Source organism: Rhinoraja longicauda, chromosome 5 (genome assembly GCF_053455715.1).
Source record: "Rhinoraja longicauda isolate Sanriku21f chromosome 5, sRhiLon1.1, whole genome shotgun sequence".
Lineage (NCBI taxonomy): Eukaryota > Metazoa > Chordata > Chondrichthyes > Rajiformes > Arhynchobatidae > Rhinoraja > Rhinoraja longicauda.
This window is the reverse complement of record NC_135957.1, coordinates 31,728,463-32,251,641: the sequence shown is the minus strand read 5'-3', so window position 1 is coordinate 32,251,641 and position 523,179 is coordinate 31,728,463. Positions and strand designations below refer to the sequence as shown.

The 523,179-nt window shown below is 41.9% G+C and overlaps 7 protein-coding genes across 15 annotated transcripts; 3 read left to right on the top strand and 4 right to left on the bottom strand.

Annotated features, from left to right (window-relative positions):
* The first annotated feature begins 58,225 nt into the window (after positions 1–58,225).
* On the top strand, positions 58,226–78,139 carry ywhaqa (tyrosine 3-monooxygenase/tryptophan 5-monooxygenase activation protein, theta polypeptide a). 3 transcript variants are annotated; one of them, XM_078399248.1, is made up of 6 exons: positions 58,226–58,334; positions 58,756–59,269; positions 72,067–72,190; positions 72,589–72,752; positions 74,491–74,586; positions 77,072–78,139. In XM_078399248.1, the coding sequence occupies exons 2-6, from the start codon at positions 58,868–58,870 to the stop codon at positions 77,135–77,137; spliced, it is 852 nt and encodes a 283-aa protein (XP_078255374.1). In that variant the 5' UTR covers positions 58,226–58,334; positions 58,756–58,867; the 3' UTR covers positions 77,138–78,139. The 3 variants fall into 3 exon arrangements, with proteins under 3 accessions (XP_078255374.1, XP_078255375.1, XP_078255376.1); XM_078399249.1 differs by having other exon boundaries at positions 58,317–58,446; XM_078399250.1 differs by having other exon boundaries at positions 58,329–58,382.
* An 8,805-nt stretch (positions 78,140–86,944) lies between these two features.
* adam17b (ADAM metallopeptidase domain 17b) lies at positions 86,945–141,759 on the top strand. Of its 3 annotated transcripts, none has more exons than XM_078399246.1 (19): positions 86,945–87,136; positions 97,077–97,209; positions 98,541–98,674; positions 105,375–105,463; positions 106,502–106,688; positions 110,738–110,874; positions 112,106–112,195; positions 115,529–115,639; positions 117,409–117,553; positions 118,208–118,296; positions 119,695–119,844; positions 121,342–121,541; positions 123,094–123,197; positions 124,390–124,524; positions 127,133–127,260; positions 132,420–132,498; positions 138,130–138,218; positions 139,036–139,092; positions 140,834–141,759. In XM_078399246.1, the coding sequence occupies exons 1-19, from the start codon at positions 87,016–87,018 to the stop codon at positions 141,194–141,196; spliced, it is 2,541 nt and encodes an 846-aa protein (XP_078255372.1). In that variant the 5' UTR covers positions 86,945–87,015; the 3' UTR covers positions 141,197–141,759. The 3 variants fall into 3 exon arrangements, with proteins under 3 accessions (XP_078255372.1, XP_078255371.1, XP_078255373.1); XM_078399245.1 differs by having other exon boundaries at positions 117,409–117,565; XM_078399247.1 differs by lacking the exon at positions 112,106–112,195 and having other exon boundaries at positions 117,409–117,565.
* A 1,682-nt stretch (positions 141,760–143,441) lies between these two features.
* Positions 143,442–161,628, bottom strand: iah1 (isoamyl acetate hydrolyzing esterase 1 (putative)). 3 transcript variants are annotated; one of them, XM_078399242.1, is made up of 6 exons: positions 161,510–161,628; positions 150,767–150,819; positions 149,456–149,604; positions 146,615–146,776; positions 145,450–145,571; positions 143,442–144,266 (listed from the first exon to the last, which is right to left on the bottom strand). In XM_078399242.1, the coding sequence occupies exons 1-6, from the start codon at positions 161,618–161,620 to the stop codon at positions 144,105–144,107; spliced, it is 759 nt and encodes a 252-aa protein (XP_078255368.1). In that variant the 5' UTR covers positions 161,621–161,628; the 3' UTR covers positions 143,442–144,104. The 3 variants fall into 3 exon arrangements, with proteins under 3 accessions (XP_078255368.1, XP_078255369.1, XP_078255370.1); XM_078399243.1 differs by lacking the exons at positions 150,767–150,819; positions 161,510–161,628 and adding exons at positions 160,319–160,408; positions 161,411–161,421; XM_078399244.1 differs by lacking the exon at positions 150,767–150,819 and having other exon boundaries at positions 161,411–161,601.
* A 2,441-nt stretch (positions 161,629–164,069) lies between these two features.
* Positions 164,070–194,742, bottom strand: cpsf3 (cleavage and polyadenylation specific factor 3). Its single transcript, XM_078400097.1, has 18 exons — positions 194,614–194,742; positions 191,699–191,762; positions 190,346–190,443; positions 189,767–189,895; positions 189,084–189,261; positions 188,219–188,308; positions 184,912–185,062; positions 181,191–181,366; positions 180,382–180,540; positions 175,212–175,358; positions 171,729–171,881; positions 171,371–171,479; positions 169,854–169,952; positions 168,496–168,590; positions 167,833–167,920; positions 166,649–166,718; positions 165,799–165,898; positions 164,070–164,664 (listed from the first exon to the last, which is right to left on the bottom strand). Exons 1-18 carry the CDS (start codon positions 194,682–194,684, stop codon positions 164,560–164,562), a joined length of 2,082 nt encoding a protein of 693 aa, XP_078256223.1. The 5' UTR covers positions 194,685–194,742; the 3' UTR covers positions 164,070–164,559.
* A 29-nt stretch (positions 194,743–194,771) lies between these two features.
* itgb1bp1 (integrin beta 1 binding protein 1) lies at positions 194,772–206,219 on the top strand. Of its 2 annotated transcripts, XM_078400094.1 has the most exons (7): positions 194,772–194,890; positions 196,944–197,025; positions 199,909–199,987; positions 200,209–200,345; positions 201,633–201,725; positions 203,772–203,921; positions 205,488–206,219. In XM_078400094.1, exons 2-7 carry the CDS (start codon positions 196,954–196,956, stop codon positions 205,557–205,559), a joined length of 603 nt encoding a protein of 200 aa, XP_078256220.1. In that variant the 5' UTR covers positions 194,772–194,890; positions 196,944–196,953; the 3' UTR covers positions 205,560–206,219. The 2 variants fall into 2 exon arrangements, with proteins under 2 accessions (XP_078256220.1, XP_078256222.1); XM_078400096.1 differs by lacking the exon at positions 194,772–194,890 and having other exon boundaries at positions 196,947–197,002; positions 199,941–199,981.
* Positions 206,220–207,852: 1,633 nt separating this feature from the next.
* asap2a (ArfGAP with SH3 domain, ankyrin repeat and PH domain 2a) lies at positions 207,853–333,779 on the bottom strand. Its single transcript, XM_078399241.1, has 28 exons — positions 333,369–333,779; positions 304,965–305,037; positions 275,534–275,679; positions 274,711–274,785; positions 265,806–265,855; positions 265,051–265,180; positions 260,132–260,217; positions 259,883–259,958; positions 256,148–256,234; positions 250,169–250,272; positions 249,436–249,505; positions 248,884–248,971; positions 247,209–247,257; positions 240,203–240,369; positions 238,819–238,952; positions 234,857–234,951; positions 233,026–233,215; positions 228,942–229,027; positions 228,304–228,419; positions 226,960–227,027; positions 226,759–226,866; positions 226,069–226,303; positions 225,094–225,252; positions 217,585–217,774; positions 216,121–216,179; positions 215,698–215,804; positions 213,616–213,738; positions 207,853–209,870 (listed from the first exon to the last, which is right to left on the bottom strand). Exons 1-28 carry the CDS (start codon positions 333,492–333,494, stop codon positions 209,796–209,798), a joined length of 3,072 nt encoding a protein of 1,023 aa, XP_078255367.1. The 5' UTR covers positions 333,495–333,779; the 3' UTR covers positions 207,853–209,795.
* A 70,768-nt stretch (positions 333,780–404,547) lies between these two features.
* e2f6 (E2F transcription factor 6) lies at positions 404,548–423,143 on the bottom strand. Of its 2 annotated transcripts, XM_078399239.1 has the most exons (6): positions 422,618–423,133; positions 418,900–419,104; positions 415,256–415,414; positions 411,864–411,978; positions 409,627–409,792; positions 404,548–406,995 (listed from the first exon to the last, which is right to left on the bottom strand). In XM_078399239.1, exons 1-6 carry the CDS (start codon positions 422,634–422,636, stop codon positions 406,976–406,978), a joined length of 684 nt encoding a protein of 227 aa, XP_078255365.1. In that variant the 5' UTR covers positions 422,637–423,133; the 3' UTR covers positions 404,548–406,975. The 2 variants fall into 2 exon arrangements, with proteins under 2 accessions (XP_078255365.1, XP_078255366.1); XM_078399240.1 differs by lacking the exon at positions 411,864–411,978 and having other exon boundaries at positions 415,261–415,414; positions 422,618–423,143.
* Between the last annotated feature and the right edge of the window lie 100,036 nt (positions 423,144–523,179).

The window sequence follows — 523,179 nt, the reverse complement described above, 5'->3', positions numbered from 1 at the left end:
TAGTAAACCTACGCTGCACGCCCTCAATAGCAAGAATAACATGCTTATAAATTTCAAAACTTACCATGGCAGGATTTCAACATAATTTCTGTTTTATATATGTTAATTTTGTTCTGTTTGCTTCCTGGTGTTGCATCACTGTTCTGCAGCCAGTTAATTATCGTATCAGCTTACAGATGGCACGATGCTGATGGAACACAAACATGTGCAGGAACTTGCAGGAACAATAAATATCTCTTCCCTTGCTGTTCACAAAAGCCTGAAAGAATTAAACAATTGTCAAAGGAACAGGATTTATTTTCAGACTGTAGAACATATTCTACCATTCCATTCTCCCAATCAAAGCTCTCCAAACCAGGTCAGCTACACATTTCGCCACTTCTTTCCTTATTTTCTTCCCTTAGCTTTCTTTCCCTTCACTTCCCCTTGGTCCGCTTATTCCAAATAACTGGAATTTCATTCTAGAAAACAAATTAAAACAATAATTATAAATGAAAAACTAGTTATAAAATTAATAATTTTATATTTCTGATTGAACTGATGGATGGCCATTAATCAAGAAACATAATTATGTTTCTCTTTACACAAATGTTGCCTGAGCCACCGAGTATTTCCAGCAGTTTTTTGTTACATGGTCAGGCATTTGCGTGAGGGAAATGAATACACTTTCCCCCACTGGAGGAAGCGCAAGTGTTTAAACCATTCAACTAAAATGCAAATATTTTGATTCTGTTAATGAAACTTCATCCTTACGGAAAAAGTCTTCTTTCTGGCTACATGCACCAGCTGCCTGGGATGGTATGTCCTGTTCAAAGTTGTTTTCAGCTAATATTTGAAGGTTTAACCCCCAGAGTTGCATTCTGCACTATTTTGCCAGGTCGTCTTGTTTGCTTCAGTGATGGAGCCACTAGGTGGAGTGTTTCACATTGGGTAAACAACTCCTTATGGGGAAATGGATAACTTTTCAACTTCACTAGATGGGCAGCCATCCAAATGGGAGGATCTTGCCTGTTGACAAATGTGCCCTTGTTTAATTCTATCCAATTTGGATTCTACCAGAATGGGAAGCAATGAGTTGTGCCAGATTCCCACTGCAATATATAGATGAGAAGTTACACTGAGGTCTGATTAATTTCATCTGCCACAAATAGATACATTTCCAGCAGCTGATTGAAGGTTACCAATTCTTAGAACCATATAAAATGGGATAGAACATACAAAAATGAACTTTGCTACCCATCCAATTCATGCTGCATTTATGCTCCTTTTGAGTCATCTACTTTTTCTCATCCAGCTAATCAATATGGTCCCTTTCTTCTTTGGGCAATCTGAGACAAGTTCTGTCTAGGTAGAAATTTAACTGTGTTACTGGCATGTTACTTTATGTAAACATCTTTGCATTGCAAATATTGCACAGCTTGGAGACCCTGGCAGAACACCAACAGCAATGTAATAAGGGTGTGTGCTTCATTTGAGCAAATCGGATATGAAGTGGCCCAGCACGATAACTACATCGTCAATTCATCAACATTCTTGATGACATCTTCTCCCACCCCATTACTATAGGTCCCATCATCCTGAAATCTTTCTCCGTGCACTTAACTCAGATAGATCTTATTCAGTTCACTTCGTCAAAAGTATCTAAGAACAATATACAAATGTACAAATGCAAGGAAATCGAAAGACAATCCTGTCCATTCTGTTGTCTGTGCTTTATATATCTGAACTTACATGGTAAGAGCTATAAGATTATCCTCCGTGCCTCTCTAAATCCTGCCACTAGGATGAAACAGTCAATGACTAGCGGTCACCAGCATTTGATAACAGTGAGGAGAACAAGAATGACACGAGGAAAAACTTGTCAAGACAGCGTGTGAATGGAATCTGGAATGAATTAACTGCAGATATGATGAAGACCGGTTCCATTATAGCCTCCAAGAAGGAATTGGATAAATATATGATGGAGAGAAATTTGGAAGGCTCGCAAGACAGGTTCAGTAAAGAGTTGCCTCTGGTAGAGAGCTGGCAAGATGATAAATGTAACTATTCCATGATTCTATGATTGACCTGTTTCTTATGCATATTGTTTTTATAGAATTTTGAGAAGCTCATCAAATAGAAAAGAAAGAGGAAGAGAAGTTAGAATGGGTTAAACTTAGTGAAACTACATTTATTTCTACTTTCAATAGGTTTTCATAATCAAATTTTCAGATTTGATTGAACGAGGATAATGCAGTGAGATAGAAGAGAATCAATTGCATCCAGATGAACTTGCAGAGGCCACCAGTTTCCTCAACCATTTCCAGTGCTCATTTTCAAGTCTTCCAGAGCTTCCTTTTCATAGGCACACATTTATGGATCTATCACAATGCCAATTTATTTTTGGTTTTATGTGATGTATTCTCTTTTAAAATCAATTACAAAAATAAGATGCCTTTCATTGCCAGAGGATGGGGTTATACACATATCATCACATAGTTTATAATTATGGTGATAACTGATACACGAGCGAAACGTTTACAATATTAAGTCAGGTTTTCATTGGGATGATACATTTTAAGAATGTGAGTGATGCAACACTTAATAGAGAAGAAATGGGATTGTGAAAGGCCTCACAGTTTATAACTATTTAATGATCAAGTACTGAAGCACTTCAACAAAATGACAGTGAAGGGAACAAGCTTCATTCAGGATACTTAGGAATTCCAGGAATTTATTACAGAGACATGTGAGGTGTTGCATTTTGGGAAGTCTAACATGGACAGGACCAACATAGTGAATGGTAGGGCTCTGGAGAGTGTTGTAGAGCTGAGAGATCTAGGAGTGCAGGCGCATGGTTCCTTGAAGATGGAGGCGCAGGTTGATAGGGTGGTCAAGAAGGTTTTTGGCACATTGGCCTCCAGTCAGAGTATTGAGTATAGAAGTTAGGAGGTCATGTTGCAGTTGTATAAGATGTTGGTGAGGCCGCATTTAGAGTATTGTGTTCAGTTCTGGGCACCATGTAATAGGAAAGATGTTGACAAGCTGAAGGGTACAGAGAAGATTTATGAGGATGTTGCCAGGACTAGAGGGTGTGAGCTATAGGGAGAGGTTGAATAGGCTGGGACTCTATTTCTTGGAATGTAGGAGGATGAGGGGTGATCTTATCGAGGTGTATAAAATCATGAGAGGAATAGATTGGGTAGATGCACAGAGTCTCTTGCCCAGAGTAGGTGAATTGAGAACCAGAGGACATAGATTTAAGGTGGTGGAAAAGATTTAATAGGAATCCGAGGAATAACTTTTTCACACAAAGGGTGGTGAGTGCTTTAATGATTAAATGATTTAATGGTTCCTCTCATAGATCTGGACAATGTTCCCCAGAACTTGGACATAGCATTTGTGTCCACGTGTAATTGCCTTTAAGAAAGTGCTGGCACGACTTAACTCCTGGTAAAGGTACTCACACAATTCAATTGGAGATGGAGTCCTAGGATTTAGACACAGTGATAATGGAGGAATGGCGATATATTTCTGAGTTAGGGTAGCCTGCAACGTTGGTGGAAACAAGCATTTCTCAGAGATATTTATTTTGTTTCACCCAGCCTTTCCCCGCATTCTCTGCTACCTAAAATAAACTTGTTTTTTTCTCTCTTTCCCTCTTCTGGTGAATTGTCCCAGACCTGAAACATTAACTGTTTCTCTTGCCGCTTGACCTGCTGAGTGTTTCCAGTATTTTTGTGTATCTGGAAATGTTCCTCTCAACTTGGTCCATTTGGAGGATGAAGGATGTGGGTTTGGGAGATGGAGTTGGTCTAACCAGGGTGCATTACTGCAGTGCATTTTGTAGATGGTACATGCTGCAGCCAGTGTGCATCAATGTAGAGAGGATGTATGTTCAAGGTGGTTGTTGATGTTAAACATTTGTGGATTGTTAGAGCTGCACTCATCCAAGCAAGTTGAGGATATTTCATCTCACTTATTGTACTTCCTGAATGATAGGACATTTCTTTTGAACGTCTAGGGATGAATCATTCACTGCAGGATACCCAGCCTTTGCAGCCATGGTATTTATGAGGCTGGTCCAGTTGAATTTCTGGCCAATGTTGACTCGATGAGATTGTGGGCAATTTGATGGTAATGTTATTAAATGTCACATGTAGATGGATGGACACTCTTTTTAGCGAGAGTTGTTGTTTGGAGCTTTTGTGGTGTGAATTCAACATTTGTCATTGTTTTGTTTCTATATGTGAAGTGGCAATAATAGCCCCAGCCCTCCCTTTGTATTGATGAGCATCATCATAATTTATTAAAATTGTTTCCAGAACCTCAAATTTGAACCTGTGAGTTTCTTCTGGATTGTCAGGCATTTCCTTTCAAAGGTTACTGAAAGTTTCTGATTTTGCCTCAAGTCATATTGTCATATGCATGCGTACAGTGAGGTATGGATATAATAGAAATTATATTGTCATATAATAGAAATTTTGCTTGCAGCAGCATCACGGTACATTGACACACATATAAACACATGTTATGCATACATTCTGCAAGACTGAAAAAGACAGGGCAAAAACAAGACATTGGTGCAATTAGAAAACAAGTCGGCACGGTGGCGCAGCGGTAGAGTTGCTGCCTTACGGCGAATGCAGCGCCGGGGATTCAGGTTCGATCCTGACTATGGGCGCCGTCTGTACGGAGTTTGTACGTTCTCCCCGTGACCTGCGTGGGTTTTCTCCGAGATCTTCGGTTTCCTCCCACACTCCAAAGACATACAGGTTTGTAGGTTAATTGGCTGGGCAAAATGTAAAAATTATCCCTAGTGGGTGTAGAATAGTGTTAATGTGCGGGGATCGCTGGGCGGCGCGGACCCGGTGGGCCGAAGGGCCTGTTTCTGCGCTGTATCTCTAAATCTAAAAAAAAAGTCGTATTCAGATGCTTCAGTTCAGTATTAAATCCTGTAGTAGAACAAAGGTTTAATCCCTCAATGGTGAGCTAATATAAGGCATCCTGCAGGATGAGGTTTTCCATACCAGGGGAATGGACATGTCCTCATTCTTTAGGAAATGGTGGTTTCCCTCTTCCATAATAGAAGAGGCTCTCACGAGGGTCCCCTCGATATCCCGCAGCTCTGCTCTTGCTTCCCCTCCCCCCTATTTGTAACAAGGGCAGAGTCCCCTTGTCCTCACCTTCCATCCCATCAGCCATCGCATACAACATATCCTCCAACATTTCCGCCACCTCCAACGGGATCCCACTACTGGCCACATTTTCCCATCTCCACCCCTTTCTGCTTTCCGCAGACACCGTTCCATCCGCAACTCCCCGGTCCACTCGTCCCTTCCCACCCAAACCCTCTCCCCAGGAACATTCCCCTGCAACTGCAGGAGATGCAATACCTGTCCCTTTACCTCCCCCCTCGACTCCATTCAAAGACCCCAACAGTCTTTTCAGGTGATCTACCTGATCTCCTGGTTGCTCAGCATTTTAACTCCCCCTCCCATTTCCAATTGGCCTTTGAGAGCGAGTATTGGCAGGAAAAAGGTGAGTCAGGGAGAAAGAAGATTTAAAAAGAGCGCCAAAGGCCCGGTTCAAGTGTTTTCCGTGAAGGTTGGAGAGAAGCAGCAGCCAGAAGCAGCGAGAGTGAGTTTTGGCTGGAATTAGGTGAGTCAGAGGGAAAGAAGATTTAAAAAGAGCGCCAAAGCCCAGGTTCAAGTGTTTTCCGTGAAGGTCAGAGAGAAGCAGCAGCCAGCTTTCTGTCCTGGGCCTCCTCCATTGTCAGAGTGAGGCCCAGCACAAATTCGAGGAACAGCACCTCCTATTTTGCTTCGGCAACTTACACACTAGCAGTATGAACATTGACTTCTCTAACTTCAAACAGCTTGCTTTCCCTCTCTCTCTCCATCCCCTCCCCCTTCCCAGTTCTCCCACCACTCTTACGGTCTCCGACTACATTCTACCTCTGTCCCGCCCACTCCCCTGACATCAGTCTGAAGAAAGGTCTCGACCCGAAATGTCGTCCATTCCTTCTCTCCAGAAATGCTGCCCGTCCCGCTGAGTTACTCCAGCATTTTGTGTCTACCTTATGGCGTTGTGATTCACTGATGGAGTCTTTGCGGCTCCCGCACATTCTGCAGATTCAGCCAACCCTGGAAGCTCTCAGAGATTCACCAAATTTCTTGATGGATGAACAGGGATTGGTCATTAATTTTCTTTCTCAGGTTTTCCACAAATATCTGTGCAAGGAAATGTGTTGAAATAACTGTTTTAGAGTGGAAGACAACCCCTGGCACCTTATTAGACAGGTAATGGCACCAATCAAAAAGAAGAGAGCAGGATAGGTGATCAGACAATTAATCAAAGTGGAATGCTTTAAATAGTATCTCAAAAGGAAAAGGATGGGGATGGGATTCCAAAATGCTATCAAAAACATAGCTGTAGTTCAGGGAAGAATGTAACTGCTGTAGAGCTGTAAAATAAATGTATATACTAAGACTCTCATTTGTTTGTTTGTTTGTTCCTGAACTATAGCCAAAAAGGTACATGATAGCGCGATCATTTTAGGCCATCTTACTCACCGTCATCCGGGTGGGGGGGAGAGGGAAGGGAAGGGGAGGGAGGGGAGAGGGAAGGGGAGAGAGGGGGGAGTGAGGGGAGGGAGTGGAGGAGAGGGGGAGGGGGGCGGGGAGAAGGGAGGGGGGGGGAGAAGGGAGGGGGGAGGGGGGAGTGGTGGAGGAGAGGGTGCTGCACCAATGCAGGAAAGGTTTGGGCCCAATGGGTCCACTTGGTCTAGTAAACTATAAAGCAGTAGGACTGTAGTCGCTTATAAAACCTTCTCCTGAAAGATATGTCTTGATATTCATCAGTCCACCCCTATGAGTGTTGGTGAGTGAAGAGATGATGAAGCGTAAACTGCTCGTAAGTCTTGACAAACTCTGTATGCATTCAGTAGCAATTTTACCGTCCCAGATACTGATAGTCCAAGCAACACATCAAAAGGGCCAAAACATAAATCAGATTCCTAAAAAAAACAATTGGGTATTAAAAGTGAAATTAACACTTTCTCTATGGACATCTTGAGGCTTAAATTATGAGAATCTTTCAAGTCAAGTCAAATTGAGTTTGTTGTCATATGCACAGGTATGGTGAGGCACCATAGAATGAAAATCTTGCTTGCAGTAGCTTCACAGGAACTTAGACTCAGACAACACACAAAAAAATAAATTATACATAAATTGCACATTAATTCTATAAGACAGGGAAAAGGAATTTACTATTTTTTTAGAAAACAAGTCCACAACAGTGCAAGTGGCGATCCATAGTGGCACGTAGGATTAGGTTTGTGCAGTTCGGTTCAGTTACCTGATAATTGTAGAAAAGTAGGTGTTCTTGAATGAGGTGGTGTGGGACTTCCAGATTTCTGTATCACCTGCCCAATGTTAGCAGCAAGAAGAGGGGGATACTTCATGATAGACGCCCCCTTCTTGTCGCAGCAGTAGATGCTTTTGCTGGTGAGTGATCTGTGCCCGTGATGAATTGATCTGAGCCCAGCCCTCTCTGCAGCTTCTTGCATTCCTGGATGTTGAAATTGCCATACCAGGCCATGATGCAACCAGTCAGGATACTTCCTACAGTGCATTTGTAGAAGTTTGTTAGAGCGTTCAGTGACATGCCAAATCTCTTTAAGCTTCTAAGAAAGCCGCGGAGCTGGCCATGCCTTCTTCGTGATTACATGACCTGGTAGTCTTGCATTACCAGCGGCTGTAAAGGTTATAGATATGTCAAGAGAAAAAGATTAGTTAAGGCAAATGTAGGTCCCTTGCAGTCGGAAACAGGTGAATTGATCATAGGGAACAAATACTTTGGTTCTGTCTTCACTAAGGAGGACATAAACCGTCTGCCGGAAATAGCGGGGGACCGGTGGTCTAATGAGATGGAGGAACTGAGGGAAATCCAGGTTAGTCGGGAAGTGGTGTTAGGTAAATTAAATGGATTAAAGGCAGATAAATCCCCAGGGCCAGATAGGCTGCATCCCAGAGTGCTTAAGGAAGTAGCCTCAGAAATAGTGGATGCATTAGTGATAATTTTTCAAAACTCTTTAGATTCTGGAGTAGTTCCTGAGGACTGGAGGGTAGCTAATGTAACCCCACTTTTTAAAAAGGGAGGGAGAGAGAAAACGGGGAATTATAGACCAGTTAGCCTAACATCGGTAGTGGGGAAAATGCTAGAGTCAGTTATTAAAGATGTGATAGCATCACATTTGGAAAGTGGTGAAATCATCGGACAAAGTCAGCATGGATTTACCAAAGGCAAATCATGTCTGACGAATCTTATAGAATTTTTCGAGGATGTAACTAGTAGAGTGGATAAGGGAGAACCAGTCGATGTGTTATATCTGGTCTTTCAGAAGGCCTTCGACAAGGTCCCACATAGGAGATTGGTGTACAAACTTAAAGCACATGGTATTGAGGGTTCAGTTTTGAGGTGGATAGAAAATTGGTTGGCGGACAGGAAGCAAAGAGTAGGAATAAACGGGTCCTTTTCGGAATGGCAGGCAGTGACTAGTGGGGTACCGCAAGGCTCAGTGTTGGGACCCTAGTTATTTACAGTGTATATTAATGATTTGGACGAGGGAATTGAATGCAACATCTCTAAGTTTGCGGATGACACGAAGCTGGGTGGCAGTGTTAACTGCGAGGAGGATGCTAGGAGGCTGCAGAGTGACTTGGATAGATTAGGCGAGTGGGCAAATGCATGGCAGATGCAATATAATGTGGATAAATGTGAGGTTATCCACTTTGGCGGCAAGAACAGGAAAGCAGAGTATTACCTGAATGGTGACCAATTGGGAGAAGGGGAGATGCAACGTGAACTGGGTGTCATGGTGCACCAGTCATTGAAAGCAAGCATGCAGGTGCAGCAGGCAGTGAAGAAAGCGAATGGTATGTTGGCATTCATAGCAAGAGGATTTGAGTTTAGGAGCAGGGAGGTTCTGCTGCAGTTGTACAGGGCCTTGGTGAGACCGCACCTGGAGTATTGTGTGCAGTTTTGGTCTCCTAACCTGAGGAAAGACGTTCTTGCCTTAGAGGGAGTACAGAGAAGGTTCACCAGATTAATCCCTGGGATGGCGGGACTTGCATATGAGGAAAGACTGGATAGACTGGGCTTGTACTCGCTGGAATTTAGAAGACTGAGGGGGGGATCTTATAGAAACATATAAAATTCTTAAGGGGTTGGAGAGGCTAGATGCGGGAAGATTGTTCCCGATGTTGGGGGAGTCCAGAACCAGGGGTCACAGCTTAAGGATAAGGGGGAAGTCTTTTAGGACCGAGATGAGAAAACATTTCTTCACACAGAGAGTGGTGAGTCTGTGGAATTCTCTGCCACAGAAGGTTCATTGGCTATATTTAAGAGGGAGTTAGATGTGGCCCTTTTTGCTAAAGGGATCAGGGGGTATGGAGAGAAGGCAGGTACAGGCTACTGAGCTGGATGATCAGCCATGATCATATTGAATGGCGGTGCAGGCTCGAAGGGCCGAATGGCCTACTCCTGCACCTATTTTCTATGTTTCTATGTTTCTTCCAAGCATGACATGGAAATAATCTCACATTTCACTTTACTTAACACATTTGGGAGATAATGGCTGCATTGATTGGATGGATAAATTATTTGGCAAGTATGGGAAGTGCATAAACCTACCTGCAAATACTAACAACCAGATTGAGCAGTTTCAGGTATGCATCTCGGGTTTGTCACTTAAAATTAGGAAGCCTTCACCCCGTAGATGTGGCAATCCAAGCACCTCCAAATTATCACATTTGTCAATGCAGAGGTTTCAAGAAACCTATTTTGTGTTCAACCAGCTGAACAGAATTACCCCAAAACGCACCAGCTTCAGTAGGAACTGCCATTATGCTTTTAATTTGAGACAGTCAAACATTCGCAAAATGTTCCAGCAATTAACCGGCTTTAAAAGGTGGCGCTTAGCTGGCAGTGCAAATCCTTTCAAGCATAGCTGACATCACCTCTGAAAATTCAATGATAAACACAAAGAGCACTGCACCTGCATGAGAACAGAAGAGTCACAAACAAACCAATAGCTTGCTCAAGCTGCATAGATAGGGTAGATAGTCATAGTCTTTTTCTCAGGGTTGAGAAGTCTAAAACTATAAGGCATAGGTTTAAGATGAAAAAATAGATTTGAAGGAAAGCAGGGAGACAAGTTTTCATAAAGAGGGTGGTGGGTATATGGAAGGAGTGCCAGATACAATTATGTTTAAAAGACATTTGGACAGATACGTGGATAGGAAGGGTTTAGAGAAATATGGGCCAATGGGGTTGGGCTGGCGTAGCTTATAGAGCATCTTGGTTGGCATAGACAAGTTGGGTCGATGACCCTGTTTCCATGCTGTGTAACTTGATAAATCCATAATCTATGAACAAGAGGATGAAGGGACCAATCCTAGACCAACCAATCATGTTAATCTTTGTGATGCCATTGCACCAGATAAAATGACTTTTACATCCTCTGCCCCCATTTACAAGAGCAATCTTTAAGCATTGAGCCACATGGTGTGTGCCTATCAGGTGATCCCTGTCAATTTTATGCCCCTAAAGTGAAGCAAAGCAATATAACGCAGATGCTGGAAATATGAAAGAAAAATACAGATGTAGAAACAAGGAACAGTAGATGCTGGTTTACACAAAAGGACACAAAATGCTGGTGTAACTCAATGGGTCAGGCAGCATCTCTGGAGGACTAAGGAAGGGTGTCAACCCGAAACATCACCTATCCATGTTCTCTAGAAATGCTGCCTGACCAGCTGAGTTACTCTAGCACTTTGTGTCCTTTAATAGACAATAGACAAAAGGTGCAGGAGTAGGTCATGCGGCCTTTTGAGCCAGCACCGCCATTCACCGTGATCATGGCTGATCATCCACAATCAGTACCCCGTTCCTGCCTTCTCCCCATAATGAAAAGTATAAGTTGTTTATACGACATCATCTATAACCTCAATATCAGGCAGCACAGTAGTGCAGTGGTAGAGTTGTTGCCTCACAGCGCCAGAGACCTGGGTTGGATCCTGACTAAGGGGGCTGTCTGTATGGAGTTTGTATGTATTGGAATTCAACGTGGGATTCTTTGTCACAGACGGATGTGGAGGCCATGTCAATGGATTAAGGTGGAGATTAACAGATTCTTGATTAGTAAGGGTGTCAGGGATTATGGGGAGAAGGCGAGAGAATGGGGTTGAGAGGGAAAGATAGATCAGCCATGATTGAATGGCAGAGTGGACTTGATGGGCCGAACGGCCTAATTCTGTTCCATAAACTTATGAACTTATGTTTTGTCTGTGACTGCATAGGTTTTCTCCGGGTGCTCCGGTTTTCTCCCACACTCCAAAGATGTACAGGTTTGTAGGTTAATTCGTTTTGGTAAAATTGTAATTTGTCCCTAGTGTGTGTAGGATAGTGCTAGTGTATGGATTAATTAATGGTCGGCAAGGACTCGGTGTGCCGAAGGACCTTTTTCTGGGCTGTATCTCTAAAGTCGAAAGTCTAATATCAATTTAGAGTTGAGTTCTCCTGAGTTCTCTGAATCTTGTCAGTGAAACCCAAGTGAAAGTAATTTGGCTTTGAATGAGCTGACAATGTGATCAGAAGAAATTCAGCCACACACAATTGCTCAACAATGATTATGAAACATAGGTGTAGGTGTGCTGCTTCTTTTATTACACCACCTCGGAAAAGGTTTTGAGAGGATAATTGCTGATTTTACTGTTCAACATTTGTATTGTTGAATCACTCCCTTGCTTGTTGCAGTCAGCAGTTATTCACCAAGAGATGAAGGTGGATGCCACACAAGGATGAATCATAACCACAAATGGAGGATATCTAAAATATCGATGAATCTCCAGCTCTGCTCCCCTAACAAGACCTGATTGGATCATGACATATCTTTGGACCTATATTCTCATAATCATGGTCCTATAGCATTCATCTTTATTCATCTCCTGTCGTGCAAAGGGGGCCCCCTTAGTCTTCACTGCAAACAGTAGGTTATAGAGAGAAGACTTTTCATCATCTCTGGCTCTTAGTTTCACACATAAATTACAACCGTTTCCTTCTGATTGTCAGCTCTGACTCAGTTTCACCTTTGATTCAGCCAGTAATGGGTTGATATTTCATACTGGAGATCAGTGTGTAAACACTTAGGTGTCACTCCAATCCAGCACTATTAAAATTGCAGTATAATGGATGCAATTTTAAACAGAGGCAGCCTGAAACAGCAACATAAATATCACTGGAGTTTTGCCCAATTATGGTGGTGAACCATTATCACCAATCAAATCTTATTATCTGGTTATTATGATTTTATTCACTGTGGCAGTAGAACCCAAATTGATGACCACTTTTCTTCTAAGTATACACCGATCAGCCAAAACATTATGACCACTGACAGGCGAAGTGAATAACATTGATTATCTTGTTACAATGGCACCTGTCAATGGGTTGAATATATTAGGCAGCAAGTGAACAGTCAGTTCTTGAGATTGATGTGTTGGATGCAGAAGAAATGGGCAGGAGTAAAGACCTGAGCGACTTTGACAAGGGCCAAATTGTTATGGCCAGACGACTGGGTCAGAGCATCTCTGAAACGGCAAGGCTTGTGAGGTGCTCCCGGTCAGCAGTGGTGAGTACCTAATGACAGTGGTCCGTGTAGGGACAAACCACAAACTGGCGACAGGGTGTTGGGCGTCCAAGGCTCATCGATGCGCAAGGGCAACGAAGGCTATGCCGTCTGGTCTGAACCGACAGAAGGTCTACTGTAGCACAAGTCACAGAAAATGTTAATGGTGGTCACGGGAGGAATGTATAACAGTACACAGTACATCGCACCCTGCTGTGTATGGGGCTGCACAAGGAGGACCAATAGCATATTGTTTGGCTCATCAGCGGCAGTGGCACATGGGAAGGGGCCACTCCATGGCGTGACATTGGGATGGGAGACAATACGCCGACCCTCTCCCGCAAGCGGATCAGCACCGATGAAGGGGTTCCTGGGACCCGTCAGCAGCTGGGACAAACTCCCCGGGGACGGTAAGCGGAGCACCATATACCAACTCCACGGAGGACGATGACAGATGCTCCTTGGGGGCCGTCTGAATTCCCAACAGGACCCATGGCAACTCGTCCATCGACCCCGGGCCCATGAGACGAGCCTTCAAGGCGGCCTTCAGACAGCGGTGGAACCTCACCACTAACCCATTTGACTGGGGATGGTACGCTGTTGAGTGGTGGAGCTGCGTCCCCAACAGGCGGGCCATGGCGGACCACAGTTCCAACGTGAACTGGGCGCCCCGGTCGGACGTGATGTGAAGTGGAACGCCAAAGCGGGCAATCCAAGTTGCCACGAGGGCACGAGCGCACAACTGAGTTGTAGTGTCCGTGAGCGGGGTGGCCTCCGGCCACCGCGTAAAATGGTCAACCACCGTAAGTAGGTGTGAAATACCCTGGGACGGCGGCAGCAGCCCCACGATGTCCACATGTATGTGATCGAACCGCCGGCGTGGCACTGCGAAGTCCTGAACGGGAGCCCGGACATGGCGATGAACCTTTGATGTCTGGCACGAGATGCATGTCTGGGCCCAGCGAGTGACCTGCTTCCGAAGTCCATGCCACATAAACCTTGCGGCCACTATAGCAACCGCGGCCCGGATGGATGGGTTGGCCAGCCCATGGATCACCTCAAAGACGCAACGGCGCCAGGCCGCTGGAACTTTAGGCCTCGGCTGACCCATGGACGCGTCACAGAGGAAGAAACCCAAGGGACCCAACGGCACGTCCTCAAGCACCAAGCTAGAGATTGCGGTGCGGTACGCCGGCATCTCATCGTCCGCCAGCAGGGCCGCCGCCGAGGCGGAGTAATCTATTACCGAGGCAGGGTTAAGCACGACTGCAATTGTCGGATGGGACAAAGCATCCGCCACGAGGTTGCATTTCCAGGTGATGTGTCAGACGTCCGTTGTAAACTCTGAAATAGCTGCCAGCTGGCACTGTTGACGGGCGGACCAAGGATCCGAAACCTTCGCAAAAGCAAACATGAGGGGCTTGTGGTCCGTGAAGGCTATGAAGGAAAGGCCCTCGAGGAAGTACCGGAAGTGCCGCACTGCGAGGTGAAATGCGAGCAACTCCCGGTTGAAAGCGCTGTCGCGCTGCTCCGCAGTGCTCAGGTGACGTGTGCAGTCGATGGATCCTGCCGGCCACTGCGGTGACTAACGGCGGCCGGCGCTGCCGTTTCCCGGGAACGAACATGGCTGGTGGCATTGGCGGGCTGCTGAACCCCAGCACTGGTGGTAAAATCACCACATCCTTTTCCTTGGATCTCCTGGGTCCTGCTCAGCCATCCTCCTCTCCTGTGCCACTTGTCTGGTCTGTGGCTCTCGTGGGTGTGGCCTTCTCGTGGGCGTGGTCCTGGGTCGCTGGTCCTGCCAGGGCGTGGAATCAATCCGGTCCAGCGATTCCGGGGATTCCAGCGGTTCCAGGTATTCCAGTGCACCCACTTGCTGCTGGTCGGACAGCCACAGCTCATCAGTGCAGGCCGCTAGCCGGATGGGATCCTCAAAGCTCTCCCCCGTGAGCTGCCGGCGGATGTCTCGCGGCAACTGCTGCAGGTAGGTAAACTCAAAGAGCGGGCAGGGCTGGTGGTCGCCCATGAGCGTGAGCATCTCGCTCAAGAGGGCCGAGGGCATCCGGCCGCCGAGCCCGCCCATGTTAAGGACCTGACAGGCGCGCTGCATTCGGCTCAGCCCAAAGAACCGGAGCAGCAGCTTCTTGAGGCCTGTGTATTTATCCGCCGCCGGCAGATTATCCAGGTAAGGATCGACCCGCCTGGCCGTCTGCTGGTCCAGGGCGCTTACCACATAGTGATAGCAGGGTTTCCTCAGTAGTAACGCCGCGGATGTAAAATTGGGATTCAGCCTGTCGGCCTGCAGCGGCAGAATGCATTTTCTTTTCAAACTTACCCTCAAGGATTACCCTTCCTCGGAGTCGAGGTCACCAATGTAGCGGGACGAGAAGGAGTCCCGCCAAAAACTAATCGGACACGAGTTGCGTGCACTAGACGTGCTTATTCTCTCCAAACAGCTCCCTACTCCACACTGGTCACGGGCATTGCCCGGCCTTAAATACAACTCAGGTACCGACCCCGTGACTAGCGCCTCCCACCACCGAGATGCCGCCCTCTAGTGCCAATGGTTCGTTCTGCCCTTGGGTTGCCAGCAGGTGTCACCACAATATATCCCAGATAGAACAATGAAATTCTTACTTGCAGCAGCACAACAGAATATGTAAACATAGTATATTGTAAACAATATAATTAATGAGAAAAAAAAGTTCAGTGTGCGTATATACACTGCACACGTACACAAAAATAAACAAACAATAATAGTGCACTAATAACAATAATAATCGATGTAGTTCAGAGGTTATTTGAGGTTGAAGCGTTTAATAGCCTAATGGCTGTAGGCCATTAATAGCCTTATGGCTGTAATAGCCATTAATAGCCTAATGGCTGTAGGGAAGAAGCTGTTCCTGTACCTTCTTCCTGATGGCAGGGGTTAAATGAATGTGTGGCCAGGGTGGTGTGGGTCTCTGATGATGCTGGCTGCCTTTTTGAGGCAGCATCTCAGGTAAATCCCTTCGATGGTGGGGCGGTCTGAACCTGTGATGGACTGGGCAGTGTTCACAACTTTTTGCAGTCTTCTTTTCTCCTGGGCATTCAAGTTGCCGAACCATGCCGTGATGCAACCAGTCAATATGCTCTCTACTGTACACCGAATCTCCGTAACCTTCTCAGGAAGTAGAGGCGTTGATGTGCTTTCTTTATAATTGCATCAGTGTGCTGGGTCCTGGAAAGATCTTCAAAGATATGCACGCCCATGAATTTGAAGCTTTTAACTCTCTACACCATCGTCCCGTTGATATACCCAGGTTTATGGGTCCTCATCCTTCCTATAATTAACCTACAAACCTGCACGTCTTTGGGACTTGGGAGGAAACTGCAGCACGTGTAGGAAACACATGCAATCACAGGGGGTATGTGCAAACTCCACACAGACAGCACCCAAGATCAGGTTCAAACCTGAGTCTCTGGCGGAGTGAGGCAGCAGGTCTACCTGCCGCGTTACTGTACTGTCTCTTATGGAACATTACAATAATGTCATAAGGTCATAAGTAATAGGAGTAGAATTAGGCCATGTGGCCCATCATGTCTATGCTGCCGTTCAATCATGGCTGATCTATCACTCCCTCCTAACTCCATTCTCCTGCCTTCTCCCCATAACCCTGACATCCATACTAATCAAGAATCTATCTACCTCTGCCTTAAAAATATCCATTGACTTGGCCTCCGCAGCCTTCTGTGGCAAAGAATTCCATAGATTCACCACCCTCTCACTAAAGAAATTCCTTCTCATTTCTTTCCTAAAGGAACGTCCTTTAATTTTGAGGCTATGAACTCTAGTCCTAGACTCTCGCACTAGTGGAAACATCCTCTCCACATCCACTCTATCCAAGCCCTTCACTATTTGGAATGATTAGATGACTATTCAGATTAGAAAGCATGATTGCCTGAGGACCTGAACCTCTGTAGTCATGGACATTCTGCTATGAGAAAGAACCAGATGCTGAGCAATGAGAAACAAAATAGAAATGAGAGCAGCGGCTCTCATAAATTAAAAATTAAACATGAATAAACAAACTGTTTTTTAATTTTTACTGGTAAACTCCAATATTTTAAGATCTTCACGTGAAATGATGGATTCAACAGCCACAAATTATATGAGTTCTCAGTACTCAAGAAATATTTTTGATTCTTCTTTCATCAGATATTCCATAGACCACAAGATTATTCTTTGACAGTCACAAAGTGCTGGAGTAAACTCAACGGGTCAGGATGGAGGACGATGATAGGAACCATGGCCAGGAGGCATCTCGGGACCAGACCCTTCTTCAGTCTTGAACTGAAATGTCACCTATCCATATTGTCCAGAGATGCTGTCTGACCCGCTGAGTCACTCCAGCACTTTGTATCTATCTTTGGGATAAACTGGCATCTGTAGTTCCTTCCTTTCGTATTCTTTGGCAGTCACTGGTGGGAACAGAAAGCATGGCAGTCTCTGAATTTCGTGAAATCAGTAAAGTACCAAGATAACCAGTCACAAAAAGAGATGAGAAAATCATTGTTTTCATATGAGTAACTATTTTCATTCAGAAAAACAAGAAACTGCAGATGCACTAATTGTTTACAAAAAACTCCACAAAGTGCTAGAGTAACTCAGTGGGTCAGGCAGCATCTCTGGAGAAAATGGATAGGTTGTGTTTCAGTTGGGACCCCTTCTCTGGCTCTACTGAAAAGATATGGCAAAGCAAATATTTCAATGACCAACATCTTCTAACTTTGAATGCAAGCTTATACTTCGAAATGCAGCAATATAAACTTTAGTCAAGACCAGAAGGATTATGCAAAACTGTTGCTTCAATTGCAATTAGAGAGCGAATGAAAGTTATTGACAGAACAAATAAGTTTTGAAGTATTTAGTAATCCATAAGCATGATCTGTAGATTCAGACTGACTGAAATATTCGATAAGTATGTAATGAGTCAGGCAGCCACAGCAGGGGGGGTGGTTACCCAGATCACTGGCCAGGTGTTGCAGTTCACTGTAGCCGGGTCCCACCCAGTGAACAATTAACTACTCATTCATTGCAGACACCACACCTCTTGTCGCAGCAAGTCTGCCAGAGTTTGTCATCTCTCACTCAGTGGAAGTCTTGAACAAATTTGTCAATTTGCTTGGTTAAAAAAATGAAAGTTCAGGTAAATGAGTTTTCACCTAGAAACGACAAAAATCATGAAAATTTGCAAAATCAAGGATGTTTCTGAGTTACTTTTCAAAGTGCAGAATCATTATTTTGATCTACATTAAGCAGATGCTGGATGAGCTCATTGCCAAACGTGTGTTAACATGCAATGTAACATAACTCTGAGGCTGATCAGACATCCACACCCTGAGTGAGTAATAGGGATGCATGCAAGGTTCTTAACTCTCAGCTTTAGGGACACATTTACTTACTATCAGATTACAGAGAGCACTTGTAAATATATCTTTCCAATTTCTGATAATGCTCAACTTCATTTTCTTGTAAATCTTCATCGAATGGAAAGACATGTCAGGGATATATGGTGAAGGGTGAATCAGAATGTAAATTAGTCGCTTGACTAGAAGCTGGGACAATGAGACCAGACCGTTGTCCCTAGAAATATGAGCTTTTTCCATGTGATATTTGTGCAGGATTTAACCATCCTCCATCACCAACTAGAGAGCGGTCCTAACCTACTATCTACCTCATTGAAGATGCTCAGACTATCTGTAATCAGACTTTACTGGACTTTGTCTTGCACTAAATGTCATTCCCTTTATCCTGTATCTGTACACTCTAAGCTGTGGATGGCTTGATTGTAATCATGTATAGTCTTTCAGCTGACTGGATATCACGCAACAAAATAGATTTTCACTGTACCCGTGATAATAAACAAAACTAAACTAAACTAGATTGCCTGTTTACTTTTAAAGTTGATTAGCAACCTGTGGTACCTTTCCACCTTTGAGCTTCTAACATTTGACAAACACCTAACACTCAGCTAATGACAACATTCAGTGTCGCAGCGCAACCTTTTATTAACCAAAAATCGGTCATTAAAGGTGTGACCAATGACCTGTCTTTATGACGCACAGTCAAACAATGAGAAAACCCCACAGAAAGGTGACTAAGAGTTGCAAGTGAAAGCGTCCCCATTGTGACATTGATGGATTATTCACAGGCTCTGCCAGGCTCATCCATCCATATTCCAATTTTGGCCACACGCTTCGATGATAAAGATCGCAGCATCTCTGTATCATGCACTCGACAGATGATACAAATACTATGATCCGAGGTCCATTTATAAGCCTGTTCCTCCTAATATGTTTGAGCCATTTATTTTGTGGAGATGGATTAGATCATACCAAAGATAGACACTAAAAGCTGGGGCAACTCAGGCAGCATCTCTGGAGAGAAGGAAAGGGTGACGCTTCGGGTCGAGATGCTGCCTGTCCCGCTGAGTTACTCCAGCTTTTTGTGTCTATCTTCGGTTTAAACCAGCATCTGAAGTTCCTTCTTACACAGACCATACCATTGTGTGTGTGTGGGTTGCTTGATCAAACAGTAGTGCAATTGTGCCACTCCCAACCTATTCCTCTCACTTTCACAGCAATCAACTGTGTTCTATTGTGGCTGCTACAAAGAGTGTTCTCTGAAGAAGGGTCTTGACACAAAACATCACCCATTCCTTCTCTCCAGAGATGCTACCTGTCCCGCTGAGTTACTCCAGCATTTTGTGTCCACCTTAGTGTTCTCTGAGAGCTGACTTGCTTCCTAGTGATTAGCACGACAATACAAGATAAAGTTTTTCCACGCGATTCAGGGTATAAATCAGCTTCATTTATTTTAGAAAGGTTATTCTCCAGTTTTCTGACCTTTTTTACATGTTGTGCCCATTTAGCGCACAGAAAAATCATGAAATCTGATTTCATGGTATTGATATATCCAGCTCCAGGCAGTGGCAATGTCCATATATCCTGTGAATTAATTTCATATTTGTAGTATGAATAATTGAAATGTTGTCTTCATTCCTTACATTTCTGTAATCTTCCTATTTTCAGGTAGCCTCCAACACAGTTTTAAAATAAATCCTGAGGTGCATCTTGTCCAAAATCTGCTGAAGATCACAATTCACAAATTACATTGCCTCACAATACAATTAACCAAAATACTTGTTTATATTGATGCACATTTCATGGTGGACAGCTTCTACGAGCTCACCACATGTAGCCTTTGGCCAACTTGTTTCATCAGTATTGTGAATGGGTTAGTCCGTATGCTCTTGATTAAAATAAGACAAAAAGAGTTTAATTGTAAAGTCTAAACTTCCTGTCTGCTCATTGCACTGAAATGTGTCCAATTATAAAAATGCAAGGGGAGGGGGGACATTTTCCCAACAAGTAGATCCAGTTTTTAATTCAACAGCTACTGTTTTTGTGACATTGCTTATGAGAAAAGCTGAGCAACAGAAATTTTGTCATAAGAGTCAAGTTGCAACAAGCAGGGTTCTTTATTGCAATCATCCTTTACGCAGCATTTATCCTCTCCCATTAATGCCATTTGAATGCACAGGTTGAGTCCTGCTCAGATTCAGTGTAAGGCTGCTCGCATGAGTTGAGGAAATATTTTTACAGATGAATATTTTTACAGAGACAAGGAACTTAAACTTGGAAATTCGAGATCCTAGATACCTGATAACAATACTTAATAATTCCTAATTTGTTCCCTATATCGAAAATTCAGTCAGATCAGCATTATACCTCCTCTTCTCCAATGTAGTCCTGAATCTTTCAGCGTTTATGATATGTAAAGAGTTTTAAACTGGGATTTAGCTCAATGTTATTTCTCTGATGTCCTTTCTAAGGAAGAGTGATATTAACCATATAAAGAAGGGATCTATATAAAACAAGTTAAGGCGGCACAGTGGTGTAGCGGTAGAGCTGCTGCCTCACAGCGCCAGAGACCTGGGTTCGATCAGTCATTCGTATAATAAGTCATTAAAATATTAAAAGTCTAAGTTCGGTCCATTGGGATATCCTGCGTCTGTTAAAGCCACCTTGCAGAATGCAGGTTTTTTTGTGTTCAATGTGCCAAAAATAATGATGCCTTTATTTGCAACATTCAATAGAAGCAAAATACAAACATTCAACAAATTTAATAAAACATAGTTTCGCATAATTAATTGACTGAGTTCCTCGGATTATTTATTCCAATCATTTTCCAATATATTGATATAATGTGTCCGACACTAACCCAAACCAGATTCAGTAATTTAAACAAATGTCCAATTAAAATACAGCAAGAGCACATATTTAAAGAAAAGTATGGCACAAAATATGATAAAAGGCAATGTATTGATGAGGAAATAGTTAAACTGTTAAAATGGAAAAAATTATGGGGGTCAAGTTAATTATAACAAGTTAAGGCATTCATTGTAGGATTAGTGCCATCATATGTATGGGAATTGTTGCAGCATGCAGCATGACGAGCAAGGCTTAAGTCTGTGTTAGTACAGCTATTAATCAATTTGGGTGTAGGCAGTTTTGTGTAACATGCTGACATAACACAATGAATGACACAGTAAACACACTGCTTTGATGATTATACTCTGAATTACTGAAATTAAATCATTACTAAGTAGCTATGTAAATAATAGCTATCCAATTGCAATGAATTTACCTAGGTTGTAAACTATTTGAATTTTAGCTGCAAAAATACTTACGTCTGCAATATTCATTATTTTAGGGGAGGCATTAGTTTGCTCTCTTAAGTGGCACTAATTTGAGGAAGAGCAGAGGAGTTGCTTCCAGTGAACGGATCAACATTTGACAGTCAAGATAGACACAAAATGCTGGAGTAACTCAGCGAGACAGGCAGCATCTCTGGGGAGAAGGAATGGGTGAGGTTTCGGGTCGAGACCAATAGTCAATAGTCAATTTTATTTGTCACATACCCATAAATGTGCAGTGAAATGAAAGATTTCTTCAGATTGAGTCAGGGGAGAGGGAGTTTAGAGATATGGAAGGGTGAGGTGTGAAAATGACAGATCAAGCAGATGTTGACAATAAGAAAGGTTAGAATGGTTCATTGTTAACTAACAGTCAATTTAAATAGAACTGTTTAACTGGTCTTTATCGTAAAGCAGTTTGTAGGAGATTACTAAATGCAATTGGCGGATGTTTTTCGGGACAATATTTCAAAATACTCCATTGGTCATATACAAATAAAAACTTTTTGTTTCTTTATGAATGTAAGTCTCTATTTAATAAAATTACATTTATACAATTCCTGGTAGATTACCAAGACACAACCTCAACACAGGTCTCAGGGCCTTCAGTTCTAGTTTGAACAGACACCCTATCAGTTCCCCTCTACTAACACTCTTCTCCGCCTGGCGGAACTTATCCTCATCTTCAACAACTTCTCTTTTAACTCCTCTTACTTTCTTGACATTAGAGGTGTACCTGTACCTTCACCTCCTCCCTCACATTTTTCCTGGGACGCCAGCGGGCCTTCCAGATAAAGGCGAGGTTCACGTGCATCTCCTCTTAGTTCATCTACTTCGGTGCTTCCAATATGGCCGCCTGTATATCAGTGAGACCACGTGTAGACTAAGTGACCATTTCGCTGAATACTTGCAGTCGGTCCACCAAGGCCTACTGGATCTCCCAGTTGCTAACCTTTTTAACTCCCATCCCATTTCCACACTGCATTTCATTTCTGAGCCTCCTCCAACGCCACAGTGTGACCACATGCAAACTGGAGGAACTGCACCTCACATTCCGTTTAGGTAGCTTATAACCCATTGGCATAAACATTGGCATAAAGATTGAATTCTCCAAATGTAGGCCACTTCTACCTATACTTCCTTCCCCGCCTCCCCCCTTGACTCTTTCCTCCACCCTGGTCGTTTAACCAGCTACAGTTCAACAAACCCTTTACCCCCTCCCCCCATTCTCTCTTTCCTGTGGCCCACCTCCCTGTTTTCCTTCCCCCCCCCCCCCCCCCCCCACTCCATCCTCCTTCACCTATATTCCTTCCTCTGGCTTCACCTCTCCTTAGCCTTTTGACCTTTTTTCAACTTTGTCCTTGGTCTGCCAATCAAACTCCCGCCACCCGCAAACTGTACCCACCTATTATCTGCCAGACTTTGTCCTGTCCCCGCCTCTCTTCCAGCTTTCTTACCCCCCCACTCCCACCCACCACAATCAGTCTGAAGAAGGAGCCCAACCCAAACCTTTACCTATCCATGTCTTCCAGAGATGCTACCTGACCAGCTGGGTTACTCCAGCACTTTGTATCTTTTTTTATAAACCTGCATCTTCAGTTCCTTGTGTCAACATAGTTATTATCGGAATGCAAACATAAATTTGAAATGATTTCACCAAAGGTAGAAGAAAAAAAATTGGTGGTGTCAGTTCAGCTGTCTGTTATATCTCCAACACATTTTCATCTTCTCGAAAGGAAAAGCAAGGCTGGGACAGATGATAGATGACTAAATGTTGGAATAACTCAAAGGGTCAGGCATGATCCCTGGAGAAAATTAATAGGTGACGTCTTTCGGGTCAGGGATCTACTTCAGACTGGGAAAGATGATCATTTATATGCTATCAACTTTGCTTTGTGTTATCACAGTTTTTTGAAGTAATTTCTATTGCAATCAGATTACTTATTCGACAGGATTGGACTTCATTATTTGGGATAAGTTCGCAACATTATGCAAACAGGAAAGATTAAGTGGAATTAATCTAATATAAAGAATTAAGAAAAGTGAGATTGGACAGTAATACCCCCCTGGGAGTAATGCTTTTATTATTCTTTTAAGCATTTATTGATTGGGTGTGAATAGGGCCTAGCATGCCTGGGGGTTCTTTGTTCAGATGTGGGCACAATGAACTGCAGATGCTGGTTTAAATGGCCAATTTAAACACATTGAGGACATTTATGTTATTCTTATTCATTCACATAGCACGGTAGGGTGAGTGCTTATTATTTATTCTTAATTGGCTTTGAGAAGAATGTGGTGAGCCAGCATCATAAAACATCGCAGCCCTTCTGATGAAAGTACTCCCACTTTGCAGTTGGTTAGGGATTTCCAGGATTTTGGCTCAGTGATAATATAGGGAGAACCGTGTATTTGCAAGGCAGGAAATATCTTAGGTTCACCCATCCAGGCAAGTGGAGGGTGTTCCATTACTCCCTTGATTTGTGCATTATAATTAATGGAAAATATTTGCAAATACATGATTTAAAGCAGGTATGTTGCAACACCAGATCACCTGCTCTTGTAACCAATTTGGTTGATCAAAACACAAAATGCAGGAGGAACTCAGTGGGTCAGGCAGCATATGTGGAGGGAATGGACAGGCAACATTTTGGGTTGGGACCCCTCTTCAGACTTCTTCAGATTTCTTCAGATGCTGCCTGACCTGCTGAGTTCCTCCAGTTTTGCTCAAGATTCCAGCAACTTTGAGTTTTGCTCAAGATTCCAGCATCTGCAGTACCGTGTGTCTCTATTTATGTTGATGTCTTATTATGTTCATGGTCTGTAGTAACTGTCAAGACGTTGATGGTGGTGAATTTAATGATACTAGTTTTTATTGTCAAGAGGATGAGATTAGATCCTGCCTTGTTAGAGTTGGTCATTACTTGTCTATTCTGTGGTGCAAATGTTTGATACTCATCAGCTCATGATTGATTGTGTAGGAAAGAACTGCAGATGCTGGTTCACACTGAGATACTTCATCTTGACCTGAAACGTCACCTATTTCTTTTCTGCAGAGATGCTGCCTGACCCGCTGAGTTACTCCAGCATTTTGTGTCTTGCTCATGATTGATTATTGCCCTGTCCTTTTGAGCCCAAATTGATTCACTGTGTGCAGAGTGAAAATAAGGACATGGTAGAGTTCCCCTCATCCTCACTTTTCACCCCACCAGCCACTGCATCGAACACATCGTGCTCAGACATTTCCATCACATTCAACGTGATCCCACCACTAGTCACATCTTCCCATCGCTACCCCTTTCATCTTCCGCTGTGGCCCCTCCCTCCCCAACTTGGTTCACTCATCCCTTCCCTCCAAAATCACCCCCTTTCCAGGTACTTTTCCCGCAATCACAGGCGGTATAACACCTGTCCCCATACCTCCTCCATCGCCTCCATCCAGGGACCCCAGCAGTCCTTCCAGGTGAGGCAGAGGTTCACGCATGTCATCTATTGCATCTAGTGTTCCCAATGTGGCCTCCTGTACATCGGCGAGACCAAGCATCAATTCGGCAACCGTTGCGCTGAACACATGTGCTCGGTCCACCATGGCCTATTGGTTCACCCGGTTGCTAACCATTGTTACTCCCCTTCCCATTCCCACTCTGATCTTTCTGTCATGAGCCTCCACCATTGCCAGAGTGAGGCCACACGCAAACTGGAGGAACAGTATCTCGCATTCCGCTTGGGTATCCTACAACTCAACGGTATGAATATTGAATTCTCCAATTTCAGGTAAAATCCTACTAACCCCTCCCCCCCCCGCCTCCCCCACATCCCTTTGCTCCCCCACAACCCTCCCTCTCTTCCTCCTGCCCTCACCTCGGTCCCACCTGGACTCTCACAGATTTCTCCCCTCCACCCCCCTCACCCCACTTCCACTTTCCTCCCCCTGGCTTCACAATCTGCAACTCTTCTAACTTGTCTCACACATACTGTGCTTATCCCTAGCCTTTGTTCTAACCATCTGCCTGTCAAAAAATCCTCCTTGCATGTGTCAACCTTATACTTGCCATGTTCAGAACAAAAACTCCCCTTTTCCAGCTTTCTACACCCCCTATAATCCGTCTGAAGAAGGGTCTCGACCCGAAACGCCACCTATCCACGTTATCCAGAGACGCTGCCTGACCTGCTGAGTTACTCCAGCACCTTGTGTCCTACTATGATCATCAAACCGGATCCAAATTTTTTACCTTATAATGGAAGAAAGTTACTGACAACAAAGCGGAAGGTTTTTGAGCCGAGGAAATTAGGCAGGGTGACTCAATTCATGTAAAGCAGTGTCATACATTTCAGGTTGAGAATCCATGCAGTGGTAACATTGATGCAGTCAGTTGTGTTCCAAGGACTTCTTATAGAAAACAAAGAGGTTTATATTTCTGCTGTACCATGTCCAGCACTTGAGCACTTGAGAACTGTGTCCAGTTTTGATCCATGCAGATGATGAAGATGCAGAAAAATGAGCATAGTAAAAATTATCAATTGTACTCCGATTTACCGAATAGCCTATTTCATAAGTTCATAAGTGATAGGAGCAGAATTCAGCCATTCAGCCCATCGTCTACTTCGTCTTTCAATCATGGCTGATCTATCTTTCCCTCTTAACCGCATTCTCCTGCCTTCTCCCCATAACCCCTGACACTTTGACATTTTATAGAAACACATCTAAATAAACTATTTTAACTGAATAGGAAATGACAGGTTCACGGAAAAAGAACAAACTGCTGGAGTAACTGTAGGTGGTCGAGCAGCACCTGTGGATGGAAGAAATTGTAGATGATTTAGGTCGAGACCCTGCATCAGGCTTGAGAGTGGTGAAGCCGGACAGCTGCTATAAAGAGGAGAAGGTAAGACGTGATTGGGTGATTTGTGGACCGAGGTCGTTGGGTGATGATGGGCAGAAGAAGCCAGGTGGGTGGATTTGGGAGACAGTGGCAGACAAGTAATAGGTGAGAACAGACAATGTAAAAAATAAAGTGGTGGGAGAGGAGAGGGTGAAGATGGTCAGAAGATGAAGGGTGATAAGTGGGAGCACAGAGGCTAGAAGTGCTAAAATCTGATAAGTAAGGAAGGTGATAATGGGAACCATTGAAGGGAAAGATAAAGGGATAAAAATAGGTCTAGCGGATGTGTTTAATATGTTTTTTTACGTCAAGAATTGGGTCAGAATAATTATTTATGTGCATAGAAAATCATTGCTCTCTGAAATAGCCTAATAAAATGTGCAAGATATGGGTTCGCCACTGTCCTGTAATAGAATAATTTTGAAGTGAAAAAGATATATCAAATTGTGATAGAGATCGAATTATTAGTTAACTGAAGTTATGAAGAGGTTAGTTCAATATTTAGATATCTATTGATAACTAACTTTTAGCAGATACCACTGCATGTTATAAATATGCTTGGGAATTCTCACTGTGAAATTTATACCTTTGCTTGTCTAGATGGATATCTTCTAGAATCTATCTTAGGAAATCTGGGGAAAACTTCCATAACCTGGTGCTGCATGTTTTCTTCCCAGAATTTTTTGGCTAAGTTTCACCTAACTCGGCAGAGAGAAACTGAAGAGTTTATGTCATTATGAGGATATGTGAAATAGTCTTTTTATATCTTGCCAAATATTCCCCTCAGTCGAGAGTAAAATTGTACAGTTGTTAAACCAGAGTTGTACAAAAGTATTGCCATCTTCTCTAAAATGTGGTCAGGGTAAAATTCATATAAAGGGTGTTGCAAAATCAGATTTGATTCTAATGGTGTATTGTGGTTGCATTTTTCTCTGCATGGGGTGGGTTTGGTAAGTTTATTCATCATTTCCTGTTTTGTGTCATGTTTGTGCAAAAATAATTTGTAGCACTCTAACTATATTTTCTGACCTCATGCATTATCTTTATTAACAGATTATGTCAATGAATAAATAACTAAAGATGAAACTGAAAGCAAACTAGGAATCTTGGCAGATGATATTAAGCATATAATTGTAACCAATGCACAGCTGCAATCAATGAAGCTATAAGAATCAAAACTACATGGCCACAAATCAACCAAAAATAAGAAGAACTGATCAAATTTTGTAGTTCAGTTTGATCCTTCATATAGTGGATAAATGAGAATAGTTCAAACAGTGAAGAGCCATTCATCTGATCAATGTAAAGATTCTGGATAATGAAGAAAAAAAGATAAAACCTGAATCTTTCTGCTTAGTCAGGAAGCATCAGTGTTGATATGACTTTATAACAGAAGAAAAAAACACCACTTTTGTTCAGAAAATATACTTTTTTCTTTAAATCAAAGTTATACAAATAGGATTAGACATTATCTTAGTCCAAAATCTTTCACTATATACAATATTTTTTATTATAGCACCTTGTCATTATGTTGGCGTGATATTTGACTCTGCATTAAAGTTTGACAAGCAAGTCAACGCCGTGGTAAAAGCCAGCTTCTTCCAGTTTCGTACCATAGCTAAAATCAAACCATTCCTCCAATTTGACGACATTGAAAAAATCATCCACGCATTCATTTCCTCCCGCCTAGACTACTGCAACTCCCTATACACTGGGATCAGCCAATCATCCCTGTCCCTCCTACAATTGGTCCAAAACGCCGCAGCGAGACTCCTGACGGGTCCCCGTAAAAGGGACCACATCACCCCAATTCTGGCCTCTCTCCACTGGCTCCCAGTACGGTACAGAATCAACTCCAAGCTCCTCCTATTCACATACAAAGCCCTAAACGGGCTTGCACCCCCCCATATCAAAAATCTTCCAACCCACCACTCTATCTCCAGGTCCCTCAGGTCAGCCGACTTGGGGCTACTAACTATCCCGCGGTCTAGGCTTAAGCTCAGGGGTGACCGTGCTTTTGCGGTTGCAGCTCCTAGACTGTGGAACAGCATCCCTCTCCCCATCAGAACTGCCCCCTCCATCGACTCCTTTAAGTCCAGGCTCAAAACCTATTCCTACTCGCTAGCGTTTGAGGCCCTCTGAGGGGGCACTGTGAACTGTTTATGTATGTGCTGTTATGTTTGTGTGCCATTGTATCTTCGTTCTTAGTGCCTGAACTGATGTACAGCACTTTGGTCAACGTGGATTGTTTTTAAATGTGCTATACAAATAAAATTGACTTGACTTGACTTGACCTCATTTTTAACATCATATCAGGAAACACTTGGTGAGGATGTTACACAAAACCCAGCACTCTGTGTTCAGTGATGGGAAGAGCTTTTACTGTGGCCTTTCCCTATACATCCTTTGTGGTAACTGCACCAGACCTTCAGTGCACCCCTTAGAATGTAGTGTGGTATCATGAAACATACCAGCTTGCAACATTCAGTTTCAGATTGTTGCTTCCACTGAAAAAACAGTACATTTGGGCAGATAATTGTGTACATTGGTTCACACTGCATGTAGAGCAAAAAAACAGAGAGTTTCGAACCCAGATTCCAGTATCTGCAACCTAGAAACATAGAAAATAGGTGCAGGAGTAGGTCACTTGGCCCTTCAAACCAGCATCGCCATTCAATATCATCATGGTTGATCATCCAAAATCAGTACCCCGTTCCTGCTTTTTCCCCATATCCCTTGATTCCGTTAGCCCCAAGAGCTAAATTTAACTCTGTCTTGAAAACATCCAGTGAATTGGCCTCCACTGCCTTCTGTGGCAGAGAATTCCATATATTCACAACTCTCTGGGTGAACCTCTTGTGTCTCCATACTGTGTATGGAGCCTGGGTATGCAAGTGTCACTACACTCTACCTGTTGCCTGTGTTGTAAAGGATGGTCCTGACCTTCTTGCCTTTGAACATTCCGGTGAGTTGGACTCTGTTGCATCACCTGCCGTTCATAGAAAAGGTTCTAAGATCTATTTTTATGTTGAGAATTAACAAATGAAAAACCCTTAGACCACATAAATCAGGCAGAGGTCTGCACAAAATGTCCTCAAGACCCTGTAAAAAAAAGAAAACAGTGGATCCTTTTGATGGTTCCCCAACTACCAGTCATTTGGCAAAATGCCTCATCACCTTGAACTTTTAAATTAGCACCATAACCCTACTCACCTGGTGGTGAGGAGGCCAATCTTCATCACATTCTTCATGCACAATCAGAGTGTGCTGTTCTCAATGTGGCTGTGTTGCAGATGAGACCGCATTGTATGATTGCCAAGATAATCTGGAAAATTATGCATTAGGGTTTCTGATGGTCCACACTGAGCTACTGCAATGTGAAGGATATTTTCCTCACAGTGCTGGTCGTGACAAATATGATTTATATGTAGCACACAAACAAGACAGGGAGAACACTTCCTGACCCCAGACATGACTTGACCTGACAAACATGTCTATCTATTTTCCATCCATTGGGCTGTATTGCACTCCAGGTGACTGTGTAGGGCAATTACATCCAATTTCTGAATCCCTCCCCAAAACTCATTTTGGAGAGCACGTCCATCATGTGCATGTGATATCCTGTTTAAGGCCTTATCCTGGTCCAAGCTGACCAAGCAGATATCCACCTCTCTGTTCTACACATAGGCAATGGTATCCCTGAGTTGTGCAAGGCTGTCCAAGATTTTTCTGCCAGGCACAGCACAGGTTAGGCCTGGATGGATCACCTGCCCCAGAGCAGGCTTGGCCCGGTTGGCGATGGCCTTGGGCAGGATCTTATCATCTGCATTCAAGAGTGAGATGGGTCTGTGATTCCTGATGTCATCCTTTATTCTTATAGGTGAGAGTGATAATGTCCTTCCTCTTCAGACTTTAGATACAGCACGGAAAGAGGCCCTTCGGCCCACTGAGTCCGTGCCAACTGGTGATCACCCCGTACACTAGCACTATCCTAAGGATTAAGGATAATTTACAATTTTACTGAAGCCAGTTAACCAACAAACCTGTACGTCTTTGGAATGTGGGAGGAAATCGGAGCTCCCGGAGAAAACCCACGCGGTAACAGGGAGACTTACAAACTCTGTACAGACAGCACCTGCAGTCAGGATTGAGCCCAGGACTCTGGTGCTGTAAGGCAGCATCATAACACTACTGTGCCGCCATGCCGCCCCAATCCTTTTGGATTCTGACATGCTCCAAGCCAGAATGTACGCTTCCAGCATGTGCGATCCCATCAGTCCCACAGAAACGAGTAGAACTCAGCCGGTTAGCTGTTGTCACCGGAAGTTTTAATCAAGCTAAAGGAATGGATAGAGCTTGCCAGCTCCTCCTGGGTCAGTGGTAGGGTTTGACTCTCCTGCTTACCGTCATATAAGACTTCCGTGATAGAGGCTGTGCTGTCTGTGGGCTTTCTGACATAAATAGAAGGATCTGCAGATCCTCAATATGTTGGTCTGCAAGGTTTACTGAGCCATCCTCTCCTGAAGGCTGTGGATCACAGTTCCTCCTATGAAACCTTTGGAAGAAGAAGCGCAAGTACATCTCATCATCCTCCAGAGACTGTCTAGGAGGATTCTGAGGCAAAGAATGTGGGTTGCTGCCTCTTCACCTCACAGAGTTCCTTCCTCATATGCACGCCCCTTGATTGTAATTGGAGGAGTTGCTGCAAGTCTGTCTGGAGTTGGCACAATTCCCTTTGACTTTGTCGTGCTTTCTGAATATCTTTGGCACCTTTGGTTTTCCTATTCCTTTTCTCTAGAGATGCTGCCTGGCCTGCAAAGTTATTCCAGCATTTTCTGTCTATCTTCGGTATAAACCAACATCTGCACTATACACTTGATGTTCTCCTTGATTGCTTCCCACCACTGTTTAGTGGAGTCAAAGAGAGACCACGTATCTCTGACCTGCGCAATCCCTCTTTAGATCCTCAATGTTCTCACAGCTTTATGTTTAACCTCCATGTCCCCCTGTCTGGATTTTGGTCCTATTATAGATGATAGGAGACCTGAAGCAGACAGTGGTCAAAGAAGAATGCCATTGGTGGATCTGACCATGACCTTGAATTTAATTATGATAGTAAAACCAGGGAACATTAGATAATGTTAAACAATAACAGGAAAACTACACTTCACACAAAGAATGACCAACATAGACTTCCGAAACTGAAGGCCTGTTAATGATTTAATAAATGACTAGGTTCTAAATTGAAGAAAATGAAGAATCTTCATGATAAATTAAGATTCACCGAATAGCATTTTCATCTGTAAATATCTTGTGAATATTTAGATGCGCTGAAGACACCAACACATGTTGCTACTGCTAATGTTGAAACATCACACTCATGGTTTGAAGTAACTTGCAATCTCAAGTGAATGATTACAACTTGCAATTGCTTTATTGGTTTGCTTTAAAGTATTTCCACATTTTGTAAAATTATAGATTGAGGAGAATGGTGCAAATATGTTATGAAAGCATCTCAGAAGTTCTTTAATATTTTGTCTTTTTTTTGTAGCAGTCAAATTCAATGTTATGGGGCATTTCTTTCTATCTCGTAGAAAATACGTCTTTACCTGCCCATGATCTAACGACAGCAAAGCACATCACTAATCTACGCAGTCAAATCGGGAAACCTGGTCTCTATTGTTAGCTTTCAGGGATATATTTCCAGATGACATATCATTTCTCTAACTTTAGAAGAATTTACACTCAGTAGACCAAAATACCAGCAAAAATGCAAAGCCACATTTACTTAACAATATCATGAAATCTACAATATGCTTACATTAATTATACATGTTTAATAGTCCCAACAAAAAAAATCAAGAAAATATGGTTCAGCTGAGAGCTGCCGTGGAAGCCCAGAGGCCACATCGGGTCTTACTGCTTCGATACAGTTTCACCATGAACCAAACAGAGGCCTGGTCTGTGCAACCCAGCCGCAACTCAGTCTCAATTAACCTGCCGTCAGCAGATTGTTACTTTCAATGGACACAGGGTGCAACCCATGAACAGCTCAAGTTCTCGAGGAGCAAATGTATGCACAAATGCAGAGATGCAGTATTTCAACATATAGCTTCATGACCTGAGCAGAGAGTCAGTGAGCAGGTTGCTCTGGGCAGAAATGTCTCTTCTTCAGGTTCAGAGACCCCATGGCACCATGTCTCATTACATTGAAACATCTCAGGCAGTATTTTCCCAATTCCCTGCAAGACTATTTCTCCAATTCCCCCTGTGGTCTGAAGCTGTTTCAGCCAGGAAAGGAGATTGTTGTGGGCCATCAGGGATATCTTCATGTATTCAAGATGAAAAGGAGCAGAATTCCGAAGATAGACACGAAATGCTGGAGTAACTCAGTGGGTCAGGCAGCATCTCTGGAGAGAAGGAACAGGTGATGTTTCGAGTTGAGACCCTTCTTTAGACTGGAGCAGCATTCCAACAGCCACACAAGGAACAGTAACATAGAATCCCACAGAGAAGGTGGTGAAATAGGAAAGGCACTAATTATTACTAAAGACTTTTATGGTTTTTTTCTAAAGCATTTTATGACTTCAAATATCTGTACTAATTGATTATATTTATTTTCCTATGGCTATCAACACATTAGCATTGTTGATATACATCCTGATTTAGGACAAATCACATCCTTCATAGTGCAAAGAATTGATACTGGCGTGCCATGCCACAGCTAATGGATTGCTGCCTGCGGGCAGGGCCGTCTTAACGCATGGGCCTGATGGGCACTTGCCCGGGGCCCCACGAGCATAGGGGCCCCATGCTGATCTGTGTATGTTAAGTGACTTGCAATAAATAAATACTACTTTAAAAATGTAGGTTCAATAAGTGTTTTTTTCGCAACATTTTCGGTCCCTAAGTGCTTCTCACAGCGATCTGTAAGGCTTTTCGCAACAATGTAGCACCCTAAGTCCATCGCTAAGTGCTTTTCGGTAAGTGCTTTTCGCCGGCACGACAGGGGGGGGAGGGGCTGGTAGGGAAAGGGGGGTGGGGGAGAGTAACAGTGGGGGCCCCAGTACACTGCTTTGCCCGGGGGCCCATAATGCTGTAAAAACGGCCCTGCCTGCGGGGTCATAACAGGAGCACCCGTTGAATGATATGTCAGTAGCTAAATGCTGAAACACAACTCCCTGTTAGTTTAAGCAAAGTCTGGCAACTTTGGAATGTATTTGATCAGCTAGCAGAGAGTTCTGAAGCTGTCCAGTTACATCTGTGGGGAATCCGCATGTTCTCCCTGTGACTGCATGGGTTTCTTCCAGGTGCTCTGGCTTCCTCCCATATTCAAAAGATGTGCAGTTTGATGGGTTAATTAACTGCTGTAAGATTCCCTTGGTGTGTATATTAATGGTTGAATCTGGGGGAAGATGATGAGAATGGGGAGAATAACAGAGTATGACTGTATAAATGGGTGGTTAATGGTCAGTGTTGAGCTCTGTGGGCTGAAGGCTTGTTTCCATATCATAATGACTATCTCGCAATGTCAGCCAAGTGTCCCTTTAAATAAATATAAATGCAATGAAGTAGCTTAATATGCTGATAGTTTGCCCAACAAATGTCAAAGCTTTCATACAAAAGCTTCAATTTATATTGGTGAGAGAGGAAATGTGCGGTGCGCAGCATGTGATGTAATTCAGCACTGTCACTGGGAAATTGTTGATAGAATTGCCTCGGCCAAATCCCCAGCAATTTTGATATCACTCAGAAAAGATCACTTGTGCAGTTTAAATTGCGTTTATGTGCAACATGTGCAGCTGCCATCCTGGCTGATGTTCCTTTGTACTTAATTTAACAGCTAGACAAAATTATTTTCCATTTTTATCCAAGAAAATTTGAATATCTGGTCCCTCAAACTTCTAAACACATGGGATTACAACACAATTTTATTCAAGATGCAGTTATAATTCAAACCGCTGAGTTCAAAGATCATTTGAAAAATTTATATTTAATTTGCCTTACATTATCATTGTCTAAAACCATATGCAGAACCCCAGTGGGGATCTGAATAAGGCTCAATGCATACTTCCTTCCCTTTGTATTCCAGCCTGTTTAAGATAAAGATCAACATTTCATTCACGTCGTTCATGGTTCTGCCATCAGTGATTGTACTGCAGGAACAGGAAATATACTGCGACACTATTACATCTAGGGCGCTCCAGATGATTAATGTTACTATCTATTGGCTCTGTTTCCAGACTATTACAAATGAATCGTGTAAATTTTCATGGTTTATTAAAATCACTAACTGAGAAAAGGTGCTGATATGTAAGCTCATCATGACATTTGACTTTTAGTGAAGCATTATAAATGGACATGTTCAGTCAGGCTTTCTGACTGAAGGCTCTGATTATAACATATTCAGAGGGTTTGACTTAAGGCATTAACTGGAAACAAATAAATAAACACCACCAAAAGGCTACCTGCAAAATTGTCTTTTGCTTTTGTTTTCACTGATAACAGTCCATGATGACAATAAATGCCATCTGCAGACATTTTCATTATTTTTGCTTTTGTAAAGTCAAACATGGCTTTCAATATTGTCTCTGATAGGTCATTGACTAATCCCACAGTGGTCGGTAACATAACAGTGGTGTCCTGATGAAGAAAAGCCAGAAGGCTGAAAATCTTCTGATGAAGGGTCTCTTTTCTAAAATATTAATAGTTTCTATTTCTACAGCTGCCACCCAAGCCGCTGAGTGTTTGCAGCACTTCCTGCTTTTTGTTTTCAAAGTGCTGCGATGGTGAAGCTCACCTAAACAATGATAAGGAGACTTCGATATCAGTCATATCTTGGGCCTACCACCTCACTGCAATCGCACAAGGCTATTTCTGTTGCATTCAAATTTCTAGGCTATTGTATCTAATCCAGGTTTCATGAGGTGTCTGTTGCCAACATCATTTTCTGCTAATGGGGTGGAAAATGCTATTTGTGCAGTCAAATTGATTGATCTCTCTAAAATAAGCCAAAAGTATTTGTAACCTGGATGATTGATAACCCTATTATTTCACATTAAAAAAACATGCCTTGTGATATAGGTCACAACTACTCTGTCTGAATCACACAATATCTCCTTTGCAAATAAATACAGACCAGTAATTATAAATACAGAATGTGATAAAAAGAAACTGTGGATGCTGGTCTATACCAAATATAGACACAAAATGCAGGAGTAGCTCAGCGGGTCAGGCAGCATCTCTGAAGAAAATGGATACGTGAATTTCTCCCGACCCAAAAGGTCACCTATCCATTTTCACCAGAGATGCCGCCTACTCCAGCATTTTACGTCTATCTCTTTTATAAATACAGAACTCACTAATTTACTCATGCTCTTAGCATCTGAGCTTTGATAGCAGCTGATTATTTTGATGAACTGGGAATTTTATTAGCAACTTTCATCATCCAAGAGGTTTGAAGATCAATTCCATAAAACACTAGGCTCGGAGCAAAGTCTTGGATTTCTTCCTCTGTCCACTGGGTTCTTTCTTCCTGTGATAGAGCTAGGAATAGAGGATCACCTAAAGGAGTCTTGTGTCAAGTGTGCGAGTCGCCTGAGCTCCCCAGCACTGCTGACTGTGTACAACTAGGGCCACAATGGTGGGCTGGGAGAGCTCACTGACATCAGTTCACTTATCTTTCCAGTAAATTTGGAGGATTTTGCAGAGACAATATTGGAGGTAACTTTCCAGTGGCTTGAGGTGTTTGCTCTAGGTAGCGGAGATCTCAAAAGCATATAGATTCACTCCTGAACATACAATTCAGGGTTTTTTGAGTCAGAGAAGTATTCAGCACTGAGGCATGCCCTTCGGCCCATCTCCTCCATGTCACCCAAGGTATCTACCTGGGCTTGTCCCATTTACTTGCATTTGGCCCATGTCCCACTAAACCTTTTCCATACATGTAGCTGTACAAGTGTCTTTTACCCATTGTAATTGTACCTGCCTCTACTATCTCCTTTGGCAGCTCATCCCACATACCCATTGTGCACTGTGTGAAAATCTTACCCCTCAGATCTCCTTTAAATGTTGCCACTCTCACCTTAAACCGATGCCCTCTAGTTTTGGACTTCTCTACCCTTGAAAAGAAGACTGACTATCTACCTATCTATGTTATTCGTGATTTTATAAAATCTCTATGAGGTCATCCCTCAGCCTCCGTTGCTCCGTCCTAACCTATCCAATTTCTCATTATCCCTCCAGTCCTGACAACATCCTGGTGAATCTTCTCTGTACCCTCTTAATCACATCGTATTCACGAAAACCTCTCTTCTTTCTATTTTTGTTCCATCTTAAAATCTGTCTCATGGTATTATTTTTAATAATTTGATATCAAATACTGCTTGAAACCTCTCTTATGGAATACTTTCATCCATGAATATATTGTTGTGAAAAATTATGGGATATCTTGAGGTTGTAAACGACACCATATAATTACTAATTCTTTCTACTTTTATTGTAGCCCAGGGTATTATTTTTGTTTACATTTCTGAATTCATTTCTGTAATTTGCCAGGTTTGTTTATGTCTGGAACCCTGAGCGTGTTTTACCTCAATTTAGATTTCCTTAAGCAAAGAGCTGAGAGTGATGGGTCAAAGAGCTGAGAAAGATGGGTCAAAGAGCTGAGAGTGATGGGTCAAAGAGCTGAGAGTGATGGGTCAAAGAGTCATCTTCTGTGCTGCAAGTGACCATACTAGTCAGTGACACAGCAGACTAACAATGGAAGTAAATACAATGCTCTGCATTTTGTGGTCAGCAGCAAAACAATGTGCTCGCATTTCATAATGCTTAGAGTTCACCTCAGGCACTTCTTTTGCAGGTTATTGAACAGCAAATCGCTGCCTGACCAGCACTGTGTCCTCCACAGCACACCAGTGGACCTATGAGGAGGTAATCACCATTGCCATTCTTCAGCTGATCAGGTTAGATAATCATCATGATCCTGAGTTTTAGCCTGCATGGCATGTTCTACTGGGAAGATGACAGTTGTTTTAAGCTTGAGACTCCCAGAAAAATTGGTTTGAAGAATGCCCTACAATTTTTAATAAGGGCGCTCCTTTAATTTTTTTTTCCTGACAGTCCCCAGCCTGATTAACAGACTGGGAGTCCGCCAGAAGATAGAGAGAATATTCAGATCTAACATGGGGGTCTCCATGTGTCGAATTGCATGTTGCAGGGGTTGTTAGGGAGGTATTTTTTGTTCATTGTTTCATTCGTAGCACAGATGACAATTAAACACTCCTGACTCTTTAATTCTGGTGTTGTGGGATTCAGTCGAGTTTTGGGGGTGGGTAGGTTGAGGGGGGGGGTGCAGTATTGGAAGTCTGATGGTGGGTGGGAGATAGATAGTGGTGACGCTGGTTTACTCATTATTTCCTGGCCTAAAAGCAGATCTGTAAAGGCACTTAAATAATAGATTCAGCTTTACTGGTCTCTTTGCAGCTGCTGTACTTCCTGAGGTCTGAAACAAGGCCATCATCAATTAAAGATATAATGACTTAACCTGAAAGCAGGAAACTTTGTAATTATATTAATCTGCCTAACCTGTTTTCCAGTAGGCAGAGATAGAGAACAGGGATTTACACAAAATGTTCCTATCCAATGATGAATAGTTAATTAGGTAATAGGTACGATGATGTCTGTGAGGTAAAAGATTGTCAGAAGGATAGCTCGACTGCTCAATATATTCTAAGCTCATTTTGAACAGAAGGGCAGTGAAGTGACGCCACCCACTCCAACAGCCTCGGGTGCACCTGCACCTACACCTACAGACACCATCACAGACATAGGATGAGCCTTCCTGAGGATCAGCCCAAGGATCACCACAGGCTACAGGCCCAAATGGAGTCCCCGGTTATGTGCTGAGAACCTGCGCGGACCAGCTGGCAGAAGTATTCATGGACAGTGTTAACCTCTCCCTATACCAATTTATGGCTTCGACCTGCTTTAAGAAGACCACTCACACCCCAGTGCCAGGAACATCAAGGTATCATGCCTTAACGTCTACCTCCTGATGGTTCCAATGTCCACCGTCATAAAGTGCTTTGAGAGACTAGTCGTATCGCACATTATCTTCACTCTACGGACTGGCTTAGCCCATGCAATTCACCTACTATTTCAACAGGCCCATGACAAATGCCTTCTCCCTGGCCCTATGCTCATTCCTGCAACATCAGGACAACAAGGGTACCTACGCACTTTCCTATTTATTGATTACAGCTCAACACCATGATTCTAACCAAACTAATCTCCATACTGCTGAACATGGAGTCACCGCTCCCCTCTGCAACAAAATATCCTCCACGATAATTCTCAATACTGGCGCCCCACAAGGTTGCATTTTGAGCCCCTGACTGCAGTCTCTTTACACTCATGACTTTGCGAACAAATTCTGCTTAAACTCCATTTATAAGTTTGCAGATAACACCACTGTAGTGGACCAGCTCTTGAATGGTGACGAAACAGAGTACAGAAAGAAAATAGAGAACTTCTGCTTTTATGTCTGTCCTTTATTCCAACTATTTGCCTATCAAAAACCGCCCTTGCCTGCGTCCACTTATTACCTGCCACGCTTTGTCCTGCCTCTCCTCTCTTCTAGCTTTCCTCTCCTCTCCTCCAATCAATCTGGAGAAGGGTCTAAACCTGAAATATTACCTGCCCATATTCTCCAGAGATGTTGCCGGCCTTCTGAGTTACTCTTGCACTACTTGTCATTTTGATCACTAATTAGGGAACAGATTTTATCTGTTGTGAGTAAGATCTGGTGTCCTGTGTAATATATTGCTCATCTTGTGTCAGAGAAAGGGAGGGAGGGACATCTCAAAATGCTATAGCATGTTGGAAGCATGAGAGAAGGCTGTCATTGTTATGCATGTTGGGATCAATAATTCAAGTTTGTGTAGGCAGGAGGTACTGTCAGAAATAGTGCTCTAGGGATTGCTGATACAACAAACACTAAAACACTTCAAGTATAAAATATTTTGAACCGGGAGACAAATAAAAATGAGTGAAGCATTAAAGCAGGTTAGTTGAGGGATGTGGGTCCTAAATAACTATTCTTTCTCAAATGCAATCATATCAGGAATAGATTAAATGGACTACACCAGACATCATCTTGGATGGTATGACAATAGTATGTCCGCAATATGGACTGGCAATTAAGTATATCACCTGGTAATATCTATGGCAAACAAATGGTGGAGGAAGAGCAACAGCCTAGTAATTAATAAAATAATAACAGTAATTAGAGAGGATATAATAAGAGATTACTAGGCCGTGGATGCTTTACTGATGGAATTAAGAAAGAGGAAAAGATGTGAGACTTTCAGAGGAATAATGTACAGATATCCTGACAACCACTGTGAAGTGGGAGAATGCAAGAATACTGAGACCAGACCATTATATGGTAAATCAATATTTCTTTAAATGAGTATTTATATTTCCATGTAGATTGGGAGAAGCAAGCTTGCTTTTGTCAGAAAGGTAGCACATTTCTCTTAACTCAGCACAGTGGCATAGCTTGTCGGGATGCTGCCTCACAGCACCAGACACCCAGATTCAATGGTGACCTCCGGTGCTATCTGTGTGGAGTTTGCACATTCATCCTGTGGCCGCTTGTGTTTCCTCCAGGTCCCCTTGTTTCCTCTCACACCCCAAGACATGCAGGCCTCTATAAATATTGTCCAAGTGTGTAGAACATCGATGAGAAAGTCGGATAACTTAGAACTAATGTGAACGGGTGATTGGTGATCGACATGGAGTGGACCTGGTTGGCCAAAGGGCTTGTTTCCATGCTGTACCTCTAAACTAAATTAATCTTTTTAATTTAGTTTAGATATACAGCGTGGAAACAGGTCCTTCGGCCCACCAAGTCCACACCGACCAACGATCATCCATACACTAGTTCTATGTTATCTCAGTTTTGCATCCACACTAGGGATAATTTTCAGATGCTAATTAACCTGCAAGCCATTGTAATGTGGGAGGAAACAAAAGCACCTGGAGAAACCCCATGCGATCGCAGGGAGAGCACACAAACTCCATACAGGCACTACCCGTCGTCAGGATCGAACCTGGGTTACTGGCGCTGTAGGACAGCAACTCTTCTGCTGCGCTACATATGCAGGGTAGGCCATTTAGAACGGAGATGAGGAAGAACTTTTTCAGTCAGAGGGTGGTGAAGGTGTGGAATTCTCTGCCTCAGAAGGCAGTGGAGGCCAGTTCGTTGGATGCTTTCAAGAGAGAGCTGGATAGAGCTCTTAAGGATAGCGGAGTGAGGGGGTATGGGGAGAAGGCAGGAACGGGGTACTGATTGAGAGTGATCAGCCATGATCGCATTGAATGGCGGTGCTGGCTCGAAGGGCTGAATGGCCTACTCCTGCACCTATTGTCTATTGTCTATTGTCTACTGTGCCACCCAAGGGCTGGCATTCGATAATAGTAGATCTTAGAAACAACCTAATATATTCCTTTATTCACTCCGCATCGGGGAAATTTAAACCTAGTGAGAAGCTATCTAAGATTTCATAATTACTAATGCATTTCATTGATTCTTTTCCATATATGCATTGTATTTGAAGAAGCTTTAGCTATTAGCTTGAACATGCATGGACATTTATCCAATAATAATCATAACATAAAGGGATTTAACATGTTGATTGAAAAGAGATGCACGCAATAGACACCAAGACCCTTGATATAGGTAAGGCTGTACTTCATACAATAAGATAGAATATAACGACACATTGAAGTATTATTTTAATAGGTAAAATGTTAGCAAACCAGTGAGAGGTGTCCGATGAAGAATTTAATGCAATTCACAACTAATTTGTATTTCTAAGACCTGGAGCAACGCTTACTTCATTTACTAGGTTAATTCCCGGAATGGCGGGACTGTCATATGTTGAAAGACTGGAGCGGCTAGGCTTGTATACACTGGAATTTAGAAGGATGAGAGGGGATCTTATCGAAACGTATAAGATTATTCAGGTGTTGGACACGTTAGAGGCAGGAAACATGTTCCCAATGTTGGGGGAGTCCAGAACCAGGGGCCACGGTTTAAGAATAAGGGGTAGGCCATTTAGAACAGAGATGAGGAAAAACTTTTTCAGTCAGAAAGTTGTAAATCTGTGGAATTCACTGCCTCAGAAGGCAGTGGAGGTCAATTTTCTGAATGCATTCAAGAGTGAGCTAGATAGAGCTCTTAAGGATAGCGGAGTCAGGGGATGTGGGGAGAAGGCAGGAACGGGGTACTGATTGAGAATGATCAGCCATGATCACATTGAATGGTGGTTCTGGCTCGAAGGGCCGAATGGCCTACTCCTGCACCTATTGTCTATTGACTTTGCAGGCTTTACCTGGCACGAAAAGTTATTCCTTGTCATGTACCTATACACTTTAAATGGATCGATTGTAATCATGTATTGTCTTTCTGCTGACTGGTTATCACGCCACAAAAGCATTTCACTGTACCTCGGTACACGTGACAATAAATTAAACTGAATTGTCAGAAACTGCGATTGACAGGATGTGATTTGTGATTCCCCTCAAAATATGCCTTAGACTATCATTAATTGTCATGTTTATTAATGACCGAGAGTTGATGATATAGAAAGTTATATATTCAACTTAGTTCATAACATAAAGAATTTGATTCCTTTAAAATTTCCTTATGACATAGAAGTTGGCATTTTGGTCAATCAAATCTATGCCGGCTGTCAGAGCAACCCCATTATCCTACTAATTTTCATTACATCATATTCCCATGAACACCTCCCAGAGTCTATCACTCCCCTGCACATAAGGGACAATTGGGCGGCACAGTGGCATAGCGATAGAGTTGCCGCCTTACACCGCCAGAGACCCGTTTTGGTCATCGATACGGGTGCAATCTGTAACGGAGTTTGTACGTACTCTCTTTGACCGCATTGGTTTTCTCTGGTGCTCCGGTTTTCTCCCACATTCCAGACCTGTACGTTTGTGGATTAATTGGCTTCTGTAAATTGTCCCTAGTGTGTAGGATAGAACAAGCGCAGGATAATCACTGGTTGGCACTGGTTGGGCTGAAGGGCCTGTTTCCACGCTGTATCTCTAAACTAAACTAAACTAGACAGTGTCTAATAAACCTATCAACCTGCATGTATTTAGAATGCCAGTAGAAACCAGAGCAGCTGGGGGAAGCACATGCAATCACAAAGAGAACATATAAATTCCACACAGAGGTCAGGACTGAACTCGAGTCAACAGAACTGTGAAGCAGCAGCTCTACTGGCTGCACCGCTCTGCCCATAATGTAGTGTGGATGGATGGAAAAAACACACATACAATTGATTAAGAAAATGGGCAAAACTATGACATATGAATTTGATTTTAAAAGAAGTGTGAAGCCTTAAATTTTGAATCTAGATATGATAAATCAGAATATTTTCTAAATGACGAAAAAGAAGAAACAGTGACAAAAGGGTCCGTGAATGTAGATCAACGAAATGTCATTGAGAGATACAGAAAATATTTTCACAGGTTACTCGAATGCAAAGTATATCTAAATGAATTTGTTACGAAGCGATTCAAGCTTTGCGACAGATATGCAATGTCACAATTAGACCACATGCAGCACTGTCAGATATTCATAAGTATGGATAAGCCTTGAAGGAAGATCAATGTAAATTTAGCAGAAAGATACCTAGACTCAATGGGTTAAACTGCACAGATAAAATGAGTCAAGGCTTTCAAGAAGGAAAACAAACAAAAACATTTTTTAAATAATAAATTAATTCTGAAAGAGGATTGGTAAGCACTGCAGTATTTTTTATGCAAAATCTAGGCCTGTAACAAATCAAGCATGTTCAAACACATGGTGATATAATGTGGAAAATGCTGATGTGTTACAAAATATTCTTAACATCTCCATATACATTAACTACAGGATTTATAAAGCTACTTCTTTGAAACAATATTTCTATTAATAGACTAGCCAACCAAAATAATCAGCCATCTATTTGGAAACCAAATAATGTAAAAAGCATGTTACTCGTTGTTTATAAAAAACAAACCATTTTGAGCAGTTTAGTGCACAGATGAACTCAGTTTTTTATCTAAATGCAGTATTATGCAGTATCAGTAACAATACACTATTTATATAAAGTGTTGTGAAATATCGATTAAAGGATGGAGTACCAGATCGAAATCAATCCCTATCTTAAAGTCACATATTCAGTCCTTTTTAAAATAAATTTCTGATTTGATTTGATTTTTTATTATATTAAAAATCTTGCATTTTTTTAATTTTCTGTTAGTACTTCATATATTCTTTTTAACCATATTTACAATGGAGGTTTCTTGTGCAAACTTGTCAAACTACAATGACATCATCCCACCAGAGCACCTCCAATAGCAGAAGACTGCTTTTAACATGTGATATATTTACATAGACTGATTACGTAAGGGAAGTGGATATAGGAATTCATTTTAGAAAACGATTTTAGAGAACCAAGATAGACGAAGAGAACAATGAAGAGACAGACAGACTTTACTTTGAGAAAAAGACTAGAGGATCTCAACAGATCAGGCAGCATCTGTGGAGGGGAATTGACAGACAACGTTTAGCAACTGGGTGCTCCAGCAGAGCTTGGCATTAAGAGTGCAAGTATTTAGCAAAATGGACGCCTGGTCTATGCTTGGTCAATGTAAAGGAGGCCGCATCAGGAGCACCGAATGCAATAGACAAGTTCGGAAGAGGTGCACGTGAACCTCTTCTTCTTGGGTTTGAGGCAGCAGAAGTTATGAAGCTGCTTCTGCTTCTGCTGTCTCTGTTTGTTGTCGTTCGCCTGACTGAGGTCAGTTGACAGGGCTCACCACGGGGAGGTCGACAACATGAGCCCCACGTGAACCTCTGTCTCACCTGGAAGCACTGCTGGGATCCCTGGATGGAAGTTAGAGAGGATGTATAGGGACAGATGTTACACCTGCTGCAGTTGCAGGGGAAAGTGTCGGGGAGGGAGGGGAAAGCTCTTGCAGACTTTGATAATTTCTTCATAAAGGTGACAAATGCTGTAATGGTCGTCATTTTAACAAGTAGATTCTGCCTTTTCATGACAAGTTATTTGGGTTAGAATTAAGCAAATGGAAGTGTTAGACATATTTTGACAAGATGCAATTTGTCTAATTATGCAATGCTTGAAGGTTAATAGGATGAGTTTTCATCCATGGATCTTATCACAGTACATTCACTGTCACACATTGTGCTTGGTTAGGTTCATTCCAAGCTCTTTTCAGAATTCCTTTGGCTAAAAATAAGGCATATGCATTCCGATTCTTTCAGGACTGCAGATTGGTCCCAATAAAAATAAATCATAAGGTAATCAGATCTTGAGGGAATAATTTGATAGTTGGTTGTGAGCCTGCCAACTTTGCAACAACAAGAGTAGTTGGCAATGATGTTCTATTCTTTGTGGGTTTCACTCAGTTGCCCAGCTTTGTTTCTATCTTCCTCAATTGGTGAGCACTTTTGTTGCACCACTGCTAGTATTGGAGGTAGCTTCACTTATTTGATGAAGTAGTTTCACTTCTTTGGTGAAGCCTCTGACCAAGACATTGGGGCAGAATTATAGTACAACCAAAGACATAAGTTACTCCAGCAGCATTATAACATTGGTTCTGTTTGTATCGTGTTGTTTATTTCAGTTCCCAATTCTAACAATGCCTATAAAGATGGGATATAGAAAATATCTCTTTAAAGTTTTCTAGAAAGCTAATTTCTCAAAGCAAATTACTTTATCTCAGCCGTTGGCACCTGCCTTTCACACATCTGGCTTGTTCTTCCAGCCAAGGCCATCTTATAATTCCCACAGTTCTACCACCTAGTTAATGAGAACTCCATTCATGATTGTTGTACAAATCTTCACTATTGTTCTTTCTACCACTGGATCTCTTCTAAATTCATAAATAGTCCAACAATTATTGCTGGATACTCCAGTGCTCATATTTCCAACACATCCAGGTCTTGTTTCATCTCATTGCAAATGTACTTAGGTCACTCAAAGTCCACCACTATTATCAAGTTAAAGTCATCATGCTTTAAAACTATTATTGACCTAACATTAAAAAAAAATATTTGGTGAAGTAGCAACCATACTAAAAGAGTAGATGTCATTCTTGCCAGTAGGATAATAGATTTGATCTCCGATTTGTCCTGGAAGCTAATCCCATCTTCACGAATGACTTGGGATTGTCAGTTGTCCTCGTCAACTAAAAGTTAAGGCAAAGGATTCCCATTCCCAATTTCCATGTAAAACATATATGTGGGAATATTGGATAGAGAACAGACAGGATCAGTTGTGGCAACTTTGTTTTAAACTCGAGGTCAGGCTTGACGCACAAGGAATTACCTGGCATATGTTGCGTAAAGCCTGGTTCAGATTTGGCCACAGTTGGACAATTTCCCAACAACCAACAGATTATTGTGACTGAGTAAAGTGCTCGTGAGCAATCATCAACTGCATTACAGTTTAACAGCAGGATTAAATATTTTAGGAATAAGGAGCAGACAACAACTGACAAAATATAACAAAACCAGGCGAGAGGACTTGCATAGGAATTCAAAAAGGTAAAATAAATTGACATATTTACTGTTAATTTCACATAACTAGTTGGTAGTTGTGCATTTATCCAAAATGCTGTTTACAGTGCATTAGAATTTTTATTTAATAATATGAAAAGAAGGATTTTTTTAATATAGTGTGTCCATCTAGACCTGAACCTCATTTTGTGATCGATACTAGGGTTCTGCAGCTTCTAAGAATGCCATTTCTCAAGATAAAATTATTATTATACTTTCAGATTCTTTGCTTTTTCTTGTTGACATTCTCTCACCCCACCTATATCTGTTGTTCTTTTTGCTGAATATAAATCAATAATCCCTAGGACTTTTCCAACATGTCATTCTCATAGCCAAATCAATGTTAACAGGTCAGTCCTAGTTTGGAAATGATTTAGCTGTGATTTTAGCCACTCTGGATAGCTATCCGTTAAAATCTTTCTCTGCTTTCTGTCTTGAAGTCAATGAGTTAATGTTTTCCTACTTGATCCCTGATACTGCATACGATGGGTTTCATTAATCTACTATACATGTAAACTCAGAAATCTTATTAAATTACATCCACTGAAATACATTTGCCTACTCCCCAGGTTAATTCTTTGTTCATATGTGGGATCTGGATGTAAACTGTGGAACTAGCATGTATTAGCCATCGCAATTGCCCTTGAAAAGATGACAGGAAGCAGCCTTCTTGAATGGCTGCAGACTGTGGTGAAGGCATTTCTGTGGCACTATTGGGCCTGTCAGATATTCCAGGATTTAGACCCAGTGAAAGAATGACAAAATATTTCCAAATGAGGATCATGTGCAACTTGATAGAGAAGATACAGCCAATAGTCTAACCTAGTTCAAGACCTGGGATTAAGGATTGTAAATGCAGGGAAATTCCAGTAAGCTCCTTCTCCATCATTGGATTCCATACGTAAATTATGTCCTGAACTGCCACCAAGACCCAGCAATGTCTTAATGGCAGGACTAATTGATAATGGTGACTCCTAAGCAATCAAGGGACAGAGACTCAATGATCATAAAGCCAATTAATGCCAAGAGTCGGCAGATAGATCTCAGACCTATTATTGATGAATACCTCATCATGACACTTACATTATATAAGTGCTAGTTATCAAACTGCCTGACATTATCCTAGTTTTGCTGCATTCATCCATAATCTCTCATTAGTGTTTCATTTGGTTTGTTTTAGTAGAACATATTTTTATCCTGGATGCTGTTGAGCCTGATTTTAAATGCGTTTCCTAGTTTTTTTACATTATTCTTTGCTGATTTTATAGTCCCAAGCTCCATTCAACATCAGGCTTCAATTATTATCTTGCAGCACAACATTATATTATATTGTATATATTTTACACCTATTCTGTACTTGGCCTAAATATTAACCTTTCTCTTTCCAAATTACTTCCTACATGGTTGTCTTTCCAGCATTTTGTGCTTTGTCATCTTATAGCATTTTGAAGTATGGCCACTTTTGTCAAGATGTTCCTTTACTTTTACTTGTCCTATCTGACCTAGCTTATTCTCCATTACTGTTTCTAATCAATATATCTTATTTCTTTGGCTTCTTATTTACTGCTTTTGGATTGAATTCTGTATTAATGATAGGAAGTTCATTTGCTTACCTGTTTATTGCCTCTTTTGATTAATTAATTTCTGGTGAAGGGAAATCCTTGATGAATGGTATTCTATTTTTTTTCTCATTTCTCTATTTTTTGTTAGATTTTTTCCTGCCTCCATTATTAGATTATCTGCAGATTACACATTAGACAGATTGATCGTGTATTATATTTTAACTCGACTCATATGGATTCTATTTCTGTCTTACTGAGAGATGTGACATCTAGCAATATCTCTCGTAAATGCAGTAATTTATTTTCTTTTTTTCCCTCTCAGTCTTTTCTGAATATATTTTAATTCCCAACATTAATTTTTCTGAAGCAATGTATGTAAAATTTAAATGTTTAACCAAAAAAAGGCAACATTCAACTGACTTTCCTTGAGAAGCATCTTCTTTTATAAATCTCTGTAAAGTCTACCTATGTTGAAGCTTTTGTTCATTTACCCTAAAGTCTCCTCAAGGCAGTTGTTGTTCATTTCTGTTTGATAATGTTTCTTGAGGCACCTTGGAACAAAGGTGTCATGTAAATGGTAGACATATTATTCTATGAAGTCGAAACACAAATTGGAAATTTAAAAATAATTCTCAAGAAGATGGATTTATGTTTTATTTTATAGCAAGTGCAGGGTAATGAAATACATTGTCATATGAAAGATAGGTCCTGAAGTGAGAATAAAAGGATGTGAAAATAAATGGGTTATGATAATTGAATATTTCAATCAACTTATCATTAATTTGAAATGCTCTTGTGGTTTGGAGTCTGGGTTACGTAATATAATGAATAATTGCTCATGATATCCTGCATGTAGAAAACCAAGAGAACAAATGAACACAGTTTTAAAACAGCCATGTCAAGGACAAGAGAAAATCCTTGGTTGGAAACAAATGAAATATTTTGACCGCATAGGCTAAATACATACAAATAAAATAAACAGTAAACACCCTTGAACGCTGTTTGTTAAATAATTTTAAGAGAAATTAATCAGAGATAATAAACTATAAAGATTATAAAATGCAAGCTCAAGGAACCAACGGAATTAATTTAATCACAAGGATCTTGGTATGAAGATATTCCATGGATTAATGGTGGTCCCACAAACTAATTTAAAGTGATTTAAAAAAAAACTTTTATCCAAAGGCATAGAATACAAAGGCAAGCATGAAATCTAGAATGTAACTGTGACACCCTTAATAATATAATAATATATTCCTATATTTGTCCCACACCGAGGAAATTTGCAGTGTTACAGCAGCAAAGTGGATAGCAAGAGACATTCATTATAAATAAAAATAAAGACAAGGATAAATTGTCATCATTTACTGTGTATTCCTTTACTGTTACTGTTGACTGGTCCGCTGGGAGTAGCGCTGGTTGTGCAGTCTCACAGCAGCGGGAAGGAAAAACCAATATCTCTCCTTCACACACTTGGGGTGAAGGAGTCTGTCACTGAAGGAGCTACTTAGTGCAGTGACAGTGTCCTGCATGGGGTGGGAGTCATTGTCTAGCAGCGATGTTATCTTTGCCATCATACTCATACTATATCATCAAAATTATATTAAATTATAAAAAGACTGGACAAGCTAGATGCAGGAAAAATGTTCCCAATGTTGGGCGAGTCCAGAACCAGGGGCCACAGTCTTAGAATAAAAGGGAGGCCATTTAAAACTGAGGTGAGAATTTTTTTTTTCACCCAGAGAGTTGTAAATTTGTGGAATTCTCTGCCACAGAGGGCAGTGGAAGCCAAATCACTGGATGGATTTAAGAGAGAGTTAGATAGAACTCTAGGGACTAGTGGAATCAAGTGATATGGGGAGAAGGCAGGCATGGGGTATTGATTGGGGACGATCAGCCATGATCACAATGAATGGCGGTGCTAGCTCGAAGGGCCGAATGGCCTCCTCCTGCACCTATTTTCTATGTTTCTATGTAAAATATCATACCCAATTTTGAACAAACCACATCAGGAAGAATATTGATAAAGAGGATCAAAAATGTTCAGAGGAATGAAACATAACTCATTTGTTTTGATATCCCTTTGTACTCATTGCAGAACCTATCTTTCAAATGACAATTGGAGAGGAAAGGTTTAGAGGGATTAGAGGGACATGGGCCAAACATGGGCAGGTGTGACTAGTGTAGATGGGGCACCTTAGTTAACATGGCAGTCAAGTTGGGACGAAGAGCCTGTTTCTGTGCTGTATAAATCTATAAACCATGAAAAATTGAGCCTTCTGAAGGTTAGGTTTTTCCCATTAGAACTGAGAAGATTAAGGAGTGATTTTAAGTGTTTAATCTTCTGATGGTTAAAATATCATGTATTGATAAATATTGATATAAACACTGCTTCTGAGATAACAACAAGGCACAAATTAAAAATGATTGTAAAAAAAGAAATGAAAGGATGCTCCCCACACTATATTGAAATGCCCCACTTCAACTCATTGGTAAAATAATCCTTAACCTATTTTTAAAACAGTTAGCAACTTGAAACATATAAATAGTAGAAGATAAATGAGTGAATAAAATAAATAGATTTGACTAGCTGGCTCACATATCAAACAATAACACTGGCGCTGACTTGATGGACTAAGTAATCTGATTCTGAATTGCAATATTCTTCATGTCTGGAGGGTGGTCAGGAGAGTAAACATTAAAAAAAGCATTGTTGAAAGTACTGAAAACAGCAAGAGATTCCTCTGGAACTATAACAGCAAGAAATTTTTAAGAGCTGAATACTTTTAAATGCTAAGTGTTGAAATTAGCAATGAACATAACCTTGCTGATTTCTTTCTAAATGTATTCTCCAACAAATAGAGTAGCAACGCATACTCACAGATGGTCTTCGTATCTTTGGTATTTTTGAGCTGGGTCTTTCAGTCCAACAAAATGCTAAAATTCCAAAGCTATATGCACATTCTTGAGAGCTAAATGATGAAATATGTGAAGAGCCATTGATCATCATAAAGTGCCCGATTAGCACGGGGAGGCCCAACCATCACCAAGATTTTTATCTGAATTTATGCAGAACCCTTAACTTGGAAAGAAACAATCTCAAGGCAGTTCACAGAAGAAAATGAATGCTGAGCTGAGAGGCAGGTAGTGCAGGAATGACTAAACAGCAGTTCACAGAGGGACTAAAAGCTGAAAGTAGAGAAGCCTTCCAAGAAAACACAAAGGGGCTAGATGATGAAAGCCACAGATGACAATGGTGTAGAAAAGAGAATAGAAACAGCATTGTAGGTCACAGCTAAGGGATGAGTGAGAAATAGACAATAGACAATAGGTGCAGGAGGAGGCCATTCGGCCCTTCGAGCCAGCACCACCATTCAATGTGATCATGGCTGATCATTCTCAATCAGTACCCCGTTCGTGCCTTCTCCCCATACCCCCTGACTCTGCTATCCTTAAGAGCTCTATCTAGCTCTCTCTTGAATGCATTCAGAGAACTGGCTTCCACTGCCTTCTGAAGAAAGGTTGGGACTCCCCGATGTAACCTTAACAGTAATGTTCTGACTGAAGGAATCATAAGGACTAGAAGGGATCTATTTGCATAGACTATAATTTAAAATTGGTTGCTTTGAGTGACTGTGATTTTTTGTAAATCAGCCGGAATAGGAATAATAGATAATGAAGCATTGGCAGCAAAATATTGGAGTTTATTGAAGATGAAGGTGGGGAAAATACTCCATTGTGCAATTGGCAAATTCGGTGATGTGGATAGTTTTGGGACTGATCTGGAAGTGTGGTACTGATGAAAAAGGTGATGGATTCTTAGTAATTTAGTGTGTCAAATCTGGGTCAATTCATAAAGTTTAGGTATAGAATCAGAGGCATGTGAGGGCCAAAACAGATAGCATTGTCTTCCTAAAATGTACCTGCTTACTTTGTCTCATTCACATTGAATATGTAAAAATCTGTAAAAAAATAAAGGAATTATTGAAAGAGATGATGGAGGCAGAGAGCTCTATGTTGTGACTGCATGAGAGGATTGATGTATAAACCCGCCAATGATGTTGCTGACAGAAAATATGTAAATGAAGATATTAATGAGCAGGAGCAAATTCATTAACATATGGCAAAGGAAATATGTTGGAGGAACTGCAGAAAATTAAGGAAGGTTAAGATACATTCAAAGACAATGTCTTCTTTTCTTAGCATATTGTTAGTGCCTGCCTGCGATTGGGAACCTGGAGAGACTGAAGTATAGAATCTCAGGAAAGATAGATTTAGATTTGTAGAAGAATAGGAAGCTGTGTTATTGGTAAGGATAGAAGGGTGAGGTTGAGTTCTTGGAGAAATGGAAAGTTACAGGACCTAAAATACCTAAAGAGCAGGATTCATTAATAATAACACATAAAAAATGTGTAGCACCTCCCATAACCTCAGGATGTGAAAGAACATGCTAAAGCATTTTACAGCCAATTAAATATCTTTGAAATGTAACCATTGCTTAAATGAAGGGAACACAGCAGCCAAATGGCACATTGTAACCTCCCAGAAACAGCAATATGATATAACAATAAATTTGTTCTTCAATGCGTTGATTGAGGAATAAATACACTCCAGGACATTGTAAATAAATCTGTTTCTCTTCACAATAATGCTGCAGGATCTTTATGTCCACCTTAGAGAGCAAATTGCACTTTCCATTAACATGTTTGATTTTTTTAAAAGCCTCTGATCGAGCAGAACAACTCCTCTGATAATGCTACTGCTCCATCAGCACTGTGTTGAAAATGAGTGGACAGTACTCTATCAGAATTAAAAAGGGCAAAGAGGTCAAAATCTAATGAGGCAGTTAATATCCGCTAAAAGGACATTGATGAAATATGTAACTGGGCGGAGTAGTGAATTGTTTTATCTTGGCTGTATGCCTTCTTATGAATTATTCAGGAGTGTATGCTACCATCTTGACTGCACAAAATCTTAGAAAACACAGGTGCTCCTTGAAATCCCAGTATCCATATTCACTTTCAAATCCCTCCATGGTCTTTTCTCATCCAACCGATCTACAACCAGTCAATCTGCACCTTGATTCAATCATTCTGCATATGAGTGAACATATGACACCGAAAAAAACAATTTTTTTAAAAATTCTCACCTCCACCGCTGATAGTCACACTTTCACCAACTGTGTCTTCTTTATTAAACAACATTAACACTTGCCATTACCTTCAAAAACGTCTCATCAAATAGGTCCTCAATACTTCAATTTTTTTCTTCTGTGCTATTAAATATCTTGAGAGGGGTGTGGCATAACAACATTTCCATTATATTAGTATTTGAGTAGAAACAGGGGTGGTGCTTTTCGTCCTCGTCGTCCACCCTGGGTAGTTCTACAGAACTGGCAAAATTTGCAGCAAAGCGTCAACTACGGTACTGAAGCACCAATTGCCACTTTTGATTGTTGTAGTTGACATACGAAAGAAGAAGAAGAGTAGAAACAAAGAAGCTGCTTAATAAACAAAAGGACACAAAGTACTGGAGTAACGCAGCAGGTCAGGCAGCATCTCTGGAGAACGTGGAAAGGTGACATTTCGGGTCAGAAGAAGGGTCTCAACCCAAAATGTCACCTCACCATGTTCTCAGGGATGCTACCTGACCTGCTGAGTTACTCCAGCACTTTGTGTACATTATGATTAGAGATGCTTCTGTAACTTTAATTGGTAGGTAGCAACCAGTGAAATAAACAAAAAACAGCTTTACAACTATCTAGATATGCTTTGGTACTTGACAAGACAATTTATTCTAATTAAAAGATATGTTGTTAAGTAATGTAACACTCACCAATGCTTTACGAGCACTGAAACCAACCATTATGATTGGGACATCCTGAGTTTTGCCCCTTTGTATATCACAATGTTTATTAAGCTACATTGAAATCCCCAAGTTGAAATTAGGGGAGGAATTCTAAACTGGCCATCCTGCCACATAGCATGGTTATAGACATATTTGTTCAGTCAATTAAATATTTGGGATGTGTGTGCTTCCATAGAGTGGTAGAAGATAGCTGTTTTGGGTGTTTGAATCACAAAAAAATGTTTGAATATTCAGAGGAGATGTGCTTTCATTATAACTATATAGTTCTACAGAACCACCAATCAATGAGTCAATGGTACTTTATTGTCACGTGTACCGAAGTACAGTGAAATTATTTTTGTTGTTAACAGTTCAGTGACAATCCTGCTATACATTAGGCATAATCATGCAAAGCCAGTGCAAGATTGTAGGCCACACAGAGTCCATGCACAAGAGTTGCCAGGTTTTAGGCACCAACTCATCAAGCCCCAAATCTTTTAGAAATATTAGAGTCTTAACTTGGCCATAAAGGCCCATTGTCCAGGTAGCAGCACTGAGTCAGAGTCGCAGGGATCGGCCTGGCCAGGCCAGGCGATGGTTTGATGTCCTCCACTACTGCACTGCCGCTCTGTACTGCTCTGTGCCATTGCAAGCTGCGTCGATATCATGTGCTTGGCCACTTGCAGTGCCGCCTGATCTACCGGAGTCCCAGGCTCCTTCAGGGCCTTCAGCGGCCCACTTCACCGGCTTGACTACGCTGATGACACCTCGACATCGGCCCGTGAACGTGCATCGGGCGCCTCCCGCAGCCGACCCAGAGTGCTTCCGAGGGTGCAGGAGGTGAGCCACCAGCATCGATCATTTCTTTCGTCTGCCACCGGTTCTATCTTGATGCCTCCCCTTTCAATGTTGCAGCAAACAACGGTAAGTATTGAAACTGCATTTAATTACTTGCATTTTGTGCTTAAATAGTCATACTGCATGGAAACAGGCCCTTTAGCCCAATTTCCCCTGCCGACCAAGATGCCCCATCCACATTTGTCCCATATCCCTCTAAACCTTTCCTTTCCATGTACCTGTCCAACTGTCTTTTAAATATTGTTATTGTACCTGTCTCAATTTCCTCCTCTGGCAACTCGTTCCAAATACCCACCACCCTCTGTATGAAAAAGTTGCCCCTCAGTTTCCTATTAAATCTTGTCTCTCTCACCTTAAACATACGTCATCTGATTCTTGATTCCTCTACTCTGGGTAAAAGACTGAACATTTACCCTATATATTACCCTTATGATCTTATACATCTCCATAACATCACCCCTCAGCTCCCCATGAATAAACCTAGCCTGTCCAACCTCTCGCTATAGTTCAGGCACTCATGTCCTGGCAACATCCTGTAAATCTCTGCACTCTTTCCAGTTTAACAACATTCTTCCTATAGCAGGGTGACCAAAAACCAATACTCCAAATATGCCTCACCAACGTCTTGTGCAACTGTAACATAACGTCCCAACTTCTGTACTCAATACACTAATTGATGAAAGCCTATGTACTGAAAGCTTTCTTGACCACCCTATCTACCTGTGATGCCACTTTCAGGGAACTATGTACCTGCACTCTTAAAACTTTCTGCTTAACAACACTTGGGGCTACTGACTATCCTGCGGTCTAGGCTTAAGCTCAGGGGTGACCGCGCTTTTGCGGTTGCAGCTCCTAGACTGTGGAACAGCATCCCTCTCCCCATCAGAACTGCCCCCTCCATCAACTCATTTAAGTCCAGGCTCAAAACCTTCTTCTATTCCCTAATGTTTGAGGCCCTCTGAGGGGGCGCTGTAACTATAAACTGTTTATGTATGTGTTGTTAGGTTTGTGTGCTATTGTATGTTCTTTTTTAGTACCTGCACTGATGTACAGCACTTTGGTCAACGTGGGTTGTGTTTAAATGTGCTATACAAATAAAATTGACTTGACTTGACTCTCCACGGTCCTGGTTTCACTTCCAAAATTGGAACACGTTGCCCTTATCTGCATTTAATTCCATTTACCATTCCTCAGCCCACTTGCCCAACTGATTGTGATCCTGGTGTAATTTTTGATAACCAACTTTGCTATCTATGATGCTACCACTTTAATGTCATCTGAAAACTTACTCATCATGCCTTTTACATTCTCATCTAAATTGTTAATATAAACCTCAGCCATGGCACACAACTAGTCACTGGCCTCCAGTCCAAAATAAAACTTCCCACCATCACCGTCTGCCTTCTTCCATGAAGCCAATTCTCTATTTAGTCAGCTGGCTCGCCTGGATCTCATGCGATCTAACCTTCTAGAACAGCCTACCTTGCCAAACCTTGTCAAACGGTTAGCTGAAATCCATACAGCCAACATCTAAGGCTTTGCCCTCATCAACCTTTTTGTTTACCTTGTCAAAAACTCTATCAGATTCGCAAGACAAGATCTCCCACATACAAAAAAGAAAACATGCTGACTATCCCTAATCAGCCTCTGACTATCCTAGTGCAAAAATATCTTATTCCTCTGAATCTTTTTCAGTATCTTTCCTTCCACAGATGTTAGGTCACTGGATTAGAGTTTTAAGGCACAGCATTAGCTACCTTCCAGTCTTCTGGCACTTTATCTGTATCTGATAATTCATATATCTCAGCCAGGGCTCTTCTCTAGCTCCCTTCAGTATTCTTGAATATTTGTGATCAGGCCCAGGAGATTTATATATCTTCATATGCCTTAGGAGATCCAGCACCTCCTCGACCATAATATGGACTGTCCTCATAACATGTCCATTAACTGCTTCAAGTTCCCCAGTCTTCATGTCTTTCCCCAAGAGAATAAAAAGAGAGAAGTACTCATTGAGGACCTTGCCCATTTCCTGCAGCTCCACACAAGAATGGCTGCTTTGATTTCTGAGAGGTCCTATTCCTTCTGTAGTTATCCTCTTTCCCATAATGTACATAAAATCTCTTTGGATTTTCCTCAATAATAACTGCCAGAGCTATCTCCTGCCTACTTTTGCCCTCCTGATTTCTTAAGTATACTCCTCAATTCCTGAAATTCTTCCAGGGATATGTTTGATCCCAGATGCCTACACCTGCCCCATGCCTCGTTTTTCCTGACCAGATCCTCAATTTATCTTATCAACTAAGGTTCTGTACTCCCCCTGCCTTGCTCTTCACTCTAACAGGAACATGTATGCCCTGAATTCTTGTCATCACACTTTTAAAAGCATCTCACTTTCCAGATTTATTTTGCCTGCAAACAACCTACTCCATCAGTTGTAACAAGTTCCTGTGTAATACCATCAAAGTTGACCTTGCCCCAATTCAGAATTTGAACTTGTGGGCCTGCCCTGTCTTTATCCGTACTATTTTAAAGCTAATAGAAAACTGGTCACTGGTCCCAGAAGGCTCACCCATGGACAGATTAGTCACTTGCCCTTCCCAATTTCTTTAGAGTAGATCAAGCTTTGCCCTCTCTCATGTAGGGCCCACTGCATATTGCCTGTGGAAATGTTCCTGAACACATTTGACAAATTCCACCCCGTCTGAGCCCTTGGCACTACGACAGTGCCAGTATATATTGGGAAAGTTAAAATCCCCTACAGTGACAACCCTAATAATCCTGCAGCTGTCTGCCTGTTTATAATGTATCTGTACACTGTGAATGGCTCAATTATAAATCATGTATTGTCTTGCCGCTGACTGGTTAGCATGCAACAAAAGCTTTTCACTGTACCTCGGTATACGTGACAATAAACTAAACTCAAACTTAACTCATGGCATATTTGTTCTACTTCCTATGAGATCTGAACAAAAAGCACAAATGTTAGAAACCCTCAACAATTCTAGCATCATCCGTGAAAAAAGAAGTCGAGTTAACAATTTAGGTCAGTCTGAGAATGGATCTTTGACCTGAAAACTTACGTCAATTTATTTTCCCACAGATACTGCTTGTTTTCAGCATTTTGTATTTTATTTCATTTTCCCATTGATGTCATGCCAACTGACCTACAGTTTACTATTTTTGAGACATTAGATTTGTGATTTTAGCATCTGTGGGGTGGGTCATAACTTGAGGTTTCAAAAGATCGTAAGCGTTATCTCTGCAGCCACTTCTTTCAAGGTCCTTTGATGCAAGAGACCTGTCCATCTTTAGTCCTGTTAGTTTGCCTGACGTTGATAATTATTTTATTGCCTGGCGTTTTAATCCCTTAGCTTTATATTATAGATATCATGAAATTAATATTTTATTTTCCCTAACACCACTAATACGAACATTCTAAGCATCTAATATATTCAACATCAACAGCAGAAACTTGATTTTTTTCTGTCTGAGACAATCAGCTGCGGCTGTAGAGAGGGGTGGGCGTCATATCATTGTGTGTCCATCTTCGGTGTAAACCAGCATCTGTAGTTCCTTCCTACACATACCATCTTGCTGAGTTTCACATCAGTGTTCGCTGTCTAATGTTATTATGGCCTCGGGGTGTAATTTATTGTGCGTGGATGAAGTTGGTTGAGACAAAGTTGTGAGTGTCTGAGTCATGAGCACCAAACGCATTGGCCTCATTGCGCGGGTCGCCATTGAGAGCGAAGCTGCAGCGCCGACATGAAGAGTCCCGCCCGCCACGCCCTTGCCATTCCTCTGCTCTCCGCCGTCGCCACGGCAACCGCGACGTCATCTCGCCCTGCGTATCATTGGAGGAAACCCCGTGGCGTTACCCGTCAGAGCGGATCCGAGCGCCCGCCCCCCTCCACAGCCGCAGCTGAGTGGCTGAGACCCCCGGGCCGGCAGCCACGCCTATGGCTCATTTGTCGAGCGGCCTGTCAGTCATAGCGGAAGCGAGCGCAGGGGGAGAGGCGTGTTCCGGCCCCGCCCATCCATCACGCAGCGAGGGCCCGCCCCCACCTCCGGTCTTCCTCCGGCCAAAGTTGATCCATTTGAGGAGATAGCAGCCCGAGCCAGGTTTGTTGTTGGGGAAGCTGCCGTGATAACCACTCCTCTCTACCCATGGCAAGCAAAAATAAGAGAGAGAGAGAGAGAGAGAGCGTGGGGCCGATTATAAAATAATTAAAGGGTGAACAATTGCCTTTTAAATCAAAATACATGTAATTTGCCCGCAGGGCTGAGGGGTTTAGCTTAATTTTAAAGATTTCTTGGATTTTTTTTAAAAATCCGCCATGTTCCCTTGTTTGTACTTTGCACGAAGTGGATCCGCGCTACTCTGTGCCTGAGATCGATTGTGGAGGCAAAGCAAGCGGATGTAGATAAGGCTCCTCTTAAGGCGTTCACCCTCCCGCCCTGGTCTCTCGCTCGGCGGCCACCTATCAAACTATCACCGACACATTGTTTTTTTTATGAGAATCAATTTCCTTTTTCTCAACAGCCTGCACACCTTTTGACTGAAAGGCGGAGTGAGCAGTAGCCCAGCCCTCGGTGTAACGAAAGCACAGCAGCAGAGCCCAGTGAGAGAGAGAGAGAGACCAGCCGACAGAAGCATGGAGAACACAGAGCAGGTCAAGCAAGAGAAACCGGCCGAGCAGACCAACAACAGCCCGGAGAATGCCAAGCAGGCTGAGGCGCCAGAGAAACCGGCCCCCAGCAACCCGGAGAATGCAGAGCAGGTGCAGAAAGCCAAGCTGGCCGAGCAGGCCGAGAGGTACGATGACATGGCCGCTGCTATGAAAAAGGTGACCGAGCAAGGCTCCGGGCTCAGCATCGAGGAGAGGAACCTGCTGTCGGTTGCTTACAAGAACGTCGTGGGCGCCCGCCGCTCGGCGTGGAGGGTTATCTCCAGCATCGAACAGAAAAACGACAGCGACGAGAAGAAACTGCAACTGATCAAAAGCTACCGGGAGAAAGTGGAGGGGGAGCTCCGTGAAATCTGCGGCGACGTCCTGGTAAGAGGCGCACAAAGGACGGGGGAAGTCTTAATTAGAGGTTGCGTTAGCCTTGTGGCATTTGTAAATGAAATTATCTTTTTTTTTTAAAAAGCAAAACAAATTAAGCGCGATTTTGTGTAATTTTCGGTCAGGCGTCTTTCGTGAAGTGTTTGCTTTAACAATATTTTAAAGAAAATATGAAATCTGGTTCTGGCGACTCTTAGGAGTTATAACATTGACTTGTTAGTACGCCGCGAATTTGTGTACACGTGAAAAGAAGAGATTTGACCCAGTCCATCAGATTTTCCCATTACTGGTTATGATAAGCTTGATTCATTTAAAGCTACATCCAGTCGATATGTAATATTGTAACCATCAGTGTAGTGGAGTGACGTTTCCAAAGATTAATTATGAATCGGAATGCTGATTTTTGGCCATAGCTGATCAGTGGTAGAATAAGCCGTTCTTGAACAAATCTGATAATTTATATTTTATTATGAACCATCTAATATGGGTTTGAAGTTAAAGTCTAATATTTAGCTGGTTGCCCGTGCACCAGTTTTCTGCATATAGCTTTTAAAAAGTATGTTTCCTTGATTCTATACTAGAGAGACGCATTTGCTGTTTATACTAACTGCGATGGACACTTGCAAATGGATTTGTTTTTTTAACTGGGGAATTTTACATTTTTAGATTTTTGGGCCTTGTCAGTATGAAATAATACATAACATTCGCATGGATTTTATATCTTTCCTGAAATGGGAGTTCTGTTCTTTAAAGATTGTGGGCCGAAAGCATTTTAAAGGCGTTTGATATACAAGGCAATAATGGCTACCTTTTAAACGTGATTGCCTAATGTGGTGGAAAATTATTCACATTTTGAGCGTGGGTTTTTTTCTGTTAAATTCTCCCACCTCTTCCCCCCTCCCCTCCTCCCCTCCCCGCACGCCTGCGCGCACACATACACATACCGAAAAGTGTCATACAATTAAATTCCTACTAGGCTGTTCCTAATTAGTATTGTCAAATCGGTGAGTTCATGGCAGTGACTGTTGACTTGTCGCATTTTGTCATGGTCTTAAGTCTAACTTGGGTGTGCATGCTGGGTGGGGCAGCTTGGTGTGAATCACATCAGTTTCTTCATATCTTGCTGTTGCAGCCAACATTTGCTTTGTTCATAATTATAAATGTTATAAATCTGACTTTTGTTAGTTTTGATTAATCGTTTTCATAAAATAAATTGGGAATTTCTTTTCTAAGCTGAAAATATCGAAATTGTATTAAAAACGATCCGGAAAATCACTAAATAAACACAATTGCTTGGTGTTTTTTCTGGATTGAGATCTGTCTGTGTTTATCACAAATGATCATCAAATCTTGTTCAGTAAAAGCCTGAGGCTGGTTTTCAGACACTTCTGTATTCTTGCAAATTTTCATTTTTACCCAGGCTTGGGACATCTGTCACATTGCATGATCTTTTTTCTTGATTTTCTTTGAAGTTCTCAAAATATATAATCTTTTTCATTTTTTCATCTATTAGCAAGCAATTCTAAATGGGGTTCATTCTGCTTGTTGGTCTAAATTCATATTGGAGTTCCTGTGATCGAGTTTAAATGAAGGGGCACCAAGCTTGGTGCTGTGGAAATTGTGGCTTTGCAACTTCCTCCTGCTTTTTACTTTACAAAGTACTTTTCAATATTGGCCCTGCCTCTGTTGAGAGCTTCCTTCAGTTAGATGTATAATGCTTTAGTGTGGCAGATGGAATAGGTTGTTAATCTAATAAAATATTTTTTGATGTTTCAATGGAAGCAAGGGATGCTACCAACTGGGTTGTAACATAGTATTAAATTATTTTTGCCCCAGCCTTCTGTCTCTCGTTTCTACTAGCTTCCAAATTGAATTGCTGACTCAGCACCAATCTGCAATGTTGCTTTGGGTGTCTTTTGCAGTTGACATCGCTATCTTCTCCCATACTGAGAGACATGTATACTGCACACACACACACAGTGCAAACATACTAGATATTTCAAAATGTTATAAGGAACTCGAGAATATTCCTAGTCAGAAAGTCAGATTGATTAAATGTATAGGTCTTTATTGAATAAACCAGAAATGAATGTTCAAGGGATTTGAGCCCGAGGTGAGCAATATTATAGACTGGAGTACTGGATACTGGAGTAACTCAGCAGGACAGGCAGCATCTCTGGCGAGAAGGAATGGGTGACATTTTGGGTCAAGACAAAATAAATTGAGAATTGAGAAATATCACGTAGTAATATGATAATTATGAGCAATATTTTGATGGGTGGATGACAAATGAAAAAGCAATCACAGAAGGGAAATGCACCAGCCTGTGGGACTCCTTCCTGGGAACTGGATGGAATTGAGGGTTGGAATTGTGATATTTTGGTATTTTATTGAATAATGTTTATGCCAAAGGGTTGGAATGTTGTAATTGCAGTGTTCATTTTTTTCAAATGAGTATGGAACTCATTCTAATCACTTATGGGTCATTGGGTTTCAGATTTGCCATGGAAATGGTTTGAAATTGTTGCTGCTTCACAGTTCCAACAACCCAATGCATTGACTGTGGAGTTTCATCTCTGCGTAACCTCCATTAGATGCTCCAGTTTCCTCCTGCACACCAAAGATGTACCTTCGGCGAATTAATACGCTAGATTGACCCTGCTGTAGGTGTAATAGAAGGGATTTTGATAGGTAAGAAAAAGAATGAGTTGCAGGGATATAAAAGGGGATTACTTCATTGGGAGCTGGCTTGGACCAGTGTCACAGTAAGTTTGTTGAAATTTCAAGAGTGAAGTCATCTAATGTTGATGAAATACACCTGGAAGTGGGCAACATGGATTAAAAAAAAATAGTTATGAGGTAAAAAGGCATTGTCGAGAAGAGGTGAAGTACAGGAAGGGGAAAAGATAGATGTATTTTAAGGTAAAGTAGCAGGCTGGTTTACATTGGGGAGACAAGTAGAATAGGGCACTTGATCTGGGTAGCTGCCACTCTTTTCAGTTAATGACCACTTGTGTACACTGCTGGCATGGCAGGATATGGCCTTGGGGTTGTCTGAATTGTGTTATCAAATTAGGAGATAAAGTTAATTCTTCAGAAGCTGGAAGCATTTGCAAGCATATATTAATGAGATGGAGGAATTGAATAAACTGCCAGATGGAAGTTGGCATCAATATTTGATAAGTTGCAGTTTTAAACAAAAGCAATAATTCTGAATGTGCTCTGGCCTGAATTTGGTATGAGTTCAAGGGCAGCACTACAGATTGAATTAATGCGGCATTGCTTGAATTCTATATTTACTTGAGATATAGAAAATAATCAAAATAGAAATTTAAATCTTCAAATTACTGGAACTTAATTTCGATAGCTGCTTGGTGTCGAGGAAACATCAAGGAAAAATTGGTGTTTTTCATGGTTAGGTTTGAGTGGTTTTGAGACAATTTCTTGGAAATACAACTTCAAAAAGATAAGTTGAGAAAGCACTACCATATTTAAAAGATTAAATGAAGGAGTTATAGGATGAGTGCTGGGTGAACAATGTATGCCTGTGAACACAGTTGCACCCGTCAATGGGAGGTGCTGCACACCCTGGAAAATCTTTTTAGTACACAAGTTCTCTGTTGCAAGTATTTTAATCCACTGTTGTTGGTGTGAAGGAAGTGTCGATTTTTGAACTGTGGATCCAGTTTGCATGGACGGATTGTTACATCTGGTGGCTGTTCAGCAAAGCTGACTTTATCTTTTGTATGTGTTGAGGCCAAGGCAAATGTCTACTGAGCTGACTGTTATCCTCTGCTTTCTTCCTTCGTTTCTTTAGTGTATGAAAACTGTAGTTAATTTCTGAAGCAGAATGTTAAGTTTAAAAAGATACTGTTGGACACAATCCCCCCCTCCCCTCCCCCTTCAGGTACGTTCATATGATTTTTAAAAAAAACATTCTTTGTTAAATAACATAAGAAATGGAAGCAAAAAAAATGGTATGGCCACTTATAGACAATAGGTGCAGGAGGAGGCCATTCGAACCAGCACCGCCATTCAATGTGATCATGGCTGATCATTCTCAATCAGTACCCCGTTCCTGCCTTCTCCCCATACCCCCTGACTCCGCTATCCTTAAGAGCTCTATCTAGCTCTCTCTTGAATACATTCAGAGAATTGGCCTCCCCTGCCTTCTGAGGCAGAGAATTCCACAGATTCACAACTCTGACTGAAAATGTTTTTCCTCATCTCAGTTCTAAATGGCCTACCCCTTATTCTTAAAGCATTCTGGTTTATCATGTGCTTTACCACCAGCTTGTGACACTTCTCATTCTTGCTTCCCAACCAATCATTTGGCAGGGTTAGGGTTACCAAAACGCTAGTGGGAGTTGTGTACAGGCCACCTAACAGTAGTAGTAGAGTTGGGGATGGCATCAAACAGGAAATAAGAAATGCGTGCAACAAAGGTAAAACAGTTATAATAGGTGACTTCAATCTACATATAGATTGGGTGAATCAAATTGGCAGAGATGCTGAGGAAGAGGATTTCATGGAATGTATATGGGATAGTTTTCTAAACCAACATGTAGAGGAACCAACGAGAGAGCAGGTTTTTCTAGACTGGATATTGAGTAATGAGGAAGGGTTAGTTAGCAGTCTTGATGTGCGTGGCCCCTTGGGCAAGAGTGACCATAATATGGTTGAGAGTGACTTAGTTAATTCAGAAACAACGGTTCTGAACTTAAAGAAAGGTAACTTTGAGGGCATGAGACGTGAATTGGCCAAGATAGACTGGCAATTGATTCTTAAAGGGTTGACGGTGGATATGCAATGGAAGGCATTTAAAGACCGCATGGATGAACTACAACAATTGTTCATCCCAGTTTGGCAAAAGAATAAATCAGGGAAGGTAGTGCATTCGTGGCTAACAAGGGAGATTAGGGATAGTATCAAAACAAAAGATGAAGCGTACAAATTAGCAAGAAAAAGCAGCCTAGCAGAGGACTGGGAGAAATTCAGAGTCCAGCAGAGGAGGACAAAGGGCTTAATCAGGAAAGGGAAAATAGATTATGAAAGAAAACTGGCAGGGAACATAAAAACTGACTGCAAAAGCTTTTATAGATATGTGAAGAGAAAAAGATTAGTTAAAACAAATGTAGGTCCCTTGCAGTCAGAAACAGGTGAATTGATCATGGAACAAGGACATGGCAGACCAATTGAATAACTACTTTGGTTCTGTCTTCACTAAGGAAGACATAAATAATCTGCCGGAAATAGCAGGGGACCGGGGGTCAAATGAGATGGAGGAACTGGGTGAAATCCAGGTTAGTCGGGAAGTGGTGTTAAGTAAATTGAATGGATCCCCAGGGCCAGATAGGCTGCATCCCAGAGTGCTTAAGGAGGTAGCCCCAGAAATAGTGGATGCATTAGTGATAATTTTTCAAAACTCTTTAGATTCTGGAGTAGTTCCTGAGGATTGGAGGGTAACTAATGTAACCCCACTTTTCAAAAAGGGAGGGAGAGAGAAAACGGGGAATTACAGACCAGTTAGTCTAACATCGGTAGTGGGGAAAATGCTAGAGTCAGTTATTAAAGATGGGACAGCAGCACATTTGGAAAGTGTTAAAATCATTGGACAAAGTCAGCATGGATTTATGAAAGGTAAATCATGTCTGACGAATCTTATAGAATTTTTCGAGGATGTAACTAGTAGAGTGGATAAGGGAGAACCAGTGGATGTGTTATATCTGGACTTCCAGAAGGCTTTCGACAAGGTCCCACATAAGAGATTAGTATGCAAACTTAAAGCATACGGTGTTGTGGATTCAGTATTGATGTGGATAGAGAACTGGCTGGCAGACAGGAAGCAAAGAGTAGGAATAAACGGGTCCTTTTTAGAATGGCAGGCAGTGACTAGTGGGGTACCGCAAGGCTCAGTGATGGGACCCCAGCTATTTACAATATATATTAATGATTTTGGACGAGGGAATTGAATGCAACATCTCCAAGTTTGCGGATGACACGAAGCTGGGGGGCAGTGTTAGCTGTGAGGAGGATGCTAGGAGGCTGCAACGTGACTTGGATAGGTTAGGTGAGTGGGCAAATGCATGGCAGATGCAGTATAATGTGGATAAATGTGAGGTTAGCCACTTTGGTGGCAAGAACAGGAAAGCAGACTATTACCTGACTGGTGGCCGATTAGGAGAAGGGGAGATGCAACGAGACCTGGGTGTCGTGGTACACCAGTCATTGAAAGTAGGCATGCAGGTGCAGCAGGCAGTGAAGAAAGCGAATGGTATGTTGGCATTCATAGCGAGGGGGTTTGAGTATAGGAGCAGGGAGGTTCTGCTGCAGTTGTACAGGGCATTGGTGAGACCACACCTGGAGTATTGCGTACAGTTTTGGTCTCCTAATCTGAGGAAAGACATTCTTGCCATAGAGGGAGTACAGAGAAGGTTCACTAGATTGATTCCTGGGATGGCAGGACTTTCATATGAAGAAAGACTGGATAGACTCGGCTTGTACTCGCTGGAATTTAGAAGATTGAGGGGGGAATCTTATAGAAACTTACAAAATTCTTAAGGGGTTGGACAGGCTAGATGCAGGAAGATTGTTCCCGATGTTGGGGAAGTCCAGAACAAGGGGTCACAGTTTAAGGATAAGGGGGAAGTCTTTTAGGACCGAGATGAAAAGGTTTTTTTTTCACACAGTGGTGAATCTGTGGAATTCTCTGCCACAGAAGGTAGTTGAGGCCAGTTCATTGGCTATATTTAAGAGGGAGTTAGATGTGGCCCTTGTGGTTAAAGGGATCGGGGGGTATGGAGAGAAGGTAGGTACGGGATACTGAGTTGGATGATCAGCCATGATCATATTGAATGGCGGTGCAGGCTCGAAGGGCCGAATGGCCTACTCCTGCACCCAGTTTCTATGTTGTGCAGGGTCTACTGTTCCCTGCTTTAAGTATATTTATCTAGGAGTAGAAAATTCTGAAGGTTTTTAAAAAATGGCCTAAATTCCACCTCTCCTCTGGTAAATGAAAGGTCACTAAACCAAAGATTATCTTTTTGTGCAGTCTACCATCCCTTCCCCCCACCGTATCCTAAATAAAAAATATATATAATTTGTTCCACTTTGAATTACTGTTGCTTTCTTTGACAATGCATAGCTTTGTAATGATTTATACAAGTAGTTATGTTACAACACATTTGTCTACAACGCTGGTTGGATAAAATGGGAATGATGAATTGGGGAACATCAGCAATATTTTGCAGGCAGAATTGACTAAAATTCATTTTGATTGGTAATAAGAGAACCACATAAAAGCTGCTTTGGAAAAACACTTTTTTAATTTAATCTTTCCCAATGTCTCAGTCAACCTGGGGATCAGTTCAGCTTATTTAAATTATAGAACTGATGCATCTTTTGCATTGCATTTGCTCATGAAAACCAGAGAACTGCACAGGTCCATTTGTCGATCTTCAAAGGCAGGGGCCTCCAAACTTTTCAGCATGAGGGCCACATTATATATTTGGCACATTTTTGCGGGGTGTAGGAAAAAATAAAGAAGTTTTATAAATTTAATGAACTCAAAGTTTAAACTAGGTTACATTAGATTAGGAAAGGTTAAACTAGATTAGGTTAGTTTACATTCGGTTTAAAAGGCAACAGATAAATAATATTCAATTTTTAAAGAGCTTGAAATATTGGAATGTATATATACCGTATGTATACAATTATTTATAAAACAGAAAAAATATAGTGACCACCACAGAGAGAGCGAGAGAGGGGGGGGGGGGGGGGGGGAGAGTCGGGGTAGAGGGCGCGGGGAGGAGGAGGCTGTCAGAGGGTCTGGTGAAAGAGCGTCACCACTTGCGGGTGCTGCTTCCTCCCTCTCTCCCAGTGCCAGCGAGATCTGTGCTGCTGCTCCACTCTCTTCCCTGGCCCCGTCTTCCTTTAACGCAGCGAAATAAGAACAAACACAAGTGTAGTTGTTGTTCAGAAGCCCCGCATCCCCGGGGTGAGTGGATGCGACGAGGAGGGAAGTTTCACTTGTGTTTGTTCTTATTTCGCTGCATTAGAGGGGGCCGGGGAAGAGAGTGGAGGAGCAGCGCAGATCTCGAGGGGAGAGAGGGGGGGAGCAGCACTCGCAAGTGTCAGCGCTCCTTCAACAGACCCTCTGACCCCCCTACCCGCGCTCTCACTCGCTGCTCCCTCTACCCCGACTCTCCCCCCCCTCTCCCCGGGGTGGGCGATGGCGAGGAGGGAAGTTTCCTTGGGTTTGTTGTTTGAGTCGGGGCACTGTAATCTCTAGCCTTGTCCCGGCTCTGGGTCGGTGGCGATCCGCTCTCCGGTGAATCTTCGCCGGCAGCTTCTACTTCAAGTCCCCGCTGCCTGAGCTTGCTGCGGGCTGGATAGAATCTCGTGACAGGCCGGATGTGACCCGCGGGCCATAGTTTGGAGATCCCTGTTCAAAGGCTTTGGTGACTGAACAAGAGCAATGCTTGGAAGATGCAACATAGAAGGCTTGTCCACAAAGTTGGCACCATTCCTTTTTTTCTGAATAAAATTCCTTTATTTGTCCAGTTCTGAAGTAGGATCTTTGAAATATTCTGTTTCAGCAATTCAGGCAGCATCGGTGGAAGAACTATTTTAGTACTTTGTTTTATTTCCGATTTCCAGTATTTACTGTTTACATTTTTCTTTATCTTTTTATTTGCTCTCATTATTTCAGTCATGTTCATTATGCAAGCACTAATTTTTCAATAATTAGAGTTCAACAGCCATGAAAAAATAGTGTTTGAGAGAGGAAAGGTGGGGTATATATCCTTAATTAAGTTGTTTACTAATTTGGTAACGAAGAGAAATGTGCTACTGGCCTGTAGCTGTATCTTTATCTGAAAAGCACTTATTTCTCTCCTGTAACATACTCAGTTCCACAGTGCACTTCATGATTTTTGTCACTGTCCCTCCTTGGGACTAAATTCCCATTTAAACATGTCAATCCATGAACATCTCCATTTCTAACTGTGGTGTTTGTTGCCAACTATTTTATGCCACTACAACCATTTTTCCCCCCAGAATACCAGAATATATTAGAAGTTTAAAATTAATGTCAGTTGTTTGCTGGTAGCAGTCCAAAGTATCCAGCTTTGCAAATTATAGTTTTACCACTCTCCAGTCTAAACATTTTAAACTTGTATTGTGATGTACTACACTGATCTGATCTGATTTTCTGCAAGTAAAATTGTTTTATGGGCCAGGGATTTCTTGCTGTGTGCTGCGAAACTGTGTACTGTGGGGGGAAAAAACCATTTCCTGTCTCTTGTGCTTTTTGTCAGGAGCATAGTTATTTGGCTAATTTCTAAGTTCTCCAAGGTGGGGTAGATTTTGCATGTACTTAACTTGCTACATCCCTATTGCATCTTAAATAGTACCATCTAATTTGGGGATAATGTCGCCATTTTAAGCATATGGAGGCATATTGCTGCTAACTGCTTGTTACCAACCTCTGGAGCATCAAGACCTGATGCAAAGTTCGTTCATTTATTAAGCATTGCAGATAAAGCTTTTTTTACAAGAAGATAGAAGCAAGGTACTGCAGATGCTGGTTTATGAAAATAGATTCTTGCTCTGGTGGCAGTTGTAAATCCACAAGCTGGATCTTGTGGTCCTTTTATCTGGATATAGGTTTAAAGAATTAATGTGTAAAAGTAGATTATTAACTTTCAGAGTAAACTGAATGAACATCAATATAAAAGTTCCTTTAGTTTGAGATAGTGCTGTCAAGTACAGTTTCAGTCTGGCTAGAATTGTTAAGTTCTGGAACTCACCAAACATAGGAGATGTAAAAAAATGAATTGAGGTGATAAGGTTTGGATTTTAGTGTGGTGAAATGAATAACATACTGGAATTGACACCAGTATATGGAAATACAATGAATAGTTGACAGCCTGTCTGCTGATCAACACAGAATTGCAGTGTTTCTGTGTAACTAGGATCCTTCAGCATACTTCTATGTAGGAGACATCAGAAGTTTGTTGCTGCTACATCAATGGCTGGGGGGGGGGGAGAGAGAGAATGTGTTAAGTGGTGGTCAAGAATGCATTTTGGAGGCAAGAGGTGATTGATCAGGCAATGAAGTCTGTCCATCACGTGGCAACATTTTAGTAGTTCCAAAGAACCACATAATAGAGAAAGAGTAGGATGATGATAATTTCATCATAGATAAAAAGCCAGAGCTTTTGAGCCCTTAAATATGACTAGCAAGAGCTATGTGAATTTTTCCATAAATTTGTGAGGACAAATTTATGACAAATTTGTGAGGAAGTGAGTTAGTTTATATTTGTGGATAAATGTCCCAAAGTATTTGGAAGCCACTTCAAAAAGAGAAGATATAATTTATAATCTGAGACAAGAATTAGATTTCGAGAATTTGGACTGTAGTGGCGTTGTTGGGACCTTGCTGAAAGCATGGTTGGTAATAGTGGGCCAGCAGGAAGGTGTGAGGGGGAGAGATGGTGGATTGGACAAAGCCTGAAAAGGGAAGAACATGAATAGATGTAAACATGAGAATAAGAACTTTATCCTGAGGTTCTGTAAAACTGGAGCCTAACAGAAATGAAACAAGTATTTTTACAGTGGCCGAGTTGGCAGGCTGGACAAGAGCTTTGGAATAATGTGGTCTGAAGCAACCATATTTTTGCATTTTGTTTTGTGTTACAGGCAAACAGAGACTTTGCAAACATTGTCATATTTTAATGGTAACTGAATGGAATTTCTTGGACAGCTTGAAGATTGTATTGTTAAAGACAAGTAGTAGCTTGCTCAAAACTATATGCTACTAGACCAAGTGGACCCATTGGTCCCAAACCTCCTGCATTGGTGCAGCACCCTCTCCTCCCCCACTCCCCCCCCCCCCCATTTGTAACATTGAGTTCAATTCAACTATGATATACAATGGAGGAAGGTGTTTGAGCAGCCACCATCAAAACTGCAGAGGATTAGGAAGATTGATGAGATGTGATAAATGATAATCACGGTCAAATTTATTCATCCATTTGTGAACTTGGCTACATGATGTGATTGCAGTAGCATTTTTAAGTATTTAAAGCAGGGCGAATAAAGAGTAAAGATTGAATAGTATTTCACCCCTCCCAACCCTTCCGAATTTGGCGGAAAGCTTCCGCATTCTTATTTTATTTCTGCCATTCTGATTTTGCCCCATTTTTTTTGCAAAACAGTCGGTAATTGCAATTTGTCAATTCGGCCGATTGGCGGGTTGAATTTGCAACCTGCGGCCTGGGCTCTGGAACTCCAGCCCAGCTGGAGCCAGCACATCTATCCCCATAGCAGACTTCCTTGGCCAGCTGGATAAACCAGCAAAGCTCTGGAACCAAGAGTGCCAGAAAATCAGTGGTGGAACCGTAATGAGTAAATGTTAAATTTAAGTGCAAAATTATATAACTATATTAATTAATTAAGACGGGTTTAAAATATAAAACACAGCAGAAAAGCCTAGTGCCACCTTTTTGGGCTGATTATCAATTAATGTACGAATTTACTTCAAGTACTTCTGTATGCTTAGTCGAGTCGCTTATATCAACTCTTCATAACTTAGTCATACATTTTATGCCCATTGTTCTTTTATTCAATACCAAGATAATTGGGATGTGTAAGGAAAAAGCAAAAAACAAAGCAGAATAATTTTTTCTTTGCGTTGCAAAAAGTATCCCTGTACAATATAACCTTTCTATAAATAGCAGAATATACTCGTGATAGGCCTGACATTGTACATGTAGTCCAAGGACTACAGACTGTTAGAAATAATAGTCGTTTTCACACATGAATGTAGCGCAACGTGTAGGCGCATTTGGCGTGCATACTTTTTTTTGCTGAAAAGTTACATTGCATACCATATGAATTTGGATGTAAAATTCTGAATTTTGTACATCAAAATTCTGAATTTGTAAAATCGAATGTTGGGAGGTCTGGTATATTGAGAGAACAAGAGTTGAGCACGTTCTATTGTTACTTTGAGCGACCCCAGTAATTTTTGCAAGGTTTGGGTGGTGTAATTGAGTGGTGAGTTCATTAACAGAATCAGCTAGTGTTGTAACCAGCAAAGAAAATTGAGTGATCAGTGACAATATAGGAATAAAAATTGTTCTTGTGATAGGCCTTTGGAAAATTGGGTTGTTAGTGGGCAAAGATCTGGGAAATGGAGTATAACATGGGAAAAATCATCCATTTTGGCAGGAATAATAGAAAGCGGATTTTAATACAAAAATAGGGAGGTTCTAGTTGAATTATAAGCTTTGGTGGAGTAGCTGGAGTACTGTGTGCAGTATTTGGCTCTTTAAAGAAGGATTATCCATGCATTTGAAATGGTTAAGTGATGGTTTACTCGTTTGATACCTGGCATGACCAGGTTGTGTTACAAGGTAAGGTTGGAACCTATTTCTGCTGGAGTGTAGAAGCATAATAAGATTCGGGGTGGAGCGGGTGATTTCTTGTGTGAATCTGGAACCGGGGAATACTTTTAAACAAAAACCTAGGTGGTCAAGTGCAGTTCCTTTTGTTTGAGGATTGAGTCTTTTAAACTCATCCTTGAAGATTGATGGAAACTACATTAAGGCATCAATCGGTAAGTTCTTGATAGGCTAGCAGTGTTTCTCTTTTTTTTGGCCTGTTCACACTTCCTACTGCAGGAGATGTAAATTATTGGCTATGTGAATTTGTAGCACTTCTGAAATGGATTCATACTTTAAATTAGACATTGAACTTGCTTGACTTTTTCTTTTTCCTTCCAGGGATTGTTGGACGTTTACTTGGTTCCCAATACCACCTGCTCAGAGAGCAAAGTCTTCTACTTGAAAATGAAGGGTGATTACTATCGGTATCTCGCTGAAGTTGCTTCTGGAGAAGACCGAAAACGTAAACTCAGTTTTTGTCGATGTGGCAATTTTTTAAAAAACTCAAAACAATTAATGTGCCAATTATTGACATTGGGAAGTCTATTCTGAAATTTGATTTTGTTTATAATGCAAAAATATTGCATCAGATAATTCTACACAAGTTTACATGTATAAATACAAATTATGATAAGCTGAAGGGGCCCCAGAAAATAATGTAGCACTTCAGTAACAATTATGTTGTTCAATATTTAAAATCAATGCTAATAATATAATGTTGCATCTCTTATGTGGACATTCAACATCTTGAATGTATTCAGTTACATTTTTCAATGTTGTAATAGTAACTGCTGAATTAACAACAAATTGAATATCTAAGGCAAACTAAGTTTCAATTTAAGCATCTCATTATTTCTGTAGAAACGATAGAAAACTCGCAGACAGCGTATCAGGCAGCTTTTGACATCAGTCAGCATGGTCTGCCATCAACACATCCAATCTGTTTGGGTCTTGCTCTTAATTTCTCTGTGTTTTACTATGAAATTCTCAACTGTCCAGAGCGTGCCTGTAAGCTGGCAAAAGATGTAAGTTGTACATGTTTTAAATTTTGAAGAATTTAATTGGAATATATTTTCACTTTAGATTGTCATATCTATGCAGACAAATATTGTTAAGTTTTCTCTGGAATTGTTTTCCTTCTTTGAAGGCACTTGATATGTTCCTGAGGCCTACATTTAATGTCAGTGTGTCCATTATTAATATGAAGAAGTTAACGGTGAATATCAAAAACGTCTTTAACTACAGGTAGTTCATTGTTGGATCTGGTGTTTCAACTAATCAACAAATCTAGCTTTAGAAGTCAGTTGAATGGATGGAAATCCAGGTAGTAACATTTACTTTTTTTTTTCTTTTCTTTTTTTTGGGCATAGATTGAGTATTTTGCATGTTTTGGAAATGCTCTTTGTAAGCACATGTCAGCACTCAGCTTTTCTCAAATATGGAAGTCTTAGAAAGGCCGGAGATTCAAGCAATAATCATCTATCCCTCTTATTCATAAATGCAGCTAGGCATGAGGATTGAGGCTTCACCATAGTTGAGTGAGCCACCTATATGATTGAAAATTGGACCTACTTGGTGTCTCTAAGGGTACAAATCACCTTGATTTGTCAGTGGCATAACGGTAGAGTTGCTGCCTGTACAGAGGCAACTACGGGTGCTGTCTGTACAGAGTTTGTACGTTTTCCCTGTGACTGCTTGGGGTTTCTCCGAGATCTTCAGTTTCCTCCCACACTCCAAAGACGTAGAGGTATGTATGTGTAAATTGTCCATAGTGTGTAGGATAGTGTTAATGTGCGGGGGTCGCTGGTCGGTGCGGAATCGGTGGGCCGAAGGGCCTGTTTCCACACTGTAGTAACTAAACTTTAGATTTTAAAAAAAATCTTTCACTCTGTGGAACATAATTGATGTCAAGATGATTTTGAGAGAAATTATAACATTTTCAGTTTATTTGGGGAATTATCCTATCTGACATGGCCTATGAGGAAGAAACATGATTAAAGGGCTATCCTATGACGACCTGTCAAACATTGAACAGCTAAAACTTTAAATGGACTTTATCCACTATTAATGAATTTAGTACTAATGTACGTTATCAGGATAATTCATTGCTTTGACTCCAACAACGTAGTTCAAAGTGTTTTAGCACTCAGTATACATTTAGCAATTTGGTTGGCTCAAATAATAAAAATTGAAGCATCAGTTATCACAATCTCCTTTCATCCTTTGCTTCAAGAGCAACAACTCTGGCTGATTTCATTTATCCGTGCAATAGAAATATTATGTGCTTGGAACCATTCTCATCAATCTTTGGACTCTAGCAGTTTTGTCCTTCCAAAAAATTGGACCCAATACTCCAATGAACATACCCTACCTCTCGATGAGTTATGCGCCTGTGTACCCTAGAACCTGTTTCCATGTTATAGCTCTAAACTAAAATTAAACAAATTATTATTGTCTGTAATTGTCATTGATTTTTGAAAAACATTTATTGATTAGATAATGATGCCAGACATGTATTGAAATGTACAATCAGAGTTGTGGCTGTAGGATAAATAAGGTTTTGGCTCCACTGGGCTAGATATCACGCTAAAATAAGGAATGACATTCCTGTCGTGAATCGAGTTCTGCCATGTCAGATTGTCTGGCCTGTGGAGATTAACTAATTATTTCAACAACACCTGCAGAAGATGTTTTTTAAACTTCAACCTTATCTGACATTGTTCTCGTCTTTCTAATTTGCACGTTGTCTGTGTTGCTTACTAGGCATTTGAGAAGGCTATTCAAGAGCTGGATATTCTTCAAGATGATAACTACAAAGACAGTACCCTCATTATGCAGTTGCTTAGAGACAATCTTACAGTAAGTTACTTTAGACTTTTACCTTTGCAATTTGAGTCTAATTCAGTACAGAAGAGATTAAAGTTGCACATATCTGATCCGTTTTATTATATGCATTTTTGTGGCCATAAACGGAATTATAATATATTTGAAATATTCTGATATGTGGCATATAATGACTTGTGGAATGCATTTTATAACATTTTGCTTAAGCAAGTATGTCACTATTACTTGTAATTTGGAGGTTAATCAATGGAATTCACTAGCCAAAAGGGCTGTGGAAGCTTGGTCACTGGCTAATTCAAGACAAAAATCAATACATTTCTAGTTATGGGAACATAGACACATGCAGGAAAGTGATGTTGAAGTAAAAGACCAGGCGTGATCTCATTGAATGGGGAGCATGCAGTTGGGGAGGGGAGTGAGAGTTCCCATAAGGCTGGAGACAAAGTTATGAAGATAGCTGAGGGAGGTTACGGAGAAAATGAGAAGAATGGAGGCATTGAGTAAAGCAAGCACGGAAGGGAGAGTGAGGAGCAAGGAAGCCTAGCCTTGAAGGAGGAGCAAAAAGCAGTGCTAAAGGTTGTACGAAGCAATGAAGCTGCACCATAATGCTGGAGGATTACCATGGAGGTGAAATTGAGCAGTATGAGCAATGGAGAGCTTGTTTGAATTAGAATGCTAATGTTAGCTGCTGCCTGATTGAACCCGAGGAGGTGGCTAAGGAAGAAGTCAATCAATGGCTTGCACTGGCGATAGCTACAGTTTCTCCAGTGTAGAGATGGAGGAACTTAAGTTTTGTGTGTCAACACAGACATTTCAAGTAGTGATGCAAAGAATTAAGAATTATTGGTGCATACATTGCAATATGTGAACAAGGGAAAGGTCTGGGCCAAGAATAGTTGCCCTTGGGGATCCTGGGACACCCGAAAGGCAAAGGTGAAGATGGGGGCAAGAAGCTATCCCTGAGGCTTAATGGTTGGTTTAGAGAGGAATAACCCTATTGAGGGAAATGGCCAATAAAAGAGTTTATCAATCAGTCTGGCAGCATCTCTGGAAAACATGGATAAGCAACATTTCAGGTTGGGACTCTAGTCATTGGTAGGTTGGGGTGGGTTGCCGAGCCATGTTCTCCAAAGATGTTGCCTGGCTTGCTGAGTTACTGTCGCACTTTGTCTCTTTTTTCGTAAACCAAAATTTGCAGTTCCTTGTGTCTAGAAGAGTTTATATTAGATGAAGATTGCAGAATCAGTTCTATCAAAAGTTGCAAGATGGTCAAAGAGAAGCAGGGATCATGCATCAATGTTACAATCACAAAGAATTGGTGTGATTTTATTTAAGGCATGCGGAAGGGACTGAAGTCATTGGAGGGGTGCAAAATAGTATGTGCTTAGTGATTTAAAAGCATTAATAAGAAAATGGAGATTAGTCAGTACCAAATGAGTCTGTTGGAGAGATTAAATGAATATTCTCAAAAGTGTGGGGGACATTATGGGTTTATTATGTGCTTGATTTACCCTGCTGTAGTGAATGGCCAGTGTGTACCAAGTGGTCTCAAATTGATCTGGGAACTGCACTGGAGAAATGATGGAACTGGGAGAGTGGTAAATTGGTTGGGAGTATTGACACTGAATGTAGATGAGGATGAGAAATTAAACAAGTAGACTGTTGCAGATGTCTCACCGAGCCTGCAAGATGTTTTCTGAACAGACGTATAATTGTGAAGTGTACTGGGAGTTTAAGATATGAGGAAACTACAAACAGGACAGCATTGAGAGTGGCATGACCAGTTGTGCTGTTGCCTCACAATACCAGTAACCAGAGATTAATACTGACCTTGAGTGCTGATTATGTGGAGTTTGCACGCTCTCCCTGTGACCCTGTGAATTTCCTCCAGGTGCTCTGGTTTCCTCTCGCTTTTCAAAGATGGTGGCCAGTAGGTTGCATAAGTGAGTGAGTAGAATAGGGGGGAGTTGATGAGAATGGGATGAATAAAACATGTGATTAATGTACAATTGGAGATGATGGTGGATGATGGTTGCTGTGTGCTAGATGGGCTTAAGAGCTGTTTGCATGCCACATGTCTCCATGACTACACGTAATGACATTTGTGTACTTTTTATAAAATACAGAAAATTGAGCTGTCGATAAGGGAAACTGGAACTGTTAGTTCCTGTGGATAAAATAATGTATAGGTTATGAGATTTAAGCAACAATAGCCATGAAGGTTCTTAAAATGAAGTTAGGGAAGGTGTGACCATAAACGGTAGTAGGTCATTATTTATTTTGATAATGAAATGCCATTTTGGAACAATTATCAGTCGGAGAGTTGCCCACAAATAATTTTTGCCATGTACAATAAGAAATTGTTTTTAATACTCAGTTATTTAATATTGAAGGAAGACTGTTTGGATGTTATTCCATTTTAATGTTTTTAATGCTTTTTTTAAAAATGTATTGATTTTTAGTCCTACAGATGAGAATGTTTTTTTTTCCTCTCTCCTAGTTATGGTCAAGTGAGAGTGCACCAGATGAGAGTGAACCTGCTGCAGCCGAACCTGGAGAAAATTAAATGCACACAGGGTCTAATCCCCAAAGTTTTTACACATCTCCATTCCTTACTGCTCCACTCAAAAATTCCTCTTGCAACAAACTTGTCAGTGCCGTACTGATTATCTATGTATGGAAAGTCCCTAATTTAGTCTTTATATATATATACACAAACGCCATTGCTTTAAAATAAGTCAATCCCTTGAGTTGTGTTGATGGTTGTCTGCCTTCCTGGTATGCAGTTACTGCTGTAGAAGAGTATATAGTTTTAACTTTATAATGTGAGTAACCTCCAATTAAAATAGAGGACAGAATGTTTAATATTTTAACTACTTGCAACATTTGTATTGTGATCATAATAGAAATTTGCTGCACTTGGACATAATTGGGTTTTACTCTAATGCATCTTTTTGCTTGCTTCCCATATTCCAACCATCTTTCTGTATTCACCAGGTTCTAGTTCTGCAGGAGTTGCCTTGTGCATTGAGTACTCTTTCACTCTCCTTGAAATACAATTATCATTAATTGTAAACTGGTGTAGTTAAAGCAAAAAATTATTGCACACCATTAATCTGCAGGAAGACTGACCTTGTATAATTGAGTTACTTTGTGCAAATACTGAAGACATTAAAAATTACAATCAAGTTTAAGAAAATGCACCTTGTGATTTTGGAATTTTGTGGATCTTCACCTTTTAAAAAAAAAAGAACTGTACAACTGTCCATGTCTATACGATATTCACTTCACTGTACTGTTACAGCACATTTCTGCTCAAGTTTGGAATTATGCTTGTAAATGATTAAGTCACGTGCATGACATTCGATACACTGGAATGGGAAACATAACTTTGGATTGTGCCCAATATTTTTTAAAGCATTATTTCTTTGCAGGTTTGTGCAAATGTAGGGAATTTTCAGTGAGATTGGACCAGTATAATTGTTAGTCATTTTATCATAATACCCAACGGCTCTGTGAAAATGTTAATGCCCAATGTAACACAAAATAAACGACATTTTATAGACCATTTTACAGACTCTGTAAATTACTTATCTAACATGAACTGCAATGAAAGATATTTATAAAATAATATCTAAAGTGTTTATCTAAAGTTTATCACTGAACCATTAAGTTGTTTTTTAAATTATATAGATCTACGGGTTTTTGGGGTATTATTCGTGCGCAATCATTGTCAAATGTGAAGTTCTTATGGCTCTGAGCTTTGCTAATGACTTTAGTGACAAATAATGTTCTTATTAATACTGTTCGAAGATGCAGCAAATGCCTTGGGAATATTCACTTTTATTTCCTTCACATTGAATGTACAGACACTCCACAACTTACATACGTTCTATAAACCCTTGCGTAAGTCTGATTTTATGCAAGCTGGAATCACCTTAAAACTTGTTGTTTAATATACAAAACAAAGTGTGGGATTAACCCAGTGAGGTTACCCATCAACTCTGGAGGACATGAATAAGTGACTTTTTGGATCGAGGCCCTTCTGCAGACTGATTCAGTCTGTTGAGTTACTCCTGCACTTTGTCATTTCACCTCAAATCTAGGTGTTGTTGCCGTTGGTCTGCACCAGCGAGCCCTTCACCACCTGCTGCGCTATCTGATTCACACGGTTGGTGTTGTGGCTCACGTCGTAGCCCCTGGCCGACTGTTTCTTTTGGGCTGTAGCCACCGATATGATGCGCTTGGGCACCGTGGGATACCCTCCCCTCTCACCAGCTTCTGCTTCTTCCCGTTGGCCATCGTTATGTCTGCTCCGCCATTACTTCCTTCCCCCCGTCCCCAACCTCCTTCTCCCTCAGTCATTGACATCTTCCACCTTGGGGAAAGTGACTGAAGGGGGAGTGGACAAAGTGACGTCCAACAGGAAGTGTGAGTTCACGTAAGTTACCTATCGCGAGAGTCGGAGAGTGCCTGTAAGTCATTTAGATGTCTGATTCAACCACATTATCCACTAGATCAGTTTGCAAGCCCATTATCTTAAATACGTGTGCATTTCTTGATAAAATAAATGGAAAGTATTAATTTAGAGCCTCATCCATGTCTTCCACCTCTGGCAGTAAACCATTTTGGTCTGTTAATGGACATTGGCTATTGTGTTAAACTTTCAACACCAAGTTATGGGTGGTGCTAAGAGTCCTGGATGGGGTGCAGAAAGCATTGGAGTTCTTCTGAGGCAGAGGGACCAGGTACATGGTTAGATTGGAGGAGCTGGGGTTGTTCTGGGAAAAGGTGGCCAGATGTGGTGGAGAGTAGTATTGAATCTTAATTGTTTAGAAGGATAATAAGAGAAATTATTCCATTTATGAGAACCAGAGAAAAGGGAATAAAAAGGATTGGCAAACAAGCCAAATGCGACTTGATAAGATTATGTGCAAGGTGTGATTAGGATCGGGAATGCATTGCCTGGAGGCATAATGGAAAAACTGGCTCAAATGGATAGCGATGGGGAAAATGGGAGAAAGTGTGGGTTACCCGTAACTGGCACATACTGATGGAGGATGAAAAAGTACAATTCTGTAGTTTTTGCTAATTTTGAGTTGGGTCAAGTTGGATGAGAGATAATAAGAAGCCATGATGTGTTAAAATAAACTAGGTCAATCAGACCATGAAGTGTTTTTTAAAAAGCTTCAGAACATTTTTCTTGTCCTGATAAATTACATGACTCCGAAGGAAATTAGACTGCATTCCAGAGTTAATTATCATCTTCAGAAAAGGAAATGGAGCAGAGATCTACATTGATCAAAATGGCTAATATGTGGTTTTAAACTATTGCTTTTCTAGCACAGGTTCCCATTGTACTATAGCTTCACCAGAAATCCTTCTGGTCAGCCAATTGCAGATAATTAATAGCTGGATTTCCGAAGCTGCTAACTTGTATACATTACTATCATTCTTTGAAAATGATAGTTTCTGAACAACCAGTTATCAATAAAAATTGGTGTATCACGATAACCTGCTGTTGACATCTTCTGACCCTCACTTGTCCTACCATCTCTGGTATGAAGGAAATTGTGCCAGCTCTAACTGTAAGCTAATTTATGTATTGTGCATAGGTCAAGATGAAGTACAGTGCTCCTGTCAGTCAGGACTAAAAATCAGTTATATAGTACTTTTCATGACCATGGTCCCAGAGTACTTGCACTCAATGAAGTACTATTACACGTGTAGGCACTAGAATTGACTAAATCGGAATGTACAATACTGGTTGAGGTTTTGCAAACAGATATGAGAAAATTGACTTATTTTAGAAATGTCTATTGAGGAATAAACATCTAGATTCTGGGAAGAGTATTTCTGATCTTTGAAATACTGCCATGGGATCTTTAATGTTCAATTGATATATGTGAAAGATATGCCTTCTCATTTAGTGTTTCTTCTGAGAAAGTTCAAGTGTGCACTGTGAAAGTTCAGTATTCCCTTGGCGCTGCTATGGACTGTTAGTCTACATTTATTTTCTAGGTATTGTTGGCAAGGCCACTATTATTGTGAGACTCCTGTTGCTGTTGAGGTGGAGGTGAGTCACTCTTGAACACTTGTAATGTTTCGGCTGACAATACTCGCATTTGAGTAAGGTGCTCCACAATTTACAACCAGTGCCAAAAAAGTACTTCTGGGTGGGATGATGTATGTCTTGGAGGGGAACTTGCAGGGTTCACATATGTTCAGATTTTAGGGCTGCATTAAGTGCCATGGAAAACATGGAAGGGCTTACTGAAAAAAAGGAGCCAAATAACTTTTTGTACTTTTTTCATATCTCTTGGGCAATTTTTATCCAAGAATGTATTTTTAAAATGTGCTGGCAAGAGAATTTGCAAATTCTACTTGAATCTTGCAGGGAAGAATCTTGCAACCGAGCACACACAAGAGTGTCACTTAACCATCCTTCTGAGGCAGTTCCTTGGGATAGAGGATGATTTGCTTCTATTTTGGTTTTGTTGCTTCTCAGCTAACTTCTCTCACCAACTTCTACAGATGCACTGTAGAAAGTATTTTATTGGGATGAAACAGATGTTAATTTGGGTAAAGCTCCATCCAAGACCACAAGAAGTTACAGATAATTGTGGACGCAGTACAGACCGTCACACAAACCAACCTCCTTCCATTGACTCCATTTAAACCTCGCGTTGCCTTGGTGAGGCCAGCAGCATAATCAAGGATGTGTCACACCCTGGCCACTCCCTCTTCTCCCCTTCCCATGGGGCAAAAATTAAAGAAGTGTGAAAACGCACACCTCCAGATTCAGGGACAGTTTCTTCCCAGCTGTCATCAGACAAGTGAACCATCCCACCACAACCAGAGAACAGTCTTGAACTACTATCCACCTCATTTGGAGACCCTTGGACTATCTTCGATTGGACTTTACTGGCTTTATCTTGTCGCCAGGCATCGTAGCTTATTGCGGTCGCTGTCGCATGCTGTCCCCAGGTTTGATAGGTAAAGATGCTTTTAGAAGCACATAATATTAAAATAAGTAAAGTCATTTCAAAATACCATAAAATGCTTGTGTTTAACCAATTTATTTACCATCAGGACATTTGACAGGTAGATTGGAGGCGACAGTTTGACGGTCAGGTAAGCGTGGGAATTTTTGCGATGTTTTTGGCCTCAGCCATTACATTTAAAGTGAGCTCCAAACCCAGATATGCAACCCAGAAACCAGATATACATCTCCCTTACATTTTCAAGGAATGCCCACACACTTTTCACAAAAATCCACTTAACCACTTAAAATCTTATTTTTTAATACAGCTATTAGTAAACTGGAAGTAAATCCTGTTTATTCCTTGTTACAGTGAAGCTTGGTTTTCAAGTATCCCATACAAGGTGTTATAGTTCAAAACTCTAGTACTTACTGACTTGTAAGTGATTTCAGCAAAAACCAGGACGCCGGAGAAGCATTGACAGCGTGGGAATTTTCGTGATGTTTCAGAAGACGATGAAATCTCGACCTGACTCGGCATTGTCGTCGGGTAAAAGAAAAGTTCAGCGATCTGTACGGCAGTCGCCAAAAAGATCGCCTAAGTGGAACAGTCCCTTTAATGGCTTGATTGTAATAATCTATTGTCTCGGCTGACTGGTTAGCACACAACAAAAGTTTTTCACTGTACCTCGGTACGCGTGACAATAAACGGAACTAAGCTGGGTTGATGTGGGAACGGCTTTCCTTTTATCTAAAGCTACTGTAATTTTGTCAACCAATCGTGTGGTGGCCAGAATTGGATGCAATGTTCCACTTTGTCCTAATCAGTGCTTTTAAAAGCACATTTCCAAGGAAGCCAAATTTGAGAACTGCAAACTCTTCCTCTATGCCCGAGACCATTCAACGTAAACATTCTCTCCAAAGGCTTTATCTTCCAAAACCACTGTGTTCCCTCCTCATCTTCACCTCAGTTCATTATTTGCTGATACTTTTAGTAAATCCAAATTCTCTTCTTGCCATGGAGCAATTTGAACCTGTGTTCTCTTAATTTGGTTACTTAGTTTTCTCTTCCATTTTTATTCCATGTAACTTATAGTTCTCTCCATAAAGAGCTACCGCCAGTCATCTCTTCATATTCATAGGTTGAAATGCAGCTGATGTGTTTGTCCACTGAGGCCAAGGTAAGTGTGGGTCCTTGAGGCTGGGAAATTAAATCACTAAAAAAGGAAGTGGCAATTACATTAAACTATTTCTTTGCACCTTGCAAATAGCCAGAGGATAACAGATGGGCTATTTTCAAATAGCATGGAAGAATTTGTAAAAATCCCTTGGGACAAAGTGAAAAGGCTTGCGGGACTAAAGGCAGACAAGTAAACAAGTCACTGGGACTTGGAAGCTTTTTAAAGCAAGTAGCTGCACAGATATTGTGACCCATTGAAGTTTTTCAAAACACTAAATTCCATGAATACAAGTGGACTGGAAAACCAGTAGCAAATGTTCAAGAATGCTCAACTGCAAAAAAGGAAGATAAATGGTGGGAAACTGTAGGTCAGTTAGTTTAATATCTTGTTGGCTCGCTGCCAGAGTTAATAAATCAAAGAAGAATGTCATTTAGGAAAAATTAATCAATATGGCTTCATGAAAGGTAAATCAAGTTTGACAAATTTACTCGAGTTCCTCAAGGATGTATCAAGCAGGGTTGATGGTCAAATCCAGTTTATTCACACTATACACTAGTATGGCGAGGTACAAGTACAATGAAAATCTTGCTTGCAGCAGAATCACATCTCAGACAAAACAAAAACAAATGACACATGCATGACAGTGAAATGAGAAAAGACATTAATGCAAAACACAGGGGGAAAAAGTCCATGCTAGCGCAAGAGATGGTTGGTGCTGTTCCATTGCTGAGGTAAGATTAGGGTGGTGAGGATCATTCAAGAACTTATTAGATGTAGGAAAGTAATTGTTCCTGAATCTGGTGCTATGTGAATTCATCTTCTGCACTTTCTGCCTGATGGTAGCAGAGAGAATAGGGTATGGCCCAGGTGCCGGGATCATTAATGAAAGATGATGCCACCTTGAGGCAGTGCCTCTTAGATGCTTTTGATGGTGCAGAGGGCAGTGCCCATGATGGATCAGGCTGAGTCCACCAATCTTTGCAGCCCCTTGGGTTCTTGAGCATGAAAGGTACTTAATACAGTACTTCTCTAGAAGACTGTTGGTGTTTAGTGACTTGCCAAATCCTTTTAAATATCTAAGAATGTAAAGCATCTAGTGCACAATCTTCATGATTCCATCTATGTGCTGGATCTAAGACTGGTCACCTGAGATGTTAACAATCATGAATTTGAAGCTGCCAATTCACCACTGACCTATGAATGAAGACTGATGTGTGGTTTCCTGACTTCCCATTTCTGAAGTCAAGATTAGTTCCTTGGTTTTGTTGACGTTGAACGAGAGGTGATTGATGCAGCACTGCTAAACCAGGTGTTCTACTTTCCTGTATGCTGCCTCATCACCATCTATTATTTGACCAACAATAACATTTATAGAAGGCATTGGAACACTGCTTTCCTTCAGTCATGGATATAGAGCAGGGGCTAAGCATGCATCCTGGAGGTGCACCTGTGTTGATGGTCAGTGAGAAGCTGTTGTCAATCTGCATTGATTGACATCTGATGAGAAGGCCAATCCAATTGCAAAGCGAAATATATCTTGGAGGTTGGTGATGAGTTTGGAATGGGTGATGGTGTTGAGCATCGAACTGTAGTTGATGAACAGCAGCTGAACATGTGTTCCTGTTATCCAAATGGTCCAGAGTGGAGAAGGGAGCAGAGATGGATATGCACGGTGGCACAGCGGCAGAGTTGCTGCCTTGCAGCACCAGAGACACAGATTCAATCCTGACTGTGGGTGCTGTCTGTACGGAGTTTACGTTATCCTGGTGACCTGCATGGGTTTTCTCCAGGATCTCCATTTTCTTCACACACGAATAGTTTTGTAGGCAAAAATGGCTGGATAAAATTGTGCCTAGTGTGTGTAGGATAGTGTTAGTTTGTGAGGATTGTTGGCCGGCGTGGACTCAGTGGGACTGATCTTAGTTTAGATCTCTAAACTAAACTAAAGAAGATAGAGGAGAACTGGTAGCTGTTAAGTACATAGATCTGACAGGCACGTGAGAAGGTGCCACATAAAGGACTGATGTATAAATTAAGAGTTTATAGTACGAGTAGAAGTGTGATATCTTGGACTGAAAACTGGCTATCACATAAAAGAGAAGAATTGGAATACATGTTTTTTTCAGAATGGAGGCATAACTTGTGGAGTACCCAAGGGTTCAGTGACCCAGAATGCTGTATCAATTACCTACAATTTTATCAATCAATAAAAAAGTCAGTCTGAAGATGGGTCTTGTCCCGAAACGTCACCCATTCCTTCTCTCCTGAGATGCTGCCTGACCCGCTGAGTTACTCCAACATTTTGTGTCTACCTTCAATTTGCACCAGCATCTACAGTTATTTTTCCTATACAATTTTAGGAGTCGTCTTTAAATACAGGAGAGGTTCCGGAAGACTGGAGGGTGGCAAATGATGTTCCTCTATTCTCAGAAGGGCTGCAGGGAGAATGCTGGGAATTATAGGCCAGTGAGCTCACATCTGTAATTGGAAAGTTACTAGAGTATTCTGACCGAGAGGATATACAGGCATTTAGATGAAGGGCTGATTGGGGATTGTCAGTATGGGTTTGTATGTGGGGCATCGTGTCTCACAAATTTGATTTTTTGAAGACGTGAGCAAAAAGGTTGATGAGGCAGAAGCCAATTGCGGAGGCCAATTAACCACCAAACCCGCACATAGTTGGACTGCGAAAAACCTGAGGAAACCCACGTGGTCACAGGAAGAAAGTGCAAACTCCACACAGACAGCACCTATTTTAACTTTGTGACATTTGTTACAGACTGAGAACTGTTGTTGTTTATGCTTTATTCTTAATTGTCAACTATGTTTGTGTTGTCATTTGTGAGCGGAGCACCAAGGCACATTCCTTGTACATGCATACTTGGCCAATAAACTTATTCGTTCATTTTTGATTTAATCTCCAGCGCCATAGTATGTTTCCAGCAAGAGGTTTTGGTTTTTAATCCCCCTCGTATCTGTCGTTAAAGATTGCTGCAGTTCCCAACCACTTCCTTTACCAGGATAGATACAAAATGCAGGAGCAAGGCAAGGGGTCAGGTAGATCTGTGCAGAAAAGAAATGAGTGATGTTTCAGGGTTGAGGCCCTTCTTTAGACCGAGTCAGTGGAAAGGGGAACGAGAGATATAGTTCAGTTCACGTAGGATGAATGAAAGATTTGCAAAAAGCAATGATGAACAAGGAAAGGTGGAACCCACAATGGTCCGTTGTTGGCTGTGGAGATGGTGATACAAACAGAGAAACTCGACAGGGCGCCAGTATGTAGGAAGGCAGCATCTCTGGAGAAAAGTGATAGGTGACGTTTTGGACGGAGACCCTTCTTCAGACAGAGTCAGGGGAAAGGCAAACGGATACAAATGGCGATATATATAGAGAGGTAGAACGAATGAAAGATATGTATAAAAAAAGTAATGATGACAAAGGAAACAGGCTGTGAGTTAGGTGAAAGCGAGTTGTACAGCCAATGATGAATCCCACCAGGACAACTGTGAAGCTGGTACTGCGACTAGTCTAGGGTGGGGGACGGAGCGGAGGGAGAGGATGTCAATCAATCAATATTCAATAGTCGTTTATTTGTCACATACACATAAATGTGTAGTAGAATGAAACATTACCCGCAGTTCAACAATAAGACCAATAAGAATAATCAATAAAAATGCAATAACACATACAATCATAAACTAACACCAAACAAAAGAAACATCCATCTCAGTGAGTCTCCTGCAGTCCTCTCCTCACTGTGATGGAAGGCCACAATGTATTTTCTCTTCCCCTGCCGTCTTCTCCTGCAGGGGTTACTTGAAAGTTAGAGAAATCGGTGATCATACGGCTGCCGTGCGCAGCCTCAGCGAAACATGAGGTGCTGCACGTCCCTACAAATTGCGACCCTAGTAGTGATCCTTTACCAGGAGGAGGGCGCCCTCGCCGAGGAGAGGCCCGGCCCAGCCCAGCCCACACCCCGGACACAGTTCGGTTCCCGCGGCCCGGCCCGGCCCTGCCCTTCCCTCCTCCCAAGCAACAGGAGCACTTCCGGGCTGGGCCGGGCCGGGCCGAGCGGGGCTGCGCTACAGGCACCGAACTGTGTCCGGGGTGTGGGCCGGGCCGGGCACCGAACTGTGTCCGGGGTGTGGGCCGGGCCGGGCACCGAACTGTGTCCGGGGTGTGGGCCGGGCTGCGCTGGGTTGGGGGCGGGCGGGCGGGCGGGCCTGTGACTCACTCGGCGGTGGCGGCGCTCGCAGTACCCCGTCCCCTCCAGTCCCGGCGATGAGCACCATGGCGGCGGCCTCGGCCGTGGCGCTGCTGTCGCTGTCGCTGCTGCTCTGCTGTCGGCGAGGAGACGCAGCCGGGGCCCAGTCGGAGGGTGAGGGGCGCGGCCCACAGTTCGGTAAGAGGAGGCCCTGGAGCAGTTGGCTCTGGGACGGGAACCCTCTTCACAAGGGGGGGGGGGGGGGTGACTGCGGGAAATAGAAGGAACTGTTGGGTGGCCGAGTGCGAGTAGATGGCGAATAGATTTACATTTCAATAGACAATAGGTGCAGGAGGAGGCCCTTCGAGCCAGCACCACCATTCAATGTGATCATGGCTGATCATTCTCAATCAGCACCCCGTTCCTGCCTTCTCCCCATACCCCCTGACCCCACTATCATTAAGAGCTCTATCTAGCTCTCTCTTGAATGCATTCAGAGAATTGGCCTCCACTGCCTTCTGAGGCAGAGAATTCCACAGATTTACAACTCTCTGACTGGATTTTGTTTTCCTCGTCTCTGTTCTAAATGGCCTACCCCTTATTCTTAAATTGTGGCCCCTGGTTCTGGACTATGTTTCCTGCCTCTAACGAGTCCAACCCCTTAATAATCTTATATGTTTCAATAAGATCCCCTCTCATCCTTCTAAATTCCAGTGTAGACAAGCCTAGTCGCTCCAGTCTTTCAACATATGACAGTCCTGCCATTCCAGGAATTAACCTAGTAAACCTATGCTGCACGCCCTCAATAGCAAGAATATCCTTCCTCGAATTTGTGGACCAAAACTGCAGGTACTCCAGGTGCGGTCAAACTAGGGCCCTATACAACTGCAGAAGGACCTCTTTGCTCCTATACTCAACTCCTCTTGTTATGAAGGCCAACATTCCATTGGCTTTCTTCACTGCCTGCTGTACCTGCATGCTTCCTTTCAGTGACTGATGCACTAGGACACCCAGATCTCGTTGTACGCCCCCTTTTCCTAACTTGACACCATTCAGATAATAATCTGCCTTCTTATTCTTACCACCAAAGTGGATAACCTCACACTTGTCCACATTAAACTGCATCTGCCATGCATCCGCCCCCTCACACAACCTGTCCAAGTCACCCTGCAACCTCATAGCATCTTCCTCACAGCTCACACTACCACCCAGCTTTGTATCATCTACAAATTTGCTAATGATACTTTTAATCCCTTCATCCAAATTTCATTCTGCAGTGGACTGGGAGAGTGCTGATACCACACAGTCCCTCCCCAAACACAAAACAAAGTGTTGCAGTGAAAAAGTGTGTCCCAAGGGAAAGTGTGTGTTGCAAACATAATGTGCTTGTATACAGATGAGAATGAAAGGTGTATATAATGGGGGTGGAAGACAGAGTTGTGGGATGTTTTGGGGGTTGTGATATCTTGTCTACCGACCATGCAAAAATAAACAACTACAAGGTCAGGAGGAAATCTGCTGATCGAATGTAGGGTTGATCATCCCCTTGCATGGTTTCAAACTGAAATACAAGTCAATGTATACAGGTGTGTCCTAAAACTTAAAAGTTTTATCCACAGTTTGACCTATTTTTACAAAATGTTAAATGGTCAGCTCGACATTGATTACCACATCTACACCAAACCCAAACCTTTCAGGAGTAGACGAGGGCATTCGATTCAATTTGAGATACCAGCTATCAAGACAGATGTGTATAGCAATTCATTCTTCCCTCGCACAATTAAAGCATGGAATAGTCTTCACCCTACTATGTTACTCAACCAGACGCAACTAAATTTAAGGCAGCTCTTCTCCAAGAAGCTCTTCTTGCTTAAGTCCATACTCCGTCACCTGCAGTTTAAATTCCATTTGGAATATTTTGGAGGACCAAGAACCACCCTACTGCATAAAGTTGAAATGGGATTTCTAAAGAAATTAATATGTCCAAAGACATAGATAAGATGAATGCATCCAGTCTTTTCCTCGGCATTATAGAATCAAGAATTAGAAGAGGAAGATTTAATAGGAACACGGGCAACTTTTTCACAGAACAAGCTGCCAGAAAAAGTGGTTGAGGCAGGTGCAATAGCAACATTTAAAAAACACGTGGATAAGTGCAATAAGTGGAAGGTTTTAGAGGGATTAGTGCCAAATGCGGACAAGTAGGTGGGCATTTTGGTTGTCGTGGACAAGTTGGGCTATCAGGCCTGTTTCTGTGCTGTATGATTCTGACTTGATGTACAATTCAGCAAAACCTTGGATAAGGTTCTGCATGGTAGGTTATTCTGGAAGATCCAGAGAGAGTTAGCTAATTGGATACACAATTGGTTGATGATAGGAGGCAGAGACTGAGGGTGTAAGGTTCGTTTTCAGATTGGAGGCCCCTAACTAGAGGTGTGCCTGAGGTCTGGATCCATTGTTCATTTATATCAATGATTTGGATGAGAAGGTACAAGGTGCAGTTAGTAAATTTGACACTGAAATAGTACATAGCGAAGAAGGTTGTCAAGAATTGCAGTGAGATCTGGATTAACTGAGAAAGTGGATCGAGGAATGGCAAATGAAATTCATTTGGGGTCAGTGCAAGGGGTTGGGACGTCAATTTCACATTCACAACAGGAATTTCACATTTAACGTTTGGGCTCTGATGCGTGTTGGGTGCAGAGGGACATTAGGACAAGTGCATAATCCCCTGAAATTTGCGTAGTAGGTAGATAGGGTGCCGAAGAAGGCTTCTGGTGCACTGTACTTTATCAGCAGTGCATTGAGTATAGAAGTTGAGACATTATGCTGCACTTGGAGTAAGATATTGGTGGGGCTGCACTTGGAGTTTTCGTCAAACAGCTTTTGGAAAGATGCCATTAAGCTGGAATGGGTGCAGAAAAAAATCACGAGCAATCGAGAGGCTGAGTTATAGGGAGAGGTTTGGCAAGCTGTGACTATTCTCCGGGGCTTAGAAGAATGAGGCAAATGCACCGTTTTTTCCCCCAAGGCTGGGGAATCAAGATCATGAGGGCATATGCTTAAGGTGTGCAAGGAAAGATTTAAGAGGAACCTGAGGGGCAACTTTCTCACATGCTAGGTGGTACATGTATAACAAACTGCCAGAGGATGTAGTTGAGATAGGTTCAACAACAACATCAGACACAAATCGGTCTTCCTATTCTGGTTTCTGGGATAAGCTGAAGATAATTGCTGCATTATTGGAATTACAGATTTTTTAAAATTACAGATTCCTTTTAATTACAGATTTCTTACTATTTCAGATTTCTTTTAATTTATGTTAATTCTCACTACCTCTTTACATTCATTACTTTGTGACATTTCTAGTCCACTATATATTTACAACTGAATTGGGTAAAATATACTAGTATTATATTGTTTTAGTTTGTCATGTGCACAAACAACTAAACCAAAGCTGTTGTCTTCAAATACCACCTCAACCTCCGTGTCCCCTTCAGATGCCATATTCTTCCAGTCTGTTGTTTTAGAACAGAACAGTACAGCACAGGAATGGGCCTCCAATGTCTGTGCCGAACATGATGCCAATTTAAACTAATCTCATCTGAATGTACATGATCAGTATCCTTCTATTCCTGTACCTACATGTCCCTGTCTAAAAGCCTCTGAAATGCCACTTTTTCTTTATTACTTGGGAAATTTTGATTTTGTGTGTCTTGTTTGGTCGGAATAGATTGCCGAGGCTTTCTCTATGAGGTTTCAGAATTGTGTGCTTGTCTAAAATGTTATGTTTTCCAATGTTTGTTTGCTTTTCCAATTGGGCCCTGCTACAAGATCACGTTTACTTGTGTAGTTTGATTTGATTCTGTGCCTGTTGGAATTTGTAAAAATTCAATTGTGGATTCCACAAATAAGGTAATGTGGTTAAATTTTCTTAGAGTTTTTAAAGTTGATCGAATTGTACTCTCGCATGTTGATTTGTAAGATTGAAGTTTAGACCCAGCACGAAGAAGAACCAGCCAGCAATTACACTTCAAAATCAGAATGGTGTATGATTTGGGTAGGAATTTGCAGGAAGTGATGTTCCACATACATGCTGCTTTGATACTTGGTGGTAGAAGTTGCAGGTTTAGGACAAGTTATAGTTGTCTAAGTAAATATGTTTGGTGCATTTTATGGATGGTGCACACTGTGGAAACGGTGGAAGGAATAAATATTTATGCGTAGACACACAATGCTGGAGTAACTCAGCGGGTCATGCAGCATCTCTGGAGAGAAGGAATGGGTGAAGTTTTGGGTCGAGACCCTTCTTCAGACTGATATCAGGGGAGGGGGTGGGACAAAGATAGGATGTGGTCAGAGACAGGAAGCCTAGTGGAACTGGGAAGGGGGAGGGGATAGAGAGGGAAAGCAGGGATTATCTAAAGTTAGAGAAGTCAATGTTCATACCACTGGGGTATAAACTACCCAAGCGAAATATGAGGTGCTGTTCCTCCAATTTGCGCTGGGCCTCCCTCTGACAATGGAGGAGGTCCAGGACAGAAAGGTCAGATTGGGAATGGGAGGGGGAGTCGCAGTCGCAGTGCTGAGCCACTGGGAGATCAGGTTGGTTAAGACGGACTGAGCGGAGTTCAGCGAAACGATCGCTGAGTCTGCGCTTGGTCTCGCCGATGTAGAGATGTTGACCCCTGGAACAGCGGATACAGTAGATGAGGTTAGAGGAGATGCAGGTGAACCTCTGCCTCACCTGGAAAGACTGTTTGGGTCCTTGGATGGAGTCGAGGGGGGAGGTAAAAGGGCAGGTGTTGCATCTCCTGCGGTTGCAGGGGAAAGTACCCGGGGAGGGGATGGTTTGGGTGGGAAGGGTCGAGTGGACCAGGGAGTTTCGAAGGGAACGGTCTCTGCGGAAAGCAGAAAGGGGTGGAGATGGGAAGATGTGGCCAGTAGTGCGATCCCGTTGGAGGTGGCGGAAATGTTGGAGGATAATATGTTGTATGCGACGGCTGATGGGGTGGAAGGTGAGGACAAAGGAGACTCTGGCCTTGTTACGAATAGGGGGAGGGGGAGCAAGAGCGGAGCTGCGGGATATTGAGGAGACCCTATTGAGAGCCTCATCTATAATGGAAGAGGGGAACCCCCGTTTCCTAAAGAATGAGGACATCTCCGATCTCCTAGTATGGAACACCTCATCCTGGGTGGAGATGCGGCGTAGACAGAGGAATTGGGAGTAGGGGATAGAGTTTTTACAGGAAACAGGGTGGGAAGAAGTGTAGTCAAGATAGCTATGGGAGTCAGTAGGTTTGTTGCAGATGTTGGTCACTAGTCTGTCTCCTGTGATGGAGACGGTGAGATCCAGAAACGGTAGGGAGATGTCGGAGATAGTCCAAGTGTATTTAAGAACAGGATGGAAATTAGTGGTGAAATTGATGAAGTCCATTTTTTTCCTACACATAAATATTTATGTGTGCCATTCAAATGGACTGTGTTCTGGATATTGTCAAGATGTTGGGTCCAGAGTGGTGTTGGTGAGGGATTTGGTAGTGGTCATTACCATTTGAATGTCAAGGGTAACTGGTTGGAGGCTCTCTTGTTGAAAATGGTCATTATCTGCCACTTTTGTAGCATGACTGATACATGGCTGACTGATGTCTAGGTCATGCAGTATGCAAGAATGGATGTGAATTTGCCGAGGAATTGCAAATGGAATTGAATGTTGTGCAAATATCAACAAACATCCCCTCTTCTGATCTTAGGATGGAAGATTCATGAAATCACCCATGGAGCTCCTGGCTACGATATCCTGGGACTGGGATGATTGATGTTGAAATAAGCGCTGGTTATTAGTGAGAAAGTGCCGTCAATGATACTGTCCATCTCTTTACTGATGTTTGACACTTACACAGCTTACACTGATTCTCAGGTACATCTGAGATGTTCTATCAATAACTAAAATTAAAACTTTCATATTACTTGTATCTTTTACTCAATTCAGTATTAAATATATCAAGATGAGGAGAAAGGTCACAAAGTAATGAATGCTAAGAGACAATGAGAATTTAAAATATAATATTGATAAAGAAGATCTGTATTAAATGATTGCAATGTTCCATATTAATGACTAGATGCTTGTGCTCCAGTTGCACTGGAACTTGGCTATGGGCACAGCAGCCTCTGGAGCAGAAGTGTTCAAAACTATAACTGGGATGTTGTCTGGTTCCAAACTTTTGCTATACTGAGTTCTCTGAGCCATTTCCTGTTTCCACTCCACACTATTCAATTTAGCTGAAGACTAGCTTCTGTTATGGTGGCGATCTCAGGAAGAAGCCAGAATCCATTTTGCACATCTGACTGAGCATAGTTGCATACGTCTTTAGCTCTGACATGATGGGCCCTGCCATTGTGAAGGATGAGGATATGTTCTAACCTCTTCCTGTTTAATTGCTCCACCATTAACAACTTAACATTTCAGGATTGCTGAATTTTGATCTGATCTGTTGATAGTGAGATTGCTTAACTCTGTCCATTACACGTTTTCCTATTTAGCTTGCATGAATGTTGTCCAAAGTTGATGTATCTTCATTATTAGATATGACTGCTGATGTTCTTGGGATTCCTCATTGATGATAGTGTGATGGATTATGCTTGCCATGATCCTAAAGATCTTGACAGCATACATTTCTTCTTTTGTTGATGGTACACAGTGCCTTATGGGTGCCCAATTTCAACTGCCGTATCTGTTCCTAGTATGTCCTATTTAGTTTCTGATACTGGGACACAACGGCGTGTGTGCAGCTGGGGCTACGAAGCAGATTTTTATAACATTGGTTCGGCTGCATTTGGAGTATTCTGTGCAGTTCTGGTCAACTCATTAAAGGAGGGATGTAGAGGCTTTTGTGCAGGTGCAGATGAGGTTTACCAGGACACTTGAGCAACACAATAAATGCTGGAGGAACTTAACGGGCCAGGCAACATCGAGGAAGGAAATGAACAGGCGAGGTTTTGAGTCAGGTCCCTTCTTCAGACTGATTTGAGTAGTGGGGAGAAAGCTGGAAAAGAGAGGTGGGAGTGGCGGATGAGTAGAGTAAGTGACAAAGGGCAGTGGTGAAAAGGAGACTAAAGGGTGTCAGATAGCGAGCGTAGAGGAAAAATGAAATGTAAGGTTGGAAGGAAGGATGTGAGTTGAAGGGAACACAAGGAAGGGAAGAGGATGGATTAAAAGGAAATGGGGAATTTGAGTGCATGGAGGATGGAGAATACGTGTACAATGGAAGGGAAAGGAGGAGGGTGTTTTGGGAGATGGTGGGGGAAGTAGGAGGGCTGGGAAGTATGGGAAAGAAATAGGAGTAGGAGGGTATTATTTGAGTTGGAGAATTCAGGTTTGATACCAATTGAAAACTATCCAAGCAGAATATGAGGTGCTGTTCCCCCAGTGTGCATGTGGCCTCAATTTGGCAATGGAGGAGGCCATGGACCAAGAGGTTGATATGGGACGGGGAGTTAAAATAGTTAACATCTGGGAGATTCAGCAGGCAGCACATGTGTTTGGCGAACCAGTCATCTAATGAACGCATGGTCTTCCCATTGTAAAGGAAGCTACATAGGGAGTACAGAGGTACATGTGAAACTCTGTCTCACCTGGAAGGCTACTGGGGTCCCTAGATGGAACTGAGGAAGACGGTATGGATGCAGGTGTTACATTTCCTGCAGTTGCAAGGGAAAGTACCTGGTGGTGGGGCTGGTTGGCTGGGAAGGGATGAGTGAACCAAGGAGTTGTGGTGGGAATGGTCTCAACAGAAATCGTAAAGGGATGGGAATAGGAAGGTGTGACGAGGTGGGATCATATTTGAAGATGGAGGAAATGTTGGAGAATGATGTTGTTGCATTCTGGAGACTGTTGGGGTTATATCAGGTTTATGATATGTAACGCAGAAGCTATTGGCAATTTTTGATGACAGAAAATAGGAACGGTCAAAATGCTTTCGCTAAATATTAATAAAATTCTCGAATGTTTATCTTTTTTGGTTATTTTTAGCCCTTACTTTTTGGAAGTTTATATTTATGATATGCAAGTTTAGCTGTTATTTGTTCCAGGCACTTGAAGAGAACATTCAGTTTCTCTCTGCTTGAGAAACATTTGTAAGGCAAAAAGTTTGAAATGTACTCATTACCAAATCCAGGCCATTTTGTCAGTTGAAACGGATACATTTTTAAAGCTCGACTGGCCACCTGCTTTTATTTTGTTGATTAATATAGTTGCTGAGATGAATTGTGCAGTTGTCATCCAATTACAAATGTAGCAAAGATCTGCTAGATTATTTAAAAGCGTTGAGCATAGTTTACTGATTATGAGAAAGAAACTGAACCATATAGACAGGTAAAACTATAAATAGAGCATAGTTGGAAAGAAACAGCAAGGTTTTAAAGAAACGCCAAAGAAGCATTAAGGTAGAATAAAAGATGAACTTGAGAAATGAGGACAGGACATGTTGAAGTGGGAAGAAACTGGAATACCTGGAGGAATCTCACATAGGACAAACATACAAACTCTAAACAGACAGCACCAGAGATCATGATTATTTGTTGCTGGCAATGTGAGACAGCAGCCCTCGTAATTGTGCCACTGCTGCTCACATATTACACATTGAAGCCATAACACACCAGTGGTGGATGGGCGGCACAATGGCCCAGCGGTAGCGTTGCTGCCTTATAGCACCAGATACCCAGGTTTTATTCTCAGTGTGGGTGCTGTCTGTATGAATTTTGTACATTCTCCCTGTGACTGCATGGGTTTTCTCCGGGTGCTCCAGTTTCCTCCCACTCTCAAAGACGTACAGGGTTGTAGGTTAATTGGTTTTGATAAAATTGTTAAATTGTCCCTAGTGTGTAGGATAGTTTTAGTGTTCGGGGTGATCACTGGTCGGCGCAGACTCGGTGGGCTGAAGGGTCTGTTTTCACGCTGTCTCTCTAAAACCTAAAGTGTGGATTATTGACAATTGAAACAAATGGGTGTTAAAGATTCTTTTTACGTTGTGGTTGTGCTTGTACAGGTGGGGTTAGTATTTCATTGAAAAACTTGTTTTGAATGTGAAAATGGCACAATGAATTATGAGAGGAGGAACTACCTATCATTGAGTAGTCCCCGGCAGCTTCTGCCTATTTTTTGGTGGCCATACTGTGAAATGGATGACACAGTTAAATTCACAGTCACAGGGTGTTGGCCAAATGTAATGGTACGAAAAGCAAAAATAAGGATTTTTTTTGACATTTATAGTCTCTCACAGAAGTGGGAGGATGTGTTCCTTTCACATACCAGCCCAATCCTTGTGTTTTTTTCCCAGCTCTTGGTAACTCCTGCACATTGTCATTTCAATGTCCAATTATTTGCACATGTCTGTATTAAATTTCATCCATTATTATTTTGTCTATTCACATTTTCTCCGCTTCATTTTATGACTTCTTTGATTCCATAATTAATTGTACATTAAATGTGGATTTGGCCAATAAATTGAATTTGTATTCAAGTGATACAATGAGAAAATAATCTATCGTGCCAGCACATTAGTATATAATAATTATTATTCAATGGCTATTTTATTCACTTACTCAGTATTTTATTTGCTAGCAGATTAATTGTGATGATCTGTAAGATTATGCTGTAGGTTTCAAAGCTCTCCTTCAGAGAATTTGACTCATTTTGTAGAAGTGCATTAACTGCAATTAAAATACATCTTCTGCTTTTAAATAATAGTACATTAAATTTAGTTAATCCAAGTACAACATTAAGTATATACAAAAATTTAATTAACCTTTCAAGGTTATTTATACAACAGGAATGTATCTCAGAATGTAATATTGGACTGTAAGTATATCTGCAAATCCCTATTATAGAAAAGAAACTGGAAGAAGGTACCACTGTAAGACAACTCCTAAACAAACAGGCGTGGCAATTAAAAAAATGATAACTTTAGTACCATTTTTGATGTCTTTTAATGTGTCTTTTATTATCCTTTGCAGCATTATGCATTTCTGTGTTTGATCTCTGTAGGTGCTCTGTTCCATTACATTGGATAATTGCGAGTCAACTTCAAATAATGATCTGAAAGAAAACATTAAAAATCCTCTACTTTTTTTTAAACAGATGTTTTGGATGGATTATTAACTAATTATGACGTACTCTCATTGTCGGATATCCGTCAGCACTCTCTGAGAAAGCGTGATATGGAACCACAGTCACATTTAGAACAATCGGTACAGTTTTCAGCTCTGAATAGGTAAGATTGAATGGATTATTTTGGAGCACAGGTGATTTTGTTCTCAAAATTAGAATTGCAAAGGAATAGTCCAAAAAAGGTTTAATATCATAAGAAATATAAAGTTAAAATATTAATGAATAGGCAGGACATTTTTCTGGATGTTGGAGGCAGAAAGGTGTTGAAATCCCTGCCCACTTAAGTCATGCTTATAAAATCAGATAAAAATGCATACTGTAGTGAAATGCAATGCAAGAAGCCAGACATTTTCTTCTCTCTGCCTTTTTCTGCTAAAACCAATATCATGTTAGTTCAGTTAATCTAACTCCAACTATTTGTCAAAATTTACTCTCCCACAATAAAAGAGGTGCTTCAACATATCTGGTTTTATTATAAGGTTTTATTCAATTAATGTTGCTCTGTAGAGAGAACCAATTTCAATCTGTGCCCTGGTTTAATGTCTAATTTTATTCTGGATGAGTTGTATCAAACACGAAAGGTGCTCAGTTGAGATTGTGGCATCTTTGTGGAAACTGGGAAAACTGCAAGGGTATAATTCTGGCTGAACAATCTAAGATACTGTTTGATAACAGTTACATGAGACGTTTATGTGAGAGTATTGGCTGTATTTCCACATTTTCACCCTGGCCAGGAAAAAAAATGAAGAAAAATCAGGATCTAGTAAGTAAAAATGAACTTAAAATTCTTGGGAGTCAGAAATTGCATTTTAATTTTAGAATAAAAAACAAACCTGTGGTTATAATGTTAAAGATGCATTATTTGGCCAATTAGGGCGGTACGGTAGCGCAGCGGTAGAGTTGCTGCTTTACAGCGAATGCAGCGCCGGAGACTCAGGTTCAATCCTGACTACGGGTGCTGCACTGTAAGGAGTTTGTACGTTCTCCCCGTGACCTGCGTGGGTTTTCTCCGAGATCTTCGGTTTCCTCCCACACTCCAAAGACGTACAGGTATGTAGGTTAATTGACTGGGTAAATGTAAAAATTGTCCCTAGTGGGTGTAGGATAGTGTTAATGTACGGGGATCACTGGGCGGCACGGACTTGGAGGGCCGAAAAGGCCTGTTTCCGGCTGTATATATATGATATGATATGATATGATATGAGTGGGTGTTCTTATTGAAATGTATCAAAGATTTTATATAATCTATGTGATAGGTTGATACTTGGCCTGTGCTAATTATGGTGCATTTAGGGAAATATATGTATTGTATTATAATTACATTGCCTGAAAATGTTTTAAGGCAACAGATAAACGTGCATGCATAGAAAAGAGAGAACTGCTAAATAATTGCTGTCTGATATTTGAAAATACTCTGAATTTCCTGTTTCGCAGAAATTTTAACTTGTATTTAACTTCAAATGTGGAGCATTTCTCTGCAACTTTCAAGGCGATAGTGGTGGATGGAGAAGGAAATGAAGAAGAGTATCCTGTGCAATGGAAAAATTTCTTTACTGGACATGTGATTGGTTAGTATTTATAGCAGAATTGAGTGAATGCAGAACATTTTAATGAAAGAATTTGAATCAAACATCCATTGAATATAAAAAAATATTTTCTGTGGCGGGACAGTTACATTTGAGGGAAATTGTTCATAAATAAGATGTATTTTCACTTGAAACCTGTGGATCTCGATTAGATCATGAAGCTTTAAACTCAGGAGGAAGTCTTTCAGTTGTCATGGCTACCAGGGCACTGTACATCTGTGAGCTTTTTATTACTTCCTAAAAGCTTGTATATTACTCTAATCTGCTGGTGGCAAAGTTAGTCCTGCTTGTTATATAAATGCTATTAAGGAAACAGTGGTTACAAATGTTAAAAGTGTTTTTCACAGAAAATCGTTATTTATCGTACTATTTTTCTCTCCTTTTAATTGCATAAAATCTTCATGGTCAACTTTAAGTTAATTAATAACTGTCCAATATCCAGATGTTGTTGACCTTCTAGGTCGTTGATTTAAATAGTGAAAAGAGTGAAGCTTACATTTTTGCCAATAGCACTTAAGTTAATAATATAGATGCAAGCAGGAAGTTGCAAAGGGTATTTATGCATTAAATGGGTAGGCAGGTTAAATACAATGGAGAGGTTAAAAAATAGGTTTAAACCTCCAAAGAAATGATCGTGTTTATTGTAAGATTGGCTGGAATACAAAGTTATTGAGGGCTGCACAGTGATGTAGCTGGTGGAGCTGCTGTGCCTCACTGTGCCAGAGTCCCGGTTTCAACCCTGACCTCGGATGTAGTCTGTATAGAGATTGCACATTCTCCCTGTGACCTCGTGTGCATCCCAAAGACGTGCGGGTTTGTAGGTTAATTGGCATCTGTGATATTGCCCCTTGTATGTAGGGAATTGATGAGAAAGTGGGACAACATACAACTAGTGTGATAGAGACACAAAGACCTGCATATGCTGGTTTACAAATAAAACAGGAGTAACTCACTGGGTCAGTTTGCATCTCTCGAGGAAATGTGTAGGAAGGAACTTCATAATCGAGAGATATGGGAGGGTAAGGTGTGAAAACAAAGATCTCTGGTTTTCACGCCTTACCCTTCCACATCTCTTGTTTCCCTCTCCTGCTGAGTTACTCCAGCATTTTGTGTCTATCTTCTGTGGATCTCCGGAGGACATGGATTGGAAATGCTTTGGGTCGGGACCCTTCTTCAGACCTGAATCTATCTGTGGAGGATTCCTTTCCCAGAGAACTGTCTCTGCAGGACCTGTATCTATGCTGTATCTCTAAATTAAACTAAACATATAATGTCGTGTTACAGCTGCACAGAGCACTGCCTTGACCTCAATCTTGAGCACTGCAATTAGTTTTAGGTACCTCGCCTCAAGAATGATAGATTGAGTTTGAAGGGTTTGGCACATGCATTCATTAGAATCATACCTGGAGTTAAAAGAGTTAAATTGTGAGGACATTAGTCTTTTCAATATATAACTTGTGAATGTAACTCATCTATGTACTAAAACTCTTGTTTGTTTGTTTGTTTGTTCCTGAACTACAGCCAAAATGGTACACGATAGCGTGGCAATTTTAGGTCCACCTTACTCACCGTCGTCCCTTTGGTGCTAATGGGAGAAGTTTCATTGAAATCTGTGTTATATTTTTTAAGTTATTCACATTTTAAAGTTTAAATCTATCTCTCAGGGAGGGGGGGAGGAGGGAGGACAAGGTGGGTTGAGGGGGAGGGGAAGAGGGGAGGGATGGGGAGGAGTGAGAGAGGGTGGAGGGAAGGGAGGAGGAGGGGGGAGGAGGAAGGGGAGTGGGAGGGGAGGTTTGGGCCCAATGGGTCCATTTGGTCTAGTAGTTGTTAAAGATGACCAATAAATATTTTAAATGATGCATGATCAGAGTTTACATTTTCTTATTGTTCGAAAATTAAGTGGTAATATTGAGGTTTACAATGATCAAAACACGTGATGGGATCAAAAGAGAGAAATTATTTTCTCTGCTGGATACATCTCAAAGGGGTTGGGGTGTGTTGGTTCAAGGTGGTAATCTTAAAATTAGACCTAGGCTGTTCGGAAGTGATGTCTAACACTTCATGCAAAAAAATGGAGGAAATCTGGAACACTTTTTCTTGGGTTGTCAAGGCTGTTTCACTTGAAAATTTCATGACTGCAAATAATATATTTTTAAAAGGTAAAATTTTAAAAAGTAAAGTAAGATAATATTTTTAAAAGCAGCAAGGAAACTAAATGGATTTAGGATCCACGTGATGTATGATCAAATTGAGTGGCCGAAACAGCTAAGGAGATGGGTAGGGTGAAGGGGTGGCTGAATAGCAGTTTCACATCCCCATGTGCTGAAATTTCAATACCTGTTTCAGAACTCTCCGAACCAGCTTGCCACTTTCGAACCTCTCAGCTGCCTGCTTTGTGTATTATATTAGATACCACAAATGAATATCACTAATCCTAACTTGCACTGCACTATAGTCCCTACACCTCTAAATGAGGTTAGCTGCTCTGCTTTGTGGTCAATGTTTCCCGTTTGTTTGATAGTAAGGTTAAAAATAATTCAACTGACAAGGATGTGAGGTTCCAAGTGGTTTTTTGTGCCATGAATTTCTTTGATTATTACAAACCTGAACTCAGCCACCTTATTTTCTGTAAATGCTTACGAAACGTCCAGTCTTGAGTTGGGATCACAAAATGCTGGAGCAACTCAGCAGGTCAGGCAGCATCACAGGAGAGAAGGAATGGGTGACGTTTCGGGTCGAGACCCTTCCTCAGACTGAGGAGGTCTGAGGAAGGGTCTCGACCCGAAATGTCACCCATTCCTTCTCTCCTGAGATGCTGCCTGACCTGCTGAGTTGCTCCAGTGTTTTGTGATACCTTCGATTTGTACCAGCATCTGCAGTTGTTTTCCTACAGTCTTGAGTTGGGAAGTCATGTTGCAGCTGTATAGGGTTTTGGTCAGGCTGCATTTGGAGTATTTGTGCAGTTCTGGTTGCCCCATTACTGGAAGAGTATGGAGGCTTTGGAGAGAATGCAGAAGTGGTTTACCAGAATGCTGCCTGGATTAGAAGATGTTAGCGATATGGAGCAGTTGGATAACTTTGGATTGTTTCTCTGGAGCTGATGGGGAAACAAGATAGAAGTATGTAAAATGATGAGAGGCATGGGTAGAATAGACAGTCAGACCCCTTTTCCAGGGTGGTGGAAATGTTAAGGACTAGAGGGCATAGCTTAATGTGAGGGTCAAAGTTTAAAGGAGATGTGCATGGCAAGTTTTTTTTTACACACCTAGGGTGGTGGGTGCCTGAAAAGCACTGCCAGGAATGGTGGTGAGGCAGAAACGGTGGTAGCTTTTAAGAGGCTTTAGATAAGTACATGAGTGTGCAGGGAATGGAAAGATCACATGCAATCAGAGATTAGTTTAATTTGTCATAATGTTTGACATTGTGTGCAGGGCATCTGTACCTGGACTGTACTGTTTTATGTTCATCTCTATTATTTGCCACCTCACAATTTGCCTGAGCTCAGTTTGTTCCTCAATATCTGACTAATTAGATTAAAAATATGTCTTCCCTAATCTGCTTTTGCTGATCTTCATTCTTTTGGGTTATAAAAATATGCATTTTCACGTATGTTTGTAGGCTCAGCAAATTAAAAGTTCAGACCACAGTTTAAGGTAGATTTTTTAGATCAAAAGTAGTAGGAAGATTGAGGTCAAACATGATTACAGCTATTTAGCAAAGTTCAGCATTCAGATAAGAAGTAGAGTTTTCCATGTCTGCAACATTGCCTGCTACCAAGCCTTCTCCTGCAGAAAAATACTTCCTTGCAGCCGGCACAGCCACTGCCATTTATAAACTGCTTATCAAAGCTCATCAAGGCATTTTTGTCCTGTTATGTTTCCCATGTTCGAGGGACACTTTTCCTCTTCCGCTCTTCCTGACCACGAGAACCACTTCCTTGAACATCTCTGCTCTTCCAGCCCTCTTCAAGGACTTCAAACCATCTATGACGTTCCTCCTGATCTTTCTTGCTTTTTCTCATCCCTTTCATTATTTCCCTTCCTCTTCACTACCTTGTTTTTCACTCACAGGCGACTGCCCTTCAGAGTGTTCTGAGATATCAATATTATGGGTACAGTTGAAACACAAATTACTGCTGGAGTTAATTTTTTGGATTTGTTCGGATATTGAATTAATTTTTCTGATTTCCTGAGCTCATTTCATTTGGAAGGGGGAGGAAAGTATGCTTTTGATATTTTGTAGTGTGATAAGCACTCAAAGCCTTCTGTGGGTGGATGTAAATGGAGGGGTTGGATTAAAAAAAAGGCATATTAAGCGAGTAAGAGGATAGGTATGCATGATTCATTGTGACTGCATTATTCTTGAAGCTTTGCTCATGTGTTCATGAGTGGACACTGAGTTCTCTCTTACGTGCCAAATTCTTGTGGTCATTAGACTGTTGGCTTCAGGCTTTAATTTTAGCCAAATAATTTTGTCAGTCTCATTCATGCAAGTACTGTAAAGCTAAAAATATGAAACACAAACAGAACATGTCCAACAGGCCAAGCGATGGGAAGAAACTATTTTGGTTAAAGGAGCAATGTTGTAAAATATTTTATTTTCCCCTTGTCTGATCTGTTCAACGCCTGTTCTCTTGGGATTTTGATTTACTGTACTTTTGAAGCTGAAGAAATTGCAAAATGAGGATAGCAGAAATAATTTGAAATTATTTTTTAATTTAAATTTGATTAGAAAAAGAAAGCAAAATTAAGTAGATCATGTTGAAAAATATATTAGATAAAGGCAAAAATGGAATATGAAAGTGCATTTTAATTGAAAATGTTGTCTGTTCACAGATTAGTGTTGCATTAGTAAGAATGCTATTCTGCTTCTTGGTATTTTCAGCTGGACAGTTACTCAGTGAGACTTAAGAGTTCATGTAATCAGGCAATAACACATTTTATGTAAAATTGAAACAGAACGAAATAACAGGGCATAGACAAAATATTTTGTTTTCTAGCAATCAAGTATTTCCATATAAATTCACGAGGTTTTAAATGAGGCATTGCCAAAACATTTTACTTTATGAAACTATAAAAGAGGCGTCTGGAGATGGCAGTGTCAGTTCTCATCAAGGTAAAATCTGACTCTTGACATGTAACGTTATTACTATAATTCTCCAGCATCAAGGTTGGGGTTAAGGGTCTCATCAATGGCCCAAAACTTAATTTGACCAGTCAAGTCACTGCAAGAGTATGTCAAAGGCTTAGTGTCCTGTGGTGAGTAACTCGTCCCTGAACTCTCAAATCTCTCCGCAATTTACAAGGCAGGAGTGTGATGGAATTCTCTCCATTTTCCTGGATAAGAGAAGCTTCACAAACTTACAAGAAGCCCCACATCATCCAGAACAAAACAGTCCTTTGAAACACTGTAAGCACTTACTCTCTCCTCCATTGGTGCACCCTATCTGCAAAGTGCATAATCTACAGAATGCACTGTAGTTAAGAAGGCTACTTTGACAATACCTCCCTAATCCCAACAACGACCACCAAGAAGAACGAGTGAGCAGGCGCACAAGGACATTTTTTTCTGGGGGTCCACCTCGAAGCTCACACGCACGCTGACTTGGTATTGTGTTACTGTTTCTTTGCTGCCCTGAGTTACAGATGCACCCTAGAAAGCATTTTATCAGGATGCATCACAGCTTGGTTTGGGAGCAACTCCATCCAGGACCATAAGAAATTGCAGCGAAATGTGGACGCAGCCCAGGCCATCACACAAACCAACCTCCCTTCTATTGATTCCATTTATACCTCACGCTGCCTCGGCAAGGCCAGCAGCATAATCAAGGACGACTTGTACCCTGGCCACTCCCTCTTCTCCCCTCCCCCATCAAGCAAAATGTATAGGTGTGAAAACGCACACCTTGAGATTCAGGGACAGTTTCGACCCAACTGTTATCAGACAACTGAATCATCCTACTACAACCAGAGAGCAGTGCTGAACTACTATCTACCTCTTTGGTGTCCCTCGGACCATCCTTGACCGGACTTTGCTGGCTTTACTTTGCACTAAACTTTATTCCCTTATATATCTATACACTGTAAATGGATTGATTGTAATCATGTATTATCTTTCTGCTGACTGGTTAGCAGGCGACAAAAAGCGTTTCACTGTACCTCAGTACATATGATAATAAACTAAACTAAAAAAAAAAAAGTCCTAGAACTCCTAATCCGACAACATGGGAGTGTCTTCACGAGCAAGACTGCAGCCATTCAAGAAGGTAACTCATCAGCACCTTGTCAGGGCAGGTTTGAAATACGTGATAAATGTTTGTCTTGATGTTGGCACTGCTATTTACTGCAAATGAGTATTGATGCCACATAAATGTTCATGGTTTTGTTATGATTGTCACTTTTTTCCTGTAATCCTTGAACTTGGTGTTTTCACAGTTGCCAAAATAATTCAAATTTGTAATGAGTATGTGTCCATAATAATGTGATATATTCACAGCAACGAGAGCAAATGTCAAATCACAGATCTTGTGTTGTGACTCAAATACATTCCTACACTAACAACTGTTCAATTAACATTTTTATGCCTTAACTGAAAGTAAAATCACTGTAAAAGTTGAAATGATAATGAACTAGAAACTACATTGAAGAATCAGAAGTCTAATTGTACGATTTTTAAATAAAAGGTGAACCAGGTTCAAAAGTCCGTGCTCTTATTGACGAGAAGGAATTTACTGCCAGAATTATTACTGATGAAGGAGAATATAACATAGAGGTATTCGTGCCCTTAATTTACCCTTTTGTTTGGGCAAGGCTTGATAGACGTTCTGCTGCTGGGAGGCTTCTTGTGTGCACTGCTTCTCCTGATGTCTATGGTTTCCATCCCTAACATCATCCTCTCTATGTAATGTGCTAAAACTAATATACACTTGAAGATGAATGCAACAGAGTCTGAAAATACTGAATATTTATGTGTGTAAACCATGAGTTTACATGAAGTAATTTTATCCATCTTAACTGTGCTGCTTAGTAGCAGTCGTGATTTAAAAACGAAACCATTTTCTCTTCATGACTCTTGCAATTTCTCCACTTCAAATATTTATCTGTTTTTATTTCTCCCTCAGCCACTCTAGAATGGAACATTCCCCCTTCCTACCATCAACTATGATTCCTCCTACCTTTTCTCACCTACTCGGTGATTTAAAAGTTGACATGAATTCTTCAACTAAAAGTAATTATTTCCCTAAAATGTTCCATTTATTTGCATTTAGTGTCCTGGCCCATTGTTATGAATATTTTTACACCCACAGTATTGATGGAGTCGGTCCAGGAATTTTTTGGGGGGTTGTTTAGCATCCTTCATGTATTGTGCCCACAATGGCAGACAACAAATTGTGTCTCAATGCACTATTTCCAAAGTCAGAGATGCTTTTTGCCTTTTTCATGTTAGTGCTGCAAAATGTCCCCCTTCCTGCAGCTTCCTGCTCCTGTACTGGTCTCATCCCACCTTCTCCGCCCTTTCACCTCTACCTGTGCTCATTTTCTGTCCTTTCCAGTCTGAAGAAGGGTCTCGACCCGAGACATCACCCATTCCTACTATTCAAAGAGGCTGCCTGTTCTGTTGAGTTACTCCATCATTTTGAATCTATCTCCTTTTCTTGGTTTGTCACCCCGCACTCTCTTACTGTTCTGATTTGTAGATGCAGGTTCTTCTAACTTTACTGTCTTTTTATGATGACCATTAGAATAAGCCTATATAAAATTTTATTGTTTAGATTTTTAATTGTATATTTGTATTTTTAATTATTTCTAGCCCCTATGGAGATATATTGATAGTGCCCCAGTTGAAAAATTGTTGGCATACAAATCTGAAAATATTGTGGAAATTGGACGATTAAAGTCATCTAATGTTTGTGGTTATATAAAGCTGAATGACTCAGAACTTTTGCCAGAAGATGATTATGATGAAGAGGATGATTTTGACATAGATGCTTCCACTGGTAGGTATACATGACAAACTGCTGTCTAATTGTGTTAATTTACACTCTCTTTGGCCACTATGTTGCGGCCTCAGGCTCATATCTTAGATTTATTGGGGCAGAGTTGGTTTAAATATAATACTGACATGCAGCTGTCAAGATGTCTGTGAGGGCTTTATCTCAAAAGTTTTGGACGTGTTTGTCTTATTGTCCATTGAAAATATGTATGCAGAATTTTTAATTTTGTAATTATTAATCTGGTGACTACTCAATCATGAGTAATACTTTGTCAGCTCTGCACGCTTATTTGAAGCATTTTTTCAATCTTAAGCTAGAGGTTAGTTTGTTTTTTTCGTAACTTAGGTCATTCAAATGTAAGATTGTGTTATATAAGCTCCCTTATATTGAAAGGAATTTAAAATCTTCAACAGATGTTGATTATAAGTGAACCTTTTTGAAGTATGCAATGTTCATTTTCATCATATCATATCATATATATACAGCCGGAAACAGGCCCTTTCGGCCCTCCAAGTCCGTGCCGCCCAGCGATCCCCGTACATTAACACTATCCTACACCCCACTAGGGACAATTTTTACCTTTACCCAGCCAATTAACCTACATACCTGTACGTCTTTGGAGTGTGGGAGGAAACCGAAGATCTCGGAGAAAACCCACGCAGGTCACGGGGAGAACGTACAAACTCCTTACAGTGCAGCACCCATAGTCAGGATCGAACCTGAGTCTCCGGCGCTGCATTCGCTGTAAAGCAGCAACTCTACCGCTGCGCCATCAGACCATTTTGTTAGATTACATATCATTTTGTAAATGGAGTTTAGAAATAGATGTCTCAACTGAAAAATTAGATCAAATATCATAAATGTAGAGGGGTTGGTGAGCAAGTTTGCTGATGACACCAAAATTGAAGGAGTTGCAAACAGTGAGGAATGCTGTCAGAAGATTCAGGAGGGTATTGACCAGCTGCAGAAATGGCAGATGGAATTTAAGCCGAGTAAATAGAAGATGTTGCACTTTGGGAAGTTGAATTTAAAGAGAGAGTATACAGTTAATGGCAAGACCCTTAACAGGATTGGTGCAGAGGGATTTGGGAGTCCAAGTTCGTACCTCACTAAAGGTAGCAACAGAAGTAGATGGGATGGTAAAGAAGGCATATTGTATGCTTGCCTTCATTACTAGGGGCATTGAATATTAGAATATAAGAGTCTGGCAGCTCTACAGCACTTTGGTTAGGCTGCATTTGGAGCATTGTGTGCAGTTCTAGTTACCCCAATACAGGAACCATGGAGGCTTTGGAGAGGGTGCAGAGGAGGTTTACCAAAATGTGCCACAGTGAGGCCCACTGGAAATTGGAGGAACAGCACCTCATATTTCGCCTGGGCAGTTTGCAGCCCAGCGGTATGAACATCGACTTCTCCAACTTTAGATAGTTCCTCTGTCCCTCCCTTCCCCTCCTCCTTCCCAGATCTCCCTCTATCTTCCTGTCTCCACCTATATCCTTCCTTTGTCCCGCCCCCCGACATCAGTCTGAAGAAGGGTCTCGACCCGAAACGTCACCCATTCCTTCTCTCCCGAGATGCTGCCTGACCTGCTGAGTTACTCCAGCATTTTGTGAATAAATCAAGGTTTACCAAAATGTTGCCTGGTTTAGGGGGTTGCAGCTACAGGGAAAGGTTTCATCATTGCAATTCATCACTTTCTCTGGAACGTTGGAGGTTGAGGGGAGACGATAAAGTATATAAAATAATGCTAGGCTTTACTGAACAGTCAGAGCCTTTTTTCCCAGGGTGGAAATGTGCAACATTGAAGGACATAGCTATAAGATTCGAGGGGGAAAAGTTTAATGGAGATGTGCAGGGCAAGTTATTTACACAGAAGGTGGTGGGGACCTGGAACGCATTGCCGGGGGTGGTGGTGCAGGCAGATACGATAGTGGAGTGCAAGAGGCTTTCAGAGAGGCACATGGAAGTGCAGCTAATAGAGTGATATGGATCATGAGGAGCCATGACAGTCACAGCAATAGAACTAGCGGTGGAAACTGGTGCGGAATAACTCTTTCTGACCAGAAGGGTGAATGGTTTCCTATTTTTAAATGTATTTGATTCTGTGATTCTATTGCATTAGACAGTGCATGTTTTTACATAGTAAATATTAAATATGAGAAACTATTGCTTGGTCTAGCCATTAGATTTTAGCAGATCCATTCTACATAAGTATGCTGGAAGCCATTTTCACTCTTTTGGAGGTTTTTCCATCGGCAAAGTTCTATTTACAAAAGAGCAGTTTGTCATTTCCAGTGATTGATGCATTAAAAAAAAATAATTCTGTAAGGTGAAGAGTCAATGAATTTTATACGAGAACCAGACTGAGGTGGACCCGTTGGGCCCAAATCTCTCCTGCGGGCCTCTCCTGGGGCAACCCTCCCCCAACTGACGACCCTGCAGGCCTGGCAACCCTCTCCAACTGACGAAGCCCGTTGCCGGGCGGGGAGTGCCCCCTGGGGCCGTGGGCGGGCGAGGGGGGACAGGGAAGGGGAGAGGGAGTCACTCACGGTGGCCCCGTGCCACCAGCGCTGCAGCCAGATCCAGCCGTGGACCCAAAGCCTCTCCTGCAGCACGGCGGCGATCGTCGGCGACGGCCATCTTGTTGGACCCTCTGCCGCCGTGCTGCACCACGGGAGGAAAGTCAGGCGCGGGGCACGCCGGGATGGGCACCAGTCCTCCTGGGGGGGGGCACATCTATCAAAGTTAGCGGCAGCTCGTGGGCTCAGTCTCCCCCTCATTGACCCCAAACCTCTCCTGCCTTGGTCCAGCACCCTCACCTCTCCCACTCCTCCCTCCCCCTCTCCCCCCACTCACCCACTTCATCCCTTCTTATTCCCCCTCATCCCCCCCACACACTCACTCAATCTCCCCTGAACCTCCCTTATTCCCCCATCTCACATCCCCCTACCCCCACTCACGCACTCGATCCCCCCTCAACTCCCCTCCCCGTCACCCACTCCATCCCTCCTCAACCCCCCTTATCCCCCCTTCCTTCATCCCCCCCTCCCTCACCCACTCCGTTCCCCCTCAACCCCCCAAACCTCTCCTGCATTGGTCTAACACCCTCCACTCCCCCACTCCCCCTTCCCCTCCTCCCACCCACTCCATCCCCCCTCACCTACTCTTCCCCTCAACCCACCTTATTCCCCCTCTCCTCACCCCCAACTCGCCCAACTCCATCCCCCCTCAACCCCCCCTTATCTCCCAACCCCCCCCCCCCCGCCCTCCTTACCCACTCAACCACTCCATCCCCCCTCAAAAGCCAGAAAAACTACGGGTCGCTGTTGTTTGCACCATCGCAGTGTCGTCGAAAACGCAGCTCATCCTCCAGTGGCGGGGTGGGGGGGGGGAGGGGGTAGCGGGTGTGTGGGTGAGGGGGGGGGTAAGGGGGGGTTGATGGGGAATGGAATTGGTGAGTGGGTGAGGGGGGGGAGGGGAGGAGGCGGGTTGAGGAGAGAAGGAGTGGGGTGGATGGGGGTTCAGGGGGAATGGAGTGGGTGAGTTAGCGGCAGTTCATTGGCCCACAGTCCCCCCCCATTGGCCACTACTCCAGTCACTCTGGCGGGTCCCGCCCCCGGCGGTCAGTGTGGGGGCCCCCTCCCTCATTGGCCGTCACTCAGAATGGTCCCATTGTGACGTCATACGCTGAACGTGGCAAGTACTCGGTTTAATAGGTAATTTAAAAACTTTCAAATCTCTCTAACTTAAAAAATATAAGACCAATTTGGATGAAGCCTGCATGAATTGTCCCCAGGACCATGGTGAGTAAGGTGGGCCTAAAATTTTGCGGGTGTTGTGTCGTTTTTTTATGGATGAGAAGGGCATAAAGAAACAACGGGACAGAGAAATAACTACGGCTCAGACGTACGGAACAAACAAGAGTTTTAGAGATGGACGGACGGACACTCACTCACCATTTTGGAGTTGTACAGCTATCTAATTCTAACCGCCATCTTGGTTTTTCAGGAAGATATAACTCGTCTCTTTTAAAATTTTATTTCTTTTGACAGAATATATCCAGCGACAAAAAAGACAAAAGGTTCCTCTAGATCCTGAAAAGAATACCTGTACAATGCTAGTGGTAGCAGATTACCGTTTTTTCATGCATATGGGGCGTGGTGAAGAGAGTATTACTATCAATTATTTGGTAAGGAAACCCTATGATGAATAGATTTGAATGCATTTTCTTTCTTGTGCCGTTTTTACGTCTTGTTTTACCAAATCCAATTGGTGGGTGAAATTTAAAACAAGTGTTAAAAATACTCAATTGGCTAAGATCTGATATGAAATATAAAGTACATTTATGTTGACTTGCAACGTAGATTTGAAAAAAGCCTCAATTTTTGAAATGACCTCAATTTTGGACCAGTTACTTCTCATTTTCTTTTTTTAACAATAATAATGCCTGAATATGAATCCAGTTTTTAAAAAAATGCAATCCCAATTGATCTTCCGAAATGCAGTTGTATAACTGATTATATAAATATGGAAAGTTACATCATTTTATATACGTACTGGGCAGTTGTTAGCTGGCAGGTATTCATAACTACAGTGTGTACATAAGCATATTACAGACTATCACACCTGTGCTCCGCAGCACAAATGTGTGGAATACACTTGCGCTATACGTTATTAACGTTATTCCCCTTATCATGTACCTGTACACTGTGGATAGCTCAACTGTAATCATGTATTGTTTTTCTGCTGACTGGTTAGCACGCAAGGAAAGCTTTTCACTGTACCTCGGTTCATCTGACAATAAACTAAATCTGACCTCTCACTCCAACCCGAGACTTGTCACAGAATTAGAGGTGTTCCACAGCTTACTAAGTGGAGGTAGCTGATACACTTAGTAAATCACAGCTCAGCTTTGTGTCACCACAGCTGGCACATCTAGTCTGCCCCATTTATTTGAACGTGGGGGGCTGTTGCTCTTTGTTGAAAAGATAAATGGGGGTAAATGGTTTGTTATTGTTTTATTATTATTTAAAAGAAATTTTAAGTCTATTTTAATATTTTTTTATTATTAATATTTAAAATTATTTGAAGCATGTGGCCTCCAAATGCCTCTCATCAGTATACAAACATTTGGAAAAGTGTAAAGCCCAACTGGCATTACCTGGTCCAAGGGCCGACCTAATAAGGGCCGCCAGTTGTAAGCTACTCATCACACGTGGCTCACTCTGTCTCGAGGGATAGTCATGGTAGTGGGGTTGGTTGTAAGGATGGCAGCTGTGATCTTCAAAAGATAAGTGTGACTGGGGTGCAACTGTGAGGCATGGGCTGTGTCCAATGTGTTCGTGACCAGTTTGAACATAGTTTTTCTCATCGGTCAGTTCACGGTTTAAAATGCTTATTACCTCATTTTCTAAATACAGATAGAATTGATTGACCGGGTAGATGACATTTATCAAAATACCTCTTGGAATGATGCTGGATTCAAAGGTTATGGTGTGCAAATAGAGGAGGTAATTAAATTAATCCAAATTATTTTTTTCTGAATTTTTAATACATCTGCTTTTCTTGACCCAACTTGGATGCGTTAAGTTTAGTTGGTACTATCATTTTTAAGTTTATTGCTTATCATTTTTAAGCTTATCATTTTTAAGCTCATTTTTAAACTTGGATGCGTTAAGTTCTGAAGATCAGAAATAAGCTTCTGAGGACAACTACTTGTAGGATTTATTTTTCAATCTTTTAGTTGAGAGACAAAGCATGGAAAAAGGCCCTTCTGTCCACTGAGTCCATGCCGACCATTGATCACCCATTCACACTTCTATGTTATCCAATTTACACATCCACTCATTACACACAAGGGCAATTTCACAGAGGTCAATTAACCGATTAACCTGTCTTTGTGATGTGGGAGGACACCTGGAGGAAGCCCTCACGATCACAGAGAGAACATGCAAACTCTGCACAGACTGCACCTGAGGTCTGGATTGAACCTGGGTCTCTGGCGCTGTGAGGCAGCTACTCTACTAGCTGCGTCACTGCGTTGCATTTGAGGTTTCAGTGCAAGTGAACTGTAATCAATGTAAGAACTAACCAATATTATGTTCCTTTCTGCTGATTGAAACCTTGTGACGAAGTTCATGTTGTTATCGACTGTCCATTTTACTGTAAAATGTTGTTAATTAAGAGCATGTATTGGAGTGCTAGAAATGGGAGACCAGAATGAGAAATAATCAATGTAATTAACCCACTGTAAAAGTCAAGTGTCAAAATTCAGCAGTAGAGATATGTTGTTGTTATAGTCCATTTTCGCTTCGACAGACAATACCATAAAGTTAGTAGTAAAACAGTAAAGTCCATTTTGTAACCTACTTAACTTCTATAATTACTTTAGCTCTTTCAATGTTACATAACTGGGTAACTAGGAACTATACCAAGATCATTAAGGTGCCAGCAAACAAGAATCCCATCGTATAGCCTTTAGTTTAATAAAATGTGATGTGTCCTTCAGAGCTGGGGTAAATGGACTGCAAATTAGGGAAATTTAGGCAATTTAAGAAAAAGAGCATAAGAAATAGATGCAGGAGTAGGCCAATCAGCCACTCATGCCAGCTCTGCTTTAAAAGAATCGTGGCTGATCTTTCACAGTGCCAATTTTTCGCTACTATCCCTCCTGAAAATATATGAATCTCCTCCTTGAATAGACTTAGTGGTTCATAGACTCACAACTCATTGACTTACAGCACTTTTGGGTGAATTCCAATGATTCATGGCATTATGTCAGTTTTGAATAGCCATTCCTTAACTTTGAGACTTTGGCACGGGAGCCAGGGGAGTGTCACTCTGCAAGAACCTTGTCAAATCCTGCAGGAGTATTGCACATTGCTGAGATCACTTCTCGGTCTTCTAAACTCAAGGGAGTATCAGCTCAATCTTTTATTGGTCCTCGTAGGCCAATCCGCTCATTCCAGGAATGAATTTGCTGAGCTCATTGAATTCCCTCCATCTCGTATGTCCTTGAGAGGGAAAGCACTGAACAAAATATTCTAGGTGTGTTCACACCAAAGCACAGTATAATTTCAACAATACGTCTCTGTTCTCGCAAGTCCTTCCTCTAACCATAAAGGCCAGCGTACCATTTTCCCTTCTTAATTACTGGCTTCATCTGCATGTTAACTTTCAGTGATTCATGCACATCTAACCTGTAGATGAAATGTGTGTAAAATGCAAAAGGAGAAGTTTGCTTTACAGTAAAGAATAGGATAAAGGATTGAGTTAGATAGAGCTCTGGGGGCTAGCGGAATCAAGGGATATGGGGAGAAGGCAGGCACGGGTTACTGATTGTGGATGATCAGCCATGATCACAATGAATGGCGGTGCTGCCTCAAAGGGCTAAATGGCCTCCTCCTGTACCTATTTTCTATGTTTCTATGTTTCTAAAGGCACTGGAGAGAAAGGATTCTAACTTGGAAAATCAAGTAGAATCAATTTGGGTAGAGCTCAAAATTAAGGGCAGAAAATATTGGGAAATGTTGGCGAAAGCACCCAAACTCTACTGGTAATGTAGAACATAATATAGATCGGACACTAGAGATATATGCAACAAGGATAATGCAATAATCAGAGGGAACTTAAAAAATATATATATATTTATCTGCAGTAATAGTGTTGACATGGCTTTGAAATACAAATTGTGTTTGACATATTTGCTGGAACTCTTTGAGGATGTAACAAGTAGAATTGACGGAGAGGAAGCCAGAGATGTAGTGTTTTGGGATTTTCAGATGGCATTTAACAAGGTGGTTAACAAGATGAGAGCTAACAGTGTGCTAGCACAGATTGGGTATCACAGAAGAGAAATTTGGTATGCAGATTTGCCAATATATGTAAAGACAAGTATGTGATGAGGGTATTTGGACTATGTAAAGGAGGGGGTAGATTGAATGAGTAGGTGACAACTTAGCAAATGGAATTTAATGGGGGGAAAATGCAAGGTTACGCACTTTGGTAAGAAGAATCTAAAGGCAGGCTGTTATCCAGATAGTGACAATTGTGGCCATGAAGTACAGTGGGATCCAGACATTCTTGTGCACTATTGCTGAAAATAAGTAGGCAAGCACAGATTAAGAAGTCAAATGGAATATTGACTTTTATTGTAAGAAGTTTGTTTTAGAAATAGGAACTATTATTACAATAGTACAGGATACATATACAATACCATGCAGAGCTTATTGAAGGCAGTGCAGACGAAATTCAGCAGTCAATTTCCTGAGATTAGAACAATGTCCTAACACAAGAAGCTAATGAAATTTGATTTATTTTCCTGGGAGTTCAGAAAAGTGAGGATTCATATTATAGATACATGTATTATCCTGAAGGAGCATGAGAGGCAAGATGGTGAGATGTTTCCACAAATGGGGAAAATCTCTAACGATGGGAATGTGGTAACATGATGAAGGTCTGGTCATGTGTTGGACCTGTTCACAGGGGATGGTGAATCTACCCTCGAGTGATATTGAACTTAGATCATTGTGGGCATTTAAAGAGGAAGTAGATATTTGAAGGATCAGGGAAATGAGGCCTAGCGGCAATTGGCACTGTACTCTGGGGCAAACCAGCTATGACAATGTTAAATGGCAGGGCAGATTTTAAGGGCTCAGAGGGGTCTTCCTGTTCTTGTTATCAAAAGATGAGTGGCTTTTTTACCCCACTTCTTCCTTTTAAATCTATCTTAAAACCACCCTGTGCCAAAGTTTTCGGTCAGCCTTTTTAGATCATATTCTTTGGCTTCATCATATGTTTACATTATAGGAACTAAAAAGTGGTGTGTTTATTCTCAATTGTAGATCATCGTTAATAAAGAACCAACCAAGGGTTTTTCGGGTGCGAGACACTATAATATGGAAGGGACCCATCCATTTGGCAAAAATGCTTGGGATGTTAAACCTCTGTTAGAGGTAAGGGGGAATTAATAAAATAGTGATTTTAAGGTATTTTTTGTTGGACACCAGAGCTATATAGCAGACCTCCCAACCCATCCAAATTTTGCAGAAAGTTTCCACTTTCTTATTTCATTTCCGCCATTCCGATTTCGCCTCACATTTTTCCGCAAAACACATGCCCCGCCGCTCGACCCGCCCCGCCGCTCGACCCGCCCCACGCCTCTCCCCGCTGCTCGCCCGGCCTCTCCCCGCCGCTCGCCCGGCCTCACCCCGCCCCTCGCCCCGCCGCTCGCCAGGCCTAGCCCCGCCCCGCCGTTCGCTGGGCTAGGCCTCGCCGCGTAGCGTGAGGCCCATTGATGTTGAGAGGGGATGGGGTGGATGAATGGGGGGGGGGTGGTTGGGGTGGAGGGGAGGGGGGGTTGAGGTGGGGGGAGGGGGGTTTGGGGTGGGGGAGGGGGAGTGGGGGTCAGGGGAGGGGAGTGGGGGTGGGAGGCAGAGGAGGGGAGTGGGGGAGGGGACGGGGTGGGGAGGAGTGGAGATGGGGAGGGGGTAGGAGAGTAGGGGTGGGGGGAGTGGGGGGGACATAGACCGTTGTGATTTGCTGTTGAAGACCACTGGAGCAAGTATGTCTTCAATGAAATTAGGTATGTGCGGTTTTAAATGAAATTCTTTCTTCATAACAGTCATACATTTTATGACCATTGTTCTTTTATTCAATATCAAGAGAATTGGGATGTGTTAGGAAAAAGCAAAATAGAAAAAACAAAACAAAACAATTTTTTCTTTGTGTTGTAAAAAGTATTTCTGTTCAATAATCTTTCTATAAATAGCAGAATATACTCATGATAGGCCTGGCATTGTACATGTAGTGCAAGAACTGCAGACTGTAGGAAATAATAGTCGTTTTTCACACATGATTTGATGTGCATACTTTTTTTTTGCTGAAAAGTTGCATTACGCGCCATATTATGAATTTTGATGTAAAATTCTGAATTTTGGACATCAAAGTTATGAATTTGTAAAATCAAATGTTGGGAAGTCTGATATAGATCTGATTGAAAGCAGGTGCACTCTATATATCGCACACAAATGTCATATTGGAACAAATTGCATTTTTCATGCTGGTTTTTAAATTGGCATAAAGTGAACTACAATGACGGCACATTTGCAAATATAAACTATGCTGAGATCTTGCTGAACTACCTTCAAGTGAAAAATTGGAAAATAATTCTAGCCTAGATAATTTCTAGTTACTTTTGACAAAGGTAATTTACAGAGAATTATGGAATTCTCAGCATATAATGAGAGCATTTGACTCATTGAGACCATTGACTCAGTGTGCAAGGTCGTACTAGACAGTTGATTTCCCTGGCTCTGCCTTTATTGCTGTACAAATCCACTCTGCCGGATAAAAAGTATGGAGAATAAAATGCTTTTTGAGGAATGTGTTTGACCTGACCATATGAAATACCAATAACAAGGAACTGCAGATGCTGGTTTATCAAAGAAAGGCACAAAATGCTGGATTAACTCAATGAGTTGGGCAACATCTCTGGAAAACATGGATAGGTGATGTTTTTGGTCTGGTCTGAAGAAGGGTCCTGACCCAATGCATCACCCATCCATGTGCTCCAGAGATGTTGCCTTTTGTGTCTTTCAGGTGATATTCTAGATTACCCAATAGTTATAGATTTTTGTGTCCTGTTTTGACTTAGAGACAAAATTCCCAATTCATGAATGTTTAGTTTTCCATCTGTTAATTTTCTATTTGTATTTTCTTTAAGCAATTCAGCGCTGATATAGCCAAAAGTGCATCCCAAGTTTGCCTTGCACATTTGTTCACCTACCAAGACTTTGAACATGGAACACTTGGGCTGGCTTATGTTGGATCTCCAAAGCCGCATGCATTAGGTGGTATTTGCCCCACACGTAAGTCGGAATGTAAATAACATTTTAATTCTTCTTTTTTTTAAATTGGTTAAGAAATGTGAATAAAATGCATTGTGTTACTAGTTTAAGCTGATTATTTTATACGAACAAATTGTTGAAGCCAAGTTTATATAACAGAGATGAAATAGTGTAGCCAATTTTACACATGCCTGCTACTGGTGAATCTCATTGCTGGTGGCACATGTTGGAACTCCAAAACCAAGTATTCACTCCACGTGTAAGTCCAAATCTAAATGAAATTTATTTTTCAAAATTCTGTTCAGCATTGAAGAAATGTTAATTTTAAAAAAGTCATAATTTGAAGTTGGCTGTATTATCGAAACCATGTTGAAGGCAAGTTAGTGTAACAAAGATGGAGCTGATGTTGCATGTACATGAGACTGGTCAGATGGTTGTTGATATCTCTAAATTCCTGGTATTGCTTTCACAGAATGGGGATTGCTGGGAGGTGTGTCCATAATTTCCTAATTTGTAGTTTTGCTGGGCTTTTTCTGGCAATAATTAAAAGTAGGTGATATGAAAAATAAAGACTTGCAATCCTACCCTCAGACTAGAACAGTGACAATTTTTTGTCTTTGTCTTTTGGGAAAACCTCCTCAATAGCTGTATCATCTAGGAATGTTTTTTCACCAGCCTATGATCACCCAATCATGTCGAAACTAGTTTACCTAAATACAGGATTAACAAGCACTATGAATTATGGGAAAACAATACTCACTAAGGTAAATTATGTATTACTTGTTTTTGATTTTATTTATAAATTGACTTAATAGAATTTTGCTACGTGCTTTTTGTGAAGGAATTAATTTCTTGGGGATACTTATTCCTTGTTATACGAACCTGCTCATATGTTCTGTGATATTGCAATTAATTCTTTCTGCTTTGTCAGCCACTGAAATTTCATTAATTTAAATTTATAGTTTTTCCAATCTCGGGGCAGTTTATTAAGGCTGAGAGGTATACACATTCCCATCAGCTCCACCAAATTCTTCTTATTAGCCATATTTTCCTTAAAATTGCATTCAGAAAATACCCAGAGGAATTGCTAAATATCAACTTCATATGTGACCTTGTTGAGTTTAGGGTGATTCTTATCGTTTAGTAGCAAATCTGACTGGAGGAAGAAGATATTAGATGGGAAATAAATCAACTGAACATGAATCATTATCTTTCTTATTGCTGTTTATTTTCCTCCTAAGGAAACATCAACCAGACTGATTATGTTCAGCTAAACATGTTATTCCAACATGGTCACAAAAATTGCCTGTGAATATTTTCCAATTGCAATTTTAAGCAAAATGTGGCCAATAGGGAGAATTCGGGCAGAGTTGATGGGAATGTATATGAAAATAAATCACAGGGAAAATGGGGGAATGGCACTGATGGGAATGCTGTGCGAACCGGTGTAGACATAATGAGTTGAAAAGCTTCCTATCTTGAAAAAATATGGGAATATGAAAATATGAATGAAATTATTTGGTGGGGAAAATGGTAAAGATGATATCAGATAATTTTTTGCATTTCAGGATTTTATTTTCCTTGTATCTTAATACAAATATAGTGTTCAAAGAGAAGCTATAGTGTTTCTCTTTGGCTTGGAAACATGTAAAAAACTTAGAATCATTAACTCATTGATTTGTGATGATACTGGAGAGGGTGATTTGACCTATTGTGTCTATGCCTGCTCTTTATAAAACAATCAAATTAGAAATGTGTATATATAGAATATTGAAATGTACAAAATATTGTGAATCATTAATCATTCGGTCCTCTGAACTGATTTTTGAAATGGAAAATGAATTTCCCAAAGAGTAAAACTATCCATATGCAGGTCCTCCTCAACTTATGAACGCCTGACTTATGTATAGGTTGTACATCTGAAAGAGTGGCACTATGGATTTGCTGGCTGCTGGGAGGTTGCAGGTATCTTTGGCCGTCTGGGGCTGCATTTCCGGCTTGTGAATTGTTCCGGTTTACGAACGATTCACAGGAACGGGACCGCGCCACAACCTGGGAATGACCTGTACATGTAAGCATGTTTTTCATGCCTTTGCTGTTGCTGCTCATTTAATAAAGACCTGTATAACAAAGAGCTTTCTTGATGATAATTTACAAAACAGGAAGCCGATCTCGTCACCGCTCATGAATTAGGCCATAACTTTGGAGCAGAGCATGATCCTGATAGCCATGAATGTGCTCCCACTGATGATGATGGTGGAAAATATGTCATGTATCCTATTGCAGTGAGTGGTGACCAGAATAATAACAAGGTAGAGCATGAATTAATTTTTATTGTGTTTTTTTGGCGCTGTCTATACCTACTTTCTTATGAATGAAAAACAACAAAACAGTAAAGTCTGATCGGCGATCAACTTTATATGCAATGTGCTCAAGCACTGACCCCCCCCCCCAGTCAAATAAAATAAAACTAAAGTGGAACAATCGATTGCCTTGTCTGAGATTTGATTTGAGTCTAACCAGGAGTGATAGGATTAAAATTTCTACTTACTGGTTGCTATAAGGAAGCCTTTAGCAGATTTGCATAATTTCCTTGTAGTTTCGTCTGTTCAACCTCAGTTGTATTTATACAGATATCAGTTTCCATTAGGAGGCCACAGAATTCTGTGGGAATTGGAAAAACTCAATTGATGGGTAACTTTTTTTGTTGAGAGGTTATATTGGAAAGAAATTTACGCCATGCTTCAGTCCAATGTATGTAACCAAGAATGCTTCATCAAATGCCCAAAATATTCAAGCCTCCTTGCACTAAGTTTCTGAAGGGGAGGGGTAGGTTCTAATTTTTATTGATTTCTGACAATTTCTGCTCAGATTGTAAACATTTGATAGGGTTTAGAAACTGGCTTAGTTATAATATTTATTCTGGTCTAGTTGCCTATTGATTTTCACTAGCTTCATTGTAGAAAACTGGGAGTATTTCTGAACATTGAGGTATGCAAGTGAGTGGCCACAAAGCTGAATAGCTAATGCCCATTAATTGGAAACCACCCTGCTTAAGTAGTGGAAATGACAGGTCAAACCCCTTGCTCTCATCATTTTCTCCCCCGTCCCAATAAAAGCTTTCTACAGGAAAAAATTTAAAATTTGCAAACTGTAATGTTTTGGTGTGAAAAAACAGCATTCAATGATAAATGCAGTAGATGTCAATGTGTATTATTTCAGGTTTATCACTGAGTTAAATTGACATGCAGGAAGATTGCATTCAAGTTAAAGCTGGGTCTCCCATCCACACTGCTCCGTAGAATCTGTTGTCCCTGTGTTAATGCTGTATTTAAGGTTCTCTAGCAGCAATGTGTCATGTCACAAGAGCTGTGACGCTAATGCAATTTTTGGATCAAAATAAGGCACTTCAAAGTGCTTCCATTTTGATGCAAGAGGTTTAACATTGGTTTTATAGGTCTTTTGTTCTCAAAAATGCATTGTGTAATACGAGTTGATTTTGGTCTAGGCTTCTTGTTTATAAATATAGCAACATGTTAAGAATGATTTGTATTGCTGCAAATCAGTTTAATGTCCCGTGTAGTTTTACTTTTCATTTAAAAATGATCCCTCTGCTAATATCATAATGTATTGATACATTGGATATTTTACCTCTGTTTGAATAATTCTCACCAACTTTGTTAAAATGCATGTTAAATGAAAGTACAGCAGGCATGAAAATGGATTATATCAAATTAAGCGATTTACTTTTTGAAATCCATAATACATTGCTAAATTATGTAACTCACATAATGTGTATGATTCTTTAGCTATTCTCCAACTGCAGCAAACGATCAATTTATCAGACTTTAATTAATAAAGTACCCAAGTGCTTTCAAAAAAGGAACAATAAAGTATGTGGCAACTCGCGTGTTGATGAAGGGGAGGAGTGTGATCCTGGGCTTTTACATCTACACGAGGACAAATGTTGTACTGAACAATGTAAACTCAAGAAAAACAGAAAATGCAGGTAAAAATAATGAAAGGCTTTAACACTTTACTCCTAATATCTTACATTCAACCTGAACATGAAACTCTAGCTTGTTTCGGTTTCCTAACCCAGAAGAACTGTTGCTAAGATATCATAAATTCATTCTGACTTGTTATACATGATGAGATTTAAAGGAGCCTGATCTCTAGTTCCGCAGTTTATTGTTCCATGATACTGCACTTCATGAACTTGTTCTCAAGGCTATCATACCTGAAGGACAAGTTCATGGTTGAAGGTTAAAGTCACCCAGGATTATTAAATCCCAGTTTGTCTTTTGTTTTAAACTAAAGTAACTACTATTGGAGGACCATTGTGTTTGGCAATAGAATTAAATATTTGATTAATCATAGGAAAGAACTGCATTATGAACTCACATATATTTATCTCTTTCTCTTGCTCTATAATTCAGATGTAAGATAAATTCAAATAATAATACGACAGCCTATGCGTAAATATTGTCTGCATGCAGGCATGGGCTGGTTCATTTACTGAGGAATTGCAAATGGAATTGAATGTTGAGTAAATGTCAACAGATATCTCCTGAAAACACAAGAGAGTGCAGATGCTCGAATTTTGATGAAATAATAAAACTGCTGGAGGAAGTCAGTGGGACAGACAGCATCTGTGGAGAGAAATGGACAGTTGAATTTTCTATGCGACCCTTTCTCAGACTAATGCTGTAGAGAGGAGAAAGAGATTAGTGGAAGGGGTGGGCCAAGAGTTGGAAATGATAAATGGATCTAAGTAAGGAGGGGCTGATTGACAGAGACGCCAGGTGGAGGATACGCGGGTGGAAATGGTAACCAAGGTTGGAGGTGACAAGTGGAGAAGACAAAAAGGTGCAGATGGTAGAATCTGATAAGGAGAGGACAGCGTGCAGTGACAGATAGAACTAGAGGAAGTGATAGTGGCTAGATGGGGGTGTTGGGAATGACAAATGGGGGAGTCAAAAAGGAGTATGTAATGAGTGGATGGAGGAATGGAAATGAGCTGGGAGACAGGGACAGGTGGAGAGGAAAAGAGTGTGCATGGGAGACTGGGGGGGGGGGGGAGAGAAGAAGGTAGAGCTGGGTATATAAGGATGTTTTATCTGAAATTAGAGAATTCATTATTCCTTCTGTTGGGTTGTAGACTACTCACTGAATACGAGGTGCTGTTCTTCCAGTTTGTGTGTGGCCTTGCACTGGAAATGGAGGAAGCCGAGGACAAACAGGTGGCTTCCACCTCCTCCATCCACTCATCAACCTCCCACCTCTCCTTTTTCCACCAGCTAGCTCTCTCTACTCAATCAGTCTGAATAAAGGTCCTAATCTGAAATGTCATCTGCCCCCCTCCCCTCGCACAGATCTGCCTGACCCGCTGAGTTCCTCCAGCGGTTTGTTTTTTGCTCAAGATTTCAGCATCTGCAGTCTCGTACGTCCCTAACAAAACAGTGCTTGGGGATATTTACATCTTAAAGAATTGATTATTTTTTAAACTTCTATTCAGTTGTTTTGAGATGATTAAAAAAAAATAATACCTGTTTCCAAAGTGACAAGAACAGCCCCTGCTGCAAGGATTGCCAATTTGAAAAAGCTGGAAAGCAGTGTCAAGAAGCAATCAATGCCACATGCAAAAGGGAATCTTCTTGTACTGGTGAGTGGTGACCAAAATCTACGTACATTAAATTTAAAGCCAGTGTAATTTTTGAAAGATTTAGTAGGGATTCAGAGGCCAATCTCACTCCATTAGGAGTTCTGAATAGAGTTCTGGGGACACGTGAAACAAAGGTACAGTGTGAATCATCATTCCAGGATGAGGAGTCTCATTGTGGAAGTGGAGTTTGTGCCTTCTGTGGCTTTTACTTTCTGTGCCTCTGGTAAATCACCATTGCAAAAGGCCTGTAAGAAATTAATTTTGAGTTCATACCACAGCTGATTACATATTACATTTACAGTGATAGCAATAGTTATAGACATCCTTTCAACACTTATGACTCTACATAACACTGTTATTAAGAACTGTCGAAATGGATGTGGCTGATGACCAATTTTAATACTTGAACACTTTAGTATGGCTCATTTCATGTATTGTCGGTGAGAATGATTGCCTGTAGATTAGTTCTGGGGTGAGATTTCTGCATAACTATGCCACGTGGATTGTCAATTCAAGCGAATCACCTTCCAGGCACAATGCTCTCACTCCCCCTTCAGATGCATGTGCTGGTGAGTGAGCAGCACTATACTTTATGAAGAATCATAACGATTCTTTATGAAGGTGAGCAGCGCTATCCTTTATGAAGAAATTGGATTGTCATTGGTGCAGTAAAAGTTCACAGGGAGAATGTCCAGCAGTTTACACAAGAGATCATTAAATCCTAATTGCCAGAAGGGGGAGAAATGTAATGCTTAATAAATATTAAAATACTTTCAATGCAACCTCTTTATGACTTCCAACAGATTTACTGCTACTTGTAAGCCTGGAAATGGCCTACATTAGGAAATGAGGACAGAATGCATCTGACCCCACACGATTGTTGATGAAGCGCATGTTTTTGAGGTGGTATTCTCTGAAGGAGACATACTGAGCATATTTCCATGTGCAAGGGACCGCCACCTCTTCTGTTGCAATGCACTAGATTAGCACTTTGAAATAATTAATGTCAGGATTCCCTTGGTTGTAATTTTAGATAATTATTTGAAAAAGGAAGTACATTGCATTTATTGATACAGATAGAATTGTTCTCTCAGCCACAATAATTGAATTTAAACCTGTCCCAAGTTTCTGTAAAACAGGACATTTATTCAATAATGCTAGATTTCCAACTAGTAAAAAATTTTCTTGATAGGCACTGACCATTTCTGTCCTGCTCCTGGTAATGCGGCAGATGAGACGATCTGCGTGGACATGGGAAAGTGTAAAAATGGGGAATGCGTTCCTTTCTGTGAGGCAGAGCACGGCCTCAGGTCCTGTGCTTGCAATGGTGAGTGAAAATATTTTGTTTCTTAGGTTCTTTTTTTTCTTAGTTTTGTTTAAACAAGGACTGGTCATTTAACTGAAGTTCTTTCCTAGTCAGAACACTGGCATAGCTCATCAGTCACATGCAACAGACTGACTTAACCTGCTGCTGTTCTCCATTTGGTAACGGATGATTATGATTTAAATTTTAAATGAGATTTAAAATCGAGAAGTAATGAGTGTATATACCTTTGTGTATTTTGGCTGTCAGCTGCAAAGCAGCCAAGATGAAAATGGTGAACAACCAATACTCCAATGATATATCTGCAGATAAATGGCCTGCCCTTTTGTTTAGGAGGATACTACTATATGAATATGGGAAACAACATTTGCATTTAATTTGTTCATGTACCTTGAGTAGCCAACCACATGCAGAGGAAGTGTTTCCAGTTGCAGCAAGTTGGACTCTGGATTATAGACCAAGAACCGTGACTGGAATCACAGCGGCTTATCCACAGTGCTAGGAGCTTTATGGATGGCACTGTTAGAGATATTGTTACACTCCAGCCGAAGTATGTGCAGGGGGAGAGAATGGCAGCCGAGCAGACTAGGGGGGGCAGGCACTGGGTGGTGTAGGCTTCTCTGAGTCCATCTACCTTACAAAGAGGTTGGATACAGGTGAGGCTGATAGTTTGTTTGAGAAGGGGGGTTGGAATGAGGTGAAGCCAGAGCCACTAACATGGTATCACAAATGACTAGCATGCACAGAGGGGAGGAAAGAGAGAGAACAATGGGCATAAAGAATTCAAAAATGAAATGGGCAGACATCTCAATGGTTATAGGTTGGTATGTTGCCTCCATGGTGCCAGGGTTGAGGATGTCACTGAATGACTGGAGCATCCTGAGGGAGGTGAACGAGCATAGCTCGTGTTCCATAGTCCTGTCAACTCTTGGTGCAATGAAGGACGACCTGCTGGCTAAATTTAACGAGCTAGGAAAGAGGGGAAAAGGCAATAACTCAAAAGGCAGTAATTACCCAGAGTACCTGTAAATACAGAAACGGGAAGATAAAATGTATGGCTGGAGGGAGGGTATTAAATTAAAGAGGGATTGGGACCATTACCGTGGGAGGTGGAATTTGTAGTGCTGCTCTTTGACTGTCCACAAGCTACAAGGGCTGCAATGCAACTGGAATGGGGCCAGTATCCTCACCTCTCCAGGTGAGGATTGCAAGTGCTGTTGTTTTTGCTAGTTTGGTAGCAGGTGTGAATCTGAGGATAAATCAGAAGGAAGTCAATAGAATAGAGGGCATCAATGGAGGGGAATATTTGGAAGGTAATGAGATGGGGAAAAGGCAAAGGTGAACGCAATGAATGGACAGTAATAACCAGGGTTCATCAGGGAGCAGAAGAGTGCACAAGCTTTAGAGTACAGCATCAGAGTAAGGCAAAATAATTAGGAAAAATTCAAGGCTCTTTATTTGAAAGGATACAACATTCATGATGATGGCACAAATGCAAATTCAGTAATTGGAGACGGCCAATTTCAATGGTATGTGAGTGCTCTGGCCAAGGTAATTGGAAACAGCATTTCACAGGGAAAATTGTTATGGAACGATGGCTGCATTTGAGGAAGAGATGGTTGAGGCATATCCCTATAAAGAGCAGGAGGAACAAATAAATCCAGAGCTCTCTGGACAACGAAAGAGATACCGAGGTAGACAAGCAGCTCATATTTTGCTTTTTTCCGAGGGTCAGGTTGTAAATACCAGCAAGATTGAGCATGATTACAAAGGTTTGGAGTGGAAGTGAAAACTCAAACAACAGACAAAAAGAGTTTTTGAGAAGATTAGCTGTCAACATTGTTGTAAATATCTGACCAATGAAAGCAAGCATGCTATATGCCTTATTTACCACTGTAACTAATTGTATTGCCATTTTCAGGGAGCTATGGACTTGGACCCTATGATCCCTCTGTACATCAATGCTGCTAAGGATCTTGCCGTTAACAGTATACTGTCCATTTACATTTGACCTCCCAAATTGCAACCCCTCGCATTCACGCAATTATTTCCATCAGCATTAATTGTTGTCTGTGTCTCTGAACAATTAAAATCATTTGCAGCTCGGACTGTGATCACCTGCTGTGTGCATGCCAGAAGCTGTGTCTAAGCACTCTGGCACTTAAGGTCCACTGACCACAGGCACTTTGCCAATTGACTCCAGGGTACTGCGGCTCAGTGAGATTGGCCTTCTGTAATCGGCCCTAGTGAGCTGGACATCTGTGACCACAAGCACCAGGACACGTTCCAGGAAGCTTTAACTCAAAACAAATATGGAATTAGTTACGCCAAAAGCATGTAACATAAATGGGTTCAAAATACATCAGGATATGGTGGATTTTATTATCATTGCTTTCTAAAAAGGAATGATAAATGGATAAGCTGAAGAATGATTTGAGGATAGAGCTGAAAACTTGATTAACATTTAGAATATTTTCTGTACAACGAAATTCATTTTCATATTAAATCTACTAGATAAAATTATGTTTTTTATCCAGCTGCTAGCAGTGTTTTGCTAAGTATGTACTGGATCTGTGTAAACCAAAGTGTCCTCTGTTTTTATCATGTTTAGAGACTGACGATTCCTGCAAGGTTTGTTGTAGAGAACAAGGATTTTGTAAACCATTCATTGATCAAAACAAACAGTTTCTGTATCTGCGCAAAGGGAAACCCTGCACGGTTGGATTCTGTGATGGACATGTAAGTAACAACTTTTACAGCTGGGTTGCTCTGCAGTTTTACTGAAAAATGTCGTCTTTCACATTAGTAATTTTCAATGTTTTTTCTTCTCTTAACTGATAGTTGCTATCATACCGTACATCAGCCTTTGCTCAAACATTGAAGATGTATTTCCATAATTGAATATCTAAGAATATTACCAAGAACAGATTTAGAAGTGCAGAGTATAAATGGATTCAGGAGATACTGTTCATTTGTGAAAACTTAGCCATTGCTTCCAAAGAGGATGTATATGGGTACAATCTGAGGGATAATGAAAAGAAAGTTGGATTCTTGAATTAAGTTTTAGAGCATTGCTGTAAAATCTAGCTTAATTTCATCCCACATCTTTACTTGAATAGGAAAGGTTTAGAGGGCCATGGGCCAAATGCGGGCAGGTGGGACTAATGTAGATGGGACATCTTGGTAGTTGTGTTGAAGGGCCTGTTTCCATGCTCCATGGATCTACAAAATGGAATGTTTCCTCTGTCTGTGGTCCCTTGGTAATAAACTGCAGACCAGGTTTGGCCTATATTTAAAGTACTGAGTTATCTTTATCATTCCAACTGATCCCATTGCAGTCTCTCAGTGTAGAAGATCATCACAGTAAGTCTTGATTAGTTCAAAATATGAAACAAACTTATTAAAGAAATAATGATCCTGTAACCAATCAGGATAAGGTGATTCAAAATAATTACAATAATAAGTCTATTTAATAACTAGGTAATACAAAATGACAACTTTCAATAAATTACCTGTTTTCTGTCAACAGTATTTATTGTACTTCTCTTTCAGAAATACAAACTTTAATATTTCAAAGACAAATTATTTCATGCATGGATTATTGAAATTTTAAAACCATCTTTATTACAGATTTTCCATCTCCCTGCTACTGTGCAGAACAGGCATGTTTTAAAAAATATATATTTTGCCAGAATGAGAATTTACAATGCTCACATAGCTCCTTGAACTTTAAACACCCAACTCCTCATTCAAAAAGGACCTGCTAATTAATTGTACCCCGAACCAATCATTATATTTTCTCATCCATAATCACATTACATCTATTTGCGTATTAGAAAGGCATGGTTCATGGTCATAATTCGACTATTAAATACCTTGCACCGTTGAATCTTTAATGAACCAGACCCTAAACACTGAATATTGCATTACTTGTTTGCCACAGTGGTATATTTATTTACTTGGTTTTCCCTTGGTTTTCTTTGTCCAACATGTTCCTTTTATTTCACAGAACTACAGATTCTCTGTAGGAAAGTGAATTTTTAATAGATTTTCCTTGTTCTTTGCAGGTATTGCAATAATCATCATATTATTCAATCAAGTGGTTTTGAACCACTTGTAGATGTTTTCCTATTGATGTTACCACTCAGCTGTTAGCTGTTTGAAGTCCTAGCAAAAGATTTTAGTTATTTTGTGTGGGAGTGAATATTGCTGCCAAGGCAGTATATAAAATCTATCCCTACATTTCCTTGACACTGCAAATGCAAATCAACCACAGTCAAAATGGAATGACAATGGGTAGCGTTTTGAATCGCAAGGATTTTGATGCACCAATTGACTATGACAATAAATTATTTTTCATCACTATTCACAAGTCATCACACATGCAAGTTCAATTTTTGCAACTTTTATCTTTGATTTTGAGCTTTCAATTATTCTAGGTTGCTAACCCATTGGAGTTAATAACAGGCTTCTGTAATCATAATGAAGCATTGTTTTAACATTGTCGGTTTGTACGGTTACTCTCTTTGCATTTCATTTGCTTTGCAGAAAATTGCCTGAAGCTCCTTTCCTTTTGACTTTCTTAGATTTTATTGTGGTTTTTGAATAGTGACTTTATACTGTGATTGGAGCTTTGTGCTTGTACTTTTTTATGGAACTCACAAAAATTAACTTGATGGTTTCAGTTACTGTGTCTGCTACTTTTAGTGTGTAGTCAAAGTTTGTAAAACTGTATTGATTGTAAGGTTGGGATGATTTGGGGGGTTTTCAGAATGCAGCATATGAGTATTTGTGAATATGTAGAAAATAATTTTTAAAAATTCATGCGAGTACTAGATATTAACTTGCCTTTTTCCATTGGCCAAGCAGCTTAAGAGGAAGAGTCAGATATACCAGAAAGGCCCAGATTTTAGATGTGTATATATATATATACATATACACATCTAAAATATATATATAGATATACTAGAACAAGTGTGCCCGTTCAAAGCGGGCCCGTTGGGCCCGTCCCCACACCCCCCATTTTCTCCTCCCCCAGCCCCACTCTTACTCTCCCCACACTCTCCCCTTGGGCGGAGTCCCACTCCCCGGTCCCCATTCTCAGTCCCCCCCCATTTTCTCTCCCCCAGACATACTCTTAGCATCATTTTGGGAGAGAGGAGAGAAGCAAGGGGAGAGAGGAGAGGTGCCACGCTGAAAGCCTTCAATAAATCAGTAGGAGGGGGTTTGTGCGAGTTTTTTGACGTCACACGCTGAAGGCAATTGAAGAAACGGCTTTCAGTGAAAGGTCCGGGGGGGGTGCGGGAGATCGCATCATACAAAGGCCCGGGGGAGGGGGGGATAGCGGGGAGATGTTCTCCCGGGTGTGGGAGAGAGGAGAGAAGCAAGGGGAGAGAGGAGAGAAGCAAGGGGAGAAAGGAGAGGTGAGCCGGTGATCGCGGGCTGGCGCCGCTAACGGCGTCCATTGTTTTGGTGCGAGTGAGGAGATGCCGCGCATGCGTGCTGAGCACAGAGTGAGGAGATTCCGCGCATGCGTACTGACCGCAGGCGCACCGCAGCGCCCCCCTTCTGTCAAAACTTCGATAAATGAGGGGGGGCAGCGCTTTTAAACCTCTGTAACTTAAAAAACATGCGACCGAATTAAACAAAAACATCATTTTCCAGCAGCAAACCGCATGGTGATTAAGGCGGTACAAAAACCGCGTCGCTACATTTCACCGTTTTGCCGCAATTGCCGTATTCAGCCGACATCAGTGAAATATATATACATACAAGATCTGAGTATATGGGTTGCGCCCATGAAAAATTTGCCAAATCTCTGCCAATGCCAAACAGCTTATTCTGCTGTTGCTATTGACTCTTGTTTTGACAATCAGGTGCCTGATAGAGTAACATCTTTTGGTGGAGGCAGTGTGATGGTGTGGGGCGGCATCTCCCTCACTGGAAAAATGAGGCTTGTCATCATTGGAGGCAATCTCAATGCAGAGAGATATCGAGATGAGATTCTGCAACCAGTGGCAATCCCATATCTCCACAGTCTGGGATCGAACTCTATCCTCCAAGATGACAATGCTCGCCCCCACAGAGCAGGGTTTCTCAGAGACTACCTCCAGAATTTGGGAGTGGAGAGGATGGAATGGCCTGCCAGCAGTCCTGACCTCAACCCCATTGAACACTTGTGGGATCAGCTTGGGCGTGCTGTTCGTGCCAGAGTGACCAACACAACCACGTTGGCTGACTTGCGACAAATGCTGGTTGAAGAATGGGATGCCATCCCACAAGTGTGTGACCAGGCTGGTGACCAGCATGAGGAGGAGGTGCCAGGCTGTTGTGGCTGTGTATGGTTCTTCCACACGCTACTGAGGCTCCTGTTTATTAAATGAATAAATTGTTAAATTGCCAATATGTCTTATTTCTTCAGACTTCAATCGTCCAATCCACCAAACAACACCGAACAAGAGTCAATGGCAGAATAAGCTGTTTGGCATTGGCAGAGAAGATTTGGCAGATTTTTCATGGGCGCAACCCACATACTCAGCTCTGCTGCTCATCCCACAAATGCATGTTCCTTACAAATGTGGCACCATTTAAAAGGGAAATAAACAGGCTTTCCAACGGTATAAGATTTATTGCCAAGAAGCATTGATACAACAAAGAAATAATCTACCAAACACAAATTTCCTTACTTTTTGTGCTATGTTTATATACATATACACATCTAAAATTTTTAAAAACGAGACATCCATTTGTAGCATCCTTACCATCATTTCCAGCTCACTATATATAGATAAGTGACAGATTCCCTTCAGTAAACGTAAGATCGGAGGTGACAGCCTCAGGTTTATTGATTTTCCTTGTAGAACAACCGATTGAACCTATCTATAATTTTAGAAGGCTACTTCAGAAAGTAACCATAAATTATAAGTTATTTTACATAATTGTCATTTAGTACAGCAGACTGTTAGAACCAGTCTTTTCTTGGTACTCTCTTTTGCATTTCTAATGAATAAGAACATGCTTCATTAAAATTCAGACAAATTGTAATTATTTTAATAATACTGGGATTGTGTTGTTGGCTGTGTGCAAAAGCATTGGCTGCCAGTTTCACTTGTCTCCACACATTTGCTTCTTTTAGCCTCAGTGGCACTGAATGTGCACGGTGTGATTGCTATCCAGAAATGAGTTTAGTACTGCCATCCAAAGAATTTCTCTCCCACTGTCTTTTGAATGAGAGTGTAAATCTACACTCCTCTTCCTTGGCCAGTTTAAAGTCGCACTATTCAAAGAGTTTAAAGTTTTACAGTAACCTGACCCACGTTTGGCCCGGGGACATCGTTGCTAACACAGGCAGTTTTGTTGGCCAGTTCTATTAGGATCAAGGCTAGCCCTGATTCCAAAACTAAAGCCATAAAATGTCATTAGACCGTTTCTGGAAGCAGAAACAAAGTTTTATTTCATATCAATGGCTCTTTTGTCAAAGCTGGCACTACCAAATGATGGAACTGGTTGTGAGTGCAGAGTTAGGATAAAGGGAAGAAACAGTAAAAGTGACTACCTGTGTTAGGAAGGAAAGCAGAAATAATTAAACACCAAAAAAGATTTCATCAAGCAAAAGGGTATAGTAATGGATGCAGTAAGGAAGTTAATGAACCACTCCAGAGGACATGTAAATGACAACGGTGCCAGTAGCTGATACTCAATGGGAGGGAGGAACAAAGCTGAATTATATTAACACTTTATAATTAACGTGAATCAGAAATGGCTTTTTATCAACCTAGTTAATGTAATTAATATGCATTGAAATGCATCATCCTAAGGGTGAAAATTCACCTGTATGTTTAGATCTTTAGAGCTGTCCCAATAATGGTTTCATTGTTTATCATTGAATGTTTTTACAGGGCAAATGTGAAAAGCAAGTTCAAGATGTGATAGAACGATTATGGGATTTCATTGAGAAATTGGATATCAACACTTTTGGTAAGTTCATACACAAAACTTGTATTCTCACATATTCTTATGGCTTTACTCAAAGGATTAAGCATAAATTGATTACTCGATGTATTGTTTTTGCAGTTATGAATTGATTTTAAATGTACATTTTAAAATAAATTAAATGTAGATTTAATAAATGATATATAAATTCAGTTAGTCATTGAGCTATGCAGCACGGAAATAGGCTCTTCAACCCAACTAGTCCATGCCGACCAGGTTGCTTAACCGCGCTAGTCCTACTTGCCAGTGCCTGCACATATGCCTCCAAACCTTTCCTATTCAAGTGTCTTTTTAAGTTTTGTAATTGTGCCTGCTTCAACCACTGCCTCTTCTGTGTGAAAACATTACTCCTCATGTCCCTTTGAAATCTTTACCCTCTTATCTTAAATGTATGGCCTTTAATTTTAGATCCCCCTGTCCTGGGGAAAAGACAGTGGGTATTTATCTCATCTATGGCCCTCATGATTTTTATATACCTCCATAAAGTTGTCCCTCGCTTACTACGCTCCAGGGAAAATACTCAGCTTGTTCAGATTCTCCTAGTAGCTCAATCCCTTCAAACCTGGTAACATCCCGATAAATCTTTTTTTACATCCATTCCAGTTTAATGACATCCTATAGCCTGACGACCAGAAGTGTACACAGTATTCCAAATGTGGCCTTACCAACGTCTTGTATAGATGTATCATAATGTCCCAACTTTTATATCTCAATACACTGAAGAATGGAAACAAGCATGCCAAATGCCACCTTCACCACCCTGTCCATCTGTGTTGCCACCTTCATGACACTGTATCTGTGCCTCTAAAGAAGACACAAGGTGCTAGAGTAACACAGTGGATCATGCAGCATCTCTGGAGAACCTGGGTAGGTAACCTTTTGGGCTAGGACCCTCCTTCAGTCTGAAAAAGGATCCCCACCCAAAACGTCACCTATCCATGTTCTGCGGAGATGCTGCCTGACCCATTGAGTTAGCCAGCCCTTTGCCTTTTTTAAAATAAATGTGCATCTGCAGTTCCTTGGGTCTACCAATCTGAAACCCTAGGTCTCTGTTCTACAACTCTCTTCAGGGCTATACCATTTTTCTGTGTCTGTCCTTTGTGCTACAAAAATACAATATCTCACATTTACCTGAATTAAACTCCATTTTTGTAGTTTGTTAAAGCAAAGTATTAGGATGAGTTTACTTGCCTCTTCTCACCTGATTTAGATAAAAAATAGTTGATGCACATTATTGGCATGTTAAATGGTAATATTTTTTATATCTGTGTCTGGTAATTTTTCCCTATTCCTCTGCCCATTAGTTAAGCCTACAAAACCATTAAGTATCTGTTAATTCCAAGAATACATTATAAATAATCACTCCATCAGAATGGAAAATTTACAAATATCTCTGCTTGGTCTCTTAATCCTTAATGTTTAAAATGTTGCCTTTGTGCCCTTTTATTAAACAAAATTAGAAGATTATTTCCGAACTATTTGATAGGTTATCACTGTAATAGGTGATAGATTAAATTAACTATTTTAAGGTACCATTTTTGAAATATTAAGAAATATAGAAATGTTATCTTCAGATCATTGCCATTAAAAAATAATGTTGGAATATTTCCCACAGGCACTTGAGCATCTGTTATTAAATCTTTCTTTGGGTGAATGCAATGTGCAGGTAATGTTCCCTCAGTTGTAAGGTTAGAAACAACATTTCCAACTTTGTAGAAAAATATCTTGAGAGCATTTAGGTCTGGGTTGATAGGTCGGGCCAGACGATCACTGTGCCCAACTGAAGATAGTTTATGAACCTACACTTAATATTCTGTTTGACCAGTATTCTTGTAAATAATGGGGCAATCAGAGGCTGGGAATCCTGCTGCAAGAGGCTCCACTCTTGACTGTGAAGTCTTTCCTCTTTTCTAGTTGGCACAAGTGAAATAAATGAAGGAATACTCCCAATTTGTTGGGATGACTGCAAGTCCAAAAGTGATTGAGAAGCTTGATACCTTCTGGGATAAGGAAGCCTGGTTAATGCAGTACTGTATTCACCACCCAATAATCCACTGTCTCCACCACCCAAAAACAATGTGTGTCATTTATAAAATATATTAGTTATTTGCTAGGGCTACTTCTACAAATTTTCCTATACATGTGACTTCTTCCTCCAAGAAAGTCATGGGGAGCAGACCTGACACCTGTAAGTTTGTTTCTGAGTTGAGGTTCATCCTTAATATGTACATGTTCCTTCGTTGTCCCTGGGTTGAAATCTTGTAATAGCTGCGCAACAGCATTGCACAAGCCACAGGAAGGACTGCAGCAGTTCACGAAGGCAGCTCATCTTGTCAATGAGGAGGAGTAAATGCTTGCCTTGCCAACACCCTGTTGGGTGCCCACACCCTGTAAATAAATAAAGTTAAACAGTCTGAGAGTTACTGACTGGAATGACTTCTGGTTCATTTGCAGGTCAGGGTGAATTGATCTCAATCAGGATATCAGCTGGAGTGCTAGAACTTCCTGACTTGGACATAATCCTGGTTTTTATTCCCTTGAACCTCATTTTCCTGCAGTTAATCATAAGTTGTATAGTACTTCAGCCCATTGTGACAATGCTGACCTAGACCCCCCATCTAAGCCAATCCCATCTGCCTGCTTGTGGCCCATATCCATGTTAACCTTTCCAAACCATGTACTTGTCTAATGTCTTTTAAATGTTGTTATTGTACCTGCCTCAACAACGGGCACTCCCTGATTCTCGTAATAGATGACTTGCATAAACTTGCACTTATGTAAGCAATTCTTTAACCCCTTTGCTTTATTTCTGAGTTGCACGTCTTGGTAGCAGTGCGCTACTGTGCATGTGGATATATCAAGTCAAGTCAAGTCAAATTTATTTGTCACATACACATACATGATGTGCAGTGAAATGAAAGTGGCAATGCCTGCGGGTTGTGTACAAAAAAGAATTACAGTTACAGCATATAAATAAAGTTAATAAGTTACTATTAGTGTCGACAAAAATTTAGTCTCTGGGGTTATAAAAGTTGACAGTCCTGATGGCCTGTGGGAAGAAGCTCCGTCTCATCCTCTCCGTTTTCGCAGCGTGACAGCGGAGGCGTTTGCCTGATTGTAGCATCTGGAACAGTCCGTTACTGGGGTGGCAGGGGTCCCTCATGATCTTGCTTGCTCTGGATCTGCACCTCCTGATGTATAGGTCCTGCAGGGGGATGAGTGTAGTTCCCATGGTGCGTTCTGCCGAACGCACTACTCTCTGCAGGGCCATCCTGTCCTGGGCAGAGCTGTTCCCAAACCAGACTGTAATGTTGCCTGACAGGATGCTCTCTACAGCCCCAGAGTAGAAGCAATGAAGGATCCTCAGAGACACTCTGAATTTCCTCAATTGTCTAAGGTGGTAAAGGCGCTGCTTAGCCTTACCCACCAGTGCGGCAATGTGCGTTGCCCACGTCAGATCCTCTGTGATGCGGACTCCCAAGTATTTAAAACTGCTCACCCTATCCACAGTAGACCCATCTATCTCCAGTGGCGTGTACGTCCTTGGATGTTTAGCCCTTCTGAAGTCCACAATCAGCTCCTTTGTTTTAGTGACATTCAAGAGGAGGCTATTGTCCTGACACCAGAGTGCCAGATCAGCCACCTCCTCCCGGTAGGCCTTCTCATCGTTGTTGGAGATCCGGCCCACCACCACAGTGTCATCAGCAAACTTGATGATGGAGTTTGAGCTGAACCTGGCCCCACAGTCATGTGTGTACAGGGAGTACAGTAGGGGGCTAAGGACGCAGCCCTGGGGGGATCCTATGTTCAGGGTGAGGGAGCTAGATGTGTGTTTCCCCATCCTGACCACTTGGGGCCTGGCAGTGAGAAAGTCCAGGACCCAGGCACACAGAGGGGTGCTAAGCCCCAGTTCCAGCAGCTTCTCAACCAGTCTGCTGGGGACTATTGTGTTGAATGCTGAACTAAAGTCAATGAACAGCATCCTCACATAGCCCCCCTGGCTGTCCAGATGAGAGAGATCGGTGTGTAGAACCTGGGAGACCGCATCATCCGTGGACCTGTTCGGACGGTATGCGAACTGTAGTGGGTCCATCACCTGTTCTCGTGGATCCTCCCAAGTGGTCTCCGCGTTGAATAGGAAATTTACCCGTACACAGTAGCACTTCCGTTTTGGACTTGTGTAACATCTGACGTAAGCAAGGGTCCGCGGGACGTAACCCTTATGTAAGGCGGGGAGTGTCTGTACTTCCTCTTTCATTTCGTTCCAGATACCCACCACCCTCTGTGAAAAAGTTGCCCCTCAGGTTCTTATTAAATCTTTCCCCCCTTGCCTTAAACCTATGCTCTCTGGTTCTTGATTCTCATACCCTGGAAAAGAGACTCTTTGCATTCACCCTAATTATTTCCCTCAATTTTCTACACTCTAAGTTCACCACTCAGTCTCTAGCACTTCATGGAATATAGTCATAGCCTGCCCAACCTCTCCCTGCAACACACTCTTGTACAACTGTAATATAATGTCCCAACAGCTATACTCAATCCCCTGACTGATGACGGCCAACGTGCTAAAAGCCGCCTTCACCACCCTATCTACCTGCTTTCAGGGAACAATATACTAGTACTCCTAGAGCCCTCTGCTCTACAACTCCAAAACCTACTGTTCACTATGAAGGTTTTGACCTGGTTTGACTTCCCATAATGAAACACCTCACATTTATTTGAATTAAACTCCATTTGCCATTCCTTGGCTCATTTACCCAGCTGATCAAGATCCCACTGTAATTCTTGAGAACCATCTCCACTGTCTGTGATACTCACTATATTAGTGTCATCTGCAAACTTACTAATGCCTCGTACATTATTTTCCAAATTGTTGATGTAGATGACAACAATAATGGGCCCAGCAGCAATCCCTGAGGCACACCACTAGTCACAGGCTTCCAGTCACAAAAATGCAACCTTCCAGCACCACCACCCACTGCTTTCTACCATGAAGCCAATTCTGTATCCAGTTATCTAGCTCTCCCGGAGCAGACCACTGTGGACCCTTATCAAAGGCCTTGCTGAAGCCCATATAGACTATGTCAACAACCATGCCCTTATCAAGCTTGGTCACTTCTTCAAAAAAATCAAATCAAATCCTTCTCCCACGCAAAAAGCCATGCTGATTATTCCTAATCAACCACTGTCTTTTCAAATGCATGTATATTTTGCCTCTCAGAATTCTCTCCAGTAACATTCCTACAGTGTATGTTAGGGTTACTGGCTGATTAGTTTTAATCAAAAGTGATTTTGAGATGTCACATTTTGCTTGCTTTTTTCAAATTTCACTGCCAGTTTTGGCTATGTTTTGCTTTTTCTGTGAGTTGATGGCAACATCTTTTAGCAGATGCACGTAAAAGCAGACAATCCACCTCACTGAAATTAACCCAGAACATCCAAGTTTCGACTAGTGAGGGGAAAACAGTTGTCAGTAATAGATATGTGTTAGATGATATGCCACATTAGTAAATAATTTGGCAGCTAATGATATCTGATAAAACTATTCGCAAAAAAACATTGCAATATTGAGTACACATGTCTGTCAATGCTGATGCTACTATTTTCTTTTAACAGGGAAATTCCTAGCTGACAATATTGTTGGATCTGTTGTTGTATTCTCTCTGGTTTTTTGGATTCCTCTCAGTATTCTCGTCCATTGTGTGGTAAGAAAGAATTTTGTTTCAGAGCATAATATGAATGGCAAATCTTGTGTTTTGTTTTCATTGTTTACTTGGGAGCTTGAGCTACAAATAAAGCTTAAAAAGAACACGAACAGAAGTAGTAGTTTTCCTCAAGCTTGCTTCAGCTACTCTGCTGTTTGACAAAATAATGTCTGACCCAACTCTTCAATTCTACCACATCCCATATCTCTCAGTTCTCTGCTTGTCCAATTGGATGTTAATCATGATAATTTTAAAATATTCTAAAATGTTTTTCTATTTAAGAATGTATGTAGAACACTTAGTTCTCATTGGGGTTGCTTCATTGTTTCATGCCTCGGGATATCCAAAATTATCTGAAACCTGAACCATTATAAGCCAGCAAATTATACGGAAAGCCTCCAGAAATAGTATGGCAATCATGAGCAGAATTTCTCTCTTGATGGTTGAGGGATCAATGTTGCTCAGCTACCGGAGGTAACTCCCTGCTTTTTTCTTGAAGTAAGTCTTATGGTCCCTGATTTAGCAAATCATCTGAAGACATTGATTCTGACAGTATTTTCTTGCTGCTGCAATGCCAATCAAGAATTTGTTGTCCAAGTTCTGGAGTGGAGCTTTGAACCGACGATCTTTTGACTCAAAGGCTACTTGATACAGCTGAGTCATGGGTGACACGAGCAGGAAAAATAAGTTCTAACAACCTCAACAACAAGGTTATGATTAACTTTTTTTTATGGACTGTTCTTAATTCGTACAGTATGTTTTGTAGCAAGAGAGCACAGAGGAATAAATGAACAAATACTTTAACATTTTCTTTCAGGATAAGAAATTAGACCAGCAGTATGAGGAGAGCACGAAAACATTCTTCCCTCCCAGTGTATGTATGGTAGAAATTTCCTTCTGGTCATTTGTGGCAGTAAATTATGTTCAATGAGATCAATTTCTGGCTGCAAATCTTTCTATGCAAAATATGCTTGAGTTGTTTTCATCTGCTAATAGAATTCTTGACCATTTTTATTCAGTATAGAGTAAGTAAATTTGCATTTAAAGAACACAGTATCTGTTAATCATTTCTGTTTCAAACAGAATTGGGTTGAATGGCCAAATAACCTGTTTCTGGTGGTAGTCAGTAGGGGCTTGCACACTGCAAAGTGACCTATTGTATTCACATGAAAAGACAGATAAAATATTTGAGCTTTTGACAATATGGAACTCAACAGGAATGGTTGTTGACGTGCCACCTAGATTGAGTACCCAATCCTTCTTTGAGCTTAAACTCACATTTTTGTTGAGGTGAGAGTACAAGCAATCCTGGGTTATGAAAGAACTGAGAAGTGTCCAAAAGCTGGTTTCTCCCAGTCAGTAATATCCATTTCCCATAGTAACCCAAATCATGGCTCTACATAGAAATGCTATAATTTAATTTCATTGAATAATCACCTAACATTATCCATAATTAAGATAATGCTGTAACTTAATTGATAATGCTGTACTCAGTCACTGATGAACACCATGAAACATATTTTTATTATTAGCTGAAAAATACTTAAAAATCATCAGAATTTGTGTAAAGTTCAATCTTCATAAGGCAGGTCATCTGTAACCCTGGGGGCCAAAACTGACACAATCTCTGATGGGGAGAATTGCTTCAAATGGGATATGGTTGAAAATCAGTTCTATAAATTAGTGAATTTTGGATTTGTTTTGTTGCTGTTCTGTCCAAATACTTGCATGTAATTAACCTACAACATTTTATTGTTGGAGCCAATAGTTTATTTTTATACAACATGGTAATGTCTGGAGGGATCTTATTATTTAGCTTGGCTTTATAACTATATAACTTATTTTAATTTGTAGACAATTGTATATTAGTTTGGCTATTTTTAATATCAGTTTTGTTAAACTTTAATGGAAATCAATTTCAGATTGCTGATTGCTTAATAGATTATTCACAAATAGTACAAATGGTTGTCTATTGTTATGTGTTTTCTTTGGATTTTAAATTTAGGACAGCCATAATAGTAACAATTTCAACTGTCAACCAATTCAACTAATACAAATTATTTTGTACTGTATCCAAATAATCTGAAATACGTGATTGCAGGTACACATACATGCATTTACTTGAGAACTGCTTTCCCAAGACACCAGGCAATTTAAAAGTACAAATGTAAATAACATGAAGAACCATATTAGATCATTGAAATATACACACACACACTTGGTCTCCTCCACCTTAATACATATGCTACTTTCATCAGTTTATGCACACTATCTGAAGAAGTGTCACCCACAAACCTTTTAAGGTAGGATATCAGGGTTTTGATGCTGCATAATGTAGTTGGATATGGTAAGGCAAGGAGTTGTAGTCACTTTAGTATGTTTGTCCCATGGAGATTGGTGGCAACCTTGATAAACTGGTAACCAGCAGGCGATAAGGTCAAGCACAATAAGTAGTATTCTCTTCCATCTTATTAAACTGTTGTAAGTTCATATAGTGTGGTTAGAGTTCCATGGCAATGTTGACACCATCTCTGGAAATGGCAGAAAGCCAAAGCAACTTGTATAGTTTTATGGTAATATTGCCTAATGTATTTAATTTTAACAATTTACTGCAGAATGCTGAGATGTTCAGCAGCCTAGAATCTGCCTCGGTTCGCATCGTGAAGCAACCCCCTCAGGCTGCAAGCTGTTTTCAACAGCCACCACCACCACCAATGCCAGTGGCATCAGTGACTGTTCCTACGATCGTGGTGCCACCAAAACCTGACCACCATCGGATGGACACAATACAGGAAGACCCCAGTGTTGATTCTTTAATTGGAGAGGGTGGGTTAGGTGAAGACCCTTTTCCAAATAGTAGCAACGCAGCAAAGTCTTTTGAAGATTTAACAGCGCATGGTGCCAACAGGAGCGACAAGGCATCTGTGTTTAAATTACAGCGTCAAACCCGTATTGACAGTAAGGAGACCGAATGCTAATGTTGTTTGAATGTTTGGTCAATTTTTATAAAACACTGAATTATTTATCATGTGGTTTCTCTTCGTGTGACTTTTGTTATAAATCCAAATTAATGTGGGCTTATTTATACCCAGTGTGTGCAGCATTTTTTATAAAAGCTAATAATGTGTTTCTGACCTGGAACTTTTGTAATTGCTTGAAGGTACAAAGTGATCCCATGTACATGGACCCTCTACTTAAAACATGAAATCTGGCTGGATCATAACTTAAGTGTGTGAAAATAAAGCTTCCAAAAATAAGCTTTACTTTTTTATCCACTTTTTTTACAACCATGAATCGAACATTTCATTTTTTAATTGAGGCATATTTGTTATTGTGGTAAAGAACAGTAATGGTCAGTTACATTTTTGCTGTTTGAAAGCACTGATACTCTTATTGCTGCCTTATGTTTATAACTATCGTTCTGTATCAGTACTTGTGGTGTAGGTTTACTGCTGCAATTTTGGTAATTAAAGACTGTAATTTTTTGTAAATATAAAAAATTGGAACTATTAAAGTGTTTGGATTTTTAATTGTTTGTTTTAATGACCTGCTTCGTATATCTTGAAGGACTTTTAAATTTATTGTATGGAGGACAGTCAATTACTGTTAATCCTTCAATTATCCTTCAGCTGGTAGAGCTGCTGCCTCACAGCACCTGAGACAGGTGTTCGATTCTGACCTCACGTTCTGTCTGTGTGGAGTTTGCACGTTCACATTGTGACTTTGTGGGTTTTCTCCAGGTGCTCCGGATTCCTCCCACATCCCAAAGACATGCAGGTTTGTAGATTAATTGGCCCACGTAAAATTGCCCTGAGTAGGGAATGGATGCAAACGTGGGATAACATAGAACTAGTGCGAAAGGGAGATCGATGGTCGGCGTGGACTCAGTGGGCTGACGGGTTTCATGCTGTATCTCTAAAAAACTAAACTAAACTAATACAGTCACTTAGGTTTTTCTGAAAAATTACAAGAGTTTTGCATGAAACATGTGTTACTGTCAACAAGCCTGGGACTCTTATGAAAATCCTGAACTTGCTTAATTCTAACACAGCTGTTTGGTCAATTGGGTCCATGTCGGTTCCCAGTGGAGCAATCCCATTACCCCTGTTATTTTCCCTGTAGGGGGTGAGAATGTGCAGACTCCACAGGGACAGTACCAGAGGTCAGGTTGGAATCAGGATCACTGGTGTTGAGGCAGTATCTGCACCACCTTAAATTTCCTGAGACTGATTACTGGCAATTTCTGGAAAGTGTTCTGAAGTTTCTCTCCTAATGGAGACTCTGGGTGGAGCAGTTTCCTGCAATTGCCTGGTATTTCCATAGGGGAATCTGTTTTTTAAATCTGTCCAAGGTTGAATCCGACCTGGATTTAGCAAATTAATTCATTACGATGTTCCTCGCATTCATTATAATTTTCCTCTGTATTTGACAGATAAGTTTTAGGTCCTTTGCATTTGATATGTTTTCTGGACTTAATGTAAAACTCTGGATGTTTTAATTTCAAATCTTGATTGTGTTTAATTATATATATAAATAGTTTTGATGTCTGAGACAACTGCTTGCCAAACATAACATTGTTATCAATGCCATCAATGATAAAAACCCCGTCCATGTCGTAACTATCAGGCAAACGATGATGCGCCATTTTCAACCAGAAGGCTTCCTGCTGTGTGTCATTAAGGAACTTGCCACTGGAAGATCTGCTGCAGATAAATGCACACCTACCAGGTGGGATAGTTGGTAGTGAGCCACTCAGGAAATTCTGGGCCACTGATTAACCTGCAACCTATGTGCAAACAATTGCTTCCATTTTTCAGTGTGTAACATGCTTTCAAATTACTTGTATGTTACTGTGCTGAATTGTAGGCCTCTAATCTTATTATATTCACAGGTGGTGTAATGACTGATCCCATGTTTTTGATAGTGATCAGGGTTTGATAAACTTTCTGATCGTAAATGTTGGGTAGGTTGCATTGAGTGCATCCAAGGGCCCAAATGGGTAAATTTTGGATATTTGATGGATTTTATTGTTTTTTGACTTTTTATGTGTTTATATCCTGGAATAACACTCCTGGCAGATTGATTTTCATCTGCTTTTATTCTTTTGGTTGGGTTTCAGCAATATCATAATGTGTTGAAATGGCATAATTGAATAATGGATTGATATCAAAAATGTAAAAGTTTATTTGAATTGTAATATGAACCACAATACTGAAGACTTGCAGCAGTATTTTCTTTGACAAAGTTTAAAGCAGTGCATGTAGATCACAAGAATACAAAAGTCTATTCGGATCTTATTAAATTAGCATCAGTTTATTTTGAAGATTTTGCAAATCTCAAGATAAAGAATGGAAAATTGAACCAAGTCACTAGTGACTGCTTTTCAATGGGAACAGCTGATATACTTTCTGTACTGGGTATATGAGTAGAATCATTGGAAAACATGATGCCCTGAGTAAAGGAAGCTGGTGCTTACATATTTCTAGCAGAACAAAAAAAAAACTGCAATTTTTCTCAAGGTCTTGTTATTTCTTGCTGTTTTGGGTTTTCGTCAGTATGGTGATTGGAACCTTCTTTTTGTACCTCTGCAGACACTGGTCACCCATCCCAATTATAGGAATTACTTTACCTTCCCTGGAAAAAACCCCACGTAATCTGGTTTTGGCTAGGATCACTATCTTTCACTCTTATTCCTCATTGTATGGTATATTCTGTTCTTCAAATTCATCGTAACATTGGTTCCTTAGTATGACTTTGTACTAATGGCTGAGGCTCTATGTAAAAAAAAAACTTGTCTTTATTCTATTGACTAGCCCCTAGCTCGACATGTTTTAAAAAAAATTGGATTAATGTAAAGGAATACAGCGAATCCTAACATGGTTGAGTTTACAACAATAGGCTGTTTAGTTGATCTATATCGCTCCAGTGTGGGAAAATCATTGGCAGATTTTCTGTTCTCTTTTCCAGCAGAGGCCACAAATGTGTTTCCAGAAACGTACTCCCTTTCTCTGATAAATGTAGCCCATCCAAAAGATAGGAGGAAAAGTTCTGTAAATGTAATTAAAAAAAACTTAAGTTATGCAAATCAATTTACATGGGTGGTGAATAAGATTTATTCATAGACAAGACAGTCGCGACATCTGTTGACCATGCAAGTAAAATGTAGGTCACATAACATTGGTTGTATTGAGTCGGCAAATTGCACAAGCTGAGATGGACAGGCATGTTTTGTCATATTTTACTGTATCTTTTTCTTCATACAGTTGCTGTTCTCTCCTGGGCTTTGATATTGTGATTTTAAAAGTTTTTTTTTGGACTACCTGAAATGGCAGTGTTCTACGATTACTAATTCAACATCCTGGCAGTCACGAGGATAATTATATCAGGCTTGTTCGTACTGTTCTGGGGACATTGGTTGTGCACACACTTGTGAGAAAGTGACATAATCTGCAATACTGTCGGAATTTTAACTTTCTCAAGAGCGTTTATAACTGTCAGCTGATAGTTTATTGCACAGCAACTTCCTGCAGTAAAATCAGTTACGGTTTCATTGATAATTTTAATTATTATAGTTCATAAAATTGCACGCATAAAACCAACCTCAGCTACTTACAGCAGTGTAGTCACCTAGCTTGGTTGACCAGGTATTATTTAATAATTTCCACTATCTCTAGCTATGACGGTGTCACCATATGCAGGTTTTTCTTTAGAAAGGGAGTTTGCTCCTGGAAAGTCCTCATTACCCAATCTCAGCTCCCAAAAACCATGTTTAAGGAATAAAATCTCTCTCTGCTGGCCTAATTAATGAACCCTACAAGTATCACAAATCTCCTCTGCCTCTTTATGACGATCTTGATCTTTTGTTATTTATAACTTGAGAAATGGAACACGGTGCTTAGTATGTTTAGTTTATTGTCACGTGTACTGATTTATAGTGAAAAGCTTTTGCTGTGTTTTCCCACTAAATGATTAATGGAAAATGATCTCCAAGAACTAATATTATTCATCTATTTAAAGTCTGTTTCCTAGAGGTTGCACATGCTTTTGCTCCCCCCCCCCCATGACACCTTTTAATTTCTGTTTTACAAATTGAAGTGACCAGAGCCAAGGTTAAGTGTGAAGGACATAGTTTAATTTTTTTAACTACAACTATTACTTAGTGTTACATTCACTGCTCCTTGATCCTGAAGTCCAAGTTCAAGGTATAAAGCATGAATGAGGCTTTTCTTACCTGATTCCCATTTTGCATCAAAGTCCAGAGATCAAGCACATCAGTTCCACATTCTGATGCTACCCTGACACAGACCTGCGTGTACTCCTTGGTTACTGAATTACATCTGTCCAATTTATTACCTGGTAAAGACAGTAAGCAAACTCTACAAAAAATAGACATTGTCATGGTATTAGAATATAATTAAAATCTGTATAAGTTATTATCAAGGTGCTGTCAATGAAATTTGCAAACTGATTTGACTTAACTTTCAATGAATATATTCGTGTCTCAGCCAATTTATACTACAGATTTTCTATTGATGAAGTTACTGCCTTGTAAACTAAGAGCAGTGGCGCAGTAGGTATCAGATAGCGATGGTAGTGCTTCAGTTCTACAGATATTGGGAGAGACGCAGATAGCAAGGTGTCTGCTGGCACACTCCTGATCTCCTCTAACTGTAATGGTTTTTGCCCCTGTGTGGGGCTCAAAGTTAGAGAAATATAGAATGGAATATTAAGGGGAGGAGCTACCATGCATGCTATTTAGAAGTGACATTAATATAGACAGACCATTACCAGGAATTGATGTTGGATGGTTGGCAAGATTGAGAGTGGGAGAGGGGGGTAGACGCAGAAAAGTAAATTTCCAATATTCAGGTGATATAATTGTTTGAGAGAAAAATGTAATGGTGAAGATTTAACCACTTATTTTTCATATTTGTTCATGAAATGTAACAGAGTACAGAGCTTTCCATTTCTGTTTCACTCAAAGTGCAGAAGGGGAAAAGATGACAGATTACCTTCGCTGAAAGATGTTAAGGAATCATAGTTTTGTTGACAACATTTTGGTAATTTCATGGTTATTATTTATATTACATTTCACATCTACTTAATTTCCCAGCTGCCATGGTGAGTCTCACTCATATCTGTGCATCAATTGTGTCCGTCCAGTAACAACGACAATGCTGTTATACCCCATGCCACATACTAAGTGAAACAAAAATCTTACGCACTGTTTAAGATAGAAATCAAAACAATATTTATATAGTGGAAGTCAGCTGCAGGAGATTGGACTCTCTTGCTCAACAGAATGAAAAGTAGATTTAAATAATTTAATCATTGGGCTCTAACTAACTTTCAACATTTAATTGATTTGATTTATTTAGATTGCGTGTTGTTGTTACCTTTGGCAATGCATGTCTTTTCCCAGGCTGACTCATCTAGCGGAGGCGATGTTATCATGATCACCTTTTCTTCACAAATGCCGATAGATTTCAGGTACTGGATTATATGTTTCAGATTTTCAGCATATTCAGGCAGAGGAATGTGCTGCACCGGGTTGACATCTGGTCACAAGCCAGAAAGGACAAGTTACACAAAGTGGTGCAGTAGTGATAAATGTATAGGATGCAGCTTATATAATGATTCTCTCCAATGACTGCTTCTAAACCAATTAAAACCATTTCCGTCTACCATTGGCCATTCATTCATAGTGACCAGATTCCACAATTATGCTAATTGCAAACCCACTTATCTTTACTAATGACTTAAACCACTCTCTACACTAGCAACTTGCACATTCTTGACAGGTAAAGAAAGCTATTCTATTAGATTGCTTGTTGATCATCTGACAGTGATGTAAGAAAATAACTGCAGATACTGGTACAAATCGAAGGTATTTATTCACAAAATGCTGGAGTAACTCAGCAGGTCAGGCAGCATCCCAGGAGAGAAGGAATGGGCGACGTTTGACAGTGATATGATCTGACAGTGATGGTTCCAAGTTATACTTCTCCACAAGTGAAGACTTTCTACATTCCATTCAATTAATCATCTGTCATTTTAAACATTTGTATTTGGCCAAATTCAGACTTATGAGAATTTATCTTCAAATCTGGTTTCTCAAGATAGATATCATTTTTTTCACTACCTTTACATTTGTGTTTAGAATACAGATTACATTTGTTCTAACAATTTATCACTTTTTCTCCTTCCTTTCTTTCACCAATGACAATCTATATCCTGTTTAATGAAACGATTTTTGTAACTAGTCATAAAGAGACACTAAAAAAAACAGTCAAATTCTTGGGCCAACAATTATTTCTTAATAGGTGATCATTGACAAGCTCCTCATCTTAATACGTTCAAGTGCAGTGAACATCCTTGAATTGTGTAAGGCATTGTTAATCAGTTTAAGGAGATAGGAGAGGTTTTATAATATGGACACACTTAAGACTAACATCCTCCATCTGTTATGGTTGATTCCAATGACTAGCTTATTTAGGAAAATCCCAGATCTATTCCTGCTCAGTGGTGGAAAAGTTTGTTCCCTAGTCGAGCTTTCATATTTGCATTTCAGTGTCACTGGCTGATTTTTTTTCTCCCTCCCCATGTCTAAATTTATATTTAAATATTCCCAATGCAAGAATTCCTAAGGGAGTCCATCTCAGATCTTTTCTTTCTTCCCATACAGATAGTTTGCTGCAGGTGTCACTGCACTGCCTTCTGGACTAATACTGTTGATAATTTTCTCCTTCCTATGCCACGGTGCGATGGTTAATGAACACAGGCATGTGAGCGAGGTAAAAAAAAAAGGAAAAGAGCCGAGCGCTTGTGTACAACAGGGGTGAAAACATTGAACAATTTTTGAAAATGTACAAAATTACCAGTTCTCTTTTAGTGCATTTCAAAGTAAAAACAGACGTTACAAAATAATGTGAATATGTCACTGTATACTAATAACATTTTGAAGTAAATTCGCGCATTAATTGATAATCAGCCCAAAAAGGTGGTAATTGGCTTTTCTGCTGTGTTTTATATTTTAACCGCCTTAATTAAGTTAGTTTTATAATCTTGCACTTAAATTTAGTATTTACTCATTACAGTTCCACCACTGTTTTTCTGGCACTCTTGGTTGCAGAGCTTTGCTGGTTTATCCAGCAGGCCAAGGAGGCCGGCTATGGGAATAGATTTTGCTTTATGCGGCAACTTCCCCTCAACTCTCCCCGACCCTTTAACTTGTGCCGAAGCCGTGGGCGGCGGAGACTGGAGGCAGAAACTGCTGGCGAAGGTTCACCGGAGAGCGGATCGCCACCGACCCAGAGCCGGGACTAGGCGAGAGATCGCAGTGCCCCCCTTGCAAACTTCCCTCATCGCCGCCACTCACCCCGGGGATGCGGGGCTTCTGAACAACAACCACAACACTTGTGTTTATTGTTATTTCGCTGCGCTAGAGGGAGACAGGGCCGGAGGAGATGTCGTTGGGGGGAAGAGAGAGTCCGGGGTAGAGAGAGGGAGCGCGGGGAGGGGGAGGGTGTCAGAGGGTCCGGTGAAGGAGCGCCGCCACTTGCAGGGGCTGCCCTCCCTCTCTCCCAGAGCCAGCGAGATCTGCGCCGCTCCTCCACTCTCTTTCCCGGCCCCGTCTCCCTCTCGCACAGCGAAATGGGAACAAACACAAGTGTTGTAGTTGTTGTTCAGAAGCCCCGGGGTGAGGAGGGGAAAATTGGCGACAAAGCCAAACATGTCTAACAATGTTTCCCGACTTTTAATAAAAATATGCATTATAAACGATGAATAAACGCCACATTGCATGAATTGATACTTTTATCATAAAAAGTGAGCTTTCAAGGACCGTACGGCCGTGGAAGTCCCGATGAGATTGGCTGCCTTGCCTAGCCTAGGTGCCAGATTTCCGGGGAGACTTCCAGGGCACGGGAGGATTTCTCGCGGAGCCTAGTTTTCATTACAAGTCTATACATCGTTTTTTCCCCTCTTTTTTTCGATCCGATTTCTCCGTTTATTTGGCAACGTAGAAACCATGCAAAAAACGCGGAAAATTCACATGCCTGTGAACGGCGAGCCTGCTTGTACCCACCCCACACCTGAGAGCAGTTGGCAGCACAGCCTGTGAAATGTGCTCAGAACCTTACACGAGACTTGTTTGACTCCAGATTTATATGTGAATCATTTTCAAAAGAGGCAGACGTTTAAAGCTTGAGAGCAGAGGTAATGTGTGCGGTGCTTACCTTTCAAAGCAGAGTCGTTTGCTCCAAAAAAGACTACAACAGCGGCAATAAATCCTTGGTCAGTAGGTTGAGTAATAATCTTTGGCAGAACAGTCCGGGCCCATTTTGTGTTGTATCCTGACAAACCACGATTCAGCACATCACACTTCCTACAACAAATGCGATTATAATTTTGTGAATAAGAACATGAAAAATAGTTGGTGTGTAAATGACGCATTTTCATTCAGAATGCAAACTTCTTGTCTTCTCATCCTTAAAGTGCATAATTTGCTGGCATGTTCTGTCAGGGTTCAGTGCTGTAATACTTTCCTATTTGATCTCCCCATTTCCCCTCTCCGGAAACTAACTTGCTTTGGAATCCTGCCCTTATCCTGACTCCCTTCCATTACTTTTATCCTTATCAGTATCTGCCAACTCTAACATTTTTAAGTTAATTCCATTACCAACATATTTCTCCATAACAGAACATCATTCTTCCTTAACATTCTCAAGCCAGTTCCAACCTGCACTCTTTTGATCCTACTTAGAGTTCCAGCACAAACAGGTTCTTCGGTCCACTTTATTGCCAACCACCCATTTACACTGATCACTTTCTATTCTCCACACATTCTCAGCAACTCCCCTGCCAGGTCACACTCTAGGGATAATTTACAGCAGCCAATTAACCTACCGTGATGCATGTCGTTGGGATGTGTGAAGAAATCTGAGCACCCGAGAAACCCACGCGGTCACAGGAAGAACGTGCAAACTCCACACCACCAGCACCTGAAGTCAAGATTGAACGCGGGACCCAGGGGCACTGTCTGCTGTGCCACTGCATTCCCCATTACCCATTGATGCACTGTCTCTCCACCACCTTCTGACTTCATTTTCAAACACATACTAAAGAATTTTTTCCCGCTGCATCTTTCTGTTCCAGCTGTTAATTCCTTTCCAACAATTTTTCCTCTGCACCAGGATTTGGAACATCCTGCACAACAACGATGCTTCAGCTGCTAAAATTCTCTCCTGAGTTGAAAAAATATCTCCAATCCTATTTATAGGGAGTGGAAAACTCGAAACTGAAGACTGGATCAAAGAATATTTCACTATCAGCGTTGCTGTCTGTTAGTTAAGAAATAAAGTAAGATCCATTGAACAGGATTCTGCAAAATTACTTTGATGAACGGGTGTCTGCTGCCACTTCATTTGTTTAAAAAAAAATTGTACTCTGGTAGACTGCAATTTTATAATAGCAATTCCACTGCCATCATGCCTAATTTGGCAACCCCATTGCAAATATTGTAATAAGTGTAGACAATTTAAACTTACCTAACAAGCTTGTTTGCAATTGCAGCACCCCATCCTCCATTCCCAAAAGAACCCTGAGAGTAAAAACATGTTCAACTTTTGTTCCCAATTTTCTGCATCATATCAGTGCCATCATCTCAGTAAATCTGCATGCCAAATTTTTACCTCTTCCTGTGAAAGTCACATTTAATTCAGGAGCCATAGGAAAAAAAATGCAGATGCTGGTATAAATCGAAGGTAGACAAAAAATGCTGGAGTAACTCAGCGGGCCAAACAGTCTTTCCAGGTGCGGCAGAGGTTCAACCTGCACCTCCCCTAACCTCATCTGTTGTATCAGCTGCTCCCACATGTCAACTTCTCTACTTCAGTGAGACCAAGCGCAGGCTCGGCGATCGTTTTGCTCAACACCTCCACTCAGTCCGCCTTAACCAACCTGATCTCCCGGTGGCTCAGCACTTCAACTCCCCCTCCTATTCCCAATCTGACCTTTCTGTCCTGGGCCTCCACCATTGTCAGAGTGAGGCCCAGCGCAAATTAGAGGAACACCATCTCATATTTCACGGGCAGTTTACCCACCCAGCGGTATGAACATTAACTTCTCTAACTTCAGATAGTTCCTCTTTCGCTCTCTATCCCCTCCCCCTTCCCAGTTCTCCCTCTAGTCTTCCTGTCTCCTACTACATCCTATCTTTGTCCCGGCCCCCTCCCCTGACATCAGTCTGATGAGGGGTCTCGACCCGAAACGTCACCCATTCCTTCTCTCCAGAGATACTGCCTGACCTGCTGTTCCTCCAGCATTTTTTGTCTATCCTCATTCAGGAGCTTTGTATCTTTGCTGAAATGCCCCATAAAGGAGATGGAGCCGAGGTTTCAATTAAAACAACGTGCGACCTTTTGAGCCTGCTTGGCTATTAAATGAAGGCTGATCATCCAGGCTCAGTGCCAAAATCCTGATTTCCCTCCTTATCCCTGGACCTCCTTGACAATTATGATATCTAGCTGCTTGTTGAATATATTAAATGATTTGGCTTCAACTGTTTTTTGTGGATGTTGCCATTCTTATCCCAGTTCTAAATTGCATGCTCAATATTCTTAGGCTGTGATTTCTGGTTCTTGATTACCCCACTATTAGGAACATTCTTCTTTGTCAGTCCAAAGCACGAATGTCCTTCCTCAGATAAGGAGGCAACGTTGCACATAATGCTGAATTAATGGTCTCACCAAGGCCCTGCATAACTACAGCAAGACTTTCCTGATGCTGTACCCAAACCTTCTTGAAATTAAGGCCCTGAGGTGCCACGGCCATATCCGACAAAACAGGCCCGGCTCGCTGCCGTGGAAGTGGCCGAGCCCGGCCCCTGCTCACCTCGTGGACCGGAGAGGAGGGAATCAGAACAGAGGGCCAGTAAACAGACCGGCTTCCAGTGGCAGTGCGCTGCACCGCGATGGTGGAGTGGGCCACTGGAGGCCCAGCAGCAGCCTGAGGCTCGGCTGGGTCGGGTGTCGAGCGCATGGACTGTTAGGTCCTCCACTGCAGCTGCGTGAAGCAGTGGAGCACCTAACAACAACTGGGACTTGAAAATGGTGCCAAATCTGGCAACTGTATGCTGTCTCAGTGTACTACTGCTATGCACTTGTACTGTACCTGAGATGTATCTAAGCCCTTAAGTATCTTAAGAACTGTATACAAAAAATGAATTCCACTGTATTGCGATACAGGTGACAATAAAATACCATTGAGCCTGTTCTGACCAATGGCTTTCAAACAAATGTGACCAACAGCCTGAGAACCATTAATAGACACAAAAAGCTGGAGTAACTCAGCGGGTCAGACAGCATCTCAGGAGAAAAGGAATAGGTGACGTTTTGGGTTGAGCTCCTTCCTCAGACCATTTCCCGAGACCAGCTTCAATACAAGGAACTTTGTGGAGTCTGGCTCAACAAATCAGTGATTTGGATTTTGTTCAATCAATGCATTTGTTTGCATAAGATCAAACCTCTAACCAACTTACTTGTTTGAAGGTGCTGTGATTAGAAATTCTGCAAAATATTGTCACAACTGGGTCAATAACATCAACACAAAATTAGTGACCCAATCCTTGTTAAAATGACTACTTGTAATAACACATCAATATCCACGCCAAACAAACCTCTTGAAATCTTGCGTGTGTGCCATTCCCACAGGCATTGGTCAACGACATCACAGTGCACTCTAAAGTTTGTTAATAATGAACAGAGGTTTCAAATGTATTTTGCTGGGATCCCTGGTTCATGCACTGACTTATCACATGCTCCACTAAATTCTGCCACTCACTAGAAAGAGTAAAAGTGTTAACAGCATCTAATCTTTGCATGATTCATCGCCATATCCATCCAGTCTTCAACCAAGATGGATAAAATCAACGTTTAGACAATCGGAGGTATGCCCTTTGCCAGTTGAAACTATTTTGGTTTTGATCTCTCAACTAATTTTAAATTGACCTTTTGAAAAAAAAAAATCTATTTGCATGTCTGCACTATTCAGCAGGCTGTCCCGGAATCACTGATGCCCTGTACCGAGGGAGCTTGCACAACAGCCCAGTAGCTTCAGTCTGAACAACTTTGATTCCATTACGTGCATGCTGCATTGCAACAAGCAGTTGGTGCTGCTCTGGTTCATGTGTCAGAGCCACTGTTGCAGCTTACATTCCACATGGGTTCCTTCTCCCTTCATTATACTGGCCTCATGCTAAGCTATAACGAACAATGAGACAATACAATAGCTTCTGGCCAACACGGTAACTTGGTGATCTTTTCTCACAGTTGAGAAAATCTACACTGTCACAGAAGGAAATGTAAAAAAACACAAGTCAAACGAAGGACTTGGAAGATTTATCTAGAAATCAAACCTCTCTATTTTCTTTATCTTCTTCCTTCGGTGAGCACAAAAATATTGGAAGATAAACACATTTTTATTAATTACTAGGTTCCAACCTTGTGTTTATTTTAGTTTAGAGATACAGCACGGAAACAGGCCCTTCGGCCCACCAATTCCTGTGCATTAACACTACACACGCTAGGGACAATTTTCTATAACCATGTATTTCAAGATTAAACAATCATGCCTTTGGATTGTGGTATTGCAAATCTCATCTATGATTTTACAATGAATAATGGGTAAAGACAGATTTGTCAGCTTGAGGAGAGTCACTAGATCCCATCACCAGGAACTGCTTAGTCAATCTGCATTTGCAAAGGGATAATCAACCTTGATATTTTTAAGAGCGACTCACATGTGTGGCATAGGAACATATCCAGGAATGATATGTAGAATATTTAAGAACATGCATGGTATAAGGCCTTCGGCCCACAACACCTGCACCGAGCATGGTGTCAAGTTAAACTAATCTCTGTCTACATGTGATCCATATCCCTCTCCAAAGCCTTTTAAATACCACTATCGTATGCCTCCACAAACTCCCCTGGCAGTTAGTTCCAAATACCCACCACTCTCTGTGTAAAAAAAACTTGCTCCACGTATCTCCTTCAAACGTTGCCACTCTCACCATAAAGCTATGCCCTAAGGTCTTTGATATTTGCCCCATGGGGGAAAAAAGGTTCGGACTGTGTACTTGAACTCTGATTTTCATAATCGTATACACTTCTACCAGGTCTCCCCTCAGCCTCCAACACTAGAGAAAACAATCCAAGTTTTTCCAAACTCTGTTGCAGCTAATATCCTCTACTCCGGTAAACCTCTTCTACACCCTTTCCAAGGCCTTGGGGCAACCAGAACTGCACACAACTGTCCTAATGCAGCCTAACCAAAGTCAATAGACAATAAGTGCAGGAGTATGCCACCTGATCATTCACAATCAATACCCCGCTCCTGCCTTCTCCCCATATCCCTCGACTCCGCTATCTTTAAGAGCTCTATCTAGCTCTCTCTCGAAAGCATCCAGAGAATTGGCCTCCACTGCCTTCTGAGGCAGAGAATTCCACAGATTTACAACTCTCTGACTGAAAAAGTTTTTCCTCATCTTCGTTCTAAATAGCCTACCCCTTATTCTTAAACTGTGGCCCCTGGTTCTGGACTCCCTCAACATCGGGAAACTTGCTTCCTGCCTCTAACGTGTCCAATCCCTTAATAATCTTATATGTTTCAATAAGATCCCCCTCTCATCCTTCTAAATTCCAGCGTATACAAGCCTAGTATCTCCAGTCTTTCAACATACGACAGTCCCGCCATTCCGGGAATTAACCTAGTGAACCTACGCTGCATGCCCTCAATAGCAAGAATATCCTTCCTCAAATTTGGAGACCAAAACTACACAGTACTCCAGGTGCGGTCTCACTAGGGCCCTGTACAACTGCAGAAGGACCTCTTTGCTCCTATACTCAACTCTTCTTGTCATAAAGGTCAACATGCCATTAGCTTTCTTCACTGCCTGCTCTACCTGCATGCTAACTTTAAGTGACTGATGAACAAGGACACCCAGAATTCTTTGTACTTCCGCATTTCCTAACTTGACACCATTCAGATAATAATCTGCCTTCCTGTTCTTACCACCAAAGTGGATAACCTCACATTTATCCACATTAAACTGCATCTGCCATGCATCTGCCCACTCACACAACCTGTCCAAGTCACCCTGCATCCTCATAGCATCCTCCTCACAGTTCACACTACCACCCAGTTTGGTGTCATCCAAAAATTTGCTAATGTTACTTTTAATCCCTTCATCTCAGTCATTAATGTATATTGTAAATAACTGGGAAAAGAGCATGGAGGGCAGTGAGATCTGTGAAGCTGTAGCATGACCAATGAAGGCAAGCATACCATACACCTTTTTAACCATTCTATCTACTTGTGCACCCATTTCTGTCATTGATCTAAATCCCATGACTTTAACAGCCTTCCTTACTATCCACAACTCCAGCAATTTGTGTAGTCTGCAAATTTACTATCCAACTCACCTACACTTACATGCAAGTCATTTATATATATATATATATATATATACACACATATATAGACCATATATATACAAACATATACATACATAGATCACAAACAACAGAGGTCACAGCACAGGTCCCTACAGAACTTCACAGGTCACAGAGTTCAAGCCAGAATACACCCATCACAAATTTCTGTCTTCTATGAATAAGTCAGTTCTGAATCCAAGCAACTACGTCATTGTGGATCCCATGAATCTCAATCTTCTAGATCAGCCTGAATCAGCCCTGGAGATTTATCCACCTATATGTCCAAGAGCCCCAGAACCTCCTCCTTCTTGATCTCAAGCAGCCCTTGCATATTAGCATTTTTTTCCGACACCTCTTGCATATTAGCATTCTCTACACATATCTCACTGTCCCCTATGCTCTTTCCAAAGTACTCATTTAGTACCTCGCCTACTTCCCCTGATTTAAATTCCCTCCTTTATCCTTGAGCAATCACCTTTCTCCATTGTGTATAAAAAGCCGTGAGATTTTCTTTAATCTGACTTGCCAATGACATTTCATGGCTCCTTTTGGTCTTTTAAATTGCCTCATTCTAATTATTTTCTGCTTGCTTTATATTCCTCAAAGGCCCTGTCTGATTCCATCTTTCTAAACCTCACACTTCCTATTTCTTTTTGACCAAATTTACAACCGCTTTGGTTATCCAAGGTCCCCTTACTTTGCCACCCTTATCCTTCCTGCTTACTAGGAGATACCGGTCCTGAACTCTGATCAGCTGGCCTTTAAACATCTCCCACATGTCAGAAGATGGACACAAAATGCTGGAGTAACTCAACGGGTCAGGCAACATCTCTAGAGAAAAGGAATAGGTGACGTTTTGGATCAAAACCCTTTGTCAGACTGATAAAGGGTCTCAACCTGAAACATCACCTATTCCTTCCCAATAACAACTGTTCCAATTTACCCTCCTGCCTAAAGCAGAATAGCTCTTGCCTACTAACGCAGTAATCTGCTTTACCCTAATTTAGTGCCTTCTTTTCCCCAAATCCAGACTTATCCTTCTAACTATCTTGAAACCTCTGCAGTTGTGATCAATGTTCCCAAAATACTCTTCCACTGAAACACCTGGCCAGACTTGGTTCAATATGGTCCCTCCTCAGGTTGGATAATTCACAAACTGTTTCAGGAAACTATCTTGGATACACCTAACATTCTACCCAGTGCCCTTTTCGCTAAATTCCAGTCAATATTGAGGGTTAAAGTGACAACCCTGTTGTTTTTTGATCTTTCCTTAATCTGTCTACATATCTCCCTCAATCTCCCACTGGCTATTGGAAGGGCCTATAACACACCCCATAGTGATTGCACCTTTCTTATTTATGATCTCTACCCATATTGCCTCAGTGGACAAACCCTCCAGTATTTCCCCTCTGAGACAGTGCTGCCGTGGCCGTCTCCCTGATTTAGTAAAGCAAGTCTGTGTCTTTTACCTCACTCTCTACTGTGTTTCAAACATTGAAACCCTGCAACGTTGAGCTGCCTGTCGTGTGCCTCTCCCCCAACCAACTCTCCGTAATGGCCACATCATCATATTTCTAAGCACAGATACAGCTCTAAGTTCGTCTGTTTTACCCACGATAATCTTCCGTTAAAATTAACATACTTCATCCCATCAGTTTTACTATATTCCTTTACCTCTCCCTGCCTGTCCTTGCTTTGAGATTTATTGGTTTTAATCTCTAACACCCATCAGTTCTTACATTTGCTGACCTTCTACTCTAGTTCCCATCCACATGCCACTCAGGTTTAAACCCTCCCATATAGCACGAGCAAACCTCTGTGCAAGGATATTGGTCTTCCTCCACTCAGGTGCAACCTGTCGCTCTTATAAAGATCATCTCTGCCCTAGAAAAGTTGCACCAACTCCTCAGCCATGCATTAAGCAATCCTATCGCTCAGCCATGCATTAAGCCATCCGATTTTCCTATTCGTATTCGCACAAACACCAGGAGTACTTTCCTCAAGGTCCAGCTTTTTAATCTTTTGCTTAACTCTCTGCAGAACTTAATCCTTTTTCCTACCAATGTCATTTGTGCCAACCGTGCAATACTTCTGGCTGCTTACCCTCCAACATGATAATGTCCAGTAGCCACTTCGAGGCCAATTCAATGGATATTTTTAAAGCAGAGATAGATTCTTGATTAGTACGAGTGTCGGGGGTTATGGGGCTGAAGGCAGGAGAATGGGGTTAGGAGGGAGAGATAGATCAGCCATGATTGAATGGTGGAGTAGACTTGATGGGCCGAATGGCCTAATTCTGCTCTTATTACTTATGACGTAATTATGACCTCTTGGACCCTGGCACCACGAGTTCTAAATGTCACACATCAGCTAAAGAAATGTAAACTAAGCCTGAAAATCATCAATGCAGCACATACTCTCCTTTATATACAGGTTACTGTGAGCAAGATATGGATGGCCTTATAAAATTACCCCATTTCCGTAAAAGACAAATACCATGTTATTTGGTATCACAAAAAGCTGGAGTAACTCAGCGGGTCAGGCAGCTTCTCAGGAGAGATGGAATGGGTGTCGTTGGTATGTAGGCCATTACACCCTCAGCAACATCATGCTTCATGCGTCTTTCAGACTGAATCAACAGCCCTGATTTGTAGGACCAGCAGTTGCACAAGGTCACAGGAACCCTCCACACTGAGAATGCCCTATCCATATTCAAATCCCTTGACACCTCCCTCTCTTCCTTCAAGATCCAAAAATTGACTTCTTTAAGTCAATCTTTCACTTATCTCATTTATCACTTTATTTGATTTGATGTTGCTAATGTATGCTAAATGCCTGGGATATATATTTCCAGGTTAATATACAATGTATTGTTTATTTTACAGAGGATTGATTATTCAAACATGGATAGCAATGAAGCAATGAATAATGCAGGATCCACAGTTTTAAAAGGGTAGTGGGCTAACAATGAAAAGGGGAATAGGGATGTTGGGAGCTGCCATGAGGCGGGTCACTTGCAGACAGCTGCTATGCACAGGACAAAATGACACTTTCCAGTTATGCCAAAAAACCCTTACCATAGGCAGATATTCCAAGCACATATGGGTGACATCTCTGCTATTCTGGTTTGCAAGGCAGAATACACAAAATCAAGGTGGACATAACCATTCCCATGAAATTAGTTGAAGAAGTTATATTGCCATACTCTTCATGGGAGCTTGTCATGCGTATAGTTGTATGGTAAGAATTGTGCCTGCCAAAGGTACCATATAAATGCAAGTCTTTTAAAGTTGATGATAATGATGATGATCATCATCAATAATTTTTTTTAAAAGCTAATCTTTTCTTTTAAATTTTTATAACTTTGTCACTACTTCACCGCTAACAACAAATACAAGCTCTTACTATGTCTGTCAGTGAAACCGATTCAATCAGCTGTCCCTGCTTTCTCCACCTGTTTCGCCTCTACCAGGCCAACCTCTCCTACATATTCTCCCTAGTCCAACTAACTCTCACCGTTCTCCAGATTTTCTATTAACTTTCATGCTTATTTGATTTCTTTATATATAAAAGACCTGCCTACTGTTCCCTCAGCTCCAGTTTGAGAAGCAACCCTCTCAGGAGCCACAACATTTGCCACAGTCTTCTGGCACCTCTCCTGTATTTAGGACTCGTAAATTTCAGCCAGGACTTCCAAAATGTCCTCTCTAGTTTCCCACAGTGTCCTCGGATACATTTGATCTGGTCCGGGAGATTTGTTTACCTTCATACACGTCAGGACCTTCAGCACCTCTTCAACTGGAATACTGACTGTTCTCAAGACATGTAATCATGTAGTCTTTTCACTGCCTGGATTGCACGCAACAAAAAAGCTTTTCCGTGTACTTTGGTACACGTGACAATAATAAATTAAACAACAACATTTCATAAGTTCATAAGACATCGGAGCAAAATTAGGCTAGTCAGCCCATCGGGTCTGCTACACCATTCGATCATGGCTGATCCATTTTTCCCTCTTAACCCCAATCTCCAGCCTTCGCCTTTAACCTTTGAAACTCATACTAATCAAGAACCTATCAATCTCCACTTTAAAAATACTCAATGATGGCCTCTCCAGCCGTCTGTGGCAATGAATTCCACACATTCACCACCTTCTGGCTAAAGAAATACCTCCTCATCTCCATTCTAAAGATACGTCCATTCAGCCGTCACAAACAACATATAATCCTCCGAAATTTCCGCCACCTCCAACGGGATCCCACCACTAGCCACATTTTCCCATCTCTACTCCCATCCGCCTTCTGTAGAGACCGTTCCCTCCGCAACTCCCTGGCTAATTCATCCCTTTCCACTCACACCACCCCCTCTCCAGGTACTTTCCCCTGCAACTGCAGAAGATGCAATACCTGTCCCAAAACCTCCTCCCTCGACTCTGTCCAGGGACCCGAGAGTCCTTTCAGGTTAGGCAGAGGTTCACATGCACTTCCTCCAACCTCATGCACTGTATCTGTTGTTCAAGATGTGGACTTTTATACATCGGCAGGACCAAACGCAGACTGGGCGATCGTTTCGCTGAACACCTTCGCTCAGCCTGCCTGAACCTACCTGATCTCCCGGTTGCTGAACACTTTAATTCTCCTTCCCATTCCTTCACAGGCCTTTCTGTCCTGGGTCTTCTCCATTGTCAGAGTGAGGCTAAACACAAATTGGCGGAACAGCATCTCGTATTTCGCTTGGGCAGCTTACAGCCCAGTGGTATGAATATTGAGTATAAGAAAATAACTGCAGATGCTGGTACAAATCGATTTATTCACAAAATGCTGGAGTAACTCAGCAGGTCAGGCAGCATCTCTCCTGAGATGCTGCCTGACCTGCTGAGTTACTCCAACATTTTGGATATGAATATTGATTTCTCTCACTTCAGGAAGGTAGCCCCAGCATACCCTCTCTCTCTATCCATCACCCACCCAAGTCGCACTAGCTTCTCATTTTCACCCTACAAACAGCTAACAATGACCTGTTTCCTTTATCATCGTTACTTTTTTGCATATCTTTCATCCATTGTTCTTTATCTCTCTATTTCATCGTCTATTTCTCTAGTTCCCCTCTCCACCGACTCTCAAACTGAAGAAAGGTCGCCCATTCCTTCTCTCCAGAGACGCTGCCTGTCCCGCTGAGTTACTCCAGCTTTGTGTGTCCATTTTCGGTGTAAACCAGCACCTGCAGTTCCTTCTTACACACACGTCCATTTATTCTGGAGCTGCCCTCTGGTCCTAGACTCTCCCGTTACTGGAAACATTTGAAAGACATGTGGACAGGTGCTTGCATTGGAAAGATATATGGATGGGGTGTTTTTAAATGTGCTATACAAATAAAATTGACTTGACTTGACCAATTGTGCCAAATGGGATTGTCTCAGAGACTCATTGGGTGGATTAGAAGAGTCTGACTCTTTCCCCTTCTGCTGTGGCTTGATCCTATTCAACCCCCCGACTCTGCTCCACAGGCCCGTGTTGTTCCTTAGACACCGGGCCGCCAGCTGCCACGACCACCACCCCAACCACCGACCGCCATCGCCATCACGACCACCACCACCCCGACCACTACCACCGACCGCCATCACCATCACGACGACCACCACCACCCCCCCGACCACTACCAACATCCCGACCACCACCGCCCCCGGGCTCCGCTCACCGGTAACGGCACCGCCACCGCCGCCGCCGCCGCCCCGGCATCAGGCCCCGGAGCTGTGGGAGAGGCGTCTCCTCACCCCGGCCCGCTTGCCCGCTCTACCTGAGTGATGGAGTCTCCGAAGAGGACGATCCGCGGCCAGGCCGGCCCGCCGGCCGCCATCAACCTGCCGCCACCGGCCGCCATCGACCCGCCCCCGCCGCCGGCCGCCATCGACCCGCCCCCGCCGCCGGCCGCCATCGATCCGCCCCCGCCGCCGGCCGCCATCGACCCGCCCCCGCCGCCGGCCGCCATCGACCCGCCCCCGCCGCCGGCCGCCATCGATCCGCCCCCGCCGCCGGCCGCCATCGACCCGCCCCCGCCGCCGGCCGCCATCGACCCGCCCCCGCCACCGGCCGCCATCGACCCGCCCCCGCCGCCGCCAGGCAGAGCGCAACACCGCCAACCGCAGGGCGGCCGGCGAACTACAACCAGGGGATAGCCGCAATCTGAGGGACCGAATAGGCTGAGTTCTATTCACAAGGTCATAAGTGATAGGAGTAGAATTAGGCCATTCGGCCCATCAAATCTACTCCACCATTCAATCGTAGCTGCTCTATCTCTCCCTCCTAACTCCATTCTCCTGCCTTCTCCCCATAACCTATGGCACCCATACTAACCAAAAATCTACCTATCTCTGCCTGAAATATATCCACTGACTTTGCCTGCACAGCCTTCTCATATCATATCATATCATATATATACAGCCGGAAACAGGCCTTTTCGGCCCATCAAGTCCGTGCCGCCCAACGATCCCCGTACATTAACACTATCCTACACCCACTAGGGACAATTTTTTTTTTTTTTTTACATTTACCCAGCCAATTAACCTACATATGTGGCAAAGAATTCCACGGATTCACCATCCTGACTAAAGAAATTCCTCATCTCCTTCCTAAAAGAACGTCCTTTAATTCTGAGGCTATGACCTCTAGTCCTAGAATGTCCCACTAGTGGAAACATCCTCTCCACATCCACTCTATCCAAGCCTTTCACAATTCTGTATGTTTCAATGAGGTTCCCCCCTCATTCTCCTAAACTCCAGCGAGTATTCATTTTGCAATGTTAGGTGTCAGGGTCATGGGATAAGGGCTTATTTAGAGAGAGACGAAGGAAACACAACGGAATATTGATCTTCAGAATCCTCCCACCCCGTGACAGCAGGTTTGCAGAATATAAGCAGAGCCGAGATGGATGGGCTTTGCACAATCAGGGGGTATATATCGAATAGGGAAGTGGACAAAGTCCAGGATCAGCTGTCGCCCTATTGTTCGCCAAAGCACCCGTAGCCTCCACTTCCTTCATGTTTATCTGGACTAAGGCCTTGAGATAGAGCAAAATATGCATCAAAACATAACATTTATTCCCCGTTTAAATTTTATTGGTGTCACTATGCCTGACAAATCTGTTGGGAGTTTTTCGAGGAGGCAACAAGCAGGATAGAGTCTGTGGATGTTGTTTACTTGGATTTTCAGAAGACCTTCGATACGGTGGCACAGGAGGCTGCTAAACAAGATAGGAGCCAGTTGTATTAGAGTAGTGGCATGGATGGAAGATTGGCTGACTGGCAGAAGGCAAAGAGTGGGAATAGTGGGGCCTGAATGGTTGACTGCTGTTGACCAGTGGTGTTCCACAGAGGTGGGTATTGGATCAGCTACTTTTCACTTTAAATGTTAATTCTTTGGATGATGGATTTGATGAATTTGTGGCCAAGTTTGCAGATGACACGAAGATAGGTGGAGGGGCAGATAATGTTGAGGAAGCAGGGAGTCTGCAGAAGGACTTGGATAGGTTAGAATAATGGGCAAGGAAGTGGCAAATGGAATACAGCACAGCAGAGTGTACAGTCATGCAGTTTGGTAGAAGGAATAAAGGCACTTTCTAAATGTGGAGAGGATTCAGAAATTGGAGGTACTTGGGAGTGCCGCTGCAGGATTCCCAAAAGGTTCATTTGCAGTTTGAGTCAACGGTAAGGAAGACAAATGCATTGCTAGTATTAATTTTGAGAGGATGACAATATAAAAGTAAGGATGTAATGCTGATGCTTTATAAGCCACTGGTGAGGCCACAATTGGAATATTGTGAGCAGTTTTGGTCCCCATATCGAAGGATGTGCTGGCATTGGAGAGGGTACCGAGGAAGTTTACGAGAATGATCCCGGGATGATTGGGTTAATGTATGAGGAGTGTTTGATGGCTCTGGGCCTCACTGGAGTTTAGAAGGATGAGTGGATTTCATTGAAACTACCTGATAAATGAAAGGCCTACATGGAGTGGATGTTGAAAGGATGTTTCTGGTAACAGGAGAGTCTAAAACAGGAGCGTATACCCTCAGAATAAAAGGACCTACTTTTAGAATGGAGATGAGGAGGAATTTCCTGAGCCAGATGATGGTAAATCTGCAGAATTCATTGTCTTCATTAAATAGAGGTCTTGATTAACACCAAATAACAGTGAACTCTATCCACATATCAAAATAGGAAAAGAATGTTTTAATCCTCTGTGGATCGAATCAATCTTTATCACAATGTAATCCGTGCCATGCAAATTGTATAAGAAATTAAATCTGAAAAAGAAATCTATTGTATTTCAGCATTTCCATAAATATATTACACTGAAAAAAATCAAGGTTTGTTAAAATATTTATTGTGTAAAAATGTAAGTTTGTTTATAAAACGGTCTACTTTCATTATATTAGCTACCCAACAGATACCCCAAAACACATCTGTCTTGGTTGTCATTTTGTTTTATTTTACGAAATGAAGGATCAAATAACTAAAATCAGATGATTCCCTTACTACTCAAACAAGGCCGATAGCAAAGAAAAAATGTTTTCAAGAAAACATTACAAATTTATTGATAACTTTGAAGTCACACTATCTTATTCTTTGTATTTTTGGCCCAAACCTGGTAATTAACCAGATTTTCCTTCAAAGAACAATTATTCTAGTTTTAAGCATAAAGATGCAACACAATGCACATTACAGTTTGTTCAAACTAGATTGGATCATTTACAGCACTCAGACAAGGGACTCGGTAACAGATACAGAAAATGTTATTAAACGTTGATGACAAAAACAAAACTGTTCATATTTATCACTGGTTTTCACCACTTCAAGAGAGGGCTGGGCATATTGTTTCATAGAGTCGCTGCACTGCCATTTCCACCATTTCTCGAAGTGGTTCGTCCTCCACACTGCCCTCTTCACACACGACCACCTGTGGGTGAAATCAAATGAATTAGATACATATTATATAAAGGGCAAGTGTAGAAAAAAACAAGTTTAACAAATCTACTTTACATACTCCTTTGCAAAAGCTTTAAAATCTTCCACCTGGATGTAAATATTTTAATGTCTTTATTTTTCCCCAAGTGTCAATTTGGAAGAACTGAATATACATTATTTCCTATAAACATCAGACCCTTCAGCCAATTTTAGTTGAGATGCCCTTCTCCCTTAAATATGGATGTCATAGGTAAAAGAAACAGACAAAGTATATCGTAAAAGTTTTTTAAAAAACTACCTCCTGGAAATACTTTGTTGTGATGCCATTCCTCCCTTATTTAATTTCTAAATTAAAAGACTCCAAAATCATGTTGAAACTCAAATGGCACCATGCAGACAGAACACAGTTGGAAATAATATAGAAATGCTCTAATTAATTGGTCAAAGTGCTTTGAGTCAAACAGGGATTGGTATCAATCCACTCATTGATGCATCTCTTTATAGTTATCACCCACAAGTGTAAGTCTACATCCCCTTAATGGTGTGTGGATATCAGAGATTTATAATGCATGCACATGGCCAATAGTTTTCCATGGCACATTAACTCAAATCCATATTCTCTTTAGAAATTTTAGCATGCCAAAAAAAAACATACCAAAAGTGATATTTTTTTTTACAGAAATTTGAATGAGAAATGAGAACCACACAAAACACACCAAAAATTGTTCATTGTCCTGAAATTTACATCTGCTGTTCAAAATTATGGCATTTTCTTATTCTTTTTTTCCACCTTCAGTTTGTTAACTCCAAGTACAATTAGGCACATCAAAGCAATGATGTGTTTAGTCAGCCCAGGAAAGAGTCTGAACAGGCAAAGGATGCTAAGGTGATGTGGTTCTATTTGGCATTTCCTGCAGACTGTCACATTCCCTGTATAAGGAGGCGGGTTCACAATCTGCAGTCTTGCTAATCAGCTTTTGTCAGCACTAACAAGCCAGAACTGATACTGTGGAACAGATGGAGGGTGGGGCAGTGCTTTGGCTTTTCAACAAGTAATAAAAGCATTCCTCCCATCTTGCACATCAATAACCGTCTTGGCTGGTTATTAAAAGCTGTGAATACTTGCCCGTGTGTCCAGAGAAATGTTTGCTGCCTTGCCATCAACTGTTACAGAGAGAGTATTGCCAGTTTTAGATCTGGATACACAATCCTGACCAAACATGTCTCTAAAAAAATGAAGATGATTTTGTAAATAAATGGCATTTTCAAAAGGATTGCAAAGAGAAACGAAACATCATAACAGGTCTCTTCATTGTTCACATAAATTGTCACAAAGGGAATCTATGGAAAAGTTCAGGCAGCAAGGCCCATTACATGCATTTTTTATTTAAAATGTAATATTATTAGTTTGTGGATTCAGTTTTACATATGGCAACATTTATCACAATCACAAATGCATTAGGACTAAAGCAAAGAAGATTGCACATAAAAAAAAGACACAAAATGTTGAAATAACTCAGCTGGTAAAGCTGCTGCCTCACAGCGCCAGAGACCCAGGTTTGTTCATGACCTCGGGTGCTGCCTGTGTGGAGTTTACATGTTCTCCCAGTGGATTTCCTCTGGGTGTTCTGGCTTTCTTCCACATCCCAAATATATACGAGTTTGTACATTAATTGGCTTCTGTAAATTGTTTCTGAAATAACTCGCTGGTGTATAGGGAATGGCGAATGTGATATAACATAGGACAGGTGTGAGAGGGGGTGATCAATGGGGGAAGGGGCGGGACATGGACTTGGTGCGCCAAAGTGCTTGTTTCTATGTTGTATCTCTAAGTTAAACTAAATATTGCTCCTTTATTTATCTTCCACTTAAACCATTCAACAGCGAGTACAGTACACACTTCTGCCTTGTGGATTGGCAGTACATCTGGCAGAGAGAAAAAGCTTGTGGAATTGAAACAAAATAAAGCAACTTACTCTAGCATAACTTCCAGTCTCTTTGTGTACGTTTCCTTGTCAACTTTCTTGTTTGCACTTTGTTGCATGACTAGAAAAAAGAATAAAGTAATACTTTAGGGTGCAGATCAGAAATGTTAACCAACAATCAATTACCAAAGTTTGATTGATATGCCACATAGTATTATACAGCATTGACAGTACAAGTGTAAAATAATTTTTAGTAGGTGTTTTAAGCATATATTCCCAATCTCCCAATCTACTTCATTGAGGACCTTGCACTTTTTTCTTTTATCTGCACTTTCTCTGTAGCTGTAACACTATATTTGGCATGGTTTGATTGTTATCATGTATGGATAATTTTCCTGGATAGGACTCAAAATAAAGCTTTTCCACTGCATTTCAGCACATGACAATAATAAAGCAATCAAAAGCCATTCATAAATGTTCAACAGCACTCATTTTGAATTAGAGAAACCATGTACAGAAGGAGTTTAAATGCTATAGAATGAACTACTTGACCAGGTGTTGCTTATTTCAATTGAATAATAAGTTTATATCCCCTGTTGTAATCTTTGGAATGACATACCAGTCTGCTTGATGTCCAGTGGTTAGACTAAATGCCTACGTGCATTGATGCAGTACAATGAATAGGCTCCTTACATGATCCAGTCAAAATACACAAAACAGAACAAGCAATTAATTTAAATTTATCATTATATAAATCACTATTACTTAATTCATGGCCAAAGGACAATGGGCTGCTTGCATAATACCAAGATATACTGGTTATTAACTTCATCCATGATCTACTTTGAGCCAACAGCTGCAGTTCATTCAGTCATTTAAAGAACCAGAGACCAAGGAAAGAAAAAGTCATTTCCATTCGCCACTCTGATTGCCAGTCGGCAACTATTAAAAACGTGCATGTTGATGTCCTACAAGTTCCATCTTATAGCTGGAGACTAACTCGTACATGAAGACGAATCTGCCTGACATGTACACAGTACCAGAACGACTTCCCAGACTCGGTCTCACTACCCGAGTGACAAGAGACTGGCCAGACAGATGCAGTTCCCAAGCAATGCACCAGGCACGGTACTGCAATGTGCTGGCACCTTGGACTCTGTCTCTGGATAAGTTGTTTTCAAGGGGTATAAATATTGTTGTTCTTTAAAAAAATGGCGCTGTGAAAATTGGCATACCTTTCTGTGCTTTAGGGTTTGATTGCACCTCCAGAATCACTGTCATTACGGCATCAGCATACATGTCATTTAATGGATTGGCCACCCACTGTGAAGAAAAACATTTACAAGGCAGTGTTACTGAAATGTTAAACTGATTATATTTAATTGCTGTGTGGTTTATTAGTCGGCAACTATTAAAAACGTGCATGTTGATGTCCTACAAGTTCCATCTTATAGCTGGAGACTAACTCGTACATGAAGACGAATCTGCCTGACAGTTGAGGTTGTCAAATTGGGTATATAATTTGTGGCGCCTCATTGCAAAACTGAGCATTTTTGCCTGTTTTCCAAGCTGAACACAAGAGATCCCGAAGAACTGTTTAATGGAGTTTTCAGAGCCTCGGAGGACAGAATTGCATGAGATTACCGGTTATTTATCTCACTAACGTTTGCGGAATCTTGGTGTGTGCAACTGTGCTGTAACATATGTTTACATATTGAACCCAATATTTATTACTTGTGCACCACTTTGTGACCTCTCAATGTCACGAATGGGACAATGTAGATACATGTCTTTTCTTTGTTTCATAGGCTGGCACATACAGCTCACTTGACCGTATTAATTCTGAAATAAAAAGTTCAAAGGACGAATAAATTAAATGTTTACATTAGGAAGCTCACCTCCAGCATAACCATGCCTGGCTCCTGAACCACTGTAATTGCCTTGAAGACCTTCAGTGCTGGCTTTTCCTGAACTTCTATTTCTTCCACATCATCTGAGAGATAAAGTGCTCAATTAGAATGGTTATTTCTAATTCAAAAACTAATCTATCTAAAAAAAAACTGATCTTCAAACAAATGCTATATTTACAACTCAGCAATATTGTAATTGAGTTATTTTCTGTAATTGTAGTGCAACCAAGTTCTATCAAGACAATGACAAGGAACTAAGCAACTGATTATAGCTTTAATAGAAACATAGACATAGGAAATAGGTGCAGGAGTAGGCCATTTGTCCCTTCAAGCCAACACTGCCAATCAATATGATCAAGGTTGATCATCCAAAATCAGTACACCGTTCCTACATTCTCCCCAAATCCCTTGATTCCGTTAGTCCTCAGAGCTATATCTATCTCTTGAAAATATCCAGTGAATTGGCCTCCACTGCCTTCTGTGGTAGAGAATTCCACATATTCACAACTCTCTGGGTGAAAATGTTTTTCCTCATCTCAATCCTAAATGGCCTACCCCTTATTCTTAAACTGTGACCCCCTGGTTCTGAACTCCCCCACCATCGGAAACATTTTTCCTGCATCTAGCCTGTCCAATCCCGTAAGAATTTTATATGTGTCTATATAAGATCCCCTCTCATCCTTCTAAATTCCAGTGAATATAAGCCCATTCAATCCATTCTTTCATCATATGTCAGTCCCACCATCCCGGGAATTAACCTGGTGAACCTACGCTGCACTCCCTCAATAGCAAGAATGTCCTTCCTCAAATTAGGAGACCAAAACTGCACACAGTACTCCAGGTGCAGTCTCACCAGGGCCCTGTACAACTGCAGTAGGACTTCCTTGCTCCAATACTCAAATCTTCTCCCTATGAAGGCCAACATTCCATTTGCTTTCTTCACTGCCTGCTGTACCTGCATGCTTACTTTCAGGAAGCTTAACTTAAGGAAAAAAAAGCTAAAAGGCCTCCAATGGCAGTCCAGTGATCTGGTGAGAAAGTGAACAAGGAATTATGGATGGAGGCACCAGTAAAACCAGCAAACAGAGAACAAATAGTTTTTCAAAAGTCAAGCACCAATAGAAGTTCTAGTACAGATCTCCGATCCATCACTGCCCACAAGGCAATGACCTCAGTAATGACAGACTTGACTGTAATATCTTGCAGAATTAAATACTTTGCAGACTCATAGAGACTGGATCCAAGTGAAAAAGCATCATCTAGACAAACTGAGGAGGTGGCCGCTGCCTAAGAAGTCTTATCCAAAGAGAAAGCAGAAGGATGAAGGAGTAGCGATCGTTACAAACCTGCAAGAGTTTGGAGGTGATGTGCCAATAGCATGAAAGGTCCCGAATACTGAATGGCCTGAGTCTGTGTCACAGTGCTCATTGCTAGGTCGGTGTAAACTATTACAAAAGGGAAATACAGCAGTTTGCATTTTGAATTTGCACACATTGAATATTAATACTTTCCAAAATACCAATCAAATACATAAAACTGGAAATAAACTGAATTACAGATTGAAGTCTCACCTCACCAAGACTTTGATACAAATAGTTCAAACCAGTGATGTTCCCAAAAGATTTCTAATTGGCAATCCCCTATTTCCAATCTCTGTCCCACCTCCCTATTGTTTTCTTTCATAGCAATCTTCAATGCAACCAAACTAATGAAGAGCACAATCTAATGCTGGTCTGCATCAGTCTGATGAATTACTAAACGTTGGGTGGATTGGAGGGATATGGGACTGGGCAGGGCGTGGTGCACATGAGGAGTGCAGGAGGGATTTATATCTTTCTGCTCTGGGGGTGTGGGTGGTAACACAGCACAAACCTATCCCGAGATTTCCTGAGAACTCAAGGAATCAGCACGACACTGGAAACCATGCAAGCTTTTCCTGTGTTTTATTTAAATGAGAGTCTGGCACTTTCCAAAGTCAATTTAAGCTACTACCTCAAGTTACGAGATTCTTTCAAATTGGTTTCAGATATTGCTTAGGTACAAATTGACATTTTTATGTTAGAAGTCCAATACCACAACAATCAAGCTTTCAGACACCTCAATATCTATTTCAGACCTGGCATTGTAGGGATAGATATTGAAATTTGAAGATTCCAAAATTATGGAGCCTGTGAAACTATGAGGAAGAATGTTGGAGAACATATTTAATGGAGTTTAATGTAAGTGGGAAAGCTGGTTATAAAAGTAGTTGGAAGTGGAAAAATGCAATTTTGGAAACTAAAAAGTATAAGCTAAATAATATATCTTTTAAAAACTGATTAAGGTCCAGTTCCTGGCCATGACCCCTGAATGCCACAGGAGGACTGGACAAGGAGCAACTGCAATGCCTCTGATACACACCTTCACGCGCCAGGGCTGACTGTCAGCCAGTCAGGTAGCGGAGGTTGCTGGCACCTGTGGAACCTTTGCTACCCTTTTCCCCACTCACCATATCCACCATCCTAGAAAGTAGCCAATGCTTTCAGAGTAGCAGAGAAATTTTCCTAAAGATCATTACAAATGTACTAATATCATGCATAATAAATACAAGAAAATTTAAAGAAAGCAGATACTAATTAATTTGTACCACATCATAGTTGCCAGCATCCTTCAATTCAAGAAGGGTAGAGAAAATTAGTTTAAAATTATTTTTATTTTTGAAAGCATATTTTCATACTTTGGAGTATACAAATTTATCTAAATGTGGGTGATGTAAACTTTTTCTTGAGAATTTGGGACAGCATTCTTTGTCACGTCTTACTATGACATTCCTTAAACCCAAGAATTAATTAACTATTGGACGATGCAGAATATGTTCACTTACTCGATAGGTCAGAAGGAATAAGTATGTGATAGTTGAAGTTTCTTTTTACAAGTATCCCTGATATCCTTTGGCCTTGGTCGGCCTTTCTGTCTGCCAAGGAGCCCATCACCTGTTACAGAATTTAAAGTAATAAAGATTAAAATATGATGGGATGCAACCACCTCTAGCCTTCTGCACGCATCAAGTTGTTAGCAAATCGGTAATCACTCTGAAATCAGCACATATAGACTAGGAGAAGATTAATAGCCACAAAAGGAGAAAATCGTAAAAGAAACTAGAAACATCAAATATAATGCTCGAGTCACTGCTTATTGACAGATATCCTTCCTTTCTTCCATAAGAAGAGAATTGTAATTACCTTGGCAAGTTTTTCACCTCTGAAATATAGCGTCACAGCTTCAGTATTACGTGGGTTGTGGACCTCAATATGAACCTCATCATTGTCTTCATATTCGCGGATAAGTGCGGCCTTCAGTCTAGCCATTTCATTCTGTTCCCCGTGCACAAGCAACTACAAGAAATCCCAGATTTTCCCACAAAGGGAAGGAATTAATGTGCCGTATTTTAGAAAATCAAACAAAAGAACCAATATCTTAATTTCAGTAAAGATTAAAGCAGAATACCCATCTCAATTACTGAAGAAAAATAAGGCAGAAATATTTGCAATGCTAACATTGGTTCAGTTTCTAGTCACTCATTGGGGAAAAATAGCACAGACCGAACATGCATTTCAGTTGGAAGAAAAGACAATGAACCATCATTTTCAATCCTGATCACTCTACAGTGATGTCAGCCCGTGAACTGTTCCATTTGAGTTCACGTGAATCATGGATTGTGTTCAACTGCAATTTGTTGCCTCCCAAAAAATGGAGTTTCAATGCTCACAGAATAAAGTCTACAACAGAATCATCCTATATGGAACTACAGTCTAATACCAAATAGCACTTTGTGTAAAAACAAGGAACTGTTGGTTAAGGTGGATGTCACGGCTGTGTTCAGAGATGACATTACGGACGGTTTGTCTCGTGAGGCTATATGGGTGGAGCTGAGGAACAAGAAAGGGATGATCACTTTGTTGGGGGTGTACTACAGATCCCCGAATAGTCAACGAGAATTAGAAGAACAAATGTGCTGGGAGATTGCAGGCAGGTGCAGGTCAAATGAGGTTGTTGTAGTGGGGGATTTTAACTTTTCCAATGGACTGTGAAAATCATTCAGATGGGGTGCAATTTCTCAAAAGTCTTCAGGAGAGTTTTCTTAAGCAGTATGTGGAGGCCCCCACACAATAGACAATAGGTGCAGGAGTAGGCCATTCGGCCCTTCGAGCCAGCACCACCATTCAATGTGATCATGGCTGATCATTCTCAATCACTGCGTGAGAGGGCAACGCTGGATCTAATATTGGGAAATTGGGAAGGGTAAGTTAATGAAGTGTGTGTGGAGGAGCCTTTTGGGACCAGTGACCACAATCAATTAGGTTTAAGATAGTTATGGTTAGGGACGGAGAGGGTCCACGTGTTAAAATGCTCAACTGGGGTAAGGCCAACTTTGAGGGTATGAAAGAAGGTCTCGCTCAAGTTGACTCGAGCAGGTTATTAGACGGGAAAGGAGCATCGGCCAAGTGGGATGCTTGTAAAAGTGTATTGAAGAAAGCTCAGGATGTGTACATCCCCGTTAGAGTGAGTGGCAAAGCAGGCAAATGTAAGGAAGCTTGGCTGACGAGGGAAATTGAGACGATAGTCAAAAACAAGAAGGATGCATGGGACAGGTATAGGCAGCTGGGATCAAGTGCATCCCTGAAGGAGTTTCAGGAGCTAAGGAGTAAACTAAAAAAGGAAATCAGAAGGGAAAAGGGGGCCAGGAGATAGCTCTGGAGGGTAGCATTTAGGACAATCCCAAAAGATTTTATAAATACATAAGGGGGAAAAGGGTAACTAGAGAGATAGTGGGACCTCTCAGGAATCAAAGCGGTCATCTGTGTGTGGAGCCACAGGAGATGGGCAAGGTATTAAATGAGTATTTCTCCTCTGTATTTACTGTGGAGAAAGACAGTGGGACGGAGGATATTGGAGCAGTCACTGGAAGTGTCTTGAGAGCAGTCAGGGTTACTGTTGAAGAAGTACTGAAGGTACTGTCATGTTTGAAGGTAGACAAATCTCCAGGGCCTGATCTGATATATCCGAGGACATTGTGAGAAACTAGAGGAGAAATTGTGGGAGCCCTGGTTAAAATTTACAAGTCGTCCTTAAATACAGGAGAGGTGCCGGAAGACTGGAGTGTGGCAAATGTTGTGCCTCTTTTCAAGATGGGCTGCAGGGAAAATGCTGGGAACTATAGGTCGGTGAGCTTAATATCTATAGTTGGTAAGTTACTGGAGAGTATTCTGAGGGATAGGATATACGGGCATTTGGATGGGCAAGGGCTGATTAGGGATAGACAGCATGGTTTTGTACGTGGGAGGTCGTGTCTCACAAATCTGATTGGTTTTTGTTTTTTTGAAGTTGTGACCAAAAAGGTTGATGTGGGCAGAGCTGCAGATGTTGTGTACATGGACTTCAGTAAGGCATTCGACAAGGTTCCGAATGGTAGGCTGCTCTAGAAGGTTAGATCCCATGGGATCCAAGGAGAGATAGCTGAATGGATAGCAAATTAGCTCCATGGAAGGAAGCAGAGGGTAATGGTGAAAGGTTGCTTCTCAGACTGGATGCCTGTGACTAGTGGTGTACTTCAGGGTTCGGTGCTGGGCCCGTTACTGTTTTGTCATCTACATCAATGATTTGGATGAAAACACACAGGGCAAGGTTAGCAAGTTTGCTGATGATAAGGGGTGGTCTTATAGAGGTGTATAAGATCATGAGAGGAATAGATCAGGTAGATGCACAGTCTTTTGCTCAGAGTAGGGGAATCAAGGACCAGAGGAGAGAGGTTCAAGATGAAGGGGAAAAGATTTAATAGGAATCCGAGGGGTAACTTTTTCACACAAAGAGTGGTGGGTGTATAGAACAAGCTGCCAGAGGAGGTGGTTGAGGCTGGGACTATCCCATCATTTAAGAAACAGTTAGACAGGTACATGGATAGGACAGGTTTGGAGGGATATGGACCAAGTGCAGGCAAGTGGGACTAGCGTAGCTGGGACATTGTTGGCCGGCGTGGGCGAGTTGGGCCGAAGGGCCAGTTTCCACACTGTATCACTCTATGACTCTATGCAGATGCTGGTTTACAAAAAAGGACACAAAGTGTTGGAGTAACTCAGCAGGTCAGGCAGCACCCCTGCAGAACATGGATAGGCGATGTTTCGGGTTGGGACCCTGCTTCAGACTGATTATGGTGGGAGGGTGAGGGAGGCGAAAGGTGGAAGACAGGAGGAGCAGGATAAAGCCAGTCAAGTGATAGGTGGATGAGGTGAGGGGAGTGTTTGACAGGCAGATGGTTGGACAAAGGTCAGAGAGGTAAATATAAAAGGTGTGAGACAAGGATAGAAGAGTTGCGAATCGTGACGCCAGTGGACGAAATGGAGGTGGAAAGGGAGGGGGTGGGGAGAAATAGGTGCGAGTTCAAGTGAGGCACAGGGAAGAGAGGGAAGGTAAAAAGGGTGGAGGGTGGGGTGTAGAGTGGGAGGTGGTTTAGGTTAGTTACCTAAAATTGGAGAATTCAATGTTCGTACTGTTGGGTTGTAAGCTAACCAAGGGTCAGTGTGAGAATGGGAAGAGGAGTTAAATTGGTTAGTAACCGGAAGATCATGTAGGCCGTGGCAGACCGAGCACAAGTGTTCGTATAAACTGTGCAAGTCTTTGTGTAAACTGGGGAGGGAAATTAAACATTTGTATAATTCAGTACTGACCACATGTGGCGGCTTTAACGCACGAATAAATTCGCTGGTCTGTTGGTAATCTGTATGTGCAGAGAATGAAATATAATCTACAGACATCTTCAATGGCAACTTCTGTCCAGACATGGTGGTTACCTCCTCAGGCTCTGACATAATGTGCTGAAATTAAGAAAAACAATGTTAACATTGACAATATGCCATTGTCTGCAAAATAATTAAATCTTCTGAGTGTGATGTTCATATTAGAAAGATTGATAATCTGATTCAATGATTCTAGAACAATTTTGCACTCAACGTTAACAAGACCAAGGAAGGGAAAGCCAGGGATCCATGAATCTGCCTTCATTGCCAAAATGGTGGGTAGTGAAGGTGGACAGCCTCAAATTCCTTGGTGTGCATAAATCTGAAGATCTGTTCTGAGCCCAGCACATGGGTGCAATCAGAAGGATAGCTCAATAGCACCTCTACTTCCTTGGAAGATTGAAGAGATTCAGTATGTCACCAAATACTCTAATTAACTTTGACAGGTGTATGGCAGAGAATACCAACTCCCCACAATCAAAGGAATCTACAAGAGAAAGGCAGCTAATATAGAAGACCCACAACATCCTGGCCATGCTCTCACCTTGCTACTACCATTGGAAAGAAGGTACAGGAGCCTGAAACCCATGACCTCCCGGTTCAAGAACAGCTTCTTTCAAGCAAATATCAGGCTCTTACACAATGCACAACACTAACCACAACCTTATCTCAGCAACAATAATCTGTTATGGAATTTGTTTTGGTTCCACTACTTACTTCGGGTTTGCACTATAAATGGTCTGGTTACCTAGTATTACTGATTATTCATTTATTGTATAATTAGTTATTATATATTTGTGTGTTGCATTAATGGACCTATAAAGCTGCAGTAAGAATGTAATTGTTCCATTGCCAGTACATATGACAATTGATTATTCTTGGCATTGATATTTATGTTAAGAAAATCAGCTCCTACAGTTCTTCTTCACTGTGATAAACAGACACTTCCATAAGAAACAGAAATGATCCCTTTGGCTTAAGGAGCACATAATCTCTCACATAGGTCCTTCTACAGTTGTACCGGGCCCTGGTGAGACCGCACCTGGAATACTGTGTGCAGTTTTGGTCTCCCAATTTGAGGAAGGATATTCTTGCTATTGAGGGCGTGCAGCGTAGGTTCACTAGGTTAATTCCCGGAATGGCGGGACTGTCGTATGTTGAAAGGCTGGAGCAATTAGGCTTGTATACACTGGAATTTAGAAGGATGAGGGGGGATCTTATTGAAACATATAAGATAATTAGGGGATTGGACACATTAGAGGCAGGAAACATGTTCCCAATGTTGGGGGAGTCCAGAACAAGGGGCCACAGTTTAAGAATAAGGGGTAGGCCATTTAGAACGGAGATGAGGAAGAACTTTTTCAGTCAGAGAGTGGTGAAGGTGTGGAATTCTCTGCCTCAGAAGGCAGTGGAGACCAGTTCGTTGGATGCTTTCAAGAGAGAGCTGGATAGAGCTCTTAAGGATAGCGGAGTGAGGGGGTATGGGGAGAAGGCAGGAACGGGGTACTGATTGAGAGTGATCAGCCATGATCGCATTGAATGGCGGTGCTGGCTCGAAGGGCTGAATGGCCTACTCCTGCACCTATTGTTTATCTTATTCAGTATCAGTAAACAAATCAAAGTAGCATTTATTTTAATCATTAATATTTTAATAATCTCATGGGAATAGGACTTCTAATCATGAATAAACATCCTATATTACACAAGACATTAATCACCACAAACCTGAAATCTAGTTTGGTTGGATAAAGAGGCAGAAACACAGCTTTAGGCAGACTTAAATCCTTTACTCTAGTACTGACAGCAATGAACAACAAAGGGAGCTAGTCAACACAAATGTCACAACCAAGGATGGCATCTTCTCTACAAAAGATCAGTGGACTGTGCCAACACTGGTCGAGGGGCTCAGTTACAAATCAATTCCCAGTTTTTCTTCCTGAATAGAAATACTTAGAAGGATGAGGGGCGATTTTATTGAAACATATAAGATTATTATGGGATTGGACACGTTAGAGGCAGGAAACATGTTCCCAATGTTAGGGGAGTCCAGAACCAGGGGCCACAGTTTAAGAATATGGGGTAGGCCATTTAGAACAGAGATGAGGACATTTTTTTTCAGTCAGAGAGTTGTAAATCTGTGGAATTCTCTGCCTCAGAAGGCAGTGGAGGCCAATTCTCTGGATGCTTTCAATAGACAATAGGCCATTTGGCTCTTCGAGCCAGCACCACCATTCAATGTGATCATGGCTGATCATTCTGAATCAGTACCCCGTTCCTGCCTTCTCCCCATACCCCCTGACTCTGCTATCCTTGAGCTCTATCTAGCTCTCTCTTGAATGCATTCAGAGAATTGGCCTCCACTACCTTCTGAGGCAGAGAATTCCACAGATTTACAACTCTCTGACTGAAAAAGTTTTTCCTTATCTCCGTTCTAAATGGCCTACCCCTTATTTTTAAACTGTGGCCCCTGGTTCTGGACTCCCCCAACATTGGGAACATGTTTCCTGCCTCTAACGTGTCCAACCCCTTAATAATCTTATATGTTTTGATAAGATCCCCTCTCATCCTTCTGAATTCCAGTGTATACAAGCCTAGTTGCTCCAATCTTTCAACATATGACAGTCCCACCATTCCGGGAATTAACCTAGTAAACCTACGCTGCACGCCCTCAATAGCAAGAATATCCTTCCTCAAATCTGGAGACCAAAACTGCACACAGTACTCCTGGTGCGGTCTCACTAGGGCTCTGTACAACTGCAGAAGGACCTCTTTGCTCCTATACTCAACTCCTCTTGTTATGAAGGCCAACATTCCATTGGCTTTCTTCACTGCCTGCTGTACCTGCATGCTTCCTTTCAGTGACTGATGCACTAGGACACCCAGATCTTGTTGTACGTCCCCTTTTCCTAACTTGGCACCATTTATATAATAATCTGCCTTCCTATTCTTACCACCAAAGTGGATAACCTCACACTTATCCACATTAAACTGCATCAGCCATGCATCCGCTCTTTCAAGAGAGAGCTAGATAGAGCTCTTAAAGATAGTGGAGTCAGGGGGTATGGGGAGAAGGCAGGAACGGGTACTGATTGTGAATGATCAGCCATGATCACATTGAATGGTGGTGCTGGCTCGAAGGACCGAATGGCCTACTCCTGCACCTATTGTCTACTTACAAGTTATAGGAGTAGAATTAGGCCATTTGGACCATCGTGGCTATGCCATTCAATCACGGCTAATCTCTGCCCCCTAATCCCATTTTTCTGCTTTCTTCCCATAGTCCTTGATACCCGTTTCAATCAAGAATTTGTCTATCTCTGCCTGAAAAATATCCACTGATTAGGCCTCAACAGCCCTCCGTGGCAATGAGTTCCACAGATTAATTACCCTCTGACTAAAGAAGTTCCTCCTCACCTCTTTGTAAAAGAGCGCCCACCAGTGGAAACATCCTTTCCACATCCACTTTATCTAAGTCTTTCATTATTCTGTAAGTTTCAATGAGGTCCCCCGTCAACCTTCCAGCGAGTAGAGGCCCAGTGCTGTCATCATATGCTAACCCACTCATTCCTGGAATCATTCTTGTAAACCTCCTCTGAACCCTCTCCAGAGCCAGCGCACCCTTCCTCAGAAATGGGGCCCAAATTTGTTCACAGTACTCCAAATGCAGCCTGACCAGCGCCTAATAGAACCTCAGCATCTATTATATACAAGGTCCTGCACGGGAGAATGGTGACTAAAATTAGAGCACATGGTATTGGAGGTAGGGTGTTGACATGGATAGAAAATTGGTTGGCAGACAGGAAACAAAGAGTAGGAGTAAACGGGTCCTTTTCAGAATGGCAGGCAGTGGAGAGTGGAGTGCCGCAAGGCTCGGTGTTGGGGCCGCAACTGTTTACCATATATATTAATGATTTGGAAGAGGGAATTAGAAGCAACACTAGCAAGTTTGCGGATGACACAAAGCTGGGTGGCAGTGTGAACTGTAAAGAGGATGTTAGGAGGTTGCAGGGTGACCTGGACAGGTTGAGTGAGTGGGCAGATGCGTGGCAGATGCAGTATAATATAGATAAATGTGAGGTTATCCACTTTGGCGGCAAAAACAAGGAGACAGATTATTATCTCAATGGAGTTAGGTTATGTAAGGGGGAGGTGCAGCGAGACCTGGGTGTCCTTGTACACCAGTCACTGAAAGTTTGCGTGCAGGTACAGCAGGCAGTGAAGAAAGCCAATGGAGTGTTGGCCATCATAACAAGAGGATTTCAGTATAGGAGTAAAGAGGTTCTTCTGCAATTGTATAGGGCCCTGGTAAGACCACATCTGGAGTATTGTGTACAGTCTTGGTCTCCTAATTTGAGGAAGGACATCCTTGTAATTGAGGCAGTGCAGCGTATGTTCACGAGATTGATCCCTGGGATGGCGGGACTGTCATATGAGGAAAGATTGAAAAGACTAGGCTTGTATTCACTGGAGTTTAGAAGGATGAGAGGGGATCTTATAGAAACATATAAAATTATAAAAGGAGTGGATAAGCTAGATGCAGGAAAAATGTTCCCAATGTTGGGCAAGTCCAGAACCAGGGGCCACAGTCTTAGAATAAAGGGGAGGCCATTTAAAACTGAGGTGAGAAAAAACTTTTTCACCCAGAGTAGTGAATTTGTGGAATTCTCTGCCGGAGGGCAGTGGAAGCCAAATCACTGGATGGTTTAAGAGAGAGTTAGATAGAGCTCTAGGGGCTAGTGGAATCAAGGGATATAGGGAGAAGGCAGGCACGGGTTATTGATTGGGGACGATCAGCCATGATCACAACAAATGGCGGTGCTGGCTCAAAGGGCCGAATGGCCTCCCCCTGCACCTATTTTCTATGTTTCCATGTAGCATTACACCTCTGTTTTTGTAGCCAATCTTAGCCAATTGTAGCCACACTTTGCCATTCCTTGGACTTTTATGGGAGGACTTGAAACCATAACATCAGTGATTGCTGGGCAATTTGGAGTTCAACGTGATGGGCAATTTGGAGTTCAACGTGATGGGCAATTTGCACTTAACCTTAATGAAATACACAGATTCATTTTGAGAAGATGTGCATTGTAACTATGCATACCTTAGCTAGTGTGCCTTCAACACAGTAACCTGCAATAATGACGCCATTCCTCTTATCAGTGCACCAGCTTTCAAACAGTTCCCTGGACAAACCACTTTGCATCATACCAGGAGAGGCCATCACCACACTTGGACCAATGTCATCAAAATGATCCATACTCTTCAAAAAAGAAAATGGCATTGTAAAACATGAAGCACTGACAATGATCGTAAAATCTCTACCCATTCCTCAATCGTATTATTATTCCACAGTAGTTTTTAAACTAGATTACATTTGAATTATAATGAAAAAATGAATTTCATTGCATCAGATATCATTGAATTAATGTTTTATAATTTCTCACATTAGGCATTGTTATTGCCTCGTCAGATTGTTTATGAATGAATCGTGATGTAGGCTGGACAAAGAAGTACGCTGACATTACCCAACCATTTCACCTGCAATCAGCCTGATTGACTTAAAACCATAAAATGATATAATAATCAGCAGCTCAGCCAACATCTATACAGATAGAAAGATGCTGACTTTTCATTGAGTTGAAAAAATGACAATTTGTCTCTCCAGACCCTGCCTGGTCTGCTGAATATTTCCACTATTTTCTGCCTTTATTTCAGGTATTGTGTATCTACTGCATTCTGATTCTGACTTCAAAACTGTTCTCAAAACCCATCACTTAACAAAGTCATCATTAGCTTTGCTCTGAAAAGATGCAACTCCAAATATTTTAAAAATTGTACTGCTAAATTGTACTGCTAAATTCAGAATTTCCACATGCATCAGCTGAATTCAGACAGCAACAATTATCTTACCTTTAGGTTGCTGATGTGTTTGAAGACAAAAGGATTATTAATACTGATCTGTTTTCGAATTTTCTCATTCATGGCATTGACATAGGTTTGATATACAGCCATACATTTTTTTGCCAGGGATGAGGCATAGTAGATGGGGATGTCATGTAGTTCAGGATGGTTCTGCCAATATTCATCTGTAGTTTAAAATAAAAATAATAGTAAGTTTTCTATCTTTACGACTTTCTTGCTTCCTTTATATTCCTCAAGGGTGCTATCTTACATATGCTTCCTTTTCATTCTTAACTAAATTTACAACATATGTCATCATCCAAGATTCCTAAACCTTCCCTTCCTTGTCGTTTTCCTCACAGGAACATGCTGGTCCTGAACTCTGATTAGCTGGACTTTAACCGACTCACACATGTCAGATATGGACCTACCCAATAACAGCAGCTTCTACTGTTTAGCTTTAGTTTAGTTTATTATCATGTATACCGAGGGACAGTGAAGAGCTTTTGTTGCATGCGAACCACTGCACTCTCCTCCCTGAAACTGTTGTAATTAGACCTTACCTTATTTAGTACAGCCCTCTCACCTCACGAGGTCCAGTCTTATCCTTATTCACATAACTAATTGAAACCTTGCAGGGTTATGGTTATTGTTCCCAAAATATTCTCCCACTGAAACTTTGATCACCTGGCCAAGCTCATTTCTCATCTTTTGAAGAAGGGTCCCGACCCGAAACATTGCCTATCCATGTTCTCCTGAGATGCTGCCTGACCCACGGAGTTACCCCAGCATTTTGTGTCTTTTCTAGTATAGCCCTTTGTCTGGTTGGACTATCTACATACTGTAGCAAGAAACCCTCACATGTATCTACCAATTTCTGCCCCATCTAAGTCCCTGTGGGAGTGTCAGTTCAATACAGTACTCTGGAAATTAAAGTCACCCACTGCAGCAACCCTGTTGCTTTTACATTTTTCCAAAATCTTCCAACATAAATATTCCTCTATCTCCCACTGGCTAAAACAAGAGGAAGGGGCAAGATTTAATAACAGGTTTACAATTTTTGATTTATTACAGTGGAAAGCCAATTGCCACTTTCCGCTAACAGGGACTTTCTTGTCGAAAATAGAAAGGTGGACTGAAATTGACATGCATAGTGAAAACATGAGCTGGAGGGCATTGGAATAATCAAGTTGGGAGATAACAAAGCCATAAATGAGCATTTCAGCAATGGTTAGAGAATGTTAAGAATGAAGGCAGCAAACATCATGCAGATAAAAGTACAGGCTGTGCACTGGAGATGACAACCCGCTGACAAGGGAGGTGCTGTGGTAGTCTGGCGTGCTGACCTTTACCGGACCGAGGCCAGACCACAACTCTCAGACACCTCCTCCTACTTATCCTTGGACCATGACCCCACCGACGAGCACCAGACCTTAATCATCAACACCATCACTGCCATCACCAATTCCGGCGCTTTGCCCTCTAATGCCTCCAAACTTATCGTTCCCCAGCCCCGCACGGCCGAGTTTTACCTTCTCCCTAAAATCCATAAACAGAACTGTCCCGGCAGACCCATTGTCTCTGCCTGTTCATGTCCTACCGAACTTATTTCCACCTACCTCATTTCCACCTACCTCGACTCCATCCTATTCCCCCTGGTCAAATCCCTTCCCACCTACGTCCAAGACAACTCACACGCTCTCCGTCTCCTCAATAACTTCCGGTTTCCAGGCCCCCACTCCCTCATCTTTACCATGGATGTCCAGTCACTCTACACTTCCATCCCCCACAAGGATGGTCTCGAAGCCCTCCGTTTCTTCCTCAACCGTAGAACCAGCCAATCCCCACCTACCAACACTCTCCTCTGCCTAGCAGAGCTGGTTCTTACCCGTAACAACTTCTCCTTTGACTCCTCCCACTTCCTCCAAACCAGAGGCGTAGCTATGGGCACTCGCATGGGCCCTAGCTATGCCTACCTCTTTGTCGGATACGTCGAACAATCCCTGTTCCGGACGTACACTGGCCCCATCCCCGAATTCTACCTTCGCTACCTATTTGGACTACATTTCTTCCCACCCTGTCTCCTGCAAAAAGTCTATCCCCTACTCCCAATTCCTCCGTCTACGCCGCATCTGCGCCCGGGATGAGGCGTTTCACACTAGGGCATCAGAGATGTTCTCATTCTTCAGGAAATGGGGCTTCCCCTTTTCCATAATAGGTGAGGCTCTCACTAGGACCTGTTCTATATCCCGCAGCTCCGCTCTTGCTCCCCCTCCCCCCATTCGTAACAAGGACAGAATCCCCCTTGTTCTCACCTTCCACCCCACCATCCAGCGTATCCAACAAATCATCCTCCAACATTTCCGTCACCTCCAATGGGATCCCACTACTGGCCACATCTTCCCATCCCCTCCCCTCTCTGCGTTCCGCAGAGACCGTTCCCTCCGCAACTCCCTGGTCCACTCGTCCCTTCCTCCCCAAACCACCCCATCCCCGGGCACTTTCCCCTGCAACCGCAGGAGATGCAACACCTGTCCCTTTACCTCCCCCCTCAACTCCATCCAAGGACCCAAACAGTCTTTCTAGGTAAGACAGAGGTTCACCTGCACCTCCTCCAACCTCATCTATTGTATCCGCTGCTCTAGATGTCAACTTCTTTACATCGGCGAAACCAAACGCAGGCCCGGCGATCGTTTCGCTCAACACCTTCGCTCAGTCCGCCTTAACCAACCTGATCTCCCGGTGGCTGAGCACTTCAACTCCCCCTCCCACTCCCAGTCTGACCTTTCTGTCATGGGCCTCCTCCAGTGCCATAGTGAGGCCCACCGGAAATTGGAGGAACAGCACCTCATATTTCGCTTGGGCAGCTTGCAGCCCAGCGGTATGAACATTGACTTCTCCAACTTTAGGTAGTTCCTCTGTCCCTCTCTTCCCCTCCCCCTTCCCAGTTCTCCCTCTATCTTCCTGTCTCCACCTATATCCTTCCTTTGTCCCGCCCCCTGACATCAGTCTGAAGAAGGGTCTTGACCCAAAACGTCACCCATTCCTTCTCTCCTGAGATGCTGCCTGACCTGCTGAGTTACTCCAGCATTTTGTGAATAAATACCTTCGATTTGTACCGGCATCTGCAGTTATTTTCTTACACTGGGTCAAATGCTCAGTTCAAGATCAAAAAGGTCATTACAGCTGAAAAGATTCCAATATGACTTGAGACAGCAGATATTCAGAGTTAATTATACAACTACAAGGGTACAGAAAGGTCAAGATAAACTGAACCTTTGTCAAGCATGGATGGCAAAGATGTTTGATTTGAGTTGTTGCAGTAGTTTCAGTTTTGTTGAGCTTCAAAAGACACTCCAGGTGAGATTACTGCAGGCTGCACGTGCAGTTACTTTTTTAGTATTTAACCCAGAATCAATATATTGTGCCATTAAGCAAGAAGTGAAATATTCAGTTTCATTTGACCCTTATTAGAATGGAGAAATGTATTATCAGCTAAAATGGCCAAATGATGAATGAAATATCTTAGAAGTTTTTTTCGATACCAAGGATTGTCTTCGATACCAAGGATTGTACCTTTAGTTAATACATGTAACTCGGGTAACACTTGCTCAGCCAGTACAGTTGTGTGTGGTCTCAGCTCCTCCTGTGCTTCAATGTATTTTTTATCAATAACTTTACTAAACAGAGAAAACTGAGACATAATTCACAGATCTGCAAGTACACCCACCCAAAATGAGGAGCAGCTCTTGGGCACGGCCCAGAGCAAAGACAGGGATGAGGCAGCGCCCTCCACGATTCACAATGTCGTGTACAGTGTTGCAGAATCGAGCTTCACGTTCCTCCCGTTTCTCATGGATGTGCGTACCGTACGTAGACTCCTGTGCAAGATTGGAAACACCGGTGTTGAAAATAATTTGGACACAAGAACTAAATCAGCAGCAGGTCACTCATCCCCTGTTCCTGCAAATTAAATTCAATTGTTTACCTGGGAGCCACTAACCCCATGTCTGCAGTTTCTTGGGCTGTTTCCCCATATTTCTTTGTTGCCTTAAAACCCAAGGATTTCCTAATCTTAACAATTGAGTTCCCACAATTGTCTTGGATAAAGAATTCCAAAGATTCACAACACTTGGTAGGTTGATTAGCCACTGTAAATTGCCAATTACGGTACAATTTTGAGGGAGTTCGTGGGAATGAGTAAAGAATAAAATAACACATACACATAAAGTAAAGTTTAGTTCAATTGAGTGCTTGTTGGGTGGTATGGACTCAGTGGGTTGAAGAGCCTGTTTCTGTGAGATGTGGGTCTTTGACTATGGGTGGAAGCATTATTTCTCACCCATGCTGAATGTACCACCCATTATCTTGAGACTTTTGATGCCTTTCCCTGGATATAAATGCATTAGAAATAGCTGCATGCCATTTGACCCCTCAAGCCAATTCCACCCTTCAATAAGATCATGACCGATTCAATCCTGTCTCACCACTTCTTCCCAGGCCTCGCCCCACACTATCTGACTTCTCTGCAGTTTAATTGTTTGCCAATCTCTACCTTAAATATATTCAATGGTTCTATCTTTACAATTGTGCAGAGTAGAAAATTCCAAAGAGTCCTGAACCTCTGAAGGAAGAAATTTCTCCTCCACTCTATCTTAAATGGAGGGGCTTCTTATTCTGAAATGACACCTTTTATTTGATACACTTCTACCAGGGGAAATAGCATCGGATCCTGCTTGGAATTTCATTTGCTTCAATAAGATCACCTCAAATTCCTTTTAAAGTCACTGCACATTGGCCCATCCTATTCAACATCTCTTTGTGTCAACCCCTTTAATTACGGAATCATTGCAGTGAACCAACTCTGTACCGTCTCAAATGCAGGTTTATCCTTCCTTACATATGGATACCCAAACTGTCTGTGGGACTCCAGATATATCTCACAGGGGCCCTGTAAAGCTGCATGTAAACTTCACTAACTACCTTTACACTTCATGGCCTTTGCAATAAAGGATTACTTTCTGTTATCCTCCTTGACCATCTGCTGCTGCAAAAGCATGAACACCCTATGTTTCATCCACTAGGCCCACCAGATCCCTCAAAGTGGATCATGGGCCTGATTTATTTTCTCCTTGGTGCTGAATTATGGCATAATGGAACAAATATTCCTGTTAATGACATGTACTACTATGAATGTGCTAATCAACCAACAAATTATTCGACACACTTACCAAATCTCTAAATTCCCTCACCACTCTTTGGCTTGAGGGCGTGCAGCGTAGGTTTACTAGGTTAATTCCGGGAATGGCGGGACTGTCATATGTTGAAAGACTAGAGCGACTAAACTTGTATACACTGGAATTTAGGATGAGAGGGGATCTTATCATGTTCCCAATGTTGGGGGAGTCCAGAACCAGGGGCCACAGTTTAAGAATAAGGGGTAGGCCATTTAGAATAGAGATGAGGAAAAACTTTTTCAGTCAGAGAGTTGTAAATCTGTGGAATTGTCTGCCTCAGAAGGCAGTGGTGGCCAATTCTCTGAATGCATTCAAGAGAGAGCTAGATAGAGCTCTTAAGGATAGTGGAGTCAGGGGGTATGGGGAGAAGACAGGAACGGGGTATTGATTGAGAATGATCAGCCATGATCACATTGAATGGTGGTGCTGGCTCGAAGGGCCGAATGGCCTACTCCTGCACCGATTGTCTAGAAACATAGAAAATAGGTGTAGGAGTAGGCCATTCGGCCCTTCGAGCCTGCACCGCCGTTCAATATGATCATGGCTGATCATCCAGCTCAGTAACCTGTACCTGCCTTCTCTCCATACCCCCTGATCCCTTTAGCCACAAGGGCCACATCTAACTCCCTCTTAAATATAGCCAATGAACTGGCCTCAACTACCTTCTGTGGCAGAGAATTCCACAGACTCACCACTCTCTGTGTGAAGAAATGTTTTCTCATCTCAGTCCTAAAAGACTTCCCCCTTATACTTAAGCTATGACCCCTGGTTCTGGACTTCCCCAACATCGGGAACAATCTTCCCGCATCTAGCCTCTCCAACCCCTTAAGAATTTTATATGTTTCTATAAGATCCCCCCTCAGTCTTCTAAATTCCAGTGAGTATAAGCCTAGTCTATCCAGTCTTTCTTCATATGAAAGTCCTGCCATCCCAGGGATCAATCTGGTGAACCTTCTCTGTACTCCCTCGAAGGCTCGAATGTCTTTCCTCAGATTAGGAGACCAAAACTGTACACAATACTCCAGGTGCGGTCTCACCAAGGCCCTGTACAACTGCAGCAGAACCTCCCTGCTCCTATACTCAAATCCTCTTGCTATGAATGCTAACATACCATTCGCTTTCTTCACTGCCTGCTGCACCTGCACACTTGCTTTCAATGACTGGTGCACCATGACACCCAGGTCACGTTGCATCTCCCCTTTTCCTAATTGGCCACCATTCAGGTAATACTCTGCTTTCCTGTTCTTGCCGCCAAAGTGGATAACCTCACATTTATCCACATTATATTGCATTTGCCATGCATATGCCCACTCACCTAATCTATTCAAGTCTATTGTCTATAATCAGCATATTGTTCCGAGTCTCATCAGTATATACTTAGAACATGCCATTTTTTAGCAATAAACTTTGTGTAAATTTACAGCTCAGTATTAATACATTAAATGACCTTTGTAATGTTATAATTGGCAATTTAATCTGAATTTTAGAAATCCTGCAATGTTTTTGATCTTCCAAGCAGAAAAGCTGATGGTTAGTTCTTTGAAACAACTAGATTACAACAAATAAACTGAAGAATGACTTCCATTCATCAAGCATTTTTATCTTTTAGCAAATGCACACACAATTCAATGCATCAAAAACAACCTGCAAAGCTGACTGATACTACATTCCATTTCTAAATGTTCTGCTAGCTTGGTTAAAAATATGGAGTAACGATTTGCCATACTATTTCACACACAAGTACACTCATTTCACTGCTGGATGTTAATGCAATTTAATGCACAACAAAAAACAACTTACTATAATGAGAATATCAGGCCTGACACTGGGAATTTCAGCAGCCATTAAATGCCTGTCCTCTTGTCGAGAAAAATCTCCAGTATACAAAATCTGCACAGGAACAACAGTGATAAAAAAGATAAGAAATAAAAAAGATCATAGTAAAAGAGAATGAGAACATTTCCTTCTGTGCATTATTTGTTAAATATATTTTAAATTAACAATAGATTCATCATAACATTGAACTTGAATAAGGTCAGAAGGGATAGGAATAGAATTAGACCATTCGGCCCATCAAATCTACTCCACCATTCAATCATGGCTGATATATTTCTCCCTCCTAACCCCATTCGCCTGCCTTCTTCCCATAACCTGACACCTGTATTAATCAAAAATCTATCCATCTCTGCCTTAAAAATATCCACTGACCTGGCCTCTACAGGTTTCTGAATAAACATTGAAAACTCCTATGACCTATGGAAAATTCTATAATAAAGACATTGACATTGTTTTGCAATAACAAGCTGTGTTCAAATTTTGTCCATGAGCATTTGTTAAGGTTTAGTAATATCATTATAAAGCCTTGTACTAAAATTAACCAATAACCACAACTTTCAGTTAAAATATCACCATATCCTCTACCACGTGTACACCCTCCACTTAGGCCTACCCTCTCCTCACTAAAATACAATCAACCTAAAGACAGCACCTGATCTTGCCAATCAAATGTAGAAATGTAGAAAATCAATATTTATTTATGGGAAATCAGAAGTGCTGATGAAATATTACTGCAGATACAAGAGCTCATCAAATTTCTGTCAGGCACTGATATACTTGTTATCTGACAGTGTTTTTGTAATTGGTCACTGGTATATTCTTTACGTACCTTCACCCCGGCTATTTCAATCATAAACATGGCTGCTCCCAGGACATGACCTGCGTGGTAGCACCAAAATTTGATACCTGCCACGTCCTTCACCTCATGAAAGTTGATTGTTTCAATTTTATCCATGCTGTCTTCCAGATCCGATTCTGTGTATAGCATATCATCTGCTGAAATATTACTTAATGACAAAAAAAAACATATGTTAACCATAAACATGGCCACTACAATATTAAATCAAAGGATTAGAGGAGAGATTAGGATTTTTTTTCATCCAATGGTTCAAAGGGTGGTGGAGCCATAAACCGTCATCACATTTTAAAATAACTTGAAATGGGTAGGGCCATGGATCTAGTGTTAAAATGTGAAATTAGCCTGGGTAATATTTCAGCACCACGCACAAGGGCTAAATTGCCACCCACTGATTGTAAATTTTATGAATACTAGAAATGTTGTGATGAAACCAATGAATTCAAGGTCCTGAACGTGCCTGCATTACAAGATGTCCAGTTCAGACAGCTGGTTTGTGCATATTTTTTAAAAACTATTTCTTATGTTTGGAAAAAAGGGTTTGCCGTTTACCTTTGCAATTTTGTGATAAACAGATTTTTTTTTTAAGATAGTAAAAGGGAAAGTTTGAGGACAATGCAATTAATTTAGCATGAAAAAAAGGAACTTTCACTCACCTGACCTTGACGTAATCAGACAACAGCCAGCGATATATAGCTTTTGTAGCATGTGTCATAAATGTCCTGCCTTTAAAACTAGTTTTTTGCAGGAACCATGGGAGTGCACCACAGTGATCTAAATGGAAACTAACACAGATGACCAAATTAAAGTAGAAAACTTACTTGTGCACAAATATTGTTAGATCTGCATTTACATAGTCTTTGGTTGCAAACAAAAGCCTTTGCTGTAAATCATGAATCGAGCTATACATTTACTTATAATAGAATAATTAAATAATTAAAATTCATGCCTTGAATGGCAGAACGCCATGGGTTACACCTGTTCATATCCAATGAACAATGTAACTCACGGCCTTTTGTTTAATTGCAAGCAGGTTAACTGCATTTTTGTTTTAGCTGCAACACTCAAAAATATAAAACTACTTCAACACTTGATCATGGTGCTACTTCATGCCCTAGGATATATTTTGATACGTTAACAATGCCGTATAAATGTAATGTTATAACCAGGAAAAAGCAGAGAAAGTTTACCATAATCCACTAAGATTAAAAAAAAGATAAAGTAACGTTACTTACTGACTAATCAGAAGAAGGTCTATCTCTGCTGGATCAATCAAATCAATATACGGGAGTGCATCCATTCCTTCAAGGCCAGGATGTATCCCACAATCCAACTACACAAAGGCAAATACAGGTGAAGAGACTTGAGTTATCCATCTCAGCCTTCTTGTCATGTGTATTGTACACAAACCACAACTTTACGATACCGAACCCCTTAATCTGACTGTCCACCTATCATTTCAAGTTTGCTCTTAATTGTTTGTCCATGTTCAGCAAGACCTTTGATTCCAAAGTTGAGTATAATTACACCATCACATTCGACTAAAATATTCATTGTTGACTAAATCAAGATTACCCCATAGACAAGAAAAACAAGTAATTTCTAAATATTTTTTCTTTTCCGTGGGCTCAGAAATTTCTTCTCCCAGAAGGTAGTGAATCTCTGGAATCCTTTAACCAACTGGTGGAGGCTGGATCGAAAGAAATATTTAAGATGGATAGATTTTTTTTTAAATCAAGGAACTGAGATTTATCGGGACTGGTAGAACAGTTGAGGTCAGCATATACCAGCCATGATTACATTAAATGACAGGAAAGGCTTGAGGGACCTGGGGAACCATCCCTGCTGTTTACCTGTGTTCTTGTATGAACCACATCAACAATGCCCAAGGAAATTTGCATTTTCTTACATAGGTCTTTTGCAAACTGGTTCAACAAGGACCAGAGGCCATTGTTTTAAGATGGCAGGGGCAAAGTTTAAAGGAGATATGTAGGGCAAGGTTTTTTTTTTAACACAGATGGTGGTGGGTGCCTGGAGCATGATGCCAGGGTTGGTGGTGGAGACAGATACGATAGTGGCATTTAAGAGGTTTTTAGATGACCTCATGGAGATACAGAAAATGGATATGGATTTCATTCGGGCCAAGGAGATTAGTTTAACCCGGCTTCATATGTGTCATGGGCATTGTGGGTAAAGGGCCTGTTCCTGTGTTGTACTGTTACTATGTCCTATTCCCAAAGCGTTTCAAATGTTTTAATGTAAAAAGGTTTCCATTCTGCCACTCCAAAATTTCTCCCCTTTCTGTAAAAGCCATGCAGCACAAAAACAGGCATTTCGGCCCAATGGGTCAGCATTGATAATCAAGAACCACTAACACTACCTTAATCCCAAATTTAATCTCCATCATGATCAGCATGGAGATTGTGGGCCAAAGGGCCTGGTCCTGAGTTGTACTGTTCTATTGTCTATTGACCAAGTTGCAATAAATGCTTATTTGTACTAGAAAATCAATTAATAGAAAACAAATAATTTAAGACAACAAATAATCCCAAAGCTATTTGTAAATTTTAGCTACTATAAAGACATACCATGATTTTTCTTCCTTTGAATTCCACAATGATGCATGATCTTCCCACCTCTTGGCCAGCTCCCCTTTTGTGTTAAAAATAAACTTTCTTAAACCAATGTCAGGAAAAGCAATACATTTTATAATTTAAAAAATCTATGGAATCTTATATATTTGAATGAGTATTTTGAGGAAATAACCAAAATACTTGAAGGCAAGACTGTGGACAGTGTCTATGTGGACTTCAACAATGCCTTTGATAATAAGGTTCCGCCTGGTAAGCTGCTCTGGAAAATCAGATCGCATTGCATTCAGGGAGAGCTAGCAAGAAGTTAACTAAATCTTCCTGGAAGGAAGCAGAGGGTGGTGGTGGTAGGTTGTTTTTTGGACTGGAGAACTGTGACTGGTAAAAGAAAACAGACACACAGTGCCCTCAGCAGGTCAAGTAGCATCTCAGGAGAACATAGATAGGTGGCATTTCAGGTATGGACCCCTCTTCAGACTCCTGCGACTAGTGTGTCTTAAGGATCGGCGCTGGGCCCATTTCTGTTTCTAATTTATTTTGATACTTTGGATGAGAATGTACAAGGCATAATTTGTGAGTTTGCAGCCAACACCAAAAATTATAAAAATTGCAGCAGGATCTTGGTCAGGCTGCCAAGTGGGATGAGGAAAGGTTAATGAAGTCTGATGCAGATACATGCATGGTGTTGCATTTTAGGAAGTCAAACCAGGCCAGGACCTTCAAAGTGTAGTGCCTTTGTGAGTGTTGGAGAGGAGAGGGATCTACGAGTACAGGTAGATAGTTCCCCAGAAGTAACACCACGGGTTAATGGGTAAAGAAGGCTTTTGTTACATTGGCTTTCAACCGTTTGGGTAATGAGTACAGAAATTGGGACGTAATGTTACAGTTGTGCAAGCCGTTGGTGAGGTCTCATTTGGGGTACTGTGTTCAATTTTTGTCATTAATCCGAAAAGAGTGCAGAGAAGATTGATGAGAATATTACCAGGTTTTAAGGGCCTGAGCTAATCAGAAAGGATGGGCAAGCTAGGACTTTATTCCTTGGAATGGGGCCGGGAGAGGGGGGGAAAGATAAGAGGGGGAAAGGGAAGGGGGGGGAAGGGAAAAGGGGGGGAGGGAAGAGGGGGGGAAGGGAGGGGGAAGGGAGGAAGGAGGGGGAGGGGGGGGGGAGGGAGGGGGGGAAGGGGGAGGGGGGGAAGAGGGGGGGAAGGGGGAGGGAAGGGGGAGGGAGGGGGGGGGGAGGGGGGGGGAAGGGAGGGAAGGGGGGGGAAGGGAGGGAAGGGGGGGGAAGGGGGAGGGAGGGGGGGAAGGGGGAGGGAGGGGGGGAAGGGGGAGGGGGGGGAAGGGGGAGGGAGGGGGGGGGGAAGGGGGAGGGAGAAGGGGGAGGGAGAAGGGGGAGGGAGGGGGGGGGGAAGGGAGGGGGGGGGGAAGGGAGGGGGGGGGGAGGGGGGGGGGAAGGGAGGGGGGGGGAAGGGGGAGGGAGGGGGGGGGAAGGGGGAGGGAGGGGGGGGGGGGGAAGGGGGAGGGAGGGGGGGGGGGAAGGGGGAGGGAGGGGGGGAGGGGAAGGGGGAGGGAGGGGGGGAGGGGGAGGGAGAGGGAGGGGGAGGGAGAGGGAGGGGGGGGAAGGGAGGGGAGGGAGGGGGGGGAAGGGAGGGGAGGGAGGGGGGGGAAGGGAGGGGGGGGAAGGGAGGGAAGGGGGAGGGGAAGGGGGAGGGAGGGAGGGAAGGGGGAGGGAGGGAGGGGGGGAAGGGGGAGGGAGGGAGGGGGGGGAAGGGGGAGGGAGGGGGGGAAGGGGGAGGGAGGGAGGGGGGGGAAGGGGGAGGGAGGGAGGGGGGGGAAGGGGGAGGGAGGGAGGGGGGGGAAGGGGGAGGGAGGGGGGGAAGGGGGAGGGAGGGAGGGGGGGGAAGGGGGAGGGAGGGAGGGGGGGAAGGGGGAGGGAGGGAGGGGGGGAAGGGGGAGGGAGGGAGGGAGGGGGGGGAAGGGGGAGGGAGGGGGGGGAAGGGGGAGGGAGGGAGGGGGGAAGGGGGAGGGAGGGAGGGAAGGGGGAGGGAGGGAGGGAAGGGGGAGGGAGGGAGGGGGGGAGGGAGGGGGGGAAGGGGGAGGGAGGGAGGGGGGGAAGGGGGAGGGAGGGGGGAAGGGGGAGGGGGAGGGAGGGGGGAAGGGGGAGGGAGGGGGGAAGGGGGAGGGAGGGGGGAAGGGGGAGGGAGGGGGGAAGGGGGAGGGAGGGGGAAGGGGGAGGGAGGGGGAAGGGGGAGGGAGGGGGAAGGGGGAGGGAGGGAGGGGGGAAGGGAGGGGGGGAGGGGAAGGGAGGGGGGAAGGGAGGGGGGAAGGGGGGAGGGAGGGGGGGAGGGAGGGAAGGGGGGAAGGGGAGGGAGGGGGGGAAGGGGAGAAGGGGAGGGAGGGGGGGAAGGGGAGGGAGGGAGGGGGGGAAGGGGAGGGGGGGAAGGGGAGGGAGGGAGGGGGGAAGGGGGAGGGAGGGAGGGGGGGGAAGGGGAGGGAGGGGGGGAAGGGGGAGGGGGGGAAGGGGGGGGAGGGGGAGGGGGGGAAGGGGGAGGGAGGGGGGAAGGGGGAGGGAGGGGGAAAGGGGGAGGGAGGGGGGAAGGGGGAGGGGGGAAGGGGGAGGGGGGGAAGGGAAGGGGGGAGGGGAGGGGAGGGGAGGGGGGGAGGGAGGGAGGGGGGGGAGGGGGGATAGGGAAGAGGGGGGGTAGGGGAGGTGTGTGAGGGGACGGGGGCGTGAGGGGAGAGAGCTCGGAGAAAAGACGGGGGAAGAGTCGTGTGAGAGTCGGCCGGGGGGTAATATAATACGGCAGGAGCCAGCGAGGGGGACCAGGAGCTGGGGGCCGTGCGGGGCGGGGCGGGGCTGGGCTTGACGGGACGGGGCTGGACGGACGGGGCGGGACGGGACGCGGACTCACAGCGGGCGGATCAGTAACTGGTCGCTCTCCTCTGCCGGGATCAGATTCTCCGCTTTCCGTTTGGCCGACATCGCCGGCTCCGCACCGCTTCCGGTCCGTCCGATTATTGTGTCCGGTTGGAGCCGTGCGCCGGTCCGTCCGACAATTGTGTCCGGTTGCAGCCGTCCGCCGGTCCCTCAGCTCCGGGGTCCCCCGCCGCCGCTCCGCGTCAGGAGGAGCCGCTGTTGAACGGCTCTGCTTTGTGTTGGAAGCGGTTCTCGGCGTTTCTGCTGATGTGGTGAGAAATCAGGGCGAATGCTCGAGTGTTTGTGGCGCCGTCTCAACCGGGGAGTTTAAACACAAACATCCGCCCGGCTCTGACTCAGACTGAAGGAGGGTCTCGCTCTCGACCCGACGCCGAGGAAGGCAGCGTCGCCCATTCCATTCCTCCTGTCCTGTCCCGCTGAGTTACTCCAGCGTTTGGTCCACCTGCATCGGCAGTTCCTTCCTGCACATCTTGTGTGATCCCCTCCCCGACCTGGAGGCCGGGGGTGGTGACCAGGAGCAGAGTTACCTGAGAGTGAGCTCTAGCTGTGTCTGAGAGCGGGGACAGGACCGCTTCTTGCAACAAAGCCGGGAACAATAGACAATAGGTGCAGGAGCAGGCCATTCAGCCCTTCGAGCCAGCACCGCCATTCAATGTGATCATGGCTGATCATTCTCAATCAGTACCCCGTTCCTGCTTTCTCCCCATACCCCCTGACTCTGCTATCCTTAAGAGCTCTATCTAGCGAGGAACATGATGCCTTACATTTGGGTGGAGGCTGCATTGATTACAGTTTCTGGGGCAGAGTGATCATGGACTCTACAGGATTAAATAAACGAATAAACTTTTATATAAAAGTTACATGAATGAACTTGGAAGCATATTTTAAAATGTGACCCTTAGTTATTGGATTTTAAAAGAATGGCATCTTTTTTGTTGAAGCTTAAAATTCTGAAGAGACTTGATATTGAGGATGTTCCCCACATTGGGGAGTATAGAATGAGGAACCACAATTTCAGACTAAGGAATTGTCCATTTAAGATGGAGACGGTGTGCTATTTTTTTTCTCTGAGGTCACGAACCCTTACCCCAGAGATATATTGAGATTAAAAAATTGAATGTGTTCAAGATTGAGAACGATGGGTTTTTGGAATGCATTGGGGAACAGCTAGGATAATGGAATTGAGACCAAGATCATCTGTGATCTTATTGAAAGGCTGTGCAAGCTTAAAGGGGAAATAGCAGCTTTCATTCATGATATGGAATCAATTAATGCATCACATGATGCTTCAACATTCATTTATCAGACAAAAGTTTACCACCAAACCAAAATAGAGAAGGCAAATGAAAACTATGGCAAAGAAGTATGTTCCAATGAGCTTCTCAAAGGAGAAAAGCAAGTTTTAGAGAGGGAAGTCCAGAACCTAGGCTCTCAGCAAAGAGTGCAGGCTAGAGAGAGCAGTTTATATCCAGTAAAGTGGGGGTCCAGAATTGGAAGAGCATGGAAATCTTATGGGAAAGGAAGAACCGACAGAAATTGAGAGGGTTGAGGATAGGAAGGATTGGAAAACATGAGTGAAAATCATTAAAATCTTCAATGGAAGATGGTATATGGCATCAAGCACAAATACTGTGAGTGAATAGGACTTGTCAAGGTCGCCGATAGCAAAGCTTTGCAAAGAGCAGAGCAAGTGGCCAGAATTGCATTGGAATTGTCATCCAGAAATAAAAGGGATGGAAAAGGATTTCAGCAACTGATAAAAAATCCTAGGGTGGATCTAGACATAAATAAAGTAGAAACAGGCACTGTTACTGCAAAAGTGGCTTGAAACTCATCTTTGGATCAAATGTGATGTCAAGGTCACATTTGGTCCAAACTACGGATGGATTTTTAACTCTGTAAAACATTGTGTAAAATGGATTTGCAGCTAGCCTTTGGTAATTCTGATACAATTGTCCAGAATCTGAATCTCCTCATGCTGAACAACACACCTCAGGAGTCCAATCATGTCGACACACTCTCATGCAGCTTATGAATAATTATGAGAAAGTTATAGAGAAGGAGCAATGCACATTCATGTAAAGTATATGCTTGCATATTGTTTGTATGAATTGGGATTAAAGAGTGTTCCCCTGTGCCTTCCCCCTCAATTCCATAGGTTTCATCTCTGTATATATTGATGACAATTTATTTAAATTCATTAAATTTATTTATTTATTTAAATTGGTTATGTTGAAATAATATCATCCAGAGTAGATGGTGTGTGAAGAATTATGTTTTTCTGTTTATCTGCCACATGTGAAGACGATGAGAAATGTTTCGGAAAAGCAAGAAACGCCACAGCAGCAGCAGTTCTCAAGGCAGTGAGATCAGCACGAAGAGCAAGGTAGGTTTACACTGACAGGGTAGACCCTTTGGTGTATTGCTATAACAAAAATAGTTATGGTGATTAAAGAACTGTTTTTTCAACTTTTTGTCATGTTTGAAAGTAAAACAGTATGGTTTATAGGAGATCTAAGTACCCACATTTTCTGATGCAATATATAAGAAATGGCTGTAGAATTTCCAGTACAATTTTATGGAAGATTTATATTTGCATGTTATTTGTGTAAATGGAGATTGAGTGGGTTATGCAGTAGACATTGCAAAGCAGAGTAGATCTGGACATGATGGTTCTCACAAAGCAGTGTTTAAAACCAGAGGTTGGAGTCAAAAGAAGAGTGGTTGGCCATTCTGAACAGAAATTAGAGTTTTTTCAGGGAATTCAATACCTGTACATCTCAATTTATTCAAAACAGAGATGGACAGAGCTTTAGATACTCTGGGAAGTTAGGTATAAGGGTTAGTGCAGGAAGATGGTACTGATGTTCACGATTAGTCATGGTCTAATGAAATAGCAGACTTGGCAAGGGACCAAATAAGCAGTACTTGTTTATCTTTCAAGCAGATAAAGAAGGCAGATGGTGTGCTTACCTGCGTCGGTCAAGGCATCGAGCATAAGAATCAAGAAGACATGTTGCAACTTAATAGGAGTTTAATTAGGCCACATTTGGATTCTTGTGTACAGTTCTGGTCAGCCCATTACAGGTAGGATGTGGAGGTTTTCCACATAAAGAGGACATAGGAGGAGTTTATCAGAATGTTGCCTGAATTAGTGGATATTAACTATAAGGAGAGGTTGGAGAAATGAATTTATTTTCTCAAGAGCTTCGCCAGGCTGGGTGAAGAAGACCTAACAGAAGTATAAAAAATTATGAATGGCATAGATAGGGCAGGCACACAAAACCTTTTTCCCAGGTTGGAAATGTCAAAGATCATCGGGCATAGATTTAAGATGAGAAGGGAAATGTTTAAAGGAGATGTGCGGGGCAAGTTTTTTTTACACAGGATGGCGAGTGGCTGGAGTGCGCTGTCAGGGGTGGTGGTGGAGACAGAAACGATAGTGGCATTTTAGTGGGTTCTAGATAGGCACATGGATATGCATGGAATGGAGGGGCATGGATCATGTGCAGGCAGAGATTAGTAGTTTGACTTGGCATCATGTACAACATAGACATTGGGGGCTGAAGATCCTATTCTTGTATTGTAATGTTTAACATTTTTGCAGCAGTTTCATCTTTGCATCTGTGTTAGTTTCGGCTCTGTATTTCACCATGTTTTCTGCTGAAATCTCACTAAATGCAAATTCCCGTGGTAAATAGTGTGTTTAATATTTTGTCCACAATAAATTATAAACATTGCACTGTCGAATTCACTTCTAAACCCTTGAACTATCCCATTGCAGAGACTGGAAATAGTGAGATTCTTACATTCAGACGCTGTTACCTTGATGCTTTTGTTACCTTGATGCTTTTGTTACCTTGATGATGTCAAGTTGTGCAGAAAGCTTCTGTTCTGAATTTTCAGAGATTGGTTGGGATGCTTCAAACTCCTGGCAAGGGAAATCAGTCCAGGGATTTTGACTCCTGCCCGCCATCTACTGACCATTATGGGAAAATGCATGCGTGTCCAGGTGAAGACTGATGTCTTTTTGGTGGATTAGCTTGGTTATCTGAACGAGGCATCTCAGGAAATATTTCTCACCAAGTATTGGTGACTTCAGGAAAGAAAATTTGGGATTTTTAAATGAGTTCAATATCAATTGCCTTGTCTTTTATAAAAATAACAAAATGACATTTGGCTGCAGTCTTAATTTGAAAATAATATTCATATATTATGCCCCAAAATAGAATGACTGTTGAAAACATGGGGACAGACACTGGGTTCAGTTGGTTTGGTAGTTTTTACTTGAAGTTTTGCTGAGATGCTCAATATTTCTAGTGCACTCCATCCCTTGAGTATTAAATACAGGACAAGATTTATTAACTCTTGCAATCAGGAACGATTGATTGATTCCTACCAAACATTGAAGGCCCAACTGTGTTTACATTTATATAGCACGATTAACATTCCCAAGCACTTCATAAAAACATTATCAAATGAAAATAAACGCTGAGCCAAATTAGGTTATGTTACGGCATATGACCAATGGCTTGATCTAAATGATGTATTTTAAGGAATGGGTTAAAGGAAAGAAGTGTAACAAGGCAGAGAAGTTTAAGGAGGGTTTTCCTCAGCCTCGGACAGGTACGGTTGAAGGCACATCTGCCAGAGAAAAAGTGCTCAAATTTAGAAATGATTGAATCCAGCATCTGCAGTTATTTTCTTATATATATCTTCTGCATAGAATTTGTTTATGAGGCTTGGCAGAATAGATGCACATATTTCACCTGCAGCAATAAGACATTTCTTAACCCTGATGATGACGAATCTTTAGAATTCTTTTGCTGAGTATATTCAGAGTTGAATAGGTGTTTAGATAGTAAAGGAATCAAAGAATATGCGGTTAGTGTAGGAAACTGTTGACATGAAAGATTTTACTGGATGATGATGTGGGAGCAGAGGGCCAAATGGCCCAATTCTCCTTCTTTCCTCTGTTCCAAATCTCTAAATTTAAGTTTGAGAAGTGGTAAATGAGTGATGTGCTAATAGCCATTACTCATTTCGTTGATCTTAAAATAATGCAATATGGAATATTCTCGCCACACTTTTGAAAGTACTAATGCTCCCCTTCTCTCGGTTTTGCATTTTAAAATCTGGTTCTAATACAAATGCCATTTGGATAAAGATAAATTGGGATGCAAGATATTGTTACAGTGGGTCGCTAATGTTGCAGTTGTGAATTTATAAATGTAAATATGTTAACATCACTCATGTCTTCACTTCTCAGTCAGTAGATTCTAGTCTGGGTGGCCTTTCAAGATCCAGTACGGTGGCTAGCCTTGACACAGATTCCACAAAGAGTTCAGGTATTGTACTACAAATCCTTGTTTTTGTACAATAAGATTAAGGAAGTGCTGCATTTAAGTAACACATTTTACACATCTCATGGAAGATTTCCAGGTGCTGCAATGCTAATTAAGTATACTCACTGTTGATATTTATGTTAACTTTGCATGATTTAAAGTGACTTTATCATTACTAATCATTGCAACAAAAATTAAACTGTTGTTGTGCATTTTGATTGCAGGTCAGAGTAACAGTAACTTTGACACGTGCAATGAATTCCGAGTGAAGTATTTGGGTGCTATCGAAAACTTAAAAGCCAGTTTCGTCGAATGTCTTCAAGGACCACAAGATTTGATTAATTATATTGATTTGGCACAGGTATAGTAATGACATTTTAAAGAATATTTGTTAACTTGTTCCCCATGAATATTTACTTTTGCATAATTTCAATACCTGTGGGGAGAGAGTTAGTTCAAATACCTATTTTCTGAATTGGAAGATGAAAGATCATCAACGTGAAACATCAACTGTTGTTTCTACACTGGTGCTGCCTAGCCTGCAGAGCAATCCCAGCATATGCAGCATTTTGACTTAGTATTTTCATCACTTCCATCCATGGAAATGTGCAAGATAATGCCAGAGATATGAGGCTACATCAGTCAGGAACAGGCTGGGCGTATATTGAAAATTAAGAGCCTTCAAATGACCAAATACGTAATGAGTGGTTTTGATTACCAGTGAGCATTTCCACATGTGGGCAATACATAACCTAATCAGTTCAAACCAATTAGTCAGTTAAAAATAATGCCTCTCCAATGATCTTGTGATTGGGAAAATGTATAATTTACTAACGTAATGAATAGTTGAAGTAAAAGTAAAGGTTATTTTAGGTTTATTTATTCAGTTCACATAACTTCTAAGTTTGAGGGAGAGGGGAATAGAGGACTAACTGATAAGTTCAAAGAGGCCAACGTGGCATGGTGTATTCCATATAATTCTGGATAAAGTCAGATGCAGCTAAAGGTTTTGGAATTTTTTGCAAGTGCACATATTGCATGTAGTAAACCTGTTGCCTACAACTGCTTATTGTTTTTTTTAATGCCAGAAGAACTGGTTGGTGCTCATAAAAACATGCAGCATTTTAGAAAGTCTACAGAGTCCAAGTTTGTTTTCATTGAAATTAATGGGGTGAGAATTCGCTATTATTGTTTCTTCCAAATGAGGTTGAAATGCCGTCCAGTTTTATTGAGGAAGAATCACATTTGGATTCAAGCTCAGATCTTTTTATTGCCCCAAATTGAATATTTAAGTGATTTTATTCAACAACAAAAAAAAAGATTATTGTGCATTTGTTTTTTAACTAAAATAAATAAGCTCAGCAAATTACTGGAGGAACTCAGTTGGCCAGGCAACATCTCTGGATGGAAATGGAGACAATGCTTTAGACCAGGACTCTTCTTCTTAGTTCATCCAGCAGTTTGGTTTTGAGTCTCAAGGGCCCCTGACCCAAAATGTGTCTGTCCATTACTGCCCAGATACTGCATGGCCTGCTGAGTTCCATCAGCACTTAGCTTTTTGCTCATTATTCCAGCTTCTGCAGCCTCTTGTGCCCCCATCTGTTTTAGTTGTCAGATTTCTCTCAATTGCTTGCTCTTTTTATTACAGCAATATGGAAAGCTACCATTTACTCCATCAGAAGAGGAGTGTATTTTATGCGTTTCTAAATATGGTATCAAAGTTGCATCCTCTGATCAGTTTGTAAGTAGATTAATTTCCTGCCCATTTTGTTATAACATGATAAATCTACGAGAAGTAGAAAAGGAAAGAGATAATTGTTTAAAACAGTAATCACTTTGTGATGGAGCAAGAGTTTGAGATTTCCCTGATGCATGATACAGATTTTTACACTTGTCAAGTACACTAGTGTTTCCTACCAACTGGAATTTTAAGCTTTAAATCTGGCTAGGAGAGAGAGCGAGCAAATTATTATTTTAAAAGTCTTGGACTGAAGCGATATGATGAACTATTACGTGATGCACTCCCTAAAGTTAATTAACATGAAATACCCAAGTAGAGACTTGTGTGTGCTGAAAGCAATGTTTTGGAGAAAAAAAACTTCTTCCCACATTAGCAACAATATATGTAAGAATTGTTAAACTATTTCCAGGTAAAGGCAATAGAGATCTTGTTAACTCTTTGTTTCTGTCTGTATATGTCACAAGGAAAATGCAGCTGTTCCAGTTACAAGTTTGTTAATATTATTTTTTTTCTATATACAAAGATCTATATAAGTTCACAATTTTTGTGTATCATCTATAGAATATAAAAAGCTGATCGTGCACAACCTAAGTCTTGTTGACAAATTCAAAAGTAGCAAATTAAAGCCCAAATGCAACTTTCGGACGGTGGAAGTGACAGGAGATAAATTCATGGTTTGGAAATGTGGCATAAGATTATTTTAATTCACTGCAAGAAAACCTTTGATTCTCAAAGCATTTCTGCCAAATGGAGTTATTAGGATAAACATTTAAATTCATAGGTCACAGGAATTGATAGGGGAAAAAGAAACCAAAATGAATGCTTTGCTTTAAATCTTATGGGGGGAGGGCATGAGTTTAGTTATAATTCTGGATTAACAAACCAAAGTTCTTAAATTAAAATATGCTGTAAAATTATTTTCAATAATTTATGGGTTGCAAGAACACCTAGAGAAATTTGTAAACAAATCCAGGCCCATCGTAACTAAAGGGAGCTAAAGTTTTATCATCCATAGAACGGAAGAATATTTTGAATGGAATGAAAAGATTTACAGATGATCATGAACAAAACTTATAAAATGATAAATTAACAATATCGATATTTTTGTTTTACCCACAAGGGATGTTCAAAGGTATAGATTAAAATAACACTGGAGGCAGTAGATGTTCTATATTTTAAGCACAATGGGAGGAGAATACCATAGTCTCACTCACCTCACTACAGAAAGTCAAGTCTTGTCTGCTGTACTTTAATAGCACAAGATATTGCTAGTCAACCTCTGACACTGAAAATCAGCCCCAAGTATGAAGTTTAATTTCAGGTTTCTTAAATTGGCTTAATTCAAACAACTTACTTTACCTTCTATGTGATTTCATGTGGAATTTATAATTCCTTCTCTTTCTAGTTCTATTAATTTCATGATCTTTTGTTCTGATTAATCAAGAAAATACATGGTTATTTGCAATGTTTTGTCAATTAAATGACACATTTGCTTTACCCTTATAAAGAAATGTGGAGTTGGAGACAATGAATTAACCTAACCAAGAAAAACAAAAAATTCTCAAACCCCTTATTCAACAATACACTAAAAATGTCTTCAAAATACAAAGATTATGAAAAAAGGTTGATCATCATGTTCTCAGTGCAATTAGGGGTGGTTAAAGTGCTGGCCTTGCTAGTGTTCACCATATTCCAAGAATGAAAAATGTTAAGAAAATCTCTTTGAATCGAGTTATGAAAATATAATTGCGTTTTGCTTTAAAAATAAAAATTGTGAAGATAATCTAAAGGAAAAATTTGGGAAATTGGGAAAAATGGATACGGCTAAAAAGTCAAATGTCATCTCAGTCATGATCGTTTGCCTAAGAAAACAAAGGGCAGGTTCAATGGACCAAAAAGTACCTTCTACTAGTTATATTTTATTCTGTTAAGCAACCCACTATTAAAATCAGGTTGAGGTTTTATCTTTACTCAGGTGTCTTTGTCATCTAATTCCATTTCTTCTAGAATGCTGTATTTTTTTTCTAACCTTTTTCTTTTTGGCAGGACATTTTGCACAGGCATCCATTGTATTTAATAGTGCGAGTGATCTGTTATGACGATGGGCTCGGGATGGGAAAAAGCCTCCTTGCTATAAAAACGACCGATGCAAACCAGACAGAGTACAATGTCTGTCTGTATCAATGCAATAGCTTGGTGAGAAACAGTTTGGTAATAGTCTTAACACCCCCTCTTCATTTTCCCTCCCTACTTCCTGTGCTTGTTTTACTGTATGCTTATTTTCAGGAGAGATTTAACAATTAAATCAGTCCAGGAACTACAGATTAACTTGTAAAGTTGTTGGTCTAAGTGTACACTTCCTTTTTGTTTGGTACATTCATTGAACTGGTGTCCACAGTGTGCATTTTGAATGAGCTAATACAAAGTTATTCATGTCATACGTTACTGAATGGTACAGTTTGATTACCCCTCCCTGTTTGGCAACTAATACTTCATCCACAATTGTGATTCCTCAGAACCATCTGCAAACACTTTTTTTAGGAAGTGAATTCATACATAGGAATCGAACTGATGAGGGATATTCTGCATGGTTTTGTACGTTGGAGGTCATGTCATATTTGAAGAAGTAACTAAAAGGATTGATATGTGCCAAGTGATATTTGGCTTTATGGACTTCAGCAAGGCACATGATAAAGTTCCCCATGTTAGGCTGCTCTGGAAGGTTAGATTGCATGGAATCCAAGGAAAACTAGCCGAATGGATAATTACATCGTGGTTTTTCAGACTGGATGGCTGTGACGAGTGGTGTACCTCAGGGATCAGTGCTGGTTTATATCAACAATTGGATGAGAATGAACAAGTAACGATTTGTAAGTTGGCAGATGACACAAAAGTGGGTGGCTCTGTAGATAGCAAAGATGGTTAACAAAATTTGCAACAGGTTCTTGATCAATTGGGCTGAAGAATGGTTAATGGAGTTTAATACAGATAAGTGTGAGGTATTGCATTTTAGGAAGTCAAACCAGGGTAGGGACGATCTGGGGTGTGTTGTAGAACAGAGGGATCTAAGAGTGTAGGTACATAATTCCTTGTAAATGGTGTCAAAGGTAGATAGGGTAGTCAAGGCTTTCTGCACATTGGCCTTCATCAGTCGGAGTACTGAGTATAGAAGTTGGGGTAGACGCCATTTGGCTACAGCCATTTCACCTGCATGAGGTGGAGAGATAGGTGTACAGGTATGGATTAAAGAGGTATAAATAAACTATTGATCTCTTCCTCTCATTCCACTAAAATGCTACATGTACATGGCTGACGGGGGAATAAAGACAGTTGCCGGGGGAAAAGGAACCAATTAAATTTTGTTCTCTCTCCCAATTTTGTCTGCGATCCATGACCCACCATTCTAACTGCTATCTCATCAGAAAGCATTATTTTTATGTGTTAACTAAGTTATTTAATTGATGCAAGGTACTCAAAGTTGGGGATGAGCAAGAGTGCAGAATTTGAGGAATAGAAATGTAAAGGTTATGTCCAGGAGGCGATTACTGAGACAGAGCAAACCAGCAGAGGGAATTGAATAGTTCAAGAATTTTTAATTCTAGTGAATGTCATTAAGCCAAACCATTTTCTTTCATTGTAAAACGGAATTAATGCATTTTCTAAAAGAAAGTTGCTTAACAAACCTAGAAAATATTTTGGATAAAGTTATCATTAATATAGTCAAATAGACTAATTTTACAACTCTTGTTGTTTGGGTTACAGGAACAAGCTCAAACAATCTGCAAAATCCTATCCACTGCTTTTGATTCAGCACTTTCATCGGATAAATCCTGATAATTGCCTAAATTATCATTCTTTTTTCTAAATTAGGATTCTAACTTATGACATACTCTAGTTTATTCCTTGTTGCAATCACAACTGCTGCTGTTTGTCTGTGAAGGAGTGCCACATTTTATAGTTTGAGACCTGCAGTTTCCAGCATTTCTATGATTTCAGCAAAACTAAAAATAATGGACTTCAAGAACAAAAACAATCCCTATTTTTTGTTAATTTGGTACATACAATCTTCAATGCCGAGTGATGACTGTGTCAATTGCCTGCATAGTAAGGAAGTAGATATGATTTATCAAAAATAAGATTGTCACTGAAATGATGAACAAAACCATGAACAAACCTGAAAGAATCCTTTGTATTGGAAACTTGCTTATTAAATATGGAATAGTGACATTTTCATTTGGCTTTTGTAATCTTGGATTGAGCACTGTCCCGTGCAATGTTATGGTATATCAGCATTAACAGTAATAGCTCCCATATGTACATTAAATATAAACTATTTTTAAGCCAAAAATCAAATACTTATAGGTTAATGTTATTCAAATAATGACATTGTATTTTTGCTCTTACAATTATGTCTGCAACAAAGTGTTACCTGCTTATTTATATACAGTTTGAGTACAATGTGTTATCAAATTGAAGCTGCAATAAAACAAATACAGAAAAGGTGTATTGCTCTACTTTGTTACCACCAGAAGTTACAAAAATATGTACGTGAACATCCAAGTGTATTTTTCATTGAATCATCATTGTAATGAAGTATTACGTTACAATCAAAAAGACAAACAAAATTGCCTTTTTAGTCAACTGAAGTGGAAATTAGTCTGACAAAACAGTGTTATTGTTTGCATCAAGTCTGAACTTCTCCAGGTGGATAAAATGGGGAACGGCAAACTATGGTTACTGACAGAATCTCAATTAGGTAATAATCAATAGCAAACATTTTAATAAAATATTAATAGAATTACAAATGAAAACAAAAAGTGCTTGAAACTGAAAGTAAGTCTAGCAGCAGGTGTGGAGAGAGAAACAGAGTCCCAGACCATCTGATCTGGAAAAGTAATCTGAATGACATGTTTGGACATTAGGTGAGAACAATTCACTTTTGGTAACTAACAATTAAACATTATGCAAAAATGTCCAGTAACTTGCAATACATTGAATGGTTATATATTCAATGCAAACTGAGAGCAGCCTTTAAACACCCAACACCAACACAGCTCGAGTGCCCTTATTGGAACAGTGCTGCTTAACAGCTGGAGGTTCATATCTAGCAAAGCTAAAAGTGGCAGAAAGGACATGACATACACATTCTGCATCGTCACATTTGTCGGGTAAATGCCTAAAATCATGCAGGGCGTGTTTCACAACAAAAGCTAGTCAACAACTGTAACCATCTGCAAGGACAGATGGCAGACACAAATGGAAACCTTGGCATTGAGCCACTCTGGGGAGCAAGGGTAGAAAGGACACCCTGAAAGGTACCAAAATGCTTTGGCAGCTCAAGACCAATTGGTGGACTGGGAATACTTAAAAGTGAGACCGGCAGCACAGGCAAATACATTCTGGTTTCCCCACACATTTGAGTATGGCCCTTATACAGTGCTGTATTTTCTCAATGCCAAACCTGTGCTCATCATTTGAGAGCAGTGTGACTTGGATGGACAGTGAATGGCCATTAATGAAGGAGGGTGGTTAGAAAACTACATGTCACAAATATTCGACGTCTGGCACGGAATGCAGGCTCGGGCCCAGTTACCCTTATCACCAAAACCCGCCCCTCGTAATCTCCGTGCCGAGGGTTCGATAAGGGAGTGGCCAAACACTCAGGTGGCGCCACACCATGTCTTCAGGATGGTGGAAAAATCATTGCAAGTAAGAAAACATTTGAACACCCGGTTTCTTTGTTCAAATGGACGAGTTCCAAGATCAGTTATGATGATTTAAAAGGAAATTAACCAGGTAAGCTAAGCTTCAATACTACAAGAATTAAATGCTGTGCTGCGTTTAGGAGATATATTTCAGTTTTAAATATTAACTAATCTCTGCTGTATGTAAAACAAACTAACAGCCAATGTAGCTTTAGCACTGCTGGATTTCATGTTCCCAGTGCACTCACCTAATATAATACAAACACACTATTAATACTAGCCTGGGATCTCATTATTAACAAAACTGGCAATTAAGCATGTACCATACATTTAAAGATTTGTTTTAACCCAGTTTAAAAGTATATAAGTAGATAATGAATATTTTTGTCAAAATATTAACGAGCAAACACCGTTGGACATTTGTTGTGCTTCTGAAGTATACACTTAGCCACATAGTATTTTTGTGTTTGTGTTGTCAGTTCTTTAAATTGATCTCAATGTGAAGTTTCAAAATGCAGTATATACCCATAGGAAAAAAAGTGTTTTATCTGAGCTAATTTTAGTGTGCAAAACAACAATTTTGTCCATTGAACAGAACTAAACTGGGGAAGAAATATGGGTAAATAGGTAATTAGACACACGTCTACAATTTTACTCTTTAATGAAATAAAACTGATTTCTAGCAAATCTACTGAATAGCAAACTGATAGTTAATAATCAAAACAAACGTATCTTGATGCAGTGGATGGATTTTTAAACACATTTTGACCTGATTTTGTACAGTGTTTCACCAGAAGCCTCAAATAGCAAATTTATTGGACTTCATGTTCAAAATATGCACAATAGACCTGCATTACTTATGCAGGCTTTGGTTTAATAATAGTTTATTGTATTTCTGAATTAATTTCAATGTTAAAACTGGGATATACAGTACATTACACATATTCTAATTGTCAATCAATGCAATGAAATGTAAAGGTATTATAGGACTTAACATTTACAATATATATATAGTGTTGCTCTGCAACAAATACCAGGTTTGTCATCTTTTTATCAATTTTACACTACATCCTAAACAGGATTTATTTTCTGCTCCGAGTACTACTCACAGACAATGACATGAGAGCAATGTTTTTCCTGTCCAGAGGTTTTGATTCTATTAGTCACTCAAAGAAAGCAATAGACTTGAATGATGTCAACACCTTCAATATTAATTTACATTGCATACAAGAGTTAATAACTTCTGCTTTTTGACAATAATTACAGCCATGTGTGTTAATAGTGATAGGCTACAATTACAACCATGTGTGTTAATAGTGATAGGCTACAATTTTTAATTGTATTACAGGACCAAAATATTTTTCAAATTTCCATTCCTATGCATTGGAATTAAGAACATCTTTTAAAAAGAAAAACTGTAACAAATCTAAGAATTAAAAACTAATTTTTCAAAAACAGGCTATTAAGTATTTGAGATGAAGGTTTACTATAAATGTTTTGCACAGTACTATTTTTCATATATTTTCTCAAATTATTTTGTCCTTAATAATAAAAAGAATCAATAATTCCGTGCAGCCTTTTAAAAAATAAGTCTGCAGCAAACATTGAAAAAAAAAATTAAAAATGATTTAGTAAGTTAAACACTATTTTGGATTAAACTATTTAATGCAATGAAACGCTAACACTTGGACTGTACAAAATATATAGTGGATCCCCAATGATCATGTATGAATCTCCATGACTAATTTCTCATGAAGAATAGCTATGTTGGATATTATAGCTGTTCATTAGCTGCCTTTTGAAAAATAGTCATATTTACAACATAGAATCCCATGTTTAAGAATGGTTAGGAAAATTACAGGATTTAAATTTTTAAAAACAGTATGGAAACAAGTATTACTTTAGATTTATAGTAGTGTTTTAAGACTTTATGCAAGTTACAAAGTTCACCAAAACAGCATGCTTTCTAAAGTTATGACCTGATTTGTGGATTATATTAAATAATCTTTAAAAACTACATGTGTACTCCAATTTTGCTTCACTGTTGATGCCACCTATTTTTAACATTTTAATTGCATTAGTGATGCAAGTGATTCACTATCCAAAGATAACATTCTTTTCATTCCCAAGTACCTACATGCACCATAACAAATTGACAGATATGAGAAGTCTACAATTTATAAAATGAATCTCCAGTTGTACTGAAAGTGCAAAAACTTTAACAAGAATACATATTTAAGAACTAGATACTTATAACATCTTCCAGATAAGAAGTGATTTGGCTGTCGAGCTAAAAAGATGCATTCCTTGTCATCAGGGTGCGGTACCATGCTTAAATTGTTTCTCTTCACGTCCGAAAGAGAGCTCAGTCAGCAATGAAGTGCACAAAAGTCACTGGGAACACACCCCTTCGCTTTGGGTCTCCTTCAATGTGGCCAATCTAGAGTAAAACAAGGATTTCATTATATTCACAAAAACAGGTGTTAAGTGTAATAATTGTATTATAGGTAGACACAAAGTGCTGGAGTAACTCAGCGGGTCAGGCAGCATCTCTGGAGAAACAGGATGGGTGAAGTTTTGGGCCAGACCCTTCTTCGCCAGAGAAGCTGAGTTACTCCAGCACTTTGTGTCTATCTTTGGTATAAACCAGTATCTGCAGTTCCTTTCTACACAATAATTATATTATGTTTATTACACAATTGTTAAATTGTCATCAATGAGATATTGTGAAAAACTAAAATTAGAACCTCTAATAATTAGAATATTATTGAAAAATGATCTCAATAATAATAATGAAATTATTACAATTAAAAAGGGTTTCTGTACCACACTAGTTCAGAGAAGCATTATTCAATTTTCAATTCATTTCGTTAGCAGCAGCAGTCATTAGTTTAAGTTTTTTAGTTTTAGTGTTATAGACAATAGACAATAGGTACAAGAGGAGGCCATTCAATGTGATCATGGCTGATCATTCTCAATCAGTACCCCGTTCCTGCCTTCTCCCCATACCCCCTGACTCGGCTATCCTTAAGAGCTCTATCTAGCTCTCTCTTGAATGCATTCAGAGAATTGGCCTCCACTGCCTTCTGAGGCAGAGAATTCCACAGATTCACAACTCTCTGACTGAAAAGGTTTTTCCTCATCTCAGTTCTAAATGGCCTACCCCTTATTCTTAAACTGTGGCCCCTTGTTCTGGACTCCCCCAACATTGGGAACATGTTTCCCGCCTCTAACATGTCCAACCCCTTAATAATCTTATATGTTTCGATAAGATCCCCTCTCATCCTTCTAAATTCTAGTGTATACAAGCCTAGTCGCTCTAGTCTTTCAACATATGACAGTCCCACCATTCCGGGAATTAACCTAGTAAACCTACGCTGCACGCCCTCAATAGCATGTGTTGTAGCGTGGAAACAGGCCTTTTGGTCCACCAAGTCTGCGCCGACCAACGATCATCGATCATCCGTATACTAGTCCTATCCTACACACCAGGCACCATTTACAGAAGCCAATTAACCTACATGTCTTTGGAATGTTGGAGGAAACCAGAGAAGCCGGAAAAAGACAGGAAAATGTACAAACTCCATGCAGACAGCACTTGGAGCCAGGATCGAAACAGGGTTGTTGGCACTGTAAGGCAGCAACTCTACTGCAGCGCCCCAGTCATATTCTGAATGTTTGTATCCTCTAAATGATGCAATTAAATGATAATCCACTGTCTGACTATTTGTAAATCTCAATCATTCACCATCATCTGGTCCATCAGATGATGTTTGATAGATTATTAAAAACTAAAGTTTGTAATTCTTTCATTTCTTTTCCTGACAACATTATTATCATCTGTCTCTTTACTTCTGTCTCAAGGAGCTGAAGATGCTACTAACATTGTTGGTGCTGGGTCAACTACTGGATCAGATGCCATGCCTGAAGAGATCATCCAAAGTATTTCCAGGTGAGGCAGAGGTTCAACTGCACCTCCTCCAACCTCATCTATTGTATCCGTTGTTCCAGGTGTCAACATCTGTACATCGGTGAGACCAAGCGCAGGCTCGGCGATCGTTTCGCTGAACACCTCTGCTTGGCCCATCTTAACCAACCTGATCTCCCGGTGGCTCAGCATTTCAACTCCCCCTCCCATTCCCAATCTGACCTTTCTGTCCTGGGCCTCCTCCATTGTCAGAGTGAGGCCCAGCGCAAATTGGAGGAACAGCACCTCATATTTCGCTTGGGTAGTTTACACCCCAGCGGTATGAACATTGACTTTGCTAACTTCAGATAGTCCCTGCTTTCCCTCTCTATCCCCTCCCCCTTCCCAGTTCTCCCACTAGTCTTCCTGTCTCCAACTACATTCTATTTTTGTCCCGCCCCCTCTCCTGACATCAGTCTGAAGAAGTGTCTTGACCTGGAACGTCACCCATTCCTTCTCTCCCGAGATGCTGCATGACCCGCTGAGTTACTCCAGCATTGTGTGTCTACCTCATCCAAATTAACAACATCATTGAAATGTGGCAGAAGTTCACCCCTGGTTCCTTGTTGAAGGGGCAATGTCTTAAATGACTATTATATAAAAATGTTTTGGTTACTTAGCATGACATTTGGTTGGACCAAGGAAAACACGATTGATACTAGTCTCCCAGAAGTGCTCACAATTCCTGCACCACCCGGTAATGCAAAGATAATCACCATCCTTTCCTCATCATGAAACATCATCTTTAATCCTTGCAGCCTCATTCTTTATCTCCAGCGGCTAATACGAGTAGCTCTTGGACATTGAGACTCCCTAGGACATTGGACCCTAGCTGAATTGGGTTAAATCTCCAAAGATTTTCCCAGTCCGAGACCCGACCTTCCCTCATTCTCTGGTTCCTTTAATCGTGTCTTATCCTGTCTGGGAGCTCTTGTCAAACTGCTTGTCCAACTGTTTATCTTCCATTTATTTACCTTATGTCAGCTGTTACCATTCCCTTTCATCAGTCAGTGACAACGAATTGAAGTAATCTTCTGAGATTTTTTTGCAAGATAGTTGTGGACTCAATTTCCCTAACACAGAAGACCCAGCCGCAGTGCTGTCTTTCAGAATAGATATTAAACTAATTTCTTCCCTTCCCTCTCAGATGGGCAAATAAAAATAAATTCCATTATTTTGAAAGAGAGCAGAAGATTCATCCCGGCTGACCGAACTAATATTTGCTCCTCAGTATTAGAATCGTGTCATTCTCTCATCACTGCTGGTGAGAACTTGTGAAATAATTGTCTCCTGTATTTTGTACATTTAATAACCAACTTCAGGAACGACTTCACCTGCTGTGAACAATGCCCTGTGTTCAAGAAAAGTTACCACAAGACTCCAAAAATCCACTGCAAGGCATCCAGAAATCGGCGATGGACACAAAAAGCTGGAGTAACTCAGTGGGACAGGCAGCATCTCTGGAGAGAAGGAATGGTTGACCTTTCGGGTCGACTCTTCTTCAGAAAACCCGTCTTCTTCAGAAGTCTGTCCCACTGAGTTATTCCAGCTTTTTGTGTCTATCTTCGGTTTAAACCAGCATCTGCAGTTCCTTCTTACATATCCAGAAATCGGCACCTGGCTCAGCAAGTAATGTTTACTGAATTCCCTTTCCATCACCAATGCTCCAGTTCCCATACTGCCTCGCAGGTTACCACGGTCTTGGTTCCCACACTCACAATTTCCCAAGTTTTCAAATTCTTTCAGGCTCAACAGGGGCTTAGCTTCTACACTCCCAGTCCGCTCAAGAGAGCACCAGTTGCTATGCACTTTAAAATGACTATGATCCCATTTCCCACACTTATCAGGATCACTGGAAAAGTTATTATAATATTTTGCAACATACCAAAAAAAATTGAAGCAGTGGTCATGTATTAATGGAAATAACAGCAGCATAGAAAATCTGCCAGTCCATCACCACAAATGTCCCAAGCATGCTGGATTGTTGGAGTTTTATTGTCTGAACAAATGTTAGTCACTCTTAATTCTTCAGTCTCAAATTGAAAGCTGACACCTTAATTGCCTCACTAAATATATTTACACATCACAAGTAATTACCTTAAAATATGATTGTTTGATGAAAGAGTTAGATCGGATTTGTTTATCTGCATCAGTTAGAAAGTGATTGTTAATTCTTTAATACAAACTTAAAATGTTAACAATTATCGACACCACTTACCCACCACTCTGGATCTTCCTCACCATCAACAACTATAATCTCACCCTCAGAGAATGTGAGCTCATCCGGATTATCTGCACTACAGTTATAAATTGCTTTCACTTTTCTTGGTTTAGACTTTATCTAAAATAATGAAAAACAAATGAAATACCACAGAACAAAGTAAGCTCCTAATACAATTATTAATGGTTTAGGTTGAATAAACAGTGACCACAAAAACATTTTAGTTCCAATGTTTCTTGCATAATTAGCATTTTAAAAGTTCATCTATATGAATAAATGTAAAAGAATTTTGATTATACAGTAATACAACACAGTTTAATTTCATTAAAATCTCCAAGTCAGTAAACAACACATATTACTAATACTAAATCCTTATTTATCAAGCTCAATATTGACAATATGGCTAACTGAATTAATCACACCACTGCTGTAGCTTGAACTAACCTGACTGGAGGGTCAGGTATCAGAGTAAACTGGCATAATCACCTAATTCACTTTCTCATACAATACTAGATTAAATGGATCAACTGTTACTATGATATAATTTGCTCCAATTTAAATTAATGCCAGAGCTGATGTCAAAAACTTCCAATTAATACACCATTCTCTATTTAAGACTTTCTTCTACAACAACATGAACCTTTCTGACTCCAGTTTATTGTTTCAATTCACAGAAAGGATTTTCAACAGGATTTCAAGTGCAGTAGCTTGAAACTTTATGGCCTTATAATCTATATACTAAAACTCTCGTTTGTTATCTTGTTTGTGACTGAATGTCAGCCAAAACAGTACACGATAGCGCGACAATTTTAGGCCCACCGTACTCACCATTGTCACTTTAGTGATAATGCAAGTAGTTTTATTGAAATCGGTGTTATATTTTTTAAGTTATTCACATTTTTAAGTTTAAAAGAGGGGAGGGGGAGGGGGAAGGGGGGAATGGGGGAGAAGGGAGAGGGGGTTGAGGAGAGAAGAGAGGACAGAGTGCTGCACCAAAGCAGGAGAGGTTTGGGCCCAACGGGTCCACTTTGTCTAGTAGTTTTTATAGGCTGAACACAAATTTAAGCAAGAATGAAGTCAAAATTGACAGGCGCAAATTTTTTAAAAGCTGAATAAATAATAGCTATTTTTATTATTGACACTTATTATTGACTCATCATTAGGGAGATCGTAGAAGAAATGGGTGCGCAGTGGGGTGGGGTCGGAGGGTGGGGTGAGAGGCGTTACCTAAAATTGGAGAATTGTAAGCTACCCAAGCAGAAAGAGGTACTGTTCCACCACTTTGTGTGGCTTCACTGTGGCAATGAAAGCAGCTCAGGACATAGAGGTCAGTAAGGGAATGGGAGTTAAAATGATAAGCAACTAGGAGATCCAGTAAGCCTTAGTGGACTGAGCACAAGTGTTCGGAGAGATTAAGCATAGATCATGCAACTATTTTGGCGTATACTCGAGTTCGGTCTGCCAAGGCCTGACGGATCTCCTAGTTGCTAATCATTTTAACTCCCTTTCTCATGCAGACCTTTCCATCCTGGACCTCCTCCATTGCCTGAGTGTGGCCACATGCAAACTGGAGAAACGGCACCTCATATTTCCGCTTGGTCAGACAACAAATCAACGTTGAATTTTCCCATTTTAGGGAACACTCCACTTCCTCCACCACTCACTCTCACCTTTCTCCCTCTAACATCCCTTCCCTTCACCCTCCCTCATCCCCCTCCCTCATCCCCTTCCACCTATATCCCTCCCTCTGGCTTTACATTACACTCTTCTCTGACTCCTTATCAGACTACCTTTTGTCTCCTTTTCATCTGTAGTCTTTGTTCACCATCTGCCAACCAAACCCCCCCGTACCTCTACCTACCACTTGCTACTTTGTCCCACCCCTACCTCTTTCTCAGCTCTCCCCCCCCCCCCCCCACACCCACACCCATTCTGAAGGATCCCAACATAAAACAGAGCTTCTTCATTGTCCTTCAGAGCTGCCACCTGACCGCTGAGTTACTCCAGCACTTTATGTTCAATGGAAGATTCCGCAGTTCATTGTCTCGGTATTTTTTAACATTTGTCCAATGTACTTACCATTTGAGACTTCCGTGGCATTGGCGCTGGGGCCTTGTTTAAATTTGCTAAATTAGGTGCATGCCCTGGCTTTTTTGGAGCAGTTTCAGATGTCAGAGAAGAATCACCTGTTAGAGAACAAACAAATAGCAAAGTTCAATTAAAAATTGCATTGTTTTGATTAAGTTTATTACAATTATATTTTTACCTATCTTGCTTCATGGTGGATTTAATAAATCTAACGTATTAATCTAGCATTTTTTGCGTTCCTCAGAGTGTTCCAACATGCTCACTATCATAACAGTGCAACGTGGTAATCAATTGCCACATGTAAACTACCCATAAAAGAACAATGAAATATACGGAAGCTCCCTGGGTTACGAGCGATCTGACTTATGGAAATCCAACTTTACACAAGCTCTCCAAATGACAATGTTCATTCACCTGACTGCATTGATCCAAGTACTGTTGATGGTCGTTTAACTATGGATGTTCGATCAGAACTGTGAACAAATGACAAAGATGTTATAAAATGAGCAGTATATTTAGTCTTTTTTGTTGCTACTTATTTCAGTTCTGTCCAGGGCCCTTCAAGTAGCTGAGGAAGGGCAGATTTCACAATTGCAAGGTAGACACAAAATGCCAAAGTAACTCAGCGGAACAGGCAGCATCTCTGGAAAGAAGGAATGGGTGACGTTTCGGGTCGAGACACTTCTTCGGACTGATGTCAGGGGAGTAGGTAGGACAAAGATAGAATGTAGTCGGAGACAGTAAGACTGCCGGGAGAACTGGGAAGGGGAGGGGATGGAGAGAGAGGGAAAACAAGGGCTGTTTGAAGTTAGAGAAGTCAATGTTCATACCGCTGGGGTGTAAGCTACCCAAGCGAAATAGGAGGTGCTATTCCTCCAATTTGCGCTGGGCCTCACTCTGACAATAGAGGAGGAGGCCCAGGACAGAAAGGTCAGATTGGGAATTGGAGGGGGAGTTGAAGCGCCGAGCAACCAGGAGATCAGGTAGGTTAAGGCAGACTGAGCGGAGGTGTTCAGCGAAATGATCGCCCATCCTGCGCTTGGTCTCGCCAATGTACAGAAGTTGACACCTGGAACAGGGGATACAGTAGATGAGGTTGGAGGAGGTGCAAGTGAACCTCTGCCTCACCTGGAAGGACTGTTGGGGTCCTTGGATGGAGTTGAGGGGGGAGGTAATGGGACAGATGTTGCATCTCTTGCAGTTGCAGGGGAAAGTACCTGGGGAGGGGGTGGTTTGGGTGGGAAGGGACAAGTTGACCAGGGAGTTGCCGATGGAACTGTCTCTGTGGAAATCAGAAAGGGGTGGAGATGGGAAGATGTGGCCAGTAGTAGGATCCCATTGGAGGTGGCGAAAGTGTTGGAGGATTATATGCTGGATTAAACCAGCATCTGCAGTTCTTTCTTACACATCCTTTCACAATGGCAAGTTGGGCACTTGGCAGAGTTCTTTAAATGTCACCTGCCATGCAACTCCAGATAATTATTTTTTAAAACTTTCCATGCAGGTTCAAATTTTTTTCCATTCACTCTTTTCAACCATATTGCCATAGATTTTCACTAGTTCAAATGAGAGAATTAGAGCCCTATAGAATTAAAAACAAGGCACAGAATGGAACACCCAAAAGATTTTTGGATGAAACCAAGAATGGATGCCACAAGATTAGACTGGATCAGGAAGACCATTTATTAATATCAACACATCCATCTTGACAAATGTACAAATAAGTCATCAAATGTTTCTGAAATTTCAGTGCAGGTTTTGCTTGAAAATCCCATATATTTGCCATTAGCATTTTTAGCTCTTTATTTGCATTGCCATAGTAGAAACCGAGTAAAGATTGATTTATAGTAACAAACGACACATATAAAACCTATTTACCTGGACAATGACCTCGGTTGTGAAGTGCGAAGTGGTGGCTGTGGAGGCAGTGGTGGTGGAGTCTTTTTGTTCTGAGCAGCTTGCTGCAAAGAACCCTGCTGTTGCTGCTGGGATTGTGACTGTTTTACTTGCAAACTCATTGCTTCAATAACACTGCTTGTTTTTGCCACTGGAGTTGGTGGTGAAAGATCTGAAAGATAATAATAATAAACTTAAAGCAAAGGAAGTTATGCACAACATGCAGCATCTTTTTAAATTCACAATTATTTTCAGTTTCTGGACATTGTCAGATAGGCCAGCATTATTGGCCAACCATATTACCATTGAGATGATTCAAGGCTGCTTGAAATGCTGAGGTCTTTCTGGTGAAAGCACTTCCACAATATTGTTGAAGGATGTTCCAGGATTTAATTACAGTAATGATTAACAAGAGGTGATATACAGCATTTCTAAGTCAGAGGCTACATGGCTTGGATAGCAAACTGCAGCTGGTGGTGTTACCGTGCACCTGACCCCCTTCACCATCTTATTGGAGAGCAGCCAGGTTTGGGGATTAGGTTTGGAGAGAGCAGCAGTGCATTCCGTGTTCCCAAAATGGCAGATGTGTCCTTCAAGATGTGGCCATCACAGTCAGTAATGATGCTCCAGGCACTCTTGATGATAGATGCTGAAGTCCCCGACCCCGAGTAAGTTATGTTACTTTACGTTTTTCCACAAGGATTAGCATGATTCCTGATCAGAGGTCATAAGGAGCCCCAGCACTAAAAACTAAAAAAAAAATTAAATAAAAGCTGCATATGAATCTTGTTACAAAACCTGCTCGAGGATCTCAGTGCGTCGAGCTGCATCTGGTGAAGTGGGGGGGGGGGTAGGTATTCTTGATGTATCGGGCCAAGTCCGCATCAGGATTAAGTGGAGAAGGAAGGTAACCCATATAAAGGGGAGGGGGAAGAGGTGAGATGGGGTCGAAAAGTGAGAGGTGAACAGAGAGGGCCTTAGGAGGATGGACAGATAGAAATAGATGACAGCGTTTGGGGGTAATATATGGGACAAAGACCCATGATTTATTTATTTGCCTCTGTACTTCACAATTTGAGATTTGTAATAGAAAAAAATCAAATGTGGTTAAAGTGCACAGTCAGATTTCAATAAAGGCCATTTTTATACATTTTGGTTTCACCATGTAAAGATTACAGTAGTGTTTATACATAGTCCCCCAATTTCAGGGCACCATAATGTTTGGGACACAGCAATGTCATGTAAATGAAAGTAGCCATGTTTAGTATTTTGTTGCATATCCTTTGCATGCAATTACTGCTTTAAGTCTGTGATTCATGGATATAACCAGTTGCTGGGTGTCTTCTCTGGTGATGCTCTGCTAGGCCTGTATTACAGCCATTTTTATTCTGTGCTTGTTTTGGGGGCTAGTCCCCTTCAGTTTTCTCTTCAACATATAAAAGACATGCTCAATTGGGTTCAGGTCGGGTGATTGACTTGGCCACTCAAGAATTGACCATTTTTTAGCTTTGAAAAACTCCTTTGTTGTTTTAACAGTATGTTTGGGATCATTGTCTTGCTGTAGAATGAACCGCCGGCCAATGGGTTTTGAGGCATTTGTTTGAACTTGAGCAGATAGGATATGTCGATACACTTCAGAATTAATCGTGCTGCTACCATCAACAGTTGTATCATCAATGAAGATAAGTGAGCCAGTACCTTCAGCAGCCAAACATGCCCGGGCCATAACACCCCCACCACCGTGTTTCACAGATGAGGTGGTATAGACAATAGACAATAGACAATAGGTGCAGGAGTAGGCCATTCGGCCCTTCGAGCCAGCACCGCCATTCAATGTGATCATGGCTGATCATTCTCAATCAGTACCCCGTTCCTGCTTTCTCCCCATACCCCCCTGACTCCGCTATCCTTAAGAGCTCTATCTAGCTCTCTCTTGAATGTATTCAGAGAATTGGCCTCCACTGCCCTCTGAGGCAGAGAATTCCACAGATTCACAACTCTGACTGAAAAAGTTTTTCCTCATCTCTGTTCTAAATGGCCTACCCCTTATTCTTAAACTGTGGCCCCTGGTTCTGGACTCCCCCAACATTGGGAACATGTTTCCTGCCTCTAATGTAGGGCGGCACGGTAGCGCAGCGGTAGAGATGCTGCTTTACAGCGAATGCAGCACCGGAGACTCAGGTTCGATCCTGACTACAGGTGCTGTACTGTAAGGAGTTTGTACGTTCTCCCCGTGACCTGCGTGGGTTTTCTCCGAGATCTTCGGTTTCCTCCCACACTCCAAAGACGTACAGGTATGTAGGTTAATTGACTGGGTAAATGTAAAAATTGTCCCTAGTGTGTGTAGGATAGTGTTAATAGTGTTAGTGTGCGGGGATCGCTGGGCGGCGTGGACTTGGTGGGCCGAAAAGGCCTGTTTCCGCGCTGTATATATGAAATGAAATGAAATGAAATGTGTCCAACCCCTTAATAATCTTATACGTTTCGATAAGATCCCCTCCCATCCTTCTAAATTCCAGTGTATACAAAACCTAGTCGCTCCAGTCTTTCAACATATGACAGTCCCGCCATTCCGGGAATTAACCTAGTAAACCTACGCTGCACGCCCACAATAGCAAGAGGTTGGGCAGTTCCTTCTCTCCTCGATACTTTGCTCTTGCCATCACTCTGATATAAGTTAATCTTCGTCTCATCTGTCCATAAGACCTTTTTCCAGAACTATGGTTGCTCTTTTAAGTACTTCTTGGCAAACTGTATTTTTGCGGCTAACCAATGGTTTGCATCTTGCAGTGTAGCCTCTGTATTTCTGTTCATGAAGTCTTCTGCGGACAGTGGTCATTGACAAATCCACACCCGACTCCTGAAGAGTGTTTCTGATCTGTCGGACAGATGTTTGGGGATTTTTCTTTATTACAGGGAGAATTCTTCTGTCATTAGCTGTGAAGGTCTTCCTTGGCCTGCCAGTCCCTTTGCGATTAGTATGCTCACCAGTGTTCTCTTTCTTCTTTATGATGTTACAAACAGTTGATTTTGGGAAGACTAGGGTTTGGCTGATGTCTCGAACAGTTTTATTTTGGTTTCTCAGTCTCATAATGGCTTCTTTGACTTTCATTGGCACAACTTTGGTCCTCATGTTGATAAACAGCAATAAAAGTTTCCGAAGGTGATGGAAAGACTGGAGGAAAGACTAGGTGCTGAGAGCTCTCTTATACCTACATTAAGGAGGCATTAAACACACCTGAGCAATTACAAACACCTTTGAAGCCATGTGTCCCAAACATTATGGTGCCCTGAAATGGGGGGACTATAGGCAATAGACAATAGGTGCAGGAGGAGGCTATTCGGCCCTTCGAGCCAGCACCGCCATTCAATGTGATCATGGCTGATCATTCTCAATCAGTACCCCGTTCCTGCCTTCTCCCCATACCCCCTGACTCCGCTATCCTTAAGAGCTCTATCTAGCTCTCTCTTGAATGCATTCAGAGAATTGGCCTCCACTGCCTTCTGAAGCAGAGAATTCCACAGATTAACAACTCTCTGACTGAAAAGGTTTTTCCTCATCTCAGTTCTAAATGGCCTACCCCTTATTCTTAAACTGCGGCCCCTTGTTCTGGACTCCCCCAACATTGGGAACATGTTTCCTGCCTCTAACGTGTCCAACCCCTTAATAATCTTATACGTTTCGATCAGATCTCCTCTCATCCTTCTAAATTCCAGTGTATACAAGCCTAGTCGCTCCAGTCTTTCAACATATGACAGTCCCGCCATTCCGGGAATTAACCTAGTAAACCTACGCTGTACGCCCTCAATAGCAAGAATATCCTTCCTCAAATTTGGAGACCAAAACTGCACACAGTACTCCAGGTGCGTTCTCACTAGGGCCATGTACAACTGCAGAAGGACCTCTTTGCTCCTGTACTCAACTCCTCTTGTTATGAATGTATAAACACTGCTGTAATTTCTACATGGTGAAACCAAAATGTATCAAAATACCCTTTAATAAAATCTGACAAGCTGCACTTTAACCGCATGTGATTTTTTCTATTACAAATCTCAAATTGTGGAGTACAGAGGCAAATAAATAAATGCTGGATTGTTGTCCCAAACATTACGGAGGGCACCGTAGGTAAGGAGGAGGTGCGCTTGATTCTTTGCCTCATGTGAGATGGCTGTTTGGGACCTAAGATGGGGATGAGGAAAGAAATGTAAGAATAGATGTTGTATTGCCTGGGGTTGAGGGAAAGCGCCAGGGGCCAGGAAGGAGACTGTGGGAAGGAATGACAGACCAGGAAGTTACGAGTGAGTGATCCCTGCGGAAGGTGGAAAAGGATGGGAAGGAAAAGATGTTGCTAGTGGTGGGACCCAATTGCAGCTGGTGAAAACTAAGATGGATGATATACTGGATGTGGTACCCCCTTCTCCCCATACCCCCTGACTCCGCTAACAGGATGAAATATGACGACCAGGATAACTACCCTAATTTGCCTCTGTGAGAGATGTCTAAGAAATGGAGGTATTGCAAAAGAGGGCTCCATCAACTACATTAGAAGGGAAGCCATGTTTCCTATAAATAGATATTTCAGATGTGCTGGAACAGAAGATCTCATCTTGAGAGCAGATGCTGCAGAGATACAGAAACTGGGAGAAAGGGATGGCATTCTTTCAAGGGACTGGGTTGACGAAATGCAGTCTCGGTAGCTGTGGGAGCAACAAGTTTGTTTCTTGCTCCGGCTTCCAACACCTGCAATCTTGTGTCTACGATTTATGTTAACTATAGTATTTTTTATCGTCATAATATGGGCAAGTACTTGGAATAATATATTCTGTTTGTACATCACTTCTCTTTAGGGTTTAATTTTTCACGCAGCCTCTATTTTGACAACAGCGTGCAAAAGTGAGAGTCTCTCAAAATCACTGAACCCACAATGGGATCATTTTTTTTATAGGAGATATTCTGAACACTTGAAAAATTATCCAGACACTTCTGCATGCATGTGTAGCCCAAGAGATGTTACAAGATATGGATAAAAGAATGATGTGAATTTATAAGATGTGAATCTAAGGGCCATATTAAATAAAGGTTTTAGAAAAGTGAATCGCAGACTATTTTACCATGATGTCTGATCAAAGTTTTCCAAAGATAGTGCAAGGTGAAAAGGTGAATGGAATAGCTAGAATATAAGGAACACTGAGTTTTTTCCACTCAGGTGCTTGTGGATGAGTCCTTGATGATACTAACGAGATTATAACATTTTACAAATAAGTTTTCTTCAGGAGAGTTCTGTTTTTAAATCATTACTTTAAGTAGTTGGTAACAAATGCTCCTCATCAACTAACTGGATGATACCCAAACCAACACCAACTGTGGTTAAGGGATTTATGTTTTGTGATTCGGAACCATGTGCAGAACAGATTGTTCACAGTTACAAACAAACACCATCTGCAAATAATTTGTACATTTACTAGTAGGCCATTTGCTAGGTTACAATTGATCAGTTCTTTAAAAAAAGAGCAATAAAATTTATTTTCATTCAGCTTTCAATTTGAAATAAGCAGATGACCTTAGAGTCAGAGTATGAAAATAGATCCGTCCAAATCATCCATGCCAACCAAGCTGCATATCTGGGCTTGTACTAGTTGCCTCTGTTTGGCCCTTATCCTTCTAAACTATTCCAATTCACGTACCTGTTTAATTGTCTTCTAAACTTTGTCATTTTTCCCAGCTTTATCACTTCCTCCAGGAGGTCACCCCTCAGTCTCCTGCATTCCAGGGGAAAAAGCCTCAGCCTATTCAGTCTCTCCTTCAACTCAAGCCCTCCAATCCCAATGAATCTTTTCTAAATCCTTTCCGGCTTAATAGCATCCTTTCTATAACTGGGCAGCCAAAACGCCACACAATACTCCAAATGTGGTCTCACCAACAGCAGTGCTGGCTCGAAGGGCCAAATGGCCTACTCCTGCACCTATTTTCCTATGTTTCTATGTTTATACAGTTGTACATGATCATCCCAAGTATTGTACTCAATGGAGAAACAAGGAATTGTGGATATTAATTTACAAAAAAATACACAAAGTGATGGAGTAACTCAGTGGGTCAGGTAGCATCTCTGGAGAACATGGAGAGTGGCGTTTCGGGTTGGGACCCTTCTTCAGACTGATTGCGGTGGAGGAGGGTGGGGAAAAAACTGGAAGCGAGGAGTGGAGATCTACTGGATCTCCAAGTTGCTAACCATTTTAACCCACCTTCCTGATACTGATATTCCCATACTGATTTTTCGGCCTGGGCCTCGTCCATTGCCAGTAAGAGGTTACAAACCGTAGGAACTAGAAGAACAGCACCTCGTATCGTATTCCACCTGGGTATCTTACAACCTAATGAACACTGAATTCTCCAATTTTAGATAGCAAACACAAACCCACCCCTCCTTCTCCCCTCCCTTCCCCCTCTTTCCACCTCCCCACCCCAGGTCTTCCCAATGCCCCACCTGGATGTGCATCCCTTCCCTCTCTTCCACTCTTTTTCTTCCTCTGACTTCATAATTCACACTTCTTCTATCCTTATCTCACACCTACTGTCTTTTCATCTCTGGCCTTTATCCAACCATCTGCCTATGCCAACCCCTCCCCTCCCACTTGTATCTACCTATCACTTGCCAGTCTTTGTCCTTCGCCAGTCTTCTCCCCCCACCACATTCAGTCTGAAGAAAGGTTCCAACCCGAAACATCACTTATAACATTTTCTCCAGAGATGCTGCCAAACCCGTTGTTACTCCTGCACTTTGTCTTTTATTTTACGCAATGTCCTGACGAATGAAGGCAAGTGCGTCAAAGGGCTTCATCTCTACCATGCCTACCTATGTTGCCACTTTCAGTGGTCTGTATGTATACTCCTGGGTCTCTCTGTTCTATAGCATTCTCCAGGGTCCTACCATTTACCATGCAAATACTCCAAAATTTAATGCTTCTCACTTGTCCGAGTTAAATGTCACCTACAATTCCTTGGCCCACTTTCCCAGATGATCAAAATCCTGTTGTAATCTTAGACAATCCTCTTCATTGTCCACAATACCACCTATTTTGATGTCATTCGCAAACTAACTAACCATGGCAACTACCCTCTCATCCTAATATAGATGATAGACAACAGTGGACCCAGCTCTGGCCACAGTGGCATCAGGTCTCCAATCTGAAAAGCATCACTCCATCCTACCCTCTAACCCTTACCACCAAGCCGATTTTATATCTAATTGGTTACCTTACTCCGAATCCTGCATGATCTAACCTTCCAGATTAGCAGAACACGTAGGCCTTGCTAAGACCAACATAGATAACCGGGTAGTTAAGTTTGACGTTTAATCAATTGAGCTAACATCATTTTGGATCACATTACCAGTAAAAACAGCATAAGAGAAAGTTGTTAAAAAGTCTCATTTTAATTAATTATCCTATCTTTAACAAAGGTGACCACAATATTAGCGGTCAAACGCATACTTGCTGTTGTTGATGTAATGCGGACTGGTGGTACAGGCGGATGAAGATTTGGTGGATCTGAAGCAGATCGTTGCCTACTTGCAGTATCCATTCCATGTGAGGCAGATTTCCAGACACTGGACGATGTAGTTGTCTGAACACCAGGAACCGAAGTTTGAACTAAATTCAAAACACAGAAAAATTAAACTCGGGTTGCATTGTGCATCACAGATTCTGTTTTACAATTTTCCAAATGTCATGAGCATCTTTTTCCATGCAAAGTATTTTCTGAATAAACATTTTAAACTAACTTGTCACAATCAGAACGTGTATCGCTAGGCACTGTGATTGGACAGGTTTTGTGTACCATTTAAACAATGACAAGCCTTAGGATTTTTACTACTCTTTATCAATCTCCACAGCAGAGAATATTCCACTGTTTATCGAGGTGAAAAAGTAATGCTAAGTTAACCGTTACTCCCTTCGCCTGTCTATACACAGGCTTCTTCTCAGGTTGTCACAGCATCACAATTTCTCTAATTAATGTCTTAACTCCTCTCATGTATTCTCAGAGCAGCTGGTCCATGATATCCAACTACTGCTCCCTCAACAGTCCCAAAGCAGCAATGATAAATTTACAACCCATATGATAAAGCATTCCTTCTCAACCTATATCAGTATAGTTCAGTTCAATTCAGTTTATGACCTATGTGAGCAGTTAGCATTTAAATAGCTATAAAAAACAAGGGGCATATGTGTCCGCAGCCCAATATGCTGGACTCCAATATGTTGGAGTAGAACCCAGAGTTCAGTGGGTTGAAGCCAGTGTCAAAGTGCACTCAATTTTCTTCAACTATTCAGCCATTCCTCCATTATTAAAATTTTGCCATTTAATTTTCCAGAACGTGATAGAAATAGAAAATAATAATGGACAAGCATATTAAATCACATAAGTATTGAATAAGTACCAATACTCCTCAGACACAAATTACTCACCTTTGTTGATATTCCTTGGTGGAAGAGGAGGAGCATTAGTCACAGAAGGAGGAGGACTGGAGCCAAGTACAGTTCCATATGTATCATTATTCAGCATGCTTGCAATGAATGGTCGCTGTTTGTCTTTTAAAGCTGAATCTTTTGTCAGGACTGCATGAGGAGCTGGAGGCTGGAGGTTTAACCCTGACTGATACGATAATTGATAGAAACTGATCGGTCGATTGGGACTGGATTGCTGAAAAAGATAGGCTTTATTAGAGCTGAAATGAGGCTTAACAATTCTAATTCAACACATTCCTCCACTTGGCATCATTTGCATAAATGTATAACATTTTACATTTACCTGCAGTGCTATCGAGTATGGTCAGTGTAAAAAAAATGTTCAGAATTCCATTAGGGTTGTGGCAATACATATGCAATTATTTTTATCAGATACTTTATGAATTTGGAGCTGAAATGCTTTGAAATGTCCAACACTCAGGATCATATCTGAAATGCATCTGGAAAAGCAACTGACTTATTTCTGCAATGTAATGTTCGATAGTGCCAGGGCATCAAAAGTAGAGGGACAACTGCCTGGAAAGAGCATTGTATTGGCTTAATTCATAAACATAGAAATAAATAAGATAAGAGGTTTGGAAGTATGCTAAGAAATTGTATTTAGTTTGTGGTTGAATGTCACATTTCTACCTTGTCTTCAATATCATCATCACTTTCATCCAAATCTTCATGATGCAATCGCCATTCATATTCCACATGTACATGGGCATTGAATTTTCCTGATAATGATTGTATAAGCTGCAAAACCAAATCATTTTTGAAGTTTATTAAAGTTTCAATAGACATCTTACGATAATTTTAGTATAGGAATAATGTAAACATAGAACGTACCACCTCTTCACATTGAGTATGTTTTAAGCGTTTAGCTATATTAAGTGGTGTTTCTCCTGCTTCATTGGCTAAAATGAAAGAACACAATCTATTAAGTATATTCTGTTTAAGTATAATTTGTCATTTTAGATGCTGCAGCATATGATGTTGAAAACTCAGCACCATTGATATACGATTAACTGAAATCTGCAATTAGCATTTCAGCACTTTTTAATATATTGAGCTGCAAAATCTTGAATATACATGTTTTTGTAAAATATAATTCAATTGAGAGACTTTATTTAGTTTAGATCTGCTTAAATCAGTTTAAATGTGCTTTAGCAAGACTTGATTTTCAGCTTTAGTTTATTTTGTGTGCTAGTTTGGGTCAAATTACAGAATGATGCATTTACAGAAACCAATAAGCATAGTCTTCATGGTTTCTAAAACTGTAGTCTAACAAAATGTTCAGCTTACACCATTAGCCTGCAGGTTAGGTTATTCTTTGTGTAATTTTCTCATGTGCAAATCCAATACATCAAATAGAACCAGATGTGTAGCTGTTATTAAGAAGGAATACAGGAGAAAGCATTTAGATACTGCTGCAAAAATAACTATTGAAGTGTTTTCAGATGTTTATCACTAGCAGTCACTGCATAAAGCAAGGCCACTTGAACATTCTGTACTTCAACAGTTAGTTGAGAAAATAATGATTGTGTCCCCTCCATCCTCCTCACACCTTCATTCTTCCTGTGCTAATCCACAATCTATATACATTATTACCAAGTAACAGGAGCCATCTTTCTCTGGTCACCCTCCCACACCCTTCCCTAAATTTTAAGATCCCTAAGCAGTTCCATTTTATTTCACATGGTCCAATTAATTATTACATTCCTTTAATTCAGAACTTCAGAATTCATAAATTCTATTAAGTTTGATGCATTTATATCGACAGAAATCAAACTGATTTAACTCTAATCTTAAACATGACCGCAGCTCAAAGTGAATAACGCTCTCCTGTTTGTGCTGTTTTTAATGTAAATTCACAACCGTAAATCAAGCTTTGATCAGACTTTTAAACTGAAATGCAAAAACTGTTGAAAGTCATTAACAACTCGTATGGTCAGATTGAGGCTGACCTGAAATTTGTCCACCTGATCTTCACATGCCTTGTCTTCCCTTCTAAACATTGCTAAAGGATGTTTATATGAACCATGAACTTATTTTTCTCTCTTTTGGGATGCTGAATGACCTGATGTGCATTTGTATCCTTTTCTTTTTTATACAAGGATTTAAACAATGCCTAGTCATTATGGATGGGACTCTCAAGCACTAAATACAAAACATGATTTTAAAGCAACATACCTATTTCAACGGAAGCTTTGCCCCTCAAAAGCAACTTAAGACACTCCACATTATCATTTAGACAGCAGTAGTGTAATGCTGTACTGCCTTTAGTAGTCTGTTTGTCAAGATTCCCGCTGTTGGACCAAACATGACAAATTCATACACAGGATTACATTTTAAAATATTACTTTCAAGCATTTGACAACCAAATACAGTATTGATATGCATCGATGAGATTTCCTTTTCATAATGTTATACAAACATCTAAAGTAATATCAGCAACATATTATATCATATCTTTTATAAGATCGGGCCAAATGGTCTGAGTAATTATATAGTATAAATATTTCACCAAAATCTCTTCTAGTTATCAATACCCATCCTCATGGAAAGTGGGCAACTTTTTTTTGAGATTCTCATAATGAGTTATATTGGTTTGCCAAATATACAAAGCAGCAGATAAGAATAGATTAATGTTACTGTCATCTATCAAGACAACACAGCAGAGTAGTGACAGAAATGGCAGATATGCAAGTTGGAGCACAAATTTTCTGCAGAGTAGCGACCCACGGCTTCTGCAGTTAATTATCCACATCACCTTTACTTGCTTGCGAAGAAGCAGGCTTTGGTTTTAATGTTTATGAAAAAATGCTTACCTATTCTGCACTAAAAAATCAACTACATGAAGTGATGTCCTGTCCACTAATCTTACAGCAAGATGTAGTGCTGTTTCTCCTTGTTCCTAGAATATGTTGAAAAGAAAACAATGAGCAACTGGCTTTTAAATATACATGAAAATCCATTGTGCTTTGGAGAATTCACAGAATCATAGAAATGTCACAACACAGGAGGTGGCCAATTAGCCCACTGAGTCTGTCAGTTCTTGTGTGCTATCCCTTTCCCCTTGCTCTTTCCATACAGTTTTGCAAATTACTTTCACTTAAGTATATATTCAAAGTCCTATTGACTGTTTCTTCCACCCTTTAGACAGCAAATTCCAGCTTCTGATCACTACCAGCATAAAGAAACGTGTCCTAATCCTTTTATTCACAAAATGCTGGAGTAACTCAGCAGGTCAGGCAGCATCTCGGGAGAGAAGGAATGGGTGACGTTTCGGGTCGAGACCCTTCTTCAGACTGATGTCGGGGGTGGGACAAAGGAAGGATATAGGTGGAGACAGGAAGATAGAGGGAGCTCTGGGAAGGAGGAGGGGAAGGGAGGGACAGAGGAGCTATCTGAAGTTGGAGAAGTCGACGTTCATACCACCGGGCTGCAAACTGCCCAGGCGAAATATAAGGTGCTGCTCCTCCAATTTCCGGCGGGCCTCACTATGGCACTGGAGGAGGCCCATGACAGAGAGGTCAGACTGGGAATGGGAGGGGGAGTTAAAGTGCTGGGCCACCGGGAGATCAGTTGCGTTAATGCGGACCGAGCGCAGGTGTTCAGCGAAGCGATCGCCGAGCCTGTGCTTGGTTTCGCCGATATTGATCAGTTGACATCTAGAGCAGCGGATGCAATAGATGAGGTTGGAGGAGGTGCAGGTGAACCTCTGTCTCACCTGGAAAGAATGTTTGGGTCCTTTGATGGAGTTGAGGGGGGAGGTAAAGGGACAGGTGTTGCATCTCGTGCGGTTGCAAGGGAAAGTGCCCGGGGTTAGGGTGGTTTGGGTAGGAAGGGACGAATGGACCAGGGAGTTGCGGAGGGAACGGTCTCTGCGGAACGCAGAGAGGGGAAGGGATGGGAAGATATGGCCAGTGGTGGGGTCCTGTTGTAGGTGACGGAAATGTTGGTGGATGATATGTTGGATCCGCTGGCTGGTGGGGTGGAAGGTGAGAACGAGGGGGATCCTGTCCTTGTTGCGAGTGGGGGGATGGGGAGCAAGAGCGGAGCTGCGGGATGTAGAAGAGACCCTAGTGAGAGCCTCATCTATAATGGAGGAGGGGAAGCCCCGTTTTCTGAAAAACGAGGACATCTCGGAAGCCCTCGTCTGAAACACCTCATCCCGGGCGCAGATGCGGCGTAGACGGAGGAATTGGGAGTAGGGGATAGACTTTTTGCAGGGGACCGGGTGGGAAGAAGTGTAGTCCAGATAGCTGTGCGAGTCGGTGGGCTTGTAATAAATGTCCGTCACTAGTTTTTCTCCTGTGATGGAGATGGTGAGGTCCAGAAACAGGAGGGAGATGTCAGAGATAGTCCAGGTATATTTAAGGGCAGGATGGAAATTGGAGGTGAAGTGTATAAAGTCAGTGAGTTCTGCATGGGTGCAAGAGGTAGCACCAATGCAGTCGTCGATGTAGCGGAGGTAGAGTTCGGGGATGGGGCCAGTGTACGTCTGGAACAGGGATTGTTCGACGTACCCGACAAAGAGGCAGGCGTAGCTAGGGCCCATGCGAGTGCCCATAGCTACGCCTCTGGTTTGGAGGAAGTGGGAGGAGTCAAAGGAGAAGTTGTTGAGGGTAAGAACCAGCTCTGCTAGGCGGAGGAGTGTGTTGGTCGATGGGGATTGGCTGGTTCTACGGTCGAGGAAGATGTGTCCTAATTGTGTCCTAATCCTTCCTGTATTTATAGCCCATCAACTTTAACTTGTGCCCCCTGTTCTTCCAGCATTTTGTGTCTATCTTAAGTGTAAAACCAGCATCTGCAGTTTCTTCCTACACATATTGTCCCTGTTCTTCCTTCTATTCACCTTTTCAAAGCCCATCATGGCTGATCACAGTCAATAATATCTCTCAACCTTCTTCGCTCCAAGGAGAACCCTAACTTCTCTAATCTAGCCTTGTGGCTAAATTTTCTCATCTTGTAAACCAATCATAAGTTTCGAACTCCACCTCCGCTACATTGACGGCTGCATTGGTGCTACCTCTTGTCCCCTTGCAGAACTCACTGACTTCATGTATTTCACCACTAATTTCCACCCTGCTCTTAAATATACTTGGATCATCTCCGACATCTCCCTACCGTTTCTGGATCTCACCATCTCCATCACAGGAGACGGACTAGTGACCGACATCTACTACAAACCTACTGACTCCCACAGCTATCTAGACTACACTTCTTCCCACCCTGTCTCCTGTAAAAAAAATGTTCCCCTACTCCCAACTCCACCATCTACGCTGCATCTGCGCCCAGGATGAGGTGTTTCACACTGGGGCATCAGAGATGTCCTCGTTCTTTAGGAAACGGGGCTTCCCCTCTTCCATTATAGATGAAGCTCTCACTAGGGCCTCCTCTACATCCCGCAGCTCCGCTCTTGCTCCTCCTCTCCCCATTCGTAACAAGGATAGAGTCCCTCTTGTCCTCACCTTCCACCCCATCAGCCAGCGTATACAACAAATTATCCTCCAACATTTCAATCACCTCCAACGGGATCCCACTACTGGCCACATCTTTCCATCTCCTCCCCCTTCTGTGTTCCGCAGAGACCATTCCCTCCGTAACTCCCTGGCCCACTTGTCCCTTCCCACCCAAACCACCCCCTCCCTAGGTACTTTCCCCTGCAACCGCAGGAGATGCAACACCTGTCCCTTTATCTTCCCCCTCGGCTCCATCCAAGGACCCAAACAGTCTTTCCAGGTGAGGCAGAAGTTCACCTGCACCTTCTCCAACTTCATCTATCCGCTGATCCAGATGTCAACTTCTCGACATCGACGAGACCAAACGCAGGCTCGGCGATCGTTTCGCTCAACACCTTCGCTCAGTCCGTCTTAACCAACCTGATCTCCCGGTGGCTCAGCACTTCAACTCCCCCTCCCACTCAGTCTGACCTTTCTGTCATGGGCCTCCTCCATTGTCATAGTGAGGCCCACCGCAAATTGGTGGAACATCACCTCATATGTCGCTTAGGCAGCTTACACCCCAGCGTATGAACAATGATTTCTCTAACTTTAGATAGCTCCTCTGTCCCTCTCTTTCCCCTCCCCATTTCTCCCAGTCTTCCTGTCTCCAATTACATCCTTTCTTTGTCCCGCCCCCTCCCCTGACATCAGTCTGAAGGGTCTCGACCCGAAATGTCACCCATTCCTTCTCTACTGAGATGCTGCCTGGGCCGCTGAGTTACTCCAGCATTTTGTGATACCTTTGATATGTACCAGCATATGCCGTTATTTTCCTACATGTTCATGTGATAGGAGCAGAATTAGGCCATTCGGCGCATCAAGTCTACTCCACCATTCAATCATGGCTGATCTATCTCTCCCTCCTAACAACATTCTCTTGCCTTCTCCCCACAAAAATCACATCAATCAATTCTACAGTCTCTAGACATACATGCAATAAAATGTGTGACAATCGGAATCAGATGCAATACTCCAGTTAAGACCCAATCAATGCCCGATATACACTCTAAAACCACCACCGCTGTTGTGCTCCAAGCCTTTATTTATAAAGGTCTGAATCCTACTGGTTCCATGCATCTCTTCCTCAACTTGCCTCACCATTCTCAAATATTTATTCATATCCCATTTTTTCTCAAATATCTTTTAAAGCCCAGCCATTCATTTCTTATTCTAATTTCTTATTCAATCTGCAACTAGTCAATGCTCCACGGGTCTCAATTTTCCTGCCCAATATTTTATGAATGCCTTTTGGAAATCCACACATGAAATCTATGAATTCCCTTCAGCATTAACTCATAATAAATTACACATTTTCTTTAAACCATTTCAAACATGCATTCACATTAGCATATTCTCTTTTATACTGGAGTGATTTATAATGCTTTGTGCCACAATTAAATCTTACATGTCCATTCGCCAAAGGTATTGGGTCAGTGAGATCGACACCATCAGCATACACCTGAATTAGTGCAAAAATGTCTCTTGACTTGATTGCATCACACAAACAGCTAAGTTTGGCAGCATTATCAGTGGACCTTTTCCGTGAATACTTCCGTTCTATGTATTTGGCAGTAATGTAGTCCTTTCGGGCAACCCTGTCGGAAGAATAAATTTTCTATGAATAACCCTAATTTGATATCAATGACAAGAGGTAGAAGACTACTTATTCAAAACTGAATGATGCTTTAATAAAAAATAACTGGACTCCTTATTTGTGCAAATGTCGATCTTTAAATAAAATAACCGCATTTGCTGTAGTAAATCTCCATTAACCGGGAGTTTAGTGATGCATCACTCCCTCAGTCTTGTACAAGAGTGTTGATTTGAACCTGCTTATCGGCTATGGAATACATTAAGGTACTGCTCACAACATATTAATAATAACAAATGTCTGGTAAGCATGCAGGTACAGCAGGCAGTGAAGAAAGCAAATGGAATATTGGCCTTCATTGCGAGAGGATGAGAGTTTACGAGCAAGGAGGTCCTACTGCAGTTGTACAGGGCCTTGGTGAGACCGCACCTGGAGTATTGGTCTCCTAATTTGAGCAAGGACATTATTGCTATTGAGGGAGTGCAGCGTAGGTTCATCAGGTTAATTCCCAGGATGGCGGGACTGACATATAATGAAAGAATGGGTCGACTGGGCTTGTATTCACTGGAATTTAGAAGGATGAGAGGAGCTCTTATAGAAACATATTAAATTCTTAAAGGATTAGACAGGCTATTTGCAGGAAAAATGTTCCCGATGTTGGGGGAGTCCAGAACCAGGGGTCACAGTTTAAGAATAAGGGATAGGCCATTTAGGACTGAGATGAGGAAAAACATTTTCACCCAGAGAGTTGTGAATCTGTGGAATTCTCTGCCACAGAAGGCAGTGGAGGCCAATTCACTAGATGTTTTCAAGAAAGTTAGATTTAGCTCTTCGGGCTAAAGGAGTCAAGGGATATGGGGGAAAAGCTGGACGGGGTACTGATTTTAGATGATCAGCCATGATCATATTGAATGGCGGTGCTGGCTCGAAGGGTCGATTGGCTACTCCTGCACCCATTTTTTTTTCTATGACTCCTTTACCAGAAACAACAATAACTTCATTTTAAATTTAGCTGGGATAGTATGAGGTAAAGTCTGTCTTGCCCTGTCCATACCACTGTCATGCGTAAGTAGCTACACTGAATGAAAATATATTTTATTATTTTATATTTTAGAATGAGGGGGACCTCATTGAAACATACAGAATAGTGAAAGGCTTGAATAGAGGGGATGTGGAGACAATGTTTCCACTAGTGGGAGAGCCTAGGGCTAGAGGTCATAGTCTCAGAATTAAAGGTCTTTCTTTTAGGAAGGAGATGAGGAGGAATTTCTTTAGTCAGAGGGTGGTGAATCTGTGGAATTCTTTGACACAGAAGGCTGTGGAGGCAAAGTCAATGGATATATTTAAGCAGTAGATAGAATCTTGATTAGTACGGGTGTCAGAGATCATGGAGAGAAGGCAGGGTTAGGAGGGAGAGATAGATCAGCCATGATTGAATGGTGAAGTAGACGATGGGCCGAATGGCCTCATTCTACTCCAATCACATGATTTTCACGACAATATCAGTATATTTTAATAACAACACAAAAAAGGATATTTTTTTTTAAACACTCTCACATTTAAATTGACAGAGCTTTAAAATTCAGAAGATTCATACTTGCTGTGTCTCTTTCCACGATGAACAGGAAACCAAATGTGTACTTACATGTCACTGTTTGGATTAGGTTTGACTGTTCCATCTAATGACAAACCAGCTTCCATGATCTCATTAAATGCTGCATTCCCAATGTTCTTAGCTAGCTGTCAAAAATAACAATATTCAATTAGCCTAACATATTCAGCTAGTCAATTATTTAAATTAAAACTGCCAAGAAAGTTAAGAAATTATTTTGGCCGCCATCAACATCCACCAACGACCATCAAGCACATATTTCTACGCTAACCCTATCTTAACCCTTTATATTCTCCGCTAATTCCCATCAAATACTACTCCCCCTCCCCCTCCCCTCACAAATCCCACCATTTACCTACACACTCGAGTCAATTTACATAGCCAATTAACCTACTAACCCATTTGGTTTTGTGATGTGGGAGGAAACCAGAGCATCTAGAGGAAACCCACATGGAGAACATGTAAAGTTTACACAGAAAGGTAAAAGTTAGAATTAAATCTGAGTTAGTGGTGCCATGAGGTAGCGGTTACACTCGCTGTGCCATTGTGTCACCCATCAGCAAAATCCTAAAATGGTAAAAGAATTTAAGAGAATGATTACTGTCATTTTGTACTACCTTCCCATGAGTACTATGGTTTGATTTTTCAATAACTACACGCTCCAGGACAGCAACAAAATCTCCAAGAAAATTTTCAGATTTGCACTCTGGGTTGTTGACATGGAAAAATTGTAAAACTCGTCCTTAATCAACTCATCAGTCTCCTCAGTTTGTCCTCAAGTTATCACAAGAGTTACACAAGGCTAATGCCTTCATTATAACCAAAGGGGATCAGGTTCATGGTGATGCTTCAGACAAAGGAAATTCAACATTCTAAATTGATCGTGCCCGTCGGAAACCAGCACCACTGCGTCGCTAATGTTTTCAACTATTTTAATTTAATTAATTTTTAAAAATTGACCCCACCCACCGGTCCTTGGGCAATAACATTCCTATCATTTACAGAATTATTGTTTTGGAACAATTTTTTTTAAAGAAAATATTTGTGACAAAACAAGTCTTCCTTATTGTTATGTGTAAGAAGGAACTGCAGATGCTGGTTTAACCCTAACCAGTCTGAAGAACGGTCTCGACCCAAAACAACACCCATTCGTTCACACCAGAGATGCTACCTGTCCCACTGAGTTACTCCAGCTTTTTGTGTCTATCTTCCTTATTTTTTATGATGGCCTTACCAGTTTTATAATACATTATCTTAATTTAATTTAAGTGCTTTGCCATTCGTATGATTTCTAACCCTCTTCCAGAATTACATCATGAACGTTTATATACAGTGCCCGCCATAATGTTTGGGACAAAGACCCATCATTTATTTATTTGCCTCTGTACGCCGCAATTTGAGATTTGTAATAGAAAAAAATCACATGTGGTTAAAGTGCACATTGTCAGATTTAAATAAAGGCCATTTTTATACATTTTGGTTTCACCATGTACAAAAATTACAGCAGTGTTTATGCATAGTCCCCCCATTTTAGTGCACCACAATGTTTGGGACACAGCAATGTCATGTCAATGAAAGTAGTCATGTTTAGTATTTTGTTGCATACCCTTTGCATGCAATGACTGCTTGAAGTCTGCGATTCGTGGACATCACCTGTTGCTGGGTGTCTTCTCTGGTGATGCTCTGCCAGGCCTGTATTGCAGCCATCTTTAGCTTATGCTTGCTTTGGGGGCTAGTCCCCTTCAGTTTTCTCTTCAACATATAAAAGACATGCTCAATTGGGTTCAGATCGGGTGATTGACTTGGCCACTCAAGAATTGCCCATTTTTAGCTTTGAAAAACTTCCTTTGTTGCTTTAGCAGTATGTTCCAGAATGGCGGCGCTGCCATAGCAGCTGCGGCTTACCTGCGGTCCATTTGTCTTTGTGTTTTTGTTGTTTTTTTGTCTTAATTGTAGTTGTGATGTCGTGTTTTTGTGTTTGTGTACTATGTGTGTATGTGGGGGGGAGGGGGGAACTGTAAAATTGTAAATAGGTGTCCCTTCCGAACGGAGACCCGACCTTTGTTTTCTGGGTGGTGTCTCCGTTCCTGCTGCGGCCTACCATCGGCCCAATTCCTAGAGCTGGCGCCTTCCAGGGCTCCGGTTCGCAGAGCCCGCGGATCGGACTTACCATCAGCGGAGCCGGCCGTCCTCGGAGGCTGCGGGAGCGGCTGCGACTCGCCTTAGGCTCGGGCTGCGTGGATGCCGACATCGGGAGCTCCGGCAGCGGATCGCGGGGCTTGGGGCGCGGACATTTCACCGTCCGGCGCGGCCTAAGATAGACCGCGGGATATTTCTCTGCTGGGCGGGGGCTTCAATGTCGGGAGCCACGACCGCCCCGACGTGCAGCAACAGCGGCAGCAGCAGCGTGTTCGCCCGCCCCGGATCGGACTTATCATCAGCGGAGCCGGCCGTCTTCGGAGGCTGCGGGAGCGGCTGGGACTCGCCTTGGGCTCGGCCCGCTGCGGACCGTCCGGCGCGGCCTGCAACCACAACAACCTGACTGCGGGAGAGGACAGCAGGAGATGGGAAAGACATTGTGGCCTTCCATTACAGTGAGGAGAGGACTGGAGGAGACTCACTGTGATGGATGTTTCTTTGATGGATGTTTCTTTTTTTGTGTGTTTTTGGGGTTGTGTAATTTTAATGCCTATTTAATGCTTTTATTGTTGGACTGTGGGTTACTGAATTTCGTCCAATATTGGATGACAAATAAAGCTATCTTGAATCTTGAATCTTGAATGTTTGGGATCATTGTCTTGCTGTAGAATGAACCACCGGCCAATGAGTTTTGACGGATTTGTTTGAACTTGAGCAGATAGGATGTGACAGACACTTCAGAATTTATTATGCTACCACCATCAGCAGTTGTATCATCAATGAAGATAAGTGAGCCAGTACCTTCAGCAGCCATACATGCCCAGGCCAAAATACCCCCACCACTGTGTTTCACAGATGAGGTGGTATGCTTTGGATCTTGGGCAGTTCCTTCTCTCCTCCATACCATGCTCTTGCCATCACTCTGATATAAGTTAATCTTCGTGTCATCTGTCCACAAGACCTTTCTCCAGGACTGTGGTTGCTCTTTTAAGTACTTCTTGGCAAACTGTAACCTGGTCATCCTATTTTTGCAGCTAACCAGTGGTTTGCATCTTGCAGTGTAGCCTCTGTATTTCTGTTCATGAAGTCTTCTGCGGACAGTGGTCATTGACAAATCCACTCCTGACTCCTGAAGAGTGTTTCTGATCTGTTGGACAGGTGTTTGAGGATTTATCTTTATTACAGATAATTCTTCTGTCATCATCTGTGGAGATCATTCTTGGCCTGCCAGTCCCTTTGCAATTAGTAAGCTCACCAGTGCTCACTTTCTTCTTAATGATGTTACAAACAGTTGATTTTGGTAAGCCCAAGGTTTGGCTGATGTCTCTAACAGTTTTATTCTTGTTTTTCAAACTCGTATTGGCTTCTTTGACTTTCATTGGCATAACTTTGGTCCTCATGTTGATAAACAGCAATAAAAGTTTCCAAAGGTGATGAAAAGACTGGAGGAAAGACTAGGTGCTGAGAGCTCTCTTATACCTGCATTAAGGAGGCATTTAAACACACCTGAGCAATTACAAACCTGTGAAGCCAAACATTATGGTGCCCTGAAATGGGGGGACTATATATAAACACTGCTGTAATTTCTACATGGTGAAACCAAAATGGCCTTTATTAAAATCTGACAATGTGCACTTTAACCACATTTGATTTTTTTTCTATTACAAATCTCAAATTGTGGAGTACAGAGGCAAATAAATAAATGATGGGTCTTTGTCCCGAGCATTATGGAGGGCACTGTAATGTCACCAACATGCAAGAAGTGCAGGGCAACAACTTTTACTAACAACACATTGTAATTTTTGTAGAAATTTCATTTGAATTCAAAATGAAATTCTTAACTAAAAGGGACTTACCAAGAGTTCAGATGTTCCTAATACATCTAACGTAAGGGATTGTATTCTGGAATAATGAACTCCCAGCTCTCTGTGAATCCCAGAGCACTCAATGCACGTTAGAATTCCCAAATTAGTAGACAGCCATGTTGGATCTACAAAATAAAATGTAACAATCAAGCTAAAAATAGAGCATTATTATTTAGATTTTCAGCAGCCGCATGCAATAAATTTGTAATATTTAACATACTTCATATACCAGCCATTGTTGGTTCATTGACATTGTTGGTTCAAAATGGGTAACTTTAAACCAGTGAGCAAAAAGTGACCCTGAAGATGAGAAATAAGGGGTGCACACGCTGGGTATTATTTGAAATAGATGTTAGAGATTGTTTTGCGATTTTCAGTTCTCCGATCTGATTAACATTATCTCCTTAAATAAATTAATTATTGTGCATTGTACTGTGCCTCTATAGTTTGATAGTATAAGAAAATAACTGCAGATGCTGGTACAAATCGATTTATTCACAAAATGCTGGAGTAACTCAGCAGGTCAGGCAGCATCTCGGGAGAGGAGGAATGGGTGACGTTTCGGGTCGAGACCCTTCTTCAGACTGAAGAAGGGTCTCGACCCGAAACGTCACCCATTCCTCCTCTCCCGAGATGCTGCCTGACCTGCTGAGTTACTCCAGCATTTTGTGAATTAATCACTTTAATTACAACCTTAAAACAGTGCCACATTCAGAGCCCAAAATCCAGGTAGTTCTACTGTAACTTATAGTTTCCACAACGTGAATTGAATATTACACGATCGATAAATTGAAGATAATGCCATTGATGAAATAATTAAAACACCATTTAGTTATAATAGGCCCTAAATGATTATAGTGTAATTTCAATCCCGAACTAGAGAATAATTTAAAAGTTACTTTGGGAACTGGCAAGCAGCAAAAAAAATCTGTCTTGGGGCGAAAAAAATGTTTCCATGTAACCTCACTGCAGTAAACTGACACCATTGCAATTTAAGAACATAATAGCTACTTTCACCACAAGAGGCCATAGAAAATGACATGCCATCGTTTCTATTGAAACTTGTACAATACTTTTCTACTAAACAATGTAACATTCAGCGTTTAGTATTTTTAGCTTGTGATAACAAAAAATAAACTTAGTTATTAAAAAGAACTTTACTTTTAATAATGCTGTGGGGAAAGATAACTTTGTTATTGCTGGTCTGAAACTCTCTAGCCCCCAACCCCTTTTCCCCCCATTGATAAATAGGTTTTAAAACAGAATATAGCAGTGTAGATGTACATAAAATAAGGTAGATTAGAATGAAAAGTAAAATCAAATCATGGTAATCAATGACATTCCCTTTTAACATTAAATTGTCAATGCAAAGTACCTGGTGCTCTGCAGTCACAGCAAACGTCATTTCCCGTCATCCGTTGCACCTCCACAATAATTGACTTTGTTAACTCCTGGACAATGTTATTTTCTCCTGTGTTATGGTCTCCCTTAAAAGCATTGTTCAAAGCCTCTTCTTTACTGTTCTGCAAAACGGACATCCAACTATAGAATAGAAATGAAGATGCAAAGCATGCATTTGAAAAAACTGCTTCCTAGAAAAACGGCTAAATTATTGAATCTCAAGCACAAGTTTGACGATGTTAATTATTTTTTTTAAGCTGTTTGTAATTCTCACCATTCAAATGGCTAAAATATAACATACATCATGCATCCTCTGGTATTTGGAGTATACAGTATAATATTGTTTTGTTGAGCAAATGTTCTTTTAAAGCCTCAGCAAGCGTTTCCATAATAAGAAGAGTTGATGAGCACAATAAAGTTGCGTGATTATTAGACAAATAAGCAAATGATTTGACATATCATTTATAAAAAGGCTAGTTTTACTCTCCAGTATATGAATAGCAATTTGGAGGAACAAATGGTGTAACATCCACATTGCAACATTGTTATCGACAACATCTGTGAAAATCTAGCGATTAACCAAATCTAATCATTTTTATTAATTTTATTTGAATAAGATTAACCAAAATTTAACAATTAATCCAGCCACTCATGTAAAAGCATGACTTGCGTTTGGTTTAAACGACTGCAATTCATAGTTAATGCCATTGACAAAACTATTTTTTTGACATTTTCTTTGATTAAGATTTATGATTTCTGTTTCAAGGTGAGTACATTTGTTTCTCAGTCCATTCTAAGTATTGATTATGATCTTTCAATCCTATTATAATGTCAACAAACCACCAATTAATCTCCCCTTTCCAGATGATATCAGGTTTCCAAATAGATATTCACTTTCACATTACATTAAGGCGAAAAAGAATTGAAGGACTTGCAGATAGAATCTGACAAAGGAATATTGGAAATGCGTTGTTGCAGCTTATCAGCATGATCAGTTAAGCCATAGTTCCTGTTTCTACTGCAACTTCCATTTAATCTTGGCTCACTAACTAATCTCTACCCAGACCTGGTTATCTAGGATCTTATTGCATCTTTAATCTGCAATTTCCCGATATGTGAAAGCTCTTTCTTCCAAGATTGCGTCTTTTGTACATCTGATTTAAAATGGAATCTTCTGTGCAAAAGTGTAATAACACAAATCACATGCATGATTGCTAGTGAGAAGGTAAAGAAATTATTTGTTGTAATTGCTTCATACTATTGTGAAAATATGCAGTGTTAAATTTTCCAGAACTTTGATAATATTCTGTTCTTTGACTCAGCAAACATGTGATTCCTTTTCCCTCCATTAAATATATCTGTTCACTGGCTTAGTGGAAAGTAACCTTTGTGGTCACTGCAATTTAGGAAGGATGAAATGCCCTTGGAGAGGATGTAGAAACAATGCACTGGAATGGATCCAGAGATGAAGGACTTAAGTCATTGAAAAAGCTGTGGCTGCTATTATTAGAAGGCTGATGCAAAGAACGGTGGTTTAGTGCTGAAGTAGTAATCTAGAGCCAAATCTTAATGATACAGAAGCACAAATTCAAAGACAGTGAATTAAACAAAATTCTACAACTTGTAATGATGCCCAAAAAACTTCTGGAATAGACAATAGACAATAGACAATAGGTGCAGGAGTAGGCCATTCAGCCCTTGTTTGTTTGTTTGTTTGTTTGTTTGTTTGTTGTTCCTGAACTACAGCCAAAACGGTGCACGATAGCGCAACAATTTTAGGCCCACCGTACTCAGCGTGGTCCCTTTGGTGCTAATGGAAGACGTTTAATTGAAATTGGTTATATTTTTAAAGTTATTCACATTTTAAAGTTTAAATCTATCTCCTAGGGAGGGAGGGGGGGAGGAGGAGGGAGGATAAGGGGGGTTGATGGAGATGGAGTGGGGGGAGGGGGAGATGGGGAGGAGGGGAGATGGGGAGGAGGGGAGATGGGGAGGAGGGGAGATGGGGAGGAGGGGAGATGGGGAGGAGGGGAGATGGGGAGGAGGGGAGATGGGGAGGAGGGGAGATGGAGAGGAGGGGAGATGGGGAGGAGGGGAGATGGGGAGGAGGGGAGATGGGGAGGAGGGGAGATGGGGAGCGGGGGAGATGGGGAGCGGGGGAGATGGGGAGGGGGGAGGGGGGAGGAGAGGGTCCTGCATCAATGCAGGAGGTTTGGGCCCAACGGTTCCACTTGGTCTAGTGTGGTTATAAAAATAATCTGGTTCACTCGTCCTTGACAGTCATGTGGCATCATATCAAATGTGTGTAAAGAACCTGCTACAGATCATCATCTTGTGAGTTGTTCCCTTGGTGATTAATCAATACTGTTCATGTTGAATATCACTGGGAAGAACTGAACAAAGACAAAGATTATGCTCTGTGAAGCACCACTGTTGACAGGGCTGGATACCTGATGGGAGAAGCAACACATGGAAAGATCCTGCAGATTCTCACTAATTCACCAGCTGGAGATGCAATGGTCCACAAAATGAACATCACAGGAGTAACCACCTCATTCTGTGGCAATGATGTATATCCTATACCCTCGATGTTATTTGCTAACACCACAGATTTTGACCACATTTACTAGCTCAAACCAGGCATCCAAATGGAGACATGGGCCATTAATCAGCAGCAGAATTCCATGCTAAGAGTAACAGCAGGCATATCTAAATACAAGGTGCTCATGTGGTGAAGCTGCAATATAAAGCTAAAAAGCATATTAACAAGCAGAAGCAGTGTGTGATGGACAGATCTAGGAAATTCCTCAGTCCAACAATCAAATTAAAACTCCACAGCCCTGCCACATCCACTCCTGTGGTTTGAAAATGACACATCTTAGAATATGGCTACTCCAATATCTCAGTGACAGTAGAACCTAGCACAAAGCAAGTCATTTGCAATCATATAAAGTCAGATGTGTCACTTTTGTGATCCATATAGACTTCCTCCTAGAGAAGCCAGATACAGAAAATTATATTAATTCACTTGATATCAAGGGACAGCTGAGTTGTCTGGTCCTTTAAACATCCAAAGTGCAGAGCTGAAGAGGTTTACTTTAGATCCACACCTGCCGTTAGCAGTGCAACAACAGCACTGGCAGTAAACCAGTCAAGCAGATAATCAACCAGGTAGATCATATCCACTCAAATAGGACGTCTAAACAAGCCAATTACCAACCCAGTGTCCTCTCGATCATCACTAAAGGGGTGAAAAGTGTAATTAACAGCATTTTTAACTGACACTTACTCAATAACAATCATCTTACCAGTGCTTTGTTAACATTCTGCTCAATTACACAACTTTTTTTTACAGCGTTTGTCCAAACATGGACAGAATTCCAGAGGGAGTGAAAGTGACCACCGTTGGCATCAAGACAGCATCTGACTAAATATTGTATCTTTGAAGTCAATGGAAATTTAAGGGACAAAGACTGTGCATTGAGGTGACACAATGTCTAGCACAAAACAAAGATGACTTTTCTCAAACACGCATTTCTGAAAGCAGTGACTCAGGCCTAATCAAATTTAATTGCTTCATTAATGAAGCCTTTCTTCCATCAAAAGATCAGAAGTCTGGATGTTCACTAGTAACTCCAGATTACTCCTTGCTAAATGCCACAGACTGCTGGTAAATGCCAGTTGTTCCAAATAGAGTGTATAATTATTTTGTATCATGACTAGCTCAGGACCTCCCTGTACCTGGTGTCTAACACGACATCTCAAACCTGTTGACAGATTCGCATTTGTTAGTTCACAAGGCTCAGACGACCATTGGATCCTGAGCCAAGTCAGTCCTGGCACAGGGTCTGAGACTTCACAGACTTCAATGACCATTGTACGGCTGCAGATTGACCCAGGCCTAACTATATTTAACCAATTCATCAATGGCTATTCACTTCCTCCTAGACCCAAGAGACTGTGCCAATGTTCAAACCATGCTGCTGCAGTTCACGATGCTTTGGGACGGCATGAAAGACTATTCAAGAACTGGCAAGGTGGTTGTGAACAGCAAATCCAGAACGTTTGCACCAGACCCACAAGATTTACCCAATGAAGTTAATGATTCTCTGGTTGCACTACACTCATTAATATTCTGATAACCTAATAAATGGCAAATGAGTTTTGCTGCAGGCAAGTTTCAGATTGTGATGTCTCAAACGTGGGAATTTTTTTTGACATTTGATGGAATTGCCATTAACAGATTCCCCATTCTGAACACGTTGGGATCGCAAATGTGCCAGCCACATAAATTCCAAGAGTAGGTCAGAAGATGTGCATCCTGTTGCAAGTGGCTCATCTCTTCCCCAAGTCAATTCACTATCTACAAAGCACAAGTCAAAAGTGCAACTGAATATTATCCATTTGCCTGGTTTAATCAGCTTCATAAACATTCAAGACGCTCAACACCATTTTAGACAAACGGCCATTGATTGGAAAACTGCTCCCTCTTTACACCCGTAGTGTGGGTGCACCACCTACAAGATGACCTGCAACAACTCATTAAATTTTCATCGACTACATCTCCCAAACCCACCATCTCCAACACCAAGAAGAACAAGAGCGTGCAGGAGTATTACCACCCTAACATACTTTGTCACACACAATAAATAGCCAATCCTACATCACTGATGAGATAAAATACAGGAACTTTTAACCGTTTGTACTATGGGAAGATTTCACTATGCACATTGTCAATAATGCACACACCCCATGAATAATTTTTTTTTTTTTAAACTCACATCCAAAAGAAGTTCCTAACATATGAATATTAAATAATGAGAATTCAATTTAATATACTACGGTCACTGTCTTTGCATCAATGATTTAAGTTATATTTCCCATTAGTTTTCATAGCAATTTAGGCAGCCATGCACAAAAATAAAAAATAGTATTTTAATTGAACAGTATTGTGTTACTAAAGCATAACTGTTTTCTAACTTAGAGATGTTATGCGACCCAAAACCTAAAATCTAAGCAAATGTGTTGTCTTTAAAAATTCCTCAGACTGTTAGGTAGTTGATGAAGACATAATCACACCGTCTTTATTATTCATGAAGGATATAGTCAGAGACTTCCCATGGACAAGAAAAAAAAATCATAGATATTTCTGAAGTCGTTTGATGACGACACAAAAGGCTGCAATGGCGATCAATGGTCAACGCCTTCATAGATACAAGAGCTTTTTTGTAGATTTCAACTTTTGAGCTTCTGCTTGCAAGTTTCAGCTTGTCAAAATGAGTTCCATATCCTTTTGAGTTACCTCAGGGAGGAGACTGACTAGTTTCTGATTCTCGCACCACCACAACAGCTGATAGGCAGTAGCGAGTACTGAAGTAGCCAAAAGGAAAGCTGTCAGCACAACGTTTCTCACTCCTGATGCCAACTCTGGCAGCAAGCCTACTTATGTTCGCCCAGTGGTCCCGACCCCAGATCCAAGTGTATGCCTGGCTCACACTCTGAATCCCAGCTCCTGCAGCAATTATCAACGTAGATGTTACTTTAATTTATCTATTAAAAATCATGCCTTGAAAACCCGAAATATCACCCAATCTTTATCTCCTCAGATGCTGCTTGACCCGTTGAGTTACTCCAGCACTTTGCGTCTATCTTTGGTATATACCAGCAGCTGCAGTTCCTTTCTACACACTGAATTCTTCCTGCACTTTGTTTTTTTTACTGCACTCTGCAGTCTCCTGTGTCTCCAATAAAAACACACAGCCCAGGTTCCTGACCACAGCTCCAACCCGTAGTGTCTATTGATATTTCATTAGTTGTCAGCACAAGATATCATATGCAATCCAGCTCATGGTAAACAGGATTTCCTGGACAACAAAGGAGAGACCTCTAGAGGAAAGTGGAATGTTAACAACAATGCTAGTAAAATACATCCGACTATGCAAGTACATGTGGCTACAGATAGTGAGTTTGCGGTTAACAAATACATTATAGGTCGTCATACAATTTCTACTTATCAATATCTCATCAATATTTCTTCCCATATTCACATTGATCATATGTGCCATCTTGAGGCAAAAACATTCATCTTGCTCATAAAGGGAAAAGGTCATCCATTAAAATGAATGCAAGTCAATCCTGAAAACCACAAATAACAGTCTCTCCACTTTTGATACTAGGCCGATCTAACACAAACATAAGTTTGAATATGTCAGTTAATGTGTAGGACCATCCATTTAGCTTCATTCAAATCTACCCCATTGTGGACATTGGACTTTTTCAATGAAGCTGATGTGCTACAGTGTCGAGAACTATATTCTGCTATCTTTTGCTCCATGTCTATTGTACTTGGGGCGGCACAGCAGTAGATTTGGTGCCTTACAGCGCCAGAGACCCGGATTCAATCCCAACTATGGGTGCTGTCTGTACAGAGTTTGTACATTACCCTATCCCCATGGGATTTCTCCAGGTGTTCCGGTTTCCTCCCACATTCAAAATATATGCAGCTTTGCCGGTTAATTGAGTTATGTAAATTGCCCCTAGTATGTAGGTTGTGAAATTAGGATAGCAAACAACTACTGTAAGGGTGATCGGTGGTCAGCACAGAGCCAGAGGGCTTGTTTCCACACTGTATCTCTAAAAATAAATTAAAATTGAGCTTGACTTGATTATATTTTTGTATGTGTACATGATCCGTTTGGAGAGCAATCAAGACAAAGCTTTTTGCGGTATCTCGCTACAGGTGATAATAATAATAAACCTAAATCTTTTGCAAGATTTTACACATTTTAAAATTTAATTAGTAATTCACAACTTGACGACATAATAAGCTTTAAATTCTTTATCACCATCGTACTGATCCCAAAGGAATACTAACTCATGAAAGACAATTTACAAAATAGAAATAATTCTTTGCTACAAAAAGATGATGATGAACAATTCTTCAACTGTTAAGTGTTTTCATTAGTATTTGTAAAACTTACACTTGGCATTCCTGTTCATCGTCCACTTGAAAATGATATGTTCTATCATCTAAACAAGAAGATGCACCATCATTTTAGTACTCCAACCATTGGAAATCAGAAAAGCTACTTTCATACACTGATCTGAGTTTTGAAAGACAGACTCTGTGATATTAGCATAAAATACTAAAAGAATTTTGACTTTCTTTAAAATATCTTGTTAACTTTACAAAGTCACAAAATTAACTTTGTAAAATCTTTCCAAAATATCTTCCTAATAACTTTCTACAAAAACTTCCATTACAATCATTATTAATCGATACAGCAAGATATAAATCAGCTACAAAACCGCATGAGAAATCCAATGAAGTTTAACCAAGGGAAGTATGTGGTGTTGAACTTTGGTGAGAAGTCACCAAAAGGTATCACCATAAGGGGAAAGGTATCAGTTAATTCAGGATCAACTGTGCTAATGTACAAAGGGATCTTGGAGTCCAAGTCCATTAGTTCCTGAAAGTGGTAACACAATAGATAGAGTGGTAAAGGTGGCATATGGCATGCATGCCCTCATCAGACATGGCATTGTGTATAAGAGTCAGGAAATTATATTGCAGCTTTATAAAGCTTTGGTTCGGCTGAATTTGGAATATTGTGCGGTTTTGATCGTCTCTTTCAGGAAGGATGTTGAGGTTTTAGAAAGAGTGCAGAAGAATGCTGCTTGGATAAGAGGATATCCAGACAGCATTCTTCTGGATATTAGCTAGAGGTTGGACAAACTTGGAATGTTTTCTCTGGAGCATCACAGATTGAGGGCAGCCTTAATAGAAGTATCTAAAACTATGAGAGAAATGGATAGGAAATACAGTCACTTGAGGACATATATAGGATAGCCAAAGACTAGAGGGCATAGCTTTGTCAGTGGGGAAAGTTTAAAAGAGATGTGCAGGCCGTTTTTTTGTTGTTGTTGCAGAACGAGTGATGTGTGCCTGGCATGGTCTGCCAAGGGTAGTGATGGAAGCAGATACAATAGTGGCGTTTTAGTTGTTTTGAGATAGGCACATGCATATGCAGGCAATGGCGGCATCTGGATCATGTGCAGGCAGAGGAGGTTAACTTGTCATTATGATTGGCACAGACCATGGGCCGAAGGGGCTGTTGCTGTGTTGTTCCGATCTATGCTTTGTTTTCTTTGGTGCGCCAAAGGCTTATAGGGAAGTCTGATAGAAGTTTCTAAATTGAGGTGAGACATAGATAGGGTAGACAATCAGTATCTTTTTCCCAGGGTGGAAATGTGAAATACTCGAGGACATAACTTTGAGATGAGAGGGGGAAGAATGTAAAGGAAGCGTGCGGGGAAGTTTTTTTGCTCAGTGGTAGATGCCTGTAAGGTGCTGCAAGGGGTAGTGGTAGAAACAGATACGATTGTGGAATTTAAGACTCTTTCAGATTGGGACATGCATATGGAGGGAATGGAGGAATATGGCAGAAAAGTTGATCGGTTTTAATAAGGAAAATCCTATTATTTTCAAGTTTCAATTAAATTTATAACACGTTTTGCATATTTATATTTTAATATTTTGTACTATCTATAGTTTTGCACATCTGTGAACCTAAATTAACCATCCACAGAAGTGATTAGGCCCTTGCCGTTTTCGTTTAAGCAATTAAGCGCTTTTTAAAATATCCAGAAACATACGTGATATTAGATCAAAACATTTTCTCTCTTCAGGATTTGCTTTCACTTGACATGTAAGTAGATTGAGTTTTGCTGGTGGTCTATTAACCTATAAGAAAATCAAAAATGATTGAAAACATTTAGACAAAACTTTGGTAACACTAGCACATCTACTGTACAGTAGTATCCACCACTCAGAACAGAAAATGACAGCATTTTATTATACAATATATATACAATCAAATTAATTCCATTACTGCATACCACTCAATATTACTATCCATAGTTTCAATACAGAGTAAAAGAAGGCAAAGTATAAAACCAAACTTTCAACCAAGCTATCAGAGAGCATTTTGAATAGTACGTATTTTTTTGATAGCTAACCTTACAGTACTTGGCAAGACGGTTGAAATTCATTCCTTTAGGCTGCTAAATTACAAGTCTGAAATCTGCTCCTTTTAAAAGAGAACAGTTCGCTTTTTTAAGAAACATCTGCACTGAATAGAAAAATAGCTGATTTCGAAGAAAATCTCCATTTTCAATGGAATAAAATACAACTTTTTGTAAACTTACGGTTCCATGTGAAATTGTCAGATAACCATTTTTCACTGTACACTTCCTTTTCTGCCACACTTTCCTAAGTCTGGAAAAAATACATTAACATTAAATGTGCACATAAAGTAGTTTGTCACATTATCTCTACTTCTCAGAAACATTACTTGTTTTAATTTGGGAATAATTATCCAATTGGGAGTAATTCTGTTTTTGGACCTCCAAATTTGATGTCTTTACAATAAACTTCCAATGCTATTGATATTTGTATAGAACTCTGATAATCCAGCATGCCTGGGGCTTTTTTGCTACCCAGATTTGCAGATTTTCCTGACTATGCTATGAATACCTCAACACTTCTTTAATTCACTCTTTTTAGAGATTCCACATTAGATAATAAATCTTCCAAGTGAACGAGGTAAATTGAAAGGAAACGTGGGAACCAGGACTCCTGTGATTGGTAAGGGGGCATGGGAACCAAAGCCCCAGTGAGTGGAAAGGGAGCACGGCAAATATCACCTGGTGGGCAAGATTTCAAACCATCAGGATTTCCAAATAGCGGTTAGCAAATTATTGGAGTATTACGGTACTGATATATTTAGTCTTGTTGTTTAAAGACAAACACTTGGTTCTTCATTACTCCCTCACTATTTATGTACTTCTCCACTCACTGCCCCCTCTTTGTTTCTCTGCTGCTTTGAGAGAAGTTCCTAACATTGACAGTTATTCTTGAATGAAAATAAAATTCACTTACCCATCACTTTTTTTATACAAAGCACCGCATTTTTCTGTTCCATGTTCTTTGTTTCCCTGAGGTTGATGCAAGCTGTACATCATGCTCTGACGAACTTGGGAATCCTAAATGGAGTAATAATTTTATACATCTTAGGACTCAATTTAATCAAGAAGAATAGCAGAATGGTAAAACGTTCTCCCTCAATTCACTCTGTTCACTCAATTTATGCTGACTAACTTGATGCGTTTCTGGTATTTTTTCATTACTGTTAGTATGATATTCTATTAACCATCAGTACTCATTTATCTCAATAACCGTCTACATAATTTAAAATTGGTTAAATATTAGTTGAACCATGCAGAACGACTTGTAGATTTTCTGCTAATATTGGGGATATTGTGCCACTTGAATTTATCTACTCCAGTAGACTGAAGTGTATTTATAAGACTGTCTTTACAGCAGGAAGGAAACAAGTGCAGATCCATATGAATATTACTTAATCTGCAAAAGATGACTGCATGTATTATGGTCTGTAGCAAAGATTAGAGGTCAAAAGTATCATGAAACGTCTTACAGGAAGAGCAAGTACTCCAATTGCATGCATTAGCTTTTTTTTTTACGTTCCTTGTTCAGAAGTCATGCTGGGAAAGATGACACCATGCTCTTTTTTAAAGAAACGACTGCAATTTTTTATGCATGGCCATCCCTAAGCAACTGATTTTCAATAATATAGTACTTCCAAACTTACGGTTATAATCTATGCAATCTTTATTGTAATTGATTCTTGATATCCCCATTAGTCGAGTAGAAATAACAAATGTATTTTAACTTCTTAATATTTCAGACATACATACAAGCTAAGACTTGCCGATTTTGAATAAGGGTAATTTGCTTGTGGACTCAAAAGATGAAATCCCTAGCTGCACTTACAGTGAAAAAAAACCCCGCTTAACAGCTGGAATTTGCTTTGTAAATTCATGCAAAACTGGTCAGAAATTAACTTGCTATTTGAGGGCTAACTTTCCTCTGTGTCCTCAATACCGTATTATTTTCAATGCCCTAATCATGCAATTTAAAATACTAAAACACTAAAATACAACCTTTAACAAATTAACACAGTTTACTTTGTGTCAATAAATAAATGTAAATTTGTTACTATTAAAAAGGCAAATAATCTTATTCAAATGAAGTTTAAATACGAAGAATGCTCTCTGATTAAATTTAATCAGCAGACTTTAAGTAGACAATATTTAACAACCAGACAAAATACAAGAATAACTTACTCTCCTAGACTTTGATCACAAAGGTATTTGCATTTTGGAAGGAAGCAAAATGTATCCTTTAGTTGCAAGAAATTTTTAACAAATCACATTTAGCAGTTACCATATATTATTGATCATATATATTAACAGCAGAATGAAATTAGTTATTCTCTATTATCTGATAAACCACTTTATACAAACATTTGTACTAACATTAGGAACTCTTCGACATTGGTATGTTTTCACATTAACAATGCAACTCATTTTTCTCAAACGTTATTTGATCTTGAAAGTGCTGTGTGTTCAAGTGGATTTCAGTAATTTGAGCAATGGAAGAGGAGTAGGCTGCTCGGTCCATATATATGGTCCGTCATTCAATCAAATCACAGTTTATCTGTTGCTCGACTCCATTTAATACAATTTGTAAACAAAATCAAATTTGCCACATTTTACACCCTTGCCTTAATTCAATTAATCTTTACTCAAAAAGGTACACCGATCTATCTTGAAGAATTTAATTGAACTAAAAGGGTATTGAAATATAGAGATTAAATTACCAAAATGTACAAGAAATGAGAGGATTATAATCAGCTAAACAGAGGTACAAGGGGATTATCGTACAAGCGTTTAAAATTCTGAACTTTTTGGGATTCCAAGTCAGAACATTTCTACATTTTGGCAATGAATGAATGAGTCATCAATGGCTTCATCAAATACTTTGAGCATGCGCAAACATAAATGCCATTGGTATACTACAGCTTGATTGCTGAGCTTTAAATTACTTCTGCAGTGAAGCTGCTTTAGGCTTAACAATTTCCCATTAAGTTTGAAGATAGCTCCATGATCATGGGAAGTTTATTTGGAGCTGAGGTGCTCAGGTGCAACATTACAGTGAGAGAATAAAAAGCAGTGTTGAGCAAGTGTTGTAGCTTTGTTTGACACCAATCTTTACCAAGATTGGTTCTGTTATGGGTGGCACACTGGAGCAGCAGTAGAGTTGCTGCCTTACAGCGCCAGAGACCACGGTTTGATCATGACTACTGGTGCTGTCTGTATGAAGTTTGTATGTTCTCCCCATGACCTGCGTCTGTTTTCTCCGGGAGCTCCAGTTTCCTCCCATGCTCCAAAGACATACATGTTTGTAGGTTAATTGGCGTGGTAAAATTGTGAATTTTAGTGTGTGGGGGGGTTGTGCGACTGTATGGGGCGATCGCTGGTCAGCACAGACTCGGTCACCCAAAGAGCCTGTATCTCTAAATTAAACTTAACCAAAATAACTCTTAACGTTATGCATGCTTGCTGTCATGAAGCAAACACAAGATGGAGGTGGATTTCTCTGGCACTGAATTTGAGGAGGTGTTCCACAGTCGTTCACAATTAATGAAGTACAGGCTCTGGTGAGATCTAAAAGGACTGATGCTGCTCCTTATGTTTTTCTTGGCATCATTATGCAATGAAGATCATGTCCACTCTATTCAAGATAGACAGAATCCATACAGCTATTTGGAAATAGCCACTGAAAGGAAGTTGTTCAAAAGGATTTGTGATGACTTTCCCCTGTGGCTGACAGCAAGAAGATCCCTCTGTCGTTACCACAGTTTTACTTGTCCCCTTTCTCAAAGATGATCATGATCATAGCATCTCTGAGGTCTCGTAGGATTTCCACAGGGAGACTGCATCCTTCCAAAGCATTGTTTTTCAGATGGAATGTGGCTCTGAATTTCAGGTACTGACGTCAAGTTCAAAGTTGTGATTGATGAGTTCTTTGAAGGGTTCTTTCCAGTGAGTGCTGACAACATTACATCTCTAGGAAGTTCAACCCTGTTTTTGACACTCACTAGGATGCAGCCTTGGGTGTTTGCACTGTGGATAGCTTTTACCATCACTGAAGAATCTGAGCATATCATGCCATCAGTGAGTTCCTTAGCATTGTGCGATCTCTATCCATTATCTGTTCTTTATTCACAGATTTTCCAGTGGACTTCTGTAAACTGTAGAGCCATTTCTTTTTTATTGATGACTTGTGAAACTTCCAATTGACTGAAGACAGGGATGAAATTCATCATTGATGTCTGTTTTCACAAAGCGATGGCTCCTGATGTTTGATAAGTGGTTCACATTTTCCAGAATTTCACCAAGAACATGCATCTTACAATTGGAGTTGATTAGCTCCTCGTTCTCCTGATCATTCTCATTAAATCGGAGTTAGTTCTTCATTTCAGAGAAGCCACAAGTCTCTTTGCAGGGTCCACGGAGCACCACGGAGGCGTGAGGTGAGGCGTTGACAGCGATGAGGCCTCGGTGGCGGTGAAGCGGCAGCAGCGGTGAAGCCTCGCGACAATGGGGCCTCGGCGATGCCTCGCGGGTCAACGGTCGGTGAGAGCGTGGAGGACCGCCGTGAGGGAGGAGGGGAAGAACAATGGAAGACCCGGCGTGGGGGGGCTGCTGTGAGGGAGGTGGGGGGAGAACAATGGACCATTGGGGAGAGTGGGAGAACAAAGGACAATGGGGACCCAGCATGGGAGAACTGCTGTTGGGGGGGAGAACAAAAGGAGGAGCCAGCGGGGTTTGCAACTTTGTCAGCACTGTAGGTGGCTGCTATTTGTATACATTGGGTATGCAGCAAAGAATTTCACTGTGCCTAGTCACATGTGACAATAAAGTATTCCAATTATGACTGATGTCAGGACAGCCCACGAGCTAAGGACATTTACTGTAAGCTGAGACTTGGTGGTTTGCCTGTAAGGCAAATTTCAAGAAAAGTTATCTTTTGAGTGTCTGACAGCTGTGACACTGATCTTCTTGTGGCAACACTTCCATGGACGTTGATGGTCAGGTTGATAAGGATATAAAGTAGATTAGGCATGATCAGTCCAACAGTCATCAGTACCGATCAAAGCTCAGTTGATGTTAAAGCGATATCTCGATTGGATGATGACTCAACATATTAGGTGCCACTGTTTGTACGAGGAGTGCTGACATGATATCTTGTACTTCATTATAACAAGACTGTTCAGTTTGTTAAGAGAAAGCCCCATTGGAATTAGCCTATCCTATTCATCCTTTGTCTATCACACCATGCAAAGGAGAGATTAGGTGTGCTACCAGAGCCAGGGACAAGTACATGGATAAGAAAGGTTTAGAATGGATATGGGCCATACGTCGGCAAATGGGGCGAGCTGAGATAGACATTTTGGTCAGCATTGGCGAGGTGGACCAAGGGCCTATTTTTGTATTGTGAGACTATGCCTGGGAACATAGTTAGTTCAGCAGAGTTGTGGATCAGGAACGTGGTTAGTTGTGTAAATGTGTTTGCCCATGCTTTGACATCAAAATCACAGCACTCAGTAAAACATAACAGGCAGGATACGGCAAGTTGAAAGAGGCTCAGTACTAGCTCAAATATAAAGAAAATATTTTAAATATTCTTTTGACATGTAACAAAGTTATAGACGATGCTACAAGTTGTTATAAAACAGAATGACTAGTGATTGTTACGTTTGCATTAAACAAACACAGAAGCAGAAAATACTAAATGCAGGGAAGTTATATTAAAAAATGATCCCACCAGCCAGGGTTTAAGCCATGGCATAGATACATGTGGTAATAACTTATTTTAGTATTGAAAATTCTACACAAAAACAACACACCAATTTTAATCATCTATCACTCAATTTCACAATTCTACATGCAAGTCTTAAAGTCTTGCCACTGAGAAGTTCTGCAAATTCAATATGAAAAGTATGCAACAAATAATTGGCAGGGAAATGTTTAGTTTAATTTACCATGTTCCCAGGCATAGTCTCACAATACAAAAATAGGCCCTTTGTTTAGATAAACAGCATGGCCGACCGAGTCTGCGCCGATCAATGATCCCCCGTACACCAGTTCTATTCTACACACTAGGGACAACCTAGGTCTCTGGCGCTATCAGGTAGCATCTCTACCACTGCGCCGCCAGCAGATCAAAATAGTGGGTCCAAGAAAGGAACCTTGTAGTTTTTTTAAAATTATGTCAAGTCAAGTCAAGTCAATTTTATTTGTATAGCACATTTAAAAACAACCCACGTTGACCAAAGTGCTGCACATCTGATTAGGAAAGGAAAAAAAAGAAACATAGTGGTGGGTAATATATAACTAATGCTGTTAAATGCGGCACAATTTTGTTATTAATTTATATTCCCCATGTTTGTTTACCCAGTCAGAAGAAATTGTGATTAAATAGGTTAATTTGAGGAATATTTTAATTAATCACATGATTCAAAACATTTAAATATTCTATATTAATCAAAACTTTAATGACTATATTTTCTTTTAAATTGAATTTCTCAATCAGACATCAATTCTGACAGAAACCAAACCTTTTACTTAACTTGGAAACTATCTGCATCAAACACATGGAGACACAAAAGATCAAAATTAAGGGAGCATTTGAAGCAAGTGCAACATTTCGTGAACATGAAATTCATTAAAGGCTAAGTTTAAAGCTATAGTACTGTCATTATGCTCAGAAAATATGCATATTTCACATATACTAGTGCAGAATATGCATATTTCACATATACTAGTGCAGAAGACAGTTATGTACTATCAAAATAAGAGTTTCATTGCTCTGGATAAATATTCACACAAACTTGTTCTCCAAATGTAAAGAATAACGTGACAAAAAACACACAAAAATGAATGAACTTTGTTAACAGCACAACATGCAGCAGCAAACTAAAAAACTTCTCACCTCTTTCTGTTCAACCTGAAGCCCTGCTTTTAGTACATCCCGAAGTTGAACAAGCTGTTTTCTTTCCTCATCCTGCACTTGCTTGATCTGGAAATAAAATCGATTGGGTATATTTCACAGAGCAAAAACAGTTGCTATATCCAATAGGAGCAATTTTTTTTTAAACAGGAAAGTGCCTCATTTTTTCCAAAATTATGCACTTAGATATCTTTCAAAATTTCACACAAAACACTTCTGTAGTTTCATCAATTGAACAATAATTACAAAGAAAAAAATTCTCTATTTCACAAAGGATTATTCCATAAAACTTATTCAGACAAAAAGCCGTTCAAGTGAAAAGATGCATTTGAGTCATTCCCCGGTTTGAGCCATTCCACTGCTCAGTGGAGCAGCAGCCAGAAAATAATTCAATGCACACAACTTTTCTTTTCCATCTAGCCTCCCTTCATTTCATCATTAACAGAGCACATTCCATAAAGAATTTCACTCATATGCCAAATTACCGAGATACTGTAACCTTTCACATAGTAATCGTCTAGGAAATCTAAGGCTAAATGGTAAAAGGAAAACAAACTGCAAAAGGAGGAAGATTTTGTTGGTTTGTGGGGCGTTCATTCCATAGAACTGCTCAAATAGATGACGAAGGAAAGAAAATGAAATAGGACAATGATTGTAAAAAAAAGAGCAATGTAGCAGGATTAACTGGAAAGCCTCAAGGAACCAGTTCAAACAAAGGCTGAATGGTCTGCTTATATCTGTAACATTTCACCTTTCTTCATGTAATCTACTGGTAATGTAGAATTACCAAATTAATCTGATTTATTCAATTAGTCATGAAAAAGAAAAAAATGAAAAGGATACATTGCAAAAGGGCAGCATCAGATAATTCTGAGGGTCTATATCTTAACCAGCCAGAGTAATTGTCACAGGATAAAAACTGAGATGCAGCTCTGATTAGTTTCACAGTGTTAGTTTGTTACACTCCAAAAGTGCAATCTTGCACAATCATGAACTAATAAAATTATGTTCTGTCAACTTACATAATTGCACTCTAAGCTTAAATAGAATAGCCCTCAAAAATATAGCATTTATTGATTAATTTCACCTTCTCGGGAAGTTAATAGGAAGCTTTGAGCACATGCATGAATCTTTTTCTTCTGTCGACCTATCTCCCATAGCATACCATGCCTGTTTTGAGTTAAATGGCAAGCAAAGAATAACATGCCCTTCTTACCCGACAAAGCCTTCACTAAATAGCCATCTGTAAGCAACCAAAGGAATATCACAGATGCTGGCCTGGGACAGAATGCTTTTGTTGGTTTACTATTCTTCTGGCGAATTTGGAGGATTTCATAGAGACAAGATGATGTTTTCCTCAACAATTCAATAGAATCATGGCTGATCTGAAGTTGGTATCAATTTCAATTTTATTATTATTATTTATTTGGTTTAATTTAGTTTATTTAGTAACTAGTTATTTAGGATTTATTTTTTGCCCAACCCCTCAATTCTCGGCTCAATAATCCAAAATTCCATGCATCCTTATTTTAAATTAGATTCCCTCATGATGAAAAAAAAATCCTCTTGAAGCGCTCAGAAATTATTGAAAATATATTTCAATAAGACTACCTCTCAATCTTATCCCATTTCTTATTTATGTATGTATAGACTCACGTACAACCTTTCCTCATTCCTTTACTTCAACCCAGTAATCAAACTAGTGAAACTTCTTTAAACCATCTCCAAAAACAAATATTCTTCCTTAAATACAGAGAAAAAAAAATGATATAGCGTTATCAATCTTTGAATAAATTAAAATGATATATAGTTGCAATGAGTATTTCCTACTTTTGCACAACATTCCCCTTGCAATAAAGGCCAACATTTATTTGCCTTTGTGATTACTCAGTGCCTCAGCAGGTTAATTCTGTTACACATGAGGGCACCCAGATCCCTTTACTCAGCAGCCCTGAGTGGAGCCTCGTCCTTCAAATAATATTCTACTTTATTTATCTTCTTAACAAAATAGAGAATCTCACACTCTCCATCTATCAAATTTTTACTCACTCACTCACCTAACTATATGCCTGTGATATTTTTTTTTGTCCTTCTTTCAATACGTTCTCTTCCCTACCTTTCCATTATCATCAAGATGAGCAACAATACAAGGGGTTTACTCTTCCAAGATATTGACATAGGCTGTAAATATTTTAGGCCACAGCCCGAATCCTTACGACACCCCACTAGTTATAGCGTGCATACCATACTCTGCCTTGATTTTATCCATGCTAATATATTACCTTCAATAGCAAGGCCTCATATTTTACCCAATAACCTTCTGTGACCTCTTATCAAAAACAGTTTTGGAACTCCTAAAAAGCTATCTTCAACCTCCCCTTTATCTGCTCTACCAGTAATACCATCAAACAATGTTAATAGATTTTTCAAAAACAATTTCCCTTTAATAAAACCATGTTGATTTTGTTTCTTTGTATTATGGTTTTCTAAATATCCTACTACTACTTCCTAAGTAATTGAAGGTATCACAAAATGTTGGAGTAACTCAGCAGGTCAAGCAGCATCTCAGGAGAGAAGGAATGGGTGATGTTTTGGGTCGAGACCCTTCTTCAGACTGAAGAAGGGTCTCGACCCGAAACGTCACCCATTCCTTCTCTCCTGAGATGCTGCCTGACCTGCTGAGTTACTCCAGCATTTTGTGATACCTTCGATTTTGTACCAGCATCTGCAGTTATTTTCCTATACTTCCTAAGTAATGGCTCTCATTACAGCTGTGGCACCATCTAGCTTTCTGCTTGTCTTCCTTACTGAGCAGCAGCATTACATTTTGGGCTTTCCAATTTGTCAAAAGTTTTCTGGAATCAAGAAAATTTAGATTTTGGAATTTCAAGAGAATTTGGAAGAGCAGAACCAAAGCACCCACTGTATTTGCAGCCACTTGTTTCTCAAAGACATTAGGATGTGGGGAATCCAGTAGACATCAGTTTTTGGACTATGTTTCCACACTCAATCATAGCGATAGTTAGTTAAGAATTGTATAAAAACACTGGAACAATAATTCATCTCCATAATTGCATACTGTGATAGAGCAGTAACAATGAGAGGGTCGAATGCCGGACTGCTTTGTCACTTTTATGAAAACCCTTGCCTGCAGCTCAGAAGTTCTTTTCATTGCATTTTAGCTCGACTTCAGTTACGTTTAGGTCTAGTGAAAACCTACTCAAGAGACTTCTCAGCAGATCTGTCATTAAATTCTTTTGAATAATTCTCAGTTCAACCCACTATAAATTTCAGTCGCACAATTCATTTCATTTACATCATTACTATCCTCCCTCTTCCCATCCCTAAATCCATACTTATTGAGCAGCTCGAAATCCATACTTATTTAGGACCTGATCATATCAGCAGATATGTGGCCTTGGATGGAAACATAGTTAAATACAACCTGAAATTTAACAAGCACACTTTCCTGCAGTAGCTAATGCTTAGCATTCATGAGCAGATTTCTTTCTGCCTTGTAGTCCAATGCAATATCAAAAATTGGATCAAAATATTAGCCTAACATGGATCACCAGAATCAAATTAGAGCTAAAATCAGACCAAAGATGTGTACAATTTTATTTTTGCTTCCTAGTTTAACAGAAAACAGTATTTAGCATTCTTTCATATTGTGTGTAACATATACAATGTACACTCACAATAATAATAAAGACTTACAGCATGCAAATCTGTAGCCAGCTTTTCCATGGAGGGTTTTAAACTTTCTACAGCCTTCAAGCCATCCTGAAAAAAACTGATTCTAAACAGTTAAACTGGAATACAACATACAACTTAATAAACCTTTTACCCATAGCAATGTCACTCACTGAACAAAATTTAAATTTAAAAAACAAATGCATCATAAATTCTACTAATAGAATTCAAAGCGTTACATAAAACAGTAATTTAAAAAATTCAAAAACTTACTTGCATTGTGCATGGAAATATTTAATCAGGTTCTGGAGTAAATCGACACCTTTCTTAATCTTGATCTCATTGACCTTAAGCAAATACTGTGAAAACAATTAATATTTTGAAACTCAAAAATCACTCTCCACTCAACATTTAAGAAAATATCCATTGAAATAACAATATTATTGAGAAGGGTATGAAACTGCAGAATGTGATGTAATTTTTAAGATTACCTACACAATCCACACAGCAAAGTAAAAAATGGTAACAATTCATTCAAAATATTCACAAATAACTATTCTCACAAATAAATTTCCAGAGATTTCATATACTGCATTTCAAACCATGCAAAATCTCAATTTAAATAACCTATGCAGCATCTACACCAGTCCATATAGTCTACTGCAAAAAAAATAAACTGTTGGAAGATCTCAGCGGATCAAGCAGCATCCATGGAGGCAAAGGATTTGGTCGATATTTCAAGTGGTGACCTTGCATCAAGTTACAGCATAGAGGAAAGACAATCCGTGTATGGATGTGAAAGGGAGGATTGAGATAAAGATTAATAATAATAATAATAATACATTACATTTATATAGCGCTTTTCATATACTCAAAGACGCTTTACAGGGATTTAGAGAACATAGGGAAGTGAATAAATAGATAAATAAGTAAACGAACAGAGAAAGGAGACAGAAGGTGGGGTGACCTTCAGTGGTTGAAGGCAGTACTGAACAGGTGAGACTTCAGTGATGTTTTGAATGTGGTGAGTGTGGAGGAGTCTCTGACGGTTTGAGGTAGTGAGTTCCATAGGGTGGGAGCAGCGATGGAGAAAGCCCTGTCCCCCCAGGATCTGAGTTTGGTCCGGATGTGGGGGGATAGGAGATTGGCAGCAGCAGAGCGGAGGGTGCAGGTGGGAGTGTGCCTGTGGAGGAGGTCGGTCAGGTAGGATGGGGCCAGGTTATGGAGGGCTTTGTAGGTCATGAGGAGGATTTTGTACTGGATTCTCTGGGGGATGGGGAGCCAGTGGAGTTTGTAAAGGACGGGGGTGATATGGTCACGGATCGGGGTGTGGGTGAGTAGATGGGCAGTGGAGTTTTGAATGTATTGAAGTTTACTGATGATTTTTGAGGGTGCGCCATAGAGGAGGCTGTTGCAGTAGTCCAGACGGGAGGTGATGAAGGCGTGGATGAGGGTTTCTGCAGCTGTGGAGGAGAGGCATGGACGGAGACGGGCAATGTTTTTGAGGTGGAAGAAGGCTGTCTTTGTGATGTGTTTGTCGAAGGAGAGGGTTTGATCAAAGATGATTCCAAGATTCCGGATGTGAGGGGAGGTGGATACTGGGAGACCATCAATATTGAGGATGAAGTTTTGGGTGGATTTGGTGAGCGTTTTTGGACCAATGATGATGATTTCAGATTTGTTGCAGTTGAGTTTGAGGAAATTTGATTGAAGCCAAGATTTTATTTCAGTGATGCAGTTTGTCAGTGTAGAGTGTGTGGTGGTGGAGATTGACTTGGTGGAGATGAGGAGCTGGATATCATCGGCGAAGCAGTGGAAGTTGAGACCATGACGGCGGATTAATTGACCAAGGGGAAACAGGTAGAGGATGAAGAGGAGGGGGCCAAGGACTGAGCCTTGGGGGACACCTTGGGGGAGGGGAGCGGTGGGGGATTTACAGTTGTTAATGGAGATGAACTGGTGCCTGTCAGAGAGGTAAGATTTGAACCAGGATAGGGCTGTGCCGGTGATGTTAAAGGAGGTTTCAAGTCGGGTGAGGAGAATGGAGTGATTTATGGTGTCAAAGGCGGCGCTGAGGTCAAGTAGGATGAGGATGTTGAGGTTACCAGCGTCGGAGGAGAGGAAAAGGTCGTTTGTGATTTTGAGGAGCGCAGTTTCAGTACAGTGGTTGGAGCGGAATCCGGATTGGAAAGTTTCATACAGGTTATTGGCAGAGAGGTGGTATTTGAGTTGGGAAGCTACAGCACGTTCCAAAACTTTGGACAGAAAGGGTAGGTTGGAGATTGGTCTGAAGTTGTTTGGGGTGTCAGGGTTGAGACCAGGTTTTTTCAGAATGGGGGTGACAGCAGCAATTTTGTGGGATGGCGGGACGATGCCAGTGGACAGGGAGGAGTTTATTGTTGCAGTGATAAGTGGAGAGAGAGCAGGAAGGCAGGCCTTGACAAAGCTGGAGGGGATGGGGTCCAGAGAGCAGGTGGCAGTTTTTATTCCTGTGAAGAGGTCAGAGAGGTCGGTGGTGGAGACTGGGGAGAACTGAGGCAGGGGTTGACAGGATAAGGGGGGGCAGGTGGTTTGAGGGGGAGCAGGTGCGTTGGTGGTTAAGGTGCTGTAGATGTTGTCTATTTTGCTTTGGAAGAATGAAAGGAAAGTGGTGCATTTGTCAACTGTGAATGATTGGGAGATGGTGTCCAGGGGGCTGAGGAGTTTGTTTATTGTAGAGAAGAGTGTTTTGGGGTTTCCGGAGCCAGAGTGAATTATTTGAGAGTAGTAGGTGGAGTGGGCACGGGAGAGGGCATCTTTGTAGTGCTGCAGGTGGTCTTTGTAGGCTTGGGAGTGAATTGTGAGACCTGTTTTGTTGCGGAGTCTTTCAAGTTGGCGGGCATGAGTTTTCATCATGCGGAGTTCAGGGGTAAACCAGGGAGCAGAGTGGGTGAAGGAAACTGTTTTGGTTTTTATAGGTGCAAGCTGGTCGAGGCAGGAGGAGAGAGTGTGGTTGTAGTAGTCAGTGAGGTCAGAGGGGCTGTGGAGGTCAACGAAGGGAGAGGCGGACATTATTTCAGAGAGGGAGGATGAGAGCGAGGTAGGTGAAACAGAGTTCAGCTTACGGAAGTTGATTTTGCGTTTTTGCCTTGGAGCTGGGGTGGGAATGTTGACAGACATGGTGATGGCTAAGTGATCAGAGAGGGTGGGGTCGGAGCCAGAGAGGTGATGTAGATTTAGTTCAGTGGAGCAGACAAGGTCCAGAATGTGCCCACGGTTATGGGTGGGAAAATTGACGTGTTGAGTGAGGTTAAAGCAGTTGAGTATTTCAGTGAAGTCAGCGGTTATTGTGGAGTCAGTGGAGTCCATATGGATGTTGAAATCACCGAGGAGGAGGATTGAGGGGGAGAGAGAACAGAACTGGGTCAGAAAGTCAGAGAAGTCAGAAAGGAATGATGGGTGTGGTTTGGGAGGGCGGTAGACAACTGCCATGACTAATTGTGTGTGGCCAGAGAGTTTGAAAGCCAGGTGTTCAAATGAAGGAGCAGATGAGATGGAGATGAGGCTGATCTTGAAGTCCTGTCGGTGATTACAGCAATCCCACCACCTCGGCCTTCCGAGCGTGGTTTATTGATGTAGGAGTATCCGTTGGGTGTAGTGAGGTTGAGTGGGAGGTAGTCCAGAGGTTGTTGCCAGGTTTCTGTCAGACAGAGGAAGTCCAGTTTATTTTCCAGGATGAAGTCATTCAGAATGTGGCTTAGTAAGTGATTGGTGAAATCAGATGAGAGGTGGGGGTAGGGTACTGACATGGATAGAAAATTGGTTTACAGACAGAAAGCAAAGAGTGGGGATAAATGGGTCCCTTTCGGAATGGCAGGCAGTGACCAGTGGGGTACCGCAAGGTTCGGTGCTGGGACCCCAGCTATTTACGATATATATTAATGACTTAGACGAAGGGATTAAAAGTACCATTAGCAAATTTGCAGATGATACTAAGCTGGGGGGTAGTGTGAATTGTGAGGAAGATGCAATAAGGCTGCAGGGTGACTTGGACAGGTTGTGTGAGTGGGCGGATGGATACATGGCAGATGCAGTTTAATGTAGATAAGTGTGAGGTTATTCACTTTGGAAGTAAGAATAGAAAGGCAGATTATTATCTGAATGGTGTCAAGTTAGGAGGAGGGGGAGTTCAACGAGATCTGGGTGTCCTAGTGCATCAGTCAATGAAAGGAAGCATGCAGGTACAGCAGGCAGTGAAGAAAGCCAATGGAATGTTGGCCTTCGTAACAAGAGGAGTTGAGTATAGGAGCAAAGAGGTCCTTCTACAGTTGTACCGGGCCCTGGTGAGACCGCACCTGGAGTACTGTGTGCAGTTTTGGTCTCCAAATTTGAGGAAGGATATTCTTGCTATGGAGGGCGTGCAGCGTAGGTTCACTAGGTTGATTCCCGGAATGGCGGGACTGTCGTATGTTGAAAGGCTGGAGCGATTGGGCTTGTATACACTGGAAGTTAGAAGGATGAGGGGGGATCTTATTGAAACGTATAAGATAATTAGGGGATTGGACACATTAGAGGCAGGAAACATGTTCCCAATGTTGGGGGAGTCCAGAACAAAGGGCCACAGTTTAAGAATAAGGGGTAGGCCATTTAGAACGGAGATGAGGAAGAACTTTTTCAGTCAGAGAGTGGTGAAGGTGTGGAATTCTCTGCCTCAGAAGGCAGTGGAGGCCAGTTCGTTGGATGCTTTCAAGAGAGAGCTGGATAGAGCTCTTAAGGATAGCGGAGTGAGGGGGTATGGGGAGAAGGCAGGAACGGGATACTGATTGAGAGTGATCAGCCATGACCGCATTGAATGGCGGTGCTGGCTCGAAGGGCTGAATGGCCTACTCCTGCGTCTATTGTCTATTGTGGGGGGTGATGAGCAGATGGAGCCTTATGGGAGAGAGAGGGGGATAATGTTTAGGCAGAGGATGTTAGGTGGGATCTTTTGCTGGAGCTCCCAGCATCTGCAGTTGCTTATGTCTCGACATGCACATACTACCAACCCTCAAATTGAGAATTCTTTTAATCAGAGCTTACTTTACCAAATATACATTCTTGAAAAGCAATGACTAGAAAAGAGAAACATGGGTAGTGATGTTCAGCTATGGTTAATAAAATAATTACATAATTGGTGCATCCTGGACATGTATTAATTACCAGAACTGGCTTACCTCGCACATCTGTAATTGAAAAAATCTTCGTTCTTTCTCCATTTCCTCAGCGATTTCCGCTCCACTTATTTCTGTTCGGATCATACCATGCTGTTTGGCATGTTCCTTTTTCTCCTTTTCAATTTTTGTACTGCAAATGAAAAATAACAAACTTTGTATCACAGTCACAAGTTTACAGTTATCCCATTTAAGATCATAAGAAAAGGAGTACACCATACATCCCCCCAAGTGTGCTATGCTATTCCACGGATGATAGTTGATTTGATCATAGTCTCAACTCTACAGTCCTATCTGTCTCAGTAACCATTGATTATAGTCCAAAAATGTATCTCAGCCTCTACTTGCTTCCTGGGGTAGAGAATTCTGAAGATCCACGAGCTCAAGTGAAAATAGTCCTCTTCTTCACTGTCTTAAATGGGAGGCTGCTAATTATGAACCTACATCTAGTTCTATATTCCGCCAGGATAAACATCCTCCTCTACCCTGTTAAGCCTCCACAGAATTTTATAGATTCCTCCTGCTCTCCAAACACATTTCCTTTCTCAGGTCAATGTCATAAAACTACTGTATCATGTACATTTTTAAATCTATGTAGCATTGTTCCTCAATCACGCGTACTTGTTTTACTAACATAAAACCTGGACCATATATGTTCCATTTCTTGAAAAATAAAATGCCTATTTGTATTGGTTATTTCAGAGTAAAAGTCAGCTGTCCATATATCCCACTTACTTCTGATATAAAAAAAGACTTACACTTTGGTTTCATAGTCCTTCCAGGCTTTATCAAAAGGCTTCTTAAGATCCTATAGATAAAAGCAGCAAGATGTTTGAAATAGGATTTCTACTTTCTTACAGTACATAATTTTAGATTGTTACAAGATAACACAATTCTGGAATTTTGTTTTAACTGGGCTTGCAATATATTCGCGTTACTAATATCTCAACGTATTTCGAATCAGACAAAATAAAAACGTAAACATTCTGCAAAAAGTTAAATAACTTGATTGTCTCGCTAACTTGATTGTCTCACTGACGTGATTGAGTTTTTTGAGGTGACAAAGGAGGTTGATGAAGGCAGTGCAGTGGATGCAGTGTATATGTATTTTTAGTAAGGTTTTTGATAGATAGGCTGATTCAGAAGATTAGGATGGACAGCATTCCGGATTCAGAACTGCCTTATTCTAGAAAACAAAGGGTTGCGGTGGAAGGTAGTAGACATTCTGACTGAAGGTCTATGACCAGTGGAGTTCCGAAGGGATCTGTGTTGGGACTTCTGCTGTTTGTGATATATATAAATGACCTACATCTAAATGTAGATGGGCTGGTAAGCAAGTTTGCTGATGACATCAATAGCGGAGGAGTCACAGATAATGAGAAATGCTGTCAAAAGATACAGCGGGATTATAGATCAGCTGCAGAAATGGGCGGAGAAATGGCATAGAGTTTAACCCAAGCAAGTGTGAGGTGCTGCCCATCGGAGGTTGAATGTAAGGAGTATACAGTTAACGGCAAGACCCTTAATAGCATTGATGTGGGGAGGAATCTAGGAGTCCAGGTTCACAGCTCACTAAAGGTTGTAGCACAAGTAGAGGGGGTGGCAAAGATGATATATGGTATACTAGGAATAAAAAAGAACTGCAGATGCTGCTTTATACCAAAGATAGGCACAAAATTCTGGAGCAACTCAGCAAATCAGGCAACACCTCTGGGGAAAATAGAGAGGTAATGTTTCGGGTCGGGACCCTTCTTCAGACCTATCAATTTTCGCCAGAGACGCTGCCTGACCTGCCGAGTTACTCCAGTATTTTCTGTCTATGTATGATATGCTTGCCTTCATTGCTAAGGACATTGTATATACGAGTCAGGAAATTATGATACACTCTTTGGGATTTTGGTAAGCCGTATTTGGAATATTGCTTGCAGTTCTGGTTGCCCCATTGCAGGAAAGTTGTGGAGGCTTTGGAGAGGGTTTGGATGAGGTTTACCCGAGTGCTGCCTGGATTAGAGGATCTGAGCTACAGGAGCTGTTGGATAAACTTGGATTGTTTCCTCTGTAACGTCAGTGATTGATAGAAGTATATAAAATTATGAGACACCTAGAGAGGGTAGACAGTCAGAACCTTTTTCTCCAGGGTGAAAATGTCCAACACTAGAGGCCATAGCCATAAGGTGAGAGGGAGACAGTTTAATAGAGACTAGACCAAGTGGACCCGTTCGGTCTACAACTCATTGGGTTGCCATTGTGATGTGGGGAAAAAAAAATCACACTTTTTTCTTTAAAATAAATGGCTTAAAAAAATAAATCAACCAATGAAAATCGTGATTTTTCTTTAAAACGGTGCTTTTTTCTGCATTGGTCTCGCACCCTCACTCCATCCCCTCAACCCCTCTTCTTCCCCACCCACTCCCCCCCTTCCCCTCCCACCCCCCAGTCACCCACTCCATCCCCCCTTATCTCCCCCCCTCCATTCTTAGGGGCTCTCCGGCGGCGACGCCATTCTCGCCCGTCGGGTTTCCATTGTGACGTCGAACATGGTATTACTGTGCATGGGCAGCTGACGGGCACAGCAAGTGGAAAAGGGATTTATTAAAGTTTTAAATGTGAATAACAAAATATAACTATTTGAACATTAATAAGATTTCTTGATGCAGGAATTTTCAACATCAGCATCATTTTTCTTTTTCACAACAGGAAGGAGTTGGCGAAAATCGCCAAAATAAAAGGCAAGAATGCCGCCAAAAGGCTCATCGTTCTTTTTGCATAGATCTCGAAGAGTTCTGTCCACCGCTTCAAAGCTCTCCCTCCTAATCATCGGGCACTCATCCCAAACAATCAGTCTCACACTTCTGATCAAATGAACCATGTTGGAGTTCTTCTCAATGTTGCACATTGTATTATCGGTCACTTCGATGGGTATCTTGAATCGAGAATGTGCAGTTCTTCCACCAGGCATCAATGTAGCTGCTATGCCAGAGGATGCTACAGCAAAAGCAACATCAACTTGACCTCGGACTTTGGAGAGGATCAAATTGGTGAGAATTGTTTTGCCCATTCCTGCTGGTGTATCAATGAAAAACATTGAAGGAACATTCCTTTCCAAGCAGCTGCACACATGGTCATACACTGCTCTGCTCAGCATTCAGCAGAGACTCCTTCTCTTCAAAAAATCACTGTTGTTCAGTTCTATTGTACTGCAGTTCACTCAGCAATTCTGGATTGTCACCATCAAGGTTCATCCTTCCATGTCTTGGTAGTGGCACATGAAAGTATCCCAGTGTCTTGTTGTAATTCACAAGCTTGTCTTGAATATACAACAGAGCCTGATCATGATGCCTTTTATCAATCATGATATTTGGATCATCGATTGCTCTCCGTTCTCTTTGAAGGTAATCTTCAGACATTGAATTCTTGAAGCGATCCCATAATTGTCGAGAAGAGTTGATCTCAGCAATCGTCAACAAAACAAACAAATCTCTCATTGCTTCGGGAAGTCTTGTCCGCTCAGCATCTTCCATCGTCTGTTGCCAATAGTTGTCAGTTTGCAAAACAAACCTCTTTCTTTGCAGACGTCTTTGAAGGAAGGAAGAATATGTCCGTCATGCGTCCTCGATGAATCGAAGGATACTGGCCCTTTTACGTGATGGAGAAGCAGTCTCAAGTAGTAGAGGTCACATCTTGGAGAAACGGTATACATTCATCCCAGAACGTTAGCTTCCAAAATACCTGGAAGATCTTCCACTATCTTCCCAAACTTCCTTCTTTGCCATTTCTGATTGTTCCATGTGTAAAATCGGGGGACATCAGCGTAGTGTGGAGATCTGTCCTTTTTCTTTGCTTCAGCCACTAGACTCCGCATGGGCTTTGCAGCATTGTGTGCTAGGTTAAAGCACATGCTTGAGGCTCTCTCTCTTTCTCTCACACCTGCTTGAGGCTACGTAATCACAAAAATGCTGAACTTGCTAAAGCTAGTAGTAATCAGTAGCCCAAACCGCAGAATGTTCCAGCTCGTCTTCAGAGGAGAAAAACACAATGTATAAAGAACATAAACAATAAACAGACGCCGACTAAACCTTGAACAATAGCATGTTAGGACCTTATATGGGAAAACTGACTTTGTTCCAACACTCGGCCGTATAAGGGAAAACTGACTTAATTCCAATATTGATTGGTTGTGATACTTGTAAATAACTGTGAATTCTGCGGTTTTGGGGGATAAAAGGGGCTTAATTCTAGGGGCTGGTGTGACACGTTTCCACTGGCCCCGGAGTCCGCAACTCTGTGTGTGCTTTTAGAAACCTGTCAACGAGATCTCTAATAAACTAACAGGTAAAGTCTGTGCCATCTCTGATTATTGTCATCCAACTGACCGCGAACGCGAAGTCGAACTCGACAGTAGTACAGTGTTCTTGCAACTTGATCTCGAGAACACAATTCCATGAATTCAGTTAAAGTTGTTCTCGTGATATCCTCATTTCTCACCAGCCGACCAGCATCAACTCTGATGACGACTTGTTGTTCTTGTGGTAGATGTACCTGGAGTCGAATGACAGCGGGGCGTCTCTCATGAGTTGGAAATCCAAGAATTTTAATCCCACTGCTTCCGACAGACCAATGTATCTGCCAGTAAAGTACTGTGCAATTTTGTCATCCCTGTTAACTCCAAAAACTGCTTGATCACTCCCCTTCAAGTTGTACTTGAACACGTATTTGACCAACTTTACAGAGGAGCATATCTCAAAGTTGATGTGACATTTGAACAACTTCAAGAGTTGAGCATTACAGGGCACCACCCATTCAGAAGTAATAGGTTGATCCCGGCGTCCTTCTTGATGTACCTGAAATCCTCCCATATCCGGAGATCGTCTCCTGTACAGAGGATGTAACTCACCTCCACACCTTGTGCTTTCGATAAACGGCTTCAGGAATCTCTTTCTGCATCTTCCATTCTTCCAACATGGAGAGGTGCGGTCGCAGTATGGTTCATGAACAAACCTCCCAACATTTGGTTTTACAAATTCATAATTTTGATGCCCAAAATTCAGAATTTTACATCAAATTCATAATATGCAACGTTTCAGCAAAAAAAAGTATGCACGCCAAATGCGCATATGCGTTGCGCTACATTCATGTGTAATAAACGATTATTATTTCCAACAGTCTGTAGTTCTTGGACTACATGTACAGTGTCAGACCTATCATGAGTATATTCTGGTATTTATAGAAAGATTATTGAACAGAAATACTTTTTACAACAAAGAGAAAATTGTTTGTTTTGTTTGTTCTATTTTGGTTTTTCCGTACACATCCCAATTCTCTTGATATTGAATAAAAGAACAATGATCATAAAATGTATGACTCAGTTATGAAGAAAGAGCTTCATTTAAAACTGCACATACCTAATTTCATTGAAGACATACTTGCTCCAGTGGTCTTCAATAGCAAATCACAATGGCCCGGCGGGCGGCGAGGCGAGGACCGGTGGGCGGCGAGATGAGGCAAGGCCCGGGGAGCGGCGAGGTGAGGCCCGGGGAGCGGCGAGGCGAGGCCCAGCGAGCGGTGAAGCGAGGCCCGGCGGGCGGCGAGGCGAGGCCCAGCGAGCGGCGAGGCGAGGCCCAGCGAGCGGTGAAGCGAGGCCCGGCGGGCAGCAAGGCCCGGCGGATGGCGAGGCGAGGCCCAGCGAGAGGCGAGGCCCGGCGAGCGGCGAGGCCCGGGGAGCGGCGAGGCCCGGGGAGCGGCGAGGCGAGGCCCGGAGAGCGGCGAGGCGAGGCCCAGCGAGCCGAGGCCCAGCGAGTGGCGAGACGAGGCCCAGCGAGCGGTGAAGCGAGGCCCGGCGGGCAGCGAGGCCCGGCGGACGGCGAGGCGAGGCGAGGCCCGGCGAGCGGTGAGGTGAGTCGAGGCCCGGCCAGCTTAGAAGCCCGGCCCAGCGAGCCTAGCAGCGAGGAGAGGCCCGGTGAACGTTGAGGCCCGGCCTGGACTGGCGACGTCGGGCGAGCGGCAAGGCCAGGCAAGAGGCGGGGCGAGGCGGAGCGAGCGGTGGGGCAAGTGTTAAGGCATGTGTTTTCCAGAAAAATGTGAGGCGAAATTGGAATGGCTGAAATGTAATAAGAAGGCGGAAGCTTTCTGCCATATTCGGAAGGGTTCGGAGGTCTGCATGACTTCGGAGGTCTTCCTCCCTCTTGGCATGATGTTAAAAAGAGATAGGTACTGATCAGGTGAAGGGAGGGGAGATAAGGGGGGTGGAGGGGGGATGGAGTGCGTGAGTGTGGAGGGGTAAAGTTGGTGGAGGGGGGATGGAGTGGGTGAGTGGGGTTCTTTAAAACAACCTTAACTCACTTTCATTTAATGCAGGGGAGGTTTGGGGGAGTTTTCAAGGGGGGTTACCTTTAGCAGCTCAGCAGCAAATAAAATCTTTATACAAAACCTCATTTGTTTGTTTGTTCCTGAACTACAGCCAAAACGGTACACAATAGCGTGACAATTTTAGGTCCACCTTACCGTCGTCTCATGGTCTTATTGGAAGAAGTTTCATTGAAATAGGTGTTATATTTTTTTAAGTTATTCACATTTTAAAGTTTAAATCTACCTCCTATCTCTTTGAATCCTCGTTATGATCAACTTTTCTATTTGTTTTTGAATTATCAGCATATTTACCAAATGCAATTACTCCAAGTCTTAAAAAAGGTTGAAGTCCCACCACTGATCCCTTTGGCGCACCTAATGTTACAGCTTATCAACCACAAAAAAAAAGCGCCCATTAATGCCTGATCTCCATTCACTGTTTGTCATTCATTATTTTATTAGTGCCAAAACATTGTCTCCTTACCATTCACCTTTTGTTTTCCACAATAACCTTTGTCGTGTCAACTTATAAAATGTCTCTGGACATCTCAGAACAGTAATTCCAGCAGTTCCCTTCACATCACATTCCTTTTAATAAATAATTCTCTCTTTTTTATATATTATACTCCTTGCAACATAAGAGGAAGCCATTTGCCCATTATGTCTATGCTCGCCATCTAAACAATCCTACCCTCCATTTAGTTTCCCAAAATTATGCTATCTATGTCTGATCACTTTTAATTTTTTAAGTGCTCTGCTATAATATTGTTAAGGATAGCTTTTAACATTTTCCCTTCTACAGAGATTAATTTAACTGGCCTGTGGTTTCCTGCTTTCAGTCTCCCTTCCATCTTGCTAGTATCCAATCTAATCTAAACATCGGCAAATCTGGCAAATTCTGGAAAGTTTAAATCAATGCAGCAACCATTTCAATAGCAACTTCTTTTAAGACCCAAGAATGAAACCTGTCATATTTTTACGTTTCCTGAGTTACTTGTGCACAATATTTGTTAAGGAATTGAACAAAATACTTGATTCACCATCTCCCTATTTACCATAAATAATTCCACAGCCTGACTTTCCTTAGAATACTCAATTTAAAAAAAATCTTTCCTTCTAAATATTTATAGAAACTCATCCCCATCTGATTTATATTTCTGGGGAGCCTCAGTGTTTACAATGATTATTCTCCTACCTTGCCCTCTCCCTGCATCATCTTAAACCTATATCGTCTGGTCAGACTGCCATGGGACAAAAGTTTTATTCCATTTATCCAACCCCACATAATTTTATATATCCTCCCCACTCGGCTTTCTATGCTCCATGGAAAACAAACCCAGTCTACCAAGTCTCTCCTAATAAATAAAACATTCCATCTCAGGCATAATTGTGGTAAATCTCCTCTGCACCCACTCCAGTGCAATCACATCCCTCCCATACGTAGTGTGGGCACCAGAACTGCATGCAGTATTTCCTGCTATGTTTGTACTAACATTTTATAAAGTTGAAACAAGACTTCACTGCTTTAACAAAAAGCTACCAAGTTCCGACCCAGAATGTCACCTATCCATGTTGTCCAGAGATGCTGCTTGACCTGCTGAGTTATTCTAGCACTTTGTGTCTTTTTGTGCAAACCAGCATCTGCAGTTCCCTGTTTCTACTCATCAGAGGTGCAGTTAATTCTGGAGTAGAGGGGGTTAATACTACAGGTGGAATGCGACCTAACTGAATAACCTTTGCTGCATCTAATGCCGTCTGTAGACTCTTTATGTCATATGGAGTGAAACAAAGTAGCTGAGGACTAGCTTCTGCAATGATGGGCATCTCAAGAGGAAGCCAAGACAGATCACCTATTTAGAACTTTTGAATGAATATAAATATGAATTCTTCAGCATTTTTTCTAACACTCAAATGTTGAGTCTATCAGTCTTTGAGTTTAGGGATGTTCATGGAGCTTCCTCCCTCTCTGATTAGCTGTTAATGTGTCTACCACCATTCACAACTAGATATGATGTGGTAGGACTGCAGGGCCTTGATCCCATCCACCAATTGAGAGATGTGCTTGCTGTTCAGCTTACATGACGTTCGGTACTGCTGCTTCATTATACTGGCATCTTGTCGCATCGATGCTGTACCCAGCAAGCCATTCTGCACTTCTCATAGAACTGTCTTCCTTGAAATGGTGTTCCCTCCATGTTGTTATAATGTTAAATATGTTAATGAACATAAAAAACAATGTAGATAGACTCAAAATGCTGGAGTAACTCAGTGGGACAAGCAGCATCTCTGGAAAGAAGGAATGGGTGACTTTTCAGGTCGAGACCCTTCTTCAGACTGCAATCTGAAAAGGAGTCTCAATCCGAAACAACACCCATTCCTTCTCTCCAGAGATGCTGCCTGTCCTACTGTGTTACTCCAGCATTTTGTGTCTCACTTCGGTATAAACCAGCAGTTCCTTCCTACACATAGAAAACAATGTGTCTTTTTTCTTGCAGGTCTCAGTGGGTCAAAGTTTATTACTTTTTGTTTTTGAAAGAAATCCTTAAAAAAAACCAATTCACTTCAACCTTGCTGTTTGTCATCACTACTCTATGAACAGTAAAATAATGATGGTTAAACTGCATTCCTATTTCAGTTCTTTATTTAGCTTGGTGAGAATGTAGAATTGCCAGCTGCAAAGAGTGGTTGTGGTAAAAAGCACAGGAGTATTTCTCGCAAGTTAGTACACAATTTCACTGTAAGCTAGAACACATTTGTGGGAATCTACAGATTGTTCCTGTTTCTATGTTACAAAAGGCAAGGTAGAATAACGAAGGGGGTGGCTCATGTTGATCAACAACACTGACACGGAAGTTTACAACAGAGACATATGTATGTAATTGAGACAATGATGCAATTCAATATCCAGTGTGAACATTTACCGATTCTGCCAAGATTTTTTGATGATAGTTTCAGTTTAGTTTATTGTCACTTGTACAGGTACAGTGAAAAGCTTTTGTTGTGTGCTAACCAGTCAGCAGAAAGATAATACATGATTACAATCGATCCAGTGTATAAATACATGATAAGGGAATGATGTTTAGTGCAAGTTAAAGCCAGCAAAGTCCGATCAAGGATAGTCCGAGGGTATTCAAAGAGGTACATAATGTAAAAGTGCAATAGCAAGCAAAATATTATTCCGATTTGTCTTAACATTTACTGACCCACAGATTTTTGCTACAACAGTGAAACAAATGATTTTACCCAATAGTACGTGCAAATGTTCAAAGTGTAATCCATTAGTCCTTTAAAAATAGTTATAAAGTACTATAAACTTACCCCTTTAACTCCTTTTAGGTCTCCTTTTAATAAGCTGTCCAGAGGAAAAGTGATGATATTGTTCATATTCTGAATCTGCATTGTGATAAATAACCAATTTATTTGCTAATTCTGTAATCATTGCAATTATTTGCGAATCCTCTAAACAAACTATTTAACAGTGTATGCAAATGATACAACGTTAGGCGATGTTTCAAATGTTGCATAATGGAACCATATTATTGAGGCTGTAACCTAAGCATAGCCTTTGACACCTAACTGTAGAAAGTAACATGGAATTGTGCAGGATCAAGGAAAAGCTACTGCTGAACTTTTTCCCCCCGATTTGAAGTAAGCAACCTTTCCTCACATTTAAAAAAAAATATTCAGTCTGATTTTTATAATTGTCTACTAATTACAGTATGCAACTTTAGGCACTAGAAAATGATTTTCCATCTTTGGAAGGTTTAGTCCCTCAACCAAGCTAATACAATGATTGAAACCATCAATTATTTTTCTATGGACTAGTCAGTCATTTGGTGCCACTTGGAATATAAATATTTCAAAACAGGAATCATTATTTGGCCTCACTGGTGATGTTATTTTGAAGTTCACTTGAGATTCCTGTTTTTTAAAATCAAAGCCACAGTCGACTTGATATGGACCGAGGACTATTTTGTAGTAGTTGTCTTAAAGACTATTATAGTTTCAGTGATCAATACCCGCACAATATACACATTTTTATAATTATAAATAAGGAAAACAATATGCATCACTTAAACTATACATGTTTTTTTTTTTTACAAAAATGTAACTGCATAGAGGCACAGGTATAAAGCCTTACCAGGTTTTTGAAAAGTGCAGTTAACTCTTTAGTAAAGACTGCAAACTTCAAAAAAGCGGTGCCAAGATCAGGATCATCACGGCAGACACAGTTACCACCAAACTTCTCCAATGCCTGAGTGTATTGTTCTTCATTTTCCACATGTCCTGTTGCAAATGGAAAATAGTTCATTGAACACAAATTTCCATTCACAATATAACTACGTGATACAACAATAACTACATGAGCTAAAGGGAGGAGGTCTGTGGTAGGGTAGGATGAAAATCTGCAAAATAATTTAAGGACAGCAAAGATTCAGGGGGAGGTTAGGTGCAGAGGGTAGGAAGTGAGGAGGAAGGCAGCGATCAAGGACACGAGTGCCTCTGCTTGCGTGCATTTGTATTGTACGTGTTGAGCACACCTTCACCTTTTTAGTTATGTTTTTAGCAATGGGGCACTTTTTGTCCTAAAGATTTTTTCCATTACATGGGAATGATTTGCAAAATTATATAATGGGAGAGTAGTCATCAATGTACTAATTTAGTAGTCAATGTAGCTCTCACATTGATGTTTTTCTGCTAACAAAGCCCACCAATTGAATATTAGTGAGGATCACCGATTTACATGATATACATGGAACTTATAATGAAATGCAAAGAATGAATTCAACATGACAAATCAATTACATCTGTTTGGTAGGTACTTCAACTCATTTGGAAGACTTCCTTACTATAGATCAGTCACTGTATTCAGTCCATGTCGGGTGTTTGCAGACGCCGTTCCTGCAAGAAATTATCTTCCGCATGCGTGTTACCCGGGGGAGTCATCTTGTTCGGGAGCTGCGGCTTTGTCTGTAACCTTGCATCCTCGTGGTCATTAAACTTAGCTTGAAGTTAACAACTTGTTGTTATTCTTGCAACTTCATACATGGTGTCAGAAGTGGGATACGAACCCACGCTTCCAGTCAGAGGCGTGAATTCACTTCTTTACTATGTTGGTCACTTGTTTACTATGCCGTGACCTTAAGTTTGTGATTTACAGTGTGTACACTTGTTTGGCCATAGTGTTTAGTATTTAGTATGTAGTATTTCTTACCTTGTAAGTTTAGTTTAGCAGTAACTGCATTTTGTATACGGCCTAATATATTTACTATTTCACATGATATTTTGTCTTTATATGGAGCATGAGCTAAGGAAAGGGGATGTAGATCAGTCACAGTATTCACAGTCCATGTCGGGTTTTTGCAGACGCCATTCCTGCAAGAAGTTATCTTGCACATGCATGTTACTCGGGGGAGTCAGCTTGTTCGGGAGCTGCGGCTTTGTCTGCAACCTTGCATCCTCATGGTCATTAAACTTAGCTTGAAGTTAACAACTTGTTGTTATTCTTGCAACTTCATACACTTACATTTCTCTTTTATTTCAAATTTCCGCTTATTTGAAAATAAGTTAACAGTTTGGCAAAAGAGAGAGAAAAACATCAAACACACACTTCGTAAAGAAACATCAAATTAGAATTAAGGTTATGATTAATTATATTATGCTTTTTAAATGTGTTACTAATTTAAAAGATAGTGCTCAACCCACAAGATTGCTCATTTTACATCAACCAGTCAAACCAAAATCAAAATAAACTTATTGTTTCAGAGACTGAAACAGTAACATAAGCTAATTGGTAAGCTTTTTTAATTTCTATTTCTAACTTCTGGAATTCACTGTTCTTTTAATCACAATGTGAAACATACTTACAAATCTAAATATGTAATTTTCACAGTCCAAACAGCAACTGGTTCACTGTGTACTCATCATTAGGTACTGTATCATTGTTGGGAATCTATTTTGCAAATTGATGAATAATCCTAGAATCATCGAATGGTTAAGGTACACTGGCTCACTGGTTGCAGAACATGTGAAAAGATAATGCTAAGATTCCATCACACATTAGACTATTTAGTAAATGGATGTGAGGCTACATCTGAAATTCTCTGCAATGCCTGGTGAATTGCTGCTTCCATAGGCAGTATCACAAAAAGTTGGAGTAACTCAACGGGTCTGGCAGCATCTCAGGAGAGAAGGAATGGGTGACGTTTCGGGTCGAGAACCTTCTTCAGACTGATGTCAGGGAAGGGGGCAGGACAAAGAAAGGATATAGTTGGAGACAGGAAGGCAGTGGGAGAACTGGGAAGGGGGAGGGGAAAAAGAGGGACAGAGGAGCTATCTAAAGTTAGAGAAATCAATGTTCATACCGCTGGGGTGTAAGCTGCCCAAGCGAAATATGAGGTGCGGTGGGCCTCACTATGACAATGGAGGAGGCCCATGACAGAAAGGTCAGACTGTGAGTGGGAGGGGGAGTTGAAGTGCTGAGCCGGAGATCAGGTTGGTTAAGGCGGACTGAGCGAAGGTGTTGAGCGAAACGATCGCCGAGCCTGCGTTTGGTCTCGCCGATGTAGAGAAGTTAACATCTGGAACTGCGGATACAATGAGGTTGGAGGCGGTGCAGGGGAACCTCTGCCTCACCTGGAAAGACTGTTTGGGTCCTTGGATGGAGTCGAGGGGGGAAGTAAAGGGACAAGTGTTGCATCTCCTGCGGTTGCAGGGGAAAGTACCTGGGGAGGGGGTGGTTTGGTGGGAAGGGACGAGTGGACCAGGGAGTTACGGAGGGAACGGTCTCTGCAGAAAGCAGAAAGGGGAGAAGCTGGGAAAATGTGGCCAGTAGTGGAATCCCGTTGGAGGTGACGGAAATGTTGGAGAATAATTTGTTGTCTATGCTGGCTGATGGGATGGAAGGTGAGGGCAAGGGGGACTCTATCCTTGTTACGAACTGGGAGCGGGAGAGCAAGAGCGGAGCTGCAGGATATAGAGGAGGCCCTAGTGAGAGCCTGATCTATAATGGAAGAGGGGAAGCCCCGTTTCCTAAAGAGTGAGGACATCTCTGATGCCCTCGTGTGAAACACCTCATCCTGGGCGCAGATGCGGCATTAATGGAGGAATTGGGAGGAGGGGGATAGACTTTTTACAAGAGACAGAGTGGGGAGAAGTGTAGTCAAGATAGCTGTGGGAGTCCATGGAAAAAAAACCCAGAATCTTACTGAAGACAGCAAATTTCAACTAATAACAATGTATGGCAAACCACAATATACTCAAACTTCAAAGTCTACTTAAATCTATTTATCTCTTTCTATGACGTCCTGAAATAAATGAATAGGTCTTCAGTCTGAAGAAGAGTCTCGACTCAGAACATCGCCTATCCATTCCCTCATCACATGCCGCCTGACCCAGAGTTACTCCAGCACTTTATGTTTTACTCAAGATTCCAGTATCTGCAGTTCCATGTGTCTCCATATTTTAATATTGTTATATTATATAGAATTGTTTTTGTGTTTTTACACAATTATTAATTTTGTATTTTTTATCTTTCATCTTACTTTTGTGAGGGAAAAATAAACTGGATTTCAACTTTGTCTTTAACATTCACCATGCTTCATGCTAATTACTTAAAGTTGATTTAATGTCATACTACCATTTGCATCTGTGTGAAAAGAAAAACTGATAGTCAATCCATTTCTCGTGCCGGGCGAAGTTTAAATTACAGTCAGAACACTGAATTATCATATCATATATATACAGCCGGAAACAGGCCTTTCGGCCCTCCAAGTCCGTGCCGCCCAGAGATCCCCGTACATTAACATTATCCTACACCCACTAGGGACAATTTTTACATTTACCCAGCCAATTAACCTACATACCTGTACGTCTTTGGAGTGTGGGAGGAAACCGAAGATCTCGGAGAAAACCCACGCAGGTCACGGGGAGAACGTACAAACTCCTTACAGTGCAGCACCCGTAGTCAGGATCGAACCTGAGTCTCCGGCGCTGCATTCGTTGTAAAGCAGCAACTCTACTGCTGCGCAATTTTAGCATCCAATTCAGGAGGTAGTCCATCTAATAATGCAACAATTTCACAGTGACATACTCCTTCAATTCAGATTCTGTGTTCCATTAATTAGAGCAAGACTTAAAATATAGATCCTCGTGATTGAGAGGCAATGGGTATTATGATTGAGCAAAGCTTTACTTTAATTTAAAACAAAATAAATCAATGGGAGATTGAAAGTCAGATTTACAGGGTTAACAGGGTTAAAACTAAAGTTGAAAACTAGAGAAGATCCAGTAAAATGGAAGATGTCAAGAAGAACAAATTGCTTCAACTACATTGAGGTAGTAAATTAAATATTCCTGGTCATAAAACTTAGTCAACTAAGAAAAAGATCCTTTCATAGAGTCATACAGTGATACAGTGTGGAAACAGGCCCTTCGGCCCAACTTGCCCACATCGGCCAACTACAGCTCCACTAGTCCACCTGCACGCATTTGGTCCATATCCCTCCAAACCTGTCCTATCCATTTACCTGTCTAACTGTTTCTTAAACTTTGGGATAGTCCCTGCCTCAACTACCTCCTCTGGCAGCTTGTTCCATACACCCACCACCCTTTGTATGAAAAAGCTACCCCTCGGATTCCTATTAAATCTGTCCCCCTTCACCTTAGACCCATGTGCTATGGTCCTCGATTCACCTACTCTGGGTAAGAGACTGTGCATCTATCCGATATATTCCTCTCATGATTTTATACACCTCTATAAGATCACCCCTCATCCTCCTGTGATCCAAGGAATAGAGACCCAGCCTACTCAACCTCTCCCTATAGCTCAGACCTTCTAGTCCTTGCAATATCCTCGTAAATCTTTCTGTATCCTTTCCAGCTTGACAACGTCTTTCCTATAACCCGGTGCCCAGAACCGAACACAAAACTCTAAATGCAGCCTCACCAACGTCTTTGACAACTGCAACATGACCTCCCAACTTCTATACTCAATACTCTGACTGATGAAGGCCATGTGCCAAAAGCCTTTTTGATCACCCTAACTACCAGCGACTCCATCTACAAGGAACCATGCACCTGCACTCCTAGATCCCTCTGCTCTACAACACTCCCCCGAACCCTAACATTCACGGTGTAAGTCCTGCCCATGTTAGACTTACCAAAATGCAACATCTCACATTTCTCTGTAATAAATTCCATCAACCATTCCTCAGCCCACCTGGCCAATCAATCAAGATCTTGCTGCAGTTTTTCACAACTATCTTCACTATCTGCAAAACCACCTACCTTTGTATCATCAGCAAACGTGCTAATCTTGTCATGTATGTTCTCATCCAAATCATTGATATAGATGACAAACGATAATGGACCCAGCACTGAACCCTGAGGCCTTTCGTTAGAGAAGCAACCTTCCATTATTACCCTCTGCTTCCTTCCAGGAAGTCAATTTTCTCGTTATTCAGCTATCTCTCCTCGGATCCCATGTGATCTAACCTTCCAGAGCAGCCTACCATTCGGAACCTTGTCGAATATATGCAGCATCTACAGCTCAGCTCTCATCGACCTTTTTGATCATGTCTTCAAAAAACTCAGATTTGAGACATGACCTCCTACTTACAAACCCTTGCCGACTATCCCTAATCAGCCCTTGTCCTAAATGCCTGTATATCCTAAATCTCTCAGAATATTCTCTAGTAACTTTCCAACTACAGATGTTAAGCCCACTGGCCGATAGTTCCCAGCATTTCCCCTGCAACCCTTCTTGAATAGAGGCACAACATTTGCCACCAGTTTCAAACAACCATCAATATTAAACCCTCACACGCACGTACTTTAACTCTTTCTAAAGCACTTGCCTATTTTGCCCGCCTCATCCTTACAACTTGAACATAAATCACATTTAAATAAAAGATAAAGCTGCATTTCCCAAACATATTGTAGAATTTAATTCCTTGACGCATTTTCCTTTCTTTTAGGTAATTAGAAAATCAGGTATGGCAATTAAATAGAGCATGACAAACATGTCGACACATCTTCCTCACCGCAGAAGATACAACCACATGTCATCACAAGTAGCTTTCGCTGAAATCATGGCCGTGATTTTTGCAAATTTTTTTTTAAACTGTCCTAGAGAATGTGTAATTTATGTATAATTTATATTTATGTGTTGTCTGAGCCCATGTGCCTGTGATACTTCCACATTCCCAACTTCAATGTGTTACCAGAGGAATTAAACACTACATTCTTTGACACCAAATCTAGACCCTTTTAGTATTCACACACCTGGCATTAACCCCAGTGTTCACTCCAGAATGCTCACGTCTGGTTTAAAAAATAGGACTACTTTCCCGAGGCTTTAAGTCATTTTGTAAGGTACTGAAGAAATCCCACCAACGTTGCCTCCATAAAATTCTATAAATCCAGTAACAAGGCAAGTGAACCAATCTCAGTGTCCTCTCCCTGGTCAATATCCCAGAACTGGATGTCTAATTACTCATCACCTCAGATGGATAAGCCAAGCAGTTTGCATGCAACCGCATAGGATTCCCATAAGAGACATTGTATTCCATCAAACCCGCTGACAAGGGAGGTGCTGTGGTAGTCTGGCGTGCTGACCTCTACCGGACCGAGGCCAGACGACAACTCTCAGACACCTCTTCCTACCTATCCCTGGACCATGACCCCACCGACAGACACCAGACCTTTATCATCAGCACCATCACGGACCTCACCATCTCCGGCGATCTACCCTCCAGTGCCTCCAAACTTATAGTTCCCCAGCCCCGCACGGCCCGATTCTACCTCCTACCCAAAATCCATAAACAGAACTGTCCCGGCAGACCCATTGTCTCTGCCTGCTCATGACCCACCAAATTATTTCCACCTACCTCGACTCCATCCTATCCCCCCTGGTTAAATCCCTCCCCACCTACGTCCAAGACACCTCACACACTCTCCATCTCCTCGATAACTTCCGGTTCCCAGGCCCCCACTCCCTCATCTTTACCATGGATGTCCAGTCACTCTACACTTCCATCCCCCACAAGGATGGTCTCGAAGCCCTCCGTTTCTTCCTCGACCGAAGAACCAGCCAATCCCCATCTACCAACACTCTCCTCCGCCTAGCAGAGCTGGTTCTTACCCTCAACAACTTCTTTGACTCCTCCCACTTCCTCCAAACCAAAGTCATAACTATGGGCACTCGCATGGGCCCTAGCTACGCCTGCCTCTTTGTCGGGTACGTCGAACAATCCCAGTTCGGGGCGTACACCGGCCCCATCCCCGAACTCTACCTCCGCTACATCGACGACTGCATTGGTGCTACCTCTTGTACCCATTCAGAACTCACTGACTTCATACACTTCACTTCCAATTTCCATCCTGCCCTTAAATATACCTGGACTATCTCCGACATCTCCCTTCCGTTTCTGGACCTCACCATCTCTATCACAGGAGACAGACTAGTGACGGACATTTACTATAAACCCACTGACTCGCACAGCTATCTCGACTACACTTCTTCCCACCCGGTCCCCTGCAAAAAATCTATCCCCTACTCCCAATTCCTCCGTCTACGCCGCATCTGCGCCCGGGATGAGGTGTTTCACACTAGGGCGTCAGAGATGTCCTCATTCTTCAGGAAACGGGGCTTCCCCTCTTCCATTATCGATGAGGCTCTCACTAGGGTCTCTTCTACATCCCGCAGCTCTGCTCTTGCTCCCCCTCCCCCCACTCACAACAAGGACCGCATCCCCCTCGTTCTCACCTTCCACCCCACCAGCCAGTGGGTCCAACAAATCATCCGCCAACATTTCCGTCACCTACAACGGGACCCCACCACTGGCCATATCTTCCCATCCCATCCCCTCTCTGCGTTCCGCAGAGACCGTTCCCTCCGTAACTCCCTGGTCCACTCGTCCCTTCCTACCCAAACCACCCCATCCCCAGGCACTTTCCCCTGCAAACGCACGAGATGCAACACCTGTCCCTTTACCTCCCCCCTCAACTCCATCCGACTCAAACAGTCTTTCCAAGTGAGACAAAGGTTCACCTGCACCTCCTCCAACCCCATCTATTGCATCCGCTGCTCTATATGTCAATTTATTTACATCGGCGAAACCAAGCGCAGGCTCGGCGATCGCTTCGCTCAACACCTGCGCTCAGTCCGCATTGACCAAACTGATCTCCCGGTGGCCGAGCACTTCAACTCCCCCTCCCAATCTGACCTTTCTGTCATGGGCCTCCTCCAGTGCCATAGTGAGGCTCACTGGTAATTGGAGGAACAGCACCTCATATTTCGCCTGGGCAGCTTGCAGCCCTGTGGTATGAACATCGACTTCTCCAACTTTGGATAGTTCCTCTGTCCCTCTCTTCCCCTCCTCCTTCCCAGGAATCTCTGCCCTTGATTGCTTAACCTAAGCTGGCAATGAGAGCCTTGAGCTCTTTCATCAGGTCCAAACCAAAGCACAGCATAAGCAGCCAAAGGAGTGCATCACCTTCCAAACATTCTTTATCTGCAGATCTTGACTCGTCCTCATTTGCCACCTCAGGAAGCCGAGAACTGGAATGGGAGTGAGGGAAGGGCTACAAAATTTAATGATGACATATGGTCCAAATGCACTGTCTTGATCTGAAACGTCAACCATCCTTTTGCCTCCAGAGGTTCTGCTTGACCTGATGACTTTCCCGGGAGTTTGGTTTTTGCCCCACATTCCAGCAACTGCAATTTTGTGTCCCAATTATAACATATTGTTCTTATTTCGCAAAATATATTTATATTCCTCCATGACAAATGACAGTTGGAGGAATAAGAAAGGCGAGTATTATTCTGGGTAAGGGACTTCAACAACATGACCAACAAAGGTCCAGTAGAATCACGATAAACAGAAGTGATCAACGGCTGAATGCCAATTCAGATTGGTTCTGTGATGAGTGCTGAGAATCAATACGAGGATAAATGCAGCTGATCTCAACCTCACCAATCTAACACTGTGGAAGTAGCTGTCCATGGAAATATTGGTAAAAGTCATCCCTGGAGGTGCAAGAGGTGGGCAAGGTCCCCAATGGCTATTTCTCCTCTATTTTTCTATGCAGGAAGGCATGAAGATAAGAGAACGGGAAAATGAATAGTGATGCCTTGAGGACAATCCACATTACAAGGTTTAAGTTTATTATTGTCATGTGTATTGAGGTACAGTGAAAAGTTGTTCTTTGCTTGCTATCCAATCCGATCATATGTATACATAATGTACATAAATACAAATCAAGTCAAACTCAAGTACATTAGGTAGAGCAAAGGGGAAAATAGAGCGAACAATAAAGGTAAAAATGATAATGAAAATTACTAGCAGGAAAGGAAAGAGAGCAGATTTCCAAACATAACATATAAGATCCAGCTCTGTATTTACCTCTAATCATTCCATTATAAGTAACTTTATAAGTAAGTATTAGTCATTAGTAATAATTATTGATTCTAATTGTTAAAAATACCGCGGTATCATTTTAGTATTCATTAGTTAATTATATTAGTAGCGCAGTTATTAGTATCCATGGCAGAATTTCCGATCCACTTCTTTCTCAGCTTCTTTAGTCATCAATTCAATTCCATGCAGTCCTGCAAAGTCATTTATTCATGATGAGGGATCAGGCATCTTCTCATGACCTAAACTTCTTGGCAAAGTCCAATGCTTTCACAGGGTCGGAGAAAAAGTATTCCTTCCTGTCATAAGTAACTCTTAAGGTAGCAGGATAACTCACACCATATTTCAAATCCTCCACTTCCCTCAGAATACTTTTGGACTCGTTGAATGCTTTTCGTTTCCTTGCAACCTCTGCTGGATAATCTCGGTAAATGCTGATACTGTGACCCTTAAAATCAAGCTTTCTGTTTCTTGATGCTTTTTGCATTATCTCCTCCACAACATAGTCGTTTTGTAATTTTATTATCATTTGTCTTGGGGGTGCGCCTACTCTTGTCTGGCGTCTCATCACTCTATGTGCTCGGGCTAGTTGAGGCTTTTGGTCCAGAGATAAAACTTTTTGCAGTAAATTTGCAGTGAATTCTCGGATATCTTGATCTTTCTCTTCCCCTTCTGGGATACCTGCAATTCTTAAATTCTGTCTTCTCTGGCGACCTTCCAATTCAATACATTTCTCATTTATTTTGACCATCATATCAGTTAGACGTTGATTTTCTGTAACGAGTTTTGCTGTAGTGTGAGCGCTTGTTTCGGCTAGGTCTTCAAGGTCTTTTATAACACCCGTCTGGTAATTCAATGCCTTTTCCACAGGATTCAGCCTTTCATCAAATTCAACTTTCCCATTTTTAATTTTCTCATTCATCTCCTTTGATAGTCCAAATATTATTTCAGAGATTTCTTTCGACAAATCATTCTTCAAATCCACTGCTATATTCTTAGTCTCAAGCTTTAAGTCCTTCATTTCCTCCTTAATTTTTTTAATTTCCCCAGCAACATTCATCTGCTTTATTTCTTCCCTCAAACCAGCAATTTCACTTGCAATAAAGCTTTTGAGTTCCTCACCTTCTGCTTTTTTGGTCACTTTTTTCCCCGTCACATCTTCTTGGGATAACGTCCTACCTGAGGCCGAGGCTTCAGTCAGGCCTTCTCGCGGATTCTGCCTGGTAGCCCGACTTTTCGTTTTATCCGTTTTATCCGCGGGTGGGCTGTGCTGTGTATACATTATAAGTCGCGCGCCTGATAGCGTCACTTATAACAATCGGTGCAATCACTGCAGCGACAGCAGGCAGCAGGTAGGTCGATTTATCCCCGGTTTTTCTCCGTTTTTTACGAGGAGCTGGCTGGCGTTACCCTCTAGCCCTCCATAGCGCCACCGGAAGTCCCCTGCCTCCAGAGGTTCTGCTTGACCTGATGACTTTCCCGGGAGTTTGGTTTTTGCCCCACATTCCAGCAACTGCAATTTTGTGTCCCAATTATAACATATTGTTCTTATTTCGCAAAATATATTTATATTCCTCCATGACAAATGACAGTTGGAGGAATAAGAAAGGCGAGTATTATTCTGGGTAAGGGACTTCAACAACATGACCAACAAAGGTCCAGTAGAATCACGATTAACAGAAGTGATCAACGGCTGAATGCCAATTCAGATTGGTTCTGTGATGAGTGCTGAGAATCAATACGAGGATAAATGCAGCTGATCTCAACCTCACCAATCTAACACTGTGGAAGTAGCTGTCCATGGAAATATTGGTAAAAGTCATCCCTGGAGGTGCAAGAGGTGGGCAAGGTCCCCAATGGCTATTTCTCCTCTATTTTTCTATGCAGGAAGGCATGAAGATAAGAGAACGGGAAAATGAATAGTGATGCCTTGAGGACAATCCACATTACAAGGTTTAAGTTTATTATTGTCATGTGTATTGAGGTACAGTGAAAAGTTGTTCTTTGCTTGCTATCCAATCCGATCATATGTATACATAATGTACATAAATACAAATCAAGTCAAACTCAAGTACATTAGGTAGAGCAAAGGGGAAAATAGAGCGAATAATTTAGTTTTCAGCATTGTAGCACAAAGTCAAAATGTCCACAATGTAGAGATGAATCCCACAGTATCCTGGCATAGGGAAGGAGCGTTCAGAAGCCTGATAACAGAGGGGAAGCAGCTGTTGCCGAGTCGACTTGTGCATGCCTTAGAGCTTTTGTATCGTCTGCCCGATGGGAGAAGGGAGCACTAAAAATGACTCCTCTGTGCCATGTAACAATGTGCTAAATAGATTAGATTCAGAAGTGGTCCGGTAATTCTAAACTGAACACTCATAGCGAAATATAGTTGTAGAATTGTACTCCAGTACAACATATCCCCTCATTGACAGGTAAACTCTGCTTTCTACTATTAATGTCAAGCCAGGGGAACCAACCCAGTTCAAAGGGAGAGGGCCCAAAATCATGCCAGGAGCATTTTTGTACAACTAAAAATGAATAACTCAGCTGACACATCTGCAACAAGGTTATCTCCAGGATATGACAGGGTTCGCTGCCTGAGAAATGTTCATAACACAGAAATTCAGCTGCCCAGCAATCTCTCTCCTGTAGCACCTGTACCCATGAACATTAAGTTGCCAGTCCTGTCCCACTCTTAGCCAGTTGCACATACAATGTAATTGAGGCAGTGCAGCATAGGTTCACGAGATTGATCCCTGGGATGGTGGGACTGTCATATGAGGAAAGATTGAAAAGACTAGGCTTGTATTCACTGGAGTTTAGAAGGATGAGAGGGGATCTTAGAGAGACATATAAAATTATAAAAGGACTGGACAAGCTAGATGCAGGAAAAATGTTCCCAATGTTGGGCGAGTCCAGAACCAAGGATCACAGTCTTAGAATAAAGGGGAGGCTATTTAAAACTGAGGTGAGAAGAAACTTTTTCACCCATAGTTGTGAATTTGTGGAATTCTCTGCCACAGAGGGCAATGGAGGCCAAATCACTGGATGAATTTAAGAGAGAGTTAGATAGAACTCTAGGGGTTAGCAGAATCAAGGGATATGGGGAGAAGTTGGGCACAGGTTACTGATTGTGAATGATCAGCCATGATCACAATGAATGGCGGTGCAGGCTCAAAGGGCCGAATGGCCTCCTGCTGCAACTATTTTCTATGTTTCTAAGTTCATCCGCTTTACCCGCCAGGTCTCTCACATTAAAATAAATGCAATTTAATCCAACAGCCCTTCCTCACTCCCTGCCATGCTCCTGCCTATTCTGTCCACAGAACTTTCATCACCTTCCATATCGACTTCCAGCCTCTCACTTGCCTCAGTTCTGCCCTTTAATGTTAACCTAAAGTGGGAGATCATCACTCTGACATGTGACAAAATACCCTAACAGATACTTCTGACAGTGAAGTTTGAAGTTCTGGATGATGCCAATATATGTTGGCTGCAAGTGTGATGTTGTATCAGGTAGGAGAAAGAAGAGTTTGATATTGGTTAACTGTAGACTTGAAAGTGGCAGATAACGTTATCTACAAGATCATTACACACGTGAACGAAACTGTCGGTGCCCTTTGTAACTGCCAATCATTTGTCCTCCTCATAAAGAATATCACTAACAGTAGAACAGATGATAGGGACAGCGTTCCCCCTCCTGCAAAGCTTAGAAAAGTGAGGGCTGATATCAAGCTGGGAAAATTTAGCATGCTGCTTCTTGTATAATCTCTCTTCTGCACGAGCTTGTTGGGCTGAGGAACCACAAGGTCTTGCTCTCCGCATCACTTGAACAGGTTTGCATAATTCGTTAATAATAGTTGTTTAAAAGATGAGATCTTAATAATGTATGGAGCACAATTAATGTTTTATAAAAAGAAACAAATCAGACACAATTATCAGTTTATCATAAAGCTATTTATTTATCCTTTATCTAAGAAAAAGGATGAACATGAGAACTGCTAAACAGAACCTTTATTAATAAATGAGTTAGGATTTCCTTTTAGGAAATACAATACATTTACGAGGTATAAAAAGAATATAAACATAGCACAAAAAGTAAGGAAATTTGTGTTTGGTAGATTATTTCTTTGTTGTAACAATGCTTCTTGGCAATAAATCTTATACCGTTGGAAAGCCTGTTTATTTCCCTTTTAAATGGTGCCACATTTGTAAGGAACATGCATTTGTGGGATGAGCAGCAGAGCTGAGTATATGGGTTGCGCCCATGAAAATTTTGCCAAATCTTCTCTGCCAATGCCAAACAGCTTATTCTGCTGTTGCTATTGACTCTTGTTTTGAGCTTCTGGTACCCCCAGGTGCTGACAAGAATGGGATGCCATCCCACAACAGTGTGTGACCAGGCTGGTGACCAGCATGAGGAGGAGGTGCCAGGCTGTTATGGCTTTGTATGGTTCTTCCACACGCTACTGTGGCTCCTGTTTATTAAATGAATAAATTGTTAAATTGCCAATATGTCTTGTTTCTTCAGACTTCAATCATCCAATCCACCAAACAACACCGAACAAGAGTCAATGGCAGAATAAGCTGTTTGGCATTGGCAGAGATTTGGCAAATTTTTCATGGGCGCAACCCATATACTCAGCTCTGCTGCTCATCCCACAAATGCATGTTCCTTACAAATGTGGCACCATTTAAAAGGGAAATAAACAGGCTTTCCAACGGTATAAGATTTATTGCCAAGAAGCATTGTTACAACAAAGAAATAATCTACCAAACACAAATTTCCTTACTTTTTGTGCTATGTTTATTTGTTATAAACTCAGTTTCCGATTAAAGTTATCACTTGACATTTTCTAAATTTGTTTTTGTTTTAAATGTCAGTACTGTTGGCAATACCTACACTGGTTCTAGAGCCAGCTACATAGGATTTTGGTTAGGCCGCATTTAAAGCATTACGTGTTGTTCAGGTCGCCCCATTACAGGAAGAATGTGAAGGCTTTGGAACGGGTACAAGGAGGTTTTACAGAATGATGCCTGGACTAGAGGGTAATAACTACAGTGGGCAGTTGGTTACACTTGGATTGTTTCCTCTGGAACATTGGAGATAGCAGTCAGAACCCTTTTTCTAAGATGGGAAAAATCAAACACTAGAGAGCATAGCTTTAAAGTGAGAGGAACAAAGTTTAAAGATGTTCAGGGCAAGTTTTTTTAAAAATATACACAAAGGGTGGCGAGTGCCTGGAATGTCCTGCCATGGGAGGTGGTAGTTGAGCAAAAATAGAATAGTGGCAAGAGACTTTTGGATAGGCATATGGAGGGATATGAATTATGTATAGGCAAATGAGTTGGTCATGGTATCACATTCGGTACAGACATGGTGGGCCAAAGGGCCTATTCTTGTGCAATATTGTTCTATTATGTTACCCTGACCATAATCTTTACTGGATCAAGTGCTCTTAGCCATGTCTTAACATCGCAAGTCAAGTCAAGTCAAGTCAAGTCAATTTTATTTGTATAGCACATTTAAAAACAACCCACGTTGACCAAAGTGCTGTACATTTGATTAGGTTCCAATAGAAAAAAAGAATGAAAACATACAGTAGCACGCAAACAGTTCACAGCGCCTCCTCAATGAGCCTCAAACGCTAGGGAGTAGAAATATGTTTTGAGCCTGGACTTAAAGGAGTCGATGGAGGGGGCAGTTCTGATCGGGAGAGGGATGCTGTTCCACAGTCTAGGAGCTGCAACCGCAAAAGCGCGGTCACCCCTGAGTTTAAGCCTAGACCGCGGGATAGTGAATAGCCCCAAGTCGGCCGATCTGAGGGACCTGGAGTTAGAGAGGGGGGGTTAGAAGATTTTTGATGTAGGGGGGGGAGTGTCCATTTAGGGCTTTATACGTGAATAGGAGGAGCTTGAAGTTGATTCTCTACCGTACAGGGAGCCAGTGGAGAGAGGCCAGAATCGGGGTGATGTGGTCCCTTTTACGGGTACCCGTCAGGAGTCTCGCTGCGGCGTTTTGGACCAGTTGCAGGCGGGACAGGGAAGATTGGCTGATCCCAGTGTATAGGGAGTTGCAGTAGTCTAGGCGGGAGGAAATGAAAGCGTGAATGATTTTTTCTGTGTCGTCGAATTTGAGGAAAGGTTTGATTTTAGCTATGGTTCGAAGTTGGAAGAAGCTGGCTTTTACCACAGCGTTGACTTGCTTATCAAATTTTAATGCAGAGTCAAATATCATGCCGAGGTTTTTGACATGCGGTTTGACTAGGCAGGATAGGCTTCCAAGACTGCCTGTTATCAATTTGATGGAGTCGGGGGGGCCGAATAGGATGACCTCAGACTTGCTCTCATTTAATTGGAGGAAGTTCTGTGCCATCCAACATTTTATGTCCTCAAGGCAGTGTGAGAGGCTGTTTAAATTTGACTGGTTGTTGGGTTTCAGGGGGAGGTAAAGCTGAGTGTCATCGGCATAGCAGTGGAAAGAAATGCCGTGCCTTTGAATGATTTGGCCAAGGGGGAGCATGTATAGAGAGAAGAGAATGGGGCCTAGGATGGAGCCTTGTGGAACTCCGCAGGAGAGGCTAGCTGGAGCAGAGGAATAACTGCCTATGTTGATGGCGAAACTCCTATCTTTGAGGTACGAAGCGAACCAGCTCAGGGCAGTGCCATCAATGCCAACCGCGTACCGGAGACGGTCAATAAGGATGGTGTGGTCCACTGTATCGAATGCTGCGCTGAGGTCGAGAAGGAGCAGGATTGCACAGTCGCCGGTGTCGATGGCGAGAAGCAGGTCGTTGTGTACCTTCAACAAGGCAGACTCTGTGCTGTGGTGGGCTCTGAAACCTGACTGGAAACTTTCCAGGATGGTGTTTTGGTGCAGGTAGGGCACTAATTGGTTAAGGATTGCCTTTTCAAGGACTTTTGACAGGAATGGCAGTTTGGAAATGGGTCTGTAGTTGCTAGGCAAGGTGGGGTCTAGGTTAGGTTTTTTCAGTAGGGGCTGGACCACCGCGTGCTTGAAACTGGTTGGAACAGTGCCAGTGGCCAGAGAACTGTTGATAATAGAGAGGATGCTGGGACCAGCTATTGCAATGACATCCTTCAGAAGGGCAGTGGGGGCAGGATCAAGGGGGCAGGTTGCAGGTTTCATAGTGGAGACAAGCTTTGCAAGGGAGGATAGAGTGACGGGTTGGAAGCAGTCCAATTTAGATGAACAGACTAGTGAGACAGCTAGGTCACGGGTGGGAGGGGAAATGTTCATTCTAATATTCTCAACTTTGTTGGTGAAAAATTTAGCGAATTCTTCGCACTTAGCAGGGGACCCAACTAAGCTGGTACTGGGGGCGGGACATATGACAGAGGTAATTGTTCTAAATAGGACCTTGGAGTTATGAGAGTTTTTCGAAATAAGGTCGGAGAAGTATTGTGCTCTAGCAGACTTTACTGCTTCCTGGTATTTGAGAAGATTGTTTCTCAGAATTTCGAAGGAAATTTGAAGCTTGTCACATTTCCATCTCCTTTCTGATTTTCTGCACTCCCTTCTTAGGGCTTTGGTGGTGTCATTGAGCCACGGCCGACCTTTGGGCTTAGGCTTTTTCATTTTAAGGGGAGCGATAGAATCCAGGATGGAAGAGCAAGTGATATTAAATAAAGAGGCGAGATCCTCAGTGCTGAGATGGGGGGAGAGGCCTCAATAGTGCAGATGTTGGGGGCAGCTGTGAGAGCCTCGGAGAATTTACTGGCAGTCAATGAATTTATGTCGCGGGAGTAGCGAACAGGGAGATGAGATTTTGCGGGAGATAAAGGCAGAGATGCGTCAAAAATGATAGCGCTGTGGTCCGATAGACAGGCTTCAGTAGTTTCAATGTTGTTGATTGGGAATCCGGACGATAACACTAGGTCGAGAGTATGGCCTAACTTGTGAGTGGGTCCCGTGGTGTGAAGAGTCAGATTGAAGGACTCAACCAGGTGCATAAATTCACTCACAAGAGGCTTAGTGGGACAGCAAACATGAATATTAAAGTCACCAAGAATCATGATCCGGTCAAATTTGGGCAAAATGCTAGAAATCAGATCAGCAAATTGGGTGATGAAGTCCTTATGCATTTTTGGTGGGCGATACACAAGAACAATTAAGAGGGGATAGGCTAGGCCTACTTTAATTAGTTGCACCTCGAAACTGGAGAAATGATCAGCGTTCAGGAGGCGGCAGTTGAAATGTTTCTTAAACACAGTGGCTAAGCCCCCACCGCGTCCGGAGAGCCTAGGCGAGGTGAAGAAGTGAGTTATCAGGACAGAGTTCCACGAGTGGAGCAAGCTCACCAGGGTTAAGCCAGGATTCTGTGAGCAGTAGGAAGTCCAATCCACGGGTGATGAAGAAGTCGTTGAGGATGAAAGTCTTGTTTTGGAGGGATCTTACGTTGATCAGGGCCACTTTAGCAGGGACAGTAGGGACAACAGGTGAGCTTCGGTCCGGTAGCGGCTCCCACGCCAGCGGGCGGAGGTTCAGGGAGACCACGCCGCTGCGCTTCACAGATGGCCTTGCTGGGAGCCCACGGGCCGGCAGTCCAGGGACCGGGATGATCGGTCGAAGAGCGGCATACCTGAGCTCGAGGGAGCGCCGGTGGATGGAGCTGTAAGGTCGACCAGGTCCGACTTCGCAGCGCTGGGCGAGGTAGGCCGCTGTTGGATGAGCGCGGGCGAGGTTTTTTAAATTTTCGAAAGTTCCCGCGCGTTTACCCCGCCTCCTAGCGCGGTGCGTGCGGCGGTGGATGTAAGGCTGGGCCCGCACATCTACCGGGAGTTGATCGAGGAGCGATCGCTGGAAGAAACTTTGTCCGGGACCTGGACTGAAGAAGTCGACGACGGAGGGTCGGATCAACAGGAGGGTTCGGCGGTCGTAAACTAAAGTGGCTCGAAGAACACTACGATCTCCAGGTGAGCGACGACAGGCAGCCAAACACAACGGCGCGGCCATCTTTAAGGTGAATCACAATTGGCTAAAGACTGGCTTCTATCAGTGTACTTCTTAGGAAGAACCCAAGATTATCCACTTGCTTCAAATATGATTACTATTGCTTCAGTCGTAACTTTAGCAATCAAATTTGAGGCATCACATTCTGGACAATGGAGATGCCGCCGAGGCCATCTTCTCCTATTTAATGTTCAATTATGCACTGCCACTTCAACTAAATGAAACAGGATAGCAAAACTTCAAATTGATCCATTTGATTGAGGATAATTTGGCTATTCTATCTCTTCAATTTACACATTTGTCATTTAGTGTTAATTAAAAGCTAAGTGCTGCTCCCTGCATGGATTCTTCATTGAACGAGGATTGAACTTTTGGTTTGGCAATAATTGGAGGATAATCAACATGCTGAACCATTACGTTGCACATTATGGCGGTGAATATTTCTTCAGTTGCCACTAAAGGTTGGCAATGAGCCATCAATGATCAGTTTTGAGCTGCTACATCTGTTCAGTCTATCCCACTGAGGTAGTCTTGCATATGGCGAAAGATCTTTATCTCCACAAGATATAAACAATGGTTATGCTTACATAACCCGTCATGGGCAGATACATCTGAAACAGACAATCTGACAAAGTTGAGATTTAAAATTTGTGTTGGCTCAACCGACACATACCTAATCTTGCTATTTTCTGAAGAACTTACCCAGTGGCACCACTAAACCTTGTTTGGCAATAGATGAGGTCCACATCCAGATTACATTGACCGCCTCTTATCAAGGATATTTTTATTTGAACGCATTCAGAGATTAAGTCCTTGGGCCAACACATCTACACATGTAGCACTGCAAACATATATAAACTACTGTTCTAGACATCTAACGGTATTGTATTACAGACCTTTGAAGAGATTTCTTTGGATTACTTTTAAAATTCATTTTTATGCAAGAACAAACAGTATTGGAGCTCAGGGTTAATAATGAAATCTCCCAGGCCCACATCCTCCTGCCTTGTCCACAACTGTATTGAGGGATAATGCTGCAGATTGAGATATGGGACAATAATTATAATAAATAATCATTTATTTCAGACAATTGCTAGGCTAACCTGTGCTTCGGTACTTCTAGCTGAACACTACTAGATATTAAAAAAAGATATTGCATGGTTTGACTGGTCAAAGATTGATCAACCCTCACGTTTTCTGGAGAGTGTATTTTTTAAACATTGAATGATCCAAGGCAAACATCAGCCAGACCAATGAATAAGTGCCAGGTCCATCACACAGATGGATATTAGGTGATCTCTTAAAACAATCTGACATTGTTGCGATTATTTTCTCCCACAAATTACCAAAGCAAAAACCATGATTCACTTAGCAAGGTAACCAGCATAAGACTACAAGCATAAAAAAGCCATGTTTTTGTTTTAAAAACTGAGTTGCTGGTGATCAGGCTGCAATTGAAATTGAGTTTCTTTCAATGATTTTGTTTTGCATTTTGAATATTTAGTTCCTTGATAGTCTCTTCAAATTATTATTTTCAATGAAACCAAGGAAACTTTGTTATTTGTGATTGGCATGTGGTTCACTTAAGAAAAGGCACCACTGGATCCCTCTACCGGATGTAGATATTCCAGGTCCTCTTTTCATTATTGCTCTTCCTTTGTTGAAATATCCCATGTAAGTCTTGATGAAGTCAATATTAATTGCTCCTCTTCGGATCGTTCACCTTGTTGTGGTGAAGAGGCTTGCCCTCACGATTCCGAGAGCGATGACGTCGGAAGCACTAGCTTCTGGTAGGGCCACCCATGGCGGTAAGGTCAAGGATGAGGGTCCAGACTAAGAACGATCAAAACTACAAGACCTCACCAGCGGACCAGGCAGACGAAGTTATCTTGAACTCAAAAGCTGTAAAGGCGGATGAAGGCTGCAACAGATCTATCTGCTCCAATCGTCTTGCTTCCCTTGCTATTGGTTTGTGAAGGACCATGATTGATTTGTGAAGGACCATGTGCTTCTTGGAGTGCAACATCAAGTACACATTAAACAAACACACGCACAGGCGTCTTCGTTATTCGGAATGTAGACCATCATTCGACCTCGAGGGATAGCCACGATGACGACGATTAATTGCCATTAAAATACATCCCCATAGTTCCCAACAAACTGAAGCACAGGCCTTTATTTCCCTTTTCCACACTGTTCCTTTGTTTGCATGGCTGCTACTCTCTCCTTAAAACTGTAAAAATAGCAGTCCAATACTGTACATAATTCTCCAGATACTATTTCACAACAGCACAAATAACTGAAGTATAACCTCACTACTTTTGTCAATCCAGTCATTTGCATCAAAAGCTTGACACATGATTATAGTATGGGCTATTGGTGCCACGCTTTTGCCCCACCCAGCATTCTTAATGACCCAAAGGATTCTAGTTAAATAACTTTTTAAAACAATGGCAAATTAAAATTGCTGAGATGCAGTGGATTATGGTATGTTGATTCACTGAAAAAGTAAACAATCATATGCTGCAAGGAATATGATGCCAAATGGCATTTTAAATATTGCAAGAGGCAAGAATTTAAAAGGCGTTTTAGTGCAACCGCACAGAGCTTCAGTGAGACCACTCCTGGAGTCCTACATATAGTTTTCATTTCTATTATCAAATCAGGACATATTTGGCAATGCTCTCTTTCCCAATTCTGACAACGGGTCTTTGACGTTAAATGTTAAGTTTAGTTCTCTGACAACAAATGCTATCTTGCCAGCTGAATGTTTTCAGCATTCTATTTTTAGTTCACATTTTATTCATCTGCAAATTAAAAAATGTCATTTATAGTAGAGTTTACCCTGCATACATGTATTGATCACAGAAAAGTTTTTTTCCCCTCACACAAACTATGTTTTTGACATAGTATTTCTTTCCAATACATCGCTTGGTTTTTATTATTTTGTGTATTTGAGTTTTTCTTTCATCTTTACACTATTACCTTTCTTTTCATTTGTCTGAGGCTATTACCATGACCCTTTTTACCCTCATATTGGTCATATTTAAAGGCTACTGATCATGCATTTTATCCATCCTCCTGAGACCTATGCCCAGTTCAGATAAACTGATCCCACTGTTTTTAGTTGCTAGGGCATCATGAGTTGTGCCAGAATAATATGAAACGATCCATCCCCCAGCCCCAATCTCACTCCTTCTCATACCATTACTTTGATTAGGTGTTGTAACTTTCACTTTCTTGGTCCAATGCCTATTTATGGTTCAATTAATAACAGAATAAAACATTTCAAAAGTTCTTTAAAATTTTAAATCCGTTCCACTTTCTTATTCTTTCTCTGTTGGTGAACAACATTGACCACTTTCTCTGCAATATTAATAAAAGCCAGCTCAATATGCAGGTCACCTTGATTCTAACTAGATAATATCAACAAACTTTACTCTCCTGTGCCACATGATTCACTGTGCAGAATGGATTTCAAAATTGTTGCATTTATATTAAACAAAGGATCATGATTAGAGCAATGATAAAGCACAAAGATTTGGCTTCCAAATTATAAGATGATTTTTTGTAAAGGGAAAAACTGCAAAAAGATTTTTTATGTCTATAATCAGACCCAAGAAGGTACAGCTATTGAAAAGGCCAAAGTGGCTGGGATTCTAACCAGAAAGATAACCATAAGTGAACATAACACAAGTTTAAAATTATAAAGACATTCGCACAACAGGATAGGCCAAAGTTACCAACTAATACATTCAATAAGGAATTCAAAGTAAACTACTCAAAAATGATGGTAAAGTGAAACTTACTATCAAAGTCGTTGAATCAAAAAGATGTTTAATACAAGAGCAAAGAAAAGTATGTTTATCGAGTGAATACAATAAAGCTGGAGGGAGAGCTTAGAGAATTAATACTGGCAAAGATTGTTGCCAAACTGCAACCACGTAAAATTTAATATTAATACACGTTTTATTTTTATTTGGAGATGCAGTGTGGAAACAGGCTCTTTCGTCCACTGAGTCCACACCAACCAATAATCGCTGGTATACTAGTTCTATGTTATCCCTATTTCGCATCTTTCACACTAGGGGCAATTTATAGAAGCAAATTAACCTACAAACCTGCATGTCTTTGGAACGTAGGAGGAAACCAGAGCACCCGGAGAAAACCCAGGGAAAAAGTACAAACTCCGCAAAGACAGCACGTAGTCAGGAACAAACCCGCGTCTCTGGCAATATAAGGCAGCAACACTACTGCTGCGCCAGGATGCTGCAGATAAAGAATTTCACCACTGAATAATCTCAAGGCTCTACTGAAAGATGAATGGGTCCAGAATATAATTTAAATTATGCACAAATAAAAATCAGAATAATTTGCCAGTACTGGTTCAAAAAGTGGTTAAATTACAAATAATTTCAGGATTTCCAAGCAAATTAATAGAATTCTTACCAACTCCAAACTATTGGGGAGTTTATAATGGAATGGTGAGATAAAAGCATTGATAAAAGGTTTCTCTGAATATTATAGCATTTTGTCATATTTTTGAAGAAAATCTCATTTTGATATAGCACATTTCATGCCCTAGTCATTCCAGAGAATTTACAATCTCATGAAGTACTAATTATAAGGAAAAAAATCTGGATCTGAAAATCTAAAATTAAAACAGAGAGTGATAGAAATAATCAGATCAGTCCACATCTATAGTCTAAAGTGCTGGTACAATTGTAACATAGGTAATGCAACAGCCAATTTACACACAGAGGGTTCCAACAAAATTCAATGTTGATTTTTTAAAAAATCTGTGTGATGATTGGTGCAACAATTACATGGGATTATTATATGTCCAATACAACAATAGAGGGGTGTGGGAAGGAACTGCAAATGCTGGTTTAAACCAAAGATAAACACAAAATGCAAGAGTAACTCATCTCTGGAGAGAAGGAATGGTGACGTGTCGGGTCAAGACACTTCTTCAGACGAAAGTCAGGAGAAAGGGAAACGAGAAATATAGACAGTGATGTAGAGAGATATAGAACAAATGAATGAAAGATATGCAAAAAAGTAACGATGATAAAGGAAACAGGCCATTGTTAGCTGTTTGCTAGGTGAGAATGAGAAGCTGGTGCGACTTGCGTGGGGGAGGGATAGAGAGAGAGTCTGAAGGGTCTTGACCCGAAACGTCACCCATTCCAGAGATGCTGCCAGTCTCGCCGAGTTATTCCAGCATTTTGTGTCTATCTACAGAAAAAAAGAGGGTCGCAATTTAACATTTCATCTGACAGATTGTAGCACCAATGGTACAGCAGTCTCTCAGTGACACACTGGAGTGTCTGCTTAGAATTTTGTATTCAAACCCTCAGAGGGGGCATAAACCTAGAACACCTAATTCAAGAATACTTTCAACTGGGCCACAGCCAACTCTAGTTGGTAATTACATGTTTATCAAAGATTCCTTAATAACATTGTAGATGAAGTGAGGCTGTACTATAAGTTTAAAGCTGACATTTTTATAAACAAGAAAGTCTTCTGGTCTATAAGACACTTGAAGAGATATATAAACATACTATTTAATAGCTAACAAAAGAACAAATTTAACAAATGTACAAGGGTAATACCAAAAAAGTTGCACTTCACAGATCTTTGGCTTTGCACTCATTATGTAGAAAAGACTAATCAGTAGATGGAACATTTGAGCATTTTCAGACATTGTGGTCTCCAATTACAAAGCCATTAACTAAGAATAGTCTCTGAGGAACTAGACAAGCTATTTTATCCACAATGCAAAGTATTCATCTTCTTGCAACATACTTAAGACATTAAGTAAGAATGTCACTTCATTTTTTTAAAGGTGTAGCTGACGGGACCAGCTGTCACTAGTCAAAGACAGCCTGGCAGCCAGCTGTCTGAACACAGTGGAGGCACTGTTTCCATAAGGTCACTTTCATGAATGTGTCTTCTTCACTACTTCCAGTGAACAGCTGCCCTTTGGGAGAAATGTGAAGCAATCTCTGCTGATGGTCTGGCTTTAGAAATGAATGTGAATGATCAGATGGAGACATGGATGAAGGAGGATACAGATTGGTTCCTGATTATTGAAGGGTATGTGACCTTCTTCAGTCTGAAGAAGTGTCCCAACTTAAAAGGTAATCTGTCTATTTCCATCCACAGATGCTGCCTGACCTGCTAAGTTCCTCCAACAGTTTTCTTTTTACATAAAGCAGGCTCTACAACACCTGATCATGTGCATAGCATCCAGCCCAATCCTCATACCAGCAATACCAAGACATGTGCGGACCAACTGGCAGGAGTATTCAAGGACATTATCAACCTCTCGCATCTGCGGTCTAAGGTTATCACCTGCTTGAAAAGAGCACAAATCAAAAGTGCCCAAGAAGAATTTGGTGAATTGCCTCAATGACAACAGGTCAACAGCATATGCTACCTCACTAGTTCTCCAGTCTGCTTTTCATTGACTACAGCTTGGCATTCCACACCGTTAGCCCCCTCCAAATCCATCACCAAGTTTCAAACCCAGGGCTTTTGTATCTTCCTTGGCAATTAGATCCTTGACTTCCTTTTTGGCAGACCTCTGTGAATTGGCGACACCTCCTCCTCACTAACCATTAACACAGGTGCACCTCAAGGCTGTGCATTTTGCCCCACCCCCTCCCACCCCATGACTGTGTAGCTAAGCACAAGTCCAATGCTATCTGGCGACACCACTGTTGCTAGTCGAATTACAGAATACCAACATTCAGAAAAGGGACCTGACTGAGTAGTGCTGCAATATCAACCTCTCACTTAATGTCAACGGGAAGGCCAAGGTATTAATTATTGTCTTCAGAAAGGGGAAGTCAGGAAACCAGGCACCAGTTTTCATCGTTAGGTTGGTAGTGGAGGAAGAGAGTCGCGTCAAATTTCTAGGCGTTAACATCTCAGATGAGCTGTCCTGGGCCCAACGCGGATGTAATCACAAAGATGGCATGAATACTGTAAAATTTGTGCAGATGTACTGGAAAAAGTACCTTGACTGGTTGTTTAATGACCTGGTACAGCAATTCCAACAGAAACTCAAACGGCTGCAGAGTGATGTTCGCTGATTCAGCCTTCTTCATCAATATCACAGCCCTCACCACAACCAAAAGCATCCACATTAAGCGCTATCATCAAGATCCCCACCATTCATGCTATGCCTTCTTCTCACAGCTATTTTCAAACAGGGGATACAGAAGCATGAAGTCACACACCACCTGGTTCAGGAACAACTACTTTTCTACAATCACCGGTTTCCTGAACTAACCTGCACAATTCAAATCCTAACTGGACAATAGAACATTATGGATTACCTCCTGCACTACCATGGACTTTTCCTAAAAATGTTTGTGCTTTTTGTTTAAACTGTTTTGCAGGATTTGTGCACTTTTTGAATAATTTACGCTTGGTGTCGTCTGTAAACTTACTAACCAACCTATCTACATTTATGTCCACATCATTTATATACATCTCAGAGATTCCAGCACAGATCCCTGTGGAACTCCATTGATTACAGATCCCCAACCAAAATAACACTCTTCTACTCCAACCATCTACCTTCTATCAGAAAGTCAATTCTGAATCCATACAAACAAGTCACTGTTAAAGCCGTGCATTTTAATCTTCTAGATTACCCAACCATGAGGGACCTTATCAAATGCTTACTAAAATCCATGTAGACAACATCCACTGGCCTAGCTTAAACTGATCACCTATACCACATCTAAAAAGCTGCATGGAAAGCCATGCTGACTGACCCCAACTAGCCCATTCCCTTTCAAATGGGAACAAATCCTATCCAGAAGAATCCTTTCCAATAGTTTCCCTACCATTGACATGAAGATCACTGGCCTATAATTCCTTGATTATCTTTCCTTCCCCTGAACAGTGTTATCTTGATTAACCCATTAACTCCATCAGCCATTGCATACAACACAATGCTCCGATATTTTCTCCAATAATTACTTGGAGCATCTGTGACAAATCTGCCCTTTCTTAATTCCACTTGTCTCCACCAAAGTGTGTCAGCCTCTCTCCCCCTCTCACACACACATACATATCTGGTGAACCTACGCTGCACCTCCCCTTCTCCTAATCTGACACCATTCAGATAATCATCTGCCTTCCTGTTCTTGCCACCAAAGTGGATAACCTCACATTTATCCACATTATATGGCATTTGCCATGCTTCTGCCCACTCACCCAAGAAGGGCCTCGACACGAAACGTCACCCATTCCTTCTCTCCTGAGATGCTGTCTGACCCGCTGAGTTACTCCAGCTTTTTGTGATACCTTCGATTTGTGCCAGCATCTGCAGTTATTTTCCTACACCCAACTTATACAAGTCACCCAGCAGGCTCATAGCATCCTCCTCGTAGCTCACTCTGCAAACTTAGAAATGTTACATTGAATTCCCTTGTCTAAATTGTTTATATTGTAAACAACTGGGGTCACAGCACCAAACCTTGTCACCGCCTGCCATTCTGAAAAGGACTCGTTAATTGCTACTCTTTGCTTCCTGTCTGCCAACCAGTTCTCTATCCATATGAATACCCTACCCCCAATACCATGTGCTCTAATTTTAAACACTAATCTCTTGTGTGGGAACTTGTCAAAGGCTTTTTGAAAGTCCAGATACACACATCCACTGGCTCCCCCTTATCCATTCTACTTACATCCTCAAAAAATTCCAAAGGATTAGTCAAGCATGATTTCCCCTTCATAAACCCATGCTGACTTTGACCGATCCCATCACTGCTTTCCAAATGCACTGCTATAACATCTTTAATAATTGACTCCAGGATCTTTCCCACTACCGATGGAAGACTAACTGGTCTATAACTTCCTGTTTTCTCTCTCCCTCCTTTCTTAAAGATTGGAGTGGAGTTACATTGGCTACCCCTCCATCGTTACTTTTTTGCATTTCTTTCATTCATTTATTCTATATCTCTCAAAATCACCGTCTACATCTCATTTCCCTGACACTCTGAAGATGGGTCTCGACTCGAAATATCACCTATTACTTTTCTCCAGAGATGCTGCCTGACCTGCTGAGTTACTCCAGCTTTGTGTCCACCTTCAGTCTTATCTTCTCCCTGGTTACCCTCTTATTTTTAATATAGATGTTAAAAGTCTTGATATTTTCTTTAATCCAATTTGCCAAAACCATTCGGCCGTTCTATTTGGCTGCTTGAGTTCTTTCGTACTTGCTTCGTACTACTCAAAAAGCCCCGTCGGATTTCATCTGCTTAAGCCTTACATTTACTTCTTTTTTCTACTATTTAAACTAATTCTTTGGACATATAAGGTTGCCTTACCTTGCCATCCTTATCCCTCCTCCTTACTGCAACTCCAATCAGCTGGCCTTTATACGACCCCCGCATGTATGACTTAAAAGACATTTGGATAGGAAAGGTTGTATGGGCCAGGTGCACGTAAATATGACAAAATGGGGTATTAGCTTTAAAAATGGGGTAAATGCTGTAGTAAGTTCATTTAAATTCTGCAAAAATGGAAGGTAACCAATTAAAAGCTGATATTATGGTCAGACTAAGAATGCAAAACAGAAAATTACCAGATGGTCTGAATTAGGCAACGGAGAACAGGTTCCTAAAGATTAGAAACCTTAAAACAGGGTTGATTATCCATGAGGCCTGTGCCTTCAGTTCTTCTCCTCACAATTATGAAATCTGGGTCACATACTCCAAGCAACAGCAGGAATTAAAATCCAATGTCACATGGGACCAACAGAACACCAATGACACACTTGACTGAACTGGTCTACAATTCATGTGAATTATACTGTCTGCCTGCAGGCTTCACCAACTAAGATGCCGGTGTCCCTCAAGGTCATCTGCTGACGAGCTGTAGTTTTATAGGTCAACTCAAAAACTGAAAAGGTGCAGAGAGACCAACGCTCCCAGAAAAGTTTTTTAAATGTGATAAATTGTAGTAACTGAACAAAGTAATGATGATGAGTACTAAGAAATTCAAGTATGTCACCTATTTACTTCCACAAACTTTTGGACATTTGCAATCATTGGAAATCCAAAACAGAGTGATATCCTTTACCTGGAATTTGATGTGTGAACAGTAGAACCCATTCTGTATCTTGTCAGCTAATCATATTGGGAAAAATTAACAAAACAGAAAGAATTTGAACCAAACAACAGCTAAGAATAGGAACATCTGTGCAAAAGCGCTGATAAATAAAAGAAAATAAAAAGCTCAAATATGAGTGAGAATGGGCCAGAAAAGGAGAGACAGATTCAATTCTGAGGAAAAGAGACACTCTACAAATGAAAAGATTTCAATGCCAGACAGGTTGTTTAGCGATAATTAAAATTTGATTTATTCACGAATAGTCAGACCCTTTGCTTTCTTGTTTTGGTGGATATCTTTCAGTTAAATACTACAATTTGCATCCTTCTCGGTATTTCAATGTGATGTCATTTGATGACGAATTACCATAGCACATCTGAAGCAGCAGAGAAACCTAGGTATCACCTTCCCTTATACACATAAAAAAAATGTAGAAACAAGCGAAATGAATAACATTGATTATCTTGTTACAATGGCACCTATCAAGGGGTGGGATATATTAGGCAGCAAGTGAACAGTCAGTTCTTGAAGTTGATGTGTTGGATTCAGGAGAAATGGGTAAGAGTAAAAAGACCTGAATGACTTTGACAAGGGCCAAATTGTTATTTCCAGATGACTGGGTCAGAGCATCTCTGAAACGGCAAGGCTTGTGGGGTGCTCCCGGTCAGCAGTGGCGAGTACCTACCGACAGTGGTCCAAGGAGGGATAAACCACAAACCGGCGACAGGGTGTTGGGCGCCCAAGGCACATCGATGCGCGAGGGCAACTAAGACTTTCCCGTCTGGTCCGAGCCGACAGAAGGTCTACTGTGGCACAAGTCACAGAAAAGTTTAATGGTGGTCACGGGAGGAATGTGTCACAATACACAGTGCATCACACCCTGCTGCGTATGGGGCTGCACACGGAGGACTAACAGCATATTCGGCAGGTGGTCATAATGTTTTGGCTGATCGGTGTATATTGCAAGGACATGCAGATCAAAAAAAGGAACACACACGACCCCTCTCTTATTGTAATCAATTATTAAAGCAGCTCTTTACCTAGTCCAGATGTATAAATAGCTTTAACAGATTTCTTCATCTTTTGTAACACTCCACGATCCACATCCAGTGCCTAAAAATAAAGAGTGTGTATTTATAACAAAATGAAAAACAGTTAACACACAAATTTTAATGAACGCTTGACTCTGTACTTCAATTTAGGTTGGTATCTGGATAGGTTTTACCCAGATGGAAAACTTGTATTTAAGTATTAAATCAGACTCATGTCATTTGTGACCTATTAATGAATGCATGATTCAAGTATTTTTGCTGATAATTTTCACGTTTATGGTTTGAAAAAATTTACATCACTCCTGTTCCATGCTCTGACAGCATAAATTCAAAAACAGTGTCGTTACTCATTGTACAAGCAGCAAATTGTCAATTATCATTACCAGGAAATCCAAAGTAGTTATACTGACCAACTAATTTCCATAACACATGGATAAACAAATGCTAACTATTTACTTCAACATATGTATATTTTTCAATGGGTTCCATGCATACTCGATGTTTGTGGATGATACCTTTGACAGGGAAATTAGCCTGATGGCAGGAACATACTTGTTGTCAAAGCCACTGCAAGTGTAGCAGACTGCCACCGACGAGACTGCCTCTTCATTCTGCACCAGTCCCAACTACTAGAGTCAGAATCCCAGTGGACATTTGTGCCTTGGCCACAGTCAAACAAACAGCAAGCCCTTCAAACAGGCCGCTGGCAATTTAAGGACAAGAAATATTTGCCTCAACACATTTTAAAAATAGCTCATTCAATTTGAATTCAATTTTCCTGTGCTGGTGATTGATAACAATTATTCAAAAAGCACAACGTTGAGTTTTAGAAACTATATATATATATAGTGAAAATAACTGCAGATGCTGGTACAAATCGAAGGTATTTATTCACAAAATGCTGGAGTAACTCAGCAGGTCAGGCAGCATCTCAGGAGAGAAGGAATGCGTGATGTTTCCGGTCGAGACCCTTCTTCAGACTGATGTCAGGGGGGCGGGACAAAGGAAGGATATAGGTGGAGACAGGAAGATAGAGGGAGAACTGGGAAGGGGGAGGGGAAGAGAGGGACAGAGGAACTATCTAAAGTTGGAGAAGTCAATGTTCATACCGCTGGGCAGCAAGCTGCCCAAGTGAAATATGAGGTGCAGTTCCTCCAATTTTCCAGTGGGCCTCACTATGGCACTGGAGGAGGCCCATGACAGAAAGGTCAGACTGGGAGGGGGGGTTGAAGTGCTCAGCCACCGGGAGATCAGGTTGGTTAAGGCGGACTGAGCGAAGGTGTTGAGCGAAACAATCGCCGAGCCTGCATTTGGTTTCCCCGATGTAAAGATGTTGACATCTAGAGCAGTGGATGCAATAGATGAGGTTGGAGGTGAGGTGAACCTCTCTCAACTGGACTGTTTGGGTCCTTGGATGGAGTTGAGGGGGGAGGTAAAGGGACAGGTGTTGCATCTCCTGCGGTTGCAGGGGAAAGTGCCCGGGGATGGGGTGGTTTGGGTGGGAAGGGACGAGTGGACCAGGGAGTTACGGAGGGAGCGGTCTCTGCGGAACGCAGAAAGGGGAGGGGATGGGAAGATGTGGTCAGTGGTGGGGTCCCGTTGTAGGTGACGGAAATGTTGGAGGATGATTTGTTGGATCCGCTGGCTGGTGGGGTGGAAGGTGAGAACGAGGGGGATTCTGTCCTTGTTACGAATGGGGGGAGGGGGAGCAAGAGCGGAGCTGCGGGATGTAGAAGAAACCCTAGTGAGAGCCTCATCTATAATGGAGGAGGGGAAGCCCCGTTTCCTGAAGAATAAGGACATCTCTGACGCCCTAATGTGAAACACCTCATCCCGGGCGCAAACGCGGCGTAGACGGAGGAATTGGGAGTAGGGGATAGACTTTTTGCAGGAGACAGGGTGGGAAGAAGTGTAGTCCAGATAGCTGTGCGAGTCAGTGGGTTTATAGTAGATGTCAGTCACTAGTCTGTCTCCTGTGATGGAGATGGTGAGGTCCAGAAACGGAAGGGAGATGTCAGAGATAGTCCAAATATATTTAAGGGCAGGATGGAAATTGGAAATGAAGTGTATGAAGTCAGTGAGTTCTGCATGGGTACAAGAGGTACCAAGGTAGTACCATTTTAAGGTATATATATATATATATATATATATATATACACCTTCACCTAAAGCACACCAAAACCTCCTAGTCAATTCTTACATTGCGAACCGTGGCGTTTTGCAGGATCCTGGGTGGTTCCCAAGCTAAATTTTGGTCAGTAACACATAATAATTTACTGTAATAGCAGTAGCAAAGACTGCCAATTCTACTTTATTAAATATCACCACCATTTACCAAAAGTAATTACTTCAACTTGAAAGGAAATCCTGCTGTATGCACTGAATGCTGCCACTACAAAAGCATAATTAAACTAGATTTTAATTTTTCTCACTGCATCTCTCACATAGGAGCGCAACAATGGGAGCTAAAAATAGTAACATTTCCCAGAATGCTCACATATGATAATTGTAGAAAGATAATTGCAGCAAAAAAAAATCATGTCCTCTGATTATGGAAGACTATCAGAAAACAGATTTCCCTTCTATTCTCAGGAAAATTATCTATGATTTAATGTTGTTAACAAATCTCCCACTTTCATCTTCTTTGTTCCAAGAATAATATCTCTTATTAATCGCATTGTGAACTGAGTCTTGCATCCTGCATAGCAGATTAATCAGGCAAAGAGGAAATCTTCCTTAAGCATATTACCCTGAACTGATTTCAATATTCTAATTAACAATTCTGAAGAATTCCTTCTCTCCAGACGCTGCCTGACCCACTGAGTTACTCCAGCATTTTGTGTCTACCTTCTAATTAACCAATATGTCATGAGGATTTAGCACAGCTTTCCTGCTTCTGCACGCCATGCTTCTCATCACACATCCAACGATTATGTCAACTTCCTGTCCATTCAATGACTTAAAAACACACAGCAGATATCTGTTCCTGCAACATCCTTTTAAAACAGTAACATTTATTTCTATTTCTACCTTTTTTCTACACAAAATTTCATTGACTGTGGATGTCTGCCATTTCACCCGTTCACCTGAGCCCTTGAAGCATGTGGCTACTTTTTGAAGTTTGCTACTCTTTTCATTGTATTACTATCATTGAATCATTTGTATTTCGTGTCAGCTGCAAATTCCAAAATTCTTTTAGATTTTTTTTTTCCTACCTGATATAGCAAAGTCCGGATCACTAATATCTATGAGAATTTGTAATGGGCCCAAAAGCAGGTGGAATTCTAATGTACATTTTTCCCCATCCTGATTATCAAACACTCACCACTTACCAGTAAAACTGTATTTTTGGCTACTCTTTGATTCTTAAGAAATCCCAAAGATTTAGCAACTGGTTTATTTGGCCCCATTTCCCCATACTACATTTAAACACACTTAGGCTTCATCTCCCACCCTCCCTTTAAATTCATCCTGGCTGTTATAATCTCACTGGGACTCTTACTTCCCACACTCCCTTGAAGCACAGTAGGCCTTGAAGGAATTAAACAAGTCGGGCAGGATCTAGGGAGGCAATGGACAGGTGACATTTTGAGTTGGGACCGTTCCTCACAGAGAACATGCAAACTCCCCACAGAACAAGCCAGAGGTCAGGATCAGGTCACCATAACTGTATAACATTACAAGCCATCTATTCCCTACAAAAGGGGGAATTTGCAGAGGCAATTAACCTATAAACCACAAGGCTTTGGTATGTGGGAGGAAACTGGAGCAAACCCAGGCAGACACAGGGAGAACATGCAAACTCCACGTAGACAGCATCCGAGGTCAGGATGAAATCCAGGACTTTAGAACTGCGCGGCAGCAGTTTACCAGCTGCTGCTATTGTGCCACCCAACATGTTCTTCAGCCAGCAATACGAACACATGTAACTTGGCAATTATGATTGCTGTTTGTGGCATTCGCAAAGTCAAAATTAGCTATCTTGTTTCCTAAGTTACAACAGTGACTAAACTTCCAAAAATTGTTCACAAAAATCACAGAAGCACCAAGGGCAAGAAGCCTGAAGATTGCATGCATCTATAATGTTAGTCACCTGATTCACAAAAAATATAATTTTTCTAAACTATCCTCCAAAATAATATAAACTTTTGAGATACACATGTTGATTTTATTTTAAGCATATCTGGTAATAGACATTTCCCGAAATAGGCTATTTCAGGATATAGCCGAAATAGGCTATTTCGGGAAATAGGGTTCCCGAACCCTAAAAATCCTCGCTTCCGACACAAAATCAGCAATTTGCTGAAATTCCCAAATCATAGCTCTTTAAAAAGTAATGCCACAAAGTGTTCCTCCACAGTTTGCAGTAGTGCTTTTCTCAATATTATGTTCTACTGCTCAAACCCACTACCTTTAATATTCTTCATTAAATAATTTAAAGGCACTGCCCCATTGAATTGTGTTAAGAGAATGTCACGTACTGATCATTTTTGCTACGGTCTACAGCACACGTCCTCTCATTTATTTTATCAAACAACTGATGATTTAACCAGTATGACAGCGAAAGTTGATACTATAAATGACCCCTTCAAAACCACACTCCCATCATCTCCCCTGTTCAAACCTCTACAGATGAACCTTTCATCTGCAACGCATTTTAAGAAGGGGCCTTTTTAAAAACTTATGCCTGCAACATCTCCTTTGAATCATTCACTTCACCTTCCCAAGCCTCAAATGTTTCTACTGAGCTGCTGCCGGTTCACTGCAATTTTAAAAAGATAGAAAACATACCCCCACTATTTATTGGAGACGGCGTAAAGCAGGGAACATTAGCCCAATTAGACCAACATCAGCAGTAGTTACGTTTCTAGAATCTATTTAGGAAGTGCTTACAGGACTCTCAGAAAAATAATAAATAGGATTGGGCAGAGTCAGCATAGATAATTTTTGAAAGGTAGAAGGGGTAGAAAAAAACCCACATTTCACAGTTCTGAGTTTGAGGTTGCACACTGCAGTTGAAGGCCAAGTGAGTTGATGAATTATATTTGCACTTTTCAGAAAGCCTTTGATGAGGTGCTACATAGACCTTGAACCAGATTATAAAACATGGCATTGGGGAAAGTACAGTAAACCCTCATTTCAACAGAACCCATAACAACAGAGTTTGGTTATAGCAGACGGATCTGCCTATGCCACCACCGGCTCGCACAGCCTCCCTGGTCCCGGCTTTCGACAGCACCATCAGCTTGCAAGTTGTACCAGAGAACCCTTCACCCGCCGCACTCGCCGATTGATACAGCTATTCTCCAGTCTCTGTCTCTCTTTGCTTCCCCCCCACCCCGCTCCCCTGAAGTCACCGACATACTCCAGATTTGCTGCCTGACTCCAGTACTGTGTGTTTTGTGTAATAACTGTCATCTGCAGTTCTTTGTTTCAACTACATACAATGATAATACCCGACTCAGTATTAGCAGACAAACGGCAAAAACGGATCATTCCCATCATCCTTCCCCCCCCCCCCCCCCCCCAAGGTCCATTATAACGAGGGCTTACTGTACTCTGGCATGGATTGAGGATGGGTTAATGGACAGAAAATAGCCATTTTCATGTAGTGCTTAACTAGTGGGGTACTGTAGGGGTCAGTGAAGTGGACTCAACTGTACATAAACATTATCAATGATTAGGATAAGGGAACCAAGTGTAATATATCCAAATATACTGACAGAGGGAAAGATAAATCAGGCCTGATTGAATGGCGGAATACACTTGATGGGCCAAATGGCCTAATTCTGCTCCTGGAACTTAGAACAATGCAAGTTGTGAACAGGAGGACTTCAGTGGGATATTGGCTGTCAATTGAATGACTAAGGATGTGGCAGATGGAACACGATGTGGAAAAATGTGAAGTCGTCAACTTAAATATATATTTTGCCTTTAGTTTAAATCTAAGTAATGAGAAATAGCAGTGCTGGTGTTCAGAAAAGCCCTGTGTTCTTGTCTGCAAATCACTGAAATTAACAAGCAGATACAGCAAACAGCTCAGAAGGTAAATAGTATGCTAGCTTTCAATTTAAGAGGATTTGAGTATAAGAGAAAATACTACACTGGAATTATACACGGTCCTAGTGAGACTACACGTGGAACAGTCTACCAAGAACCTGTATTATACAAGTCTGGACTCGCAGCCTGGAGAAGGTAATTCTTGCAAGAGATTATGAAAATACCCTGCGAAAAGATTAAACAGACAGAAAATGGATCTGTTCTGAGTTCAGAGGAATAAAAGATTTCATTGAAAAATAAAATATTCTTACAAGACTTTTTAGTATAGATGCTAGAGTTATGTTTCACCTTCAGTAACACTGAGAACCAGGGGTCAGTCTCAAAGTTAAGGCAATAGCCACTCAGAACAGGAGACAAGAGAATCTTCAGCTGGAGAGAGCAAGGAATCTTTGAAATTTTCTATCCAACTTTGCTCTGGGGACTCAGATGTTGACTATATGAAAGGAAGATTATTGGATGCTAAAGGAATCAATGGATATGTATTTAATCAGAGACAGTAGCACTGAAGTAAAAGCTAAACCTTAATCCTATCAAATGGTGGATCGGAGAACAAACAGCGCCTCTTGCTTCCATTTCTTAAGCTTTTATGTACCATAAAACATGGAATATGCATCCTTCGGTCCACAATGTGTGCTGAACACGATGCCCAAGGTAAACGAAGCACATCTGCCTGCATGTGATCCATCTCTCTCCATACCTTGCACATCCACGTTTTTATAGTGCAGAGATACAGCACTTCGGCCCACTGAGTCCGCGCCGACCAATGATCACCCATGCACTAATTCTATCCTGCACACTAGAGTCAATTTACAGAAGCCAATTAACCTACAAACCTGCACGACTTTGGAATATGGGAGGAAACTGGAGCACCCACGGAAAACCCACAAGGTCACAGGGAGTACATACAAACTCCCACAGACAACACCCGTAGTCAGGATCGAACCCGGGCCTCTATTGCCTCAAGGCAGCAACACTACCACGGCACCCAGCTAAAAGCCACTATCGTCACCCATTCCTTCTCTCCTGAGATGCTGCCTGACCTGCTGAGTTACTCCAGCATTTTGTGAAGAAAAAGCCACTATCGTATCTGCTTCCACCATCACCCCTGGTAGCACGTTCCAGATACCCACCCAGTAAAATACTTCCCCACGCATCTTCTTTAAACTGTGCCCCTAACACCTTAAAGGTATGCGTTCTGGTCTTTGACATGCTGGGAACTGTACCAATCCATTTTGTGTACTTTTATCAGTACCTATTTACCTCGTCCTCTAACATTCCAGAGAAGACAATTCAAAATTGTCCAAGCTTTCCTTATAGCCAATACTCTACTCCAACAGCATACTGGTAAACCTTTTCTGCACCTTTTTCAAAGCCTCCACATTCTTCCTTTAATGGGGTGACCAGAATTGCACACAATACTCCAAAATGCAACCTAATCAAAGTCATATAAAGCTGCAACATAACTTCCTGTCTCTTATACGTTGAAACAAATACAACAGAAGTATGCTTTCCACAAAACTAGAACAGACATGGTAGGGACTCCATTTCTCCAAAAATATTTGATTGATCGTTTTCCTTGTGCCCTCCCAACAGTTGGATGCAGGGAAATTACTAAATTCGATTAAAATATGCAAAGCCACTACCACAATTAAATGGCATGGATGAATAGACCTTCTGCAGAGCTCAGTATTATCTATTTTCCCTAGAGGAATAGAATTATACAGCGCAGAAACAGGCCAGTTGAGCCAACTTGGCCATGCCAACTAAAATGCCCCATCTAAGTTAGTCTCTCTTGCCCGCATTTGGCTCGTATCCCTCTAAACCTTTCCTATCCAGGTGCCTATCCAAATGCCTTTTAAATGTTCCTGGTTTCTGCCTTTCCAAGAAGATAGACACAAAATGCTGGAGTAACTCAGCAGGTCAGGCAGCATCTCTGGAGAAATATAAGTAATGTTTTGGATCAGAACTCTTCTTCAGACTGCAAGATAGCGAATGCTAGAACAAAACAGGGCTGGCAACAGATGACCTCAGGAAGGGTGGAGTCCATAATCATCCATTGGTGCCATTTAAATGTTTAGGAAAAAAACCTGCAGATGCTGGTTTAGATCGAAGGAAGGAACAAAATGCTGGAGTAACAACGGGTCAGGCAGCATCTCGGGAGAGAAGGAATGGGTGACATTTCGGGTCGAGACCCTTCTTCAGACTGAAGGGTCTTGACCCGAAACGTCACCCATTCCTTCTCTCCTGAGATGCTGCCTGACCTGCTGAGTTACTCCAGCATTTTGTTCCTACCTGCAATTTAAATGTTGTTGTACCCGCTTCAACTACTTCCTCTGGCAGCTAAGTCCATGCACCCACTACACTGTATGGAAAAAGTTGTCCCTCAAGTTCCTGAGGTTCTCAGAATAAATCTCCCTCTCTCACCATGCTCTCCAGAGCTTCATCTCCCTACCCTCAGAAAAAGACCTTGTGCATTCACCCAATCTATTCCCCTCATGGTTTGCCCTGCACTTCAAGGAATTGAGTCCTAGTCTGTCTAATCTCTTTAGAGCCCTGGCATCACCCTTGTAACTAAAACTGAACCCAATACTCCAGGTGCAGCCACACCAACATCTTGTACAGCTGTAACATAATGTCCCACAGGTGGCACTTTGGATTGGTACCTTGACCTTTTTCTTTGTTTTGGGATAAGTGATGGCAAGTACAAACTATCCTTCAGTTTGTAATTGCATTCATGTTACAGTGGCTCACTTATACATGAAACTCCTCAGTAACACGGTGCTTCCACTATGGTGTATACACAGTACAATGAAACTTTGGTTGCTTGCTATTTTGCACAGAAAGCAAAAATAGTCTGCATCACATCAGAAATATGTGGAACATTGAGGGAAATGTATGTTGTTGCTCTTAACCTTCTAGGTGCCTGTGACAGTAAAGTTTAATTTAGTTTAGTTTAGGGATACAGTGCGGAAACAGGCCCTTCGGCCCATTCAGTCTGCACCGACCAGCAATGCCCACCCACTATCCTACACACAATAGGGACAACTTTACATTTATAACAAGCCAATTAACCTACAAACCTGCACGTCTTTGGAGTGTGGGAGGAAAGTCTCAGAGAAACCCCATGCGGTTATGGAAAGAACATACAAACTCCGTACAAACAGCATCCTTAATCGGGATTGAAGCCGACATTATTCCAGCAAATTTGTCTCACTGCAGTACACCCTGCAAATGAAGCATATAGTAACAACATTATACTGATGGGAATGGAGGATGGATATGGTCCTTGATGCATTATTATATTTAAGCTTGCAAAAGCAACAAATGCTTAGCTTTTGTTGCTTCAAAAGGCAACAGCTACAAAGAAACTACAATGCCAAAATTTGACCTTCATATATAGATTTTTTTGCATTTTAATAACTTGCTGGGCATTCTTCAGAAAGTTCCAAATCATTAAATGTTAATCCTGAACATAAATATGAAACTGAACATGAAAACACAACAAATATTGTTTGGAAAAATGAACCTACACAGGTGAAGTTGCTGTATTTGTCAAAGTCAGAGGATAAGGTAATGATTCTCAAGCTTGCATTGAACTTCACTATAAATAGCATAAGAGGCCAAAACCAGAAGTCAGAGTGGTGTGAAGAATTAAAATGACAGGGCAAGACTGAAGGCTCGTGTTTATCTCTAAAGATTTAATTGATATTAGCATGGATAGAGGAACGGTTAACAGCAGGAAGCAGCGAGTATGGACAAGGTCATTTTTAAGTTGGCAACCTGTGCTCAGTGGAGTGCTATGGAGGTCAGGCTGGGGGTGACAACTGTTTACAATTCCTTGCAGAAATGATAGTATATTTATTATCACTCGTACTGAGACACAGTAAAATGTTCAGTATGCTATCCAGTCAAATCGTTCTTTACATAAGTACAATGGATCCACTTCTGGAGCACCGCACAAAGAGTCGCCACTTTCCAGCGCTATTATGCAACTTTCAAATCTTTGAAAAATCCAATCATAGCCCAAGGATTGCACTCAATCCATTCCCTCATCCGACTGCTGTAAGACTTCCACCTAGAGGGCATAGACGTCTGAAGAAAGGCCCCAACCCGAAATGTTGTTTGTCCATATTCCCTCCACAGTTGCTGGCTGGCCTGCTGAATTCCATCAGCACTTTGTGCCTTGCTCAAGATTCCAGTTTTGGTGGTCTCTTGTGTTTCCCTTTTTTGCTCCACTGCAAAATCTCCTCCAAGTATGCCTACTTTGAAGTTCTCATCCTCTCTCTGACAGGAGGTCTGCAAGTTCACATACCCAAGAACAGAATGTAGAAAATCACTGCTTTGAGATCTATTGGTGATTTAGGGGAAAAAGCATGGGGTACGGTAACCAAATTTGCAGATAACATAAAAATAGGAGGAAATGTGACCGAATGGCAGAATAGGCATAAGGGACTGAATGATCTACTCCTGCTCCCATTTCTCCTGGCCTTAAGATCCATCCTTTTACTGGGAGGAGAATGAGTACAGAAGTGTAGGAAATGAAAGCAATGCAGTTGAGAAGTGCATTAATCTCTGATGGAAAGAAAATCATGGTTTGAAGAAACAAAAACATGCATTGGAAGTACAAGACGTTGGTCATAAGGAATAGAAGTGGAATTAGGCCATTTGGCCCATCATTGATGAAGCCACAATGTTCACTTTTGGACTCCCTGCTAGGAAGGATGTCATTAAAGCAGGAAGAGTACAGAGATTTATGAGGGTGTTGCCCGGATTTGAGGAGCTGGGCTATAGGGAGAGGTTGGGCAGGCTAACACCATATTCCTTGGAGCAGAAGAGGCCAAGAAGTGATCTTATGGAGGCATATAAAATCATGAGGGGTAATGATAGGGTGAATGCACAAAGTCCGTTAACCAGAGTATCTCGACTCAAACCGTAGTTCAGTCTGAAGAGTCTCGACGCGTAACGTCACCCATTCCTTCGCTCTAGAGATGCTGCCTGTCCCGCTGAGTTACTCCAGCATTTCGTGTTTACCGCCAGAGGATATAGGTTTACAGTGAGGGGGGCAAGATTTAATACAAACCTGAGGTGTAACCTTTTCACTCAGAGGGTGTTGGGTATATGAACAAGCTGCCAGAAGAGATAGTTAAAGAAGGAATGATTACAGTATTTAAAAGAACAGTTGGACAGGTACATTTATAGGAAAGGTTTGGAGGAATACTAGACCAAGTGGACCCATTGGGCCCAAACCTCCCCTGCATTTGGTGCAGCACTCTTCCTCTCCCCCCCCTTCCCTTTCCCCTCCCTCCCCCCCCCACTCCACCCCCCTTCCCCATTATCCTCTCTCCTTCCCCCCCCCCCCCCTAGGAAATAGATTTAAAGTTTAAAATGTGAATAACTAAAAACATAATACCAATTTCAATGAAACTTCTTCCATTAGCACCAAAGGGACGACGGTGAGTAAGGAGAGCCTAAAATTGTCACGCTATCGTGTACCGTTTTGGCTGTAGTTCAGGAACAAACAAATGAGAGTTTTAGTATATAGACTGGACCAAGTGGACCCAAACCTCTCCTGCATTGGTGCAGCACCCTCTCCTCCCCCACTCCCCTCTCCTCCCCCATCCCCCTCATCCTCCCTAGGAGATAGATTTAAACTTTAAAATGTAAATAACTTTAAAAATATAACAGATTTCAATGAAACCTCTTCCATTAGCACCAAAAGTACGACGGTGAGTAAGGTGGGCCTAAAATTGTCGCACTATCATGTACCGTTTTGGCTGTAGTTCAGCAACAAACAAAGAGTTTTAGTATATAGATGGGACAAACATGGGCAAATGTGACTTGCTTAGATGGGGCATTGGTCGGCACGGACAAGTTGGGTGAATGTCTTTTTCTGTGCTGTATGACTGTACTGACATAGGATGTGGTAATGTAATACAAAAATATTGAAACAAAGAAAATGGAATAGAGACTTTATTAGCAGCAGGGTAGATGTGCAATAAAACTAGCTATAGAAGTCCACGAGCTTGTGGTGGATCCTGGTCACTCACCCTTTCTCTGATAACCTGCATATTCCTAATCTGGCAACAGAAAACTATGAACTATCTCTTACATTGCCATGGACCTTTCTAATTGTGTATTTTGCCAAAAAGTTGTTTTTTCAGACTTTCTTTTCACTACCTTGTATAATTTGTATTGTCTGATTTTATGTGTCTGTGGTGCTGCTACAAGCAACATTTTCATTCTACATGTACCTCACTTATGCATATGACAATAAACTCGACTGGACAGTGGAGAAAGGGAGAGAACAAAGTTGGAGATGAACGAGGTGGAATTGAGAGATAGATGGTAATTGGTGATATGTACACTGTACAACACGAGAAAGGCCCAATGTATAAGAAAAGATGACGGTGTTCACCACCCCAGAACTAAACATCCACAAGCAATGGGATCCCACTAAAGAGACCCATATGGCTTAGACCCATAAGGGATCCCATAGTTACAACTTTGATTTAGTAATGAGAGTCAAACTGACGTTCAGTGCAATATCAAATTCATTCAGCCAAGGAAGAAGTGTAGAGGGATAAAAAGTGCTGGAGTAATTCAGCAAGTCTGAAGAAGGGTCCAGACCCAAAACATCACCTATCCTTGTTCTCCAGTGATACCTCCTGACCAGCCGAGTTACTCCAGCATTTTGTATCCTTTTGGGTAAAGCAGTATCTGCAGTTCATTGTTTCTACAAGTGGTAGAGGAAGTCAGATCAAGAAAGTATGGATTCTGAGGCACCCTGCTGTGGGATGGAGAAGTAGCATCCATTGTTAAAAGTGTTATTTAAAAATGTTCAAATGATGGCGAGCGTCAGAAGTGTCCTGCATGTAGACACAAAAGATTGAAGATTCTGAATCATGAGCAAAAAGTATACTGCTGGCGGGACTCAGCAAATTAGGCAGCCTCTATGGAGGGAAATGAGCAGGGGGAGAAGTTACTTTGTTCCACAGATGCTGCTTGATCAACCGAGTTCTTCCAGCAGTTTGTTCTTTATCTTGGGTGTTCGTGGGTGGAGAGTGGAAGTGGGAAGAAAGAGTCAAGATAGGAAGCAATGAATTCTGTGGATGAGAACAAGCACTGAGTAATTAAATTAAGTAATTAGATTTTGCATGTTGAGAATATTTCCAGCATTTTTTCTTTTTATGATTGATGTTAATGTTTAGTTATTTAGTGGAAAATGGGGAAAATTTCTGTCAGCCTTTATTATTGCCAACAGAAAAAAACATTTTAAATTGAGACTTCCTCAGCAATCTTATTTTCAAAATTTCTGTTGGCTTCCCTTCTCACTCCCTCATGTTTTCACTTGAGCTTTAAGTTTTTTGTATCAATTTATTCCCTCAATCACAATATCATACAGTATACAGCTACATTTAGTCCATGTTATCCACTGCTGTGTGTAATGTCAAGGTCAGCCTCAAGCCAGATTTGCAATTTTTAATCCAACAAAAACAACCTATGCACAGATAGATGTTGAGAAACTAATCACTGTCAATATAAATATGGTCGTCAGTTTTCAGATGACATTTGTCAAGGGGCTCTCAGCTGTGCTCTGCTGCAATAGAGACCCGCCATTATTTACAAAGGGGAGTCTCACAATTTCAAATGACCATAGCTCAGTCATGGAGTTATACAGCATGGAAACAGGCCCAAATCTTCCATGCTGACCAAGTTATCTTCTTGAGCTTGTCCCATATGCCTGCATTTGGACCCTATCCCTCAAAACCTTTACTATGCATCTGTCTGAATGCTTTTCAAACAATATAATTTACCTCCCTCTACCAGTTCCTCAGGCAGCATACTCCACATATCAACCATCATCTGCTTCAAAAACTTGTCTCGCAGTTCCCCTTTTGATCTTTGTCGCACCTTAAGCTCCCTACTATGCGTAAAAGACTGTGACCATCTACATTATCTATGTCCTTCATAATTTCTTAAACCTCTAAAAGGTCACCCCCTCAGTCTCCTTTGTTCAAGCCTATCCAGAGTCTTTTTATAAGTCCTTCAATCTTAACATTACCCTTGCAAACCCTTTCTGCATCCTCTCTTGTTTAATTACATCCTTCCTATAGTATGACGACCAGAACTGCACAGAATATTCAGGTATGGTCTCACCAATGTCTTGTAAAGCTGAAACATGACATCCCAACTCTTATACCCAAAAAGTACGTACATTTAAATGAAACAGCTTATTAATCCATCGGTAGACACAAAATGCTGGAGTAACTCAGCGGGTCAGGAGAGAAGGAATGGTGACGTTTCGGGTCGAGACCCTTCTTCCTTTTAGATACAAACGTTTTAATACGTTTATTAACATGCTACTACTCATGGAACATAATAGCACATATTTATATTTAATTAGGTGATGAACTAGCTACATAGGAGCATACTTAAATAGCATTCTTATTTGTTGGGGTCCTGAAGATGTTCATACAAGATATCCCTTGTGATATCAAGGTCCACTGAACCACAGTCGTCACTTCTGTCCTTCCATCTTTCCCACTTGTTTGTGGTCTCATAAACGTTTCCTAAAATACATGCATCTGAGCATACATTAAATCTTAAAAAATGTATTCCAAAAGGTGTGTGATTTAAATTGAGAACAATAAAGAGCATGATAAAATTTGAATTGTGGGATTAGGAGATGCTGGGTCAGCTTTTCTCAATTGACAACGATTGTATCTGGAGCACAGAAGGTCTTCATATTGCATTTCAGAACTTGAAATTGTTCTTTAAGTTGAGACGAACACCCATCAAGCTACCTTTCTCCTGATGTTATATCTTAAGAAACTTTAAAATATTTTTCCTGTGTCATGCCGTCCACGAGCCAAGATAATACCGAAACTGGTTAGTTGTTCATTTCAGGATTATGTTTGTGTGAAAAATGTGAATCCTTCTTTGACATTCAATAGTTCAAATACCAAGCTAAATTGTTCAAACTACAACACAGTTTACACACAGCACATACTTCTTGTATGTTGTGGCACTCGGGTAGACTAGTACCCATGGAACTTCCTATCTGCATTCAGTATTTCTGCAAACTTTAAGAAAATGACTCAAACCCCATGACATATAATATAAATTACATAGTGTTCAAACTGGCTGAAATATCCAAATGATTTTGTTATCAGTGAAAAGGATTCCACATACCTGACAATTAACAAAAACAACAAAATAACAATGAATAATGAGCACAGAATCATGGAACAAAAATTACATTTCTAACTTTTCAAAATTAATTACTTGCTAAAATTTGGCACATTAGTGTGCTCTTCATAATAAAAATCAATGCTGTCAGTCTTACTAAATCACTTCCATACTCTTGGGATTTTCACTTCACTCACACACTTTGTCTTTATTAAAAATGGTTAAGTAAATGGAATTGTTTTTCTAAGTGAAGTGAAACATCAGGACCTTTTAAAATCAATTATAATACTGTCATGGCATTGGGATTTTTTTTCATGAAGAGCTTAAAATTTGAATTCTAGTAAATGTTCTGGAAATACATTCCCCTTTTGTACTAATTATTAAAAGGCAAATCTTTTTGTAATAAACCATCTTCCATCATTGTACAGCAAGATAACAATTAGAATTAGAATTTGCACAGAGGGACATACATAAGAATGCCCCCAAGATCAATTGCTTTGTCGGTGTTAATTCTTCTAATAAGAATGAGCTATAGAATTCTGCACTGAGCAAATGCTGGGATGAATCAGCATATGAAAGTCTGGACCTATAAGATCCTTAATTAATGACAAAAACTGAGAAACCCTCATTCAACAACAAAAAACACGTATGCATTTCTAAACCTAAAAAAATATCTGACATCTCCTGCAGAGACAGAAATAACAAAGGAACAGACTAATCAACTCAAAGGGTAAATGTTCCATAAAGGTCTCCTCTGTTACTTAAAGCAGTCCCCAGGATCCTTTGGATTAGAAATGCACAAGCCACTTATGAAAAGAGAACTTAAACTGGTCCAAGACAGACTATTAAGGCAATTCTCTATGACCTCCATTTTTTTTCTGTCCAGCAACAGAAACTGTAGAGAATGTAACTGCTCTCAAAAGTTCATCTCCATTCTAAGCCTGCAACACAATTACATTCAAGCCGTTAATTAATGGGTCCTGGGATCATTCTTGTAAACCTCCTCTGGACCCTCTCTAAAGCCAGCACATCCTTCCTCAGCTATGGTGTCCAAAATTTTCCAAATGTGGCCTGACCAGAGCCTTAGAGCCTCAACATTACATCCCTGTTTTTGTATGCAAGCCCCCTTTATCTAGAAAAAAAGCTGTAAAACAGTGCCTTACAAAAATTATCTTTTAAATTTACAGTGGCCTACAGGACCAAACATTTCTCTTGTTGCTCCCATTTTCTACCAGGTTAATTGAGAACCAAATCAATTTTAATCTACAAAATTCCTTTTGATAAACACACTCTCACTGACCTTTCCACTTCAGTTTAGCCCCAATGTCTACAACACATAACAGGAATGCAGTCCAACTGCATTGATCTTGTAATTCTCTGTCTTCCCACCCTGCATTGAAGTCACATGTTTTGAAAGAATGAATTTTTGGCTGAAAAAAAGATTCCTCATCCTATACCAGGTAAAGTGATGTGACAAATTGGAAGGCACAACTTATTTGTTTAGCACAGGAGGGAGAGCTGAAAAATGGGAAAATATATAAAGGGAGTCTTTCATTCATTCCCTCCCCACCCACCCCGCCTGCTCTATTTGTACCACACATTTCACTGCACATTCAAACTTCATTTGCAGCATAAAATTGTCATATGTGTACAAGAGGCCTCTCTCACCAACATTTTCCATTATTTGCTCTGGAAACATAACTCAAAACAGGCAAACATCCAAGCTTACTTCCTGGCTTTCAAGACCAAACAGCTTAAAACTGTGTACAGCTGGTTTCTGATAAAGGAGTTAGAGCTATTATTAGTGAGTGAGAGCTCAAGCTGAACATGAAGTCACCACCGAGGCTTAGAATTTGAAATACTCTTAAGCCAGTAGAAAATTTGAACTTATTGCTGAAAATGTGTATACAAATCACCGTTCTCCTACGAGGATGACGAGAATCAAAGCAAATGGATTGGGGAACTTCAGTTGTCAGAGAACTGGATTGAATTAACAATATAAGGAGAGTTTGGGTAGGCTGGATCTCTTTTACTGGGGCAAAGGGCGCTGAGAGATGACATGAAAGGTTTGTAAAAAATATGTAAGATATTAATAGGTAGGTAGCTAAGTCTATTTCCCTTGGTATGGGGTGCCTAACAATAGAGGGGTATGTTTAAGATGAGAAGGTGGTGATTCAAAGGAGATCTGGAAGGGTGGGAGGTAATTTTCTTTTCATCCCACAGAGTAGTTGGTATATGAAATGAGGTCCCAGAGGAGGTATTGGTGGAGGCAGGACCAGTAACAACACTTAAATAGAACAATGAAGCACAGGAATAGACCCGTCACCCCATGTCTGGCCTGAACATGATGCTAAATTATACAACTACATAAATTATATGACTCAGACTGTTCATTTTGATGGGAGCACAATAGCAAAATTCAAGATGCATCTGAACAGGTGCTTGAATGAGTTGGCATGGAAGGATGGGCATAACGGTTAACATAGACATTGTGAGCCAGAGGACCTGTTTTTATGCTGTACAATTAATTCTATGTCTCCATGAGAAACATCCTTGGGTTTGTTGAAGTGCAATGGATAAATTAATAAAGGAAGGACAAATTTTCTTGATATTACAAACAAGTCACATCCAAATGTACTGAGGCAAAATATATTTAGAACCTCAAAGCCAACAAAATATATTCTTACTGCCCAAGGTGTCTGAATATCATAATTGACACCAGAAATGCTGGTTCGTGCAGACTCGATGGGCTGAAGGGCCTGTTTCCACGCTGTATCTCTAAACTAAACTAATCTTGGAATGCATGAATTCAGACTTGCCAATGAGTGACTTGGCACTCACCAGCTGGTGTATGAACTAGCCATGACCATAAAATTATATCAATAAATAAAACTGAAGGTGAACAGTAGCAAAAACTAACTAAGAGTCAGATGTTACCAAGTAATGGATTCAACAATAAAAGCAGGATTTTAAGAAAAATAACATTTCAATGAAAACTTATAACAGGAAATCTGAAGGAGAAATGGATCCTAAAGATTACCTCTAAAATATTTGGAAAACCACAAAACAATATCCAAGAGAAATCAAGTTCAACTCTAGTCACGGATAAAAATGGTGCTTTGCTTACTAAATATAATGCAAGACATAAACATGCAAAGGAAACGCATGATATAGATAAAGATAGATAAAGGAGATAAAGATAGAGAGGGGATCTGGAACTACTCAGAAAAGTTTACATATAATAAGTAGAAGCATGAAAACAAAGATGGGAAAACAAAACCAGCCTGGATAACAGATTTGCAATTAAAGAAACAACAGATGATATACTGCACAAAATCTTCAATAGAGAGAAAAGAAAAACTTAGCCAATGCAGGATACTAAATCAATAGCAGTAGATAATAACAATAACTATTTCTAAGCGTAGGCAAATTTACAATGCACTTTTGTTTTTTGATCAGTTATCCATTATATTGTTAAATAATCTTAAACCTCAAATAAATATTGTAAAAGGTAGAAGAGCAAGCTGCTTTCACATCTGGAAGAACAGTAAATTGCCAACTTTTGAATCGTGTGTACACTGTATAGTAACTACCCAAGAACTTGACCATAATTCCATATATTTTTCAAAAGCTTTTGACAAATGGTAAAACAAAATACTTTGGCTGAAAATGAAAAGGACACCTAGAGGTGTCTTGTGGAGGAACAATACAAGTGGTTGTATGGAACTGTTTGCAATGCTAGCAGGCATATGGCAAGGCTGCCACCTTTGATTGCCCTAATTTAATTTATACTTGAGAAGCTGGCAGATATAGTAAATTGGAAGGTGAAAAATTAACAACCTTCAATTTACAAGAAAATTAAATAAGATGTGGAACTGCAAGAACTCACAGAAAGCACAGAGACATGGAATGAAAGTGCACAATACTGATAGACTTGCATAAGTAACTAAGGAACAGCAGTGCCTCACAAATACATGTCCATCCATCCCTTCAGGCACCACCTGCCCTATCCATGGAAGACTATGCAGTTCCCACATTGGCACTAATAGTCACCTCAGAACCCATAAAGAAAGCAAAGCAACCTCAATCCTGAGGAACTGTCCAAAAACAAGATCAAATTAATTGTCTCAGCCAATGGTGTGCCTTTAAAATCTAAATAATCCAATAATCTAAAAACATGCAGTACATTTAAAAATAGCTAAGCAACCATTAGAATCATGGTTGCCCATCAAGTGTATGCCTAAACTTTGTAGGGCAACCCTGGCAGTCCATTCCCTGCTCTTTTCACAGAGCTGAGCAAATGATTTTCTCTCAAACATCTATCCAAAGGTCCTTTTAAAGTCCAACACATTCCCTTTCCTCCATTCTCGCAGAGAGCTCTTAATCACAACCATATCCCACGAGAAAAAGCTTGCTTTTTCACAGTTCCATGATACCATTTGCCTATCACTTTTAATCTGTTTCCCTGCTCTTTTAATCATCCATTGATGGGCTGAGTTTCTGATTGCCATCTCAATGTTATACACTTTTATCAAACTAGTAGTTGAAGCAGCTTAGGCAGAGTTGCTATGCTGTTTGATGAAATTTAATGCAGACGTGCTAAATGACACGATTTAAAAGAACAGGGACTTATGAAATCAATGTAGTTTCACTTATACTAATCTTTGAAAATGAAGACAAGTTGATAAATCTAATGCAAAATTTGTTTCATAGAGAGCAAGAGCACAAAAGTAAGAAAGATAAGCGTAGCTTTTAGAATCACAGATTCGGAGACAGCAATAATATTTTGCCCAATTCTTGGCATCAAGCTTTAGCAAAGATGGGATTGTTCTATTTGAAGTAGAGGAAGTACTGCTGGTTCATTCTACATCAGGAAGATTCAATAAACTTCCCATAAAAAATAATTTAGGTTTTTTGCAGAGTAAATAAAAAGGAACCTCTTTCCCATGACTTGAAAGATGACACAACCTTGAACCTGGTCATCATTAACAAAACACTGCAGTCCACAGAACAAATGGAACACAGCAACACATTCATCAGGATATACTTCCGTATTATCAGCCATCGAACCCTGCCACTTGCAAACATTTTTTTAAATATTGATTTTCCTTTCACACTCAGTAAATACAATTGCACAGGTTTTATAAACTGCTATTAAATGAGTTAATTACTATCAATGTCTCAGATGTCTTCAGCTGGGCATTAAAATTCTCATGATCTTAATAAATAATGAACAGGAGTTCATTTTCCATCAGCAGCCAGCATTTATACTTCAACAAATATCACTAAAACACACAACATCGCCATTTAGCTTAATGTTACTTATGGGAAGTTTGCAATGTGCACACCATTTAACATCCTCTTCCGTTACAACAGTAGCAAAACAGTAAATCTAAAAATCTACCACTCTTGGGAACTATGACATAGATTTTCTGGCCTAATGGTAATTATTCTTATTAATATTGCCAACCTACTTGTAACTTTTTTTTAACATATTATGCAAGCTTCTTTTTTCAGTGAATCTATGAGTTTTAAGGAAATGGGGAAATAGAACCTGGTGCGTTTCAGCTAACCAAACAAGTTGAAACAATCACCCTGGACCATCGCACCACTGTTCCTGTTTCTGATAGCACACCAGGCCCACAGACCAAATCCCAACCGTGGCTGCACCTGCTTACACTCAACGAACAAGCAAGGCAGATGCAAAACACTGGAATTTCCAAACAATTAAACATCAGAGTTGCATTTTTTTTTTAAAGATAATGAAAACTGCTTCAAAAATGCAATATAGTCATGAAGTATATAAAGTCCATGAACCTCAAGTAATTGATAGAATAGGGTCTTCCAGTTCAGAAATTCTTCAGTAACAGGTTTAGTAGCAAAACAGCACTATCAATGCCTCCAAACCCAGAAATTTAAAAATGTTGCAAGAAATGTTGAAAGGCCAAATTCTCTGGATCATCCGAATCAATCAGCCAGCTTGTTGTTACGGTTCCACAAGGTCCATAGTATGCAGATTGTACATTAATCTGTAGCATCCAAAATTAGAATAAAGAGAAACTGGAAAATGTAGTCATTAAGGTCAATTACAGAATTTAAGGGTACTGCAGTAGAGACAGGAAACATGTCCATAAAAGACATCTTCAACATTTAAGATGTCTAGACCAATTCCAAAATCTTGGTCACTCCTTACAAACCAATAAACATTTGATCTAAAAATCAACAAAGTATTCATGGATTCAATAATTAATACTCCTACCTCTGCTACCATTTCCTGTGATCACTTGGCAATCCTACTCATTTGTTTTTTCTCAACCAAAACAGTTAACAATTAAACAGTAAACAAATAACCCAGAAAATTGCTCATCACACTGAAGACCTTGCATAATAAACAAAAAAGAATCAGTCTTGTTGCTGGCTGCCACTTGATAAACAATGAACAGAATAAAATAAGGCAATAATCACTTTACAAGTTTAATAAGCTACAAATTTCAGGTTGGTAAACTCTCCCACAGAGCATGACTGAAGTCTGATTTTAATTACCAACCTTCCACTTACCCTCGCCCAAATACGATATAGATCTAGTGAATTTGATTGCTTGACCTTGTAGCATTTTGATTCATTGAGAATATATTCTCTATCACAAATTTACGCCAAGGCTCTGTGGGGGAAATGTGCGGAACATCATTAAAAAGAACGAGAACACTGGTGAGCCTACTAATCGCAAAGGGACTGCAGGCCAAGGAAGACCTCCACAGCTGATGACAGAAGAATTCGCTTGAAATAAAGAAAAATCCCCAAACACCTGTCCGACAGATCTGAAACACTCTTCAAGAGCCAAGTGTGGATTTGTCAATGACCACTGTCTGCAGAAGACTTCATGAACAGAAATACAGAGGCTATACTGCAAGATGCAAACCACTAGCCAGGTTACAGATTGCCAAGAAGTACTTAAAAGAGCAAACACAGTTCTGGAAAAAGGTCTTGTGGACAGATGAGATGAAGATTAACTTATATCAGAGTGATGGCAAGAGCAAATTATGGAGGAGAGAAGGAACTGCCCAAGATCCAAAACATACCATCTCATCTGTGAAACATGGTGGTGGGGGTGTTTTGGCCTGGGCATGTATGGCTGCTGAAGGTACTGGCTCACTTATCTTCATTGATGATACAACTGCTGATGGTAGTAGCATAATGAATTCTGAAGTGTATAGACACATCCTATCTGCTCAAGTTCAAACAAATGCCTGAAAACTCATTGGCTGGCGGTTCATTCTACAGCAGGACAATGATACCAAACACACTGCTAAAGCAACAAAGGTTTTTCAAAGCTAAAAAATTGTTAATTCTTGAGTGTTTAAATTAGTCACTTGATCTGAACCCAATTGAGCATGCCTTTTAATATGCTGAAGAGAAAACTGAAGGGGACTAGACCCCAAAACAAGCATAAGCTAAAGATGGCTGCAATACAGACCTGGCAGAGCATCACCAGAGAAGACACCCAGCAACTGGTGATGTCCATGAATCAGACTTCAAGCAGTCATTGCATGCAAAAAATATGCAACAAAATACTAAACATGACTACTTTCATTTACATGACATTGCTGTGTCCCAAACATTGTGGTGCCCTGAAATGGGGAGACTATGTATAAACACTGCTGTAATTTCTACATGGTGAAACCAAAATGTATAAAAATGGCCTTTATTAAAATCTGACAATTTGCACTTTAACCACGTGTGATTTTTTTACTATTACAAATCTCAAATGGTGGAGTACAGAGGCAAATAAATAAATGATGGGTCTTTGTCCCAAACATTATGGAGGGCACTGTATCTCTTGGATTTGAATTGGTCCATAATTGCACCATTGCTGAAACAAATGTCATATGCTCTTTTTGCATTCTTTCCATTTTTATTTATGTTCCAATAGTGGCATCTATACAATTCCAGAACTCGAGATGGAGTTGTGTAATCTTAAAATGCAATGAATTGCATTCATGCTTCAAAGTCTGACAGGATCCAGGGAAATGACAAGCGAAAGATTGATAGACTATTTCAGGCTTTCCTTTGTTACTTTAAAACATTATTTATTCCCCCTTATGAAATTACAATATTATCATTTTATTGTTTGTCATTTTGGTACCCGCGTTTTAACTCTGAGTTCTTCCCATTTCTCCCCACCCCTCCCCCACCACGCCCAGAGTCATGCCAGTAAAATCACTGACTAATATATTCTATTAAAAATCTGAATGTAAATACTGGGAGCATAGACTTCAGACCATTTTGAGCTCGGTGCTGTTTGATTATTGGCACTGCACATCAAAAGTTTCACCAGGATAAGGAAACGCAACAAATTTTCTAAGGAGAAAATTTGGGAGTACTTTATCCAGTCAAAATGAAAAAAATGTTCTATGCATACCACATTTAATCTATATTAGGAATGACAACATGATGCTCTTTCAACCATCACAACACAGCCACAAAAGGACTGTGCTGTCATCTATAACGACCCAAAGATACTAATTTGAGTTAACAAGTTGAGCAATGTTTATTGTACGATCCCACTAATACTTCAAAAATCATCTCTCAGCTTATGCAGTGCCGTCAGTCCATTCTTGAGGGCATCCATCACTTATCAGGAAGGTTAGCCCATTGCACGATTTATCATCTGGTACAATCAGCAGAAATTGCCAGCCTCAAAATAGGAGAATATTCTTTAAAAAAAAGACTTTCAATTAAATGATTGAAAAAAAGGTCTATTCCATTCTGATGTAAAAATCTTGCCCGAAAAGACTTGGGGAAAAAACCAATAGGTCAAACAAAATTTCATTTTAGGCTTTCTACTTTTACATTTATACAATATTATAGCTTTAACAGTAATTGTGATTAAATATTGCTTAAAGGTATTACAACAGAAATTTAAAGATGATCTAAATTAATATTTAATAACAACCAGGGTCAAAATCAATAATACAGTAAATATTTAAATTCATAAACTTCCACAATTGGATATCCTGTGGGAATTCATTGAAAGTTAAGTTCAGTACCTCATTCATATATTTTTTTAAACAAACTGCTGGAGGAACACAGCGGGTCAGGCAGCATTTGGGGAAAGAGACAGACAAATAGCATTTTGAATCACGATTCTTCAGACTAAAGAAGAGCCCCAATCAAAAGGGTCACATGTCTATTTCCCTCCACGGATGTTGCCTGATCCGCCTTGTTCCTTCAGCAGTTTTTTTACTCAAGATTCCAGCATCTGCATTCTCTTATGACCTAATCCGTAATCTTAGCATAAAACAAACCTGGGTGGGAAAGCAAGCAATGACGATGATGCAGTATCAGCAAAGGGAATGAACAGGTCAAGCAATGAACAAGGTAGGAGCTGAAGTAAAATGGGGGGGGGGGGGGGGAATGTGGATTAAGACACATGGTAAAAATAACAGTAAGGTAAAAATGTTGTATGCATTCACCTGCTCTCGACCCAATACCTGCTCTGATATAAATCATGGCCAAGTCTATGATGTGTGCACATTTTAACACTTGAACCCAATAACCCAAATATTGCTCAAATCTCAGACTCGAATCGTCGATGACTGAGCATCATCTATCCTCTCGTGTTAAATATGGAGTAATCAACCTCAATGAAAAGAACAAATAACAGTTTCATCATAAAACAGAAAATGCTGTTTCCTCAGCCTCGGAGGCAGGGGCAAAGAAAGTTAAGATCAAAAGGAATGAGTAGAAAACAGAAAGGTCCATGATACGGTTGAGGAGAGAGGAAATTAATTATGCAAGTGATGATGAGTTAGGTCTCAGTGTTATAAGGCATGCAAATAGTGAGGTGCTGAAGGTTGCAAATAAATGAGAAATAATCAGCATACAATTAAAACTACAAATTAAGATAAAGGCTAAAGATGCAGATAAATTGTTAATGTGTTATTAAATATGCAAGTATTTTACTATATCTCAAACACAATAAAACATCTAAAACAGTGTGCCCAGAAATTCCTTCCAAAATGCAACAGAAATAACTGCAGCACAATAGGAGGCAAGACCAAGTACAGATTTTATAAAGATCAATTTTAATTACTGTAATTCTTCTACAATACAAATCCAGGCCAAGGAGTACTAATTAGTCAGCTATTAGTTCCACCTAGTAAAGGTGCAATATAATGACATCCATGTACTCAATTTCATAAATTGACCTCCACTAGCTAATGTTGTTTATTTATTTATATGCTGTAACTGTAATTCTTTTTTGTGCACAACCCGCAGGCATTGCCACTTTCATTTCAATGCACAGTATGTGTATGTGACAAATAAATTTGACTTGACTTGTTTTGAAAATGTGTCTGCAAATATGCTGCAATTTTAGTTTCCAGTTTGTAGGATATGAATTCTACATGTCTGGTCAAAGTTCATCCTTTGTTTGCGTGGTGCCAGTAACCAAACAGAACTCAGAGCTCACCAATGATCCACCTTATTTACTTTAATATATTTATTGATTGAACTACATTCTAGCATGTATATGTTTCAAAATCAACAAATATGCTGTTGCAATACAAATCTCTCCGGCTTGCTAATTTTCTAGAAATTTTTTCAAACAATGAGATGATAGATCACATTTGGCCAGAATGGATGCCTGCTGGAAAATATCGTACTAAACACCATCATTATCTGTTGTGTGTTATGAATCACGCATCCAAGATCACTTATTTATACTGCAATATTATATTCTAGTATCCTCCACTAAGTTATAACACACAAGCTTACACAATTAGGCCAGCATCTGGGAGCCATAACCACAGGAGGTAATTTTCTGTACCAATAAGTAACACACTGAACAAAGGATTCCCAATATTCTGTGAAGTAAAAGACATGACAACTGATAATATGTATGCTGGAAAGAGATCCCTGTGGTATTCAAGATGACCATATAATAGATTACATAATTTTTCCCCAAAAAGTATTTTTACATGGAGAAATGACTAAAATATATTTTCTATTTGGCCATTTTTTTTTAAATAAATGATTTGCAACACATCTCCAATCCATCATAATTATGAATGATGACTTGGTCAGTAGCTCACATCACCTTACTCTCAATAATACATGCTTCTGTTGAATTTCAACAGATAACAGTCTTTCTTTGTGAACTATTTTTGCTACTGTCGTTGCTCATCAACGTCATTTTCCAGAAAACATTTAGAAAATAAGCACAGAAGCAAGTTGCAACTTTGCTAAGAATAATCGCAAAGTGGTGCACAGAAAACCAATGGCTGTCAAATAAGTATGTTATCAAGTTCCTTTCCTTACACACATTTCCTGTATACTACTGAATAAATCCAAGAATATAAACTAAATGAGGCAGCACAATGAGTGAAGCTCGTTGTTTACAGTTCTAATGAAAAGGGGAATGGGGTGGCCTAGATTCAATAAATGAAATACTCTTTAAAGTAATCCAAATGTTAATTAACCCATCTTCCTTAGAAGGAAGTACATTTCACGATGCAGTCAAACGAAGTACAATTTTTCCACATTATACACAAGCAAAATTCAAATTAAGACTAGTTAAGACATGAAAAATTATTCAGGAATATATCATGTCAAAAAAGTGCACAACTGCTGCCTGATCTCTTGAGCATTTACATCTATGTCGCTTTTTATTTCAAATTCTGTACCTCTGCAGATTTTGTTTCCTTTGACCTTATAAGCAAATGTGATACTTGAAAAGATATAAGTAACAACGTTATTATCAACACTAAACAAAAACATTGATTACTGAAATACAATTTTGCAAAATTGTTATTTAAAAGTTATTTGCAAACTTTATTGGCCTCTAAACAAAACACTTGCCCCCATTTTATCAATGTCTTCGACTGCAAAGATGGAGTACATCAAGACCAATGGAATAACATGAGCAGAGTCTCACTTTCTTTTCACATCTTTTGTTAGCTGATTTACAATTGTGTACTAAACTTTTACTGCTGTTTGTATTGCTATTTGTGTAATATTTATTTTTAAATGTCACTTGATGGTTAATCGAAACTGTTAGGAAAAGAGGTTCCACCAATTCAAATACAATAAAAAACAGAAAATGTTGGAAGGCAACACCTGTACAGAAAGAAACAAAGTTACGTTTAAGGTCTTCATAACTGGGAAAATTTACAAGACATGACTTGGTGTTTTTTTGTCAAATTCGCTGCAAATCAAATTTTGTGAATATAAAACTTTATTGAACACGCCGAATTTTGGATGAGACATAAAGGTATAAAAGTAAGCTTATTTTTCCACATGTTAATTATGTATTGGTTTCAACATGTTTCAGGTCTTTTTTCCCCGAACAAAGCATCATTTTTCTCCAGTCTTGTTTTTGTGGTGCAGTCGGGAATTATTCCCCTTTAACAAAACATAATTATACAACTAGTCGCCTATAATAGTAGGCCAGCAAAGAAAAATACCCAAACCGAAGAAAAAATATTTCTCGAGGTGGAGTTGTTTCGATCCTTAAAACTGTGAACAATGCGCTTTGGGAGAGTTTCTCTTTCATTGAGAATACCGCACACGCAAAGTAAGTTTATTTAATCACCCATTACCCTGTCGGTTCAAACCTGAACTGACTCTCCCCAAAAAACAATCCAGCTCAAGAATTAATTGGAACACATATCTAAAGGAAAACATTCACGGATGCATCATCTCAAATGAAGGACAGAAAAAAAACTCCACTTAAATCATTGTCAGTACAGAACACGAAGGGGTGCAGGCATCCACTTGTCGTGTGCCCCTTGACAAAATACATTGTTGTCCTTTTCTAACACAGGGGACCATCACGTCGCCCCCCCCCCCCCCCCTCCTGGGAAAGACTTGTACTTTGCCCTCCCGTCAGGTTTCAGAGACTAACAGGGGTTTGTGCCCGGCTCGCCACCCTGCCTTGGGCCAGACCCGGAGCTCCGGGGACCGACTCTCCGCCAAGGCAGGGGAGCAGGAGGGATGCCGAGGGAGGCGAGGAGAGCGGAGCCGGGTAGAGCCGGCGGTGAACGGGATCAGACAGGAAAGTATTGTCAATCAGTGGCGGCCGGCTGGGAGAAGAAGTTTCCCGGGGAAGGGAGGGGGTTGCTGGGGAGTGCTGTTGCACCTTACCTCCTCCAAGGCAGCCACCGTGTTCCTGCACTGGCTCATCTTGGTGGTGAAGCTGGAAGCGGTGGGGGATTTGTAGTCCTCGTTCGTCTCCGCTACGAATTCCGACACTGTGATCTGGTCCGGCATGGCAGCTCTTTTCTCTTTCTTTCCTCCCGGCCGGCAGGGAACGCGCTCCGGTTTCCTTGCGCTCGCTCGTTCACTCGCTCCGCTCGCGCCTGCGATGGCCCTTTTCACATTGGAGCTCCGTGCGCGCGGCGGTGATCGCCAACCGAAGTCCAGCACCAGCCCTCCGCGCGCTCACGTTCGCACACGCGCGCTCACGTACCGGTTATCCGCGCGTTCGCGTTCACGCACCGGCTATCCGCGCGCGCTCACACACAGCTCGCGCTCACAGCGCCCGGCCCTGACACGGGGGTGGTGGTCGATGAGTGCGCGGCCGCCGCCTGTCCCGCTCCCAGGACGAAAACGCGAAAAAGCTGGAGTAACTCAGCGGGACAAGGCAGCATCCCTGGAGAGAAGGAATGGGTGACGTTTCGGGTCGAGACCCTTCTTCAGACTGAGAGTCAGGGGAGAGGGGGACTTAAGAGATGTTTTGGAAGGTGTGAAATCCCAGGATTTCTTTTCTTTACCCCTCGCTGAGGCGGGAAGACTGCAAGGCGCAGGCGCGAGAATGATCTGTCTGGCCAACGGCGAGGCGCGCGCCCGCCCGCCTTCCCTTTGATTCACTTGTTGCCAGGGAGGAGGAGCCGGTGGCTGGGTCCGCAACGACAGGGTTTTCAGCAACGGACAGTTGCAGTAGGCTTCACTGAGAGTAGGATGGGCCAAGGGTAAATGCGTTGAAACTTCATTCGTTTAATATTGGATCGGATTGCTTTTTTTTTTTAAACAATTCCCAAAGAAACACCTTGCATAAACTAAACAAATCAAAGCAAACGCCAATAGCAACGACGTTGACAACTGTTGGCAAGCTGGCGCGATTCAGCAAGCTCACCTGTGTCCACTCCGAGATTTCTGTGAACAAAGGAACTTAGATACACAGAGGTCGGAAACGTTCTCCCGTTATTATTAAATTGTTTGCATAATAATTTCCTGTCGCTTAGTCATGGGTGACGTGTAGGTAAATTATTCCAGATTGTGACTTGTAAACCGCTCCCAATTTGCCACTCGCCCCAGGTGATGCAACGTCGAGTACTGGGCGAGGAAGTTACAACACGATTTCTGACGGGAGTGCTAGTCGAGGATGTATCCTGAGAAACCGGGTGACCGTGTGGTCCTTCATTTGTGTAAACGTTAGAGTGTATGGATCAATTTGTTCAATCAGAGGTGCCAACCATTACAAGAGTCGTGCCCTGTTAGATAAAGTATATTTCGCCAAGTTTTGGAGGGGCGAACGTCCAGGTTCTTAACTTTATCTCCTTATAACATTATTTCCTTACAATGTAGGAAGCAATTAGGCCTGCCGAATCCATGTTGGATCAGAACAATCCCATTTCCCCACTAACTTTTCTTATATCTAATCTCCACATGTTCGCACTAACGCCACTCAGATTCTTCCACTCATTTGCACGCTAATTGGCAACTGTAAGCTTTCTTACAGTTGCCAATTAACCCACCAACCTGCACGTCTTCAGGACGTGGGCGGGAACCACCTCTGCTGTCAAACTCAGGAACACAAGAAAATACACATGCAAACTCCACACAGACAACGATGAAGTCAGGATTGAATCCGGATTGCTGTAGCTATGAGGTAGCAGCTCTAACAGTTGTCCCACTCTTACCTCCTATCATATGTATTTCTCACACGATTGGAGGGAGGGGTTTTGTTGGAGGTGGCCTATTTGCACTCTCACTGTACCTTGCACTGGTACACCTCTGACTGAAAGCAATTCTCTGATGATCATTAAATAAAGTTCATCCAATAGGATTTTGGTGGTGCCAGGCTAACAGCTTTTCCAGACTATTGGATGTTATTTGAGCACTACATCAACACTTCTTTAATTCACTTGATAAAAATGTGTTACATTAACATTTCAATGTACCATGTAAGTTTCACGAAAACGTGATGCAGGAGTAGGTAAGTTTCAGGGAAGTGCGGCCAATAGAGACAGGTGAGTTTAAAGCATGAGACCTGGCATCCCAGTGACCTAGCAGCTGAGTGGGAACCGGGGTCCGAGTGATTGCATAGGGAGCACAGGAACAGGGGCCCCGGTAAGTGCTGGAAAGAGTGCAGAGAAGATTGCCAAGGATGTTACCAGGACTCGTGTGCCTGAGCTATTGGAAGAGGTCAGACTGGCTAGGACTTTATTCCTTACAGTGAAAGACGCTGAGGGGTGATCTTACAGAGTTGTATAAAATCATATGGGGAATAGATTTCCCATCGCACGGAGTTTTTTTATCCAGGGTAGGGAATTAAGAACTGGAGAGAATAGATTTAAGGTGAGAGGAGAAAGATTTAATATGAACCTGAGAGGGCAACATTTTCACAAAAAGGATGGTAGGTATATGGAAGAAGCTGCAGAGGATGTAGTTGAGGCAGGTACAATAACAATATTTAAAATAAATTTGTGCAGGAACATGGATAGGGAAATTTCAGGGGGAAAGTTTAAAATGTAGTGAGAGGACCAGCTTAGATGTGGTATCTTGATTGGCATGAACGACTTGGACCAAAGGGTCTGTTTCCATGCCATCTGACACTATGAATGCTCGAAGAGCATGGAAATAGGACCCCAGCAAGTGGGAAAGAATCTGAGACTCCGGGAAGTGTGGAAACAGGATCCCAAGGTAAGTGCAAATTACAGACATCACCAGGTAAGCTATCAGAGCTTTACGTATGATGATAATACTAGTACCATTTGAAGGTGGACCCATCTAATTCGAAAATGGAGGAGAGGAATACCACGAGGATTAAGTCAAAGATTCCAGGCAGGTTGTGAAAAATGAATAGATATCAGTATGAGTCACGTATTGATAGGGGCGTTTCACATTCATTGCAGCTTAGAAATTCAACTCGAGTAATTCAAGCAAAGTGCTAAAGGAAGAAAGTAGAGAAGTGACTGTATATTCCAAAATTAAGCTAGAGTAGTATTTTGAAAGTAAAGAGGGTTCAAAGATGGACTGAGGAAATTCAGCATGTCTCCAGTGACCGTTACAAACCTCTATGGATGCACCAGAAAAAGCATACTGTCAGGTTGCATTACAGCTTGGTTTGGGAACAGCTCTGCCCAAGACCGCAAGAAATTACAGAGAGTTGTACATGTAACCCAGTCCATCACATAGACCAGACTTCCCACCGTTGACTCCATCTACACGAAACACTGCCTTGGAAAAGCAGCAAATATAATCAATGATTTGTCCTACCCCGGTCATTCCTTCTTCCTGCTGCCATCCGTCAGAAGGTACAGAAGCTTGAAAGCACATACCAGCAGATTCAGGAACAGCTTCTTCACCTCCGTTATCCAGCTTCTGAGCAGTCCTTCCACAAGCTGGGTACTGTCCAATTCACCTCTACCCCATTGAGAACATTGGACTTCATCTATAGAACTGGTGTGCTACAATGCTGAAAACTATATTCTGCACTCTGTATCTTCCACTTCGCTCTATTTATTGTACTTGAGTTTGACTTGAATGTAGGTATATATGGGTAATCTGATCTGTTTGGATATCATACAAAATAAATCTTTTCAGTGTACCTTGGTACGTGTGACATAATAAACTTAAAGTGCGAGAGGGAGATTCATCATGCATAAAGGCTGGTTGACTCATAGTGAGCACTGACTATCAATAACCCATCTAATAATTTCTTACATTTTTATTTTTCCCACATTCTTTTCAACTCTTCTCAGATTTTAAAAAAAGGGTTAAAACAAATTGGAAAGAAGTACATATTTAAGGAGAGGGAACTGGTACCTAACTCACAACATAAAAATTGGGAAAATGCTGAGTAATCTCCAGCAAATGTTCTCCCACTTCATAAGTTAAGAGTGAGATTAAGTGAGCCTATGCTTCACAAACTACCCTGCCCCGTAGCCCCATTCCACCCCAACTGGGAAAGAGTATGTAGTTCCCACTTTGGCCTCAATTTTTTTTTTTTTAGACAATAGATGCAGGAGTAGACCATTCAGCCCTTCGAGCCAGCACCGCCATTCAATGCGATCATGGCTGATCACTCTCAATCAGTACCCCGTTCCTGCCTTCTCCCCATACCCCCTCACTCCGCTATCCTTAAGAGCTCTATCCAGCTCTCTCTTGAAAGCATCCAACAAACTGGCCTCCACTGCCTTCTGAGGCAGAGAATTCCACACCTTCACCACTCTCTGACTGAAAAAGTTCTTCCTCATCTCCGTTCTAAATGGCCTACCCCTTATTCTTAAACTGTGGCCCCTTGTTCTGGACTCCCCCAACATTGGGAACATGTTTCCTGCCTCTAATGTGTCCAATCCCCTAATTATCTTATATGTTTCAATAAGATCCCCCCCTCGTCCTTCTAAATTCCAGTGTATACAAGCCCAATCGCTCCAGCCTTTCAACATACGACAGTCCCGCCATTCCGGGAATTAACCTAGTGAACCTACGCTGCACGCCCTCCATTGCAAGAATATCCTTCCTCAAATTTGGAGACCAAAACTGCACACAGTACTCCAGGTGCGGTCTCACCAGGGCCCGGTACAATCCAAAAGACTTTTGAAGAAAGATTCTAAAGCAATTTAAATCCAACATTGTTAATTTTGAATAGACGAAGTGGGGAGGGAAAGCATTCTAACTGCGCTCTACAAAGGCTTGCATGTTTCACAGCAGGGCTAGAGCCTTTAGGTTAATCATATTAAAATGAGTAATTTCTAGGATCTGGGCATGACTGGTTAGACAACATTTTGTGCATGGGAGATTGTATCTCATGAATTTTTTTTTTTTTAAGTAACCAAGAAGAGGGCAGGCCCCTAAACATAGTCTGGATTTCAGCAAGGCCTTTGATAAGGTTCTGAATAGTGGCTGCTCTGGAAGGTTAGATCCCAGGTGATCGAGGGAGAGCTTGCTAACTGGCTTAACGGTAGGCAACAGAGTGGTAGTGGAAGGGTTGAATGCCTGTGCCTCAGGGATTGGTGCTGGGTCCATTGCTGTTTGTCAAAGGAAGTGGTTAGGGAAGGTTAAATAACAATATTTAAAAGATGTTTGAACAGGTACATGGATAGACAAAGTTTAGAGGGATATGTGTCAGACGCTGGCAAATGGGATGAGCTTAAATGAGGCATTTTAGGCAGCATGGACAAGTTGGGCCAAATGGCCCATTTCCTTGCTATGTGCCTCTATGTATTATCCAGCTCTTGGTGCTCCTCCTGATGGTGGTAAGCTGCTTTCCTGAATTTCTTCTGCTGAAGGTGTTTCCATGGTGCTGTTGAGTGGGAAATTCCAGGTTTCAGAGCCAGCAATGATGAAGGACGTTCAAGTCAGAATTGTGAGTGACTTTGGAGAAATCCTGCGGGTATGGGTGTTCCAATGCACCTACTGCCTTTGTTCCCCTTGGTGGTTCATGTGTAGTTTTAGTAGAAGCTCTCTTAGCTCGGATGAGTAACTGGAGTGCATTTTAAAGTTAAAAAACACCACAATAAATATTTATTAGCTACATGCTATTAGACGAGAGAATAAATGTTTAGGGAGATGGACAGGGCACTAATCAAGCAGGCTGATAAGTCCTGAATGATGTCAAGTTTCTTGATAGTAATTGGAGCTGCATTTATCCAGGCAAGTTGGGGGGGGGTTCATCACGGCCCAGACTTGTGTCTTGGAGATGGTAGAATGGCCTTGGGTGTCAGGAAGTGAATCTCCTGCTTCTGCATAACCAGCCTTTGGCCTGTGCTTGTAACCACAGTATTTATGTGGGCGGTACAGCAGAGTTTGTGGTGGGGCACTTAGTGTAGAAAGTGCCATTGCATGTCAAAGGTAGGTGGTTAGACTGCCTGCATGTTGTCTTGCTGCATGCAGATATGGGCTGCTTCATTTGCAGTATCTGCTATGTTTCCACAATTTCTCACTTCAGATGCTGGATATGCATTAATTACAATGCATTATTGTGCATATATGCAACACTTCATCAAAAGGTCATTGGAGCTTCAGGAGAAAAGAAAACTATGTGTTCATTCCTAAAGCACAACCAAACATAGATCCAAGATGCCCCTGATCAAAAATCCAATGTCTCACTGCCAAAGAAAACACGCAAATGATTACTCAGTGAGTAAAAACATCTAAGTGCTGGAGTAATTCAGAGGGTAAGGCAGTATCTGCTGAGAACAAGGAGAGAGATGGGATGGACACAAATTCTGTGCAATAAGAGGAGAAGAGGCAGAAGCAAAGATGTAGGTGAAGGGAACGGGGCAGGAGGGAGGAGGGGTACTAGGGGCAGGATAGTGGGAAAAATGGGTGTGCATCCAGATGGTGCACAGAGAAGAGAGGCGGGTGAAAAAAAGAGATGCTGTCTGACCTGCTGAGTTACTCCAGCACTTTGTGTTTTTGTTCAAGATTCTGCAGTTCCTTGTGTCACTCAGTGAGTGATGTGTACCTGAGAGAAAACATGCAATTAGTGAAGAGAAAATAAAAATAAAATATATTTTCAAATGCAATGTAGCCCATGACATTGAATGGTACTTTTTGATATTTTAATAGGAACGAAGGTTTCCTAATAACCAACACTACCACCCTACCCAATACTTATTGGTGAATGAGATTATACTGCACTGTCAAAAATCATGTATTGATAAAGAAAGGAGAAACTATTTCTATTGGCAGATTATGAAGACAAGCAATTTTGGTGATTGAAAAAAATAAAGAATAGCATTCAAAAGAGAATTGAATAAACACTTGAAGGGAAAAGGTAACAGAGAAGATAGTGACATATTCCTCTAGAACGGGTTTTGTCTGTTGAAGATAATCCGACGATTATATTCGGTAACGAGTTACAATATCCAGTGATGATGAAGGAATGGCAAAGTATTTCCTAATCAACATCTTGGAGGTTCTGGCATTTCCACATGCAAAGTGTCTGATCTTGCATAAATTGACAGTTGTAATGTATTTTGCGGATGGTTTACACTGCAACCACCATATGCCAGATATGGAAACAGTGAATATTTATTATGTTGTTTTTGGTGCAGTTCATATAGACTGGATTGTGAATGGTGTTGAAATTGTTTATCATTGCTGAAGCTGCATTTATTCTGTAGGATTTGTGACGGTGCCTTGTGGATGATTGTGGAGGATTGTGAGGGGGGGATCAGATTATGAGTTGCTGGATTCTTCCCAGCATTTGGCCTCCTCATGCAACCATTTAGTAAAAGTTTCTTTAGGTACGTGAAGTGAAAAAAAATTGTTAAGGCAAATGTGGGTCCCTTGAAGAAGGAAGCAGGTGATTTATTATGGGGAACAAGGAAATGGCAGACGAGTTGGATTGGATTACATTGGATTTGTCTTCACTAAGACGATACAAACAATCTCCCAGATGTTCTAGTGGCCAGAGATCCTAGGGTGACCGAGGAACTGAAGGAAATTCACATGAGGCAGGAAATGGTGTTGGGTAGACTGATGGGACTGAAGGCTGATAAATCCCCAGGGCCTGACGGTCTGCACCCCAGGGTACTTAAGGAGGTGGCTCTAGAAATCGTGGATGCATTGGTGATCATTCTCCAATGTTCTATAGATTCAGGATCAGTTCCTGTGGATTGGAGGGTAGCTAATGTTATCCCACATTTTAAGAAAGAAGGGAGAGAGAAAACAGGAAATTATAGACCAGTTAGTCTGACATCAGTGGTGGGGAAGTTGGTGGAGTCAATTATCAAAGATGGAATTGCGGAGCATTTGGATAGCAGTAACAGGATCTTTCCTCGTCAGCATGGATTTATGAAGGGGAAATCATGCTTGACTAATCTTCTGGAATTTTTTGAGGATGTAACTAGGAAAAAAGATAGGGGAGAGCCGGTGGATGTAATGTACCTTGACTTTCAGAAAGCCTTCGACAAGGTCCCACATAGGAGATTAGTGGGCAAAATTACAGCACATGGTATTAGGGGTTGGGTACTGACATGGATAGAAAATTGGTTGGCAGACAGAAAGCAAAGAGTGGGGCTAAATGGGTCCTTTTTAGAATGGCAGGCAGTGACTTGTGGGGTATCGCAAGGCTCGGTGCTGGGACCGCAGCTATTTACAATATACATTAAATACTTGGATGAAGAGATTAAAAGTAACATTAGCAAATTTGATGAAGACACAAATGGGTGGCAGTATGAACTGTGAGGAAGATGCTATGAGGTTGCAGGGTGACTTGGACAGGTTGTGTGAGTGGGCAAATGCATGGCAGATGCAGTTTAATGTGGATAAATGTGAGGTTATCCACTTTGGTGATAAGAATAGGAAGGCAGATTATTATCTGAATGGTGTCAAGTTAGGAAAAGGGGACGTACAACGAGATCTGGGTGTCCGAGTGCATCAGTCACTGAAAGGAAGCATGCAGGTACAGCAGGCGTGAAGAAAGCCAATGGAATGTTGGCCTTCATAACAAGAGGAGTTGAGTATAGGAGCAAGGAGGTCCTTCTGCAGTTGTACAGGGCCCTAGTGAGACCACACCTGGAGTACTGTGTGCAGTTTTGGTCTCCAAATTTGAGGAAGGATATTCTTGCTATTGAGGGCGTGCAGCGTAGGTTCACTAGGTTAATTCCCGGAATGGCAGGACTGTCGTATGTTGAAAGACTGGAGCAACTAGGCTTGTATACACTGGAATTTAGAAGGATGAGACGGGATCTTCTTGAAACATATAAGATTATTAAGGGATTGAACACGTTAGAGGCAGGAAACATGTTCCCAATGTTGGGGGAGTCCAGAAACAGGGGCCACAGTTTAAGAATAAGGGGTAGGCCATTTAGAACGGAGATGAGGAAAAACCTTTTCAGCCAGAGAGTTGTGAATCTGTGGAATTCTCTGCCTCAGTAGGCAGTGGAGGCCAATTCTCTGGATGCTTTCAAGAGAGAGCTAGATAGAGCTCTTAAAGATAGCGGAGTCGAGGGTATGGGGAGAAGGCAGGAACGGGGTACTGATTGAGAATGATCAACCATGATCACATTGAATGGTGGTGCTGGCTCGAAGGGCCGAATGGCCTACTCCTGCACCTATTGTCTATTTGTCTATCAGTTACTGAGATGATCCACTTCATTTTTCAATTAATGTTGACCAATCCCCAACTCCCCCCATTCCAACGCACACTAATGCCCAAAAGATTAAAATAACTGGATACTCACTAATGACAATGAAACAAATGTCAATGGGAAGTGCTCTTGGTAGAGATGAATATTGCATTCTGAAGGTTATCCATGTAGTATTGAAAAAAATCATTAATGTACTCTAAATTTCAGGGATCCAGTCCCCCGCTTAGTATGACGTCCATGTTGCTTTGAATCTCAAATACATAAAGTCATATAGCACGAAAACAGGCGCTCGACCCCAACTTTCCATGCCAACCAAGACGCTAGTCCTATTTGCCTATATTCAGCCCATATTCTTCTAAACCTTTCCTCTCTTTGTATCTCTGCAAGTGTCTTCTAAGTCATTTTAACAGACATTTGTACATTTTATAAATTAATACAATTGATGAATGAAGCAGTGCATTATTGCATTTTAGTGGCCAACACTGCAGCCAAAAGTGGATACGATAAATCGTGGTGCAATCTTCCACCTTTTGAATATCTAATGAAACTAGGATATGAAACACTGCTGTAACTGCATTACACCTGACCCGTTCCTACCAGCAATTGTAATTTAATTGTAATTTTCTTCTGTTTTCTGGAATAATTGAACGTCTCTGTCTATGCTCCTACTTTGGTCCCAAAGAATAACCAAGTTTGATATTGTGAAGGTGCATGTGAACCTCTCTTTCACTTGGATGAGACAAAGTGAGAAAGAGTTCACAGGCACCTCTTCTAATCTCATGAGACTGCATTTCATGCTCCTGATGTCACCTCCTAGACGAAGCATTGATTAGTTGACTATTTTGCTGAACATTTGTGCTCGGTTTGCCAAGGCCTGTTGGATCTTCCAGTTGCTAACCATTTTAACTGCTTTTCCCATTCCCATTCTGACCTTTCTGTCCTGGGCCTCCTCCATTACCAGATTGAGGCTACATAAAAACTGGAGAAACAGCACCTTTTATTCCACTTGGGTAGCTTATAACCTAAAGGTATGAACATTAACCAAGATTAATCAAAATACTGTTACGTAAATTCTGCATATTTTATTCTACTTTTCTATTACATACTGAAGAAATAAATTTGTTTAATGTCAGCAAAATTAGAGATTAGTTTTGTATTTGTCTCCTCAGGTTCTGTGGTCACATTGGAAAAATATTTGTATTGGTCTTCCATAAAAGGAATTATCTGATCATGTTCTTTTAAGGTTGAACTTTCCAAGACTTATGGATGAAGAGTTAAATATTTATGCATTTTATACGTGTTTATATTGCTGATATCATTTTGCATTAATTTACATCTACTTAAAAATCCATTTACTCTTATTTAGTGCAGTTCAGTTTCAGTATAGTTTATTGCCATGTGTGCTAAGGTACAGTGAAAAGAGTTTGTTGCGTGCTATCCAACATTTGAAACATAGATGAAGGACACGAAAGAAGAAGTCAGTGGAAAGACAATACATGATTACAATCGAGCCATTTCAAGTCTAGTCTCTTGCCCAGAGTAGGTGAACAGACCAGAGGACGTAGGTTTGTGAAAGGGAAAAGATTTAATAGGAATCTGAGGAATAACTTTTTCAGACAAAGGGTGGTGGGTGTATGGAACAAGCTGCCAGAGGAGGTAGTTGAGGCAGGGACTATCCCAACATTTAAGAAATGGACAGGTACATGGATAGGACAGGTTTTTGTGGGATATGGACCAAACATGGGACTAGTATAGCTGGGACATGTTGGCCGGTTCAATGTGATCATGGCTGATCATCCACAATCAGTACTCCATTCCTGCCTTCTCCCCATATCCCTTGATTCCACTAGCCCTAAGAGCTCTATCTAACTCTTTTGAATGCATCCAGTGAGTTGGCCTCCACTGCCTTCTGAGGCAAAGAATTCCACAAATTCACAACTCTCTGGGTGAAAAAGTTTTTCCTCATCTCAGTTCTAAATGGCCTACCCCTTATTCTTAAACTGTGTCCCTTGGTTCTGGACTTCCCCAACATCGGGAACATGTTTCCTACATCGAGCATGTCCAATCCCTTAATAATTTTATATGTTTCTATAAGACCCCCTCTCATTCTTCTAAATTCCAGTGCATACAAGCCCTGTCGTTTCATTCTTTCATCATATGACAGTCCCACCATCCCGGGAATTAACCTCGTGAACCTACGTTGCACTCCCTCAATAGCAAGAATATCCTTCCTCAAATTAGGAGACCAAGACTGCACACAATACTCCAGGTGTGATCTCACCACGGCCCTGCACAACTGCAGGACCTCTTTGCTCCTCTACTCAAATCCTCTCATTATGAAGGCCATCATGCCATTAGCTGTCTTCATGCCTGCTGTATCTGCATGCTTACTTTCAGTGACTGATGTACAAGGACACCCAGGTCTCGTTGCACTTCTCCTTTTCCTAACCTGACACCATTCAGATAATAATCTGCCTTCTTATTCTTGCCACCAAAGTGGATAACCTCACATTTATCCACATTATACTGCATCTGCCATGCATCTGCCCACTCGCCCAACCTATCCAAGTCACCCTGCATCCTCATAGCATCCTCTTCACAGTTCACACTGCCACCCATTTGTATCATCTGCAATTTGCTAATGTTACTTTTAATTCCTTCATCTAAATCATTAATATATATTGAGAATAGCTGCAGTCCCAGCAACGAGCCTTGCGGCACCCCACTAGTCACTACCTGCCATTCTGAAAGGGAATGGTTAATTCCTACTCTTTGTTTCCTGTCTGCCAGCCAATTTTCTATCCATGTCAATACCTTACCCACAATACATTAGAGCATGTGCTCTAATTTTGCCCACTAATCCCCTGTGTGGGACCTTATCAAAGGTTTTCTGAAAGTCCAGATACACTACATCCACTGGCTCTCCCTTATCCATTTTACTTGTTACATCCTCAAAAAATTCCAGAAGATTAGTCAAGCATGATTTCACCTTCGTAAATCTATGCTGACATGGACTGATCCTGTTACTGCTACCCAAATGCGCGGTTATTATATCTTTAATAATTGACTCCTGCATCTTCCCCATCATCGATGTCAGGCTAACTGATCTATGCTTTCTTTCTCCCTTCCCTTCTTAAAAAGTGGGGTAACAATAACTACACTCCAATCCACAGGAACTGATCCAGAATCTGTAGAACATTGGAAAATGATCACCAATGCATCCATGATTTCTCGAGCCACCCCCTTGAGTACCCTGGGATGCAGACCATCAGGCCCTGGGGATTTATCAGCCTTCAATCCCATCAGTCTACCCAACACCATTTCCTGACTAATGTGAATTTCCTTCAGTTCCTCTGTCACCCAAGATCCTCTGTACTCCTGAGATTGTTTGTGTCTTCTTTAGTGAAGGTAGAACCAAAGTACCTGTTCAACTCATCTGCCATTTCCTTGTTCCCCCTAATAAATTCACCTGTTTCTGTCTTCAAGGGACCCACATTTGTCTTAACTAATCTTTTCCTTTTCACATACCTAAACAAGCTTTTACTATCCTCCTTTATATTCTTGGCTCGCTTACCTTCGTACTTAATCTTTTCTCCCCGTATTGCCTTTTTAGTTACCTTCTGTTAAACGTTGCCCAGTCCTCTGGCTTCCCACCCATTTTTGATATATTATACATCTTCTATTTTCGTTTTATATTGTCCTTGACTTCCCTTGTCAGCCACGGTTGCCTCTGACTCCCCTTAGAATCTTTCCTCCTTTTTGGAATGAAATGATCCTGCATCTTCTGGATTATTCCCAGAAATTCCTGCCATTGCTGTTCCACCATCATCCCTGCTAGGGTCCCTTTCCAGTCAACTTTGGCCAGCTCCTCATGCCTCCATAGTCCCCTTTGTTCAACTGCAATACTGACACTTCTGATTTTACCATCTCCCTCTCAAATTGCAGGTTAAAACTTATCATATTATGGTCACTACCTCCTAATGGTTCGTTTACCTTGAGTTCCCTTATCAAATCCGGTTCATTGCACAACACTAAATCCAGAATTGCCTTACTCTGGTAGGCACCAGTACAAGCTGCTCGAAGAATCCATCTCAGAGACACTCCACAAACTCCCTTTCTTGGGGTCCAGTACCAACCTGATTTTCCCAGTCTACTTGCACATTGAAATCTCCCATAACCACCGTAGCATTACCTTTGTTACATGGCAATTTTAACTCCTGATACAACTTGCACCCTATATCTAGGCTATTGTTTGGGGGCCTGTAGATAACTCCCATTAGAGTCTTTTTGTCCTTACAATTTCTCAGTTCTATCCACAATGACACAACATCTTCTGATTCTATCTCATCCCTCACAAAGGACTGGATCTCATTCCTTACCAACAGAGCTACCCCACCCCCTCTGCCCATCCGTCTGTCTTTTCGATAGGATGTATAACCCTGAATATTCAGTTCTCAGCCCCGATCCTCTTGCAGCCATGTCTCTGTAATTCCCAAAACATCATACCTACCAATCTCTAACTGAGCCCCAAGATCATCCACTTTATTTCTTATACTTCGCGCATTCATATATAACACTTTAAATTCGGTATTCACTCCCCTCTCACACCAGTTCCTATTTCACCTAACCTTACTCTCTTATCCCTTCTTGAACTTTCCGTCCCATTAATTCGGGTGTCTTTCGTAAATTTACCTGTACTCTCTTTCCCTTTAACTCCATCCTTATACTTCCAATTTGTCGACCCCTGACCCCTCCCCCCCCCCCCCCCCCCCGCTATTTAGTTTAAATCCACCAACGTTGACAAATAAGATAATTCCAAACAAACTTCCGAATTCAGTCTTTTGCAAAGACAACTATTTCCATTCATCATTTCTTTCTATGTTAGATTATCAACCAGTTCCTAACCCTCTAAGATAATTTATCATTAATATAATGGCCTTCATTATCATAAACGCCACATATGTAGATCTTGATCAATTGGCTTTTAAAACTTCAATTAAAACCTTTCAATAGCTCCAAGGGTTTGACAGGTAATTTCTGAATTGAAGTTTTCCAAACCCAAAACAGTCATCTACTTAAAATGAAATAAGATATTTTGTTTTTTAAGTGGCTAACAGAGTTACATCTCGATTCATCCTTCACATCCCCTTTGAAAATTGTTAGCTGGTTCACTAAACTACATTATTCAGACATAACATTGGAATATATAGGATTCTGAAGAATAATTAATTAAAGTCTCATTTATTTCTCCACATCCTTTTGAAGGTTCTTCATTTATAAGTATTGTGCAACACGCCACACATTTTTACAAACATACTTTGTGGAGAGAATCTCCATCCTCTTCAATGCGATCACCGTAATCAGTAAAGCCTGAACTTTGGAGTTCTTTTATTTCTTTAATGAACGGCATCATTGTAAGTGCACTTTTTCCAATAACGAACTTTATAAAAATTCAGAGTTGTAAGAACATCGCTACTGGCAGCATAGTCATCAGCCAAAGAATGATAAATCATTCAATGACAAATCAATAAATCGGCTCATTGTGTAATGTTGTTGCTCTTAGTTCTTCAAAAAAAGATTGGTTGAGCTATGTTATATGAAGTAGAAAAAAATTGCAGCAGGAGGAGAACAGGGATTTTCTAACGAGGATTACATTGTTTATTGCATTTCTTTTTAAAGCTATTTTTCTCTTCATTCAATGATTTGTACAGTCTAAATGTAACTCTGGTGCAGTAAAATGGATGTCAATAGACAGCCAAAGAATCTTGCATTCAAAATAACTTTGAGAAAAATAAGCAGGGCATTGTATTGTTATTGACAATGAACATACTTGCATTTCACAGCCTGAAATGAAAATATTTATTATAATAATTTATGAATGCTATTATGGTATTACAGTCTTTCACAAATAATTTATTAATTGAAGTTTGCTGTCACAATTACATTCTTGGAACTAATTAATTGTAGTTGAAGAACAGAAAAAACAACTGCTAACCATTTCTAACATGGAATTCAAAGCAGCTTAACTAAAGCATAGTGTGATTTTGCAGCAAATGGGAAAACCAAGACATTGCAACCTGGAGTCAAATGCCAACCTCAATTAGCACTTTTGCATTGCATCCAACAGCAGCCAATGACCTGATGTTCTTCACAATGGAAGAAGCTGGGAAAGTATACAGTCAGCAACATTTGTGAAGATGACCAAAATATTAACAAAGCAATAAGTGTGTTAGAAATTTGGCAAAAGAAATATATCCAGTTAACTAGATTAGGAGGAAATATCCCAAGATAAGGAAAATATTGTCTGACAACTGACACATTGTTCAACCAGATGGAGGGAGAAATTAGAGTCAGAAGAATGAAGGGTGAATGCTGCATTGTCAGGCTGATTGAGAATGAGGGAGTGTAGCTGTTTGAAAAGAATAAGAACTGGAAATCAATGGTCTTACGGCAGGGTAGAATCACCAAGTACAAAAGATAATAGACACAAAAAGCTGGAGTAACTCAGCGGGACAGGCAGCATCTCTGGAGAGAAGGAATGGGTGACGTTTGGCTCTAGACCCTTCAGGTCTGAAGAAGGGTCTCGACCCGAAACGTAACCCATTCCTTCTCTCCAGAGATGCTGCCTGTCCTGCTGAGTTACTCCAGCTTTTTGTGTCTATCTTCGGTTTAAACCAACATCTGCAGTTCCTTCTTACACAAAAGATAATAATGGTGCTCATTTGGGTAGAGAATGAAAGGAAGACTTGTAATTATATTATGCCTTTTACTCTCTTTTCAAAATATACCAAAACACCTTACATTCATGAAATATGTTTGAAGTGTACAGTGCAAAGCAAGCTCCCACAGAAGTGAAATAACCAGATAGCGTGTTCCAGAGGTGTTGATTGAGAGATAGATATTGGACAGTATAGCAGGGATAACTCTTGACTTTTAAAGGAAGGGATCTTTTACATGAATGTGATGAGGCAGATTAATCCTATGCTTATTAGCTCATTTAAAGGATGTCACCTCCCATAATGCAGTACATTCTCCAAACTGAACACAAGGGTCAGTCTGGACTTTTGTGCTGAACTGACTTAGGTAAGACAAGGGCACTGCCAAGTAAGTCACACCCAACCACTTTTCTTAAATTTCAGCAAATGGTAAGGTAGATATTTGAAAACACCATTTGAGTTTATTTGCAGTGAGTCATTCACCTTTTTTAAATCAATTCAGGATAGATATTTGCTAGGATGTCTCGCCTAAGCTCAAATTTGTCTATTAGATTCAGTGAGACATTGAATCACAGGCTGGGTATCTCTGCATGGTGTCATCAGGATTCTTAGTGCCAGCAGTTGAGTCAGGCCCTCTAATTTGAACACAAATTTATTGTTCTTACTTTGTAAAAGTGCAAAGAAAAGAAGAGACTTACAGTATTTTTAAGTTAAAAAAAATTCAATGAGCAAATAGACATAATTCAACAAAAATGGCAAATATTTATCTTTGTCCAAATGGTATGTGTCAGGGATGAGAACAAAAAAAAATACATTAAGGAGGGCGCAACAAAACAGTAAAAAGTAATTGTTCTCCTAATGTTCCTCTCATCAGAGCAGGAACTAGAGAAAACAGCTCATGGTAAATAAAGGGAGTTGAAAGAAAAGCAGAAATGCTGGAAATATGCAACAGGTCAGACAGCTTCTGTAAAAAAAGAAGGTTCAGGTTTCAGTTAATCGTTCTTCATCAGAACTGGAAATGGTGGAAATAAACAGGTTTTAAGAACTGGTGAACTGGGAAGGGTGAGACCAAAGAGAAAATCTCTCTGATTGGATGGATGGATGGCAGGTGTGAAGAAAGGGCTGAGATGTGGAGGAGATGTAAATGCAGGAATATTAACAGCAAATATTGAAGGAATCTAAAATGAAAATGATGGAAAAACTCATTATCTGAAATTGTTAAGCTTGATGTCCATTCCCCTCCCAGATGTTGCCTGACCCACTGAGTTCCTCCAACACGTTGTGTTTTGCTCAAGTTTCCAGCATCTGCAGTTTCTTGTGTTTCCAGGTGTTTCAGGTGGGTTGACATTTGCTAACATTTTGGTTCTTTATAAAGAAAAGTAATGATATTTATATTGGCTCAAATTTGGGACAGTTCCACAAAATAATATTTTAAATATTCCCTTTCTGAAAAGTGGCCATAATGGATTTGCTTTTGAAAACCAGGCCAGAATTAGCTAATGGCCTGGTGGTAATGGAATATTTTATATCTGATTGACTTCAAGAGGAAGAATCATAAAACAAGGATTTAAATTTGTTTTTAAATTGAAAGGGATAAGTGGTAAATTGGACTGAATGATGAATGGGTAAACCTACAGGGAAATACTGGGATGCCTCCAAACATATGCTTGGAATCACTAAAAAAACCATTAAGACTAGGCTTGAGAAATAAGCAACCAAGTTTGACCCAAGAAGTTAAGAAGTGTGAAGCTGGATTGTGTTTAGTGCTGGGCGCCATGTTATGGAAACGATGTTGTCAAGCTGGAAAGGGTACAGAGAAGATTTACGAGGATGTTGCCAAGACTAGAGGGTCTGAGCTATAGAGAGAAGTTGAGTAGGCTACGACTTAGTTCCCTGGAACGCTGGAGGATGAGGGGTGATCTTATAGAGGTGTATAAAATCATGAGAGGAATAGATTGGGTAGATGCACAGTCTCTTGCCCAGAGTAGGTGAATCGAGGACCAGAGGACATAGGTTTAAGGTGAAGGGGAAAAGATTTAATAGGAATCTGAGGGGTAACTTTTCCACACAAAGAGTGGTGGGTGTATGGAACAAGCTGCCAGAATAGGTAGTTGAAGCGGTGACTATATCAATGTTTCAGAAGCAGTTAGACGGGTACATGGATCGGACAGGTTTGGAGGGATATGGACCAAATGCAGGCAGGTGTGACTAGTGTAGCTGGGACATGTTGGCCGGTGAGGGCAAGTTGGGCCGGAGGACCTGTTTTCACACTGTTTCACTCCATGACACTCTCTCTGACTCTAAAAGAAAACAAAGCAAGATAAAGGAGAAATCCAACAAGCTGTGATAATATATAACAAATTATATAAAGAAAGATATAAGCGATAGAAAGAAAGCGATGAGGCATTGCTTGCAAAAGATAGCAATCCTAATAGTTGCACTTTTGTTGAGAAAGGAAGCAAAAGGAGTACAATGTGTACTGTTAAAGTTGGTTGCAAGTTATGTGTGACATGTGTTAAGTTTCTGCTTTCACCGTGGAGTATTCGGACAAAGTGAAAATTATATTAAAAACTCTTAAAATAAGCCAATGCGAGAAACCATGCATCCTTTAACATAGGTAAAAGCCAAAGTAGAAATAGAGAGTATAATGGGGTGAAAACTGGTACATCTGCAGGAGAGTGATTCTTTTATATAAATGTGAGGGAATTCCAAGTATATTTCTCAGAAATTTACGCTTTTGTAAATTGAATAGATCTGTTTCCAGATTGAAAAATTACAAATAGTCAAGTCAAGTGTTTAATTGTCACATGTGCCGACAATGGAACAATGACAATTTTACATACAGCAGCTTAACAGTCCCGTAAATACGATACACACAGAAAAGTATATATACTTTTCTGTGTGTATCGTATTAAATTCAGTATATCATAACTGTCATGCTAGTGTAAAATTAAACAAAGTCCATAATACAACCAATGACAGTGCATAGAAGTTCATAGTTGCTGAGGTTAGTATTGTGCAGTGTTCAAGAGCCTGATAATTGTGGGGAAGAAGCTATTCTTGAGCCTGGTGGTCACCGTTTACATGTTTCTATACTTTTGTCCCAAAAGTAGGAGTGAAATGAGAGCATGACCAGGGTGATGTGCATCTTTGATGATATTTTTGAGGCAGAATCGTCAATAGATCCCTTCAATTGTGGGAATATCAGTACCTGTGATGGCCCAGGCATGGTAAGCTTCCACAAAAAGCATTCTGATACTGAGTTGATAATCTGTCCCTTAGGATGAATATTGACAAGGGCATTGGGGATAAATCACATACTCTTTTTCAAAATAGTGCCTTGAGCTCTTTCCTCCTTATCCAAGAGACCAATCTTGAGTAAAACATAAGGTGCTGGAGTAACTCAGTAGGTCAGACAGGTCCCAACCCGAAACATTGCCTATCCATTCCTTTCACTGATGCTGCCTCCCCGCTGAGTTACTCCAGTACTTTGTGTTTTACACAACAACAAGTGAACCACAGAGAAAGAAAGAACGGCGGACACTTGTTTACAACAAAAGGACACAAAGTGCTGGAGTAACTCAGTGGGTCAGGCATCATCTCTGAAGAAATCCCCCTATCTTTATTAAAGGTTTAAAGGTCACAGAACATCATGAAACGACTTAGTAATGTTTATCCATGACCAAAAAATTGATCAAATGAACAGGATTAATAAACGTGTATTTTTGCAAAGTTCACACTATCCAAAATATTTGGTGATTGTATTTAATATGTACAGGTACTGCAATATTCTGCCATCATCTTTAAAATGATTCTGTGACTCCAATCAGGAAAAGTACTGTCTGGATTGGTGCCAGTCATTGACGAGGTTCATTTCATAGTAATATTTGTACCCATGTTGTCTATCTCTCTAATGAGACAATGTCCTTGAGATTTTGTTACAAAGTACATATTTAGTCCTTCTGTACTGTACAAGTTATTTACAATTGGAATTTTTTGCATCTTACATATTTCTAATAGTCATATTCTGTGTCTTTTCTCTACCTTGCTTCATTTTTTCTTTATGTTTACAGCCTGTTTTTCTCAACTCACATGTATGTCCTATTGAGTTAAAAAGGACTTTTCCATTTTCAACATTCTTTGCTCTGCCATGAGAAGGCATCAAAGGGAAAGTTGCTAACGTTATTCAATGTTGATTAATGACATCCCAACGCATGATTCCTTTCTCATAGTTTTCAAACATCTCTTGTCTTATGCTTTGATCTATTTAAATGTACTTTCAGCAGACATTTAAAACATCAAATTTCTGGGTATTTTATCCACTTCCCACAGCCTCAGCTTTTTCCTGTCAAATTTTCTCGTCTTTATAGCTCCCCATGTTTCCACAATTACTAGCTGTGTTGATGATGCCGTGGTTAAGTCTATAAATTCTGAGATAGCATCTCACCATAATAGCTATCAAATTTGATTGCTTAAAAATGATATTGACCAAAAAACTGGTGATGTATTTTTAAAATCTGCTTCACGAAACCTGCCGTTCTTATTTGGTGTGATCTATATGAGACTCCAGATGCATCTTGTGTGGTTGATTTATAAATGAACTAGCAAGCTGTAAAGTTGAAGGGCAATTTGGGATGAGCAATCAAAGCTGGTCTGACCATTGTTACCCAAACCCCAAAATCAATGAAAAGAAACTTTCCATAAAACATTTTGATTGCTTTTTTGAGTAACAATAAACCCCTGCTGTACGTTTAATTTTTGATTGTGTTAATCTCACAATTGTTAAGAATAGGCCAAATATGGTGGTGTGTAATCAAAAGGTGAGCATTTAAAGAAATATTTTTATTCACAGGAATAACCAAAATTTAAAAAAAACATTTTGCTGCCATCTTATTGAAACCAAACTTAGTAAGAATGATTTTACCATAAAATAATAATATGAAGTTGGTTATCCAAAACTGGTGGCTTTTCTAAAGTATTAACATGATAAAAATGAGTCAGGTTCATAACTATCAGAAAATAATTACTGGAGGCATTTTCGGATTTATTTTGGGATTAATTTGCAGAATTGTCATTAATAATAGTCAGCCTTCTACTCAAGCCGATCTTTAAGGTTTCTTGTTTCATTTTCTCAGCATCACTTGTGCCTGGATGTTTTTGTTATAAATAGCAGTCTAAAGCAGTAGTTACAAGATCCACATAGCAAGTTTTCAGCCAGACTGCAAATTTAATGCAACTCAGCCAATTTGGGAACTTTTGGTCTTCTGCTCATTATCACAATGACTCGTTGCAGCTGATGCTAATTGAATTGCTGTTTAATTATGCACGTCAGCAGGCTGCTCAAAAATAGTAACTTCTTTGGACAACTTAAATCTAGTTTACTGACCTTAAAAGTGCATTGTGACTGCTGGAGATGTTCCTGTCACATGGAACAAAGCCAGCCAAAGAATTGAGAATAATGGCTGACTATTGTGTACTAATACCACACAGGAAGCCTTGGATGCATTGGAAAGTAGAATAGATCTTACAAATATCTTCACAAATGCATTGAGACATAGCTTTTTATAGCCAATGAGGTTGTGGTTTATTTGCAAGGCAGCACACAAACTAATTTTCATGTTCAGACTTTAACCTGTCAAGCAAATGTCTGTAACGATGTAGTACTTCGGAGAGATAGACACATATCAAAGTATAAGCACGCACATGGTTATAAAGAGAATAATGTACCATGTATGTGCTAAAGATTATTTTTCAATAAACAACAATTATAAAGGCTGGTTTTGAAATTATTATTTGGAGTCTTCCTGATCTTACAATTTTTTACGATATACCAAATCTGGACGGATTTGCTCTGGATCTCTTCTGTGTTTCCTTGCTCCCACTTGTGTGAGCTTGACCTGCCAGCTCAGCCAAGAATGGAAAAACATTCATTTTACTTTGAAACTGCATTCTTTCTGATTAGTGTCACCTCGGACAATTTTGATTCAACTGCTTCTGCACAACTTTAGAAACTAAATGTGGTTGAATCAAACTCAAGCAGATTATTGATCACAAATATAACTTATTGATATTATGTGGCAGCATTCTGAATTGCTTTGCACCTCAGCAAGAAATTGGATTAGTAATGGTATGTGCGGAATTCTTAAAACCCCTACAAACATTTTCATGAGTGCTTCCTCACCTACTCTGAATGACCTCCTAGCTGCTCAATTTGAAGCTAGCTGACATAAAGGAAGAACAGTAGGTTTGGAGCCAATTCGTTTCATGAATCTGTTAACATCCATTTTACATCCTTCTTCTGCAAGTGAAGCAATGGACTGAACAACAGCACAGATCTGGGAGGAACTTTGCTTAATATAGCGTATTCCCAAGGAATGATTTTAGCTTTGCTCTATTTTGAGGCTCTTATATACTGGCGATGACCTCTACTTTCTCTTTCACAGTCCGTGGATCATTGGCAACAAACCTCAAACCAATTGTCATTACTTCCCATTGCAAAAAATATGGATTTGCTTTGCTTTAACTTCACATTTTGATCATGTAATCCCCTGAATACCTCTTCCATAATCACGGTATTCTTATTTTTGTACTCATGGCAATCAATTACCTAGTTATAAGCTATGCTTCACTCCTTGTAATATTTTACCCATTGTAGCCAAGAAAATGAGTGAAGACATGGAGTAACCCTGTGTGGAAATAAAGCTATTTATGCAAATTGATGGCCATGTGTTGTTGATCTTTGTTATTCAATTGTGTGGAGAAAACCATGTTGGTAAAAAACTTGACCCTGCTACCTTTATGTATCATCAGTAGCTTAGTTTAATGTTACTCTACGGACTTCACATAATGTAGATTTATCTGATGTAGATGAAACCATTGTTGGTTTTACCCACTCACTCTGATCAATTTTAATAAGTACAACATTTAACTCTGTGGGAATAATGGAAGATTGCAGATATAAAGTAAAGGTGGAGGCTATACAAATTAGCGATTTGGCAGATTGGCGATACGCTATATGATGAGGGCAGGGTAGTAGATGTAGCCTATATGGATTTCAGCAAGGCCTTGGAAAAAGTTCTGTGCTGTTGGTTACTCTGGAAGGTCAGATCACATGTGATTCAGGGAGAAGTAGCTAATTGGATACATAATTGGCTTGATGGTGGGAAGCAGAGGGTGATAGTGGAAAGTTATTTTTTGAATTGGAAACTTGTGACTGGTGGTGTGCCTCAGTGGTTGGTGCTGGGCTCATTGTTGTTTGTCATCTATATCAAAAAATTCGATGAGAATGTACGAGGCACAATTAACAAATTTACAGCTAATACTGAAACAGGTGGTATTCCGGATAGTGAAGTAGTTTGTCAAGAATTGCAGTGGATCTTGATTAGCATGTTAAGTGGACTGAGAAATAGCAAGTGAAATTTAATTCAGATTAGTATTAGGAGCTACATTTTGGGAAATCAAAGCAGGGTATAATTATAACAGTGAAAAGGCAGGGCCCTGGGGAGTATTGTAGAACAGAGGGACATAGAACTACAATACTTAGTTCCCTGAAAGTGGCATTACAGATGGGCAGGGTAGTGAAGAAGGCTTTTGCCATGCTGCCTTTCATCAGTAGGGGCATTGAGTATAGAAGTTGGGATGTTATGCTACAGTTGGGTAAGAGGTTAGAGAGGACACATTTGAAGTATTTTATTCAGTTTTGGTCACCCTGCTGTAGGAGCATTCTCATTAAGCTGGAAAGAGTGCAGAAAAGATTTGATAGGATGTTGCCAGGACTCGAGGGACTGAGTTGTAGGGAGAGGTTGGATGTGCTAGGAGTGTATTTCTTCGAGTGTAGGAGGCTGACAGCCATAGAGAGGGTGAATGTGCACAGTCTTTTTCCCAGGGTTGGGGAATCAAGGACATGATGGGAACGGTTTAAAGTGAAAGGAAAAGATTTCATAGGAACCAAAAGAGTAACTTCCATCCCTGGAATCAATCTGCAGAAGATAACATAACATAACATAACAACACTTTATTGTCACTCGGCACAAACACCGAACGAAATTTCAGCAGCCACAAAACACAGTAAAAAAGAAAAGAACACAGGACACCCGACCCCAACACAAACATCCATCACAGTGACTCCAAACACCCCCTCACTGTGATGGAGGCAACAAAACTTCCCCTCTCTTCCCCCCGCATCCACGGACAGGCAGCTCGACCCCTACCGAGGCAAACGACACGCACAGCCCCCGCAAGGGGATGGAAGGCCCCGCGGCCGAGCGAGCCCCGGGCACTGAAATGTCCCGCGGCCGCACCGGGCACTGAAACGTCCCGCGGCCGCACCGGGCGATGTTAAGTCCAGCGGCCGAGCCGCACCGGGCACTGAAACGTCCCGCGGCCGAGCCGCGCTGGCGATGTTAAGTCCAGCGGCCAAGCCGCGCCGGGCACTGAAACGTCCCGCGGCCGCACCGGGCGATGTTAAGTCCAGCGGCCGAGCCGCACCGGGCACTGAAACGTCCCGCGGCCGAGCCGCGCCGGCGATGTTAAGTCCCGCAGCCGAGCCGAGCCGCGCCGGGCGATGGAAGGCCCCGCGGGCGAGCTGCGCCCCCGGGAAGAGACCTAATAAAAGAAAGGTTTCACCCCACCCCACCCCACCCTAGCATAAAGGCCCAAACAGGTTGCTCCTGTTTCTAACACAGTTCATGTTGCTCCTGTTTCTAACACAGTTCATAAGCTTTTACTTAAGATTTCCAACATATTCTATATTAGAAGAGATTGGATTAAATAGGAGATGAATACAGAACAAGCAGAAGAATTGAACATTATCATATTTGTAAAGCACAGAACATTTAAATAGCATTATTTTTCACAATACTGCTTGGCATGTATGGTGAATGGAAGAAAACTGTGAGCAAATGAGTAATATTACAAAAGTGCCAGCAGTATGGAAGCGAAAATAGCATTCAGACCTCTTGAAACATGTATAAATAGAAGGAAGGACTCATGGGATGGCAGTGTAGCTGAGCAGGTAATTAGAAATCCTGTAACTTTAACCCGATTTGTATCTTTCTTACCATTTCAGTTTAACAATCCAAAGCTTGCTTCCAGATTGCTGTGATCCTTTTGAGTTTAATGACAAGCACAAATCCAAAGTAGTCATGTGAATATGTTAAGATTTAAAATTAAGATGTGAAATTATTAAATTTCCATGGAGGCACCTTGCACATTTTATGAAGTGAATCAGTGGAAGGACTGCTGTAGTGCTTTAGTTACAAACATTATGCACGAGTTGCCTGATTCAAATGCATTATTTATAGATGCTTTAAGTCTGTAGTTCTTACTGGGATAAGTCACCATTTTGAACATAATGTTTGTTCTATAAAATATGAATTCCATTTCAGCTCAAAATCCATTAATTAATTAACATGCGAAAGGTGACCGAACATAACATGGTAAAAAACATATTTACAAGGAAAACCGCTGACATAATTAACATGCAGTATATGGCAGCAATCGTGTTGCCGGATATAGGACTAACTATAAAAAAATAACCTTGGAGAGGATGAAATCATTGTTTCCTTAGTTTCAAGCAGCCAGAATAGACTGCAGTCTAATACAAATAACACATTGGTTTCAGCAGCAAGGCATCTGCACTCGCCACTGACCTCAAGAAAGACTCCCCACAACAATCTACCAATCTCTATGGTGAGGCGTAAACTTTTCCAACACCTGCCGCTGTGTGTGTCAATTCACAGGGATCGAAGCATCCAAACAGGAACATGCACTTTGATGAGGATGGAATACGTAATATATCAAATCCTACTTGCATAGGATACATAACGAGACCATTCAGCCCATCAACTCCCCATTGAGGAATCTACCAGTAAGAAGTTATTTCCCTATAATCCTGCAATTTACTCTCTTTCATGTATCTAGCAACTTCCTCTTTTTTGCCACTTAGCTAAACTAAGGGTAATTTGCTAAATAACCTATCAACTCATATTTGGAGTGTGGGAGGATATCCTAGTGCTTGATAAAAACCCACATGGCTATGAGAGCTTGCAAACTCCACACTGAAAGCATCTAAAGTCAAGCTGTAATCCGAGTCCTTTGAGTAACAGTGCTAACAGTAGCACCATCATGTGTTAAAATACACAAGTCTGTACCTTTTTAGGAATATGCCATCTGCTGAGCAGCAATTGATGATTACGATGCCATCAAAAACTCACACCTAATGCAACAAAATATAAGTGCCTGGATATTCTGTTACACCCTAATGAGTGTGTAAATGTGCTGGACTGGCAACAACTGTCAGCAGCTGTTTCAGTTGTGGGCCCTCAGCTGCAAAATCCAATTGCACACAGGCTTAGGGCCCATTGCTCAAGGCTTACATTCTGGATCGGGGTAGGGTTGCCAACTTTCTCACTCCCTGGCGCTCTTCAAGAAGATGGAGGAGGAGAAGGCGGGGAGGCGGGTGGCGGAGGAGGAGGAGGGGGAATCGGCGGGGACGTGGAGCGTGGAGGCGGCCAAGGCCGAGGGTGGAAGCCGAATCCGGCAGGAGGCCCGCGCCGAACACCGATGCCTAACAACATCAGGCAAAGGAACTATCGATGAAAACTAGCCTCTCGGCTAATTTGAGTACATTTACATCTGTTTGAATGTTAATTAATGTACTCTGTCCCTTTTCAAAAATAAATTAATTATTATTAAATAAGGGACAAAAGGTGACGTCACCGCCCCAGCGGCCATGTATTCCCGCTCCACCAATGGAGGCAGCCTGGGCCGGGAGGCGGGTTGCTACACAACCTCCGATAGGTGGCGCCCAGGACTCCAGGCCTACACTGTCCAGGCCGACAGCGGCCCCCAGGCCTAATATGGGACAAGGGCGGTCCCGCACAGGGCAAACCAATTCAGCCTAATATATGGGATGTCCCGGCTAATACGGGACAGTTGGCAACCCTAATCAGGGGGTTGGAGTGGAGCGGGGAAAAGATTGAATGCAATGGGCCTAAAGGTACGAGGTGAAGGGTAGGGGTTTGAAACAATCAGAGATAATGATAAATAGCAAGTGGAACTGAGGATTAGGGCTAGGAGATAGTTGGAGATTGGGGGTCTCCTTATCGCCATATCGCATGCTTGTATTCCTCACTAACCCAAGCAATGCAGAGTACACAGAGAGAGTTATTGAGACATAAAGAACTGCTGGAAAATGTGAAATTGGTTTATCTAACACTAACTACATGCTGCATGTGTAGATCAATGCCAGAGGATTCACATAGAATGCAGTCCCCAATCATGTTTTCCCCCTAAGGAGCTTTCGAGGGAAGTTTAGACGAAATTAACCTGGGATGCGTATAATCCGAAATCAACCCATGCATAACTGTCATGGAAATATTATCAGTGCTCAAAGGTGGCTAATGCGAGGAAACGCCCATTTAAGTCAAGTGAAATGAACTGGAAGTTTCAGTTATTGTGTTTCAATCTGGAAAATTGATTTTAATTAGTTAATGCTCTTATAAAACGTCATGTATGGAAGTTCCAAGCAATGATTTTCACGATACTTTACTACTTTATACTATAGCTTAAATTCAAAGTTCATGTGATTTTCCATGACTGTTTTAAAGGAATGCTAAATGACAACAGTTAGATTTTCAGCATTAAATCACATGCACAGATATCATGAGGTTTTAGTCAGGGTTTTTAGTCAGAGTAATAAGGATGAATGCCTACCCTCCCCACATCACCCCCACTCTCCAATCAACTCCAACTACTTTTTATGCTTGGGAAAGTAGGCAACTTAATCGGACAATTTTCACTGAAATCAATCCCTGTTTTCCCCTTTCCTGTCGGGAAGAAGATACAAAAGCTTGAAAGCACATACCACATATCAAGACACATCTTCATCCCTGCTGTTGTCAGACTACTGAATGAATCTCCCATACCATAGGGTGTAGTTCTGATCTCCCACCATACCTCACTACAGACCTTGCATTTTTTTAATCTGCACTCTCTCTGTAACTATAATGCTATAATACATTATAGTTTTCACTCTGGTTTTTTTCTCTTTCCCTACCTGTTGTATTTGTGTATGGCTTGACTGTACTCATGTACAGGATGACTTGACTGCATAACACACAAACAAGGCTTTCACTGCATTTAAGTTCACGGAAAAAAACAAAAACAATACCACTACCAATTAAGGCCTTCAGATAACCTTCAAATTAAGGCGATTAGAGATTGATATGCAGATGTAATCCAAGATACGAGTTTAAATCACTTTCTATCCTTTTTTAAAATTTTCATGATAGATTCTAATGAGCTAATTTTATAATGAACATTTTCTAAATGAACTTATTACTCATCGTTATGTATTCTACAAATCAGTTTGTATGGGAATAAGAAACTTTGTGATATAATATACATTAATATATTTTTTTCTGTGTTGCTCAATCATTCTATTTTAGGAACAAATATTATGTATTTTCATTATTTTATGCATGCTATCCCAGCTAATTTAAAAGACTTAAACAAATCTTAAATATAACAACTAGATTCCTGTTTGTAGAAAGGCAGAAATGTTCTGAAAAATACTTGTTTTTTCACTAATTTTGAAAAACAGGTAGTCCATATTCAAAGGCACAAAAGTGATTTGTCCAGAGATAAGTTAATATTAATTGCAGTTGCTTACAAATTAAAGTATGTGCTTTTTATGCCCCAATTTTTTTGTCGTGATGCAGTTTTTGCTAACAAATGAAGTACTACTGGACTTCATCTTGCACTAAAAGTTAATCCCCTTTTCCTATATCTTTACACTGTGAATGTAATCATGTATGGTCTTTCTGCTGATTGGATGATTGGATAACATGCAACAAAAAAGCCTTTCACTGAAAAAAAGCTCCATGCGTTACAATAATAAACTAAACTAAAAAGTAATTCTCCTGCACTGCTCAACATTGCTTTTTGCAGTGCAGTGTTTGTAAAAGGATTGAACTAAACCTTGCCCAGACTTCTCATTCTTGTTCATTTTCATTAATATATGTTTGTGTCTATGTTCCATACTTCCAACTTAAGCAGTGCTCACTGTATAGGAAAAAACAGAGGCACATGGAAAAAGTGCAACAGGGTTATTTAACTCTCTGTGGAATTTATTCAATTCTCTCGATTTCCTGATAGTTGCTACTTGACCTGAAGCATTTCCAGGTTAATTATTAACCATCAGGAAAACATCAGCGTAGGGGAGCTGATGTTTATCCGGTGCCAGCAAAGTTGTCAATGATATCATGGGTCATGCAGTGCCCCTTGTCATTTAAAAAAAGAATGGCTGTGAGAAACGAAAAGAGCGACAATAAAATATCTAACAAGATTAACCTTTGAAACACAAGGCAGAGAGATGCTGCAGACCCATTAATTGTCATTTCATTCTCCAATGTGGTGGGCAAGCTCAATTTTTTATGTGCAGATAGAAGGTTGGAGGTTTACCCAAAATAAACAGTTTGGAGATGTTGGTATGGCGAGTCTGGAGGCTCGTTCTTTGTTGAAGAAGTTTATTGCGACAGCATTATTCGATCACAAAGTTTACTTAACGAGATTACAGACAACCATTAAAACTAACTGTTCACTTCGAAGAAGTCTTCCAACTGACTCTTTTGGGCGCCAAAACCGCACGTGACGACGCTGTCCAATCAGCGGTCTCATTCCCGGGACCAATCCTTACGGTCGCACCCACACGTGACCTTGCTGGCCAATCTGAGGGTTCGACAAATTGGTTGACAGACAGAAAGCAAAGAGTGGGGATAAATGGGTCCCTTTCGGAATGGGAGGCAGTGACCAGTGGGGTACCGCAAGGTTCCGTGCTGGGACCCCAGCTATTTACGATATACATTAATGACTTAGACGAAGGGATTAAAAGTACCATTAGCAAATTTGCAGATGATACTAAGCTGGGGGGTAGTGTGAATTGTGAGGAAGATGCAATAAGGCTGCAGGGTGACTTGGACAGGTTGTGTGAGTGGGCGGATACATGGCAGATGCAGTTTAATGTAGATAAGTGTGAGGTTATTCACTTTGGAAGTAAGAATAGAAAGGCAGATTATTATCTGAATGGTGTCAAGTTAGGAGGAGGGGGAGTTCAACGAGATCTGGGTGTCCTAGTGCATCAGTCAATGAAAGGAAGCATGCAGGTACAGCAGGCAGTGAAGAAAGCCAATGGAATGTTGGCCTTCGTAACAAGAGGAGTTGAGTATAGGAGCAAAGAGGTCCTTCTACAGTTGTACCGGGCCCTGGTGAGACCGCACCTGGAGTACTGTGTGCAGTTTTGGTCTCCAAATTTGAGGAAGGATATTCTTGCTATGGAGGGCGTGCAGCGTAGGTTCACTAGGTTAATTCCCGGAATGGCGGGACTGTCGTATGTTGAAAGGCTGGAGCGATTGGGCTTGTATACACTGGAATTTAGAAGGATGAGGGGGGATCTTATTGAAACATATAAGATAATTAGGGGATTGGACACATTAGAGGCAGGAAACATGTTCCCAATGTTGGGGGAGTCCAGAACAAGGGGCCACAGTTTAAGAATAAGGGGTAGGCCATTTAGAACGGAGATGAGGAAGAACTTTTTCAGTCAGAGAGTGGTGAAGGTGTGGAATTCTCTGCCTCAGAAGGCAGTGGAGGCCAGTTCGTTGGATGCTTTCAAGAGAGAGCTGGATAGAGCTCTTAAGGATAGCGGAGTGAGGGGGTATGGGGAGAAGGCAGGAACGGGGTACTGATTGAGAGTGATCAGCCATGATCGCATTGAATGGCGGTGCTGGCTCGAAGGGCTGAATGGCCTACTCCTGCACCTATTGTCTATTGTCTATTGTCTATTGTCTATTGACCACTCTCTATGGTCGCTACATGACCCCCCCCAGAACCCGAGGTACGGAACCTAGCAGGGAGCCGGATTTCGCGACCAGAACGAGTAAGGAGAGGGGCAGCCGGAACCACAGGAGCGGGGGGTCCTGGACCGGGTGGAACTGCAGGAGCGGGGGGTGCTGGACCGGGTGGAACTGCAGGAGGACGGCCTCGCTGAGGCGGTTGGCCGACCAGGACCGGGCGGTCCGGATCCAAGTGCGCAGGTTTAAGCCGGGACACCGAGACGAGCTCACTCCTGCCGCCCACGTCTAAGGTGAAGGTGACCGTCCCTTTACGCAAAACCCGGAACGGCCCTTCATAGACCCTCTGCAACGGGGAACGATGGGCATCCCTACGCAGAAATACAAACTCACAGTCCTTCAAGGCAGGCGGTTCATGCACCATGAGACACCCATGACGCGAAGTCGGAACCGGAACCAGGGAATCCTCGCGTGCCCGGAGAGCTGCTAAAACTGACGGAACTGGAGGCAGCTGACCAGAGGACTCCGGAAGCAAATCTCTGGGTACTCGAAGTGGCGAGCCATATACTAGTTCCGCAGACGAAGCACCGAGATCCTGCTTAGGAGCGGTCCGGATGCCCAAAAGGACCCAGGGAAGTTGGTCTACCCAGTCCAGGCCCTCCAGCCTCGCACTGAGGGCCGCCTTGAGTTGTCTGTGGAACCTCTCCACGAGCCCATTAGCCTGAGGGAGGTACGCCGTGGTGTGTTGCAACCGGGAGCTGTACAGCTCTGCTAGCGTGGCCCTGTCAGTGGTAATAACAGACAGAACCCCGAAATGGGCCACCCAATGGAGGGCCAGGGCCCCGGCACAAGAGGCAGCGGAGGTATCTGACAATGGGAAAGCCTCCGGCCACCGGGTGAACCGATCCACCACCGTGAGCAGATGGGTGTAGCCCCGGGAGGAAGGTCCGACTAAATCCACGTGAATATGGAAATAACGGACTGCTGGGACCGCAAACTCTTGTACCGGGGGCTGGACATGGCGTTGGACTTTAGCGGTCTGGCAGGGAATGCAGGAACGGGCCCAAGCAGCTACCTGTTTTCGCAGGCCATGCCACACAAACCGAGCGGCTACTAAGGCAGAGGTGGAGCGGATGGACGGGTGCGCCAGCCCGTGAATGGCATCAAACACCCGGCGCTGAAGGGAGGGCGGTACCACCGGCCTGGGACGGGGAAGGGAAAGATCACACCAGACTTTTGTGCCCGCCGGCCCGCAGGCCGCCTGAGCCAACTTCAACCCTGAAGTGGCGGACTGGTATGCCGAGGCGGTGTCCGCCAGGAGCTGTGCCCCCGCAAGCTCCTGGGGATCCACCTCGCAGTCTACCGCTGAAATGGGGGAAATGCCGAGACAGGTATGCCGAGACAGGGCATCAGTAACGGCATTAAGCTTACCTGCGACATGACGGACATCGGTGGTAAACTCAGAGATGGCAGCCAGGTGCCGCTGTTGGCAGGCCGACCATGGGTCGGACAATTTGGAAAAAGCAAAAGTTATGGTCCGTAAAGGCCACAAACGGGCGGCCTTCTAGGAAATACCTAAAGTGACGGACAGCTAAGTAGAGAGCCAGAAGCTCTCGGTCAAAGGCGCTATATTTCAGCTCAGCCGAACTCAGTTGACGGCTGAAAAACGCCAAGGACTGCCAAAGGCCACCGACCTGCTGTTCCAAAACCCCTCCCACCGCCACATCAGACGCATCAACCGTCAGGGCCGTGGGGGCGGAGGCGCTCGGGTGGACCAGCGTGGTGGCGTCTGCCAAAGCCGCGGCCGAGGACCATACCAACTCTGCAGGTTTATCCGCAAGTCACTGGAAGAGCGGGCGCATGACCCGCGCTGCTGCCAGGACGAACCTATGGTAGAAGTTCACCATGCCCACGAACTCTTGCAGACCCTTCACCGTGGTGGGCCGCGGGAATGCACGGATAGCCTCCACCTTCTCGGGCAAAGGGGTGGCGCCGGCAGGGGTGATTCTGTGCCCTAAGAAATCGAGAGAAGGGAGGCCAAATTGACACTTGGAGGGTTGGATGATGAGCCCGTGGTCTTGGAGCCGCTGGAATACAGTCCGCAAGTGGGCCAGGTGTTCCTGCTCCGAGGGGCTGGCGACCAGGATATCATCTAAATAAATGAACACAAAAGGCAAATCTCGACCAACACGGTCCATGAGTCGCTGGAAGGCCTGTGCCGCGTTCTTTAAACTGAAAGGCATGCGCAACCATTCGAACAACCCGAATGGAGTGATCATGGCAGTCTTTGGTATGTCCTCCGGACGCACAGGGATCTGGTGTTAGCCCCGCACCAAATCGATCTTGGAGAACACCACGGCACCTTCCAGTCCAGACGAGAAGTCCTGGAGATTCGGTATGGGGTAGCGGTCAGCCGTGGTGACGGCATTGAGGCGCCGGTAATCGCAGCATGGTCTCCACCTCCCAGATGCTTTGGAGACCATATGCAACGGCGAGGGCCACGGGCTGTCGGACTGACGGACAATGGCCATTTCTTCCATCTTCCTGAATTCTGCCCGCGCCACCACCAGCTTGTCGGGCGGTAACCTCCGGGCCCGAGCGAAAACGGGGGGGCCCTCGGTGCGGATGTGGTGGACCACGCCGTGCCTGGCCGAAGGGGCGTCGAAGCGTTGAATGAGCAGCTCTGGAAACTCCGCCAGGACCTCAGCATACGGGTCGGGGGCCGCGACGACGGCCTGGACAGTCGGGCTGGGCGGGGTGGCGGCCGGCGGAGCGGCGGGCTCATCGCTGCTGGCGGAGGGTCGAAGGTCGTTACCGTGGACATCGGGGACTAGTGAAAAGGCCCAGAGGAAATCTGCGCCTAGGATCGCCTGGCTGACATCCGCGATAATGAATGGCCATTCGTACGTGCGGATGCCTAAAGCCAGGGACATTGTCCGCGTACCATACGTGCGGATGGGGCTGCCGTTAACCGCGATGAGGGTAGGACCTGTCTTACCCGATCTGGTCTCGAGGCCGGTTGGCGATACAATACTGACTATGGCTCCCATGTCAACCAAAAATTCTGTGTCCGTGAATCGATCTCGGACGTAGAGGTGTCGGTTCTGGCCAATTGCAACCGCCTCTATGTACGATCGGCCGAGGCATTTCCCGAGAAGGTACAAGGTAAGCGGCAGTTGCGGGATTCTCCACCCCATCGTAGATGGTAATAGCACCAGCCGCGCTTGTGCGGATCCTTTTGGCGGGCTTTTGGAGAAATGGCGGGAGACGCGGCGCTATCTTGATGCCGCTGTGGCGCGGCCGCTGATGCCGAGACCTTGTTGATCGAACTGCTTCTTTTTGATTTGGACGCCATGAGCGCATCGGCTTTTTCTGCATATGCCACGGGGTCCTTAAAAGAACAATCCGTGAGCATGAGTTTGACATCTTCGGGAAGCTTCTCTCGGAATGCCTACTCGAACATGAGGCAATCCGTGTGTTCACCTGCTAGCGCTAACATTTCAGCCATGAGAACAGACGGCAGTCGATCTCCGAGATCCGGTAGGTGCATAAACCTCTTAGCTCGGTCATGCCTACTGAATCCGAAGGTTCGTAACAACAGTGCTTTCATGGTCTCGTACTTGTCTTCTGCGGGAGGGTTGACGATGAACCGCATCACCCGTGCGGTCGTCTCCGGCGGTAGAGCGCTGACGAGGTAGTAGTACTTTGTCGCGTCTGCTGAGATGTTTCTTAAGTGAAACTGGGCTTCGGTATGGACAAACCAAGATTGTGGTTGATGTGCCCAAAACGACGGAAGGTGAACGCTTAGCTCCGGTGTGCTGGGCATAGAAGCCAAAAACGAGACGTCTTGTTCACTCATGGTAGGTGATCGGCTGGATCACGTCGGGGTCACCAATATGGCGAGTCTGGCGGCTCGTTCTTTGTTGAAGATGTTTATTGCGACAGCAATATTCGATCACAAAGTTTACTTAACGAGATTACAGACAACCATTAAAACTAACTGTTCACTTCGAAGAAGTCTTCCAACTGACTCTTTTGGGCGCCAAAACCGCATGTGACGATGCTGTCCAATCAGCGGTCTCACTCCCTTGACCAATCCTTATGGTCGCACCCACACGTGACCTTGCTGGCCAATCTGAGGGTTCGACACCTAGGACCACTCTCTATGGTCGCTACATTGGCATCCTAAAAGTCAGCAGATGTCCAAGCGAAAAGCCACCAGGACCAAGTGAATGAGCATATAGTGTGCTGGGCCATGAGAAGCCATTGCACTTCAGTTCAGTTTCAGTTCAATTTAATTTATGACACGTGTACTGAGGTACAGTGAAAAGCTTTTGTTGCGTGCTAACCAGCCAGAGGAAAGACAATACATGATTACAATCGAGCCATTCACAGTGATAAGGGAATAATGTTTAGTGCGAGGTAAAGCCAGTAAAGTCCGATCAAAGATCGATGAGTCACCGGTGAGTTCAGGATGGCTCTTTGGTTGCAGTAGAATGGATCAGTTGCCTAATAACAGCTGGGAATAAACTGTCCCTGAATCTGGAGGTGAATCACACTTCTTTACCTTTTGCCTGGTAGGAGAGGGGAGAAGAGATAGTGGCCAGGGTACGACTTGTCCTTGATTATGCTGCTGGCCTTGGGTAAGGTATAAATGGAGTCGATGGAAGGGAAGTTGGTTTGTGTGATGGTCTGGGCTGTGTCCACAATTCGCTACAATTTCTTGCAGTCTTGGATGGAGCTGTTCCCAAACCAAGCTGTGGTGCATCCCATCAAACTTTGAAAAGAGTGGCCTGTACAGAAAGGGAAATAAATCCAGAATTAGGCTGTGGGAATAATATTTCATAAGAGTCACTCCGTGCAATTGGATTCTGATGAAATTGATGAAAGCGGTAAGTCTTAAAATGTAAACTATTTCAAAAAATACATTTTGGGAAATAAGAATTATTCAGCTAGAATCATAGTGGCAGCCTAGTGGTGCAGCTAATGCAACTGCTACCTCACAGCTCCAGTGACCCAGGTTCCATCCTGAACTTTGGTGCCGTCTAGGTGGAATTTGTCCGTTTTCCGGGCAACTGTGTGGGTATCCTTTGGGTGGTCCGGTTTCCTCCCACATTCCAAAGGCATGCTGATTGGTAGATTAATTGGCCATGACAAGTTGGCTGTCATGTTTCGACGTGGGGTAGAAACTGGGGAGGGTGTTGATGGGAATATGGAAAGAATAAAATGGGATTAGTGTAGGATTAATGCAAATGGTGCTTGATGGTTGGCATGAACAGTTGGCTGAAGGGTTATAATGACTTTATCATCCTATGACGTGGTAAATGCAGTATCTTTGGAAGGAATACATGTCTTTGAATCTATAGTGTCAAAGAGCTCCCTTTTCTTATTCTATTCCTTTCTAGGTCTGTGGGAGAATAATTAATTGAAAGTGTGAGCTTTGATTTGTCAAAATCAGGATTGTCATTGTATCATGTGTCTGTCAAGACTGTAGGCTTAGATCAAAGGTAGATTTCAGATTGAGATTAAATGATTGGCTTTTCTCATCTGCCTCACATTTCCTATAATGCTATAATGCTATGCTCTCTGCCATGACCTTTAAATATAACAGTAAATCCGTTATCAAGATTGATCTTTTGCAATGATAATCTGGATGTAAAATGAGACGGGCATGTTAAGGAAAATCTTTTAGTTACTCGCAAACTTTCCTTGTCTATTTTGGATGGCTGAATTATGAGTAGTCTTATCAGATCTATTTTTCTAAAGCTGGCAACTTTCCCTTTCATTGCTGCCAAGTTCTCTGAATGTGCAGCACCCCATTGCTATCCTGCGCCATCTTGCATGCAATCCAAATGACTGTTTTGTGGGAATCCATTCAATGGAGCTCCACAGGGGCAGACCATATCCACACTCAGAACTCGCTGCGAATAAATGATGAGGCCAGCCTCAGAGGGTGCTGAAAGTCGTCATTCCTGTCTTGGTCAAGTGAAAAGCTCAGCTGCAAACTGCAGCCCCCACTCTCCCAGCAATTTTCTTTCACACCAATTCTAATGAAAAATAGGGCGAGATCTCATTGTACCCTTGATTGCACTCTGAATTTAATGGCAATTAATGTATTGCAGTAGTATTATAAACAGTGCAACTAGTCCACTTCTAGTATTTAATTGACAATTTGTTAAATATCTGTTTTATGTTGAATGCATTACCACACAAATTAATTTTCTTCAGGGCAGAAATATAATCTGGAATCCATGAGGTGAAAATGCCTTTCATTGCTCAGAGCTATTCCTTATACCCACCAATATTATTGACTGAAATCAGGCAGAGAGCTAATGTGATAACTCCCATGCTTCATTTCAATATAATTCTGCTCACAGGACTGGGCTGGGAAACAGGCCTCTGCCCTCATTCTTTCTGCTGCCTGGTTGCTGAGGATGCTGCTACTGTTCAGCTGCCAGCCATTCCTCAGAACCAAACAAAGCTGTCAATAACGGCATGCATGACAAGCAGACCGGGCTTTCCGGTCTGCAAGGCATAAAAATCCGACAAAAGAACTGTGAATCAGATCTTGTCAGCTAACGACCGCTGTTCTGAACAGAATTGTCAGCATTCAGCAACTCAATCTGGAATTTCCATGCACATGGTGTCAAATCGGAAGTTCAGGAACTACTGGAGTTCAGAGGAAGGTGGAATCTGTCAGTTTGTTCTGCTGCTGGATCCCATTTGGACCCAACCCAAAATCTGAGACTCAATTAAGGCCAGTAGGTCAAAGGATTAGGAGGTGTAGTGGAAATTAAATTCATTATTTAAAAAAAAAATCATTTTAATGCTTTAATTGTTTTTAAGTGTTTTAGATATTTTTAGTTAACTTTTTCTGCTACTTAGAAGATTGTTAAAACATTTATCAATGTTTCATTTTGTTTAGTTTAGAGATGTCACGTGGGAACAGGCCCTTTGGCCCACTGAGTCCATACTAACCAGCAATCACCTCATACACGAGCACTATCCTACACACAAAGGACAATTTACAATTCTTACCGAAGCCAATTAACCTGCAAAGCTGCACATCTCTGGAGTGTGGGAGGAAATGGGAGCACCGGGAGAAACCCACGTGGTTACAGGGAGTACATACAAACTCCACACAGACAACACCCGTAGTCCGGGGGTGTTGAAGGTTTCTGTGCTGAGTGAGTTCTGGGGGTTCTTCATTTCACTGCAACCACACCACTGTTTCCCAGGGTGGAAATGTCAATGACTACAGTCCACAGCTTTAAGATGAGAGGAGCAGAATTTAGAGTGTGTGGGGCAGGTTTTTTTTCTTCACACTGTGAGTGTGGGTGCCTGGATCATGCTGCCAGGTGTGGTGGTAGAGGCAGAAACGATAGTGACATTTAAGAGGCTTTTAGATAGGCACACAGAAAATAGAGGGATATAGTTCACATGCAGCCAGAGGAGATGAGTTAACCATGTTCAGAATGGATATTTAGGTCCGAAGGTCCTGGTCACGTGGTTGAATGGTTCTTTATTATCACATGTATTAAGGTACAGTGAAATTCCTTTGTATTTCATACTGTTCAGTAAATTATTACCATACATAAGTACAATCCCAGATTAAGTACCAAGTGTATAGAAACAGCCCACTGAGACCATATACAGGAGTCGCCAGGTTTTAAGGCCATTTTCAAAGTCCGAGCTGTAGCTGGCCATAAAGGCCCATTGCAGCCGTCACCTCCATCTGGATCGTCCAGTAAACCATCATCCCTCTCCTCGCCTGGCCACCATTCAGCCTTTGTGCTCTGGGGGGCGTCTCCCACAGCAAACCATATTATTTTGTGTACCTAATTATTTTGAGAAGAATTCTGCAGGTAGTACACCATTAAAAACTCACATCGACCTCAGGGATGAAGTATAAAACTCCAAGGGTATGTTAGTTTAAAGTCATGTCAGGTCTAGGTGTTTTCCTTGATTGTGGCCAACAATGCAGACTGTGTGGGCGGCTAAATTGCAGACAGCTGCCTCGGGATCCCCAAGTTAAGCTGTGCATGTGTGATAAGCCCACAAATGCTGTCAGTTCCATTAAGTAAGGAGAGCAAATGCCAACAACTTCATCTTCATTTCTGCCACAAAATTCCAGGCAGTGGAGGTGAGAAGAGTGAATTAATGAGCCTGCCAAACATAATCAGATGCACATTTTATCCAAATCCATCAATATTTTCACTACACGTTAGATGTTTACCTCCAATAAACAAACTTTTAAACTTGAAATTCTACCATGCATAAAGTAGCATCCATCATAGCCACATTAACAAAGCGGTCAGTTATTACAGCATTACAAGATCCTGATCCAGGATCCCTTCTGAAGAGCAAGTATCACTGCACACAATGTAAATTGGTACTCTGATGTTAATTTATTTTTCCACAGCTTTTAAAATACGCACCAATGCTCTTCATGTTCCCATTCACAGCATTCCCTGGTGAAAGGTCAGGCAGGTGATCAGCTTTAAGCCAAAGTCCATCAGTTTTGACCAAAGCCTAAAATTAGTGAGACTCACTTTCCTTTCCCTTCCCCTATTCTGCAGAGGGGGGATGTATCCTTATTGTGTTTGGTATGAAATCTCAGTGGTGATGCTAATTTAGTTTAGAGACATAGCATGGAAACAGGCCCATCGTGTCCGCACTGACCATTGATCACCCATATGCACTAGTTCTATGTTATCCCACTTTCTTATCCAGTCCCTTCACATTAGGGGCATTTTTTAAAAAACTGAGGTCAATTAACCCACAAGCATGCACATCTTTGGGATGTAGGAGAAAACCAGAGTACCTGGAGGAAACCCAAGTGGTTATAGGAGAATGTGCAAACTCCACACAGATTGCACCCAAAGTCAGGATCGAACCTGGGTCTCTGGCTCTGTGACAAAGCTGCTCTACCAGCTGCACCACTGTGCCTCCCTTAATGTAAGGTTCTTCCAGATTTCATATAGTGTATTAACACAAGTCAATTTTGCTATTTTCTTTCATTAAGAACCACAATAAAACATTCAATTGGCATGGACTTTGTTCAAATATTTGACAGAAGTATCACCTTCAAAGAGGGACCATATGTTAAGAAGTGGTGTTGATTGGCTGTTAATTCTGTCAATTCTGTCAATGTTAAGACAATGTTAAGTTCTGTCACTGGTAAAAGACACATGGAAACACTTCATGAAATGGCATAGATTTCTGGACAGGCTCCTATGGAAGGAATTGTAGCGTGTTAATCAGTAAATTGAATCAAAAGGTAGCCTTTGGCCGGTAATAATTCCACTGACCTATTTACTGAAGCAAACCAGTTAAAGCATCGTATTTGCTGCATTGGTGATAAATGCAGTTCTTCCAGAAGTAGCCGATCATGAATAATTAGCCACAGTTTCAACAAAGCTGTCTAGTCTTTTTGCTGAAAGCATTTGCCTTGAAGCCTTTACAGCCCTTGCTACCCAAGTGACAGTTGCATCATGTACAATGAAGGCCTCAGGGGGAATGCCTAACTGCGACTCACAACTGACAGCATCACTGATGTATGTTCCTTTTAAAAGGATTAATCATTCTGCAGTTTTTTTCTACCTAGTCTCGTTCGATGCATTTATGGGCATTACAGTTTATTTCCTTACATTTAATTCCCAGAATACTGAAAAAGCACTCCAGCTTGTTTCCAAATTAGGTCTTATTTGCAGGGCCTGCTCCTCCTCTGCTTTCTGATCCTCTGAAGTAAATGAACTCATTCCTTGAAAGATTCCCACTCTCTTCCAAATCAGAGTCCGAGCCCACTTCATAGTCACCAGATAGCAGAAGTATGAAAATACATCAATAATAGATATCGACTGTCACAGCCACCATGCAAGTACATTGTAATTATTATTTAAGAATATTTTGTTCTAAGGGCATGGTTTTAGAATAAGGGATCATAGAACATCGAACAGTACAGAACAAGAATAGGCCCTTCGGCCTACAATGCCTGTGCCAAACATGATGCCAAGGCCATATGTTATCTACCTGCACATAATGCTTTCCCTGCATATTCATATGCTTATCTAAAAGTCTCTGGAACGCAGAGTCATTGAATATATTTAAAGTGGAAATGTGCGGCCACTGCAAACTGGCCACTGCAGAAATGGCCACAAGAGGTCAACTGGCCGCTGCAAGCGTGGCTACAATAGGTCAATGGCGTAAGTAGAGAGAGCAGGAAAGTGAATTGGAAGCCAAGGCTGGATAAGCCATGACCTGATTGAATGTTGCAGTAGGCTTGAGGGGCTGAATGGCCTACTCCTAATGGATTTGAGTAATTCCCTACTTTTGATGTTCCAGTTAATTTTATAATGAAAATTACAAATGCTGGAAGTCTGAAACAAAAACAGAAGATGGTGGAAATACTCAGCAGGTCATGGTGTATCTGGGGGAAACAGAGTCAATATTTAAATAGTATAAGAAAATAACTGCAGATGCTGGTACAAATCGATTTATTCACAAAATGCTGGAGTAACTCAGCAGGTCAGGCAGCATCTCGGGAGAGAAGGAATGGGTGACGTTGCGGGTCGAGTCTGAAGAAGGGTCTCGACCCGAAACGTCACCCATTCCTTCTCTCCCGAGATGCTGCCTGACCTGCTGAGTTACTCCAGCATTTTGTGAATAAGTCAATATTTAAATGCTGTTCAAGAAATTAGAGGTCGTTTCTGATGCAAGTCATCAATCTGTAACATTAATTCTGCTTCACTCTCCACAAATGCTGCCTTAGACACTGAATATTTCCAACATTTTCTTTTTTTGTGTCATCTGGATTTTAGTGGGAAAATACGGCCTCCCTGACAATTAAGTCTTCCAACGGAAACTTGTCAATTTATTTTTCCCTTTCCCAAACTTCATCAATCATCATATTGTATGTTTTAAATGGGTAAAAGGGAAATAAGAATTCACTCAGTGGCATTTTGGAACAAAGGAGATATTTCACCTTTTAATCCATCATATCACGCCATATCACGCATGACTGGCCAAGTACAACGCCAATTCAAAATTTTAATTTGCCAATGATACCGCTGTTGTTGGTTGGATCACCAACAATGATGGGATGGAGTACAAGAGATTGAGATTGGATACACAAGGAACTGCAGATGTTGGAATCTTGAGCAAAACACAAAATGCTGGAGGCAGGCAACATCTGTGGAGGAAATGGGCCTGCGATGTTTCAAGTCAGGATCCTTCTTCAAACCAATAGTAGTACAGGGGAGAAAGCTTGTTGCAAGTCCATTTCCCCCACAGATGTTGCCTGACCAGCACTTTGTGTTTTGCTCAAGAGATCGAGGGCCTTGCGTCATAATCAGGCCAATAACCTAGCCCTTAACATCAGCAAGCTAAAAGAGTTGGTTGTTGACCCATGGTCATGAGGGGGTGAACACAACCCAGAACTCATCAATGAAGCTGCTGCAGAGATGGTCGACAGCTTCAAGCTCCTGGGCATCCATATCATCAGCAACCTAACCTGGTCCCTTCACATTGATGTGGTGATCAAGAAAGCACATCAGCCTTTTTAGCACCTTAAGTATTGAGCGCCTTGAGAAGAATCTGCATGTCCATGAGGATTCTCTCGACCTCCACAGATGCGCCACAGAAAGCATTCTGACGGGATTCATCTCTGCCTGATATGGCAACTGCTCTGCTCTTGACTGCCTAATCCTGCAGAGAGAGAGAGATGAACACAACCCAGTCCATCAAAGGCTCGTCAATTCATTCCATCTTCACGGCGTATGCATCAGGAAGGTTGGAGAAATTGGCAAGGATGCCTACCAGCCTAGCCATTCCCTTTTCTCCCTTCTACCTTCAGCCAGAAGATACAGGAGCTTGAAAGCCTGAATAGAACATAGAACAGTAAAGTTCTATACTGGCCCTTTGGCACACAATGTCTTCGCTGAACATGATGCCAACACTGTCTGTTATCTACCTGTACATAATCCATATCCCTCCATTCCCTTCATATCCATATGCTTATCCTAAACTCTTTTAAATGCCACTAATGTATCTGCTTCAACCATCACTCCCGGCAGTGCGTTCCTGGCACTCACCACTCTCTGTGTAAAAAACTTGCCCCGTACATCTCCTTTAAACTTTGCCCCTCTCACCTTAAACCTATGCCCTCCAGTATTTGAAATACTAGAAATACTGAATGTCTATACTTATGAATAGCTTCTTACCCACTTCTATCAGTCTCCTGAACCAGTCACCTTTCTCACCCCCCTTTCCCAGAAGTTTTGTCACATAATCTTATTCTTAACCCTGCCTCATTCACTTCTTGCGTTATTGTACTTTATTTGTATTTTTGCACTATTTTGGATTGCACTTCAATCTTGCACCATCTGCTATTTTCAACCAATTGTGTATTTATCATTACTGTATGCTGTTTACTCTGTGAGTTTAATCAATTTACTACTGTATGGGCATTCCATGTCTAAATGGTTCTTTCCATAAAGGATGTGGTTGGTAAGTGATTTTCTTTTATTTATTTTGTAAAGTCGTTATCATTGCATGAAATCAATGTGAATAGATTCCCTTGCGTAATCAAAACCCTTCACCATTTTGAGCACCTTGAATAGGAAATTGGCAACAATGCCTCACATTATCCTTGTTTACAGAAAGTAGAGAAGGTCCATTGAGTCTTGTGGTCATAAGGAAGGGTGACATTTAATTCTGCACCTGAGGGTAATGCAAATTAAATATAAAACCCACACCTCTTTGGTGGAACTTCTAAAAGTGTCATTTCAGTTAGTGGCAATTTTATTTGGATAAAATTAAGAAATACATATTAAAAGATATTCTGTGTTCACTGCCATCCATAGAGGTGACCAACATTTCAGCTGATTTTAGAGCCTGAAGCGCATAAAATAAGATTGTGCGTACCAACACAAAACAGTTGAAGCAGCCTCAGGAAAGCTAACAATTCCAAACACTGAAGTGTTTTATTCACTTGGACACATGTTTATAATGCCTAATTAAACTAGACATCATGCTTAAAAAAAAAATCAATACTATACAAGTGAAAATACAAGTTACAACAGTGGAGCATTCCAAAATTGTTAAAGGAGATCTCTGAGTACTGGCAAGGTGTAATTTATTTTGTAATAGAAACCCAACATGTCATCAGTCTCTCCTGAGCAAGGGCAGGAGGAACATGTTCTAGTTAACATTAATCTCTGAACCAACCACAGTAAAACAGATTGACCTTTCACATTCCTTTTTAGGATCACACTGCACACTATGTTCGCCTGGGTATTCTGAAATTGTAATCCAACAGTAATCCTTTGACAATAAAGCAGAGGGTCATCATGAACAACCAGTAGTGCTAGATAAATACAAGTCTCCTCCTGTGAAATGACTTTGATAACAAAAGCAAAATATACTGGAAACACTTGATGAATCAGGCAGCATTGAAAGAAAGAAAAACAAAGCTGATGTTTCAGGTTGAAGACCCTTTGTCAGAACATTTTCTGATTAATTTTAAAATCTGTAAATCTGTTTAATATTTTTGTTAAACTAATGGTCAAAGGAACATTGTGCATTAAATGTTCATCTACTATTGTCAAAAACAAAAGCAACGACCTTGTCAAAAACTTTATTTTTGCTCACTAAAAAAACATCAGTACATAGTGTAATCATTAAATGATCAGAAAATGCTTACAACTAAGTTTTAAGAAACAGGCCTGGTTTCTGTGCCTTCAGGAAGATTTAACTCCCAAGCAATAAACTCTGCTTATGAATACTCCTCCTCATATTTCCCTGATAACATTGTCTGTTCCACTATAAACGCTCTGGGCTTTCTTCTTGATAATTTCACTTAGAAAATAGACCACCATGAGTAAAGTAGCTCGCAGGTTCTTCATGAGGTGACACAATAACTTGCATATTTATTGTGCACCTAGCTGAAGGTCACAAAGTGCTTGCCTAGAGCATTTCCAAACAAAATATGCCATCACATATGCATGAAATCAGAACGAAGGAACTGTGGAGGTTGGTGTTGTTAATATAAAAGCGAAGTAGGATTTGTGAAGTGCACTCCAATGTTTGGGGCAAAGGCATTTGAGGGATTATCACCTTTGGCAGAATGGTTATTATCAGCATTGGAGGTGGGGGTGGGGTTATAGCTGTGTGTGCATTATGGTGGGTGGGGGGGGGGGGGGGTTGGGTGAGTTCCAACATTTGGTTGCTAGGAGTTGGTCGGCCAGTTCAGCATGGTGGTGCAGCCGTAGAATTGCTGCCTTACATCACTGGAGACCCAGGCTCGATTCTGACCATGGTTGCTGTCTGTATGGAGTTTGGACATTCTCCCTTTGACCATGTGGGTTTTCTCCGAGATAATCTTGGAAGCTTCCTTGTTATGTATTATTTGTGCATATACATTAAATAAATGTAACTGTGAGGGGGGAAATCTCACCTTGCCTTTAAACAATCTTGTCTGCAATCAAAACTGTAGAAGTTATGTGTGGTTGGTTCTAAAGCCTTAATCCTCAGCTTGAAACAATCCAATTGGTTGTCGCAGGCTCGTGTTGGCATCCCATTCATCTGATTCCAAATGTCTTCAGTTCCATTTTCCAATCAATCTGATGATTTCAACCGGTTCCAATCCCTTCCACCAACTCAATTCCTTACAACAAAATTCATCTGACAACTGATTGGGAACTAAGGCCTGGATATTGACCAGTGAAATGCAAATAATCTGACACCTAAAATTATTTTTAAGCAATTGTGTTTCACAACAGGATCTTGGTTTTCAAGATATTAAAAATTATGAGCTGATGGACAAAACAAGGATAGACACACAGCAATTCTGGAAAATCAGTCCAAAATTCCAACTCTCTCCAATTCAGTCCAAGAGAGTTGGCCTTCTCAAACCGGCCTCAGTCTTTGTGGGAAAAGTACTAATGAAAATCAGAATAAGTCCTGCTCAAGATCATGTTTAATTACTGATGTTAGAAAGTTTGAATTTACAGATCTTAGCTTAAAACCGGAAAGAGCATGAAAGTTCAATGGCCTCTGCTCTCAAGAAGCTAGTTTCATTACTGAGACATGCATTGACTTGGTTGAGGTGCTCAAGGCTTGTAACCACACTTGGAAAGCAATCCAACAGGAACCAAAGCTCTCAGGAGAATTGATGGGAAAATTGGAAAACAAAACAAAGGTAGAGCTGCTCTCTCACGCTGCCAGAGATACAGCTTTAATCCTGACCTTGGGTGCTGTCTGTGACAGCACGTGTGACTGTGTGGGTTTCCTCCGGGTGCTCCAGTTTACGCCAACATTCCAAAGTCACATGGGTCTGTAGGTTTCCCCTAGTGTGTAGGGAGTGGATGAAATAGTTGTATGATATAGAACTTATGGGAACGGGTGATCACTGGTCGGCGCAGACTCAGTGGGCTGAAGGGTCTGTTTCCATGCTATACCTCTAAACTAAACTAAACTAAACTAAACTAAAAATCTCAATGTTCAAGCTACTTGAATTGCCTTACTTCATTTGTGATTGAACAATATTTGGCAGTCGGCTTGTGTGGCATATGCTGCTTGTGTTATGGGGGATGGTAAGCAGACATGGACCAGCTGAGCGGCCTGAGCTGTGCCTCATGCCAGCTGTTCACAAAGAGGAGAAGTCTCGTTCCCATTTCTTGAATCCAGCTGGAGAAGATTACGCAGCAGGAGGTTTGGCATGTAATGCAGTTCGAAATCTCTGAAATTGGTTTAGCAGAGCAATTAATAAAAAGATTCCTTTAATTAAATATTTCTGCGTCAAAGTAAAGGGAAAGCCACTGAAATTTGAACTTGGATCAAATAGATTGTTGTTATCACATATTTTAATTTACAGTAAAACTCTGAAAGTGATTTTTGTAAAGTATTGATTAAATGTGGGTCATTTGACTGAGATGTATCTTAAAATAATATCCAAATTGGTCCCTGCAATGAATGGACTTTAAATAAAGTAAAGTTTAGTAAAAACTGCAGCAAACATGTTTCATTTTATGTCTCTCAGCCCTCTTTTTGCCTAATGTTTTCTTATTTCAGGGCATATCTAAATCACATAGAGACATTTATCTTTCTGTATCATAATACAATCAAAACATTGAGCAGAGGAAGTTGCCAATTTGTGAATCTTTAACTTCAACATTGCGGTGGGAAATGGTGCGTTGTATTTGTATAACTTTTTCCAGTCTGGCTGCTTTAATTATTTAATATAAATGCTCGTCTTTCTTCCTTTCGTTCTCAGCCTGTCCAATCAAATACTGTCTACAACTACAGCGCACTGACACACTACACATAATTTTCAGTGGTGATTACATCTGAGAAAATGTCAATGTGCATCAATGATCACTAAGAAAATAGAGATAAAACAAATAGATTTTCAGTTTTTGCCATGTTTTGCCTTTTGATATGAAGTACCTCCATGGAGAATTAAAACATATTATTCAAATTTGTTATGGTAGTAACAAACTCACTACCCAACAATATCAATCACTTCCAATCCCTTCTTTATGTGAAGGTGCAAAAACTTGAATACTTCCCTCATAGCCTGACTACATTCCTATCCCCAAAGGGTAATTGGATTCTCACATGGAGCGCAAGTACTACATGAAGCCACATTCTATGTATTTGAAGCTGGAAGACATATTATCATGTTTTCAGCACTCATGTAGACAGACTGAAGTTGACACTTTGAATGACATTCCAATAATCAAACCTCTGTTTTATTTTTTTCTATATCTCTTATCTCATTAATTACAAGATTATATTTCCGTTTTGCATCAGTCTGGTCCAGTTAACATCATATTCCTTATCTTGCATACACATCTTTCCCAATGTATGGATTTTAAGCTTCCATCTGCGAAAGGCAGCAAGACATGCCAAGTGCAAATTTGTGAATCTCAAAATATGCAAGGAATCACAAGATTCCCAAGCATTTGAGCTCTCAAGGTATTTATCTGCTCCACACTAATCCAAGTTGAGGACGAATGGATTGCAAATAAAGATTCTGACTCTGCTACATCCTTGACTGTCATGCTCTCCACTGATCCATCATCTTTTCTCAATAGTGTTTCTCCTTCTTTTCATCTCATCTTCACGAGAGTCCCCTTTATACTTTTGTCAGCATGGAGTACAATGGGGTAAGACGAAACCTCATAAAATTGTGGGTAAATTGTTGACTAATTTTGGAATTTGATTGCACAGTAGGAAACAAAATATAAGGAGAAGGTGATGTACTTAAATTGGCATCAGATGAAAAGTGGTGTCCTTTAGGATCTGTGTTGGGATAGTCACCATTTGTCTTATTTTTAATTAATAGGATAGAAAACCATGTAACGTATGGTTGTCTGAAGAAGAAAGGTTGGCTTGTACTGCGAGAGGAGACAATTGAATCATATAAGATGCTGAGAGATCTTGTCAGGGTCAATATCTAGAGGATATTTCTTCTTCTGGAAAAATCTAGAATTGGAGGTGAGGTCACTCTTTAAAATAAGAAGTGGTCCATTTAAGGTAGAGATGAGGCAACTTATTTTGTCTCAACGAGTCGTATGTCTTTGCAACAAGTTTCCTCAAAGGATGGTGGAAATAGAGTATTCGAGTATTTCTGAGGCAGAGTTGGATGGACTTGAAAAGTTACAGGGAGTAGTTGAGTGGATGGAATGGCAGAACACCCAGAGGAGTTAACTGGCCTAATCTTGCTATAATTCAGTTCAATTTAGTTTATTGTCACGTGTCCCGAGGCACAGTGAAAAGCTTTTGTTGCGTGCTAATCAGTCAGCAGAAATACAACTCCAGGGAGTAGAATCACAGGAGCGAGCGAGCGTTGTTATCCCTAGAATTAAGGTTAAGGCATGACATGACAAGATTACCTACATGTTAAGGAAACTTTGAGACCATACAGGGGAAATGTTTCCACTAAATATAAAGTCTGAGACGAGGGGATGGAGTCTAAAAAGGAGAGGCAAATCTTTTTGGAGTGAAGGTCGGAAGCAGTTCTACATTCCATGTGTGGTTTGGGAATTTCATAAATTGTGGTTAATTCTAGATCAATTATTCATTTAAATTGTTAACTTCATAGATTTTTAGTAGCAGGAGGTGATAAAGCATGCGAGGAAAAGGTAAGTATTTGGAATAGGTTGTAGAGCAGCCTTCATTTCCCTGAATAGACGAGCAAGCCTATGAAGCTAAATAGCTCCTGTGTGCCTAGAAATCCCAGTTACGTATGAACAGAGGCTCCTTTTGCAATTCTGGTGAAGTTGTGGCAGTGGAATAAGACCAGCTCGAGACAAATTGTAGGTCCATGTCTGCCAAGACTTGGAACCAGGCACAGTATGAATGCTTTATTTGAATCAAATGTGGCATTGCTAAAATCTCAACATTATCAGTGTCTTTTCTCAGTTTTCTAATTAATAAATTAAATTCTAATTAAGCTGTTGTAATATGACATCCATCTTGCAAATCCATTTGGCATAAAGCCTCCTAAAGCGATGCTTTAACTTTCCCTTAATTTTCTTCTGGATTGATGTGAAATTCATTGATCTATTCTTTCCTAATGTTCCAAATCTGTTTTTAAATAGGGTACAACTATTCTGATTCCCCAGCTAACAAAGTCCAACATAATCATGTCAATGAATTGCACGTCTCCTGAGAACCTTGATTTGAATCATAGATGGACTAAGTAGTTTTACTGAATTATCCATGAATGCACAGTGAACATGCTAATTTTATTCAACCCCTACTTTTGATTACCATTTATTTGAATTCGTCTATTTTAGGAGTCCAAGAGTTACAAATGATTAAATTAAAAATATCAAACTTTTCAGGCAGGTCAACACCATTCAAGAATGTGACTGACTGACATATTTAGAATTGGATGCAAGCATTTTGATTTGATAGCTCCTGAAGGAGCTCAATAAATATAAAGCGCAGACATACATTTGTACAAACATAAAAATATCATAATGCGTTTAATGATCATTAGGGGTTGCAGGATGTACCTGTGTCTCTTCTGCACCTCCCCTCCCCCCCCACCCCAACCGTGTATCTCTGAATACCTGAGTGCTATGTCATTAAAGGGATGTCCACAGCAGCAAGAGTCATTTAACATTCACAAAAAACACACATCCATAAAGGAAGAGTCTATCTTAGAGTTGCTGCTTTACAGCGAATGCAGCGCCGGAGACTCAGGTTCGATCCTGACTACGGGTGCTGCACTGTAAGGAGTTTGTACGTTCTCCCCGTGACCTGCGTGGGTTTTCTCCGAGATCTTCGGTTTCCTCCCACACTCCAAAGACGTACAGGTATGTAGGTTAATTGGCTGGGTAAATGTAAAAGTTGTCCCTAGTGGGTGTAGGATAGTGTTAATGTACGGGGATCGCTGGGCGGCACGGACTTGGAGGGCCGAAAAGGCCTGTTTCCGGCTGTATATATATGATATGATATGATATGATACTTTCAATGACATCAACCTCACTGAATCTCCATCATCAAAATCCCTGAGGTCAGCATTGACTGGACTCGCCACAGGAATATGTGGCTGCATGATTCAGCCAGAGACTGGATTGTTATAGCAAGTGGCAAATGATTTAGCTCTTTGACTCCCCAAAGTCTGCTCCAAGATAGAAAATGGAATCACAGTGGAATATCCTCCACTTACTTTGATCAGTGTAGCTACATCAACACATCAGAAATCGAGTAACTTCTGGGACAAACCACTCCATAACTCTGGTGTCCTGTGACTGCAATATGTATCGCTAAATCATCACGCCAAATCTTGTTTGATAGCATTTTCCAAACCTTCAATCTCCGCCACCTAGAAGGACAAGCGAAGTGTGAACGTGGGACCACAATCACATCCAAAGTCCCCTCCAGTTCCAAACATAATTCCCATTTAGAAAAACAATCAGGTGAAGCCACGTGCTATGTTTGAGGAAGATGGGGCAATTTGTGTTCCCAAACTGGAACATGAAGCTGTGTACTCTGCACATGCAATAGAAATACGAACTGAAAGAAAATTAATTTTGTGTTAATTTATTTATTTCTTCATCTAAATTCTGTAAGAGTGAATTTTATTCCATATCACAAATTTCTGGGTAGTTATTTGGGTGAATTCTGTAAGGGTGAATTTCTGTTACTCAAATGGCTGTAATGTGGGGGATGCTTATCCTCCAAAAGGTCTTCATGAAATTGGATCATCACTAACTTCCTGAGAGTACTTAGAAGTGAGCATTAGATACTGGCCAATTTCCATGAATGAATGAATCACTAGTTTAAGTAGATAGGGAAGAGAAGGAAATAAAATCTTAAATGAGACAGATTAAATTGTAAATTGTAAATTGTAAAAACCTTTATTGTCACTACACAAAGTACAGCGAAATTAAAGCAGTCCAGATGATGCAATCGCACACAGCAGACAGTACAAAGGATAAACCTTTATCCATAACAAGCTAAACCTAATCTACTGAATTAAACAAATTGACCTCTAATACAATATAGACAAAACAATTACAATACGGTCGAGGCAGTGTACAGTGCAATCAAGACAGCAAGTTATTGCACAGCAATGAGAGCTAACATATTGCAAGTGCCGTTTAAAAAAAAAAAAAAAAGAAATAATGTAATTAAATATAAGGTGCGGTCGGTTGTAACATGTAATAAGTTTAGCAAATGTTAAGCAATATAAGTGCAGTAGAATGTCAACTTGTATTAAATTGAGGCTTATGTTTTCTGACAAGTAACTGACAGTGTTCCGATCAGTTCCGTTCCTTCCATTCAGTTTTATGTGAGTGTCTGGCAGTGTTCAGCTCACGTATGACACTGGGGTAGAAACTGTTCTTGAGTCTATTAGTCCGTGATGTAATGGACCTGAACCGTCTACCAGAGGGCAGCAGTTGGAGCAGCCAGTGGGCAACCAATGATTTTCTTTGCCTAGTTGATGACCCTCTGAAGGGCTTTCTTGTCTGCCTCTGAGCTGCTGGTGTACCACATAGAAATACAGTACGTCAGCACACTCTCGATGGTGCAACGGTAGAAAGTCACTAGCAGCTGCTCTTGCAGGTTGTTCTTCCTGAGGTGGGATATAGTGTCAAGATAGGAGATGTGAGAGGGAACAGACCTCCAGGACATACATATCTATTGGAAGCATTAGATATTAAATGTCAGAACTGGTGGGGCCATTAGTCACTAACGCGATAGGTATCATCCCAAAATTCAGAGCATGGAAACTAACGTAATACTCAGGGTATAAACAAACTATTAAAAAGGCATTCAGAGTACATGTCAGAGACTGGTGTGAGAGTGGAAGGAGCTGGATGTTTGATTCTGTGGATAGTAGCAAATGGAAAATTGTATTTATCCGGGTACGGTGGAAACAAAATTCAATTTTACACTACATTGCAAAAGGAATAATCTGATGGTGTAAGAATATTAAAATAATCAAGTTACTTTGAGGGCTAAATATACACCCAAAATGAACAAGCTTCAGCTAAATAGTCATAACTCTAAGTGAATTAATAAGCTACTTAAATCCCCAAAAAGAGGAAAAAGAGACACAGAAATCCTGCAGAGATGGAGGCCTCGTTTGAAATGAACCAGATATCTTAGAAACTGGTTAATACAATAATCAGAGAAGCATACAGAAGTCCAGACAAGATCCATGAACACTATCTGAAGTGCAATCAGATAAGTGGTGAGAAACATGAAGGTAGGAACCATCCACAAACTGGGGATCAACACCATTAGTAAATGTTCACATAATAAATACTCCAAGGAGATGTATATGAAAAAGAAAATTAGTTATGTTCCTGATATGGGAAAGAATTGAGAGTGTAAGATTTGAGAAGTTTTCCCTCATTCTGCAAGCAACACCAAACCAAAGAGCTGCAGTTTGGACATTTTAAACGGGAGACTGCGGCTGATAGCAGAGAAAGGCTGCGGTCAGTTTACCAAGGGATGTCACAATCCGTGGGTCCTAAGATGGCCGCAGGACCTCGTGACCAGCCACAAGAGCAAAAACCTTACAGCCCAGTCTCTAGGTTTCTGCAAAGCCACGGCCAGAACAATGGATGGATATTGGCCATGCAGAAACCTGCGAAACCAGGTCGAAGTCCAGACACTGGGGCGCTGACATCAACATACTCACAATGCCCCAAGCCGACCTACACAGTTAATCTCGTTAAGGGGGCACAATAGCCCATAGAAAACTACCTGGTAGGTGATGGGAAACCAGTTAAACCCATCACCTCGCAACGAAATACCAATTAACACCGTCTGGCCATCCCCGGTACCCCCCGGACATAAGCGCAGATCAGAGAGAAAACTCAATACATATCTTTTAAACAAAGAGATCCCGAGATCTGGCGGGAGATAGGACGGGCCAGAATTAGTATAACTGGCCACGACTTTTGGGTTTTAAAACTCATGCAAGGCAGAAGAAGCAATACTGCAAGAAGAAACCTGCAAGGAACGCAAGCCAGGAGGAAGACGAAAAAAACAGGCAAGAAAGACACGCTCGCAGCAGGGACAGCAACGCTCGCAACGACTGGCCAGGAACGCAAGAAACGGAAGGAAGAAACTCAGGGGACAAGCACGACCCTCACGGAAAGCAGCGGAGAAGCAGCACGAACAGCCAGTAACCCCAGTAATAGTCCCATGGTGAGCATGTACCCCAATCCTGCACATCCTGGACATAGTTTAGTGTAGAGGGGAGGGTGGTTTGAATAAATGTGGGTGTGTAAATGAATATGTGTTGGTCAATTTTGCGATGTGTCGTACGTTCCCCATCTTACAGTCAAGAATATGTCTAATAGAACTGTGTCTAAGTATTCGTGTAGTTATGCATATGCCTTTTAGAACTGCGTCAAAAGTGTTCGTGTAAGTGTGCATACGTCTAATAGAACTGTGTGAGTATTCGTGTAGTTATGCATATGTCTAATAGAACTGTGTATAAGTATTCATGGACAATAGTCCCAAGCGCTCAATAAAAGCCTTTTCCATTTAAACCCTGGTCTTCAAATCTGGTCTGGTTGAATTTTTCTGCACTATAAACGCTCCTGCATCTAAGTCCAGTGTCTAGAACCGTAGGGGGTGAGTGGGTCGAACCACTCACGGGGAACCAGTGTGCGCGGCCTGGTCAAGGGATCAGAGCAAGGCACGGGGACCTTAGGTCGGGCGAAAGCTCGGCGCAGAAAACCCCTTACAGAGGAAAGATCAGAAGTCAGGTAGATATCTGAGATCAAAGACTTGTCCCTAAAGGTTAATTTTGGTGCTTCAAGGAATACTCCCAATCTATCAGGATGTTATCACAGGGTACTGCTAATCTTATAAAAGATCGGCGATGCATCGTTGCATAGCAATTACGTCCAACTGATGTAGTTAACATCTTTTGCAAAATGTTTGAGTTTCTCCACTATCATAAAATATTTCATTTTGTAGGTGAGTGAGGAAGTATATTCAATTTTCTTTGGTACTCATATTCATATATGTAAACAATAAAGATTAGTTTTAAAGAATGTCCTGTTTGGCTGAAAGGACACATGACAAAGGACGTTGTGACATTATAGGCACTCTCGCCGAACACTTTCTGTTTGAAATTGATGGATACCGACATTTAGCGAGGTGTATGTCTTGACAAGACTCTGGATCATAGGAGTTGTACCAGTATTTAAATTTATGTCTACTGTCTGGTAAACAACCATTACACCAACACTGAAAACATTGATCTTCACGTCTCCATCATGAAGTGAAGAAATGTAGTCAATTCACCTTAGTGCTCATATTCAGATATGTAAACAATAACGTTTAGTTTTAAAGAATGTTCTGTTTGGTTAAAAGGCATATTACAAAAGACATTGTCACATTATAGGAACTGTGGAAGACCACTTAATGAACACTGACAATTATGTCATGACAATATCCTGGATCACTGGAAAATATTGCAATTTTATTATACATATCACAAATTCTCTTCATGTCTACGAATGAAAAGCCATTCTAATTATTAAAGGGAAGAGTGGGTACTGTGGATCTGCATACTGTATATCAGTATCAAAGTCATTTATTAGTCCCCAGAGCTTCTGAAAGTAAATCATGACATTCTAATCCAAAGGGGTTTACATTTACGGCTTCCTTGTTTCATTAAGACAGAAGCACTTAACTGCATTCTCAGGAATAGAGCTGAGAGCACAGAAAATGTGCACAGAATATGTCAGAAAATATGTGACATCCGATAACACTTAGGAGGATTTCAAATACTGTATATCAAAAGTGTGAAAGGAAAAGCAGCCATCAATTTTTTGTCACCCTATTTTCTCCCTCCTCCCATGAAGGCACTAACTGAGGCTGGGCAGGACACGCACTGGAATCGAGCGCCCTCTGTTTGTCACCCAAATAGCCATCAAAACTGTGTCAGTCTAGAGAGTCAACCATTGCTGGATCCTAGCCAAGCCCCACATTCTCATCAGTGAATGTACATGGTCCCAGCGGAATCAATAACTAATTATCCCTTCTTTTGACGAGAGGTTTGGAGGCCCGATATATTGCTTGCATTGCTGACCCAGCTAAGATCAATTAAATCTTTGTAGCATAGGAGTTGTACCAGTATTTACATTTATGTCTACTGTCTGGTAAACAACCAATTTGCCAACACTGAAAAAACCTTCATCTTCCCTTCTACATAATTCAACTTCTGTCTTAGTTTGTTCTGTTAAGTAATTAATTATGTTCACTTACATTCACAGCTATAAGATTGCCAAAGCCTATTTTCATGAAACAGGAATTTCACTTTTCCTATGCCATATCAACTTCTGATCTGTGATTTCTCTGTAAATTACTTGTTTCTCTGAAAAATATTCCCATCTTTCCAGGCAATCCATCCCCTCCATTGTATGGTCCTTTGCATTTTCTTGACCTATGCCCATTATTTATGGCTCAGACTCTGTGGTGACTGTGGCATCTTATGTTATCTTATCCATCAAATTAGCAGAGAGAAATTCTGATGGGGCTTCAAACAAAATGATGCCCTTGATTATCTGAGCTGTAAAGAAGTTCATTATGTAAAACCAGTAATATGTTTTTCAATTTATATTGAACCCAGGACCCTCTAGTTTGTGCAGCTGGGTTAAAAGCTACCTTTAACAAATGGCTTGATGCCACAATTTCTGTTTTTAATAATTTCACGTTGAGCTGTGCCAAATGCATCCTTACTCAGATCAAATTCTACACACCCAACTCCTTTCATATTTTCTTAGAACATAGAAGGAGGCCATTTGGCCCAACAAATCTATCAAAACAATCCTATCTGTCCTATTCCCCACTGATTTCCTTGTAATCTATTCTCTCTCACATGCCCATTAACTCCCCTCATTTCTCCTACCACTCACCTAAACATGAAGGGTGATTTACAGTGGTCAATTAACCCAATAACCGCTCGTCTTTGGAGTAAGAGAGGAACAGGAATACCTGAGCAAACTCCATGTAGACACTAGGGTTATGTGCAAATGCTATTTAGACAGCATCAGAGATAAGATCAGGCCTAGGTTGTTGGAGCAGTGAGGCAGCAGCACTACCTGCTGTGCTGTCTGTTCTGTAACCTCAATGCATCAATTTCTGAATCTTTGCCCTCCTGATCTTGGTTTCACTCCATCTCTAAGTCAATTCCAATTCTGCTGTCCAAACTTGTTCTCTCTGCTCTTTGGAGTCAGAGCACCTGTTCACTTGGTTACTCCCTCAACTCTGACTCCCATCAGAGACGTACATAGTTAGCTTGTTCTCTAGCATTCTTCCAACCCTTCCCCCTCCCTCACTTTATCTTTATTTTCATTTTCTTTGGTACATAGACATCACTGGCAAGGCAAGCTTGCACTGACCATTCATAATTGCCTTTAAGGTGGTGGCAGTAATTCATCTTCCTGTTGTCCTACAGGTGAAAGTGCTTCCACAATTCTATGTTGTACACGTTCAAGGATTTTGAACCAGTGGCGATAAAGGATCAGCAAAAAATATTCTGGTCAGGACAGAGTCCAACTTGGAGGGAACCTGCAGGAAGTTGTGTTCCCATGTGCAAGCTGGCATTCTCCTTGGTGGAAGAGGCCACAGGTTTAGGAAGTCCTATTGAGTAACCATTGAGGCCCAGATGAGTAACAGTAGTGTACACACTGCAACTATTTAGTACCGATGATGGAAAGAATGAATGTTTTGGGAGGTGGCAGGCTGCTTTGTCCTCGGTGATATTGACTTTCTTGAGTGTTTTTGGAATTGCACCCATCCAGGCAATTGGAGAGTATTTCACCAAACCACATTCCTGAACTGTGACTTGTCGGTGGAAAGCTTTAGGGAAATCAGAGTGAGTCACTTATTACGAAATACCAAGACATTGACCTGCTTTATTAGCTGTAGTTTGTGGGTGGTTCCATCATGTGTCTGCTCAACCTCAAACTCAGCAATAATGTCATTGCATGTCAGAGGTGAGTGGTAAGACTCTTTTGTTGGAGATATCTCTTACTTTAGTGGCGTGATTAATATTTACCGCTTTGTAGCCGGTGAATTAATCTGTCTGGGTTTTGCTGCATGTAGACACGTGCTGCTTCATTTGCAGAGCAATTAAAATATCAGCGAACAGCCCCACTACTGATCTGATGATGGGAGGAAGATCACTGATGTAACCCTGAGCAAGGCAGCCCTGAGCAACTCCTCTGGCAGTGTCTAGCTGTTGACCTCCAACATTCTCCACTGACCTCATTAAAAGCACCGGCATTCCACCTCGTGTTCACTGAGTTCTCCTTTTTTTGTGCTCACTGTCTGAATTCCTCCAGCTCCACCCTTCCCTTTGCAAAATACACTTGGACGTTCTGTTTTGGCAGCAGTACGAGATAATTACATCATCAGCACGGATCTGCAGAATCTGGTTTGAACACGAAGAAGCAGTAAATTATTCAATCTGTCAAGATACCAGGTATTTGCCTGAACAATGAAACATTTACAAGTTCACATTCTATCTGCATCATTATAATTTCAGAAATAAGTCGTATTATTTCTGCTTATATAGATTTCGTTGTCTTAATTTTCATTTCTAAAATGTTGAGCTCTTTACACTGTTAGTGTATTTCACTTGAAGATGAAGCTAGGCTCAGTGAGATACCACGTGAGCCCTTGCAGTTCATCCACAATATTCATTTATGGGATGAATTGCATCAATAGTTCAATTCATCTCTTCGCTCCTCCACCTCTTCCGCCCACATGAAGAGTCCCGACCATTTCCCTCCACAGATGCTGCTCGACCTGCTGATTTCCTCTGGCAGATTATGTAAGAAAATAACAGATGCTGGTACAAATCGAAGGGATTTATTCACAAAATGCTGGAGTAACTCAGCAGGTCAGGCAGCATCTCAGGAGAGAAGGAATGGGTGACGTTTCGGGTCGAGACCCTTCAGACTCTGGCAGATTGTTTGTTGCTTCAGATTCTGCATCAGCAAGGGGATCAGTGCAGTTAAATGAGAGCCTGAAGAACAAATGTGAAGTTTGTTGCTTGCTGCTTGCTCTTCTACAAGTGTAGGATACCTTCCTAGGATATCTTAAGTTGTGAAAGCCCAGGGAAAGGTGTGATGGATTTGGAAAGATTTTTCGATGACCTTTGGCATTCTGTACGATTCTTACACTCCTAAGCATGGGTGCAATGGAAGGAATTAATGTGGTCAGGGGAGTCCATATGGATGAAGAAATTAAGGGAGGATTGGAGGGAAGTGAATTAGGGAAAATGGGATGTTGTTGAGATGGAGGTTCACATAACTGAGGCTGATAAGTCACCTGATGCAGAAGCATCAAATTTAGTCAGTCATGCAGCTCAGAAAATGGCCATTCAGCCCACTGAATCCATGCTGACCATCAAGTACCTATTTAGTTCAGTTTAGCTTAGAGGTAGTGTGACAACAGGACCTTTGGCCCACTGAGTCCGCACCGACCAGCAATCCCTGCACATTAACACTTCCCTAAACACACTAGGGACAATTTTACATTTATACCAAGCCAATTAACCTACAAACCTGTACGTCTTTGGGGTGTGGGAGGAAACTGAAGATCTTGGAGAAAACCCATGCAGGTCACGGGGAGAATGTACAAAGTCTGTACAGACAAGCACCCATAGTCAGGTTCGAACTCGGGTCTCTGACATTGTAAGGCAGTAGCTCTACCGCTATCCCATGTGCCCCTATTAAATGCCGTCGTCATCATGGCTATCCCTCGAGGTCGAGGATGATGGTCTACGTTCCTAAGAACGTAGTTTGTTTAACGTGTACTTGATGTTGCACCCCAAGAAGCACACGGTCCTTCACAAATCAATCAACTAATTCCAATGGCATGTGAACCAAGACGATTGGAGCTGGTAGATCTGTTGCAGCCTTCATCCGCCTTCATAGCTGTTGAGTTCAAGATAACTTCGCCTGGTCCGCCTTTGAGGTCTTATAGGTTCGATCGATCTTAGTCTGGACCCTCATCCTCGACCTTACCGCCATGGGTGGCCCTACCAGAAGCTAGTGCTTCCGACGGCATCGCTCTCGGAATCATGAGGGCACGCAAGCCTCTTCACCACAACAAGGTGAATGATCCGAAGAGGCTATTAAATGTACCGGTGCAGTAAATCAGCAGAAAGTGGGAAAACTAAAACTACTCCACATTTTTATACTTTACTGACTAGAGTAAAACGTCATTAATCCGATATATGATGATTTAGGAACTCCAATGGTTTGGCATATGGCTCATCAGATGATGTTTCCTGCGCTTCCTTTAAAATCAACAGGGCCTAGTTTCGTATCATCCCTTTAAACTTATTGAGTTCAATTATTTTAATTCTGTGTAATGTCAAAAAGGTGAATTAAAAGAGGTGTTGCAATGCAATAGAAATAACATCCAATAATATTCCAATAACCGGCAACACTAAGTCTTCAGCATGCCAGACTATCGTGGTTTTAATGTAGAGATTAGACTGAATCTGGATCTACTAAATTCAGGCAATTTAACTGAAGCAATCAGCAATGAGGCTCAGGAGAGAAAAAATCTTCAAACTGCAAAAGTTTTCAAAGTACAAAATCACTAAATCTACCTCCTCCATGGGAGATTAACTAGTGAACATTGAAAACTTACAATTTAAATAATTAGAACTTGGAAGTTGTCATTATATACCTGAATGTCATGGGTTGAAAAAATAGTTCTCAACAAAAGTACTGTGCATTTATGAACTGTACTTTATGAAAAACGTAGTGCAGCTCCCATGCCGAGCAGGAGTACTCCCTTCTATTTTCTTTCCCTAAAACACATTGTGTCATCCCTACTTGAATGAAACAAAGGCGTCCGTTCAGCATTACATAGCCACATAATGATGTGTCTTTAAAATGGTAATCTGATTACGTCTTTGGGTACCTGAACATTACCTTGCATATGACAAGAACAATTATACCATTCAGTGTTACCAGACGGATGAATCACTGTGAGAAAACACAGAATAGAAGCCAGACACTATAAAGCAGAGACATTTTGGTCAGGATGTTCTCGTACATCATTCAGCAGTTTAATTCAATTCTTTTTGGGCATTCCATTGGGATTGAGGATGACTTCCTTCCAATTCAGTTTTGTGGGTGCTGAGGTGGCTATTGAAGCCAATGTGACAAGCACAGACAGGGCAGGAAATGGCTGAGGGGATAGGTGGGTGGTGGCTTGTGAATAAGCTGCTCCTTACGTCACATACTGGGCTCCCATGTGTCCTTGTGCATGGACGAGTTCCTCAATAACATCCTGCAGGTTCTTTCTCTACTCAGCAGCCACAGCCAATCCGTCTGTGGGGTTACATTGTTTGTTCAATGAGTACATCCTTGTTTGCCAGGGAATCTCTTCCCACCATAGATCTCTGAACATAGCAGCTGTTTTGGGAGTCTATTGTCAGCTATATAATGTAGCAGATTAAAAAGTAACTAGAATCTCAATAGATACAAAATGCTGGAGTAACTCAGCGGTGCAGGCAGCGTCTCTGGATAGAAGGAATGGGTGATGTTTTGATGCCTCCTTTGATGTTTCGTTTTCACACCTTACCTTTCCTTACCTTTGTGTCTCCCTCTCCCCGACTCTCAGTCTGAAGAAGGGTCTCGATCCGAAACGTCACCCACTCCTTCTATCCAGAGATGCTGCTTGTCCCGCTGAGTTACTCCAGCATTTTGTGTCTATCTTCGGGGTAAACCAGCATCTGCACTTCCTTCCTACACTAGAATCTCAATGCGAGGGCTGGGACGCTGAGGCTGTTTCACTTTGCCTGCTGGTGAATTTGGAGGGTTTTGCAGATATAGTGTTGGTGATATATTTTCCTGGAAGTGATTGCAATAGGTGGTCCAAGGCTCGGAAGCATATGAGTGGGCAGCAACCGCTGCTGCCAAGTGAACCATGAGCTTTGTGCTGGGTCTGAGGACTTGATCTTTAAATGTCCTTTTCTTCAACAGAGTAAAAACCAGTGCTGGCACATTGAAGGCCATGCTGAGTTTCACTCTTGCGTATCTAATGTGGTTTCACTGTCTGTTAAAACTGAAAGAACGCTGGAAAATAAACTGAAGATCACGTTTTAACATTTTCAATAAGCAGAACTTCTGATGACCTTGGACACAACAGATCCATTTCATTAGTTGCCAAGCAACAGTTGGACTTAGCACTACACCCCCAAAATTGTGAATACTGGATCTCACAAATACAAATCTGGTTCAGCCTAGTTTCCAGACAAGCTAATATCAGAGTTCAAAGACAAAACTGAAAATACTGCAAAGACTCAGCAGTTCAGGAGAATTGTTTCTTTTTGTTGAGAAACAGTTCGTAAATTAAGATGACATGTACTATCTTGCTCCAAAATTTAGAGAATTAAACAGAAAGATTTAAAATATCGAAAAAAACCAAGTGCAGTAACAAACAAGCCTGCACAGAAACGTTTATTGCACCTCTCTATTAGTAGGAGGATTGGGAAGTACTTTTCAGTCACAAGCACATTGATCAAGGCATATCCAGATATGTGGAAGAATTATTAGGACAGTACTTACTTTCTTTTAGAGCGATTATTTGGTTGACTGCATGCCATGAATTCAGAATTCTGGCAGTGATATTCTTTCCCGCCAAACATTTGGCAATGAAAGTAATTTTTTTGCTGGAGGCTCCAGGATAATCAGTATGAAACAGCATCTTGCCATAATCTTGTGCTGATTCCTTTGATAGTTTGCTACATGTTATCTTTTACGAGACAGATCTTTTTGAATGTTAGGTGAAGGAATGATTTAAGACAATTAATCTTGGATTAACTGATCAGTAGAATTTGTACTATCTGTTGCTTTTAAAACATTTCTCAATCCTCTAGGGGCATTCAAACTATAGTTAACGGCAATATATGGCTTAATGGGCCTGGCAAGCTAACATACTGAGTTCAGGCAGCACAGTTCTATTTATGTTTCTTGCAAGCTTTTCTTTGGTCTTTTGCAATTTCATTGTCTTCTAAATGCACTATTTTCACATTGGCAGATAATTCCTCAATCAGATAATGAAGAACTGCAAGTAATGAAAGATATGGAAAGTCATTAGGATGTTTTTTTGTATTTCGTGTCATGATGGCATTCAGAGCAGCTGAAAATGAATCAGTTTAAAGCGAAATATAGGCCAACAGTGAGGTCCCATAAGCAGCAGTGAGAAAAGTGATGTGAATTTGATTTTGTTGGACTGATATCTTTGCATGTGATCATTGCTCATGGATCTCCATGCACTTATCCAAGTGGTCTCAACTCAGAGGCTGAGCTCACTAGCTTGGAGGGTTTGGGACCCTAGAAGACTGATTGGGGCAGTGAATAGGCCTTTGACAGAGTAGTAAATGTTTAAGAAACATTTAGATAGGTATATGGATAGGACAGGTTAGAGGGATATGGGCCAAACACAGGCAGGTTGGATTAGTGTAGATGGGGACATGTTGGTCCCCATCTACAGAAAGCAAAGAGTGGGGATAAATGGGTCCCTTTCAGAATGGCAGGCAGTGACTAGTGGGGTATCACAAGGCTCGGTGCTGGGACCGCAGCTATTTTCAATATACATTAATGACTTGGATGAAGGGATTAAAAGTACCATTAGCAAATTTGCAGATGATACAAAGCTGGGTGGTAGTGTGAACTGTGAGGAAGATGCTATGAGTTTGCAGGGTGCTTTGGACAGGTTGTGTGAGTGGGCGGATGCATGGCAGATGCAGTTTAATGTGGATAAGTGTGAGGTTATCCACTTTGGCGGTATGAATAGGAAGGCAGAGTATTATTTGAATGGTGTCAAGTTAGGAAAAGGGGACGTACAACGAGATCTGGGTGTCCTAGTGCATCAGTCACTGAAAGGAAGCATGCAGGTACAGCAGGCAGTGAAGAAAGCCAATGGAATGTTGGCCTTCATAACAAGAGGAGTTGAGTATAGGAGCAAAGAGGTCCTTCTGCAGTTGTACAGGGCCCTAGTGAGACCCCACCTGGAGTACTGTATGCAGTTTTGGTCTCCAAATTTGAGGAAGGATATTCTTGCTATTGAGGGCGTGCAGCGTAGGTTTACTAGGTTAATTCCCGGAATGGCGGGACTGTCATATGTTGAAAGACTGGAGCAACTAGGCTTGTATACACTGGAATTTAGAAGGATGAGAGGGGATCTTATCAAAACGTACAAGATTATTAAGGGGTTGGACACGTTAGAAGCAGGAAACATGTTCCCAATGTTGGGGGAGTCCAGAACAAGGGGCCACAGTTTAAGAATAAGGGGTAGGCCATTTAGAATGGAGATGAGGTAAAACCTTTTCAGTCAGAGAGTTGTGAATCTGTGGAATTCTCTGCTTCAGAAGGCAGTGGAGGCCAATTCTCTGAATGCATTCAAGTGCTAGATAGAGCTCTTAAGGATAGCGGAGTCAGGGGGTATGGGGAGAAGGCAGGAACGGGGTACTGATTGAGAATGATCAGCCATGATCACATTGAATGGCGGTGCTGGCTCGAAGGGCCGAATGGCCTACTCCTGCACCTATTGTCTATTGGTCGATGACACTTTTAAAGAGTGGATCTTTGTTTTCTGGATGTTAAGTGTAAGGCTCATCCTCTCAGTGAATGACTGACAATGTTGTTCATCTCCAATCCAATGACGGAGGTTGGTTCTGGAGTGGAAGTGAATTAGGTTAAACAGCTTGTCATTTGTCCTGCCAATTAGTGCCACTGCAGTAGGAAGAACATCAGAGGTGAGATGTAGTAAGGTTGGGAAAAGATTTAGCAAGATAGTACAGTCTTACTTGAAAGCAGTCTGTACTGAAGTAGAGGAAATGTTGGTTGAGACCTTCGGCTACACCGAGGACACAATGGTTGAGGTCACAGGCTTAATGCCACTACAAATCAGATGGAGCAGAATTTCTGATGGTCGCCAAATTTGTGGATTTTCTGTAGTCCTGCTCAACTGACAGGTGTGAAGTAACAAATTTGTGTGAAGTAACAAAAGGAGGTCATCGCTGGTCCCGGCATTTCTCTCAGTTGCCAGAGTTTAGAAGGATGAGGGGGGATCTCATTGAAACCTACCGAATAATGAAAGGCCTGGATAGAGTGGATGCGGAGAGGATTTTTGCAGTAGTGGGAGAGTCTCAGACTAGAGGGCCCAGCCTCAGAATGAAAGGATGTACTTTTAGAATGGAGGTGAGGAGGAATTTCCTTAACCAGTGGGTGGTGAATCTGTGGAATTCATTGCCACAGACGTTATGGAGGCTAAGACATTGTGCATTATTAAAGCGGAGATTGACAGGTTCTTGATTAATAAGGGCTTCAAAGGTTACAGGTAGAAGGCAGGAGAATAGGGAAAAATAGATCAGCCATGATAGAATGGCAGAGCAGATTCGATGGGCCAAATGGCCCAATTATGTTCCTATATCTTATAGTGATGACACATGGTGAAGACTATACGTGAACAGAGCACGTATGTGCTTTGGGGAGCAACACTTCAGACATTAGGAGAAGGTTGAGAAGCCTCGCAATGACTGGCATACATGAGATGTTCAGTCCGACTTAGGCACAGATGTGTTTCTTTCTTGAAGACGGTCATGATTACAACATCTCTGAGGTGTTCTGATGTGACATCCCCTATCAAGACATGGGAGGGGAAGGTGTGGACTTATGACTGAGCTTTCGTGTTTTAGATGGAGAGATCAAATAAATGATGACATAGACAGTAAAATATTATAGAGGTGTTAATTTTCACTCTATAGAGGTTCACCATTTGAAGTAACAGGATCTGGATGAGTCAAAAACCACCCAAGTGAATTGTGAAATACTTTGAATTGTAATAAAGTCCAGTTTGGTTCAGTGCAAACACGTTGCCATCTATTGATGAACCTGTGTTATGACATTTGCAGATATGAAGTGGGATGAAGCCAAGGCAACAACATGTTCTTACCTTGTATATTCAATAAAGATTAAAGTTTTAACTGAAATTAATCAAGTAGAAAATTTGGATCAAGTCAAAAGATAGCTGGCAGTTTGGTTAAAGGAACGGAGAGGTGGAGATGGGGAAAAGATTAGCAATGAAATTCTTGAGCTTGACTGTGAAGGAAGCAGAGATCTGTGAGAAGTCGGGGTCGGAGTTTGAGGATTATTGAACAGAAATTTACAGAGATAGGGAGGAACAGGAAGTGAAAGCTTGTAAATTTGGAGTGATGGTAGGATGCCACCTTGTGACTGATGACTTGGCAGATTGAGACACAGGTTAGGATAAAGGCAAAGGCAGATATTGTTGGGAAACCTCAGCCAGTCAGACCTATAGAAGTTTCTGTGGAAGGAGAAACAGGTCAACATTTTAGGTCAGTTACCTTGAGTCAGAACTAGGAAAGAGAGAGGCAAGTAGGTTTTTAATAGGATTCTACACGTGATGTGTAGAACAGTGCAATGTCTGTGATAAGGTGAATGGCTTAATATCATATCATATCATATCATATATATCCAGCCGGAAACAGGCCTTTTCGGCCCTCCAAGTCCGTGCCGCCCAGTGATCCCCGTACATTAACACTATCCTACACCCATTAGGGACAATTTTTTACATTTACATGGGCACAGTTATCAGCACATAAAGTTGCAAATGATGGGACAATGAAAATGTGGCACAATTTCAGCAAGTCAGGCAAGGGGGCGCTGTAGGGCTGGATGCTGTAGGCCCCGACACGAGCTTCCGGAAGAGGTAGTTGAGGCACGTACTATCACAATGTTTCAGAAACGTTGAGACAGGTACACAGATGTGATAGGTTTAGAGGGATATGGGCCAAACGCAGGAAGATGGGACTAGTGTAGATGGGGCATGTTGACCGGCAGAGGCTGAAGGGTCAGTTTCCATGCTGTACGACTCTATCACTCTGGATCCCACACAAATGCAACCTGTTTTTTTGCAGTCTTTTGACACTGACAAAAAACAAACTGCTGAAGAACGTAACAGGTTGAGCAACACCTCAATTTGTGGGGTAACAAATTGTCAACATTTTAGACCAAGACCCTGCATCAGGCCTATGAGCTGAGAGGAAAGAGAGCCGGAATAAAGAGAGGGAGAGGGGTAGGACAGGAATCGGTAGGTGATAGGTGGACTGTGGAGGCGTGAAGAGTGATGGGCAGATGGAGTCAAGTGGAAGAGGAGGGGTGATCATAGCCTGTTTCCTCTGCTTTTATTCTCACCCCCCTCCAAACAGAAGAAATAGACTTTGCCTGAACATCTTTCACCCTACTGGCCTCTGCATCCTTCGTCTTTTCAACCAGCTGCAATGGGAACCCTCAGCAGCCATTTCTTGCCCTCCCCACAGGAGTCATTCTCTCCATGAATTGCTGCGCCATCGTTCCACCCCCCCCCCCCCCCCCAGGAATTTTCCCTTGCCCCTACATCTCCTCCCTCACCACCATCCAGGGACCAAGACAGACCCTCCAGGTGAGAAGATTCATGTGCATCCTCTCCAACCTTGTCTACCACTTTTGGTGCCCCAACGTGGCCTCCACCACATTGGCAAGACTAACGACAGACTGGATGACCAGTTTGCAGAATACCTGCACTCACCTCCAAAGAGGAAGAAAGATTCTAACGGGAGTAAGAGGCGACCGTGGCTGACAAGGGAAGTCAAGGACAGTATAAAAATAAAAGAGAAGACGTATAACATAGCAAAGATGAGCGGGAAGCCAGAGGATTGGGCAACATTTAAAGAACAACAGAAGGTAACTAAAAAGGCAATATGGGGAGAAAAGATGAAGTCCGAAGGTAAGCTAGCCAAGAATATAAAGGAGGATAGTAAAAGCTTCTTTAGATATGTGAAGAGGAAAAAAAAGACAGAAACAGGTGAATTTATTATGGGGAACCAGGAAATGGCAGACGAGTTAAACAGGTACTTTGGTTCTGTCTTCACTAAGGAAGACACAATCTCCCAAATGTACTAGGGGATGACGGAGGAACTGAAGGAAATACACATTAATCGGGAAATAGTATTGGGTAGACTTATGGGACTGAAGGCTGATAAAACCCCAGGGCCTGATGGTCTGCATCTCGGAACTCAAGGAGGTAGCTCTAGAAATCGTGGACACATTGGTGATCATTTTCCAATGTTCTATAGATTCAGGATCAGTGCCTGTGGATTGGAGAGTAGCTAATGTTATCCCACTTTTTAAGAAAGGAGAAAGCAGGGAATTATAGACCAGTTAGCCCGACATCGGTGGTGGGGAAGATGCTGGCGTCAATTATTAAAGATGTAATAGCGGCGCATTTGGATAGCAGTAACAGGATCGGTCCAAGTCAGCATGGATTTACGAAGGGGAAATCTTGCTTGACTAATCTTCTGGAAATTGAGGATGTAACAAGTAAAATGGACAAGGGAGAGCTAGAGGAGGTAGTGTAGCTGGACTTTCAGAAAGCCTTTGATAAGGTCCCACACAGGAGATTAGTGAGCAAAATTAGAGCACATGGTATTGGGGGTAGGGTATTGACATGGATAGAAAATTAGTTGGCAGACAGGAAACAAAGAGTAGGGATTAACGGGTCCCTTTCAGAATGGCAGGCAGTGACTAGTGGGGTGCCACAAGGCATGGTGCTGGGACCGCAGCTTTTTACAATATACATTAATGATTTAGATGAAGGAATTAAAAATAACATTAGCAAATTTGCAGATGACACAAAGCTGGGTGGCAGTGTGAACTGTGAAGAGGTGTTATGCGGATGTAGGGTGACTTGGACAGGTTGGGTGAGTGGGCAGATGCATGGCAGATGCAGTATAATGTGGATAAATCGGAGGTTATCCATTTTGGTGGCAAGAACAGGAAGACGGATTACTATCTGAATGGTGTCAGGTTAGGAAAAGGGGAAGTACAAGACCTGGGTATCCTTGTACATCAGTCACTGAAAGTAAGCATGCAGTGAAGAAAGCTAATGGCATGTTGGGCTTCATAACGAGAGGAGGTGAGTATAGAAACAAAGAGGTCCTTCCGCAGTTGTTCAGGGCCCTGGTGAGACCACACCTGGAGTATTGTGTGCAATTTTGGTTGGTCTCCTAATTTGAGGAAGGACATTCTCGCTATTGAGGGACTGCAGCGTAGGTTCACAAGGTTAATTCCTGGGATGGCGGGACTGTCATATGATGAAAGAATGGAACGACTGGGCTTATATTCACTGGAATTTAGATGGATTAGAGGGGATTTTGTAGAAACATATAAAATTATTAAGGGATTGGACACGCTAGATGCAGGAAACATGTTCCCGATGTTGTGGGAGTCCAGAACCGGGGACCACAGTTTAAGAATATGGGGTAGGCCATTTAGAACTGAGATGAGTAAAAACCTTTTCACCCAGAGTTGTGAATTTGTGGAATTCTCTGCCTCAGAAGGCAGTGGAGGCCAATTCACTGGATGCATTCAAAAGAGAGTTAGATAGAGCTCTTAAGGCTAGCGGAATCAGGGGATACGAGAAGGCAGGAACGGGGTACTGATTGCGGATGATCAGCCATGATCACATTGAATGGCGTTGCGGGCTCAAAGGGCCGAATAGCCTACACCTATTGTCTATGTATCTATGATTGCGATAGCCTCCCTGAGCTCCAGTTGCAGGCCATTTCAACTTCTCTTTCCACTCCCATACTGACCTGCCTGTCCTTGGCCTCTCCATTGCCAGAGTGAAGCCTAATCCACATGGAAGAACATCATGTCACATTCCACCTGGGTAGCCTGCAATCCAATGGTATGACATTGTATTTTCCAAATCCAGATAAACCCGGATTTACTGGTGTTTCCCTCTCTCCTTGTGTTCTCTCATATTTACTTATGCCCTTTTTTATAACCCCCCCCCCCCCCCACCATCTTTGACCCCTTCCCCCTAGTTCCACCCACATATTTGACCCATTAGGTCAACTCCCATCTGCTCTCCATCTCTACCTTGAATGGTTCATATAGTGTAAGAAAATAACTATGGATGCTGGTACAAATCGAAGGTATTTATTCACAAAATGCTGGAGTAACTCAGCAGGTCAGGCAGCATCTCAGGAGAGAAGGAATGGGTGACGTTTCGGGCCGAGACCCTTCTTCAGACTGATGTCAGGAGGGCGGGACAAAGGAAGGATATAGGTGGAGACAGGAAGACAGTGGGAGATCTGGGAAGGGGGAGGGGAAGAGAGGGACAGATAGTTCCTCTGTCCCTCTCTCCCCCTCCCCCTGACATCAGTCTGAAGGGTCTCGACCCGAAACGTCACCCATTCCTTCTCTCCTGAGATGCTGCCTGATCTGCTGAGTTACTCCAGCATTTTGTGCATAAATACCTTGAATGGTTCATATAATCACCTTCCTTGCCTCTCAAATTCCAGTACCTGTAGCCTGTTACCAAGGTTGACCTTTCACCACCTTTATCTCCCCTCCCCCCAACCTGGCTGTCTTCCATTTTTCTCGTGTTTTAAACATTTGCCTCCGTCTCTAACTCCACACTCTCCTCTTGTCCCACCTGCAGACCTCCCAACATTTGATTTTACAAATTCATAATTTTGATGTCCAAAATTCAGAATTTTACATCAAAATTCATATGGCGGCATGTAATGCAACTTTTCTGCAAAAAAAAGTATGCACTCCAAATGCGCATATGCGTTGCGCTACATTCATGTGTGAAAAACGACTATTATTTCCAACAGTCTGTAGTTCTTGGACTACAGATACAATGTCAGGCCTTTCATAAGTATATTGTTATTTATAGAAAGGTTATTGAAAATAAATACCTTTTACAACACAAAGAAAAAATTGTTTTGTTTTTTCTATTTTGCTTTTTCCTCACATCCCAATTCTCTTGGAATTGAATAAAAGAACAATGTCTGACTTAGTTATGAAGAAAGAGTTTCATTTAAAACTGTACATACCTAATTTCATTGAAGACATATTTGCTCCAGTGGTCTTCAACAGCAAATCACAACGGTCCATATCCCCCCCCACCTCCCCCTACTCCCCCCCTTTCCCCACCTCCACTCCCCCCTCCTCCATTCCCCACTCCCCTCCCTTCCTCCGCCCCCCACCCCACTCCCCTCCCTTCCTCCGCCCCTCACCCCACTCCCCTTTCCCCCACCTCCACTTCCTCCGACCCCACTCTCCCCCTTGCCCTCCCTAAAACCCCCACTCCTCTCCCTCCACCCCCCGATCCTCACTCCCCCCTCCCCTGGCCCTCCACCCCCATTCACCCACCACATCCCCTCTCAACATCAACGGGCTTCACGGTATGCAGCGAGGCCAGGCCAGCGGCAAGGCCTGGGGCGAGCGGCGAGGCCAGGCCAGGCCAGCGGCGAGGGGTGAGCGGTCAGAGGCGGGGCGAGGGGCAGGGCAAGTAGCGAGGCATGTGTTTTGTGGAAAAATGTGAGGCAAAATCGAAATGGCGGAAATGAAATAAGAAAGCGGAAACTTTCCGCCAAATTCGGAAAGGTTGGGAGATCTGCACCTGGCTACATTTGCCCATCTTTCGTCACCTCTCTTGCGTCCATCTTTCACCCACTTGCCAGTTTCACCACTCCCCTCTCTCCATTGAAAATAGTTGTAGTTTAGGATACATTTTTACATATTAGTAAATTATTATTTTGGTTTGCTTACATCTTTACCTTGTTCTGCCACAATTGTCCATTTTCTTTATTTTTAACAGGTATTCTGGTAAGCATCCTTTATTGGTCCATAGATTATGGTTCATTGCAAATCCATGAAATGTTTGAATCCAGCATTAGCCTCCATTAATGGCTACTTCATCATTCCTTGAGATACACATTCCTTGAGATATAATCTACATCGAGAGATAAAAGCAATTCAAAACCCCTTTAATACAAAATCCAAAGAGAGATGTTTAGAAAAGGAAACAAAAATATATTGTGTATCTCATTTAATATTAGATTTAGAAAAAACTTGTTTGCATGATCATATTACAGAGTATATATTTCCAGAAAAACAGCAATTTCTTTGTGTCAGAGTGGATAACAATTTAAGTACTTTAGGGGAAACCTCTCTTGAAAAAGCTTGTCATCAGCTTTATCAAGGCTTTATATCTATCGATGTCCCCACCTAGAATAATAGGCATTAAGGAGCTTCATTTTTTTCTCTAATCTTTATACATGGTGTAGGTTATTTCACTTAATGCAAATATTCTAATGTATCTGTGGTGGTTGCCATTCCCAGATATAGCAGTTATTTTCTCTTAAATCACAAGTGAAGTCACTCTACACAAAAATTCCAGATACTAAATTCATGATTTTATTACAATGGAGAAATTTAAAAAACACTAATTATATTAACATAAGCGCACAAAAGTAGACTTCACAAGGCATTAAATTACAACTACTTCAGCTAACAGTAGATAGACAAGTTCAAATCTAAAGTACAATTTAAGAAATAAGGTGTAAAACATTAGACAAAAATTGAGGTTTTGTATGGATTATTGTAACTTCACCTTTTGTAATCTGAGCAATTCTGTCATTTATGAATACAACACAATTTAGTATCTGCAAAAGGCAATACAATTTAAATACCAAGCAAGTGTTTCAATGTAAAAATTACTGAGACCGAACCATAATATTCATCCTTTTACAATTTATCCTATCAGGAAGCCAACTACAGTTCTCAATTACAACTAAGCAACACTATATCTTCACCAATGAAAGTGAAAGTATTAATAAATTAAATGCATGGAGAAGATTAAAATTATTTCTTGAGTAATATGAAATTCTGTTTCTCTCTGGGTAAAAATCAATGGGTTAGGATTCCCCCGTTCTCATGTCAAATGAGGTAGAAAGCACAAACGCTAAAGATAATCTGATCTGACCCCTCATGTTACTAATGACAGTTTAAACCTTGTTACAGATATTAGAAAAATATATACAGATATGTGACACTATTTAATCAAATAAAATTACATCGATGCTGGTTGTGGTTAAATGAATGTCTCACATTAGAAATAATTACTACACTTTAGACTTCAACCAGAAAAGGCAAAATTTTCCTACTCAAATGTAAAACTACACTATTGTCCCAAAATGCGGTCTGGAAATGATCGTAGCTGATGAATGAAATGTAATGCGTCAATGTTTGCCCCTAGTGTTTAAATAAAATGTATGTGGAAACATAATGGTTTAATGTGAGCACCCAACCCATTAACTCCCAACAGGACAATGTATTTAATAACAATACTTTAAGATTATGTTTGGCAGTGTTGGACAAATACTTTATAGAAAAAAAGCATATCGATAGGATTGTCAGACAGGATATAAACATGAAGCCATTCAATTACTTTAAGGCTGTCACCTACTATGAAAATCTTACTGTATTTTACACTAAAATTCTTAAAACTGTGATAGTGGTTGAAATACACATTTGCTGAAGAGTTGTCGCTGGTCTGTCAGTATGGGGAGGGATGAAAACATATGGTTCTATCCTCAGTCTAGTAGAATACAAACTAATCATGGTTGAAGACAAACTAATCATGGGAGTGAGACAACAGTGACCGCAGATGCTGGAATCAGGAACTAAAAGACAAGAACGTCTGATGACCTCAACAGGTCAAGCAGCATTTGTGGAGATAAAAGGTCTCAGCCTATATTTTGGGTTGAGATGCTGCATCATGGCTAATGCAGAGAGTTGACCCATCCCAAAATATCAACTTACACCATTCGTCTGCACAGGTGTTGCATAATCTGCTGAGTTCTTCTGGCATACTGTTTTAAATTCTGAAATGAATGACACACAAATTTTACCCTGTGTAACAAACTCTCTGCGATTAATAGATTATACAGGATACCATTTTCTGTACACAATGGTGGAGAAAGAATAATATTTTTCGGCATCAACTGTTAAATCAAATGTTTACCCTGAAGATATTACAGCAAATAAAAAGTTCAACTATATACATTCACAGGTAATATTCTAAATTTATCAATATTTTCATGATGCATTTTTAACCATTAAAATATTTATAAAAGCTAATTTTAGCAAGTTGGCAATTCACACTTTTCCAAAACTGCACATCAACTAGTCTACCAAGTCACTGCCAAATGGCACTCTTGATGATATTTTCCTCTGTGCAAAGCCATTTGGTATTTCTTGGTCGCATACAAAAAAGTGGATTGCAACAGTTTGAACATAATTTGTGAAGACATGCCGACTGCATGGCCTCTCAGGACACCATTCCTTTTCTTTAGGCTCTTCTGCAGGATGTTGGATCAGTGATCAGCAATAGAAAATCCATTGATGCATTATAACATTGAAGAGTTCTGATCTTTAGAAAGTTACTTGATAGTCCCAGATATATTATATACATCATTCTGTAAGTCTTTGCTCTGGAACAAAATGTAAAATAAAAGCATGAAGATTCAAACTAGAGACCTGTAATCGACTCAATATAATTTAATAATTTACTTTTTTCCCCCAATCAGTGATCCTTCAGTACCTCATTCAAGGACAATGTTTGCTCATTTAGCAACACTGAGCAAGACAACTGCATTCAAGCCCCACAGCAAGAACTACTACGGTTTCTAAGTCACGTATAATTATATTGCCACCCTCTTCTTCCTGCCAAAATGTATCTCTTTATACCTCTGCATTAAATTTTATCTGCGTGGCTACCCATTCTACCCCACCTGAGAAGAATGGAAGAATGAGTAAAACATAGTAGCTAAAATTTAATGCAGAAGTACAAGATATACATTTTGGCACATAGACCAGAGGGAAGCCTTTAACCACATGCCTTAATGTTTAGCTTTAGGTTTTGGGACAGCAGCAAATTTTGAAATTGTGCTTCGTAAACTAATGGCAAGAAGAAACACAGTGGTTTCAATGCGAACTTTGGGAAGTGCTGCTGTATACCTTATACCAGCCTGAAAACAGCATTCACCACCAGTCTTTGTTCCATTCCTTCAGTTAATCTCATCTCATATTGCCACAGAACCTTTTTATTTCATGGACATTAATTTTGCTGACAAGTACACTGCATTACTCTTTACCTAATCTGTTCACATTTGGAGATATGTGTGTAGTTTTATTGCTTTGCCTAAAAAATCAAGTTATTGCAGCACAGACCCATTCTGAGAGTCAGTCACACAGCATGGAAACAGGCTACTCAGCCCAAATTGTCCATGCTGACTATAATACCCCATCTGTTAGTCCCATTTGCTCATGTTTGGCTCATATCCCTCTTAACTTTTCCTATCTATTTACATGTCCAAGTGTCTTTTAAATGCTGTTATAGTACCTGCCAGGTCCTATCCAGGTTTAGACTTGCCAAAATGCAACACCTCACACTTAACTGCATTAAACTCCATTAGTCATTTCAGTCCAATTAGAAATAGAAAATAGGTGCAGGACTAAGCCATTCGGCTCGTTGAGCCATTCAATATGATCATTGCTGATCATCCAAAATCAGTACCCTGTTCCTGCTTTCTCCCCATATCCCTTGATTCTGTTAGCCCTAAGTGCCATATCTAACTCTCTCTTGAACATCCAGTGAATTGCCCTCCACTGCCTTCTGTGGCAGAGAATTCCACAGATTCACAACTCTCTAGGTGAAAAAGTTTTTCCGCGTCTCAGTCCTACATGGCCTACCCCTTATTCTTAAGCTGTGACCCCTGATTCTGGACACCCCCAATATGGGGAACATTTTTCCTGCATCTAGCCTATCCAATCCCTTAAGAATTTTATATGTTTTTATAAGATCCCCTCTCACTCTTCTAAATTCCAGTGAATGTAAGCCCAGTCGATCCATTCTTTGGCCATGTCAGTCCCGCCATCGCGGGAATTAACCTGGTGAACCTACGCTGCAATTGCCTAGCCGATCAAGATCTAGCAGTAATTTCTGATAACCACCTTCATATCTATACCACCATTAACATTTGTGCCATCTACAAATGTATTAGTCATGACGTACATTTTCGTCCAAATCATTTATATAAACAAAAAAAGCAAGGGGCCCAGCATCGATTCCTGAGTCACACCACTAGTCACAGGCTTCCAGTTCGAAAAATATCTTCCACGACCACCCTCTGCTTCCTTCCATGAAGCCAATTCTGTATCCAGTCAGCTAGCTCTCCCTGGATACCATGTGATCTAATCTTCCAGAGCATCCTACCATGCAGAACCTTATCAAAGGCCTTACTGAAGTCTATATAAACAACATCCATGGCCTTGCCCTCATCAATCTTCTTTATTACATCTTTAAAAAAAGTCAAATTCGTGTGACACGATCGCCTACATACAAAACCACGATGATTATCCCTAAACAGCCTGTCTATCCAAATGCAGATACCTTATCCCTCAGAATCCTCTCCATTATCTTACCTTCCACAGATAGTCACTGGATTATAGTTCTAAGGCTTTTCCTTGCTGCCCTTTTTAAATAGAGACACGTTATTGGCCACCCTGCACTCATCTGCAACCTCATCAGATTATTTATTCATTCACATAAATCAAAATATTGACTTTCTACCTGTCAATGGCTTTTTAAAATTTGTTAGAGATGGAGATGTCTGATAGATAATTCAAAAGATTACAGAATTTAATAATAAAAAACTAAAAAACTTGTTAAAATGCAGACAAATGACAAAAATATTTTCAAAAAGGTAAAATACTTTCCTCACAAGGATTTGTGTGAATTAGGCTAGTGCTCCGAGGTTAAAAATCTCCAACATATAGCGCTGACTTTATGGAATGTGCATTTTCACCAGTCATTACTGGGCTCAATGGCAATTCTAGTGACAGAGCGCATGCATATACATGTCTGACCTTCAGCGGGCCTCAGATTCCTGCACCTGGCTGTGCACGTGCAGTAGTCCAGGACAAGCATCTGACACCCAATTACTGGCTATCAGTCAGAATGATTTATCGTTTAAGTTTTGATTTAACCTTTAAATATTTTTCATCAAGACCACTAAGAAAAAGCAATTGTTTATTCAATCATCACAAATAAGCAGCTTCACCTTTATCAGGTGGTAATGTCACGGTCTCATCTGTTGCTGAAGAGATCGATTTGTTCTTGCTGGATGTGTCATCTGTGCACTTTTTAGGACAGTTTTCTTCCTGCATCTCACATACAAAGACATCAATTGGCCCTTCAGTACTCTTTATGTAAACTTGGATTGTTTCCTATTCAAGAAAAAAAGTTTTTTTTGAATTCTGAAAGGAAATAAAATGCAAATATTGTAATGAAATACAAAGCTCAAGTCTGCTTGGCAATTTAGAAGTAAACTGCAATGGCTTTTGAAAATGAAATAACGGTTCAAATTTCTGCTCAAAGTATTTGAATTGTCACAAATGCTAAATCTTTCATCATCCAGCATATCGGAATACTATTACTTTCCTCCTTTAAATTAATCAATAACTTATTTAAGGGCAACGATGCATATTTATCAATAAATAATTGAACAATTTTAACAAATGTCTAGCCCACCAACATCAGTAACCAGATTTTAAAGTTATTTGAAATGACAATCAAAGACGAGTCGCACCCTGGCCACTCCCTCTTCTCCCCTCTGCCATCAGGCAAAAGGTATAGAAGTGTGAAAACGCACACCTCCAGATTCTGCGAGTTTCTTCCCAGCTGTAATTAAGACAACTGAACCATCCTACCACAACTAGAGGGCAGTCCTGAACTACTATCCACATCATTTGGAGAGACTCTGGCTTTACCTTGCACTAAATGTTGTTCATGTTATTCCCTTGATCATGTATCTGAACACTGTGAATGGCTTGATTGTAATCATATATCGTCTTTCCCCTGACTGGTTAGCACTGACTGGTTGACACACATGACAATCAACTAAATGAATACACATTTGAGTTTCATTGATGTTTACTGGCTGATTTCCAAGTTGATTAAGCAGTTTTCAAGTAGTTAAAAACTTTAAGGTGAACCCGCTCGTCGTTATTTTGAATTAGTTGTATGAGGAAAAGGTGGTTGCTATTTTGCATAATGTTACTGGAGTCCCAAAACACCATTAAGAATAGCTAAAGATCTATTAAGATATCCAAATTCCAATTTGAAAAGGGTATCTTGTATTACTCTTTCAACCCTTGAAGCAAATTGCATGTTTGTGAGAATCCAGAGGACAAACCTGTCCATGGAAAATGAAACATACTGATTAGACATAAAAACATAACATTGCATTTGGATGCAAGAGTTAGCAATCAATTTCTAAAGTCAGTTAAACAGTATTTTTATTTATATTCGCTTGGCTGCTCTTGGGGCCACATGTCCATGCTTTTAAAAAAATAGGCTAGTAGTCTTTAATTATTTTAAAGTTCTCCTGAATTACTTCCCATTTCACTAATTTCTTTAAGCTTATAGTCATCCAAAATTTCTACCTGTACATTAACTTCGAAGGCTTGTTGACCGATTCTGTGCTTGCTCATCGTCCCTGAACTGCATCTGACACTGTCTCAGTTTTAAAATCCTGCGTTGTTTTCAAATCCCTCACCACGTCCTTACTCTTCCCCACTGAGCAACTCCATCAGGAGTACAAGCCTTTAAGATCTCTGTACTCTTCTAATTCAAGTTTCTTGATTTTAATCAGCCATCTCAACTCCAAGTCTGGAGTTCCTTGGAAGAACAAAGGTACTTTCAACTTATTTCTTGGGGAGCTTTGATTGTGAATACAATCTTTGCGATGACTTGAAGGCTATGTATGTCCTTGTAAGCCCCATACATTAGTCTTAATTAATTGTTAATTTTAAACCAAGTGCAATTTATGAAAAAAAAAAATCTTTAATGATACTCAATGCACTTTTTCTTCCACAATTATCCCTCTTCCTATTCCCTTCCTCTTCCAAGATGCTCTTTAAAATCTAATACCTTGACTCAGCTTTTGGTAATTTGATCTGAATACAAAATAGTTGTGCTAATATTGTTTCTGTTGAGCAGTGTTTCATTTTAGTTTAAAGGTACAATAAACATCTACTTTGTTGGCTTCCCAAATTACTCCCAGTATTATCTTTAACTATGTGGTAATTGCAAATCAATCAACAGTAGGCTGAAAGACTCCATTTCAAAAATGTTAAATCAACATTGAAACATAGGTGCAGGAGTAGGCCATTCGGCCCTTCGAGCCAGCATCACCATTCAATATGATCATGGCTGATCATCTAAAACATTAATTACAACAGTATGCAGCTAACTGCCAAACTGACAAAAGTAATGGAAATGTCAACATTACCATACCTCTTTTGGAATAGGTACTTCCAGCTTGGTTTCTTGGGGAGCTTTGATTGCAATTACAATCTGTTCTTTGAAGGCTTGTAGGCTATGTATGTCCTTGTAAGTTACATACGCTAGTGTAATTGTTTGTTAAGATTAAAGTCAATTACAATGTGGAAAAAATAAATCCTCAATGATACTGCAATACATTTTTGTCTTCGACAATTACCTCATGAATGTACATAAGTAAAACTTCCATGATTTCAGATAATAAAATTAATCAGACTACATTTACACTGAAAATCTGCTAAGTGATTTTTCAGAAATCCTAATGGTTCCACAACAGGCTCACAGGGTGCAGGTTCATGCACACTGCTAAAAGAACTGGGGGCCCAGGCTCCAGTACTGCTTAGCCAGGTTCGCTGGAAAAATAATAACACTACTGAGCAGCATTAAAATAATTTAAAATGTTTTGCAGCATTAATTGGAATAACATATTAATATTAATGCTGCCAGTGGAAAATGTGCCAGTCAGGCACCAAAGTCCAGAGTATGCTGGAATAAAAGGGATTCATTATAATTTGAAATAGGTTTATCTCAAACTAGTGAAATAAAGTAATTTCAGTCTTTTAAAAATGTGATATCGTCAGCGTGAGAGCACAGGGTAGCTACTCACAGTACAAAGTCATGGGTTCATCTGCAAGTTTAACAAACTTAGGACAATTTTTAAATCTGTGGATTAATACTAAATATGAAAGGACGATAGTTCATACTAAATATGCATGGGAGATAGTTAATACGATACATTACAGACCATTAATAATCTTGCAGAAGAGACAAATGATTGGAAAACTTTCATCACAAATAATTGTAAAGTGGGTGTTTTAGTAGGGAAAATGAGAGGTCCTCTCAGAAGGAGCAAGCGTAGGTTGATATGAAATTTAAATGTTTCGATCTTTAAAAGGTGTGCAACAGGTTAGTATACAGAATAAAAAGCAAACCAATCTCTATGGTATTTCTAGAATGGAGACAATTAAAAGAAAAGGAAAGTTATCCTACAATTTTTTTAAAATCAGAAAATGCTGAGAATACCACTCCCCTTCTCACAGAACTTTCCATGCAACACCAAGCAATGCAACACCTGTCCTTGACTTCCTCGTGAGGGTTGCTGCAGGGACCCAAACAATCCTTCCACATGAAGCACTAATTTCCTTGTATTTGTCGCAATTCAGCATTCGAGGCTTATCATGAGATCGCTACCACATTGTGGGACATCAGATGCAGATTGGATGATCGCTCTGCGCAACAGCATGGTTCCCGGTTGCTTATTACTATAATTCTCATGTCAGTCTCCTGATCTATTTCGTCAGCCAGCTATGTTAATTAAATGAAGCTCAAAGTAAGTTTGAGAACGTGTACTTCACCTCTGCACTTGACACATTAGTGTTCAGGATCTAGTATTCTAGTCTTGTGCCTCACGTTTCCAGCACTAATTTTCACTATTCCCTTTCAATATTTCAGTTTTCAATTATCTCAGCCGAGTTACATCACTTCCAGATATATCTTTCTTTTAGGTGGCATCAGCATTGATTTCTTTCAAACTCAGTCTCCATCCCTTCTCAGACTTTCACTTTTTTTCTCTCTGACCCTCATTCTTTTCTCTGCAACTTAAATCTTATTTCTAATGTTTTCCAATTCCTGTAAAAGGTTATCAACTTGAATTGTTAAATCTGTATTTCTCTCCACAGATAAGCCCTGACCAGTCTGGCATGTTCAATAATGCTTCACTTTAAAATTTCATATTCTCAGCACCTGCAGTCTACTGCATTTGAAAGTTATGCTAAACCTGTATTGAACCTTGTTAGACCACACAATAATGCATTCAGTTACAGTTGCCACATTATCAAAAGGATTTAACAGTACGGGAGAGTTTGGAGAGAAGATTTGCAAGACCGATGCTAGAAAATGCAATGGTATACATATCACGAGAAGATGAACAGATTGTGTCTTTATTATTATGAGAAAAGGCAGTTAGAGATCTGGCATGAGAATGCGAAACTTGCGACAGGGAATGGTTGAGGTGAATAGTATAGATGCATTTGAAAGGAATTCGGGCAGGCAATATAGTGGAGGATTATACTGACAGATTTACATACGAGAACCGGGTGGAGCCTTGAGTGAAGATAAATGCTGGACTGGTTGGGCCATGCTAGTCTTCAAACTGTATGTCCAAATTGTTAGTCACAGTGACCAGCGCAAGACAAGAACTACCAACTGTCAATTTAGGAATACTACTATGGTGCAATCCTGATTCACCCCACCCACCTGCACCTCCCACAAGTTACAATACGGGTTCCACTCTCACAAAAGCCACAGAAGTAGCTGTACCAGCCTTTACTGCTGGTGGGATTAGTCGCAGATATTGGCTCCCCGAAACTACCTCTTGTATTCCAAAGACCAATAGCAAACACAAATATTGCTAATATAAACAGAATTGTTAACATAATCACAAAGAAAAAAGTGTAATTTACCCATTTTCACCAACATTTTTTTCTCCCTCATCTAAGTCTTTCAACAGTTCCAGCAACTTAAATCAGGGATAAATCACAGACTCTAGTCTCATTGCTATTCTAGCATTTTTTTTCCACATTGTGGTGATGGACATTGTGTCCTCAGGAAATCTAGGATGTCTCTAGATCTTCTGCCCAGTTATCATGGTGAATCCACAGCAACTACTGCGATGGACTAGATGCTTCCTCACAATTTTTCCCTGCACAAATTGACGAGGACCATAAATAGTGAAACATAATCTATTTAAACAATCAATCATAACTTTTGCTAACATGTTTACTAAACAAAATAATGAAGATGCCATTTACCTCTGCTAATTCACAGGATTAAAGCAGAGGCTCACAGGTATCACAAAATGCTGGAGTAACTCAGAGGGTCAGGCAGCATCTCAGGAGAGAAGGGATGGGTGACGTTTCGGGTCGAGACCCTTCTTCAGACTTTGTTCATTACATACTTATGACTATAAGGCAACCGATGATATTGTTCCCTTTTCAAAAGGTGTTGGACTGTCCATCAACCACCAACCAAGACTAGACCAGATTCTAAAGTAACTTGAGAGTATTTCCAGAGATCTCCCAACCAGAGAAAATGATTCCATGGACAACTCATGACTAGATAACCAATCTTGATAACGCTAAGAAATCTGTGATTGAAAGCAATGGTTTCGGACCATTTAGTAAATGAAGAGATTAAACCATTCATTATTTTGAAGTACATTCTGTTTACTCTCTCATTTTATGGCTTTTACTTTTAGAAATACTCATGTTTCTGTGTAATCAATGATCAAAGTTTGTAAAATTAAAAGCAGACATGTAACAGTAACTTCCTTAACAGCAAAAAGATATCTTGCATTTTCTTTGTCGTCTGTTAATTTGTATAACTGATGAGCACAGTCTTTGATTAATTCATCCAATGAATCCTCTACTGTTGTGAGGTCTGCCAGTTCTTTTTTCAATTTTCGAGACTGAGCTTCATATCCTAGCGTTTCTTGTGGATTTTTACCTCTAGGAAGAAAAACAGAAACAGGATCATTCTAGTCAGTGTAGTGTGCAATTAGTTCAAAATGTTGCATATAAAAATTATGCCACTACAAGTAAAGAGAGTAATTTTGGTATTGAATCTATCCAACTGAAAAACTAGTCACAGGCCATGAATAGTTATGCACCTTCCAAAGTCATGAAAAGCAATTTACAGATTATTTGTCCAAACAAGGGCAACCTGTGACAACCAACGAAGTAGAGAGCGTGAAAAGCATGTCAGGTGTTATGGGAAGAAGGCAGGAGAATGGGGTTGAGAGAGAAAGATAGATCAGCCATGATCGAATGGCGGAGTAGATTTGATGGGCCATATGGCCTAAATCTGCTGCTATAATTTATCAACTTATGAAACAGTTATTTATTTCTCATATTTTAAACACTTCACTGGTAAACACAAATGAATGAATATTGCAGAATATACACAAAGAAACCACTGAAAAATATATTCATAATAATTCAAACTGTTGAAGAAAAATGTTTACTTAATTAGGTGAATCAATATTTTTTCCACAGAGATAAGTTACCATTCAAGATTAATGACTACGGTCCAGTAACACACAAGTCACCAAGAGCAAGATGATGCTTTTGCAGGAAGCAAACAAAATGGCAACTTTTCATTAAACAACCATTAGGTAACAATATAATTCTCGCAACCCTACCTAGAACTAAATCTACAGCCGCTTTTTTAAAAATTTAAAGCATCTCTGACATGTTAGTAACTAAACTGAATTAATTTGGAATGAAAACTAAGCTTGTCAATTTTTGTGTGCAGGAAGTCAACCCTATTAGTTCTCAAAATGATACAATGCAATTTTGTGTTAAGTTACCAAAAACCATGAATGCATTTTGATAATGTTTGCATTTGCTACAAGGATATCAGAAGCATTAAACTGACAATGGGGCAATCGTTACTACGGAACGAATATAACAGAATTACAATCAATCAGCTGAGGTGGACCAAAACCAAAAGCTGGGCAAATTTTGTTCTCACTTGGCTAAGAAAACGAACAATGAACATATTCTTTGGATTAGATTAAATTTCCAGTTATATCCAGCCACAAACAGTGGATCAAACAAGTAAACTCTCTAACATGTCCATTTATAATTACAGAATGTAGTATCTGAGAGCAAAAAACAAGGCCAAACTGGATTAAGCATGGCACCAGGAAGCCTTAGTAATATTGCAGTAAATAATGGGAGGGTGGAGGAAAAATCAGATATTCACTGGAATTGTTGTTCACATAATGGAAGATGTTTATAGTTGAACAAGATCTCACACACACCCAGGACATCCCTGCAGCAGCTCCTCTAGAAAATCATCCTAGCTACTCTGTTAACAACCTTTCACCATGATAAGAAATGGGAATGTTTCCGATGGCATCACAATGTTTGTTTTTACTAGCAACAAGAGATAATGACGTCTATCTTGCAGCAACATCGAGGCAACATTGAAACCTTGGTAGGTAAGTAGCAAGTAATATACATACCTTGCAATAAGCAGTCCCAATCAGTGAGTGTCCAACTACCTCTTTTTTATATTATTAGATATCATCATTACCTTTAGCAACATCCTTTGGAATCTACACTGACCAGAATTGCCTAGCCACATTAATACGGCAGCTACAAAAGCAGACGCGTAGTGCTGACTTTGTGGCCATGCGTGCAAGTTGGAATCTGTTAGAACACTCTTAATTTGCCTGAATGGTACAGCTCCAGTGATCCAAAAGCCACCCTGTTTCAAAACCTTCCTACTGCCTTAAATATTCTTTCCCTTCAGCACATCCTCACTGTGGTTGCAACACATACAGAAATTGCTTTTAATTTGGGGGTGTACATGTTCCAATTGTCATAGTTTAGCACAATCAAGAATTTTCAGTGATTAAATAAAAGGCATCAAGAACAGTGCAGCACAAGAACAGGCCCTTTGGCCCACAATGTCTGTGCAGAACATGATGCAAAGACTAACTCTTATTTGCCTGCACACAATCCATATCTCACGATTCCCTGCACATCCATGTGCCGATCCAAAAGTCTCTTAAATGCCACTATAGTATCGGGCTCAAATCACTACCGCTGGCAGCAGGTTCCAGGCACTCACCACCCTGTGTAAAGAAAATTGCCCTGCATCTCGTTTAAACTTTGCCCCTCTCACCTTAAAGCTATGCCCTCTAGTTTTTGATATTTCCATCCTGGGTAAGTGGTTCTGACTGTCTACCCTATCTATGCCACTCATAATTCTATATATTTCTACCAGGTCTCCTCTCATCCTTTGGCACTCTCCAGAAAAAACAATCCAAGTCTGTCCAACCTATCCCTGTAGCTGAAACCCTCTAATTCAGGCATCATTCTGGTAAACCTCCTCTGCACCCTTTCCAAAGCTTCCACATCCTTCCTGTTATGGGCGACCGGAAATAAACACAACTCCTCAAATGGGACCTTACCAGTCCTATGAAGTTGCAACACGACTCAACCAACCGAGTGGAGCTCTGCTGTAAACCTACTAAATTAAGATGTTATTATTCCAGTTTAGTTTAGTTTATTGTCACGTATACAGAGGTACAGTGAGGGTCTCCAATGCAGTAGATGGTAGCTCAGGACCGCGCTCTAATTGTGATTGGATCGTTCAGTTGCCTGATAATAGCTGGGAAGAAACTGTCCCTTTAGTGTAGTGTGTAGTAGTAGGTAAAGAAAACCAACTTCAACTTATTCAGCTCTGGCTGATGTCAAAATTTTGAGAATAAAATGTGAATAAAAGGTTTCTTATTATTCATTTTGTAGCTAGTGATGAAGCATTAACATTCGTAATTGAGCTTAAAGAAAGCTGCACAAAGATCCAGTAATTTTTGGGAAGTGGAATTCCCTTTCACTCGTCTCAGTTGTAAGAAAACATTTTTTTTAATTCACAGGAGTGGAGATTAAGATAGAAACTGATATCAAAATTTTAGACACATGGAATTCTAAAATATCTGAGAACAACTACATAATTTTAGTTGCTTTTGAGGCAAGATAAATTGTTTTGAGGCAAGAGAAATATAGCTTCTACTCCAATTAAAAATTAAGTTATTCAACGTATAAAGGTTTGTGTAGTTTGTTAGTTAAATTTGTTCCTGATTAAAGCTCTCTTCAGATCACTAATTATATCAGTAAAGATTGCAATCCTGCTCTGATTGACACAATTAATCACTGACAGCAAGTTCTGAGCTTTTGCTTATAACTTCACAAATGTGCACTCAAAAAGATGCTGACAGTTCTAATGAAACCAACCGCACATGTTTTTTGTTTTCATTATAAATAAAGCAAACATCAATTTCCAGTCAGGTCTAGTTCCAGAAAACAAAATCAGGGAATGCTGACATGCAACTTCTCAGTGGAGAGGATGTGAAAAAAAAGGCAGATCTAATTAATAGTTGACTTTACATTAAAAAGTAATCTATGATAAAAAAGTGACTTACATCCATTCAATTCGGTTTTTGGATTTTTTTCTCACAAGGTGAATCCCATCTAGTACATTGGTGATATCATAAACCCTTCTTTTCCGTACTCCAAGCATTCTTGCCACATCATTAATGTCAAGAACTCCATCAGGCGCCTCACTTACAAGTTCCATAAATTGCTGAGTTAAACGTACTAATGACACATCAAACCGTGCCTTTTTTACTGTCACGAAAAGAAGAAACAAAGATTAACATTCAGATTTTTAAAATTATGTACTTGAAATAATATTCAATCAACATAAAACAGTAGGTATCACAAAAAGCTGGAGTAACTCAGCGGGTCAGGCAGCATCTCAGGAGAGAAGGAATGGGTGACGTTTCGGGTTGAGACCCTTCTTCAGACTGATATCAGGGGGCGGGACAAAGAAAGGATGTAGTTGGAGACAGGAAGACAGTTGGAGAACTGGGAAGGAAGAGAGGGACAGAGGAGCTATCTAAAGTTAGAGAAGTCAATGTTCATACCGCTGGGGTGTAAGCTGCCCAAGTGAAATATGAGGTGCTGTTCCTCCAATTTGCGGTGGGCCTCACTATGATACTGGAGGAGGCCCATGACAGAAAAGTCAAACTGGGAGTGGGAGGGGGAGTTGAAGTGCTGAGCCACCGGGAGATCAGGTTGGTTAAGGCGGACTGAGCGAAGGTGTTGAGCGAAACGATCGCCGAGCCTGCGTTTGGTCTCGCCGATGTAGAGAAGTTGACATCTGGAACAGCGGATACAATAGATGAGGTTGGAGGAGGTGCAGTTGAACCTCTGCCTCACCTGGAAAGACTGTTTGGTTCCTTGCATGGAGTCGAGGGGGGAGGTAAAGGGACAGGTGATGCATCCCCTGTGGTTGCAGGGGAAAGTGCCTGGGGAGGGGGTGGTTTGGGTAGGAAGGGACGAGTGGACCAGGGAGTTTACAGAGGGAACGGTCTCTGCGGAAAGCAGAAAGGGGAGGAGATGGGAAAATGTGGCCAGTAGTGGGATCCCGTTGGAGGTGACGGAAATGTTCCAGATGATCGTTTCGCTCAACACCTTCGCTCAGTCCGCCTTAACCAACCTGATCTTCCGATGGCTCAGCACTTCAGCTCCTCCTCCCACTCCCAGTCTGACCTTTCTGTCGTGGGCCTCCTCCAGTGTCATAGTGAGGCCCACCGCACATTGGAGCAACAGCGCCTCATATTTCGCTTGGGCAGCTTACACCCCAACGGTATGAACATTGACCTCTCTAACTTTAGATAGCTCCTCTGTCCCTCTCTTCCCCTCCCCCTTCCCAGTTCTTCCACTGTCTTCCTGTCTCCAACTACATCCTTTCTTTATTCCGCCCCCCCTGACATCAGTCTGAAGAAGGGTCTCGACCCGAAAAGTCACCCATTCCTTCTCTCCTGAGATGCTGCCTGACCCGCTGAGTTACTCCAGCTTTTTGTGATGCCTTCGATTTGTATCAGCATCTGCAGTTATTTTCCTATACAACATAAAACAGTAATTAAGTTTTACTGGATTATTAAATAGTCAAAAATTAATATTGGATGGGCAGACATTTCTTTAAACTGCATATTAGGAAGACAGAAGTCATTATCCATGATGCCTGTCGTAATCTGTCCCTTGTCACCAACTCCATCTAGTAATTGTCTGAATCTTTGAACCAAATATCCATGTATCAATATCTATTTCCACATCCATACTATCATTAAACATCTCATGCTGAATATCCTCTATAGCCTCTTCCATGCTTGTGTTAATTCTAATCTTGACTGTTCCAATGATTTTTCTGGATCCTTCATTCTTCTCTCCAAAAATGTGAACAAAGCCAAAACACTGCTGTCCATATCTCAACTCGGATTAAGTCTTGTTTATCCAGGAACGCTGTGAATGTGACATTGGTCTGGCTCCTGTTAGGCAATGTGAAGGTTTTTCAATTGTTTAGGAGAAGCACCAATCCAAGACCCAGGGCCTGACGGGATCTCTCCCAGGTATTGAGGCAAAAGCGGAGATTGCAGGGACCTCGGGTCTGTGCTGGGACCCCTACTGTTTGTGATGTATAAATGACTTAGGCGTAAATGGGGTTGGTTAGTAAGTTTGCAGATTATAAAACATTAGTGGAATTGTGAACAGTGAGGAATGCAGTCTGAGGGTATGGCAGGATATAGATTAGTGACAGAAATGGATGGAAAAACAGCAGATGGTGTTTAATCTGAGCAACTTCACTTTGGGAAGTCGAATACAAGGGTAAATTATACAGTTAATGGCAAGACTCTTAACAGCATTGATGCAAAGAGAAATTTGGGGATCCATGTCCATAGTTCCTGGTGTGGCAACACAAGTAGAGAGTTGTAAAGGTGTATAGTATGCTTGCCTTTATCGGTCGGGACATTGAGTATAAGGGTTAGGAAGTCATATTGCAGCTTTATAAAACTTTAATTAGGACACATTTGAAGTATAGTGTGCAATTCCGATCACTCCGTTATGGGAGGGGATATGAAGAGAGGACGCAGAAGAGGTTTGTCTGGATTAGAGGACAGTCACTATAAAGAGAGAGTGGGCATCTGTGATTGAGGGGAGACCCAATAGAAATATATAAAATTATAAGAGGCATAGATAGGGTAGACAGTCAGAAGTCGTCGTCGTCCGTCCCCCCGTCGTCGTCGTCGTCCCCCCCCCCCCCGTCCCGTCCCGTCCCGTCCCGTCCCCCCCAGAGTGCAAATGCCAAAGACTAGAGGCCATAACTTTATAGTCAGAGAAGGAAAGCTTTAAGGAGAAGTGAAATTAAATGAATCAAATAAAAAAAATCTTAATACCCCAACTTGTCAATGTATAAATTGGATAAAAACAGACGCAAAGTTCTGGAGTAACTTAGCAGGTCAAGCAGCATCTCTGGAGAATATGGACAGGTGACATTTTGGGTCAGGACCCTTCTTCAGACTGATGTCTTACAGAGAAGGAGGGGAGAAGAGAGGAGGAGGGAAGAAGAGAGGAAGGAGGCGAGGAGGGAAGAGAGGAAGGAGGGGAAAAGAGAGGGAGGAGGGGAGAAGAGAGGAAGGAGGGGAGAAGAGAGGAAGGAGGGGAGGAGAGGAAGGAGGGGAGAAGAGAGAAAGGAGGAGAAGAGAGGAAGGAGGGGAGGAGAGGAAGGAGGGGAGAAGAGAGGAAGGAAGGGAGAAAAGAGGAAGGAAGGGAGAAAAGAGGAAGGAGGGGAGAAGAGAGGAAGGAGGGGAGAAGAGAGGAAGGAGGCGAGGAGGGAAGAAGCGAGGAAGGAGGGGAGAAGAGAGGAAGAAGGGGAGAAGAGAGGAAGGAGGGAAGGAGGGGAGAAGAGAGGAAGGAGGCGAGGAGGGAAGGAGGGAAGAAGAGAGGAAGGAGGGGAGAAGAAAGGAAGAAGGGGAGAAGAGAGGAAGGAGGGGAAAAGGGAGGAAGGAGGGGAGAAGGGAGGAAGGAGGGGAGAAGGGAGGAAGGAGGCGAGGAAGAAGAGAGGAAGGAGGGAAGAAGAGAGGAAGGAGGGAAGAAGAGAGGAAGGAGGGAAGAAGAGAGGAAGGAGGGAAGAGGGGAAGGAGGGAAGAGGGGAAGGAGGGAAGAGGGGAAGGAGGGTAGAGGGGAAGGAGGGAAGAGGGGAAGGAGGGAAGAGGGGAAGGAGGGAAGAGGGGAAGGAGGGAAGAGGGGAAGGAGAGGGGAAGAGAGGAAGCGCTGGCGCTCAGCTGCGACACTCACCGTGGCTGGGCGCCGCCATCAACCCCTCCTTCCCGGGGGACGTTCCTTCCCTCCCTCGGGTCGCGACAACTCCCTTGGCGGGTAAAGGCGAGGGCCGCCACCGGATCAGCGGGGGCTGGAATCGCCGACCGCCCAGCCTGGACCTTGGCTTGGTTTGGCTGGGCAGGTCACGCCGGGGCTCCGCCTCCGCCTCGGTCTCGGCCACCGTCTCCGCCACGGTCTCGGCCTCCGCCTCCGCCTCCGCCACCGTCTCCGCCTCCGCCACCGTCTCCGTCACCGCCTCCGTCTCCGTCTCCGCCACCGTCTCCGCCGCTCTCTCCCCGTCACCGCCCTCTCCCGGTCGCCACCTCCCCGGTCGCCGCCGCCCTCCCGGTCACGGTCTCTCCCGGTCGCCGCCTCCCTCCCGGTCACGGTCTCTCCCGGTCGCCGCCGCCCTCCCGGTCACGGTCTCTCCCGGTCACGGTCTCTCCCGGTCGCCGCCTCCACCGCCCTCTCCCGGTCGCCGCCTCCACCGCCTGCGACGAAATGGTGCCGCGCATGCCCGGGCTGCTGAGCGGCGGCGCATGCGCTCTGAGTCGGGCCGAGTACTGGCGGGCTGAAGGGTAGCGAGGGGTAGACACACGATGCTGGAGTAACCCAGCGGGACGGGCAGCATCTCTGCAGAGATGGAATGGGTGGCGTTTAGGGTCGAGACCCTTATTCAGAGGAATCAGGAGGTCAAGAGATATGGAATGGCCAGTGGTGCTGGCTCGAAGGGCCGAATGGCCTACTCCTGCACCTATATTGTCTATTGAATTGCAAGGTGTGAAAACGACGGATCAAAGCAAACTTTTGTTTGCAAAAAACATTGACAGGATGTAGTAACTTCTGGATTCATTACCTGCTGAGGTTCTACGTGTCATGGTGTTGCGAATAATGCTGTCACGCAATATACCAGTCAACTGGACATTGCCACCTATCGTGCAAACATTCACCCAGACAGACCTCTGTCCACAAGCGGTGGTCAACACGGAACATTCTGCAGGCACTGCAAGACAAGGACTTGATGGATCCCGTGGGGTAGTTCCCTGAGCAGACTGCCCAGATTGTTCGGCAAACTGTCTCATTGTAGAACTCAACAGCAAGCACCAAGACCTTGCTTGGCTGGCAGTGAAGGGGCTGTCCCCGTGCTTGTGGCATTTGGTGTCTTATTTGCCAATGCAAGTTGCCTTCAGGTTGCACACCTCTTCGCAGAGTGTAGATTTACTCAAAGGTCTGGAGAAAGGTGCAAGGATCTTTGTCACGGTTCATTCTGAGCTGCTCTGTAATAGAGGACTCTGATCTGCAGGTTGTTTCCTGTGACACACTTGTAGTCAGACATCAGGTATTGCCGCAATACCATCAATTCAGTGAAAGATGCTCTTTGGTCTTCCTGAAACTTGTTGGTCTTCCAGCGCGAGATGTCTGTAATGGAATGTTACTGACTGGCCTGTTCCATATTGCAGGAGCATGTGCTGAGGGACGCACCAATGCTCAGTGCAGCCAATGCGAAGGCTCTTTGGTGGGTGAGGGGAGGGAGATCTTAGGATCCTTACCCTGCTGAAGATTGAGGGTCTGTGTCTAGTGGGGACTCCCCTCAAACAAAGGATGGGGTATCATCCCAGAGGGGCACATGAGTGCAATGGTGCTATGTGTAAGGAAAAAGGGGACTGCTAACACTACTGAGTATAACACTAGCAATATTGAATGTATAGACACTAAGAATTATTAAGAGCTTTGCACAGTTCTTGTTTTGTATATATTTTTAATTTGAAAAAAGTTTATTTTTGAAATGAAAAAATCCAGTTTTCCAATGGGCCCTGCTTTTTTTAGATTTAGAGATACAGCGCAGAAACAGGCCCTTCGGCCCACCGGGTCCGCGCCGACCAGCGATCCCCGCACATTAACACTATCCTACACCCACTAGGGACAATTTTTTACATTTACCAAGCCAATTAACCTACAAACCTGCATGTCTTTGGAGTGTGGGAGGAAACCGAAGATCTCGGAGAAAACCCATGCAGGTCACGGGGAGAACGTACAAACTCCGAACAGACAACGCCCGTAGTCGGGATCGAACCCGGGTCTCCAGCGTTGCATTCGCTGTAAGGCAGCAACTCTACCGCTGCGCCACCGTGCCGCCCTGCTTCTGACTTTAGTTTAACAAACCTCCTGTGTAGATATATAATTTCAATGAAGCTTACTTAAACTAATCCCACTGCTTGCATGTGTTCCATATCTCTTCATTCCATTCATATCCATGCTCCAATCTAAAAGCCTCTTAAACACCATTGAATATCTGCTTCCACCACTATCCATGACAGTAATTGAAAGCCTCTCTTACTGCAGCAATCTTAGTGTAATCTGCAAATTTATTAATCAATCCATCTACCTTTTTTGCAAACTGCAAAACTGCAAACTTACTAATCAACCCATCTCCATTTCTATCCAAGGTAGACACAAAATGCTGGAGTAACTCAGCGGGTAAGGCAGCATCTCGGAATAGAAGGGATGGGTAACGGTTTGGGTCGAGACCCTTCTTCAGACTATCCACGTTATTTATATCACAAACAGCAAATACCAACACTGATCTCTATGGAACATCACTGGCCATGACCTCTAGAATAACAACCTTTCACTACTGCCCTATGTCTTTTTTGGTAATCCAATTCTGAATCAGAACATAGAAATCCATGTGACAATTCCCAAACAAAATTGTAATTTCCTGGATTTGAAGTAGTGTGGGGTTGATGTAAAGGGATAGGGATTTCAAGATCAGGAATGTAAGACTTCCTAATCTTGTTCCTCATTGGTAAAGTAGGAGGAAACTCATGTGCCTCTGAGCAGTTGGAAATGTAGAACCTGCACCATTTAATGTTAAATCTTTACATAGAGTCACGTGCCCTTACATTTAAGAGGAGATATAGTGACTGAATATTTTCAAAAGAGGCAATGTGTTGGAGTAACTCAGCAGGTCAGGCAACATCTCTGGAGAAAATGCGTAGGCCATCTACGTTGCATCTTCTTTTGTAAACCAGCTTCTATAGTTCCTTGTGTAATCAAAACTGAAAAATCCTGATTGAGGAACTCTGTCCAAAAACAGATGCAATAGGTGCTCAATTTACAAAATTGTGTTGATCTTCGCATGCATATGTGACTTTTTGGGTTGGGACCCTTTTTCAGACTGATTGTTGGGGGAGGTGCTGGGGAAGGATAAAAAGCTATGAGAGTGGAGACAAAGGACAAAGTGTGGTAGATATTAGATGAACGCAGGAGGGGGGGGGGGGGGGACGGGGACGGGACGGTTGATAGGCACAAAGCCAGAGATCTGAATATTTTCAAAGTTGTACATTATAATTAAACTGGATTTTGCTGTCACCAGCTAATGAATCCAATACATTTACAGTAATTAGCCAACTTTGTGGTTTCTGGGCTGCAACCTACTGTATTGAGCCATGTAAGGGAATCAGCGTCAGCACCAAATCAAGCAATTTAAAATTCAAAACTGAAAAAGGAGACAAAATGTTGCAGTAACTCAGTAGGTCAGGCATCATCTCTGGAGAACATGGATAGGCCATCTACTTTGTGTCTTTTGTTAACCAGCTTCTATAGTTCCTTGTGTAATAAAAACTGAAAAATCCTGATTGAGGAATTCTGTCGAAAAACAGATGCAATAGGTGCTCAATTTACGATAATTGTGTTGATCCTCGCATGCAAACTTGCCTTCATTTTTTTTTTCAGGATCTTGGTGTCACACAGGAAATCCAGCATTTATCACCCATTTCCGAAAAAATGGTAGGGATCGGCATTCAATTCATGATGATGGACTGGCAATATATTTCCAAATTGGGCTGGCATGCAACTCGGAAGGCAATGTGCATTTTGCTCCTGATTTGTGCCTTTTGAGGTATCAGGAGGCAAGTCACATACTACAGAATAACCTGTTCAAATGGTCATAGAGTCATAAAGCATGGAAACAGGCCCTATGCCCCAACTTGCCCATGCCAACTAAGATTTCCCATCTACATTAGTCCCACCTGGCTGTGTTTGGCCCATGTCCATCTAAACCTTTCCTACCCATGTAGCTGTCCTAGTTAATATTCATATGGCTGGTCATGATGAGTTTCTGGACAATGTCAACCCATAGAATGTTGTAAATAAAGAACTCAGCAATGATAATGTCATTGGTTGTCAAGGGGATAGGAGGTTTTCTTGTTGAAGATAGTCATTGGCACTTTTCTTGCAAGAAAATTAGGCCCGATAATGTTGTCTAGGTCTTGGTGCATGATGGCATAGACTGCTTCATTAGCTGAGGAGATGCAAATCGAATTGAATATTATCCGTGAACATTCTCACTGCTGAAATTAAAAAGAAAGTCATTAATGAAGCAGCACAAGGTTGCTGGACCTTGAACATTGCTCTAAGGAACTCTTGCGGTGCAGGAAACCTCCAACAACCCCAAGTATCTTCATTTGTGAGATGTAAGATTGTAACCAATGGAGTGTTTCCCCTTTGTTGCCCTGAAATCCAGTTTAAGCAAAGGCCTTGCTGTCATAGTTAGGCAAATGCTGCCTTGACGAGAAGGAAGTCACAAACCTCACCTTTCGCATTCAGTTCTTTGGTTCATGTTTGATAGGGGCTGTCCCAGGTCAGATCCTTCCTCTGCCATCCAGTGTCTTGTTCCCAATGCAGAAGAGGTTGAGAAGCAGGTGGTCCTAATGAAACCTCAAACAAGATAATAATGAACACAGCATCTTTCATCACTTCACCGATGACCAAGAGTAAACAGATTGGACAAGAAAGAGTCAGAGTGAATTTGTCCTGTGTTTTGGGAAGAGGACATACTTGGACAGTTTTCCGTGGCTGGGCAGATATTAAGTAGGCTGATTGGACAGTAATTAGACACATTGAATTTGTCCAGATTTTGGGGAACAGGACAAACGTGGACAACTTTCACCATTGCTAGGCAAATGTCAGAGTTGCAACTGTGGTGGGAATAGCTTGGCTATAGCCATAGCTAATTCTGGTAGAGTCAAGAGTCACACAAGTGTTCTATTGTCATATGTCCCTGATAGAACAATGAAATCTTACTTGCATCAGCACAGCAGAATATGTAAACATCTATATACTATTAAAACTCAGATCTTGTGAATATATCAATATGTTTGTTACATGTTTATTTGTATCAGTGATTTCGGCAAAACGGTAAACAGTCGCCCCACGGTTTTTGCACCGACTTAGCCGCCAACCTCCCGGCTGACCGGCCGTGATATTTTCATTTAATTTGGTTGTATATATTTTAAGTTACAGAGGTTTTAAAGCGCTGCCCCCCCTGATTTATCGAGGGTTTTACAGAAGGGGGGCGCTGCGGTGCGGATTTAGTCTTCAGCTTGTGACGGCTACATTGTTTCGAGAAGTTTCCAGAAAAGCACAGATTGTTTTAGTGTTTTTTGTTATTGCAAGTCACTTGACATACACAGATCAGGAGGACGGGCCCAACGGGCACACTTGGAGAGTAAGAGTGGGGCTGGGGGAGGAGAGAATGGGGGGTGTGGGGTCGGGCCATATATTTGTTTTTGTGTGTGTGCATATATATATATATATATATATATATATATATATATGTATATATATATATCAGTCTGAAGAAGGGTCTTGACCCGAAACGTCACCCATTCCTACTCTCCCGAGATGCTGCCTGACCTGCTGAGTTACTCCAGCATTTTGTGAATAAACACCTTCGATTTGTACCACCATCTGCAGTTATTTTCTTATATTATATATATATATATATATATATATATATAATATATATGTATATAATATATATATATATATATATATGTACACACAATGAACAAACAATAATAGTGCAAAAAGCCCCATTCAAACCCACACACAGATGTACACATAAAATTCAAACAAACAATAATAGTGCAAACAGCCAAATGCAGGAGTGTTGAGTATTTTATCTGGGTTCCTGTGTGCTCCCTGCCGTGGTCCATGTATGCTGTGTGAATGTATTTATTGAGTGCTCTCATGTGTTTGTGCAGCAGGCGGTATGAATGTGCACCTTGGTCCATTGCAGGCGGTGACGCAGTGACGCGGTGCGGGTGGCAGGGTGAAGTGCGCTGGTGGCGGTGCTGCTGTTGCCGGGCGCGGTGGCGCGCGCCTGTAATCCGGCTGCTCGGAGGCGGAGGCTCGAGGATCGCTTGAGGCCAGGAGTTCTGGGCTGCTGCGGGCTGTGCCGATCGGGTGTCCTCACTAAGCTGGGCATCGATATGGTGTCTCCGGAGGAATCCGGAATCACCAGGTTGTGTAAAGAGGGGTGAATCGGCCCAGGTCGGAAACGGAGCAGGTCAAAGCCCCCGTGCCTATCAGTAGTCGGATCGCGCCTGTGAATAGTCGTTGCAGCGCAGCCTGGTCAACACAGTGAAACGCTGTCTCTCTTTTTCACAAATCTGTGCAAATTGTATCTTTTCCTCTATTTTCATTAGAGCACCACAACTACAATTTGGAGGACAGTCGGAAAGTGCTAAGATTTAAGTTAAGTTAAGTATTCAGTTAAGAGAAAGTTCTAAAAAGCTAGCTCTGTCAACTTATAGTTTGACAGGTATAATTACATTTTTGTTTATAATTTGCAATTTTCTCATGCTAGGAATGCAATTTTCGCGATCAGGCTGTGCGATTGATAATATTTATTAAGAAATTCCATATTATAGTTTGCAATCATGAAGAAATTCCGTCTTATAGTTTGCAATCAATCAACTGTAAAATGGTCAGCGTTAGTGCTCTCTGCTGCCCAAATGTTTTATTGCACTGGAAAATATTGATAAAACAGCTGCGATACAAGTTCTGAACCGAGGGAGCGCTAACTACACAGGCAGTTGTGACCACAGATTTGGTTGCTCTACACAATTGAAAAGAAAGTTCAGTAATTTAAACAAAGGGGCAACAATAAATTAGCAGACAAATTAACAATCTAAATTGTTTTCAGGGTAATATTTTGTGGGTAATATATTTAAAGCATACATATTTAATTATTGAGCGATTTGGAAATATTAAATAAAAATCTTAATTAACTTATTAACAAAACACCTAATTAGTTACAAGCTAATGTGAAATCATGCAAGATGCATATAACCGTGATCTTAATGTTTTTATTTCAAAAATAAATTGCTAGTAATAGGAAAATAACCAAGGATAATAATCAAGGAAGTTTTGTGAATTAGTTTGTGAGTTTCAGAATGGAGCTACTATTCTGGATTGTTGGCACTGCAGGACATGTTGCCATCTTGAGATAGTCCACCTCAGAGAGCAGCTAATTAGAGATACTGCAGCACAAGCAAGGTGGAGGAATTTCTAGATTCATGGCAGGAAAGGGAGAGAGCGTGATTGTCAGTTGTTTAGGAAGGGCAATATTATCAAGACGATTGGAGAATCACGAGGTTGAGGATTGTGGAGTGGGAAGCCAATGATTAACACTTGGAGATTATTTGTTTGAGAGACAATAGCAGTGGGAGTAATGATATTGATCAGTAGAACAGGAGGAAATTGGTCAGGGGGTAGAGGATGGTACATGGGGAGAGTATGGTGCTTGACTAGAGTGAGAATGATGCTCGTTAGGAAGGATGTTGATCACAAAGATTATGGTGATCTGAGGTGGGGTGGGATGGGGATATGGGGATCAGTGAGGTGAGGGATTGTGTTGAGTGTCATCATGTGGATAATGCAATGGTGGAAGATGTAGCAGGTGAACATCGAATTAATAAGGTAATTGTGAAAGAAGGCTAGAGTTGGGGCAAAGGATAGGGTTCGGCTTGGGAAAAGTCCTACCCTTCTGGAAACATGGCTTCCCCTTTACCATAGTTGATCAGCCCTCACCTGAATTCCATCCATATTCCTCACATTTGCTCTGATCCTCCCTCTCCCGGGCAGAACATCATAGAGTTTGTTTGGTCCTTACCTTTCACCCCACCAGTTTCTGCATCCAACATATCATCCTCAATGTTTCCTCCATCTTCAATGTGATCAATCACCAGTCAATTTTCCCCCTCTAACCACCCCCTCCTCCTCGTAGTTTCCACAGGGACTGCTCCCTTTGTAACTCCCTGGCCCATTTATCCCTCACCATCCACTCCTCCCTGTCCCCTGATACTTTCCCCATCAACCGTGGGAAGTGTAACACCTGTTCTTTCATCTCTTCCCTTACCACTTAAAAAACCCTTCCAGGTGAGGCAAATGTTCAGCTGTACCTTGTCCAACCTGGTCGACTGCATTCGGTACTCATAATGTGGCTTCCTCTACATCAGCAAGACCAAGTGTACACGAGTGCCGTTTTGCAGTGCACCAGATCTCTGTTCACAAAGGCTATTTTGAGCTTCGGTTTGCATGTCGTTTCCCATTCTCACAATGACCTCCCTGTCCTCGGCCTTCCCCACTACCACAAAGAAGGCCAAATGCAAACCAGAAGAACAACATCTCATTCTGCTTGGATAGCCTTCCATCCCAACCTATGAACATTGATGTTTACAATTTCTAGTAACCTAAACCCCCTGTGTTCTCCCACACAGTTACCTGTTCAACTAGGATTCTACTTCCTTTCCTCACCTTTCCTATTGCTTTCACACATCTAATTCAATCTGTGTACATTTTCCTTCCCTTCTGGTTCCACATATAGCTATCAGCCTATGTCTCACCTCCCCCACTCCTACTCATGAAGTGATGCATAACTGGCAAACATTTCTCTTCCCTCTCAGTCCTGAGTCTCAATCCAAAACATTGATTTGTAGTTTTTGCCTCCACAGAAGCTCCTTGTCCAGTTGAGTTCTTCCAGCTTTCAGATTGTTGTTCCAGACTCCAGCATGGCTTATGGACATTAAGTGGGGCATCCATCCAGAGTCGTAGCATGTCTTGGCTGGGCTCTTTCTGGTGTCTCAGCCCAGAGTCGCTTTAGTGTATCCAGCTCTCGAAAGGCATTGGCAGCCCAGAGGGAGTGTAAACCCGAGGTATTTTGAACAGGAGCCGAAATGTTCCACGTCATGTACCGCAGATATAGTCGTTTGTTTTTGCGTGGAAGTTAAGCTCTCTGCTCTCTAGTGTCTCTGTTTCCACTGGTGCCGTTTCCAATGTGACAACCTTTTTTTTTAATATCAAAAAATACTTTATTCCAGAAATAAATATTTACAAAACATTTTCCATTCAAAACTCCATCCGACATTCCCGGAGGTTATACATTCATTCAATACAGATATTCATTGCCAAATTTATACAAAATTATACAGAATCCCTTCCCTTATTTGGAGGGACGTCTCCACCACATCCTGTCCCCCATGTCCAGCAGCGGAAGGACCCTAAACTGTGGTCCTCCCCCAAAGAGCCTTGGCGTTGGCTGCACCAAGCTTCAGTGCGTCCCTCAGCACGTACTCCTGCAGTCTGCAGCGGGCCAGTCGGCAACATTCCCCGACAGACAGACAGCTGGGAGGTCAACAAAGCTCGGGCAGACCAAAGAGCGTCTTTCACCGAGTTGATGACCTTCCAGCAGCACTCGATGCCAGTCTCTGAATGCGCCCCTGGGAACAGTCCGTAGATCACAGAGTCCTCTGTGATGGAGCTGCTCGGAATAAATCGTGACAGGGACCCCTGCAAACCTCTCCAGACTCTCTTGGCAAATCCACACTCTGTGAAGAGTTGGGCAACCGTCTCCTCTCCATAACAGCCGTCCCGAGGGCAGCGTGCGCTTGTAGTGAGGTTCCGACGGTGCAGGAAGGATCTGACTGGGAGGGCTCCCCTCACCGCCAGCCAAGCCAGGTCTTGGTGCTTGTTGGTGAGTTCTGGCGATGAGGCATTTTGCCAGACAAGCTGGGCAGTCTGCTCTGGGAACCATGCCACAGGATCCATGGAGTCATTTCCCTGCAGTGTCTGCAGGACGTTCCGTGCTGACCACTGCCCGATGGACTTGTTGTCTGCCGACGTGCATTGTGGCCCGTCGCACCCGGTCCATCCTCGACCCCCAAATGAAGCGGAAGGCCCGGGTGATCCCAATGTGACAACCGCGGTGCCGATAAAGTACTAGATAAATCATCGTGATGAGAAACACAGTGTAAACCTGACACCTGATGACCCACGGCACACTACAGAGCTGGGGGGGGGGGGGGGGGGGGGGATGTAAGTGAGGAGGAGCTCCATTGAATTCTGAAGGTTTGCTGTACAGTAAGTGTTCAACGTTTCAGATGCCTGACCCGCTGAGTTATTCCAGCATTTTGTGTCTCATCTTCGGTTGAAGCCAGCATCTGCAGTTCCTCCCTACAAAAGCCTTGAGCGTTGTCAGTGTGGCACCGCTGGACTGATACAAAGCCGGCTTGTAATGCGCAGTCATCTCATTCATCCTTCTCTGCAATCAATTCCCGGGCACAGCCTGTCGCTAACTTGGTACATTCTCCTCCTCTCTCGTCGGAGAGAGGAGAACCTTTTCAAAGAAGACATACCTTGAGGAGATTTTGCAGTGGAACTGACAAAATGTGTAGGAAAGAAGTGCAGATGCTGGTTTAAATCGAAGGTAGACAAAATGCTGGAGTAACTCAGCGGGACGTACTTGTTGCGTATGTGACGAGTATATGCCGGAGACTTGCTTGTCCTCCAGAACGCTTGAGCGACACCGTGCGTCACGCCCTTTGACCTACCGTACAAGGGCCCTATAGACACAGCTAATTATGGAATAGTGAAGAATCAGGAGTATTTTCTTGTCATATATGCCAGATAGAACACTGAAATTCTTACTTGCAGCAGCACAACAGAATGATGAATGATCAGCCATGATCACATTGAATGGCGGTGCTGGCTCGAAGGGCTGAATGGCCTCCTCAATGCACCTATTGTCTATTGTCTATAATAAACGAGAAAAAAGTGTAATTTTTTTAATGAAAAGTATATTTATATGAAAAGTATATTTATATATTTATATGAAAAGTAACATTTTTTTCTCATTTATTATATATGCACACATAAAAACATACAATAATAGTTAAAAAAAACAAATGCAAAAAGCCATATACACACCCACACACAGATGTATGTACACATAAAATCAAACAATAATAGTGCAAAAAGCCAAACGCAAAAAGCCACATACACACCCACACACAGATGTACACATAAAATCAAACAAACAATAAAGGTGCAAAAAGCCAAATGCAGGGGTGTTGAGTATTTTATCTGGGTTCCTGTGTGCTCCATGTATGCTGTATGAATGTATTTATTGAGAGCACTCATGTGTTTGTGCAGCAGGCGGCATGAATGTGCACCTTGGTCCATTGCAGGCGGTGACGCGGTGCGGGCGGTGACGCGGTGCGGGCGGGAGGGTGAAGTGCGCTGGTGGCGGTGCTGCTGTTGCCGGGCGCGGTGGCGCGCGCCTGTAATCCGGCTGCTCGGAGGCGGAGGCTCGAGGATCGCTTGAGGCCAGGAGTTCTGGGCTGCTGCGGGCTGTGCCGATCGGGTGTCCTCACTAAGCTGGGCATCGATATGGTGTCTCCGGAGGAATCCGGAATTACCAGGTTGTGTAAAGAGGGGTGAATCGGCCCAGGTCGGAAACGGAGCAGGTCAAAGCCCCCGTGCCTATCAGTAGTCGGATCGCGCCTGTGAATAGACGTTGCAGCGCAGCCTGGTCAACACAGTGAAACGCTGTCTCTCTTTTTCACAAATCTGTGCAAATTGTATCTTTTCCTCTGTTTTCATTAGATCTACACAATATGCACAACAACTACGAGGACAGTAGGAAAGTGCTCTAAGAGTTAAGTTAAGAGTGCGTAAACAGTTAAGAGAAAGTCCTAAAAAGCTTAATAAACTTAATAATACTTAATAAACTGTTCAATCAGCTAGCTATCTGGATCTGTCAGCGTATAGTTTGACAGGTATAATTAAAATGATGTTTATAATTTGTAATTTTCTCATGCTAGGAATGCAATTTTCGCGATCATACTGTACGATTGATAATATTTATTAAGAAATTCCGTCTTATAGTTTGCAATCATGAAGAAATTCCTTCTTATATTTTGCAATCAACTGTTAAAAATGGTCAGCGTGGCTGCTCTCTACTGCTCAAATGTTTTATTGCACTGGAAAAAAAAGATAAAACAGCTGTTATGCAGGTTCTGAACCGAGGGAGCGCTAACTACACAGGTAGTTGTGAGCACAGATTCGTTGCTTTACACAAGTGAAATGAAAGGGGGCGCTCAGTAACTCAAACTAAGGATAATAATCAAGAAAGTTTTGTGGTATCACAAAATGCTGGAGTAAGTAACTCAGCAGGTCAGGCAGCATCTAGGAGAGAGGGAATGGGTGTCGTTTTGGGTCGAGACCCTTCTTCAGACTGAACTACATACTTCAGACTGAAGAAGGGTCTCGACCCGAAATGTCACCCATTCCCTCTCTCCTGGATGCTGCCTGACCTGCTGAGTTACTCCAGCATTTTGTGATACCTTCGATTTGTACCAGCATCTGCAGTTATTTTCCTACAAGAAAGTTTTGTGAATTAGTTTGTGAGTTTCAGAATGGAGCTACTATTCCGGATTGTTGTCTCTACAGGACATGTTGCTATCTTGAGATAGTCCACCTGAGGTCAGATTATTCGCAGATGATCTGATTCTCTACAGACCCATACACTCTCTGAATGACTGTGATACCCTTTAACAAGACATCAATTCACTCTGCAAGTGGGAATCTTCTTGGCAGATGAAATTCAACAAATCCAAGTGCAATGTCATGAGAATGACCCACAGGAAGAATTTTCATTATTATCAGTACTTCATGGGAAACTCTGCACTCCAGGAGGTAAAACATCACCCCTATTTGGGTATCGAACTGTCAGACAACCTCAGCTGGGCAAAACATATTAACCAAGCTATCTCAAGCTCAAACAAAATACTTGGTCTCCTGTGACGAAATTTCTGGAACTGTACAAAATCCACAAAGGACATTGCTTACAAAACGCTAGTATGTCCAAGACTGGTATACTGTAGTCCCATTTGGGATCCTTACCAAGCGACCCACATTAACAACCTTGAGAAGATCCAGAGAAGAGCTGCCAGGTTTGTAACTGGTGACTATAGAAAGACCAGTAGTGTCACAGAAATGCTTTATGAACTCAAATGGGACACCCTCCAAAGACGCCGTATAATATCCAGGCTTACTGCAGTCTACAAAGAAACCCACTCATTAGCTCCATCCAACATTGCCCATCTTTCATACAGTCGGAACAACAGACCAGAAACTCGACTAAACCAAGCCTTGAATTATATAACCATCAAGACCAACAAAGACTGTTTCCACTACTCGCTGTACCCCAGAACCATCCCTGTTTGGAATCTTTTGCCACCGCATTTAAAATCTGCTGCTGGTAGTAAATCTTTTAAACTGTTGCTTGCAAACACTAAATTTTAAATCTGCAACTGCATTGTAAGGGGTTTCTGCGCCGAGCTTTCGCCCGACCTAAGGTCCCCGTGCCTTGCTCTGATCCCTTGACCAGGCCGTGCACACTGGTTCCCCGTGAGTGGTTCGACCCACTCACCCCCTACGGTTCTAGACACTGGACTTAGATGCAGGAGCTCTTATAGTGCAGAAAAATTCAACCAGACCAGATTTGAAAACCAGGGTTTAAATGAAAAGGCTTTTATTCAGCGCTTGGGACTATTGTCCACGAATATTTATACATTGCTGTATGACATACTTATTAAATACGTACCGAATCACACGAATACTTATACCTATGAATCATTAAACACACACAGTTCCACAGGACAGATACCCGAATGCCTTTTTCTCTGAATTCTAAAAACACACAGTTCTACAAGACATACACACGACTGTAAGATGGGGAACGTACGACGCATCGCAACCTTGACCAACACATATTTTAATACACACCCAACGTTTATTCACAACCACCCTCCCCTCTACACTAAACTATGTCCAGGATATGTAGGATTTGGAGTACATGCTCACCATGGGGTTATTACTGGGGTTACTGGCTGTTCGTTTTGCAGTATTTCTTCTCGAGTTGCGTGCCTGTTCCTCTCTCTTGCATCCGTTCTTCTTGCCTGTCGTTTCTTCCTCCTGTATTCGTTTGACTTCCTTCCGACTCTCTTCTTGACTTCAGTTGACTTCGAACCCGGTTTTCTCTGCGCTTCTTGACTTAACTTTTTCACCCAAAAGTAGTGGCCAGTTATACTATTTCTGACCCGTCCTATCTCCCGCCAGATCTTGGAATCTCTTTTTTCAAAAAGATATGTATGAGTTTTACTTCTGATCTGCGCTTATGTTCGGGGATACCGGGGATGGCCAGACGGTGTTAATTGGTATTTCGTTGTGAGGTGATGGGTGTTAACTGGTTTCCCATCATCTACCAGGTAGTTTTCTATGGGCTATTGTGCCCCCTCAACGAGATGGACTGTTTAGGTCGGCTTGGGGCATTGTGAGTATGCTGATGTCAGCGCCCCAGTGTCTGGACTCCGACCTGGTTTCGTAGGTTTCTGCATGGCCAATACCCATCCTTTGTTCTGGCCATGGCTTTGCAGAAAACCTAGAGACTGGGATGTAAGGTTTTTACTTTTTGTGGCTGGTCACGAGGTCCTGCGGCCATTTTAGGACCCACGGATTGTGACATCCTTTGTTAATCTGACCGCAGCCTTTCTCCGCTATCAGCCCCAGTCTCTCGTTTAAAATGTCCAAACTGCAGCTCTTTGGTTTTGTGTTGCTTTCCAAATGAGGGAAAACTTCTCAAATCTTACAGCATGCATGAGGGACTGCACGTTTCCAGCATCTGCATTCTCTTTTGGCTTAATACATCAGAGCTATGTTATCAAGCCAAGCAGCTTCAGCTATTTTGCACCATTAGGACAGATCAAGCAAGGCTCCATCCTGGCTATTTTATCACTGAGTATATCAAGCATGATCATAGGCCTATTTATCCTGCCAACCAACGATTGGGGTATTTGTGTACTCAGAGATTCAGCCTTCATGATATTAACTTTAAGTATCTGCAGTTTTCAGTTTTCGCAAGAGTTAAAAAAATATTAATGTGAACTACTTTGTATCAGTAAAGGTGTTTGATGGTTTTGTCAGTTATGTTTTCAGTTATATTGTAAGTGAGTAATTCTCTTCAACCATTAGTTCAAACGCAAAATACTGACCAAAACTGCAATTGTAGTTAGAGTCATAGAGTGATACAGTGTGGCAAGGCCCTTTGGCCCAACTTGCCCACACTGGCCAACATGTCCCAGCTACACTAGTCCCACCTGCCTGCGCATGGTCCATATCTCTCCAAACCTGTCCTATCCATATACCTGTCTAACTGTTTCTTAAATGTTGGGATAGTCCCAGCCTCAACTACCTCATCTGGCAGCTTGTTCCATACACCCACCACCCTTTGTGTGAAAAAGTTACCCCTCCGATTCCTATTCAATCTTTTCCCCTTCACCTTGAACCTATGACTTCTGGTTCTCAATTCCACTACTCTGAGCGAGAGACTCTATGCATCTACCTGATCTATTCCTCTCATGATTTTGTACAGCTCTATAAGATCACTGCTCGCCCTCCTGCACTCCAAGGAATAGAGATCCAACCTACTCAACCTCTTCCTATAGCTCACACCCTCTAGTCCTTGCAACATCCTCGTAAATCTTCACTGAAGCCTTTCGAGCTTGACAATACCTTTCCTATAACATGGTGCCCTGAACTGAACACAATATTCTAAATGCGGTCTCATCAACGTCTTATACAACTGCAACATGATCTCTCAACTTCTATACTCAATAAAGATAAACACAAAAAGCTGGAGTGACTCAGGGGGACAGGCAGCATCTCTGGAGAGAAGGGACTGATGTAGGCCAAAAGCCTTTTTGACCAGTTTATCGACCTTCAAGGGACCATCCACCTGCACTCCTAGATCCCTCTGCTCTACAACACTCCCCAGAGGCCTACCATTCACTGTGTAGGTCCTGCCCATGTTAGACGTCCCACACCTCATACTTCTCCATATTAAATTCCATCGACCCTTCTTCAGCCCACCTGGCCAATCGATCCAGATCCTGCTGCAATCTTTCACAACCATCTTCACTATCTGAAGATGGCTGCCTTGCCAACAATCTGTCTGTCCCTTCCTTCTTTGTTGTTTGTTCATGTGTTAAATGTATGTTTTTAATGTTCTTTAGTTTGTTTTATGTGGGGGGGGGGGGGGGCGGGGGGAGTTGTTGGAGGAAACTTTTTGTCATCTCTTATCTCGACGGAGATGCAATTTGTTTCCGTATCGTATCTGAGGCCTAACATCGAGGAGTTGGCGGCCTTTGCTGGAGACTGACTTCGAGAGCTCCACCGCGGGAGACTGTGAACTTAACATCACGGAGCTCGCGATCTCTGTCGGGATCTATCTTTAACATCACGGTCTTTAACATCGCGGAGTTCGCGGTCTCTGGTTAGAGACCGACTTTGGGAACTCCAAGCCACAGGAGCTTCGACCACCTCGAAGCGGGAGCTTCAAATGCCCTGACGCAGGTGTTTCGATCGCTCCGACTGCGGATGGTTCGACTGCCCCAACCGTGGGAGAATAAAAGAGGAAGTAGATTGGACTTTATTGCCTTCCATCACAGTGAGGAATGCGGGGAATCCGCTGTGGTGAATGTTTATGTTCACATTTATGTAGTTGTGTGTCTTGTTGCTTTTTATTTAGAATGGCTGTATGGTAATTTGAATTTCACTGTACCTTAATTGGTACATGTGACAATAAACTGATCTTGAAACCTTGAAACTATCTGACAACCATCTTCACGATCTGAAATTGTATTCAGGTTTTAGACATGGTGTTCAATCATCTGTTATTATGTTCTTGAATGGAAATTTAATGTACATAGAATTCAGAGAGATTCTACCATGAAATTAACCCTGTCAAGTCTTCTCCTGCATGTCTGCTGTGCTGAATAAAGACGTAACATTTACAGCTTGTCGCACAAGTTCACAAGTTATAGGAGCGCCGCCATTCAATCATGGCTGATCTCTGCCCCCTAATCCCAATTTCCTGCCTTCTTCCCATAACCCTTGACACCCATTCTAATCAAGAATTTATCTATTTCCGCCATTAAAATATTCACTGACTTGGCCTCTGCAGTTTTCTGTGGCCAAGAACTTCACAGATTCACCACCCTCTGACTAAATAAATTCCTCCTTATCTCTTTCCTAAAGGGACGTCTTTTAATTCTGGTCAGTTGCAATGGTGTTCAAGTGGAGATGGTGAAGAGCTTCACATTCCTAGAATGGAAATATCATTAACAATTGTCCTGGACAAATGATATTAATGCTATGGCCAAGAAAGCACACCAACACCTCAACTTCCTTAGAAGACTAAAGAAGTTTGTCACATCTCCAATGACTTATCAACTTCATCACTTAGAAAGCATACTGATGAGATGTATCACAGCTTGATTTGCCCTGTTTAAGACCGTAAGAAATTACAGAGTTGTGGATATAGCCTACCCACACCCTCCATCATCTGCATCTGCCTCGCTAATAAAGTCATGTGATAGGAACAGAATTAGGCCATTCGACTCCATCAAGTCTACTCTACCATTCAATCATGGCTGATCTATATCTCCCTTCAAACCCCATTCTCCTACCTTCTCCCATAACCATTGACCCGTACTAATCAAGAATCTATCTATCTGTGCCTTAAAAATATCCATTGACTTGGCCTCCACAGCTTTCTGTGGCAAAGAATTCCACAGATTCACCACCCTCTGATTAAAAAAATTCCTCCTAATTTACTTCCTAAAGGAACATCCTTTAATTCTGAGGCTATAACCTCTAGTCCTAGACTCTCCCACTAGTGGAAACATCCTCCCCACATCCACTCTATCCAAGCCTTTCACTATTCGGTACGTTTCAAGAGGTCCCCCCCTCATTCTTCTAAACTCCAGCGAGTACAGGCCCAGTTTCGTCAAACGATCATCATATGTTAACCCACTAAGTCTTGGGTTATAACCTCATAATCTACCCTATCAGCCCACGTAAAGGACATTTTACACCTTGAGCACTCCTCTCCATTGCTGATAGAAGATGCAAAATTTTGAAAGAACGTAACTCTAGAAACAGGAACAGCTTCTTCCCTACAGTTATCAGACTGAGTTGTCCTTTCAGAAGATAGGGGAGTAGTCTGCACAGAAATTGTGGGTTAAAGGACCAATTCCTGTGCTGTACTGTTCTTTGTTCCATGTCATTGAAATGCTATAACACTGTAACATACTGGATAGCACACAAACTTTTTCCATTGTATCGGTACACTTGACAATAATAAATCACGCTGGAGTCTCTCTGTGTCCTAATCACTCACATGCAACGTGGTGTGGTCTTCGATACATTCCATTAAATCCTCATCTAAATCATTATTATTATATTGTGAATTGGTGTATTAGTCCTGGGCCTCCTCCATTGTCAGAGTGAGGCCACGCGCAAACTGGAGGTACAGCACCTCTTATTCTGCTGGGTAGCCTATAACTACAACCCAACGGTATGAACATGAATTCTTCAATTATAAGTAACCTCTAACAAGCCCCCCTCCTTTCATTCCCACACTTCCCTTTATTCCCTCCCTCCCCTGTGTCCCACCGGGACTCGCTCCTCCCTCCCCCCCTCTCTCTCTCTCTCTCTCTCTCTCTCTCTCTTTCTCTCTCTCTCTCTCTCCCTCTCTCCCTCCCTCCCTCCCTCCCTCCCTCCCTCCCTCTCTCTCTCTCTCTCTCTCTCTCTCTTTTCCCCAATATTCCTCCCCCTAGATTCACAATTCTTAATTCCTTACGCCTCTCACGTGTTTATTTAACTATGGCCTTTGTCCAACCATCTGCCCATCAAAAAACACCTGCCTGTGCTCCCCTAATACCTGCCACTCTTTGTCCTCCCCCTCCTCTCTTCCAGCTTTCTTCCCTCCGCCCCTTACAATCATGTCTGAAGAAGGGTCGCTACCCGATCGTCATCTATCCATGTTCTCCAGAGAAGCTGCCTGACCCGATCCAGCACTTTGTGTCTGTCTTTGTTTATTCCCACACTTTGTTTCTACTCTGCCAACCTGATTTCTACGCTTTTAAATGCCCCAATCCCACAAACCTGAACTTGGTACACTAATTTCATGTGACACCCTCTATAAAACCCTTTAAAAGTCCGGATACGCCACATCCACTGTTTGTCAGGTAAAGTTACAGTTTTCCATGTGCTGACTGTTACAACTTTTATAATAGACTGTGGTATTTTCTTCACTGTACGTTAGTTTAGTTTAGAAAAACAGGGCAGAAACTGTAAATGTCCAAAACAATCAGTCTATAATTCCCCTGCCTTTATCTGGGCAAAATCTCTCCTTCCTTTGTCAAATAGTGAAGTTGCATTCGCCATCCTGCGCTGGGTGTGGAATGGAGATGTTTGGGGAACGAAAGGCCGGCGATGTCTCCATCCTTTCCCACGACGGGGGTGGGGGGATGACGCGGGAGCGGGAGTGTGTGACTTGGTGGGAATAGCTTGGAATCAAGAGTACTTTATTGTCATATGTGCCAGATAGAACATTGAACTTCTTACTTGCAGCAGCACAACAGAATATGTAAACATAGTACACTGTATCATAAAAAAGAAAAAAAGTGTGTATATATATATATATATATCCACACTTTTTTTTCTCGTTTATTGTATGTGCACACACACATAAAAAACAAACAATAATAGTGCAAAAAGCCAAACGCGAAAAGCCATATACACACCAACACACAGATGTACACATGAAATTAAACCAACAATAAAGGTGCAAAAAGCCAGATAGAACACTGAAATTCTTACTGGCAGCAGCACAACAGAATATGTAAACATAGTACTCTGTAAACAATATAATAAACGAGAAAAAAGTGTGATTTTTTAATGAAAAGTATATTTATATGAAAAGTATATTTATATATTTATATGAAAAGTAACATTTTTTTCTCATTTATTATATATGCACACATATAAAAGCAAACAATAATAGTTCAAAATGCCAAACGCAAAAAGCCACATTCACACCCACACACAGATGTACACATAAAATCAAACAAACAATAAAGGTGCGAAAAGCCAAATGCAGGAGTGTTGAGTATTTTATCTGGGTTCCTGTGTGCTCCCTGCCGTGGTCCATGCATGCTGTGTGAATGTATTTATTGAGTGCACTCATGTGTTTGTGCAGCAGGCGGCATGAATGTGCACCTTGGTCCATTGCAGGCGGTGACGTGGTGCGGGCGGTGACGCGGTGCGGGTGGGAGGGTGAAGTGCGCTGGTGGCGGTGCTGCTGTTGCCGGGCGCGGTGGCGCGCGCCTGTAATCCGGCTGCTCGGAGGCGGAGGCTCGAGGATCGCTTGAGGCCAGGAGTTCTGGGCTGCTGCGGGCTGTGCCGATCGGGTGTCCTCACTAAGCTGGGCATCGATATGGTGTCTCCGGAGGAATCCGGAATCACCAGGTTGTGTAAAGAGGGGTGAATCGGCCCAGGTCGGAAACGGAGCAGGTCAAAGCCCCCGTGCCTATCAGTAGTCGGATCGCGCCTGTGAATAGACGTTGCAGCGCAGCCTGGTCAACACAGTGAAACGCTGTCTCTCTTTTTCACAAATCTGTGCAAATTGTATCTTTTCCCCTATTTTCATTAGATCTACACACTCCCCCCCCCCCCCCCCAATATGCACCACGACTACAATTAGGAAAGTGTGAAGAGTGCTTATTCAGTTCAGAGAAAGTCCTAAGAAGCCAACTCCTCTTGTAACTGTTTAAACAGCCAGCTGAATGGATCTGTCAACTTAAAGTTTGACAGGTATAATTATTATTTTGTTTATAATCTCATTCTAGGAATGCAATTTTCGCGATCAGACTGTGCGATTGATAATATTCACTCAAAAATTCCATATTATATATAGTTTGCAATCATTAAGAAATTCCGTCTAATAATCCACTGTTAAAAATGGTGAGTGTTACTGCTCTCTGCTGCTCAAATGTTTTATTGCACTGGAAAATATTGATAAAACAGCTGCTATGCCAGTTCTGAACCGAGGGAGCGCTAACTACACAGGTAGTTGTGAACAATTTGGTTGCTTTACATAATTGAAAAGAAAGTAATTAAAACCAAGGGGCAACAATAAATTAGCAGATAAATTAATAATCTAAATTATTTTCAGGGTAATATTTTATGGGTAATATCTTTAAAACATACATATTTAAGTATTGAGCGATTTGGAAATATAAAATAAAAATCTTAATTAACATTAACAAAACACATAATTAGTTACAATCTAATGTGAAATCATGCAAAATGCACAGGCTGTATATTGTTTTTATTTCAAAAATAAATTGCTAGCAATAGGAAAATAACCAAGGATAATCTAGAAAGTTTTGTGAATTAGTTTGAGTTTTAGAATGGAGCTACTATTCTGAATTGTTGTCACTGCAAGACATGTTGCCATCCTGAGATAGTCCACCTCAGAGAACAGCTAAATTATAATTAGAGATACTGCAGCACAAGCAAGATGGAGGAATTTCTAGACTCATGGCAGGAAAGGGAGAGAGCGTGATTGTCAGTTGTTTAGGAAGGGCAATATTATCAAGACGATGGGAGAATCACGAGGTTGAGGATTGTGGAGTGGGAAGCCAATGATTAGCACTTGGAGATTATCTGTTTGAGGGACAAAAGCAGTGGGAGTAATGATATTGATCAGTAGAACAGGAGGAAATTGGTCAGGGAGTAGAGGATGGTACACGGGGAGAGTATGGTGCTTGACTAGAGTGAGAATGATGCTCGTTAGGAAGGATGTTGATCACAAAGATTTTGGTGACCTGAGGTGGGGTGGGATGGGGATATGGGGATCAGTGAGGTGAGGGATTGTGTTGCGGGTGAATGGATGGTCGTCAGGTGGATAATGCAATGGTGGCAGATGTAGCAGATGATCATCGAATTAATATGGCAATCGTGAAGGAAGGCTAGAGTTGGGGCCAAAAGATGATAGGGTTCGGGATAATGCATGAGTGGAATGGTGTTCTGGAAAAGGTAGTGGTAAGGTGGGAATATGATCATAGCTTGAGTAGCTGGGCAAGTGGGCTGAAGAATGGCTAATGCAGTTTAATGTAGATAAGTGTGAGATGTTGCATTTTGGGAAGTCAAACCAGGGCAGACCATCACAGTGAATGGTCAGGCCCTCGGGCATGATGTAGAACAAAAGGATCTCAGGGTACAGGTACACTGCTCCCTGAAAGTTGAGTCACACAGTGGTAAATAAGGCTTTTGGTACATTGGCTTTCATCAGTCATGGTATTGAGTATAAAAGTTGTACAAGGCATTAGTGAGGCCACATATGTAGTATTGTGGTTCAGTTTTGTGCACCTAGCTTTAGGATGGATGTCATTAAACTGAAAAGAGTCAGATTTAGAGATTTACAAGTATTTTGCCAGGTCTTGCAAAAGTCTACACGCAAATAGAAGGAACAGCTTCTCATATTCTGTTTGTAACCCAATGATATGGATTCATTCACAAAATGCTGGAGTAACTCAGCAGGTCAGGCAGCATCTCAGGAGAGAAGGAATGGGTGACGTTTCGGGTCGAGACCTTCTTCTTCAGACTCCAGCATTTTGTGAATGAATCCATATCATTGGGTTGCAAACGGAATATGAGAAGCCGTTCAGTCTGAAGAAGGGTCTCGACCCAAAACGTCACCCATTCCTTCTCTCCTGAGATGCTGCCTGACCTGCTGAGTTACTCCAGCATTTTGTGAATAAATACCTTCTGCAGTTATTTTCTTATACTACCCAATGATATGGAGATTGAATTCTCCAATTTTAGGTAACTTATCAACCCACCCCCTCCCCAACCCCCCCCCCCCCCCCCCCCCCCCCCCACTTACTTTTTTCCCCCTCTTTTTGCTTCACCTGATTTTCCACTCTTGCAGCACAGTGAAAGTGGGTAGAATGGAGGTTGTATTTAATAGGCCAATATGTCTTATCCTGAAGGCTCTCAATCCAAAAATTCACCTATTCCTTTTCTGCAGAGATGCTGCCTGACCCGCTGAGTTACTGCAGGTTTTTTTGTCTGTCTTATCATGTCCTGTTTTGTTTTTGTTATCTTGTATCCAGGAATGGACAGTGTTGGTGATAACTTCTCTCCATTCCATCACTTTTATCAGCAAGTTAATGCACTGTCATTTTTGTGCAGTAGCCACCACTTGTTTGGTAGTTAATGCATCCCTTTTGAAAGAAATTGCAAGAACTAACCCTGGGAATATTATACTTGGTTCCTTCACTCCTACTCCAGCAGAGTTCCAGTCAATATATGATGAATCCAAACCAAAATGATAGATTTCAAATTGCAGATGTATGCATGCCACCATTTTGAAATTATGTGAGCCATTTATAAAATTTGCTTTTTTATTGTAATTCTTTCAACAGAAGTAATTGTTTGTTCTGTTTGCAAATGACACCTTCTCTCATTGCCTCTTATTAAACATTGTAAACATAGGAAATCATAAAGTGGTCTACAGTAAAGACTTGCCCAATTATTTTTGAGAACTGCTGATACTTTTGTTTGAAATTTTAGACATTTATTTCTGTAATTGTCAGGAAGCCCAGGACTCTTGTGCAAGAACATGTGAATGGTGAAGTTCGTTGCAGTTGATCACTGTGCTTTGACCTTGGAAACTTAATCAAATTTTCAAATTGTTTGACAGCCTTGACATTTGGTTGAGGCTTGGGTGTTTAGCTTAATTAGCAGTCAAAATTTTTAAATGGGATTGTGGCTGTTGATTAGATTGAGGCAGGTTTCTACCACAAGCCTGTTCAACATAATAGGGGGTTAAGTGTGTGGGCAATTGGCCAATAGGAATAGGAATAGGAATACTTTATTGTCACATGTGACTAGGCACAGTGAGATTCTTTGCTTACATAACAATGTGTACAAATAGCAGTCACCTACAGCGCTGAATAGACTCTCTCTGCCCCAAGGAAATTCTAGGCCAACATATTGAAATGGCACTGAATCAATCTTTTGCTGTGACTTGGAAAAACAGATTTTTTATTGTGTATGATTTGCAAAGAAGGCCAACAAATAATTGTGACTTTTCCATGTTTTGTATTTTGTCACAGGGTCTTTAACTTTAGTAGAAACCTGGTCCAGAGTACTATACAAGATTTTACTAAAGTTATCACTTCAACCCTAAGGACAGCAAGGGCACCTTCCTTATTCTGAAGATTGATGGCCATTCAGATTTGATTCAGTTTGTTGGACTTTTGTCTCTAAATATGAAGGCTTTTGGTTCGTACTTTTCCGTAGATTTGGATGTAAGGGTACTATCCCTTTTAGAGAGGCTGGGTTGGTTCTGCCAGCCAAGAACCATCATCATACAAACCCATTGTCTTCTGTATTGAGCCTTCATCTTAGACTATAATTAGAAACCCCTGAAAGGGAGAATTACACAATTAATTATTCATTCAAATGGTTACTTTTACTATGGTTTTGTAATTTAACCCAAGATACATGAATTTTCCAAAGTCACTAAAATTAGCCTGTAAAATGTGTGGAAACAGGGTGGCAGTGGGCAAGGGCCACAAGGCATTTTCACGAAAAATTCTACAGTTACACAACTACTTTGTGTGTGACTCGGTGAAAAGTTTTATTAACCATGGTTACGTTTGCTCTGAAACGTTGTAGAAAGTTTTGAGGAGATAAGTGCTTACTCTTTGTTTCAGAATCAATATTTTTGAACCTGTCAACTTGCTTACCAAGTTGGCACGTTCCATTGGAACTTTAATGCATGTTGTGCTTTGCTGCGATGTTTTGGGATCCAAAGTACAGGGTTGTGTAACCATAGTTGCCTCAAGAAGTAGCCAGTTGTTGACCTGGTTGTGGTTGTATGCAAGTGCCTGGCTCATTACAGAAACAACTTTCGGGAGGGAGTTTCGAGAAAACAGGTGTACCATTGGAGGCTCAGTTTCCATGTTTGAAGCAGCAATATAAACAGGTAGCTTAATCCATCACACTATTTGTCAGCACATGTTTTTATATCATCAAATCATTGCATTAATTGTTTCGTCAAACCAACAGATTTTATCCACAAAGTGTCGATGCCCCTTACGTCTCCTCTTTGAACTGTACAATCATGGCATGTTCTACACAATGAATAAAAAGAGAAATGTGTACTGATTGTACAGCATTGTGTTATCTCTATATATGTTTATGAGTGATGTTTATCTTTGATAAAAAAGCCACAATTTTACGTTTAAAATAGGGATATGAAATGCTCTTAGTGTTCTAACTAGTACACGTGGTTGTTGTTATAACTGTTTCATTGTAGTCAATTTTTTTTGTTTATTTTGGGATTGGAACTGTATCCTGTCCCATTACTATGTTGTGACCAAACACTTCACAGGTGTAATGTTTAAAGAGGAAACATGAATGGCATTGAGTAAACAGAAAATATTGATTTGATGGCGCAATGAAAGTGAAGAGAGACAAGTACGTTTGCTACATTGAATTGAATTGAAAGATACAGCATATAAATTGACCCCTCGGCCCACCGAGTCCACGCCGACCATCGATTACCCTCCTACTATCCCACTTGCTCATCTACTCACTGTACACTTGAGGCAATGTTACAGAGGCCAATTAACCTACAACCTGCACATCTATGAGAAGTTGGAAGAAACTGGAGCACCTGGAGGAAACCCAGGTGGAAGCTCCATGTAGACAGCACCCAAAGTCAAGATCAAACCTGGGTCTCTGGCGTTGTCAGGCAGCAGCTCTACCAGCTGTGTCACTGATTGTATTGTATTTTCTACATAAATATTTTTGTAAATAAGATATATTTTTGAAGTAAAAATATTCTCCAATCCTTTCAAATCTGCTCTGCGACGAGAGATCCACCCAAACCAAACCTGTGCTGTGTTTGGCAGGAAAATCTCTGATACTGTTGCATTGTTCAGGGATACCATTGCCTCTGTGCAGGACAAGGGAGTGGATACTTGCCTGCCAAGCTTGGACCAGGAGAAGGCCTTTGACAGGATATCATACATGCACATGATGGACTTGTTCTCCAAAATGGGCTTTGGGGACAGAATCGGGAATTGGATCCAATGGGTCCATATAGGCATCAATAGAACTGCGCAAATTAATGAGCAAATTAATATAACAGGTATATTGGAAGATTAGGAATACATCTCTCAGAATAAAAGGAAGGGGTGTGAAACAGGAAATTGGTTCAGGAGTCAGATATCTGCAGGGAAGAAGCTGTCCCTGAATCTGGTGATATGTGTCTTCAAGCCCCTGCATCCTCTGCTTCAAGAAAGAGGGAAGGGAGAATGACCGAGCTGTGAGCAGCCCTTGACAATGTTGACTGCATTCCATCAAGGTACCAGATTTGCTGCCCAGCAGGTCGGGTGGCACAGTGGCACAGCAGTAGACTAAACTTTCAGATCAGGACCCTTCTTCAGACTGCTCCAAGATTCCAGCATCTGCTATTTCTTAAGTCTCTGAAAGAATATCTACTTTCCTGATGAATAAAGACCTTCATATCTACAACTTTGGTGCCTCTGAATGACTCAGGTCACGTCACACCAAGCACTGCAGTGGATTTGTTTGTATCAGAGATGCCTTTGGTCCATCTGAATGGTCTGGTGTAAGATATCCTGTCGTGAGAATAGACATGACCAGGAGGGCACTTGCGTCCGTAATGTTATCCTTTGAATCATTTAATTAAATTGAACATACTGGGTGCTGGTGCCATTTCAGAAATGTTTTGAAATTCTAATGGGATAATGGTTTTAATCATCACATCCATTAGAAATCTCGTATGAAACAATTATGAAACACAGTTCCTATTGGTGCAAAGTAATAACTTCTTGGCATCAATACAAACAGTACCGATAAGTTTATTCAAAGAGTAAATGTACAAATGGATATATTTGCACCCTGTGTGTAGGAAGGAACTGCAGATGCTGGTTTACACCGAAGATAGACACAAAATGCTGGAATAACTCAGCGGAACAGGCAGCATCTCTGGATAGAAGGAATGGGTAATGTTTCAGGTCGAAGAAGGGTCTCGACCCCAAATGTCACCTATCCAGAAATGCTGCCTGTCCCGCTGAGTTATTCCAGCATTTTGTGTCTAGCTTAGATTTGCACCCTTTCAGCTTTACAGTTTCAGTTTGGTGAAGATTAAAGTTTCACAAGACTCCACATACCCTGTAAACAGCGAGCATTTCTTTTAGTTACCAATTAATATCAAAACCTAGGCAGAATTCATCTGCTATTGAGTGAACCCTTCTGCCAGCACACATATTGGAAATGTCATAAAGTGGGTCCTACATACTTTGGAGATCACTGAGCTGCATGTGTAGACATCTACAAAGTCTATATTTATTGGGAGAAGGGTCAATTAAAAAATCCACACTGCCAGCAGGAAGCAGCACTTTGGTTTGGATTGAAAAATCATGGCACCAAATGCCTGAATCTTGGAAGTGAGATTTTCTGAAATAAAAAGAAACTGCAGATGCTGGTTTATACCGAAGATGGACACAAAAATTCTGGAGTAACTCAGCAGGTCAGGCAGCATCTCTGGAGAACGTGGCTTGGTGGTGTTTCAGGTCAGGACCCTTCTTTAGATGAGATTCCCTGTTGGAAGTGAAGTAACAATGGCCCCACAGTGCTAACAGGAGAGAGTATTACACTTGGGGAAAACATACTTCGAATTCTTAACAGTTCAAAATGTAGGATATGACAAATTTACTGTTAACTGGATAGAAGTGATCAGTTACACCACATGCAGCTGCAGCACAGATGCTTTGCTCTGTTTTAAGTGTAGTCAGGGTTAACTCTTGTAGCTACTGAGCAACAGATTAGCTGAAAATCACTGAATCTATTAATATTTTTAGTGATTAGTTTTTTGCGATGGCCGTTTCTTTTTCTTTAAAACCTGATATGTGGTTGGCTATAAACTGAAGTTAGTATTGGGTGGCGCAGTGGTAGAGTTGCTGCCTTACAGAGCCTGAGACTCAGGTTCGATCCTGTCTACAGGTGCTGTCTGTACAGAGTTTGTATGTTTTCCCCGTGACTCAAGCAAGACTGGAGATGATTTTTTTTTCTCCCTATTTTGACGAGATCTGCTTTCTCACATGTTACAAACTAAATTTAGAGTTCTTGCGATGGATTTTAGACATTGCCATAGATAATGCACATAAGATAAATATGAGCTTGTGCTGACCAAAACTAAAGCTTTTCACTGTACCCCGGTAAACTAAATTCTTCTCAACAACTCAACACCCCATTTTCTCCATATTCTCATCAACTTAATTTAGTTTACAGATACAACATGGAAATAGGTCCTTCTAGGATCACTTGCATTTAGCTGACCCTAAGGTCCGTGGTGATGCTAGCTACCACTGAGTATCTCCACAGCTGTAGCTTCGGCTGCATGGGTGTGGATCTGAAGTTGGATTAGCATTTGCAGGACAGCATTTTGACTCCAGTGATAGGGGCTCGTGCAAATAGAAGTTTCAGTGTGAAATAACAAAACAGGAACTGTAAATATTTATTGTTAAACCATGCCAGTGTGAACCACTGATGAAAACAATGTAAGCAATAAATGTGCCCAAGGAAAGCTGAAAGGCCTGTTTCCATGGTGTATGACTCTATGACTAAAGCTCAGCGTGAGAAAATCCTGAGTAACAACAATACCAGGCTTTGCGTGAGAAAATCAAAGACTGAGCAAAAACAGAGTCGAACATCAGCACTTAAATAGAGAACTCAATAGATGATACAAATGATAATGACTCACAGGTGAAAATACTTAAACATGATTGAACAAAAGACAACATAGTCTATGCCACCCTTAGTGGTCAGCAGTGGGATGAGCAGGCACTATGGCAGATGCCCACCTTGACTCCCCATTCTTCCACAGTAAATCTATGACCCCCCCTTACATTGTCTTATTCCCAGATGTTCTACACCCTGAATGAATTTCTAAATTATCGTTGTGTTTTTGATTTTTTAAATTTATTTTTGGAGCTCCACATTCAAAAGTACATTGATGCGCCAGAGACAAAGAGAGGATTTATCAAAGAAAAACACTTTGGGACCTCAGATTCCACATAAAGGCCCATAAAATCGTAGTTAGCGAAAAGAAAACTGAGAAAGGATCTTATTAATCTGCAAAACCATATGACAGAGGCAGTATGATCATCAACTGATCGTTTACGTAGACATCACGGAATCACAAGCCTCAAGCAAGACTGGAGATGATTTTTTTTTCTCCCTATTTTGACGAGATCTGCTTTCCCCCATGTAACAAACAAAATTTGGAGTTCTAGCGATGGATTTTAGACATTGCCAGAGATAATGCACATAAAATAAATACGAGCTTGAGCTGACCAAAAGAAAAGCTTTTCACTGTACCTCGGTAAACTAAATTCTTCTCAACTCAACTCAACACCCCATTTTCCCCATATACCCATCAACTTAATTTAGCTTACAGATACAACATGGAAATAAGCCCTTCCAGGATCACTTGCATTTAGCTGTCCCTGACCCGTGGGGATGCTGGCTACCACTGGGTATCTCTACAGCTGTAGCTTTGGCTGCATGGGTGAGGATCTGTAGTTAGATTAGCATTTGTAGGACAGCATTTTGGCTCCAGTGATAGGGGCTCGTGCAAATAGATGTCTTGGTGTAAAATAACAAAGCAGGAACTTGGTAAGAACATGTTAAACCATTTATTGTTAAACCACGTCAGTGTGGACCACTGATGAAAACAATGTAAGCAATAAATGTGCCCAAGGAAAGCAAATTAAGGCAAAGATGTCTTCCTAATCACTACAGTTAGTTTTGATACTAGAGATTAAAATCATTTTTTTTAACTGTTGGACTGTTTTAATTTTCTGGAGGAAAGGGTTTTTCCTGCGTATAGATCACCCAATCCCCAGTTACCACTGATCCTGATGATGTTGAAACTGAAAGGATATCATTTTGAGGAAAGATAAACATAAAATGCTGGAGTAACTCAGCGGGACAGGCAGCATCTCTGGAGAGAAGGAATGGGTGACGTTTCGGGTCGAGACCCTTCTTCAGACTGCTTCAAAAGCCCTGTTTCTCCTTGAAGAAAGCACCACAAGATGCTTTTGAGGTCCCCAGTGATTTTGGAGACCTCTGTGCAAAATTGATCAGTACAGACCTTGGACATTGAAGCAGCCCCTGCGGCCACCTTCATTGTTAAGAGGCCCTCACCCCAGCAGGTCTGTTACAGGTGAGACCTAGGCACCCGTCATTTAGGATAGATCGCCATTTTAGTGTTCACTCCCACCTCCAGCCATTTCGCTGCCATTATCTTCAGTGCCCTTGATCGCCTCTTTAACCAGCATTAACCCACAAATGCCACCTCTCTCCAGAACCATGATCGATCTCTCTGACTGGTCCCGACACTCTATCCCAATCCTTTTGGCCTCTTCCCCACCCCTCACCGCAACACTCCCTGTGGACCCTCAATCCTTCTACTCATTCCCATGATCTGGGGCCCTATTGACCTCGACCACCCACTCTGCATCAGCTGGAGGTTGAAATGTCTTTGTGGACTCAAAACGTGTTCTGCTGTGCATACCTCTTTTGGTTTAGAGTCAGGGGGTATCCACAATTCTGGTGCCTATTTGCACTCCCGCTCACAGCCACTAGAACGTAGCCTGGTGCAACCTCAAGCCCAGATGGTCTTCCCCAGCAGTGGGCAACTACCTCACAGTCAATTCACAGCCCAATGTCCACTGAAAGGAAGACCTGGAGCTTAGTAGACTGGGCAGGAATTCCTCTTCTTTGTCCTGTCCACCCAAATGGTGTAACACACTTTAGTCGAGGAATTGTTTACTTTTCCTTTGCCTTTAAACTAAACATGAACAGGGTGGCACAGTGGTGCAGCGGTAGAGTTGCTGTCTTGCAGTGCCAGAGACCTTGGTTCGATCCTGACTACGGGTGCTGTCTGTACAGAGTCTGTACGTTCTCCCTGTGACCGTGTGGGCCTTCTCCGAGTGCTCCAGTTTCCTCCCACACTCCGAAGACGAGCAGGTTTGTCGGGTAATTGGCTTCGGTAAAAATGGTAAATTGTCCCTAGTGTGTAGGATAATGTAAGGGATGATCGCTGATCGGTGGCACAGACTTGGTGGGCCGAAGGGCCTGTTTCCACGCGGTATCTCGAAAGTCTGGAGAACAAAAAATATTGATGGAGTGAATTATCCTGACTGTGGCAGAAAGCTCAGAAGGGAACTGCAGGCATTCTGCTGTATCTGTGGAAGTAATTCTGGATTTAGGCAAACGTGTTGTAAATCTATGACTTGCCGCGTGACAGATGGCCTTGCATCTGTCACTGTGTTCTGTCGTTGAAGTCCACAGAGTCTGACAGCAGAGCCCAGTCTTGCTGGGATACCTGGGTGTCATGTCAGGAGGTAACATCTCTGGTCTTACGCCAGATCAGACCCACTTCATTTCTGGCGTGACTCCGGGCCCACCCATTCAGAAACATAGTCATTTTAAACTTCATTTATACTTTGGTTTAACTTAACCTTTTTGGAAATGCTTATTCGTTTTTGCTTTACTTTTTTTGCATTAAATAATTTCAATTTTATTTTCAAATGTTAAAATTGTTTACCTTCCTGATTCTTTGCATGTAGGGGATATTTAGAAATTCTTCAATTGCAGATTTTGTCAGAACCCAAAGCACCTCCCTGGCATTTACCTTAAGATAGGGTATTTCAAAGCCTGCCCCCAGCATTACACTATTTGAGGCCTAATCAACACAAAGCCATAGAAAAGTACAGAACAGAGACAGGCCCTTTTAGCCCACCTCATCCATACCAATCATGCCATACATAATTACGTATTTCCTATATTCTATTAAGAGACTTCTATGTTCTATCAAAAGACTTTTAAAGCGCTGGCACAGTGGCGCAGTAGTAGAGTTGCTGCCTTACACACCAGAGACCCAGGTTCAATCCTGACCAGGGGTGCTGTCTGTACGGAGTTTGTACGCGGTTCTTCGCTTGACCTGTGTGGGTTTTCTCCGGATGCTCCGGTTTCCTCTGACACTCCAAAGGGCTACAGGTTTTGGTAAAATTGTAAATTGTCCCTAGTGTGCGTAGGATACTGTTAGTGTGCAGGGATTGCTGGTCGGCGTGGGCTCAGTGGGCTGAAGGGCCTGTTTCTGTGCTGTGTCTCTAAACTAAACTAAACTAAACTTTAGGTTAGTTACATGTATATGCAGGGAATGGAGGGATATGGATAATGTACAGGCAGATAATAGTTGGTCCTAGCATAATGTTCGGCACAAACATTGTCCCTTCACAGAAGGGCCTGTTCCTTTGCTGTGCTGTACTGATCAATGTTCTATATTCTATTTTTCTAATACAGCAGTGACATACTTTATAAACTATAGTCATATACACTTCTAATTTTTAAGGATAGACACAAGGAACTGCAGATGCGGGAACCTTGAGCAAAAAACACAAATGCTGGAGTAACTCAGCGGGTCAGTTAGATATAGCTCTATGGGCTAACGGAATCAAGTGATATGGGGAGAAAGCAGGAATGGGGTACTGATTTTGGATGATCAGCCATGATCATATTGAATGGCGGTGCTGGCTCAAAGGGCCGAATGGTCTACTTCTGCACCTATTTTGTATGTTTCTATGTTTCTATGGGTCAGGCAGCATTTCTCAAAAATGCCTCCACCTCCTACAATCAGTCTGTAGGGTCCCAACTCAAAACATCGCCTATCCATGTTCTCCAGAGATGTTGTCTGACCCGCTGTGTTACTCCAGTATTTATGTTTTTAACATTTAAGGATGTATCGTTTAAAGTTGTAGTTGTTCTCTCTGTCAAACAAGGTCCAAGTACTGCTCATAGCTCTGTGAAGTTCTGATTTCCACACTACAGGAAGGAAGGGGTCGTGCTGGAGAGAGTGCAGAGAAGATGTTGCCTGAATTGGAGGGCTTTAGTTATGGGGAGAGATTGGATAGGCTGGGCTTGTTTTCCCTGGAGAGCAGGGGAACCCAATAGAGGTGTATAACATTGTGAGAGGCAGAAATAGGGTATATAGTAAGATGTTTTTTTCCAACACAAGATGGCATAAGTTTCAGGTGGTGGAGTCAGATGTAATCTTTAGTAACTTGTCAGTTTCTTTGTTGAACTAAATTAAGGCGCATGTTGCAATCAAAAGCGCTTGAACAATTGGTTGGGCAGAAAGCCAAACTGTAAGAGGCATCTAGGCAGGCACTTGAAGAATGTGGGCACAGAAGGATACAGACCTAATGCGGGCAAATGGGATTAGCAGATAGGTGGGCATGGATGTGGTGGGCCAACGGGCCTGTTTCTGTGCTGTGTAACTCTATAGCTCCATGACTACACCCAATGACTCCGGGGGTGCCCAGGGTAAATAGGACAGGCATTCTATCTATGGTCAAGGTGAATGTGGATGGCTGGATCACAGGCAGCGATTCCCAGAGCTAGATCTGGCCCAGGACTATTTGGCCCATGACTCACGCTCTTTTATTTTCCCTCTTTGGTAATACGATTTTTCTTGCACCTTGGCTACTTATAAGATGCCCGATGGAACAACTCAGTCACTGGCAAAATTGCTCTGCAATATAGGCACAAAATGCTGGAGTAACTCAGCGGGACAGGCAGCATCTCTGGAGAGAAGGAACGGGTAACATTTCGGGTTGAAACCGTTCTTCAGACCTAGAAGGGTCTCTACCCGACACATCACCCGTTCCTTCTCTCCAGAGATGCTGCCTGTGTTTTTTTTCTATGTTTCTATGTTCTATGTTTCTATGTTTCTATGTGTCTATCTTTGGTTTAAAACAGCATCTGCAGTTCCTTCCTGCACATTGCTCTACAATATGTTGCATAGCCAGCAGATGGCAGTGTTACAACACGGAACTTGCAAATAAAACGGTTTCGAGAAGAAAGACTTCCTTGCGATGTCTGTGAATTGCTGAATATTTTACAATCTGGCCTATAGATGGAGTAGTGAATAGAAAATATGACTTCACATAGCAGGAGCCTGTATGATATAGAACTTAAGAAATGCTGGAAACGCACAGCAGTTGCAATTGTGGAAAGAGAAACAGAGTTGACATTGACTGCTCCACTACATTCTGACATTGTTTTTGTTCCACTTTCCAAGGTGTGCCTGTTTTTCTGTGTGTTTTCTTTCTTAATTTCAGACTTATAACTTCTGCAGCTTTTTGATTTTCAGCAGCATACAGTAGGTGATGCAGGAATATCAAAATCCACAGATTATATCCCAGAAACAAGCCATTCAACCAAACTAGTCCATGATGGTGTTTGTTTGTACAAGAGCATCTCTCACTTGAATATAATTGCTTTTTCGCAGACAGACACCACTTCTTGCCCCCATTTACAGGGCAGGCAACATAGACCATATTACAAAATCATGAGAAATATTCAGCATATCAGTTATCACCTACACAGAGAGAAACACGGTTAACGTTTCTGGTCAACGGACCTTTAGATTTCAGATTGTCGTGGCTAATGGTACATTGATGGACCCAGCCATGTAATTTGGCCAAATTTTGCAGAGTAGCATGATTGACATTTTAATGTTGTCAAAAGGTTGTCAGACCTATTGTTGGAATGCCCCCTTTCTAGCTTGTCAGGAAATGGGAGATTTATTCCATCTCTGGATGGCTTAATCCATTGGAGAAATCCATCAGAAGAGAAATGTCTTCTATGTAATATGAAAGCAGAAAAAAGATGGCAATACTTACCAGGTCAGGAAGCTTCTGTGCAGAGAGAAACAGAGTTTCAGATCAATGACCAATGTTCTTTTGGTAAAGACTGATTTCCTGAATGCTTCAATTTCAATGCAGTGTTGATGAAGGTATGAAGATGTGTTTGGATTTGAAGTACTGAACATGGTAGTATTGGCTAAAGACACAAATTATTCCTAAGTCAAGACAGAAAATAAGATTTTATTTTTTATTTCCTGTCCAAGGATTTAAGACAATGATTAAGATCTGGCGATTCCATTATATAAATTAAGTAGAAGTGAGGAATAGTATTCTGTAAAAGAATTACAGTTGCATTAAATATTTACTCAGTCACAGCTTTCAGCAGCCCATTGCGGACAGAATGAAACAATTAATGGTGTTAAAATCATTTGTTATTCAAATGCGATCATTCATAGTTTCTGCGAGGGCAGGGGCTGGAGATGCCTTTATATTTGGGTTTATTATATTTTCCATCTCATTCCCTTCCGATTTCTGGAGAGGCACTTCTTCAGCACATGTCAAGCAGAGGAGGCTTCGAATCACAGCTCTGTTCTCAACACAGACACACGGCTCCACTCCCATGAAAGAGCTGGCAGCACACCTTCAATCCGTCTGAAGAAGGGTCTCGACCCGCAACGTCACCTATTCTTTTTCTCCAAAGATGCTGCCTGACCCGCTGAGTTACTCCAGCTTTTTGTGTCTGTCTTCATTTATATACTAAAACTCTCGTTTGTTTATTTGTTTGTTTGTTTGTTCCTGAACTACAGCAAAAATGGTACACGATAGCGCAACAATTTTAGGCCCACCTTACTCATTGTCATCCCTTTGGTGCTAATGGAAGAAGTTTCATTGAAATTGGTGTTATATTTTTAAAGTTATTCACATTTTAAAGTTTAAAATGCAGGAACAGAGAGATCGGGGATATGAATGTATGGCTGAGGGGTTATCTACAGGCCCCCAAACAGTAGCAAAGGGGATTACAGAGGCATGAGGCAGGAGGTGGCCAGATTTGACTGGAAGGAGGCCCTAGCAGGGAAGACGGTGGAACAGCAATGCCAGGTATTCCTGGGAATCATGCAGAAGTTGCAGGATCAATTTATCCCAAAGAGGAGGAAAATTCTAAGGGGTGTAAGAGGCACCCGTGGATGACAAGGGAAGTCAAGGACAGCATAAAAATAAAAGAGAAGTATAACATAGCAAAGAAGAGTGGGAAGCCAGAGGATTGGGACTATTTTAAAGAGCAACAGAAGATAACTAAAAAGGCAATATGGGGAGAAAATATGAGGTACGAGGGTAAACTAGCCAATAATATAAAGGAGGATAGTAAAAGCTTTTTTGGGTACGTGAAGAGGAAAAAAATAGTCAAGGCAAATGTGTATCCCTTGAAGACAGAAGCAGGGGAATTTATTATGGGGAACAAGGAAATGGCGACGAGTTGAACCGGTACTTTGGATCTGTCTTCACTAAGGAAGATACAAACAATCTCCCAGATGTTCTAGTGGCCAGAGATCCTAGGGTGACAGAGGAACTGAAGGAGATTCACATTAGGCAGGAAATGGTGTTGGGTAGACTGATGGGACTGAAGGCTGATAAATCCCCAGGGCACTGATGGTCTGCATCCCAGGGTACTTAAGGAGGTGGCTCTAGAAATTGTGGACGCATTGGTGATCATTTTCCAATGTTCTATAGATTCAAGATCAGTTCCTGAGGATTGGAGGGTAGCTAATGTTATCCTACTTTTTAAGAAATGAGGGAGAGAGAAAACGGGAAATTATAGACCAGTTAGTCTGACATCAGTGGTGGGGAAGATGCTGGAGTCAATTATAAAAGACAAAATTGCAGAGCATTTGGATAGCACTAACAGGATCGTTCCGAGTCAGCATGGATTTATGAAGGGGAAATCATGCTTGACTAATCTTCTGGAATTTATTGAGGATGTAACGAGGAAAATTGACAGGGGAGAGCCGGTGGATGTGGTGTACCTCGACTTTCAGAAAGCCTTCGACAAGGTCCCACATAGGAGATCAGTGGGCAAAATTAAAGCACATGGTATTGGGGGTAGGGTACTGTCATGGATAGAAAATTGGTTGGCAGACAGAAAGCAAAGAGTGGGGATAAATGGGTCCCTTTCAGAATGGCAGGCAGTGACTAGTGGGGTACCGCAAGGCTCGGTGCTGGGACCACAGCTATTTACAATTTACATTAGTGACTTGGATGAAGGGATTAAAAGTACCATTAGCAAATTTGCAGATGATACAAAGCTGGGTGGTAGTGTGAACTGTGAGGAAGATGCTATGAGGTTGCAGGGTGACTTGGACAGGTTGTGTGAGTGGGCGGATGCATGGCAGATGCAGTTTAATGTGGACAAATGTTAGGTTACCCACTTTGGTGGTAAGAATAGGATGGCAGATTATTATCTGAATGGTGTCAAGTTAGGAAAAGGGGACGTACGACGAGATCTGGGTGTCCTAGTGCATCAGTCACTGAAAGGAAGCATGCAGGTACAGCAGACCGTGAAGAAAGCCAAATGAATGTTGGCCTTCATAACAAGAGGAGTTGAGTATAGGAGCAAAGAGGTCTTTCTGCAGTTGTACAGGGCCCTAGTGAGACCGCACCTGGAGTACTGTGTGCAGTTTTGGTCACCAAATCTGAGGAAGGATATTCTTGCTATTGAGGGCGTGCAGCGTAGGTTTACTAGGTTAATTCCCGGAACGGTGGGACTGTCATATGTTGAAAGACTGGAGCAACTAGGCTTGTATACACTGGAATTTAGAAGGATGAGAGGAGATCTTATCGAAACGTTTAAGATTATTAAGGGGTTGGACACGTTAGAGGCAGGAAACATGTTCCCAATGTTGGGGGAGTCCAGAACAAGGCGTCACAGTTTAAGAATAAGGGGTAGGCCATTTAGAACGGAGATGAGGAAGAACATTTTCAGTCAGAGAGTTGTAAATCTGTGGAATGCTCTGCCTCAGAAGGCAGTGGAGGCCAATTCTCTGAATGCATTCAAGAGAGAGCTTGATAGAGCTCTTAAGGATAGCAGAGTCAGGGGGTATGGGGAGAAGGCAGGAACGGGGTACTGATTGAAGGGCCGAATGGCCTACTCCTGTACCTATTGTCTATTGTCTATTGTCTAAATCTATCTCCTAGGGAGGGTTGGGGGAGAGAGGGAGGAGGGGGACAAACAGCATATCTGGAGAAGGATTTGGTGGCGTTTCGAGTCGCGATCCTTCGCAGGATCTGACCAACTACTCTTTAACTACTCTTGTGTCTACTCTTTATATTGTGAATATATTGTTTCACTATGGAGGCATGACAGAACTTGTTACAGGGTACCAGACACTACCTTTCTCTGTAGATAAAGCCAATTTTTGAAAGACTGCTTTGCACAGTGTAATACGGTACGATATGATACGATACGATACGATAGAACTTTATTAATCCCAGGAGGGAAATTGGTCTTTATAATGCGTATATAACTAAACTCTCTTTGCTTGTCAACGTAAATTACTGGCTACCCTTCTGTATCTGAGAGAGAAAGCACAAGATCAGCTTTAAGGAACTAATGCCACTTAAGAACAATGTTAGTACTTTACGATTAATTCTTATTTCAGTGGCATAGGAGACGAGAAGTCCAGTCATTTCCCAGATCATCAGAGGCTAAAGGTTAAATTCTAATCAATGAACCAGTTATTCTGGAGATCAGGATGGAGCAGATATCTTCTGATTGAACTTATTGGTAATTTAATGTATAGATGTGGTGTGGGTTGTAGCTGAACTAGAGCTTTGCACGCAAGTGGTATACCAGTTAATGTTTGAGAATCTGAGTGCGTTTTTTAATATCTGTTAATGATAAATTGCTCTTTAGTTACTGCAAAAGCACAACTAGTTCATATATGTTCTTTATGTGGCTGTGATCTTTACGTTTCCCCAGTCCTACACTAGCAAGGTACTTAATTATATCAAAGCTGTGGGTTGAGTGGGTGTCCCAACTACATTGTTGCACTCTTTTACCTATGATAGACACAAAAATGTTGGATTAACACACAGGGACAGACAGCATCTCTGGATAGAAGGAATGGGTGACATTTCAGATTGAGACCCTTCATCGGACTTGTAAGGGGTTTCTGCGCCGAGCTTTCGCCCGACCTAAGGTCCCCGTGCCTTGCTCTGATCCCTTGACCAGGCCGCGCACACTGGTTCCCCCTGAGTGGTTCGACCCACTCACCCCTTACGGTTCTAGACACTGGACTTAGATGCAGGAGCGTTGATAGTGCAGAAAAATTCAACCAGACCAGATTTGAAGACCAGGGTTTAAATGGAAAAGGCTTTTATTTAGCGCTTGGGACTATTGTCCATGAATACTTGTACAGTTCTATAAGACATGTCTATAAAACACATACCGAATCACATGAATACTTATAACTATGAATCATAAAACACACACAGTTCTACAAGACATATACACGACTGTAAGATGGGGAACGTACGACACATCGCAAAATTGACCAACACACATTCCTTTACACACCCACGTTTATTGAAACCACCCTCCCCTCTACACTAAACTATGTCCAGGATATGCAGATTTGGGGTACATGCTCACCATAGGGCTATCACTGGGGTTACTGGCTGTTCGTTTTGCAGTATTTCTTCTCGAGTTGCATGCCTGTTCCTCTCTCTTGCATCCGTTCTTCTTGCCTGTCTTTTCTTCCTCCTGCATCTGTTTGACTTGCTTCCTTGCATCCGTTTTCTTGTCTGCTTGCGTTCCTTGCAGGTTTTCTTCTTGAGTTTAAAACCCAAAAGTCGTGGCCAGTTATACTATTCTGACCCGTCCTATCTCCCGCCAGATCTTGGAATCTCTTTGTTTAAAAAGATATGTATGAGTTCTCGCTCTGATCTGCGCTTATGTCCGGGGATACCCAGATGGTGTTAATTGGTATTTCGTTGCGAGGTGATGGGTTTAACTGGTTTCCCATCACCTACCAGGTAGTTTTCTATGGGCTATTGTGCCCCCTTAACGAGATTAACTGTGTAGGTCGGCTTGGGGCATTGTGAGTATGCTGATGTCAGTGCCCCAGTGTCTGGACTTCGACCTGGTTTCGCAGGCTTCTGCACGGCCAATATCCATCCATTGTTCTGGCCGTGGCTTTGCAGAAACCTAGAGACTGGGCTGTGAGGTTTTTGCTTTTGTGGCTGGTCCCTTGGAAAAAAACCGACCGCAGCCTTTCTCCGCTATCAGCCCCAGTCTCCCATTTAAAATGTCCAAACTGCAGCTCTTTGGTTTTGTGTTGCTTTCAGAATGAGGGAAAACTTCTCAAATCTTACAGACTGTCTCGACCCAGACTATCTTCGATGTAAACCAGCATCTGCAGTTCCTTCCTTCACTTTTACCTATGTATGATTGTGGCTATGTGTGACATGATTGTGCCTGTGTATAGTGTGATTTTACTGGCTTGTATGCAAAATGAGCATTTCACCATTTCTAGGTGCATGTGACACGAGCGTCACGACTAACTACTGCTTCCACTACTGCAACTGCCACTTCCACTACTACTACTACTACTACTACTACTACTACCGCTGCAGCGACTACTGGGCGGCACGGTGGCGCAGCAGTAGAGTTGCTGCCTTACAGTGAATGCAGCACCGGAGACTCAGGTTCGATCCTGACTACGGGCGCCGTCTGTACGGAGTTTGTACATTCTCCCCGTGACCTGCGTGGGTTTTCTCCGAGATCTTCGGTTTCCTTCCACACTCCAAAGACGTACAGGTATGTAGGTTAATTGGCTGGGTAAATGTAAAAATTGTCCCTAGTGTGTGTAGGATAGTGTCAATGTGCGGGGATCGCTGGGCGGCGCGGACTCGGTGGGCCGAAGGGCCTGTTTCCGCGCTGTATCTCTAAATCTAAAAAAAATCTACTGCTTTCAGTGCAACTGGAAATGGAATAAATACATCCTGAGGCTGAAATGAGCAAAGAAGAAGTCATCTGTAGATATCAGTTAATTCAAAATGGCACGTTAATAAAGTTTTAGTTTGAGACAAAACTCAAAGAAATACCGACCGGAAAGAAATGTAGCTATGAAGCTCTTCAGTCCGTATTTGGCAAGGCTGAATTGAGTAAATGCAGTGGCCCCTGTATTGCTGACATGAGGTCTTCCTTAAGCACTGTAAGAAAATAACTGCAGATGCTGGTACAAATCGAAGGTATTTATTTCACAAAATGCTGGAGTATCTCAGCAGGTCAGGCAGCATCTCAGGAGAGAATGAATGGGTGACGTTTCGGGTCAAGACCCTTCTTCCTTAAGCACAAACTGCATTTGTGGTGGTGAGTTAGTGACAGCTCTGTGCAGGGCGAACAGCCTGACCACGCATCTCCAGTCTTGGCCAGTGTGAACTGGCACAGGTATAGCATCCTCATTAAGTGCACTCGTCTCTTTGGATTCAGACTGTATTGAAACCAGAAGCAGTTTCTCTGTTGCCTGCCAAATAATGAACCCCACAACATCAGTGGATGAAAAAAAAAATACTTTGCAGGGTGCATTTCTTCTTGAGGTTAGCAAGCAACCTGGGGACTTTGCTTTTCCAAGAATTAACTTTATTACATATTATTTTCACTGCTCCTTACCTGAACAAATGCAATAGCAGTCCATGGAGGTGTGTGCTACCACATGCAACCAATTACCCAGTAAATGGACACCACTTCTCATCTGCATACACAAATAACTGTATACATCTGGAAATGAGGTGGGCCAAGGACTTTCTGCTGACAATCCATTCAGTCCCACCTTTAGCAAATAACATCTTAACATGCTGCCAGCTTAATACAGCTGTGCTCCATTAGTAATGCTCTTTTGCGTGTCAATCAAAATCCGCAATTGAAAATCTGGCCGCAAAGAAATTGATGGCCTGCCTTGGTGATTATTTGTGCGAGTTTGTTTTTGCGAGTTGGATTCAGCCCATGCGACACAAGAGTTAACTAATTTTCACATTATTACCGATAGCGTGTGGGTTAGGACGGACAAGTGCCAAGTCTCTGCATTTGAGGATTCAAATGTGTTAATGGGGTTTTGCCAGCAAATGGGAACAAAGCCTTGATGTTAGGAAAGAGCTTGGATGTGAGAAATGAACGGTAATTATCACACTCTACACATAACTTAATAAGATACGTGGATGCAACCAGGGGAAATAAAATCATACCTATATTACATCAGGGACAGGAAGGTGATGGAGCTAAAGCAGGTAGAAAGTTAAAATATAGAGTTGGCACAGTCTGATTTGAATGGCAGGGAAGGTTCAAGGGGCTGAGGGGCCAACATATGATTCCATGTTTGGTTCAAAACTAGAAAGTAAGAATAATCTAATTTGAAAGAAAACAAAGCAAGTAGCTTTGCTTAGTTGGATGGCAGGAAGCAAGTGATCTTCTATAATATCTGGTTAGGAATCTTGACTGGAGGGCAAGTAGCAAAAAGGTTCCTCCAGTGTCTTTCTTTACGCCAAAAACTCACCTGTAAGAATACAGTTCCACGTTGTTGGTGTCTATGGCATATTATCCTTCTATAAGCTGCTTAAGCTATTTTAAGGGCCCAACTTCCTAATTTAATTCATTAATGTTACTTTTTAAACTTCAGTAATCTTTTTGTAATATTAAAGATAGTGAAACAAAATGCGCCAGGTGCGCCATATGTTCATGGAAAAACCACTGGGTTTTTCCCTCAGAGTTCAGAGCTAAGTTCTTTGTTTGTGTGACACATGTCTAAGTTTGTGACTTAAAAGCACAAAATTGGTTTAGAACTTTGCATGGATGGCCTAAAACTTGATTTGTTGAGATGAAAGAAAATAAGTCAAGAGGGAGATATTGTTACACTGGTCAGGTGGATAGAGAAATGGCAGATGGGATTCAAGCTGAGCAAGTGTGGAATGTTGCACTTTGGGTGATTAAATGTAAGGGAAATGTATGCAGCAAGACCCTTAACAGCATTAATGTATAGAGGGATCTTGTGCGTAGCTTCTTAGAAGTGGCAGCACGAGTAGATTGAGTGGTAAAGAATGTGTTTCATGTGCTTGCCTTCATTGGAGCTCTACAGGACTTTGTTGCTTGGGCTGCTTTGGGAGTATTGTGTGCAGTTCTGGTTGCCCCATTACTGCATTGTTGGAAGGATGCAGAGTCTTTGGAGAGGGTGCAGAAAAGGTTTACCAAACCGCCACCTGGATTAGAGAGCATTAGCTATAAAGAGAAGTTGGGCAAACTTGAATTGCTTTCTCTAGAATGTTGGAGGTTTGGGGTATCTGATAGAAGTATCTAAAATGTTGAGAGGCATAGACAGGGTAGACAGACAAAACCTTTTACCAAGCGTGAAAATGTCAAAGAGTTTAAAGAAGAGGTGCGGGGCAAGTTTTTACAGAGGGGATGGTGAGTGCCTGGAACATACTGCCAGGGCTGGTGGTGGAGAAGTTAGAGACAATAAGAGGCTTTTAGACAGACACACGGATGTGCAAGGAATGGAGGGGTATGAATCATGCGTAGGCATAGGAGATTAGTTTATCTTGGCATTATGTTCTGCAAAGAGATTGTGTGCCAAAGGGCCTGTTCCTATCCTGTATTGTTCTATGTTCGAAGTAACCAAGAGAAGTGTGAGGTAATGCTCTGGGGAGGGCAAGTCGGCAGTGGCAGTATGGTGGAGGCATGAGTCAGGTAGATGGACAGATGTAACCTGGAGTACAGGTCCACAAATTAGAGACAAGCTGAGGAAAATGTTCTCACCCAAGATTTGTTGTATTCTGGAATAGCTTAAATGTTAGGGTGATTGAAAAATCCTCCCGACATAAAAAATTGCTCAGATGAGCTCCCAAGTCTGTGGGCCAAGAGCTAGGCAGTGGGATTATTCTGAATGGATCTTTATTGGCCAGCATTGACCTGATGGGCTGATTCACCTCCTTTAGTATTGTAAATGTTTACGATTCAATGAGAGGAAATATTTTGCTTCAATTAAGTGTTGATTATTCTCTTTTAAGCATTGTATTTCCTGCATGCAGTCCATTACAAAACCAACAAACGCACACATAAAGGGGACACTGATCTGCACTGACACTGAATTGAACTTTCACTCTTCCCTCACTTTAAATTAAAACACATCATTAAGGAATAAAAAGCTTCAGGTACTAATGAAAGATTTAGTTCAGCAAAGGTTCATCGGCATTTTCTATCTCGGTTGAAAATAAAAGACATTGTGATATTTGTCCACAATTCCTCTTGGCTATTTCTAATTGTGGACATAAACATTTCATGCAAATACATTCATTGCTAACAACAACATTACATTTTGCAAATACCTTTGTTCAGCCAAGTGGCAATTTCCACAAATCCGATTTGCCAACACAACTTCCAAGCAATTCCAAGCGCAATAGATTTTTCACATTAGCCATTTTACTGGGGCTGATAGAGGGACATTAAGCTACACAGAAATACAAATCAGGGTTGACAGGAAGCCAGGCTGAGCTGCATTGTGATCAGTGTGTTTGGTTTGGTGCAGTGCCCACTGGTGATATACCTCCTGTAGGAGCTTTCTAATTGGCAAAGGGTGAAATATGTCAGAGAGAGGAGTGGGGGATGACGATCAGCTTGAACTGCAAAGGTACAAGGAAATGATACTCGTCTGATGGACTGAATGCCAATTTGTCCATTATTTTCCAGCATGATTTGGATTACAGTGTGATTCTTGCATGTTTATGGCATATATAATGTAACAACATTGACACAAAATGATGGAGTAACTCAGCGGAACAGGCAACATCTCTGGGTTGAAGGAATGGGTAACGTTTCGGGTCGAGACCCTTCTTCAGACTGAAGAAGAGTCTCGACCCGAAACTTCACCCATTCCTTTTATCTAGAGATGCTGCCTGTCCCGCCGAGTTACTCCAGCAATTTGTGTCTATCTTTGGTTTTAACCAGCATCTGTAGTTTTTTCCTGGAACATAATGCACTGACTTAACCTTCTAATTGTGGATAAGTACAAAAATGTAAAGAATCTTATAAGATTGTCGCAATTTGATGTCATTGATTGGACTTTTTCTTTTAAGCATTTGTTGAGGCCATTTTCAGTCTGAAGAAGGGTCTCGACCCGAAACGTCACCCATTCCTTCTCTCCTGAGATGCTGCCTGACCTGCTGAGTTACTCCAGCATTTTGTGAATAAATACCTTTGATTTGTACCAGCATCTGCAGTTATTTTCTTACACCATTTTCATGAGATCATTCTGCTGAAAATGTGAGAAATTAAATATGAACTTATTGGTGATGTTTCCTGCAACACCTTGGCTCTGGAATCATTTGGTACCTGACTACACCAGCTAACTTAGGTGTTGGTGCTGTCCACTTGTCCCTTTTGGGCACATCTGCCACTTGCCCCATGTGACTCGAAGCCCTGGCACACATTGCATTGTGAGCGTGTGCACCTCCTCACCAACAATGACCATACCTTTGTCAGCCCCAGTGTAAGGGGAATCAATTTATTTTCACTTATGAAAAAACCACGAGCTGTCTCGTGACACTGAGTTCAAGTCACTCACCCAGTTGAGATCCTTCTGGTTTTGGCACCGTGATCCACCTGTACCCCTCAAAGTACCTGGCACAGTGACTGGTTCCTATTGAGCACCTGGATTAGTTAGTAACAATGGACAATGTCCCTGCCTTTGAATCTGACCGCTAATGCTGGAAATGTAATTGCTCTGTCAAAGGCTGACAGGATTTCTGCCCTGACAGCAAGTTGGACTATCCAAGGTACAATGGACGGTCAACACATCTCTTCAGATTTTTCACATCATATCAGAAGGATAGGGATCGAATGGGCTTATATTCACTGGAATTTAGAAAGATGAGAGGGGATCTTATATAAAATTCTTAAGGGATTGGACAGGCTAGATGCAGGAAAAAATGTGCCCAATATTGGGGAAGTCCAGAACCAGGGGTCACAGTTTAAGAATAAGGAGTAGGCCATTTAGGACTGAGACGAGGGAAAAACTTTTTCACCCAGTGAGTTGTGAATCTGTGGAATTCTCTGCCACAGAAGACAGTGGAGGCCAATTCACTGGACGTTTTCAAGAGAGAGTTAGCTAGAGCTCTAGGGCTAACGGAATCAAGGGATATGGGGAGAAAGCAGGAACGGGGTAGTGATTTCAGATGATCAGTATGATCATATTGAATGGCGGTGCTGGCTCAGAGGGCTGAATGGCCTACTCCTGCACCTATTTTCTATGTTTCTATGTTAACTGAGTTCCCTCACCTTCAAGCCAATAGCTAAAAGAAAGCATTAGTCAATAAGTGTCTCTACAGTGATGCTGTAACTTCCAACAGCACGGTAAGCATGCATCGAGGTCTTAGGATACAAATACCAGATTGTGCAAAGGTGCAAAGGATTGAGATAACCTAATTAAAGAAACTTCAGACATTCTTAGTAAAAATCTTCATTCCAAAACTCCCTTTCAGTTTGTTTGGAATCTTGGTGTGGAAATACCAGCTATTAATGCAAAGTAAATTATCTCCTAAGCAGGCCGCATGAAAGGAGCATGACAAAGTTCGCATTTCACTCGAACACAAATAAAAATCCCAGTCTTCTGAGCGATAAAGTCTTGTGAAATCAATGGGCAATTGCTTTGAGGAGAGGCAAAGCCATCTTTACAAGGCCAACGTCCATGGCAGGGTTCCGACTCACAAAACAATTTAGTAACCGACACCAGCACCTACAAAATGGATGGATTGGAAATTAATCTTGTGTCCAATCCAGAGAACGTTTATGGAGTCAGTAGTCTCCCCTTTGTGCACCTTATTTGGTTAATTTTCTGACACTTTGGCATCATTATTTGTTAGGAATTCCATGCCTGGAACTCGGAACTCATAGCCAGCAGCTAAATCTGTCAATGTTTCCCTTTGACAAACTGGCAGCAAAGCTGCCCCAGTTTTCCATTGTTCACACAAATAATTCCAATTGGGAATCCAGGGGTCCCTACAAGAAGCTAGTTCCTAACCAATCGAGTAAGAATGCCATGGGAAACATTTTTAATCTAGAGAATGGTTTGAAATTGAGGGCTGGCTTCTGCATAGAATGGGTGAAAAGAAAATCAGAAATTAATTTAAGGGACAACAGATTGAGTATATAAGAGAGACAGGCTTTACAGATTGCCTTAAAGCAGAAAAACAAGGTAGAGATGGATAGATTCAGGGAGGGAATTCCAGAGCTTCGGGGCTTGGCAGCTGAAGGCATGGCTGGCAATGGTGGGGTGATTAAAAGGATTAATGGGTTGGGAGGAGGTTGTTTGGAGTACATTAGCATCACCAGTCGGGCCAAATGGCCTGTTTCTCTGCAGTAAATTCTATGTAATTCTATCTCTAATTACACTCATCAGTGCAAGAAATGTATCATTGAAAGTGCCCCATATGTTTATATAAAATTAGCCTGTCTGGCAAGTTAATGAGGATGTTTCCAATTTAAAGTAACCAGCCTATTGATTTTGTTAAACTACCAGACTAAAGGATTTCCTTGCATTATGCTCAATCTTTATATTGGATATTGCAATTTGAGTATCTGGGTGGAGGTGATGCAGTGACTTGCCCTGGTGCTGGACAATGCAACAGTGACTAGAGATAAGGCTTTGTAAGTGACCAAGTGACTAATAAATGCAGCTGAAATATGTATGAAGGAAATGTAGATTCTGGCTTACACTGAAGATATGCTGGAGTAACGCAGTGGGTCGGGCAGCAACTCTGGAGAAAAGGAATAGGTGATGTTTCGGGTCTTTGACTGCATTTGAAATGTGCCAGGGCCACAGAAAATGAGCACTGGAATATTAGATTATCAGCTCAGGTTTATGCAAGGTAGGTTGAATATGCTTGAAAATCTTAGGGCATTCTCTGAAGAAATAACAGGTAAGGGGAAAGTAATGAATGTGATTGAGTTAGGTAGAGCTCTAGGGGCTAGTGGAATCAAGGGATATGGGGAGAAGGCAGGCACGGGTTATTGATTGGGGCCGATCAGCCATGATCATATTGAATGGCGGTGCTGGCTCGAAGGGCCGAATGGCCTCCTTCTGCACCTATTTTCTATGTTTCTATGATTTATATAGGTTCCAAGCAATCATTTCATAGTAATGTTAGTAAAATTAGTGGTACATGAAATTAAGTAATGAGGGAGTTGAGGTTGTGGGGGTGGGGTGGGGTGGGGGAAGGTGCAAGGGGGAGCAGTGATATTAATAGAGATACAATTGAAAGGCTGTAAGCTTCTCCAACCTAGAAAACAGTGGTAAGGTTGCTTCATTGATGTCTATTTTTATTGGCTTCACTCTTACTTGATTTATAAATAAATAACTAGGACACCAGCATTCATAGATACAGAACATGCAAACATTAAGTTAAAGCATGTAGCAAAGTATGATTTAATATATGTTGGAAGATAAAGTAGGAAGGAGAAATTGGCTTTTTTTTTAACCAGTTCCAAATATGTCTCACCATTGTCTGTCTGCTCTGAGTCCAATAATGCCTCAATTTTGAATTTCTAGTATCTACATCTCTTAAGGTCTTACTCCTGCCTCGCCAAAAGGTCTTCAGTCCTGTATTATCGTTTGAGTATGCTCTTTAGCACATCTCTGGCTGCCTGACCCACTCGGTTACTCCAACACATTGTGTCTTCTTTTGTGGTGAACAAGGCATTTGGCAAACTTGGGGGACTTTGTAGAAATGTACAAGACCATGAGGGGAATGTTCACAGTCTTTTTCCCAGGGTAGAGAATTCACAAACTAGAGAGCATGGGCTTCAGTTGAGAAGGAAGAGATTTAAGAGGAATCTCAGAGGCATCTTTTTCACGTATCTGGAATGAGCTGCCAGAGGAAGCTGCCATAGAAGCGGATCCAATTATGACTTTTAAAAGACATTTGGACAGTCATATGGATAGGAAGGGTTTAGAGGGTTATGGGTAAATGCAGGCAAGTGGGACTAGTTTAATATGCCAACTTGGTCGGCATGAACAGGGTGGGCCAAAGGGCCTATTTCCATGCTGTAGAATTCATTGACTATCCCTTTATTATTTATGCCTTGAAATCAACATTTAACCTATTTGGTCACTTATCCTTTTTGAACATAATGATTGATGCATGTAGTGGATTCAAATGTGGAATAACTTAACATGATATCAGATTGGACCTATAAAGGATTATCCGTGGGTAATAAGGTGCTACAAATAATATAAATCCACCATGACTGTTGGTACATTGTATGAGATTTATCTTACTGCTTGTCCAGTGTGCATTACTCATCAGTTCAGTGCCACACCCACCTTGTCCTTTATTACATGGTTTATGTCCAGGCATCTCTCCTGCATCACATTTCTCTGATCTGATTTGTTGTGGATGTGGAAATCCTCAGCAATACAAAGATCAAAATTGTTATTCGTCTTGGAATGCAAGTTCAATTTTCCAACGCATACCATTCTCTCTTATTTTATTAATCGGAGCTTCAACATGTACATACAAATTCAAACAAGCGACTTCTGTCTAACCAGGGAAAGCAATTTGCTGCAGACAGCGATTTTCTGATTAAGGGCGCACAGAGTTAATAGCCTCTGACTATAGATATTCCAATAAGGTTCATTTCAGATATACAGCACTTCATTGCATTTCAGTATACTTTATTAACCTTATTCATTACAGAAGTAACACATGTCTAATGATCCTCAAGCTCTGCAGTCTTTTGAGGTGCTTTAGCCAATTAAAAAAAATACTTACAGAATTACTTTGTGGTAATGTAACTTATTTTTCTGGCAACTGTGCTGAGCAAGTCCTTTGTCCTTCAAGGATATTGTAGCACAACATTAGCCCAGTTCAGTTGAGAGCTTGCTGGTGACACAAGTGTCTGCAGATGCTAATCCCTGAAGCAAAACAAAACTGATGGAAGAACTCAGGGTAGATGCAAAATGCTGGAGTAACTCAGCGGGACAGGCAGCATCTCTGGAGAGAAGGAATGGGTGACGTTTCGGGTCTGGACCCTTCTTCAGACTCAGGTGGTCAGGTAGCATCTGTGAAGGCAAAGGGATGGTTGATGTTTCGAGTTGAGACCCTGCATCAGGCTTCCGGGTCGAGACCCTGTATTAGCTTGCTGGTCCCTGATGTTAATGTTAAATGTGTGGGAACCAAAGTAACTATTGACATTTGATAGTACACATGGTTCACTGGCAAGTACAATAACAGGAGAAATAAAGATCATGCTATTTATGTTAAACCCATTCTGTGGAAGAGAATCTCAGGAACAATATGTTTTTAATATCTTGCAACTTGCTTTTAATGGATGTTCCAAATAACGTCTTGGTTACATTTCTCGCCAGAAATTACAGTGAGTTGTGAACGCAGCCCAGACAATCACACAAACCAACCTCTCTTTTATTGACTCCATTTATACTTCACGCTGCCTCGGCAAGACCAGCAGCATAATCGAGGACGAGTCGCCCCTGGCCACTCCCTCTTCCCCCCATCTCCCATCAGGCAAAAGGTATAGAAGTGTGAAAACCCCGCACACCACCAGATTCAGGGACAATTTCTTCCCAGCTGTTATCAGGCAACTAAATCATCCTACCACAACAAGAGAGCAGTGCTGAACTATTATCTACCTCTTTGATGACCCTCAGACTATCCTTGACCGGACTTTGCTGGCTTTACCTTGCACTGAACGTTATTCCCTTATCATGTATCTATGCGCTGTAAATGGATCGATTGTAATCATGCATTATCTTTGTGCTGACTGGTTAGCACGCACTGTACCTCAGTGCACGTGATAATAAATTAAACGGACCCATTTCCCAAACTAAATGTTCTTCTAGCACCACTGGACCTAATGGCCTTTGTCTTTCCCATTCAGCTTATGACCTTACAGAGGGTAACACTATTATAGTTGTAAACATTGTCCACCAGTAGAACGACAGGATTAGGGAATACATAAAAATAGAGTCCAAATCAGTAAAAAAAAAACATGGTTCCCTATGTTTGAGTTTTGGTTGTGACAGAATTTATTTTGTTCTATCATCAGAAGAACTATCTAGTTCCTGCAGCTGCTAGTTTTTGTGAATCCTTCATACACTCCACCGGTCACTGCTGACTGATAATTACCTAATGTGTAATTTTTCTATTTGCCTCAAGGTGTTCCCAACGCCCCAAAACAGTTCACCTGCAGTTTGCGAGGTGTTGTTTTATCTCTCCTCCTTAGCATAATATTTTCACCTGTGTTCAATTGCCTTACCGCCTGAGGTCAAAGCTGATGTTTGTTTTTAATCATATTTTCCTTGGAATTGTTCCAGCATGCTCAGGTTTCTGAACATAAACATCTAAAGTCAGATTTTGAATCAGTGGAACAAGAGCAAAATCAATTGGTTAAGGAGCATAATTGACTTTAAAAAGAAACAAATAATTGTTTGCATTAAGCAAAGATGGCTTCCCCGATGGCCAAATAGATAAAAAAGCAGAGTTGCACCTGGTGTTGAGTATTACAGATCAGGGATATTCTAGATTTGATTGCTAGCAGAGGTGAGACAAGTACTTTTTAACACCTGGGCAAAGAAAAGCAATGATCAGTTTGGAAAGAAAGGAAGCCGTTCCATTGCTCTTGTACATCTATCAGCTGACTGCAACACCCACTGTGCAACAAGCTGAACGTGTGAACAGTGTGCTGTGGGAAAGGCATATCAAGCCAATGGGAAACAAAGTCACAGCACCTGCGTGAGTAAGATTAATAAGGGAAAAAATAACAACATGTCAGGCTTCATTCTTTACTAAACTGGATTCCACAGAGCTGAAATTTTGAGGGATTCCATTTATTGCCCTGTCAATATAGTGGGTTGTATTGTGTAGTGTGGGGAGTGGTGTGTTGAAAGTGAATGAGGCTGGGCGTGAAATGCCTAATGCAATGTCTGACATAATCTTGGCCGCTCTTGTAAAACAAATGGAGTAGAGATGACAAAACAAGGGATGGAAGCTCCTTGATCTATTAGTTTTAACTTGGCACAATTTATAATCAGATGGAAAATAAGGCACAGACATTGAGTGGAAGGGCACTTTGAACCATACTCAACTCTCAGATATGTCTGTCGATCTCAGGAGACCAGAAAGATCCTGTCATGGTGTCTACAGTCAGGGGGCCATAGTTTCAGGCATGGGCCAGTTATTTACAACTGTAATGCGGATAACTATCTTGCGGGTTGATGACCTTGAGATAATCACCTCCGCTGGGTTGTAAATGCTCAGTTATTGAGTATATTCAAGACTAAGGTTATTGACTTTGGGTCCTGGAGTGTTATGGGGCTAAGGTGTGAATGCAGAGTTATGCAGAGACCTTGTGAATGGTCAACCCCAGAGGTCAGGTAATGCCAGCTTCTATTTCCTGTGCTTTTATGTGTTTGGTCATCCGGCCTAAACATTGGTGGAATATTTTTCAGCTTCAAGAATAGAAAATGTGTTGAGGACTGTGCATGTTCCCCTGAGACGGGATCAAATGGAAGCAAAGCCTGAGGGCTCATGGAAAAGAGGAAATAATTTTGTGAGTTAAGAGAGGGGACTGTCTGTCTGTGTTGTTGTATCTCAACTGGCAATCAATATCTTGAACAGAGGGAAGAAGAAGATGGAGGTAGAGGAGGTGGCAGAGGCAGATACAATTACAACATTTAAAAGGCATTTGTACAGGTACTTGGAAGAAGAACGATACGGGCATAATGCAGGCAAGTGGGAGTAGTGTAGAAAGGCATCACAATCACCATAGATCCGCAGAGACCGTTCCCTCCACAACTCCCTGGTCAACCTGTCCCTTCCCACCCAAACCACCCCCTCCCCAGGTACTTTCCCCAGCAACCACAGGAGATGCAACACCTGTCCCTTTACCTACCTCCTTGACTCCATCCAAGGACCCCAACAGGTGAGGCAGAGGTTCACTTGCACCTCCTCCAACCTCACCTACTGTATCCGCTGTTCCAGGTGTCAACTTCTGTACATCGGCGAGACCAAGCGCAGGCTCAGCGATCGTTTCGCTGAACACCTCCGCTCAGTTCGCCTTAACCTACCTGATCTCCCGGTTGGTCAACACTTTAACCCCCCCTCACATTCCCAAACTGACTTTTCTGTCCTCGGCCTCCTCCATTGTCAGAGTGAGGCCCAGTGCAAATTGGAGGAACAGCACCTCATATTTTCCTTGGGTAGCTTACACCCAGCGGTATGAACATTGACTTCTCTAACTTCAAATAGCCCTTGCTTTCCCTCTCTCTTCATCCCCTCCCTCTTCCCAGTTCTCCCACCTGTCTTACTGTCTCTGACTACATTCTATCTCTGTCCCACCCACTCCCCTGACATCAGTCTGAAGAAGGGTCTCGACCCGAAACATCACCCATTCCTTCTCTCCAGAGATGCTGCCCGTCCCGCTGAGTTACTCCAACATTTTGTGTCTAGATTGGTCTATAAACTTTGGGAAGGGAACACTAAGCTGTTTAATTCCAAAATAAAATATTCACAAATGACTTCTCAGTGTAGTACTGTAGTGAGTCCAGACGAGTGGTATTATCCAAATACTTTATTGGTATAAAACCCGTGACAAACGCAACAGGCTTCTTTCTGGACGAACACTAACTTCACTCACTAATCTAATCTCTAATCTAACGTTTGGCGCCAAGCATTTAAATACCCCGCGCTTCCTCACCCCGTGACCGTAACCCAATCCGAGGGTTCTATTACCTGGCCAATCCCTATGTCCCTACATGACCCCCCCCAGAACCCTCGAAACCATACCTCACGGGCGGCCGAACCTCCCGCCCAGAACGTGTACGGATGGGGGAAACCGATACCCCCAGCGTGACAGGAGGCGGGGTGGACGCCGCCGCTGGAGACGATGGGGGGTCCACTGGAGCGGAGGGTGTAGGTGACGGGGGGCACTTGATGAACAACGGCAGCCCGGGACCAACCATAGGCGGCGGAGGCCCAAGAGGTGGTAAACTGGGCGCCGCTGACGGGACCAGTCGAGCAGCCACAGGCCGGCCCCGGCGCGGCGGCTGAGCCACCGACACGGGGAGGTCCTGGTCCAAATGGGTCGGCTTGAGACGGGACACTGAAACCAGCTCCTGACGATTTCCTACCTGCAAGGTGAAGGTTACAGTCCCTCTTTTGAGCACCTGGAACGGGCCCTGGTAAACCGGCTGGAGAGGGGGGCGGTGGCAATCTTTCCGAAGAAACACGAAATCACAGCTCCGCAATTCCGAAGGAACGTGAACTGCTGTGCTTCCGTGACTAGAGGTGGGGACTGGAGCCAGAGAACCCACCCGTTCCCGGAGGGAGCCCAAGACTGACGTGACGGATGGCGGCAAGGCGGGAGTGGAAGGGAGAATGTCGCCCGGCACCCGTAGGGGCGAACCGTAGACGAGCTCGGCCGAAGATGTGCCCAGCTCAGCCCGCAGGGCCGTACGAATGCCGAGGAGGACCCAAGGCAGCTGGTCAGCCCAATCGTAGCCAGTCAGGCGAGCACAGAGGGACGCCATCAGCTGCCGATGGAAACGCTCAACCATCCCGTTGGCTTGGGGATGATAGGCGGTGGTCTGCTGTTATCGAGCACCATACAGCTGCGCCAGCGCGGCCCAGAGGGACGAGGTGAACTGGGCTCCCCGATCTGTAGTGATGATAGCCGGGACCCCGAAACGAGCCACCCAATGCAACGCCAGGGCCCGTGCACAGGAGGCCGCCGAGGTGTCCGACAACGGGAGCGCCTCCGGCCAACGAGTGAACCGATCAACCACCGTCAGTAGATGAGTGTAACCCCTAGAATAGGGCAATGGACCCACCAAATCCACATGGATGTGGAAAAAACGGGCGGGGGGAACCTCGAATCTCTGGTATGGGGGCTGGACATGACGATGGACTTTGGAGGTCTGGCACGGAATGCAGGCGCGTGCCCAGGCTGCCACCTGCTTTCGCAGGCCATGCCAGACAAGCCGGTCAGCCACCATGGCTGAAGTCGCCCTGATGGACGGATGTGCCAGGCCATGAATGGCCTCAAAAACCTTACGCCGCAGAGCGGCAGGCACCACCGGGCGAGGGCGTGGGAGAGTAACGTCGCACCACAACTTGATACCTGTGGGGCCACACGCCACCTGCTCTAAACGCAGTCCCGAAGTTGTGGAGGCGTACACCGTGGCAGTCCCTTCCAGGCGCTGAGCCTCCGCTAGCTCCTGGAAATCCACATGTTCACCAACCACGGCTACGGAGGGAATGGCCGGCCGGGACAGGGCATCAGTAACGGCATTCAACCTACCCGCAATATGACGGACATCGGTCGTAAACTCCGAAATGAGGGTTAGGTGCCGCTGCTGGCGAGCCGACCACGGATCAGAAACCTTAGCAAAAGCGAATGTCAAAGGTTTGTGATCCGTGTAGGCCACGAAAGAACGGCCTTCTAAAAAATAACGGAAGTGGCGGACTGCTAAATAAAGGGCCAGGAGCTCTCTATCGAACGCACTGTACTTGAGCTCCGCTCGAGAGAGCTGCCTGCTGAAAAACGCCAGAGGCTGCCAATTACCGTCGACCTGCTGCTCCAAAACCCCACCCACCGCCACGTCTGAGGCATCCACCGTCAGAGCTGTGGGGGCGGAGGAGCGCGGGTGCACCAGCATGGTGGCGTTGGCGAGAGCCTGTTTGACCGCAACAAAAGCCGTCTCCGCAGCTACGGACCATACCAACTCCGCAGGGTTACCTGCGAGACATTGAAAAAGGGGGCGCATAACCCGAGCTGCTGCAGGCACGAACCGATGATAGAAATTGACCATGCCCACGAATTCCTGCAAGCCCTTGATGGTAGTCGGGCGGGGGAAAGAGCGGACCGCGTCCACCTTAGCTGGTAAAGGAGTGGCACCGGCCGGAGTAACCCGGTGACCCAAAAAATCCACCGCGGACAGGCCGAATTGGCATTTGTCCGGATGGAGAATCAGGCCATGGTCTTGCAGCCTCTGGAACACCGTGCGGAGGTGGACCAAGTGCTCCTGGACCGAACGGCTGGCAATCAAAATATCGTCTAGATAAATAAAGACAAACGGCAACCCTCGACCCACCCGGTCCATCAGACGCTGGAATGCCTGAGCTGCATTTTTAAGGCCGAAAGGCATACGCAACCACTCAAACAGTCCGAACGGGGTGATGGTCGCTGTTTTCGGAATGTCCGGCGGGTGGACCGGGATCTGATGGTATCCCCGCACCAAATCAATTTTTGAAAATATTGTCGCCCCCTCCAGGCTAGCTGAAAAGTCCTGAATGTGTGGAATCGGATAGCGGTCCGGCCGTGTTGCCGCGTTGAGTCGACGGAAGTCACCACATGGTCTCCACCCCCCAGACGCTTTGGAAACCATGTGCAAGGGGGAGGCCCACGGACTACTCGAAGGCCGAATAATTCCCAACCTCTCCAAGTTTAGGAACTCCTCTCGCGCCCTGGCCAGCTTGTCGGGTGGGAGGCGCCGTGCCCGGGCAAAAACCGGCGGCCCTTCGGTTGGGATGATATGGACGACCCCGTGCTTCTCCGAAGGTGAATCAAAACGCTGGACGAGGAGCTGCGGGAAGTCGGCTAGGACCGCATCGAACTGACCGGGAGCCGTGGTAATGGACTGGATAACTAGGCTGGGTGGGGTGGCGCTTGTAGAAGCCTCTGGCCCAGTACCCCGAGGCCGTACATCAGCCGAGGGTTGTAGGCCCCTCCCTCGGACGTCTGCGACCAAGGAAAACGCCCATAGGAAATCTGCCCCCAATATGGCCTGGCCCACATCCGCAACGATGAATTCCCAACGGTAAGTCCTGAACTCGAAGGACAGGGACATGGTCCTTTTACCGTATGTACGGATGGTGCTACCATTCACTGCAATTAGGGGCGGTCCCTTTTCCCGCACTCGAACTTCACAGTCATAGGGGGGCACAATACTTACGACCGCTCCCGTATCCACTAGGAATACGATCCCGGTACTCTGATCCGTAGCGTAGAGGCGGTGGTTACGGCCAACCGAGACTGCCTCTACAGTCGATCGGCCCAGGCGTTTCCCGAAAACGAACACGGGGATCTACAGCTTCGTGCCTCGCTGCCCCACCGCCGATGGAAAGAGCACCAGCCACGCCTATCCGGCTCTGTTGGTCGAGCCCGCTGCCAATGAACAGGCGCCGCCGCCCTGTCTTTGCGGGCCGGCTGCGAAATAGCGGCCGATGCGTCGCTCTCCCGGCCGCACCCCCGACTGCCGCTGGGCCTCGAGACCCGGTTAACGGAGCCGTCTCGGGCGTTGCGCTCCCTCACGAGCGTGTCGGCCTTCTCGGCGAATGCTACCGGATCTTCAAAAGGGACGTCTGCCAACACCAACCTGACGTCCCCAGGTAGCTTCTCCCGAAAGGCCGCTTCGAATATCATGCACGGCTGATGGTCGCCCGCCAAAGCCAGCATCTCGGACATCAGCTCCGACGGCAGCCGCTGCCCCAGGTCTGGCAAATGGAGGAGCTTCAGAGCCCGCTGGCTCTGGGCCCAGCCGAAGGTCCGCAGCAGGAGCTTCTTGAGCCCCACGTACTGGTCCATTTGGGGTGGACTGGTCAGGTATCGGCTGACCCGCGCAGCCACCTCCGCCTGCAGACAGCTCACCAGGTGGTGGTACTTCTCCTGGTCTTCCTCCACCTTTTTAAGATGGAACTGTGATTCTGCCTGCACAAACCACAGGTGCGGCTGATGGGCCCAGAACGGCGGTAGATGGATTTCGCCCGCGCTCGCTCCCGCCTGCGACATGCTGCTGCTTTCTTCCTACGTTCGAGGTCACCAATGTAGTGAGTCCAGACGAGTGGTATTATCCAAATACTTTATTGGTATAAAACCCGCGACAAACGCAACAGACTTCTTTCTGGACGAACACTAACTTCACTCACTCATCTAATCTCTAATCTAACGTTTGGCGCCAAGCATTTAAATACCCCGCGCTTCCTCACCCCGTGACCGTAACCCAATCCGAGGGTTCTATTACCTGGCCAATCCCTATGTCCCTACAGTACCATTAATACTATTCCCACATAGGTCTTTTCCTTTTCCTGTTCACTGCTCCCTGCTTCAGGAAATGGTCAGAGCATTGGTTTTCTTTCTCCTTTTGAAAGTGTCACAATGTACCCAACTGTACAATACATCAGGTAATGCTTAATTGTTTTGCCTGTGTATGCAAAAATATTTTCAATATATGACTGCTGTTGAGGCCCATTTTGTGAGTATGAATATCAGTTTGAATAATTACAACACTACCCATGAGTTGATTATGTGGCTTGTTGCAATTAATAAATAAGCCTTGTGCAAAGGAGAGCAAAGAGCATTTTTGCAAGTCATCATTTTAGCACAGACGGCAATATTTTTTTCACTATGAGAAAGCTTTTTGTTTGACATAATGGATGTGGGCTAAACCAACAGGTTTTCTGGCTGCTTTAGACCCACACACTTCCTGCCAGCGTTCAGAGCAAGAATCATTGGATAGGTGTTGGGGAGAATTGTTTTTTTTAATGTTTAAGCTCTCAAGGTGTACAATTCAATAAACATCCCAGCTGGATGTTGTTGCAATTAATGTTGATTGGACTGGTTTGATAAAACATGTCTTTTGTCGCAGAACTTACATGAAATAAAGGTATAGATTTTGAATATGTTTGTATAATGGCAAATGCTACACTGGACCTCAGTAAGCAGTAGCTGTGGTGACGGGCCGTTGCTAGTGCATAATATGATCTCGTATTGTGGGTGCATTTTGTTGGGCACTTCTCCATCAGACCTCTACAGATGGATGTGGAGAGGATGTTTCCACTAGTGGAAGAGTCTAGGACTAGAGGTCATAGCCTCAGAATTAAAGGACATTCTTTTAGGAAGGAGATGAGGAGACATTTATTTAGTCAGAGGGTGGTGAATCTGTGGAATTCTTTGCCAGAGAAAGCTGTGGAGGCCAAGTCAGTGGATATTGTTAAGGCAGAGATAGATAGATTCTTGATTAGTACGGGTGTCAGAGGTTATGGAGAGAAGGCAGGAGAATGGGGTTAGGAGGGAGAGATAGATCAGCCATGATTGAATGGCGGAGTAGACTCGATGGGCCGAAGGCCTAATTCTATTCCTATCACTTATGACCTACCAAAAGAAGATGGCCTCTTCTAATATTGCTTGTCAATTCAGTCCTAGAGCTATTATAACACCATAGGTCTGTTGGCTCTGCCAGAACTATCCCAGGCACAGGGTAAAGACTTAATTACAAAACATCCTTGTTCATTTTGGAAGCAAATACATTTTGAGAACATTAAAATACTTGAAAACACAAGACACAAAGTGCTGAAGTAACTCTGGGGGTCAAGCAGCACCCCTGGAGAAAATGGAAATAGTTGATTAGTTGAAATAATTGCTTATAGAACCGATAAAGGCATGGATAAAAAGTTGGGCCGCTAGACAATTTAGGAATGAAGAAGTGTGTAGGAAGGAACTGCAAATGCTGGTTTAAACCCAAGATAGACATAAAAAGCTGGAGTAACTCAGCGGGACAGGCAGCATCTCTGGAGAGAAGGAATGGGTAACGCTTCGGGTCGAGATTCGTCTCGATCCGAAACGTCACCCATTCCTTCTCTCCAAAGATGTTGCCTGTCCCATTGAATTACTCCAGCTTTTTGTGTCTATCTTAGGAGTGAACAAGGATGGACGTTGTTACGGAAATGGAAGGAAGCATTCTTTGTTATAGGGTGGCTTTCGGATTATAAACTTTATTTGGGTTACAGATACTTTGGTTCAACATGACATCAGAGGTGTAATGTGTTTCAATAATGAGTGATTGCAATCAGGGTCAAAGATAATGATATCGACTAAGCTATAACCTCGAACAGCTCAATATTTGCTCTTCTAAGATGAGTTCCATTGAGCTGTACAATGATAAAAGGGAGTGAATCATATGATCACCATATTGAAGGCAGCAGATGGCACACAGAGGATGGAGGGAGGTGTATGCACAATGGTAAAAAAAAAGGATAATTTTCAAAAGATAATTGGGAATAACTGAGAAAAATAACTTTCAGCGTGCACTACTCATAGGCAATGTACAACCAGGGGAAGGCAATCCAGTATTCATAACATTAAACACAGGACTGACCATGTGCTGCAGCATATCATAAGTGATAGGATCAAAATTAGGCCATTCGGCCCATCAAGTCTACTCCACCATTCAATCATGGCTGATCTATCTCTCCCTCTTCTCCTGCCTTCTCCCCATAACCTCTGACACCTGTACAAATCAAGAATATGGTGCTCATGTATAATAAGAATAATAATATGGTGCTCTTCTGTGTAGAGAAACAACCCAGGAAGCACGGCGGTGTCAAAGTTTTTGATGTTACTTCTTAGTTTATTGTCCAGCAAAAATGTCAGGAAGTAGTGTATTCATGTATTCAGGTAGACAACTGCAATGGAAGTAAGATGAGATAAGAGGAAAGATGAGCGCATTCTCAACTCAGTCATTTAACATCATGAGGACCAAGCTGGAGAAAGTGGCTTGTGAAGGTTGGTTATATTCCTGGGCTAAATTTACTGAAGTCACATCAACGTGGCTAAACCTTTTGACTCTCATATGGTAAATTGATGGCACTGTGTGTAGAATTATTAATGCACATCTGCAAAAAAGTGCAGGTTTAATTTCCTTATTTCAGAATGATAATTAAGAAAGTAGCTTCATTTATCACAGAAATAATAACATGTCAAGAAGAAATACTAGGGATGGCTTACTCTTCTTTCATGGAATAAATTATTCCTTACTGAATGTCCACTGTAGCTTACATCAACAAATTGCCCCTGTCTCAGAATCATCTATGTCTAAGCCATTTAACTCTGCCGAACTATATTAGTGCCAAGGGTAACCACAACATTAAACTGTGCTTTGTTTCCACAATCCGATCCTCTTTCTCTGTGACGGAGGGAGAGGATCCACTTGTATACGCAGCACGTTACCAAACGCTGATGTATATCTGCACCTAAGTGAGGTACATATGAAGCAATATAATCATCACATACGCACAGGACACATCAAAACCATATGACCTGATTATGTACTTGTTGTTTAATTACGTTTACAAGCCAACACACATTTTACACTTTTATTACCATCACCCTATAATTTATGAGGCAGCTGACTGTCCAGTTGCTGGATTGCAGGATGTGAAATATTCCACTTTGAGTCAAACATTGAAAAAAAGGGAGAAGGTGATGAGGTTCTCACTGGAGCTTGTTTTTCTCCATGTTCTGTTCACTCTTGGGCTCTAATTGGAGCTCCTAATGGATCCTTACCAAAACAATTAAGAAATCTCAGGTGATGATAAAGCATTTAGATGGTATCTGTGCTGTGTTGGTAATCTTTTCCTTTCAGAATAGATGAGAAATCTATTATTTCCACATTATCAATAATTTGGTGTACATTGAAATAAAGGTATATTCTCAAAACAAATCAAAAAATCCTATATTTAATCAACACTAAGTCTGACATATATGGACTGGATGGTTCATTATCTAAATGTGGTGTTAGCTAACAACCCCATATACAAATTGTACTTCCAACATTTAAATCTCAGTGTAAATTGAGAGATGTGAGTTCAGAATTTATACACAACAGTGAATATTAAAATTTGCACTCTTAATTAAACAATGCAAATTAAGGTCTAATTTTATTTATTTATTCATATGACCATTACTAATTTCATGCTTGTCCCTAATTGCTCCTGGGCTGAGAGATTTGCTAACCCAGCCTGTTGCAAGCAGATGACAGAGGCCGGGATGCTCAGCTCAAGATGCCAAAACCGCAAGTGAGCCTTGTTTCAGTTATCTGGGATTTGAACCTTTCTGAAAGCAAAGGACCAATCTATAATCTTTTTGTTACGCTTAAGAAGAATGACCAATGATTATATAAAGTAAATTAATGGAAACATAGACTCATGGAATTAATAAAGTGTAGAAAAATCCATTTGGTGCATTTGAGTCCAAGCTGGTTATTTATAGAGCAATCATAGACAATTTCATTGCACCACTTTTTCCATGCAGCTCTGTAAATTATTTTCTTTGGGCATCTATTCAGTTCATCTTTGAAAGCCCTGATTGACCCTGTTTCTGCTATTCTTATAGCATTATGCTATTCTCTGGGAAAAAAAAAATCCTCTTATTCCCCTGAGTCTTTGAATCTGTGACACTGGATCTTCCACTGATGAGACCAGTTGATTTCCATTTACCAAAGCAACTCTTGCTGTGAGCCAGTAAACTAACCAAACAGACACAAACTCATCGGTTCAGGCAGCATGTCTGGAGAACATTGGCAAGCAACGTTTCGTGTTGGGATACTTCAGTCTGAAGAAGATACTTCCGTTCCAAAAATGTTGCCTATTCATATTCTCCAGAAATGCTGTCTGACCCACTGAGTTACTCCAGCACCTTGTGTCTATTTGTTAAATCAGCATCTGCAGTTGCTTGAGATGCTGCCTCAAAAAGGCAGCTTGCCTCATCAAGGACCCACACCACCCTAGCCACAATCGCATTTTACTCATGCCATCGGGAAGAAGGCATAGACGTCTGAAAACTGTAACATTGTGGTGCAGGAACAGCTTCTTCCCAACACCCATCAGGTTATTGAACACTACAAACTCCAACTAAACTCCAAACTATGAACTGCCTTAACAGCACCAGGGACCAGGGGGTTTGTTTTTGTCTTTGCACTATATTGTTTGATTTTCTATATATTGAACATTTTGTTGTCTATGTTTATGTTTACAAGTGCCATGGTTACATGTCTGTTGTGCTGCTACAAATAAGATTGTCATTGTTCCGCTTCAGGACTTATGACAATAAAACACTCTTGACTCTTGAGTCTAAACCTCCATCGAATCTCCTCACAGTGTAAGAAAATAACTGCAGATGCTGGTACAAATCGATTTATTCACAAAATGCTGGAGTAACTCAGCAGGTCAGGCAGCATCTCGGGAGAGAAGGAATGGGTGACGTTTCGGGTCGAGACCCTTCTTCAGACTGATGTCGGGGGTGGGACAAAGGAAGGATATAGGTGGAGACAGGAAGATAGAGGGAGATCTGGGAAGGAGGGGGGGAAGGGAGGGACAGAGGAGCTATCTGAAGTTGGAGAAGTCGACGTTCATACCACCGGGCTGCAAACTGCCCAGGCGAAATATGAGGTGCTGCTCCTCCAATTTCCGGCGGGCCTCACTATGGCACTGGAGGAGGCCCATGACAGAGAGGTCAGACTGGGAATGGGAGGGGGAGTTAAAGTGCTGGGCCACCGGGAGATCAGTTGCGTTAATGCAGACCGAACGCAGGTGTTCAGCGAAGCGATCGCCGAGCCTGCGCTTGGTTTCGCCGATATAAATAAGTTGACATCTAGAGCAGCGGATGCAATAGATGAGGTTGGAGGAGGTGCAGGTGAACCTCTGTCTCACCTGGAAAGACTGTTTGGGTCCTTTGATGGAGTTGAGGGGGGAGGTAAAGGGACAGGTGTTGCATCTCGTGCGGTTGCAAGGGAAAGTGCCCGGGGTTGGGGTGGTTTGGGTAGGAAGGGACGAGTGGACCAGGGAGTTACGGAGGGAACGGTCTCTGCGGAATGCAGAGAGGGGAGGGGATGGGAAGATATGGCCAGTGGTGGAGTCCCGTTGTAGGTGACGGAAATGTTGGTGGATGATATGTTGGATCCGCTGGCTGGTGGGGTGGAAGGTGAGAACGAGGGGGATCCTGTCCTTGTTGCGAATGGGGGGAGGGGGAGCAAGAGCGGAGCTGCGGGATGTAGAAGAGACCCTAGTGAGAGCCTCATCTATAATGGAGGAGGGGAAGCCCCGTTTTCTGAAGAACGAGGACATCTCGGAAGCCCTAGTCTGAAACACCTCATCCCGGGCGCAGATGCGGCGTAGACGGAGGAATTGGGAGTAGGGGATAGACTTTCATACACTTCACCTCCAATTTCCATCCTGCCCTTAAATATACCTGGACTATCTCTGACATCTCCCTCCCGTTTCTGGACCTCACCATCTCCATCACAGGAGACAGACTAGTGACGGACATTTACTACAAGCCCACCGACTCGCACAGCTATCTGGACTACACTTCTTCCCACCCGGTCCCCTGCAAAAAGTCTATCCCCTACTCCCAATTCCTCCGTCTACGCCGCATCTGCGCCCGGGATGAGGTGTTTCAGACTAGGGCTTCCGAGATGTCCTCGTTCTTCAGAAAACGGGGCTTCCCCTCCTCCATTATAGATGAGGCTCTCACTAGGGTCTCTTCTACATCCCGCAGCTCCGCTCTTGCTCCCCCTCCCCCCATTCGCAACAAGGACAGGATCCCCCTCGTTCTCACCTTCCACCCCACCAGCCAGCGGATCCAACATATCATCCACCAACATTTCCGTCACCTACAACGGGACCCCACCACTGGCCATATCTTCCCATCCCCTCCCCTCTCTGCGTTCCGCAGAGACCGTTCCCTCCGTAACTCCCTGGTCCACTCGTCCCTTCCTACCCAAACCACCCCAACCCCGGGCACTTTCCCTTGCAACCGCACGAGATGCAACACCTGTCCCTTTACCTCCCCCCTCAACTCCATCAAAGGACCCAAACAGTCTTTCCAGGTGAGACAGAGGTTCACCTGCACCTCCTCCAACCTCATCTATTGCATCCGCTGCTCTAGATGTCAACTTATTTATATCGGCGAAACCAAGCGCAGGCTCGGCGATCGCTTCGCTGAACACCTGCGCTCGGTCCGCATTAACGCAACTGATCTCCCGGTGGCCCAGCACTTTAACTCCCCCTCCCATTCCCAGTCTGACCTCTCTGTCATGGGCCTCCTCCAGTGCCATAGTGAGGCCCGCCGGAAATTGGAGGAGCAGCACCTCATATTTCGCCTGGGCAGTTTGCAGCCCGGTGGTATGAACGTCGACTTCTCCAACTTCAGATAGCTCCTCTGTCCCTCCCTTCCCCTCCTCCTTCCCAGATCTCCCTCTATCTTCCTGTCTCCACCTATATCCTTCCTTTGTCCCACCCCCGACATCAGTCTGAAGAAGGGTCTCGACCCGAAACGTCACCCATTCCTTCTCTCCCGAGATGCTGCCTGACCTGCTGAGTTACTCCAGCATTTTGTGAATGAATCTCCTCACAGCCTCCTTTGCTGCAAGGACAATAACACCAGCTTCCCCACTCTAACCTTGTAACTGGAAGCTCATAACTGGAACCATTCTGGCAAATCTTTTCCACACCTTTTCTACTTCATCTATTTCCTAAAGGGTTGCGACCAGTGTTGGACATTATACTTCAAAAGGCAAGAGCACACCATTGAGCAGCACTGCTTGCCAGATATAGGTCAGTAAATCTGCAGCTTCACCTGCTTTAGCCCTTAGAATTGGCTCGCATGTTAGTGACTCCATCCACTCCAGAACACAGCTGCGTGCCTGCAGTATTGTGTATAAAGTCAACACATTTCATAAAAGCCATTAAAAAAGCACCACTTTAAGGGTGTGCCAATTTATTGAACCACTTTTTATGACCTAAGTCAAGTTGCCAGGACTTCCCATGCAGTTAGCTCTGGTCATAACACCTGGTAATGTGGAATAACCTCTATTGTTTCCAAGCCTCCAAACAACCATGTTATTGTCACCTGTAAGTGCTTAAGGTGTGCCATTTAATGTAAGCTTAATGAGAAAGTGACGTCTCATGATTTATGGTCACCTACATTCTGTTTTTATCTTCAAAAAAAGGCAGACTAATCCATTACTCTGTGAAACAATCGAAATGCTGCAACTATTCATATTAAACCTATGTGAATAAGTGCTAAATCTCACAGGTCCGTACAAAGAGAAAATGTGCAGTGAATGGCCGTTCAGTTCAGAAGGCAAGAAAACCTCTGTGCCATAACCAATCAATGCAAATGTGTGTAAAAATAATTAAAATCTGCATGTCAGCATTTTCAAATCTTAACATGACCATGACATTAAAAATATGGAAAGATATTGAGACAAGTTCTGCAAGGATCGGGTTAGTGCAATGTTAAAGGTCATAGAGGGATGATTTTTACATGGCTAATGTTTGATTTTTGGTGTCGGGGGAATTCAGTGGGCCGGGTAGTATCTGTGGAGGGGATGGACAGGTGATGTTTTGGATTGGGTCCTCTCTTCACACTGAATTTGATTTTGTTATGCTAATCAATAATCCTACTAAAGAACTGAACAAGAAGAACACCCTTGCATTTGTTGCTCTATATGAGAATATTTTACACTGCTAAAGTTGTTGTTGCACAAATTACTTTAGCGACAGTTCCTTAAATAAGTCATATTAAAGAATAAAAGAAGTGCCCTTCCCCTACCCCATGACCACCATCCAACTCCACACCCCACCCCAATCTGCCCACTCATAAGGAAAGAAAGACTTGATGCTGGGTGAGATCGATCTGAATACACACATTGCAATTACTGGGATAAATAATTGGATGCCTACTGATTTGAACATTGGAAAGTGGAGCAGGAGTAGGCCATGCAGGAGTAGGCCAGATCATGTCCCATCTGATATTTGGTGGCTGTTTTGTTTCATTCCTATTACTCCACAGAGTTTCAGTAAAAGTTCCTAATTTTCCTTCTACCCCACAGGAATGAAGGCCAATATTCCAAGTGCCTTCTCATTTACTTGCTGTACTTACATACTGACCTTTGACGTTTCATGCACGAGTGTGCCCAGATCTTTCTGAAAGCAGCATTCATCTCACAACATATAAAGAATAGTCATCTTTTCTATTCTAGCTCCCAAAACTAGATATCTTCACATTTCTGATATTTATATTCCATAAGTCACCTTTTCACCCATTAACTTAATCTATCCAAATCCCTTAGCAAATGTTTTAATGTTCTCCTCATAATGATGTGAACTAAGTCACTCTGAAGGTGATTTAAAATGACTTTATTCATCAGGAGAAGTGGACAGTCATTTGGAACCCTTCAATGGAATCTCCAAACTCAAAGTACATTGTTTTTATATATTTAAAGACACCAACAGACAATTAAGGATACAAAGTGTTGGAGTAACTCAGCATCTCTGGAGAACGTGGATAGGTGACATTTTGGGTCGGGGCCCTTCTTCAGATTCTGCAGAAGTTCCTTGTTTCTAAATTATGAACAGGTTGTGTAGAAGTCTGGTTCCTGTTTCAATAAATATCTCTGATCCACATAACTCAATAACTCCTGAATATTCCCTAATGCTCCTTAATAACTTGCTTTCAAATCATCAGTCAACGTGGATACAATGCCCTTAGTCCTCCCATCTTAGATATTAATATAGTTTGCGAGTTGAGATTCCTATTCTGAATCTTAAAAAATACACGCCTAGTTTTAGTTTGTAAATGAATCATTTCTCCCAAATCCTTGCCTTCAGCCAGTTAACCAGTCCTTCATCCTTGCTAAAAATAACCATTGATACCCTGAGCTCATCTTCTGGAGAAGCCTATGGGAATGGATGGCGCGGTGGTGCAGCAGTTAATGCCGCTGAAGCAACGACTCCAGTGACACCGATGTTATCCTATTCTTTGCTGCCAAGAGTATGAAGTTTTGTCTGGAGCCACTTGTGAATCGCCTGGTTCTTAATTTCACAAAGCTACGCTGGTCGGTAGGTTAGCTGGTCACTGTAAATGATTCCTGGTGTTGGTGGGGGATAGGAGAACTAAGAGCAGTTGATGGGCATGTAAAAGGGAAGGTTGCAGGGAGATAAATGGGGAAATATGACTGAAGTAATAGGAGGTCTGGCAGCATCTCTGGAGATGTTTTGGGTCCTGATCCTTCTCCAGACCGATGGAAATGGTCTGAGAGCTTGAGCTATAAGGACTCCTTCAATGTCATAAGAAAATGTGAAATATATGAGAAAATATGAAAGCGATTTCAATTCTACATCTGGCTATCATTTTAACGATTCCTGTAACCACTATTCACAGCATTTCATTCAAATTCCAATTGTGTCCTACATCTGCATTAACTGATAGCTCTTTCTTTGATTTTTATCACATAAATAGATGAGAGACTTAGAAAGCATTGCAAATGATAAAAGATAGCATATGGATTTCTCTACACTCTCCCCACCCCCCCCCCCCCCCCATGCATTTGAATGCCTTGTCTCAGAGACAGTGATCCATGCTTCCAAACTGTTCCTTAGGAAGCAGCAGTCTTCCAAACCGTTCATAAGAGAGGCTGCTTTGGAAACGGCCACCTAGATCAGTGAATGTCATTAATTGATCGATTGAAAGATACAGTATGAAAATAGGCCCTTCTGCCCACCATGTCTGTGCTGACCTTCGATCAGCCCTTCTCAGGCTGATGTTATCCCAGTTCAGTTCTAGGTTATCCCAGTTTTGCATCCATTCCCCACACAATCGGGCAATTTACAAAGGCCAATTAACCTACAAAATTGCATGTCTTTAGAATATGTGAGGAACCAGATCACTTGGAGGAAACTGTCTGGGGTCACAAGGAGAACGTGCAAAGTCTACACAGGCAGCGCCTGAGGTTAGGATCGATCCCGGGTTTCAACTTTGAGAGTTTCAATAGACAATAGGTGCAGGAGTAGGCTATTCGGCCCTTCATGCTAGCACCGCCATTCACTGTGATCACGGCGATCATCCACAATCAGTACCCCGTTCCTGCCTTCTCCCCATATCCCTTGACTCCGCTATCTTTAAGAGCTCTATCTAACTCTCTCTTGAAAGCATCCAGAAAATTGGCCTCCACTGCCTTCTTGAAGCAGAGAATTCCACAGATTCACAACTCTCTGGGTGAAAAAGTTCTTCCTCATCTCCGTTCTAAATGGCCCACCCCTTATTCTTAAACTGTGGCCCCTGGTTCTGGACTCACCCAACACCAGGAACATGTTTCCCGACTCGAGCGTGTCCAATCCCTTAAGAATCTTATATGTTTCAATAAGATCCCCTCTCATCCTTCTAAATTCCAGTATATACAAGCCCAGTCGCTCCATTCTCCCAACATATGACAGTCTCACCATCCCGGGAATTAACCTCATGAACCTATGCTGCACTCCCTCAATAGCAAGAATGTCCTTCCTCAATTTGGAGACCAAAACTGCACACAATACTCCAGGTGTGGTCTCACGAGGGCCCTGTACAACTTCCATCTTTAGAAGGCACCCAGCTTGACTTCAGTGGCAGTCTTGCCCAATGTCCATGTTTTCTAACAGGGGCCACTGAGTAACAATCAGTGTGACACATCCTTTCCTCAGCCTCTGGGCTTTGAGTCCTTTGCTGCTTTGCTGCCACTCCCAGATCGACCCCAAAACGAAATCTCCAAGCTTCCTCCTCCAGCTTACCCATGCTTACCCATGCTTACCCATTCCTGATTTCCTTACCATTTGGGGTTCCAGACCATCAGACAAGCCAGGTTGATACAACTCCTGTGAAGCCAGCTCAGGACACACATCAACAAAGAGATCTGAACATAGTTATAAATATCCTGCAAGCAGTGGAAATGTTTCAAACAAGGCAGGAAGTATCAGTATTTTTGAGAGAAGGGGAACTACTTTAAATAGAAGGTATATTTTGCCGGCTCCCCTCTCATTGAGAGAGATTTACAAAACGCTGTGCACCTGTGAAGCTGGTTCTCATCTCACGATAAACGGTGTGTATGTCTGCGGTAGACACAAAATGCTGGAGTAACTCAGCGGGAGAGGCAGCATCTCTGGAGAGAAGGAATGGGTGACGTTTCGGGTCGAGACCCTTCTTCAGACTGGATGTCTGCAGTCTCTTTTTCACTAAAATTGAGGATAGAATACCAGCCCATTCATGGAAAATAGGTGCAGGAGGAGGCCATTTGGCCCTTCGAGCCAGCACCGATGTAGTTAGTGAGATATCTCAGCAGTGGTTCATTCCATTTATATAGGCAATGAACTCCCTTAAATCAGCGAGCAGAGGAATTTGAGATCCATGCACTCACAAGTCGAAGGATAGACCTAAAATGCTGGAATAACTCAGCGGGTCAAGCAGTAACTCCAGAGAACATGGATAGGTGGCATGTTGGGTCAGAACCTTTCTTCCTATCAACATCTGCAGTACCTTGTTTTAACATTTTGATTGTCCAAAGGCAGTATTATTATAGAGTCCCAGGATCGCATGCTGACCACTTTGCCCACCTGCACTCATCCCATTTGCCCAAGTCATATTTGTGTATACTCTTGTGTAGGAAAATAACTGCAGATGCTGGTACAAATCGAAGGTATCACAAAAAGCTGGAGCAAATCAGCGGGTCAGGCAGCATCTCTGGAGAGAAGGAATGGGTGACGTTTCGGGTCGAGACCCTTCTTCGGACTGAAGAAGGGTCTCGACCCGAAACGTTACCCATTCCTTCTCTCCAGAGATGCTGCCTGACCCGCTGAGTTACTCCAGCTTTTTGTAATACCTTTGAGTACACTCTTTCTCACTATCTCTGTCTCTATGCATCTCAATCTCTGGTGATGTATATTTTCAAAATCTAATCGGGGAGGAATGAGGAAATAAGGGCAAGGTAAATACAAAATCAAAATCTGATGTTAGTTAGAGTACAATGCACAAGGCATGAACAAAGCCGCAGACTGTAAGATGCTCCTCTACCCTTCAATGAGGTGGCGTTTCATCTATGAAAAGTATTTCATTGAACATTCGTAATATTAGAAACTCTTTTATAGGAGTGGAAATGTTATATATTTATTTAACAGGACCTTCTACTAACTGTGAATCCTTGAGAGGTAGCATTTAAAAATTGCAGGCAGATGAGAGAAATAACCACTATTACTTAAAGGCTGAATAGAAGGAGGACTGGGATGGGATGACCAAAATTTATTTTGCAATAAATAAGATATGAAATAGTCACAGTAAAATGATCCTGAGAAGAATCATTGTAAACCAATAAAAAATAAAAGTGAAGTATGAAATGAATGTGAAATGATTGCATGCAGCTTTGGGCTATATTTCTGTACAAAAATGTTATTAAGGTAAAGAAGGGGCATTTACTGTATTTCATAGATGTGCATCATATCACAATCACTAACATTGAATGGCACAGCTGTCAAACTCCAGATGTTAAGTTCAGAAAACCTTATAGCTGAACGTAAGAACGAGAAGAATTTACCTCCCGGTAATTAGCAGCAAAACACAGATAATGAAAAGTGCAATAAAAAGGCTGTTGTGCAGAAAGTCATCAATGTCAATCTGGTGAGCACATGCTTAAGAAGCTTTTTCGATGGAATAAAGAGCTCAGTCCCATGGTCACTCACAGTGAAGAGAGCTCACTGCCAGGGTTACTCATGGTGGAGGGAGTTCATTCCCATGGTGTCCAGAACCAGGGGCCACAGTCTAAGAATAAAGGGGAGGCCATTTAAAACTGAGGCGAGAAGAAACTTTTTTCACCCAGAGTTGTGAATTTGTGGAATTCTCTGCCACAGAAGGCAGTGGAGGCCAATTCACTGGATGAATTTAAAAGAGACATGGGGCTAATGAAATCAAGGGATATGGGGAGAAGGCAGGCACAGGTTACTGATTGTGGATGATCAGCCATGATCACAATGAATGGCGCTGCTGGCTCAAAGGGCCAAATGGCCTCCTCCTGCACCTATTTTCTATGTTTCTGTGTCTCAATGTGAAGGGAGTTCACTCCTACCATCATTCGTAGTGAAAGGAGCTCATTTCCATGGACACACAGTGTTTAGTTTAGAGATATAGCGTGGAAACAGGCCCTTCAGCCCACTGTGTACGAGCTGATCAGCAATCACCTGTACACTAGTTCTATCTTACACAACTGGGGGAAATTTACACAAGCCAATTAACCTACAAACCTGCAGGTCTTTGGAGTGTGGGAGGAAACTGAAGCACCCGGACAAAACCCATGTGGTTACATGGAGAAGGTACACATTTCTTATAGACACCACCCATGATCAAGATCAAACCCAGGTCTCTGGCACTGTAAGGCAGCAACTCTATTGCTGTACTACTGTGCCACCCTAAGGGACCTAAGTGAGTGTAATGTTGTGGTTCTATCAGGCGCTGGTCAGGCCGCATTTGGAGTATTGTGAGCAATTTTGGGCACCATATCTGAGGAAGAATATGCTGGCCCTGGAGAGGGTCCAAAGGAGGTTTACAAGAATGATCCCAGGAATGAGTGGGTTAACTTATGATGAGCGTTTGACGACACTGGGCCCGTACTCACTGGAGTTTAGAAGAATGAGGGGGGGGGACCTCATTGAAACATCCTGAATAGTGAAAGGCTTGGATAGAGTGGATGTGGAGAGGATGTTTCCACTAGTGGGAGAGTCTAGGACTAGAGGTCATAGCCTCAGAATTAAAGGACATTTCTTTAGGAAGATGAGAAGGTATTTTTTTAGTCAGAGGTTGGTGTATCTATGGAATTCATTGGCACAGAAGGCTGTGGAGGCCAAGCCAATGGATATTCTTAAGGCAGAGATAGATAGATTCTTGATTAGTATGGGTGTCAGGGGTTATGGGGAGACGGCAAGAGATTGGAATTAGGTGGGAGAGATAGATCAGCCATGATTGAATCGTGGAGTAGACTTGATGGGCCAAATGGCCTAATTCTGCTCCTAATACTTATGATCTTATGACCTTATGAAGGGTCCTTACTCTCATTGTGCCTCACTAACATGGGAAAAGAGCTCTCTTTATTGGACCCCACGGTGAAGGGAACATATTCCACTGGTCACAGAGTGAAGGGAGCTCACTTCCATGGCCACTCATCATGCATGGAACTCCTATCAATGGTCACATGGAGGGAACCCATTCCCATGGTTATCCAGTGAAGGGAGCTCATGCCATGGTCACTCAAAGAGAAATATCTTCACTCCCACAGCCATTCACTATTACGAATGGTTTTTCCAAAGGCCATTTCACATTCACAAAGCCCATTCCCTTTGAACAATGTTTATTTATCACTAACTGTGGAGGGCATTTTGAGCAAAGCACAAAGTGCTGGAGAAATTCAAAGGGTCAGGCAGAATTTGCAATGGCAATGGACACATGACGTTTCATTTCAGGACCCGTCTTCAGACTGATCGGAGCAGAGGGGAGGAGGCTGTAGAAAAAGAGGTGGGGGCGAGGCAAAGCCTGGCAAGTGATAGGTGGATGGATATAGGTGAGGGGACGTTGACATGGAGATGGGTGGAGTAAGTGACAAAGACTAGAGATGAAAAGGAGACCGAACGGGTGTCAGATAAGGAGAACAGTGAAGCCAGAAGGAGGGATATGGGTGGAAGTAGACAGGAGGGAGGGAAAAAGAGGCAATTGATTAGAAATAAGGGACATGGGGATGAGAGGTAAATGTACGAAGGAGGGGGAAGGAGCAAGGGGGGTTTGGGCAGGATAGTGGGTGAAATAGGTAAAGCACTGGGCTGGGTGGATCACAGGAAAGAGGGAGCGGGTTGGGGAGGGGTATTACTTAAGGCATTTATCCCTTTGGACACATACATTGAAGGATGTGTATTTGAAAATGATATTGGGTGTCTTACCTTTGGGTATTTGTTACAAGAACGATTACTTTTCAAAAAATGAACCCTCAATGTGTTTATAGCGATGGGTGTTTAGTCTTTGGTGTGTTCATTGTGAATGAGGCTCTCCCCAAGGAGCAATATTTGTGGCTAATATTTTAAAGAGAGATTTGCTTTCTATCTTTACCAAGGTAATGCTAATTCTTTTGAGTTTCGTTTTTCCCACCGGCCATCAGTCCTGTTCCCCCAGTGGGTGCCAGTTCTACCATTTTGAATTCCAATCAGGCTATTCAACCGCAGAGCCTTTACAACCGAGCTCGATCTTATTGCAACTCATCATTTATTCATTAGCGTTTTCGGAAAGGTGCTTTTGTTAATGTTCAGAAGCAGAAAAGCTGAGTGATATCTCTTCCCTCTTTAATCCTAGGACCAATTGTACATTCTTTATCTCATTCAGTTAAGGTTGGTTACATTTGCATGGATTAGAGGCTCCGATCCGGGGTCTTGGGGCCTGTTTGGTGCTTTTCCACCTCAAGCTATCATTAAAGGGTGTTCATTCTGAACCTACGCACGAACCAGATTGCATTACTCACCTTTTTCATTCCTTTAATGAAACCTATTCTTTCTGCAAGATTTAGAAAATTGTGAACTACTGCCACACTTCCTAATTTCTGACACTCAATTGAAATCAATATGAGTTCTAAAGATGCCGAGCAATGTTATCAAATGGAGACTCTCTGTACCTTTTAAACAAGCGTAATTTGCGCAGGGCCTATTTAACTGTTCATTGAATACATCGGTACTGGGTTTTTCTTCAAGGATCAGACAGTGATGTTTTCACGTTCTCCAGTTTGCAACCGCATCATTTGAATAATTCAATTCCTAGCACAATTTTCATCTGAATGACCGACTCAGAGACCCAATCTTCACAAAAGATAGGAAGGTGATGAACAATTATGTGGGTGCTTTATTTTGATCACGATCGTAGCGAGTACTTCAAGTTGAGTTTTATGATGCATAGACTGCAAGCTGTTATCAGAGACTTGGCGGGGATTGTGTCTTCTCTCTCCCTACCTTCAAATTCCTTGCAATGGTATCACGCTACAGCAATGATCACCTTTTCACGACATAGTACCTGAAGCAGATGGGATTGTAATATGCAGATAGATATGCTGCAATTCTATAGGCAGGCATTTACCACCAGAAAGTGTAGGCAGTTGTGTCCGATGGTATCCAAACTAAACAGAGGTAAAAATGCTGAAAAACAGGACCCAATTTTTGAATGGATTTATAATTTTCAAGTGCAGAATAATAACAATTTTTATGTTAACAGCATTAAATTAAGTATGTGTAGGAAAAAAAACTGCAGATGCTGGTTTAAATTGAAGGTAGACACAAAATGCTGGAGTAACTCAGTGGGTCAGGCAGCATCTCAGGAGAGAAGGAATGGGTGACGTTTCGGGTCGAGACCCTTCTTCAGACTGAAGAATGGTCTCAACCCGAAGTGTCACCCATTCCTTCTCTCCCGAGATGCTGCCTGATCCGCTGAGTTTCTCCAGCATTTTGTGTCTACCCAGCATTAAATTAAGTATCCATGTTACAGCCGACCTGGTATTCCATTCCATTTACTTAATTTGAGAACTTTGTCCAATGCTGCCTGACCTGATAGACATTTCCAGTACTTTCTGCTTTGGTATTGTAAACTGCTGACATCATAAGATGTATGTGTGAGGATGGTTTATAGGCAAAGTTTAAAGGAGATGCGTAGGGCAAGTGTTTTACACAGAGGGAGGTGAGTGTCTAAAACACACTGGTGATAGAGGCAGATATGATAGAGTATTTTAAAGACTTTTGTTTAGCCACATGGCTATGCAGGAAATGGAGGGATATGGATCATGTGCAGGCAGATGAGAGTTGATCTTGGCATCATGTTCGCCACTAACATTCTGGGCTGAAGGGCCTGTTCCTGTGCTGTGCTGTTCTATGTATAAGAAGGAATTGCAGATGCTGGTTTAAATTGAAGATGGACACAAAAAGCTGGAGTAACTCAGCGGGACAGGCAGCAGCTCTGGAGAGAAGGAATGGGTGACGTTTCGGGTCGAGACCCTTCTTCAGACGGGTCGAGACCTGAAACATCACCCATTCCTTCTCTCCAGTGATGCTGCCTGTCCCGCTGTTCTAACACTGAAATGTGACACACAGGAGCTGGAGCAGAACAAAAGGCAACGTTAGATTCTGCATTTCTTAGTTGTAAAGATTGATAGCACAGGTTTTACAGGTACGGTGAGAATTGTCAATGGCCAAAGCTGAAAGCAGTTGTTTCATCAGTACTGATAGTACAATCAAGCTGCCCTTCAGGCACACCAGGTGGTTTCAGCTCTTCCCTGCAACTTTCCCACTCTTCGTCCAACTGGATTGGTTTTACTGTTTCCTCTCAAGAGAACGCGAACAAATTAGAACCAATTATTCCCCCAAACATTTTAAAAATTACGCCTCAAGTGCTGAGAAGGTATGTTGCCAGGAAAAGCACAGGGGAGCTTGGCTGCAAACGCGCAGGTGCAAATATTGGGTGGGTGCCAGGCCCTTCTTGTGCCCCAGGTTTTGCATTAACACTTGTCAGTTGTGAGAAACCTTCTCAGAAGTGAGTGATTTAAAGGTTCATCATTTGAGAAGTTGCCAGATATCAGCACTGCCTTGTACCTTGCAGGAAGTAAAGGAGGGCAGCTTTTGAGCTCCAGATAAGGCAAGGCATAGAAACATTTCCACTCGCAACTAACTTTTGTCAGATTTTATGTTTTATTGCTAACTGGTAACTTGGCCACTGTGAAGCGACAGTCAGGGGCTAAAAACAAGCAACACATCAGGTCAAAATCATCTGGTTCTGCTGTAGCCTCCCATATTGCTGGCAAGCTATGTGGGAGCAACATATGGACCATACATATAGGCTACTAGTGAATGTCATTCAAGGCCATAATTTAGTGTGGGGGTAAAAGACAACCACTACACCTGGGAATCTGAAATAAAGGCATGAAATTCAATACATTCTCGATACACTCATTCCTCATTATCTATGGATTTGCTATCCATGGATCCATGTTTGATGATGATGATGATGAATGAATGAATGAATAAGTTTATTGGCCAACTATGCACACATACAAGGAATGTGCCTTGGTGTTCCGCTCGCAAGTAACAACAGGAACATACAGTAAACAATTAAGAATAAAGCATAAAACATTAAAACATTAAGAATACAACATTACGGTTTAAACGTGTGAGTGAAATAAACCAGAGCAAAAAGAGACTACAGACTTTTGGTTATTGAGTAGAGCTACTACTCGCGGAAAAAAAATCTGTTTTTATGTCTGGCTGTGGCAGCTTTGATAGTTCGGAGTCGCCTTCCAGAGGGATACTTGATTGTCACTTGAACCTAGCTCGGTGCAGAGAAATTCTTTGTTTTTTTGCGAATAAGTGCACAAAAGAGTCGCCACAAAGGCGTTGACAAAGTTGCAGAAAAGTCCTCATCTTTCTCCGTTCCCCCCCCTCACCGTGTCCCCTTTCATTCTCTGCAGCCCCCCTAAGCCGTGCCCCCCTCAGTTCTCAGTGCCCCCCCCCCAATTAACACTTGTTTGTAAAGTTGAATCCAAGCCTCACCTCAGATTTTTGTTGAACAAATTCATGTGTAAGCATGTGGATGTTGGGGATCTGATGATTGTCTATGAATACTTCAACCAGTTTCTGGCACCCTGCTATGTGCTGGTCTGGTGGAAAGCAGTCTTTGTTTACAAAGCTGCACCCTGTAACTTTAAAAAAACAATCACCGTTTTAAGTATCAATACATTCAATGGAACAGGTAGGTATAATTTTCTTTTGGACATTTAGATTTTTTGCTGTGTTTGTTAAGGTGTAGCATATGTGTTAATGCTTTCAAAGCATCAGAGCATATTTAGGTGTAAGTGGGTGATGCATTGGGAACAAAGGAGAGGCCTTAGTGACAGCCATGTGTTCTTGATATCTGTGGGACGATTGTGCCTCGAAACCTTCAGGGCAAGAGGACTTGCATGAGCCAATCGAGATCTGAAGAAGACAAAGTGCTTTCACTCTGCAAGTGGAATTGATGATTGTGGATGTTACAAAAAAAGACAGGAAGCGCTGGAGTAACTCAGCGGGTCAGGCAGTATCTGGGGAACATGGATCGGTTACATTTCAGGTCAAGACCTTCTTCAGGCTGATTGTAGGAAGTGGAAAGAAAGCAAGAAGAGAGGAGGGGCAAGACAAACCATGGTGGGTCAAAGGTTGATACAGGTGAGGGGGTGTTTTTTAAAAAGTAGACAAAGGCCAGAGATCAAAAGACAGAAGGTGTTGGACAAAAGAATTGAAGAGTTGGGAGTTGTGAAAGTTGATGGAAGGAATCTGAGGGGGAGGGGAGAGGGAGGTGCAAGTCCAGGTGGGGAAAATAATTTTGCTATATGATAAATTAAATATTTAAAAAAAACAAATAAAAATTTTGTAGTCCAATTGAGACCACCAACTTAGGGTTAACCATGGTGCTTTGTGGGAAGGACTACTGTAATTAAAAAAAACATAAATGCTGGAAACACTCAGCAGATCAGGCTGCATCTGTGGAGAGGAAAGAGTTTCAGATTGTGATCACACCACCAGCCACATCTTTACTTTCAACTTTTCGTAGAGACCACTCTCTCCACAGCAACTTGGCTTGCTCATCCCTTCCCACTCAACCTGTCCCTTTTCCAGTCACTTTCCGTGCGACGGCAGAAGATGTAACACCCGTCCCTTCACCTCTTCTCTCATTTCCATCCAGTGCCCCCAGGAGCACTTCCAGGTGAGCCAGAGATTCGTGGGCACCTCTTCCAACCGTCAGTCCAACTTGCTGCTCCCCATGTGGCCTCCTTTATAACACAAGACCTATTCTTTCCTTATCTGATGCACATTTGTCTCCTTTCCCCTCTGGCCTTTGACTAGCCCATCTGCCAATTAACCCCTAGAATTTTGTGTCTATCTCCCACTATCACTTGCCAGGACTTGACCCGTCCCCACCTCTCTTCCAGCTTTCTTCCCCTGCTCCATCAGCCTAAAGATGGGTCCTGACCCAGAATGTCATCTGACCATTACTCCACAGATGCTGCTTGACTTGCTGACAAGTTCCGATAGCTTTGTAAAGAGAATTGGATGAATACATTGCAAGCGGGAAAAGAGGATCTATGAGAAAAGAACTAGAGAGAAAGACAGACCCTTGAAAGAATTGGTGCTGCATCATTGATTCAACTTCGTTTTTATTTATTTTTAGTCAGCATGGACGAGTTGGGTTGAATGGCCTGTTTCCATTCTGTATGACTCTATGACTCTAAGACCGGATGCCAAACACACTGGCTTGTTCCCGATGGTGATAGTGTATCAGCAAAGTATAATGGCAAACATTGTTTACTTAGTAACAGAGATAAGGGGCCTGAGCACACTCAAGATAGAATGCTTAAATATTTAATAAATAAATCTTTTTGATTTTTAGAGATCAAATAAACTTTGGTTTAAGAGTTCCAATTTCTTAAACTACATGGTGGTTTTTCTTTAAATAATATTTATGTGCACTATCCAGTGTAGTCAACGGTGTATACTTAACCATGTAAACCCAACCACATGGTACCCACGATTGCCTTAATACGTGCAACAATTAAATGTGCACTTTCTAAATTTTACAGGAAACTTATGGTGAAAGACAACATTTGTTGTAAAATACTGAATAAACAAAACTAAAAAGCAAGGGTTTCCATGTTTTAAAAAAAAGACACAAAGTGCTGGAGCAACTCAGTGGGTCAGGCAGCACCACTGGAGAACATGGATAGGTGACGATTCACATTGAGACCCGTTTTCAGTTTGAAGAAAGATCCCGACATGAAAGGTCACCCATCCATGTTCTCCAGGAAGGGTTCTGACCTGAAAGGTTACCTATCCATGTTCTCCATGGATGCTGCCTGACCTATGGAGTTACTCCAGCACTTTGTATCATTTTTTTTCTAAACCAGCATCGGCAGTTTCTACATTCACTAAGGATTTCAGCTTATCCAATATAGCATTCATCTCTCATATTGATTGTTTAGGCCAGAAAGACTTCATTGTCATAGTAACATGATTGGGCGTCAAATGTACTAAGGAGCACCATTTTTTAATGCCGTATGTGCCTCAATGATTTAATCCTGTGGAGGCAGCATTAATGTCAGTAGCCCAGGGCTTGGGAGGACAACATGGAAAGCTGGTCCATCACTCCCTTCCATTAAAGGGTGGCATTTAGTGCGTGACTGCATGAAGAAACCACTGAAAGGCCGTGACTTGTTTTGTGCATCTGATTGACAGGACATGAATATTGTTTTTTGTGTTCCATATTATTTCTCAAGTTATATGCTGCAGCTTGCAAAAAAAGGGGAAAATAACAAGTCTATAGAATTCAGGTGTGGACGGCTTTGGCCTATGTCTTTTAAGAAAAATAACTATGATCTAACCCGTCAGGATGGCAGAAATAGTGATGTGTGGTGTTTGAGGGGGATGGAGTGCAAGAAATGCCACATGTTATATATAATGCCATTAGTCCTCTACATTAGCTGCTTAAATACACCGATCAGCCAAAACATTATGACCACTGAATAACGAAGTGAATAACATTTATTATCTTGTTACAATGGCACCTGTCAAGGTGTGTGGTATATTAGGCAGCAAGTGAACAGTCAGTTCTTGAAGTTGATGTGTTGGATGCAGGAAAAATGGGCAGGAGTAAAGACCTGAGTGACTTTGACAAGGGCCAAATTGTTATGGCCAGACGACTGGGTCAGAGCATCTCTGAAACGGCAAGGCTTGTGGGGTGCTCCCGGTCAGCAGTGGTGAGCACGTGGCGCAGCGGTAGAGTTGCTGCCTCATAGCGCTGGGGACCCGGGCTCATTCCTGACTACGGGTCCTGTTTGTACGGAGTTTTTAACGTTCTCTCTGTGATTTTTCTCCAGGTGCTCCGGTTTCCTCCCACACTCCAAAGGCGTACAGGGTTGTAGGTTAATTGGCTTTGGTAAAAATTACAGATTGGCCCTAGTGTAGGATAGTGCTAGCGCACGAGGTCGGCACGGACTTGATGGGCCGAAGGGCCTGTTTCAGAAGGGTTGTGGCTCAGCCGAAGGGCTGTGGCTCAGGTGGTGTACCCCTTGTCTCCGAGCCAGAACGTCCTGCGTTTGAATCCCACTCTGGAAACGGGAACATGACATCCAGTGTTGGGTGATGCTACGCAGCTGGTGGAGCAGTCTTTCAAAGCAGATTTTACATGGTCTCTTGTGGATCCAATACCCAAAACCTTATTTTGAATAAGTGGAGGAAGAGAGTTATCCCAGTGTTCCGGCCAATATTTCTGCCTCAGTCAAGCTCTTTGCAACACATTATCTGATATTAATGCTGGGACTTTGCTTTCCAGGACCTATAGTGTCTTGTGACCCTTGGTATTTTGCTGCTCCCTTTCCCACTGTAGGTGGTGACTTTATATGTGTGCTTTAGTACACACTGGTGCTTTTGTGCAAACATGTAGGACTGGGATTGTGGACATGTGTTTAAAGGTACAGAATTACATTTGCAAATATTTCTGTGCTCGTGTGTGCATGATTGTGTGCATAAATACTTTTAAGAGTGTGTGTGTGTGTGTTTATCAGTGTGCCTGACATGGCAGCAAATGTAAGTGTGCTTGGACGTGTGCATTGTCTGAATCGGTGCCTGTAAATCCTTCTTCAAGCTACTATGATTGTACATGAACCTATATGAGTTTCAAATAAGGGTTGATAAGGGTTAATCTGTGCTGTTCAATTTTACCGATTTGTGCCAATGATAAAACATTTGATTTTTAAAAATATAATAGTTAACTGGCGTGGCAGCAGGTTTGGTCATTCTCCCCTTTAGTGCAAATCGCTGCACGTTAGCGAACAAGAAGTCAAATTTGCAGGGTCTCCGTCTCTTCAAACTACCTTATAGGAAATCATGAGAGGCACAGTTAAAGTGAATAGCCACAGTCCTTTCCCCATGGTTGTGGAGTCTAAAACCAGAGGTAACAGGTTTAAGGTTCAACTTTTTACAACTTCCCAAGGGCGCAAATTGATAGAACTGGCACAAACCTGCGGCAGCATTGCGAGATTTTAGTCAGTTTATTACAAACTTATCAACTGCACTTTGGAAATTTCTAAACAGTGAAATTCTGTCAGAACTTTGCCACAATGTTGCCAATTCCAAATTTCTTCTGTTTTTCTGGCAGAGGCTGACTTGAGCTTCTAATCCACTCGCTGGTCTTTTGCCTATTTTTCCATCTGTCTCAGTAAACCCATTAGTGAGGGACTTTGATCTATGCAGCACCTGTTTACATTCTTTTCCAGCAATTTTTTTTTCATGTTGCACCGAAGATTTTTTAATGCATTTGGCTGTTGAGAGGTTCTTCATCCACTGGATTAATTTATATAGCAAGTGATAGTTCCACCCACAAGCTTGTCCTAATGCTACCATAACGACTCACTTGTTCAGCTCCATACATAGCAAACCTTGCTCCAGATGTCTGCATAAATACAGCCCCAATCAGCACTTCTACCTGTGTGCTCATACCTGGAGTTAATTCTGCCATTGCTGCCGCAAGACAAGATAAAACAAACAATATACTATGGCAGCACTCAGAGAGCTGCAAACACAACTGCTTTGTTTTTCAAGCAAATATCACACTTAAGCAGGAATACACTGAGTACACTGTGCCAAAAATCTGACACTCGCCAGAGCTGTTGCAAATACTCAATTTTAAACCATGGGAAATAAAGGAGGGTGTCACATGTTACAGCTTTCGTCAAGAGAGTGGACAGGAACGAGCATGGACCTTTTAAGCCTTTTGGTGCCAACTACCTCAGTGGAATTTCTGAGGCTGTCATGTGAAAGATTTGAGGAGGTTCAAAGGGTGAGGCACCTGGTGCAGGCCCATCCCTGACCTGAACAGATTGTCAGGTGTCAAGGACAATGGAAACATTTTCAGGCAGGCAACCAGTTTCGGGGAGAGGTTGGGTGGAGTCCGAGGACACCTGCTGTAAGTTTAACTGGCCAGCTGCTCACACAAAACCATCAATTAACGCAGCAATCAGTGACACTCCCTGGGAACTTGGGAAAGTGAAACTCCCTGTTCACGCCTTGAGAAAAGGTGTATGTGGCATTCGCGGCTTCTACCATTGGTATGCTGTCAATGGCAGCAAATATGCCCGGCTAATGTAAGCTGTGGTGTTCCCAGAACTTCGTGCTAGGACCACTTCGATTCCATTTATAGAAATGGTTTGGACAGAGGAAAGATAGCAAAGAATGCAGGTGATATTCATTTAGGAGTATATCGAAGAATAATGGAGGTGATTGCAAGGTGGACAAAGACAGGTTCATGCAGATGGCAAAGATGTGCCAGATGCGGATCAAAGCAGAAATATGTAAAAATAATTTTTGTGGAAAAAGAACATTGGGATGATGTGTAACTTAATGGTAAGATTTTCAGAGTGCAGATAAATGTGAGAATTATGAATTTGCACTGGTTTATCTGATGGAATTTTTTTTTTTGCATGAAAGCCTGTGAAAACACCATTTCAAATAGATTGTTGCAGATTTGGCTTCTCTGCGATAGAAAATAATCTAAGTTCACATTTCTGGCTGAAGATAAAGTGATTCCGGTTGAAGTCAAATGCTGTGAGTTTAGAGCTGCCTCCAAACTTAAAAAAGAACTGGCTATGAAAGAATAGGCGTTGAAGTATGCAGATGTCATTTGATGATGTGTGTTTGCACTGGCGAAAGACAGAAAACTACACTTTTGATGAAATTTGTGGGAAGAGATGGTGGCAATTGCTACCCCTCCAGGAAGAGTGGGGTTTAACTTCGGTTGGTCTGTCAGCCAGATGCTTTGATGGCACAGAAAGATAACTGTATCGAAGCAGCAACATATAATCTGCACCTACTGGTCAGTTCCAGAGTTCTTCTCTGTGAATCTACTGAATTCTCTGCCACAGAAGGCAGTGGAGGCCAATTCACTGGATGTCTTCAAGAGAGAGTTAGATTTAGCTCTAGGGCTAAAGGAATCAAGGGATATGGGGAAAAAGCAGGAACGGGGTACTGATTTTAGATGATCAGCCATGATCATATTGAATGTCGGTGTTGGCTCGAAGGGCTGAATGGCCTCCTCCTGTCCCTATTTTTCTATGTGTCTCTGCTTCCTGTTTCCTGTGCAGTCGCCTATGTGGAGCAGCGTGTGTGGTGGATATTGGGAACTGACATAATGTTACAAATAAATCTAGAACACGTTCGCTTCAATGTGGTCGGTAGAGGTAGCGAGGTGTCATGCCTTTCATGAAGTTTCCGAAGTTCAAGTTTCAGTTCAATATTGCAAACCAATTGAATCTGCCAATGATTTCTTGCTACTGTGTATTTTTAACTTTTTAGTGGCAAATATTTTAAAATATTTTTATTTATTATTATTATTATTATTATTATTATTATTATTATTATTATTATTATTATTATTATTATTATTATTATTATTATTATTATTATTATTATTATTATTATTATTTATTTAGTTTTATTTATTAAATATAAATATTTTTAGTGGTAAATATTTCCCAGAATTAGGTGATATTTTATACCATAAACAAGCCAAAAGGGCTTATCCTACCATTTATGATTTCTGCAAGTTTACCTTCCACATTTCTCTCTCTCTCTACATATGTATCTGTTTGGCTTCCCATTGAAAATATGTAGCTACCAAGCTTTAAATAACTGTTCTATTATCCAATGAAGGGAGAGGTCCAAAAAGGCTAACAGTTTTTTCAAAGATTTCAAAGGTCTTTTTATTGTCACGTGTACCAATTAAGGCACAGTGAAACTCGAATTAGCTCATTCATGTAATCCCGATTACAAGGATACTCACTCCTGCCCACAAAGCAAAATCTTGCTGCCCTTGAAGCCAGAGAAGCAAGATCAATTGGAGATTTCCACTCCTGACTCCTGAACATCAATGGGGCCTGTGAATGGGATTAACTTCAATTGAATAGACAATAGACAATAGGTGCAGGAGTAGGCCATTCGGCCCTTCAAGCCAGCACCGCCATTCAATGTGATCATGGCTGATCATTCACAATCAGTACTCCGTTCCTGCCCATTCCCATTCATGTTTGGCATGGGCAATGGGCTGCATTGTCTCTTCCTGCGACAAATTTCAATGATACTAGGATTGATCCCAGCATTGATTGAATCAATCCAAATGGATTTTTCCAGCAATTAATTTTAACCACATACCACAATAGTGAGTGGTCACGTTGATTTTAAATGAGCTACACCAGGAATAGCTGATGAAGTGATTCTCCACCTCCAGCTGATAGATGGCATTCAACCCGAGGCCTGTATACAGAAATGAATGAAGTCCGAGAAAAGGGGGGAAAAAGGGATTCAAAACAAGAAGACTTAACCCGAAAAACTGCTCAAACATATAGTATAAGTTTGAAAGTTTTAGAGTTGATCTCACTGTGATAAAGACTTGGATGTAGTCAGTGAAATGAGTGACGTTTAACTAAAAAACTAAACTGCTCTATTACCTTGCCTTTGTATGCAAACCTCTTGTCATTAACATTCTGCGGTTTTGGTACAAAATGTCCCCAGATTGCTGAGACTTTTCTGTGTACCCGATTAACGTGTTCTTCACTGAAGTCTGCACACCTGCACACCAATAAACACACTGAAGGAAAGAAAGGTAATGGAGCAAACTACATTTCTCTTCTCAATAACCGAACCCTGCACAAGCCCCGACCGCTTGTGAGTTAAACGCATTATAAATGATTCTCTGCCAATTATACATCGGATGCTGAATTCTTCTGCTGTGGCGTGGATCAGCTTGCGTTAACCGGTACCCAGAGAGCGGGCACTTAGTGATTCCATCGTAGAAAGCAATGCACACCACATGATGAGCATTACTGCGGTTGTTTGCACGAAGCATGGCAATGGCATCATGCTGTAACTCGTTCAGTTTATTATTTTATCTCGCTTTATCGTTATATCATGAAAGTTTATTGTTTTAACTCGGGTGCTTTGTGCTGACCAACTCTTAAACCACGCCACGCTTGGCCAATGGCTCTATGCGGCTGTATAATTGGCAGAGAAACAGAAGTCAGCCTCATCACCCTAAATGAAGAGGACTATTGTAGGTTCCAAGTTAAGTTCAAATGCTAAAGCTGAGCACAGATGAGAGTGTGGCATAGCTGCAGATCAGTGTGGCCACTGGAGTTGCACCATCTGCCCACCACTAGCAGAAGCAGCTGGCGGAGCTTGACTTTGGCACCGGTGGAATGGAATCGCTCCTTAAGTTCATAACAGAAGCCTGGTCTGCACTTAAGCATAAGGCTCATGATAACTTGGTTATCCATCTGGCCCTGGAAAATAATGTTGGCAACAAACATCTCCGAGGCAAGGAGAGGGGGGTGGGAAGACATTTTATTATCGCTTCCTACCTTCCACCTCTGCCACAGCAAGCAGCAGCTCATATCAAAGTTAACAAGCACCTCGTGATCATGGCAGTGGTTAGCACTGCATGCACAGTTGACCATCAAACCACTCAGACATTTGCATGGATCCAAGTTATTTACCTCATTTGGGTCAGGGAATCGCACACAATGATGCCACTTCCGGTTCCTAATGCTAGGATGTCTCCTAGTTCCCGGATGCAGCTACTCCCCATTTCTCTTCTTTGTGCTACTTCTCCCGAACATCAGCTGAAGTCTGAGTGGAATTCCTTCAGTGGAATTCATTGCTACAGACGGCTGTGGAGGCCAAATTAATGGGTATTTTTAAGGGGGAGATTGACGGATCCTCGATTAGCACGGGTGTCAGGGGTTATGGGGAGAAGGCAGGAGAATGGAATTGAGCGGGAAAGATAGATCGGCCATGATTGAATGGCAGGGTAGACTTGATGGGCCGAATGGCCTAATTCTGCTCCTAAATCTGATGAAGACATTTGAAGTTCTGCATATTCAGTGAGACTTAGAGTTCTACCTCACTGCCACTACTCTCAGATCTCAGATGATTTGTTGCACCACTTATATTGGATGAGGTAACACATTATGAATACAGATCTCATTGTTAGCAGCCTCCATCCAAACTCATTTCTCTAGCCATTGAGTCCGTCCCTCTCTCAGCCGCTGAATGTAAACTGGGCTTTCTGCAAATTTGGATTCAAACTTGACTGGGTTTCCAATTACATATCTGAGACATGATTACGACCTCCCTTTATTTGAATCTGTGTGACTCACCTATCTTCACTGATTGTGATCTCGGGTCAGCAAGCCAAGGTTCCAGTGGCAGAGCTGGGTGCTGACTCCCTGTTCAATCACGAGGCCTCAGTTCACCTAATGCTGATACTCACGCCCTGTCCTTAATACTTGACTATTTCAGGGATCTTTGCACCACCTTCCATTTCCTCCTCCCCCACCCTTCAAGCTTTCCAGGCAGCCAGATGGACAAAGTCCTGGATTTAAAATTCGCTCCTTGTTTTCAAATTTCTCGATCTTTTTTGCAACTTCCTACATACGATATGACAGAACTTTATTCATCCCCAGAGGGAAATTGGTCTGCCAACAGTCATAACACACAACAAGGTACATGAAAACTCAAAATTAAAATTAAATTAAAAGTGAAAAAAATAAAAAATCAAGCGACTGTTGTCTGGCTGCCATGTGCACAGCGCCTTCACCGGAACGAACGATCAAACAAACAAACAAACACAGACATGCCCTGGGCAGAGGATTCTAAAACTACAATGCCCCCCCCCCTCCCCCCACACTGGGTCCCCCTTTGTTCTCCCATCATCCTTCATGGCGACCCCCCCCCGCCGGGTCTTCTAGATCTATATCGCCTATGTCCTCTGGTTCTCGATTCCCTTACTCTGGGCAAAAGACTCTGTGCGTTTACCCGATCTATTCCTCTTGTGATTTTGAACACCTCTATAAGATTACCCCTCATTGTTCTATTGAAGCTGTTTTGTAGCTGCTGTTGTTAGAATATTTAGTATGCGTTTACCCGAGCTATTCCTCTCTTCATTTCGTACACCTCAGTAAGATCACCCCTCATTGGTCTATTGAAGCTGTTTTGTAAATGCATACCACTGTTGATAGAATATTATGTATGCGTTTACCCTATCTATTCCTCTCATTATTTGTACACCTCTTTAAGATCACCCCACATTGTTCATTTCAAGCTGCTACGTAAATGCATATTGCTGTTATCATATCATATCATATATATACAGCCGGAAACAGGCCTTTTCGGCCCTCCAAGTCCGTGCCGCCCAGCGATCCCCGTACATTAACACTATCCTACACCCACTAGGGACAATTTTTACATTTACCCAGCCAATTAACCTACATACCTGTACGTCTTTGGGGTGTGGGAGGAAACCGAAGATCTCGGAGAAAACCCACGCAGGTCACGGGGAGAACGTACAAACTCCTTACAGTGCAGCACCCGTAGTCAGGATCGAACCTGAGTCTCCGGCGCTGCATTCGCTGTAAAGCAGCAACTCTACCGCTGCGCTACCGTGCCGAGTATTTAGACTATTTAGAGTATTTAGTATTCAACACGAAGTGATGCACTGGCACACTGAAGATGAATCCTGCACCACTAGTAAGCCAGTGACTGGATAGCTCCAGTTATTTAATTCTGCACAAACAATTGCCTTGCTGGTTACAGGTATTAATTAAATAACATGGAAGGCAGTATCGCTGGCAACATCATCTCCCTCCCTGACGAGCTCAATGCATTCTCTGCTCGCATTGAACAGAAGGTCGGTGAATGACATAATTTGCCCCACCAGCCTTGGGTGCGCCTGTACCCATGGTCACTGTCGCAGATGTCTGATTGGCGTACAGAGAGTAACCAGCAGAAAGCACTGTCCCGGATGGAGTTTCTGGCTGTGTTCTCAGGACCTGCATGGGACATCTGGTAGGAGTATTCACAGACATTTATAACCTATCCCTGAAGATAGACACAAAATGTTGGAGTAACTCTGCGGGCCAGGCACCATCTCTGGAGAGAAGGAACAGGTGACGATTCAGGTCGAGACCCTTCTTCAGACTGAGAGTCAGGGGAGAGAGAAATTAGAGGTATGAAAAGGTACAGAACAAATCCGGGCCGGCACCGATGGCCAAAGAGCCACAATGGTCCATTGGTAGCTGTGGACGAGGTGATAACGACGGGATTCAAACAGTGAAACTAGCAAGATGACTAGCCAGGGTGGGGATTGGACAGAGAGAAGGAATGCAAGGGTTGCTTGAAATTAGAGAAATCAACCATCATATCGCTGGATTGTAAGCTGCCCAAGCGAAATATGGGACGCTGTTCCTCCAATTTGCGTGTGACCTCACTTGACAGTGGAGGAGAGCTAGGACAGAAACGTCAGTGTGGGAATGGGAAGGGGAGTTAAAATGTTTGGCAATTGGGCGATTTATGTTGGCCAAGTGGCTAGTGGCTCATCCAGTGACTCTAACATCCACTATCATGAAGTGTTTCGAGAGGCTGATCCTGGCGCATATGAACACCAGCCTCCCAGCCTTGATCCACTGCAATTCACCCACAATTACAACAGGTCCATGGCAGACGCCATCTCTCTGGCCCTCCCTATGCTTACTAATAGAATATCTGGATTATAAGAACAGTTATATCAGATTCCTATTCATTGCCTATAATTCTGCCTTCAACACCATAATCCCAATCATACTCATCCCAACACTCCTGGACCTGGGAGTCAGCACCCACCTCTGCCACTGGATCCTTGACTTCCTCACCCTTGACAACGATTGGTGACGATAGGCAACAAAATATCCTCAATGATAATTCTCAACATTGGTGCCCCATAGGATGTGCTCTGAGCACCTTTACTATGCTCCCTATGCACTGATGTTTTACGGCCATATTCTGCTCTGACCTCTTTTAGAGATTTGCAAATTGCAGAACTGCAGTCCAAACTTGGTTTGGCAGCAGCTCTGCCCAAAACCATAAGAATTTGCAGAGAATTATGGATCCCCCCCCCCCTCAAATCCATCTACAGTTTACACTGCCTTTGGAAAGAAGTCAACATACTCAAGTATAGACGAGGAACTGCCTTTGCTGGAATCTTGTGTACAACACAAAGTGCTGGAGTAACTCAGCGGATCAGGCAGCATCTGTGGTGGAAATGGAGAGAGGATGTCTCGGGTTGGAACCTTTCGTCAAGGACTTTTTTCACCCCGGTCGTTCCCTTTTCTCCCCTTTACCATCAGGCAGAAGATACAAATGCTTGAAAGCGTGTACAACTAGATTCAGCAACAGCTTCTTCCCCACTGTTAATAGGCTACTGAACTGTCCTCCCATAAGCTAGGGTGTAGTCACAATCTTCCAACCCACCTCATTGCAGACCTTGGATTATTGCTCTGTCGGTTTAATGCTTTATTGCTGTATTACTAGATTCTGCACTCTAATATTATTTTTGCATTATATGCTGAACTTGTGTATGGCTTGATTGTACTCATGTATAGCATGATTTAATTTGATTGGAGAGCAGCAAACAAAGCTTTTTACTGTATTTATTCACAAAATGCTGGAGTAACTCAGCAGGTCAGGCAGCATCTCGGGAGAGAAGGAATGGGTGACGTTTCGGGTCGAGACCCTTCTTCAGACAAGCTTTTTACTGTATGTTGGTACACGTAACAATAATGAAAATGCCCACAATGTGAGAGGTTGCCTGGTTTTTGAGGACATAGTTTTTAAAGTGTTTTCCTTTTCCACGTTGAAACATGCGACATGCAACGAGGTCCAGGACAGAGCTTCAGAGATATGCATGCCCAGGAACCTTGAGATTGTTGACTCTCTCCACCACTGTCCCATCGATGAAGATAGGTTTGTGGATCCTCGGCCTTCCTCTTCCAAAGTCAACAATCGCCTCCTAGCTTTTACTGACGTTAAGAGTAAGTTTGTTCTTGCATCTTTTAATCAGACGATCGATCACCCTTGAATACTCTGATTCATCATTATCCATAATTTGTTCAATAACAGTGGTGTCGCCGATGAATTTAAAGATCGATAGTAGGATAGTGTGAACAGGTGGTCAACGGTCGTTAGCGGTTGGCATGGACTTGGAGGGTCAAATGTCCTGTTTCCATGGTGGAGCTCTTTAAACTCTGTGGTCTCTGCAAATCTCCAGCTGAGGCCCACACGGGATACTGCGAGTGGTTCCCTGGTCTTTGAGGACATGGTTTTTAAAGTATTTCCATTTTCCACTTTGAAACATGCAACATACGGATGTTGCCAAAAGTGAGCTTTTTCACCTACCTCTGGATGTGAAGCTGTATGAACTGGCAGGTAGCCACACACCACCAACACAACAACCTTCCTGGCATCACGTTTTCAGTGCCACTGCATTAGGAACAGTCTCAAGCCATTGCCCATTCAGCCTGGCAATGCCAATGGTCAAATAATGGATTAAAAAGAAGTAGTAATCCAAACATTCAGTCGTTTGTCAATAAATCCACTGGTCACAGTCAGTTGGCATTGTAAATTTTTAATAAAGGTTTTAATTTGAGGATGATGAGTCACTGACATTGTTGCAGCAGAATATGTTTCTCTGTACTTTTACCCGTAAATCAATGATAAATTATTTCCCACTGGTTATTTTACTAGACGTTTATGCTTCAGGGTGAGCATTCTCACCACAAGGCGAGAGTTACCATAGGTTTGGTACAATTGTAAATTGTCCTCGGTGTGTGTAGGATAATGTTAATGTGCTGAGATCGCTGGTCGGCGGGGACTCAGTGGGCCAAAGACCCTCTTTCCGCGCTGTATCTCTAAACTAAACTAAACCAAACAAAAAGACACAAAGTGCTGGAGTAACTCAGCAGGCCAAGCAGCATTCTTGGTGAACATGGATAGGTGACGTTTTTGGTTGGGACACTTCTTCAGATGGCACTAACCAGATTCTGCAGTTCCTCGTTTCTTCATTGGTTCCCCTGTCTACACTGGGAACTGTTTTTCGGCAGAGGTTGGGAGGGAGATTACTCAGGGCCGTCTTAACGCATGGGCCTGATGGGCACTTGCCCGGGGCCCTACGAGCATAGGGGCCCCATTTTATCGACCATTTACATTTTTATTCCTGTGAGTAGTTGTCGTAGGGGCCCCAGTACACTGCTTTGCCCGGGGCCCATAATGCTGTAAAGACGGCCCTGAGATTACTACAGATCATACATTGGATGCAAGAGCAGCCAATGGTCAGCAGGTCAGCATACACACCTTTGGACACAACATCAGCTATTCATTTCAACTCATGGATTTATATTTTTGGTTCATCTGGAGTAAATTAGATGGAATTCCACGGGGAGAGCGCACAAACCTTTGCTTGTTCGACCCTGCTCAGCAGGCACGCTGTCATGTACCCACACCAATGGATCCCCATAATGAGATTTATTCGCAGTTATCTATTATTCTATGTTTAATAATGATTTTGTGCGGGAATGCCAACAGATGAGAAAAGTAATTGAGTCTTACCTTCATTACGCATAGCTCCCAGATTACAGATTCCGATTGTTTCTGAGCATTTTCAGAGCTTTCTGTTTGTTATTTATTTGTCTGAGTCTGGATAGTAAACTCTAATGTCGATTTTTTTTTGTGTGCAAAAATCACTCGCAAAACATTCATCCAACAAAGTTTGATTCCGAGTTCTCGCTGTTAAATTGTAACTGATAGAGGAGGTGCAGGAATCCAGTGCTGCCGACAGGAAACAATTCAGAGCACAGCTCAGGTGTTTCCTCCTGGGCAGTCCCTGCCTTTCCATGCATTAATATTAAGGCCCTAGTCTGTCAGACGGTGATTTTGCAAGATGTGGTACCAAGGGGTGTGTAGGAAGGAACTGCAGCTGCTGGTTTAAACCGAAGATAGTCACAAACTACTGGAGTAACTCAGCGGGACAGGCAGCTTCTCTGGAGTGAAGGAATGGGTGATGTTTTAGGTCGAGACCCTTCTTCAGTCTGAAACGTCACCCATTCCTTCTCTCTAGAGATGCTGCCTGTCCCGCTGTGGTACCAAGGGGGCTCCTTAAGAAGAGTGCCTAAAGGTGATTCATCCCTAATGTCCCAGATTTATTCTTTTCATAATTTACATTCCTTCTCCATCTCTTCCTTTCAAGGCTACATTTCTTCTGCCATTCATCATGCCTGAGTTGCCTGGCACTAAGCATCAACCCATGTAGCTCTCTCCTCACCGTCTCAACTACTCCCTTGTCTCCTAGTGAACCAGAGTTGAACTCTGCTGCTTAGTGTTCGTAGCGCAACGTCCAGTGGCTGGTTTGGTGGTTGGTTACCCAGTTCCAGCCTTTGCATTGGCAATTGTTATGGCATTAGTTGCCCTCCAATCATCCCAAAATGAACAGGGTTACAATATCATTGTCTCTGGCAGCAGAGGTCTCTTCAGGACCATCACTGAAGATGGGTTTGTCAGTTTTTATTTCTAAGCACTGACTTCCCCGGTACTCCTTAAATGTGATCAGAATGGGAACCAAGAAAATGTCTTGAAAAATTCTGTCTTTGATACTGTGTGTTACTTTGGAAAAAGACATTTTGTATCACTCAAAAGAAAAGAAATAAAAGAACATATAAAACCTTTTAGCCTTTGAGATATTTGCAAACTGTGTTCAACCTTCAAAGACTTTCCATCGCCCGGTGGGGGCTCAGGACTTTCATCGGCCTGCTCGGCTCGGCCCTGGGACTTTCCATCGCCCGGTGGGGGCTTCAAAAAGTTGGGAGCCTCGATCACCTCGTGGTACCACGGGAGAAGAATGAGGAGGAGATAAGACTTTGCCTTCCATCACAGTGAGGGTATGCCTGGAGCAATCGCTGTGATGGCTGTTTGTGTAAAAATTGTATCTGTGTGTCCTGTGCTTTTTGTTGTCTACTGCCGGACCCTGACGTGAGAGGACGCTGGCGTTGTTTATTCGCCGCTTTTCCGTTAGGATTGTTTGTCTGTTTGTTTTTATGTTGATTGTTTTTGTAAAGCGCTTTGAGCACCCGATAAGGCGCTATATAAAATAAATGAATTATTATTATTATTATTAAAGATGAGAAATGGGGAACTTTAGATGTTGGTTAATACTCAAAAGGACACAAGGTGATGGATAACTCAGCAGGTCAGGCAGCATCTCTAGAGAACATGGATAGGTGACGTCTCGGGTTGAAAAAACTGAAGAAGAATCTCCATCTGAAATGTCACCTATCCACGCTCTCCAGAGATGTTGTCTGAGCTGTTGTTACCCATCATCTTATGTCCTTTTGTACCATGAACCACTGTTGAGTAAATAGATCATAAATTAATTTAGGATTAAACAGATAACTCAACAGCACCATGTGGCAGCTACAGTAATTCCACATTCAGACCACTCTCTCAGTAAACAGGTTACCAAATATTCCATCATCAGACTTGCTTGAGGAATAAATGTTGGATTGGACTGCGAGAGAACTCTGCTCTATGTCAAATGATGCATGGAATATTTGATGTGAACTGAGGAGTGACCTTGTGTTAGCAAGATCTATAGTTAGTTTAAAGATTCTCTAAGCAATGGCGAGGAATAGATCACCAGGTGAATGTAATGAATTAAAAAAAAATACATATGTTATAAATTTGAAAGAGAAAGAGAAAATACAAAAAAAAACTCAGCAGTCCAGGCAGCATCTGTGGAAAGTCAACATTTTGGGTCTGTGAACCTTTGTGGACCAGAAACTTTGCTTGTTTCTCTTTCAAACGATGCTGCCTGACCTGCTGAGTTTATCTACCACTTTCTGACTTTGTTGAAGAGGTTCTATGTACTGGCGAAACTACAGTCATATTAATATAAGAAAATAACTGCAGATGCTGGTACAAATCGAAGGTATTTATTCACAAAATGCTGGAGTAACTCAGCAGGTCAGGCAGCATCTCAGGAGAGAAGGAATGGGCGACGTTTCGGGTCTGAAGAAGGGTCTCGACCAGAAACGTTGCCCATTCCTTCTCTCCTGAGATGCTGCCTGACCTGCTGAGTTACTCCAGCATTTTGTGAATAAATACAGTCATATTAATGTTTGAAGACCTTGAGGCCTTGATATCTCCGAGGATATAATTGAGACGTGTTTAGAGTTAGGCACACTATGGCATGTAATATCAAAATTAAAACTTAAAATCCACAGATTCACAGACAGATTTTGTGTCTATCTTTGGTGTAAACCAGTATCTACAGTTCCTTCCTACACAAGTTAGAGCTTGTTCATTTCACTCATTAAATCATGTTCTAAGTTTTAATTACCATCAAACAACCATCTGTGACTGAAGTTTTATTTTATCAGGATGTCTAATTTCTTCCACTTTCACTTGTTAATGGCTTTAAAAAAATCTTCTGTCTTTTATTTCTTGGAGTCCAGTCATTCTTTTCTATTACTCTGCTCCCACAGCCTCAGTTAACATTGAAATTATTATTCTAACTTTTATTTTCTCTTTCATGGATGTAAGCTTTGCTGCAGGGACCAGCGTTGTTTTTGCCAATCCTTAATTGCCCTTAAACTGAAAGGATTTCTGGACATTTCAGAGGGCATTTAAATCAAGCAAAATGCTATGATTTGGACCCGACGAATAACTTTAATGCACTAAATGGGTTTCCAAGCCATCTGGTGGCTTCACAGTCACCAGTCCTGATACTAGCTTTACAATGCAGATTTATTTGTTGGAGTCCATACTGTATAATGCGGCTGTGGTTTATGTTAGTTAATAGTATCTCAATTAATCATGACTGCATTGCAGCTAGAATAGACAATCAACTAATTTAATTTTAAAGATCATCATTTAATTTTAAGGATCTATTTTCAGTTGTGTATGAAATCATGTTTATTTTAACATCCAAGCATAGAGATTGCTAAAAGAAAGGAATTAGTTTTGCTTTATTGTTTCTGAACAATAAAACGAGTGGAGGATTTTATTTCTTTCTGTAATTTTGTATTGCCATATGTATTTCATTCCACTTCTGTCAGTTTTGTTTAACCTTGCCCTATGTTCAAACAATAGATGTCAGCGTAACTCTGACAATAAGACAATGCAACCCAAGACGGGTGCCTGAACAAAGATAACAGCTTGAAAGCACATTATGCTTCGAGCTGTAAGTGAACTGGTTGCATCGAGCTAGAGTTGTTATCAGCAAGTTCATTTTGCATATTTTCCTTAATGCACCCTTACATTGTACAAGAGCAAATTATAGTCACTGCAATCATTGTAATGGAGTAAAAAGAAAGAGCGAGCATAAAATCATTGAATCAAATAGTTTAATGCAAGCTCCCATAATGATTAGATTTGAACTGCCATCCCAGAAAGGTCCTTGTTTCAATTACTGCCCTCGACTAGTTAACTGACCTCAGTTGGTATGGAAGCAGCTATTCTATAATTAACTTTGTTACGAATGGACTGGTGCTGGGAAGATCAGCATCCATAGAACTGCACTCCGGAACGAATGAGAAGCCTTAGGATAGGAACATCAGCGAGGAAGAAGCACAAAACCACAACCATTTTGAAGTCGGTGCACACAAATGCCTAACTTTCTAATAATAGTGAAAGAAACAAAAACAGAAGAAGTGTTTGTTTATTAATTTAGCCCAACTTGTGGTCAGTGATTGTGACAGCATGTAAATGTCAACAGATTCCATTACATATGTACGTGAAGTAACAAAGCCCAAATTGATTCATTCAGCACCCATTGACCAACTCACAAAGTCAAACACATTCCGTAACATTTTACTAGTTCATGTGAGATATTTAAAACTACTTTGCTACCAGTGTTTTTCATCTAATTCAGCATTAGAGTCTGTGGAAGAAGAAAAAAATACAGTTAAACAATATCTCATCTACACACCCCTTTCTACGCTGCGGTAATGCGTGGGTGGATATGAGAGCTATTATTCAGTACATTCCCACTGGCCTAACTCTGTCTTGTTCTCACCTCCTACTCACCAGGTTAGGTTTTGTACCCACTTTTCATTGTCAACCTTGATCTTATCATGCGTTCCATTGTTTGCATCTTAGCACGGTGTAAAGTCAAGTTCAAAATGGCAGTTAATGCACATTTTTATAACTCTTAACAAAGCTGCAATCTGCTGCGCTGCAGCCTATTTAGCAAAGATGCTTTTGCATATCCAGATAAAGCAAATTAAATGTCAAAATAGCTCAAAGCACAGTAGATTTTATAGCTTACATGTGTGGAAATGCACAGTGTACAGTATATCTAGACGTAGCCATAATCTTCAGAACCAGGATGATAGTTTTGCAGCTCTTTTAGTAAAATTGAAAGTCTGGATAAAGAAAAAATCCTTGATCTTGTCACATCCAGCAAGTAGAGGTGCTGCCTCACAGTGCCAGAGACATGGGTTAAACTCTGATCTCAGGAGCTGTCTTTGTGGAGTTTGCTTGTTCTCCTTGTGACATCATGGGTTTCTTCCGGCTGCTCCCTCCCAGAGCCCAAAGACGTGCGGTTTGGTAGGTTAATTGGCCGCTGTTTAAGTGAGTGGTAGAATCTGGGGTGAATTGATGACATTACGGAGATAATAAAGTTGGATTAGATTACTATAGGATTTATGTAAATGGATGCTCGATGGACAGTATGGACTGGGTGAGCCAATGGTGTCGTTTCTATGCCATATCTGTATCTCTGTTTTCTGATGACATTGTGAGATGATTAGCCTCAGACCTAAGATGTGCAGGGAGGCAGGGCCGTTTTTACAGCATTATGGGCCCCCGGGCAAAGCAGTGTACTGGGGCCCCTACCGTTACTCTCCCCCACCCCCCTTTCCCTACCAGCCCCCCCCTGTCGTGCCGGCGAAAAGCACTTACCGAAAAGCACTTAGCGATGGACTTGGGGTGCTACATTGTTGCGAAAAGCACTTACAGATCGCTGTGAGAAGCACTTAGTGACCGAAAATGCACTTATTGAACCTACATTTTTAAAGTAGTATTTATTTATTGCAAGTCACTTAACATACACAGATCAGCATGGGGCCCCTATGCTCGTGGGCCCCCGGGCAAGTGCCCATCAGGCCCATGCGTTAAGACGGCCCTGCAGGGAGGAAAGATCGACCTGGAATGTTAGCTTTATCCGTCGCTTCACAGATGCTGCTAGACTGCTGAATACTTCTAGAGTTTTCTATTTTTATTTCTCATTTCCAGTATTTTGCTTTTGTAGAGCTTGCAGGATTAAGGAGCAAATGGTGCCTAACACAAGAAGGAAAGATTAAAGAAAGGTGAGCAAAATCATGTAAGGTGATTTGAGTTATAAAGATTGTCCTTAAGAAGAAGAGAGAGGCAGAGACCTGGACAGATTTCAAAAGCAACCTCCAGTTGATGGTTAGCAGGAAGGAGCAAGATCGATAGAAGGTAATGTTGAAGAAGGCGGGAGATCTGAGTGGAGTCTGGAGTTATGAAAGATTACTGAACTATGAAGGGTCAATAGCAGGGGGAGATCTTAACATCAGAGTACATTTTCGAAATGATTAATTTTAAATTATTGGTACATTGAGGCCAGGAATCAATGTTGATATGCTGCCTGCAGGAATATGGAAAAAGATTTTTTCGGATGAGGTGATGATGATAGAGAATGGGAGATCAGTGGGAGATCATTGGAATAATCATGCCTAGAGGCGGTAAAGGCACGTTGAAGGGGTTTTGAAGCTAAACAGAAGCTGTGATGAACAATATTCTAAATTTCCTTCTGTCATTCCAATTTCGACTTTTCTGCTTTTCATCTCCGACATTGTTCCAACAAAGCTCCACTTGAATTGAAGAACCTCAACTCATTTTCCGAATTGAGTTATTGCAGTCCTCTTGACTTAACATAGAACATGGAACAATACAACACTGGAGCAGGCCCTTCGGCCCACAATGTCTGTGCTGAACATGATGCCAAGATAATCTCATCTCATCTGCATGCACATTAGCTTCAATAACTTCAGATAACCCATCTTTCCACTTAGTACCATAACTGGTCAATTCTGCTGAAAGGTCATGAATCTAAATCATTAAATCTGTATTTCATGACCCGCTGAATATTTCCAGCATTCATTATTTTTATTGTAGAGGTCTGATAGCTTAATTGGGTACAGCTTGTATTTGACGCTGTGCTTTGAGGAACTGAGCATGTCAGCGGGACTGAATTCACAAGAGAGAAGACTAGGGGAATCAGAAAGGAACATGAAGTAACAAAGGGGGAGAAATCCTCAAATGTAGAATTGGTGTGGATCGCAGTAAGAAACTTCACACAGGCTTTGGAAAAGCAACGGACAATAAGATTTTCAAACAAGAACCGAGGAGGTAGAACAATGCAAAATGATGGAGAAGGTGCCGAGTGGTAGAGTTGTGTAGAGACAGAGATATGACAATGAGGAGGAACTTATCACTGTGCATCAGTTTGGGTGGAGTAGGTGTCGGCAAATATAGTCAGTAGAGGAAGCTGGTAAGTTTTGATGAAGGACAGAATATTGTTACCCATGAGCCAGGTTTATATCAAATCTTGCCATCCAACCCAGTTGTCCACACTGTTGATGGGAAGGTCCATGTGCACTTGTGTGAAATGTGCAGAAGCAATGACAATCAATGTGCCAGCCATATCTCTGGACAGAGTACTGCAGTGCCGGCAGATATGCTAAAGAGACTGGTAAAGTTAGCCATAAGTGCCTTAGTACAATTTTCAGTCACATAGGGGGTAAAGATCAAAAGCTTACAATGATACAACACAAAAGATGCCATTCAGCCCATCATCCCAATAGCAATTCTTTAAAAGAGCCACCAAGTTAGTCTCTACCACCACTTTATTCGATGGGTATTCGGCGGAAAGACTCTAAGGGGAGTAAGAGACACCTGTGGCTGACAAGGGAAGTCAAGGACAGCATAAAAATTAAGGAGAGGAAGTATAACATAGCAAAGAAGAGTGGGAAGACAGAGGATTGGGACTCTTTTAAAGAGCAACAAAAGTTAACTAAAAAGGCAATACGGGGAGAAAAGATGAGGTACGAGGGTAAACTAGCCAATAATATAAAGGATAGCAAAAGTTTTTTTAGGTACGTGAAGAGGAAAAAAATAGTCAAGGCCAATGTGGGTCCCTTGAAGACAGAAGCAGGGGAATTTATTATGGGGAACAAAGAAATGGCAGACGAGTTAAACCGTTACTTTGGATCTGTCTTCACTGAGGAAGATACACACAATCTCCCAAATGTTCTAGGGGCCGGAGAACCTAGGGTGATGGAGGAACTGAAGGAAATCCACATTAGGCAGGAAATGGTTTTGGGTAGACTGATGGGACTGAAGGCTGATAAATCCCCAGGGCCTGATGGTCTGCATCCCAGGGTACTTAAGGAGGTGGCTCTAGAAATAATGGAAGCATTGGAGACATTTTTCAATGTTCTATGGATTCAGGATCAGTTCCTGTGGATTGGAGGATAGCAAATGTTATCCCACTTTTTAAGAAAGGAGGGAGAGAGAAAACGGGTAATTATAGACCAGTTAGTCTGACATCAGTGGTGGGGAAGATGCTGGAGTCAATTATAAAAGACGAAATTGCTGAGCATTTGGATAGTGGTAACAGGATCATTCCGAGTCAGCATGGATTTACGAAGGGGAAATCATGCTTGACAAATCTACTGGAATTTTTTGAGGATGTAACTAGGAAAATTGACAGGGGAGAGTCAGTGGATGTGGTGTACCTCGACTTTCAGAAAGCCTTCGACAAGGTCCCACATAGGAGATTAGTGGGCAAAATTAGAGCACATGTTATTGGGGGTAGGGTATTGACATGGATAGAAAATTGGTTGACAGACAGAAAGCAAAGAGTGGGGATAAATGGGTCCCTTTCGGAATGGCAGGCAGTGACCAGTGGGGTACCGCAAGGTTCGGTGCTGGGACCCCAGCTATTTACGATATACATTAATGACTTAGATGAAGGGGATTAAAAGTACCATTAGCAAATTTGCAGATGATACTAAGCTGGGGGGTAGTGTGAATTGTGAGGAAGATGCAATAAGGCTGCAGGGTGACTTGGACAGG

Bases quoted from the DNA above. Each gene is read 5' to 3' on its own strand.
- iah1 (XM_078399242.1), bottom strand. From the start codon at position 161,620: ATGGCGGCCGGCGGCGGGGGCGGGTCGATGGCGGCCGGTGGCGGCAGG. The intron at 149,605-150,766 runs GTAAGTTTAAAT...CATTTGTTGTAG, and splicing joins ATTGCAAACAAGCTTGTTAG to GAAGTGTGATGTGCTGAATC. The intron at 144,267-145,449 runs GTAAGAAAAGCC...TTACATTTACAG, and splicing joins TGATGCAAAATGGGAATCAG to AACTTTTCCTCCTATCTTTT.
- adam17b (XM_078399245.1), top strand. From the start codon at position 87,016: ATGAGCACCATGGCGGCGGCCTCGGCCGTGGCGCTGCTGTCGCTGTCG. The intron at 112,196-115,528 runs GTAATTAAATTA...TCTCAATTGTAG, and splicing joins ATGGTGTGCAAATAGAGGAG to ATCATCGTTAATAAAGAACC. The intron at 123,198-124,389 runs GTGAGTGGTGAC...TTTTCTTGATAG, and splicing joins AAGGGAATCTTCTTGTACTG to GCACTGACCATTTCTGTCCT.
- e2f6 (XM_078399239.1), bottom strand. The intron at 415,415-418,899 runs GTAAGTCACTTT...TTTTCTTCCTAG, and splicing joins AAAAACCGAATTGAATGGAT to AGGTAAAAATCCACAAGAAA. The intron at 406,996-409,626 runs GTGAAGCTGCTT...ATTTTGTTCCAG, and splicing joins GACATTACCACCTGATAAAG to AGCAAAGACTTACAGAATGA.
- itgb1bp1 (XM_078400094.1), top strand. From the start codon at position 196,954: ATGTTTCGGAAAAGCAAGAAACGCCACAGCAGCAGCAGTTCTCAAGGC. The intron at 197,026-199,908 runs GTAGGTTTACAC...TTCACTTCTCAG, and splicing joins AGATCAGCACGAAGAGCAAG to TCAGTAGATTCTAGTCTGGG. The intron at 203,922-205,487 runs GTGAGAAACAGT...TTTGGGTTACAG, and splicing joins TGTATCAATGCAATAGCTTG to GAACAAGCTCAAACAATCTG.
- asap2a (XM_078399241.1), bottom strand. From the start codon at position 333,494: ATGCCGGACCAGATCACAGTGTCGGAATTCGTAGCGGAGACGAACGAG. The intron at 226,304-226,758 runs GTAGAAATGTGA...TATCTTTTTCAG, and splicing joins ATGATGATATTGAAGACAAG to CAATCCAGTCCCAATCGACC. The intron at 209,871-213,615 runs GTAAGTGGTGTC...GTTTTACTCTAG, and splicing joins AGGAAGATCCAGAGTGGTGG to ATTGGCCACATTGAAGGAGA.
- cpsf3 (XM_078400097.1), bottom strand. From the start codon at position 194,684: ATGTCGGCCAAACGGAAAGCGGAGAATCTGATCCCGGCAGAGGAGAGC. The intron at 171,882-175,211 runs GTCAGTACTGAA...GATTTCTTGTAG, and splicing joins CGTTAAAGCCGCCACATGTG to TTGCTTGTGCACGGGGAACA. The intron at 169,953-171,370 runs GTAAGTGAACAT...CTTTTGTAATAG, and splicing joins TATTCCTTCTGACCTATCGA to TTTACACCGACCTAGCAATG.
- ywhaqa (XM_078399248.1), top strand. From the start codon at position 58,868: ATGGAGAACACAGAGCAGGTCAAGCAAGAGAAACCGGCCGAGCAGACC. The intron at 59,270-72,066 runs GTAAGAGGCGCA...TTTTCCTTCCAG, and splicing joins AAATCTGCGGCGACGTCCTG to GGATTGTTGGACGTTTACTT. The intron at 74,587-77,071 runs GTAAGTTACTTT...CCTCTCTCCTAG, and splicing joins TGCTTAGAGACAATCTTACA to TTATGGTCAAGTGAGAGTGC.